The 434,675-nt window shown below is 42.4% G+C and overlaps 5 protein-coding genes, 1 long non-coding RNA gene and 1 other non-coding gene across 21 annotated transcripts; 4 read left to right on the top strand and 3 right to left on the bottom strand.

Annotated features, from left to right (window-relative positions):
• Window positions 1–58,400: 58,400 nt before the first annotated feature.
• On the bottom strand, window positions 58,401–61,262 carry LOC122424388 (translation initiation factor IF-2-like). The gene is made up of 4 exons (XM_043442135.1): window positions 60,994–61,262; window positions 60,609–60,895; window positions 59,621–59,687; window positions 58,401–58,593 (listed from the first exon to the last, which is right to left on the bottom strand). The coding sequence occupies exons 1-4, from the start codon at window positions 61,260–61,262 to the stop codon at window positions 58,563–58,565; spliced, it is 654 nt and encodes a 217-aa protein (XP_043298070.1). The 3' UTR covers window positions 58,401–58,562.
• Window positions 60,740–127,117, top strand: SNRK (SNF related kinase). 7 transcript variants are annotated; one of them, XM_043442092.1, is made up of 9 exons: window positions 60,775–60,900; window positions 61,541–61,679; window positions 63,998–64,047; window positions 74,082–74,143; window positions 77,715–78,402; window positions 113,147–113,288; window positions 116,847–117,059; window positions 119,739–119,873; window positions 123,318–127,117. In XM_043442092.1, exons 5-9 carry the CDS (start codon window positions 77,814–77,816, stop codon window positions 124,540–124,542), a joined length of 2,304 nt encoding a protein of 767 aa, XP_043298027.1. In that variant the 5' UTR covers window positions 60,775–60,900; window positions 61,541–61,679; window positions 63,998–64,047; window positions 74,082–74,143; window positions 77,715–77,813; the 3' UTR covers window positions 124,543–127,117. The 7 variants fall into 7 exon arrangements, with proteins under 7 accessions (XP_043298024.1, XP_043298031.1, XP_043298026.1 ...); XM_043442089.1 differs by lacking the exon at window positions 61,541–61,679 and having other exon boundaries at window positions 60,740–60,900; XM_043442096.1 differs by lacking the exons at window positions 61,541–61,679; window positions 63,998–64,047 and having other exon boundaries at window positions 60,771–60,900; window positions 77,715–77,833; window positions 77,929–78,402.
• Window positions 124,737–136,193, bottom strand: LOC122424387. The gene is made up of 3 exons (XM_043442134.1): window positions 136,098–136,193; window positions 134,722–135,876; window positions 124,737–134,376 (listed from the first exon to the last, which is right to left on the bottom strand). The coding sequence occupies exons 1-3, from the start codon at window positions 136,191–136,193 to the stop codon at window positions 134,371–134,373; spliced, it is 1,257 nt and encodes a 418-aa protein (XP_043298069.1). The 3' UTR covers window positions 124,737–134,370.
• Window positions 135,996–391,779, bottom strand: ANO10 (anoctamin 10). Of its 6 annotated transcripts, none has more exons than XR_006264391.1 (14): window positions 341,728–341,880; window positions 337,992–338,189; window positions 335,668–335,802; window positions 319,925–319,993; window positions 317,917–318,036; window positions 315,026–315,595; window positions 313,071–313,126; window positions 310,011–310,085; window positions 308,000–308,182; window positions 299,244–299,435; window positions 293,077–293,205; window positions 190,270–190,386; window positions 148,501–148,590; window positions 135,996–136,353 (listed from the first exon to the last, which is right to left on the bottom strand). XR_006264391.1 is itself a non-coding variant. In XM_043442100.1 (14 exons), the coding sequence occupies exons 2-14, from the start codon at window positions 341,864–341,866 to the stop codon at window positions 136,285–136,287; spliced, it is 2,052 nt and encodes a 683-aa protein (XP_043298035.1). In that variant the 5' UTR covers window positions 341,867–341,880; window positions 391,641–391,779; the 3' UTR covers window positions 135,996–136,284. The 6 variants fall into 6 exon arrangements, 5 of the variants coding, with proteins under 5 accessions (XP_043298035.1, XP_043298034.1, XP_043298033.1 ...); XM_043442100.1 differs by lacking the exon at window positions 148,501–148,590 and adding an exon at window positions 391,641–391,779; XM_043442099.1 differs by lacking the exon at window positions 148,501–148,590 and adding an exon at window positions 350,574–350,723.
• On the top strand, window positions 136,353–142,864 carry LOC122424353. 3 transcript variants are annotated; one of them, XR_006264394.1, is made up of 4 exons: window positions 136,353–136,561; window positions 136,900–137,066; window positions 137,853–137,975; window positions 138,171–142,864. It is a non-coding gene; the product is annotated as an uncharacterized LOC122424353 (long non-coding RNA). The 3 variants fall into 3 exon arrangements; XR_006264392.1 differs by having other exon boundaries at window positions 136,900–137,253; XR_006264393.1 differs by having other exon boundaries at window positions 136,900–137,253; window positions 137,739–137,975.
• A 247-nt stretch (window positions 391,780–392,026) lies between the features above and the next one.
• ABHD5 (abhydrolase domain containing 5, lysophosphatidic acid acyltransferase) lies at window positions 392,027–431,211 on the top strand. 2 transcript variants are annotated; one of them, XM_043442087.1, is made up of 7 exons: window positions 392,027–392,178; window positions 411,512–411,597; window positions 414,114–414,486; window positions 421,393–421,547; window positions 425,513–425,624; window positions 429,171–429,357; window positions 429,950–431,211. In XM_043442087.1, the coding sequence occupies exons 1-7, from the start codon at window positions 392,132–392,134 to the stop codon at window positions 430,037–430,039; spliced, it is 1,050 nt and encodes a 349-aa protein (XP_043298022.1). In that variant the 5' UTR covers window positions 392,027–392,131; the 3' UTR covers window positions 430,040–431,211. The 2 variants fall into 2 exon arrangements, with proteins under 2 accessions (XP_043298022.1, XP_043298023.1); XM_043442088.1 differs by lacking the exon at window positions 392,027–392,178 and adding an exon at window positions 412,049–412,166.
• LOC122425251 lies at window positions 402,360–402,466 on the top strand. Its single transcript, XR_006264787.1, has one exon. It is a non-coding gene; the product is annotated as a U6 spliceosomal RNA (small nuclear RNA).
• Window positions 431,212–434,675: the final 3,464 nt, after the last annotated feature.

Below are 434,675 nucleotides of genomic sequence, written 5' to 3'. Positions count from 1 at the left end.
ACATTCTTTGACGTTGCCTTTCTTTGGGATTGGAATGAAAACTGACCTTTTCCATCCTGTGGCCACTGCTGAGTTTTCCAAATTTGCTGGCATATTGAGTGCAGCACTTTCACAGCATCATCTGTTAGGATTTGAAACATCTCAGCTGGAATTCTATCACCTCCATTAGCTTTGTTTGTAGTGGTGCTTCTGAAGGCCCACTTGACCTCGCACTCCAAGATGCTGTCTCTAGGTGAGTGATCACAGCATCGTGGTTATCTGGGTCATTAAGATATTTTTTGTATTGTTCTTCTGTGTATTCTTGCCACCTCTTCTTAATATCTTCTGCTTCTGTTAGGTCCAGACCTTTATTGTGCCCATTTTTGCATGAAATATTCCCTTGGTAGCTCTCATTTTCTTGAAGAGATCTCTAGTCTTTCCCATTTTATTGTTTTCCTCTATTTCTTTGCATTGTTCATTTAGGAAGGCTTTTTTTTTTATCTCTCCTTGCTGTTCTTTGGAACTCTGCATTCAGATCGGTATATCTTTCCTTTTCTCCTTTGCCTTTCACTTCTCTTCTTTTTTCAGCTATTTGTAAGACTCTTTCGTAGTCATTCCCAATCTGTTTGATGTTTGGCACCATGGGTGTGAGGCACTTGCACCCAGATCTGGAAGGGTTTAGGGCTGGATAGAAATGCAGTGACAAACCCCTCCCCAGACCCTCACCAGCTCTGCTACCTCTGACCGTGACCCAGAGAACAGAGGGAGCACCCAGCCACACCTTGACCTCCTGGTGCTAAAAGCCCTGACCTCGTCTTCCTCTCCAATTTAAACCATGAGATCTGACCTACAACTACTGGTCTTTGTCCTCAGTATTGGGGAAGGATAGGTGGGCACAGGGAGTCCATAAAGAGACCAAAGGTTATCAAAGCGGAGCACTTGTTTATCCTGCAACATGTGGAGAGGGGGGTTGCTGTGGTGGCTAAAAGTGCAGTCTGGAATTAGAATGAGAAGGTCCAAATCCCACGTCCTCTGCTTGTTGTCAAGGTGATCCACTTCCTTGACTGCCTGAGCCTCTGATCTATCACGACAAGTGGGATGACCAGATCAAATGTGCTTCTTAGGAAGTGCATGCGTGTAGGCTAAGCTGCTTCAATTGTGTCCAACTCTGCAACTCCAAGGACTGTAACCCACCAGGCTCCTCTGTCCATGGTATTCTCCAGGCAAGAATACCGGAGTGGGTTGCCAGGCCCTCAAGGAGTTGCCATATCAAATATATGGCATCAACTTGGACACATTTTTGCCTTAAAAAAAAAAAGGAATTGGTCCTGAAATTATTCTAGCCCCTGGATGTCTTACTGGTTTACAGGGAATAAAGGGGACTGAAGAACAAATTAAGGAGCACTACAGAGCAGCAAGCATCCCAGTCCAAAATGTGGGACATCCTACAAGATAAATGATCCATTATCTCCAACAAACCAAATGCAAGGAGATGAAACTTTTAAAAGGAGCAGGAACTGTTACAGAACAGAAGGGACCATCAAAAGAAATGTGTGAGACTTGTTAAATCCTGATTTTGAAAAAAAAAACAACACCCTAAAAAGACATCTTTAAGAGAACTAACCTGATGTGAAGGAATAACTGTTAATTTTGTGGATAGTGGCCTGGCAGTTATATTTCTACAATGTCCTCACTAACTGCAGGTGCACACTAAAGTATTTATGGTGATATGAAAGGCCGACTGGGATTCAGAGGGCTGATGGTTTGGAGTAGCAGGGTTAAAATTGTTGGAGTTGAGTGATGAATGTGTGAGTTTTCATTTTACTCTTCTGTCTATATTGTATATTCTTGAAACTTTTCATCACAAAACAGTTTTAAAATGTTTGTCAGGTCTTAGTTGTGACATGTGGGATCTTTTTCTTCCACCAGGGATTGAACCCAGGCCCCCTGCATTGGGAGGGCAGAGTCTTAGTCACTAGACCACCAGGGAAGTCCCTCATCACAAAACATTTTAATAGAGGCACAGATATGTGACTACCATGGCGTTTGATTGGATTAGACACCTTTGATGCTGCTGCTGCTAAGTCGCTTCAGTTATGTCCGACTCTGTGCGACCCCATAGACGGCAGCCCACCAGGCTCCCCCATCCCTGGGATTCTCCAGGCAAGAACACTGGAGTGGGTTGCCATTTCCTTCTCCAATGCATGAAAGTGAAAAGTGAAAGGGAAGTCACTCAGTCGTGTCCGACTCAGTGACCCCATGGACTGCAGCCTACCAGGCTCCTCTGTCCATGGGATTTTCCAGGCAAGAGTACTGGAGTGGGGTGCCATTGCCTCCTCTGACACCTTTGATGGGGCCTCGTCATCTATTGGGCTTACCTGTGCCTATTCCCAGAAGGGTGTGGGTTGCGGGGGGGTGGGGGTTGGGTGGGGGTTCTATCCAGCTTTGACTTGCTTCACTTCCAGACTGAGGCAAGTGTCTTTCTGACCTGTGGCCTGAGATCCCAGCCAGAGCCCACTCAGGACACCCCACATTGGACCATGAGAAGCCCAAAAGTGCAGAGGAGTCAGTACCCCGTAGGCAGTAAGGCTGGTTGCCTTGTTTCAAAGGTACGTAAACTGTGGTTGAGCGACGTGAAGGGAGCCCTTCATGATGGCTGGTGGGGGGCAGAGATGGATGAGCGATTCTGTCCTGAGGCCTTCCATGGTACCCGGTGGAGAGATCTGCCCACAGGAGGCCCTCGATAAGGATGTTGTTCGTGAGTAAATAAATGCCGGCGTCAAAAGAGTAGAGACCATAACAACATCACACCGTGAATAATGGAGTTTCTGAAAATCGATTTGTTTTGCTTTATATGACTGATTTTAATGTTTTAAAGTCAAAATATATTTGATTTACAATATGGTGTTAGTTTCAGGTATGCAGCGAAGTAATTAAGTTTTATGTGTGTGTGTGAGTATGTGTGTATATACACACATTCTTTTTCAGCTTCTTTTCCATTATAGGTTGTTCACAAGGTATTATCTTTAATTCTCTGTGCTATACAATAGGTCCTTATTTGTCCGTTTTATATATAGTAGTGTTACCTGTTAATCCCATGCCCCTAATTTATCCCCTCCCCTTTCCCCTTTGGTAACCATAAGTGTGTTTTCTGTGTAGCTGTATTATTTTCTGTGACTGATTTTGAAATCCCAAAATACCGTTTGAGAAAATAAGGAGCTGCGCAGGAAGACAGTCCTTCACCCCGCAGCAGTACACTTCTGCAGAGGTGGTCAGACACCAAGCTTGCTGTCGCTTAGGTCTGCCTTCGACATAGTGGAGCCCAGTGTCCACGCACATAGGTGCACGTAGGAACAGGTGCGTGTGTTCCATGTATTTTCAGATAAAAATAACTCGTGAGCTTGGAAGAACAATCTGCTTTCATTCTGGAAATTTGAAAAAACACATGTAACCAAGAATAGATTCTCAGTTTTGAAGATAATTGGCATTTCCCCCCAACCACAGATATTTTAAATATTAACATAAGTGAGATAACATGCAGAAGCCACGCCTCAGGTCTCCATCCTGTGATCTTTGGAATCCTTTTTCTCTCCTCTCCCCCTTTCTACTGTCTACTGGGACTTCCCGGGAACCATGATTGAATATGTAGGATTGCCAAGTTTTAAAAAATAAGCTACTTGGTTGTCAGGTTAGGCAACACAAAAGGTATCCATATCGCGCGCGCGTGTGTGTGTGTGTGTGTAAAAAATACTTTTTTATAAGAAGCCTGGCAAGAAGAAAGCTAGTTGAGAGATGAAGGTTCCCGCTGCGTGGGTAACCTGTTTAGCCAGGACCAGATGGTTTGGAGGGCGGGTAATGAGATCCAAAGTCCTCTCTATCTAGGTCAGCAATGAATCCAGCCCCGCTCACAAATCACAGAGATTTGTGTGGCCAGATGTGTGTTCAGGCGCTGATGGAAAAGAGAGGATGTTCTGAGACAGACACATCTGAATGTGGGTCGGATTTGCCTCCTTTGGGGGCAGCTTTTCGTGCTGAGTTCTCAGATGGAGCTGTCATGGAAGGAGAGCTTTCCATGTAGGATGGATGTGCAACTCTGGTATTTTCCCAAAAGATTGCACCATGTCACTGACTTTACAGGACTTTAAAGAACAACATAGTGTCTAGTGTAAACTAGAACACAGGGACTCCTTTCATATGTGGGAGATGAGTGTAAATTATTCAAACTTTTCTACAGATAAATTTGACCATGTATATAAAAAACCCTAATAGTTTGCAAAGCATTTGCCCAGCATTTCACTTCTAGGAATTTATTCTAAGGAAATAATCAAGGTCAAGTCCTAAGATCTTGTTAGTAATAATAGTAACAGTGATTATTTTCCCCCAAAATAGAATAGTGACCTAATCTTACTGCCCAACAAAAGGGGCTTTTTAGAAAACAATGGTGCGATGAAACATTTTCAGCTACTAAGAACACTGTTGTAGATATATATTTACTGATATGGAAAGGTGTATTTGGCATATTGCTAAGAGGTAAATATCTGGTTATAAAATAATCTAACCCCACATTTGCTTTTCAAAAGATTTTTCCACACACACGCATGTACACACAAACCTACACGTTTATGTGCTTAGAAAAATATATGAGAAGTTAGTTATCTCCGGGTAATAGAGTAACAGGCAACTTTTCTTTCCTTCTTTTTAAGTTCCTCTCTTTTCTAAATTGATTTATGATTAACAAGCATTTGCTTTTAGGTCTTTTATTATAAAGTACTTTAAAACAGGAATTAAGAGCTTTTCAGAAGGATTCTGTGTAGGGCTGAGAAGGACAGTAGTGGACGGCTGTGATCCGGGGAGGAAGAGGTCCACCGAGGGAACGGGTCACCAGACTCTGTCCTCTTCATGGGAGACGTGTTTCTAGGGGAGTCAGCCCCAAGCTTGCATGGAATGACCTTGCGTGGAGTTGAGAAGTCTCTGCGGTCCTCCCTCAGCAATGCGTGGACTCCTGTATGCTTTAGCCCAGCCAGGCTGCACACACCGGCCAGTTCGTAGACAGAACAAAACCTAGGCCACCATCCCTTTCTTAAAAGGTGCTCTTCTGGGCTTATCCCTCATCTTCAGTGATTTAAACCTCATATTTCCCAGTCCCTCAAGAGAGTTCTTTGAAAACATGAGAGGAACCCAAATAACCAACAAGAGAAGACAGAGGCAGCCAAAGGTGGTTTCTTTCCTTTTTAAAAAAAAATTTTTAATTTTTGGGGGGCTGTGTGGCATGTGGGGTCTTAGTTCCCCAACCAGGGATCCAGCCCCTGCCTCCTGCAGTGGGAGTGCAGAGGCCTAACCCCTGGACCACCAGGGAAGTCTTAGCGGTTTCCTTCTAGTTTTGGGGTGTTCCTTCCTTAGCACACATGTCTTGGCTGTAGCGGGGCCCAGCTCCTGGTTGACGGTCCTTTTTCCCTCTGGGGTCTTCAGTCAGTGCCCTCCCACCCTTCTCCCACATATGTGTCCTCGACAAAAGCGAGTGCAGCCGTAAATTGGGGGTGAGTGAGTCAGCCCCAGAGTGCTAGCAGCTTGAAAAGCAAGCAAACTGGAAGCCCATCCTAGCGTTTCTAGCCTCCAGGCTAAGAGCAGGGCTGGGGTGATGTGCCCAGTTCGCCACGTGGTGGGCTCCTGGAGTCCTGCGTGGCAGGGCTGGGAGTTAGAAGACTTAAATGTTCGGAGGTGACCATGCCTGGAGCTGAGAGACCCAGAGAGACCCACACAACCGTTCCCAGACCCTCTACCTGCCCCTCTTGGTGCTATAGACAACGGGCTGACTCTGAAAGATTTAGAGGCCAATGGCATAGTTTATGGGGCTGCTTTGGATAAATGACACAGACTCTTGGAATCCTATCTTTGTAAAGTGAAAATAACAAACCCAGGGAGTTGTACTGATTAAACTGACTGACCGGAGGGCCAAGAAGAGTCTCATATAGAAGGTCTGTGGTCCTTGTGCTCAAAGAGCAGTCCTGAGTTCTACTTTCAGAGGTAACTTCCTGGGGGCAGTGACTGCCCCTCATTGACCCCAGTGTCACGCCCTCCCTTTCCTACCTGGATTAAAGATCCATTTCCCAGCTTCTCTTGCAGCAAGGCCAGTGCTCTGACCAGTGGGATGTACATGGAGGAATTACATGCAATTTATGTTACTAGGAGGAGACTTCTTCACACCTTCAGCTGTCTCCTGGGCCAGAATCTAGACCTGATTAAGGCTGATGCTTAGTTAAATGATCACATTGACCCATGAGCTGAGGATGACAGTAAGACAGAAGGAGCATGGGTCCCTGACAACCTCACAGAACCATCACACGAGCCCCAGACTCCCTGCTTCTGGATTTGTTTACAAGGAGGAAAGGAAACTTCTGAGCTATTTAAGCCACTATTGTTTTGTATTTTCACTCATTTGCAGACTGGCCTAATTCTAACTTAAATATCACTCATGCTGTTTTTAAGATTGTTGGTTTTTTTTTTTTTTCCTTCTTTTTTTGGTCCCACCTGTGAAAACGTTGCTTAGCAGCCTGCCACCCTGACAACAGCCGTTCACATCTGTGACATGTCCTCGTAGATGCCTCCCAGCTCTGAGTGTCTTCAGCCACACTGTCCCCCACCAACCTGATCTGCGTCCCTTTTGTCTGTGGCAAGTCACTGTCCATCCTGAAGAGTTTCCCAGCTGATTTAAGGACCAGGCCTCTTCTGTGGGCGCCCACCATAAGGGGACCCCAGAGTCACCTAACCTCTTTGAACAGCAAAGGAAATTATGTTTATAAGAGAGGAAGTGAATGCATATCTGGGGAGTGGGTGGAGGCCATAGTATTTGAAAAGCCTTAAACTGCAACATTTCAGAGACATTTTAAAAGATCCAGAGAGATCTGCTTGTGAACTTTTAGGAATGATTTTTTTTTTTTTAAACAAGATTTATTTTAGTCTCCCATTTCCTGTTTCTCTCTGTTTATTTTTTGTTAAGGGACCCTGATATGATGAAGGAAGCTTGTTCTGAACTAATTTTCTAAAGATTTTTTATCTCTGACAGTGTTTTGTACAAAAAAAAAAGGTTGTTGACTATGAAATTTCTTTGACGTGTCTTATTTCCTTGCTGGAAAGAATTGCAAAGGTTTTTGGCTGCTTTTTTTTTTTTTTTTTTGGTCATTGCTGGTTTGTTGAGTTTGTGTGTGTGGTAAAATATACATAACATTTGCCATCTTAGCCATATTGAAGTGTACTGTTTACTGGCATTGAGTATATTCATGCTGTTGTACAGTTAGCACCACCGTCCATCTTCCAAATTTTTTCATTTTCCAAAACTGAAACTCTGTACTCACAAAATAATAGCTTCCCACTCCTCCCTCCCCTCAGCTCCTGTTCTACTTTTCTGTTTCTGCGGATTTGACTACTTTAGGATCCTCAACTAAGTGGAATCAGAGAGTATTTGTCCTTTTGTGTCTGGCTTATTTCGCTTGGCATAATGTCTTCAAGGGTCCATCCACGATGTGGCATGTGTCAGAATTTCATTCCTTTGTAAGGCTGAATAACACTTATGTATGCACCACGTTATCCATCATCTGTCATGAACAGTTGGATTGCTTCCCCCTTTTGGTTATTGTGACAGTGCCGCTGTGAACATGGGTTTACAGCTATCTGTTTGAGACTGTGTTTTCAGTTCTTCTGGTTGCATACCCAGGAGTGGAAATGATGACTCTTACGGTAATTCTATGTTTAATTTTTTTGAGGAGCCATCTCTCCAGTTAGGGGTTGCTTCAGAGTTAAAGTCGGAAAGTGTAGTTTTTTTCCGTAGTGGATAAAACAGTGAGCCTAAACTGGACCACGCACCAGGATTATCTGGGAACTCTTAAATATAAAGTCACGAGTTCCCCACCCTCCAGGACTGTTAAGTCAGGTTATGTAAGGGAAGAGCCTGGAACCTTGAATTTAAAAGGTTTTCCATGACTCTCATCTATGGAGCGGCCTTTGGGGCCAGTAGCAGTAGTCATGTTAGTTGCTCAGTCGTATCCGACTCTTTGTGATCCCGTGGATTGTAGCCTGCCAGTCTTCTCTGTTCATGGGCTTCTGCAGGCCAGAATACTGGAGTGGGTTGTCATTCCCTTCTCCAGAGGATCTTCCCAACCCAGGGATCAAACCCAGGTCCCCGGCATTGCAGGCAGATTTTTTACCAGCTGAGCTACAGGGATGTCTTGGAGACAGTAAGGCAGGATAAAGGTTCCAGCTGCTCAGATACCATTTGCTACACACACCCAAAGGGAGCTGAGCTTTGTTAAGATACCGGGGCCCTCTCTGCCTACACCTCCATGTGTGGTAGGAGTTTCTCGTGCGAAAGTGAAGGAGTCAGGAGAGCCATTCGTGTGGCCGCCCGAGGAAGCAGACTCAGAGCTCTCATGGATGGGGATTCCCAGCTGCTTACTGGCCTGATTGTCCTTGTTAATCTCGGGCAGGGGGAGGGTGTGTGCAGAGGAGCTTCCTCAGGGCGTGTGTTCATGCGCATTTCCGGAGACAAGACCTGATCAGCCTATTTTTCACTATCCAGTGTCACAGGCTCCTATTTGACAGTGCCTGGAGTCAAGCCTCCTCGTAGGTGGTTGGGCTTCCTTCCGCCCAGCCTGCCCGGAGCCTTTAGAAGGGATTCCTGGTTCAGTGGTGTGGCCAGGTGGCAGGGTCACTTGGCACACAGCCTGGCAACTCTGCGCAGGAGGGAACATCTGTTTGGCTTCTTTCCCAGCAGCCTGTGCTTACAGGAAGGCTCCTAAAGGTCTGTGGATCCTCCAGGACAGGCATCAGAATTTTTTTTTTTAATTAGAATTTTCTTTTTAGTTTCATTGTTTGTAATAAAGTCATTCATAGGGAGCTTAGAAAGTTTAGAAACTAGAGGAAGATGAAATGACGGAGGAAAGAGAAAAACCACTCTTCATCACTCCCCAGAGTCTACCATTTTTAGTGAATTTCCTTCTTGTCTTTTTTTTCCCTTACATGGTTTCTTTACTTGCTCACTTTCCCCATATTGCTATAAACTCATGAACACATTTTACTGGGTGCATGGATCTACCATTGTTTACTTAATTCCTTCCCTCCTGTTTCATATTTTTTGTTGTTTTTCAGTTTTTTCTTTCTATTGAAAATAGTACTCCAACGAACATCTTTAGACATATAGCCTCTTGCAGATCGTTTCCTTGGGGCAGAGTCCAGGAAATGGGATTAAGTTAAAGTCGTAGATGCATTAAGGCCTTTGTTATGTATCACGTTTGTGAAAGGATTGGTACCAAATTGCACAGCCATTAGCAGAGTTAAAAAATGGGTACCATGACCCAGGCTCTGGCCCAGTGGTTTACAGCTACGGGTGATTGGGCCCCCAAGGACTTCTGTCAGTGTCTGGAGGCATGTTCAGCTCTCACAGTGGGACAGACACTGCTGGTGTCTGTTGAGTAAAGGCCAGGAGTGCTGCTCAATATCCTACAACCTACGTTACGGCCACACACAGCGAAGAATCATCTCTTCCACAATGTCACAGGCACCAAGGTTGAGGAACTCTACTGTAACTGTCAACTGGATCACAGCCCTTTTCAGACAGAAAAATACAGAATCTTATATCAGTCCAGGTTCAGGTGCCGCGGTCAGCTGCTGTGGCTTCTGTCAGTGTCGGATGACGTTGATGTTGAAAACTGGTTTGACTCTAGTTCAGTGTCGTTTTCGAGGACTTGGCGACCTGCTCCAGAATCAGATTTCACCTTGACCTGCCCAGGGCACTACTTGAAGTTCCGCTTCCTCCAGGGCCCTGAGAATTCTTACTGGTCACTTGCCAGTGGTTCGTTCAGTCCAGACCACTGCCACCCATCGGAGATGTTCTAATACAATTGTCCTTCAAGAGGGGGGCTATATACTCTGTTTTTGCCAAGTATTTTGGGCTCCTGTGCAAATTTACTTAACATGTCAGTTCAGTTCAGTTGCTCAGTCGTGTCTGACTCTTTGTGATACCCTGGACTGCAGCAGCCAGGCTTCCCTGTCCATCACAAGTCCCAGAGCTTGCTGAAACTCACGTCCATTGAGTCAGTGATGCCATCCAACCATCTCATCCTCTGTCGTCCCCTTCTCCTCCTTCCTTCAGTCTTTCCCAGCATCAGGGTCTTTTCCAGTGAGTCAGTTCTTCACATCAGGTGGCCAAAGTGTTGGAGCTTCAGCTTCAGCATCAGTCCTTCCAATGAATACTCAGGACTGATTTCCTTTAGGATTGACTGCTTTGGTCTCCTTTCAGTCCAAGGGACTCTCAAGAGTCTTCTCCAACACCACAGTTCAAAAGCATCAATTCTTTGACGCTCAGCTTTCTTTATGGTCTAACTCTCACATTCATACATGACGACTGGAAAAACCATAGCTTTGATTAGACAGACCTTTGTTTGTCAAGTAATGTCTCTGCTTTTTAATTTGCTGTCTAGGTTGGTCATAACTTTTCTTCCAAGGAGTAAGCATCTTTTAATTTCATGACTGCAGTCACCATCTGCAGTGATTTTGGAGCCCAAGAAAATAAAAAGTCTGTCACTGTTTCCATTGTTTGCCCATTTGTTTGCCATGGAGTGATGGGACCAGATGCCATGATCTTTGTTTTTTGAATGTTAAGTTTTAAACCAGATTTTCCACTGTCCTCTTTCACCTTCATTAAGAGGCTCTTTAGTTCCACTTTGCTTTCTGCCATCAGGGTGGTGTCATCTGCATATCTGAGGTTATTGATATTTCTCCCAGCAATCTTGATTCCGGCTTGTGCTTCATCCAGCACAGCATTTTGCATGATGTAGTCTGTATTGAAGTTAAATAAGCAGGGTGACAATACACATCGACTTACATGTCACCTCATTCCAAATCCACAGTAGGCTCTGTGCAATATGCCAAAACCCTCAGACTTTGAGGACAGAATCTCAAAGTCACCTGTGTAGCGTGTGGTAGGGCCAGCTAGCTCTTCCCAGTATCTGTCCTCCCTTTCCTCCGCTGGTAATAGAATCCCCAACTTTGAGTTGGTCAGTGGCTTCTCAGAATCGATACATTTCCTAGACTTTCATAGCCGCCCAATGGCTTATGACTGGAAATGCTGAGTGTGACTTCTGGTGGTGCCGTTTCACAGAGGCAGTGTGCCCCTTTTCACTGACAGAAGAAATGTGGATGTGCTGGCTTGACCTAGAGTACCATCCTAGACCAGGAGGTGGAAGTCGAGTTTGGAGGATGGCAGAGCAATAATACAGAAGGAGTCTGGGTCTGATGATCATGGTGGTGCTCTTAACCACCAGGCTTCACTTCTCTGAGAGTAGCCTCATCTTTAAGCCACTGTTTCGTGTCTGTTACAGCTGAGGTGTCTGTTAATCCTCACTGACATAATTGATGTAATCCAACCTCTCTCATTTCAAAGATATAAATGGAAGCCTGAATGGATTACATCAGGCTCACTTCATGGTGCCTTTTCTGTTAGCTGTCTGGGAGTTTGCTAAATAAGATCTTTTAAATATATGAATCATTTAAGAGAAATGGTGTGTTTTGGGATACCTTGTGAGGTTGATAACACAAAAGAAGACCAAAGAATTGTGAGGAAAGCAAAGGTTTTAGCATAAGAGATGAGAGTCAGAGCATACTTGGGAAAGGGGAAAAACAAAACATCCTTTATTTTTCAGGGTTAGATCCTCTGAATCTGGGAGTAGCTACTCGAACGACACCCTTGGTGAGGTAGTGATCCCGTTTTCGCAGTTGGCGTTTCTGAATGCAGAGACTGTTTATAGAGCAGCGTAATTAGTAGATACTTCATGGAAGTGATTGCTGCTGGTTCAATTATTCTTTAATAGATTGGCTAGATCAAGGGGCTGCTCGGGAAGGAGAATCAATCTTTCTTTTCCCCTTATCATGGTAAGTGAGCGCTCATCATTTATTATGCGTATCCCCTTGGTTTCATTTCACTCACAAAGGAAGTGTATGTCCTTTCTTAAAATATACAGATTTCTTTCCCCTGGGGTCTAGCAAGTAAAGGAAAAGATAATCTGCATCCCGTTGAGTTAGAAGAAAGCTGTGTCTGCACATCACCTAAGCAACCAGTTACTCAGGGCAATTCCGCCAAAACACCCATTGATTCTGTGAAAAATCCATCAGCCTGGTTGCGAGACATCCCACAGCCTTCTGTTTGCCCTTCCTGGGTTGAGTAACTGAATTTCTCATTTTCCACTGCCTATATTGGCTTCCTAAAGACCCTGCTGCAGATAGAGCTTTGATTTCATAGAGGAAGTCATCTATCTTTAAAACTCCCATCTTTAAAATTCACTAGGACCTCACTCACCATTGTCAGAACATTCTCTGCAATGAAATTCAGTTGCCCAGTTCAGCATAGAGGGTCAGATGAAACCCAGTCCCTTGGACGAGAAGAAACAATTTTAAAAGATGATCATTACTTGGCTTTTTCCATTTTCTTCTTCCCAGTGCCCAGAAGATGGTTTTTCTTGGCTCTGGGACTAAATCGAGTGAACACCTGGTCCAGATTTACTTGGATCTTTCTTCTCTAGGCAACTGATTCCTGCTGGAAAATATGCATATACCACGTAGGCTCATACCAAAGACAAGAGAAAGCTTCCATTTATGCTGTCTCTTTGATTTAATTTCTGCCTCCTGAAGGTGAAGTCAGCCCAGGCAAGCCTCATCCGCTGCTTCAACGGCAAAGAAAAGAGGTTGGCTTGGCTGACTGCATGATTACCACAGCGTAGCAGAACCTTGGCAGCAGCCTTTTAAGCAGGGTGCTGTGTTTCTGAAGACTGTTTGCATCACAAAAGAGAAATTCTGAGATGTACCAAGATTCAACCTACAAAATGCATGGGTGACCAGCCCTGCAAACACCCTCTTTTCTATGCCAAGTTACTCTTCTAATCTGCGTGTGACTGGCCTACTTTCATTCAGCCTCCTTTTCTCACACCCCTTGGTCTAGCCGGTTACATAAGCTGCCACGCCTTGATTCTATCTGTTGTTTTCAACTCTCACTTCAACCTATGGTGTGCTGGAGTCATCTCCCGATGGCTCACGAAAGTGTGCATTGCTCTTGCCATGTCATGTTCAATAACATGACATTTGTAGCTTGAAATCAGGCATGATAAGGTAATTGTGTCACAGAAACCAGCAAATCCTACAAATGGGGCTCCCCACTGCCCAGGAACCAGTTGTTAAAAAGTTCTCTACCATCCAACTGGATTTAGTCCTTTTAAGTCCTTTGAAATAAGGATCGATTTTATTTTGACCAATGTTTAGTTCTATCTTCAGTCCTAGAATAACAGAAAAAGAGAATCAATCCTGGACAAAATGGTTATATGTGCCTTATGTATGTCTGGTTAGAACTGGACATGGGACAATAGACTGATTCCAAATCGGGAAAGGAGTATGTCAAGGCTGTATATTGTCACCCTCCTTATTTAACTTATATGCAGAGTACCTCATGAGAAATGTGGACTAGATGAAGCACAAGCTGGAATCAAGATTGGTGGGAGAAATATCAATAACCTCAGATGTGCAGGTGACACCACCCTTATGACAGAAAGCAAAGAAGAACTAAAGAGCCTCTTGATGAAGGTGAAAGAGGAGAGTGAAAAAGTTGGCTTAAAACTCAACATTCAGAAAACTAATATCATGGCATCCGGTCCCATCACTTCATGGCAAATAGATGGGGAAACAGTGACAGACTTTATTTTGGGGGGCTCCAAGATCACTGCAGATGGTGACTGCAGCCATGAAATTAAAAGATGCTTGCTTCTTGGAAAAAAAGTTATGACCAACCTATACAGCAAATTAAAAAGTAGAGACATTACTTTGCCAAAGAAGGTCTGTCTAGTCAAAGCTATGGTTTTTCCAGTAGTCATGTATGGATGTGAGAGTTGGACCATAAAGAAAGTTGAGCACCGAAGAATTGATGCTTTTGAACTGTGGTGTTGGAGAAGACTCTTGAGAGTCCCTTGGACTGCAAGGAGATCCAACCAGTCAATCCTGAAGGAGATCAGTCCTGAATATTCATTGGAAGGACTGATGCTGAAGCCGAAACTCCAATACTTTGGCCGCGTGATGTGAAGAACTAACTCATTGGAAAAGACCCTGATGCTGGGAAAGATGAAGGTGGGAAGAGAAGGGGATGACAGAGGATGAGATGGCTGGATGGCATCACTGACTCAATGGACATGAGTTCGAGTCAACTCCGGGAGTTGGTGATGGACAGGGAGGCCTGGCATGCTGCAGTCCATGGGGTCGCAAAGAGTCAGACATGATTGAGCGACTGAACTGAACTGATGTATGCCTGCACAGTTTTCTTCAGAACAGGCTCCTCCAAATTGGTCCCCTTCCTTTCCTTCATGGCTCTGATCTACCTCTAAGCCAGCCTCAGCAAGGCTGGACCACGGAACTTCCCTGACCATTCTTCCAAGTCAGAACTTTAAAAAAAAAAATTACTGGAGTATAGTTGATTTACAATGTTGTATTAGTTTCAGGTGTATGGCAAAGTGAGTCAGTTATACATATACGTATATTCACTCTTTTTTAGATTCTTTTCCCATGTAGGTCCTTACTGAGTATTAAGTAGAGTTCCCTGTGCTATACAGTAGGTCCTTGTTGGCTGTGTTGCCTTATATATAGTAGTGTGTATATGTTCATCCCAAGCTCCTGATTTACCCCTTCTTCCCAGTATTTCCCCTTGGTAACTGTAAGTTTATTTTTGAGATCTGTAATAAGTTTATTTTTGATATCTCTTTAGTCTGTTCCTATTTTATAAATAAGTTCATTTGTGTCATTTTAGAAAATTAGATTCCACCTGTAAGTGATATCCTATGATGTTTGTCTTTGTCTGACTTAGTTCACTTAGTATGATCACCTCTAGGTCTGTCCAGGTTGCCACAGATGGCATTATTTCATTCTTTTTTATGGCTGAGTAATATTCCATCACATATATATATATATATGTACCACATCTTTATTCATCTGTTGATGGACTAGGTTTCTTCCATGTCTTAGCTATTATAAATAGTTAAAACTCTTTAAAAAATCCACATTTCTATATTCACAAATGAAAGCAACTATGGACTTGTGTAGTACTATAGTACTTAGTTATTGAAAAAATTCCACATATAAATGGATTCATGCAGTTTATACCATGTTGTTCAAGGGTCAACTATACTTAGGTATAAACCTTAAAAATATATACAAGATCTCTATATGAGGAAAACTACAAAATTCTGATGAAAAAATCAAAGAACTAAACAAATGGGGAGAGATTACATATCCATGGATACGAAGACTCAGTATTGCCAGAGACATCAGTTTTTCTCACATTGGTCTGTAGATTACAGCAATCCCAGTCAAAATTTCATTCAGCAAGTTGTTTTGTGGATGTCAACAAACTAATTCTAGAATTCACACAGAGGGGCAAAAAAACCTAACACAATATGGAAGAACAGCAAAATCAGAGGACTGTCAATACCTGACTCTAAGCCTTACTGTAGAGCTCCAGTAGTCAAGATAGTGTAGTATTCACAGAAGAATAGACAGGTAGACCAATAGAACAAAGAGCCCAGAAACAGACCCCCATAAATACAGTCAAGTGACCTTTGGCCAAGGACTAAAGGTAATAGGATGGAGGAATGATAGTCCTTTTAACAAACAGAACTGGAACAACTGGACATCCACATGCAAAAAATAAAGCTAGACACAGAGCTTACACCCTTCACAAAAATTAACTCAGAATGGTTCACAGTCCTAAATAAAAAGGCAAAACTATAAAACTCTTAGAAAATAACATAGGAGAAACTCTAAAATGACCAAGGGTATGGCAGTGACTTTTTAGATAAAACACCAAAGACATGATCTAGGAAATAAATAATTAATAAGCTGGATTTCATTAAAATTGCAACACTATGCTCTGCAAAAGACAGTGTCAAGAGAATGAGAGCAAGCCACGGAATAGGAGAAGATATCTGCCAAAGACGTGTCTGATGAGGGACCTCTATCCAAAAGAAACAATTCTTAGACTCAGCAATAAGAAAGCAAACATTTAGAAAATGATTTTTAAAATAAGCAAATGACCTGAATGAACATTGCATCAAAGAAGATGGCAAGTGAGCATATGAAAAGATGCTCAGCATCATATGTCATTAGGTAATTGCATATTAAACCGTCAATGAGATACCATTGCTTACTATTAGAATGGCCCAAACCCAGAACACTGACAATACCAAATGTTGTCAAGGATGTGGAGCCACGGGAACTCTCAGTTATTGTTGGTGGAGTTGCAAAATCATAACAGCTGCTTTGGGTGACAGCTCAGCGGTTTCTTTCCAAACTGAACATATCCTTAGCATACAATCCAGCAGTCATGCTCAGCAGTCATTTACTCAAGTTGATTGAAAACTTGTGCCCACATAGAAACCTGCACATGCATGTTTATAGTAGCTTTATTCATTATTGCCTAAATTTGGAAGCAACCAAGATGCTTTTTTAGTAGGAAAATGAGTAAATAAACTGGCACATTCAAATAATGGGATATGATTCAAAGCTAAGAAGAATGAGCTATCAAGCCGTGAAAAGACAGAGAAGCTTAAATGCTTATCACTAAATGATTGAAGTCCATCTAAAAAGATCGTATACCTATACGATTGCAACTATATGACATTCTGGAAGAGGTAAAACTATGGAGACAGTAAAAAGGTCAGTGGTTTCCAAGAGTTAGCAGGTTATGAAGAGGCTCCCTGGCAGATCCGATGGTAAAGAATCTGCCTGCAATGCAGGAGACCCGGGTTCAAGCCCTGGGTTGGGAAGATCCCCTGTAGGAAGGAATGGCAACCCACTCCAGTATTCTTACCTGGAAAATTCCATGGAGAGACCATGGGGTTGCAAAGGGTTGGACATGACTGAGCAACTTATACTTAGGTGAAGGGGTAGAGCGCAGAGGATTTTTAGAGCAGTGGTATGATACTATCATGATGGGTACATGTCATTATGCATTTGTCAAAACCTGTAGGATATACAACACCAAGAGCAAACTCCAGTATAAACTATGGACTTTGGGTGATGATGGTGTGTCACTATAGGTTCATCGCCTGTCACACAGGTACTATCCTAGGGGGGGACGTTGGTCATGAGGAGGCCATGCATGTGTGGGGGCAGGCGGTCTATGGGAAATCTTTGTATCTTCCTCTCAATTTTTCTGTGAATCTCAAGCTGCTCTACAAAATAGTCTCTTTTAAAAATTGGATTATGGTTATATAGGAAATTGTTTCTGTAGTTTAAAGAAGTATTTAGAGATGAAATGTCACAACGTCTGTAATTTTTCTTTAAAAATACTTCAGAAGAAAATGAAACAAATGTGGGAAAATGTTAGCAACTGTTAAATCTGAAGGATGGCTATGTGGAAGGCTATGATTCTCTGCTCCTATCTATATGTTTGAAATTTTTCATCACAGTCATTTCAAAAGCACTTCTGCTCATGGAATCTATAAATTTGGTCAATCTCAAGTAGAACCGCTCATCTGAGTCCCCTGAAATCCGGGCCTGTATGACTCAAGGTTGTCAACCTAGCAGGTTGTTTCAATCACACTAAAAGCCTGTGACGGAGCATACTGTAGAGTTGGCCCTGGGTTGAAAAAACCCCTGGAGGGGGAAATGGCAACCCACTCCAGTATTCTTGCCTGGAGAATCCCCATGGACAAAGGAGCTTGGTGGGCTACAGTCCGTGTCCATGGGGTTGCAAAGAGTCGGACGTGGCTGAGAGACTGAGCCCTGCGTGTCTGTGTTCCCATGGGCTTAGCTCAGGCTCTTGCGTCTGCAGTGGGCAGGATGAGGAGTGACTGACCAGCAGGCATTTAGGCTTTTCCCAGTTCAGCTGGAGGGAGTTCAGTGCAGTACACATTTCATTATCTTACCTTGTTGCTTTTTGTGATTGTACAGACTGACTGAAAATAACTGCTTTTCACTAACCCTCCTAAGCATGACCCTGCTCATGTAATCAGAATAATATTTTAAAATGCACAGAAATATATTTTCTTGTAGTGACACCTCCCTCTTTGATGTAACAGGGAATTGTTTGCTTTTAGAGATCTTTCCTTTCATTCTGTCTGGTTATATGGATATCTTCTGTGTTCTTTCAGGAGGTTCTTAACCTAGAGTCTTTTGTCTGGCTTCAGGACTCTCCACAGAACATGTCTTGGCCTCCTTGCCTTCTCATCCCTCCCTGCCCAACCTTGTTCTGCACTTGCCCCTTAGACTATGCGGCTCCATCAACCCTGGATTGCACCGGGTGTTTCTCGCCCTTGGTGTGGGACCTCAAAGGAACCGAAACCCCAACTCTAATCCTCATCCCCTTGGCCAGATCTCTTGATTCTGGGCTTCCAAGTTCCCTCCTGCTGAGGCTTGAGGACTTGAAGAGAACCACAGAGCTGAGACAGGACAGTCTGTGGTCTTGGACAGCCCATGGAATCTTGGTTTCATCTCATAATGAGATTTATAAAACCCTTTTTTTAAAATCTGCCTCACAGGGCTGTTATGAGGGATCAAAAGAAGGAAAGTCTACCCAAGTCTGAGCTTTGGATTAGAGCCCAGTACAAATGTTTCCTATTACCTATTTCTATATAATTTGTTTTTTAATGTTAATGTAGTATCTTTAGTGACTCTCCACATGGCCAATGTTGTTATTAATATTTATTTACTCATCTGGAATAAAAAGGGTTTAATGCAATATTTTCTACCTTTCCAGGTTGTGAATAAGGAAAAAGGGGGTCAGTGTCCTCAGCAACAGCCCACGAAATGCCCCTGTAAAGAGAATGCCTGGGCCTACCCAGCTGTGCATCTCTAAAACAGATTCCTGCTCTAGTCACTGGCTACAGATCTGGCTCTTGTTCGATTGGGAACTACTGACGTTGAGTTTCCACCAGCTTTGATTTTCCATCAACCTTCATTTCTTCCTCCCTCCCTCCCTGGCTTCCCAAGCTTCTGTGCTATTCAGACCTTTGGCACACAGGACTGCTGACATGCCTTTTGTACGGCAAGTGGTTGTGTTCTACTTTTAGAAGTAAACAGAATCAAATGTTATTTTTTTTTATAAATTTTTTAAAAATTTATTTCTCATATTCTTTTCCACTGTGGTTTATCACAGGATATTGAATGGAGCTCTCTGTTCTATACGGTAGGACTTTGTTGTTTATCCATTCTATGTATAATTGCATCTGCTAATCCCAGATCTCCATCCATCCCTCCCTTCCCCTCATTCTCCGTCGACAGCCACAAGTCTGTTCTCTGTGTCTGTGACTCTGTTTCATAGATAAGTTCATTTATGTCATATTTTAGTTTCCACATGTAAGTGATATCATGTGGCATTTGTCCTTCTCTTTTTGATTTGTTTCACTTAATATGATTGTCTCTAGGTCCATCCATGTTGCTGCAAGTGGCATTCTTTCATTCTTTATGATGGATGAGTAGTATTCCGTTGTGTCACATTGTACCACATCTTTATCCATTCCTCTGTTGGTGGACACTTAGCTTGTCTCCATATCGTGGCTACTGTAAATAGTGCTAGTGTAAATAGTGTGAACATAGGAGTTCATGTCTCTTTTTTAAAAAAATATTTATGTATTTGGCTGTGTTGGATCTTAGTTTTGGCATGTGGGTTTAGTTGCAGCATGGAGGATCTAGTTCCATGATCAGGGGTTGAATCCAGGGCCCCTGGATTGGGAGCATGGAGTCTTAGCCACTGGACCACCAGCAAAGTCCTTATAACTTATTTATTTACGGTTTCCTTTGGATATGTGCCCAGGAATGGGATTGCTGGATCATATAGCAACTCTATTTTTAGTCTTTTGAGGAACCTCTATCCTGTTTTCCATAGTGGTTGCACCAGTTTACATTTCTACCAGCAATTGTAAGAGGGTTCCCTTTTTTCCACACACTCTTCAGCATTTGTTATTTGTATAGTCCTGTTTTAGAGTTGAGCAGAGTGAGATCTGGAGAGCTTGAAATGGTTCCCCTAAGGTCCTACCATTGGTAAAGGACAGAATTCTTTCTCAGCCCACATGTATCCACATCTTATGCAGTTTCTGTACATCCAGCAGGTTCTTAACCCAGCATCTTTTTTTTTTTTGCTTAATTTTTAAAAAAATCTTTTTTAACGTTTATTTTCAATTGGAGGAAAACTGCTTTACAATGTTGTGTTGGTTTCTGCCATACAACATCACAAATCAGCCATAATTATACATGTATCACCTCTCTCATGAGCCTCCCTCACCTCCCCAATCCCACCCATGTAGGTCATCACAGAGCACCAGGCTGGGGTCCCTGTGTTACATAGTGACTTCTTACCAGTTATGTATTTTACACACGGTGGTATATACATGCTGATGCTTTCTTCATTCATCCCACTCTCTCCTACCCCACTGTGTCCACAAATCCTTTCTCTATATGAGTCTCCATTTCTCCCTGCACAGAAGTTATCAATACATACCAGTTTTCTAATTCCATGTATATGTGTGTTAATATATGATGATTTGTTTTTCTCTTTCTCACTCACTTCACTCTGTGTAACAGGCTCTAGGTTCATCCACCTCACTAGAACAGACTCAGATTTGTTCTTTTTTTATGGCTGAGTAATATTCCATTGTGTATATGTATGACATCATGATTCATTCATCTGCTGATGGATATCTAGGTTGCTTCCATGTCCTAGCTATTGTAAATAGTGCTACTGTGAACATCGTCTTTTTCAGTTATGGCTTTCTCAGGGTATATGCCCAGTCGTGATATTGCTGGGCCATATAGTAGTTTTATTGCTAGTTTTTTTCCTCTATACTGTTCTCCATACTGGCTGTTATTAATTTGCATTCCCACCATCAGTGCAAGAGGGTTCTCTTTTCTCCACACCCTCTCCAGCATTTATTGTTTGTAGATTTTTTTTGATAATGGCCATCCTGACTGGTGTGATGTAATACCTTGTTATAGTTTTGATTTGTATTTCTCTAACAAATAGTGATGGTAAGCACCTTTTCACGTGTTTATTGGCCATCTGAACTTAGCATCTTTTGTCTGACTTCAGGAGATCACCTACAAAAACTTACATGTACATACGTTTTTCTAGATAGAGAGTCCACAGCTGCCAAAGGGTCTTCAAGAGATGCAATACTTAAAAATTAAGAACACGCTATCCATTTTGCCTGGCATAGAGCCAGTGTTCAACATTTGTGTGCTGGATTGAACTGAGGCCAAGTGGGGGGGTGGGGAGATGGGTCTCAGAAGGATAGCACTCTGTTTATCCTGAAGAGCACCCTGTGGGGAATGAGCCCCCTGTTGTAACAGCTGCGGTCTTGGCTGTGATGACTCAGAGGACGCACGTAGAGGTTGGGGAGCAGGCCAGGAAAATTTCATGATGGCTAGATAGCCTGTGAACAGTTCATACCATGAACAGTATGAAAAGGCAGAAAGATATGACACTGAAGGATGAACTCGCCAGGTTGGTAGGTGTCCAATATGCTACTAGAGAAGAGGAGAGAAATAGTTCAGAAAGAATGAAGAGGCTGAGCCAAAGCAAAAACACCACCCAGTTGTGGATGTGACTGGTGATGGAAGTAAAGTCTGATGCTGTAAAGAACAATATTGCATAGGAACCTGGAATGTTAGGTCCATGAATCAAGGTAAATTGGAAGTGGTCAAACAGGAGATGGCAAGAGTGAACATCGACATTTTAGGAATCAGTGAACTAAAATGGACTGGAATGGGTGAATTTAATTCAGATGACCATTATATCTACTACTGTGGGCAAGAATCCCTTAGAAGAAATGGAGTAGCCATCATCATCAACAAAAGAGTTTGAAATGCAGTAGAACTTGGGTAAAATCTCAAAAACAACAGAATGATCTCTTGTTTGTTTCCAAGGCAACCTTTCAGTATCACAGTAATCCAAGTCCATGCCCCAACCACTAATGCTGAAGAAGCTGAAGTTGAACAGTTCTTTGAAGACTTACAAGGCCTTCTAGAACTAACACCAAAAAAAAGATGTCCTTTTCATCATAGGGGATGGAGTGCAAAAGATACCTAGAGTAACAGGCAAGTTTGGCCTTAGAGTACAAAATGAAGCAGGGCAAAGGCCAACAGAGTTTTACCAAGAGAACACACTGGTCAGAGCAAGCACTCTCTTCCAACAACACAAGAGACACTCTACACGTGGACATCACCAGATGGTCAATACCAAAACCAGATTGATTGCATTCTTTGCAGGCGAAGATGGAGAAACTCTCTATAGTCAGCAAAAACAAGGCCAGGATCTGACTGGCTCAGATCATGAACTCCTTATTGCAAAATTCAGACTCAAATTGAAGAAAATAGGGAAAACCACCAGACCACTTAGGTAATGACATAAATCAAATCCCTTAATATTATACAGTGGAAATGACAAATAGATTCAAGGGATTAGATCCGATAGATGGAGTGCCTGAAGAACTATGGACAGAGGTCCGTAACATTGTACAGGAGGTTGTGATCAAACCATCCCCAGGTAAAAGAAATGCCAAAAGGCAAAATGGTTGTCCAAGGAGGCCTTTCAAATAGCTGAGAAAAGAAGAGAAGCAAAAGGCAAAGGAGAAAAGGAAAGATACATCCATCTGAATGCAGAGTTCCTAAGAATAGCAAGGAGAGATAAAAAAGCCTTCCTCAGTGATCAATGCAAAGAAATAGAGGAAAACAGTAGACTGGGAAAGACTAGAGGTCTCTTCAAGAAAATTAGAGATACCATGGGAGCATTTCATGCAAAGATGGGCACAATAAAAGACAGAAATGGTATGGACCTAACAGAAGCAGAAGATATTAAGAAGAGGTGGTATGAATATACAGAAGAGCTATACTAAAAAGATCAAGACCCAGATAACCATGATGGTGTGATCACTCACCTAGAGCCAGAATCTTGGAATGTGAGGTCAAGTGGGCCTTTGGAAGTATCACTACGGACAAACCTAGTGGAGATGATGGAATTCTAGCTGAGCTATTTCAAATCCTGAAAGACGATGCTGTTAAATTGCTGCACTCAATAAACCAGCAATTTTGGAAAACTCAGCAGTGGCCCTAGGATGGAAAAGGTCAGTTTTCATTCCAATCCCAAAGAAGGACAGTGCTAAAGATTGTTCAAACTACTCCACAATTGCACTCATCTCACACACTAGCAAAGTAATGCTAAATTCTCCAAGCCAGGCTTCAACAGTACGTGAACTGAGAACTTTCATATATTCAAGCTGGATTTAGAAAAGGCAGAGGAACCAGAGACCAAATTGCCAACATCCACTGGATCATAGAAAAAGCAAGAGAGTTCCAGAAAAACATCTACTTCTGCTTCATTGACTACTCTAAAGCCTTTGAATGTGTAGATCACTACAAACTGTGGAAAATTCTTAAAGAGATAGGAACACCAGACCACCTCACCTGCCTCCTGAGAAATCTGTGTACAGGTCAAGAAGCAACAATTAGAACCAGATAAGGAACAACGGACTTGTTCCAAATTGGGAAAGGAGTACGTCAAGGCTGTATATTGTCATGTTGCTTATTTAACTTTTATGCAGACTACATCATGTGAAATGCCAGGCTGGATGAGGCACAAGCTGGAATCAAGATTGCTGGGAGAAATATCAATAACCTCAGATATGCAGATGACACCACCCTTATGGCAGAAAGTGAAGAACTAAAGAGCTTCTTGAAAGTGAAAGAGGAGAGTGAAAAAGTTAGCTTAAAACTCAGCATTCAAAAAACTAATACCATGGCATCTGGTCCCATCACTTCATGGCAAATAGATGGGGAAACAGTGACAGACTTTATTTTTTGGGGCTCCAAAATCACTGCAGATGGTGACTGCAGCCTTGAAATGGAAAGACGCTTACTCCTTGGAAGAAAAGTATTACCAACCTAGACAGCATATCAAAAAGCAGAGACATTGCTTTGCCAACAAAAGTTCATCTAGTCGAAGCTATGGTTTTTCCAGTAGTCATGTATGGATGTGAGAGTTGGACCATAAAGAAAGCTGAGTGCTGAAGAATTGATGCTTTTGAACTGTGTTGTTGGAGAAGACTCTTGAGAGTCCCTTGGACTGCAAGGAGATCAAACCAGTCAATTCTAAGGGAAATCAGTCCTGAATATTCATTGGAAGGACTGATGTTGAAGCTGAAACTCCAATACTTTGACCACCTGGTGCGAAGAACTGACTTCCTTAGAAAAGACCCTGATGGTAGGAAAAATTGAAGGCAGGAGCAGAAGGGGATGACAGAGGATGAGATGGCTGGATGGCATCACCAACTTGATGGACATGAGTTTAAACAAGCTCTGAGACTTGGTGATAGACAGGGAAGCCTGGCGTGCTGCAGTCCATGGGGTCGCAAAGAGTCAGACACGACTCAGCGACTGAACTGAACTGAACTGAGATAACCTGTAACCCAGGGCCAACGCAGTTCACCTGAAGAAGGCTGATCCCTGATGAAGTCTATGGAGAGAGACATGTTGAAAGAGAAATGTCCTGCATCTTCTCTGGGTGAACGGATCCTCTAGAACTTTCCTAGAAGCAAAGAAATGAAACCTTCTTGAGGAGACTGCCTTCGTCAGCCAGCCCAAGGCTCATTACAGAGTGAGACAAAGTGAAGAGTTGAGCTTCCCAACCTTAAGCAGAGAAGAAGAATGAATAAGAGGCTCTGGCAAAGGAACTGCAACAAATGTGGAGATCAAGGAGCATCACTGTCAAGCCACTTGTCATCCTGGCAACTGGACCAGCCTCCAGCACTCTCATTTGGCATCTTAAAGAACTAGACATGCATGGATCACGGTTTGGCATCCATTCAGAAACATGAAATAAAATCAGGCCATTTTTATTTTAACAACAGAATATTACAGAACACACGCTATTAGAATGCACAAAATCTGACTAACACGGGCGGTGAGAGACAAGCATGAACACCACCCTCTCCACCGCCCAAGTCAGGCCTCCGTCATGGGATGTTTTTGGTCTTTTGTGTTTCACAGGATGTGTTTAGAGGAGAGATTTCCGTGGCCACTGAAACACAGAGAAACTCGGTGCCCAAAAAAAGAATGAGGGGAAATAAGAGCCTGCGTGTGTGTCCCGTGGTAAACAATGAGGCCGGAAGCATCCATCTGGAACGCAGTCAAAAAACACAACTGCCTGCTCAAATGCTGGGGGACCAATGCTCTGAAAATGGAGCAAGTCCTTACCCAGACTTTGGTGGAGAACAGTATAAAAGAGTCGGGGTGCGGGAGGGAGTTGAATGAGGAAAAGTTGGGAGCAAGAATCCTTAGCAGCCAAACTGTGTGTGTGTGTGTGTGTGTGTGCAGAGACAGAGCGGGGAGGGAAGCTGAAATCCTGTTGTTGGAAATGGCTCTGAGTTTAAAATTCCACCCACAACCCATCTCAGCTCCTTTCAGTAGAGTCCTGGCTCTAGACTTGGGTTATGGCAGCTTCTTGCGGGGACCCTGAGTATACAAGCATGAGAAGAAATACAGGATATGTTTCAAGAGCTTTTAATGCTTCTTAACCAGGTTATGGTGGAGAGGAGAGGTCCCTGCAGCAAGCTGGCATTACTTCAGTTCACCTAGTGGAGGATTATTGAAGCATTTATCATACAATCAGGGTCAAGAATGAATCTGGCATCATTTAAGGCGAGTGCCCCAAACACAAAGCCGATTCAGTTGGCATGATTTCTGGTCTTGAGAACAGCAAGTCTGGCAGCGATTAACCAGGCCAGAGGAAACAGCAGAGCCCACTGTGTGGCCATCCGCTGCACAGACCAGGACAAGGAACTGTGGGAAGCCAGCAGCGAGCAGCAGGCGGGGCCCACCGGACACAGCGCTCGGCTGTGGGTGATGGCTGGTGCCTGGAGCGTCTCGGGAAGTTTTATGAATGTTAATGTGACTCTGTGCTGGAGAGTAAGTGGTGCCTGTTCCGTAAACACGAGGTATGCCGGGAGCCGGGCCTCCTGGAGGAGACTCACCCAGTGTCCTGGGGGGAGCTGACTCTAGATTCTAATGCTGCCGAATGAAAAAAGACAAAAGCAAAGGAAAGAAGTACACAGACAGTATCGTCAACCCAGCTGATGCACAGAAATGAGATTTCAAAGAACACCTTGATGCTTCTCACAGATGCTTCCATTCAGAACCAAAAATTTGTTCAGAGCCTTAAAGCTGTCAAGCTGTGGCAAGAAAGGGTGGCCACGAAGCCCCCCAGCCCCCACACGTCAGGGCATTCTTCAACCATGAGCCTCCAGTGAGCTGGTCTCCCATTGTGTGGGAGTCTGGGTTTCAAGCATGGTAACATGTTGGCTTGCTGGTGGCTGCTCTGAAGCCTGAGCCAAAAGATACATATGTATGCATGGCATCCTTTTTTTTTTTTTTTTAATGCCTGTTTGGCTGCGCTGGGACTTAGTTGCAGCTCTCAGGATCTTGATCCTTGTTTCCTCACGCAGGATCTTTAGTTGTGGCTTGTGAGCTCTTAGTTGCAGCATGTGGGGTCTAGTTCCCTAACCAGGGATAGAACTCAGGCCCCCTGCTTTGGGAGCATGGAGTCTTAGCCACTGGACCACCAGGGAAGTGCCCACATGTGGCATCCTCGTGATTGCTTTGCTCCCCCCTTAGGCTGCTCCCTGTAGATGCCTTGGGGTTAAGACCGGCAGGCTTGTCTCCAGGCACATACCAATGGGAGTACTAGGAAACAACCAACATCTATTCTGGACAGGAGAGCACAAAGTGGGTGGATGGAAAAAGGGAAACCTCACAGGCAAGAGGTGACATAACGTAAGAGGGACCCAAATAACACTGGTTTAGACAAGATGGAAGTTACTTCTCTCTCCTGTAACAACCTGGACATAAGCTGACAAGGCCACTAGAATGGTTTATGATGGAGCAAAGACCCATCAACTGGAAAGACCCAGTTTCTTTCCATCTTGTTCTCTATTCTCCCTAGGGTGTTGGTCTCATCTGAATGGTCCAAGATGCCTCATGACCACCGTGTGCACATTCCAGCAGCAAAGAAGAAGGGGAGGGTACTCCTCTACCCAACGAGGGATCATTCTGGATGCTCTGCACATCTCATTGGTCAGGAGGTAGTCATGTGACCTCACCTTGCTGCAGGGGAGACTGGGGAATTTGTTTCTTCCCTGAGTAGCTGTGTACCCAGCTAAGCACTGTATTTCTATGGCAGCAGGAGGGAGGCAGTCTGCAGGAGCTGGATGTGATAGTTCAGTCTCAGAAGTCTCCCAGCTCCACCCTCCTTCTCAGGTCACACTTCTGTTCCTCTCTCTGACCCCCACACCTCCTCGCTGTGTCCCACACAGCACTTCCAGACTTTGTCACAGCTTCTTTCACCAGATTCCATGGCCCCACTCAGAATTCTCTGCTTATTCTCCTCTTTTCGTAGTCTCTTCTGCCGTCAGATCAGAGAAACTTTAACATAAGGAAAGGAAAACTGCATTTTGGCTGTATCTCCTTGTATTATGTTGACCACATTCCACCATTATCTCCCTAATATAATGGGAGCTTCCTGTAAATAAGAAATGCCTCTAACAAGTATGCTGCTATAGGTGCTCAAAAACACTAAGTACATTATCTCAAACACACTATCAAGATTCACTCTGTTCTGGAGGGTGGTGACATGCATGTATACACGTGTAGGAGGATAGATACGCCAATGGACAACTACTGGATCATGACAGCAGGACTTTGACCCACATTAGAAGCCCCAGGTACCAGATCACAACCTCCAAAGCAAATGGCCCAGAACACAGTAGGACTTGGTCAGTATATGCCTGCTTCCGTATTTTTTGCCACTACCCCTTCCCACCACCCTTACACTTGCTTCCAATTCATTTCCAACCAGGGAAAGTCAGATATCATATATGCTTCCCTGGGACTTCCCTGGTGGTCCAGTGATTAAGACTCGGTTCTTCTAATGCAGAGGGCATGGGTTTGATCCCTGGTTAAGAGAGCTAAGATCCTGAGAAGCACTGCCAAAAAATAAATAGTAATAATATAATTTTTAAAAAATAAATACTTTAAAAAAGAACATACTCTCCTAACCAATAATGTAGGATGATTCACTTCTTGTTATTCACGTCCTTAACTGCCATGCTGGTAACCTCCAATCAGAGCCTTCCCTTTTCTCACTATAAATGCAAATTAAACCCAGACAATTAGAGAACGAAGAACTCCTTCCCCGCCGCCCCCCCCCCAGTTTTGTGGGGAGGAAGAATTTCATTCAGTGTAGTTCTAGGAACAGAATGGAACGTCCCCCACTCAGCATTTTGGCTGAGTTTCTGACTTAAGTTTTAAGGCACTAAATATTCAAAGAAATCAAATATTAAAAATTAAACAGGTTTATATTTAGGATTAGAGTCTAGGCACTGCTCAAAGTCAAAGGATCCACAGTGCTATTTGCGACAGTAACACCGGGCTGCCCTTCCAGGTTCCGAAGTTGGATTTCAAACGTAAAGACTAAGCCCGTCAGTTTATACTCTGGCGGGAGTGCAGTCTGGCAGATTGTATCATGTATCGGTGACCTGACACCAAGCAGTGGATCCCTGGGGCTCCAAGCACCAAAAGTTCACAGGCATCACCAGGGCCATAAAGAGTTGAAGGATGCAGGGGAGGATGGCTCCTCATGGGCCGTGGGCATGAGAGTCAATTAGATGAAGTTAATCAGTTGCAAAGTAGGAGACAGGACATTAAATATGAACACTGGGAACAAACTAATTATACACAAGTCCTGGGTACAGCGCGGGCTGCTCACCTTCCAGGCGGAACATTACCTGCCAGGTGTCGGTGAGCCCTTCCAGGCTTCCTGAATTCATCCATGGCCGCTCTGGGGCTGTAAACTTCTCCTGTTTACAACCGCAGCCTTATTGTGGCACCAGATGTGATATCAGTGTCACCCAGCCATCCCCTCCTGATGGACAGTATCTTGGTCAGCTCCCCACACCTCCCCGACTCTGGACACCCTTAGACTCTTATCATAGAGGCCCTTTCCCTTCCTCTCCATCAGCCACAAATGCTCACATTTCTCACTTTCTTTCCCATTTCTCTCGTCCTCTACTAGTCAGGCCTTTGTGTGGCTCATCTGGACTGTCACCCTAGTCCCTGCAGGCGGCTCTGTGCCCTGGCCTCTCTATTATCCTGTGTTTATTTTATTTTTTTAAATATTTATTTATTTGGCTGCACCAGTTCTTCGTTGCGGCATGTGGGATCTTCAGTCTTCACGACAGCATGTGACATGGGGTTCCCTGACCAGGGGTGGAACCCGGGCCCCCTGCAATGGAGCTCCTAGTCTTCACCACTGGGCCACCAGGGAAGTCCCCTGAATAAATTATTAGAGAATAAACACCTAGATAATCAGCAGCCAGTTCGACAGACAGGTCACAATGCTGTCCCCTCCTAGGAAGAATAACTGCGGGTACTAAATCTGAGTCTCTCATCAGCACAGTCAGTTTGCCTTTTTAAAAACTTTATGAAATGCAGTCCTACAGTAGGCCATCCCCAGCAGCCTGGCTCCTTCCTCATTGTTGAGTGCACAAGATTCTACCATGTGGCCTGTTGCCACAATTTAGGCCTACGCATCTTTCCTCCTGACTCCTCCCACCTGGAATATCTGTCCCCTACTGGTCCAATCATCCTCTGTATCCACTCACCAAATTATCATCCATTCTTAGAATTCAATACAAAAGCCCCTTCCTTCTCCAAGAAACTCCCCCACGTAACCCCATAAACAGCTATCATTCCTGCCTGGAACTCCTCCAACAGTTTGACCTCCTCTTCCAGCTCTTGCACCTACATTGCCTCACACCATAGTTTCTCATGCTGCTGTTTCAACCTGCTGTAGAGTATGGCCCCCCAAACCAAACAGCTGCATCATTTTACTTTCATGGGACCCATAGAATGCTTAGCATTCAGCCAGAAACATGGTAGGTGTCCAGTGAACTCAATCACCAGGTGGATCTACTAACCACACTCTGCATGCATGAAACAGCAGTATCGTGGACTCATCGTTGGGCCGCAGCCTGGGAGTGCCTGGGAGCTGTCCTTATCGTGTGACTGTTTTGCCTGGTGCTGTAGATAAACGAGCTTCAGGAACTCAGCGTGAGGCTGCGGTTTGTTCTGGGAGCTGCTTTGAGGACTAGATCCACCCTTAAACTGTTTCCACTGTGTCTGCCTCTAGAGAAGTGACGTGAGAATATCATCTGGCTCTTTGAGCTTCCTTCTTATTTGGATTTGGAGTAAACAGTAGTTTCCTTTCTGGCTCTCCAGGATTAAACAAGTTGGTATATTCCTTCAGTTTAAAGGAAAACAGCAACATCTCTGACATCGCATTTGAGACATGGAAAAGGGAGATGATCTTGGTGCAACTTTAATGACCCGTGGTGGAGAAAGGAGTGGCTGGGGAGCTTTAGCAAACCCACCTGTTTGCTCTGAAAAGGGGTGTGAGGTGGACCCAGGGGAGAGGTAGACGCTGAACAGGCGCCCAAATCCCCATTTGGTCCCGTGGCAATGGCCATGAGGACCGGGTCTCTCTCCCGAGGCTGGAGCAAAGCCCTCCAGGGACCCTGTTGCCTAGTAGGGACGCTCTGCTTGGGTCTTAGGTCCTATTATTTGCCCTCCATGGAGTCCGGAAGCCGGAAAAACATCTTTAAGCTAGTGGGAGGAGGAGGAACAACTTACCTCCCTCAAAAAGCTGAGCAATTGGCAGCAACATAGATGAACCTAGAGATGATCATACTAAGTGAAGTGAGTCAGAGACAAATACAAATATCACAAAGAGAAATATCAGTGATACAGAGTCTAAAACTGATACAAATGAACCGATTTGCAAAACAGAAATAGACTCACAGACAGACAAGCTAATGGTTGCCAAAGGGAACAGGAGGAGGGAGGCATAAGTTAGGAGTTTGGGATTAAAATATGCACACTACTATATATAAAATAATCAGCACGGACATAACATATAGCACAGGAAACTATACTCAACATCTTTCTTTTTTCTTTTAAATGTTTATTTGGCTGTGCTGGGTCTTAGTTGTGCCTGCAGGATTTTAAGCTGTGACATGGGAACTCTTAGTTGCAGCCTGTGGGATCTTGGTTCTCTGAGCAGGGATCAAACCCCATCCCCCAGCATTGGAGGTGCACAGTCTTAGCCACTGGACCACTGGGGAAGTCCCTGTAGTCAATATCTTATAATAACCTATAATGGAAAAGAGTCTAAAATACATACATACTTAACTGAATCACTCTGCTGTACATCTGACACTAACACAACATTGTAAAACAACTGTATTTCAATTAAAAAAAAATTCAAAAGCCAAGAGAAAGAAACAAACAAAAAACCCAGTTATTATGACCAAACTACTAACAGCAGTTGCTGGTGGGAGATAGGGTTGTGGTGGGGAACGGAAGAGGGTGAGTTTCTGTATGGCATCTTTCTGAATTGCTTCAGTTACTTTATAGCAATGAAAATATTTGAACAAGGAAACCCAGGAGCAGTGTCCAGGTATAACATTGGTTGCCTAGCGAGCATGAGGACACCCTCAGGCTCCCCAACATCCCTGTTCAGTGTAACATGCCCATCGTAGCCAAGCACCCACTGCCTTCACCCCACCAGTGGCCTACCCCCTTGCTGCATGTTCCCACCAACCCCTACCCTCTTTGCAAGAAACCCTTGGCTTGCCAGGCCTGAGAGACAGTGCTCTTCTACCAAAACCCACTCACAGCATATTCTACTTCATCAGCTGAGGGACCAGCCTCAGTGGACTGTCCCATTTGATAGATGACTTCATGATTAAGAATTAGGTTGGTGCAAATGTAATTTCAGTTTCAGACTGTGAAGTTTAAATCATCATAACTAGGCTCACACACATCTTTATTAATCAAAATAGGAACTATGACAATCAACACATTTTTGCCAATGAGAAATAAGTTTATTCCTGTAATGTAAAAATCTGTGCTTTGGGATTTGATGAACTTTTAAGAAAGCATTTTCTGCATCCTGCTGATTGGGGAAGCTTTTTTCCTGCAGAAAGTTGTTGAGATGCTTGAAGAAGTGGTAGTTGGTTGGCAGGAGGTCAGGTGAATATAGTGGATGAAGCAAAATTTTGTAGCCCAATTGTTTCAACTTTTGAAGGGTTGGTTGTGTACATGCAGCCAGACATGGTCATGGGGAAGAATTGGGCCCCTTCTTTTGACCAATGCCGGCTGCAGGCATTGCAGTTTTGGTTTATCTGATTAATTTTCTCAGCATATGTCTCAAATATAATGGTTTCACTGGAGTTCAGAATGCTGTAGTGGATCAGACTGGCAGAGGACCACCAAACAGTGACCTTGATCTTTTTTTGGTGCAAGTTTGGCTTTGGGAAGTGCTTTGGAGTGTCATCTTGGTCCAGCCACTGAGCTGGTAGTTGCCAGTTGTATACAATCCACTTTTCATCAGGCTTCATAATCCCATCAAGAAATGTTTCATTGTTGTTGTGCAGAATAAGAGAAGATGATGCTTCAGAACTATGATTTTTTTGATTTGTGGGCAGCTCACAAGTATCCACTTCTTGAACTTTTTCACCTTTCCAGTTTGCTTCAAATTCCAAGTGACAGTAAAACGGTCAATACTGAGTCATCTGGCAACTTCTCATGTCGTAAGAGGATCAGCTTCGATGATGCTCCCGGTTGTTGTCAGTTTCAGATGGCCGGGCACTGTGCTCCTCCTCTTCAAGGCGCTTGTCACCTTTGCAAAACTTCTTGAACCACCACTGCACTGTACGTTCATTAGCAGTTCCTGGGCCAAATGCATTGTTGATGTCGCGAGTTGTCTTTGCTGCTCTACAACCCATTTTGACCTAAAGTAAGAAGATCATTTAAATTTGCTTCTTGTCTAACATCATTTCCACAGTCTTAAAATAAATATAAAATAAATAGCAGGTTTATCAGGGCTTCCCTGATAGCTCAGTTGGTAAAGAATCTGCCTGGAACACAGGAGACCCTGGTTCAGTTCCTGAATCAGGAAGATCTGCTGGAGAAGGAATAGGCTACCCACTCCAGTATTCTGGCCTGGAGAATTCCATAGACTGTGTAGTGGGTGGGGTCACAAAGAGTCAGACACAACTGAGCAACTTTCACACACACATAACATAACCACATTTATTGAGAATGTATTCTAATATCAAACAGCAAAATTCAACAATGTAAAAATCAGTTACTTGTGCACCAGCCTAATAGTAATGACTGGGCTAGTGCCCACATTTCTTGCACCATGGAACAGCTTTTAAGAGTTAATGCCTGCTCCACCATTTTTTCTAATGGTCCCATTCCTCAGAATATGTTCCGGACAGAGTGGAGTGGATACTGCTGGTTCCTCACCCAGGTGCCTCCACGGTGCCAGAGCCCTGTCCTCACACCTGGAGGGGTGTCTGACCTCTGACCTCTTCCCCAGAGCCGACTTTCTGGATAAGTAATGCGCCCTCCTCCACCACCCAGGACAGCCCTGCAGCCCGTGACTACCTGGAGTTCCTTTGCCGTCACGGGGATCAGGGGATGGACTCTGTGATGCAGCTCATGCCCCAGAGCGCCCTGCGGGATCAGGCGGAAACCAAGGCCGGCAGAGACCCTGTCTTTGCTCAGCCTCTTCCCCGCCCCATCCTGTGCCCCTTGCTCCTGTTCTCAGGTCTGCCCTCAGGGAATCATGGTCACCAGAATCCCACCTCAGGCTCTGCTTTGGGGAAACCTGATCTGAGACACAGGGAGAAGTTTTGTGCATGGAAAAGATTTATTACAGAGTTGTAAACATGATAGAGGAAAGCAGATGCTAATTAGAGAGATAGTCTTAAGAGGGTGGCACTGGGTTTGGAGACTGTTTATTTTCACCAGGAGCTGCTTTGTTCTCTTGTTCATTATCATATGCTTGCATCACTGTGATTAAACTATTTTAAATTTAAAACAAAAAAATAAACATCCATCTCCACCTCCAAAGGAAGCTATGGTCGGTCGTGCATTTGACGGTCGTCTGGATCTCATTTTGGAAGGTTGAGTCAGAAAATTCAAAAGTGTGTTTAGTCCTTGAATGAAATCCATATGCCAGGTGAATTTCTTTCTGTAGGTAGATAAAATTTTGTATCATTTTCTACTGTGATTTGACTGTTTTATAACAGTAAATCCCAAATCAGAATAGAGTGTAAAAAAAAAGGGATCCAACTGTTTGTTACTAAACTATGGGATACTGAGTGATTGTAGAACCAACCAATGAGGATGGCACCCTATGTGCTTTTTTAAATTAAATGACAAGGAGGAGAATTTGAGAAATAGGATAGTCAGCCAAGCAGAAAGGCACTGGCCCTATGGGGACAGATCTAAAAGGAAGGCAGCTCCTGCCTGTGGATGGAGTGAAGCGTTGTTTGGGAGGAAGGCAAAGTCCTCACTGTGCAGTGGGCAGGGGCGGGGAGCTTGGGGACCCAGGCATTGCTCTGTGACCAAGTTGGCCTCCATGCACGATGGAATAGGGATGCTGGCAATGGAGACCTGGAGAAAGGGATGTGGTCCACAGGGACCGGTTCAGAAGCCATTTAGGCAGTAGCTCTTTGGTGCCTACCCCGTGCTGGGGGCTATAAGGGGCGTGGGGGACCCAGTGGAGAGAGATACAAAGAAATAAAGTACATCGGTCAAGCATCTTTGATGACCTGCAACAGAAACAGATTTTGTCTCACAGCAGCAAAGGTGAATTTACGGAAAGGAGCATGAGCCACGGAGTCATAAGGTTATAGAATTATTGTGGAAATTGGAAGGAAAAAAGGGCAGCTCAAGCTGGAGGGGCTAAGAAGAAAGGAACTATAGGAACGGTCGCAGAGCAGAAGGACGTGGTCAGTGCTGTTAGGACAAGTAAAAACCCCTGGCACATCTTCCATCTGGTGTGTTCCAGAAGAAGGCAGGACAGTGGCTGAGCATGGGTCACACATCTGTCCCTGGCCAGGTGGGAGTGAGCAGAGGAGGAATCAGCCCCTCTCATCTGTGGGAGGTGGGGCTCCACTGGAGTTACTCTTCTTTTTCGATGTATTTATTTTTATTTATTTGACTGCACTGGGTCTTAGTTGCAGCATGCGGAATCTAGTTCTCCTACCAGGATGGAAACCCGGCCCCCTGCATTGCAGGGCGGTCCAGTGTGGAGTCTCAGCCACTGAACCAGCAGGGGAGTCCCGGAGTTTTCCTCTTCTGACAAGGCCACATACTGTGGTGGATTTCCCACAAGGGAACTTGAGGTGCTTCTCAGAGAGGAAGGTGAGATCTCAGCTGTTATGTGAAGGGTCAGTCCAAGTCAGCCCAGGGAGTGGGCAGTGGGGAAATGCCGTGGTCAGGGGACACTACCCAAGGCTGGGTGCTGAATAGCCCGGAGCAGTTTTGGAAATGCTAAGAACCATAGCTCCCCATTTTCTGTGGTTCCTTATTCTTAAAGGGGTAATTTAAGCACCCCTCTAAGAGGTGCAGCCTCAGGGTAATAATGCCGTGGAATGGGGGAAATCAGCATGTCCCTGGGCTGGATGCAGGGGGTGAGGAAGCGTGCTCTGTGCTAACAGCTCTGGACAGTGAAGGATGTCTTCCTGCAGCGAGTAGGAAGGATCGTAGACCTAGAGGCAGGATGGGAGCCAGAAAGCCGCTGCTGTGATCCAGCAGAGGCAAGACTGGGGCTAAACAGGTGGGGAAATGCACAGGCAAGAAAGGCTTTACCGTGAAGCCAAAGGGATCCCCAAGGACAGCCTCTGCGTGTACGCTACATGGTAAACCATCTGGGTTGCCCATTGACATTTTTGCCTCAACTGAGACACCCAGAGTTGGTGAGGTCACTTGTATGAAGTGGATTTTAAGGACAGAAGGGGTTAGGTGTAAGACCTCCCTCTACTGCTTTCTTGCTGTGTGGTCCTGCAGGCCTTCCTTCACCGCTCCAAGTTTCACTAAGGCAGATTTCTTCACCTGCCTGTGCTGGACATCCATCTGTGGCTTGAATACTCAACATATGTTCCCCTTGGTTTAGTAAGACCTCTGATTTTTGTTTGAGGATCTGTCCTGTCTTCATTCTCCAGGAGTGGAGCCCGTTCTCAGTCCCCCACCTGACAATAATGATTGGTTAAAGGACACACACACATCCTAAGCCAGTCGAATCAGAGTGAATCTTGGGAACCACTGGAAGAGTGTTAACTCTTTTCCACTGAATGAAACCCTGAAGTTAGTCATTCTTAGCCACAACACAGAGCTCACCAATGGAGCCACAAATGGATGGCAGAGCTGTGAGACCAATAGAAGACAAACTGTAATGACCCTCTTTTAGCACCTAGATCAAGCTTGACCTAAAGCTAGAGATACTCCTGGATTTTTACTACATGTAAATTGCTAGTCCTGTTGCCTGTTTCACCCCACAGGAAAACAGACACAGATAAGCTTTGCACATGTTCTCAGGTCACTGCCTTGACTCTAGGGCTGGAGTTTGGTTGGTGATGTCATTCAGGTGAGCTTGGTCCTCTATAGCAGTTGCCCCCTGGACATGTTCAGCCTGTCTAAGATCAGACACACCCATGCTGGTCCACCATGAGGAACCAGGCAGGCCTAGCTGGGCTGCAGGGGGTGCTGCGTGGGAGGGCGCTGGGCCCACGGGTGTGCATTGCCATCTCCATACCAGCATCCCCCTGCACTGTGAGTGCTTCTCAGAGAGGCATTTCTCCCCAGGAGGTGCTGTGGACACTTGTGGTACCACCTGGGAGGGAATGGGAGGTGCCAGGGTGGGAGTCTCATTGCAGAGGCGTTTGGGGGGGACGGGGGGTTGTAGCCAGATCTCCTTGTGTGGGTTAGTAAGAAAGGCTGTGGACTTGAGGTGGGCTTGGGGTGCTTGTGCCCACCCCTCCCCAGAAGAGCTCATGGCCCCCACAGGATCCCCGTCATCTTGGCAGTCATAGCTCTAAGCACCTGGCACTTAATTTGGTGGTGGCAGGTTCTTTAGGACTTCGGTCCACCTCAGGTTCTCAGCAGCACCCAGCCCACAGGCACTGGGGGCTGGGCAGAATACGAGTAGCTATGTGAGCTTGGCCAATCAGCTTAACTTTCCATGCCTTGATTTCCCAATCTGTCAAGTATGGACAATAACAGCACTGGCTTTGTGAGTTGTGAGGATTAAATGAATTAATACCTCTGGGGCTTTAGGACAGGACCTGGCTTGTCGTGTGGGCTTGTGGGTCATGTGAGAGAAGCATTTTTAATGAGCCTGTTTTTGAACTGACTGGCAAGGCCAGGCCCTGGACCAGGTCTTCTGATTCCAGATCTGCCTGTGACTCAGCCAGGAACATGAGGGTGATATTCACACACTCAAGTGACGTTCAGGCGGGTGCATCCACACCCTTGGAACGCAGAAGCCTCCAGCTGAGTCTTGGTCAGGTGCCCTGACTGAGTCAGTGGTACATGGGGGGCACATGGTCATTAATTACACTCACAGCTAGGCTATGTCCGCATTCACACACCCACCTTGGCAACTGCAAACAGCAGTTTGGTATTCTGACTGATCTCACGCGTTCTGTTATGCTCCCATTTTTTCTTTTTTGGTCGGCTCCCTGCCTGGCATGTGAAATTTTAGTTCCCCAAGCAGGAATCGAACCGTTGCCTCCTGCAGTGGAAGCTCAGAGTCCTCACCCCTGGCCTGCCAGGGAAGTCTCGTGTTATGCTCCCGTCTGATCCATCCCCAGGTGGCCACAGGGAGGGCTCCGTGAAATACGACAGTGGCGTTGACTTGCTTAAAATTCCCGTGTGCTTCCCACAGCCCGGAGCAGCACTGTTCATGAGAACGTTCTGTGATGATGTTTGTGTTTTGCGTCTGCACTGTCCAGTGTGGTAACCCCTAACCACATGTGGCGATTGAGCACTTGAAATGTGGCGAGTGTGTCTGAGGAAATAAATTCTTAATTGCATTCTATTTCAACCAGTTGAAACAAATTGCCACACATGGTTAGTGGCTGCATATTAGACGGCATCAGCCTGGAGAATGAAATCCAAAGCCTCAGGCGTGTCCCAGTGCTATCTGAGCAGCCTTCATTTTTTGCCAAAATTCATTCAAACTGGGGATTCCAGCAATAGCGAATGACTTACAGCTCCCTAAACCTTGTGCCCACTTCACACCTCCTAGCCTTGGCATCTGCTGTTCTCCCTGCCTGGAATGTTCTTCATCTCCTGCCCAGACATGCCTTTAAACTGCCTGCGAGTCACACAACCCTCCTTCAAGATGTCGCTCCCATGTGACTCCTTCCATCAAGCTTTATCAGCCACCGCTGCCTTCCCCACGCAGAACTGAACACCCCTTCCTTTATGCATCTGGCAAAGACATGCTCTGAGGCCCTTCCACCACGTACACCGCTGTGTTTCCTGATTGTGAGTAGGCAGTCATATTCACCTCCGGGTCTCCAGTGCCCAGTGCAGGGTTTGGCTCAGATCAAGCAGTCATTAGATGGTGGCTGAGGAAGTAAAATTATTGTAGTAGACATGGGTCAGAGTTCAGGCCATCTTGCATCCAACTTTCTGTCCTAATTTACCCCAGTCACTTCTGGGGACTGCTCTTGAGAGTTGGAAATCAAAGCAGAAGATCGTTTTTTCAATTGAAGTGTGGGTGATTTACAATATTGTGTTAGTTTCAGGCATACAGCGAAGTGATTCAATTATATATATATGTATAAATATATAAAAAATTTTTTTCAGATTATTTTCCATTATAGATTATTATAAGATATTGATTATTGTTCTCTGTATTATACAGTAACATCCTTGTTGCTTGTCTATTTTCTACTAGTAATATGGATCTATTAATCCCAAAGTCCTACTAATTTATTCTCTCCCCACTGCCTTTCCCCCTTGGTAACCATAGATTTGCTTTCTATGTCTGTGCATCTACTTTGTTTTGTAAATGGGTTCATTTAAATTATTTTTTTTGATTCCACATGTAAGAAGTGATATCATATATTTGACTTTCTCCATCTGACTTATTTTATTTAGTATGCTCATCTCTAGCTCCATCCCTGTGGCTGCAAGTGGCAAAATTTTGTTCTTTTTATGGCTAATATTCCATTGTATATACGAACCACATCTTCTTTATCCATTGATCTGTCTTTGGACACAGATTGCTTCCATAACTTGGCTATTGTAAGTAGTGCGACAGTGAACAGTGAGGTGTATGTGTCTTTTTGAATTAGGGTTTTCATCTTTTCTGAATACAGGCCCAGGAGTGGACTATTGGGTCATATGGAAAGTCTAGTTTTCTAAGGAACCTCCACACTGTTTTCCATAGCAGCTGCACCAACTTACATTTCAAAGGGGAGGATCTTTTCACTGCCCAGGTCAGTCTTTCTAGAGACTAACAAGAGCATGAGAAATACAGTGAGGCCAGGGCAGGCAGAGGTCACACTCATCATAGCAGCAGCGCACGGGTCACACCCTTTCTGTTGTCCAGCCTGCCGGAGCTCCAAGATTGATTCTCCAGCCTCCCGCCAAGCGTGTGAGCCCCTGATGGCCTCCCAAAAGTTCGCTGGGAGAATTGGCTGGCTCTTGGTCATTGGCCACCAAGAGGCCCTCAGTAGCAGCAGTCATGTGAAGAAGCTTCCAGGCCTGCAGAGCCCTGCAGGAGGAGAGGGCGTGTCCTTCTGTGATAGACTCAATGGGTGACAGGACTGAGCGGTCAAAATGCGTGTAGCTGAGACTGAAGCCAGAGCAGAAGACCATGCCACCCCAAGGCAGCCGAGGAGGACCTGCCCAGCAGTGGACGGAGTATAACTGACCGTGCTCGGAGCTTGGCATCTGCCGGTAGGGCAGAGCACCATCCACTCCAACCAGAGGGCCTGGGGTGTCTGGGCAGTGATAGGCTGGGTCACCCCATGGAGTGAGGGAGAAGAGACTCCAAGTGATGCTGAATGGTTCTGTTGATGAGAATTGGGAAAGTGAGGGCCACCAGGGATTTTCGGGGTGTTCCTGGCAAGTCTTGTTAGTGGAAATTCTTTTCTCTTTAAGTAAATAGCCCTTCAGTTACATTGTGAACTGAGAACTTCACTCATCCATTCCATAAAGTAAGAAGGACCTCGTCCTCTCCACAGCGGACCACGTGAGCACCTTTTCCCACCTCAGGGCCTTTGCTCAAGCTGTGTCGTCTGCCTGGATTTATCTTTCTGCCTTCTCTGAACAGCTGCCCATCATTCACACCTAGTTTAAGTGTTACTTCCCTATGGAAATCCTCCATGACACCAGCTGAGGTCTCATGAACCCTGGTACCTCACGTGACACCACTTACCAGACTTACCATTGTGTAGTTGTTGGTGGGGCCATTTGAAGAACAGCCTTTCTTCTGTCTCAGTGGCAGACTCCTGGAGGGCAAGAAGGCCATGTCCTGTTCACAGATGCGGCCTTAGCACTGCATGGTGCTGTGTCCAGCCCTCAAGGAATATTTGTTGAATGAGTGGGGACGTGAAGAGGAAGGAAGGAGGGGAGGGAGGAAAGGAAGAAAGGCCCTCTGGGTGCCCACAATATGATATTTGTCCCTCATGGTACTCTGTGCCCTCAAAAAGGAAATAATAAGTAGCCTCTCCAGACCATGCACTTGGGGCCAAGCAGGGTAAAGACTGTGTCCTCCATATAACCTCATACCTGATCCTTTGTAGGGGGAACTCCCCAGGGTTCTGGACAAAAACAGTTCAGACTCCCTGCTGCTATGTCCAAATGTTCATGTCCCCTCAGATTTCCAGTGTTGAACTCATAATGTCCAATGGGATGATACTGGTAGGTGGCACCTTAGTGAGGTGATTAGGCAATGAGGGTGGAGCCCTCATGAGAGGGATCAGTGCCCTTAATCAGAGAGGATCAGGGAGCTTTCTAGCCCCTTCCTCTGTGTGATGATACAATGACAAGTCTGCCACCTGGAAGACAGCCCTCACCTGACCTCGCCGGCACCCTGATCTTGGTTATGGAGAGATATCAAAATAGCCACAGCCCCATGATCCATCACACCTTCACGTTTAGTCTGTGTCGGAGATGATTTCACACAAAGTGTGGAACTGAACGCTATGTTTTGGCATCAGAACTGCTGCGCCAGAGGTGTTAAAGCTCACTTCCTAGTGCAAGCACAGCTCACATTGGCCATACCTTCTAAGCATTCTTCATGAGTTCGCTCATTTGATCCTCACATCAACCACCCTTTGAGGCAGGTGTTATTATTCCAGAATACCAGTGCCAGCCTGAGGCCTGGACCATACGTGGATGGCGAGAAGGCAGCCCATCCGGGACTCAGAGTCAGTGTGTGTCGCTTCCCCTCTTGGCTGTTCACGGGTGAGCACGGGACACACAGACAGGCTCTAAAGTCACTGAATCAGACTGTGATGGTGGTAGTTTAGTCGCTAAGTTGTGTCTGCGACCCCGTGAGCTGTAGCCCACCAGGCTCCTCTGTCCATGAGATTCCCCAGGCAAGAATGCTGGAGTCAGTTGCCATTTCCTTCTCAGGGAAATCTTCTTGACCCAGGTGTCGAACCCCGGTCTCCTGCATTTCAGGCAGTCTCTTGCACTGCAGGCGGATTCTTTACCAACTGCGCCACCGGAGCAGCCCTAACCAGACTGAGGCTTCTTTAAAGGCTTTCTTCAAACCTACACATACATAATTGACCTATCTTAAGAGTTCAAAGCCAATGGTACTTGTAGTGCAGGTGATTCTACAATATGATCAAAATACAGATCAGGAGCTTCACCTCGAGGCTTTCCAAAAGGCTTAATAGGAGTTGTGCAGCAGAGACAGTAATTGTGGGAAGTTGTCATCATAAGTGGTGTTAAAAACAAGAGAAATGGAGTTTGGGATTAACAGATACACATACTGTTCAGTTCAGTCGCTCAGTCGAGTCCGACTATTTGCGACCCCATGAATTGCAGCACACCAGGCCTCCCTGTCCATCACCAGCTCCCGGAGTTTACTCAAACTCATGTCCATCGAGTCAGTGACGCCATCCAGCCATCTCATCCTCTGTCATCCCCTTCCCCTCCTGCCCCCAATCCCTCCCAGCATCAGGGTCTTTTCCAGTGAGTCAACTCTTCGCATGAGGTGGCCAAAGTATTGGAGTTTCAGCTTCAGCATCAATCCTTCCAATGAACACCCACATTAGTATGTATAAAATAGATAGACAGTGTCCTACTGTATAGCACAAGGCACTGTATTCAATATCTTATAATAAGTGTATATAGCACAGGGAACTATATTCAGTATCTTGTAGCTGAAAAGAATCTGCATCACTTTGCTGTACACTGGAAAATAACACAACATTGGACATCAACTATTATTTAAAAAAAAGAAAGAGAAAAAAAAGGAAAAAGCACAGAAACTTTTTGGTTTTGGCCTCATGGATGAGAATGATGTGCCCAGGCTTCAGCATTTCAGCCTGCATCCTGCAAAACTTCCCTGACATGGAAATCAGAGACATTGACCTCAGCACCTTCTCTGAGTGGAGCTCTCCCATGGTCCTCTAGGGTTATTATAATATATATTGAATTTTAAAACAGTCCCAATCTTCAGCCCATCAGGAATGAAACTGCAGTCTTTTTTTTCTCTCTCTCTCTTTTGACACTTTTTACAGAGAGGAAATGTGTGACTTTTCTTGATGAGCAGACAGCCAAAGGTGTTTAGGAAAGGTCTGTCATTTTTTTTCTGGTGGCAAGACACCCTCAACTAAATTCATTAGCAGCTCTTCTGTTTGGGGTTTTAAAATATTCTCTGACCTATATAAATTCCTTGTTATGTCCTCTACTAATACAAGAATATTAACTGATGTTTGCTATGCCTTTCAGAGCAAAGAAGAAGCAAAGTGTAATCAAAAAAGGACTTGGGGGCTATTTCACTGTCAAAGACATCAAAATCCATGCTCTACCCATGCTTCTGCTCCTCCTAAGAAAGTTTGTTTTCCGTCTGTGCCAGGTTTTAGTAGTGCCATGCGGATCTAGTTCCCCAACCAGGGACTGAACCCGTCCCCCCCTGCACTGGGAGTGTGGAGTCTTTGCCACTGGCCCGCCAGGAAGGTTCCGAGAAAGGTTTTTCATGTTTATAATTTTGTGAATAATAAATACTGCTTTTTGGACACGAGTCAGGTTTTTAGGTCTACACATGTATGTTGCTTAATTGTGTTCCTGTATTTTCCAAACTTCTAGAAACTATTGGAGGAACACCAGGACAGGTGTATGTCGGTGTCTTATGAGCAGCTACGTGTAATGAGTCATATGGGTGAACACTGAGCTGATGACCACCAGCTCCCGGAAATCGGTTCCCTTCTCAGTTTTCTTTTCCCAAATACATGTGACGCAGTATCCCCATTGGTTCATTTATGTGGCAGATATTTATTGAGCTCTTACTCTGAGCTGGATACCAGTGCGAGATTCTGGAGCTGCGGTGGTGAACAAAATACATGACTTGCCCTCACGGAATTGAAGTACTGGTGGATGTGAAAGCACTGCAGAAGCAGAAGGCAGTATACATATCTACTTACGGACACATTCTTTCTTCCTCTGCCTCTGAAACCAGTGCTTTTGCAGGCTGCACTGTGTATTGGCATTTACTCTCTGACACCTTGGCAGCAAAGGATCAGTAACCTCCTTGAAGGCAAGACACGGCTTATAGTTTTCATGTTCGCAGTGCTTAGGATGATGGCGTTGTTGGCTCTGAGCCCCACACGTGGTCGTAGGCCCAAGAGTCCCCGGTTTCTTTCCTTTTCTAAATGGCCTTTCAGCTGGAGCAGGTTATTATGGGCACTGAAGATTCAATGACAGTGATAATGAGATTGATTCTTCCTGCCAGAACTAACAGTGAGTGAATCTGTTGAAAGATTCCTTTGTAAAAATAAGTTATTTGAATATTCAGTCCTGAGTGTATAGACATTTGGGCATAGTACCTTCCATGTTCAGTAAACCTCGGTTTAGTCTAGTGAGTTTTTCCACCTGGTTTATGACCGCCATTGGTCCCTGACATCTGAATTGGGCCCTTTTGGTTGATTTCATGTGAAGTTAGATGTTATTCACCGAACGGGAAACGAAACAAGGCTGTTTTTACTTTGTATGCATCTGGGTACTTTCTGGTCTGGTTTGGGCTCTGAGTTCACATAAGTGCGCCATTACCTTGAGTGAGAGTTTACCATTTAGGAAGTATGGGGAGTATCATGAATCACCCAGATTGCAGATTATCGCAGATTGAGATCTACTCAGTAACCAGGTCCAGGCACAGGGAGGGGCCGTGAGTACTGATCAGGGCCCAAGGTTTAGTCATCTTCCTGACGAGTCAGGTCCCCGTGTGCTGTAAGGGGGAGCGGAAGCAGCGGAAAGAAGGGCTCAGCTCTTGCCAGCGGTTTTTGTCCCTTTTAGCACTGTCCCACACCTCCATGTCTTCTCTATTCAAAGAGGGCAGAACAAAGGACTGGAAGAGGAGGAAGAGTAAAACCTCCACTGGTCATTTCAGAGGTGGTGGCTCGAGAGAAAGAGAGAACTGAAAGATGAAGGTGTGGTGGGTACCTGCAGAACCCATTCCACTTCTCTCCAATCTTTCTGTCACTTTCTGAGAGACAGATAATTCCTCCCTTTTCAGCATTAAGTTTAAGTTAAACCTTTAGGACAAAAGGTGTCTCTTGAACACCTTAATAAGTCAAATGGTTTACCTTAGAGTCTCGATTGCTGAACGTTTGACTCTTGAAAACCTTTTGTTCAGTTACTCGTATATTCATGAAGCAAGGGTTTGTGGAGGGGTTGCCATGTGCAAGGTGCTGGGGAAACTATGGTGAAAAACAGTCTGTACCTTGGCAGAGCTTGTTAGCTACAGTGAAGGTGAGCAAAAACTATAAAAGTGTGTTGGAAGAACCATGTCAGATGAGCTGTGACTTGCTGTGGGAACACAAAGAAGGCCACCCACATGTACACATTGCTACATTCAAAATGGATAACCAGCAAGGACCTATTGTGTAGTACATGGAACTCTACTCAATGTTATGTGCCAGCCTGGGTGGGAGGTGGTTTGGGGGAAGAATGGATACACGCATACGTATGGCTGATTCCCTTCACTCTTCACCTGAAACCACCACATTGTTAATCAGCTGTATGAAATAAAAAGTTTAAAATGTGAAAAGAAATCCCAAGTAGCTACAAAAAAAATAAAGCCAATAAATTAAAAAAAAAAAATATATATATATATATATAAAAGAAGTCTGCCCAATCTAGTTTGGGGTTCGGGGTGGGGTCAGAGGTTGTGACATTGAAGTAAGCAACAAGGCTGAGAAACAGATGTCTGGATGGCTTTCCATCGCTGTGGTTTGTACTCTGGGGAGTATCAGAGAAACAAAAGGGCTTTCCTGAAGATGGGCCAGGGGGACTCTCTGAGTGCAGACCTCTTGCCAAAGACCTAGCTCAGAGTGGGGAGCAAGGCTCAGAGAAAACTGTGGTCATTTCCAGTTGGGAGTGGATTGCCATGCATGCCACAGTGTATCCCCATGACACTGGGGCCCAAACTCAAGAAACACTGAAGCTATTTCCTGGTTTCCTTTTCTTGACTCAGCAAATTAAAAGCTGAATCAACTCAGGGAGAACTGAAGGAAAGAGTTCCTAGCTCTGAAAGCATGAGTGCTAAGGATTTCATGAACGGTGGTGGTGTTGGCAGTGGTGAGTAACAACACCTTGTTGTCTGTTATAAAATTACTTACAATCCCTTCTGCCGACAACAGATTTGGGTGATGTCTTCTGGAAAGATACAAAAGTGTCACAGCAGAGCACATGATGAATCTGTTGTGAGAATTGGGGTTTGGGGAACATTGGAAATGGCACGTTGGATACTGGTAGAGGGGGGCTCCGCTCATAATGAGGAAGACTTCTAGAATCAGCCATGACATTCAGAAATAGCCTTGGGTTAGGAATGAGAAGGTGTAAATATTCAGGAATGGTTCTGATTCTGACACGTCGTAGTCCTAGCCTAGAAACTTCCACCCTTGGTGTGTCAGACTCCACAGGTACAAAACATAGCAGATTGGATTGTGTTCATACAGTCCCCAAATATTGATTGAGCACCTACTCGCATGCATGCACTGTGTGTTAATATCAGCCTACTATAGAGAGAATAACGGGAGTTGCTTCTTGGTCCTTGACTGAGAGTGGGAGGGAGGGAGGACGGCTCACAGACTGATGGAAAAGAACGAAGGAGCTATTGGACATCAGTGACGAAGCAAAGTGCTTTGGGGACCATGCAAGGAGAGAGGGGAAGCAGCCTTGGGAAGCCCACAGGTGAGTGAGAGCACAGGTGTTGGGTAGGACAGCATCTCTTAAGTACCCCCAGAAACACTGTGCTCTCAAGTACCGACGCATGACATTGCTTTCTGTTCCAGTTTTGGGATTGTAGCATTTGTTTTAGCTTGTATGAAAATAACATCATGAAGGAAAGAACCAGAATTCAGGGACTTTGACAGGATTTTCTTTTTTTAAATTGCTTTCTCATTTCTGTTGCTGTTGGCATCTAGAATGCAGGAAAATCCAATTAAAGTAATCAGTTAAAAAAAAAACCACTTTATACAAAATGTGCAACCATATCTAAGTGGAGGAAAAATTACAGTGAACCCCTTTGGGGATCACCTGATTCTGTTTCCTCTCTACTCTCCCCTCGGCTCCACCACACACAATATTTGTTTGGCTGTTGCTGGAATATTTTTAAAGCAAACTCCAGGCATTATTACATTTCATCCATAAATATTTCAGTAAGTATTCTATCAGAGAAGAACTTTTTGAAATACATAACCACAATGCCATTATCATGGGAAGTAATACTCATAATGTCCCATATTTTCCTGATTAACTTGTATTTTTACAGTTGTTTCATTCAGCTGTAAAAATCCCCGTTTTCTTTTAAGGCCATTCCCTTGAGGAGGGGGAGAAATGAGTCATTTGTCTACTGGAACAGCCTACATTCTGGACTTGGTTGGTGGTTTCCTCCTGGTGTCATTTAACTTGTGCTTCTGTTTCCTGTAAACTGGATTAGAGTGGTATTTTTGTTGTTGTTTTTTTTCTAGAAAACTTCACAGAAGATGCTGTGTACTTTCTGGCATATTACATCACAAGGCTGATTGTCCCATTTTTAGAGATGTGAAAATTGATGAATTTGGGCTCAGGTATTATCAGCATGGTCCAAAATTCCCTGTCACCCTTTTATCTAATTTTATTTATTTATTCATTCATTCACTCAGCTGCTCCAGGTCTTAGTTGCAGCATGTGGCGTCTTTTGGTTGTGGCATGCAGTATCTTTAGTTGTGGCGTGTGAACTCTTAGTTGTGGCGTGTGGGAAAGAGTTCCCTAACCAGGGATCAAACCCAGGCCCCCTGCATTGGGAGCAAAAAGTCTTAGCCATTGTGCCACCAGGGGAAGTCCCTACTTAAGTTATTGACGGTTGTTGCCTAGATTCTTTATTTCAACACGTATTCCAAAGCAGGGGTTTTCTAATTCTGTCCTTTCTGTCTCTGTCAGCTGGAATTCTTCTCCTTGTCATTTCTTCAGGCCTCTCAGGTGGCGCTAGTGGGGAAGATCCTATCTGCCAATGCAGGAGACCTAAGAGACATGGGTTCGATCCCTGGGACGGGAAGATCCCCTGGAGGAGGAAATGGCAACCCACTCCAGTATTCTTGCCTGGGAAATTCCATGGACAGAGGAGCCTGGCAGGCTACAGTCCATAGGGTTGCAAAGAATCTGATATGACTGAGCATCTGAGCAGCAAGTGAGCAACAGCATGTCTTTGGTTTCTCTGAAATACAGTTCAGACAAGGAAGGCAGGATGCATGCTTGGTTATTTCCCTTTCTTCATTTTTAATGTATTTTAATCCACTGTAATCATTGTTTTTTTGCTGCTCATATTGTCCCCTCCTTGGCCAGTGAAAGCCCTTTCAAGTTGGCTTCTCTGTGTTTTGACTTGACCTAGTGGGAATGGATACCTATTTGCTTTGAGAGCAAGCATCCAAAGCTATTTGCCCAGGTAGTAACTTGGGGCATCTTCTCTGGCCCTCCGTCTTTGTTGTTGTTGTTGTTTTTGGCCTGTTTATGACAAGTAATGATTTATAAGAGTTGTGTCAGTTAGAAGTGCCTTCCCTGCTGTAAGCAAGCATAAAGAACAGAGTTTTCCATTTTTTTCATGGTACAAAAAGTCTGGAGCAGGCAGCTGTTAGCATTTGTTCAGCAGCTCGTGAGGTCCAGAGCCAGCATCGCTGATTCTCTTGGCCTCCCCTTCATGGTTGCAAGATGGCAGCTCCGGTTCCGGGCATCACGCCCACTGTCAGGGCAGGAAGAATGGGGAAGGCCAGAGCCAGCTGCAGCTGTCCTTTTGTATCAGAAAAGCAATAGCTTTCCCCAAACCACCCCCACCTCCAGCTGAATTCCACCCAGATCTTACTGGCCAGACTGGATCATATGGCCATCTCTCCTCACAAGGGAGGCTGGGAAGTGAGCAAGTCACTTTGCTGGTCTCTGCAGTCAAGGCTGTCAAGGGACTGGGGTTTGGAAGTGAATCTAGGGCTTCTATTTCTGGAAGAATGGTTTTCAGTCCTGAACCAACTTTCCCTATTCTGCTTTTACTTTTTAAAATTTTTATGTGAAGTCTAACTCTCCTTGATTTGGAACGGGGGTGGGACAGCTAAAAAGAATTGTGAGCCGGAAATGAGGAAAGCTTTATTTGCAAGACCACCGTAAGGAAATAAGGGTTAGCCGTTTTGATGTCCATGATGGTTCGGCTTGGCTCAGTTATCAGATGCCAACTCCAGGGCTGGGGTCCGTGCTGCCGAGTATCATGTCTGCTCCCATGTGTGAGGAGACAGATCAGTTTCACCTTCGTGAAGAGATACTGCATTTGAACTGTACTGATCCATATGATGCCCAGGATATTTTGTGGCCATAGTTTCACCAGAGGCCACCCAACCTTCATACTCTTTTGGCAAAAGAGACATCACTTTGCCAACAAAGGTCCGTCTAGTCAAAAGTATGGTTTTTCCAGTAGTCACGTATGGGTGTGAGAGTTGGACCATAAAGAAGGCTGAGTGCTGAAGAACTGATGCTTTCGAATTGCGGTGCTGGAGAAGACTCTTGAGAGTCCCTTGGACAGGAAGATCAAACCAGTCAGTCCTAAAGGAAAGCAACCCTGACCATTCACTGGAAGGGCTGATACTGAAGCTCTAATTCTTTGCCACCGGATGGGAAGAGCACTCATTGGAAAGGACCCTGATGCTGGGAAAGATTGAGGCCAGGAGGAGAAGGGGGAAGCAGAGGATGAGATGTTGGATAGCATCACTGCCTCAATGGAGGTGAATGTGAGAAAACTCGAGGAGATAGTGGAGGACAGAGGACCCTGGCATGCTGCAGTCCATGGGGTCACAAAGACTCAGACACAACTTAGCAGCTGAACAGCAAAGTGCTAACCTTCAGCCAGCCAGCACTCTGTGGTGAGGTGGGAACACTGAGCTTATTCTCACTGACTGATACAGATCTGCTCCCTGGAGCCTCAGAGTCCTGCTGCCTTGGTCATCCTGCCTCCTCTCTGAGCAGCTCACCTGCCCTGCCCAAGGCCTCCTTACACTGGAGAGTGGGGCCTGAAGACCCTTCTCTGGCCAACATTATGGCCATTCCATTCTGTGTCCAAACATTTGGTGGTCACCTGGGTCTGATTTTTTAAATATTTTTAATTTCTCCCCTGGGAAAGAATACTTGTTACACTCAACTGGTCATTTCCCCTGACTGTTCATGGTTGAAGGGCAGATGAGTAGTTAATGATAACCAACTCAAGGAGGAGCGGTGGGTTAATTACCTCACCAATAGTCTTGGTTTCCTCAAGGCTAATTAATAAGTCACTTGTTAGATTTCATTTATTTATTTCAGCCATGCCACATGGCTTGTGGGATCTTAGCTCCCTGACCAGGGATGGATTCTGGGCCTTTGGCAGGAAAGGTGTGGAGTCCTAACCACTGGACCGCCCGGGAATCCCTTGTATGAATCTATTTAGATGAAGCTAAAAGGAGGAAACACTGTGTTTCAAGAGTGAATATTCTTTGGGAAAACACTGACAGAGAAGGGGCACAAGAGGGCTTCGGAGATGCTGGTCTTGTTCTTTTCTATGATCTGGGTGTTGAAACTGTGGGTCACTTAACCAGTATCCATCCTTTTCTCCTACTGGAGCCCTGACATCCTTGCTGGGGCTGCGGTGACATGTGACAAGATGAAAACATTTCCTGACCTGCTTTGGAACTAGGAGTGTTCACATGACATACTCTTGGCCAATGCAGTGTAAGTGAAGGCTGATGGGACTTCCAGGAAGTCTCTTTCAGGTGGACAGGCTCTGTGGGTCCATGCGTTTGACCCCTCCAAAGTGCACTGAGGTTATGGCGCCCTCGGCCTTATGTCCATTCAATGGTGCCAGATATCCATTCACATGCTCTTCTGTCAGATTCCCCTGCATGTTGCCAGTTTGAGGGTTTGATTCACTCCTTCAGCAGATGATTACTGAACACTTACTATAGGCTGGGCATGTGCTGATCAGGCTGGTTACAGATTTCAGATATCCCAGGGCCAGGCATGTAATTGGAGATGTAGGCCTAGGGTGAAGGGTGAGGGCTGATAGACTGGAGGACCTAGACCCGGGCCAGCAAGGAGGATGGGGAGAGTCACTGCTCTGCTCTTGCCGGTGGTTTGACATGTGAGAAATTCAAATCTCAAATTGCAGCGTCTTCCCATTCTTTCAAGAGAAGCCAGAAATCTTGATTTATTTTTATTTTTTCAAAATTAACTCTGCCATGAGGCAGGTCTTCTACAGCAGAGGGAAACTGGATGAAGTTGGTGTATTGGTTTTCTATTGGTATGTAACAAATTACCAGAAACTTCACAGCTTAGAATTCAAGAGGTGTGTCAGTCAGAAGTCCAGGTAGACTTGACTGGGTTCTCGGCTTAGTGTCGCACAGGCTCAAATTAAGGTGTTAGCTGGACAAGGCTCTTATCTACAGGCTCTGGAAATGCATCCGCTTCCAAGTTCCCTGAGGCCAAAGACATGACAACGTACCACATGAGCGTAAACACAAAAATCAAATCCAGTAACAAAAAATGACCCAGTGAGATTTATCTTGGGAATTTGTTCACTCAGTTGTGTATGACTCTTTGCGATCCCATGGACTGCAGCACACCAGGCTTCCCTGACCTTTACCATCTCTCAGAGCTTGCTCAAACTCACGTCCGTTGAGTCAGTGATACCATTCAACCATCTCATCCTCTATTGTCCCCTTCTCCTCCTGCCTTCAATCTTTCCCAGCATCAGGGTCTTCTCTAGTGAGTCAGCTCTTTGCATCAGGTGGCCCAAGTATTGGAGTTTCAGCTTCAGCAAAAGTCCTTCTAATGAATATTCAGGACTGATTTCCTTTAGGATGGACTGGTTTGAACTCCTTGCATCCAGGGGACTCTCAAAAATCTTCTCCAACACCACAGTTCAAAAGCATCAATTCTTTTATGCTCAGCTTTCGTTATGGTCCAACTCTCACATCCATACATGACTACTGGAAAAACCGCAGCTTTGACTATATGGACCTTTGTCGGCAAAGTAATGTCTCTGCTTTTTAATATGCTGTCTAGGTTGGTCATAGCTTTTCTTCCAAGGAGCAAATGTCTTTTAACCAGGTAGATTTAGCATCTGGAAAATTAAGGCAATATGTCATATTAATATAATAAAGGACAGAACATACTTGGTCATGTTAATATATGCAGAAAAAGCAGTTGCCAGAATTCAACACTTATTCATGATAAAACTCTCAAACTCCAAATATAAGGGGATTTCTTCAGGCAGGTGAAAAAGAGTCTAAGAAAAAAACCTACAGCAAACATCAGACTTACTGGCGATAAGACTAAAGGCGTCTTCCATAATTGTAAGAAGAAAGCAAGGATGTCCATTCTCAATACTTCTGTTTAATAGCATACTGGATGTTCTAGCCCATCAAGAAGATAAGGAAAATAGATGAAAGGTATCCAGATTGAAGATGAAGAAATATTACATAAGACTGTGTTTGTTTGCATATGATTTGATCCTGTATCTGGAAAATCCTAGTGAATCTTAAAAACCAATTGAAACCAATAAATGAGAATGTCAGAGGATACAAAACCCAGTATTTCTACATACTGATAACGGAAAATCCAAGAATGAAATGAAGAACAACAATGCCATTTACAATATAGCACTTAAAGGAATCAAATACTTAACAGAAATATAATAAAAGATATGTGAGAGCTAAAGATTATAAAACACTGCTCACTAAACTTTAAAAGATCTAAATAAATGGGGATATATACCATTTTCATCAATTGAAAGAGTCACTACTGTTAAAATGGCAGCTCTCCCCAAACTGAATTATATATACAATTCAAATCAAAGTCCAAAACCAGGTTTTTGGTGGTAGGAATTGACAAGCTGATGGTAAGATTTATATGGAAATGCAATACACCAGAATAGCAAAACAATTTTGAAAATCAACACCACAGTTGGGGTACTGTTTTACTCATTTTCAAAACTTATTATAAAATAATAGTTGTCAAGACTGTGTTATAATGGTGTAATGATAGATACACATCCATGGAAATCAATAGAAGGTCTAGAATATTCTTATGTTTGTGGTAAATTGATTTTCAACAGAAGTGCCAAGGGAATGAAACTAGGAAAAGATATTCTTTTTAATAAATGGAATGGTTTGGGGACAATTGGCTATCCATATGCAAAAAGATAAATAAATTTAAAAATTTATATCATGTGTAAAAATTAATTCAAAATCAGTTACAGATTAAATGTTAAATTGAAAACTATAAAACCTGAAAAAAAAAAAAAACCACAGGAAAAAAATCTTTGTGACTTTGACTCAGGCAAAAATTTATTAGATATGATACCAAAAACACAATTCATAAAAGAAAAATTTTCTAAATTGTAATTAATTGAAATAAAAAATCTTGGCACTTCCAAAGATATCATTTAAAAGAAGAAAATACATGCCACAGCCTGGGAGAAAATACTTGCAAATCATATATCGTATTAAGGACCTGTATCTGAAATAAATAAAAAAATTTTTATAACTCAATAAGGCAAATGACCCAGCTAAAAATTGGCAACAGTTTTGAATAAAAGCTTCACCAAAGAAGATATTTGTGTGGCTAAAAATAATATTAAAAAATGATCAACATCACTAGTCATTAGGGAAATGCAAATTAAAATCACAGGAGATACCACTATACATTTATTAGAATAAAGATCATCTGAAAGTCTAATGATGCCAAGTGTTGGTACAGATGAGGAGAAATAAGAACCCTCATACATTGCTGCTGGGAATGTAAAATGTGGTACAGTCACTTCAGAAAACAATTTGTCAGTTCCTTACAATGTTAAACATAACAGTTATAACATGACCCAACAATTTCATCTTGCAGTACCCTAGAAAAATGACAGGATATCCCCATTAAGAGTTTATGTAAAATTTCACAACAACATTATCCATAATAGCAAAAATCTGAAAATAAATGAAATGTTTATCACTTGGTAAATGGATAAAGAAGATCTAGTGTATATAATGGAATACTATTCAGCAATTAAAAAAGGAACTAACTGTTTATATAGCTACAACATAGATAAATGTTACGCTCAGTGAAAGAAGCCAGACACTGAAGACTGTGATTTCATTTAAGTGACTTTGTAGAAAAGGCAAATCTGTAAGGATGGAAAACAAATCATTGGTGGCCAAGAGATGGAAATTGGATTGTGACTGACTGTACATGGACAGAGAAAAACTTTTGGGGAGTGATGGAAATATTGGGGTTAGAGTCAATTCCTAGGTAGGTTGATAAGAAGTCCAGGGTCCCCAAGGAGGAGAAAGGGGTCCGGAGCCCTAAAGAAGGAGAAAGGGGTCTGGAGCATCAAGGAGAAAAGGACAAACTTTTTTTCTACATTGCTTTGTCTTAGTCAATATAACAATGTATCTTACTCGAAGACATGTTTCTCCTTAACAAGAACCTTCTGACTAATCTTGATATTTTAAGAGGTATATTGTGGGAGTGGGTCTGGCAAGATCTTTCTATTGTTAGTTCTAATCTTGTTAACTTAAGGTGTATGTTGTGGGAATAAAAGTAAAAGTATATGCTGCTGCTGCTGCTGCTAAGTCTGACTCTGTGCGACCCCATAGACGGCAGCCCACCAGGCCGACCGTCCCCGGGATTCTCCAGGCAAGAACACTGGAGTGGGTTGCCATTTTCTTCTCCAATGCATGAAAGCGAAAAGTGAAAGTGAAGTCTCTCAGTTGTGTCTGACTCTTCGCGACCCCATGGACTGCAGCCTACCGGGCTCCTCCGCCCATGGGATTTTCCAGGCAAGAGTACTGGAGTGGGGTGCCAGGCCTTGCTAAGACTAGTGAGTAGGGGCACTCTGTCCCCCTTCTGATGTCTATGTCAGAAGCTTTCTTTGTTCCCTTTTATACTTTAATAAAACTCTGCTACATAAAAAGCTCTTGAGTGATCAAGTCTGGTCCCTGGTCCAGAAGCTATATCTTCTTCAGAGATCACGAATCTGTCATCATTCACCATAAGCTATCAGGGGCAGATCAGGTGATAGTTTCATAACTTTTAAAATTTACTAAAAATCATTGAATTACCTGGAGGAGGAAATAGCAACCCACTCCAGTATTCTTGCCTGGAGAATCCCATGGACAGAGGAGCCTGCTGGGCTATCGTCTACAGGACTGCAAAGACTTGGATACGACTGAGCAACTGTAATGCTCAAAATTCTCCAGGTCAGGTTTCAATAGTATGTGAACCGTGAACTTCCAGATGTTTGTTCAAGATGGATTTAGAAAAGGCAGAGGAACCAGAGATCAAATTGCCAACATCCATTGGATCATCAAAAAAGCAAGAGAATTCCAGAAAAACATCTACTTCTGCTTTATTGACTACTCCAGAGCCTTTGACTGTGTGGATCATAGCAAACTGTGGAAAATTCTTAAAGAGATGGGAATACCGGACCACCTGACCTACCTCCTGAGAAATCTGTATGCAGGTCAAGAAGCAACAGTTAGAACAGGACATGGAAGAACAGACTGGTTCCAAATCGGGAAAGGAGTACGTCAAGGCTGTATATTGTCACCCTCCTTATTTAACTTATATGCAGAGTACCTCATGAGAAATGCTGGGCTGGCTGAAGCACAAGCTGGAATCAAGCTTACTGGGAGAAATATCAATAACCTCAGATATGCAGGTGACACCACCCTTATGGCAGAAAGCGAAGAACTACTAAAGAGCCTCTTGATGAAAATGAAAGAGGAGAGTGAAAAAGTTGGCTTAAACCTTAACGAAAACTAAGATCACGGCATCTGGTCCCATCACTTCATGGCAAATAGATGGGGATATAATGGAAACAGTGACAGATTTTATTTCCTTGGGCTCCAAAATCACTGCAGATGGTGACTGCAGCCATGAAATTAAAAGACGCTTGCTCCTTGGAAGAAAAGTTATGACCAACCTAGACAGCATATTAAAAAGCAGAGACATTACTTTGCCAACAAAGGTCCGTCTAGTCAAAGCTATGGTTTTTCCAGTAGTCATGTATGGATGTGAGAGTTGGACCATAAAGAAAGTTGAGCACCGAAGAATTGATGCTTTTGAACTGTGGTGTTGGAGAAGACTCTTGAGAGTCCCTTGGACTGCAAGGAGATCCAACCAGTCCATCCTGAAGGAAATCAGTCCTGAATATTCATTGGAAGGACTGATGCTGAAGCTGAAACTATAATACTTTGGCCACCTGATGTGAAGAACTGACTCACTGGAAAAGACCCTGATGCTGGGAAAGATTAAAGGCGGGAGGAGAGGGGATGACAGAGGATGAGATGGTTGGATGGCATTACCAACTCAATGGACATGAGTTTGAGTAGGCTCCATGAGTTGGTGATGGACAGGGAAGCCTGGCGTGCTGCAGTCCATAGGGTCAGAAAGAGTTGGACATGACTGAGCAACTGAACTGAACTGAGCAACTGAGCACGCACACACACACATTGAATAACCATGTATTAATGGTGAACTTTATGGTATGCAGATCATACTTCAGTAAAACTATTTAAAAAATTAAATCTTCCAATTTTAAAATGTTTTTGGGAATTCCTTGGTGGTCCAGTAATTAAGACTCTGTGGTTTCACTGCTAATGGCCTGGGTTCAATTCCTGGTTGGGGAACCAAGATCCCACAAGCCACGAGATACAGCTCCACACACAAAAAAACCCAAAAAACAATATTCTCACCTAGTTCAAATTGTTAAAGAACCTCTGTGGAAAAAAATGCCCCAAGTTTAAGCCCTTGGGCTGCCTACTTGCTACATTAGTGCTAAGCTGCATGAATAGAAATTTGAATAAAATAAAATCCTTGTCCTCCTGGACAAGGATCTCCTTTGAGATCCAAAGGGAGAAAATGGAACAGTTAGCAGTTATGAAACCCTATAATAATAAATATTCATGTGCAAGGAGGTATGGGTTCAGAGAAGGCCTGGCTCTGACTGAGCAGGATTGGGGGTGCCACAGATGAGCCTGGACACTCAAGTGAGGTTTTGAAAGGTAAGTAGGAATTCAGGAGATTACTAGGTATAGGAAGTGGAGAAAAGGGGTGGGTGACATTTCCAGGTAGAGGGAACAGAATGGGCAAAGGCTTGGAGGTATGAAAAAGCATTTCCCTTTTGAAAACTGGGAAGGTCACAGATACAGTTTACCTGGAGATAAGGAGCAGGAAAAGAAGGCAGGGGCCAGATCATGAAGGGTTTGGCAGGCAGTGTTAAAAGTCTTTGGACAAAAGATTAAGCATTAAGAATTTATTTCTTGGAGGAATATGGGCATCCTTCCTGTGGCCTGAATTAAACTGTATCTTGGCAACATCATATTGCACTGATTAAAAAAAAATCCACTAATATACTACTTACCATGTGCCAGCACTATTTTAATACTTCCCTGGTGGCTCAGACAGGAAAAGAATCTGCCTGCAATGCAGGAGACCTGGGTTTGATCCCTGGGTTGGGAAGATCCTCCAGTGTTCTTGCCTGGAGAATTCCGTGGAGAGAGGAGCCTGGTGGGCTACAATCTATGGTATCTCAAAGAGTTGGACATGACTGGGCAACTAACATGCATAAACCCCGTTAATCCCATCTATAGTGGTTCTCAGACTCTCACCTATGTCAGATTCACTTGGAAGTCTTCTTAAAGCAGAGGAACCACCGAGTTTTAAATTTAGGAGGTCTGGAGTAGAGCTGGAGAATTTGCATTTCAGTCTAGTTCCCAGGAGAACCTGCTGCTGCTGGTCCAGGAGGCACACTTGGAGAACAGCTGGCTTACACACACCTTATAAGAAAGGTATCATTATCATCACCATCTTTCCCATTTTACAGAGGAAACAGATGGAAAGTTAAGCAGTCTGCCCACAAGGGCATATAACTCTTGGTGGTGGGGCAGGTGGTCAATACCAGGCAGTGTCTGCCGTTTCCCAGTTCACAGGTTGCAAAGAAGCAGAGTTAAGGGCTGGCATTTTCAGTCCTTCCTTACACCTGTCAAGAATATATTACACATGCACATACACACACACGCATGTACACATATGCACAGGCCTTAACAAACATCTGAGCTAAAAGAATTAGGGATGCTAACGGATGCCAAGTGGGTAGTGAGGGAAACTCTTTGAGAAACTCTTCAGGCCATTCCATTGAAGTATTATTTTGGTCCTACTGGAATGAAGCCAGGATTCAGACATGCACAAGTATCAATGTACAAAATGACTAATTAAATATGCAAAAGGAAATCATAAAATTAAATGTCACAACTCAAAATTGAACCATACATGAATCCTCAGTCTCTGTTGTTTTCAATATATTTGAAATGTTTTTATATTATGAAAATTAACAATATCTAGAGACGATATAACCTTGTTATACATGCTGCTTTAAGGGGGATAGTCCCAAGAAGAAAATGGCAGTTCTTTCATGAATCGGCTTGCTTTTCACATCTTAACCTAATTTGTAGCATCTCCCTGGTTGCCTTCCAATAAACAGCAACTTCCCTAAATCAGTGGCATTATGTTATTTCAGAGATCTGAATCACAGAGAATGTAATCCAAGCCCGCATGCTCCATCTTGTCATTTGTGTGGAGTGCTGTATATCTAATTAAAGCTTCTTACAGGTCCATAAAAAGACCTAACATTAAAAAAGCAGTCTGGGTTGGGGAAAACCCCAGGGCAGACTGAAGAAGGGGGTTCTCATTAACAATGAACACATTTGCTTAAATTCAAAGTTAAGTAATCATATATTTATACTTGAATATTTAAAAATATTGCCTAAGCATAATCAGATCATGTTACAACATTGATGGTGTGGAACTGAAAATGGGTCATGTTCTTGCCAGCAGCACTCCAGCTTCCCAAGAAACACCGGAGATGAATAAATGATTCACCATGTGGCCAGGACTGCAGCCTTTTCTCTGGAAGAGAATTCAAGCCCACTTTATTTAAACCAAGGTATTATTCTGTTCTTTTTTTGTTTGTTTTTATTGTTTTTCTATTCTTGTGTCCCGTTTTCCTTATAGAATTTATTCAAAACCTGAGTTACGTATTTTCCAAGGGTTATCTATTAAGACATTGTTTTGTGATGATTGCTTTATCTCAGGGGCTACAGACCTGGTGGTGGAGGTCTTCAACCACTGGCATTCCCTTGGGAGACCATTAGAATGGTATCTTTTCCCCTTTACTTGGCTATGGGGTTCCCTGAATAGTGATACCCTCCTAAGGAGAAAAGTGCAAGGCCTCACCACTGTTTTTCAGCAACAAAGGAATGAATTCCACAAGCTCCTGCTGGACATACTGCTAGAGTTAGAATGTGTGTCAAAGCGAGATGATTCTTTGAAGGTCTTTGTAAGCCAGTGTTATCCCAGGGATGGGGCCTCGACTCAGCCCCGAGGGGCAGAGGCCCATAGCCCAAGGCTTTTCCCAGCCAGTGACATCACCCCATGCCAGAGTGTTAGGGTAACTTGGAGTCCTCTTTTAACCACCCCCCCCCTTTTTTAAAATAATAATAAGCCTTTATTAGATACCTTTTACATAGCAAGACTGTTCTAATTATTTTATTTTTGTTTTTTTTTTTTTAAATTGGAGTATAGTTGCCTTACACTGTTGTGTTTCTGCTAGACAGCAAAGTGAATCAGCTATATTTATACATATATTCCCTCTTTTTGGATTTCCTTCACATTCATGTCATCACAGAGCAGAGTCTGTTCCACCCTGTGCAACCCCATGGACTGTAGCCCTCCAGGCTCCTCTGTCCATGGGATTCTCCAGGCAAGGGTACTGGAGTGGGTTGCCATTCCCTTCTCCCTTCCTGACCCAGGGATCGAACCTGCGTCTCTTCCTGTACTGCGTCTCCTGCATTGGCAGGCGGGTTCTTTAGCACTCCTGCCACCTGGGAAGCCCCCCTTAACTTTAACCTTCCCTTATTACTCTGAGTGTTTGTACCTCCCAACAATCCACTCTTGCTTTCCAGTCATCTTCGGACATGCAAAATAGATGCCCAGGAGACAGTCTGAAAAAAAAAAAAAAAAAAAAAACAGGCTTCTGACGTTTGCAGGTCGGCAGAGACAATTGCTCAAGCCATCTAGATTTCTTTTTTCCCTCCAGTCGATTTAATCACATTCGGAGCATCTAAACAGCTCACCCCCTCCCCCGCTCTCTACGCAGCAGTTTGTGCCCTTTTTTGCTAGGGGTCTTCTCTTGGGGGAGGGGTGGAGGGCTGGGAGAATCCGAAATGGAAAAGCAGGTTGGAGAATCTGGCATCTGGCGTGTCACTTATTTCCAGAAAGCAAGGGAAGCTAATCTCCATGGTGCGCCAAGCTTCCAAGGATAGGAGATGGGAGCGCCTGCCCTTCTCTCCCACCCTCCCAAACTCTCCACTCTGGCCATCGCTAAGCTCCATTTGGGATCCACCTGCCAGGTGACCATGCCGCTGAACCATCCGGGGCACGGTTAATGCCCGGCATGTTCTGAGTCCCTGACTTCACAGGCTTTAATACTTCTCACGACCTTTCGCCTTTTCACGCTTTTCCAGAGGAGGCACCCTGGCCAGGCAAGGGTCTCCTGCTGACCTTTAAAAGCCAGCGCTGTGTTCAGATGCTAAGCTTTTCTCTTTTTTAAAAATAGCAACAAAATCAAAACAGTTCCTTCTAATTGGGTTCCCAGAGAAGAAACTGTAGAGAAAAAAAATATGTACGTATATTCGTGAACGTATATTTTTTTCCCGCTCTTTGTTTAAACCTGGGCGGGAGATGGGGGTGAACCTTTAGACGGGTGAAGACCCCCGCCCCCAGACGCAGAGTCCCGTGGGGACCCGGTCCCTTCCCTCCGATTTCCGCCACGGCTCGGCTACTTTCTGGGCCATTGTCCCGTGGCCCTAGTGCTTCCTCCTCCATCAGCTTGCTCTCGCTCGGGCGCCTCGCCCGCTTCCTACCGCCAGCCGCAGCCCAGACTCGCCGGGGTCGGGGCGCTGCCAGGATGCCCTGCAGCAGCTCGCGCGCCGGAGCCCGCAGGTGCGCCCCGCCCCGCCCTCGCCGCGGCCCCGCCCCGGCGACCGCGTCACAATGACGCGCGTCCCGCGCAGGCGCATCTCGGTCCCCCACCCCCTCCCCGCGGCCGGCTGCCCGCTTGGTATTATGATTAGTGCTGGGTGCGGGGATTCGGCGGCCGGGAGGGAGTTGTCGGCGCCGCGGCCGCTGCGGACGGAAGCCCGCCTGCTTGCTGAGGTAGGGGCGAGCGCGCAGTGCAGCCGGGAGCGGCGGCCGTGGGAGGGGGACGGGCTAGCCTCCGCCGCCGAGTGGCCTCAGCGGTTGCCGGGCTGGGCGCCGGGGCCCGAGCGCCCGCCGCAGGCGGAAAGTAAGTTGCGCGCTCCGCGCTCCCCGCGTCGCGGGCCCGGGAGGACGCGGGCCGCTGGCTGCGGCGGCCCGGACTCCGCGCGGCGGCGGTGCGGCCTGATGGCCTGGCGGCAGGCAGCGGGCGGCAGCGGGGCCCGCATGGGAGCGGGCATTGCGGCGGCCGGCCACGGGCGCCCCGAGGCCCTGCCCTTGCGGCCGCGGCGGGATTGCGGCACCTCGGGAGGCGCCCGCATCCCCGCGCCCCGCCCCGGAGCGGGCCGAGTGCGGCGCCCGCGGCTCCCCGCGCCCAGGTTCTCTCGTACGGTGTTTTCCTCACTAAAGGTGTTTTTCTTTTTCAAAAGAATCTGGAGATCTGGCGCAGCAAGGGGATTTCTTGCTAAAACTGCAGTCGTACAATAGAATGGGGATATTGTCTGTAGAGAAAGGGCATCGGGGTAAGGAAGGAGGAGCAGTGTCGTTCCCGAGGGACAACTAGAATTTTTGATTGGAAAACCTCCGTTCTTTTCCATAGTCATCGCCTGTTGATTCCTTTCTGGACCGTTTTACAAAACCCTTCCTTCCGTTTGCTTGGACTTGGGATCCAGGAAAGTGACAGCCTTTTATCCTGAGTGGGGTTCCTGGAGCTGTGCTGTTCTTAACAGTTGGGTCAGGTAAAATTCGATAGCTGTATAGTGAGTTCGGTTCAAGTCCAGTATTTGGAGGGGTGAGGGGGCATTTGGCAGTAGGATTCTTCAGCTTCTGGACGTCTAAGGGTATACGATTTTTCACATTATCTAGTTACTTCCCCCCCTTCCATTTAATTGAGTACATTTTCACAATCTTAGGAGCAGGTGGTAAAGCTGACTTAATGCGTTTCACGTTTTATGGTGAAAGGTGAAGCGTGGCTAGCAGGTAATGGAACTGCAAATGTTCCGCGTCTTGATCAGATTCCACCTGATTCCTATCAAACACCAGATGCCTCAGTTTGGGTTTCTTGTATGGGGTTGAGGCGCTAGTCCCAAATCAGTCTAATTTATCAGAATGTGCATCAGTGTACTTTAAAGCCTGAGGTTGTCAAGGCTTATGTAATCAATTTGTTAATTTATAATCTTGTTACATTGCTCTCCAGATTTATAAAATCATTCCCTTAAGGAAATCTGTCCTCAACGTCTGCTTAAATATTTTTCTTGGAATTGGATTCCTGAAGAGGAATGTACTGTACTAGTGGTGATTAAAGCAAACTAATTAGACAAGTTTCTTCAAAAAAAAAAAAAAAATCACATTCGTTCTTTTATTCGACCAATTGTCTCAGGTAGGAAAACAGATGACATTCCCATTTTACAGAACTAAAAATGAGAGAAATGACATGACATTCCCAAGGTCACTTATTGAGGCAAGTCACTTACTGAAGCAGTATAGTAATTGAAAGTCAGGTGCATGGAGTTAACTTTTCTTATTTCTCCATCTTTAAGGTTTTCCTGGCAGGGGACTTTGCCACCTTTCTATTTTTTTTTTAAATTTGCACAATCAGGTTTTTGTTTGTTTGTTTGTTTTCTGTAGTATAGAAAAGTTATTTTCACTTTTTTTCCTTTTTTCTCTGCTCTTCTGAGTAAGTTTTTCTGTGTTATTGCAGTAAGATACATTTGTAGAAAACATACAAGGACTGAGAAGTTACGTAATTTTTGTTTTTCTAGAACAGAAGTAAACATTGGGCCGTTAAGGTTCAAATGTAATCCCATAATCTTAAAATGAAGGCTTTTGAATGTCCGTATTAAAATTGAAGGGCTTTCAGATATTTTTACTGGTTGCAGGAAATATTGTGTGTCTAAACTTTACTATGGGTGTTTCATATAGAAAGTGAAACTAAATAGAAGGAAAAAAATTTTTTTTGGAGCTATTGAGCAGCTCAGGTTCTAAGCATTGGTATAAATAAGGCTTAGTTGCTTCTCTGAAGCAGGTTTTCTGAGCCTAAGAATTCATTACACTGCCCAGGAAAAAGGTGCACTTTCCACATGGTTAGAATTTTAGGAATAAAAAACGTAGATGAGGAACTCTAAAGAATTGATTTTACTGCATGCCAGCTGTTTGCTTAACCACCAAAATTTAGAGTTTCTAGCCAAAATGCTGTTATGAGAAAACTGATTATTCAGAATATAGATACTTCCTAGTGTGTGTGTGTGTGTGTATGCAAGTCTATTCTTAGAGCAATTTAGGTGGAAGAGTTGAGTTGTTTGTAGCAGTTTTGAAGGTAAACTAAACTTCTGATCATTTATTCATGGAGCCTTTGTCTACTTTGGGGGCCCTGGGTTAGAGGGTGGCAATAGAAAAGTGAATAAAAATGAGTTCCTGTCTTTCAGGCTATTGTGAATTATATTTACACTGAGGTAAACAATGACAGTAGGATCAAATACTGTGATGAGGCATAGGCAAAACCCCTGGGCAATTTGACTGGGGAATGCCTCACAGAGAAGGCGATGGTTGAACCAGTCCTGGACAAGGTAGAGTTTCCAGGCAGAGAAAAGGGGAAAGGGCTCCAAGGGTTTAGGGAGGTTGAAAAGACAAGGTCAGATGGTGGAGAAATAATTTAGATCCAAGTGGGTGAAAGGAAGCTGAGGAGGTAGAGACTGTGCAGCTGTTTTTGTTTTTTTAAGGCTGTGGAAAGGAAGGGGGCAGAGAAGGGCAGTAGGTTTGGGGTTGAAGGGGATTTTGGTATTTTGCTTTAGTTTGGAAGGGGCCAGTATAAAACCTCTCAGATTGAATGACCTCATGAGTGAGCGCTGGAAATGCGTTGTCTGGTCTGGATAATCTGGAGCTGTGTTATTCTCACTGCAGATCATTTCCTCATCTTGTTTTCCTGTGTATCTGCTTTGGGTTGAGGCCTTCCATCCCGTGGGGAACCATTTCTTGCTGGTGGAAGGGGAGGAACCTGACTAAAGAGGATTCCTGCTCTACCTTCCCTGAATGTTTATTTCTCTGCCGTTACTTCCAGAGCCTCCTGAGATTCTACTTTGGCACCTGCAGCGTTTGGCCTCTGCTCAGGTAGGCTCTTTGCTGACCAGGCAGGCCTCTCTCCCCCTCCTTCCTGGTTGTGTCTGTTCCCCAGACTGCTGCCCTGTGACCACAGCAGCGACTTCAGAGTTGGAGGGCACTGGCTGCCCATGCACCATGTTTTCAGTTCTCGAGTGTCTCCAGGCTCAAAGCAAGATTGGGAGGAGGGGTGTCCATCTGAATGTCCCAGCACATAAGCCCTCAACTACATGTTGGCCTGAAATGTGATGGGAGTTATGAAATCAGTGCTCCAGAAATGCAGGTTACAGGACATGTAACTGGTCAAATCATAGCCTCACTGGCCTCAGTTTCTCATGCAGTTACCTGTCTCAAACCCAGAAGACTGTCAGCTCCTTGGAGGCAGAGATGCCTCTTCTTTGATTGCTGTATCCCCAGACCAAGTGTTATGCCTCATACGTAGTCGGTGTACCCAAGAAATGTCCTGGTGAAGAAATGTGAAAGATCTGAACTGTAGTTTGCTACCCACTAATGGACACCATACCCATTTTATCCCAAGGGGTTGGATAGAAATGGCTTCTCATTTATAGAATCCCAGAGCTAGAGGCAGATCTTCCACTCTAGAAAAGATGCTCAGGAGATGTTTGTTGCCGTCCTGTATTCCTGGTGTGAGTCAGTTCCCCACCTGCTACCAGTCTCCACTAGAGTCATTTCAGATTCCTGTCTGTGCTTTGCCCCCTGTGCATTGAGCTTCTGGATTCTACTTCCCAAGCGCGTCTCCTCTGTTACATCCTCCTCATCACTGCCCAGACTCAGGCTGCCCTTGTTTTTAAGTCTTTCATCACTTTTCTGGAAACATTTTTCACTAGTCTCCTCACCTGTGTTCAGGCTCTAGTCTTCCCCTTCCAATGTGATCTTCACTTTGCTGCCAGAGTGGTTTGCTCAGCTGTCATCTCTGATTGCCATTCCCCTGCTCAGGATTCTTCCTTGGCTTCTTGGTGCCAGCTTTCATTTGTTCATTTAATAAAGTGTATCTATATATTTCAGGCAGATGCTATACTCGGCGGGCCCAGGGATGCAGAGCTGAATAAAGCAGACATGTGTGTTACGCGGCCTGAATTTATCATGTAGTCTAGTGGGGGATACAGATTATTAATCACATAATCACACAAATAATTATATAACCACAACTGTGACACAGGCCGTGATGGAAGAGGGCATAGTGCTGTGAGAGTGCCCAGGAGCTGGTGTGCAGGCGGATGGGAGGGGAGGGAGAGGCGCTGGTCTGGGTGGTGGCCTCTGTGCTGGCCCTGAGGCATGGCAGAGGCCGGCCAGATGTGGGCAGCATCCACTCACGCGCAGGGACACGAGGACCTTCGGGTGTCCGGTCCTTCCCCGCCGATCTCTCACCTTGTCTCACACCCTGGGCTCCGTGTGGGTTACTGTCCCAGTCACGCTAAGGCCGCTTTTCCCCCTCAGCCAATCTCAGTTCTTAGCTTAAACAGAATAATGTCTCTGAGATGCCTCCTGTGAACTCCCAAAGGCAGATTTAGGGGAAAGAACACCTCTTCCAGCCTTCCAGTGAGACGTGTAAACAGCGTAGGGCAGTGGCCTTCCTGTTATATCCAGTGCAGGCCTTGAGGGGTAGTGTTCTGGGCCAGTGAAGGGTGAGGCTGAGGATGTCACAGTAAGATGGGGAACTTAGTATACAGCTCCTCTCAGATGTCAGACTCTCTGAAAGGGAAGCCAGTTGTGAAAAGCTGGGGGAAAAAATCTGGGTGATTTTAATCCCACTGACACATTGCTAATGTGTATTATCGCCTTTTGCTTTCATGATTGTCCCAGGTGGTGCTTATCTTTGTGTTATAGACAAAGACATGCCTGTTGACAGAAGTGGAATATCTCCTTGGGCCCCAAGTCCTGTGGTACTCTTTTATGCTATGATGCTGCTCCTCATGTTTGCTGAGTAAATGAATTTTGATAATTTTTAATGTGCACCTCTGTGGTTTAGACGAGAAAATTTGGCTCTGCGGCACTTTGAAATGTGACGCTTAGGTTGCTGTCCCAGCTCTTCTCTGATGTTCCCTCCCCTTCTATGTACAGACTTATCTCTTAGGTCATTATATTGTCTTCATATTGCATAGATAGGGGAAAATGTTTAAATAGTATATCTAACTGGGTTTAATATTTAGACACATTGGTTCTTTTGTGTTAAGGAGAGTATATTTTAGGTAATGTAGGTTTCACTCAGATGGTGTAAGGTATGTAGGTAAAGTTCATTTTAGATCTAGGACACTAGACTAACAAATATTCATTGGACAAGTTATGAAGCTTAGAGTGTGCCATATTTATGGGTCTCTTAAGTAGTCCAAATATTGCACAGTAATTTTTTTAATAGTAGACAAAAGTTAAGCGATTGAATTTAAGAGTTAAGCTTTGTGTTCTATCTCATTTTCTGCAGGTTAAACAATTCTCTCTTATTGGTATAAAGCATTATGAGTACTACAGAAGACATGTAGAATGACAGTAGTCAATCTAGTGTTTCAAGACATGATCTGATCCTTTGTTCTCCTCTTTTATGAGTATTTGCTAATCCTCTTGTGAAGGAAGATGCTTTGTTAGAAACAATTGGAGAGAATGTAATTTGCAAAGTACATTAAAATTGTAGTTTGGGTAAGGATAAATTTTTTAAAGCAGAAAATAGAACCTTCTTAAATTGTACTTAAATGATTTGCTTGGTGTTGACTGTTCTGTGCCATTGGGGAGAAATCTTGCCATAACAAAATTGTATACAAACTGTAAAGGTGAAGTTTTTTCCAAGGTGCCGTTGCACTTTTAGATGACCAGTAATTCTCAGTCTGTTTTTTGAATGGTTATTTGCCTGTTGTTTCCTTTCTCAAACTGTAGTTCTAAACATTTCAAAAAGTTCTTAATGGAATTGTTTGTTAATAATGTTTATTAGGTGAGTCCTTGGTGGCACTCTTGTTAGTTGATGGCTGGGTCAGAATTGGAGGAAAAACACAATTGTCAGAATAGATTTATTTTAGTGCTGTTGTTTTCCTGGGAGTTCGAAAGATCCAGATCAAAGTGGGGAGGCATTGTATTATTGCAGGAAAAAATACAGGACTCAGGAGTCAACTCAGGCAGCTCTTAGCTGGACGTAGGACTGGGACATAGAAAGACTTTATCCTGTTTGATCGTCCTCTCTTATATAAAATGGGTATGGTACTTCCATCACATTCCTGATGGTAAGGAATAAATTGTAGAACAAATGTAAAGAATTCAGTGCATACATAGATTCCCAGTAGTTAATTTGTTCTTTTTTTTTTTTTAATTGTTTACTCTTTTTGAAACCTGCATTTAAACAAAAGTAAACTTCTCAAATGGGCAGTTGTGGCAGTGAAAGATATTTTTAAAACTTGAAATGAGACAATGAAAAGAAATGTTAACTGTGGTTTTGCTGTAAGACTCATTTCTATATAAACCTGTAAACCTGTTTAGTTATAAGTTAGTAGGTTTTTAGGAAAGTAGTATGGGTAATAATGAGAGAATCCAGTAAGTCAAGACAAAAATTGGTATTTTATGGAATCTTAAGGTGAACACTCAACTTTTATAATTGGTTTAAATTTTCTAATGACCTTATTCTTCTGTTGCTTTCATGTTTAAACCTAGAGTTTTCCTTTCTTTTGAGGCCTCACATCAGCTCTGTGATGTGAAGCTGCTTCTGTGCATTTTTAACTCTTTGATGACACTTGAATTAATCTAAAGTACAATTCGAAGATAATGTGGTGAATTTAGTTTAGCAAGTTTTCCATTGATGTTGAGAGACTGAGAGTTCATCACAGTTCCCTAAATGGTGAACCACTAGGTAGTTTTCGGGATCAGCCTTCCTCACCCTGTTACATTTATCATCTCACTTTGCCCACCGGCCTGACTTCACCCCACACGGCCATGTGTACCCTGCTGTCCGTTTCTCCTATTTCCAGAAAGGGTGTCCCACTGCTCCTAGTGAGGGCTGAGGCCTGATCTGTGGGCTGCCCCGTCCTTGGGGGTCCTGGCTTTAGTATCCTTTGCCCTTCCTTTGACGTAACTTGCCCCGGTTTTCTTAGTCCCTCAGTCGTGGCCAGCTCTTTGCAGGCCCAGGGACTGCAGCACCCAGGCTTCGCTGTCCATCACTGCCTCCCTCCGTTTGCTCAGACTCGTGTCTGTTGAGATGGTGGTGCTATCCAGCCATCTCGGATAATTATCTTTTTGTATGTAGATAACTTATTTGTAAGATTCTAAAGGACTGGGGGACTGTATTGTCCCCCATAATTCATCCCCCACAATTAGGGCTGAAATATTTGCTAATAAAAAATTAGGCTCAGTGTTCCTGTTCCTTCCTTAGCCTGAAGGAATTGCATACTTTGTCCCTCAAAGGAGGCAGAATATTTCATTGAGTATGTGTGTTTATTAAGATTATATAAATATACATATATTTCAGGGAAATTGGTTTATTTCTTTGGTGTCAATTGAAAAGTAAGTTGAATGAATAATTATGTACAGAAATTCAAAATTTTAGTAACTTCTGTCTTTCCTAGATTATAAAGGCAGCACATATTCACTGCTAAAAATTTGAAAAGAACAGAAAAGCATAAAGAGAAAAAAATCTGTAATTTTAACATTTTTTTTAAGTATATATGCAGGCAGATTATATGTTTTAAAAAAATTTGGGATTCCCAAGCCATGAAATTTAGTGTGTGAATTTTTTTACTTAACATTTTGTTGTGACAATTTCCCATGAGATTGAATAGATTCAAAATATAGCAGCATAGTCTTGTGTTAGCATGCTGGTTCCTTATTGTAGACCATTTGGTTATTTCTGATCTTTTTTTTTTCACATATAAATGTCCCTGAACATTGTGACTAAATATTTGTCTATTTCTTTAAGCCATAAATCTATTAGTAAGATTATTAAATGAAGGATATTAACAATTTTAAGGCTTTTAATACAGGTATTGCCAAATTGCTTTTCAGAAAAGTAATCTGTGGTGCCAGCAATATGAGAAAATTCCCATATGCTTCTGCCTTTTAAGTCAAAGTCAGACATTAGGTGTTGATATTTTTGTTCATGGATTAGTTTTTCTTTTTTTCTTTTCCACATTTTTTTTGATCACTTTTTCATGACCATCTTTGTCACAGTATCAGCAGGGGGTATCAAAAAGATGATATGGAGTTAAAATGAATTTTGACAGTTATTAATAAAAGCTCTGGAAGAGAGATTTAGATTAAGATTTTAAATTCTCCGTAGATTCCACCTTACATTCTGTTTTCCTGGCAAAGGAGCAATTGTGGGTTGGCTTTATTTATTTTGGAGTAATTTCTACACACCAACTTGTGCTTAAATCATTATTTATTATGTGGACACTTTATACCAGAGCTGTCACCATACTAAATTTTAAAGACTCATTTACCCTCAGGTAGAAATGGTGACATGCCTAGCATTTTTCACCACTTTAATGAGAGGCAGTTCTGTGGAAGAATTTGAACTTACTACCTGTGCTGCTGGTCTAGGTTTTGTGGCTTGGATGTTAACCTTTTTCTCTGTACAAATACTAAGTGCTACTTTCCATCAGTCAGTTAATAGATTGTCTGACTCCTCCTTTCATTCAGATCCCTGGAATATAGCTTGTTATATTTAGAGGAAATAAAGATTTCTTAAACCAGCACTTTAAGGGATAGGATCTGTGTTGGCAACCCAGTCGCTGCCTTGAGAGACTCGAGCAGACTTTTCAGCCCGGCGTGCTGGTTACCTCAGGTGGCCCCAAGTCCGTTAAAATTCACTGCCTGGAAGAAAATTTTGAGGACATACTTTAGTAAACAGTGACTCTGCCTTCCCTTGGCAAATGCTTTATTAGACATTTGGAGGTACGTTTTTGCCTATTGGGCCATTTCTCATAATAAATGATTGACTGAAACCTTCTAATTTGCAGTTTCTGTCTTGATTCCATCCAGTGGCTCTAGACTGATGCTGATACCCACATAGTAATATTCAGCCATTCCAGTGAAGAATTCTGGATTCTTCCATAACTTGGGACCTATTGACTTGTTTGTGATGGTTTCTTCTTCTTTTTTCTTTTTTTGGCCATGCTATGAGACATGTGGGTTCTTAGTTCCCCGAGCAGAGATTGAACCCAGGCCCGCTGCATTGGAAGTGTCAGATCCTAACCACTGGATGACCCTGGTTGTTTCATCCTTGCCTTATAGCCTATGTTAATAATGCCCAGGAGGAGTACCAGTCCAAAAATGTGGAGTACTGTTTACTTTGGATGAAGAGAACAGCAATGGTGACTGCCGCTGGGATTGCATTTGTTTTTTTTGTTTGTTTGTTTGACTTGGAGGTTACTGATATTCCTGGAGGATTGAGTCTGTTGCCTTCTTTTCAGCCTATACTGTTTTTGTTATAGGTATCTTCGAAATTTTAGCAGTGAGATCAGGGCAGCAATTTTCGTGAAACGTGCATTAGTTCCTCTACTTGAGTTGACTTTTCTCTAAATGTAGGTTTAGTCTGACATTTCCCATGAGTAAGAGTTACAGTTTTCATATTTTTTCTGTTTGTGAAAGATACCAGATAATTTCCATGTTTAAGAAGCTTAAATACAGTTTTAGCATAGTTGTATAAAAACTCATCTTTTAGCTGTCTATATTGGAGGGAGAGCACTGGCACAGATCATTTTTTGAGGCATGTAAATTGTTTGTAAGGTTTTTCTGTGTTTGAATACTAGTGGTCTGGTTTAAAAGGGAAATGTATAATATCCCAAAGTGTAGAGAGGCTCTGGAGAGGCTTAATTTTTGCATATGGCCTTTTTTTGTGTGACCTGCTTTCTCATGCCATGGCTTGGCAATGATTACCCACACGGAGCCACCTTCGTTCAGCGTGCTGTTCCTTGCCTCTTCTGGGGAGAGGTGTGAGTTGGAGACCTGAGTTTGGTATACAGACCACACTCCGATGGTAAAGGTGTCAGTGAAAAGCTCGAAATGAGTTTTGACAAGAATAACAGGGTGCATTCCAAATTGACAGTAGGTTTAACAGAGGCTGGTTTTACAACTGTTTTCAGCAGCTTGCAAAATGTGTGTAGGGCCACCCACACTTCCTTCCTCTTCTCCAGCCACACCCGCACACTTCAGTTGCTTCTGCTGTCTTTAGTAAACTGGGAGAACATCAATGTATTCTTGCAGCATACACCAGTACGTGTTTCTCAAACATGAATTTACATATTACAAACACCCTGGACTGGATGGTCTGTTTCATTTAGGTCCAGCTGCGTCATATCCATGTATGAGCATATGCTATCATAAGTAAGAAGACTGCTTTAGAATGGCCTAATTTAGTGCTTTTGCTGTTTTAAAAGATGTCATAGTAGTTAATGTAGTCATTAAAAATAGTGATTCAGAAGAACATAGTGCATGGAAAATGTTCATCCTGTAGTAGACGAAAAAGTAGTCCTGTGACTTCATATACAATATCTTAGCTTTGTACAGAAGCCCAGATGTAAAGAATATAAACTGAAACCTGAAGAGAGGGTATCCTGGATGAGATTATAGACGTTTTTGGTTATCTATGGTGCTTTTCTGTATTTTCCAGATTTTCTAAGATGAACTTGTTTTGTGGAAATACTTAGAAAATGGTCACAACTTCCCCCCATCCCCAATGTGTATATATATATATATGTGTGTGTGTTACCCCATTTTGTGTCTGGCATGTAGTATACATAGAAAATAGTTTGGAAGGGCATGTCCAAAATGTTAACAGAGATTATCCCAGAGGGTAGAATAATGGATGATTTTTTTTTTAAAACTTCCCTCTTTTATATTGCCAATATATATGTTCTGATTATACTTTTTCTTACACTGCATAGATGGTTCTTTCATAATGAAACAAAAATACTGAAAGGAAAGTAATTGGTCAATTGAAAAAAGCAGAATACAAGATATAAAGTTATATACAAAATGATCACACCTAGGGTTTGGGGGAGGATGGATACATGCATGAGTATGGCTGAGTCCCTTCTCTGTTCACTGGAAACTATCACAATATTGTTAATTGGCTGTATTCCCAATACAGAATAAAAAGTTTAAAGAAAAAAGCAATTAGTTAGATTTTTGTGGGATGCTTTAATGAAAAATTATCAGACTTTGCTACCCAACTAGAGATTATAGAGATTATAGACCCAACTAGACCCAGCTGCAGCCCGCCAGGCTCCTCTGTCCATGGAATTCTCCAGGCAAGAGTACTGGAGTGGGTTACCATTTCCTTCTTCAGGGGATCTTCCCGACCCAGGGATCGAACCTGGGTCTCCTGCACTGCAGGCAGATTCTTTACCTTCTGAGCCACTAAGGAGTTCTCTGAAAACAGAAGAGATGGTAGCTCAGTAAATTCAGTCTCTTGAAGTGGAGTGGAAGACTGAAAGAGTTTCTGCCTGGGTGGAGGAGATTACTATCATCATAACCGTGGTAGTGGTGGTGTTAGCTAGTGTTTACGGACTGCTTCCTCTGTGCCAGGCTTTATTTTAAGCACCACCCTTATTAACTGATTTAATTCAGCACGATCTGGGCCATGCTCTTGCTACTGGTGTTTTCTAATGAGGAGACTGACCATACAGAGAGGTCAGGTTTTCCTCAGATCCAGTGGCTAGTGGCTGGTAAGCTGGCATTCAGATCCAGTCATTAGCCTTAACAGAACCAGCCCTCAGCCAAGCTGGACCATCACACTGCCTTGCCTGACTGTGGATGAAACCGTCTGTTGGAGAGAGAAGCAGGTGTGGGTAATGGGGGGAGCTATTATATCTCACTTGGAGCTGAAGGAGCAGGTCGGCATCCCAGAGCTCACCTGTCTCTAGACGTGGGCCTGTGCCCATGACTTTGCTTGGCTCACAGTCTGTGAGCAACTGTCTCCATTGCTCTTCATCCCCTCATTCCCAGCAGTAGACTTGTTTTCACAGCCCCCTTTCCTTCTTCCTCCTTTCTCTTTCCTACTTCCCCCAGCCTCTCACGTGCTCTTTTCCCCAGGCTCACACGAGCCTGAGCTTAAGGATTAGCTGGACTCACCTGTAGTGTGTTGTGTGAAGTGCCTTGGCCTCGTTTGGATATTTAGAACTTGAAGTTATTAATGTGATATTCCAGTGTTGAGGAAAGGCCTGCAAGGCTGCCTTAGTCCCCTCCCTGGCCACGGACTTCGGTATCAGTGGTCCTCTCACGGTCTCTTTGTTCGTGGAGTCTCTTCTTTACTCTCAGCTGGAAAGCCTCTAGTGCAGAGCTGTTGTGTGTGTCCCCCAGTGCTCGTGTTGATTTCTGCTGGCCTGCTAGAGGATGGGGTGTTGGAGAGGTTGCCCTCCTCGGCTATTGGAGTGGGTATTTCGTGAGCCAGAGAGGCTCCTGTTGGGCTTTGAAGCCTGGCTGAGCAGCTTGGAGCCGCAGGCTGCTGCTTGTGGGGCAGGTGGAGCCTCCTGGTGCCCACCCCGCAGACCCTGGTGAGGGTTCATTGCGTTGTGGATTCATGCTCATTACCCAGGAGGCATTTCAAAAACAGTGACTTTACTCTTCATTATTATAATTCCCTCCTCCTTCAAATGGGATAATCCTTTTACTCTGCCTACCTGGACCAATCTCCATGTATCTGTTCACTGTGAAATCAGTCAGTTCAGTTCAGTCGCTGAGTTGTGTCTGATTCTGTGTGATCCCATGGACTGTAGCTCGCCAGGCCTCCCTGCCCATCGCCAACTGTCAGAGTACTCAAACTCATGTCCATTGAGTCAGTGATGCCATCCAACCACCTCATCCTCTGTCGGCCCCTCTCTTCCCGCCTTCAGTCTTTCCCAGCATCAGTGTCCTTTCACTGTGAAATACCTGTTGCCTAAAGATTCCTTGAACGGCCTGTAATTGACAAACGGGAGAAAAATAATGGAAGACTGGGTCACTGAAAACAAATTCGCCATTTTTATTTGTCTGGGTCCACTCTGAGGGTTTATATTTTAACTTTCAGCAAAAGTTAAATAGAACTAAACTAATATCTTTGTATTTTCTTTTAGGAAAAAGAAGCAACTAACAAAACACAGTATTAACAAGGATTACTCCACGTGCAGTTTGCAGGGTATGTCTTGGAGCTGGCACAGTCGCCTTTACTTTACATAAGCCACACCTTAACATTCTCCATTGGTGTTCAGAATGATTTTTAGGCATTGCAAGATCCTCAGATATCAAAAAATGATTTAATTATTCCCTATGTTAAGTTGCTCAGTTGTGTCTGACTCTTTGGGACCACATGGACTGTAGCCCGCCAGGCTCCACTGTCCATGGGGATTCTCCAGGCAGGAATATTGGAGTGGGTTGCCGTTTGCTCCTCCAAGGATCTTCCCTACCCAGGGAGTGAACCTGGGTTTCCTGTGTTGCAGGTAGTTTCTTTACCGTCTGAGCCACCAGGGAAGCCTAATTATTTCCTGTAGTAACTCAAAATACACTTGATAGTATGATTAAACAGTATTTTTAAAGGTGTTCAATAACAAGGATATTTTTCCTCTGAACTTTCACTGATTTGTACCTTCCTGTTTTTTAGGTTTATAATTGTAGTTTGAAAGACACTGAAATTCACTCAGTCGTGTCCGACTCTTTGCAACCCCGTGGATCATCCATGGAATTTTCCAGGCCAGAATACTAGAGTGGGTAGCCTTTCCCTTCTCCAGGGGATCTTCCTAACCCTGCAGGAGACCTGGGTTCCACCCCTGGGTTGGGAAGATCCCCTGGAGAAGAGATAGGCTACCCACTCCAGTGTTCTGAACTAGAGAATTCCATGGACTGTATAGTCCCTGGGGTCGCAAAGAGTCAGACATGACTGAGCGACTTTCATTTCACTTCACTTTTAGGCAATGAAAAAGGGATATGTGTATCCAGAGAAGTACCCAAAAAGTGAATTCTTTGATAGTGAAAGCAATTAATCATTTACTACAGGATTGCTTGTCATTAAGAAGATACCCTATGAGATTTTTCCCCATGAACTTGCTAGTAGATTAAAAATTATTTCATTGTGCCCTTTTGCTAACCCAGTTTTGGAAAGATAAATGACAATGTGAATAGTGATTATCTGTGGGTGTCTGAGACCCTAAAAAAAGACCCCCCATATCTGTATATTCCTTTGTAATACATAACTCTTTAAAAAGTAATTAAAATGTAAACCAACTGAAATTTGTTTATAAAGCCTTGATTTCTGTGCCACTTTCCAGGAATACATCTAAAGTGATAGATGAAAAAGTAAATGTTACATAACTTGGGGGCAGCCTGAAGAAGCTTTTTTTTGAAAGCTAAAGTTGCATTTGTAAGCTTGTGCAATAGAAGCATAAACTCAGGTAGAATTTTAAGAGTTACTACTGCCCTTATAATTAATCAAAGTTAAAGATTTAAAGGTAGTTTTCTGCCCCATGGAGTTAGCTTAGAGTTTTTGTTTTTGGAAATTAAATATACTTAAATAAATTTTTTGGGGGGGAACTACTGTTCAAATAAAGCAAGATCTTTCCTCTTGGATTTTCCTGTTATCAATAAAATGAGCAGCTCAGATGACAAGGATAATACACGAAACAGAAGAAATTTGCTTTTTCTCCAAAGAGAAAGCCACATAAGCCGTATCTTAACAGTGCAGATTTCTCATTTTTAAAAGTCTCAATAGAAATAGGATTTTGTTTCTGAAATTAATTTGCAGAAACAGTGTAGAACAGTGGTTAAAAGAACAGGCTTTGGTGAATCTCAGCTCTTTAACATATTGGCCTTATAGCCTAGGCCAAGTTACTCACTGTTTTTGTGCCTCAAAATGAGACTAGTAATCCTATCTCTGAGGGCAATTTTCAATTAAATGAAGCACTCAGAATTACTTTGAGGGTAATTTACAATTACAGAGAAGTTTGAGGTGGCCCCAGATATGTGATTCAGATCATTTTATTTATTTATTTCTTGATTCAGATCATTTTAGCCTGCATGGGAGAATGACTGTGAGAATTTTTTTTTAACTTCCCGATATTATTATCGTAAAAATAATATTGTTTAGAATGGTCATATGTTTATAAGAGGTCTTCGCTTTGAAATAAGAATTTGGTTTGAATCTTAGCTTCAGCACTTATCTGAAACACAGTGCTTTCTTGGCTATAAAATGGGAATAATAGTGACCTCTTAGGATTGTTAAGATCCAATGACACAATCTAATTTGATTCATTTTTTGCAAATATATATAGTGGGTTTTCAGTAAATGTTAACTGTTAGTTTTTCTTCTGTTCTTTTAAGCAAAAATGAGATTTAAAGGTATTTAATGCTAGTGCTTAAAAAAAAACTTTTATGTACATACAGTTTAGGTTGTTGGGATATTTTCACATAAGTAGAGTAACTGCTCTAAGTGCTGTTAATAAAAAGTTACTGAAAATGTGAAGTTGCATATGGAAGCATTAGAAAAGGCTTCACTGCACGGATTAATGTGCACTGATAGGAAAGATCTAGTCTTAGGAGATGGCTGTATTTTTCATGGGATTTTGTTATTCTATTTAATTTTGGTAAAAAAAAATAATAGTGGGAGTTTGTGAGATTTAAAATGTCTTAATTTGTATAATTATATACATTTAAAAATTTTTCTGAGTCAGGATCATTTATAAGAACCTATTTCTGTATTTTAAGGTTTATACTATGTAGGTTAAGAATTTTAAACTCCATATAAAATGAGGTTTTTAAAGCCAAATAATCTTTAACATGTAAATAGTTTAAATGCATGCTTGTGTGTTCTTGAAATGTACGCACATCGTGGTAGGTTTTGTTTGAGAGTTGGAAAGCCATAATAGAGACAAACACAAAGAATAAGTACCTGTCAGTCAGCAAATATTAAAACATCTAATGTGTACCAGATACTGGTCTAGGTACTAGTGATGCAAGAGCAAAAAATTTACTTGTAAATATTTTGAAAAAAGTTGCATTTCAAAATGTGAAAAAATTTTGATTACTTGTTCTATATAAAACACTGTTCTTGGCATTAGCAGAGGGTGGAAATAAAACATGGAACCATAGAGTCCTCAAGAACCTTGAGGTCTCAGGATAGAGATGGTGTGTACTGAAACCTATAAGATTAAGGCCACCTGGGATGGAGGTGTCCTCATGGTGCTTTGGAGATACAGGGGAGGGAAGGTAGATGAAAATACCCCAGAAAACTAAACTGTACTCTTCTGGGAAAGTCACAAGTCTACTGAAGGGATTTTATATTAAATAGTGCTAATTTTGGAATAGCAGGAAGAAGTTGTTGGTTTCTGTCCAAGTGTATATTTATTGTGTTTTCCTTTTCTAGTCAGTCCCAGGCTTCTTTTTTAAGATGCTAATTGAAATTACTTTTGGAAAATATTCTTTAAATGCTTTTTAAAAGCGTATCAAACTTGCCAGTTTTCTTGTGACATCACCCAAAAATTGTTTCAACAGATTAACTTTGTATCAGTTTGCAAAATAAAATGGCACTTAAGTGATCAAGCTTTATAATGTAAACCCTAAATCTGTAAATAGGTAATTATAAATGCCCCTGACTGATTTACTGATTTTATGTTTCAATATATTTATTTCAAGCTTCTTATAAAACAAAATTTTCAAAAAAATGAAGCTATAAAAGGATAAGTCACAGAAAACTTAATTTTATTTCTCTTATTTTGTAGATGTCCATGACGATATTGAAAATGAATTCCTTATTTTCACCAGATATATGAGAAGATCCATTTTAAACAGTCTAAATATTTTTTCTACGTTGGGCCAGCATGGCAGGATTCAAGCGAGGGTATGATGGGAAGATTGCTGGATTATATGATCTGGATAAAACCTTGGGTCGAGGTCATTTTGCAGTGGTTAAACTTGCCAGGCATGTCTTTACAGGTGAAAAAGTGGCAGTAAAAGTTATTGACAAGACAAAATTGGACACACTAGCCACTGGTCATCTTTTCCAAGAAGTGAGATGCATGAAACTAGTGCAACATCCCAACATCGTACGCCTTTATGAAGTGATTGACACCCAGACCAAACTTTATCTTATCCTAGAACTTGGGGATGGAGGAGACATGTTCGATTACATAATGAAGCATGAGGAGGGACTTAATGAAGACTTGGCCAAGAAGTACTTTGCTCAGATAGTTCACGCCATATCTTATTGCCATAAACTCCATGTGGTTCACAGAGACTTAAAACCTGAGAATGTGGTCTTCTTTGAAAAACAAGGTCTTGTAAAGTTGACAGACTTTGGTTTCAGCAACAAATTTCAACCAGGGAAGAAGCTCACTACAAGCTGTGGATCTCTTGCATATTCGGCCCCAGAAATTCTGCTTGGTGATGAGTATGATGCACCCGCAGTAGGTAGGTACCTTTCAGTATTTGCTGTCTTGAATTCTACTGGCTGAAGTGTAGTTGGTCAAATCAGTTGTTGTTTATGGGAAAATAATTTCTAAGAGAATTTCTTTTAAATGGATCTTAGTAAACAATTGGGTTTCATGACTGCCATGTTTCCCTAAAGCTGAGTTTATTTTACCTTATAGATAGCTAATGTCTGAAGTATATTTGTTAGCACAAAAGAAAAAGAGTAAGTTACCTTTTAAGATAACCTCTCATCGGCCTGTTTTTTTTTTTAGGGTCTGAGTGCTTTTCCTATCTTTTTAGATACTTCTAGTTATTTCCTTCCTGTGAATACAGTCATGAGACCCATGTTAGAAAGGTACTGTGAATATTACAGTGTGTAGCGTGAAGAATTCTGGCATTGGGATCATTTATTGTGACCTTGAACAGTGTACTTGACCTCTGCTTCATTCCTCATCCATAGAATGGAATTAGATACAGGTATTGAATGTTACCTTGTTTACTTTTCACAGTGACTCCTGTGGTGGTTACTGTCTGTTTTCCTATATAAGATAGAAAGTTGATGACAGAGTGCCTACTGTGTGGTGAATTCCGAAATAGTTGTAGTTCTTGTCATTCCACCAGCCTGCTCCCTTCACTCCAACACTTTTTCACGCTCTCACTGGTCATGAGTTACTTAGTTGTGACAAAAGTGTTTATTGCTTTTCAGCTTGTGTCAGTTTTGTCCCCTTGGAATTATATTTGTTGTGAAGGTCATTTAGGAATTTATTTTCAGTTTTTAAGGATTTGTTAACCTGAGGGTGTGGTCAGCTTTTAAAATTTTGGGTTTAATCTTAGAAAAATAATATTACATGCATATGATATCAAACTTCATAGATAATGAGGCTTTCATTTGCATTCTGATCATTTAAAATGCAGGTTATAGAAGATTAAAGATACACATTGAAGAGTGCTGATCTTATGCTGAATACTCTGTACACCAAGGCACTGTTTTTCATGGTAAACTATGTGTTCTGGAAAAGAAAGGGTTAATAAATGGTTTCTACCCACTACGGATGACCAGGCTTCACTGAAGTCTTTCATTAGAATACTTGAGGCAGACAGTTTTTGATCAGTGGAGACTCTAATCTGAAAATGGAGGCAAGAATATGCAGATGAAGAAACATCACTGTGTCAATGTGAAAGGATATTCAGCCTCACTAATAATCAGGGAAAGGCAAATTAAAACTTTTCATATTGAGCAAAGCTAAAGGCAGACAAAACCAAGTGTGGAGAAGGCTATAGAACATGAAGAACTCTTGTACTTTGTAGATGACAGTTTGTCAATATCTAGTAAAGCTAAGTAGACATCCTGAGACCCAGTGGTTCTGCTTCCTGTGTGTGCCCCATAGAGAAGCTCTCATATGTGCTGGAGATTTTCAGAGAATGTTTTTAGCAGTATTGACTGTTCATCAACAGGAGAATAAATTGTTCATTATTCATATGGTGAAACTATAGCTTAGTGAAAATTAATTATGTCAGCATGGCTGGAGTTTCACAAACTTGTTTAAGTGAGAAAATGAATAAAGAGTACATATAGTATTAGAACATTTATAGGAAAGTTTAAAATATACAAAGCAGTATGATACATTGTTTAGGGCTGCAGTACATGCTGAGAAGTATGAAGAACTGTGAGATCAAGGTCGTTAACTTCTGAGGTGCAGGCCTGTCTACAGGGTTTCAACTGTATTGGCGATGCTTATTTCCAAAGTTGGGCAGTGAATGCACAGGTGTTCATTGTAATGTTCATTTTTCCCTCCTCTTAAATATTGCATCATACAACTTTAAATACGTTTTTAAAAACAAGAAGAAAATTGTCTGAAAGGATAATCACCAGTCTGATAAATGGTTAACTTAGGTTGGTAAAGTGGAATTGGGTAGAGTTCATTTTCATTATTTGTATTTATTTCCATACATTTTGGGTAATTGTGTGATTGAAATTACTGTAGAATTGCTTTAAAAAGCAAATGGAAAGTTACATTTCTGTTAATGTAGTATTAGTTTATTATGCCAAAATCAGTCACTGATTTTTCACAGATATTTTAGCAAAATTAGTTGGGGATAAAGATTAGAATCTGTCACTTAATTATCAGATATTGTTAAGTAAAACAACTTTGGTTCAGTTTTATAATTAAGTTTTTTAGGAGTGCACTGGTCCTCAACATTGAAAATTAGTTCAGAAATTGCATTTTATTATATTCAAAGATTCAAATTTGATTTTATTTAGCTGTACTTTTTTCTGTATCATTACTTTTTCTTTCACTTTTTATTAATTCTTTCTAGGACCTTCGAGTTTCCCTTCTGACTTCTTTTTTAGTGTCTTGAATTGAAAGCTTTTGTCCTTTATTGTCCTCATTTCTAATGAATACATCTGAGGCTGCGCTGTCTTCTCCCACAGTCTCTGGTAACACCCCAGGAATTTCACTCTGCAGTCGTTGTTGTTCATCGCTCAACTGGACTGCTTTGTTTATTGTTGAGATTTTTTGTTTTTTAAAAATTCAAAATGGATACGTTTATTTTTCCTTTTAGCTATTTGGTTTTAACTTCTAATTTTAGTACATTACAGTCAAATATGCCTGATTGGTTTCTGCTTTGGGGAGTATTTTTAGATTTTCCGTGTGGTTTAGTACATAGTAATTTTTGGTTATGCTTCCCTGTGTGAAAAAAATATTTATATTTTTGGTACATAGAGTTTTTATACATAATTAAGATTGTTAATTATGTATTTTGTTCCTTTGTGTTATGTTTTTATTCTTATCTGTTATTTTTGAGAGAATTATGCTAGTCCCCTACTCAAATCTGTCAATTTTGTATTTTAATCAGTTTCTGCTTGTACATGTTATTTTCATGCTGTTAGGTATATAAAAGTCTATATAATTTATTTTACATGATGGGCTATCACTTTTAGCAGTATGAAACTATACTTATTTGCTTATTGCTTTAAATCCCATTTGTCATTTTGTTTCAGGTTTTTCTTAATATATAATTTAAGGTATCCATAATCCATAAGACTTTTTATAGGTGAATTTGGTTCATTCATATTTGTTTTTTACTGGAATATTTCAACTTATTTGTGCTATTTTGTATTTTTCATTTGCCTTATTATTTTGTCATTACCTTTTGCCATATTTTGTTGGAGTATTCAAGTTTTCTTTGCTCCTCCTCTAGTGGTTTGCAAGACATGCAATCTGTTTCTCTGTATTAGTGTCTACTCTTAATGTCTAGAGTTAATATTTGTATCAGTCCTTCTACCATACAAAAGACTATAGTTTGCTTTCACTTTCCTTTATTTGCTTTTATTTATTTTATTAAAAATTTTTAATTTTGAACTTAATTTTACTAATTTTTTGGTTTACCACTGATTTGTCACCTTTCTATCTTAGATTACTTTTGTTTTGTTTTTTAATTCTTTAGAGAAGATTTGTGAAAAGTTTCCCCAGTCTTTGTCTGAAAGTATCATCACATTTGAATGGTACTTCTGCTGGGTATGGAAGTACATATTGAGAATTGTTTTCTTTCCAACTTTAAAGATACTTTCCAGTCATCTTTTGCTTCAGATGCTGCGGGGGCAAAGGCTCGTGTGAGATTAATTTTATTTTCATTGTTGGGCTATACTTTTCATTTACTCTTTGGTGCATAGTTTCACTTCTAGAAATGCTGTATTAAGTGGTTTTTCTTGGGTGTTAGTTCTGTTAGATGCACTTGGTTCATGTCCCATGCTGCTCATGTTCGCTTGGTGCTTGGGGATTGTTGGTTCTGTGCTTAACTTTTTATTTTTTTTGGAGATTCTCTAGTAGTCTGCAAATACAATGTCTGAGTAACCTCCGGTTGATGCGGGGGAGGAGCAGAGGGTGGCCTGGTATCCAGTCTTAGTATTTGACAGACTGTCAGTACACCTCTGCCCCTGTGCCCACGGTCATTACCCCCACCTGGAACAAATACCTGCTTGTTCATGCTCAGTGAGTTACAGAGTGAGAGAACTGGATTCATTCTTTTTAAAATTTTTTTTGTGGATTCGTTCTTGTAGTGATTGTCTTAAGTGCAAGTCTTTCCTGTTTCCAGACTGTCTCCTGGAAAGGACCAACACAGATGCTTCTATCAGCTGGTTCTTTTAGTCTGATCCTGTGTGCCATCTACCTTTGCTGTCATATCTAGAGGTTTGTGGGGAGAAAGAGAGTTGGATCATAATCAGCGAGCTGTTGATTCCAGTTGCCTCTGTTGGCTTTCAAGAATGTGTACTAAGTTGACTTCAGCGAGGTAGAAGGGGAAAGGGAAAAAATGGGATTATTCAGGCAAGAATACTGGAGTGGGTGGACATTTCCTCCTCCAGGGGATCTTCCCGACCCAGAGATCGAATCTGCTTCTCCTGCATTGGCAGGGGGGTTCTTTACCACTGAGCCACCAGGAGAAGACTTTACTCTGCTTTAAAAAGCAAAACTATACTTTATGGGTTTCTTCAAATACAGAAACTCTAAAATGAAAAAATACTGTTTCTCAGATCATGCAAGGAACTTTTCAGTTGTTATAAAACCCTGACATTGTTTATATCTTTTTACTTCACTGAATTTTTTAAGTTTAGCTTTCAAGTTAACATGAACTAGATTTGGTATCGAAAACTTTATCATCTCACTTGAGATTCAGAGGCTTCCAGGGAGGTTACAGTTTTGGAACTGAAACCCCCTATATTAGATGCTTCCTAGTTTATAGACAGTTTCAAGGATGAAATATTAGGTCTCTTCATTAGTTTATTATTTGCTAAATTAATACGCAGGAGAAATCATTGAAAGCTAAATTATGTAAAATGTGGCACCGTGTTAATACAGTGCAAAGGGTTGGACTTAGAAGTCCGTGTGTATGAACTTTTGGGGATGTAAACAGAAAATCTATACACTGTCCACAATTTGCAGTTCAGTATTTAATAGAGATTATTCATTTCTGGAGTTATAAGAAGTGTCCTCATGCATATGAGTATGCAGAAAACTAGAGTTCTTTTTATAAATCTGTGTTTTGTCCCACATTAAAATATTACTCTCAGTAAACTAAGAATAGAGGGGAACTTTCTCAACTTCATAAAGAACATCTTCAAAAAATCTACAGCTAACATACTTAATGATGAATGACTGAATGCTTTCATCTGTAGCTTTCCAAGTTTGGAAACAAGACAAAGATTTTCACTTACCACACTTATTGGGTGTAGTACTAAAAGGCGTACAGAGTGGAAAGGAAGAAGTAAAACCACCTCAATCTGCAGATGACATGATTTTCTGCATTGAAAATCCCGAGATGTGTATTTACAGAAAAATTCCTAGGAACGAAAAGTGAATTCAGCAGGATCACAGGATACAAGATCAACACACAAAAACCAATTGCATTTCTCTATATTAACAAACATCTGGAGCCTGAAATTAAAAACAATAATATTTACAATCCTGTGAAAGAAAATGTATCTAAGAAAACACATATAACATAGTAATTTATGCTGAAAACTGCTAATGAAGGAAATTTTAAAAGACTTAAATGAATGGAGAGATGGATCATTTTCATGAATTGGAAAACCAGGTAGTACAGATGGCACTTCTTACCAATTGATCCATGGGTTTAATCCAGTTCTGCCACAAGTCCTGCAGAGTTTTTGAGGACGTAGACCTCATTATTCTAAAGCTTGTGTGGAAAGGCCACGGACCTAAAATAACTAAAACAGTTATGAGAAAGAAGAGCTGGAGAGGAATCGCTATTACACCACTCTGGAAAATAGTTCGACAGTTTCTTATAAAACTAAATATATACTTCCCATACAACTCTGCAGTTGCACTCCTGGGAGTTATTTTCACATGAAAATCTGTATGTGGTTGTTCATAGGAACTTTATTTGTAATAGCCCCAAACTGGAAAGAGGCCACATGTCTTTCAGTGGGTGAAAGTGTGGTGCATACTTGCCCTGAAATGCTATGCAACAATAAAAAGGAACAAACAATTCATATAACAGCCTGAATGGATCTTAAGAAAATTACACTGAGTGAAAAAAATGCCAATCTCAAAAATTTACATACCGCATAATTCCCATTTATATAACTCTTGAACTAAAATTATAGAGGTGGAGAACAGACTGGCAGTTGGCAGGCTGGAGATGACAGTGAGTGATGTGGTTATACAGGGATAGCATGAAGGAGCCTTGTGATGGAGCACTTCTGTATCTGGGGTCACTAAATGGGTCTGTACTTGGGATGAAATTGCACGGACGCCGCACACACGAGGGCATGTAAAACGGGGCGATCCGAGTAAGCTCTGTGGAGTACGTCAGTCAGTCTCCTAGTCGTGGTGCCGTGCTGCAGTTCAGTAAGCTGTTGCCGCGGGGAAGGTTGGGTGAAGGGTACATGGGACCTCTCTCTGCTTTTTTTTGTGGGGGGAAGCAACTCTTGTGATTTCAAAATAAAAAGTTAAAAAATACTTAACTATTCTTTGCCTAAAATGAAAGTGAAGTCGCTTAGTTGTGTCCAGCTCTTTGCAGCGCTGTGGACTGTAGCCCACCAGGCTCCTCCGTCCATGGGATTTTCCAGGCAAGAGTACTGGAGTGGGTTGCCATTTCCTTTTCCAGGGGATCTTCCCCACCCAGGGATCGAACCCAGGTCTCCTGCATTGCAGGCAGACACTTTACCACCTGAGCCATCAGGGAAGGCAAGCATTTCAATGTCGATGTTCCTGAGCTGTTGTGTAGGGGTTGTTTTTACTTTATTTTTAACAATAATGCCTGATTATGGTCTGAGAGTGAAGGTCACCATGGAAGAAGCACACTGCATTTTTTCATTGCTAACAAATTATTTTTATATTGTATTTTTAAAAATAAAACCAATTGTAAAACCAGATAATCAGCCAAAAATTATCCTGTATCCATTGAGGTCAGAGCATTTAAGCTTCACCATGTTGAAAATATGTATTTGCAATTATCTTGGAGAAGTGGTTCTTAGGTTTTTCTGACTCAGTGATGCCTTACCATCCGATGAAGTCTATGGACACATCTTAGAATTGTGTCCTTTTTAATTATTATTTTGTTTGTCCTGACATACTGCATGTGAAGAACATCTCGAAATCCAGTGTGAATTTAAAAATGACTGTCTGGTCTCCCTGAAAAGGATTACCTTGTTTTGTCAAAAAGTAGATCAGTAAAACATAAATTCAGACATTCTTGACTGTTAATTTATATGCTAATTGTATCTTTATAATATTTGCGAAATCTTGGTGTATTCAAGCCCAGAGCTATAGTTAAGCTGGTGGCCACATATCATGTGCTTGCAGCAGTCATTCCTCAGTCTGTTCTAGTCCTGTGATAAAATATCTCTACATGCTCTTAACCATGAAAGAGTCAGAGGGCTTAGGAAACGGGAGCCACCAAAAGACCTGTGCTTCTAGCATTATATGTATAAAAACATTTAAATATTCTCTCTGACATTTTTTAAAGGATTCCTCCTTCCCATACAGATAGTGCAACCTAACCTAAACTTTGTGACAGAACTTTGAAATAATCCAAAAAGATGTAAACAGATGAGAAATTTTTTCATAGGTTTACATCGGCCTGCCATTATAGCTTATACCGTGAACTGATGGTGCCTTGCTTTTATTTCAGACTTGTTACAGAAAAGCTGTTTATGTACTTGCTAAACGTCCCTGCCAGGCTGCACGAAATTTGGGTACAGTTTCATTTTTCTCAGTTGTCACTTATTAGAGACAGATGTCTTTGTAATGTTTCAGTATTTTCCAACTTGAACCTTTTCTTCCCAGTCAGAATCTGGCTAAATTTTATATTATTTATTCTTATCCTATTTGTCATTTGAACATCAGGTCTCGATGAGTATAGATTGGAAGACCTTAGGTGTGTGTCAGAGTTTTAGGCCCAAAACTCTGGAATTTGGGATTACGTATTTTTAAGGGATGAGTTATGCCTCTTCTTTGTGTAGGTAAGGAAGTTTGGTCCTTTTTAAAGTAGCACCGTGTTTTACTCTAAAAAAGGGACATAGAACCTACTTGTGTAAGTGCGCCCAGCATGAACTGCCCTGGACTCTGGGGCTCAGGCCTAGTCACACGGGTAGCGTTTGTTTGCCGAGAAGTGAAAAACACATCCATAGAAATGTGGCACACGCCTTCCACAGCCCAGCTATGAAACACAGGGTCACATGCTCTGAAAGGTATCTTTTTCAAAGTATAGTGCCATCACTTGTCATATAAAACCAAAAGAAAAAATGAAAATCCTTCCTTAAACTTTCTGAAATTTCACATGCCTAGGAGAAATGAAAATTATTTCAGAAATCACAATTAAAAATTGATCTGTCACAAACCCTTTGTAAGTAAAAGCACTTGACTTAGTATTAGTTCTGTCTTCACAGTGCGTTGGCTTTAAATATGAATGTTTAATTTGAGAAGGAGGTAGCAATGCCTTGAGTAATAAAATCTTTTGGGTTTTATAAATAAACCGTTACTGAATTTAATGTCTGTACGGAAGATTCTTGAGCAGGATGTGTCAGGTGTGGTATAGTCTTATAGGTACCCTGTAGATGGGGTTTTTTAGGCTAACTCAACTGTTGATTTCTTAATGAAAGGTTTGAGAAACATGATAGAAATGATTTGCATGTTTTTGTTTTCCCTACTGCCTTTTTAGCCGGGGTATATATTATTCTTACTGTGTAATGAGGTCAGATCAAATGAAAGAGATGACTCTGTTTTGAAAAGTATAACTTAATGTCTGGTGGTATGGTAAGATTTAAACCGATGGTTCTTAACTCATCAGTCACCAGTTTCATGGGGGGGGGTGGGGAATTAAAAAAGAAGAAGAAAAAAAAAACAATACCTGGGCAACCCTGCTAGAGATTCTGATTCTGATGGTAGTTGGGTGAGGCCCCCCACCAGAAGCCTTCATGAGATTCCGGTATGCATCCAGCCTTGCCTACCACTGATTCAAATCCATAGAATCAAATGTTTTCAGCCAGTAGTGAAAAAATAGATTCCCAGTATTCAGATGTTCTTTAGAGAATCAGTAAGGAAAAAAAAAAACTTATTTTAACCTTTAGGTTCAAAAACGGTGAGAATGTGGATTCATTTTGTTGATAATGGAGCTTAATTTCTCCCCTCCACCTCCCACCCCCCATTTTTAGGCACACTGTGCTCATTCAGTGAAAACCAAATTTCAGGTCCCTTTGAAAAGTTTTCTGACGCTTCTCCGCTGCCTGGAGCCTGCAGCTAAACACGCACCAGGGTCCCCTGTCCTGAGGAAACCAGGGACTGTCCTGCTGCTTCCTTTCCACAGTGGTCAGAAGGGGGCTTCACTGCATTGCTCAGAACCAGTTTCTTCATCCAGAAGATGTACAGTACCTTTGCGATTTTCTCAGGGCTCTGAGGACTGTTAACTAGACAGGGCTTTCGTTTTGTTTTAGGTGAATCTTAGCGCACCTCTTACTCCCTGTAAAATCTTGTAGAAAGACAAAGGTGTGCAGAGCTGGTAATTGCAGGTCCTATTCGAATAAAACCAGAAGCTGCTGTTGACCTGCGTGCGCGCGCGCGTGCGTGTGTGCGTGCGTGCGTGCGTGCGTGTGTGTGTGTGTGTGTGTGTGTGTGTGTGTGTCCCCCTCTAAGGAAGCAGGTGAGAGGAGGGATCTCAGCAGCAGGTGTCCTTTCCCCTGCTCTGTGCTGCTGCCCTCCTCAGACACTGACAGTTCTGGGGAGAGGCGGCCTCTGGGGCTTGGGCGAGGGCCCAAGAGTCGGGGTTGTCCGGGGAGCAGCTCTAAGGAGAGCTGTAAAGAGGGGGCTTTTCTTGGGCCTGCAGCCTGAGGCCACTGTCTCAGGCACCCAACGCCCAGGAGGAAAACAGTGCTTCTCAGTGCCTTTGAAAACAGGAATCTGTTATGTCACTCCTCTGCCTGGAACGTCTTAAAGACTTGCCATTTCACTCAGTCAAAACTGGCATCCTCACAGTGGCTGCTGGCCTGGCGTTTGAGATTGGTTCCCCCATTTCTTTCCTGACTTTCCCTCTGAGTTTTCCCCGTCATTGCTCAGCCACCAGGCCTGTCAGTCACCTCCTCCTGCTCCAGCCCTGCCCTCAGGCCTGTCTCCCCACCTCGTCCGCTCTCCTTCCCCACGTACCCCGTCCCTCTGTGCTCTGGGGGTCGGGGCAGTTCCTGCCTCGGGTTGTTGTAGGGATTAGGTGAATGGAGACCCCAGGGAGTCCGCCTTCAGCCACCAGCTGTGCGGGTCTGCACAGCCACCCCTGGAAGAGAAACCCGACGCCTTTCACTTCTGGGGCGCTGCGGTGGCCTCCTCCTCCCTGAGGTGCGCTCTCCTCCTCTGGGAACCTGTCCTGGCGGGATTTCTGAAATGTTGGCTGCGTGGGGAAACTGGGAGGAAGGGAAGGCCTCCGTGCCTGTGCTTTCTCGCTCGTGTTTGTAGTTGTGATTAACTTTCAGATTGTTAGGTTTGTGTTGAGGGAGTAGGTTGACTTCCGAAGAAGGGTGGGTATGTGTGTTTTAAGGTTAGGTTTTTTAAAAACACACACAACACGAAGGTCCTGGTATTTACTTGATAACTGCTTAGTTTCTTGCAACTTCAGAAGAGTTGTTCAAAATATCCAAAACAGTAACTATTTTAATACAGAAATACATATGAAAACTGAAGCCACTTGTCTTCACCACTTACCTTCACTTCAGGTGTGACAAAGGAACCTTTGGGGTGTTGGAAATGTCAGACTTGGTTGTTTTTTAAGCCTTCTGTTTGTGGAAAGAAATATACACCTGTTAAAGACTAGTTTGCCGAACAAAGAATCAGAATAATCTCAGTGACACAGGAAATTCGGACTCCTTTCAGTCAGAATGCACACTGGTTGGACAGACTCAGAGCTCCAAATGCCCCCCGAGTGACAGTCGCGTGTTTAAGAACTGTTGAGGGACCTGCATCTGCTTCATCAGGGCTCTGGGCTTCATCCCTCTCCTGTGTGTCTCCTGAGGCGGGCCTGGCGGGACTCGTCAGCGACAGGCCCCCACTTTCTGGGGTCACCCTGCCCAGCGGATCCTGGGGCTGTCGTGACTCCCAGGGTCGCTGTCGGGACGTGCGTTCACAGTCACCTTAGCACACAGCTGATGTACTTCTTTCAAGGGCCGTGACTTCTTTCAGTCAGATCCTCATGGTAGTGTTGACTTTGGTAGAGAAAGGCGGTTCACTCGTGGCCCAGGGCGCCTGGCGCTAGGCCGGGTTCATCAGCAGAGACTCCTGTCGAGCTGGTGCTTGGATACAGCCATGATGCCAATTCGTGTCCTTCACCGGTTTTCATTTCTTAGCCCCATCATTCTGTGTAACCCATTTTCTGATTAATCTGCTCTGTCTTTGGAAGATGTTGGTGTATCTTAAGTATTTTTATTGATTTATTAGCCTGACGGTGATTTAGTTAAAATTATACCCAGTATAAGGCACTGCCTAACTTAATATTTTAGAACTTGTAACTCAGAATTATTAATATTATTTTTTAATATTTATTTATTTGGCTGCATCAGATCTTAGTTGTGGCATGTGGAATCTTAGTTCCCCAACCAGGGATCAAACCTGCATTTGCTGCATTGGAAAGCAGATTCTCAACCACTGGGCCACCAGGGAAGTCCCCTAATTGAGAATTATTTTAAACCCTGACACCTAAGGAAAAATTGTGGGTCCCCAGCATTTGTGACAACATCTGATGAGTAGGAAAATAAGACTGTGAAGTTATATCCTCCTCACAAATATACCCTAGTCCCCCCTGGTGCCTGGGGTGCAGCCAGGCACAGAGTAGGTGCTCTGGTTTGTTGGATAAAAACAAAAGCTTGAAAATGGCTTAAAAAAAAAGAGGTGATGAGATGCAGAGGACATACGTCCTGTTGGCCCTTTCCCTTCGGAATTGGGTGGCATGATGCCAGGTGTAATCACTCCAGATGGTGAGCTTGTCCCGCGTGCTCAGCAGTAAGGTCATGGAGAGGGAATTGCGTTTCTTTCCATCTTGTCTATGTTCCATCCTCATCTCCTGGTAAACACAACGAGCTCTTCCTGTTTGTTGAATAAACATTGCAGAGATGAAATGAAAATTTACCGTCTTCTAAACTTCTTTACAAAGTTTAGTTGTGGCTGCCCTCCTTGACACTTCCTGATCTCTTTGGTCACATCACACCTCCTTTTCCTCACCTTCTGTTTGGATATGTAATGAGTCCTAGATTCACATGAGTCTGATGAGAGCTGTGGTGCTTCTTTGGGAGAAATGCAGAGCTGCGGTTTCTGAGGTGTTTTATGAACCATCATGAAGCCCTTTTTTAAAATCTGACCCTGGAGCCGTGTAAAAAGTGGGCCCACAACTTTTTGACAGAAAGAATGAGCGAGCACTGTTGCAGCAAACCGTGGGGCATGAGGTACAGGTGCAGAGTCGTGGCCTTGTTGTTTGTGCATAACTCTTCAGAGTTCTCATTTTCCTTGTTGAGTTTTCCGTTTCCTAGCTGCGACTTGGGAAGATGGTAATGGAAAATTGGAGGTAGAGTTTTAGAAAGGGCTACTTCCAAAAGGAACATCATATCATTTGAGGGAGCACTGTTCTATTTTTAAAAGCTAAAATAGATTTAATTGGTTGGTATTGGGTGTGTTTGATATGATTTTTTTTTTAAGATTTTTTTGATGTGGACCATTTTCAAAGTCTTTATTGAATTTGTTACAATAGTGCTTCTGTTTTACAATTTGGTTTTTTTGGCCCCGAGTCATGTGGGATCTTAGCTCGCTGACAGGGATTAAACCTGTACCCCCTGCATTGGAAGGCGAACTCAACCACTGGACTGCCAGGGAAGTCCCATGATTTAAAAAAAAAAAAAAAGCAAAACAAAAAACCCACATACTCATTTTTGGGTTGTAACAGAGTTTTTGTGTATTAACTCTTCACCGACATTTGGAGGTTCTTGTTAGAGTGTGAGAGAACATGGATCGGGAGCTCCAGAAGATGCAGGGAAGCCCCTCAGATGGTGTGACCCTGTGTTACAGAGTGTGGAGCCCAGTTTTGTACTTAGTGGTCATTTCTAGAGGGCAGAGACTGATTTAACAAATCCGCAAGAGACTAATGTATACATATACCGGTTCACTGTAAGCTTATATTCTTGCATCACAGTAGCTGCATTTTCCCAACCTTACCTGTTTTTCAGAGTTTTAAAAAGGATGTTATACCTAAGGTACTCATATAGTGTATTAAAAGTTGATTGGGCTTAACCTTTTCAGGAACTTTTGTGATCCATTGAAACTCTGGAGGTCACATGATTCTTGTTTGAGTTGCTGCCTCACCTCTAGAAGGGGCTCTTTCCGATCTGGAATTTTAGTTCACCTGTTCCTCTTGTTTCCAAGAGGAAACATGATTTCTGCAAGTTATCATTTTGTTTCTAGTTGTTAGAGCAGGGCCCTGGGTCTGCTGTAGCCCATTCTGCTCTGCCTGGAAGCAGAAGATTCCCAGAGGTTTTAGACTAGTCTGAATTTTTCCCTCAGTCATGAGTTTGTGGGTGGGACACTGTGCCATCTGTCCCGCGGGCCGTTGTATTATCAAGTTGTCAGTAAACAGCTTGATAAAAATTTCTTGGATTTACAATCTAGCTTCAGTAGTGAAATCATCAGTCAGCAGAGGCAAGAACAGAAAAGAGCTTGTGTTCCGTGACTTCCTGACCTCTGACTCTGAGCTGCTATCTGGAGCAAAGGGAGCAGCGTTTCACATGGTGAGGAGGCTTTCTCACGTTGTTCTCGTGTTGTTTAGGTAGGGTAGGTGGACTCAGAGTCCTTGGCCATCAGTGTCTCATACCAGTTAGGGAGCTACTTACTGATTGCTTCCATTAGATGAACTCTTGAGTTGTCCCAAGCACAGGAGAGCGCTGGAAAGCAAGCGGATAAAGGCGGTCGGGATGTTGGAACGGGCTGTCCTCGGCCATGCGTAAAGCTCATGCATTGTGTTTACAGCTGTCGTTTTCAGCGTCTCATATCCTTGTTTATTAGCTAATTTTACATAAAATTCTGGCAAGATCAGTATATTTGTTTTTCTAACCTTCAGCTCACAGGTAACACAGCGACTTCCTAGAGGCCAGCACACTGATAGCAACAAGAGTTGAGGGAAGAATCATGAAACTGTAATCAACAGCTCTTATTTTTGTCCCTTTGTTTGTTTTCCGGAGTCCAGGCTTTTATCTGGGCTTGTGGGTACTTTGGAGGTAGAGTGAGATACGTGGAAGCCATTCTAGAGTGGGATTCCTAGATGGAGGATAAGATGGAGCCATCTTTTATTATTTTCTCTGTAAATGGATGAACAGAGATGAACTGTGGCAAGACCCAGGACACAAAGGGCAGCAGAGCCTTGTCTCCTGGAAATTCATTACCAATCTATAAGGTCTTATTACATTTCGTCTCCTAACACAGTGCCTGGCAAGCAGTGGTGCCGTATACTTGCTGAACACACGCATCAGTTTCTGCTTGTGGCCTAATCTAAGGACTGATGCTGGTGATTAAGTGATGCAGAAAAAAAGAAGAGTCCCCCCTAATGATTTAAAATTCTTCCATTATCAGAAGGTATCATAGGAAGAATTATTTAGTAAGTTGTACTGGAGTAATTAAATATTTCAAGAAGGGATGATAGATCCCTACCTGTGTCATAAGTCACAGTAAATTCCAGGTGAATTCAGATTTTGTATATGAAGAATTAAGCTCCCCCAGAGTTGAATATTCTTAAGATCTTGGCATTTCTAAACAGGAATCATAAGAAATTGGTGATAGATTTGATTACTTTATGGGTATGGTGCATATATGTTTAAAATAAAGTTATAATGGGAACAAACAGGGGAAATGATTTGTAATATAGGTAACTATTCTTACTATAGAATGAGCTCTTAAGAAGTCATTGAGAAAACTCTCCTAAAGACAGATGCAAAGAGTTGATTTACAGGTCATAAGAATAGCCAATGAAGAAGGAAAAGGTTAACCTTAAAGTAATTAGAATATTTGGTACTTAGTGTAAAGGTACAGTAGACTATGTGGGGGACTCCCCTAGTGGTCCAGTGGTTAAGACTTCACCTTCCAATGAGGGGTGATGCAGGTTCGATCCCTGGTCAAGGAATGAAGAGCCCACATGCCTCATGGCCAAAAACCCAAAATATAAAACAGAAACAGTATTGTAACAGATTCAATAAAGACTTAAAAAAAAAAGACTATATGGTATTTAAAAAGGATTGTGTGAGCCAGTGGAATTGAAAAAAGAATCTGTAAATGAACATACACATGTTGTTTGATAGTTTCTGGTAAAATGAACATACATCCCAGCAAGCCTACTCCTAGGTGTTTACCCAACGCAAATGAAAATTTAAGTTTGCACAAGTACCTGTACACACATGTTTTTAGTGACTTTATTCATAACTGTCTGAAGCTTAAATAAGCTGTGGAACACCTGTGCAAAGGGATACCACTCAGCAGTAAGAAATGATGGATTATTGGCACGTGCAGCAACATGGGCAGATCTCAGATGCATCTGTGAAGAAAGCCAGACTGCAGACAGTACGCACTGCCTGAGTCCATTTATAGGCAAGACTTTCGGGACATAAAACAGACCCGCTGTTGCCAGGGCCTGGGCTGGGGGAGGAGTTGTCTGCCGGGTGGCACAGGGGACTCTCTAGAGTGATGCTCTGGGTCTCTTGGCTCTGCTGTGATGGTGGCTCCATGACTGCTTGTGTTAGAACTTGCAGAGGTGCACACTAACAGTGGTGAACTCTAGCGTGTGTCAGTTTTACATTGGGGAAAGTGGGGGGAAATAACCAGGATGGTGCAAATTAAAACAAATGTGTTAAATCTTTAGCCTGTCTATTAATAATAGGCTAATATGAAAGATCGTGGTATTGGGAAGTGGAGGCTTGCCTTAGGCTGCCAATAAAATCTTACTGTCATTAAACACATATCTCATAATCTGAAGAAAGTAAATGTTAACTTTTAAAAACAGGAAATAATGTGGTTATATTTGGGAGAGCTTCCTAGGTAAAGTTTTAATGTGAAGAAATCTAACAGTTATAATTCTGTGTAGGACCAACCAGATTGTACGTTTATTGTAATCCCTAGAAAAACATATTGATATTTTTTAATGTAGGAAGAGACCCTGTGTATGTTTTTAAACCACACGGCTTGTGGTGGTTTCGTCCCTCAGTCGCATCCAACTCTTTCACGACCTGATGAACTGTAGCCCACCAGGGTCCTCTGTTCATGGGATTTCCCAGGCCAGAATACTGGAGTGGGTTGCCATTTCCTTCTCCAGGGGATTTTCCTGACCCAGGGGTTGAACCCTGGTCTTCTGCACTGTAGGCAGATTCTTTACCGGCCAGGCCACCAGGGAATTCCATGCATTTTAAAACCACATGGCTAGTTTAGGCTTTATGCATTAGAGAACTAACCCAAAGGCACATTTCAAGAACTAATATTTTGAATTTTGAACCTTTTTTAAAATATAGCAAATAACTGTTTTAAAGTTTATTTCTCTTTATCCTCAGATGAGAATGTTAAAATTCCTTGACATGTTTCACATCTTAGGGAGTCTAGAGAAATGCTGTGTCCGTTCAAGGATTCACCTCACTTCACTTTGTGCCTCTGCACCCAGAAAGCTGACTTTGCTGCATTTTCAAAGAGAATCGCAAGAGTCAGCATATGCAGGTGATTTTTATTAACTGGTATTTTAATGGCTTATATATTTGTCTCATGTTAGAACACCTCAGTCTTACACAAAAGGCTCAGTGTTTTTAAAATCAGTTTAAGAAAACATCAAAATGCTCCACTAGCTATTAAACTAAAACATCGAGTTAATGGAGACTTCACATTTATTCTTTAGTCTGCATAATTGATATTGTTTGAGATGACATTTTTAGGTTTGGTACTGAACTTGAACATTTTTTACTTTCTAGATCAGAGTCAGATTGTGACATCACTTCGCATTTGTCACAGTCCTGTAAAATCAGTTCTTAAAATGAAATCAAACTCCCCGAAGTGTCCATGATGTGGCAGTGTTCCCATACGCACCCTCTCCTTGAAAAGTATCCACACTGAAATTTGTAGTAGAAGGATGTCCTCTTAGGCATGTTGCCATCCTCTTGACCTTTGTTACTAGAATAAGAAACTATTTCTCATATGAACATTTTAAACTTTGTGGCTAGTATTGAAATTGGACAAAAGTTAGAGATTTTTCTCATAAACTTATAAAAGGAAGTATTTAGGTTTCACAGGTTTTTGTTCTGAGATCTAATTTTGGAAAGATATGAGTTTGTAACTGACTGTTGCTTCACCAGAGTATATAGAAACCAGTGCTTCGAGGGAGGAAATTTCTAGGATGCCGGAATATCCACACTGACTCTGGGAGTGGACCCAAGCTGGATGACTGGTGGATCTGGCTTCAGGGTCACCTTCCCCTTGAGAACCCTTGGGTTTGTCTGAAGCAGGGAAATGGAGCTAGAGGGTGACCCAAAGAGCAGCACTCCTCTGACCCCTTCCCAGGCTTCGGGAGACCCAGACCCTCTTCCTAGACACTGTAGCACCGAGATACCACCAGGAAAACAGGTTACCCAGCGTGTCTCTGGACCACAGCTTTGCCCTTTTTCTCTTAATCACATTCTGTAAGACTCTCAGGGGTGTTTCTGAAACATCAGTATGTTTAATATTTGTTTTCTCTTAATCCTTGAAGGAAATTTTTTGTGCTAAAAATTAGAAGTAATATAATTCCCATTATTGCTATTCATGCAGTGGGGAGGTTGGTCTGTGAAGCCCTTAAGCGAACCCTGCAGAACCTAATGTCCCCACACCACAGGTTCACTGTGAGCCACTGGCTCAGAGAATAGAGAAAGTGTCCTAGACGTTTTTTTAAACTATCTTTTACATTCCTATAAAGAGGTTTCTGCTTGTTCATTTAAAATATGTACACATCAGAATAGTCTGTTAGGCACAGCTAATTTAGATTTACTTTTTAAAACAAGTAATAAATGAATTGTCTTCTAAGGTAATTCAGATAATACAGAAGTATATTTACCCTTTGCTTTCTCCTGCTGGTTCCACTGGGCCCTCCCAGTTTGCTCAGTAGTAAAGAATCCTGCCAATGCAGGAGATGCTGGAGATGGGGGTCTCCTGGATCAGGAAGATCCTTTGGAGGAAGAAATGGCAACCCACTCCAGTCTTCTTGCTGGGAAGTCCCATGGACGGAGGAGCCTGGTGGGCTGCGCAGTGAGCTGGACACGACCGGGAGCCTGAGCATGCACACCTGCTCGTCCCACTGCTGTGTCTAGGGGAGCTCATTCGTGATCCTCGCAGACTCTGCAGGGATACATGTAGCACTGTTTGCCCGGACATCCTCTCAGAAGGTACCAGATAGGTAGTGGTGTCCGCATTTTGAAGAAAAGAAAACTAAGATGTAAAGAAGCTGGGTCACTTGGCCAAGAATACATAGCTAATTCGATGGCCAAGGTAGAATTTGGACCTAGGTCTCTGATGCTGTAGCCCGGGCATGCTCTTTTCCTTAGGCTACCCTGAAAGGAATCACACAACTATTGTGTTGCCTGGCTTATCTTTCCTTCCTCATCTATGAAGTCACTTCCCAACTGGTATCAAAATTAGACTTGTAAGGTGACTTAGGAAAGCACGCTGAGTTGGAAGAGTGTCTGCTACTTGTCTGGTTTGGATCTGGGTGAACGTGTGTAGTCCTACACTGTGTGCTTCAAAACCTTTGGCTTCTTGAACTTTTCCCTATTTTCTCTTGACTTGAAAAAACAAGTTTGCATAAGGCCTTAAGCAGCTGACTCTGCATCTTGTCCTCATTGACACACCTCCCTCCTTGGCCCCACTCACTCAGAGCCTCCCTTAGTCTCCTTGCCCTCTCACTAGCCACTCACTGCCCCTGTACCTCAAACTTCTGCTTCAGCTGCCTTCTGGGGGCCCGTCAAACAGTATTTGTAGAAGTCCTGCTGTGTCTTCAGTTTCTCATTCACTCCATTCAGCAGACTTCCATTGAGCAGACATTGCCTGGGTGCAGGGGACGAACTCAACACTAAGGAGCTCTAAGCAGTGGAAGAAGACAGAGCCTGTGTGGTTACAGCTCACTGTGGTGATGCTGAGATCACCAGTGGCCCATGGCGCCGGCTTGGAGGGCAGTGAGTGTCAGTGGTAGGAGCCTTTGCTTCTAAGTACCTGTTGGAGCTGGACGTATCTGCCTCATGTGGAGGTCTTCCCTGGTGGCTCACTCGGTAAAGAATCCACCTGCAATGCAGGAAACCTGCATTCTGTCCCTGGGTTGGGAAGATCTCCTGGAGAAGGGGATGGCTCCCCACTCGAGTATGCTTGCCTGGAGAATTCCGTGGACAGAGGAGCCTGGCAGGCTACAGTCCATGGGGTCGCAAAGAGTCGGGCACAACTGAGCGACTCACACTGGAAGTCAGAGGACCCACAGAGTGTAGAGTCTGGGATGTCTCCAAAGTTTTGATTGGGTAGGTGGAGGTGCCGTTGTCCAGGTTAGAACACACATGAGTATAGGTAGGTTTGGGTGATAGGTGATAAGCTTGGTTTGGGCAGCATTGCTATTTGAAGTCCCCAGGGAACGTTTAGGTGAATTCAGGTCTGGGAAAGAAATTTTTTCAGGTAGATGAGAGATGATTACATTCATTCTCGCTCTTTCAGGAAAAGAAATGATTCTTTGTTAATCACTCTTTCAAGAAAAGAAATGATTCTTTGTTAAATTATAAAACTTTATGGGACTTCCCTAGTGGTCCAGTGGCTAAAACTCTGCACTCCCAATGCAGGGGGCCTGGGTTCAAATCTTGGCCAGGGAACTAGATCCCACATGTCACAACTGAAGAGTTTTCATGCTTCAATGAAGATCAAGAGGCTGCGGACCACAACTAAGGCCTGCTACAGCCAAATAAATATTTAAAAATAATAATAAAACTTGGCTTCCAACTAGAGTGTTGATAAAATCAGGAGTAACAGAGCTGTCGTAAAGCATAGACTTATCCACGTTCTGCTTTCCTCTTCTGCCTCACTCCTCAAGGTGTTAGTTCAAATTACCTGACAGTTTTGTACTTTTAGAATGGCCTCTAGTTATGTCCCTTAGATCCAGCCACTGATCTTGTTCAGAACAAGAAAAAAATCCTTAAAAAAATAGAGCGCTAGGTGATTTTGAATGCAGATGAGTAGCTCTTACTGTGTAGATAGGAATTCATATCAGTGAACCATAGAGATTAGGCTTCTGAATCTCATACAAGAAACAGAGGCCCTCGGTTTTGTTATAGCACTCCTGAGACCTGCACACTTCTGTAACAGTGCTTGCTATTCTGAGAAAGCATTCCCTTGAACATCAGTATTGGGTCATATGTCAGTGGCTAGTGACCGTAGTTGGAACTGAAAGTGATTGCATAAATCCTGTCAGTTGTCAGTGGTGTTAGGAAAGGTGCAAGTCCCTGCCTCATCTGTAGCAGTTTTAGAACGTTCTATTCTTGTCGCTTGTTTCATGAGTCATGACTCATGGCTACTGATAAAAGAAAGCCAGAGGGAGCAAATAGAGGGTTCTACCTAAAACCTTCCTTCTGGTCATCCCATTTTTATTACTGTCTAATCCCTGTTCATTTTTCTGCTGTCTAGATAATTCACTTCAAAAATGATTTTTCAGAAAACCTTTCGGTAGTTGTGACGTTCTCCCTTCTACACCCTTTGGCAGTTACTTTTTCTCAGTGCAGTCATTCTTTCATTGTTCTGTGTTCATTTTGTTCTTTTGTTAGCCTGCCTGAGTGAACTTTGAAATATAATCTCCACTTCCAGCACTAGAAACAGCGTAATTCAGTTGTAGTATGATGAATTGACCTACTGAGTGTCAGCAGATGAGACCTCAGTGCTCATTTTTGTCATCTTGTTCCCAGCTACCTTGAGAGCCAGTAAGGGAACCAGTAGTTTCCACCCTTTATACTTTCTTTTAAAAATTTTTTTGTTTATTTATCTATTTGTCTGCACTGGGTCTTAGTTGCAACCCACGAGATCTGTGATCTTCATTGTGACATGCGAACTCTCAGTTGGTGGTGTGTGATCTATCCTTGACCTGGGAATCAGACCCAAGCCACTTGTATTGGGAGTGCAGAGTCTTAGCCACTGGAACACCAGGGAAGTCCCTCCCATGCTTTATACTAAAAAGACTTCATTATCTTTCCATCCCGTTCCCTTCCATGAGTTGAAGGTTTGTTTTTTTTTTTGTTTTTTTTTTTTAAACCACAGGAACTGTATTTGTGAAGTGATACTTTCTTTTTCTATTATTAACCAAGGGCCTATAGTTGGGTATGAAATAAAAACTTATGTTTCAGATAGTAGTATCAAGATTAAGTTTGATTTTTGAGAGAATTGGTATTTGTTTCCCTGTGGACCTTTAATATGAATAGACAGTTCTGTTAACCTTTTTTCTTTTTTAATGAAAATAAAGTCCGTGTTCTATAATCTCTTTCCCCAGTTCCTCACTCCCTCACCACTCACAGACTTGGTGAATTCCTTTCGGTCCTGGGATCTCAAGCTGCGACTGTGATCTATACCTTGGGAGTTTGTAGTTTTATTAGCAATTTTTTTTTAATGGAAAAGGTAATTTAAAATATCCACTAAAATTATTATTATGCCAAGTAGCATTTCCCTTCTCCATTTTGGGTTTAATAATCATTCTAGATTCCATTTAAAATCCTGTTTCACCAGATGTCTAGTCCTGGGGCCCTAACCCGAGTTAACACCTTTTTTTTTAAACCTGAATTGCTGGAAGACCTTCCCTGTCCTCTGGCCCCTCCCGTCTCTGTTAGCTTCTCTCTCTCGTTGGCCTGGCGCCTTCTTGAACTTCTGTCTACTTTCTTTTTCTGTTACCTGCTGTCTGTTTCTCACAGTGAACTAGGAGCCCTGTAAGGATAAGGGTGTCTCCCATTTATTTCTGTCCTCACTGTGGCCTGGCACAGGTGAACAAGAGTGGGGTGGCAGCAGCCTCCTTGGGAATGCTTTCTGTGTCCTGGGTCTGTCCTCAGTACTTACTGTGGATTCAGTTCTCATCTTTTTAATGCCCACAACAGCTTTAAAGGAAATAACGATTCCCGTTTTAAAGATGGGTGACATATTTTTCAGTAACTTGGTTTAAGTCCTACTTTGTGTTCATTTAGTGACCGTTTTTATCTCTTTCCTTTGGCTGTTAGGATGGAAACGTTAATGATTCAGAGATAATAAGGAGAGGAAGAAGAGAAAGATTCTGAGGGGAAAAAGTAAATGGAGTAAATGGTCCCTTGAATGATGTCTCCATGAGAAAGTCATTTGTCCTTTCCAAAACTTGACCCCCGCAATTACACTGCTGTTCTTCTCCAGCTTCACTGCTTCAGATGTCATGTAGCTTTGTAAACTACTTGCCCTAGAATTGTATTTCTGAGTTTCGCAGTTCAGTTCAGTCGCTCAGTTGTGTCCGACTCTTTGCGACCCCATGAACCGCAGCACCCCAGGCCTCCCTGTCCATCACCAGCTCCTGGAGTCCATCCAAACTCATGTCCATTGAGTCGGTGATGCCATCCAACCATCTCATCCTCTGTCGTCCCCTTCTCCTCCTGCCCTCAATCTTTCCCAGCATCAGGGTCTTTTCAGATGAGTCAACTCTTCACATCAGGTGGCCAAAGTATTGGAGTTTCAGCTTCAACATCAGTCCTTCCAGTGAACACCCAGGACGGATCTCCTTTAGGATGGACTGATTGGATCTCCTTGCTGTCCAAGGGACTCTCAAGAGTCTTCTCCAGCACCACAGTTCAAAAGCATCAATTCTTCGGTGCTCAGCTTTCTTTATAGTCCAACTCTCACATCCATACATGTTCAGCAATTATTTGAACCTGAACTGGAAACAGAACAGTGTATACATCTACATTATTTTTCTTCTTTACTCTTCTAGACATGCATCGCTTCATAACAAGCTGAGTATGTTAACTTGCTTGGGCAAATGATCCTGAAGAGAACTTTTCCAAATAGTTATTGCTGTTGAGGTTACTATTTAACAGAAAAAGAAGTTTTTTAAACAAATTAAAATTTGGGGGTAATTATTAGTTGATATTTATATTATTTGTTATATTTTTAAATCATTGGTTTTTTATAATTGTACTGTCAGATGTCACCTCCAGTTTAGCATAGAGAAAAAGTAAAAAAGCCAAACTAGTTTATCTAGAGTGTGAGCTGGCCAAAGAAATAATACAACCAAACTTACTTTATAAAAATATTGGTTCTTTTTTTTTTTTTTTTTTTTTACAATTTATATGGAGAAATATGAATTTGTTATATCTCATATACATATGTGTTAATGGTTAGGTTTGGTTACAGTAGTAGCATTGTCAGTATTTTAAAGACAGAAGAAAGTTTTTAACTATCTTGATATTTATGTTTCTGCATTTTATTGGAGTATAAATGCTGAGCAGCGTTGTGTTAATTTCTGCCGCTCAGCAAAGTGAATCATCTTATGTATACACAGGTCCCCTCCCTCCTGTCCCCCCTCCCGCCTGCTCCCACCCCAGCCCTCTGGGTCGTGACAGAGTTGGCTGAGCTCCCCGCGCTTTGCCGCAGGGCCCCCTAGCTGTCTGTCTCACTCGCGGTGGTGGTTTGTGTCCCAGTCTCCCAGTTCATCCCACCCTCCCCTTCCCGCTGTGTGTCCACAGGTCCATTCTCCGTGTCTGTGCTTCTGTTCCTGCCCTGGAACTGGGCTCATCAGCACTGGCTTTCTAGATTACACAAACGTGTTAATGCACAGTGTTTGGTTTTCTCTTTTTAACTTACTTCACTCTGTACTGGAGGCTCTAGGTCCATCCACATCTCTAAAAATGACCCAGTTTTGTTCCTTTTATGGTTGAGTAATATTCCATTGTATATATGTACCACATCTTCTCTATCTATTCATTTGTCAATGGACATCTGGGTCGTTTCCATGTCTTGGCTGTTGTAAATGGTGCTGCAGTTATGGTTTTATGCCCAGGAGTGGGATTGCTTGGTCATATAGGAGTTTTATTTTTAGTTTTTTAAGAAACCTCCATACCGTTCTCCATCGCTCTTGTATCAATTAGTGCAAGACTGTTGCCTTTCCTCCACACCCTCGCCAGTGTGTATTGTTTGTAGATTTAAAAAATTACTTATGTCTTCATTGCTGTGTGAGGGCTTTCTCTCGTTACAGGAAGCGGGAATTGACTCTGTTGCGGTGCCTGGGCTTCTTGTGGCGCCTCCTCTTGTCGCAGGGCACAGGCCCCAGAGCTCGGGCTCGGTAGCTGTGATGCACACGCTCAGCTGCTCCATGGCCTGTGGGATCTTCCCAGACCAGGGATCGAACCTGTGTCCCTGCGTTGGCAGGCGGATGCGTAATACTGGGCCACCAGGGAGGTCCCTGTGTGTAGAGTTTTTGATGGTGGCCATTCTGACTCGTGTGAGGTGATACTTCATTGTAGTTTTTATTGGCATTTCTATAATAATTAGTGATGTTGGGCATTATTTCGTGTGCCTCTTGGCCATCTGTGTGTCTTCTTTGGAGGAATGTTTATCACTTCTGCCCATTTTTCATTGGGTTGTTTATTGTTTTTAAAAAAAATTTTTTTGCTATTGAGCTGCATGAACTGTTTGTATATTTTGGAGATAAATTGTCTGTTGCTTCATTTGCAAGTATTTTTTCCCATTCTGAGGGTTGTGTTTTCATTTAGTTTTTGGTTTCCTTTGCTGTGCCGAAGAGTTTAAGTTTAATTAGGTCCCATTTGTTAATTTTTGGTTTTATTTTCATTATTCTAGGTGGTGGGTCAAAAAGGATCTTGTTGTGATTTATGTCACCAACTATTCTGCCTATATTTTCCTCTTAAGGGTTTTATAGTGTCTGGTTTTACATTTATGTCTTTTACCCATTTTGAATTTATTTTTGTGTCTGGTGTTTGGGAGTGTCCTGGTTTCGTTTTTTTACACGTAGCTGTCCAGTTTTCCCAGCACTGCTTACTGCAGAGACTGTCTTTTCTCCGTTGTATGTGTTTGCCTCCTCTGTCTTAGGTCATTGACCACAGGTTTCTTTCTGGCCTTCCTGTCCTGTGCCATTGATCTGCGTTTCTGTCTTTCTGCCAGTGCCACGCTGTCTTGATTACTGTGGCTTTTACAGGACATTCTGAAGTTGAGGAGGCCGATTCCTCCAGCTCTGGTTTTTCTTTCTCAAGCTTCCTTTGGCTGTTTGAGGTCTTTTGTGTTTCCATATAAATTGTAGAATTTTTTCTTCTAATTTTGTGCAAAGGTGCCATTGATAATTTGATAGGGATTGCACTGAATCCGTAAATTATTTTAGGTAGTATAGTCATTTTCACAATATTGATTCTTTGAGTCCAAGAACATGGTATATATCTCCATCTGTTTGTATCATCATTGATTTCTTTCATGAGTGTTTTATAGTTTTCTGAGTATAGGTCTTTTGCCTCCTTAGGTAGGTTTATTCTTAGATTTTATTCTTTTTGTTGTGATGGTAAATGGATTGCCTCCTTAATTTCTCTTTCTGATCTTTCATTGTTAGTGTGTAGGAATGCAAGAGATTTCGGTGCGTTAATTTTGTATCCTACAACTTTACCAGATTCACTGATTAGCTCTAGTAGTTTTCTGCCATTATCTTTAGAATTTTCTATGTGTAGTGTCATTTCATCTGCAGTGACAGTTTTGCCTTTTCTTATTTGGATTCATTTTATTGCTTTTTCTTTTCTGATAGGTGTGGCTAGGACTTCCAAAACTGTGTTGAGTAATAGTGGTGAGAGTGGACATCCTTGTCTTGTTCCTGATTTTAGAGGAAATGCTTTCAGTTTTTCACCACTGAGAGTATTTACTCTGAATTTGTTGTCTATGGCCTTTATTATGTTGAGGTAGATGCCCTCTCTGCCTTTTTTCTGGAGAGTTTTTTTTTTTTTTTTTAATTATAAATGGGTATTGAATTTTGTCAAAAAAATTTTCTGCATGAGATCATCTCATTTTTACTGTTTAATTTGTTAATATGGTGTATCACATTGATTGGTTTTGTGTATATTGAAGAATCTTTGCATCCCTGGGATAAATCCCACTTGATTGTGCTGTATGATTCTTTTATTGTACGTTAGATTTTGTTGAGGATTTTTGTGTCCATGTTCATCAAGAATATTGGTTTGTAATTTTCTTTTTTTGTGGTATCTGTGTCTGTTTTGATATTACGGGATGGTGGCTTTGTAGAATGAGTTTTGAAGTGTTCCTCCCTCTGCAGTTTTTGGGAAGAGTTTGAGAAAGATGGGTGTTAGCTCTTCTCCAAATGTTTGATAGAATTCGCCTGTGAAACCATTTGGTCCTGGACTTTTGTATGTTGGAAGACTTTTGATTACAGTTTCAAATTCATTGCTTGTGATTGATGTTTATATTTTCTAGTTCTTCCCAGTTCAGTATTAGAAAGTTATACCTTTCTGAGAATTTCTCCATTTCTTCAAGGTTGTCCATTTTATTGGCATATAGTTGCTTGTAGTAGCCTCATGACTCTGTATTTCTGCCATGTCAGTTCTAATTTCTCCTTTTTCATTTCTCATTTTATTGATGTGAGTCCTCTTCCCTTTTTTCTTGATGATTCTGGCTAAAGATTCATCAGTTTTGTTTATGATCTCAAAGAACCAATTTTTAGTTTTACTGATATTTGTTATTGTATTCTTTATTTCTGTTCATTTTTTCTGCTCTGATGTTTATGATTTTTTTCCTTTACTAACTTTGGGTTTTGTTTTTCTTTCTCTAGTTACTTTAGGTGTAAGATTGTTTATTTGAGGTTTTTCTTGTTTCTTGAATTGCTGTAAACTTCCTCTTAGAGCTGCTTTTGCTGTGTCACATAGGTTTTGGGTCATCATTTGGGTCGTGTTTTCATTGTCATTTGCTTGTATTTTTAAATTTTTTTTTTTTTTTTTGGATTCCTTCAATGATCTCTTGGTTATTCAGCAGTGCACTGTTTAGCCTCCATATATTTGTGTTTTTTACTTTTTTTTTTTTTTCCTGTGATTGATTTATAATCTCACAGCATTGTGATCAGAAAAGATGCTTGATATGATTTCAGTTGTCTTAAATTTTCCAAGGCTTGATTTGTGGTTCAAGATGTGATCTGTTCTGGAGGATGTTCCACGTGCACTTGAGCAGGAAGTGTATTCTGCCCTTTCAAGTGGAATGTCCTATAAATTCAATTAAATCTGTCTGGTCTGTTGTGTCATATAAGGTTGTGTTTCCTTATTTTCTGTCTGGATTATCTGTCCATGGTGTAAGTGGGGTGTTGAAATCCCCCTGCACTATTATTGTAAAGTCTGTTTTATCTAAGAGTATTACTACTCCAGTTTTGATTTCCATTTGCATGAACCATCTCTTCCCATCCCCTCATTTTCAGTCTATACATGTCTCTGGTTCTGAAGTAAGTCTCTTGTAGATGACGTACGTATATATGGGTATTGTTTTTGTATCCATTCAGCCAGTCTGTGTTTCTTGATTGGAGCGTTTAATCCATTTACAGTCAAGGTAATTATCAATATGTATGTGCCTGTTACCATTTTAAAAATGATTTTGGTTTGTTTTTGTCGGTTTTTTTTCTTCTCTTATGTTTCTGCCTAGAGCAGTTCCTTTAGCATTTGTTGTAAAGCTGGTTTGGTGGTGATAAAGCCTCTTAGCTTTTGCTTGTCTGTAAAGCTTTTGATTTCTCTCTGCCACTCTCTCTGGCCTGCATAGTTTCTGCTGAAAATCAGCTGATAACCTTTTGGGGATTTCCTGGTATGTCATTTGTTGCTTTTCCCTTGCTGTGTTTAATACTTTTTCTTTGAATTTAATTTTTGTTAGTTTGAATTTTATGTATCTTGGTGTGTTCCTCCTTGGGTTTAGCCTGCATGGCAGCGGTCCCTAACCCTGGTACTTGTCTGCGGCCCGTTAGTAAAGATGCACATGCAGAGCTTCATCTGCCGCTCCCACTGCTCACGTGACCGCCTGGACCACCTCCTCCCCCCCAGTCCACGGAAAAGTTACCTTCAGTGAAGCTGGTCCTGGTGCCAGGAAAGGCTGGAAACCCCTGCTGTGTGGGACTCTGCTTCCTGAACTTGGGCGGCCGTCTTCTTCTCATGTTAGGGAAGTTTTTGTCTGTGACCTCTTCAAATATTTTCTCAGACTCTTTCCCTTCTTCAGGGGCCCCTATCATTTGAATGGTGGTTCGTTTAATGTCCCAGAGGTCTCTGAGACTGTCCTCAATTCTTTTCTTTTTTATAAATTCTGCTCCTCAGCAGTTATTTCGACATTCTGTCTTCCAGCTCACTTGTTTGTTCTTCTGCCTCAGTTATTCTGCTGTTGATTTCTTTTGCTGTGTTTTTCATTTTGGTTATTGTGTTGTTTATCACTGTTTATTTGTTCTTTTGTTGTTCTAGCTCCTTGTTACACATTTCTTATATTTTCTCCATCTCTGTCTCCACTCTATTTCTGAAATTTTGGGTCATCCTTGCTATCATTTCTGTTCATCCTTTTTCAGGTAGCTTGCCTGTTTCCTCTTCCTTTATTTGGCCTTGTAGATGTTTAGCTTGTTCTTTCATTCGTGACTTGTTTTTTGTCGTCTCACTTTTTTGATGGGTGAAGCCGTGTTCCTGTTTTACTGTTGTTTGGGTTGAGGCATTCAGCCCTGGAGTTTGCAGGCAGTTGGGTAGAGGCAGGTTTGCTGTGGAGGGCAGGGTCTTGGCGAGGGGGGGTACCTAGGCTCAGGACCCCTGTGCAGGGGAATAGGTCCTTGCGGGGGAGGTGCAGGGGAGGGAGCTTAGGTTCTGTGTAGCTGGAAGGGAGAGGTTTGGCCCCGGACCCCAGCAGGCTTGCCAGAACCCAAGCAGGTGTGGAAAATGCTGGCTGGCTCCCCTCTAATTCCCCAGTCCCCTGAAGGTCTTCCCCCATCCTTGCTGATCTTACAGTGAGTGGGCACCCCTGGACGTGGGACGCCCACCCCTCCCCCAGCTGCCCCTTAGGGGCTCCCGTCCGTCTCTCCCCTACTTTTCCTCCCCTCCCTGCCTCCCGTTATCCCCCAGGATCCGCGAGGCTGGAGAGGGCCTCGGGGGACTGAGGTTCAGGCTCTGGACCCAGCAGGCCGCCCGGGGCCTGAGTGGGCAGCAGCAGCACTGGCCCCGTTCCCTTCTGGTCCCAGTCCCCTGAGATCCCCCTCTTTGCTGACCTCCTCACCATGAGTGAGCCCCTGCAAGCATGGGAACCTCTCCCCTCCCTCAGCCGTCCCTCAGGGTTGCTGGTCCCCCCACCTGCACTTCTCCTCCCCTCCCAACCCCCTGAACTCTGCCTGGTCATGAAGGGGGTTCCTCCCGTCCACTTAGGTGTCCAGGGTCCCGCTCAGCGCCTGGTAGTGGCCCTAGTTGTGAGGAGACAAACTCTGCATCCTCCTACCTGCCATCTTGACTCTGCCTCAGTGTTTATGCATTTTTATTGAAAGCAGTTTAAAATCGCCTCCTCCTTTGGGGAGGAGACAGTCAAGTATACATTATAAACGAAAATGTGAGTTTCCGTCCTTGTGTAATGAACATCAGTGGAAGGTTTATTTTACAGTTAATTTCTAGATTATGACCATTGTGTACCATGAAGGACACATGCATTGAAGGGAGAATAATTGTAATTACCACTTGTTCACAGTGGCTTGAGAGTTGGAGCAGGTGACCAGAAATAGCAGGTTCATGTTGTACAAATCTGGTTTAAGTTAAACATCAGCTATATAATTTTCTTTAAAAATCGTAAGAAGGTATTCCTAGAGCTGAGGTTATAAATTCTTCTCATGGAATATTTCAGAAACAGGTGCAAGTAGCCACCATTTCTGATTGTTTGAGTGGAGATGGCCCTTTGGGTTCCAGAATCAAGATAAAGAAGTGTGGGTCAGTGAGGGGAGTGGAATCCGAAGCTACCTGCTGTCCTGGGGCAGGAAAATAATTCCAGCATCCAGCAAGTAGTGCCAGGCGGCCTCTTGGGGACACTGCGGAGCCAAGGTTTGAACTGAGGGATCCTCAGGTTCCTTTCATTCTCATTTTTATAAATGCTTTAATTTTAGTAGATTTCCCCATCTCCTTCAATAATTTCTACTGGGAAAATTAATAAAATTTATTGAACATATAGAAAAACCACAGGTGTGTGTAACTTTTGGGCTTCTGCATTTATTGCCCTTTTTGTTTAGCTTGGAGCAAGGAAAAGATTTTATTAACAAGTCTTAATTCCCATGGAATCTACATAATTTTGAGTATTTAAGTGAAAACAGCAGTTGAGTGTTAACAGATGTGGTGACCAAGGCCACATGCCCTGTCACTTGCTCTCTTCTAAGCTTTCCATGGTCTAGAAAGCTCATGGAATTGATGTTGTGTTACTTGAACATTGATATTATCATGTCTACACTTTTCGTTTTTGGATTAAATGAATGACTTATGATGTCCTTCCTAAATGGAGTCATTCTGTTTTCATCTGAAAGAAACATCATTTTTCCATCTCGGTGATGGCTTCATTTTTTATTTAGTGGCAAGAAGTAGCGGGTAGTTTGTTATCACAGGAGTCAGTGTAATGCTGGAGTTCTGAAGGTCCTCAGATTATCAGCTGGTCCAGGCGCCTATGCAGGAGATTAGACAGATGATTACTCAGCCTTTCCTGAAATACTTAGAGTGATAAGAAACGTACTATCATGGTAGCATCTGCTGTTGAAGTCAGCGTTGCCCTCCTGGTTGCTTACACCCTCAGTCCTAGTTCTTTCCTCTGAAGTAACACATAGCAGTCTTTTTCCTCGTCGACACCCCAGCCCGGGAAAAGTTTCCTCTCCAGGAGCTTCAGTTTTCTGGTCTGTCACATGGTGTGGTTACCTAACCAGGGTTGAGGTTTGAGAACAGCCTGAAGAGTTGTAACCTTGGGCAAAACCCCTTGCATGTTTCAGAGCATTAATGTCTTAGTTTCATCTCTGGTGCATAATGTAATGGGGAAAATGGCAGTGTGTGTCCATAGATTTGGGAATCCTGATAGGTACTTTAAATTTCTATTCTTGTCACTAAGAAATGATAATTCATTTGTTTATTGAACATTTATTGACTGTTCACTGTGTGCCTGACACTTGGATCTTAAGTGAATATAAAAACAGAGTAAGACAGATACCTTCTCTGCCTGATCGGGGCTTACCTTCTCTTCCCTAGATCTTTTTACTTTGAGTTATAGATGACTTTTTAAAATTTCCATTTTCTTTAAATGTTTTTATATTTATTGGAGTAAAGTTGATTGACCATGTTGTGCTAGTTTCAGGTATGCAGCAGAGTGATTTAGTTATACGTATGAATTCTTTTTTCGGATTCCTTTCCTATATAGGTTATTACAGAGTATTGAGTAGAATTCCTTATGCTGTATAGTGGATCCTTATTGATGATCTATTATATGTCTGATCTATATATATGATGATCTATAATATGTATATTATATATACATATATATATATGTATATGTGCGTGTATACATTTATATTTGTGTGTATACATTAAACCCAACCTCCTAATTTTTCCCTCCCATCAGTCTTTCCCCTGTGGTAACCTTAAGTTTGTTTTCTAAGAGTGAATCTCTTTCTGTTTTGTAAGTTCATTTGTATTATTTTTTGGATTCTACATAAAAGTGATGTTACATGATACTTATCTTTGTCTGACTTATTTACTATGATGATGTCCAAGTCTATTCAAGTCACTGCAAATGGCATTATTTCTTTTTTATGGCTAAGTAATAGTCAATTGTAATATATATGTACCACATCTTCTTTATTTGTCTATCGATGGATATTTAGGTTGTTTCTATCTCTTGGCTGTTGTAAATAGTTTGCAAAAAAACATGGGATTGCATGTACGTTTTAAAAGTAGTTTTCTGCAGATTTATGCCCAGGAGTGGGATTGCTGGAACATTCGGTATCTCTGTTTTTAGTTTTTCAAAGAATCTCAGTACTCTTCTCCATAGTGACTGTTACCAATTTACATTGCCACCAACAGTGTAGGAAGGTTCCCTTTTCTTCACACCCTCTCCAACATTTATTGTTTGTAGACTTTCTGATGATGGCCATTCTGACTGAGGTGATGTGATATCTCAATTAGTTTTGATTTGCATTTCTCTAATAAGTGATGTTGAGCATCTTTTCATGTGTTTTTTGGACATCTGTATGTCTTCTTGGGAGAAATCTATTTAGATTTTCTGTCCATTTTTTATTGTTTGTTGTTTTTTTAAAATATATTGAATTGCACGAGCTGTTTGTATATTTTGGAAATCAATCTCTTGTTGGTCAGATCATTTGCAAATGTTTTCTCCCATTCTGTGGATTGTCTTTTTTTTTTTTTTTTATGGTTTCCTTTAAGTTTAATTAGATCCCTCCCCCCTATTTTTTTCATTACTTTAGGAGGTGGATCCAAAAAGAATTTCCTGCATTTTGTGCCAAAGAGTGTTCTCATATTTTCTTCTAAGACTTTTATAGTATTTAACCTTACATTTAGATCTTTTATCCATTCTGAGTATATTTTTGTGTATTGTGTTAGAGCGTGTTCTGATTTCATTCTTTTAGGCATCGCTGTCCGGTTTTCCCAGCACCACTAATTGAAGAGACTGTCTTGTCCCCATTGTGTGTTCTTGCCTTCTTTGCCATAGATTAATTGACCACAGGTACATAGGTTTATTTCTGGTCTTTCAGTCCTACTGATCTATAAGCCTGTCTTTGTGCCAGGTACCATATGGTTTTGATTATTGTATCTTTATAGTATTGTCTGAAGTCAGAAAGCTTGATTCCTCCAGCTGTTTTTCTTTCTCATGACTGCTTTGGCTTTTCGGGATCCTTTGTGTTTCCACATACATTTTAAGATTTTTTGTTATAGATCTGAAAAAATGCCATAGGTAATTCGGTAGGGATTGCATTCAGTCATTGGATAGTATAGTCATTTTAACAATATTGTTCTTCCAATCCACGAACGTGGTATATCTTTCCATCTGTTTGTGTCATCTTTGATTTCTTTCATCATTGTTTTCAGATTATCGATCTTTTGTTTCCTTATGTAGGTTTATTCCTAGGTGTTATTCTTTTTGATGCAATGGTAAATGATACTGTTTCCTTAATTTCTCTTTCTGATCTTGTGTTAGTGTATAGAAATGCAGGATGTATGGCTGATTCATGTCAATGTATGGCAAAAACCACTACAAGATTGTAAAGTAATTAGCCTCCAACTAATAAAAATAAATAGAAAAAAAAAGAAATGCAGGAAGTTTCTGTGTATTAGTGTTGTATCCTACCACTTCACTGAACTCATTGATGAACTCTAGTAGTATTCTCGCAGCGTATGTAGGATTTTCTATGTGTAATACCATCTCATCTGCAAACAGTGACAGTTTTACTTTGTTTCCAACTTGTATTCCCTTTCTTTTTCTTCTCTGATTCTTATGGCTAGGTCTTCCAAAACTGTGTTGAATAAAAGTGGCAAGAGTGGACATCCTTTCTTGGTCCTGATCTTAGAGGAAATGCTTTCAGCTTTTCACTGTTGAGAATGATATCTGTGTGTTTGTCATAAATGGCCTTTATTAGGTTGAGGTAGGTTCCCTTTGTGCTCACTTTCTGGAGACTTTTTATCATAAATGAGTGTTGGATTTTGTCAGAAGCTTTTCCTTTGCATCTGTTGAGATGATCATCTGGTTTTTATTCTTCAGTTTGTTAATGTGGTATATTACACAGATTGATTTGTGAATATTGAAAAATCCTTGCATCCCTGGGATAAATCCTACTTGATCATTGTTGAATTCAGTTTGCTAGTATTTTGTTGAGAATTTTTGTATCTGTGTTTATGAATGATACTGGCCCATATTTTTCTTTTCTGTGATATCTTTTTCTGGTTTTGGTATCAAGGTGATCTTGGCCTCTTAGAATGAGTTTGGGAGTTTTCCTTTCTCAGGCATATTTTGAAATATTTTCTGAAGGATAGATGTTAACACTTCTCTAAATGCTTGATATAATTCACCTGTGAGTCCATCTGTTCCTGGACTTTTGTTTGGGAGCTTTTGGTTTTTTTAATCACAGTTTTAGTGTCATTATTTGTTTTTGGTTTGTACATAGTTTCTGTTTCTTCCTGGTTTAGTCTTGGAAGATTGTATCTTTCTAAGAATTTGTCCAATTCTTTTAGCTTGTGTGTTTTATTGGCAGACACCTGCTTATAGTACTCTTGTGATCCTTTATATTTTATGGTGTCTGCTATAACTTTTCGTTTCTAATTTTATTGATTTGAGCCTTTTTCATTTTTTTCTTTTCTGGTTAAAGGTTCATCAATTTTCTTTATCTTTTCAAAGAACCAGGTTTTAGTTTTATTGATCTTTGCTATTATTTTCTTCATCCCTGTTTCATTTATTTCTGACCTGGTCTTTATGACTTCTTTCCTTCCACTTTTTTGTCTGTTTCCTGAAGTAGGATTGTCTTGCTCTAAACTTCCTTCTTTGAGCTGCTGTTGCTGCATCCCGTAGGTTTTGGATTGTCGTTTTCATTTTCACTTGTTCCCAGGTTTTTTGCCTGTTCAAAATAAAATAAACTTGATAGTGTACTTTTATTCCTCTGAATGTTTTAGTTTTCTTATTAATTTAGTGTTTAACAGTATGTCTTTGATTTACAGATATATGGAGTCTGGGAGTGATCCTTTTCATGTTGGTATGTGGGCAGCCACCCTTTCAAGAGGCCAATGACAGTGAAACATTGACCATGATCATGGATTGCAAATACACAGTACCATCCCACGTGTCTAAAGAGTGTAAAGAGTAAGTAAAAAATAAAAAGTGTATATGTATCTTTGTTCATTTTAACTTTTGAACCCAGTGTTTATGCTCTTGGTAAGAGTGTTTTGGGAGTTAACCCCAGAATGTGATTTGAAATTTAATGTTGGAGAACATAATGTATTAGTTTGTGTTTCAAATAAGCTAGTTTTCAAGAAACCCATTATATGCCTCCTCAGCCTCCAGGAGTGGTGGGTTACTTTCGCTTGAAGAACTGCAGTAAGAACTACTTTCTGTTTTTGCTCCTGGAATTATTTAAAGCTCCAGAGAAGAGTTAGGGGATTTGCTTTCCTGAAATAGACTATCAACACACTATTTTTGGGTATACAAGGCGTGCTTCATAATTTTATTCATGTACTCCTCCCCGCCGTTGACTAAAGAGCTCTGTTTGGTTCATGTGACTATAGGAAGAGTACATGCAAGCTGATTATTTGGAATTTAAAGTACTATATATAGCACTGTGATGTATATAGTGATAAATTCATAATGAAATAAAAGAACTGTTGGAAGTTCAGTATTTCATTGATTTAAAGTTTTTAGTTTCTCCCATCATTTGATATGAAGGAAATCTGATAGTTTGAGGAATCTTCTCTGCAAGTGGATCCCTATCTTAGGCCATAGTTAAGAACTTAGGAATTCAAACTCTCGAGATTCAAATACTAGTTTTTCAGTTTACTAATGATGTGAGAATGGTGGAACCTACCTTACAGGGTTATTTTGGAAATGAAATGAATTAATGTATGTAAAGCTTGTAGCTCAGTCTTAGCACACTCAGAATGAATATTGGTGGTGATTATCATCGTCATCATCCTTATGCCCTGTTGTTATTCTCTATCCCGGAAGCAGGCTGCTGTCTGTGGGTGTATGTTGTGTGTGTGTGTTAGATGTTTGTATTTCAGGAGTATCTTCATAGCCCTTTCTGAAGAAAAAACAGAGTAACATTATGTTTATGTTGACATATATCATTCAGAAGAACAGATAAAATGTGTATGTGATAAAGTGAGCACCTTTGTACCCAGTAGCCAGCTCAAGAAAAGGAACAATTCTAATATTTTAGAAGCCTCTTCTTGGCATCTCCTTCTCGGAGGGATTATCTTTAATTAATCATAGGACCATTCAGTTTCTCCTTTTTCCTGTGTCAGTTTTGCTAAGTTTTGTTTTTTAAAGGAACTTACCATTTTATCTAAATTATCAAATTTCTTGGCCTCAAGTATTTATAACATTCTCTAATTATATTATGAAAGCTGGTTGATTAGTGGATTTGTTGTCCTTTTTTCATTCTAGTATTGATTTTTTTGCCTTCTTCTATTTTTGCTTTCTTTGTTTTTTGTCTTGATCAGGCCTGCCTGAGGTTTGTTCATTTTAATGTTTCTAAGAGCTGTCTTTTGTTTTTCTTGATTTACTGTTGTATTTTTTTTTGCTTGTTTTATGCTACTGATACTATTTTGTCTGTGTTATTTCCTGCTACCTACTTAATGCATTAGCTCATTTTTCCATTTTCTTCTGTTGAATATTCCATAAATTTTTCTTTTCTAATGTAGTGGTTAAGTACCATTTTACCTGCATCCGACTAGTTTTGATTTATAGTCTTTTGTTACTCAGTTCTGATTATTGTCTAGTTTCCGTGTGTTTATTTAACCCATTACTTTTAGAAGGGTGTTTTAAATTTCCAAATGTGCAAGGGTTTTACTAATCAGCTTTTTGTTATTCATTTCTAACTTAATTGCATTGTGATCCAAGGCTATAGTCTATATGGTACTAGTTTTTATTAACTTGGTAAGGCTTGCTTTTGGATTAGCATGGAGTCAGTTTTTGTAAATAATCCTTCTATTCTAGAAAAGAATGTACACTTTCTAATTGTTGGGTCAGACTTCTTTATAAATCCTTAAGACTAAGCTTGTTAATTATGCTGTTCAAAATTATTTAAATCCTTTCCTAGTTATTTGACTTAATCTACCACTTAATGAGATATTCTTCCACTATGTAGAATGCTATCATAGGCAAATAAAGAGTTATTACCCCCATCAATACAACATGACAGGTCAGCTTATTTTTTTGTATTTGGAAGTCTGTCAGTTTTTGCTTTTGGTGTTTTGGGGGGGAATATTATTAAATCCAAACAAGTTGAAAACTGTTGTGTCTTCCTGGTGAGTTGAACCTTTGTATCCCTGTCTATTCTAATAATGCTTTGGGCCTTAAAATCAGTCTGTGTCATCTAGTTTTAGCTAATCACACCAGTCTTCTTTTGGCTAGCAGTCATGTGCTATATAGTTTTCCGTTCTTTAAATCTTTTATTGTCTTGTTTTTAGGTACATCGTTTTTTAGCAACTAGGAGCTAGAATTTGGATTAATACCATCTAACCATTTGAGCATTTTGTCTTTTAATTGGAGAGTTCATTCGATTTATTATTATTGTACTCACTGATAGATATAGATGTATTTGAAGTCTGCATTCTTAATTTCCCATCCTGTCTTTAAGTTCTTGCAGTGGAACTTGGTTTCCATTGCATTTTGTTTTTTTCACTGGGATGTCAGGTTTCTTGTAAGTTCTTATAAGTTATAGTTCCGACACAAAGAATTTGTATTTGCTTTCCTCCTAGCTACCCAGGGGCATTTCCACCCTGAAACCTCTTAAAAGTAACCACACAGATTTAGTGTCATTAATTTGGACCACAAACTTGTGTGAGGACCAGCTTGTACCTAGAAGTTCTTAGAAGAAACTCCCCTCTCCCCCCTCTGCAGCAGTGTTGAGGCAGGCAGGTTTCCACCTTGACATGTTAGCAGAAGATGGGTTTCTCACTTCTCATTCCTCCCCACACTGAAGCTGGGTCCCAGTTCTTTGCTAGGTTCTAGTTGTACTTCTCACCTTCAGGAGGCTCTGCACAACCATTATATTCTGCGTATATTCTGTTTTCAGTTACTCAGTGCAGAAGCAGGAAAAATCAGAGCAAGGCCAGCTTTGTCATTAGCTCCTAAGAGTCTTACTTTTGCTCTATTTTTACTTGCTGAGTAGTTCGTCCATCTCTTCATCCTTCTATCTTTTCTTCCCGTCTTTCATCCCTCCTTCCTTCTTGCCAACACAACCCCCTAAAGGTAGATGACATTTTGGTTGCTTTCATCAGGATGGTCATTCATTCTTCTGGAAACAGAAGTTAGCTCAGCACCCTATTCTCTGTGTTGTAGCTGGTGGTTGTATCAGGTTCTGGTGTGCCACTTCCCCAGTTAACTCAGGGGCAGATGTTGATACCTAGTGTTAATTCTAGGTGATAGGAAACTGCATTTGTGTGTTTGGCTTGTCTGGTGGTTATGATTTTTTATTCTGTGAATCTGTGTGTTGGGCTTGTCTGGCGGTTATGATTTTTTATTCTGTGAATCTGACGACACCAAATCTCCTTCATTCCCATCAGCCCCACCATCAGCACTGGTGAACCTGATAAAATCGATGGTATAAGTTTAGGAAACAATTTTGAAAAATACAGTAGCTCACCATTACTCATCCCTGCCAGGACTTTGCTTTAACAATGGACTTACCTTCCTTTCCAGCCTGATCACACGAATGCTACAGAGAGATCCCAAGAGGAGGGCCTCTTTAGAAGAGATTGAAAACCATCCTTGGCTTCAAGGAGTGGACCCTTCCCCGGCCACGAAGTATAACATCCCGCTCGTGTCGTATAAAAACCTGTCGGAAGAGGAGCACAACAGCATCATCCAGCGCATGGTGCTCGGGGACATAGCGGACCGCGACGCCATTGTCGAGTACGTCGGCGCTCGCCAGTGCAGGGCCGTGGGTTAGGGTTCTTGGGCTGGGCCCTTTAAAAAAAAAAAAAAGTTTGTCTTAAAATTTTGTTTATTTATTTATTTTTGGCTATGCTGGGTCTTCGTTGCTGCGTGGGCTTTTCTCTAGCTGCAGAAAGCGGGGGCTGCCCTCTAGGTGAGGTGCGCGGGCCTCTCAGAGCGGTGGCTTCCCTTGTCGTGGCGCAGGCTCTAGGGCTCCTGGGCTCGGCAGTCGCGGTCCCCAGGCCCTAGAGCACAGGCTCAGTAGCTGTGGCGCGGGCCTTGCTGCGAGGCACGTGGGACCTCCGGGTCAGGGAAGGAGCCCGTGTCCCATGCACTGGCAGGCAGGTTCTTGACCACTGAGCCGCCAGGGAGTCCTGGGCGCTCTCAGTGGGGCGGGGCCTGTGGACGAGGTGTAGTGGTTGGAGTTCCCAGTTGGCAGGGCTTACGTCACTTATCTCTAGAGTTCCTGGCCCCGGGCCTGGCTCATAGGTTTTGTTGTCTTTTGTTTTTATTTTTGTTCTAGTAGACAAGCACACCATTTCTCGTGGTGTCAGTGAGTCCTGTGGCCTTTCTTCCTGCTCACAGAGGTGAATCGGAGTAGACCGTTTTGTGTCCCGGTAGCGACACGGTCCATTGCTGGGTCCTCCTAACTCCTGGGTCTCCCTCTGGTCCCCACGGGGAAGCAGGGGCAGACCACAAGTTCTTCAAGGCAGGAGTCGGCCTGTCTGTAGTCACACATTTTCATAAGTAAGGGTGTAGAGGCCCACAGCCAAGGCCGTGTGTGCGCACGCTACCGGAGTCACTGTGAGAAGGACCATACGACTTAACGAAACTCAGATGTTACTGTCTGGCTTTTTAGAGCCTTTGCTACAGTAACCTGGAGCCCATGAGATGCACAAGTTAGTTGTATTTTTTAAAAACCGAAGCCAGTTTTTTATAACCTGTGAAGTTTGAAATCAAGGGTAATATAAAGATACAGTTGCTTTAACAATGATTCATTTCTCTAAGAGGTCCTGTCTGTAACAATATGAAGTGTTCTACAAGTCAAAAGTCATTTAACCGATTGGATGAAACAGTTGAGGATGATAAATGAGGATATACTCTGGGGGATTCCCCTCAAGGGGTCCACTCTGGCCTGGCTGAGTGTTCTGACCCAGGTTTCTGACCGCCAGGAGGAGGAGGCTGCGGGCTGGACGTACCACTGCAGCGGGGTGGGCTGTCAGGCTCAGCTCCCCAGGTCTGGTCCTTGAGAAGGGTGGTGTCTTTATAAAGGACATGCAGCTTTAGGGTATACGGCAAAGAAGAATTTATAAAAATAAACTCAGGCTCATAGTTTTGGTTTAAGTACAAACATCTGCAGGTTTCTGAGTGTGTTTTGAGTTTTCACAGATTGACCGGTTACTGAAATGACCTAAACAAATGGAGAAGAGCAGGACACTTGCTCTTTTTGCCAAGGATACTCACCGTAGGAATGTGTAGAGGATGATTTTTCACTTTTGAGTGGATAAAAGGCTATTTGCATCTCCTTGAATTGGCTTGAGTCTTAAATAAATACATGCAGTGGTGTCCTGTAGAACTGTTTGATTTATGTAAATTCAATTGTAAATCCAAAAGGAGAGATAATTTGAAGTCTCAGGTGTTCCCAGCAGTTCTCAGGCTAATCTTGCCTGCTGCCCACATTATGAGCAGCTCCCCATTGCAGGGTGCTTCCTGAATTCAGAGACACATTTGTCAGTCCCCTTAACACAAGCCCGCAGCTTTATCTGGTGCTCGGTTGAGGAAACACTCTGAGAAGTCATTCTGGTCCGGGATTTCACCTCGATGTCTGACTTCAGAATCTCTCACCCTGGCCCTGGTGGTTTTACGAGGAGTAGCCTCTGTATCGTGTCCTTCCTGAGTGTTCACCGTGTAAGCTCGCTCACACAGAGGGTCCTGAAGCATCGTCGTGTGTTTCTGGCCTTGTGGCTCCTCCGTAGCGCCCCCTCCAGGGTCCGTCCCAGCTGCGGGGGGCGGGGGGTGCCCCGTGGGCATGTATGTGCCCAGCACAGTGCCGGCCAGACTGAGGACTCAGCACTACTTTTGAGGTGGATGTACAAATTTCATTTTATTCACAGATTTTATTCAAAGAAGAGGCTAATAACATGCTTTCAATAGATTAGTAATGCATTAGTGTCTGAAAATGCCAGTAAGCACATAGTGTAAAAGGAAAAGCGCTTTCTAATTTTTCTGACTGATACTCGTGTTTGAGTGCACGTTCACATAACTCATTTCATAATTCTGTCGGAAGCAAGTAAGCCACTCTCATGAAAATAAACTGACACACATTAAATTTTTGGATAATGTATACATTCTTGGAAATTTCATTATCTTAAGCATCTAAAACTGACATCCAGCCCAGCTGCCATCAGCATTTTGGGTTTTTCCTACTAACCGACCATTTTTATGCAGTTGTTTCTTAGAATTTTAAGAATGATCTACTACCAGGTTTTGGGTTTTTTTTCCCCTCCTTTTTGTGGGGGTTCCCTGCCCCCCTTAATTTTAAAGAATTCCAGGTCATTGGATTTCATTTGCTTTTACTTAAAAAACAAAAACTCAGTTGTGCTGTGCGAAGACAGACCTGCTGATGCGGCTTATGTTCTCTCTCCCTTACTTCCTCAGGGCCCTGGAAACCAACAGGTACAATCACATCACAGCCACTTACTTCTTGCTTGCTGAAAGGATCCTGAGGGAAAAGCAAGAGAAAGAAATACAAACCAGATCTGCAAGCCCTAGCAATATCAAGGCCCAGTTTAGGTGAGAAAAAAATCTTCACTGATTTTAGTAAGTTAACGTTTTGAAATAGCCAACTTTTCCTCAGTGTTTCCTGACTCTGTGGGGTGAGGGGATAAAGAGCGGTGACAGCCTCGCCGAGAGGCCGTGTGGGCTCCACGGGAGGGAGGGGCCGGGGTCCTCATCACCGGGGCCACCGTCCTCTCCTGGGCTCGCGGGGAGATGGGCTGTGCTGCTGGCCTGGCTGGGAAGACGGCTGTGCAGAAGCGGCCTCACGCTAGGGTGTCTGTCGCTGTTTCTGTTAAACTCTTCCAGATCTGACGTGTCATTTTGTTTTTAAGTTTTATTCCAGGAACAAGGCTGGGTTTTCCCTCAGTATCTGGAATAATTTTAGAAAACCTGCAGGGCATATCTGTGGCATGATCTTATCTCAGGATTGCAGGAATGTGACAGATCAGCTAGTTGATTTATTAGCTACTTCACCTTGGGAGTTCACCTAACCTCTGACTCGGCTTCCTCATCTGTGAAATGGGTGGAATAATGCTCTTTACTCCTTGAGGGTATCGTTGCGATAAACGAATTAATATATATGCGAGGTGGTTTGAACTGGGTCCCGTGTGTTTGCTGTCACTGTTGTGGCTTTTCCCCACCATGTCATCTTTGGCAGAGCAGTGACCCTGCACACGTCTCCCCTGTGGTTTCCTTCCCTTCCTTTTCCAGCTTTTTGCTGCTGCTGCTCTCCCGCTGCCTTCCTGCTCTTCTTTTTCTTGTACCATATTAGCTTTCCATTTAACCTCAAAACTTGGGAAGGCTTACAGAAGGGTTACTTTTGTCACCATTATGAAAATTTATTTAGAATTTATTTTTGTTCAGATAAAATAATGGAATTATAGTGGAATTAATAGTGATTCAAAAACAGAAGGATGCTCTTGATTCTTAGTAATTCTCTACTTGTACATCCAACTATATATGAACATATGTGTGTGTATATTTATAATAAATTACTGTTTAAAAGAAGAGTACCATTGGATTTTAAATTACTTGCAGTCAGCTTGCCACGGGTAGGTTGTTGCTTGGGGTGGCGCGACGGAGAAGAGACAAGAAAACATTCCCGGGTGACCAGAGACTAAATATTTAAAAGTTTAGTTTAACTGGAAGATGACTTTGGTAACTTCATTTATATCCTGGATGTTTTCTTGAGTAAAGAAAACCAGGCACTCTGTCTGGTGTCAGCTTGGAAAAGGACTGGGCCCCAGGGAAGGTGGGAACCCTTGCACATGGGACAAACCAGGAAAAGGTCGGTGAGTGGTTAGGGTCAGCCTAGTCCTGACCCGAGCCCTCCTGTGTGAAAGAGCAGAGTCACCGCAGGCCTGACCGCCTGGCCTGGAGCCACCTCAGTGTTTGGGAGAAGGGAACATTTGGAATTGAACTATTTTATTTTCAGTGGAACAGATCAGAATTCAATCTAAAGTTGATCAGACAGGTAAATTTATGAAACTGGCTTTACTTTATTATAGAAGTTACACAGCCAACAGCAGCTATAGAGAAGTACCAGAGCCTTCCATGCAATTTTCTGTTACTCACCTGGGGACTAGGCAGTGGAGATGCTGTGGGGGCCTGTCCTCCTCCTGGGTCCCCGGGCCCACTGGCACGGGTAGATGTCTGCTGACTTGCCTTGTCTTCATTGTCAAAATCCCAGACCCTAACTCACTTCCATTGCTGGGTGCGCCTTGGGGTCAGGGTGACCTGGATGCAGAAACGCGGCCTGAGACAGGAGACTGGTGTTAAGCAGCAGAGTTAGCGGTGGAGGGGGCAGTGGGTCCAGCCAGGGAGAGCCTGCCTGGAGAGGGTGCATTCTTTGTGTCCTGCCAGCGTGGGCTGGAAACACGTGCACTCGGTCAATACGAGAGCCTTGAGAGGTCCTCCGGGAGCCAACCCTCTGCGTGTGAACTGTGCTGTCAGCGCAGCTCGTTTATGGTTCTTGTTAGCAAACTTTCTTATCTCTTGTTAAGATAAGCTGTGATTTTCTCACAATGTCATGCTTATTTAGTCTAGCACAGCATTGGACCCAGATATGTTCTTAATAGATGTGAGCTATTTAACCATCTGATTAACTCACGTAAATGAGAAGTGGTGATGGAGTGGCTGGTTCAGCTGCAGGGCCCTCCCTCTTGTTTCTGGGTGGGCTCTGTTGTGGGGGAGAGAGAATCCCCTCCAGTCTTTGTCCTGCCCGCGAGTGGCCTGGCTGCGGCTCTGGGGGGTCTGACGTGCCTCCCACCGCAGGGCCACCCCAGTGTTTGCCAGGGTGCATTTTGAGTGGTTGCTCTTTGAGGAATAGATCCCGAAAGGAATGTTGGGTGCCATTTCCCAGGGCCCAAGGCTCACCTGGAGTTGGCACAGTTGTGTCGTGAGGACAGAGGACTTGTCCAGAGATGCTGCTTGACCTCAAAAACATTGAACACTCGGCTTCTGTAGATTACCGAGCAATGGGCAGCGAACAGGCCCACTCCATCCTTGAGAGAGAGGAGGAAGCTCTGAGTTGGGGAACAGAGGTCTGCTGTAAACTCATGGGTTTTTTAAAGCTACAGGTTTGATTGGGTTTTATGTCTGGGATAACATAATTGGTGTGAAGTGCAAGTGTCAGTGTAGCTGTGGCTGTTTCAGTGTCTCCTGCTCCCCCGGGCAGAGAGGGCAGTTGAGAGTTCCAGATGTTTATTCAAAAGAGGCTAGAGACCTCACTTTCGAAAGTCTTCCTTGGGCTACCAAGCAGTGTTCTTACTACTTGGGTGACTCAGGATTGGGAGTAAAATCAAAGTTCAAACAACAGTAGATTTTGCTGTTCAGAACTCCTGTGTGGTCATTAAAATATATATATACAGAGAGAGCAAGCTTATGGGGTGCATCATTTAATTGGTAAAGAAGAGATTTATATGTGCCAGTATTCACTGACTTTTCTCATCAGTAGTTTAAATCCATTAAACTATTTTTATTTTATTTTCTTAACACACCAACTTTTCACACCACCCTGTAAAATCTGGAGGACTAGAAATTTCAGGTGAATTTATTAGCAATACTATACCTACAGATTGTGATCTAAGACCAGAAGGAGCAAAACCTGTGTTCAGGTTTGACTCTGGTGATAACTCCCTTGTACTTTTAAAAAGGCTTTTCTTGTGGTATAAAACATTTATATAGAAGAGATGTTTGCCCCCTTTTTGACAGCTGTGATGAAGTTTTCATTTGATCAATAAGACAGAAACTGAACCACATGTGAGAACCACGTTTACCCTTCCAGTGTCCTTGTGATGTTTACAGGATGTTGAATGGGTCTGCAGGGCTGCTCTTTCTTTTGTTGCTTTCGTTTTCTTTATGTCTGTGGCTTTCATCCCAGTGTTTTATATATAAGGTACTTGAGTAAAGTCACATATTATTACATAGCTTTTCTTTTTCTCCCACTCTGTTACATAGGCAGTCCTGGCCAACCAAAATCGACGTGCCCCAGGACCTTGAGGATGACCTCACGGCCACTCCTTTGTCCCACGCAACTGTCCCTCAGTCTCCTGCTCGGGCCACCGACAGTGTCCTCAACGGGCACAGGAGCAAAGGGCTGTGTGACTCTGCCAAGAAGGAGGACCTCCCTGAGCTGGCGGGGCCCGCGCTGTCGTCGGGGCCCCCGGCCGGCCTGAAGGCCGCGGGCAGCGGGCGGAAGTGCCTCTTCCGGGTGGAGGAGGACGAGGAGGAGGACGAGGAGGACAAGAAGCCCATGTCCCTCTCCACCCAGGTGGTGCTGCGCCGCAAGCCGTCCGTGACCAACCGGCTGACGTCCCGCAAGAGCGCGCCGGTGCTCAACCAGATCTTCGAGGAGGGGGAGTCGGACGACGAGTTCGACATGGACGAGAACCTGCCGCCCAAGCTGAGCCGCCTCAAGATGAACATCGCCTCCCCGGGCACGGTGCACAAGCGCTACCACCGCCGGAAAAGTCAGGGCCGCGGCTCCAGCTGCAGCAGCTCGGAGACCAGCGACGACGACTCGGAGAGCCGCCGGCGGCTGGACAAGGACAGCGGCTTCACGTACTCTTGGCACCGCCGGGACAGCAGCGAGGGGCCCCCGGGCAGCGAGGGCGACGGTGGCGGCCAGAGCAAGCCGAGCCGCGGCGGCGGGGGCGCGGACAAGGCCAGCCCCAGCGAGCACAGCGCCGGCGGCGGCGGCCCCACGGGGGGCTCGGGTGGCGCCCCGGGCGGCACGTCGGGAAGCGCGCGCCGCTGCGCCGGGCCCGGCTCGTCCACGTCCACACAGCTGGCCGCGCGCGGTGCCGGGGAGCTGGTGGAGAGCCTCAAACTCATGGGCCTCTGCCTCGGCTCGCAGCTGCACGGCAGCGCCAAGTACATTCTCGACCCGCAGAGCGGCCTGTCCTTCTCCAGCGTGAAGGTCCAGGAGAAGTCCGCCTGGAAGATGTGCATCGGCTCCGCCGGCGGCGCGGCGCCCGCCCCGGCCGGGGGCGGCATGAAGTTCTTCTCCGACCACGTGGTGGACACCACCGCGGAGTTGGACCGGATAAAGAGCAGGAACCTGAAAAACAACGTGCTCCAGCTACCTCTGTGCGAAAAGACCATCTCTGTGAACATCCAGCGGAACCCCAAGGAGGGGCTGCTGTGCGCCTCCAGCCAGGCCAGCTGCTGCCACGTCATCTGAGCTCGGCGCGCCTCCTGCTCAGAGCGGGCAAGACCGGCTCACTCCACTGGTCCCCTTTCGGTTTTAAAAACTCTGTTAAAGCGGGCAGTTATTTATTACTTTCTCGTTTGTTCGCCTGACGACGTGACAAATGCATGGTCTTTGTGCATGCTGCTAGACACTACTTTTCTTTTCCAGCCGAAAAGTCTCGTGTCATTTTTACATTTATAATTTTAATGTGGATGATCAGGATTAAATTAAAATGTATATTTGGAACCTAATAACCATGGAGCACTTAGAAATTTGATGTTCTGCACTTAACTTAGAGAAAATGCTTTTCCTTGTGAAAAATCTAAATTCCCGCCCCAACCTTCAGTGACATGGAATCTCCGTGCTCTGAGGCACACTCTGGTGTCTGAGACAGAACCAAAGCAATAACCTTGTGACGCCGATAGGCCTGGGGCCCGCGAGCGTGGGGAGCCCGGCCTGCAGGCCCTGTGCAGAGCAGAGTGCAGCGAGCGTCTGCACTGACAACCGTAAAACCATGATTTCAGCATAACCCGCACCTGTTTGTCTTAAGCTATAGTGTGGAAACAGTTTGGGCTGTTAAAACTTAACTGAAAAAGATGTTCTTGTTTTGTAATAGGTGAGATAAAGTACATAGATTTATAAGGCAGCTTCCTCTGTAGTGGTCACAAGCAGACAATCTCATTTTGTAAGGTGATAAAGTGAACTGAAGATGTCTTAACTCGACTTCTAGAGTGTGTGTCTGTCTAACAGAACAAAGGGATGCTTGGTGTAAATTCCCTTGAGGAGGGCATACCCCAGGCTTCCTGGACAACCATGTAGGTAGAAGAAATGCTAGGGCCTAAATAACATGGAAGCAAAGGTGTTGGCAAAGTCAAAACCCCATTAAAAAAAAAAATTGGCATTTGATTTTTAGGACCTTGATAATTAGGTTGTCTGTTGTTAACTTCCATTCTTTTATGTCCTTTAGCTCAAGTACCTATGAAAATTGGCTGATTAAAAAGTATACATAAAAGGTTAAATACACAAACGGCCAACAAAAATGCACAAAGCCTGCTTTGTTTTTTGTTTTTGTTTTTTGCTGGAAGTGTTTTTTACCTTACCTTCCTGCCAAAACAATAATCAAAGAACTCTTGCTTTAAAACTACTCCTGTACAAGACTACTCTTGACCAGATAATCATCTTTCGTGGCTTTTATCTTGTAGGACACAGTTATCATTTTGGGAAGGGGCCAGATGCTACTTTTTCTTGCTGTGCCCAGAGGGTCTTAAAAGCAACGCTTAGTGACATTGGTTATAGGATGTGGCCGGTCCCTCTGGCTTTCTCATGCTCCCCAGCGTCCCGTCCTGTCTGAATGACGGTCGTCTGGTCTGTAGAGTGGACAGAGCCGTGAAGGACCGCATTCCATTGGTCACGGTTTCTCCAAGTGTACACCGACTCTGCTACTTTAGGATTCATGTATTTTACTCAGAACTCTGAATTTCACAGTATGCTTATTAACCTAAGTAAAGATGATACTCAAAATACCTATTTTACTTTCTAGACCTAGACTAGATAACGTTTAAGCTACAGCTCTAGTTCATTGTGATATTTATAATTGAAAGCTATGAGAATAGACGTGTGGGTGAAGCCATAGAACATATTTGCTTGAAATTTCTTGAGCAGGGATCTTACAAAGGGCCAGAAATAAGATGTGTGGTTCACATAGATAGTGAGCGTAACATCTGTATTAAACGTAGGAAAGAAGTTTATAAAGGGCATTGGCAATAAACTCTTTGTTGCAGCTGTTTTCCAAGTAATGTAAATACTTTTTCCTGTGATTATGTATAGCCTTGGAATGGCACCTTTTAACTAACCCATGTGTGTTTGGTTTTCAATCGTTTTTTATATTCAGATGTATATATGGTGCTCACTTCTAGGATCAGCAGTGTTGACCATTTACGCTGCATAGCTGTATCATAGCCTTATTAGTCGTGTGTGGTTGGTTGACCCTCTGGGTAGACAGATGTTAGTCTGAGTGGCGTCTTACTCCTTTGTTCATCAGTGAATGATTGTGCATGTGTTGTATGTCACAGTATGTCGTCACATAAAAGGGAGGGAGCAAATAACCATTACGTTAAGATAATATTGGACCAAACGACTTACTTGCTCTAAACAGTTTCTTGTGCCCCTTAACCTGTCTTCAGAAGTTAGAGTTACAGTAGTGTGTAAATTAAATATTGTGGAAAAACAATTAGTCTTGTATTTTTCTGTATGTGTGTGTATATATATATATACATTATATATATATATAAAATTATGTACTTCTGGCAGTTCTATCTGTATTTAAAGTTGTGACAATCTTGACACCGATTTTAAGAATAGCCGTGAGACTGAATCAAATTAAAGATGTCCCTTCCAAGTTAGGATCGATGTGTGTTAAGAGGGTACAGAATGATCAGCTGATTTTGGCTGGTTGCTTCCACTGCTGGTTGATTTTCCTCATTGTATAAACATTGACAGGTATGTGACAAATGGGAAAAAAAAAGTCCAAATAATAAAGTGGCATATTGGTGTTCAGCAATATAAACTGTGTCCCATGTTCTGTTTCTTCTCATGAACACAGCTGTGTGTAGTCCTGGCCTGGGTTAGACCGACGTTCTACATGCTATGTGCGCGCCTGCTTCGCCAGATGTGACTGAAAAAATGCAATCGCGACTGTTCTCACTTTAAACTCGGGACCACAAGTCTCAGGTGGGTGTCAGGACTGTCCGTTAATTAAACTGTATTTCCCCAATTATCTGCTTTCTTCACTCAACCAGTCACCATCCTCCCGATAAATAAACCAAAGCACTTATAACTGCCCCAAGCTCCCATTTCTGTCTTCCTACCTTGCTGTGTATTCACGTGCCCTGTTCTATCCACTTGCCCTGCTCTTTTTTCTGGTGGTGTGATTCCAAGTCAGCCCCTGCTCTTGCCCTTGAAGACTTCACAGGTGTCAGGGAGACAGACCCGAGGACCTTGTCATTCTTTTCTTCGCCTTGCACCATCAATCTTTGCTTTTCCATTGGATCATTCCTAACAGCAAACAAAACAAACATGATTTTATTCCCCTTTCTTAGCAGTGTTTCTGTCCTCTCTCTAGCCGTTGTCGCCTTTTTCTCCTTCCTCTTCTCTCTGAACCCTTCCAACGAGGCAGTGCTGCAGTCACCCCACCAAAACTGCTTTGCTCAAGGTCAGCAGTGATCTCTTCCCTCTGCTAAACCCAACAGTCAGTTTTTAGAAACAGCTTTGAGATGTAATCCTCACACCACATAATCCACCTATTTACATTTTACAGTTCAGTATATTTTAGTAAATTCAGAGTTGGACAACCATAAACCCAAACAGAAACCTCGTACCCTTTAGTACATTCTCCCTTTATCTTCAACTTCTGCCCAGCCTCGGCCAGACAAACCCTGATCCAGTGGTGAGTTCCAGTCCCACGTTAGCCTTTAATAAGGAATCGTCCTTGCAAACTTTGCATTGCTCAGGACCCGACTTCTCCCTTGCTGCTCTTCAATCCGTTAGCTCCACAGTCTCCCAACTGCTAAACCTGGAATACCACAGGATTCAATTCTGGATCTTTTCTGTATCTACACACAGTCTCCTGATGATCCCATTCAGTCTTTGTGCTGACAGAAAGCCCAAAATATATTTAGCCCCCATATCTCACAGGAACGCCAGATCCCAACTACCCATTTGATTTCTCTCCTTGGATGCGTCTGATAAGCAAGTCAATTTGTACAAGTCCCGAACGCCTTCCTAATCCCCCTCAAACCTTTACCCTCCTAATGCTGCCCATCTCATAAGACAACTTTGAATCTTCATTTGTTCTGCACAAGTCAAATATCTTGGTGTCAACACTCACTCTTTGATCCCAGCATCTAATCCATCAGCACATCTTATTCATCATTCAAATATTGACACCTCACTGCCTCCACTTTTAACATTCTGGTCCATGACACCATCATAACTTGCCTCTTAGAGTTTCACCAATTTTGCCCTTGTCTCTTTTCTTCATGCAGCATTGTGAGTGATCCTTCTAAGCGCTAAGTCATGTCATGTTTTAAAAGGGGTTTAATTTCCAAACATTTGAGGATTTTCCACATAAGTTCCTGTTACTAATTTCTAGTTTAATTGTTTTAGTCAGAAGTTGTCCTTTGTGCAACTTAAGGTTTTTTAAATTTACTGAAATTCGTTTTATGGCCCTTACCAATGGCCTGTCTTGGTGAATGCTTATGTGATTACTTGAGAAGTGCTGCTGTTGATGCAGTGTTCCGTATGTTCTGTACGTGTCAGTAATTAAGTTGGTTGGTAATGGTATTCACGTCTTCTGTATCCTTACCGATTTTCTGCCCCATATAAATTACTGAGATAGGAGTGTTGACATCCAACTGCACTTGTGGATTTGCCCATTTCTCCTTTTAATTCTATCAGTTTCATGTTACAAATTTTGAAACTCTGTTGTTAGAGTAAAGATTGTTAAGTCTTCTTGAATTGATCCCTTTCATCATTAGGAAGTGTTCCTCTTTATCCCTAGTAAATAATTCTTTATCCTGGAGTCTGCTTTGTATGATAATGAGAAAGCCGTTCTCTTTTTTCTTTTATACTTATGGGAGTATATTTTATTTTTAGCTCTATATTATTTTTAGCTCTATATGTATCTTTATATTTAAAATGAGAGTTTAGGGGTTTTTTTGGCAGTCCTTTTATAGAAAGCATGTAGCTGGGTCTTGCTTTTCTGTCCAGTCTGCAAGTCTTTGCCTTATATTTAAAGTAGAGGTCCCCAACCCCTGGGCCACAGATGGGTACCAGTCTGTGGTCCTTTAGGAAAAGGGCCACACCAGCAGGTGAGTGGTGAGCAAGCAAGTGTATTTGCTGTATTTATAGCCGCTCCCCATCGCTCACATTACCTCCTGAGCTCCTCCTCTTGTCAGATCAGTGGTGGCCTTAGATTCTCGTAGACTTAGATTCTCGTAGAAGTGTGAACTCTACTGTGAACTGCACACTCAGAGGATCTAGGTTGCGTGCTCCTTATGAGAATCATCATGAAACCATCCCCCCTTAGCCCCCTCACCAATCTTTGGGAAAATTGTCTTCCACGAAACTGGTCCTTGGTACCAAAAAGGTTGGGGACCACTGATTTATTCAGACCAGTTAGTTTTAGTGTAATTGTCAACATAGTTGAGTGTAAATCTATCTTCTAATTGTTTTCTACTTGACTCATCTTTGTTTTTCTCTTATTTACCATCTTCTTTTGGTTTAACTAGCACTTTTTATTGGCTAATTGGCTATGCCTCTCTCCGTTTTTTAGTGGTTGCTGTTGGGGGGGCAGTGTGGGTGTGTATGGTAGACTGATTTTATACAAACGTAATCTACCTTAATGCTCCTTATAGAATATAATGTTACAACTCTACACTTCAATTTTTTTCCTCTTCTTTTGTTGTCATTTTATTTTTATACTTGCACACATGAGTTTGTTTTAGGCAGTTTTCTTTTTAAGAGATGAAATGGGGGGAAAGTCTTTTATTACCAAAATCTTTGTTGATTCCATCACTCTTCATTTTCTTGTAAAAATCTGCATTTTGGTATTTTCCTTCTGCCTGTAGAACTTTAAATTTGTAATATTACAGGTCTGCTGACAATATATTCTGATAGCTTTTGCTTGTCTGAAAACACATTTGTACTTCATTTGTGAAGGATATTTTCATTGGGTATAGAATTCTAGCTTTTTTATTGCAGTGCTAGTCACTATGAATTTCACTTTGTTGAATGCTGGATTTTGTACTCATGTAAAAAGTGCTGGATTTCATTTTGGCATGGGGTTATTTGCAGTTGTTCTAGTTTGGGTCTTGCTTTTAAAGTGTTAGGACAGATCCAGAGAGGTCTTTTAGGACTGACTTGCCCATGACGGAGGCACTGCCCTTGTAAGCAGTCCACCAAAGTCTTTCCACTCTGTCTGGGGCAGCAGGAGTTCTTCCCAGCTTCGCGTAAGTTCTCAGTGTCAGTCAGTCTCCTGCCTTCCTGGGGCTTCTTTCTCCAGCTTCAGGTAATTTTCTACCTGAAAATGTGTATTGATCAGCACTCAATCTTAGGCCACAGTTTCTGGTGCACAAGGCTTGCTCTTTGTGCCAGGGATACGCCAGACTTCAGGCCCCCTCTGCCCTGCAGTCCAGCAGGGATTGGGTCCCTCAGAGTTGTGGGCCTGGCGAGGGATAGTTGAGAAGGGGATGTGGGATCTGGTCTTTCTGGAGCTAATAGAAGCCAGGTGCATTGTGACTGCTGGGGAGTCACTTGTACTCCGGACATCTCTCTCCCAGCAGAGTGCCAAAGGTTGGCAAGTAAGAAGAGGAACAAACTGGAATCTTGGTCCTTGTGAGTTCATGATGCCCTTGGGGAAGAAACAGGGCTTCCAGTTAGCAGCAGACGCCCATCTGAGATGGTGACGGGTCCCAGGGCGCTGCTGGGAGGTGCTCCTGGGAGTTCCAGGAACGGGGGAGTCAGGGAGGGGGTACGGGAGGCAGAGGGGAGGAGGGTGGGGAGTGCAGAAGCGGAGCTGGGCAGGATTCGAGCCCAGAGTTCCTGTGCGAGCCACGGGGGAGAGAACAACCCACTGTTCTTCTTGACTGCGTTATCCCTTCACAGAGACTCCAGAATTTGTGGATTGGGAGCCTGGAAGAATCAGAGGACCTGGGGGCATGGCTAGAAAGAGCATTGCTGGGTGGAACAGCAGCATTAGGGTGGGAAGAAGGCAGAGTCAGCGTCCCACTGTCACTCCGGGAACCCTGCTCAGAAGGGCCCTGTCTCGGTTTAATGCTCTCCTCTTAGTTTGTTGTTCTGAGATTCTTGAAACTTTTTAAGAGGGGCTGTGCATTCATTTTGCCCTGGGCCCTGCAGGTTATGCACCAGGCTGAGGGGTTAGGTCTGTATTCTGCAGGTGTGAAGGAGGTGGCCTCAGCCGTGAGGATGGGAGGCTTTGGCGAGAGCACAGGCCCAGAGAGAGCAGCCAAGGCTAGAGGCAGAAGCCTGGGGGCTGCCCCCCGTGTGGGGCTGAGAGGAAGCCTGAGGACGCCAGGAGTGGAGCCGCAGAGCGGGAGAGCAGCAGGCGAGCGCTGAGGCCGCGGCCAGGTGCTGGGGTGAGCGGGGCGAGCAGCGGGGCTGCCCGAGGCGGGGCAGAGCTGGCCGGGGAGGCAGTGTGTGGGCGTTACTCGGCGCGCCCCCAGAAAGGGAGGGGCAGGCCGGCCGTGGGGACATGTTCTGGAAGGCATGGGGTCTGCCTGTGGGCACAGCGCTGATCTCACCCCGGAGCTCGCCCCAGGGCACCTCCTGCTTGGGGAGAGATGAGACGGTGGTTGACCTCTGACCTTCCAGAAGGCTGGGCAAAGCCCTATTAAACCTGTGGGCTCTGGGCTCCACTGTGAACCACACTAGAGCTCTTACATGGCAGATTTCTGTGCATCTCATCACCTTTCTAACTCCTGAACTGTTCCAAATTCGGTGACACATCTGGTCCTGAGGGCAGCATGTTACCCTCGTGAAGAGAAGGATCTAGACGCAGGGTGAGACCTGGTCTCGCAGCGTGTCCTGGGGGTTCCAGCGGCTGAGGCTCCCCTGGGACCCGCCACCTGGGAACAGGCTGGGCTGAGGAGCGGGGTCTGGGCCCCGGGAAGCTTGTGGTGTGTTAAGCGGCACCTTGTTTTGGGCTCGTGTTCTGGGGCTGGAGGGGCAGCGGCCGCTGTCATTGGCTCTTCAGCCTCCCTTAGGGTGGAAGCCCTTGTTTTCTATGTTTATGGCCAGACAGCTATGTAAAGGGCAGCGTGGATCTGTGTCTGCACCATGATTTTCCTGGTACTGAGCAAATGACAGTCTTCACACCTGGGGCCGGCCATGCCGGCCTGTGCCTGTGCTGGGGGCGGGGGTGCCGTGCCCCCCCGGAGCGTCAGCAGACCGGACTTAGCTGGCTGTGCCTTCCCCGCGTCCTCCCACAGGAGGTGATAGGTAGTGGCAGGAGCTGTGTTCTCCTGTCCCTGGGGGAGTCCGCCAGCACCCAGGAAGGTCTGGAGAGGAGGCCACACGTACGTGGTCCTCGTGATCTGCGCCGCAGCTCAAGGAAAGCCACCACCGTCCCTCTTCTCGGTCAGTTGACGGCTGAGACTCACAGACCCCTGAGCAGGGAGCCCAGCGCCCCCTCCCTCCCGCAGAATGCGGCTCCGCCTCTCACCCGCCCAGTTAGCCAGGGGCTTCCTGAGGGGTTGTGGGGGGCGTGGGTCATCAGTGATGGAAAGCGGACTGGAAAGTCTCTTTGGTCAGAGAGTTCCAGACCAAACTGCCAAAACCCCGTTGCTCAGGCCTGGGTGGTGGCGCCAAGCGTCGCACTGATCAGGGTGCAGGTTCTCTTGGGGGGTCTGCAGCTACACGCTGCGGCCCAGCTGCTGCCGCCGGTCACACTGCCCCCCCCCAGGTGCCGGCCTTGGCTGGGGCTCCTCCTGACTTGACTCTCAGAAAGCTGGGATGAGCAGCGTGCCACACCCTCCCCCAGCACCTACCTCTGCAGCCAGCAGAGACCACACACAGGCCTCTGGTTAGGCCGGGGGGAAGGCTGGCGCCCCGAGGCTGACGGAGAGGCCCGAGGACCCAGCCGCCCCCACGGAGGGGCCACGGCTTCCCTCCAGTCCCTGGTGGCCCCAGCTTCTGTCAGGCCCCTTCTCTTCAGGCCACCCTAGGGTGGGGCACGGGGACGGGGCCCGTGCTTGGGCCTGGCTGAGCAGCTCACAGCTCACCGTTGCTGTCCTTGCGGGGCCGGGAGTAAACCTGGGTGAGGAGGCGTCTGGGGCCCAGGGTTCCCGTTCTTGTTGGTCGTTTCCTGCCGGAAGCGGGGCTGGAGCTCAGGGTCAGGATCGAGGAGAGAGCTGGGCTGTGCGCCGTCCTGGCCACGCCGCTGAGGTCGGGGAGGTCACCAAGGTCCCTGTGGCTCAGCTTCGTCTATAAAACAGGCGGGAGGAGAAACCGGAGCTTGGCGGGCATACCGAGGGCGGCAGGGGCTCCAGGCTGCCAGCCTCACGGGAGGGCTCGGCATGCCTAACCGTTTGCTTCTGGTTTCGTGCCTAAAACCAGAGGACACAGATTTGTTCTCAGGTCTGAGCTGCTGGTGGGGAGTGAGGGAGTGTGGCCACCAGCGGGGAGGGAGCGGGCCACTACCTGCCCCCACCCCACCCAGGCCTGACCGTGGAGAGCAAGGCGGCGCCCATCGGTCGCTGTTGGCCCGGCCCCAGCAGGTGTCAGCGGCAGAACTGAGCGTCCTGCTGGTGGCGTGAGAGGGGGCAGCTTGGCTGAGCGGTGAATCCGGCAGGGCCCACTGGCAGCGTGCGGACTTGGGGAGTCTGGACCTCACGCCCGAGGGAGGCAGGTGGAGGGAGGCAGTCAGGGGAGGCTGTGGGCTCCGCCTGGTCTCCAGGGGCCTCCATGCGGCTGCGCCCGCCTTGCTTGGCTCAGACCCCCCCAACAGGGAGTGGACGGCGTCACCTCTGTCCGGGGCTCCTCCCCGGGGACCTGCCCACGCAGAGCCGTCTGGTGACCTGGCTTGGGTCCGGAGACCCCAGGTCACTGCTGTGTGGATGAGGCCTCGCACGCCCTCTGAGAACCGAGGGGGCTGTGTGCCCGGGGGGCTCCGCACTCCATCCGCCTGCTCCCTGCTTGGTCGGGACACACTGTTGGGGTCTCCTCCCAGCACTGTTTGTTTATGGGTTCGGCTCCACCTCGGGGGGTCTTCTCTGTTTCAGGCAGGCGATGCCTCAGCTCCTGTCAGCCCTGTGGGAAAAGGCGGGCTAGGAGAAGCGGGAGGGGGCGCTCACCGTGGGTGTCGGGGAGGACAGGGGCACGGGGGACGACCTGTGGGTCACCCCAGGGGCCGGAAGCAGCAGAGCCAGGCGGGGGGAGCACGAGGGTCCCAGGGCTAGCAGGGCGGGGGGCTGGGTCTGAGGCTGGCCTGGGGCTCATGGGGTGAGGCCGGGAGGAGGGGACGGGAGGGGGCCGAGCTGGGAGGAGACAGAGCTCGGGGGCGAGGGGTCGTCCGCGTCACACACGTGAGCCCGGTGTGCTGCGGGACAGGGTCCCCCGGGTCTGTCTCGGGTCAGTTACGGTGACGACCATCACCTGTGAGGCACCGTGGTCTGTTCCAGCCCTGCTTCTGGCCGCCTGCCAGGAGCCGGATGCCACCCTCTCTGAGCACAGGACGCAGACGAGTTGCGGGGCCTGGCGGGCCCACGCGGATCCGCTTCCTGCCAGCCCCGTGGACACCACTGGAGCGGCTCCCAGGCCCGTCCTCTCCGCAGCCCCGGAATGCGCCCCAGTGGAGGTAGGTCCTGTGCGTCCAGGCTGCCCCCCGGGTCCCCTGTGCCCCGAGCAGGACTGCCTTAGTGCTGGCTGAGAGATGGGTTCTGCCAGGTCAGGCTGAGGAAGGGCAGGGCAGGGCAGGCTTCTGGGAAGGACAGTCGCGTGCAGGGAGCCTGGGTCCACGCTGATGTGGGGCGGGGAGGGCCGCCAGGAGCAGCTGGGAGCCCGCAGGTGGGAGATGAGCCCATGGGGTCCACACCCCGAACCCCCCACCCAACTGTGCTCATGTGACTGTCCCCAAAGCCCACTCTGGGGGAGATGGAGTTGGGTCCAAGGACCCACCTGAACTTTCTCCTTTCCCAGGAAACACGGGGCACCCTGGCTGGGACTGTGGGGCGGCTCTGGGGAGCTCAGGACTGGAGTGGAAGCTACCAGTCCCTGGTGTTCTGACCCGGGAGCGTGTTCTAGAAAGCATCCACCAGGGAGGACTTGTGCTGTGGAGGGGGCTGAGCCCAGGTTGGGCAGGGCAAGGCTGACCACGGGGGTCCACACTGGTAAAGGTGGGCTGGCAGGACCCCCAGAACAGCCACACAGGGCAGACAGGAGAGTCAGGCTTCCAAAAACCCGTGTGAAGCAGGTCTGCTGCAGCCACCCCCGTCTGGATGAGAAGGTGGGGATCGAGGGGCCGGGCCCCGGAAGGAGGGAGACTGGTTGAGACCGCCTACCCTCCCCGTCTTCCCCTGACCGGTGGCAGCGCCCAGCTTCCCACAGGAAGGTCCCGCTGGCCACGATGCCCGGCTTCGCAGGCCCCGTGGGGCAGGGCTGGCTGGGCCCTGGGGTGGTTTGAGCAGCCGTTGGTGGGAAAGGAAGCCAAGGCGGGCTGGGGACCGCTGCGCCTGTGAGGGCACCACAGCTCCTCGGGCACCCCGCACCCCCACCCAGCTGTGTCCCAAGCACCCGGGGCTTCCGCAGGCTCTAGCAGAGGCCCAGCCTCCAGGCGGGCCCGGCCCGTGGCTCCCCTCAGGGCCCCCCATTCCACGACCGGGTGCAAAGCGGGGGGGCTGCTCTGTCTACACACACGGAAGGAGACGTCAGACGTGCATGGGGCCTTTAATAGCTCGGTGGGCAGTTTCTGTCGATGAAGGTTTGTGAACTTATTGCAGGACAGAGCCAGGAGTGTGGAAACGCCGTCTCACTGGCGCCTGTTCTCCCAGCGGGGGCTCGGCTGGATGCCACCCCCATCGGCCAACAGTCACCCTGAGGATGGTGTGCGGAGCTGGTGGCTGGTCCATATGCGAGGCTGGGCCCTGGTGGCTCTGGAGCAAGGTCAGGCGGCCGGAGTGGGTGTGGGGCTCGGGCAGGAGCCTGGAAGTGGGCCCACCCTCAGGGCACCTTCTCCTTCCCGCCTTCCCTGCACTCCTCTTTCAGGTTCTCGGCTGTGAGCTTCATCTGCTGTTGAGAGAACAGGACATGGTGAGCCCCGCGAGCCTGGGTGGAGGCCCTCAGGGTGCCCCCCAGCGCACACTCCGTGGGAGACGCCTGGCACTGCTCCTTCAGGTCCGGGGACGCACACTTGGAACTGAGGAGCCGGGACCACTGACGCGGCCCGAGGCGTCCCGCGAGTCCGGAGCCTGTTTCTGACCCAGAGGAGGGGGAAACGGTAGGTGTGGGTGGAATGTGTGTGTGCGCCCAGCTCAGCGGGGCTTTTACAGACACTGAAGTGAGAAGCAGCTGGCACCTCCTCCCCCCTGGACCTCCAGGAGAAGGCGGGGAACCACGGGCTGGGGGCTGGAGCCTGATGTGGGGCCAAGTCCGTGCTCTGCCCCTGCACACTGAGTGACCTCGGAAGTGTGGCCGCTGAGCCTCGTGTCACACACGCTCCGTGGGTGAGAGGTGCACACCCTGCAGGCTGATGCTGGGGTGACCACCCCTGAAGCCCCTGGCCCAGAGCAGAGGCCCCAGAAGAGCGGACGTCTCACCAGCCCTCTGTCCCAACAGCCACATCCAGGAGCATCGGGGACACCCTGTGAAGGCTCAGAGGGACGTGTCCGAGGAAGGGGCCTGCACCCAGGACCACGGCCTGTGAGGAGGGAGCGTTCCGGCTCCAGTCCTGGGGCCCCACCCGGCCGTGGGGCCTGGACGCCTCTGCCGTGGGCGCTGGAAACGTGAGCATAGCTCTGCACGGTTGACTGAACCAGTTACGCCTTTGGAATCTGACTTCACACACACACAGATTTTTGATAATAACTTATCTGAGCACAAACACGGCTGGGGCCTGGGAGCCCTGATGCCACACGTCTGGACACGACGCACACTCCCTCCGCTTTTGGGGAGGAGACCCCTCTGCAGACAGTAAGCTCCGCTCTGAAGGCCCCTCTAGATCGCCAGTAACTCAGGAGGCCCCCTTCACTCCAGACAGTCCTCATCTCTCTTGCCCTGGGTTTAGGAGACCTTTCAAATGTCTTTTCATGAGAGAGAAAAAGGGGTTGGGGGACAGAATTTGACGAGTAGCCATCAGAAATTAAAATCTAAACTGATGAGGATAAAATATTCCCAGGTTTCTCACAGAATCATACAGCCAGGAGTCCTCCTCCACATGGGAAGGAAAATCATAATGAGGTGTTTTTTTTTTAAAGTCTTTATCGAGTTTGTTACAATACTGCTCCTGTTTCTATGTTATGGTTTTTTGGCCAAAAGACATGTGACCTTAGCTCCCTGACCAGGGATTGAACCTGCATGCCCTGTCCTGGAAGGCGAAGTCTTACCCACTGGACTGCCAGGGAAATCTCCACAATGGGTTTTAATGAAACGAGTTTTGATTGAAAGGCGCCTCTGAGGTTCCCCTTCAGGTGCAGACAGCAGCCCCCATCTGTGTGTGTGGCTGGGGATAAGCCCTCTCCCCTGAACAACCCTGCTGCAAGTGACCTGATTCCGGAGATGCCTTTTTCCAGCTCCAAGGCCTGGGAAGAGACTCTGAACCCACCGGGCTGGGTGACCCCCACCTGCAGTGCCTGGCCTGCTGAGGGCAGCTCCTGAGGGCAGGGTCCACACTGGACTGCGTGGCTGGATCAAGGGTAGGGACCTCAGCTGGGACCCTCCATCCCCTCGGCCCCTGGGTTGGGCCATCCCTCCCCCGACCTGGCTCCCACCCCAGGTCCCGCAGGGCTCCATCTATCTCATGGGCTTTGTGATCCCCAAAGGCCACATTGCCCGTGGTGGGTGAGGAGCTGGGGCTCAGCCTGTCTCCCCTTTGTCTTTCACACCCCCAGCTGGATATGCTGAGCAGAGAGTAGGACCAGACCTTAAGACCCTAAAGACAAACCAAAGAGGAAACACACTGCCACAGCCCGCCTGCCCAAGGTGAAGCGTTAAACCGCGTGAGAGGTCAGTGAGCGACGCGCCGGCCTTTCCTGCACAATCGGGGCAGGTCTCCACGGCTGCTGCCTGAGAGATGGGGTTAGAGGCCACGTGGCCTTGAGACGGCTCCCCCGGGTCACCCAGTTGCTCTCACTGCTCACAGGTCTGCATCCCCTCACAGTGTGCGGTCACGGAACTCCTAATGAAACTGCCCACTTCCTCCTCGCCTTCCAGCGAAATGGGTGGCTTTAGCAGAACTAACTCTAGAAGCATAAAAGTTCTGATCTGAAGGAACCTTGATGATTATTTGGTGCCGTGGTCCCTGGACCTTGTTAAATGCATACTCAGTCCCTCCCTGAGATGATAAAATGCCATCATGATGGTTTGTAGAGGGAGCCAGGACTCTCTGAACTTTACCAGGCCCTCCAAGTTCCTCCATGGACAAACCCAGGCCTGGCAGTCTGATTTGTGGTCTGCCATCTTTTACCAGAAAGCAAACTGGGTCACTGGGCAGGTCCAGACCACAGTCCATGCTGAGAGTGCTGGGGTGGACCCCACAGCACCCCAGCCTGCCTCCCGCAGCTCAGCTGTTTGGTGAGGGCGCTTCAGCTGCCCGGCTGAAGAGGGTGGGGTGGGAAGGAGCAACCTCATTCCCTTAAAAAAATAGATGGCTTCTTTGGGGATTCTTTAGAATCAAAACCTTTAAAAATATAAGCAGGGTAATAGTGCTGACTTCTTCCCCATTAAGAAGCATCAGAATGAAGAGCAAACGAAAATTTCCTCAACTCACAAGTCATTAAAACACTCATGGTTCCAAATTATTCTTTAAAAAGCACAGATTGATTTTTGGCATCATTATTAGCAATGATTATACAAGCAGACCTGGTACTGTGCTTCGCAGGTACTGGTTTTTGGTTGTTTTTTTTTTTTTAAACACACTGAAGGTTTGTGGGCAGTCCTGTGTTGAATGAACACTTCTGTGATGGCATTTCTTGAACAGCATTATTTTTTAAGGTTATGTACATTGTTTTTTTTAAGACATACTGCAATTGCACTTAATAGACTACACTACAGTGTAAACATTACTTTTATATACAGGAGAAAAAGAAAAATTCACAACTTGCTTTACTGCAGTGGTCTGGAACCAAACCCGCAGTATCTCGGAGGTCTGCCCCTTAACAGGAACCGCCTCACTAAGCGTGTTGGCCAAATGTGCGGCTTCACCTGAGACACGGTGAGTGACAGGACCCCTTTCCCTGCGGAGAAGTAGAGAAGTGCTGTCCGAGACCTGCACTGCTCCGCACGTCCGCAGACACGGCCTTCCCCTCCCAGACACGTGGCTGCAGACTCCCTCGCTGAGCCCACGGTCACTTTCGGGATCCTTCTCTTCACCTGACTCGGGAAGTCAGTTTGGTAGCAGCTGCTCTGTTACCCCTTCCCCCAGAAGGACCCTGTGTGTTCCTCTCCCCCGAATGCTGCAGGGCACCACCCCTGCTTCCCCTGCCCCGTCCATTCTGATTTAATGGGGGGCATGGGGGTTAGGAAGGCTCCCCTGGGTGATTTTCTCGTGCAGCTGGGGTGGAGAAGCACTACCTGGAAAGAAGCCACTTGGGCAGGTAAGGTGGGGGGGTGTGAAGCGGGCAGGAGGGGAGCAGGACCGGGGCCTCCGTTGTCCACAGCTCTGCCCGTGTCACTAGCTTGAGATCGTGCAGTTAGACTCAGGACAGACTAAGCAAGGGTCTGCTGTTCAGTGAAGAAAGGAAGTAGAGAGCAGGCCTTCTGACGTACCTGTCTTCACAAAGGTGAGCTTTGTCTGAGAGACCTAGAGACAAGTCCCTCCAACGAGCAGCACCTCCAGTCTCCCCGCTCAGCCCCAAACCCGAGACGTCACCACGGATGGCTCCCTGCCCCTCCCCGTCAGGCCCGGTGGCCTCTGCCTGCCACGAACACCGCCTCCTCCCACTTCAGGACTGTTGCCCCTCCTGCCCTGAAACCACCTCCCAGAAGCCCCCACCCGTCTCCAAAGGCAACCCGAGCCATGTTTAGAACAGGGGGCCAGAAACATGCCACTTGAGGGGCTTCCCGAAGACTCGGGGCTAAGACTCAAGTCCCCCTTTTCTCTCTCTCATCCTGCAGCCTTGGCTCTGCTCCCCAAGCACCAGCTCCTTCCCCGTCTGCCTCACCCACCCTGCCACTGAGCTCTGCCCTTCAGCCTGGCTCCTCCCGGAACACTCAGCCCGGAGGACGCGTCTCCATCATGTCCCCCTCTCCTGTAACTCCTGGACTGTCGGGTTCTCTGTTTTCTGTGGAATGTCCAGCGTCTCCTCTCCTGACTCCACCCCAGGGCCTGCAGGAGCCCGAGAGAGGACAGCGAGAACAACAGGGGTAAGTGAGACACCCACCTTCCCAAAGTTCGCATCATTTTCTGAACCCAGCCACATGTCTGGGACCTCAGAGCACACGCCATGACACGGGCTGTACGTCAAGTGCCAGGACGTCAGAGTACAGCTGGTGGCCTGGCCTGGTAACCGTGCAGACCTGGGTCCAGCCACGCAGGTTCTCTCCTGGTGGGGACAGGTCTGTCAGCTCCCTAAGCCTTCAGGGACGGCTCTGGTGAAGGGAAGGGGGATCTGCAGATAGAGCTGGGGGAAAGAGGATGATGGGAAAGTCGCCTGATATCAGCTTGGTCCCTGCTGGAAGCCAAGAAAGTCCAAACCCAGCTCCCCCACCCAGTGAGGTGTGGTGTCCACAAGTTCAGTAACTGCATGAGCTGACCCTAAGTGTCAGTTTGACTTAAAACTAATGTCTACTTAAATCGTTTGGAAGGAGGCGATTGAGGTGGTGAAGTAGAAGAATGCAGAGTTCACTCCACCCACAAATACATCAAAACTACACTTAAAACTGGAACAATTTTCACAGAACACCAGCTGAGAGCAGGCAGATCTCAAATACCCAGTGCTGAAAGAAAGACCCCCATGTAACCTGGTAAGACTAAAGGAAAAATCCGGGGCAGGGAGAATGCAGGTGGGGCCTGCGCCCCAAGGGAGGGAGCTGTGGAAGAGGACAGGCTTCCTCACCTCGGGACCCTCCCATGCCAGGACAGAGGGGAGGCTGCAGGGGCCTGGACTTTGCCCACGAGGAATGTGCACTGGCTGCCAGCAGAGAGAGGAACCGAAACTCCCAGCAGCCGCATCCCCGCACTCCCCAGCCCAAGACCCACGCCTGCTGTTGGGCAGTGCCTGGGACTGAAGCTCGGGCGGACACACCCGAGGCGGGGATTTGGTCTGGTGGTGTGGTCCAGAGTGCGGGTCTGCCCTGCAAGCCTTGTTGTCAGCGTGCTCACGGTGAGTGTTAGCATGCCAGAGGCAGGTGGAGCGGACGCACAGACGGGGTCAGTCTTGTGGCTGTGCGTGCTGGGTGGCGGGCAGCGTCTCAGAGTTGCCTCTCCCAGCGGGAGCGCTTCAGTCCCACCTCCCTCTCGCTGCAGCTCAGAACTGGGTCTGGGGGCTTCTACTCCAACAACTGGGGAGCAAACGGGGCAGTGACCAGCACAGAGCAAAGAGAAGGCCCTGATCATCACAGCACCAGGCACACCCCACCCCCCATCAAGGGGACAGTGGCCAGCATAGCCTGCGCCAAAGCCACAGCTGGTGTCCACAACAAATACAGCCTTTGCACCAGAAATACTAGTGTGACATAGTTCTACAGAGGGGTGGTCCCACATAAACATGGTCTTTCAGGACCATAGTACATCACTGTTTCTCCTAAATTTATAAAGAAAAAGAAATACATATAAAATGAAAAAGTAGAGGAACTACTCCTGCTTAAGAGAAATTCGCTGAAAGAACAAACAGACCTTTCCAGTCTAGCAGGCCCCCAAGTTCAAAAGGGAGGTAATAAAAATGCTGAAGTAATTAAGAAGGCTATCAGTAGAAATGTAGATCCTGTAACAAGGAACTAGAAACCATAAGGAAGAGCCAGTCAAAATCAGACAACTCAGCTGCCAAGGTTAAAAACCAGCAAACTAAGTAATTCAGAAGAACCAATAAGTGACCTGTAACAGAAATCACCCAATCAGAACAGCAGACAAAGACAGATGAAAAAAATGAAAGAAACACATTAGGTATATAAGATAATACTAAAGCATGCCAACCTATGCATTATAGGAATTTCAGGAGGAAGAGAAAGGGAAAAGTGGATCAAAAATATATTTGAAGAAATTACGGCTGAAAACTTCCCAAACCTGAAGAAGGGAAAAAGGTATCCAGGTGAAAGAAACAGAGTCCCAAACAGGATGAATCCATACGGACCCACACCAAGATGTGTCATAATGAAAATGCCAAAAGTTAAACAGGATTTTAAAGGCAGCAAGAGAAAAAGGTCAGTTACAAGGGAGCCCCCATAAGGCCACCAGCTAATTTCTCTGCAGAAGCGCTGAATGTGTCTTACCACTCTCTGGCCTGCAAAGTCCTGAAAGGGAAAACTCTGCAACCTAGGACACTATTCAGAAAGATAATCATTTAGAACAAAAGGAGAGGGAAAGAATTTCTCAGACAAGCAAAAACTGCAAGGATACAGCAATACTAAGCCTATCCTAAAGGAAACACTGAAAGGTGTTCTCTAAATAGAAAATAAGCAAGAACTTATAGGAAAGGGAAAGTCACATTAGGAAAGGCAGATACATAAAAGGATTGAAGATCAGTTAAATAAGTCAGCATATAATCAATTTCACACACAAAAAATCTATCAACTACAAGATGTAATTTTGTGATTTTTTGTGATTCATCAGAATCACAAAATGTGGAGGAGGGGAGTAGGAAAATGTGCATCTTTTACAATGTAGAGCAAACAATGCACATGGACTATCAGTCCAAAGCAAGCAGACATGATAATAAATGAGATAATTAATGAATTTGAAAACCAGGGCAACCACAAATCAAAAACATACACTAGACTCACAAAAATCATTAAGAACTCAAGCATAATACAAAAGAAAATTATCAAGCCACAAAGGGAAGAAAAGAACAAAGAAGAAATATAAAATCAACTGGAAAACAAGGTTTAAAATGTCAACAAATACAGACCCATCAATAAATACTCTTATATGTCAGTGGACGAAATGCTTTGATCAAAAGACACAGAGTGACAGACTGAATAATGAAACAAGAACCTACAAGGTGCTGCTACAGGAGGCCCACTTTAGAACGGAAGACACACAGATTAAAAGTGAGGGTGTCTTCTTCAGAGAAATGTCTATTTAGGCCCATTCTGAATTGCATGAGCTGTTTGTATGTTTTGCATATTAATCCTTGTTGGTTGCTTCATTTGCAAATATTTCTCCAAAGAAGACATACAGATGGCCAATAAACACATGAAAAGATGCTCAACATCACTAATTGTTAGAGAAATGCAAATCAAAACTAAATCACCTCACATCAGTCAGAATGGCCATCATAAAAAAAAAAAATCTACAAACAATAAATGCTGGAGAAGATATAGAGAAAAGGAAACCCTCCTACACTGTTTATACCAATTTACATCCCTACTATCACTACATAGAACAGTATGGGAGTTCCTCAAACTAAAAACAGAACTACCATATGACCCAGAAGTCCTATTCCCAGGCATATATGTGGAAAAAAGATACGTAGACCCCAATGTTCACTGAAGCACTTAAAATAGCCAGGACATGGAAGCAACCTAAAAGTCCATCTACAGGGATGGATAAAGATGTGGTACATATGTACAACAGAATATTACTCAGCCTTAAAAGGAACAAAATAGTGCTATTTGCAGAGATGTAGATATACCTAGAGACTGTCATACAGAATGAAGTAAGTCAGAAATAGAAAAAAAGTCACATAATATGGATTCTATGTGGAATCCAGAAAAATTGTACAGATGAACCTGTCTGCAAAGCAGAAACAAGACAGATGCAGAGAACAAACTTACAGATTCTAAGGGGATGGAAGGGGATGGTCTGTGAGGTTGGCACTGTCTCACACACACTACTGTGGATAAAGTCGGTAACTAATAAGAACCTACTGTAAACCACAGGGAACTATACTCAATAATATCCTGTGATAAACCATAATGGAAAAGAATATATATACACATGTAACTGAATCACTCTGCTGAACACCAGGAGCTAACACAACACTGTAAATTAACTACACTTCAATAAAATTAAAACTAAACAAAACATGGTTACCAAGGGTAAGGCGGGTAAATCTGGAGTACAGGATTGAGAGATACACATCACTGTATATACAAAAGAGGACAAGAATTGGCTGTGTGGCACAGGGAACTGCGTTCAGCATCTCGCAGTGACCTACAATGGAAAGAATCTGTAGCTGTGCCCTTGAAACTAACTCAATACTGTAAATCAACTGTAGTTTAATAAAGTTTTTAAAAAGTCATCTTTTGAGCCTGTGTTCTCTGCATATTTGAGTTTCAGAGCAAAACTCCCAGGAGCTAAAGCCATTTCAAACGAAAACCTCACAGATCCACCTTCCAGCTGAGAGCGAGGGGCCCCCAGAAGCCCGAGGCCTGGGTCTCGGCCGCCCCGGGTGTGCACTGCGCGGACGCTGCTGCAGCCGGGAGCCCGAGCCACACGTGTTACCGGCCACAGCCCATCAGAGCCGTTCATCATCCTAGACCTGCCAGGGCTACGGGCCTCGGGGCTCCACAGGTGGCGGCAGCTGGTTGCGAAGATGGCAAAGGGAGTCTGCCCACCTCCCTGGGTTTGGGAAACCTTAGGAAGGACAAGCCCTCATCAGGGCGGCTCACTGCCGGTGTCCTTTCCCACTCCACCTGTGGGTGCTGATACTTCCTCCAACTTAAGTGATCCTTACCAGGTATCCAAAATCCACATGAAATCACTCAGTGAGGAGTCTCTACAGACACCTCTGCGGGCGCCTGGGCCCCCGTGTAGGGCAGACACACTCTGAACTCTGTTTCCCGCAGGCAGTGGGGCTCAGGTGGAGTCCACGTCCTCGCGCTTCACACGCGCTCCTCTGTGCCAGCTTCATGGGCATCTCACTACTGACCTCCCGGCTCCTCCCCATCTCCTGCATTTCTAACTCTGCTTCTATGTCAAAACCTCTTTTTTCCTCCTGCTTTGCTGACGTAACTTTTAATGTCTATTACATTCTGTTACCCACCTGTAACTTAATTAACAGTGACCAACACTGGCCACTTGATGTGAACAGCTGACTTAATGGAAAAGACCCTCATGCTGGGAAAAAATTGAGGGCAGAAGGAAAAGAGTGCAGCAGAAGATGAGATGGTTGGATGGCATCACTGACTCAGTGGACATGGGTCTGAGCAAACTCCGGGAGATAGTGAAGGACAGGGAGGCCTGGCATGCTGCAGTCCATGGGGTGGCAGAGTCAGAACTGAGCGACTGAACAACAAATAACACTTAGACACAGCAGGTGCTGGTACTTTCTCCAAGTTAAGTAATCCTTACCACGTATCCAAAATCCACACAAAATCACTCAGTGAGAAATCTTAACAGACGCCTCCGTGGGCGCCTGGGCCTCAGCATAGGGCGAACACACTCTGTATAGGTTGTTTTCCGCAGGCAGTGGAGCTCAGGCTTACTTACATTACATACAAGGTACATACACTATTTGCTCCTTGTAACTGCACTATGAGAGGCACACCATTATCAACATGTTAAACAAGAGACACAGGGAAGTTACAAATCCTGCCCGAGGTCGCACAGTTCAGAGGGGTTTGCGCCCAGTCCTTCTGGCTGCACAGCCCACGCTGCTAGCCTGAGCTGCCTGGCTTCTGCTTGATAGCCTGCCAGCTCTGGGCTGCTCGTGGACCACCTATAACATCACCCCACTATCCACTGGGTTCGCCTGTGCTGTGAGATTCGGATTCCAATGAATCACACTTCCATCCTGTGAAGGTTTGCCTGTATTTTGGAAATGCTAGGTGAGACTGAAATTTTGTCCTGTCCCGCCTGGCCCAGATTTTTTCTGCTTCAGCTAAATCTCTCTAAACCAGGGGAGTCCAGCTCTAGAACACATCATGTTTACCCTACCCTGACCTTTAAGCACAAATTGAATCAAGATTTTAAAATTTGCTTAAAATTCTGGAAAGTTCAAGAGTTAATAAAAAGCACGGAAATCCATTTGAGTATGTTTTAAAGAAAGGCTTCTAAAGGGCACAAGAACAAGAAAGTGGAAAATGTGGCGGGGAAGTTAGTTGGCAAAGCACAAGCACTTGAGTGGCTAAAACTTGGAAAAGAAAACTAGTGACAGACAAATGGCTTGAGGGAGCATCTCCAATGGAGGGAACATCTCAATGGAGGGAAATGTAAAGAACGAGCAAACCTAAAACTGGCAACAAAGTGCCACTTACTCAACACCTGCGGGGGGTGGTGGGGGAAGTCCAACTGTTAGGAATCATCCAGGAACAGGAAAGGTTAAGATAAGCCATGTCTCCTTTGCTGGATAATGAGAAAAGCGGTAACAGATGCTTAAAAGGCCACTGAGTTGAGTGGATGTAATTTGGACACACCCAGACATGAGTGGAGAGTAGGAGCGCTGGGCTCTGGGTGGCCTCAGGGACACCCACCAAGGGGGACAGCAGAGCAGGGGGCAAGGCCTGCTTAGGTGGACGATGCCTTAACCCTGGCCACTCGGGCCTGGAGCAGTGGGCCCCACCGTGTGGGATAAGGTCAGAACGCAGATGGCGTCTGTAAGACAGAAGGGTATCTGGAGATAAAAAGAATCAGTGCCCGTAAGATCAAAAACAAGCTATGACTAATCATGAGGAAATAATATATATAAATACCATGAAGAATACTTCTGGAACATCGCATCATGTAATGTGCTTCGTGGCCATATCAGAGGCAAGAGAGACATCACAGGGATGGCCCAAAACGGCAGGACAGAAAAGACAAAGGTGACGCCAATTCTGTGTAAGAAAGGGAAAAGAGCATTTTGGCAAGTAATGATGTAAAACTAGTGCAGTGACTCCCAAATCAGAGAACTCATGACCAACTTTCTTGTAAAAAATGGAGTTCCTTTTTTAAAGGCAACACTCACTGTAGTAACTAGATCTCTGGGTGTGATGTTATCCTGTAAATGAAGTACAGGAGGAAATCATTCAGGCTCTGCTACAACACGATCCTGGGCTGTTTATCAGAAGGGAGAGGTCACCAGTCTGATCTGTTACCATCAGCCCACAACACCAACACTTCCACAACGCTGCCAGGACACCAACCCAGTTGTCCAGGCCATCCAGGTGACCCAGAGCATCTGGTCTCCAAGAGGCACTTCCTGGACAAGATGTGCACAGGAAGTAGCTGCCTCTTGATACAGGCCTGGGAGGAAGGGGGTGCCCTTCCTGTCTGGAAGCCTAGGGGCAGAGGGTGGACAGGGGGCTCTCCTCCTGCAGTACAGGTCTGTCGAGGTCAGGAACCCCCTGGAAGTACACAGGTCACTCAGGTTCCCAGGGACGCAAGACCCAAGGAGTCTGGAACCAGCCAAGGCCGTGGCATGATCTCAGTCCTCATCTTTAATGGGCAGTAACACCCCCAGGCTCAGGGTTCAGGCTGGGGCGCAAGGCGTGGATGGGCAAGGACACAGGGATCACAGCACCCTTCCACAGGGGGCCGCTCCACAGAAGCCTCCCCGTCCACCAGCTCCTTCCGTCAGTCCCGAGTCTCATGAGATGACTCGGGGATGGGTCTTCACTGTGGCAGGAAGGAAAAACCCAGAGTTCAGAAAACAACAGGCTGACATAAACAGGCCACTAAATGACACGGAGGAGACCGTCCACTGCCCACACCAGGGCTTCAACCAAGAATTTTAAAAAATTTAAACAGTTTTCTTAAATATCAAGGGAGAACAGCGCTTCATCTAAGAAAACACAGCTGGTTGTCACCAGGAGAGAGAGAGTGGCTGCCTCTGTGCCCACGGTGGCCGCGCCCCTTTCTGGCCCCGATCCCCGGCTGCAGAAGCTCTTCCCCTGTCACAGGCATGACTTCAGGCGACAAGGCGCCAGAGCACCCGTGCCCCATGGCAGCGTCCCTGGCAGTGCTGGGTTTTCTCCCATCTACATGGGGTGTGGCCCTTTGATCAACACAACATCTATATCCTCCATGCATGTCATCGTAATATCTAAAAGTCAACGTGATGACTAAAACCAAGGCCGTAATCACTGTGTTGACTCTGATTTTATTGCCTCCACCCCTAGGGTTAGGAATGGCCAGCTGCATGCCTGTTGATGAGTGCTGCTGCCGGCACCAACGCCCCTTCTGAAGAGCCTGGGTCAAGGTGGGGCCAGAAATGGCTGATGCTTGATCTCTTTCTGCAAGAAAAACACTGTATTAGGCAGACACGTGAGCCTTCATTCTCTTGACTTCCTTTTCCTCAAAACGGCTAATTCCCACCTCTAAGCCTCGTGAACAAGGATGAGGCCCCGTGTTGCCTCTACATCTTCATTCCACTTGAATTCCCCGTCACCTGCATCCCTCGGGGGGCAGGGGGGTGGCAGGAGGTACTGGAACTGACGGGCCGGCCCCCACGGCTCTGTCCTAAAGAGAACAGTTCTAGAGTTCCAGAGGCTCTGTTGTAGAGAGAACTGCAGTGACACACCGCCGTGACGTCCATCCTGAGAACCCACAGCACCCACCCGCACGGGACACGTCTGTGGCTTTCCCACTTCCTCTTTTATACTGATGCCCAGAACTGACCTTTCTTAGAGGAACCAGCTTAACTGTGTGTACACGGCAGAAACACCTGCCTCGGGACACAGCACAGCTTTGTTCGTGAATTAGAAATGACTTCTCCGCAGACCTGTACTCTAGGTGTTTGAGAGCAAAGAACCCAAGACCCCAGTGTGATCAGAGCATCCAGTCCATGTGGTCAGTGCTCTCTTTAGTGTGACCTTTGGAAAAAGAGATCACGGTCCCCTCTGAGATTAATCCGTCAGCCAGTACAATCCTGCTTACGCCTCAGACTTTGGTTCTGACAAAAGTTCTAACCAAAAATCACGTGGTCTGGAGTGGGTCAGAACTCAGCCTCCTCACTTTGTCATTTAGAAAGATGAGCTGCTACATGCAATATGTGTTGAATTAAACATGTCTTCACCTATTCAGTTCTTCCTCTACCATCGTCACTGTTTTCTTGTGTGAAGCCAAGAAGAGCAGACAGCATGAGAGAGAAGCCATTTGCTAACAGGGACTCCCCTGGTAGAAATCATAAAATACAGACGATTTCTGCCTGTTACCCTGAACGACCTGCAAGTCATTTTGTTAAGACAGGTTAAATGTTTTAGGAGCACTCGGCCAGGTTTGGGTGGAGTGATATCTGTTGTCTCCAGCAAAGCCCACGGGTGATTCACAGAAAAGTTATGTGGCTCTAGAAGAGGCGATCAAACCAGTGTTTCCATAAGTTGTTTTGGACAATCAGAACAAACCAGCTTGCACCAAACAAACAGTCACGCAGTTGTTCAGGTTGTGGGCATATATGTTTTTTACCCTTTGAACCAAGCATTCCAGGTAAGTACGTGGCAAGCCACGCAGAAAAATGCTCTTATTCATATAGGCTTAATTAGATGGGCATGAAATGACTGGAAGGGAAGAGAATAACATCCATGATGACTAATAAAATAAGCTGGGGGTCAAGGCCTCAGCATTCCTGTTTTCAAAAAGGAACTGGTATCAGTAGGAAGGCTTCCCCTGGTGGGCTAGAAAGCTAGTGACGCCCTGGGTACACACACGGCCACGTGTCCTGAGCTAGGAGGAAGTGATGGTGACCACAAGAGGAAAGCACATGCTGGACAGAAATGAGACAAAACCAACAGCGGGTGAGTCGGGGCCCAGAGGCCTCGACACACGGAGACGATAGCTCTTTTCCAACAACGCTGCACACTCAAGCTCGCCCCGCCCGCCAGGGACGGCCCCCCGCCCCCCGCCCGCCAGGGACGGCCCCCCGCCCGCCAGGGACGGCCCCCCGCCCGCCAGGAAGCTGAGTTCCACTGACCCACTGACGGTCTCCAGCCCACCCGGCCTGGCATGCTCTGTGCTGGGAAGAACTTGCAGCTCCCGGAAGGCGGTAGGAGACCCCTGGGCTTCCGGCCAGGCTGACACACTGGCCTGGCCCTTGAACCCGCCTGTCGGGCCCTTCTCTGGGCCCTCGAGTCCCCTCCCCGCCTCCTTCTCCCCTGCCCTCAACGCCAAGGGCAGGGCAGCAGGCCTTGCTCGGCTCTCACCTCCCAGACTAGCACCTGGCGGCCAGTCTCCAGGCCCCACCGCTTTACAGCAACCTGTGAATTCCTGCTGCTCTTCAAAGACACACATGTGTTGCACCTTCCGCAAAGCCCCCTGGCTGCCAACGGGCGGTGCCGGCCCACACCCGTGCTCCGGCTTTGCCACGCCTGGGCGCAGAGGCTCCCCCTGTAGGAGCTGGCATGACAGCCCCAGACGGCAGGCTCCAGGGCAGGGTCCCCTGCAAGGGGGGTGATGATGTGCCCGATCTGTGGGTGAGCCCGAGGGGCAGTGGAGCAGACGCACAGCTCTGTGCTGGGACCAGTGGCGCCTGCCCCTCACGGTGACCACAGACACCTCCCAAGGCAATCTTTTCTTCCTGAGGCTTCAGCGTCAGAATCCCTGTGCCCTCAGAGGGCCAGTTCTAGGGCTCGGGGAGAGCTGAAGCTCTGGTGAGGGGATGAACAGCTTGTGGATGACCTCCTTTAGCACAGAAGCAGAAGCCCACTTACAACCACAGAGATCTGATGGCAGCTTTGGAGCAAAGTGAGGTGGGTTCTCAGGCAGTGAGACCCAAACCTTGATGGTCAGTCATCAGCAGTCCATACCTGATGATCTTTCATAAAATGAGTTCCCACTTGCAGTGTTCATCTAGCAGGTTTGAGAATTTCTTTTTATAAACTCTAAAATTTGCTATTATTTCAAACTGACAAAAAATTGCAAGCAGACTACAGAGATCTTAAATAAAAGACCCTTACTCAGATTTACCAGCTAGTTCCGCTTTGCACTCTGCTTGATCATTCTCTTTATATTACCTTTTTCTTAATCATTTGAGAGTAAGTTGTAGACAACACGCCACATGCCCCTAGGCACATACATATATATTTTCTAAAAACAAAGCCTTTATCTTACATAGTACAGGAGAATGTTCCCTGATGGTTTTGAAGGGTGACGTGATGGTCATTTCCTATTTTATCAAACTTTCCAAATGCTATCAAGTTGACAGAATTCAGAAAGTGTAAAAACAGCTGGGAGTCCCTAAAGCATCACCGCCAGATGATGAAACAGCTGGCTCTTCCGAGGAAAAGCAGACAGTGATGCCCGCACACTTGCCTCACGTTCACGGCAGATGTGATTTTGATGAACTGGGGTACAACAGGACCATGTCAACCAGCGTCCCACCGAGCCGGGGTCGATGGTGCGCAGTCTGTGAGATAGCCCCTGTAACAGCCACTGCCTGTGGAAACCCCCCTCGGAGTGCTGGCTGGACCCAGGACTCACCTTAGACCACAGAGCACAGCAGAGTGAGGGGACGTCACTCCAGAGACGAGATCGCAAACAGGCTGCGCTTCCGTCCTGGGGGCCCCTCTCTTACTCGCTGGCTCTGATGGGAGTCGGCGGCCGGGTACGCGCAGCCCCGTGGAGGGACCCACACAGTGAGGGATGGATGTCCCGGCCCTGAGGCTGTGAGCCTGGGAGGGGACCCCCGCTCTGGTCAGCCGTGAGACGCCTGCAAGCCTGGCCGACTCCTTGATCACAGCCTCGAGGGGCACCCTGGTGAGCCCGTGTAGACACACAGACGCTGTGAGGGAGCCAGCGTCCGTTTTGGGGTCATTTGCTATCCAGCAATAGATGCAGGGGCTGGTCATGATGGAATATCACCAAAACTCATCTGAAGTAAAAATATGCTTGATTTCACGAAGCTCCGGTCGGTGGTATAATCAAGGGTCTAGGGGTCCTGGGCACAGAGGAGGGAGGCAGATACTTCCCTCTCTCCTCTTCTGATTATTCAACCTCTCTCTCATATGAATCCTTTTGAATGACTTTTAAGTTTATTTTTAAAATACAAAAATAGATAAAAAATCTTCTGTATAACACAGGGAACTCTACTCAATACTCAGTAATGACCTATATGGGAAAAGAATCTAAAAAACAGAGTGGATCTATGTATAACTGACTCACTCTCTGCTGAACACCTGAAACCAAGACAACACTGTTGAACAACTACACTCTAATAAAATAAAAACACAGAATAAAAGGGCCAGTAGGAGAGGTGGGGTGATTTGCTTATTTTGGTAATACTTATAGATGCACAAGTGTTAGTATTGCTTAATTTTTTTCTCTGTATCTTGCTAAGTAATAAAAAAAAATGTTGGCATGATTAACCATAAAAAAATACATGTGCATAGTTTAAAAGACTCAAGCACTAAAGAAAAAATACTGTGAAAAAAATTGACCCCATCTTGTGCCCCAGTCCCTCACCTTAGAGGGAATTTCTTATTAATTACCAATTTCATGATCATTCTTTCAAAAGCTCCCCCCCCCCCAGAAAAAAGATATGTCGGCATACGTTATTTTTGAGATATCTATCTTCTTGTTTTTAATACAAAGTTTTAATACCCTATTTTGCATTTTACAAAATAAATCTTGGGATGGCCTGATAACAGGAGTTGCAAAAAGTTCTTATTCTTTTGACTATCTGCAAGAACTCTAGTGTATGGACAGGACAATTCACTTAACCAGCCTCGCCAAACAAGGATAGTTAGGTTACAGGTGTGTGGGTGTCCTCATGAACATATACATATAGTGTTAGTCGCTCAATCGTGTCCAATTCTTTGCGGCCTCATGGACTGTAGCCTGCCAGGCTCCTCTGTCCATGGGATTCTCCAGGCAAGAATACTGGAGTGGGTTGCCATGCCCTTCTCCAATATGCATATATCTGGGACATAAATACCTAGGATTCTTCACAACGCCCTAGTTTCTCTCATTAAACAAAGCTCTCCCCTTCACCCCATATCCAAATGCTGACACTGCAGTTAGTGCCCCCCTTTCCTGCCACACTTGGTCAAGTGTCTATCCTGACTGTTTTCTCACCTCTCACTTCCCAACCATTCCAAGTAGCTCCCAGTTGTGTGAACCCACTGCAGCAGACCCACTGAGGTCACCCTGCATGCCATACTACTCAATCCCAGGGACAGGCCCTGATCATCTACTGTTTTCACAGCCGCATTTGACATGGTGCAACTACCCTCTTCCTAACCTTTTGCCCTTGACTCTGTGATGTGACAGCTCACCTGGCCTCCTGGCCTCCCACCTCTCTTTCTGGTTGTCTTCTGGCCTGCCCTCAAGAGCTGGCATTCCTCAAAGATCAATTCTACGCCCTCTCTTCATTCTTCTAGATCAGCACTGTCCAACAGAACTCTCACTGAGGATAGCAATGTTTTATTAAGCACTCAATGTGGTCAGTGTAACTGAGGACCTGAGTCTTTTATCTGATTTAATATGAGCCAATTTAAATGTCAGTAGCCACTGGTTTCAGCTTCAGCATCAGTCCTTCCAATGAACACCCGGGACTTATCTCCTTTAGGATGGACTGCTTGGATCTCCTTGCAGGCCAAGGGACTCTCAAGAGTCTTCTCCAACACCACAGTTCAAAAGCATCAATTTTTTGGCGCTCAGCTTTCTTCACAGTCCAACTCATCCATACATGACCACTGGAAAAACCATAGCCTTGACTAGACGGACCTTTGTTGGCAAAGTAATGTTTCTGCTTTTTAATATGCTATCTAGGTTGGTCATAGCTTTCCTTCCAAGGAGTAAGCGTCTTTTAATTTCATGGCTGCAGTCACCATCTGCAGGGATTTTGGAGCCCAAAAAAATAAAGTCTGACACTGTTTCCACTGTCTCCCCATCTATTTCCCATGAGTTTGAGTAAACTCCGGGAGTTTGTGATGGACAGGGAGGCCTGGCATGCTGTGATTCATGGGGTCGCAAAGAGTCGGACACGCCTGAGCAACTGAACTGAACTGAGCCACTGGTTATGAAATTAAAAGATGTTAACTCCTTGGAAGAAGAACTATGACAAACCTAGACAGCATATTAAAAAGCAGAGACACTACTTTGCCGACAAAGACGCATCTAGTCAAGGCTCTGGTTTTCCCAGCAGTCATGGATGGATGTTGAGAATTGGACCATAAAGAAGTTGAGCACCGAAGAAACGATGATTGTGAACTGTGGTGTTGGAGAAGACTCTTGAGAGTCCCTTGGACTGCAAGATGATTAAATCAGTCAATTCTAAAGGAAACCAATCCTGAATACTCATTGGAAGGACTGATGTTGAAGCTGAGGCTCCAGAACATTGGCCATCTGACGCGAAGAGCTGACTCGTTGGAAAAGACTGTGATGCTGGGAAAGATCGAGGGCAAGCGGAAAAGGGGATGACAGAGGATGAGATGGTTGGAGGGCATCACTGACTCAATGGACATGAGTTTGAGCAAGCTCTGGGAGATGGTGAAGGACAGGGAAGCCTGGCGTGCTGCAATCCATGGGGTGACAAAGAGTCAACATGACTGAACAACTGAACAAGCCACTGGTGGCTAAAGGCTACCATGGCCAGTGCAGTTCGACACGCTCTCCGTAACAGAGATCCCATACACCATGGCCTCAGCTACTGGTTCCGGGCAGAGCGCACACACACAGCTCTCATTTCCAGCCTGGATTTTCTCCTAAACTCACGTAACACACATAACCAAAGCCCACTTGACAGCTTCCTTTGGATGGTACTAAACTGACAGTATTAAATTTAAATTCAAGATCCTCTTCTGAAGCTAGGTTATCTTCCCAATTAGTGAAATGCGTGGATAGAGGAGTCTGGTTGCCTCCGTGTCCAAATCATTGCTCAGCTTAGTCTACCTCTCCACATCTCGACTCCCTTCCCATGAACCCACAATGGAAACTGGTAGAACATGCTCTTTACTGGACCACTGGTATCCTCTCTGGCTCCACCTCCCAGTCTGCCCTCTATGATGTCACATAATGTAATGAAGAAGATGCTCAGGCCCCTTCAGCGGCTCCCTGTGCTTTGGGGATAAGTGGGCAAGGTTCAATGCTGCCAACCACCGGCCAGCTATCGGTGGCCCTCTGCCCTTCCCTGCAGCCACCCTGGGCTTCTGTCTTCTGCAGCTACCCCGAGGGGAAGATACCATTTCTTTCTGATCCTTTTCTTTGTTTTCAACACCACCTTCTCTAACTCTGGGACGCAAACAAACAAAACCCGTCTGTTAGTCACACCATGAAGATTCCCGAAGAGCCGGCTCCTGAGTCCATGTCCCTTCCATACCAATGCACAACCGGAAGGGACTGTGCTGGCTGGCCCTTCACCCGCCCTCCTGCCAGCTGGGCAGCAAAGTCTGTTTAGACATGCCCAGTCAGAGGGAGGGCACCCCTCATAAAGCAGCCTCTTCCATGCCCTCCCAGGGCTAGCTCACGTTGATAATCAGAAAGGTCTTCTTTATACTTTCCACATCTACCCCATCACCCCTTCCGGCCGGCTCCCAGGCCCCCTGCTGGAGTCATAACAGAAATGACAACAGTGAGAGCAGCTACCATTACCACGTGCCTGCACCGCCGGCCTCGCAACCTCTCCACGAGCTGGTACTATCACTGCCGCTAGTTGCGAAGACAAGAACCTAAAATGTAGAGCGACCAGCAATCCTCCTCCAGTATCAGAGCATTCTGATTGCTCCTGAACTCTTCCATGTCTTTCCTGCAGTGCCTGGAATTTAACAACACTCTGGTCCTTGCCACGCCAAGTGTGGCCTGAGGAGCAGCAGCAGCAGCTTCACCTGGGAGCCCGCCCAGACACAGAATCTGGGGCTCATTTCCGGACCAGCTGGATCAGAATCTGCATTTTAACAAGATCCCATGGGCACTTTAGAGCTTGAGAGACACTAGTCTTGGTGTGCCCAGGACACAATGGAACATACACTTATTAATTCACTAGACCAATGACCAATCACAAACACCTGCTATTCGTGCCTGGCATTATACAGGCTCCAGGATCCTCTGAGCCCCTCACAGCTAAGCTTGCGTCCAGCAGAGAGACGGGAGGGTAAGGGAGGGGATAAATGTTAGGCAGGAGTGTGGTGGGGGAAACAAGGTGTTAACGCTCCCGGGGGCCACGGGTCAGGCAGGACTGAAGGAGCTTGCACCTGACCAAGTGTTAAATGAAGGAAGGAACTGGCTGGGCTATCACTGAGATGGGCTTTCTGAGCAATGGGAGGGTGACACCAAAGAATGAAGGCGGCAGAGAAATCCAGGGAAAGAGAGTGGGCAGGAGACAAGGGTGGGCCCAGGAGGCCCTGAGGTTGCACCCCCTTGTCCTGGAAATTATTCTCTTCCTGCAGCCTCTGGTTATGTAATCTTCTCAGGCAGCCTCACCTCTAGCTCATTTGAACTGCAGCTAAGGAGACAGGCCTGCTTTTTCCACATGTACTTGATCTGGTCAGATTTTTTTCTGCCTGTACTTTTGTGATTGATTTTTTTTTTTTTTTAAAGCAGACCTTCAGTTGATCCTGATTAAATTTTAACTTGTCCTTTTTGACCATCATCACTGAAGCCTGCTATGATCTTTTTGAGCGCCTTCATCCAGCACATCCCCCCAGCTTTCCCCCCATCTTTCCTTTTCATCTTCATTCTTTCAGCTCCCTTTAGCTATGCATTTTCCTGATACTCAGAGCTTCTGGCAGACTTTAATCTACCAGAGGAAATTACAGGCCAGTATCCCTGATGAACACAGACACAAATATCCTCAATAAAACACTAGGAAACTGAACTCAACAATACATTAAAAGGATTATACACTGTGATCAAGTGGGATTTATCCTAGGGATTCTTCAACATATACAAGTCAATCAATGTGATACAACATATTAACAAACTGAGAATAAAAACCACATGGTCATCTCAATAGATACAGAAAAAGCTTTTGACAGAATACAACACCCATTTATGATAAAAACTCTAGAAAGTAGGCATAGAGGGAACCTATCTCAACATAAAAAGAACATTTATGACAAATCCACAACTAATGTCATTCTCAATGGTGAAAAGCTGAAAGCATTTCCTCTAAGGTCAGGAACAAGACAAAGATGTCTATTCTTGCCACTTTTATTCAACATAGTTTCGGAAGACCTACCCATGGCAATCAAAGAAGAAAAAAAAAAAAGAGGAATCCAAATTGGAAGACAAGTAAAACTGTTAGCATTTGCAGATGACATGGTACTAAACATAAAAAATTCTACAGATGCTGCCAGAAAACTACTGGAGCATCAATGAATTCAGTAAAGTTGCAGGATACAAAATTAATACACGAATTTCTTGCATTTCTATACACTAACAACACAGGCTCAGAAAGAGAAATTAAGGAAACAATCCCATTTGCCAGCACATCAAAAGTAACAAAATACCTAGGAATAAACCTACCTAAGAAGGCAAAAGACCCACAGTCTGAAAACTGTAAGACACTGATGAAAAAAATCGCAGCTGATACAAACTGATGGAAAGATACACCACATCCTTAGATTGGAATAATCAGTATTCTCAAAGTGACTATTTTACCCAAGGCAATCTACAGATTCAGTGCAATCCCTATCAAATTACCAATGACATTTTTCACAGAACTAGAACAAAAAATTGTACAATTTGTATGGAAACAACAACAACAACAAAAACCTCAGTAGCCAAAACAATCTTGAGGAAGAAAAATAAAGCTGGAGGAATCAGGCTCCCTGACTTCAGACTACACTAGAAAAACAACAGTCATTAAAACAGTATGATACTGGAACAAAAATAGAAATAGATATCACTGAAACAGGATAGAAATCTCAGAAATAAACACACGAACCTATGGTCAACTAATTTATGACAAAGAAGGCAAGAATATACAATGGAGAAAAGGCAATCTGTTCAATAAGGAGTGCTGGAAAAACTGGACAACTACATGTAAAAAAATGAAATTAGAATATTCTCAAACACCATACACAAAAACAAACTCACAATGGATTAAAGACCCAAATATAAGGCCACATTCTATAAAATTCTTATATGAGAATATAATCAGAACACTCTTTGACATAAATTGCAGCAGTATATTTTTGGATCCATCTTCTAGAGTAATACAAATAAAAACAAAAATAGACAAATGGAACCTAATTAAACAAGTTTTTGCACAGCAAAGAAAATCATTAACAAAATGACAACCCACAGAATGGAAGAAAATATTTGCAAATGATGTGACCAAGGGATTAATCTCCAATATACACAAACAGCTCATGCAGCTCAATATCAGAAATACAAACAACCCAATCAAAAAATGGGCCAAAGGTCCAAATAGACATTTTTCCAAAAAAGACAAACAATGTCCAAAAAGCACATGAAAAGATGCTCAGCATCACTAATCATTAGAGAAATGAAAATCAAAACTACAATGAATTATCATTTCACACCAGTCAGACTAGTAGTCATCAAAAAGTCTACAAGCAATCAATGCTGAAGAGAGTGTAGAGAAAAGGAAACCCTCCTACCTGCTGGTGGGAATGTAAACTGGTAACAGCCACTGTGGAGAACAGTATAGAGGTCTCTTAAAAAATGACTAAAAATAGAGCTACCATATGGTCTGGCAGTCCCTCTCCTGGGCCTATATCCAGAGAAAACTGTTAACTGGAAAAAAAATATATCCATCCCAGTTTTCACTGCAGCACAATTTACAATAGCCAGTACACGGACACAATCTAGATGCTCATTAACCGAGAAGTGGATAAAGAAGATATGGAATACACACACACACAATGGAATATTACTCAGCCATAAGAAAGAATGAAATAATGCCATTTGCAGCAACTGAGATGGATCCAAAAGATTATCAAACAAAGTGAGGTAAGTCAGACAAAGACAAATATCATATATCATATGTGAAATCTAAAAAAAAAAAGGAAAAAAAAGATACAAATGAACTTATTTATGAAACAGGTATGTTTTTGAAGATAAGTAAACATAAATAAGTCTGTTATTTACCTCACAGACTTATTTATCTAACAGATAAACAAGACTCACAGGACACATATATACCCGTGGCTGATTCATGTCAATGTATGGTAAAAAACCACCACAGTACTGTAAAGTAAGTAGCCTCCAATTAAAATTAAAAAAAAAAAAAGACTCACAGACTTCAAAAACAAACTTATGGGAGTTCCCTGGTGGCCCAGTGGTTAAGAATCCGCCTGCCAATGTAGGGGACGCCAGTTTGATCCCTGGTCCAGGACTAAGATCCCACATATCACAGGTCAACTAAGCCCAAGCACCAAAACTACTGAGGCCGCACACTCCCAGCACTGTAGCCTGTGTGCCCTGGAGTCCACGCTGCAGCAAGAGAAACCATCTCAATGAGAAGCCTGCACAATGGAGCAGCCCCTGCAGGCTGCAAAAGAGAAAAGCCCATGCAGCAATGAAGACCAGTGCGGCCAAAAATAAACAAATTTATGGTTACCAAAGGAGAAACATGGGAGAGGGTCATAAATTAGCAGTTTGAGATAAATCAACACAGGATACAAAATCAACAAGGTCCTACCGTATAGCACAGGGAACTCTCTTTACTATTCCGTAAAAAACCTGTATGGGAAAAGAATCTGAAAAAGAATGGATACAAGTATAACCGATTTACTCTGCTGAAAACCTGAAACTAACATAGCTTTATAAATCAACTATACTCTAAAAAAAAATAAACCTTTCATCTGTCAGAACAAGGTGCCTTCCCGGTCAGTCTCTACTTCTTCCTTCCTACCAGAACCTGTCTTTCCCTTTAGAATCTGAAGATGCCAGGTGCTTCCAGTCTCCCCATTGGTCAGGGCATGAACCAGTAACCAAATTCTGGTCAGTGGGGCTTGAGGATGAGTCTGCTGGAGGACTTTTGGGTAACGTTTTCTTCCTTAATATAAAGAGGCTCTGAAGAGCAGCGCCGTTTTCTCCCTTGCCTTTGGATGTGGGTGTGAAGCCAAGATGCCTGGGGCTGTGGTAGCCGCCCTGTGACCATGAGGAAAGCCACTGAGGGTGGCTGGACCGGAAGACGGAAAAGGCTTCCCTAGTTCCTTAATGATGTCACTGGCTGTTCCCAAAACCCTGGGCCAGGCCCACTTAGGGATCTACTCTTGTATTATACTTTGAATCCATTTAATAACATTTATTTTTTATAAATAATATTTATTCTTTATATGGGAACAAATCAGAAATATCCCAGGTTATGAAAGTTCCTAAATCTCATCATTCTTACATTCTCCTGTAAATTACTGGGCACTTTCTCAACTAAATGTGTCATCTCTACTGTTTATAATTCCACCTTGTCTGAAGGCTCTGTCTGGGCATGTTTTTCTCCCTTAAATTATAAAGTTCTCTTAACTGCACCAGTCAATTTTCTGACAAGTTCATTCTTCTGGTGTATGTCGAGGTACTGTCTATGGTTCTTAGTTATACTATATTTTATATATTTCATACTGTGATATTTTAAGGTTTGTTCAGAAATCCAAGTCACATTCTTTGACATTCCAGGCAGCTATTATTTCCCTTTTTCTTTGGTTTCTTTGGTTACAAGCTCTTGACCTCTCTCTGCACAGGGAAGCAGTTCCAGGCCCCTCTCTGCACACAGGGCTCCAACACAGTCCAGAAGCACCTTGAGGCCCTTGCTGTGAGCTGACCCCTGTGGCCCAGCGAGTGTGCCCCGGCTCTGGTCTCTGCTCCCCGCTCCATTTTCAGACTCTTTCTTCCTCATCTGCTCTCATCGGTAAAGCAACCTGGCCATCGCCTCAGTCCTCTCTTCACCGCACTGTTCTGCACATAAGCCAGTGCCAAGCTGGCAGAGACAGGACCCTCCCGCAGGAGGTAAGGTGTGGACGCACAGACATGACAACTGTTTTTTCGATCACACTTCATTTTCACAAGAATCAGGGGGAGTTTAGGGTGACGGGCAGGGTGAGAGGTGTTGGCAGATTTGCTTCTGCATCTTGGAAACACATGCCAGAGAGACCACATTCTTCCCACTTGGCAGTGCGGGCCTTATACTCACATCCCCTGGTCCCACTTGGGCCAGTGGCCTGTGTGGTCAGTACCAGGCGTCCTCGGACCAGGCTGATGCTCCTTCTTGTTCCTGGGCCTGGCGTGCCGTTGCCTCTCAAGCCGGCCAGAATCTCCCGCCATGGGAACAGCATCTGCTCTAAATACTCCTCCAGTAGCTCTGCATTTTTCCTTTTCCCTCATGTCAAATTCTTCCACCCTCACCTCTTGACTCTAAGCCTCCTCGGGATACTTGTTTTCCTGGCTTCCTTCTTGAATTTTTCCATCCTGCACAGGAATGTTTAATCACTTCTGAAATGTTAGAGCCTCGACCTTCTCTTCTAACAAGGAGATCAGTGAGAATTCATAGGAAACAAATCACCTTACACTTGCATGCACTTTCCACATGTGATGGGACAGGTTCTCAGGCTGGCTGGGAGACCCAGAGGCGTCCCTGTCACTGGGCACACCTGAGTGAAGAGCGGCTCCCTGCGGGCCACTGGTGCTGGTGTGGGGGCATGTGGCCTCCCCATTTCTAAGTCTCACCAGGCTTCCCGCTTCACGGACGGGGTAACTGTGCTGAGGTCACACGTCTGCAGCTAATGAGCTTAGCAGGCTATAATGCAGAGCTGCCTGGCACCAAACCACTACTTTCCCCGTCCCCTCCATTTCTACATTTTCTGTCACTCAAGGGAAGTATACATTTCTCTGTGACTTTCCTAAAAACAGTTTTGATATCAGGAAACTGCAGTTTTTCTATACTTGTCTGCCACTCTATTTCTGCTCCTACCCTGTGGAGCAGGGCATGGGCTGTTTACCTCAACTCTGACGCAGCACATTTCCAGCTCTGAGTAACCATCAGTGTTCCAGAGGCTGCCCCCCACCCCCACCCTCGTCCCCGGCCCGGATAGTTTTCCAGAAGATTCTCCTGCTTTTCTCTTTTAGCTTTCTCACTGCACAAATGACAGATTTGGAAAAGCATGTTTTCAAGTTTGATGATGTGCCATTTATCTATTCGTCCTTTTATGGATTATGCTTTAGGAGGCTAAGAAATCTTAATGCCTAATGCAAGAGACTCTTGAGAGTCCCCTGGACTACAAGGAGATCAAACCAGTCAATCCTAAAGGAAATCAACTCTTGAATAGTCACTGGAAGAACTGATGCTGAAGCTGATGCTCCAATACTTTGGCCACCTGACACAGAGAGCCAACTCATTGGAAAAGACCCTGATGCTGGTAAAGATTGAGGGCAGGAGGAGAAGGGGACGACAGAGGATGAGATGACTGGATGGTATTACTGATTCAATGGACATGAGTCTCAGCAAACTTTGGCACATGGTGAAGGACAGGGAAGCCTGGCGTGCTGCAGTCCATGGGGTTGCAAAGAGTCAATGCTACTGAGCAATAGAACAACAAATGCAAGGTCACAAAGATTTTGTCCTATTTTCTCTCCCAGATTTATAGTTCTGGGTTTTACCTTGAGGTCTGTGGGCCGTGGTGATGTGAAGTGTGGGTCTGTGTTCATTTTGTTGCATATGGAAGCCCAATTGTTCCAGCACCATTTGTTGAAAAGACTACCCCTTCTCCCCTGCACTGTCTTTGCATCTTTGTCAAACACCAGTAGCACAGCCTGGTGTCCGTCTCATACTATTGGTTTTCCTCACATTTCTGTTGCTCCTTAGTGGTCCTTTGCATTTCTGAAAGAAGGCACTAGGTGGTCTTTGGTGGCCTACTCACCTTTGGGGAAGGAGGACTGGGTGACAAGACGGGGGCGCCTCCGAGGGTTTCCTCTCTCCTGCTCCCCTCTGGATGGGGAGACTGCACCACCCCCAGCCTCTTTCTCTTTGGGGTGTGCGTGCAGGTGGCAGCAAGGGACCTACAGCCCGAAAGGAGTGCAGGGTTAGCATCTTCCAGCCCAGGTACAGGGCCTTTCCTGTGGCCCCTCCCTGGGGTCCACGGAAGTCCAGAATGACTTGGAGATCCCTCACAGTTCCAAAGCTCCTTGCCTGCCTCACCCACTTCCCAACTTTTCTCGCTCTGGGGAAGAGGAGCTCCCATCATGATGCTGGCCTGCTCCCCAACCCCTCCCCACGGTGCCGCCCTCAGCTCCCAGCAGTTGGCTGCAGCATCTCTGCTCCAGTTCTCTGTCGACCTTTCCTAATCTGCTTTCTATTCTACAGAAATCTCTCCCATCTTTTGTGGTTAGCTGAGGGTGCTCTTTCTTACTTTCCCATGTTTTTAATGCATTATGCTTTTATTTTTCCTTTTGTTTGAAATGGTCTTTGGAGGAGGAAGAAGGACAGGAGCTATTTTGAGCTCGGAAGCCCTACTGGATGGTCACAAGGGTTGGGGACACACGAACTCACTGTCCCACAGAACGTCCATCAAGTCATCCCCTGAGACAGAGGGCAGTCTGGGCAGATCACCAAGCTGACTGGATGCACTGTGTGTAGAAAGCGGGCTGGCCGGGAAGTCTGGGAGGGTCCTGAGCTTGTGTGGTCTCGCTCTCCACCTGGGATACACTGCATCTTCTTAACAAAGGCTCCTCTCACCCTCCAGCTCTGTGGGAGGGAGCCAGAGAGCACGGTGTGGGAGGGATGTTGGAAACCGCAAGTCACGTGTGACGGACTGGCCCAAATCAAGCCCATGGTCTGTCACATCAACAACTTTGTTTCTTTCCCTTAATCATCTTTCAGATGGACTAGAGTCTGCCTCTGTTTTCTGGAAGAAAAGTACACATGTATGTATTTGTAACATCAACCCAGTACTCAGTCCTACTAGGCTTTTAAAAACTATATTGAGAGCTTCTCTGTTGTCCTTAAAAGCATCAATACTCTTGGTCCCGCAGACTGTTTTTTTAAGTTTCTGTAGCATTTTCTTCTGTGGTAAGGCCGGCTAGCCACACCACTTATCAAGGAACTACAGGGTGAAGTATCAGGGATCAGCATAGTCAAACATGCGATTTCCATCATATTCATGATCCAAAGAAGGACACAGTTGAGTTTAAAATTTTTCAGGTTCCCATATAGATTGAAGTTCTCTCATCAAATCACTCTGTATAAGAAATACATTAAATTTTTTAAAAAGGGGGGAAAAGTAAACAGAAAAACACACCACAGATATCTTTCAAGACTCACTGCATTTGTTAATGGGTTCCTGCTTCTGCCATTGGTTCTGTTGTTAACTTTGATCTGTGCATTTACACACATTTTTAATTCATTCAATGATTTTACACACCAGCAGTTTCAATTTGTTTCAGGCAAAATGGACTGTTAGAAAAGATCCAGGCTATTTTCAGGTTGGAAAAATAATAAATTGAAATTGGGATGATTCTACAGGATTGATTTTTTTTTGTTCTAATTACAGAATGGAGTCCTTTCCATAAAAGCAAAAATGTTCAGTTCTTGTATAATACATATAACGTGCTCAGTCATATCTGACTCTTTGGGACTCCATGGGTGGTAGTCTGCCAGGATCTGATGTCCACTGGATTTTCCAGGGAAGAGTACTGGAGTGGGTGCCATTTCCTTCTCCAGGGATCTTCTCAACCTAGGAATCGAACTTGTATCTCCTGCGGCTCCTGCCTTGGCAGGTGGGTTCTTCACCACTGAGCCATCTGGGAAGCCCATAGTACATGTAACAAACACAATCAATTCAAATATCCTCCTGTATTTCCTAATCTTTCCTTTGTATTTTTTTCTGCTTTGTTTGCTTTTTGGCTACACCACATAGCATATGGGATCTTAGTTCCCCAACTAGGGATAGAACCCATGCTTCCTGCAGTGGAAGATCAGAATCTTAACCACTGAACAACCAGGGAAGTCCCTCCCATGCATTCTTAGAAGCATCCAAACGTCATCACGTTTGTGGAGGCAGGTTTAACCAATGCTCACGCAGTGCTAAGTGCCAGGTGTGGGCACTGCTATTTCTTCTTCATCTGCACGATGGTTCTGAGGAGTGGAATGACCATCCCATCCTCCTGATGAGGAAGTTCAGCTCTGAGAGAGAGGTCACTGTGCCCAGAGTCAGAGCAGTGCTGGGGGCGTGGACCCCCCACCCCCAGCTTTTCCCTCAGCTCGGTGGCCAAAGAACTCAGTAACCACAGACCGTAGGGACCTTGGAGTACCTGCTCCTTGGCTAGTCTTCCTCAAATTCAGAACACAAAGGGAACAACTTAATTCTCACAAACATGTGAAATATTACTCTACCTATTAAAAATTATAAAATATTTCACACAGACATTGCATGGGAAAGAACTCTGTACAATCTCTGCCCCCCCTCCCCACCCAACTTCTTTAAGAAATGAGCATTGTTTACACGACCCCTTCTGTCCTGACAGCCCCTTGGAGCTCATCCTTCACCCTCCACCCACAGCGGGGTCCACTCCCCTGGATCTGGTGTTTATATTCCCATGTGGTGGCTCCCCCCAGATGTACTGTGCCTAAGCAATATGTTTCAGAGCTTTATGTCAGCGGTGGAGGGGCCCACATGGGGCTCCACGGTGAATGGTTACTAATGTGCCAATTCCCGCACCCCCTGGACAGTGGTCTCCTCTCCCAGCAGCCCTCACCCTGTGTGTAGCAGAGATGCCTTCACCTTTCTGGATGCTGGGGGAGTCCTGGCCCTTGCTGTCACCTCCACCTGTGCCCTCCACCCCACAGCTGTCTTGCATCCTGGCCCCGAGCACAATGCGGGCCGCCAGCACCCAGGACCTCTTGGCCAGCCCAAGGGTGAGTGCTGAGGTGGGACAAGTGACTAGAGTTCACTTAAGCCAATAAAAAAACACACCTCGATGTCCTCATTGAGGATGATCAGACAGCTTACGTCTCAATGGGAAGAAATGAAGATATTAGCGACAGCAGATCACCAAGGCCTCATCCATTGTCGACCAAGGGTGTCAGCTCTGCTCCAGGCAAATGAGAAGGGCATGTTTTCAGGAACCATCCTGCCGTGGCTGACACTTGTTTTGTCTGAAGGCAAGTGGCCCCTTTCCACATCAACCAGGATTAACATGTCTCCTCTGTCCACCCCAGAGGGAGGGCCTGGGAAGCCTCTAGTCCATCCTTCTCAGTGTTCAAGTCCTTGGTTGACATATTCCTTCCTCCACTTGCCACTGAGCCCCAGACACTGGACCCTGCAAACAGTGAGTGCTCAGCAGAGGAGTTAGGGGGAGGGTCCCTGCCAGAGTAGAGAGACAGCTCTCAGCGGCACACGGGGCACCCAGAGCACTGCACTGCGCTCACAGCAGCACCAAAAACACTTCAAATTTTCCAGGGAAACAGTGCCACCCAGCATCAGCTGTCAGAGAGGAGCCAAGGATGTCAGTCTTTCTCCCTAGGTTAGACACAACATGGCAGAGAAGAAGGACTTAAGCTCATCTCCTCTCACGAAAACACCAAAAATCACAACTACCTGCTGAACAACCATTGACAAAAAAAAGACTGGAGCCTATCAAAAAGATATTCTACACCCAAAGACAAAGAAGAAGCCACAACGGGACGGGAGCAGACCCCAGAAGCATGAGGAACTACAATTTTGTAACCTGCAGAACAGAGACCACAAACACAAGAAGCTAGACAAAATGAGATGGCAGAGGAATATGTTCCAGATGAAGGAACAAGATAAAACTCCCAAAGAACAGTTAAGTGAATTGGACATAGGCAATCTACCAGATAAAAGAGGGCTTAGGTTCTTCATTGCCAACTCTGAAGAAGTAACTGACAGGTTGTGAGAGGCCAATGGAGAGGGCTACCTACACAGGAAGGAGCTGTGGGTGGCCTCCAGAAGCCAAGAGCAGCCCCCAGCAGACAGCCAGCGAGAAGACAGGGACCCCACAGTCTTACTGCCACAAGAGAGAAATTCTGTCCATCTCAGAAAATTGAAACCAGACCTCTCTCGACTTAAGCCTCTGATGAGCCCAAAGGCCTGGCCTCCATCTTGACTGCAAGGTGGTAAGACCCTAAGCAAGGGACCCAGAGAAACTGTGAGATGATAAAGGTATGTTGTTTTAAGCCTCCAAGTTTCTGCTCATGGTTACAGAACAATCGAAAACACAGTACCCACACTATAAGCTAATTTATGCTGCATTCTTGATGCACTGAATACATGAAATAGTTAAGCAGAAATTATCTCCAAAATTTTTATGGTTTTAAATAAAAGAAAATTGAGAAAATGTCTCAAACACGGGCCATAATTTTCAGCTGTAAATTGACCTAATATCCTTTCAATCCTAGGCAAAGTCATAAAATTCCTGTGTGTTGCCTGTGTGTAGCTCTTCTGGAAAACTCTTCCTAGTTTTGCAGGATTTTGGCAGCTCTATACTTTTCAGAAATGCTACCCTTTGGTCACATCTGTAGTTCCAAGCAATCCAATCTGGAGAAATCTTGGGGTAAACAGGATGCTGTATCTTTTTTTTTTAATTTGGCCATGCTGTGAGGCATGTGGTATCTTAGTTTCCTGACCAGGGGTCGAACCCTTGGTCTCTACATTGGAAGCATGGAGTCCCAACCACTGGACTACCAGGGAAGTCCCGGGATGCTGCATCTTAATTAGAGGAAGGACTCATGAATTCCTGAAGCAGTTTACAGGGAGGAGGCAGATACGATGTGACTGATCACCTTGACCCAGGAAGTCCCAATGACCTTCTGTAAACTCAGTGTTAGGACTTTATCAAGGTTCAAAACTTTGTGTTAACTTATGAGAAACTGGAAAACTTCTTAAACCTTTTTTAAACTGTAGGTTTTTCCCAAAGAACCTAAAATGTATCCTTGTGTGCGTGTGTGTGTGTGTGTGTTAGTTGCTCAGTCATGTCTGACTCTTTGTGACCCCACGGACTGTAGCCTGCCAGGCTCCTATATTCACGGAATTCTCCAGGCAAGAATACTGGAGTGGGTAGCCATGCCCTTCTCCAGAAAAAATGTATACTTATTATGGCCTAACCATTGATAAATGTATCTGATATTGCTATATTTTCATCAGCTACTTTATCAAATGTAAATTACCTAGTTCTGGCGTGAGGAGAAAAACAATTTTCCTCTAATTTATTTCAAGTGGCACCGTAGGTAAGGTAAAATAATGTTAACTGCTCTTGAAAGTGTACTGTGGAGAAGGAGAAAGAAAAGAAAGAAATCACGACAATGGAGAGGGCCCTGTCAGCATATGAGGAAGCTGATCACACACAGTTACTGGGATAAACACACATCACTCACAGCTGGAGCAGGAGTGACCCCACCTGCCATGGCAACTACTTCAGGCCCCTTCTAAACAGGCCTCTAGATGGAGACAGGCCTGGGTGCAGGACGATGTAAGACTCCTGCTCCCGAGGGGCCACGCCTGCCCCCCGGAGTGCTGGCTGCCTGTGGCGCTTGCTGAGGGGGAGCCCACACGACCCAGAAACAAGAAGGAAACACCAAAATCACCCAGTCTGCAAATGTGTCCACTCACCACTCGACTCATTTCCAAGTCGGCAGGATATTTACTTAAAACCACATTTTTTGAGGCCAATCTTTAAATCCTGCAATACTGAGATCTGGGAGGTTTAAGAAAAAAAAAAAGGAGCCATCATCATCTGTTTATTGCAAAGTCTGAAACAAAAGTCATATTGTTATGCTCATAATGTACCAGTACTTGCAGAATTGTGTCTTGCACACATATCCGGCTGACAGGAATATCAAGTATTAACAACGACACTGGAGGGCTTACATCATGAATTGTGTGATACCCAACTCCTGGCAGCCAAAACATGCAGAATGCACTCTAAAGACATGTGTGCTGGACATCTCTCCCAAAAGCAACTGCTGCTTCATAGCCCTCGTTACCCACAGAGCAGGAAAGATGAAGTGGACACTAAATTCCAGGTACTGTTCCCTCTCCATCCATGGGCCCACAGGCAGCTTTGGACAACGGTGCAGCCGGCCACATGACTACTGTCTGAACACCTGAGGGGAAGCCCGGTGGCTCACCCTACCTCACAGTGTGAAGGCCAAATCTCCGTGACAGCAGATGCCCTGTAACAACAGGGACACCTGGGCGAGCGCGTGGCCCAGTCATCGGTTTAGTGATGGGAGCACAGGCGCCAAGGCTGGGAGACTCGCCCACGCTTCCACCATGGCTTCTCCACCCAGGGCTCAGACCGGAATCCAGGCTTCAGCATCATAAAATCCTAGAAGGCTTCTGGTTAAGGTCCCTTGCTTGACCCAGGGGTCCCCAAGCCCTGGGCCACAGACGGGTACCAGCCTGTGGTCTGCTAGGAACTAGACCACACAGCAGGAAGTGAGCGGTGGGTGAGTGAGAGAAACTTCATCTCTATTTACAGCCACTCCCCATTATTCTCAATACCACCTGGGCTTCCAATGATTCTGCATTATGGCGAGTTCTAGAATTATTTCATTATATATCCTTTGTAATAATAATAGAAATAAAGTACACAATAAATGTAATATGCTTGAATCATCTGGAAACAATCCCCCTCCCCTCCCCTAGTCCGTGGAAAATGTGCCTTCCATGAAACCAGTTCCTGATGCCAGAAAAGGTTGGGGACCACTGCCCTAACCCAAGGAATGTGTCAAACTAACTGCAGGGGTTCTAATCCCAAATAAAATGTTTCTCTCCCCACTCCCCACTTCTCTGCTTCCAGAAACAGGGCCTGTCCCTCTGGATCCCTCACAAGGATGGTACTACCTTCTCTGGGTAAACAGACGTACAAACAGGGGGTCACCAGGTCAAGGGGGAAGATGTCACTCCAGAAGGCACGTCCACGACAAGCTGGGTCCTGAGCACACACAGAGGAGCCGCACTCTGGCTGCGGCCTATCTGGGACGCAGGGGTGTACAGCAGAGAGCGCCGGGGGCAGGACCCATGCCCACAAGTGACAGCCCCCCTGGGGCCACGACCACAAGTCTTCAAAGAGGAGAAGAGCTGCCAGGAAGGCAAGGGGACACGGGAGGCAGCGGAGGGAAGAGGCCGTGCAAAGGCCAGGCGTGTCCTGGGACCAGAGTGCCGCTCTGTGCGGCCGGGCAGAGGGCTCGAGCGGCGAAGCGAGGCGGAAACACGGGACAGTAAGGGGCTGGGTGTCTCCTGAGGCAGGCGGAGGTGCTGAAGGACTCTGAGCAGGAGCATGATGCAGAGGTATGCTGACATTTGGGACAGCAGCTGTGGCCACAAAGGGGGAGCTGGACGGGAGAGGAGGGAGGGAGGTGGAGGCCAGGCAGAGGGCAGGAAACACCCTCCCCCAGGGTGAGAGGGGGGCCTGGCAACACACTCCTCATCACAGTCCTGCTAAAAAGAAAGTGTCGCTAAAAAAAATAGTGGCAAAGTCCACGTACCCTTTAAAGTCACAAGTGTGAGTTCCTAACTCTAGCAAAGGAAACCCTGGGACGACACTGCTTGTTACCGTCACGAGCAGTTCTTGGTCAGAGAGACTTCCCCAGTGATGTAAAAGAAGAATCTTAGTTCTTCTAAAAACTGATTTACATAGTTAGTTTATTAAGTATACCTTAGAGGTCTGGGTTATATTATTATAGTCCTTAGAAATGATAATTTCTGTACTTTTTAAGGCACCAAATGAAAATAGAGACATAAGGAAAACCAGCAGTATATACTGTGATTTTTAAAATGGGTTTGATTTTCAACCCAAGTGCTTCCTCCTTTGAGGAATTCAAAGGCATAATTTAAGGGTCTGGCAAGTGAAGAATTTTAACCAGCACTTAAGAGATATAACGAATATATACCATGTCCCAATCCGCTCTTCTCACACTGCCCCATGTTTAAGGCGCCTCAAAGGTGCACAGCGTGTCTGCTGAGTGAGTGAGTCAAACTGCAGTGCTCCTCACCCTCCCCGAGTGAGCAGACCCACGTGGGCACCCGGCCCTGGGAGTGGGACTGGGTCACCCTCTTGCTGGCTCTTCACTTTTACTTCATCACAGGGTAAGAGTTCTGTACTCCACGTATTTCCTGACTGGTTACAGTATTTGTCCAACATCGACCTCTTCTTGCTTTCAAGTTACCTTAACTATGAAGTATTCAGCACTGTCTGATGATTCTGATTTAAACACACACATCACCACCACCAGTGCCCAGATAGCCAGCATCCATGGGAGAGGACTAGACATGGAACAGCTGGGGCTGAGGCCATGGGCAAAAAGAGGAAGCACCATTCTTACTTTCTCTGTAGTTGAGCATCTGTACCTTTCAGAATCCTGTTTCCTCAGATACAAAACATAGTTCATGTTACTTTTAATTAACTGCTGCCGGGAGACAGAAGGAATTTTACCAGTTGATTTTAATATACAATAGAAGAACAGTTAATAACAAACAAGAAGACCATTCAAGAGCATATGCTTACAACATTACTAAACTGTGAGTCAGATCAAAACCAACCCACCCATATAATTTGTATCTCACACTCAGGGTGAATGTCGTGTTAACAAAACACTGGACTGAAAAAGCACTATCAAAGCTAAGTGTCTTTAAGTGGGGGTTGACTTTTTACAACTTTTTACATTACATACGAATATTATTCTTTCTTTTGTTAGCATTATTACTCCTGAGGATCCATCCTTCGAGAAGATTGAAAGGAGGAAGACAGTGATTTGTGTCCTTCACTTGTGTTAGATGAGAAGCTGGGATACCACCACACTATTTGCTTTGGAAAAAGAACAATAAAATATATTCCATTCTGTGAGATGATCTAACCTTTTCCTGCCTCACAAAGCCTTCCATATTTAACATATGTTGAGAAAAAGGTAAAAACAAAGGGAATGACAATGTTGCACAAGTTGTGTTTTTTAACTGTATTTACTATGAAGTTATGTCAAGAAGATTTTCCCTCCAAGTAATTTTAAATACATCATATTACTGTCATTTAAAAATATATTTTAAAATATTAATATCTTCTTGCTGGCCCCATATCTTATTCTGCTGAGCGATACTACTTGAATTCCATTACCTAGATGGTAATGAAACATTCTATGGCTGTAATATTCTGAGTCCTTCTGCATTTAAATTCTCTTTTAAAAAAAAAAAGACATTCCAAGCCAGCAGCATAGTAAACTATTTTTGATGTGTTCTTAAAAACCATAAGGAAGCACGACGTACCTTTTATAAGACTAATGAGACAGGAACGTTTCCAAGCCCACTGCATCCTATTAGCCTCACCCAACTGAACAGGCAGAGAGACCTGCGCCAGCCCTCTGCACTGAGCTGCATTGGGACATCTACTCTGAGTACAATGGTGCTACACTTGCGAAAAAGATGTTTTCTGTGACCATTTCCAGGTGGAGAATATGGCTGCAAATGGTCTGAAGGATCACTTTCCTCTGATAACTCTTGATAAATGATCGCAGTTCTGGGGATGTGACAGATAGAGGCTAACACCTTCTTCACTGGTTCACCTATAAAAAACATTCCATGATGAGGTTCTGGAGTGTGCACTGAAAACCAATGATTACCTCAACCGCCACATCTAAGGCCTTGGCAATAAGTGCTGTGATTTGCTATTACACGTGAATGTGGCTACCCTGGAAGAGAGCTAGTGTTGGATAACTGGACAGGCACCAATGCCATCCGGCTGACACATTAATCCAGGATGTACTGGGTGCTACACTAGGGATCAGAGGGCAACCCAGCCCACTCTGGTGCCACACTTCATACCACCTTTTCCCAGGAGAGAAACTTGCCTCCCCATTCTCATTCCTTCAAAAGCAGATCATACTGATTTTGGCCACTGTCTTCCAGCTGAAGACTCATGACTTTGTGTGTCTGAAAACAAACAGGTCCCTGATGAAGGAAGATTAAATAAGATTTAATCCTTGGGAAGCCCAGGGGGCTGGCAGAGGAGTGGAGCTCAGTTTTTAAAAGATTCTATTTTTCTTTGGTTCTTTGTCCCCTAATCAAATCGATGGAAACACAACTTGAAGTAACTCACATAGCAGGCTGGTGGGAGTCTCCCGTTCGTCCTGACTTGCTATGGAGTGATGCCATCGTTACGGTGCCCAGAACAGTGGAAAGTGTATACCTAGGCTTCAGACAAGCAGGTGGATTTGAGCCTAGTGGAGGCCCATTGAAAGATACCTCAATCTGTACTGCAGTGCCAGGAACGAGAGCATCCTGGAGTCGAGCCACTGTTTCTCAGAAAACTTAGCTTCAAGGGGATTAACTATGGGCTAACCATTTCTTCCCAAGACTTGGGAAGTTACAGACTTCTTCCCAAGACTGCCATTATGTTAAGATGTAATTAACTCTCAGGAACTTCAGTGTTTTCTGTCTACAGTGAAACTGTCTGATTTGAGTGCCCTGTGTCTGTCTACAGCATAGGCCCAGGTACTGGAGGGGAGATGTGTGCACGTATTTTATTAATTTTTTTAATAATCTTTTTTTCTTCAGGCCACACTGTGCAGCTTGTGGGATCTTAGTTCCCCAACTCAGGACTGAACCTGCACTCTCAGAAGTGAAAGCGCCAAGTCCTGACAACTGGACCACCAGGGAATTCTCATGCGCGTGTATTTTAAACTGACAAGTCCAAATAACAGACACGTCTGAACTGTCACAAGCTCATGACTCAAAAATTAAGATTCCTGAAGCCAGGGATGGAAAAACAACCAGGTCACACAAGCAAACATGAATGAAAACCAAACCCACTCTGCCCTCTGAACTAGTGATACTAACTAGTTACCACTTATCCACCCTCTAACCAAGAACGCAGGGCTCGAATGGAAATCTGAAGAAGGCTGAAGAATGGTGGGTAGAAATGTGGCAAATCAGAAACGCCAGAGCAGAGAGTTGTAAGAACGTGGAGAGGAGGTCATGAGAGCCGTCAGCCCAGACCCCTGGTGGCGCCATCGTTCCCGGTGTGACCGCAGACGGTGGCTGGCAAGGGTGAACTTAGCAGCCAGCCCCACGGAGCGGAGCGCGCGGTTCCCACTCTGGATGGCCCTCGGCCCTTCTCAGTCAAACGCTCATCTTTACAGCGAGGCGTTCTGGTGCCACTGCTCAGTCAGAGAGAGCACTCCCTTTTGATCAGATGAAAGAAACCACACACAAGGCGAACAATGGCCTTTATCCCTGCCTTGTTTGAACAATGAAAATTATGTGCACTATGATCTCAGACAAAATCTTGGCTATGATAGAGCCATAAAGACAGCCTGTACTTGGGATTACAACAGTCCAGATACGTCTGGAGGCCGCAGCTGTTGGAGACCTCAAACGCTCCACTTTTTGTTTCCTGTTCAGTCCTACTTTCCGCTTTTCTTTGCCTATGTCTGACTATAAAAGAGGCCACAGGAGAGCATGAACGAGAGTTTTCTTCACCCTAGAATGTGTGAACCTTTCTGGTTCCAGTTCAGTTAAAGGCACATTCTTGTTTGCGTCTAGTGGGGCAACCCTTACAAGTGAAAAATTTTACAATCATCCATGGAGGCAGAGCATTTTCTTCAGAGAACAGGCAGTTAAATGGGCTGCAGGGCTGCGTCCCTGACAGCAGGGTCTGAATCAGATCCATTTTCACCTCACCTGCTCTTACCAGGAAAGCAGCCTCTGTGTCCCCCGGGGCACCCGCAGGACTCAGCCGCACTGGGAGGGCTTCTCCGAGCCTGCCTGGCCAGAATGGGCCACTTACAGCTGAAAGGGCAGGGCTCTGAAGTCCCCAACCACACAACACCCCCCTCCACCACAACCACTCAGCGAAGCCAGGCCTCGTGAGGGAAGTAATCCTCAACAGCTTTCCCAGCAGGAAGGCTGCCTGGCAGCACAGACCTCTGGGCCTGAGCTCATCCCTGGAAAGGGTGTGAGACTAAGTCCTGGGAGGCTGAAAGACAGAAACAGCAGAACAAAAGGGATGCATGAGCCCCTACAAAGATAAATGGAAGGAAAAGCAGGATAATTTGCTAAAAGTAAATGAAGCCAAAAAAAGAGGATCCACTAGTAACCCAAAGACAAAGAAAGAAGGTTAAGAGGAAGGCTTTTGGACATCAACAAATTCAAAGAGTGGCTACTCTGTCCTTTTCCTTTCTTGGAAAACTGAAAAAGAAAGAAGAGATAAAGATGAGGAACGGGAGAAGGGGGCAAAAGAAAGGAGAGCAGTGACTGACCTGCATGCAAAGATTCTATAGAATTTTATACCTGGAGTTCAGCTCTATCATGCTGAATTAATATCATTATTCTTATGAGAAACTCTAGGCTCTAATTCATTTCTACCACTCAGTGAATTCTGCCACTGAATGGGCAAAGACTTTCAAGCTTGAGCCCAAGAAGAACCATCCAACGAGAGCCCCGCTGTGGTTTCTGAGGGAAGGGCTGCCATCCGGTGACCTTCCACCACTCTTCACTTCCAGAATCCACTTGAAATACAAATTAATTTTGGCTGATTAGCATTTCAAGAGGGCTTGTTAGGGGTTAAAATACAGCTGGACAGCAACAATTTTTAAGGAATCCCAGGGCTTGGAGGGATCCAAGACTGCTCATTGCCAGAAAGCAGGGCAATTCTCAAAGTAAGTAGTTACTTCTCTTCTGCAGGATCTCCACAGAGGGACTACTAAAAAGGAGGACTTTATTTCCTAGTGGCCAAAAGTTTCTTGTGGAATTCCACTGAGAACTCTGTTATTTACCCTGAGAAAACCATAAGTAAAAATGACACATACCTCCCAATGTTCACTGCAACACTATGTACAATAGCCAAGACATGGAAACAACTCATGTCCATTAACAGAGGAATGGATAAAGAAGATGTGATATATATATATAATGGAATACTACTCAGCCATAAAAAGGAACAAAATTGGATCATTTTTAGAGATGTATATGGATCCAGAGTCTGTCATACAGAGTGAAGTAAATCAGAAAGAGAAAATCAAGCATATTAACACATATAGGTGGAATCTAGAAAAATGGTACAGAGGAACCTATTTGCAGGGCAGGAATAGAGATGCAGATGTAGAGAATGGATATGTGGACATAGAGCAGGAAGGGGAGGGTGGGATGAATTGGGAAATGGGGACATATAGCCACTACCATGTGTAAAACAGACAGCAGAGCAGAGGGAGCTCATCCTGGTGCTCTGTGACCACCGAGAGGGCCGGGATGGGAGGGAGGTCCCCGAGGGAGGGGTATATGCATACACAGAGCTGATTCACGTCACTGCACGGCAGAAAGTAACACGACGCTGTAAAGCAACCGTACTCCAATTTAAAAAAGTCTGTTCTTTATGCCCATTTGTCCTGTGGTAGAAAATGGTAGAAAAGCCATAGATTCAGAGGCTCTGATTTGTGCCTCCATCTACTTGCTCACCCCATGTGTTTGTTCCTGACATTATGCCCATTTTACAGAGGATGAAACTGAGGCCCAGAGAGGTTTGGGAACTTGTCCACAGTTATTCAGTAATGGTAAGGCTAGAATTCCCGAGACATGTATACCTGATGCCAAAAGCCATTTGCAAACCACCCACCCAGTTCCTGGCACGCTGTATGTCCTCAGAGGATCTACACACTTCCTTTAACAGTGTTTTGGTGGAGACTGTGAGAATTACAATTCCTTAGTACACTGTTCTGACTGTAATTGTTTAATCACAGTTCATTTTCTCAGAAATGATTTGTGCACGCTATCCTGCATACAGTTTAAAGAAACCAGATTGAAGTTTTTGCAAATAGTTTTCTACAACATACCTTAAAAAATGGTGAACCTATTAGTCCAAGAAGTTTAAAAAAAAAACAATCTGGATTTTTTCTGTCTCTACTCAAAGCAGTATTTATCACATGGAAAGTAGAGGAGGTTGGAGTTGTGTTTTCCAGACATTTGGCAGCTCATTTTCTCTCATGCCTATGACTAAAACCAGACTTGCAAATTTAAAATATGACTATCATTTTTTTTCCCAAAACAATTTAAACAAAAGAGGCTGCAAATCTACCCACACAAACACTGCTTTGAGCAACTTGAATGAAGAACTGGAGAGAAACTTAAGATTCAAAATAACAAATAAAATAACAATATAAGATTCCAAACAAACAAGATTTTTTTCCCAAATTTGCCTTTGGGTTGGGGGAGAATGAAGGATATAAAGCTACAGCCCTGATAACAAAGTTACCTGGCCAGCAGTGCCTTGTAGACTTTATCTTAAAGGACTGCCACCAATAGGAGGAAAGAAATGGAACTCAAAAACGTATGACGGAAAAATTCATTTCCTCCCAACCACATGCTAAGGACAGGAACACACAACATTATTTAAACAGATCTCTGAAAGAAAAAAGGAAAGAGATGATGTCCTGGTGAACTGAGTTTTGGCATTCAGAGGCATTTTTTCACATTTGGCATTTTGCTCTCTGCTCTCCCACTTACCTTCTTCGCCTGTTCTCAAAGTTGTATATCATTTGTAAATGTCATCACCAAGGACATTTGGTTAAGTGTACAGAAAGCATGAGCTGTTCAAAATCTAACACTAAATCTTACTTCATGATTGTGTGGGGAACTACAGGAGCAGAATAATCCAGACCTGTTCTCTGAATCCAACACAGGAACTCTTCTGGGGATCCGTGCAATCAATCAAAAGACAGGTTATTTCAAATATCTATTTCATGCACCTAACAATGAACACATTATCATTTATATTGCCAGTTAAAACCCTGTCAAGGTGATTTCCAATTTCAAAGGTGTTTTTAAAGGGACTGTAAACACGCTGATTGAGAACCTACTATTTGCCAAGCACCGTGTGAGGTATTTCACAGTCATTTTATTTGAAGTCAAATTCTACCTGCTTCTCCTCAAGCCCAGGAGAGCTGGTACAGGTAGGAAGAGAGAACACTGGACCAGGGGCTAGACTCTGGACTCCGCTGAACTCTGGAGTGGGTAGCCACTCCCTTCTCCAGGGGATCTTCCTGACCCAGGGATCGAACCCAGGTCTCCTGCATTGTAGCTGATTTTGTTACCGTCTGAGCCACTAGGGAAGCCCATTTAAACTCTGAGTCTCCAAATTTCTCATCTATAACAGGCCCGAGTGTAACCTGCCAGGCCTACCCTCCCAGGCTGTGTAAGAATTCATTAAGGTATTGGATTTGCTAGTATCCTCCTGAGAGTCAAGATCAGTAAGAATGTAAACTGTAAGTATTATTATTCCCCAGATCACATCAAGGCTGGACTCTGCAGATCTTTGAACAGGGCTCCATCTCTCGGTAACGACTTTTACAGTATGCAGTGTAAAGAGGGGCTTCCCAGGTGGCTCAGAGGTAGAGAACATGCCTGCCAAAGCAGGAGATGTGGGTTCGTTCCCTCGTCCAGGAAGATCCCCTGGAGAAGGAAATGGCAACCCACTCCAGTACTCATGCCTGGAAAAACTCCACAGACAGAGGAGACAGAGGAGCCCGGTGGGCTGCAGCCCATGGGGTCGCAAAGGGTCGGACACGACTTAGTGACTGAGCAGCAACAACAGTGCAGAGGGGTAAAGAAGAGTAAAGCCTTAAAGATGGTTCAATGACAGCAAGGGCATCAAAGTTCAGAGAACCATCCTGGATATTAAGTTGAAGGTATTAACTGGCAATGAATCGATGGAAAAATACAGGCAAACAGCTAAGGCTCTGCTAGAAGAGGGGGCCAAGAGAACACAGGGTTCAGAGCCAGAGACATGGGTGAGCAGCATGAGCATCAGGATTCACTGATGCTGATTTTAGATGATTATCTAATAGTTTCTTTTTCTGTTTTGGGGAGTTCCCTTTAACCTTATATTACACAGAAATAGAGATAATAATATAATGAACCTCCATGGACCTACCCACCACCTAGCTTCAAAAGTTATCAACTCACAGCCAAGCTTGGTTCATCTGTCAGCCAGCATCCTTTCCTGGATTAGTTACTTATTATTGCATTAGTTATCTACTACTGTGTGACAAAATACTTCAAAACTTAGTTGCTTAAACATAAAGTATTCTCAGGAATTTGGAAGCAGCTGGGTGGCTCTGGCTCAGGGGCTCTCAGGAAGCTTCGGTCAGAACACAGGCAGTGACTGCAGTCATCTGAAGGCTTGACAGGCTACAGGAGGGGTGATAAGCTGCAGTCCTCAGGCCAAATCTGGCCTACTGCCTGTTCTTGTAAATAAAGTTTTATTGGAACACAGCCTCTTCCTTTCATTCCCATACTGTGCACGGCAGCTTTTGCTCTATACTAGCAGGACTGAGTATTCAAGAGAAACTCTTATGGCCCACACACCTAAAATATTTACTGTATTTTTACAGAAAAAGTCTGCCAACCCCTGGATTAGACTATGTGCTTCCAAGATGGTTCATTCGTGTGGCTATTGGTGGTCAGTTATGTTCCTAGTCATGTGGGCCTCTCCACTGGTGGCCGGAGTGTTGGTCTGCAACCTCAGGAATCCCCCAGGTGACTGGCCCCCTTCCATGGAGGGCAAAGAGAGACCAAAGAAAGGGGAAGACCACTGCAGACTGCTAGGGGGAAGTTTTAATAAACAAAAGAAATTACATACAAGGCTTGTCTTGGGTGGCTGCAAGACACAGGGATGTCTGCATCCACCCACCAAAACCGTAAAAGTTAATATAAAGGCTTTCACTGGGTTCGGTCACAGGCACAAAACATGACTCCCTCAAGGCTGCGTCCTCGAAACCGCTCCTAGTGTGGGAATGGTGGGCAGAACGTACACTCCAAGGACGGGGGAGGGCTGAGGGGCCTCGACTGGCCACGTCCAGCTCGGGGGCCAACCAGCAGTCATGTCCTCTGGATGACCTACCTCATGTAGAGTGTTCTCACAACATGGCAGCTAACTTCCCAAAGGCAAATGATCCATGAGGGAGAAGACGGCAGAAGCCACAATGCCTGTCTTATGACCTAGCCCCAGAAGAGACATACCAGCACTTCCGCAGTACTCTACTGATTACACAGACCAACCAGGAGAGAGGGGAGGTGGGGACTCCCAGGGTATAGACATTAGGGGGCAGAGGTCACTGGAGACCACTTTGGAAGACAACAACCATGGCTAATGACCCTTTCCTTAGACTGTATAGTCAGCCTTTGGGACAGGATCTTTTCTACAGCGCTTTTCAATTCTACCATTTGACAATTACATGAATTACAAGACTTTCTGATACTTCACTTTATTGTGCTTTGACCATACCATGTCCTCAATATTTGTTGCTGAATTTTAATATCTGTACTTTAATTTTGACTTATCATGAATTCAGTAGAATTAACTACTTATATTCTCAGAGCTGTTATCAACATGAAATGGTTACCTTCCTTTAGTTAAATATTTCAGGAAGTCCTTAAATCTAAATATTTCCTGTTTTCTGCATTCTATTCTTAGGAGAAAGAAGCAAATCACTATATATCCTGCTGTTAGGGATTTACTTTAAAGGCTCAATTTCCAAGGCTCTCAACCACTGTATTTCCAGCCCAATCTCAGGTTTACATTCACTATATGATACGATATTCAATCATATCCCTGAGGTTCTGTAGCATTGGAAATCCATGCAAAATAATATTATTTATTATATTTAAAAAGAGGTTTTCCATTTTAACAGTTTACTTGTAATTAAAAACGAAAGTAATTTTTAAAAAAGTCTGTGGCTTCCTGATACAGTAAGAACTCAAGGATGGTTTCCTAAATCCCTAATCTAACACACAGAGGACAACTCCAAAGCCGAAGGACTACAGTTTAATGACAGAAAAAGGCACAAACGCATGAGGCTGTGGCCCATCATATAATTACTGACTCATTCAGTTATGAGATATGAATTCTGTGTCTGAAGTAATCCTGTCTCTAAGATGCTTCTAGTCTAGTAGTCACAGAAATATATCTTTGATCTTAATGAAGCCAATAATACAGTCTTTTAATATCTTAGAACAACAAAGCTATAGTAATAAAGACAGTATGGTACTGGCACAAAAAACAGAAATACACATTAATGGAACAGGATAGAATGCCCAGAGATAAACCCACACACCTGTGGTCACCAAATCTATGACGAGAGAGGCAAGAACATACAGTGGAGAAAAGACAGTCTCTTCCACATGTGGTGCTGGGAAAACTGGATAGCTACATGTAAAAGAATGAAATTAGAACACTCTCTAACATCATAAACAGAAATAAACTCAAAATGTATTAAAGACCTAAATGTAAGTCTGGACACTATAAAACTCTTAGAGGAATACATAAACAGAACACTCTTTGACATAAATAGTGGCAAGATCTTTTCTGATCCACTTCCTAGAATAATAAAACATAAAAACAAAAACAAAGAAATGGGACCTAATGAGACTTAAAAGCTTTTGCACAGCAAAGGAAACCATAAAGAAGAAGAAAGACAACCCACAGAATGGGAGAAAATATTTGCAAATGAAGCAATGGACAAAGGATTAATCTTTAAAACATACAAACAGCTCATGCAGCTTAATATAAAAAAAAAACCCAATCAAAAAATGGGTAGAAGACCTAAATAGACATTTCTCCAAAGAAGACATACAGATGGCCAAAAGGCACATGAAAACATGCTTAACATCACTAATTATTAGAGAAATGCAAATCAAAATTACACGATATCACCTCACTCCAGTCAGAATAACCATCATTAAAAACAACTATAAACAATAAATACTGCAGAGGATATGGAGAAAATGGAACCCTCTTACACTGTTGGTGGGAATGTAAATTGATAGTCACTATGGAGAACAATATGGAGGTTCCTTAAAAAACTAAAACTAGAACTACCAAATGACCCAGCAATCCCAGTCCTGAGCCACACCTGGACAAAATCATAATTCAAAAAGACGCATGCACCCCAACGTATACTGCAGCTCTATTTACAATAGCCAGGACATGGAAGCAACCTAAATGTCCATCAACAGAGGAATGGATAAAGAAGATGTGGCACATACACATACAATGGAATATTTCTCAGCCATAAGAAGGAATAAAATTGTACTATTTGCAGGGATGTGGATGGACCTAGAAGTGAAGTCAGAAAAAGAAGAGCAAACATTGTGTATTCAAGCATATATGTGGAATCTAGAAAAATGGTACAGATTAACCTCTCTGCAAAGCAGAAATAAGACAGAGACGTAGAGAAGAAACGTATGGACACCAAGAAGGGGGAAGCGAGGTGAGATGAATTGAGAGATTGGGTTTGACATACACATGCTACTATGTATAAGAAAGATAACTAATGAGAATCATGGAGAAGGAAACGGCAGCCCACTCCAGTGTTCTTGCCTACCGAATCCTGTGGACGGAAGAGCCTGGCGGGCTGCTGTCCACAGGGTCGCACAGAGTCGGACACGACTGAAGTGACTTAGCATGCATGCATGCGTTGGAGAAGGAAATGGCAGCCCACTCCAGTGTTCTTGCCTGGAAAATCCCAGGGACAGAGGAGCCTGGTGGGCTGCCGTCTATGGGGTCGCACAGACACGACTGATGCGCCTTAGCAGCAGCAGCAGTGAGACCCTACTGTATAGCACACGGAACTCTATTTGGTGCTCTTGGTGACCTACATGCGAAGGAAATCCAAGAAAGAGGGGATACATGTATACATACAACTGATTCACTTTGCTGTATAGTTGAAAATAACAGAACATTGTAAAGCAATTATACTCCAATAAACTAAAAAAATACATCTTAGAACATTTGATTTAATAAAAAACATAAATAGATGCATTCCTAACAGCCCACGCATTTATGTGGAGAAGGAAGACCTGCTCTCACACATGTGGGCCCTCAAGGCAGAATAATTACTAATCTAGTATAGAAACTGAGACCAGAACTCAAAGAACTTTTAATACCTCACCAGAAGACATCTTTCTTCTCTTTTTAAACATACAGTTTTAAGCATTCTGAAATTTCTAGAATAATTTATTATAGGGTGAATTTTCTTCTTTACAAACACAGACATATTTTAAGGACATGTGGTCCAAAGTACAGGGCATCACTTCCACAGTACAGTGAACCTGAGGCCCTTGTCTGTGGAGGCCCTCTGCTTCCAGGCCCGTTCTGCCTTCACTGCTGCTCTTTAACTCATATGGTGACTAGGAAGATGCTACAGTTTATTCTGTTTCATGACTTGTTCAGTAATTTCCAGAAGAAAAAATAAATCTGGTTCTGATTTAGCCATGTCTTTTACGTCTAGGGGAATAATTAAATATACAAATGTTAAATTTTTCCGAGAGGACTAGGAAATGAGAATAAGTAGCAATTTATATAGACTGTTTACTAGGGAGGCAGAAATGATCAGAGGCTTTCTTGAGCTTTCGTGAAGCATCTTATTCTAGTGTCTGGAAACGTTTTTCCTTTAGTCAGAGCAAAAACTGCAAAGGGGGGTGGAAAAACCCCTAACCAACAGTGGTAAGGACAGGATTATTCCAGAGTCAAGTACAAACTACTTTAGAATTCTATCTGGCTTGATTCAGGGTTATTTTATGGTCTCTTTGGGAACTACCCTTTTTACTGATATCAACCACAGTCAGTCCTTTCAGAAAAAGTAGGATTTGGGCTTCATCAAGGCTGGGCATGGAGTCCTTCTAAAGTGCTCTCATGTAATTCCTCAGAATGTATTCTCTTCCCCAGTGATCCCAGAAAGGCACATGACCTAACTGTTTCCATTTTTGCCTGAGCACCTATTTTAAGATTCCCCTTTTTTTGTCCAAGGACATCATTTGTCATTTACCTAATATATTAGCTTCTGAACTATGTATGAGTCAACAAACTCAGTTTGATTAAGTGGAGATTTAGTCAGAGCTGGCTGAGGGGACTTGGGTACGAAAGGCGTCACCTGGCCAAGGGCAGAGGGGTAGATACACGGAAGTGGGTGCCAGGCCCCTCTGTCACGTGCCAGAGGGGGGCTCTCTGGGGAGGGAGGGTCTGAGCAGCTGGCGGTGGTTGGGGTCCCTGGGTGGTCAGGGTTACGATACAGGAGGGGTGCTTGGGGATCCATGAGCAGTGTGACTCTGTGAGACCCAAAAGTAAGAGGAGACCTACTTTGGGGTCTCAGTAAGAGGGACATGAGCCAGTGTTCGTTAGCGCACTAGTTACTTTGAAGACAGTTATCATTTATGAATTGGAGAGAAATGTACCATGTGAAAAATCAAGTGCAAATGGCTCACAGACCCCACCTCCGAGCACGGCTATCAGGAGTCGCAGCCCACGTGGCAGGCTCAGAAGAGTGCCCGGCTCAGCTGTCCTCCCACTGCTTGCTGTCTGCTGCCACCCTTGGTCGCCGTCACCGCCCGGCTGTGCTCTGGTCATGAAAACCGGCAGGGCTGCTGCAAAGGTGGAACTGACTCGCCATTCCCTCTGGTTTCATGGCACCGTTTCACCAACCATTTCATTCCTGGTTTGCCCAGTGACTCAGGGCACCCAGGCCTGAGGTGGTCCTCCTCCGTCACCAGACTCATCTCCCTGCCACGGCCCTGCTTCACAAGTGTGTCTCACGCTGTGTCACTGCTGCCTCACTCTGCCCGTGTGCGCGGGGACCATCTGCGGAGACTCTGAAACAGGGGGTCAGCCCACTTGCCCCGAAGCTGCACAAGGCAGTGAGACAAACTCCTGACATGGGAGAGAGGGAACAGCCAGCTCGGAGGGGTCTGCTGGAGCTGTGGACTTCAGTTTACCTTTAGGTCGCTTGGGCTCATGAAGCTGGGGCCGACTCGGCACCCAGGGAAATGGACCATCCCCTCCCCAACGACGGAGGCTTCGGCAGCAACTGCCTCCATAACTGGCTCCTCGGGAGCCAATTCTTTATCTGGATTCAATATTTCCTTCTGAACTACACGTTGGCAGAGCAACACATGATTACACATTCAATCGTCAAATACTTTAACATCCTCATTCTATGTTGTGAAACTCTTACCTTTCCATTAAGAATGTAGATCTAGCTACTAGACCTTGGGAGCACAAATAGGCAGGGAAAGGAAAGTTCAGAAGCTCCTGGGAAATGTCAGAAACGGCTGAAATACACTTAACCCTAGAAAACAAAAATGTTACTTAATGCAGGCTGGCCCAGACGGCCTGCTGGTCAAGGTCTCACATCTGGTTAGAACTCTGGAGGGCCATAATTCACATTGTGGCATCTTCTTCAAGTCCTTATTTGTTCTTTTAACTGATTTCTGAGGCTGTTCTCTTTCTCAGGGCTCCACTGGACCAGCTCCCGGGCTTCCGTGGGTGCTCGGCTCCTGAGAGGGCGGTCTGCCCAGAAGGATGACTGTACTGAGGATGTTGTGTCCTTGTGCGCCAGGCCAGCCAGGGAGGAAATGGTACCTGGATAAGACTCCTTTCTATTTTTAACTGGATCTTAAAAATTACTGCGAGTTGAATACATCAATTTGAAAAGAAATAAAAGGGCATCACTAGGCTGATATTTACTGTCTAGAATTCTCTGTAAAGGTCTCACCGACTGAAGTCTAATCATTTCAAGATGCCCTTTGCAAAGCAAACAATTTTATTTTCCCCAGTTTGCCTCTCACCTTCAAGTATATCTCATTTGCTTATGTATTTAGAAATGCCACAGTTTCCTATCTGATGCTGAGAAAAGAACTGCTCTGGGTACCTTTCCTCTCCACGCTCACACCTCCACTCCCCACAGCCCCTGCCCCATGAGCTGGAGGAACAGCCAGGTCCATAGAGCACAGTGGGTCCCCCGGTGGGTCCATACCTCCTGCACTGGAATCAGTTGGGTGCTGGCTTAAACACACATGTTTCTGGCCCACGAGTCCAGCCTTTTATTTTATAAAACAAAATCTGAGGTGTGAATATGCTACCTGACTTATTCCTGGGGCAGAAACTGAGTCAGAATTTGCTCCTTTTCGGCATTCACCTGACGGCACTTGGGATCCAGCTTTGCTGGGGGCCGGGGTTGAGGAGAGGATGCCTGGAGCAATAGGAAGGGTCTTTTAAATGTCGGTAATCTGGGTCCACCTTAGATTTAGGGGAACAGAATCTTCATGGTGTGGTGCCTAAAAATGTGTTGTGTTTTTTTTTTTTTTTTTTTTTTTTGCCACAACACACAGCTTTCGGGATCTTAGTTATCCTACCAGGGGCTGAAGCCTAGGTAGTGAAAGCACGGAGTCCTAACCACTGGACCACCAGGGAATTCCTAACACATGCATTTTTTAAAGTGTTACTTTCAAGATGTACAGCCCACTATAAGAACTTTCCAGGGTTTCCCCGGTGGCTCAGTGGTAAAGAATCTGCCTGCCAATGCAGGAGACACAGGTTTGATCCCTGATCCGTGTAGACCCCCACATTCTGCAGAGCAATGAAGCCCGTGCTCCAGAATTTGAGAGCTGCAACTACTGAAGCCCATGCACCCTAGAGCCTGTGCTCCACAACAAGAGAAGCCACTGGGATGAGAAGCCCGCGCTCTACAATTACAGAGTAGGCCCCGCTCTCGGCAACTAGAGAAAAGTCTGTGCAGCAAGAAACCTCCTAGCACAGCCAAAAATAAAATAAATAAAATTACATATAAAAAAAGAACTGTCCAATGACTTAAATTTCTCAATCACGTTTTGTCCATAAAATGGGAATGGAATTGAAAAGTAGCAATTGGAATATAAATTAAACACAATATAATAATTATTCATGAATAATCTTTCCTACTGACAAGTCTGTTGTCAATTTCTGGTCACTTAACAGTGACAGAGTCTGGGGACAGGCTAGGCATTAATGAGACTTATTCTTAAATACGTTTTCCATGACTCCACTTCTGATCGGGGCCCAACTGACCAGAAGATGTGGCAGAAGGCCTCCTCTCTGCCTTTAGTCCACAGAAACAGCCCAGTGAGGTGAAACTCCGCTTGTTTACAAAGCACACAGTTAAACGTCAGAGTGAAAAAGAAAAAGAAAAACTCTATATCCTAGAAATGACACTAGTTGAGCAAGTAAACTAAAGACATGCCACTGAATCAGAGTTTCTGAAAAGCACAGAATGGGTGACCTTCCACACCTATGACCGTTCAGAACCTGTGCACAGTAAGACGAAAGAGGAAACATGATGAAAATCTCTGTCTCCACTGGCAGCAGCGTGAGCGTGGGTGACCCAGGCAGCGGCGTCAACCACACAGCAAAGCCCTGGGCCAGAAAGAGACAAGAGAGCACCTTCTTCCCAGGTTGTACTCTGGACGGTTTTTAGTCTCAGATTATAATTTTAACAAAAACCAGCAGGGATGGGAGGTGGGGGGAAGGATGCTTTTCCTGGGTTTGTAGTCAAGGCCCTAGGAAACCACGAGTACTCAACATGGCTCCGTCCCTACCTGGATCCAGGACACTGGAGCTGCATCTGCACGGATGATGTCACCTTCAGGGCAAGCCAGAACACCCTCTGTGGAGGCATTTATAAACATACTGAGTCAACAGGCTTCCCAGGGGGCTCAGTGGTAAAGAATTCAACCTGCCAACGCAGGAGACGCAGGAGATGGGGGTTCAATCCCTGGGTCAGAAAGATCCCAAAGGACAGAGGAGCCTGGAGGGCTACAGTCCATGGAACTGCAAAGAGTCGGACACAACTGAGCACGTGTGAACACACACACATGCGTGTGCGTGCGCACGCACACACACACACACACACACAGTCAACACCTTCTGGATATCTCTGTTCCACCAGAAACTTAACAGTAAAATCAACAGCAAAATCACGTTTCCTTAGAAAGGGGATGTTAATCAGAGAATCATGTCTATGTCCTCAGGAGAAAGGACCTCAGACAGACTTAAAATCACTTAGATTTTTTTTCATCTTTTTAAATAATAGACAGACTTTTGGTTAATGTTTCACTTCTCAATGAAGAGTGAGCGTAAACCAAACTCATCTTTGACTTTGGACTTTGCTTTACTGTCAGCTAGGGAGTATCTGAAGGTGAATCCAGGAGCCGAGAGGACTGGGGACATCACTTAGTCACATCCGTAGTAAACACTAATATCCATCAATCCCTCCAAAGCAAACATGACAGATCTAAAGTAGGACTTTCAGGTAAATACGTTTAGTAACATGAGACGTGTTAGTCATCTCCAGCATTGAGAAAGACCCTTTGCTTTTTAGAACAAATTCATGGCAGGGTGAAATCCTAAGTGAGAGGAGAAGAAAGCTTAACAAACATGAAATGAGACCTCCTTGACCTGGAGGAAAGGTGTGTACACAGTCAGCCTGCCCCAGTCTATAAAACGTCACTAGAAATGGAATCAGTGGAGAAACCTGATTTACCAAAACTCTTCCACAGACAATGCTGTTCAATTAAAACAATTTCTGCTTACATCACCCCTAAAAGTTTTGAATGCCAAATGCCCTCCCATACAATTTTAAGCTGACATCTAATATTTAGTCATAAATTAAGATAGCTGCAAAATATATTTTCTAACATACTGTGAATATTGACATTTTAAAAGTAAACTCTAAGGTCACTCTTTTAAAGATATCCAAGAAATGCTTAACATTATAGTGATGTGACATCCACCACTATCAATTCAAGAGACACAAATATAATTCTAATGATAAGTAAAAATTTTGTTTTTCCTTTTCTCCTTCTTTGAAGTACTATTTTCTTTCCACTTCTTCCAAAGAATCTTACCCTAATCAAATATTTTTTTGCTTGAAAGTCTTTATCAATCGTTTTAATACTTTGCTGTAAGAATTTTATGCTCAAAATGGAAACTTAAGAAGACTTTAAAATTTCCTATGAACAGAAGTCTCAAGATAAGTATTTAAATTTTCTTCTGGTCTGACTGATCATTACAATTATTATTAGCCAACCCTCAGAATTAGAGAAAATAGTAGCAAATGAAACAAATGACCAAGGATTAATCTCCAAAATATACAAGCAGCTCATTCAGCTCAATACCAGAAAGACAAACAATCGAAGAAAAAAGTGGGCAGAAGACTGAAACAAACATTTCTCCAAAGACATACAGATGGCTAATCTAATAAACACATGGAAAGGTGTCAACATTTCTCGTTATTAGAGAAATGCAAGTCAAAACTACAATGAGGTGTTATTACCTCACACGGGTCAGAATGGCCATCATCGAAAAATCTACAAACAATAAATGCTGGAAAGGGTGTGGAGAAAAGGGAATCCTCTTGCACTGTTGGCGGGCATGCAAACTGATACAACCTCTAAGGAAGATGGTATGGAGATTCCTTAAAAAACTAGGAATAAAACCACCACACGACCCAACAATCCCACTGCTGGGCATATACCCATGTATATGGGTACACATGTACCCCAGTGTTCATAGCAGCACTACTCACAATAGCTAGGAATGGAAGCAACCTAGATATTCATCGACAAATGAATGGATAAAGAAGTTGAGGTACACATACACAATGGAATATTTCTTAGCCATTAAAAAGAATGAAATAATGCCACTCACAGCAACATGGATTGACCTGGAGATTATCATTCTGAGTGAAGTAAGCGAGACAAAGACAAATATCATGTGGTATCCCTTATACATGTAATCTTAAAAAAAAAACAAAAACAAGTTAACTTATTTGTAAAAATGAGAAACAGGCTCACAGACACAGAAAACAAACTTATGGTTCCCAAAGGGGAAAGGTATGGGGGCAGGCGTAAATAGGGAGTTTGGGGACTGAAATATACACATTGCTATATTTGAAATACAAATCCAACAAGGACCTATACTGTGCAGCACAGGGAAGCGTGCTCAGCATTCTGTAAGAACTTAAAGAATCTGAAAAGGAACGGATACATGCATGTGTATAACTGAATCACTTAGCTGAGAACCTGAAACTAATGAAACGTTCTTCATCAACTGTATCCAAATACAAACTAAAGAAGATGAACTGGAATCTTCTATACTTACTTAAACTGGTTAACTTCAAGGCTGCAGGAAGTGCTGAGCATAAATTCTCCGATTTACGTCTCCTGGCATTTGCTAAAGATACACATTCTTATTTTCAGGACAGCTGCCCTTACCTGCTGCTTGAGTGCCTCCAAAGATTCAAACTCCAATCTGGCCAGTTTCATCTGGATATGCCGTGGCTTATCAGGTATGGCAAATGCAAGGATGAACTTCAAAGCCAGGAGCGTGTGCTGAAAAGAAAGAGCGCACGTTGCTGGGACACACTGGACCACGTGGGCAAGGAGACCAATTAGCACCTAAACACTGTGATCCTGCTCATTAATCTTGGGTCACTTCTAACTACTGGCCTGTGATGAACCACACATCACCCAGGTCCATAACTTCTATTTAATTCACCATACTGCGGCCACTCAATCATTACTGACTTACTTTGCCTTCTTATTTTAAAATCAGTTATTCCCTTACAATGATACCATATGCTAGGCTCAATGAAAAATAAAGTTTGTTCTTAGGAGGGTGGATCGGGATTGGGAATACATGTAAATCCATGGCTGATTCATATCAATGTATGACAAAACCCACTGGAAAAAAAAAAAAAAAAAAAAGTTTGTTCTTAAAAGTCTACTACAAAAAAAAAAAAAAAAGTCTACTACAAAATGCACTTTTCTACTTGTGTCTTAATTCCCAGTATATTTAGGGTGCCACATGTGCAGAGTCAAATGTTTCTCTTTGTGTAACCACACCCTCCTCTCTGCTGTGCTTCAGGCTGAGCTACAGGAAACAAGCATGTGCCTTAAACAGCAGGTGCCTTGAATCCTCTGCTTCCCCAACAGTGTCTGGTACAGTGTCTTTCATGAAATGACAATCAAAGAGCATTGATGAGCTGATTGACTAATGTACTACTTTATGCTGCAGACTCCATATACTGTGAGGCAGAACACAGACAGGTAGAGTATGTCCTTTCCCCTTATAACACGGGAAACTTAGAACCTGGCTATTTTATTTCTCTTCTCTACCAACGCCATATAGAGGTTCTCTAAAATAATCACATGAGGTTTGTGATTGTGCTTCTTTCTCTGCAGAAAGGACAGAGAAAGGAAGCCAGCAGGACCGCTTCCCCTGGTAAGTCTGCTGCTCAGACGTGCAGCCTCGACTCTGTTTCTCTAATGCTGCCATCATCTTGTGACCCAGGGCCAACACCCACAGAAGCCAGAGGGTCATAAGAGTAAAGTTGCCTCTTTCATGATGGCATGAATTAGTAAATATCAAAGGCTGTAAAATAAAAATTCAAAAATCAGTGAAGGAGAGGGAACAGCCTCTAAGATATGTTGCACTGAATAATTAGCAGAAAAGATGGTTAAAAAAAATAAGTGAACTCTTTACTCTTATATTTTCAAAAGGGGGATGAAGGATAAATAACATGTGGCTATCTCCGGGGAGAAGCATGAAATAATGGAGAAAATCAGCATCATGCCAGAACAAGCAATAATTCAATACAAAGACTTGAAAACCGGCAGAAGCCCAGGGCAGGCCAGGGACTGCCTGGCATTAACAGGAGGTCTGGAGTGGTCTAGGGAAGGGTAGTCTTCTCTGAAATGTGACTGTCATGGCCAAAGAAGGCACTGGAAGACACTGACTAGGTGTCTGCAATGTGAAAACAAGGAAATAAAACAGATGATATCATGTGTTGCAATTCTGAACTAAGTGAATTAACAGGAACCTGGATATAATCTACAAATAAGAAATGAATAATTCAGAAAGAGCTATACTGTGTCATTATTTCATTCTACTGGACTACGGAGATAAAATTTTATATAAGACTTAATCTCTTTAGCAGAAGAGCTAAGACAGGAAATCGCCTCTATTTTTTAGAAATGGTGTGGTGTGTCATCAGGTTGCCAGAGCTCCACTATGATCCAGTCATGGGCCCTGTTCCATTTCTCCTAACAAATCTGTCCCTATTTTCTCTTCTTTGGAGTCTCAGTAGGAATTACAGAAAGAAGACCCTGCTGAGGTCTTCCCTTGCACACAGGGGAGTTGTGAGATGTGTCAACTCTTCTTTGGGAACCAGGACCAGCTACTGGGTGACCGGGAAAGGCTGCCACAGACCTTGGTCCTCATGCTTTCCATATGAAATGTCCATAAAACTCTCTTGAATTGAAAAGAACTTGATATTGATTAGACAATACTAGTTAAAACAGGAAGTCATTTTAACATGGTTAACACACTTACATAGCAACAACCTTTGTGTTTCTATAGTGAATCACTCAAAGGAGAAAGGGAAAGATATATCCATCTGAGTGCAGACTTCCAAAGTATAGCAAGGAGAGATAAGACAGCTTTCTTAAATGAAGGATGCAAGAAGAGATAACAAAGCCTTACTAAGTGAAAAATGCAAAGAAACAGAGGAAAACAATGGAATGGGAAAGACTAAAGATCTCTTCAGGAAAATCAGAGATACCAAGGGAACATTTCATGTAAAGATGGGCACAATAAAGTACAGAAATGGTATGGACCTAACAGAAGCAGAAGAGATGAAGAAGAGGTGGCAAGAATACACAGAAGAACTGTACAAAAAAGATCTTAATGACTTGGATAAACATGATGGTGTGGTCACTCACCTAGAGTCAGACGTTCTGGAGCATGAAGTCAAGTGGGCCTTAGAAAGTATTACTATAAACAAAGCTAGTGGAGGTGATGGAACTTCAGCTGAGCTATTTCAAATCCTAAAAGCTGATGCTGTGAAAGTGCTGCACTCAATGTGTCAGCAAACTTGGAAAACTCAGCAGTGGCCACAGGATTGGAAAAGGTCAGTTTTCATTCCAAGCTCAAAGAAAGGCAATGCCAAAGAATGCTCAAACTACTGCACAATTGCACTCCTTTCACATGCTAGCAAGATAATGTTCAAAATCCTTCAAGCTAGTCTTCAACATGTCCTATCTTTTTGTCTTTTTATACTGTAAAGCTATGACCAAACTAGACAGCATATTAAAAAGCAAATACATTACTTTGCCAACAAAGGTCCATCTAGTCAGAGCTATGGTTTTTCCAGTAGTCATATATGGATGTGACAGTTGGACTTTAAAGAAAGCTGAGCACCGAAGAATTGATGCTTTTGAACTGTGGTGTTGGAGAAGACTCTTGAGAGTCCCTTGGACTGCAAGGAGATCCAACCAGTCCATCCAAAGGGAAATCAGTCCTGAATATTCATTGGAAGGACTGATGCTGAAGCTGAAACTCCAATACTTTGGCCACCTGATGCAAAGAATTGACTCACTGTAAAAGACCCTGATGCTGGGAAAGACTGAAGGAAAGGAGAAGGGGATGACAGAGGATGAGATGGTTGGATGGCATCACCGACTCAATGGACATGAGTTTGAGTAAGCTCTAGGAATTGGTGATGGACAGGGAAGCCTGGCGTGCTGTAGTCCATGAGATCACAAAGAGTCGGACTGAACTGAACTGAGGCTTCAACAGTACAGGAACTGAGAACTTCCAGATGTGCAAGCTGGATTTTGAAAAGGCAGAGGAATTAGAGATCAAACTGCCAATGTCTGTTGGATCATAGAAAAATCAAGAAAATTCCAGAAAAACATCTGCTTCACTAAGTGAAAGCCTTTGACTGTATGAATCACAACAAACTGGACAATTCTGAAAGAGATGAGAATACCAGACCACCTGACCTGCCTCCTGAGAAACCTGTATGCAGGTCAAGAAGCAACAGTTAGAACCAGACATGGTACAAAGGACTGGTTCAAAATTGGGCAAGGATTATGTCAAGGCTGTATATTGTCATTTTGCTTATTTAACTTATATGCAGAGTTCATGATGTAAAATACCAGGCTGGATGAATCATAAGCGGGAATCAAGACTGCTGGGAGAAATATCAATAACCTCAGATATGCAGATGACACCACCTTAATGGCAGAAAGTGAAGAGGAACAAAAGAGCCTCGATGAAAGTAAAAGAGGAGAGTGAAAAAGGTGGCTAAAACTCAACTCAAAAAATTAAGATCATGGCATCTGGTCTCTTCACTTCATGGCATATAGATAGGGTAAAAATGGAAACAGTAACAGACTTTATTTTTTTGGACCCCAAAAATCACTGTGGACTGTGACTGCAGCCATGAAATTAAGAGACGCTTGCTCCTTGAAAGAAAAGCTATGACAAACCTAGACAGCATATTAAAAGCAGAGACATCACTTTGCTGACAAAGGTCCGTATAGTCAAAGCTATGGTTTTTCTAGTATTCATGTATGGATATGAGAGTAGGGCAGTAAAGAAGGCTGAGCACCAAAGATTTGCTGCTTTCAAACTGTGGTGCTGGAGAAAGCTCTTGAGAGTCCCTTGGACTGCAAGGAGATCCAACCAGTCCATCCTGAAGGAGATCAGTCCTGGGTATTCACTGGAAGGGCAGATGCTGAAGCTCCAATACTTTGGCCCCCTGATGTGAGAGCCGACTCACTGGAAAAGACCCTGATGCTGGAAAAGACTGAAGGCAGGATAAGAGGGCAGCAGAGGATGAGATGGTTGGATGGCATCACTGACTCAATGGACATGAGTTTGAGCAAACTCTGGGAGATAGTGAAGGACACGGAAGCCTGGCATGTTGTAGTCCATGGGGTCACAAAGAGTCAGACACGACTTAGCAACTGACCAACAACTCTACAGTTTACTTTCCTAAAAATACCGTATTTAAAAAAAGCCCATATGCAGAGAAAGCATTTTCTTTGGAATTATATTTTCAGCATAGGTTCCCAGTAGACCTACTTATTTCAAGCTTTTAACTTCCCACTGAACAGGTCCAGGGTCACGCTCTTGAAGAGCCTCCACAAGCCACACAGCCGAGCATTCTCCCCCGGCCCCTGGCACCACTGAAAGCCAGCAGGGAAGCAGCCCTGGGTGCATCCCCTCTGTTCACGACTAGTGTCCTTAACACTGCAGCGAAAGAGAAGATGTTCTGGCTCCCAGTCTAGGTGGGGAGATGAGTAAAGACAGGCCACCACGTTGTCACGTGGGCATGTTACTGCTGGGTCTACACTGGGACCAGGGGCACTTGGACCAGCAAGAATCCCAGCTTTCACTAGGTCAGAGAGGGTTCCCTGAAGGAAGTGAGTTTGAGCAGAGACCCGATGGGTGAGAAGGAATTATCGAGGCAAGGAGAAGGGGGCTGAAGTGTTTCCAGAGAGAGGATACACACACAAAGGCCTGGGGGTGCTGAGGAGAGAGGGGCTGCAGAGGCAACCGGGAGCCAAGGGACATAGGAGCTGTGCAACCTGGCAGAGTGAGGCGGCGCTGAAGGCAGGAATGCGGGATGACTCCATCAGACTTCTCCGTCTGTGATGAGGGGAGTGAACAAATGTGCAAGCACAGGCAAGTCAGCAGGGCAACCGGAATGTGCGGGAGAGCAGTGGGGCTGCAGCTCAAGGAATCACTGCGGGGCTCGTCAGCAGGAGACTCACCAGGTCCCCTTGACGCGTGCACTCAAATGATAAGCCCAGGACGAGGGGCAGTTGAAGGGGAGGAGGGGTCTGCACGGGCTCTAGATTTTTAGCTATTTGGGGGAGTGTCTAAATGGAGATAGACATCAGCATGCAGTGTGATAGATGGGTCTCAAGTTCGCGGGAGGGCTGAAGGCAGAGACCTGGGATCACCGATGTGTGTGCAAGTGGGCAATGAAGCCACGGGAATGGATGAGTTGCCCAAGGCTGTGCAGTGAGGGAGAACAGATGAGATGCAGCAAGATGATGGCGGAGGATGGAAGTTGGGGAGCCGAAACATGAATGACAGACAAAGGGGAGGGGTCAGCAAGAAGCCTGAGAAGCAGCAGGCGGGGGCAGGCAGAAACCAGGAGGTTCTGGAATGACAGATGCAAAGTGGAGAGAAAGAAGCCAGTCAAGGTGGGTGTTGGAAGGTCAAGTTTACATGAAGCCTGAGGAGGAACGTTTGGGGATAACCACCAGCAGCCTCTGGTGACCCTGGTGGGAGTGGTCACAGAGGCAGGACTCAGAGGGCGGAGAAGAGCCTGGCGGGAGAGGCTGGAGGAGGGAGGGACCAGCGACAGGCTTCAGAGAGTCTGCCTGCCAAGGAGGGCTGAGGGCCCGTCTGGAGGGAGACCTGGGCTGGCCGGGTGTTTGCTCTTAAAAGATGTAAGTCCTAAACATGAGAGATGCTTTGGGGCAGAGGAGAGAACAGCCAAAGCTGAAGATTCTGGAAGAAGTGCCAAGGAACAGAGCCAGGATGAGGGCCAGGTGAAGGCTAGCCATAAACAGGGGGCCTGCACGGTCCCTGGCGAGGAGGGACGGGTGACCCACGACGGACAATGGCACTGAAGGGAACAAATTTGAGACCAAAGAATTTTAAAAGACATTTATTGCTTAGGATATGCAATTTAATACTTAAAGCGAGGATGGACAGGTGAGAATCACATGTAGGGTCCTCACTTTTCTTTCACAGAACTAACTGCAAATCATCAGGAAATATCCTTTCCTCAAAACAGGTAATCACAGTCCTCAGCGGGGTGGGGGGGGAATGTCTCAAAGAACAACATAAAAATGCCAATTCTTTTAGCTAGATTGGAAAAAATATCAACATCTCCATAATGAAAGTTTGTTTGGATGGTGGCACTTTGGGTGATCTCTTTATCTTTAGTCTTTAACAGACATGCATTATTTTTGTACAGGAAAAAATACTTACATGGAAAAGAACACAGGGGTTCTACTCCTTATGTAACAGATGAACTACACGGGCTCTGCCCAGCTCCTAACCCACCTGGTCGCCACTGCCCATGTGCCCAGTAAATAGACCCAAACCACACAACCTGTAGCTCAGAGAGTCTGGCTTTTAACCTCGAGCCCAGGAAGCTGGAGACAGCAATCACTGTGCGTTCGTACAGTCTGCAAATACACAGAGTGTACTGCTGTGGGGCCAGGTCGCTTTGATGGTGGCCTTCTTTCACCTTATCTCTCAATATTTCCTGAACGTCGATTATTCCCCCACTTGGCTACAGTTTCAGAAGTTCCACCAATTATACATTTATTTAGATTAATGCATAGCATCTTTAAAAAGTGAAAATACTCTGGGAGGGTTAAGAAGCATCCCTGTTCACAAATTAATTAATTTAATTGGCTGGAGTTAGCAGACATTCTGGGCTTCCCTGGTGGCTCAGCTGGTAAAGAAACTGCCTGCAAAGTGGGAGACCTGGGTTTGATCCCTGGGTTGGGGAGATCCCCTGGAGAAGGGCATGGCAATCCACTCCAGTATTCTTGCCTAGAAAATCCCCACAGAGATTGGCGAACTGTCCGTAGGGTTTCAAAGAGTACTAAGCACAACTAAGTGCGCCTAAGCACAGCACAGCAAACATTCTCTCTCATTGCATACTCCCCCACCCACCAAACCTGAGTACTAGGAAGTGTGATGGGGAAGGCACCACCACAGTAGCTTCAACACAGGGACCCAGCTTCAAGGAAGAGGGGTAAAGAGAAGCAGAGATGGTTATCTGGCAGCCTGAATGGGAGAGGAGTTTGGGGGAGAATGGACACATGTACATGTGTAGCTTAGTCCCTTGGCTGTCCACCTGGAACTATCACAACACTGTTTATAGGTCATATTTCAATATAAAATAAAAAGTTCATAAAAATTCATTGTGGGGAAGAGAGAAAAGCAAATCATTCCTTATTGGAAAAATAAAACAAATAGAAAAAAAGAGAGAGAGAAGCAGAGAGGAACCAACATTGTCTGAATGATCAGCAAAGGATAAATTAGACCCCACTTCCTTCTTACTGAGTTCTTATACCAGGATCCAGAATTCAAGTTGAGCATCATGATAGATTAAGTGAGCTTTTGTAGTCTAGCCTAGAAACCTAAATAACATTTATAGCACTGTGTTTCAAAAGATCAATTTTTAAAATCTCATTTATATTTTTCCCACAGAAAATCTGTTTCAAGGCTGGGAACTATTTTATGCTAACTGAACAGAGGAAAAAAAATTGTAAAAAGCATTTTAGCTATTTTTACTTGTTTTCATAAATAAAAGAAAGCCTAAGATAAAATACAAATCTGCTCAGTTTTGAGAAAAACACCCTCGAAATGAATAGCTGGGCTGGAGTTTCATAGCCTGTCTGTGAAAAGAGAAGACATTTTGTTGACGATTGTGATTCTTTGCCAATTATCTTCCTTTAAAGTGAAACTCACAAACTTTATTCTAAACAAAGTAAAGGAGAAAAGAAAAAGTGAGGGGCAGGGTGGGGAGATGGGTAGAATGCTGAAACTAACCAATACAAAGAAGTTGGCGACCCATGACAACATGCTTCAAATAACAATTATAGTGTGTCTCAGCTGGGAAACGGAAGAGGAGCAGGCAGGACCAGGGGAAGCTGGCACTCAGGAGCTACACGCTATCTGGTGCCAGCAGTAAAGGGCTGCCGTCACCACGTCACTCACCTGTGGTCACGGCAGGGCTGTCAGACTCTTGGGAGTCTAGCAGCCAGGTGAGTGAGTGGAACCATTTTTATAAAAACTAGAACATTCATAATATGATCGACAGCAGCAGCTGTGTTTGTAGCAGTGTGCCCCAAACCCTGTCTCTGCTGAAACAGAAAATGCAAATAGAGATAAATCCTTGGAATTCTGTAAAGCTAATTTGATTTCTACAGAGGTAAGTCTGCAAGGTTACCTCTTTTCATTCAGAGCCCACTGAATAAAAGAAAGTCCTTCAAAAAAGCATCCTCTTCTCATCATCAGATAAATTAAATGCCAAGTGCCAATTAATAAATGATTAATGAAACAGAGACTGAAAAAATTATTGAATCAAGCCCTTCAGGGGAAAAAAATCAGGGATTTTCATTTTAAAATGGCAGATCATGCACATGTCTTATTCTACCTCCCCAGGGTCTCCTGAAACGACAAAATATATAATCTAAAAAGAACAAGACTGGAAAACAAGAGAATTTGCCAGAACTTCTGGATATAGGGCTTATGGAGTGGAAAGTGCTGCTCAAGTCTCCTGAGACAAAGGCAGGTCCTCCCAAAGGAGACTCAGAAGAAAGCCAATGTGAGATTCAGCCCCACAAAAGGAAAGGATTGGGGCAGGGAGTTAGCACCAAAGTGAATGCATTAAAGAATTGCCTTCAGAAAACCTGGGGCCATAGGAGGTCCTTTCTCATGCCACCCCGTGAGACTGGTTCAAAATGGCAGAGTATAAAGATGTGTGCTCATCTTCTCCTGCGAGAGCACCAAAATCATTCCACCTTGTAACAGAGAAACCTCGAGTTCTACTGTTGAGCTAAAGCCAAAGACTTGCCCTTTAAAGAAAACAGGTCGTCTTCTGGGAGAGCTCCTTGTGCAGGGTTGCCAGGCCCAAGAAAGCTGAGATCAAGGTCATACCAAACTCCTACTAAAGACTTCACACAAGTGGGAGAAAATATCCACTCTTGGCTTCTCCTTCAAGAGTAGAGAAATGAAACATACATTCAATGTTCCATCTTATTGAAGGACTTCCCTGGGAACTGATTCCTGTCTCATTAGGCTCAGAGCTCTGGAGAGGATCCTTCATACTGTGCATGCCTGGGGCGGGCGGGGGCAATGAGAACAAAGGAGAGATTGTTGAAAATACCAGAGAAACTGCAATACTAAAGTTAGACACCAGAGGGAGCAAGAGATTACAAACCCTTTTTTCAAAAAATAACAAGCAGACTTCTCTAACTGGGAAACTATATGAACAAATTCAGCAAAGACACCATCTCCAGAAAAGGTTTGAGACATTCCCAGAATCTCTAGCTGGGCTGACTAATGGAGGTCTTTGCCTGTACAAAGTTAGTCTGTAAACATTGGGAGAGGTGGCTGTTTTTTCAAGTGCCCAAATCTCAGCAAAATTTAACAAGAACACAAACAGGGAAATATAACATAATAAAGAAAAATAACAAATCTCAAAAAAGACCCAAAAGAAACAGAAATCTATAAATTATATAACAAAGAATGCAAAACAATCATCTTAAAGAAGCTTAATGAATTACAAGAGAACACAGATTAAAAAAAACTAATCACAATCAGGAAAATGATGAATAAACAAAGTGAAAATATCAACAAAGAGATAGAAACTATTGGAAAAAAAAGAGAGAACTAAACCAATTCTGGAGTTGAAGAATGTAACAACTAAATTGAGAAGTTCATCACTTCTCGGCCTTTTGGCTAAGATCAAGTGTAAATTGAGAAGTTCACTAGATGGGTTCAACATCAAACTTGCTCAAGCAGAAGAAAATAACCATGAACCCTAAGACAGGTTATCTGAAATTACTGAGTCAGAAGAGCAAAATGAAAGAAGAAGAAAGATGAAGAAAGCTTAAGATACTCAGTGGAGGGACTTCCCAGGTGGTCCAGTGGTTGAGAATCCACCTTCCAATGCAGGGGATGCAAGTTCTTTCTCTGGTGGGGAAACTAAGCTCCCTTATGCCATGGTGCAACTAAGCCCACACATGGCAACTGATGAGCCCGTGTAACACAACCAGAAAGAGGCGCCTGTGCCACAGTGAAAGCCTGCACGCTGCAACGAAGACCCCATGTGCCACAGCTAGGATCTGACGCAGCCAAAATAAAATGAATAAGCATTTACCAAAAAAAAAGATATTCAATGTACATCAGCCAGGCTTCATATTCTCCAAAGCAGGCTTCAACAGTGTGAACCAAGAACTTCCAGATGTTCAAGCTGGATTTTGAAAAGGCAAAGGAACCAGAGATCAAATTGCCAGCATCTGTTGGATCATAGAAAAAAGCAAGAAAATTCCAGGAAAACATCTACTTCTGCTTCATTGACTACACTAAAGTCTTTCACTGTGTGGATTACAACAAGCTGAACGATTCTTGAAGAGATGGGAATAAGAGACCACCTTACCTGCCTCCTGAGAAATTTGTATGCAGGTCAAAAAGCAACAGTTAGAACTGGACATGGAACAAAAGACTGGTTCAAAATTGGGAAAGGAGTTATGTCAAGGCTGTATATTGTCACCTTACTTATTTAATTTATATGCAAAGTACATTATGTGAAATGCCAGGCTGGATGAAGCACAAGCTGGTATCAAGTTTGCAAGGAGAAGTATTGATAACCTCAGATATGCAGATGACAGCACCCTAATAGCAGCAAAGGGTGAAAGCAAAGAGGAACTAAAGAGCCTCTCAATGAAAGTAAAAGAGGAGAGTGAAAAAACTGGCTTAAAATTCAACATTCAAAAAACTAAGATCATGGTATCTGGTCCTATCACTTCATGGCAAATAGATGAGGAAACAATGGAAACAGGGACCGACTTTATTTTCTTGGGCTCCAAAATCACTGCAGATGGTGACTGCAGTCACAAAATTAAAAGATGCATGCTCCTTGGAAGAGGAGTTATGACAAACATAGGCTGTATTAAAAAGCAGAGACATTACTTTGTTGACAAAGGGCCATCTAGTAAAAGCTATGGTTTTTCCAGTAGTCATGTATGGATGTGGAGTTGGACCATAAAGAAGGATAAACACCAAAGAAATGATGCTTTCAAACTGGTGTTGGAAAAGATTCTTGAGAGTCCCTTGGACAGCAAGGATATCAAACCAGTCAATTGTAAAGGAAATCAATTCTGAATATTCATTAGAAAGACTGATGCTGAAGCTGAAGCTCCAATATTTTGGCCACCTTATGTGAAGAGCCAACTCATTGAAAAAGACCCTGATTCTGGGAAAGACTGAAGGCAGAAGGAGAAGGGGACATCAGAGGACGAGGTGGTTGAATGGCATCACTGACTCAATGGACGTGAGTTTGAGCAAGTTCTGGGAGGTGGTGAAGGACGGGGAAGTCTGGCATGTTGCAGACCATGGGGTTGCAGAGAGTCAGACACGACTGAGGGACTGAACAACAACGTATATCAGCAAGCAGACCAATACGTGCATCATGGGACTCTCAGAAAGAGAAGAGCGAGAAAGAGGCAGACAGCGTATCTGAAGAAATAATGGTCAAAAACTTTCCAAGTCTGAGGAATAAAATGGACATTCAAATTCAAGAAATTTAAGACTTCAACTAGGATGAACCCAAAGAATCTGATACTGAGATACACGGTAATAAAACTGTCAAAGGACCAAGAGAGAATCTTTAAAGTAGCAAGACATGTTGTCATGTTCAAGGAAGATCCCATGAGATTATCAGAGGAGTTCTTAGCAGAAAAAAATACAGGCCATAAGGGAGTAAAATTACATGTTTAAAGGGCCGAAAGTAAAAACCTTCCAACCAAGAATACTATATCCTGCAAGACTATCTTTCAAAAATGATAGAGAAATAAGACCTTTCCAGATAAACAGAAGCTAAGGGAATTTATCACCAACATCTTCCTTATAGGCAATGCTAAAGAGAGTCAATCAAGTTAAAATGAAAGAATGTTAGACAGCAACACAACAGTATATAAAAATATAAAATTTTCTGGTGAAGGTAAATACATTGACAAAAACAGTATACGGTAAGTATACTTATACTTTTGATACTTCAAAAGTATCACTTTTGAAGCTGGTGTAGAATTTAAAGGATAAATTCATTAAAATAACTATAACTATAAAAATTTATGTAATGAGGGGAAACATAAAAGAGTAGAGATTTTGTACATGAAGTTTTTATCATTTTTAGAATAGACTATTATAAGATTTTTTTATGTATTCTTCATGTTAACCACAAAGAAATACCTATAGAAAATAGATAAAAGAAAAATGAGAAAGAAATCAAGCCAAGACGCTACCAAAAAAAATCAGCAAAACACGAAGGAGTATATCAAGAGAGGAAAAGGACAAAATAACTATAACCTTACAGAAAACAATGAATAAAATTGCAATAATAATTTTGTTACCACAACTAATTACTTTAAAGGTAAATAGATATTCCCCAATCAAAAGACACAGAGAAGCTGAGTGGAATAAAAAAGATCCAACTACACGCTAGCTATAAGTGTTTCACGTTAGATGTAAGAACACGTATGATGAAAATGAAAGGACAGAGAAAGATACTCCATGCAAATGGTAACAAGCAAAATGAACAAAGACAAACAAAAAATAGGTGGCCATACTTACAAAATAGATTTTAAAGACTGAGATAGACAAAGAAGGGCATTATACAATGATAAAGTGTCAATTCACCAGAAACAATAATTATATATTGTTAACATCAGAGTACCCACATATATGATGCAAAAATTGACAAAACTGAAAGAAAAAGTAGGCAATAACATAACAATAGTAGGAGATTTAAATACTCTGCTCTCAATAGTGGATAGAGTAACAAGACATTAGAGCAATAGGAAAATAAGAGGGCTTGAACAACACTGTAGACCAATTGGACCTAACATGGGCAGAACACTCTGCTCAACAAGAGCAGAACACACATTCTTCTTCTAAAGCACACAGGGAATATTCTCTAGGATAGATTACCTGTCAGGCCACAAAACACATCTTAACAAACTTAAGAAAAATGAAATTATATCGATTATCTTTTAGACAACAGTGGAATGAGTCTAGAAATCAATAGCAAAAGGAAAGCTGAGAAGTGAACAAATGTTAAGTGAAAATTAAATAGCACACTCTTCAACAACCAACAATGGGCCAAAGAAGAAATCACAAGAGAAATTAGAAAAACTTTTGAGACAAATGAAAATACAATATACCAACACTTATGGGATTCTGCAAAAGCAGAACTAATAGGGAAATTTATAGTCTTAAATGCCTTCATTAAAAGAGGAAACATCTCAAATCAACAACCCACTTTACGGCTCAAGGAACTAGAAAAAGAAGACCAAACTAAATCCAAAGTTATCAGAAGGAAAGAAATAATAAAGATTAGAGCAGAAACAAATGAATTAGAAAATAGAAGGCAATTAAAAAAAAAAAACCAATGAAACTAAGAGTTAATTTTTTGAAAAGACCAACAAATCAACAAACTTTTAGTATGACTAACAAAGAAAAAAAGCTCAAATAACAAAAATAAGAAATGAAAGAGGAGACACTATAACTGATGCCAGAAATAAAAATGATTATAAGAAACTACTACGAACAATTATATGCCAAGGAATCTAGGGGAAGAAAATGGATCAACTCCTAAAAACATACAACCAACAGAGACTGAATCACGAAGAAATTAAAAAAGTCTGAACAAATATAGAACTAGTAAAAAGACTTAATCAGTGATTAAAAAAACTTCCCAGCAAAGCCCAGAACCAGATGGCTTTACTTAAGAATTCTACCAAATATATAAAGAGAAATTAACACCAATCCTTCTGAAATTGTCTCCCAAAAAACTCAAGATAAAGGAACACTTTCAAATTCATTCTCTGAAGTCAGCATTACTTTAACACCCAAACCAGACAAATATACTGCAAGAAAACTGTAGACTAATATTCCTGATAAATATTGATGCCAAAATCCTCAACAAAATGCTAGCAAAGTGAATTTAGCAGCACACTGAAAAGATTATGCACCTTTACTTTTAGCCAAGTTGTTTTTGGTTCTGGAATACAAGGATAGTACAACATATGAAAAGAAATCAATGTAATCAACAGACCAACACATCAACAGAATGAAGGGGGAAACGATCATTTCAACTGAAAGAAAAAAGCATTTGACAAAATTCAACTCCTTTTCACGATATGTTTATCATATATCATATTGATTGTATTCAATCAATAAAAAGAAAATAAGGACAGTACCTAAGCATAGTAACGGCCATATATGAAAATCCTATAGCTGACATCACTCAATGGTGAAAAGCTGAAAGCATTTCCTCAAAGATCATGAACAGGGCAAGGATGACCTCTTCCACTCCTTCTGTTCAACGTAGGAAATCCTAGCCAAAGCAATTAGGCAGCTGCTATAGAACACAGTATGGAAGTTAAAAACAGAGTTACAATATGATCCAGGAATCCCACTTCCAGGTACTTATTCCAGAAGAAAAACAAACAGGGTGTTGAAGAGATATTTGCATATCCATGTTCAATGCACTACTAATCACTGCAATAGCCAAGAGACAGAAGCAACCTAATTATCCAGGGGTAGATGAATGGATAAAGAAAATGTGGTGTATATATACGGGGGATTATTACTCAGTCATTTAAAAAGAAGGCAGCGAGTTTCGGTTTAGCAAGCTAAAAAAGCTCTACAGAGATCTATTTTACAAAACATGCATACTGTTAACATCACTGTACTGCACACTTAAAAATGGTTAAGATGCCAAATTGTAGGTCAGGTGCTTTATGCACAGTTAAAAGACTCAAAGGCCAAAAATCCCAATGGTTCCCCTCTCCCCCTGCTAAAGAAAAAGCCAAACAAGGAGCAGTACTGATGTCCAGGATGGCAGACACTCGAAGTTCTTCAGACACAGAGTGAGGCCAGTCAAATCCTTGGGTGGCCAGTCTGCTTCCTGCTCCTGAACCTTTCGGGACTCTTCTCATGTAGAATTCCCTACCAGGAGAGTCCTTCTGGGGAACAGACCTGCACACCCATGCTGGCAGAGGGAAGCCACAGCAGCTCCTGTCTCATCATCCCCAACCACCAGAGGTCTACAAGGCTGAGGACCACCAATGCAAAGAGCAAGATGAACAAAGTTAACCCTTGAGGACAAAAGCAGACAGTTGGGGAGCACTTAAGAACACGAAGTTTACTGTCCACATGTGCTGTGTGAAAAACAAAAATTATTCAAGGAGTTACTCTAGGAAAACGAAAACGGAATCTAAGAGGACAACATGGAAAACAAGAAACGGCAGCATCTGACCATGACTTACAAGAGACTAAAAGAAAACAGGAGATGACCCTTTGGAGTTGAATGTTTAGAACGTTCTTTTTTTAGAAGCAAATTATTAATCCTAGGGTTATATTTCCTTCTCTTCAGGTTCAGTAACATGATTGGTTAAACAGTATATAATATTCATAACATTATAAATTTTCATTCTGTTTCCATAATCAACTGGGAGACATATAATAGCCAATTATAATTATAATGTAGAGTATAAAAATAATAAAGGAGCCAGCAAAAATTGGTAGAGGAGAGGGCAGTGGAAGCCAAAGAAAGATTAACTAAGTTAATAGCCTCATTTTCAAGGAGAGGACACAGTATTGCCTACAGTTAACATATTAAGAGACACATCTTTTAATGAAATTTTTAAAGCTGTAACACAATCTCTATAATAATTATAAAATAATACTATAATAAAAATTGAGAGGATAAAGTGGGAGATGAGATAAGTGGGCTAAATCTTTTATAGCAACCAATATTGTCTAAGTTGATAGATCAAAAAAGGAAGTACGTTACTGAAAGTTACAATGATGAATACAGGGGGAACCCAAAAGAGAAACTGTTAGCAGTTACTGCTTCTGGGTAGAAAGAACAGGAATGGTGCAAGAACTACTCACAATAGTCAAGACGCATAAGCATGCTAAGTGTCCACTGACATGAACAGATAAAGAAGAAGTGGTACATACATATAATAGAATATTACTCAGCCACAAAAAAGAATGAAACAATGCCATTTGCAGCAACATGGATAGACCTACAGATTGTCATACTTAGTGAGGTAGGTCAGAGAAAGACAACACAGGATACTGCTTATATGTGGAATTAAAAAAAAAAGTTACAAATGAACTTATATACAAAACAGAGTTAGAGAGGTAGAAAATAAACTTACGGTTACCAGCAGGTAAGAGGTGGGGAGGGACATATGGGAAGACTGGGACTGACACATACATACGATTAATATGTAAAAAACAGCTAATTAATAAGGGCCTACTGTATAGCACAGGGAAGTCTAGTCAATACTTTGTAATGGCCAATACGGGAAACGAATCTAAAAGAGTGGATACATGTTTACGTGTAACTGATTTACTTTGCTCTATACCTGAAACTAATACAACACTGTAAATCAACTATACCTCAATAAAAATTAAAAAAAAACACACAGACAGCCAAAAGACAATGAGGATTTCTCTCAGGGTCTTCAGGCCCCAGCCCTGCTGAGTCAGCACCAGAAGCTGAGCGGCGCAGTGCCTAGGGTCCCGGCACACTGTTCTCCCGACCAGAGTCTCTGCCGGGATGTACGCGCGGCGGGACTGGGAGCGGCCACCGTCACCAACGGCCTGGGCCTCTGCTCGTCCACACGCTCAGTCAAGTGAGGGAGTCGGGTTTAAGAGGTTCACGGAAAGCTGAATCTAAAGCAAGTGAACAGGGTAAAAAGCAATAGGAAAATGACAGGAGAGCCAATTAAAACAAAGAGAGAGACAAACGTAGTTGATTACTATAAAAACACGAAAAGATTTTTATCTCCTCTTCCTGTGTCTCATCCCTTAACACATTACTGACCAGAGATGTATGAACACCATGGGCATTAGTTTCCACAAAAATCTCCTGGTCAATCACGTGTTAATAAAACAGTGGTTTGAAAAAAACATGCCAATTAAACTAAAAGAATAAAAGGAAATAAATTTAAGGGTCACAAATAAATCAAGCTGAACACCTCATCAGCTTTTCCCTTTAAAAATATAATCGCCATTGTAGGGACCTGCAACAGAAGAGGCTCCTCATGGGTGAAGGACTCAGAGCGATGAGACTGGCATTTGTTGCTGGGGTGGCAAAGCTGGCTTTCAAGGCTTCGGCAATCCCTGTGTCACCAAAGAACACACCTACCCAGCGTGAGAGCTCGTTGCCCTTGACATGATTAATTTATAGGCTCTCTGGGTTTCTCTCAGCTCTAAAGTCTGTGCATTTCCAATAAAGAGCTTGTAAAGCTTGTTCTCGTCCTGATCAGAGATACATTTCATGCACAAAGCCGTTTCTAGGCCAGATTTGGTGATTCTGAAAGGAAGTGGAATCTGTAGGAGGGTTATGTTTTATTTGGAGTTTGCTTTGTTTTTTCAACAATTATTTCCATCACTTGACAAGTAAAAAAAATTCAAGCAACAGTTAATAACTGTGTGCCACCAAGTGCTAACTAAGGCCTGTGAAGCAAAGTGATACCCTGAGATTGTGGTTTCATTTCACTATATACTTACTTCATTTACATTACGTGGACCATCAAGTGAGAAATTAAGTCACTCTGGAGTCACAGGGGCCAGCCTCGGTGCACTCCAGAGACCACAGGTTGGTGGCTCTGCCCCAGCGCCAAGAAATGGAATCAGCCTCCTGGAGTCACCTGCCTGATGCCTGGCTGGTCAGTGAGAGCTGACCCAGCAGCCCTGACTGCTCACCTGACCCCCTCAGGCAAGGAGGGCAGGCTCAGGAGACCAGGTGGTGCGAAGTCCGGCAGGAAACCAGGTGCAATCTGGAGCCAACTGGGCTATCCCTTCCTTCCTGGCCTCCCCAAACACTGTTTATCCTCAGATACATACAGGTACAGTGGACACTGGAAGAATCTCGAAATTGGGGGGAAAAATTCTCCAAGGCCCAATGGCAGGGGGGATTTCAAGCCACAGGTACAAGAGGGGAAAACAGTTCTTCCTCTTCACTGAGGGGGTGGCAGGATGTGTTCACAGCTACAGCACATATGTGACATGAGCCTGTGACCCCTGAGATAGGTCTTCATTCACAGACTTTCTTCTTTCCTCTAAGTCTTTTGTTGTCTTCCTAGTTTTATCCCCCCCTCTAACGCACATGCCATGGCCATGGGAACAATCTGTTCAATGCAGGACTAAAATGAATTAATAACTAGTTATATTTAATCACACTTCCTTCAGTCCCAATGTAAAGTGAACATACAGCTTCACTACATACAAGTGAAGATGCCATTTCTTTAACTCTGTTGGGCAAAAGCTCTCTCCCTTCTCGTCAGGTCCATCTGCCTGCTTTGAACTGGCCTGAACTTGACAAGGCCCTGTCTGAACTTTACCTCTGCAACATGCCCCCTCCAGGGGATGAAGCTTCTATATACTCATGGCCGGGGTCTCTGGAAGGTTCACGCCTCTTCCTTTTCCCTAAAGCATCACTTTCCTTTACTCCTACCACACTCTGGTCATTACGAAGCTCAATCAGGTATATACGGGAGTAAACAGAGGCTACAGTTTTCATGCAAGGATCCCCTGGTGGACAGTGATGCCTGTTGCCACATCAGGTATGCAAAGATTTTAGAGTTGAAACAATCTGCAAGAGTTTATTTAAAGTCACTTCAAGGGCCAGAAACTGACCTTCAGTGACTATGTGCCACAGCTGAGAGCAAAATTCTGGATATTCCTTTCTACAAGACACTTCTCCTCCCCCACGGGACCCTCCTGCTGGTGCCCTGTGAATGCACAGCGGCCACGGCAGAGCGCAAGCCTGGGGACCGGGGACAGACCTACACGCAGACACCTCCCGCAGGCTACGGTGCCCGTCAGAGCTCCGTGGGAGCCTTCTCTCCTCAAGTGACAGAGCACCCTCACACCCGAGGCGTGCTGAGTAGTCAACATATAGAAATGCGAATTCTTGGGGACCTCCCTGGTGCTCCGAAATAGGAAAAGGAGTATGACAAGGGTGTATACTGTCACTCTGTTTATTTAACTTCTATGCAGAGTACACCATGCGAAATGCCAGGCTGGATGAATCATAAGCTGGAATCAAGCTATCCGGGAGAAATATCAAAAACCTCAGATATGCAGATGATACCACTCTACTGGCAGAAAGTGAAGAGGAACTAAAGAGCCTCTTGATAGGAGTGAAAGAGGAGAGTGAAAAAGTTGGTTTAAAACTTAATATTAAAAAAACTAAGATCATGGTATGCACTATCACTTCTCTTATTGAAGCTAAAGTTCCAATACTTTGGCCACCTGATGCAAAGAGCCAACTCACTGGAAAAGACCCTGATGCCAGGAAAGATTGTGGGCAGGAGGAGAAGGGATGACAGAGAATGAGATGGTTGGATGGCATCACCAACTCAATGGACATGAGTTTGAGGAAGCTCCAGGAGACAGTGGAGGACAGAGGAGCCTGGCGTGCTGCAGTCCATGGGATTGCAACTAGTCGGACACAGTGACTGAACACTGGTAGTCCAGTGATTAAGACTCTGTGCTGCTTGGACGTCCTTAGTGGTACAGTGGATAAGAACCTGTGTGCTTCTACTAGAGGGGGTACTGGTTTGATGCTTGTTCGGGAAACTAAGATCCCACATGCTGTGGGGGGCAGTCATAAATGAATGAATGAATAAATAAATAGGGCCTCTTTGGTGGCAAGATGGTAAAGGATCTACCTGCCAACGCAGGACACTTGAGTTCAATCCCAGTATCGGGAAGATCCCACATGCTGCAGAACAGCTAAGGCTGTGGACCACAACTACTAAGCCTGTGCTCTAAAGCCCAGGAGCTGCAACTACTGAAGCCCACCCACCGTAGAGCCTGTGTTCAAGAGAAGCCACCAAAACGAGAAGCTCTCACATTGCAACTAGACAGCAGCCCCCACTCACCACACTAGAGCAAAGCCGGCACAGCAACGAAGACCCAGCACATCCATAAATAAATAAACAAAACTGTTAATAAATACATAAAGCAGAGCTCAGTTTTGGCCATCAAAAAAAAAGAAATGCTAATTCTTTCACTGAGGTATAACTGATATATAACATTATATTAGTTTCAGGTGTACAACAAATGATTCGATATTTGTATACACTGCAAAATGATCACCACAATAAGTCTAGCTACCATCATCACCATACATAGTAATGAAATGTTTTCCTTATGCTGAGAACTTATAAGATTTACTCTCTTAACGCAATACACTATTATTAACTATCACCACTACCCTGTACATTACATCCCTATGACTGACTTCTTTTACATCTGGAATTTCTTGCCTTTTGACTCCTTCAACCTGCCTCTTTGGCAACTACCAGTCTCTACAGTTCTCTATATCTGTGAGCTTGGTTTTTGTTAGTTAGATTCCACATACAAGTGAAACCATACAGTATTTCTCTTTCTTTGACTTATTTCACTTAGCATAATGCTATCAAGGTCCACCCATGTTGTCACAAATGGTAAGATTCCATTCTTTTTTATGGCTCCGAGTATTCCATTCGTGTGCACGCATGTGTTCTCACTCATCTGCTGACAGAAACAGGTCGTTTCCAGATCTTGGCTATGGTAAATAATGTTGCAATGAACACAGGAAGGCATATATCTGAATTAGGGTTTCTGTTTTCTTTGGACAACTATACAGAAGTGAAAATGCTGGATCATATGACAGTTCTATTTAAAAGTTTTTGAAGAATCTTCATATTGTTTTCCATAGTAGCTGCACCAATTTACATTCCTACCAACAGTGCAGGAGGGTTCCCTTTTCTTCACACCCTCTTTAGCAATTTTTATTTGTAGAGTTTTTGATGATGATCATTCTAACCAGTGTGAGGTAATATCTCATTGTGGTTTTGATTTGCATTTCTCTGATAATAATATATGTCTGTTGGCCATCTGTGTCTTCTTCGGAATTTATATCTTCTGTCCATTTTTTAAACTGGATTATTTTTTGCTATTGAGTTGTACGAGATTTTTATATATTTTGGATCTTAACCTCTTACCAGATATTTGATTTGCAAATATCTTCTCCCATTCAGTAAGTTCCCTGTTCATTTTGTTGATGGCTTCTGATGCTGTGCAGAAACTTTTTAGTGTTAAGTAGTCCAATTTGTTAATTTTTGCTTCTGGTGTCAAATCCAAAAGATTCTTGACATTACCAAGACTGATGTCAAGAAGTTTACTGCCTGTGTTTCCTTCTACGAGGATGCCACTCTCTTTTACAGCTTCAAGTCTTAGATTCAAGCCTCTGATCCATTTTGAATTAACTTTTGTGTATGGTTTAAGATAATAGTCTCATTTTATTCTTTTGAATGTGGCTGTACAGTTTTTTCAACACCATTTATTTGAAGAGATTGCCTTTTCCCCATTGCATATTCTTGCCTCTTTTTTTAAAAAAATGATCTTACTTATTTTTGGCTGTGCAGGGTCTTCATTTGCTGCTCAGGCTTCTCTCACGTTACAGTGTCGGGGGGTTACTCTCTAGCTGGAGCGTTTGGGCTTCTCAGTGTGTGGCTTCTGTTACAGAAAACAGTCTCTAGGGCATGCAGGCTTCAGTGGTTGAGGCACATGGACTCAGGGCTCAGGAGCTGTGGCTCCCGGGCTCCAGAGCACAGGCTCAGTAGTTGTAACACATGGGCTTAGTTGCCCCACAGCATGTGGGATCTTCCGAGATCAGGGACTGAACCCCTGTCTCCTGCACTGGCAGATGGATTCTTTATCCTTGAGCCACCAGTGAAGCCCTGTTCTTGTCTCTGTCATAAATTAATTAAACACACACGCATGGATTTATTTTGAGGCTCTCTATTCTGTTCCACTGATATGTCTGTTTTTAATGCCAATGCCATACTGTTTGATTACCACAGCCTTGTAATACAGTGTAAACCCAGGGACTATGTAATGGCTCCAGCTTTGTTCTTCTTTCTCAAGATCACTTTGGCTAGAGTCTGCGAGGTATTAGAAAATACATATTTGGTCTCTGCCCCTGGTTCCTGGCACAGGGCTACTAAAACCCTTTTAACTTCCTATAGTTTAAGAAAACTAGGAACATCTCTTTTTCAAATATTGATCTTTGACCTGTTTCTGACACAGAGCTCCTAAAGCCCTTGTAATTTCCTGGGTGATAGGAGTGTCTTTTGCTCTATTGAGATAATTCTGGATGAGCTGCTAGATGGCTCCTGGGTGAGGACTGGTCACCAGAAGGACGAAGCTAATATTATAAGACTGGAATTTTCAGCCCCACCTCCCAAGCTCTTGAGAAGGGAGAAGGGCTGAAATGGAGTTAATGATCAATCATGCCGACGTGATGAAGCCTTCCTGAAAGTACAGGGTTTGGAGAGCTTCCAGGTTGGTGAACACACAGCGAGACTGGGAGGGCAGTGTACCCGGGAAGGCGTGGAAGCTCCACACCCCTTTCCCACATAGCCTGCACTGTGCATCTCTTCCACCTGGATGTTCACCCGCATTCTTCACTACAGCCTTTCATAAGAAACCAGTAAATGTAAGGAGACTTTTCCTGAGTTCTGTGAGTCACTCTAGCAATTAATCAAACCTGTGGAGGGGCTGGTGGGCACCTCTGATTTATAGCAAGTAATTCAAAGGTACAGGTATGAAGCTGGACTTGAAGCTGGCACCTGAAGTTTGAATGTCCAACCTGTAGCTTATTGGTCAGAAACATAGGTGACATCTGGGCTTTTGATTAGTGTCTGCTGTTGCTGTTGTTTAGTAGCTCAGTCGTGTCTGACTCTTTGCGACACCATGGACTGTAGCCCACCAGGCTCCTCTGTCCATGGAATTCTCCAGGCAAGAACACTGGAGCGGGTTGCCATTTCCCTCTCCAGACTAGTGTCTGAAGTGTGTGTTAATGGAAGTTTTGATGGAATGAGCTATAACTACTGGGATCCGATGCTATCTCTGGGTAGACAATGTCATAACTGAGTTAAATTGTAGGACATTTAGCTGCTGCTGCTGCAGAGAATTGCTTGAATAGAAAAACCTTCACATATTTGGTGCCCCAAAGTGTCAGAAGTGAAGTGTTTTCTGTGAAGGTAAAGGAGACACACAAAGAAAATAGGAAAGAAAGGCTTTTCCCTAAACATAAAGTGGAAGACCAAGGGTTTTCCATTATTGAGTCTTCAGGGGTTCCATACAAATTTTAACATTTTGTTCTATTTCTGTGAAAATGTCATTGATATTCTGACAGGGGTTGCATTGAATCTGTAAATTGTTTTGGGTAGTATTGAGACAGGGTGGGACCTGGGACCCTTTGCCAAAGTGCTCCAATGCTTACACCTGGACAAATATTTCAAGCAAGGAAATACAAAGAAACTACAAGGGACTAAAAACAACTGGATACATGCTCAGTTGGGGCAAATTATGGACAAAAAGATACAGAAAGACCAAAAAAACCCAATACCACTTCTGAAGAGCCCTGGGCAAAAACAGGGTACTGCACAAGCCCCAGGCACACAGCACCACCAAAGGGGTGGGCAAAACACCTAAGCCACCTCCCCAGCCCAACCCCTGGACACACCCTTACCCTCACCCCACATAAGGAACCACTTGCCCCACCTCTGGGAGGGAGCAAGGGAACCTGTTGTTTTTATTCTCTCCTGCAGCTACAGAAGCCCCAGTAAAGTGTTATGTGAATTTCATGTAGGGCCTCCAGTCAATTTCTATTGATTGGGGAAGGCCAAGAACCCTGGTAGGGATCAGAACGGACATTTTAACAATATAAATTCTCCCAATCCAAAAGCATGAAATATCTTTCCATTTATATTTTCCTCAGTTTCTCTCATCACTGTTTTATAGTGTTTCAGTTCAGTTCAGTTGCTTGGTCCTGTCCGACTCTTTGCGACCCCATGGACTGCAGCACATCAGGCCTCCCTGTCCATCACCAACTCCAGGAGCCTACTCAAACTCATGTCCATCGCATTGGTAATGCCATCCAATCATCTCATCCTCTGTCATCCCCTCTTCCTCCTGCCTTCAATCTTTCCCAGCATCAGAGTCTTTTCCAGTATGTCAGCTCTTCGCATCAGGTGGCCAAACTATTGGAGTTTCAGCTTCAACATCAGTCCTTCCAATGAATATTCAGCACTGATCTCCTTTAGGATTGACTGGTTGGATCTCCTTGCACTCCAAGGGACTCTTAAGAATCTTCTCCAACACCACAGTTCAAAAGCATCAATTCTTTGGTGCTCAGCTTTCTTTATAGTCCAACTGTCACATTCATACATGACTACTGGAAAAATAGTTATAGTATTTAGTGTATAGGTATTTCATCTCTTTGGTTATATTTATTCTTTTTGAAGCACTTGTATATGGGATTGTTTTCTTAATTTCTCTTTCTGATAGTTCATTGTTAGTGTATACAAATGCAACATATTTTTGTATATTTACTTTGTATACAGCAACTATACTGAATTCATTTATCAGTTCTAATAGTTTTTTTTGATAGAGTCTTAAGGTTTTCTATATATAAAATCATGTCATCTGCAAATAGTGACAGTTTTGTTTTCTCCTTTCCAATGTGGATTCCTTTTATTTCTTTTTCTTGCCTAACTACTCTGGCTAGGGCTTTCATTACTAAATTGAATAAAAGTGGTGATAGTTGGTTGTCTTCCTTGATTTGTTCCTGTCACCATTCAATATGACATAGGTTGGAGGCTAGTCATATATGACCTTTACTGTGTTGAGATGTTTCTTCTATATCCACTTTGTTGAGAGTTTCTACACAAATGTTGAGAATTCATCCACAAATGGATGCTAAATTTTGTCCAATGCTTTTTCTGCATCTATTGAGATGATCACATGGTTTTATCTTTCATTTTGTTAATGAGCTGAGAGGTTTGAACCAACTGTGCATACTGCAATACATCCCACTTAAGCAGGGTGCATGCTCCTTTTAATGTACTGTAGAATTTGGTTTGCTACAAGGATTTCTGCATCTATGTTCACTGAGGATATTGGCCTGTAATTTTCTTTTCTTGTGGTGTCCTTCTTTAATTTTGGTATCAGGGTAAAGCTGGTCTTGTAAAATGAATTTGAACCATTCCCTCCTCTTTTCTTTTTAGGAAGAAGTTGAGGATTGGCATTAAATCTTTGAATATTTGGTTGAATTCACCAGGGAAGCCATCTGGTCCTAGACTTTAGTTTTGTGGGAAGGTATTTGATTACTGATTAGTATTCTTACTAGGAACTGGTCTCCTCAGATTTTCTATTTCCTCATGATTCTGTCTTGGAAGGTTGTATTTTTCTAGGTGTTTATCCACTTCTTTGAGGTTGTCTGATTTGTTCGGAGTGCTGGGGCTGGAATTTTTGGTGAACTGTAGCTCTTCCTACCAACCTCAATGTAATCCTTTTCTTAGCTGATATGAAGGGGTTATTCAGCTATTTTTCAGGTCTTTTTCACAGGGAAATGTTTCATATGTAGCTATAGATTTGGTGTGTCCATGGTAAGGGGTGAATTCAGGATTTTCAAAGTTGATATTCTTGAACCACACTCTAGAAATGTTAATTCCTAAAGTGAGTATTTTACTGTTTTGTCAGATTGGACTCTCTGACCACCTTCAACTCAGTTTGGGACTGTAGACTTCAGTGGTAGCAATTTAACTAGCTGTTTTTTTGAAGACGTAAACCACTGCAAAGAATGTTAGTGTCCTACAATTGAGCCTCCTAAAAATCAGATGGTATCTATTTATAAATGAAAAGAGAAGGTAACTTCACTTAATTTTGCTCTTCTATAAGTCTTCATTCCAATTCAATTAATATTGCTTAAACGGGTAGCTCAAGTGGTAAAGAATCTGCCTGTAATGTGGGAGGCCTGGGTTCAATCTCTGGGTTGAGAAGACCCCCTGGAGAAGGGCATGGCAACCCACTCCAGTATTCTCTTGCCTGGAGAATTCCATGGACAGAGGAGCCTGGCAGCTCCAGTCCAAGGGGTCGCAAGGAGTCGGGCACGACTAAGCAACTAACACACACACACACGCATACACAAATGTTCCACGGAAGGCCACAATGTCACTGTCTGCAATTTTCACTCTGAACAAATGTTTCTAACCAAAATAAACTTCTAAATCGAGAATCTGCACCAGGATATACTGGGCTTCATATTTCAGGCACCAAACTGCGCCAGTGGCATCAGATAATTAACTGGGTGATGCATGACAGAAAGATCCTAACCTGCTTCTCAGAATCTGCGGGCAAGAAAAGCCTGAAAGACTGGGCAGGAATGGTGGTGGTGAGAGGGGCCAGATTTCTGCCTATCCCACTGTGGATCTTTCACTTATGGTCTCATTAAACATATAATTGGTTTGCTTAATTATTAAAACATTCTACTTTATATGTTTCCCTGAAGCAAAATGTTATCATATTTACTACTGAACATATGCTTCAATTTACTATTTCTGTAACTGACAAATTTTATAAAACCAAGTAAAACTTCCTCAAAAAAGACTTACAAGCATTTCTGGTTTCAGCTCTAACAACAAGTAAAGAGCCTGGAAGATGTCACCCTTGTCAATACAACAAGAAAAAGCTGGACAGACTTAAAATTAATGACTTTCTTGACCTGTCTGAGAAGTGAGGACAAATCACCACCATAAAATCCTGGAGAGACAAGTGCATCTAGAGAACTCTATCAGCCAAGATCCACTTAGCTAGAACAGAAGCTGCAGGAGCCATAAACAAGCAGGAACACTTAACTGGTAATCTGGATGAATCGCTAGTGGTGGGGGGCGACTAGCATGAGCGAGAGACCCCTAAGGGTTGTTGTCTTGTTGGGGGCGGGGGGCACACTTCTACAGGCTTTCGCTCCAGGAACTCAACAACCAGGTTCCCATAGCGAGGGTACAGGAAGGATCCCCTTGTGGGTCCTGCAGGAGCAGGGGACTAGGCATGGGGAAATACTGTTCAGAACCTTCCCCATAACAATGGCTTACTCTCCAGGGGTAAGAGAAAATTAGCTGGGGAAAATTCTGAAACTTGATTTCAACTGGAATAGGGAAATTCCTCCCTGCTCCAGCCCCCTCCAGCCTTTCTGCCTCACTGAGGGAGAAATAAAACAAAAACATAACAAAGTCAACAGAGGTCAGGGTTTCAAAGAAATAGACTGGGAACTCTGCAGGCAGGGAAGGAGAAGGGAGTGGATAGAAAAGCTATACTTGTCTTGAAAGAGTGCCCCCCTAAAAGACTGAGATTCAATCAGAAGATTACAGAATGCGTCCCCACCCCAACATGTTATCACACACCAACAGGGTTCCAGCATAACCACAGTGAATTATAGTTATATGGGCTGCAAGAAACAGACTCTCCGAGGAGAAAAACAGGGAAGCCCAAAGTAAAGAAGGGAAACCAACACAAAGCTATTAGAGAAACTTAGAGCCTGTGGCACCTATAGCCATAGCAAACAAGGAATACAGCCCAACTCCTAGCCAGACTAACATACATTCTTAGACTAAAGGCCTACTGACCGCCTCTGATGCCTGACAAAAGTGTGTCTGGCTTTCAACACCAAATTACAAGCATGCCAAAAGGAAAGGAAAACACTCTGAAGAAACCATCAGAACCAGATATAACAGATTTTGGAATTATCAGGCAGGGAACTTAAAATAACTATGATTAATAAGGGCTCTAATGGTAAAAGTAGGCAAAATGCAAGAATAGATGGGTAATGTAAGCAAAGAAATGGAAATCTAAGGAATAAACTAAAATGCTAAAAATCAAAAACACTAACAGAAATGAAGAATGCCTTCAATACACTCATAGGTAGACAGGAGACAGCTGAGGAAAACCCAGCAATCTTGAAGATGGGTCAAAAGAAACTTCCCACACTGAAATGCTAAGAGAAAAAGAATGGGGGAAAAAGGAACGTGGTCACTCCCTGGGGGACAATATTAACAGGTGTGTCATGTGCATAACTGCGACATCAGAAGGAGAATAAGGAGGAAAAGGAGCTGAAGGAATAGTTGAAGAAATAATGGCTAAGAACGTTCCAAAATTAATGACGGACTCCAAATCAAAGGTCTGGGAAGCTCATAAAATGTGAAGCTGGTAAATACTACAATATCTACACCTAATCATATCATATACAAACTGAAGAAGACCGAAAACAAAGAGAAAATCTTGAGGGGGAAAAAAAAACAGCTTTCCTATAAAGGAACAAGAATGAAAAAGCAAGAAGAGAAAAAAGCTAAACATTCAAAGTGTGGAAAGAGGGAACCCCTGATGGGATTCCTAATCCATCAGTTAGGAATTCATGCCCTTACTGCCCAGAGTCCAGCCAGGTTCAAGCCCTGTTAGGGGAATTAAGGTCTCACAAGGTGTGTGGCCAAAAAATAAAACAAAGTGTGGAAAGAAATCCCCACTAAGCTAGAGTTGACATCCAGTGAAACTATCTTTCAAAAGTGAAGGAGAAGTAAAAATTTTCCATTATTTCAGAAGTTACTACTCTAAAAGTCTGAGAGAAAGGGAGAGAGAGAGAATATGAATGACAACACACTGCCACCAGACCTGCCCTGCAGCAAATTTTAAAAGTTCTTCTGGCAGAAGAAACATGGATCTACAGAAAGACAGTGTATCAGAGAAGGAATACATGAAGGTAAAATATAACACTTTATTTTTCTAATTCTTAATTGATCTCAAGATAACTGTTTGTTTAAAGCAGTAACTGTTATTGGATGATTATAGAATTTGGATAAGTTAAATGAGTGATAGCTATGCTTTAAGGGACAAGAGGGATGAATTGGGAAGACTTTACTATAAGATATATATGTACTACACCACATATGGGGTGGTATCGTACTATTTGAAGGTGGACTTCAGTTCAGTTCAGTTGCTCAGTTGTGTCCGACTCCTTGTGACCCCATGAACTGCAGCACACCAGGCCTCCCTGTCCATCACCAACTCCTGGAGTCTACCCAAACCCATGTCCATCGAGTCAGTGATGCCATCAAGCCATCTCATCCTCTGTCGTTCCCTTCTCCTCCTGCCCCCAATCCCTCCCAGCATCAGGGTCTGTTCCAATGAGTCAACTCTTCGCATGAGGTGGCCAAAGTACTGGAGTTTCAGCTTCAGCATCAGTCCTTCCAATCAACACCCAGGACTGATCACTCCTTTAGGATGGACTGGTTGGATCTCCTTGCAGTCCAAGGGACTCTCAAGAGTCTTCTCCAACACCACAGTTCAAAAGCATCAATTCTTTGGCACTCAGCTTTCTTCACCGTCGAACTCTCACATCCATACATGACCACTGGAAAAACCACAGCCTTGACTAGATGGACCTCTGTCAGCAAAGTGATGTCTCTGCTTTTAAATATGTTCTCCAGGTTGGTCATAACTTTCCTTCCAAGGGGTAACTTAGATGAATTTAAACTCAATGGCAACTACTACAATGTTTTCTTTAAAAAAGAAGTACAGTTGATAGGCTAAGAGAGGAGATAAAATGGCATCATATAAAATGCTTAAGTATTAAAACCACAGAAAGCAGAAAAAAATAACACCTGTAGCAAACAGAAAACTGAACAACATGGTAGATATTAATCCAACAACATCAATAATCATTTTAAAAATGCACAATCTAAAAATACAAGTTAATAGACAGGATATCAGAGAGGATACAAAGTAAAGCTTAACTATATGTTATCTGCAAGAAACCCATCTTACATACAGGGACTCAAGAAAGGTTAAAAATAAAGGAATGCATGCCGTTCTTGATGTCTAATACCATTCTCCAATTTTTAAAAAAGCCTGAGTCGCTTGGTGAACTGCTTGATTCCAAGACTGGGCAAGAGATACATAAAATGAGACTGGGACATCTTACAGTGGCAGAAAATAAGGGGAGTGCTCAAAAAGAAAACACACACACAAACACAATGGGTGCATATGGAAGGGACTCAGGAGTCAAGCAAGAGAGCCCCCAGTGGCCAAAGCTGGAACAATTTGAGCAACAAAATAAAGTAGTACTGTATGATAACCCAAAATACAAAGTAAAAATCCATGAGCCTGGGTTTCCCAGGTGGCGCAGTGGTGAAGAATCCACCTGCCAGTGCAGCTGATGCTGGTTTGATCCCTGGGTCGGGAAGGTCCCCTGGAGGAAGTCATGGCAACCCACTCCTGTATTCTTGCCTGGAGAATCCCATGGACAGAGGAGCCTGGCGGGCTACAAAGTCCAGGCGGGTTGCAGAGAGTCAGACACGACTGAGCACAGACACACACATGCATCCATGAGCCTCTACTAATACATACAAATGACCAGATAACTAAATGGGGAGAAGAGACAGATCTCCCTTGTGGAGAACTCCAAGTAATTCTTACAGATAGCCCTCAAGATAAGTGAAAGAGGAGAGTGAAAAAGCTGGCTTAAAGCTCAACATTCAGAAAACTAAGATCATGGCATCTGGTCCCATCCCTTCATGGGAAATAGATGGGGAAACAGTAGAAACAGTGTCAGACTTTATTTTTTTTGGGGGGGGGGGGCGCTCCAAAATCACCGCTGATGGTGATTGCAGCCATGAAATTAAAAGACGCTTACTCCTTGGAAGGAAAGTTATGACCAACCTAGATAGCATATTTAAAAGCAGAGACATTACTTTGCCAACAGAGGTCCATCTAGTCAAGGCTGTGGTTTTTCCAGTGGTCATGTATGGATGTGAGAGTTCGACGGTGAAGAAACTGAGTGCCAAAGAATTGATGCTTTTGAACTGTAGTGTTGGAGAAAACTCTTCAGAGTCCTTTGGACTGTAAGGAGATCCAACCAGTCCATCCTACAGGAGATCAGTCCTGGGTGTTCATTGGAAGGACTGATGCTGAAGCTGAAACTCCAATACTTTGGCCACCTCATGCGAAGAGCTGACTTATTGGAAAGGACCCTGATGCTGGGAGGGATTGGGGGCGGGAGGAAAAGGGGACGACAGAGGATGAAATGACTGGATGGCATCACCGACTCAATGGACATGAGTTTGAGTAAACTCTGGGAGTTGGTGATGGACAGGGAGGCCTGGTGTGCTGCTGTTCATGGGGTCACAGAGAGTCTGATACGACTGAGCTGAACTGAACAAGATCATTACACATTAGGGCTCAAGAGTGCATGTGCCATCATGAAGCAAGGAATGCTTCCCATCTTCCATTTCCCAGGGCTCATTAGGATATAGCATCCATGTCTACTCCTTGTAGAACTTACCAGCAATATCCTACTGTTTGACAGGTGTTGCCTTAATAGAACATTTTATATCTTTGCCAGAGCAAGGCAAATAGAAAAGCAGTTGCACAAAGGCAGTGGATGTAGAAGAAAGAGGAGGGGGAAAAAAAAATAAAGTCTGCTTTAAAAGAGAAATAACTTCATATAACTGAACAGGGAGTTGGTGTGAAAGAAAAGGGCTAGAACTTTTTATACCTACACATTTAAAAAACAGACCAAAGATAAAATTTTACATTTTCCACTGACATACTTTCTTAGAGGAAATACTAGATTGCTACTTTTTCTCTTCTTACATCAACTAGATATGTTTAATGAACATTATTGTCAGAAAAGTTTAAAAAAAATGAACTTACTTTTTCAGCAAAGTCAGATTTTCACTGGGACTGTTAAAGTCCCCTCACAGTTAAAAAATAACTTTAACAGCTTACCCAAGAGAGGAATTTTCATATGCAAATAATAATAATTTCTAAGTTTTGATAATAGCAAAGAGCAATTTTTCCTGGCTATTCTGAATTTACCATAAATCTGAACACTTTAATTTTTTTTGTCTTTTGAAATACATATTTGAAGGTAATATAGTTCTATGGTTGGGGGGAGACGTATACAGTGAAAAATTTCCTTCTCGCTCTCACCTCTGTCTGCCAAGGGTCATGTTGTGCTCAGGGGCCACAGCCAACTACAAAAGATCACTCACTACCCTGTTTTACAAGAATGAATTCATTTGCCACTGCAGTCACTGACCTTCAACACACCCTGAAAAGAATGGCGCAGAACAGACCTTCAGACAGATATTTTCAGGAGAAATTTTTTATGAACTTGGGTTTTTGCATTTTCCCACACTTAGACAAGCATTAAAACCATGAACTAAAATATCTGTTCCCTGTGACTAGCAGCAACCTTGTTAACGAGATGTGAGCTTGATTTCACATATCCATAGCCAAGATCGCCTATATGCTTAAGACAGGCTGGGACCTGTGACCTGAGACCCTTTGCTGCAATATTTGCATCTGAACAAATGTTTCCAAGCAACAGAATACAAAGAAGCTATAAGGGTTTAAAAATAACTGCATGAATGTGCAGCTGGGACAACTTATGGACAATAAGATACAAAAAGACCAAAAAAACACAACTTCCACTTATGAAGAAACTGGAGTAAAAATAGGATGCTGGGAGCAAAAGCAGGGTACTGCCCATTCCCCCTGCATGCAACCCCACCAAAAGGGTGGGCAAACCCCTCTGGCCCAACTCCTGGACATACCCCTACCCTTACCCCACATAAGGAATCGGCTTTCCTCCCCACCTCAGGGAGTAAGCAAGAGAACCTGTTATGTGTTTTTGCTGTCCCCCTCTACTGCAGTATGAGTCCCAATAAAGCTGTACCTGAATTTCTTGTCTGGCTTCTAGTCAATTTCTATTGACTGGAGAAGGCCAACAACTCTGGTTGGTATCATGCTGACCTCCTCCCTGACTTCTGCAGAACAGTTTCTCAGGGCTATCCCAGAGCCGATCCCTGGGCCATAGTCCTCAGTAAGACACTGGATAATCTCAGCTCACAGCGTTTATGTTGTTAATTGCTTTTTCCCCCCCCCAAGTCAACACAAGTAAATAGGACTATATTATCATTATTCTTCATCTTAACAAAAAAGGAGTATACAGCAATAGGGTTCTGCATTTTTATTTTTATACCTATTATTATTGGAGCTCTTTTCATATTCCTACATAGAAAGCATCCCTAATTTACTGAACCAGTGATGGACATTTATGTTATTTTCAGTATTTTGTTACTACTAGGGATACTGCAATGAATATCCCCATATATTTATCATTTTATACATATGCAAGTATACTTGTGGGATAAATTCTCAAATGTAGAATAGTTTTTCAAAGGATAAATGTTATTGTAGCTTAAATAGATTGTTCCAAACTGCTCCCTGTGTGGTGATGAGCCAGTGTGCACCCCCAGCAGCTGAGTATGAGGGTGCCTGCTCCTCGGGATAATACCCCTCTTGAGGATTTCCAACAGTCTGACAGGTGACAACCTATGTTCCAGTTTAGTTTCACTTTGCATTTCTTACTCAGTAGTGTTAAGTATCTATTTATATGCTTAACAGTCATTTGCATTTTGTTTGTTTGTGAACTTTCTGTTCACACTGAAAAGCATCTGAAAAGACAGGGGCTGGAGAAAAAAGAAAAAGGAAGGAGAGAACAACAAAGTACACTGAGTTTTGTACGAGCACAAAGAACCTGACTTCTGGCTTAAACTTAATGTAATTGGTGTTAGAACAGGTTAAATTATAATGATATTTTTTACTATCATTCTTCATTAAGAGATTTCATTTTTAGAGCAATGTTACCTTTGCAAAGTGACTGCATAGGAAGTACAGAAAGTTTCTAGGTCCCCTTCACTCCCCCCAAAGGCTTCCTCTATTATTAACATCTTATGTTACTGTGCTACATTCGTTACAACTGAAGGACCAATATTGATACATTATTATTAACTAAGGTCCACAGTTCACATTTGGGTCCACCGCATGGGTTTTTACAAACTGCATAATGTCATATACCCACTATTATACAGAATAGTTTTACCACCATAAACATCTGTCAGACATCTCTTCATCCCACCCTTCTTCTCTCCCTAACAAACTCCTGGCACCCACTGATCTTTTTCCTGTCCCTATAGTTTTGCCTTTTGTAGACTGTCATATAGGACTCACAGAGCAGGTAGTCTTTCCATATTGGATTCTTTCACTGAGTAATACGTGTTTAAGGTTCCTTTCTATCTTTTCATGCTTGATAGCTTATTTCTTCCTAATAGTGAAAGCACTCCATTGTATACGTGTGCTATAGTTTATCCAGCCATTTACTGAAGGGGTTCTTGGTTGCTTCAAATTTTTGGCAATTATGAATATGGCTGAAATAAACATTCACATAGAGGTTTTTGTGTAGACATAAGTTGGGTAAGTATTTAGGAGGGCAATTGCTAGAATGTATGGTAAACCTATATTTAGTTTTGTAAGAAACTGCTAAACTGTTTTCCAAGAGGCTATACCATTTTGCATTCCCACTAGCCATGAATAAACCGTTCGGTTTATTTATGGGTTGTTATGTTAATTTATGGGTTGTTACGTTGAGTTTTAGGAATTCTTTGTATGTTTTGTATACAAGTCCTTCAGGAGATATGCCTACAGAAAATATTTTCTCCTAGTCTGTGGCCTGCTGTCTTGTCATTACCTTTTGAAGAGAAGAAGTTTTGTAATTAAAAAAATTTTTTAAAGTCCATCATTTCTTTCATGCTTCTGGAACTGTATAAAAATTCACTGCTAAACACTAGGTCACCTAGATTTTCTATATTATCTTTTATAAGTTTTATAGTTTTTTTGTTTCACATTTAGGTTTCTGATCCATTTTGAGTTAATTTTTGTGAATAATGTAAGGTCTGTTAAATATATATATATATTTGCGTGTAAATAAATGTTCAGTTGTTTTAGCACCCTTGTATCCTTGATTGAAAAGACTATCCTTTCCCCATTAAATTGCCTTTGCTCCTTTATCAAAGATCAGCTCACTGTTTATTTGAGTCTCTTCTGTTGAACTGATATATTTATCTCTTCTTTCACCAATACCACACCATCCTGATTTCTAAACCTTTATGTCAAGTCTTGAAATCAAGAAGTGTCAGTCTTCTGACTTTGTTCTTTCTTTTTCAGTACTGTGTTGACTATTCTGGGTGTTGTGCCATTCCACAAAAATCTTTAGAATGAGTTTGTCAAGATACAGAAAATAACTTGATGGGATTCTGATTGGGACTGCACAGAATATATAGATTAAGTTGGGGAAAAACTGATATTTTAACAATATTGAGTCTCTTCATCCATGAACATGGACTATCCAGACAGATTTTGACTTTATTTCATCAGAGTTTTACAGTTTTCCTTATTAAGACCTTGCACGTATTTTGCTAAATTTATACCTAATTCAACTTTTATTTTGGTACTAAGGTAAGTGGTGATGTGTTTTTTAATTTCAAATTCCAATTTTTACTGCTAGTATATAGGAAAGCAATTGATTTTTGATCTACTAATTTTTACCACTGTTTTTAGAGTCAAGTAGAAAAAAGTTGTCTATATGTTGGTGAATGCAAAATAAAAATACAGAAAATCTGATCCCTGAGTCTGTGAAAAATAACATATTTGGCTCTCTACCCATACCAGAATCAGACATCTTAGAGAGTTCCCTTAATGATATAGAAATTTTATGTTAATAACTTTTCCATTTGTGATACATTTTTAAGACTCAAGCAGCAAACCTGAAATAAGATTCCTGAACAAAATACTCAAGCCACATGAACTAGAGTCATATTAAGGGCACTACAGAGCGCCCTTAGAAACATTAGAAAATGTTGATGAGAAGAACATGCATGTGGTCTCGTGATGCAATACAGCAGTAGGTTAAAAAAAAGACTTCTATTAAACTGTGCTAGAGTTCTGAAAAACTGCATCATGGTCATAAACTCTTTAAGCTTCTAATCCATTCACAGATGAACTTCCATGAGTGGATTAGATGTCTGACAAGTCCAGGTACAGTCGTCTTTTTTATTACTTTTACTTATGCTTTATAATATACTGTATTAATAGCAGATATATTATTCCAGGGAACTAAAATTATGAAATCATAAAGGGTTTTGGAACTCTTAGCTGTTCAGCCAGAGTGAGTGAATGGAAGTTTCTTTCAGTTGGTGGTGGTTTTCTACTCCCAACTGTATAAGGCAGTTTGGCCATCTGGTAAACTCTCAAGATTTGGTACTAAATTATTTTTTCTATTTAAAGATCCACCCTCAAAGGCTAAAAAGTCAACTGCACAGCAATTCTAAAACAAGCTTACCTAACACTCTCTAAACAGGTTCTCCTTAAAAAAAAAAAAAAAAAAAACCCCTCTGATATATGATGTATCATCATCCCATTTGAAGCGTACAATTCAGTGGCTTTTAGTATATTCACAGAAATGTGCAACCATCACCACCACCAAACACTGTCCTCACACCTCCAGTGACTTCCCTGGTGGTTCAGTGGCTAAGAATCTACGCATCCAATGCAAGGGGTCTCCGTTCAACCCCTGGTCCCAGAACTAGATCCCACATACTGCAACTAAAGATCCTGTGTGCCACAACTAAGACCTGGTGCAGACAAATAAATACATATTTTTTAAAAAATGTTACTTCCTTACACCTCCAGAAACATCCACTCCCTTTAGCCATCATTGCTTCATGGTCCCCATCTCCTGGGGCCCTAGGTAATCGTTAGTCTACTTTCTGCATCTACAGATTTGTCTATTCTGGACATTTTATATAAATGGAACCATACAATAGATGGTCCTTTGTGACTGGCTTTTCATTCAGCATAATATTTTCAAGTTTCAACCATATGGTACAGCACATATTAGTTCATTTCTACTCAATTGTAGGGACTAACCACACCTTACTTATCCATTTGTTAGTGGATGGACATTAGGGTTGTTTCCATTTGGGGTCTATTATAAAAAATACTACTATGAACACTGATGTACAAATGTTTCTGTGGACACATATTTTTGCTTCTACTGGGCACGCACATAGGAGTGGAACCGCCACACTAAAGAAAAGTGGTAGGAGGAAGAGCAGGTGATATAGGGTCCTGGAAGCCAAAGGAAAAAAGTGTTTCCAGGAGAGGGGAGTCAAGTCAAAGTAGAAATGAATGGTTAAAAAAAAGATCAAGACAGAGGTGACTGTGTGTTAGCATTAGTGACCTTGAGAGTGGCATTTGGTGGAATGATGGTTCAAGAGAAAATGAAGAATAACTGGAGGCAGTAATCATGGCCAACTTCTTTTAAAAGAGTTTGTTTAAAGAAAAATGGGGCAAAAATTGCAAGGAGATGTGAGGTTGAGGTGGGAGAAACACCGGTATGTTAGTGTTCCAATGGGAATGATCCCATAAGAGAGGGAATGATCCCATAAGAGAGGGAATGAGATGATGCAGGGGAGAGCAGGGGATGCCGAGCCACCTGCTGGAGGGACGTGAGAACGCGACCTGCTCACAAGTGGGGAGGTGTCCTTCGTGGGGTACAGACATGGTTCTCCTGTAGTTACAGGGTAGGTGGGTAAACATGGGCAAAGGTGCAAGTAGCACAGGGGATGGGAGTTTTCATCTGATACCTCTGTTTTCTCAGCAAGGTGAGAAGCGAGGCCATCAGCCAAGGGTGAGGGAGGGGAAGGAGGTGATGGAGGACTGAGAGAGGAGAAGGCATGGAAGGCATGGAACTGTCATCTCAGTGAGCAGGAAAGATAATAGGCCAAAGGAAAACACATGACTGCCAGGCAGCGTCGAGGGCCGCTGAGGTCAGCAACTAGGGATTTAAACTGAGGCCAGTCACATGGCTGTATGGCAGGAAAGAGGTCAAGGGTATGACTGGAGGTGAGGGGCTGAGGTCAGGGAAGAGGTTAAAGAATTTGGCTGCTATGGCAGTGAAAGAGGGATGGGAACATTTATTAGAGACAGCAGTCAATGGCCAGACCCTTGAGGGCTCAAGGAGTTGGAGGGAGGGACCTGGGGAGGCAGGACGCACACTGGAAAGCAGACAGTTGGCGGGATGTCAGGGCCATCTCCCTGGGCATGTTCCCTCCACTGAGCCCTCTGAGGACCAGCTGAGTTAGCTCTCTGCTCAGGCTGGCTGGTTAGCCTTTCCCCCTTTTACCATCTGAGGGCCCCTCCCAGAGCATGGGCACAGCCTGCTCGGTCTTCTCAGAGTCTCCGAGTAAGCTGGGTGTGCAAAATTTCCAACCATGACAATATGATTCACCACGTGCTGGTTCCAAATGTTTTTTTTTTTTTTTTTCATTTTTGGTACCAGACTCTGTCTCTAGGTCTTAGGGCACAAAGATGAAAAAGACATATATAAACCAAGTTATAAAATCCTGTAGAGCGGTGTGTTCCAGTACTGTCATTCCAGAGCAAGGGCCAGGTGCAACAGGAACAAAGAATTGTGTTCACTCTAACTTCTGTTGCATGGAGATGAAGAAAAGCAAAGAGGATTTTTAACATTAAAAAAAAAAAAAGCTTAAATACCTGCTACATGATGAAATACTTAATTTCTTTAAATAGAACTCAATGTACTACTTTGCCCACTCCTCAGATAACTCAGCTTGGTTCCCTCCCTGGGAAGTGAGCACCCACCAAGGAGCGACAGTCACCAACACCTCCGGAGCCATTAGGAGGAAAGGAAAAGGCCGCTGGGAAAACAGAATCTTCAGATTCCTAACGAATCTCAACTGCACATCTGAATGACATCTTTTATACAAAATGTGCATATTTTAAAGCTTCAAAAGTTCGATATTACACTGGTGGCACTAATTTTTACCTGTGGGATGCTAAACATCTGCTAAACCTGGGCACTGTCTCCACCTGTGCTTCAGTGTAAGCTCGTGTACACATCCATGAGGGCGCACACATCATGTAGCAATGGCTTTAGGAGCAAGGAGCTGAGGCAGGTGGCCATTACTAGAAGCATGGATATGTCAATTCTCGTACATTAAAACCACGGAAATATAAGCAGAAGACAATGAACCAGATTTATATGGGCTTTCCAGGTGGCACAGTGGTGAAGAATCTGCCTGCCAATGCAGGAGACCTAAGAGACATGGGTTCGATCCCTGGGTTGGGGAGATCCCCTGAAGAAGGAAATGGCAACCCACTCCAGTATTCTTCCCTGGAAAATGCCATGGACAGAGGAGCCTGGTGGGCTACAGTCCATGGGGTTGCAGAGAGTCGGACACAACTGAGCACACATATTTATATATGGCCACAAAGATGGGTATCATAAACATAACACTGAGCAAAAAAGAATCAGGTAGACATTCAGAGCCCAAATCTATGCACATAAATTAAAAAACAAAAACAGGCAACACAGTTAATAAATAAAAATGAGAAATACACCGGCATGGGTGCCTATGCTAGGGAAAGGCCACACAAGCGGAAATATAAATAAAACACAAACAAAGATGCCTGTGCCGTGAATCAAAGGGTAGGATCAACTTGATCTTGTGTGTGTGAGGTGGTGGTGGTCATAGGAAAGGGGAACAGCAGTTAGTAAGTACGGATTTTGTGTACTTGCAGATTTCCAGTATGTCCTGTCCTTGTAAATCATGCTCCGGAGACAGGTACAACATGCCATGACCTGCACCCAGCAGTCTATTACAATTCTATCACCATGCCATGTTTTGCTACAATCGTCATCTTGATGTAAGGATGGTATTTAATAGGAACCAGAAAGCTCAATTAGCTCATGCTCAATCTAATGCAGAGTAAAGCTTTGAAATAAATGGAGAAAGAATGGTAGAGGAAAAGACTCCTATAGAATTGAAGTTGACACCGTGATGAGTAACTTAGCACACGAAATACCACACAGCAGACCCTGTTAACCACATGCATCCAAGCTCATCCTGACAGCTAGAACTGACTGCAAAAATGGGTGTGTGTTTCACTTTAGAATAAATACATGCTTCCTACAGGCTGCTGGTTTCTAACACACTTTCTGTTCTCTATCTCTAAACTAAAAATTATACCCTAAAATAAAACCAGCTACGAGGAGGAGACCAGCACAGGTGGAAATCAAATGAACTCGTGTGTCGTGCGAAATTGCCAGTCACGAGGCTCCGGCTCCAGGGGGATGAAACAACGCAAAGCCTGGGGCCGGAACAGCGCCCGGTCTGATCGACCAAGACTCACGGCCCCCATTCCTACTCCAGGGGGAGGTTTTGTGTGATCCTGGAACAACTGCTCAGGTTTCTTTGCCTCCCTTTCCCCGAGCGACACTGAGCTCCTGGCAACAAAGACAGCCGATGAATGAGTGCTGGAAGAAGGGTCAGGAGCTCTTGTTTCGTTCCCAGCTTATTACCTATAAAAGGGGCGATTACAACCAATCCCCACTGGGCTACGTATGACCTCTGTTACTTGGAAAATAAAAATATGAAAACCCTGGAGACCTGTTATAAATGCTGATCCCAGAGTCCTTGTCAAGAGACCCCTTACAATGGAGACTATTGTTCAACAAGATCCATACAGCGGGCAAATCTTCTTAAAGGGCTAAGACAGACACACTTTAGAAAAAACTGTTCTAAGGAGAAGTTGAACAAAGATTCCACTAAACCTGTTCTCCTGTTCTGAGGATGCTCTTGGCACAAGACAAGGCAGCCCTGAAAAGCTTTTGAATTTAAGTTGAAATAATTTGATTTGCTCCACCAAATTCCTTCACATCCTCCTTTTGCTTACTGTAACAATAAAATATCCTGAAAATATTTCTACATAGAAAATATTTCTACGTGAATTCTCTCATGAGAATTATGAATCCCATTAACAACAAGGAGTAGACAGGAAACACAAAGTATTAAACCTCCCATCAGTCTTAAACCAATCTCTTGCATTCCGTGAGCTTCTACGTCCCTGCAAGGCCGAGACGGAGTCCCTGAGCATCGGAGCTGCACAGACTACGGCGGGCCCTAAGGACACACGAGGACAGTGGCAGCACGTTCAGCGCAAGGCAGGCGAACCCCACTAAGGGCCATGTGGGCGAAGGCGGGCTGACCCCGTCACTGTCCACCTACTGTGGCTCTCCTCTTTTTCTTTCCCTGACCCGCTCCTGCCTGGGGTCACTTCATCTTTGTTCTGTTCTCCTGGAAGCTACCCCTTCAGGAGGCAGGGTGGCTGTGCACTTGGATCCCAGCTCCATCCTGCATGCTTCCCAGTAAGGGGGGGTTAACAAACTGAGCCCCGCCCGTTCAGTGGGTAACAGATGAGCTGGTGTTACTAGGGAGAGACCAAGTTTACACAGACAGAGTCATCGTGAGGAGGCTGAGGCTTGTTGGTGACTGAATGTGGTTCCAGAGGGCCCGTGGGAACACCCGTGTGGGGGCCGCTGTGGAAGAAGGACCCGTGGGAGAAGCTCGGAGCAGGGAGTGTGAGTGAGGGTGCAGACGTGACTGTGCTGAGAAGGCTGTCGGAACCGCCAGGTCCCACCTGGGACCCTCCTGAGGACAATGCGTCTCAGCTGGCCCCAGAGGCTGGTGAGAGCTTCCCGACAGGGCCTGTCAGGAGCTTCGACTCAGTCTTCCAATCTCTGTGAGTGAAAAGCTGCCTTCTTTGCCTTGGAAAAGCTCTGCCCTGGATGGCGGGCCCTGAGAGGGCAGGGGGCGCTCAACCGAGACAGCAGGGAGGGGCCCCAGGCCAGTGGACTGGTTCTAATCCGGCCACTGCCATGGTCTGCACCCTCCATGTGGGTGAGGGGAGCGCCCACTCCACACCCCAAAACTAGTAGGAATTCTACATACAAATAAATGTAATTTAATTTGTATTTAAATTAAATGTACTTAATCAATAAAATGTACTTAGTTATTACATCTCTGTAGCTGAGGGATCAAAGTATATTGTCCATCCCCATTTGTCCATCACCTTGGAGAAAAGATGAAAACCACCGAGAATCTTCACATCCATAGCTGCTAGGCAGGTAAAGAGCAAGAGAGTTATATGGTCCCTCTGTGAAAATCTGGAGCATGTGGGTGCTGCCCTCTCCCACCACCACCAATGTCCACCTTCTGCAGAATGACTCTCCCAAGATTCCCAGAGCACGACATGGACCCGGGACCCCCATCACAGCACTGTCATGACACACACAGAGAATCTGGAGCCAGCTGGTGAGGGTGTGTACAAACAACTAGCCACAACTGAAAAATTAACACAGAAATATTTACACAGGGCCTACTGATGCTAATTTGTTCTAAGGGCTTTACATGTAGTAATTCATTTAGTGCTGACAACCATCCTATGAAGGGGGTATTCTTATTATCTGTTTTTAAAAACCAAGGCACAGAGAAGTTAAACAACTTGCCCAGGAATGGCAGCATGCGATTAGAAATCGGGCACGCCATAGACTACAGTGTGGAGCGGATAAACAGAGAATGAAGTACACTGATTTAAGATGGGAGGCTGAAGATTCCTATTTCTCTCTGATATCAAAAGACTATAAAAAGGACAAAGAAATTAAAAAGGCACAACTATAATAATGAAGGAAATGGGAAGGGGACCGTAAGAACATAGGATATTTCTACAAATTTCTGGAAATCCAAAAATAGATGAAAGAGTATAAGGCAAGGAAACTGAGTGGAGAAAACGAGGCCCAGAGCCCCTATGGAGGGAGCTTCAGCTATGAAGGACGCTGACCAGTTAGAAATTGGGAAAGTCTCCAGACCTGCACACTCTCTCATGATGGTGGGAACGGTGACATGGGGGCTCCATCCCTCCCCACAGCCCTGTGTGCAAACGTTTTACAGCTAAGTAACAGACCTTATGCACGTGCACATGTGCAAGACACGGGGCACACACACACACACACAAGACATATTTACTAAACACAGGAAGGGAACTTTCTTGGGGTGAGGAGACTAAGGAGCTGAGCAATATGGTCTATATTCTGGTCGTGGGGAATGGGCAGCACATTCTGCCCGTCAGAGTCATCTATCATAGAGCTAAGCCTCTGCTAGCAGGAAAACGTCACTTTTATGACGATATCCTCAGCCAGCCATGCTAGAAACAGCCAGCCAAGAATCACCAGACACTTGAGAAAAGCCATCATAAAAACAGAGAGACAGACAGACACAGTGCCATGCACACATACCCCAGGGTGAGAGAAAGAAAATGAACCTCAGAGGAAACATAATTCAGGTAACTCAGATAATTCAAGGAACAGAAGATATGTTTGTTTTTTTTTAAAAAGATGATAGCCTTAGAGGGAACTAAGAAAATTTTGCATTCATACAGACAGCGTCGACTCTCCTGAGAAAGGAAAAGCTAGAAAACCAGAATGAATTTGTAGAAATTATCAGATGTTTGTCAAAATGAAAACTTCAACAAGACAGTGAGGGAATCTAGTCTAAGAAATTTACAAAATAGAATTAAGAGAGGCTAGGAAAAAAAAAACAACGTTCCCAGTGACTCAGCCATCAGGAATCCGCCTGTAATACAAGAGACACAGCAGACGTGGGTCTGATCCCTGGGTCAGTAAGATCCCCGGAGAAGGGCATGGTAACTCACTCCAGTATTCGTGCCTGGAGAATCCCATGGACAGAGGAGCCTGGAGGGCTGCAGTCCATAAGGTTGCAGAGTCGAACACAACTGGAGCGACTGAGCACATACAGCACAGAAAATGAACAAGATAAACCAAATTAAACAGAATGAAGAGAATACTAGCAGAAAATAAATAAGTAAAATAGAAAACAAAAATACAGAAAAATCAGTAAAACCAAAAGTTAGTTCTTTGAAAGATCTATGAAATTGACAAACCTCTAGCTAAACAGATTAAGAATAAAAAGGAAGACACAAATACCAGTATCAGGAAGAAACAAAATCTGAACAGCTTTCTCTATCTACTGAAGACACAATGCATCATTGAAGAATTTCTCAGGCCCAGACCGTTTTACTGAGAAATTATGTCAGACATACAATAATACCAACCCTATATGACCTCTTGGGCTTCTTAGGTAGCTCTGTAGTAAAGAATCCACCTGTCAGTACAGGAGACACAGTTTCAATCCCTGGGTCGGGAAGATCCCCTGGAGGAGGAAATGGCAACCCACTCTAGTACTTTTGCCTGGAAAATCTCACAGATGGGGGAGTCTTTTGGGCCACAGAGTAGAAAAAGAGTCAGATACGACTTAGCAACTGAGCATGCACACATATGACCTATCTCAGAAAAAAAGGGGAGAGGCTTCCCTGGGGGTCCAGTGGTTAAGAATTTATCTTGCAGTGCAGGAGATACCACTTCAACCCCTGGTCCAGGAAGATCCCACATGCTGCAGGGCAACTAAGCCTGTATGCCACAATTACTGAGTCCATGTGCCACAACTACTGAAGCCCAGACACCTAGAGCCTGTGTTCCACAACAAGAGAAGCCACTGAAAGGAGAAGCCTGAGCACTGGAACTAGAGAGCAGCCCCAACTCGCTGCAACTAGAGAAAAACCTGTGCAGCAGTGAAGACCCAACATACCAACATACAAAAGATTAAAAATTAAGAAAACCTCTTAAAAAAGACTCAGCAATTTCACTATGAGGAACTCACCCAAGAAAAATGAAGACATATATACATGAAAAAGCATGTACAAGGAGAAGGAAATGGCAACCCACTCCAGTATTCTTGCCTGGAAAAATCCATGGACAGAGGAGCCTGGCGGGCTGCAGTCCATGGGGTTACATGACTGAGCGTGTGTGCACGAGGGTGGAGGGAGACGGGTTGGTAGCAAGAAACTGGTAGAACTAAAAAAAAAAAAGAAAAAGCATGTACAAGAGTGTTCACTGCAGCTTCATTCATAATAGTAAAAATATAGAAATGACCAAAATGTTCATCAACAGGTAAATGGATAAGAAAACTGTGGTATATTCATACCATGGAATACTATTAAGCAATATAAAGAAAGACACTATACACAGTGACATGGATGAATCTCAAAAGCATTATGTTGAATTTAAAAAGTCAGACACAAAGAATACTCACTGTGTTGTTCCATTTATGTGAATACAAAAGACAATTCAATTTACAGTGATAGAAAGCATTTCAATGATAGTCTTTGACTGGGAGTAGGAGGGACTAGGGCTTCCCTGGCAGCTCAGCTGGTAAAGAATCCGCCTGCAATGCAGGGGACCTGGGTTCAGTTCCTGGGTTGGCAAGATCCTGTGGAGGAACCCACATGGCAACCCACTCCAGTATCCTTGCCTGGAGAATCCCATGGGCAGAGGAGCCTGGAGGGCTACAGTCCACGGGGCCACAAAAAGTAGGACATGACTGAGTGACTAGGCACAGCACAGGAGGGACTGATTGCAGAGGGAAAGGAGGGAGCTTTCAGGAGTTACGGAAATAGTCTCAGTCTCTTTGTGGTGGTTCTTACATGGGTGTGTGCAAATAAGAACTGTGAACATTTACAATGGGTGCATCTGGTGGTATGCAAATCCTACCTCAATAAAACTGATTTAAAGCCATGCACAAAATGATGCAGAAAATCCTTGACTCGTCCAATTTTATCTGCAATATTAATTGTGTCAGACTGAGATTTGCACAAACCAAACTGTAAAGATACAGAGGAATTCAGAGTTTTCTGTCAATATACAACTATGGAACTACGTAGGGAAACACTGACACTTCATTTAGCTTTCATCATAGTGATGGAACTTCTTAGGATTTGAGCATAGGTCTTCTTTTGAGTTGCCTGAGGAAGTGTAATGCAAGCATTCTGGGTCATATTTTAAGTTTTAATTATAAATCCTTTCACTCTACAAGTTGTTTACTTCAAGCAAAATTACTTTCCTGCTTTAGCTATGATGTCATAACTTTCAGCAGTATCTTCTCATAAACATTATGCAAATATCACTGTTTAAAAGATGAGCTGTGGGCACTATGCTGGATGGGCGGGTAATTCTAAAAAATTCCACACTAGTCTATTCCACTCATTAGTTCCATAGTTCCCACAAATATTTCAGTCACCACTGTATCCCTAGTGTGCAGCACAACACAGGCACACAGGCCCCTGGGAAATGCTCAAAGGATGAAAGAAGGAACTCTCTCTAACCTAGAGATATTTTTGCAACAGGAAATGCCCTGGATGAATGGCAGGTTCTTGTGCAGGAGCTAAACAGAATGACCGAGCCCAGGAGATGGCAAGAGACCAGAGAAAGATCGGCCCCATAGCACCCAGCTTGTCTGTATGTGGTTCAACATGGAACCTGGACTGCAGAAAAGAGCAACCTTATGGGTTTTCCAGCCCTGGCACAAACTATGAATATTAATCCAGCTTTAAAAAGCTCCAAGAGCACCTGTGTGCAATCTCAGGCAGTCAGTCTGTGGTGGTTGGTATGGAAATCTCTAAAATCTCTAGGTAGGTTTTCAATTCTCTATCAAATGGCTTTTCATGTTTTCACCCTCCTGACAATTTTTTCAGGTTGATACTGACTTCATCTATTGATTCATCAAATCAATCAGACTTGAGGGATCAATCAAACAGAGAGGGATCTGTTACTACCCTCTTTTATAATATTTCAGGTATGATGTTAAGATCATCATTTCATTACTTGTACTGTTAGAGGAGTGAAAACTTGAAATGTTTCTGCAAGTGCCAAGAACTGTAACTTTTATATTTAGAAATGAAACCACTCGAAGTAAGAGATGCATGATGGCCATGGTCAGAGGCCTCTTGTCCAGGACCTCTTCAAGGAAACCCAAGGCTGTGGGTCTCCAACTATTCCTTAAATCTTTTAATGACTAAAAGTACTTAAATATTCTTGTAAGCATTCACATATGTCTGTGTATATATTTAAGTCCTTAGACATATTTTTTACATCATCTAGCTTTCCCTAGTTAGACTACAAGTTTCATGAGGCAAGGGGCTTAATCTGCTTGTGTGATGGTGAGTGCCACCTGGAAATATTGTTGGACCCACAGTGGGTAATCAGTCAGTATGAGGTCTAGCAAATATTGTTGCTTAGTCACTAAGCCATGTCCAATTCTTTATGACCCCATGGACTGTAGTCCACCCGGCTCTTCTGCCCATGGGATTGCCTAGGCAAAAATACTCGAGTGGGTTGCCATTTCCTTCTCCAGAGGATCATTCCAACCCAGGGATCGAACTTGCATCTCCTACACTGGCAGGCGGACTCCTTACCATGGAGCTACAGGGAAGCCCAATAGCAAATGTAGATACTGCTTAACTTAAAAGAAGTATCAGCAACTACAACTGTATTTTTAAAATTACATTGTAGTTTGTAGCCACTTTATTTACAACTGCCCCAAACTGGAAGAAACCAAGAGTCTTTTGGTAGATGACTTGATAACCGGACTAAGAGGAACAGCTATACAATGCAGTATTATTCAGTGAAGAGAAGAAATGAACTGTCAAGTCATAAACGACAGGGAGGGGATGTCCCTGGTGGTCCAGTGGCTGGGATTCTGCACTCCTAACGCAGGGTGCAAGGGTTCAAATCCCTGGTCAGGGCACTACATTCCTCATGCCCCAACTAGAAGATTCCTCATGCCCCAACTGAAAAGAGCCTGCATGCCACAACTAAGACCTGACACAGTCAAATAAATAAATCTTTTTTAAAGAAAAGACAAGGATGCCTCTTAGATGCATATTACTAAGTGAAAGAATTCAATCTGATAAGGCTATATATTGTATGATTCTAATTTTGTGACATTCAAGAAAAGACAAAAGTACAGAGAAAGTATAAAGATCAGTGGTGGGAGAGAGAAAGAACTGTAGTGCAGGAGATTTCTGAAGATGCTGGAACTATTTTCTATGATATTATAATGGTGGCATCATGCATTTGTCAAAATCCATAGAATGTTCAACACAGAGTGAACCCTAATGTAAACTGCGGACCTTAGTTACTATTTATCAATATTAGTTCATCAACAGTAATAAATGTACTAAACTAATGAAAGATGCTATTAATAGTGGAAACTGCTTTGAGGAACTGGAGTTAACTCTGTACTTTCAATATAATATTTCTTCAAACTATAACTGATCTAAAAAGTAAAGTCTGTTAATTTAAAAATTACACTAGAAATCAAAATTTCAGAGTTTTTAATATTACATCTTTCAACAGATATATTCTGACTGCAAAATTATTTTCCATTAAAATATTTTTAGAAGGATGTTATAATGATTTCCTCTCTTACATAACACTGCTGTAATGGCCCAGAAAAAATACTCAGAAAACACTTTCCTCCAGTTGAAAACATATTTAAACATTCAATTAAACATCAAATATTCAATCCCATGAATATCGGGATGGGGAAACAATGGAAACAGTGAGAAACTTTATTTTTGGGGGCTCCAAAATCACTGCAGACGGTGACTGTAGCCATGAAATTAAGACACTTGCTCCATGGAAGAAAAGTTATGACCAACCTAGACAGCATATTAAAAAGCAGAGACATTACTTTGCCAAGAGAGGTCCATCTAGTCAAAGCTATGGTTTTTCCAGCGGTCATGTATGGATGTGAGAGTTGGACTATAAAGAAAGCTGAGTGCCAAAGCATTGATGCTTTTGAACTGTGGTGTTGGAGAAGACTCTTGAGAGTCCCTTGGACTGCAAGGAGATCCAACCAGTCTATCCTAAAGGAAACCAGTCCTGAATATTCATTGGAAGGACTGATGTTGAAGCTGAAACTCCAATACTTTGGCCACCTCATGCAAAGAGTTGATTCATTGGAAAAGACCCTGATGCTGGGAGGGATTGGGGGCAGGAGGAGAAGGGGACAACAGAGGATGAGATGGCTGGATGGCATCACCGACTCAATGGACATGGGTTTGGGTAAACTCTGGGAGTTGGTGGTGGACAGGAAGGCCTGGCGTGCTGTGATTCACGGGGTCACAAAGAGTCGGACACGACTGAGCAACTGAACTGAACTGCCTTCAGAATCAGATGTTTTGATATGCTGTTTATTCACTGTTATTTTGTTAACTAGTCTTCTCTGGTGTTAGATTTGAGTGATGTATTTTCTTTTTGGCTATTTATTTTTTCCATATAATTGTCATGTACTTAATCATATTTAACTAAGAACCAAAAGGAAACAGAAGCAACTCAATAAAAATAACTGTCAGGAGACCTGATGACTGTCCCTAAATTTTTGTTTTATCACAGCAGTATCCTGTGCCAAGTCTCTGAATGTTATTGAATCCTGGGGTAGACACAGGCCCTGCTTCTCCCAGGCCAGCTGTTGTCTCTTCAGTTAGCAGGGTTTGCAGTGGTTTGCTGGAATTTAATCCTCATGACATAGAAGCAATCTTCTCAGGAGAGGGAAGTCACAGATTGATTCCTGGCGGTTTTCCTGAAGTTGATCTGTCTTTCTTTCCTTCCCATGTTACATAAGGTAAAAACTCTGTGCTTATAGGATGGAGTGAGCACCAATTCCCTACCAGCCCCCTGTTTCTGTACCAGTGAGGTTTCCCCCCTTTCTTTTTCTTCGTAAGCTTCTCCCCTTACCTCAGCATCTTATCAGGAAATCCTGAGTTAGATCACGTTGTGGAAATTTGTACAAGCAAACTGTACGACTAATAAACATTAAAATAATTAGAGAACCTAAGATTAACTATTAAAGGGGCCTTTTGCAGAGAATAGTCAAGGGTTAAGAAAAAAAAAAAAAACACTAATACTGGGATTCCAGAGGCTTTTGAAACAAACTGATTTTTATTTCTGTTCTTCAAAACCTCACTAAAATAACAGCCCACAGTGTCCAGACCCTAGCAAAACTCAGGAGGCAGGGTTCTGGGATCTCTGTAGGGCCAGCTGAAGGTCTGAAGGACAGCGCCTTCCAAGTCCCTCTCTCCCAACCTTGAGAGCCAGGCCTCCAGCCCCATGGAAGACAACAGACTTTCTCTCCAGCGACCCCAACAGTGAAAATGTCCCTACACTGCAAGAGAGGTCCAGAGACAGGGAACAGAAGAAAACTTCAGAGAGACCACACTGCCTTCACGAAACAAAGTACAAAATATTAGTTTGAAAAGGGAGTGGGAAGGGGTATTCCCTGGTAGTCCAGTGGTTAAAGCCTCCCCTTCCAGTGTAGGGGTGAGGGTTCAATCCCCGCTTGGGGAGTAAAATCCCACATGTCTTGCCGCCAAAACACCAAAACATAAAACAGAAGCAAATTTGTTACAAAAATTTGGAACAAATTCAGTAGACTTTAAAAATGGTCCATGTCAAAAATCTCTTAAAAAAAAAAAAAATTGAGTATGAGTGAACAAAGAAGAGCTCTTGGATGCTAAACATCTCATAGCAGAAATAAATTTGACAGAAGAATTAGAGAATATTGCTGAAGACATCTTTGTAAATAGACAAAAACAAAGCAAAACAAACCAAAAAAGGAGACAGGAACTGAGGGCGGGAGAGAAAATACACAACAAATGATAAGTCCAGATGATGCAAAAGAGGCCCAGAAATAAATAAGTGAGATGATTGGGAAGAGAAGATTTTCAAAGAAATAAATCAAGACATTTTACAAGAACTGAAGAACAAGACTGCAAATGTCAAATTCAACTGATGGTAAAGAAAACAAAAACACCAACCCACAGAGGAATATTATTATGAATTTCTAATCACCAGGGCTAAGAAACAACTGTGGAAGCTTGTAGAGAGGATGAACAGGTCACATACAAAAGACTAGGGGTAAGACTGGTATCAGCCTGTCAACAGCGATGCTGGAGGCAACCAAGCAACGTCTTCCAAATTTGGAAGGAAAACGGCATGAAGCTATTTTCTGACATACAAGACTCCAAAATTTCTCGAATGCTCTTGCCAGCACAGGAAGGGGACTAATAAAAGGTGTAGGATGAAGAGTAAATCCTTAAGACGTTGTAAGTGAGGATGAGAACTGGGAAGCCAAGGAGTAGCCTGACCAGGAGGAACAGGATGACATGGATTACAGGAACACCCTCTACAAAGAAAAGAACACTGACTGGTCACTTATCAGCTCAATTACGTTTAAGAAAACCTGATCACGACACGCTACATGCTCATCTATAAATAATAACTGCAAAGTAACATATCATTTAAAGATTAATTTAAGCAAAAGCTGTGATGTAAAACTACACAAGGAGGGTGGAGCAACAAAAGTATATGGTGGGTATAAAAGCATTCATATTACATAGCAGGAAATCAGTAACCATGAAAAACATTTGGAAATGTACAGGTAACACGCAGAAGGAGGGCTAAAATGCTGAGTCACTGACTCTAGGATATTAGAAAGGGGCAGTGACCTCTTATCTTGTTATCACTTTCAAAAGGATATTCAGTTTTTAAGATTATGGGTATGCGTTACTTGCAAAAGTAAAGCATGATTAGAAAAGGAAATGGACTGTGTGGTCAATTATAAGCAGAAAAATGTGTAAAATCTAGCTTCTAAATTACAATGAGTACTAAGGCTGACCCTTAATTTGTGCCTTTAGAGAACCATAGGAACTCAGGGCTGCAAGCACGTAATCAGTCATCTGATTCATGCCACCTACCCCCAAGAGTGAAACCCACCAGTTTACGAGCGTCTGCTCCAGGAACTGCTCTCAAGACAGCCACGTCCTCCAGAGTGGGCATCTCAGGGGAATGTGCTCACAACAAGCCCTGGCCCTTGAGTCTCTCCCTTTCCTGAGTTCCTACTTCTGGCTGCTCTCCACCTCCTGAGGGGCTCTCTCCACTTTCCAAAATGTGCAACCCAAGCGGCCAAGAACAACATTTCCAGACTTCACCCCCCTCACCAGGAGGGCAGCCAGACCGAGACAGGCGTCCTTGACCGGTGATTCCAAACCCTCCAAGGAAGGCTGCACAGTGGAGCCTGGGCTGAGCGCTCACAAGCTGACCACTGGGCAGGGAATGGGGTGGGGTGCGGCGGGGCAGCTCCCACCAGGAGCCCTGGCTGCACCCACCACAGTCAGGGAGCAGGGAGACCGGCTTCCAGAAGAAACGGGTAATGGGCAGGCAATCCAATAAGTAAGACATCGATGTTGGAGCAAGAGACTGTTTATTGAATTTATGCCTTACGAGATTCAATTTGGGGCCATGCTCAAGAATTATTTAATTATATCTCCTCTTAGGAACAAATGATTGTATGCTCTAAGCTTCCTGTGCTCTGGGCTACAAAGCAGAAATCCAACAAGACGATCATTCTTCGGGGAAAAAAAAAATCCATTCTCTTCTTTGTCAAGGTTTGTCCATTTGTACTGGAAAGTGACTCAATGCAGAGAGAAGAAGGTCTGCTTCCTGCTCTTGGCCTTTTTTCTCAGTGAGTTTAGTAACCAGATATTTTTACAGTGTTTGGAGGAAATCTTGCAATTTTTCCTTCGCGTGACAGGTTTTCTTCTTTTCATTTACATTTCATCAAAGGGACCATACTTCTGCCACTAGATTTGCGTTAATAGTCCCTGCAGATGCTCCCTGGGGTGACACTCAACACGGGGCCTGGTTCCCAACCAAGCTGAAGACACAAATGACTAAAATGAATGACCCCAGCACCTCGTCTGGCTCAACGGGCTCATAAGCCAGGATTGTGTATGGAGGAGCTGTAATCTCCCCCAACGGCATGACCAACCGATTGAGTGTTTGGACTTTCTGAGCCTGCAGCTTACCGCAGTGCTCAGCGGGGACACTGTGTGAGGACCGTGAAGACACCAGGGGCAGGGGGGAGGCGGCGGGCGTCCACAGTGACGCTGTAGAGATCACACAGGCTGGCAGGATGGACTCTTCAACCATGTCCATTTCAGGTGCTCAAAGCATTTTGTGATTCAATTAGCAAATAGTATTGGTACATGCTAGAGAAAATTATTTTTCCTTTTCTTGTGCGCTACAGAAGCATTTTGCTACTTAAAAGGGGGAGTCTATTTCCAGGTGACTAAATAAAGAGGGCACAAAAAAAAATCTTCCTCTCTGAGCACAAGAAAAGTACAGTGACACCCACAAAATTAATAAGGTAATGTTTTGTTCGCTTTCTTAATATTGCTAATGGTGCCAGAAAATTAAAGTGTTACTTGGTGTTACTTGGCCTGGCTCATTAGTATACAGTGTGTAACATCTTTAAAATTGGTATTACATAACAAAATTAAAAACTGTTTTTATATTCTCTCAAGGTCATTAGTGGTCCTAATTTAAAAAAAAAAAAAGATGGTCTCACAATAAATAAACAACTACTTAAACATTTACAAATGAAAATCTCCTTTTGTTGAAGAGCTCTTCTATCATAACTAATCATAATCCCATTAAGTACCTTCTGGATCAATACAGAGCTTTTAAGGTTTTGGAAGGCCTTGAATACTATTTTTCTGGTCTTCATAGAAATTATATTAAGCAGTTATTAGAATAACACACAGATGAGGAAAAGACAACTTGAATCTCAGAGAAGGCCTGCTTAATGTCACCCAGTTTTCAGGGAGTTGGGGCTAGAACCAGGTTTTTGACAACCAGTCCTGTTCTCCTTTTCTTATTAAATCTACTGACATCTCCAACAGCAAAAGCCTTAGCTGCTGTATGTATAGCTCTTCCCTCCATTTGTTCCTTCCTGTTGCAATATGCATTCAGCCTGAAAATTACTGCAACTCTAAAACTTTTCCCATAAATACCAGCAAAATAAAAAGCAAAACATCAAAAGAACCCATATCCCGGCAGTTTGGAAGACAGAGGGAACAAGAATCTGCCTGAGGGATAGGGCTTTCCTTGTAGCTCTGTCGGTAAACAATCTGCCTGCAGTGCAGCAGACCTGGGTTCAATCCCTGGGTTGGGAAGATCCCCTGGAGAAGGAAACGGCAACCCACTCCAGTATCCTTGCCTGGAAAATCTCATGGACAGAGGAGCCTGTAGTGGCTGTAGTGGGCTGCAGTCCATGGGGTGGCAAAGAGTTGGGCATGACTGAGTGACAACACTTCCCCTGAGAGATGGGGTGGGAAGGGAGGTGGCAGGGGGGTTCAAGATGGGGGACACATGTACACCCATGGCTGATTCATGTCAATATATGGCAAAAATCACTATAATACTGTAAATTAATTGGCCTCCAATTAAAATAAATAAATTAATTTTTTAAAAAAGAATCTGCATGCCAAAGCAAGGGACACAGGTTCGATCCCTGGCTGGGAAGATTCCACGTGCCACGGAGCATGTAAGCCACAACCACTGGACCCATGCCCAAAGAGTCATCAAGCCGCAACTGCTGAAGCCCACGAGCCTAGAGGCTTTGCCCTGCAACAAGAGAAGTTACTGCAATGAGAAACCCAAGCACCACAACAACGAGTAGCCCCCACTTGCCACAATTAGAGAAAGCCCACAAAAAAGCAACAAAGACCTAGTGCTATCAAAACATGATAAATAAAAATAAAGTCATAATGGTAAAGATCAAAAGCTTGGTAAAACCCTTATTAACAGTGGGCAGTAGATACTATCAGAAAAAAGACACTTGCTATATACTCAAACCAGTCTAAACCATGGAGAAGGATGAAATGCTACCCCAATTCAAAGAAGCTAGAACTTACATAATACCAAAACCTGATCTTTAAAAAAGACCAAATTCACTTACACATATAGATGTAAAACTTCAAACCTATGTAGTATTGATAAATAGAATCCAACAGTGAATTAACTGAATAATATAAAATGACCAAGCAGACTTAATTTCAAGAATGCAGAAATGCTCACCATTAGGAAAGCTGTCAACATAACTTATTGCATTTTTTTAAAGTAAAAAAATACAAACCATATCAATAAAACATAGCAGCTAAAAAATCATTTGGTAAAATTCAACTAATTCTGAACTAAACAAGCAAGCAAACAACTACCTAAAACAGAAGGAGAAAAGATACATAAATAAAATCAAGACCATTACTACAAACGTATAACAACTTATTAAATGGCGAAACACTTAGGCTATTACCATTTAAGTCAAGACCAAGACATAGATATTTACTATTCAATATAGCTTTGGAGGCCCTAGCTAATGCAATAAAAGAAGATGCAAAATAAATAGTGTGTTAGCAGAGAAGAGAAAATATCACCTGTATTTGTAGCTTTGAGTATAAACCTAAGAAACAACCAGCAACCAATTATTACTAAAAAGAGAGTCTAGTAGTTGGATATATATAAGTTTCTCTTTATAGATATTCAGCACCACTCATTTTCCCTCAAGGCCTCATTTTCCCTTTCTCAAAGAGTCTTTAATAGCTTTCTGGCTGAAACCATGAAAAGGTATGGTTGCCAAATCACTCTGCCGGCAGTAAGATTCAATTTGCCCGTGTACTGATAGTGACAACTATTTCACGGCAGCCACCTGATGACAGACACTGTAACAGGCAGTCGATTTCAGAGGTGTTAAAATGTGGGGAAAATGTGCCCTTAGAATCAATGAAATGAGGTGGGATAATCTGCTGAGCTTTTATTCTAAGCTGTAACTTTACAGACAAACCCCAAAAGTTATAAATTACATACAGTTTATAAAGCTTCATATAGTTATAACTATATATAGTTTATAAAGCTTATAGTTTATACAGTTATAAAGCTATAACTTTACTCACCAAACCCACTCTTGAATGTAATTAATCTGAAGATGAGATTTGTTTTTTAAATCCCAGACAGACATGGGCACACACACAGGTACACAGGTACCCACACACACGTGTACACAGGTACACACACTCACTCACACACCACTATAGATAAGTTTCCTGATCTATATTACTTCCTTCTAGGTCAACCTAGAATGGGGACCAAAGAAACCAAAGATGAAGCGTGCATAAAAGTTTTATGGAGGGTGGGGGGGCCGATATGGCAAACTGAATCACCTCGTATTTTTCAGCAAAGAACTTTGTCATACACTGGGGTAAGGAAGTATAAAATGTTATAAATTCCAGACATTTTTTAAAAGGTGAACGGAGTCTTACTATGATAAGGCCATGCCTGTGAGATGGGCTCAATGAACTGTGGCTTTGGTAGAAAAACTAAAAGCATTCCCAGCCCTGGGTCCTGGGTCAGCCTCACCGAGTCTGCAATCCCAGCTGCTGAATGGGTTACAGCATAAATAGCAATTCTGTTCCCTTCGGGTAGGTGAAGAACCCAAGATGAAGAAGCAGATAGAGTAACTTTAGATAAGTCTTATCATAAAGGTGCAACAACATTTTTTAAAATCACTGGGCTGTTTTGTGCTTCCTTCTTTCCACAAATTTAAAATGCTTAACAGAATTTCATCTACTACTTTTGTGGATTAGATACACTTGATATGAGCTGCCTGACGCTCACAAGATTCTCCTTGTTAGACTGCAGGGATGCTTTATCAAGCTTTTGACAGGTCTGAGTCGGATACATGAAGTCTGCAAATAAAGTCTGTGTGTGCTGTTAGCTGCTCAGTTGCGTCTGACTCTTTGCGACCCATGGACCGCAGCCCTCCCGGCTCCTCTGTCCATGGGGTTCTCCAGGCAAAGTTTGAATGCTAACTAATTTTGTATTGGGGTTAACAGTTTAGGGAACCCTAATGTGTTTGTTTACAAGCTTACTGGATATTAATCAAAATATACATAGAAGTGATGACCTCATGTAAAATTTACTAGGTTTACAAATAAGCTTAATAAGCTGAGTGTTAAGAAACACTTTTTTCAAAAAAATATTCACAGTTTTACTAACTTGAGTGTTAAAAAAAAGTACTTTGAGCAATTCTTTCCATGCACTCAGACAATGAAACACAAACAAAACTCCACTGATGGAAAGACAGAAAATTGAAAGGACTGAAGAGGTGAAGGGGTCTGAGAAATCATGAGGACAGAGCTCTTCAGAGGTGAGAGGGGAGGAGAGGTTGAAAGAAGCCATGACACAACATCTAAGACTAAGTTTCCTACCCTGACAAGAGAGACAGTTGGATTACTCACCTTCTGATTGGCCAGAGCCCAGCATGATACCTACACGTGACTGCTACATCTGCCTGGGGGTTGGTGGAAGGAAAGAGGTGGAAGCTGACAGTGAGTGTTATGGGGAAGATGGCGGGGGGAGAGCCAGGGACCCCTTCCCAAAAAGCCAGCACAAGGTCCTCACTCAAATTACTTCCCCCACTTCACGCTCGGTGACATGGAGCATAAGGAGGACAAGAACACCAATGTAGACAGCGGTTCCAATCTGGTGATTTCTCCTTTCCATCTTAAAAGCAAACGGAAGATCATGAAAATTATGCATGTGTAAACCCCTGATTGGAGGTATCCTTTTCTACAGCCAATAAAATCAAACTGGTATCTGTTAGAGGACTCAGAAATCAGAACAATACGGGCTCCCTCTAGTGGTGTAAAAACCCTTAAATACCCTCAGATACTTAAAAGGATGCTCCCACTTTAGTCATTTTTATATTTTTGTATCGCCTAGTCCTTCTCCTCTTGGAAAATCCAAATCCAACAAACAGTTCACTGCAAATAGTCACCCCAGTAGATGAGGAGACGAAAGTAGGCTCAAAGGCCAAATGTGACAGCTCCCAAGTCACAAAGCGAGTTTATCTGCTCCCTTCAGGATCAATCAGAAGCTTAAGCAGCCACGAATGAAGAGGTGGGGACAGACAGAGCTAAGCCATGTGATGTGGGGGGGCTGGAGAAAGAGGCCTGTATTAGGCAAACAGAAGTGAGCTGTACCATGACATAAAAAATTAGTTTTCTCATACGGCTATAAAATCATCTCTTAAGAAATAAAAAAAGATTCGTTCCTAACAGGCTTTGGGTCAATCCTGGCCTCAATCTGCAGGCTGCTCTAACAGTTAAGTCGGCTTGATTTTCTTCAGTGCTGTCATGTACAGAAAGCTCTCATCACTGCCCAGTCATGCATCTTATCAAAGACTGTACTCCACAGAGGCGGTTTTATGGCGGAGGTAGAAGGATTTTTTTTTTTTTTAGCAAAACTGAGCATGGCTGCCATTTGCATTGAAGCTTTGAGTCTTGTTACATAACGATGCAGCGAAGTGCTGGGGATCTACAGGTGCACAAAAATCAACACAGAGAGGAACCGAGGAAAAAGCATGAAACACCTCCACTAAGAATGTAAATAACAATTATGAAACAGATGGGCAGCGCAATTGGTACTTAACAGATTACAGCTCTGGCTGTGATGGTATCTATTTTCTGCCACTGCTAAGGGAGATAGTCTTTCGTTTTAAAAAATTAGGTTATTTCACCTAGCTGAGAGGAGAAAGTCTTTTTAGAAAAGTATTCTTGAATCAGTTTCTCAAAAAATTACCAACTAGTCCAAAGCCTCTTTCAAATATGATGGTAAAAATCTGAGTGAGGTTCTTATGAATTCTCTAAGTACAATGACAATTTCTCTGATTTTAGTAAAACTAAGGTAGAAAACAGGAAAACAAAAGCATCTTTTTGGCACAGTATGAGACAGTGTTGGCATAAGTAAGATCCCGTGACTGGTAACTGGGTTTCTGAATATTGTATAAGGTTTATACTAAAAAGTGCCATTTACAGTTGAAAATAAATACAATTAAATTCCAATGTGTCTGGTAGTTTCTATAAAATGCCGAACACTGGATGCCTGGTCAGAATAAAATTCTCTCTTGTGTGACTTTTTCTATGGGAAAATCAGAATGAAATTAGAACTGCTTTAATTGCTGGAGCACTTCTCTGGCTGAGCTTGAGGACTACCTACAGGCTGGTTCCCCTTGACACTATGTCACTCGTGGACTGACTGAGGTGCGTGTGTTCTCATGAGATGTCATCATCGCTAAGGGTTTACTCATGTACAGTGATACCCTAAACATGCCACATCAAAGCCCTTTCCTTGTGGTGTGCTGCAAAACCTCAGTCAGCCCTCTTGTTCACTAGGAGTGAGCCAAGACATTCTCTTCACATTCTCTTTTCAGTCATCTTTCAAGTCACAGAACCCAAACACTTGTCACTCTGTGACAGAGACTCCAGAGGAGCAGGTGACACAGACACACACACACAGTCAAGACACCAAAACTGTCAAGTCAGCGGGGTTTGCTTCTATCTGGTTATTATTCTGCAGTTTTCACATCTTTTTTTTTCATGTTTAACAAAATAATATGGTCCCTCGGGGCAGAGGTTAAACCTTTATTATTCGTCTCAAAGGGCCAGGATATTATGAGTATGTGTAACAGGAATAAAAGATACTTATAGAACAAATGAATTTTATATTTCAGTTTGTAGCAGAGACAGATGCACCTTGTTTCTCAGAAGAGCAAAAAAAGGTAAAGAATTGAACATGTAAATAACTGAAGAAAAAACCCTTCCCTCCAAACATTTTTGTGATGAATATTAATAAAATATATTTAAGAGACAGTGTTCCTGCAAAACTACAATTTAAAATGAGCACACTTTGGACTTCCCTGGTGATCCAGTGGTTGGGAATCCTCCTGCCAATGCAGGGGTCACAGGTTCAATCCCTGGTCTGGGAAGATCCCACAAGCCCCACAGCAGCTAAGCCCATGTGCCATGACTACTGAGTCTGCATTCTACAGCCCATGCTCTGCAACAAGAGAAGCCAGTGCAATGAGAAGCCTGCACACCGAAACTAGACAGTAGCCCCTGGTTGCTGCAACTAGACAAAGCCTGCACGCAGCAGTGAAGACCTAGTGCAGCCAAAAATAAATGAAATGAGCACACTTTCATACACTTCACCATATGCTTGTTAATCTGCAACTTTTCAAAAAGAGAAAATGCTATTACAGTATTATCTAGATCTTATTCTCCGAGACTCATTTATAATGCTGTTCTCATCTCAGAAATGACAATTCCATTCTCTAAGCTCTCAGGTCACATCTGGTCCTTGATGTCTCACTTTTTTTTCTTCCCACCTGCAGCCTATCATCAAATTCTTTTGGCTCTGCCTTGAAAATATATCCAGGACCTGCCCACTTCTGCCACCTCCACATTTACTATCCTTGCTGAGGGTCGTAGGTCACTGCCTGCCATGGGCCCCTAACTGGTCCCTCTGCCTTTACCCTTACCCCATTACTGTCACCACAGCAGCCAGAGTGACCCCATTAACACACGGCCCCCACCACTCACCCCCTGCTCAGAACCTCTGGAAGCTCTCACGTCACCCGAAGTTAAGCCAGTCTTGCCCTTGACCTGAAAAGCCCTATATGATAGGTCTTCCCACCCTCTCTACTCTATTTCTGGACTCATCTCCTTCCACACTTTCCCTTGCTCACTACGATCCAGCCACATGTGCTTCTTTGCTTATCTTGAACAGAGCAGGCTGAGGCCTGCCCCTGGGTCCTATACCACCAGGTCCTACCTCCATGTCATCCTCTCTGGGCGCCTTCTCAGACTGAACTCTTAAAACTGGATCACCGCTCCCATCATAACACTGCTCACCTCCCTTCCTCACTCAACCTCTCCCCTTAGCACTTATTACTTACATGTACTGCGTATTTTATTTACTTATTCATTCATTATCTGTCTTCCCCCCTAATATATACTCCATGAGGGCAGAAATTTTTCTTCTTCTTTGTATATTTGATGCTGTATCATCTCTGCCAAGAAAATGTCTGGCACTGAGTAGGTGCTAATAAATCCTTACTGAATTAACTGAATGAGTTACAATTTCTATTTACTTGAAGACTCTAGAGGTCACCTCAGTTTCATATGAAGACAAGTTACATCAGAGCTTTTTTTGCTAATAGACTTGATGTTGTTACTTTTTCATCCAAGGAGTTGATGAACAGTTTCTCTCTGCATCCCCAGTAACAGGAAAAATCACTAGATACCTTCTTCCTCTTACCAGAGTTCAGAGAAGGTGGGGAAAAGACAACAGAATTTTTCTGAAGCCTTGTTTGAGGGAAGCAGGGTGGGTGTCAGAGTCCTCTCAGCTCTGCTTCACAGGAGGGAGGGACAGAGGCCTGGCGAGGCTCAGCGCCCCTCCACCACCACAGCGCCAAGTCACAGGGCACCTGGGCACCCTCCTCGCCCAGAATGCCTCCTCACCCAGCACCGCACACAGACAGTTACATGCGGGAGGGCCCCACCAAGAGCCTGCCACTGCCAGCCCCTCCCTGCAAGCTCAGCCCTGCCTGGAGGTCCTCACGGCTAAGACTGAGCCCTTCACAGAGGCCTAAGGACCAGAAATACTGCAAAGCTCTGGGAGTGTAGTATAGCTGGACTGTGGCAGAGTCACTGGTGGCTCAGCGGCCAGGGAAACTCAGGCTGATCTCTAGGTCCCAACGGATGGGGATGGCCTTCTCCATAGTAGAGAGGGTGAACAGGTTCAACTTAGGGATCTCCGCTATGAGCTCCAGGGAGCCGTTCTGTTACTACTGACTGTGATAAAAATGGAACCCCACTAGCACATGAGTGTGGTTTGGAAAAGAAAGCGAAGATTCTACAGTTAGGATGTGAGTAATGAAGCGAATAAACAACTACCAACAAATGCTTACAAATAACGTGGCCACATGAGAAAGAAACACCCTAGGTGGCTGTGAAGGGTAGCAGGAAAACGGAAAGGTACTTATTTTACAACACTGGAAATAAATTAGAGTTGGAATAATTTACAGTATTTTCACAACCAAGAGAAAGTTGTTGATGTTTAAGGGAAAACAAAAGTGGGAGAAAAGGAGGAAGGGAATTAAAAAAAAAAAATGAAACAGAAAAACGTTCTAATCCTACTAAAGGTACACCTCCATATTTTTCAATTTTTCATTTCATTTTTCAAAAACAATCAAACATTAAAAAGCCATGAATGGGACCTCATCAAAATGGAAAACTATTTTCCCATGAAAGCTTATCTGAAGCTACAGATGGGGAGAAAATGTTTGTAAACCACACGTTCAACGAAGGACTACCTTCTAAGGACACACAACAAACATTTAAAACTCCACCGTGCAAAAAGAAATTCAGTTAGAAAATGGGCAAAAGTCATGAACAGACAGTCCACTTTAGAGGATACAGAGACGGCGAGTAAGTACCCCAAAATATTTCCAGCATCATTAGCCATCGGAAAAATGTAAATTAAAACCAAAATGAGGTATCAATGCAAACCTGTGAGTGTGACTAAAATAAAAACCTGTGACACCACCACTCTGACAAGGGTGTGGAGAACCTGGAGCACACACACATTGCTGGGGGGAATGTAAAAGTCTATAGACGCTCAAACAGGCTGGCGGTTTCCGATACGACTGAACATGCAGTGATCATACAGCCCACCAGTGTTACTCTCAGACATCTATTCAGAGACATGAAAACATGTTCACACAAATCTGCGCCAACATGCCACGGCAGCTTGATCTGAAGTAGCTACAAACCCGAATCAGCGCAGTTGTCCTTCCGCGGGTAAACGGCTGCACAGGTTGTGGTGCATCCACGCCACGGAAAACTAGACACTCAAAAACAAAAGGAAAAGCAGCTGACACACGTAACTTGGGTCACTCTCCAGGGAACTGTGCTGAGTGAAAAAAGCCAATCTCAAAAGGGTCTGTACGGTATGATTTAATTTACCTAACGTGTTTTAAAAGACGAAATTCTGGAAGTAGAGAACAGATTGGTGGTTTCCAGGGTTAAGAGATGAGGGTGGAGGGAAGGATGGTGTGGTTATACAAGGACAAGATGCTTATGGCGACAGAACTGTTCTGTAACTAGACTATGAAGGTTTATACACAAACCTCCCCAGGTGATAAAACTGTACGGAACTGACCACACACATACACATACACATGACTGCAAGTAAAACTGGGGAAATCTGAACAAGATCAGAGGGTTGTCTCAATGTCAATATCCTAACCTGTGACATGACGGCAGTTCTACAAACTCCTGCCACTGGAATAAAGTGAGAGAAAGTTCCCCAGGGTCTCTTCATATTATTTCTTACAACTGCATGTGAACCTACCATTATCTTGGTACAAATGTCAATGAGAAAAATCATGAAGTCATTACTTCGACATGGTCTGATTAGGCACCTTTTCTAAGTGCCTTGGCCCTAAATAAATTTGTCACTATGCACAAGAGAGCAAGCTTGTAGAGTTGGAAAATGTATTTCATTCAACTGACAGTTAATTAAACTCACTAGATTTACATTTAAAACTTGCCAATTATCCTAAGTCAGCTAGAGACTGCATTCTTCATGCTGTACACATCTCCAGCTAGACTGGCAAAAAGGGTTATCGTTTTACATAGTAGGACACAATCTATATTCAGTTTCAGTGAAATAATACTGTTTTCAAGATCACAAAAATTAACTATGTAACGTTTCTTCCATTTCATAGTTAATTAAAATCACTAATAAGCAAGAATGGTAGCATTTGTTTGTGACCAATTACGGAATTTCTATAAGCAATATTCAAAATTTCATGATCACTTTAATAATTTTATTTTTTTAAAGACTATAGCTTTAAGTGATACAAAGACAGTTAATGCAAAAAGAGTTAATGGCAATAAAATAATGCAGTGCAACATGCACAAAATAAAAAGTATTATTATATTTCCAACATAATTTACTTATACACTATGGTTCTTTAGCTTTTTTTTTAACTGCTGCTCTTGTAACACAAATTAAATTTTTTAAATCCACAAAATATAGCCCACATATTAATCTATTGATTTGAGAGTATCTGCAAAATCTCAGAAAAATGTTTTAACAAGGTCCTAGCTCTAGACTGACATTCCCAATTCTATTTAGTCTGAAAGTGGAGTCTGCATGAACTCTTCTACATTGAATTAAAGTCTAACATCTCATTCCTATCTCTGCCTGAAAATAATCTTTTATAACATAACCCTGAGCATCTCTCTTCACCTGTAAACCATGACTGCAGACGCACAGAGTCAAGATTTTGCTCGTGTCTCTCAGCATCACCGGTCTTCCTATGTGGGCTGCCACTTTAGCTCCAACTTTTAGTTTTTGGATGTGCCGTCTGAACCGGCCCTAAAACCCCAGAGGATCAGAGAAGCTCACGTCTGTGGTCTGGCAAGAACAAGACCTGCAGGTTTCTCTGGAGAGAGAAAATGCCTTCCTGAATTCAGAAACCTCTCACAAAGTGCGCCTGCAGGGGTCAGGGCACCAGCTCCCCGAGGCCCCTGGGGCCCTGCCTGCCTCTGGCGCGTGTTTCTGGGCAGCACAGGACAGTGAGGTCCTTGGGGCAAGGGCTGAATTGTAAAGAAGCTCAGTCTTGTCACATAAACCCAGGGGTCACAAGCTCCTTCTGTGCTTCCTTAGAGAAGGGACCTGGGTGTAACTGGGGTGGGTGTGGGGAGAAGGGTGAGCACCCTCAGGGGAGGACAACCTCGCTGTTGGAAGTGGCTGCAGCCCACGGCAGCTCACTCATGTCAGTGTGTGATTCTACCAGACTCGCTGCTGGCTCATGCTGTAAAATTCCAATAAAAAGGCAGAAGTTGCCAGACTGTATCCAGCAATAATACTTAATCATATGCTACCTAAAACAAACACATCCTATTTGTGTTTATATATTTTAAGATGACAGAGGAATGGGATGGGAAGACCATTTTCTCCCCACAAATTCACCAAAATATCATTTGAACGCTGAGCAACTTCCACAAAACAGCTTCTGAATACTGGCGGAGGACACCAGGCACCCAGAAAGGCAGCCCCTTCTCTTCAAAAGGAGGTAGGACAAAATATAAAAGACAAAAAGAGAGACAGAAGAGTTAGGGACAGAGACCTGTCTTAGGGAGGGAGTCGTGAAGGAAGAGAAGTTTCCACACAGTAGGAAACCCTCTCACAGGTGGGTCTGTGGGGAATTTTGGGGTCTCAGAAGGCAACATAACCGGGAAAAGAAAAAAAAAAAAAGAAAAACCCACAGAATACATGCCTAACTGCAACTGCGGAAAAGAGAACTTTCCTGGGAAAGGCTCTAACCTAACCTAACAACTCTCAACCTGGCCTGCTCACAGAACAAAGGATTGAGCGAATACCAAAGGAGAGCTAGCTGGCTGCTTACAGGCCCTTTCCTGCCCAGAGGCAGATAGGCAGGCTTGCGACAGCCAGAGGCTGAAGGCAAGGCTGCTACAGTCTTAGCCCCAGAGACGGCATCTTCCACCAAACTGTGAGCAGCCTTCCAGCCACTAACCACACCTTCCTGAGATCCTGGATGGTTGACATCCAGCAGGAGGGTCGCAGCCTGAGATCAGCTCTCCAGAGGAGACACGCGGCACACCTAGGGAACCGAGCGCCAGGACCCGGGAGGTGATGAAGACGCACGGCCCTCCTGGGACAGTGCGCTCCCCAAGCACCTGGTCACCTGAACTGCTCAGACCTGCAAAGGGTACAAAATGCACGCCCAACCCACAGAGGCTGAGCCAGAACCATGTCTGAGTGTCTCCTGTGGAGGTGCGGGTCAGCAGTGGCCTGCCGCTGGGGCTCTGGGTGCAGCAGATCTGGGTATGGCGTAAGCCCTCTTGGAGGAGGTGGCCATTAACCCCACCATAGAACCACTAGAACTTACACAGCACTGGGGAAACAGACTCTTGGAGGGCACAAACAAAACCTTGTGTGCACCAGGACCCAGGAGAAAGGAGCAGTGACCCCACAAGAAACTGACCCAGACATGCCCAGGAGTGTCCAGGAGTCTCCAGCAGAGGCGTGGGTCGGCGGTGGCCTGCTTCAGGGTCAGAGGCACCTTTTGAAGGAGGTCACCATTATCTTCATTACCTCCACCACAGTTTGGCCTCAGGTCAAGCAACAGGGAGGGAACACAGCCCCTCAACAGCAAATTGGATTAAAGATTTACTGAGCATGGCCTCGCTCATCAGAATAAGACCCAGTTTCCCCTTCAGTCAGTCTCTCCCATCAAGAAGCTTCCATAAGCCTCTTATCCTTCTCCATCAGAGGGCAGACAGAATGAAAACCACAATCACAGAAAACTAACCAAACTGATCACATGGACCACAGCCTTGTCTAACTCAACGAAACTATGAGCCGCGCCATGTGGGGCCACCCAAGATGGACGGGCCGTGGTGGAGAGTTCTGACAAAACATGGTCCACTGGAGAAGGAAAATGGCAAAACACTTCAGTATTCTTGCCTTGAGAACCCCATGAACAGTATGAAACAGCAAAAAGATAGGACACTGAAAGATGAACTCCCCAGGTTGGTAGGTGCCCAATATGCTAGTGCAGATCAGTGGAGAAATAACTCCAGAAAGAATGAAGTGACAGAACCAAAGCAAAAACAAAACCCAGTTGTGGACGTGATGGGCGATGGAAGTAAAGTTCGATGCTGTAAAAAGCAATATTGCACAGGAACCTGGAATGTTAGGTCCATGAATCAAAGCAAATTGGAAGTGGTCAAACAGGAGATAACAGGAGTGAACGTCGACATTCTAGGAATCAATGAACTAAAATGGACTGGAATGGGTGAATTTAACTTAGATGACCATTATATCTACTACTGTGGGCAAGAATCCCTTAGAAGAAATGGAGTAGCCATCACAGTCAACAAGAGAGTCCAAAATGCAGTACTTGGATGCAGTCTCAAAAACGACAGAATGATCTCTTGTTTGTTTCCAAGGCAAACCATTCAATATCACAGTAATCGAAGTTTATGCCCGACTAGTAATGCTGAAGAAGCTGAAACTGAACGGTTCTATGAAGACCTACGAGACCTTCTAGACCTAACACCCAAAAAAGATGTCCTTTTCATTATACGAGACTGGAATGTAAAAGTAGGAAGTCAAGAAACACCTGGAGGAACAGCCAAATTTGGCCTTGGAGTACAGAATGAAGCAGGGCAAAGGCTAACAGAGTTTTGCCAAGAGAACACACTGGTCATAGAAAACACTCTCTTCCAACAACACAAGAGAAGACTCTACACATGGACATCACCAGACGGTCAACACCGAAATCAGACTGATTATATTCTTTGCAGCCGAAGATGGAGAAGCGCTATACAGTCAGAAAAAACAAGACTGGAAGCTAACTGTGGCTCAGATCACAAACTCCTTATTGCCAAATTTAGACTTAAATTGAAAAAATTAGGGAAAACCATTAGACCACTCAGGTATGCTCTAAATCAAATCCCTTACGATTATACAGTGGAAGTGCCAAATAGAGTCAAGGGATTAGATCTGATAGACAGAATGCCTGAAGAACTACGGATGGAGGTTCACGACACTATACAGGAGACAGGGATCAAGACCATCTCCAAGAAAAAGAAACGCAAAAAGGTAAAATGATTGTCTGAGGAGGCCTTATAAATACTGAGAGAAGAAGAGAAACTAAAGGCAAAGGAGAAAAGGAAAGATACACCCACTTTAATGCAGAGTTCCAAAGAATAGCTAGGAGAGATAAGAAAGCCTTCCTCAGTGACCAGTGCAAAGAAATAGAGGAAAACAATAGAATGGGAAAGACTAGAGATCTCTTCAAGAAAATTAGAGATACCCAGGGGACATTTCATGCAAAGATGAGTACAATAAAGGACAGAAATGGCATGGACCTAACAGAAGCAGAAAATATTAAGAAGAGGTGGCAAGAATACACAGAGGAACTATACAAAAAAGATCTTAATGACCCAGATAACCATGATGGTGTGATCACTCACCTAAAGCCAGACATCCTGGAATGTGAAGTCAAGTAGGCTTTAGGAAGCATCACTACGAACAAAGCTAGCGGAGGTGAATTCCAGTTGAGCAATTTCAAATCCTAAAAGATGATGCTGTGAAAGTGCTGCACTCAATATGCCAGCAAATCTGGAAAATTCAGCAGTGGCCACCAGACTGGAAAAGGTCAGTTTTCATTCCAATCCCAAAGAAAGGCAACACCAAAGAATGTTTAAACTATGGCACAATTGCACTCATTTCACACACTAGCAAAGTAATGCTCAAAATTCTCCAAGTCAGGCTTCAACAGTATGTGAACCACGAACTTCCAGATGTTCAAGCTGGATTTAGAAAAGATAGAGGAACCAGAGATCAAATTGCCAATATCCAGCTGGATCATCGAAAAAGTAACAGAGTTTCAGAAAAACATCTACTTCTGCTTTACTGACTATGCCAAAGCCCAAGCCTTTGACTGTGTGGATCACAACAAACTGTGGAAAATTCTTAGAGACACGAATACCAGACCACCTTACCTGCCTCCTGAGAAATCTGTATGCAGGTTAAGAAGCAACAGTTAGAACTGACATGGAACAACAGACAGTTCCAAATCAGGAAAGGAGTATGTCAAGGCTGTATATTGTCACCCTGCTTATTTAACTTATATGCAGAGTACATCATGAGAAATGCCAAGCTGGATGAAGCACAAGCTGGGATTAAGATTGCTGGGAGAAATATCAATAACCTCAGATATGTAGATGTCACCATCCTTATACCAGGTGAAGAGGAACTGAAGAGCCTCTTGATGAAAGTGAGAGAGGAGAGTGAAAAAGTTGGCTTAAAACTCAACATTCAGAAAACTAAGATCATGGCATCTGGTCCCATCATTTCATGGCAAATAGATGGGGAAACAAAGGAAATGGTGACAGACTTTATTTGGGGGGGCTCTAAAATCACTGCAAATGGTGACTGCAGCCATGAAATCAAAAGACGCTTGCTCCTTGAAAGAAAAGCTATGACCAACCTAGACAGCATATTAAAAAGGAGACACATTACCAACAAAGGTCCATCCAGTCAAAGCTTTGGTTTTTCCAGTGGTCATGTATGGGTCTGAGAATTGGACTATAAAGAAAGCTGAGTGCTGAAGAATTGATGCTTTTGAACTGTGGTGTTGGAGAAGACTCTTGAGGGTCCCCTGGACTTCAAGGTGATCCAATCTGTCCATCCTAAAGGAAATCAGTCCTGAACATCCATTGGAAGGACTGATGCTGAAATTGAAACTCCAATACTTTGGCCACCTGATGTGAAGAACTCTTTGGAAAAGACCTTAATGCTGAGGAAGATTGAAGGTGGGAGGAGAAGGGGACGACAGAGGATGAGATGGTTGAATGATATCACCGACACAATGGACATGAGTTTGAGTAAGCTCCTGGAGTTGGTGATGGACAGGAAAGCCTGGCATGCTGAAGTCCATGGGGTCACAAAGAGTTGGACATGACTGAGCGACTGAACTGAAACAGGATAAAAGGATTTTTTTTTTTTAAAGGATACCATATAACAGTAGTTAAAAGGAAGTGGGAGTTACTATATTAGTATCAGACAAGGCAGATTTCAAAACAAAGAACACTAGGGTAAAAGAGATCATAGCATAAAAATAAAGGAACCAGTTCATGAAGAGGACAAAAGAATTATGTGCCTAATAACTGAGCTTCAGATAAAATGAAAAACAGGAAATAGTGATAGAATTATGAGGAGACACAGACACACAATTTCAATAGGAATTTCAAAACTGTTCTCAATAACTGATAGAAGAAGTAGGTAGAAAATTGGCAAGGACATACACTTCACATCATCAGCCAACTCACCCACTTGACATTTAAGGGACTATTTCCCCTAACAACAGCAGAATATACATTCCTTTCAGGTGCACAAGGGACATATACCAAAGAGAGACCAAACTAGAGGACACTGAAGTCTCAATAAATTAAAAAAAATTCAAATCAGACAACATGTATCCTCTGACTACAACGAACTAGAAATCAGTAGCAAAAGATCTGTGAAGAACCCCACGAACATCTGGAAATGAAATAACACACTTCTAAATAATGTATGGATCAAAGAAGGAGTCAAAAGGAAAATCAGAAAAAGTTTTGAACCAAGTGAAAATGCAAACAGCATCTGTCAGAGTTTATGGGGTGCCTCTAAAGCACCTGAGAAAACAGCTTCCATCTGAAGAAACTAGAAAGACAGGAACAAACTAAACCCAAGGTAAACAGAAGAAACAATAAAGAACAGAGCAGAAATCAAAGAACCAGAAGAGTAAAACATGCAGAAGATCAATGAAAAGGAAAGTTTTATTGATTTTTAAGAATCTTTCTAGCCAGACTGAGGATGAAGAAGAGAAGATGCAAATCATCAGTCTCAGGGATAAGAAAGGTACCTCTTGGTGATGGGGAAAGAGAAAGCATGCAGCTGAAACTGGAATCTTGCCCTGGAATCAGGGGAACACTGCATTTGACCACGACTGGCTACGAGAGCACATTAGTCATTGACCCTAAATGGGGAGGCCAGGGGAACCTGTGGGAAAGGTCGGGTCTGAACTGAACCTTCAAGGACAAGGGGTCCTAATGACAAGCAGATGCTGGGTTGGAGAAAAATCCAGAAGAAAGGAAATCCCAGGCAAACACTCAGAGGCAGGGTGGTGTGGTGTGGTTGGTGTGGTATGTATGCTGAAAGGCTGGGGTGACGGTACTGTGGGGAGGAAGGACTATAGCTCAGAGGCAGATTACAAGTGACCTTAAACTCCTTACTAATGAGGCTAATCTTTATTTTTTTAAGAAAGGGAAACAGGCAAAAACTTTTCAGATTCTAAGTGACAGAGTCAGAACTCTGCTTTTCAAAGGTGAGATTGGAAAGGAAGAGACTGAAGTCAAGGACAGCAGTGAGGGGCTCGCTGAATGACCCCAGCAAGGCATGACCACAGTGGCCCGGTGGGAGGTGGCCAGCACCTCAGGAAGGAGACCAATGGAGGCAATTTCTGGAGGCAGAATCAGCAGGTGGGAGACAAAAGAGATCTCCAAAGGGAAACTAAAAAATGTTCCCTGGTTTCAAAGTGAATTACCATGAAGGTAACGATCATATCTGTTGAGATCTAAAATCACGAGAGACAAGGAAGCATGAGAGTGGGGTCCCAGGGAGGAGGCTGTGCTCTCTCCTGAATGGCTGAAATGGGGATGAGGGTAGAATGGCCCTGGGGAGACGTCCTCAGATGGCCAGAGGCCAGCGCCAGCAAATGGGGGCACAGATTTATGAGTCAGCTGCTCAGACAAAGACAGCTATGCTAGAAGAGCAGTGACCATGCTCTAATGACATCAAGCCCAGGCTTCTGTAGGAATTAACTACCCAATCCATCTTTTCCAGTTTTTAATCTAATCTCTTCTAAAGACCTGATGTTTCACACAAAATGATTTTACTGCACGTTAAGACACAGCTCATAAATATCCCAACATTTTTAAGCTAAAGCAAGTACACTTAAATTCGGGTTTGGTTAACTAGCCCCCATTTAGGTCTCCTGCACCTGTGAAGGACCAAGTTGGTAAATTCACAGTCCATGAGGGACCTATCTACAGTCCTATGTGCTCGGACTGAACTGTGTCCCACCCAAATTCATATGTTGAAACCCTAGCCACCCTCCCACCCCAAAGGGACTGTATTTGGAGATAGACAGGGTTTACACGGAGGTAACCGGAGTTAAATGCGGTCACAAGGGTGGGGCCTGATAAACAGAGCTAGCCTCTTGACACAGAAGAGGGCAGTGGGGTGGGGACACTCTCCCTTCTCCATTCTCTCAATGTACTCAAAGAAGAGGCCATGTGAGCACATGGTGAGATGACAGTCACCCGCAAGCTGAAAGGAAGTGGCCTCAGAATAAAATTCTACCTTGATGACGCCTTGAGCTTGGCCTTCCCAGACTTGAGAACTGTGGGAAATCAGTTTCTGTTGTTTAAGCCACGCAGTCTACAGCACTGAGCTACACAGCCAGGGCAGACTAATCCACACTGCCTGCCTTGCACAACACACAGCTCATGGCACGAGTTGAACACTACTCTAATTGACCCATGCCTCTGTCAACAAGCTGAGCTGCAAGGAACCGCAATGTCAAACTGCCTTGTGTGTGTGCTTAGTCGCTCAGTCATTTCCGACTCTTTGCAACCCTGTGGACTGTATAGCCCGCTAGGCTCCTCTGTCCATGGAGATTCTCCAGGCAAGAATACTGGAGTGGGTTGCCATGCCCTTCTCCAGGGGATTTTCCCAACACAGGGATCAAACACAGGTCTCCCGCACTGCAGGTGGATTCTTTACTGTCTGAGCCCTCAAAGTGCCTTAGAAGTTTCTAAATGCTTCCCTTCCGTTTCTGTGCTTATCTCACTATGGAGCAGTAACGAACATTTTGTGGACTAACATCAGTGCTGCAGACCGGTCTGCAGACCGTGCTACGACCAACACTGACTTGGAGTCTTTCTACTGTTTTTTTTTTTAATGCAACATTTAAATGTAGAAGTAGAAAAAAAGGCATAAATTTTAAACACATTAGAAACCAGATGTATGCCTGTGGTGAGGGGACTAACAGAGCAGCTCAGGATTCTACCGTATCATATGCAGGAGAGATCCCTCAAGACACTGCAGACTGCAGCTTCCTAAAAATGAACACCACTGAGCCTTGCTTATGATGCCCTGGAATCCTGTTTCTCTTTAGCTTGCCCATCAGTCTCTGTAATCATATCTACAGAGCACATTACAATTTGATTACAAACTCACAGCTGGAGTATTACTTCTTCTTCAATTGACAGTACACATATCAAACCCACAAAACAGATGCCCTCAAGAGACTACAACTTAGACGGATGAGCAAATTAACTCCCATGATCCTGATGATGAGGTGAAGGCTTCTGGTTCCAATGCAGAGATGTCGAACTTTCTGATGGCCATTCCAGAGGATCTTCAATGAAGTCTAATTTATATATTTGGTTTTCATTCCAAACCATTATTGGTTTCTTTTTCCTATAAAGTGCTGTTTGCTTATCAGAATTGCAAAGCCTCAGATAGCTTTTATACCTCAAATGAGAACCATGTTCATCCTTTCTGTTCACATGGAAACAGGCCAGAGATCAAGACAGGGAATCATGGTCTCAGCTTGCATCATGCCTTCGCAAACACACAGGTGCATGAGATCACAGAGTACATATTTTTGCAAACTGGACTTCTGCGAAAAGCTTTGCTAGCTGAACTTGACTCTTCTTTTATATCCAAGAAAAAGAGAATTGAGTGCTACTTTTCTCGCTTCTTTTCAGTTCTCACAACTATAGGACTCAGTGAGGTAGAGCCAGTGTGGAAAAGAAATTCAAAACGGTAAAGATCCCAACAAATAACCAATGGCAATCTCCTCCTAACAGAAATGAATACCTGTTCACCTAAATCATCTCCGCATCCTTCTGGACACAAAGTTCCTAGCCTCCCAGTGGCCACATTGCTCCCTAATGGCCGTGGGTAATTTTCACAGCCAGCAGAATGTGAAGAAGTGAAAGCGTGATCCTTCCAAGCCTGGTCCATAAAATCCTCTCTCTTGCCATCGTGTAGCTCCCTCCTCCCCAGCTCTTACATTTAGGCCATTGGTCCACTTTGAGTTGGTTGTTGTATATGGGGTTAAGTGAGAGACATTCTTTTGTATGTGGCTATCCAGCTGACTCAGCACTATTCTTTGACAAGCCTGTTCCTTCCCCAATTGAATAATCCTAGCAATCCTGATAAAAAAGAACTGATTATAAATGTGTGGGCTGATTTCTTGACTCTCAAATCTATTCTATATGTATATGTATGTATATTATATATGTATATATATTGTATACTATATACATATATACATCTATATGTATTTTCTCATGACAGAGTCTTGATTACTTGGCTTTAAAAAAAGCTTTGAAATTGTGAAGTGTGAGTTCTCCTGCTTTTTTGTTCTTTTTCAAGATTGCTTTGGGTCCCTTGCATTTTAATATGGATTTTAGGGTCAATTTCTGCAAATAAATTATCTGAAATATTAATATGGATTGTGTTGAATCTGTAGATCAGCTGGGGAATAGTGCCACCTTCATAGTATTAAATCTTCCATTTTATTCTTCTTTATACATTGTAAATGGAACTGTGCTCTTAATTCATTTTTGGTTTGTTCATTGCAATTGTATAGAAATACAATTGCATTGCTTTTACATTCTGTAAACTTGTTGAATTAATATAGTAGTTCTAATAGTTTTTTAAGTAGATTCCTTAGGAATTTCTATTTACTAGATCATGTCATCTGCAAACAGACAGTCTTTTACCATTAAGTATGATGTTAGCTATGAGTTTTACATAGCAGCCCTTTTCAGCTTGAAAAAAGGGATAATTTTTAAAATGCTGCTATCAAGGCTTTACTGATCCTCACAGGGGACTGTTATATTTGAGAGCTTGGTCTGGCCATAAAATGATATATGGTAGAGAACTCATATGCTTATTTCTAGGAAAAATGCAAGTATGGAAATGGATTAGCTGATCAAGATGCCTTTGATACAACTGAGACAGCTGAGATGCTCCACACCCATGAAAAGATGCTGAACATCACTAGTCATCAGGAAAATAAAATTCCAAACCACAATGAGACACCACTTCACACCCACTAGGATGGTGGTAGTTAAAAAGAAACAAACAAACAAACAAAAGCCATAAAACAAACAGAAAATAAGTGTTGGTGAAGATACAGAGAAACTGGAATCCTCATGCACCGCTGGTAGGAATGTAAAACGGTACTGATGCTGTGGGAAAGAGTTTGGTAGTTCCTCAAAAAATTAAACATAGAATTACCATAGGATCCACAACTCCACTCCTGGATAAATACTCAGGAGGAACTGAAAGCAGGGACTCAAATACTTCCTTGCTGATTTCATTGCAGCATTATTTACAATTATGCTAAATAAGCCAGAGGAAAAGTGACAAATAATTATACCAATTCACTGATATGAAATATATAGAATTGGCAACTTCATAGCAAATAAAGGTGAGGTTAGGGTGGACTGCGTGACCAGGGACTGGGGGGTTACTGCTTATTGGATAGTGCTTCTGTTTGGGGTGATTAAAAAAGTTTTGGAAATTGAGAGTGGTGATGGTTGCATAACACTGTGAATATAATTAATGTCACTAAGTTGTATACTTAAAACGGTAAATTTTGTGATATATATTTCACCACAAAATATATAGACACAAACATATACTTTAAAACTAGGACCACAGTTATCAGTACCCACACACCTGAACCACTTCCAGTACCAATGTTTTGCTGTTCTCATCTAGGCAAAGCCCTGTGACCGTAACTATGCCACCGCATACAGAGCACAAGCTCCTTTCGTTCAGGATTGTGACCACTCACTCATGTGCAAGCCAAGAGCTTTCCACGATTCATATGCAACAGGGATGTGTCACGCCAGTGACAGGATGATGCCATTCGGCACTCTGTCCTTACAGGTACTGATGCTGGAAATCTACCTCCATCAAGCAGGGTTCTTATTTGCAAGCCACAAACACCAATTTTGTTTTACTGGGGCAAAGAAGAGATTTGTTAAAAGGCTACTGTGCAGCTCACAAACCCTCCAAAAGGTCTAAAAAAAACCAGGCATGGCCGTCACACGGCAGGAACAATGTTCATGATCATGCAGACAGCTTCTCCAGCAAGGAAGCCAGGGCTGCAGCTGCTAGGCACAGACCTGACACCCTCGACAACAGCCACCACCGCAGTCTCCCTCCCCACAGTGGATTCTGCATGGTCCCTGCTTCGGGGGGTCACTGGCTTCCAGTTCAAAGTCTGGAGTGGCAAGGTTATAACCAAATGAATATAGATCATGGGCTGTGTCCATGCGCTGGAGCAAAGGAGGCCAGGAAGGGAGCACCTGGCACTGTCTGCTTCGAGATTGCGAGTGGTCCTCGGCCTCTTAAGGTCAGTCATTCTTTGGACACAGGAGGGAGCCTTAGAAATGAATGATGAAAGAAAATGACATGTTCACTGCACCATGTCTTCAGGTCAACCAATGTGCAAAAGTAACAATTTAGGCTAAATCTGCCTAAAGTGGTTTCTCAGTGGAGGAAGAAGCACTAAAAGTACCAGGCAAGCAAGAGCTCAGTCCTTTGGAAGAGCCAGGAGGAGCTGAATGTGATTAGACCAGGCAGAGGAGAGCAGCCGGGCAGGGCTGCAAGCTTCTCCATCCGGGGCCTACAAAACTCAATCTGAACTTGAATCCTGAAGATGGTGGAGAGCCAGGGCAGGCTTTCAAGGACAGAATGAGATCAGATTTGTGTTTCAGAACGAGCATTTGGCAAGAGAATGGATTGGAGAGCCCCAGGCCAGGATGCCAGTTAAGAACTTGCTGTTACTCAGCCAAGAAATGGCGAGGCCCTGCTCTAAGGCTATGCACGAGGCGATGAGTGGAGGGGACTTTAGTCCAGATGGACTGACGGGGAGCGAGGGAGCGTCAGCTCCACCTTCCGCTTGACAGCAGGTGGATGTGTCAGACAATGCAGTTTTGGAAGCACACTGGGTGACATTCAGCTGGAGGCAGTCTGGGTGCAGAGATACCCAGGTGGGCGCTGCAGCGGAAGTCACGGAGAAGACTGCTCTCCAGGGCCACAGGGAATGCCCAGGGAGTGAGGAGGGACCGGAGAGGAGGAATGGATGAGTCGTCCAGAGGAGGGGAAGTCCTGGGAGAAGGTCGAAAAGGAACCGCTGAAGAGATGGGAAGGAAACCTGGAGACCAAGCTCTCAGAGCAGAGAATGGATTCCTGGTTGAACTGAGTCCTTCCTCTCAAATAAGTGCTGCGCCTGTGTACCACGTTTAGTCATCCTCTCGGGCTGTTGTTTCAGCAGTTCTCCACACAGATAACAATGGAACTTCAAGTTTCTATGATGGTTGTATGAGTGAGTTTCTAATTAAAAATACATTTTCTACCTAGTTCTGAGGACCTGGTTTCTTGCGGGGAGAAAAAAAAAATCCCAAGCCAATTTGAGGAAGCAGTTTGGTCAAATTTCTAAGTCAGTGCTCCAACTTCCTCAACCCACCCTCTTCTGCGTGTGTTCTGAGACGTGACTTCAAAGTGGTCAGACCAGCAGCTACAGTCTACTGCTTACCACGTCCTAGTCTGGCCGCAGTTCTTCTGGGGCCCACGAGACCAGGAAGGTCTCCCTAACGTACATCTTGTCTTCTCCAAGAGCCCCGTGCACAGGCCGTGAGCATCAGCTGGGCCAGGGGAGCGAGCATGAGGGAAAAGGGAACATGGATTCCCCATGCGGGCAGTTCACAGATGTGGGTTTCTAGCTCATCAAACTGCCCACCGGCCTCCTCCTGCCTGTCATATACGTTCTCGAGATTCAGCAGGACCCAAAAACAAATTCAGGATCTTCTGCCAAAACATAGACCCCTTTTAGCATTCCCTGTCTCAGTGAGCCGGCTCTCCAACCAGTATCCAAGCTGGACACCTCTGGTCACGCAGACAACCCCTCTACCCTAAAACACTCCACATCCAACATGTCACTGAGGCATTTGAATACTGCTTCCCACGCGTGCCACTCCAGAAGAGCTGCTGCCCACTATGGTCCAGGCTACCAGGATCCCTGCCTGGCACCCTGCAGTCAGTTTCACTCTTGACGCCCTGAAACCTCCTCCATCTGAGCATGAGTGAGAAGCACCCTCTATTCTGCACCTCGGCCACTCTTCATCTCCCTGAATGACCATCTGGCACTTTGTATCCACACTACCCAAGGCTCCAAGAGGCCAAGGACCGAGTCTGACTCTGCTCAGGGCCTGGCACAATCTGTGTGTAAGATCTGTGTAAGCCCCCAGATCTGCCAGGTGAACAGATGTCCCCTCAGGGGACATGGCCAACACCACGGTCAGAGGTCAATGAACCTGCCCTCTCTGACACCACAAAGAGCTTTAACCACGTTTGCTGAGGAGGAAGTAATGTAAAGAGAGTAGAATTGAGTAAGAAAAAATGTTTTGCTTTCTCTCCTCTTTCCAAGTTCTTAAAATAAACCTGTAAATGGCAGAGAAAGGGAGCTGATGCATTTAGGAAGAGCAGGGACCGGGTTTTCAAATTTGCTCCTCTCCATTCCAAACTTTTCTTCTTCTGTTTTCAATATCAAAATGCCAGCAGTTCATGAGGAATTTAATGGAGATTGGTCACTCCAAACCTTGGGTTGTCTGGAAACCACTCCTTTCAAACCCAAGTATCCGCTGCCACTACAATGTGCCAACATCATCTCTGCGCTTTGGATTTATTTAGTTTGTTTGTTTTGCAATGGAGTTATCACTTCTATCTTCAAATGACAACATTCAATATACTCTAGCATAGTCACATAATATACTTAGAAAGTATTATGTTTAAATAAAATCACTGAAATCAGCACATTTTAGGGAAATAAAACCAATTGAATGATGAAAACGATGAAGCTTTAAAAAGACTGCCAACTTATCTCTTCAGTTAGGGATATGACTAACGTACGGAGTGTAACATTATCTTTCCCATTTTAGACTCACTTTTGGAATTAGCAACACATTGATTGTCTTGTTCCATCACCAAATTGTGAAATATCTTCATATTTTATTAATCTCTCTAATAAACCATCACTCTGACAATTTCTTTCCTGGATTTAGAGATGTAATGCTGATGATTATTTGTATGAAGCTAGAAATGGCGTGTCTGTGGGGCACTGCAGCTCACCACCAGCCACAGGGAAGCGTCACGGTGCATACCAGCACAGTGATCCTAGATGATTAACTAACAGGTCGGAGGGAAAAACTGCTAAAAAGAGCTATCGCTGGCAAACGACTTCAACAGACTGAGATAATGGGAAAAGAGAACATGGCATGTGATGCAATTTACACAAAATGTTAAAAGAGACAAAAGCAAATGGCAGCAGAAGTCAGGGAAGGTGTTGCTGTTGGGTGGTGGTGAGTAGAAAAGGCAAGAAGAGGCTTCTGGGAAAATGCTCCACGTCTTAGGAGTATGTTCACTTCCACAAACTCATGTAGCTTGCTACTCATTATCAGTAACTATATGTATGCTGCATTTTAATAAAAAGTTCTCCAGGATATTCTGAATATTGACTTAAAATATCCTACAAATATTGCAGGTAACATCTACATTCTTATTTCAACTCCACTTTCAGCAGAGGATCTTTAAATTCTCTTAGGGTCTAAAATAATTTCTAACTTGTTTTTATTTTACTTCAACAAGAGTGGAAAAACCGTGTTATGTTTATAAAATACATACATACAATAGCTATAATATACACACACGTCATGCTACTTTTTAATGGCTTGGGGAAAAGTTACAAAGGATTTAACTCACAAATTTAAGACTGGTAAGTGTGGTGAATTTCTGAAAAATTTTTTCACATTTTGTTCAATGACTATATATTTATAAAAATTAAATTAAAAAATGCCCCTTATCCGATTAAACTATTACAGTAAGTCCAGCATGCTCCTTATAGATGATATATTAGATATAACCGATTAAGATAGATATATTAACAAGAATATATTTTGTAGTAATAAGGTACAAATAAGTATAGTGATAATCAAAATAATATAAAATATGCTGTAAACTAAACAGAAAATGAAGTATTCTTCTTTAGTTCATAAATGAATTATATATTATGTTTTCAAAAATATCAAACTAAATTTGATTCTTTTAAAAGATGTAAAGTATTATTAGAGAATGCTGGTTTCTCACAGAATAATGCAGCCACCTAAGTCCAAATCTGTCCATACATTCTCAAAATAATAATAATAATAAATCAGATGAATGAGGAGAGAACAAATGAAACCACCCATTATTCATGCCTGCAATATAACTAGGAGATAGGGAATGCTGTGAACTTCATCATACATGAAAATAGGAAAAATATCTAGCAAGACCAGCTGAAGAGATCACACCTGTGTGGAAAGTCAAGTCAGGGACTCCGAAAAAAAATGTTGAGAGAAACAGAGTTGGAATGGTGCTGGAATAAGATCCCAAGAAAAAAAAAAATTCTACTGTGAGTGAGGAACCACTGAGAACATGTTTGATCAGAGGTTTCCTGGAGAATCAAAGGGATAGGGCTTCAAAATGAACAGAACCAGAAATGTAGTCTTAGGAAGGCACTATTTCTTGGAGATTACATGGAAGGATCCGGCACCCAGGGAAAATGGTGATTATGGGAAAGAAGAAAGTAAAAATTACAGTCCTTCAGAAATACTTCAGAGCAATGCTTGCACTTCTCACCACAAAGAAGGTACTCATTTTAAAAATGGCATTTTACCAAGAAAAAGAAGCCCTCTTAAACCAAGGAACTGAGTACACCACTCAAACCTCTTATCCTGGCCAACCAGAACTACTATTGCTAGTCCAGGAAAATTAATCATTTTCAAAGTGAACAAACAGCAGATAATATCTATATAAAATTACTATGAAAAAAAAAAAATAAAAAAATAAAATTACTATGAAAATAAAACAAACAGTGAGTCACAGTATTTCAGTTTTTCATTTTGTTTCCCTCACAAAATAAAAAATAAACAAGAGCCAATCAACAAACAAAACATGAACTAGATGAAAATTATAACTTAATATTTGAATCTAAATAAAATAGTCTTAAACAATTATAAATGTGAAAGAAGTAAGTAAGAAATTTTAAAACTCAGAACAGAAATATCAAATGAACAAACAGAAAGATACAAAATGAAAGGGACAACCCAGTAAACAATTAAATAAAAAAGCCAAATTCATGTTAGAAATGGTGATTAAATTAAAAAAGGGCCCAGGGAGAATGGATAGAAACGAAAATAGAATAAGGAGCATTGAAGAAAGGCTTAAAAAGCCTATGGGACAAAAATAAAATAGATGTCAGAATGAAAGTAAGTGACTGATATAAAAGACAAGCAAATAAGATTTCACATAAATGTAACAAAAAATAATAGAACACAATATTGAAAATTATTTAAAAAGAAGACAGAAATAAGAGACATGAAATGGCATTGAAACGACCACCATGACTGTGATCTGGACCAGTCACCTCTGAGAAATATACCTATTAAGTGATTAGATTTAAAAGATAAATTTAAAAAATAATACTAAACTCCTGGACCTCAAAGCAAAATGACTAGGTACACACAAAAGGAAAAAAAATCAAGACTGGCATCACTATTTGACAGCAATAAAACAAAATAATAATGCAGTAGCATTTTCAAGAAACTTTCAGAAATAGTAACCAAAAGATGTTGAATCCAGCCAAGTTGTCCTTCAAATATAAATGCTATAGCAGAATAGTCTTAAACATTCAAGAAATTAAACACTCTTCTCAGAATCTTTGGCTACTCAAAGTAGGGTTCATGGCCCACAGCATTAGTATAACCTGGGACTTCATAAAGAATAAGAATCTAGGCCCCATCTGAGAGGTCCAAATGACTAGTATGCCCAGTATTGTTTCAGAAGCATCATACTAGAGAACAAGGATCATAGAAAAAGAGGTGAATCAGGAAACTTTGCCAAGATAGCTGATGGCAAGCACTGAAGGGATTTAACAGCTTAACCATGGACTAAAAAGAGATATACGTAATTGCTGCATATTCTGACAAAGTAGGGACAATATAACTGAAATAATGAGATAAAGAAGAATACACTAACAGTCAAACAGATAATACATACTCAAAGGATGTTACTTAAAATAGAAAAACCAAACAGTAGAAATCTAAGTAAAGGCAGTGAATCAAGGACGTTATAGGAGGTAAAACTATAAAGGTGTAAGAGAAATCTTTCTAAATACCTCCCATGAAAAATGAAAGTAAGGAAACAGATGATATAGAGAAAGAAACACAGTAAATATAACATAATACCATAGTATATGTAAGTAAAATAACATGACCATGTTGAGACCAAACATATCATGCATCTCAATTAATGCAAATAGACTGAACACACCAATTAAAAGTAAAATATTTTAAACTTCCTTGCAAACGAAAACCCAATTCGAGATTGTATGTAAGAGTCTAAATCAATGTAATTCAGGAAAGCTAAAAATAAAATAGACTAGATAAAATGGAAATCTTAAGAAAATAGGGTATACAATTTGAATATCAGACAAAGTAGAATTTAGGTCAAGAATTACTAAAAGTTACAAAGAAATATTTTTATGATATTAAAGGTCACAATTCAAAATGAAAGCACAGCAGTTATAAATCTCAGTGTACCAAATAGCACAGAACTACATTCATAAACCAGAAACTATAGTAGATGTTTTGTAACAGGAACATACTACGTAAGAGAACACTTTAACACCACTCTTGAACCAAGGAAAGTGGACAAAGGCTAAGTAATAGTTTAGGAGATCTAAACAATATGTTCAACAGAGTGGAGTTTTTGGAAAAATAGATAAAGATATTGATAACATTACATACTTACTAACAGAGAATACATCTTTTTCTCAAGCACACATGGAACATTCAAAAATCATGGTGGTATCTTAGGTCTTAGAAAAAGTCTCAAACTCAAGTGGCATGGATGTTTCTAAAAGATAAAATCTGAATATTCTTTTAATTAAAACCTAAATGTGCAATACTATTAATAAACTCTAGGCAAAAAGATTAAAAAAATAAATTTTCAGTCACAAATATGGGTGCTCTGTTTACTTCACCCACATGCTGTTTAACTAATATTCAACTATTTTGAAGACAAAAGGATAGATTCTCAAGAATCAACAAACATTTTTAAAGCAAATGCCATTTTACTCTGGAAAATATTTTTAACATTTTTTAAAATATAAATCCTATCTTAATCTTTGTTCAAAGAATTCACCAAGGTCTACTTTATTTTAATCTTAGATCTATAAATTATTCCAGATTTTCCAAACTGTTTTATGAGGATGAAGGTAAAATAAGGGTCTGTCCATGACTCATAAAAAACCTCTATCTTTGGATGTCTGTGGCAGAGTTTTTTCTTGCATAAATATTTTAAAATAAAAAAGTTAATATTTTATATTTCTGCTTTGTAATTGCTATAAAAATATATACTATATAGGTCTCAAAAATAAAAACGTGTGATCTCACAATACTATTTTTTATTGTAGTTAATTAAAAAATATTAATGAGAGAGCCTACGACACTGTCACGAGTCCAGTGATGTTCTGCTCAATAAACAGAAATCCTCAATATTGAGAGTCACCACAGATATATCTCTAGCTAAAAACCCACTGATTCATTTGGCAGCCCCATAGGTGACATCAACTGTATCTTGCCAACCAGAAAAGTAGAATCACCAACAGCTATAGGATGAAAGTCTCAAATACTCCCAAAGATACCAACAATGCAAAGGTCTAAGAGCCCTAGGGACAAGGGCCCAGTCCTTCTAAATAAACAGGCAATAAATAGCAACTGATGCTTTAATGACTGCAAATGCTTTTCCTTAACTTAAACTTGGCATATAAATTTCAAAATTTGTATTATGTTTAAAATAGCTCAAAATTCTTCCTAAGGATTTAGGGGGAAACTCCAGCAGCCATCATCACTGACGTGCTATTCTTACTCAGTTTGGAACTGATTTTATACTAAATGTGAAAATACAAGCTGGTGTTTCTATGGAGAGAAGGGTAGGTAGAACTGAGAAATAGTCTAACTAGGTCCTTGGAAATCCCAATGTTTGTAACAGCCATGCAACAGTTCATCCTGTATAAAACTGATTACTTAATTAATGACATCCACGGTTATATCTCTACTTGCAAGAATATATAAAATTCTTTAAACAAAGTTATTTTGTTTTTAAATTTTACTTTTATGCCATATAATAAAATTGACTTTTTTAGCATACAGTTTCATGAATTTTAACACGTGCATGGATTTATGTAAACCACCACCATAACCAGGGTTCCACCACCCTCAGAAATCCCTCAAGCTTTATCTACATAGTCACACAAAGCGAAATTAATTTAATTCACATTATTTTCATGTTTTCTCCCCCACAAAAGAATAAAACAAAACAATCTCTCTGAAACATCTGGGAATCCCTGACCCAAAAAACACAGTGATGAAGAAAGGTTTACATGTGTTCAGGTCCTTTTTTAGTCCTCATGAAGAGAATTCACAAAATGTATATGCCCTGCTCTAGAGGCATTGCTCTCGGATTAGGAACTCTGTGATCCTTGTTCCACAATAGACAGACATTCTCTATCTTTGTGGCCTGTGGCTAAAACGGAGCCTCATCAAGAAGGGGTTTATTACACCTCTGCTTGCTCCCAGCCCCAACACTCAGCTCAAGACCTCAGAGAAACAGGTGGAGAAGAGATGAACAAGGAAGAGGCCTGAAATAGGGGGATGCTAGCAGAAAAGGGGTGGCAATACATTCCAGAGGAGGCAAGTAAGAAATGAGAGGTAGAAGAAAGCTGAGGAATAGTAGGGGTGAGGAAGAAAGAGGAACACAGTAGAAAATGAGGCTGAAAAGGGGGCTGAAAAACCAGAAGGTTAAGGTGAGTTCATCCCAAGAACTGGATCACCGAGGCTCTGCGTCACCCCACTCTCAAACACTCTCTCCTGAGGAAAAATTATTTGAAGTAGGATTTCTAGGTCAAAGAGTATACCTATCTCACATTTGTTTCAAAGTCATGAAGCTTATTTAAAGAAAGAAAAACCCTCAAAAACTTCCTAATCTAGTGCATTTTTGTTGAATTATACTGATTTTTTTCTCATAGTTGCACAATGATCTATTTGAAATTCATTCTTATTTTTAAAATGATAAAAAATGCACAAACCACATAGACTGCTCCTTTGCTTTGGCCCCAATCCAATCCTGGCACTATCCTTGGCAAAAAGCAGGTCAAAATATTTGTTATTAATAATCAGCTTTTGCTCTCCCTCAACTGTAGGTGAAACTGATTTGAACCTGAAATAACAAGCACGTCAGTCATGGTCCTTCAGCCTGTCATGTCCTCATGAGGCAAGGATTTCTACTATCCTGAAAAGGTCAACACTGCTTTGTAAAATACCATTCAAATCATGAATTCTAAAGTTCAGTAACATTGGCTGTCCTCTTACATATGCACTCCTTTACCCAAAAAAATTTTTAAATACAATAGCATTCTTATTTGTACTAAACTAGGTGTAAAACAAACTCATTAACTTCTACTTATGAATCCTTATTCTTACATACAATTTGTTTATCTGAATATTAAATATTCCTCGAAGCCTATATAGAAACCTACCACTCTGGCTGCCCCCATGAAAGAGAATTTGTGGATTGGGAGAAAGAGATACAAGGATTTTTTTTCACTGTGCTTTTGACCTTACACGTTCTGAATCTTATAAATGCATTGCTATTCAAAGAATAAACACCAACAATTTTAAATAAAGATAATTACTTCTGTAAGAAAATGGCTTTGTAGTTTCCACACTGCCAGCTAACAGAAGTTAAACTATATCGATAGATACTGTCTGTTATCAAGCCACATGGGAGATGAGCCCAGCTACCACTGTCCAAACAAAAGATGCATATGAGAGAAAACGACTTCTCCAAAAAAATGATTAGAAGTTATACAAATATGGAGAAGGAAACAGCAACCCACTCCAGTATTTTTGCCTGGGAAATACTGTGGACAGAGGAGCCTGGTGGGCTACAGTCCACAGGGTTAGCAACTAAGCAACAACAATCTAATAATATAAGTAGTATTGTTTTATTTCCTTATAAATCAAAATATAATAGGTAATTTGACTCATTAATAAGAATTCAAAAAAAATTTTTTTTAAGTTATACAAATAAAAAGAGTGTAGAAGGAATGCTTGGAGCTGGTTCTTTCTCTCAAAGGTAGCAATGCCCAACTGAATACCTTCTGCTGTTTTAAAAATTCTGCTCACTTGCTCACTTCTGTGTGTGTGTGCGCACGCGTGCACGCACGCAACAGAACAATGCAGCTGAGCTCATAAACAGCACTGTCTCTATAAAGAGTATAATCCCCTAACCCAGACAACCCTCCAGACAATTTCAACATGCAGAGCCAAACGACGGAGGTGACCTCTCTGCAGGACAGTCCTCCACCCCTCCCCACTGTTCCAGGATCCACCTGGAGATGGACAGCAACAGAGCAGGACTCTGGAACACCAGAGCTCCAGAGTCAAAAATGGGAACAACAAAACAGGCACTGTTCCTCCTCAGAAGCACGAACATTACTCGAATCCAGTGACTCTTAGAAAGGAAAGAATGAAGTATTCAACTGCCATGCTGCAAACCAAAACAGGTCAGGGCACTGTTTCTAGTCCACAAGGAGAGAAGGACTTGCTCCAGAAGGCAAATCAACTGTCAACAGCACACTTAGAACTCGACTGACAGTTTTTCCATAGCTAGACACTTTCAAGGAAGGAGCAGCCTGCCGATTTACATTTTGGTATGAGCTCCTATCTATCTTTCTGCAAACTACTAACCCACAGTTCTCAGACCAGCCCAGTGTGAGTACCACATGGAGTATTATCACTGTAAACTACGATGAGTACAAAGGAGAGGGAGTCTTAGTGATACACGGACCAAAGCAACAGAAAAATTCTGAAAACCCAATACCATTTGTTTCAGCTAATGTGTGAATTAACAACTATGATATCAGTTGACAAAGGCTTGACAAAGTTTCTTCCCAAAGACTTTAGATTATAAACCTTTTCTTTCTCCCAAAAGAATAAACAAACAGGGCTTGGCACCCTAGTCATAAAAAGTCACTGAACTTTACTTTAAAGCGTAAAAACGACAAGATAAGCACTCAATAAATATCTGTTACCTAACTGATCAATCAGCTTTCAACTGGATCATAGTCACATGCTATTTAGTATTTTATATTTTAAAAACTATTCTACAGGCTAAATCTTTAAACAGCCTCTTGGCTCAGAATATTTTACAGGCTTTTTAAATAAAAGTCCCCAGAAAAACTAAACTCAGGAGTAAATTTAATATTCCAAGTTGTTTAAAATGTTTTTAGTTTGAAATTACTTATTTAAAAACTACCAAATGCTAACTTGATGGTTTTTAGTGATTCAACTAACATTGATCTTGATCCCTCACTGAACCATTCCCACTGTGCTGCTTCCTATTTGTCCCAGAATCCTGCTGATTCCAGAAGCACATGAAGGGTATCTTATGCCTCTAAAAGGCTTAACAGCAGTGCATATCACTTTCCACACAATTATTTGCATTTCTGTACATGACCTCCATGTAGAAAAGAGTCTGAATACAATAAAATATAAAGACAGTTAACTCTTTGTGTTCTTGGCATGACCAGTGAATTCTCCAAAGTCTGAGAGCTGTGGCTCACCTCCTTAATTTCCTCTCACAAGCAAAACAATACTCAAGGTGAGCGGCTCCTTTTATGCTGATAGAAAGTTATGAGGGCTCAAAAAGGAAAAGCCAAAGAAGCCTACTTTTCTCATTCTTTTTATTATTATTGCACTGTCTCTAAAAATTCAGCTATAAAATGTCATTTGGAGTTTGAAGAGAGCCACTTGATAGGTAAAATCAAATTTTAGATTAACTGGTATTAGGTTGTTTCATTCTTAATTTTGGAAAAAAAAAGATTTCTTTCATCTTGTAGGGGACTGGGTTGAGTAAACATATTCTGAGCCACAGACAAAAGGTTTCCCAAAGCATATTTTTCAATATTTTCATACATTTTAAGTTTTATCTTTCTAATATATGTAGAGTAAAAATCACTCATTTGGGGGGACAGCTCTTTAAGTTTTAACAAATGCAATGAGCTGTGAGACCCTTAATCTGATTATGATTATGATCAGGATAAAGAACAATTCCATCACTCCCAAAAATGCCCCTTGTGCTATATACCTCTGTAGTCAAATACACATCTCACTTCTAATCCCTGACAATCACCCTCAGTAAATTTTCATGTTCGAATTGAGACAGGGTGCATATTGCAAAAATCTATGTGACAAATTTAACCACACCGGGAAGACAACGCAAGGAGCTCTCCCACGGTCCTGCCCCTCTGTCCTTCCTGACCTCCGTGGAAGAACCGCGCTGACCCAAATGAAAGCTGCTCTTTTTCCCTCTGGTTCCTTTTCTACAACTGACTGTGAAAGACTACTAATAAACTTTATTCTTTCTGCTCCAATCCCATCACCTTTCTGATGTGAAACACTCCCTCAACTTGAGTTCCTTGTGCACCAATGACCATATCATGGACTTAATTATTAGCACAGGTGGTAACCAATCAGTTTTCCTCTGAAGTGCTGAAGTAGAAAGGATAATGCGAGTGCTACAACCTTCATGCACATGTAGAAATGGTTCTGGCTGGGGCCCACTGACATCAGCACAGGGATAATCGTATCTCTCTGTTCTGCAGCTCACCCTCCACCCTGCGCTCAAGATGCCAGGGGAGAAACTTGATCTTTAGGCTGCCAATTGTTGTATCTTATTTTAAAGAATTACATACACACGTGTGTGTGCACGCATACATATGTATATATGAATATGTGCATGTAAAACATAGTATTTACATTTTTTCAGCTGGGATAGAAGAGTTTTTAAAATATGTAAGGTAAAAAGACATTTTCTTGCAAGGTCATCAACATTCAAAATCTTTCTTTCCCTTCCTTTCATGTTTCTTAACCATCTTTGTAAATAGTCCATTTTTAGTAACATTTATAACATAAATGTTATATGGGATTGGGAACACATTTTATTAACTAGGAAGAAATTACAGTGGTAATATTAACCTCTTACATTTATAAGCACCTTGGAGTCTGTAAAAACAGTCTCACAGAGTGTCTAATTTAATCAGTCTTTACCACATGGCCCCTTGGGGGAGCTACAAAAGACACTAAAGCCCCTCTGAATCTTTTAGGCTACAGACCCAAGGAAGGAAGGGAGGAGGAAAACAGAAGTAACAGTGATATAAAACAACATCACAACATATCAAAATAACTACAGAAATCAGGAACTGGTAAAATTGGTATCATTTCACCAAATCCAATTAATATATCAATTTCTATGACACTAAAAAAAATGATATTCAAGCCTGGTTCAATCTTTAATACAGAATTCCAGTGCAAAAAACAAAAGTGAAGGGTTTCCTGAAGTGAGATTTGACCTAGAGGACTAACACGACATTTTGGGTTTGAGTACTGCTCACATGGGAAAACTTTTCTAAAGAAAAGGGATGACTAGGGTTTGGATGCTTAGAAGAACTCCCCTGGTGGCTTAGTGGTAGAGAATATGCCTGCAATGCAGGAGATGTGGATGTGATTGCTGGGTGGGAAGATCTCTTGGAGGAGGAAATGGCAACCTACTCCAGTATTCCTACTTGGGAAATCCCATGGACAGAGAAGCCTGGCAAGCTACAGTCCATGGGGTAGCAAAAGAGTTGGATACAGGTTAGCAGCTAACCAACAACAGATGCTGAGAAACATGAATGTCAAGGCACTATTTTCATTGAGGGAAAAAGCAAGAAGATAAACATCAAAAATGACGACTTAAGTGCTCTGCCTGTGGGTAGAAGTCTCTTTTCAGAGCAGGAGCGTGCTTTCTCTTCTATGTATCAATACTTTCAGTGTAGACCAGAAACAGCAGGTTAAATGGAAGTCAAACAGTAACTCATATGAAAGCACAGGCAGAAAGCTTGAAGATCGGGTCCTTATGAACAACTATTCCGACACCTTCCTGTTCCTGACAGAAGAAATTAACTACCAGGATGCAAGCATAAAGTGCTGGGGCCTAACCAACAGGACCACAGGAACCAAAAAATCCAGGTGGGTTGGAGGAAAATGGAAAGAGGATGTGGCAGACTCCAGCTCGTCTTTGGACCTTTGCGGAAAGATCAGAGAAACCTGGAGGCTGCAGAGAGAGAGGAGGGTGTGGGTGTGGTCCAGACTGGAGGACAGCCAAAGCTGTCTACATTCACAAGGCCAGGCTTCTGAGGCACGAACCCACTTCACCCACTTCATACTTCCATGAAGCAGCTACCCCCTCAGAAGGAAAGGAGCAGAGATACGGTAAGTTCAATTCTCAACCTATTCATTTTCAGGTATCATTGGGAATGGCCAGGTAGGGTTGACATTAATGAGGGGAAACGACTCTTGTGGTTCTGCCTCTGAGCATGTGAAAGGGGACCAATTTGTAATGAAATGTACATGCAATGTGAAATTTTCCTCATGAGCACTGAGCCCTCCATCCACTGCTCCACCCATGACCCCTCAGCCCCCAAATCATGCTCTTCACTCCACGCAAACCCACATGGCCTGCGACCGCACCACTCCCCTGTCACTCCTGCCTCAGGAGCTGCCCCAGTGTCCCACTCTTCCTTCATAGAGGTCCCCTGCCATACAAGGCCTCCCCAAATGAACTCCCCTTGGATTGGCTCTTCTCAACATCCCATCTGGTACTATAAAGAGTGGAGATTTCTTACACTCTTAAAATCTACTTTCAATTTTCTGAAGCACAACTTGCCGCCCATCTTGGCGGGGGTGGGAAAAGCCCAAATGCTTTCTTATCTCCCCATTCTCCAAAGAATAAAACAGAAAAGCAGAGAAAGGAGGCAGGCTTGACTCTGAATTGGCTTATGTATCTGAAAGGGAAGTCTGCTGTCATGTAAAGAGGCAGTTGGCAGATAAAGCCAAGAGGAAGCCAATGAGCTGAGCAGGTCTATGGCTGAGGGTGGGGAGCACAGGCTGGGATGTAATAGGAGACACCTGAGGGAACAGGTAATTGACAGGAGGCTCTGAAAGCACTCGGAGGGGACCAGAGTGACACTTCTCAAAGATGAGTAACCCAAGTCATTTTCTTTATCTGTGGATATATGGAGTATTTGCATTTGAATATACAGGGTATTTTCCAATTTCACTTTAAAGAAAATAATGTAGCTAGACTTTGAAATTATGACTTAAAAGAGTACAGAAACTGTCGAGTTTTCTAATTATTAATCCTTACAAAAATTCTTTTTCTGAAAACAGCTCCATTCTGAGTAAAAATTGATCTCTTTCAGAGGTGTGAGAACTGCCTTTTCCTAAATTTCCTAGGGTAAGAAACAGGTTAGGTTACCAGTGTTAATATCTTAAAAGAATGCAAAGCAATTTACAAACACTGGACACAACAAAGTCATATTTAAACGGATTATGTACTAACATTCAATTTGGAGGGCACTGGGTCCTTCAACAACAAAACAAATATTTCCCATTAATTGACAAATTTAAGGGCCAGGCCCCTAATCCCATACTCCCCAAGGACAGAAGCTCTTTTAGGCGGTTCACCTAGGTCAGAATTCCACAGCTAATACAAAAAGTTAGTCAAAATAAGGACCTATTAAAAATGCCAACCTTTAATGCTATATTTCAGCAAACATTTAAATGTACATTTATTTGCAAATCTTTTAATGTGGAGCCAAGGCCTTTTCTTTGAGTAGGATCCAGTGATGGAGTTTGTCGTGGTCTTCTAGGCATAAATAACACCCATGAGACAATGTCAAAGATTCCCAAGTTTGTTTTCTTTCAAGAAGAGTGAAAATTTTAAGACACTTGTGAAGCAGTATGAAAACAGAATCTGGAAGCTGCCCATATTTTTATGATTTTCCCTAATCTTTTATAATTGACTCATCTTTATCCAATCTGATAATCATTTGTCTTCATGGAGTCTTTCCAAAGGTTTTCATGAAAATGATGGCTCTTTCTATTTTAGCACACAGATTTCGTCAGTTTTCATTCCATTTAATTAATTTATGCCAATCATAGTTGCAAGAATACCACACATAAACAGACTTGGGAACTAAAGGCCTCATGGTGAGTACTTCCCTCAGTGAGTGGACATCCTCCCCATGGACCCCCACCAGCAGGCTGGGAGAGTCTATGCCAGTGGGAGGACTGTCAGGAGGGGATGGGAAGAGCTGGTTCACATGGGGGAGGTTAGGAAAGTGGCTTTCTACTTACTGCACTGTGATTTAGCTCTTGGAGGATTCTATCTGTGAGCATTTCTAAAGCCAGGACTATATCTTGGTATGTGAGTATGTGTTAGTCACTTAGTCGTGTCCGACTCTTTGCGATCCCATGGACTGCAGCCCACCAGGCTCCTCTCTCCATGGAATTCTCCAGGCAAGAATACTGGAATGGGTAGCCACTCCCTTCACCAGGAGATCTTCCTGACCTAGGGATCGAACCTGGGTCTCCCATATTGCAGGCAGATTCTTTACCATTTGATCCACCTTGATAATGCCTGCCATATTATAAGCACCCAATAATTATATATCCAATGAAAGAATTTACCTTGACTGTCTTTAATTATTCCCACACTGTTAAGAGAACACAGAGCAATGTTTCATTTGGATAATACTGAAGAGGGGGACAGTACATTAAAAGACCAGAAAATTACCACAATTATATGAAGCAAAAGGAAGAAGGAAAACACCCAGCTCAATAATTCCATCCCAAAGGACTCTAACCCAAAGGTCAAAAACCTTTACCTTCCCGGGAGCCCAACACATGCTCTGACACTGGCAAGTGGAGATCAGATGAAGAGTTAGTTGCGAGTTCCTTCCTAAGCAAGTTTTTAAACTGAAATTCCAGAATTTAACCAGACTTTTCATCCAGGTGAAGAGACTGTTATGGGAACAGGTATTTTCCTCTGAGACAACAATAACAACTAACAAATATGAACACTTAATCTTGCCAAGCACTGTGGTAAGCACACCAATGCATTTATTCATTTGTCAGCATAACAATTGTACTGAATTGTTCAAATTCATTCAAAAACACATAACTTGTCAAACTGGAGGCAGGATTTGAATCCAGAGCCTATGTTCTTAACCACTGTACCATACAGAAAAGTCAGTTCATCTTTTCTTATAAATAGTATAATTTTAATATTTTGCCCTGGGATTTTGTTAGTGTATTTCCCAAATGTACAGCAAAATCTTTCATTAAAAAGTTGATGTTAGGGACTTCTCTGGTGGCCCATGGATAAGAATCTGCCTTACAATGCAGAGGACGTGGGTTCGAGCTCTGGTTGAAGAACTAAAAGCCCAAATGAACAACTAAGCCCATGTGCCCCCACTACTGAGCTAGGGTGCTTCAACTAGGAAGTCTGAGGGCTGCAAAGAAAGATGCTGCATGACAGAATGAAGATCCTGCATGCAGCAATTAAGACCTGATAAAGATAACAGAAGTTTTACTCTGCTATTGCAGAGATGGTTAGAGCTGCAGTTCATATCCCCTGAGCCTTGACCAGGTGCCCAGCTCTGTGTCTGGCATTTCACATGCACAATATCCTGTCTTGAAAAGGTGATAACAAGACCTGCATTATGTTCAGTACCTGCTCCGTGCCAGACGCTTCTGATCAGGGATACACACATTTCATTTCTTACTCTACTCCTCACAGCATTCCTGGGGAGGATGCTGCACTGGCCTCAGGCAGTCAAGGAGATGAGCTTACGAGACCACGTGACTGGCCCAGGGCAACAATGCATTAAAAGGCAGTGCAGAAAGAGAATCTCCATAGTGTGAAATACCTCTGTGTATCAGTAGATACAGATGTAAATCAGTCAAGAGACAGAGAGAGCAAGCACACATATGGCAAAATGTTCCAAATTAGTAACCCCTAATAAAGGGATACACAGGAATTAACTGTACTATGTTTGCACCTTTTCTTTAAGTTTCAAACTATTTTTTTTTAAATAGGAAAATAAAGCCTTGAGTCAGGGCATAAGAATCCTAAAGGTTCAGTTCACTCTCAGCAGACACCTTTAGTCATTACAAAGAGATGAGAATCAACCCTGTTTCCTTAGTTGTTGTTTAGTCACTAAGTTGTGTCCCATGGACTGCAGCATGCCAGGCTTCCCTGTCCACTATCTCCCGGAGTTTGCTCAAACTCATGTCCACTAAGTCAGTGATGCTATCCAACCATCTCATCCTCTGTCACCCCCTTCTCCTCCTGCCTGCACTAGAAAAAAAATGACCTAACTTAAATTCTTTAAAAAAAAAAAAAGACGATGACGAAGAAACTGCAATAAACTGATCTTTAAAAAACTATCAATTAAACATGCATGGTGCAGACTGGCTTGCTGGTCACGAGAACCTAACCATCAGAAATGCAGTGTAATTTCTAACCTGAAACTATCACAACATTGTTAACTGGCTATACTCCAATATAGAGAAAAAGTTTTTTAAAAAAGAAATGCAGTGTAATTTGTAGGTGAAAAGTTGATTCACTTTCTCCCTAGAAAAAGAACAGCACTTAGTAGGTGAATTGTTAGCATTCAAGATGTTTTAAGCATCTTGCCAAGTTAAGAATTAAAAGAAAACTGTGAGTGCATTTAACACTAAAATAAAAGATTATCAAACATTTGATATTTAAAGGAATTTCAGCCACTTCTATCTTTTAGGAAATGGAGATCTTTGTATAATTCTGCATTTAAAACAGTGATCCTTCAATAAAAAGTGAGCTAAATTTGTCTCAGAAGTGAGGATAATGATTATTATTTAAGAGAAACTATTTAGGTACTAATTTAATCCCGTGGGATGAACTTGATGAAGTTCCCACTATTTGACTATTTTAACCTAGAAAATGGTATTTTTATATGATTCCATTATATAGTTTCATATATTAGTAGGCTATTCTCTGTAATAAATTTCTGCAACTATTATACAAATGAAAGTGTCACGACTTTTTAGAACACTAGATGGCAGTAAATACACAAACGTTGTAACGACACAGCTACCAGCATAAAATGAAAATTATTTTTGTTTTTTATTCAATTTTAGCATTGCACATTCACTCGAGTTTAAAAAAAAAAGAAAGAAACATGGGATTTTTTTAAAATCCAAGACATCCCTAGTAGTCCAGAGGCTAAGATTCTGCATTCCCAATGCAGGGGGCCTGTGTTTGATCATTTGTCAGGGAACTAGATCCCACATGCCTCACAACTAAGACCTAGTACAGCTAAATAAATAAATTAAGTATTTTGAAAAACTCTGAAGAGTCAAAAGCCTAAATAAAATTTAAAGTTTCCTGGCTTTGAAAATGTGAACCAGAAAAGATGCTGAAATGACCAATTAATCCACAATTTAATTATGAGAACACTAACTCTCAATATCAACTATATTAAATTGTTGCATTTTCTACATCTTTGTTTTGTTAACAGATTCTAATCACATAAATCTATTTAAATGTTACTTAATTTGGAGGAAAAAACCTTTAAAATTTCTTAAATTTCTTTTTTCCATGAAGATGTTAAAAATTATATAAGAAACCACTTTACATATACATGGCTCAGAGGTTAAAGCGTCTGCCTGCAATGCGGGAGACCGGAGTTTGAACCCTGGGTCAGGAAGATCCCCTAGAGAAGGAAATGGCAACCCACTCCAGTATTCTTGCCTGGAAAATCCCATGGAGGAAGGAGCCTGGTAGGCTACAGTCCACGGGGTCGCAAAGAGTTGGACATGACTGAGCTACTTCACTTTTTTCACTCACATGGCCTATTTATTATAGCCTTTTGAGATTAGTGAAATTTCTACTTTTTCATGGGCCATGAGTGTATATATAAAAGTACACCATGTTGTTTATTTAATATACTACTAACAAAATATCTTTTTAAATATTTAACTCAATAGTAACATTTCACCTAAACTATGGGAAAAATAGGAAATAAAATATGATTTTAAGATTTGAATTTGGAAAACATTTGCAATCAAAGAGAGAAATCTTAGAAATATTAATTTGATCCATCAATTCTTTTGATGGACTTTTCATAATATTCTGAATTTAGAATTTCAGTATGATTTTTTTTAATATATATGGTAAGAAACCAAAAACTTACATTTTCTAATTTATTTGTAAACTTTCCACTTTTTGGATTCATTACAAGACCAGATGGCATTCAGCTCAGGTCTCAGCAACACTGAAATAAAATTAGTTAATGTACTCAATTTTTTTGGTTAATTCTAACACTTTCTCTGAGCTTGATTTTGTTCTGACACACAAAATTTCTCTATTATTTGAAATTTCATTTTTTGGCCACACATGGATCCCACGCAGTTTGGGGGAATCTTAGATCCCCAACCAGGGACTGAACCTGCACCCTCATCAGTAAAACACGGAGTCCTAACCACTCGCCCACCAGGGAATTCCCTAAAATTCCCAATTTAGAAACCAAATCTAGGTCCACTCAATGAAAGTAAATAAAATAAAAACAAATAAACCTTCAAATACGATATTGTGGCAGAAGAAGAGGACTTATTTCAATACCAATCTGTGCCAATATAACCCAGCTTTTGAGCAATAGTTTTAAAACATCAGAAAATAAGTAGCTATGGTTACTAAAAGCATTTTAAAGCAAATGCACACCCAAATAGTCAAAACAATCCTGAAAAAGAAGAACAAAGTTGGGCAGTTTCCTATTTTCTGACTTCAAACCTTAACTACAAAGTTATAGTAATCAAAGCAGTGTGGCACTGGCATAGAGAGAGCCATTACTTGTTTCCAAACTCACCAAGCTGTATTCATCAAATATACACAGCTTTTTGTATGTCAATCATACCACAATAAAGTGGCTTAAAGAAAAAAGACAGATATATAGACCAATGGCATAAAGAGCAAAGAAATAAACCCTCACATATATGGTCCAATGATTTTTGACAAGGGTGCCAAGACCATTCACTGGGGGAAAAGACAGTCTTTTCAACAAATGATTGTTGATCTAGTTTTCCCAACTAGATAATCAAATGCAAAAGAATGAATCTGGACCCTTTTCATATACAAATTTAGTTATACAAAAATTAAGTCAAAGATCTGGACTTAATATCTAAAACTATTAAACTCCTAGAAGACAACATAGAGCAAAAGCATCATGACATTAGAGTTGGTAATGAATTCCTGGATATGACACCAAAAGCAAAAGAAAAAAAAAAAGAAAAAAAATAGGTAAGTTGGACTTCTGTGTATCAAAGGATAGTATCAATCAAGTGAAAAGGCAACCCACAGCATGGGACAAAGTATCTGCAAATCATATATCTAATAGGAGACTGACATCTAGAATATATAAAGGATTCCTACAACTGAAAAATCAACACCACAATTAAAAAATGGGCAAAGGACTTGAATAGACATTTTCCCTGAAAAAGATATACAAATGCCAATAAGCACATGAAAAGATGCTCAACTACCACACACCATTAGGGTGACTTATCAAAAAACCAGAAAATATCAGTGTTGTCAAGGATATGAAGAAATTGGAACCCTGTGCATTGCTAGTGGGAATATAAATGATGCAGCTGCTATGATAAATGGTATAGCAGAGGTTATGACAAGAGGTTCCTCAAAAAATTAAACCTAGAATTACCACGTAATCCAGCAGCAACTCTCTGGCTATATACACAAAAGAAGTGAAAGCACAGATCAAACAGATATCTGAACGCCCATGTTTGTAGCAGCATTATTCACAACACACAAAAGGTGAAAGTGGTAGTGTGTCTTTCCATTGATGGATCAAGAGATAAATAAAATGTGATATATAGGCATATATGAATAGCATTTTCAATCTTAAAAAGAAATGAAATTCATAACATAAATGAACCTTGAAGACATTATGCTAAGATAAATAAGTCAGAGGATAAATATTTTATGATTCTACCTATATCAGTTTTCAAGAGGTTACTACAGGCTAGAGGAGGGGAGAATGTGGAGTTGGTATTTAATGGGTACAGCACTTCAGTTGGGGAAGGTGAAAAAGTTCTGGAGATGGACGGTGGTGATGACTGCTTAACAATATCAAGGAACTTCATGCCACAGAACCATACACTTAAAAATGGTTAAGAAGGTAAATTTCACACAATGTGTTTGTTTATTAATACAACTAAAAAATTTAGAAGAGGTTAAAATGGTAAATTTATGTTATTTATGCTTTACTACAATAAAAGAAAAAGAAAGTGAAAGAGCAGTACACATTTATCTATTACAACCTCCTCACACCTCCTGGCCCTTTGACTTATTCTGGGTGATTGCCACATTAGTAATGATCTCCATATTAGTAAATATTGGTAACATTACAGTTATATCCTCGTAAAAACAAGCACACCAAAAACAATCATTCTTCTCTTATAGGAAGTTAGCCTTGGCGACCAAAGGAAATACTTCTTATTTAGAGGTATAAACGTAGAAGAAACAAAACAGCCTAAAACACTGCTGGTATTTTGGCCTATGTGGATTAATTTTAAACACCTTTCTTCTATGTCATGACTGACTCTAAATGAGCCCATGGCTGTGCTTCTGTCTCCTATGCTTCAGGTCACCAGGAACACCTAACTGACATCCTCAGAGTAGATTAAAATAGGGTCAGAATTCTGAGTGAGATGTCTCCACCAGCATGGAGGAAGGTGCTTTTCAAACTGCTCTGGGAAATCAGAGTGAAGTCACATCCAGGACTTTTCAAAACAGGCTACAGAGGCCCCAAGAGCTCACCAAAGGAAAAAGACAGGAAAGGGTCTGCTGTCTTTGAAAGAAATTCATGGGTTTCTGCTCCACGGACCATTCATTTGGCACGTGCTCCTGCCCAGCTGCATCTCTGGTAAATGTACTAAACTAAAGATATCTGTGGGTGTGTACAGTGTGGTATTAGATATCCATTTCTTCTTGACTACATTAAGAAGCAGAATTCTTCACAACATTGTAAATCAACTATACTTCAGTGAAAAAAGACAGAACAGAAGGAGCAGAATCCCTGAAGACAAAAATACAAAGATGGCTTTGTCTCCTCTTAGCACCAGATTCAGTGAAATATACATAGAGTTAGCGCTCAGTCGTGTCCACCTCTTTGTGATCCCGTGGACTGTAGCCCACCAGGCTCCTCTGTCCATGGGATTTTTCCAAGCAAGAATACTGGAGTGAGTTGCCACTTCCTCCTCCAGGGGACCTTCCCAATCAAACCCACGTCTCTTACATCTCCTGCACTGGCAGGCAGGTTCTTTCCCACTAGTGCCACCGGGGAAGCCACACTCAATACTGAGTATAATTTAATTAAGGAGTGAAAAGGATGAGCACTGGCCACCCTTTTGTGTTGTACAGGCAGGACTCAGAAAATGTTATACACTAACAAATACAGATACATAACTAATACTGAAAATAAATCTATCCAAAAATATCCATTTTCCCTTTTTCAATAAACACTGAAATTCCCAGCTTCCTTTTTAAAACTCCATTGATTCAACAGTCACTGAAACACTGAACCGCATCCCTATAGTGTTTCAGGCACTACTCTAGGGAGTAGCCTACTTTCTGAGATAGAAGAGCAGACATCATTCTGTTCTCATGAAGCCAGTGGTGCACAGGAGGGTTGAGACGAGGTCCTGAAGGTCAGTAAGAAGGCAGCTCTCAGCAGGCCAAGAAGGCTCTTACAAGCACAAAATCTACCAGCGCCTTGATTTTGGACTTCCAGACATCAGAACTGTGAGAAAGATATGTCTTATTTAGGCCACCCAGTCTCTAGAATTTTGTTAGAGCAGCCTGAGCGAATACAAGTCATTGTAAAAAAAAGTTTCAACAATCAAGTACAAATCCTCTTGAAACAAATGGGAAAACAAAATCTCAGCAAAACAAACAAAACCCAGATGTTATAACATAGAACTAAAGGGAACTTTTAGAACTGAAAAATATAATCACAGAAAATTTTAAAAACTCAGTGGATGGGGTCAACAGTACAGTGGATATGACAGAGGAAACAATCAGTGAAGTTGAGGAATATGAATAGAACTCTCCCAAACTGAACCTCAGAGAGAAAACAGGCCAAAAAAAAAAAAAAAAAGCTGAACAGAACCTTAGCGATCTGTAGGAAAATACAAAAAAATAAAGAAACAAACCCAACATTCAGATCATCAATCCCAGATGGAGAAAAGGAAGAATAAAGAGTATCTGAAGAAATAAGGCCTGAAATTTCTGCAAATTTGGTGAAAGAATAAGCCTAAATAGATCTAAGAAGTGAAGTAATCCCCAAACAACTAAATCAATCCACACCAAGACCCACTATAACTCAATTTGGGAAAACTAAAAATAAAGAAAGAACTTTGAAAGCAACCAGAGGAAAAGTGCAACAGTACCTACCATCAGTCTGAATGAAAGCAAATTCCTCATCTAAACCAGATGGAAGGAAGTGCCAGAATATTTTCAAGTGCTGAAAGAAAAGAATTGTAATCCACGAATACCATACCTTATGAAACTATCCTTCAGGAATGAGAGAGGCGGGAGAAAAGTGATCAGATAAAGAAAAGCTAAGAGAATTTGTTGCTAGCATTGGTTAAAGGAAGTTCTTCAAACAGAAAGGTTATTGTGTTAGTTTTCTAGGCCTGCCACGCCAAAGTATCAGGAACTGGGTGGTTTAAACAACAGAAACTAGCCTCCAACTCATAAAAAAATAAAATAAACAACAGAAATTTATTGTCTCATAATCTGGAGACAAGGAGTCTGAAGTCATGGCTTCTTGGGTCCTGTTCCCTCTGAAACCTGGATGGGGGACTCATCCCTTGGTGCTGCCTGGGATCTGGTAGTTGATAGCAATCCTTGGGGTTCCGTGACCTGGAGCTAAAGCACTTCCATCTCTGTCTCCCTCATCACAGGGCATCCTCCCCTGGCTTTCTCTGTCTCTTCTCTTCTTGTAAGGACAATGGTCATACTGGATAAGTGTGTCCTCTACTCCAATATGACCTCACTGGAACTACTTAGAGCTGTAACAACTCCATTCCAAATAACGTCACATTCTGAGGTGCTGGGGCTCAGGTATTCAACAGACCTTTGGGGGAGACACAATTTACTACATAACAAGTTACCAAAGAAAAGTTTACAGACTGTAGGTTGCCATTCATATAACACTCTCAAAATGATAAAATTATAGAGATGGAGAAGAGATTCATGACCGCTGATGCTCAGAGAGGTGAACTGAGGGACCAGAAAACCATGTGTGACTATAAGGGGGTGGGAGGAGGGAGACCTTTGTGATGATGGAAACGTACATATCTTGACTGTAGGGGTTTAATGAATCAATACATGTGATAAGATGACAACTACACACACACACTATACCAGTGTCAAGGTCTCGGTTTTGAAACCATGTTATAGTTACGTAAGTGGTAACCACTGGGGCGAACTGGGTGAAGGGTGCATGGGACCTCTGTACTATCTTTCCAACTTCCTTTGAATTATAATTATTTCAAAATAAAAGGCTTAAAAACATAACAAAGTAAAAATTAAAGTCACAATTAAAGAATAATAAGTTTCCTATAGAAAACTTAAGGTTTTTCCTCACAGGAGTTTTTAATCGAGGCTTTTATCTGTTGTACTCTAAAGAACCAGTTTAGATAATGATAGTAAAATAGTTGCTTGAATACTACAAGAAGAGACTAAAATGGTAAGAGGAGGCATGAGGGTTAGAACCTCAGGACAACAACAAAGTTTCTGTTAAAACTGATTAAGAGATCAGTTCCTGATACCTGACTAAGAGATCACTGATACAGAAGAAAACACTGGCCTAATGAACAGGAATATATAGGAAGGCTGGGCCAGCCAGGAGTCTAGAAAAAGTAACAGCAAAATCAAGAAGTGGGAAGTGCTGAAATCATCCATCACTGCTTAGAAGCTGATGATGGGCACCGAGACCCAGCTCAGACAGAGCTCTGCGCTGTTTGAGGGGAGAAATGATTTTTAGGTTTTCTGCATCTCTTAAGACTATTACACTCCTCTTGCTCTGGCTCTAAATTCACTAAGAAACCGTCCAATAACCAGTTCCACTTCTACTTGAACACGAACTGTTATAAGCATTGGAAAAGTCTCCTTATGGCAAATTAACTACCTGGTATTCTGGTCAGTTCCTTGTGAGTCTCATGATTTTTAAGTGAAAGCCAGCCCCAAAGCTGAAAGCTCCTAATTATTAGCTCCTGACATGCTGACAAAGACAACCTCCAAGATCTGCAGAGTTAAGGGCCATGTCTTAAATCAAGAAGATGCCCTGTGAGCCTGGTCAGTTGGCCATTCCATCTAAGGGACCTCTGTCTTGGTCTTTAACTGCCACAGGTGGTAAGTCACCTTGCAAATAGCTCTCCAAAATCCTGTTCAACCAACAAAATTCAAAACAGGCTTACTTTTATCTGCAAAACATTCTTTCTCTTCCTACTTGCTGCTGTCTAAAATCCTTCTCCGAAATGCCTACTCTACACACAACTTCTATCATGAACAAGATTCCTATCAAACATGCTAAAAGAGCAAACAGAACAAAGCAGAATCTCTTTCTTCTACTGCCAGAAATGTACAAGTTCATAATTTCATTTCTTAGGGTTAGCCCTAAGTCCTGAATCACTGCTCTGTGATCCTACTAAGCTCTGCTTTGACAAACTTTTACTACTATTCTATTTTTTTTAGTATCTAAAAATGAAAGATCACAGTATCCTTGACAACTATAATCACAACAAGAAAATTCCTGCAAATTCTTCCATTTTTTATTGATTAGAGCTTCATTTTTAAGATGTACAGTAATCTGTATTCAGAAATATGATAAACAAGTTAAATATCAAGGAAATACACAGACAGCCAACTTATACTTTGTATGTGATATTATGAGTCTTCCTATTCTTTACATCTTGGAGTTTTAGAGTGTTTTATGATGAATCCCATACCTGCTGCAAATGAGACTTTAAACAAGCCATGATCAAAAAGCATTTCTTAGGATTTATTTGCTTAAGAAAGTAGAAGTTAAAGATTCCCTAAAACTGACTAAAAAAAAAAAAACATTAAGTCCACAGAATTCTATTTCAAATAGGATTTATCTCCTCAACACTAGACACAGCAGCGCAATGGATGGAAAAGTAACAGTCCCGTTTGTACCATGGTGACTGTTCTGTACGGAGACAACAACCAGGAATGCACAGCCTGGGTCCTCGTGTGTTCCCATTACCTGAACTGCTTTGCCTTCTAACTAGTTAATGCAAGTCACTGAACTCCCCATCACTGACAGGCAGAGACATCACTGCCTTAGAAAAATATAGGCATCTGACATAGAGACTATATAAAATAGATTTAGATGTTCACTTACCTCCACGGCTACTACGATCAAAATGAGGTCTGTCTTTGACTCTGGGAAGAGTGCATTCACTTGTGGTGACATTCCAATCAGAGCACAGTTGGTGACCACAGATATAACACTCATCGTTTCAAAAGCCAACTGAAAGAAAAAAAATGTGAAATGAAAAATCACAATTGCGTGTGTGCTCAGTCGTGTCCGACTCTTTGAGACCCCATGGACTGTAGCACGCCAGGTTCCTCTGCCTTTGGAAATTTTCCTGGCAAGAATACTGAAGAGGGTTGCCATTTCCTTCTCCAGGGGATATTCCTGGCCCAGGGATCAAACCCATGCCTCCTGCATTGGCAGGCAGATTCTTTACCACAGCGCCACCTGGGAAGCTCAAAAACCACAATGACTGAATCTGTATTGCCTCCTTCTTTTTCATATTATTTAAAGTCAAAGAAAAAGTCTTTCCTTAGTTTTAAACATTCCAAGAACATGTAAAACTTTTTCTCTATAATGCCATGATTTTATTTAGCTCAAAAAAGCCATACTGTTAGAAGGTGTTTCAGATACTTTAAGCTTGTCTATCTCAAACAATATGTTCTATCTTTCCAACTGGAGGTGGCCAGGGCCCTGAATTTGGAACACATCCAAGAAAAATACACTATTAAAGTTACTTGACTCTATGCATATCTAAAGGGAAACTAAAGCAGTGCAATCAGAGAGAATGTTTTATATTCAAAAACAAAGATGACTTTAAATAGAATTCATTTTGTGAAACTGTCCTACTTAACAGACCACACATCACATCTGGTTCAGCCATACCCAAGGCACCAGTTACAATGATCTCTTTCTAGTGGCATTTACCAAATCACCTGCAGAACTTGAGAAAAACACAGATACCAGGCCCCACTGAGACCTACTGAGACCTCTGATCCAGGGTCCCACGAGGAGACCAGTGCACATTCCTGAGTGTGGACTGGGGAAATGTTGTGACCACTGTTCTCTTCTTTCTTTTTCGTGGGCACAGCACTTGGTGATCACTACTTAAGAACTTACTAATTCTAAGAAATGCAGTTACCACTAGAAATACAGAAGCAAAACAAAACATGATTGAAGCTCAACTTAATAACATCTTGTCCCATGAAGATTATCTACCATCTTGTATTTTAAAAAATCCTTTGTGTAATCTTATTATTTTTTGACAGCTTTCTTTATAACAAATCTACGTAGGACTGTACATTCTCTTAAACTAGCTTTAAATTTCTATTTATTTAATTATTATAAATTCAATCAAAAATCAAATGTTACCAGTGTACAGGGAAGAGTCTCCTTGTCCCCTTTCTCCCCCATGTCAGTTTCTGTTCTTTCCACAAGACAACCACTATCATTAATTTCTTATATAACTTTCCAGACACTTTGTTTGCAAACAAATATAAGCAAACTTGCACATATACAAATTCTCCTTTCAGCATAATACACATTGTCAAGTCCCTTGCTTTGGTCACTTAAAATGCTGTGGAAGTTATTTGTGTCAGGACACAGAGACCATCATTCTTTTTTTTTTTTTTTAGTTTTTTTTTCCATTTATTTTTATTAGTTGGAGGCTAATTACTTTACAATATTGTAGTGGTTTTTGTCATACCTTGACATGAATCAGCCATGGATTTACATGTATTCCCCATCCTGATCCCCCCTCCCACCTCCCTCTCTACCCGATCCCTCTGGGTCTTCCCAGTGCACCAGGCCCGAGCACTTGTCTCATGCATCCAACCTGGGCTGGTGGAGATCATCATTCTTAAGTCACAACTTAAGACTTAAGTCACAACTGCTTAAGTATTTTATCACATGAATGTACCAAGGTTTATTTAATCATTTCCTTATTGGTTATTACTACAAACAATGCTACATTTAGAAACTTTGCAAACACATCCTTTAAGAAGTGTGGAAGTAGGATAAATTCCTACTGAAAGTGGAATAGTTGAGTCAAAGGTGCTACTGTATTCGTTATTCTGAGAGACAGTACCAAGCTGAACTCCCCAGGGCTGACCAGTTCGCCTTCCCATCGGCAGCACAGGACAGTGTCTGACTTCCTGCATTTTTAATACATTCCTATCCAAACTTTTCGATTTTTAAATATCACTTATCATGAGTTATAATTTACATAGAATAAATTGCACTCATTTATGGTATATACTTTATTAAGCTATGCTCACCTGGGAAACCACTATCACAAACAGGACATTTCCATTTTCCCCCAAAGATTCCTCACAATGCTTTGCAATCCACCCCTCCCTCTATACCTGGCTCCAAGCAGGCTTTGATCTATTTTTTTTTGTCACTATATATTAGTTTGTTTTTCCAGAGTTTTATATAGTTAGATTCACACAGCATATATGCTTTTATGTCTCCTTCTTTCACTCAACATGATTCTGAGGTTGATCCATATTATATGTTATCAATAATTTCTTCTTCTTTTTATTGCTGAGTAGTGCTCCACTGTATGAATATATCATTTTTTTTTACCCACTTACCTAGTGGGTTGTTTGGCAAATGGGGTTGTTTCCAGTCTTGGACTGTTCTGAATAAAGTTACATGGACACTCCTGTGCAGTCTTTGCAGGGATATGTTCTTTCCCCTGGATTTCTAAGAACAGAGATGCTGGGGTATGGTAGGTATATGTTGAATTTTTTTTTCCCCACACACTGCAATTTAGCTTTGCAAAGGAACCACTCACATTTTTATTGGTAATGTATGAGAGCTCCAGGTCCTACACATTACTGCCAACAGTTGGCACCATTAGTCTTTATTTTAAAACAGGTATATAGTGCGATCTCACTGTGGTTTTCTTGTGCATTTCCCCGGTAGCTAATTCTAAATCTTTCCTTGAGTTCATTGACCATTTGCATATATTCTTTGGTGAAGCATTTCTTCAAATCTTGTCCATGTTTTTATTTAATTGTCTTATTACTGAGTTGTAAGAGTCCTTCACATAATCTGACACACAAGTTCTCTGGCAGACGTATGTGTTGTGAATATTTTCTCTCCTTCTGTGTCTTGCCTTTGTTTCCCTCTTAACTTTTGAAGAACCAACTCCCTTACCCCCTCCTTTGGAGATTTAATTACCCCAATACTATCAGCAGACAGTTGATGATTTTCTCCATTTACCAGATTTCACCTATATCACATATTGAATTTCTGGACCCTTTGTTCCATTGATCTGTCTAATAATGCACCAGCACCACTCTACTTTAACGACTGAGGTTATGTAACACATTTTAATATGTAGGAAGGCGTGTCCCTGCCCTTCCTTACAGTTTTCCTGCTATTCTACTTCATTTCTTTTTCCCTGTGAACTTGACAGTAAGTTTACCTAATTAAAAGAAAAACTTCCATGGGGATAGTGCTACATTTATAAGCTAATTTGTAGATTAATTTATTTTTAAATTAAAGGAGAACTGATACATTTAGGATATTGAGTCTTCCTATATTAGTCAGGTATTGCTGTGTAACAAATCATCCCAGACTCTAACTTAAAAACAACAATCATTTCTTTAGTTCATTATTCTGCAGGTGGACAATTTAGACTATGCTTATCTAGGGAATTTTTTTGGTCTAGCTGACCTTGACTGGGATTCCTCATGTACATGTGGTCAGTGGGTGGGTAAATTGGAGACATAATTGGCCTGAGGAGGCTAGTTAGAATTTCTAGAACAACAGTCAATAAAAGTAGTGACAGTGGACATTCTTGTATTGTTCCTAATCTTAGAAAGCATTCAATCTTTCACTAGCAAGTATGGCTGTTAGCTTTAAGTTTTATGAAATAGATGTTCCTTATTAAGTTGAAGCAGTATCCTTCTATTCCTATGTTTCTGAGAGATTTAAAAATGAATGAGTGTTGGATGTTGCCAAATGCTTTATATATACTGACTGATACAATCATGAGATATTTTTTCCTTTGGAATATTAATATGGTAGACTACACTGGTAGATTTTGAATACAGAACCAGAGCTTGCATTCCTGGACAAAATTCTACTTGTCATGGTATATAATTCTCCTCATATATTGCTAAATCTTATTAGTTAAGATATTATTAAGCTGTTCTTAAAGAGATGGGAATACCAGACCACCTGACCTGCCTCCTGAGAAATCTGTATGCAGGTCAAGAAGCAACAGTTAGAACTGAACATGGAACAACAGACTGGTTCCAAATTGGGAAAGGAGTACATCAAGACTGCATGTTGTCACCCTGCTTATTTAACTTATGTGCAGAGTACATCATGAGAAATACTGGGCTGGTAAAAGCACAAGCTGGAATCAAAACTGCTGGGAGAAATATCATAACCTCAGATATGCAGATGACACCACCCTTATGGCAGAAAGCAAAGAAAGGGCCTCTTGATGAAAGTGAAAGAAGAGAGTGTGAAACTTGGCTTAAAATTCAACATTCAGAAAATTAAGATCAAGGCATCCAGTCCCATCACTTCATGGCAAATAGATGGGGAAACAATGGAAACAGTGAGAAACTTTATTTTTTTTTTCTTTGGCTCCAAAATCACTGCAGATGGTGACTGTAGCCATGAAACTAAAAGACACTTCTCTTTGGAAGAAAAGCTATGATCAATCTAGACAGCATATTAAAAAGCAGAGACATTACTTTGCCAACAAAGGTCCGTCTAGTCAAAGCCGTGGTTTTTCCAGTCACGTATGGATGTGAGAGTTGGACTATAAAGAAAGCTGAGCACCAAAGAACTGATGGTTTTGAACTGTGGTGCTGGAGAAGACTCTTGAGAGTCCCTTGGATAGCAAGGAGATTCAACCAATCTATCTTAAAGGAAATCAGTCTTGAATATTCATTCGAAGGACTGATGCTAAAGCTGAAACTCCAATACTCTGGCCATCTGATGCGAAGAGCTGACTCACTAGAAAAGACCCTGATGCTGGGAAAGATTGAAGGCGAGAGGAGAAGGGGACGACAGAGGATGAAATGGTTGGATGGCATCACTTGACGCGATGGACATGAGTTTGAGTAGGCTCCTGGAGGGTGATGGACAGGGAAGCCTGGCGTGCTGCAGTCCATGTGGTCGCAAAGAGTCGGACACAACTGAGTGACTAAACCAAACTGAAAGCTGTTCTGTGTATTTATTCACAACAGATATTAGTCTGTTATCTTCTTTCATTCTCTGTCCTGATTTACTACCATACTAACTTCACAGAATGAATTGGAAAGTATTCCTTCCTCCTCTGTTTTCTGGGACAAATTATGTAAAATTGATGTTAATTTCACTTTAAATGTTAGAATTTGCCAGTAAAACCATTTGGGCCAGGATATTTCTTTTTTGGGAATTTTTAATTGCATATTCCATTTCCTTGTAATTCTGAGGATACTCAAACTACCTATTTCACATTGAGTGAGTTGTGGTAGTTTGTACTTTTGGAGAAACTGGTCTATTTCATTCAAGATGATATGTAGCCAAAAGATACAAAGAACTGATTGAAAATGAAAACACAGCATATCAAACTTTTGGGGATACAAGGAGTGCTAACAAAGAAATCTGTAGAACTAAAGGCATATACCAGAAAAGAGGAAAAATCTCAAATCAATAGTCTAAGCTCCTACTCAAGAAACAAGAAACAAAGAACAAAATAAACACAAAAGAATCAGAAAGAAGGAAATAATAAAGATAAGAATACAAATCAATGAAACTGAAAGCAGTAAAATAACAGAGATCAATGAAACAAAGAGTTCTTCCTTGGAAAAGATCAATACAATTGTCAAACCTCTAACAAGACTAATAAGAAAGAAGAGACAATTCTCACACTTCACACTTTCTCTTTCACCCATGATTATTTACAAATGTGTTGTTTAGTTTTTAAGTGTTTGGTGATTTTCCTATCATCTTTCTGTTACTGATTTTCAGTTTGGTTCCATCATGGTCAGAAAGCACATTGTGCTCAATTCTTAAAAATTTTGAAGTTTGTTTTATGCCCCCGGAGATGGTCCATATTATTGCATGTTCTATAAACACTTGAAAAGAAAATATATTCTATCATTGTTGAGTAGAAAGTTCCATAACATGGATTAGATTCTATTTTTGGATGGTACTTTTCCAGAACTCTCCAAAGAGCTTTTATTTAAAATCACAATGCTTCATTTTTTTTTTTAAAAAATAATTTTTTCTCAAATAATTACCTGCCATACACCAATACTGGCTGAGGGTTCTGAGAACGGACGTTTGAAGACTCTGCACATTTTTAAGGCATCTGAATTAACTTCGGTGAGATTATTTAGCACAGCGAAGGCAGCTGCCAGTGGGTAAACACAGGAGAAAAGGCTCACATAACCAAACTGCAGGAATAACTCCAAGTAATCATCAAAGGTACCCTGAAAATGTAAACAAGAAGAAAACAGGCATTGTTTTAATACCACTTAATAAGAGCAGTCTTTCACAATACTATTCAAGGCAGGACCCTCTAACAACAACAACAAAAATCTCAAGAGTTTCTCCCAATTCTTTCTTCTCAACAACAGAATTTAAATTCAAAGACCATTTTATATTAAAGTCCCTGAAATAAAGAATAAAAAATGATTTTGCTGCTCATATCATGCCAAATCACTGAAATATTACATTTTTTTCCTAAGGTAAATAAGAGCAAAGCTAAAGCAATTTGCTCTTGACCAAGTAAAGAGAAATGATCCATATCACTATTAGAAATCTTACATGATGGTTCCTTCACATCATGGGTACCGCAGAATCTCTGCCCTTGACCTTCCATTAAAAACTTGATGGTGGTGATGCCAGCAAAAATGGCAAAGTAAGAACATCCAGAAGTTTGCCTCTCCATAAAAGCAAACAAAAACTAACTATAAAATCTGTCAAAATCCACTTTGTTAGTATTCTGGAAATTAACCAAAGGCTTGCATCATTTATGGGCTTCCCTGGTGGCTCAGACGGTAAAGAGTCTGCCTGCAGTGCAGGAGACCTGGGTTCAATCCCTGGGTCAGGAAGATCCCCTGGAGAAGGAAATGGTAACCCACTCCAGTATTCTTGCCTGGAAAATTCTGTGGATGGAGGAGCCTGGTGGGCTACAGTCCATGGGCTCGCAAAGAGTCTGACAGGACTGAGCAACTTCACTCACTTTCACTTTGTATCAATTATGGAAACATTTAGTCAAGAATAACAGCTCAATTTTGAGTCTCACCTTCTGCTCCCCAGTTCTGCAGCAGCTTCGAAAAATAAGAACAGCATGCATTCCCATACCAGAGGGAGGAGAATGTGGCTGCAGATCTTTGAAAGTCTTATCCAAAGGGAAAGCATTATCTGGCCTGGCTCTAGAAGACTCCACTCAAAAGAATTCTCCCTATTTAACCTCATTGAGTCTTTGGGTGCTAAAGGTTCCTCCCCCACAGATGTTAATTGAATGTTTTAACATCAGACTTGACCTGCATACAGATTTCTCAGGAGGCAGGTCAGGTGGTCTGGTATTCCCATCTCTTGAAGAATTTTCCACAGTTTGTTGTGACCCACACAGTCAAAGGCTTTGGCATAGTCAATAAAGCAGAAGTAGATGTTTTTCTGGAACTCTCTTACTTTTTCGATGATCCAGTGGGTGTTGGCAATTTGGTCTCTGGTTCCTCTGCCTTTTCTAAATCCAGCTTGAACATCTGGAAGTTCTCGGTTCACATATTGTTGAAGCCTGGCTTGGAGAATTTTGAGTATTACTTTACTAGTGTGTGAGATGAGTGCAATTGTGCAGTAGTTTGAGCATTCTTTGGCATTGCCTTTCTTTGGGATTGGAATGGAAACTGACCTTTTCCAGTCCTGTGGCCACTGCTGAGTTTTCCAAATTTGCTGACATATTGAGTGCAGCACTTTCACAGCGTCATCTTTCAGGATTTGAAATAGCTCAACTGGAATTCCATCACCTCCACTAGCTGTGTTTGTAGTGATGCTTTCTAAGGTCCACTTGACTTGACATTCCAGGATGTCTGGCTCGAGGTCAGTGATGACACCAGCGTGATTATCTGGGTCATGAAGATCATTTTTGTATAGTTCTTCTGTGTATTCTCCCTGGAGAAGGAAATGGCAACCCATTCCAGTATTCTTGCCTGGAGAATCCCATGAATGGAGGAGCCTGGTGGGCTACAGTCCCTGGGGTCACAAAGAGTCAGACACGACTGAGCGACTTAACTTTAACTTTTCTGTGTATTCCTGCCACCTCTTCTTAATATCTTCTGCTTCTGTTAGGTCCATACCATTTCTGTCCTTTATTGAGCCCATCTTTGCATGAAATGTTCCCTTGGTATCTCTAATTTTCTTGAAGAGATCTCTAGTCTTTCCCATTTTATTGTTTTCCTCTATTTCTTTGCACTGATCACTGAAGAAGGCTTTCTTATCTCTCCTTGCTATTCTGGAACTCTGCATTCAAATGGGTATATCCTTCCTTTTCTCCTTTGTTTTTTGCTTCTCTTCTTCTCACAGCTAATTGTAAGGGCTCCTCAGACAGCCATTTTGCTTTTTTGCATTTCTTTTTCTTGGGGATGGTCTTGATCCCTGTCTCCTGTACAATGTCATGAACCTCCGTCCATAGTTCATCAGGTACTCTATCAGATCTAGTCCCTTAAATCTATTTCTCACTTCCACTGTATAATCGTAAGGGATTTGATTTAGGTCATACCTGAAATGGTCTAGTGGTTTTTCCCTACTTTCTTCAATTTAAGTCTGAATTTGGCAATATGCAGTTCATGATCTGAGCCACAGTCAGCTTCCAGTCTTGTTTCTGCTGACTGTATAGAGCTTCTCCATCTTTGGTTGCAAAGAATATAATCAATCTGATTTCGGTATTGGACATCTGGTGATGTCCACATGTACAGTCTTCTCTTAAGTTGTTGGAAGAGGGTCTTTGCTATGACCAGTGCGTTCTCTTGTGAAAACTCTATGAGCCTTTGCCCTGCTTCATTCTGACTCCAAGGCCAAATTTGCCTGTTACTCCAGGTGTTTCTTGACTTCCTACTTTTGCATTCCAGTCCCCTATAATGAAAAGGACATTTTTTGGGGTGTTAGTTCTAAAAGGTCTTGTAGGTCTACATAGAACCGTTCAGCTTCAGCTTCTTCAGCATTACTGGTCAGAGCATAGACTTGGATTACCGTGATACTGAATGGTTTGCCTTGGAAATGAACAGAGACCATTCTGTCATTTTTGAGACTGCATTCAAGTACTGCATTTCAGCCTCTCTTGTTGACTATGAGGCTACTCCATAGCCTCCATTTCTTCTAAGGGATTCTTGTGAGAGGTGAGTGATCTTTAATAACTGGAAAAAGGCACCTGCATTGAAGTGGGATGCCTGGGCACTGGTGACTCTGACTTGTCACCTGAGCAACATCACCGCTCCTCCTCAGGACCCAGAGGCCTGCTGCTCACACAGTTACCCCGGAGGGGTCAAGCAGTGCTCTACATGGTGCAGTGGCGGGGTGAAGGAGCCATCCACGCCAGCTTCCAGCCTTCTCACTCTCAAGATCATTCAGTGCACATGCAAAAATGACAGTTTCAGTTTAAGAAAAACACTCACTGCAGTATTTTAAAGCAACATGAAACGATCATTATAAATTCATAATTTTAAGTATTATTACTGTATTTCACAATCAGTCTTTCACCAAGATATGCATGCCAGGTTCAGTGGATGAGAGCTTTAGTAGAAGTCAGATTCTACTTCTAGTCAGTCTCTTTGTTTTCTATTTTACTAAAATACAAAATACCCAAACAAAATTACTGGGGAATTACAGAGTACTGGGGATAGCAGGAAGTGCTTCTTCCAGATGCTCTGGATATTTGGATGAAGAATGAACCCAGGGATTTTGAGTGAGTTTCACTGACTGTCTGCAAGCCTTGCCAAAGAGTAATGCCAACCGCATGCGTTTTGGGAGCTGGCAGGTTGACACTCAGCTGGGGATTTAGTGGTGAACAGTTTCTAAACAACTCTTTGGTTTCATTTGGCTCTAGAAAGAATTTCCTTATGTTCTGTTGCAGCATTCAAATGTGGTTTTTAAATACATCCAGCAATATAGCATCGATTTATTTCTCTGAAGAGTGAAGAAATCAAGGGTTGGGAAAGAGTGAAAATCTTAGCAACCAAGCCATTGTTACCGCAATTCATTCTTAAGAAATCCTGATAGCCTATGCTTGGCTTTCAAAATTGCGTTGCCTCAGCCTGTAAATAAAAGGTCAAGTCTCTGCAGAGATGTCGATGACAGTTTCTTTCTGATGCACCACAGGGCAGCCTCCAGAAGTCACATAAACATCATCTGGCCTTTCTAGCATCCAGAACCCAGGGAGCCCCTTCCCCACAGAACAGCACACCTCACATTCCACATTTCCATATCACAACAGGATTTGCAGTGGTAGTATTTACATGGTAACACCATCAGTACTTTGACACTTCTGAGTACTTTTGGTTCAGTCAATTCAGCAGACCAGGGAGATAATCTTTCAGCAAGAAGCCAAAAAAAAAACAAAAAAAACCCCCAAATCTAACAAAGTAAACAATCACATGTTAAAAAAATACACTAACCAAGATACACGCTACTCTATCAGCTGCAAGTCACCAAAAGAACAACTTACTAAGATGATTCTGAGGACCTATTCACAAACTTTAAGAACAAAGCAATTATTTATAATGCTATGGTATATCTGTGACATAGTAATTTTACATATCTAATTTATTACATATATGAAAACCAAGTTTCAGGTTTCAGGGGATCCATCCCACCAGCCCCTCACACTGCCCCTGGAGAAACATCGCGTCTCAGAGTTTCCCGCCCAGAGTACGTGAGAAGGAAAGAAAGTACAGGATGAAGGCAGCAGGCAGCAGGGGCTGAGCCGCTCTTTTCCTGAAGCTGTCCTTTATGCGACATTGAACTGAGTGCCTGTGAATGCCAGGCCGTCTGTTAGCAACAGAGTTTCCACGATAAGTAACATGGAGACCCTATCCCAGTGACTGAGAAAGGACAACTGCTAGCAAATGGCACAAATCCTAAAAAATATTAGCATATTCAACATCACAATGTAGAATACTGAGCAAGTGAAGTTAATCACTTAAATGCAAACGTAGTGGTCCATTAAGAAACTTATGAAAATACTAATTGAAGGAGGTAAGATGATTGCAACAGAAGCCAAAAAAAATGCTTTTTTGATAAAATTCAACATCATTCACGATAAAAATTCTTCTCAAATAGGAAAGAGAAAAAACTTCTCAAACTGATTAAGTTACTACCAAAAATATGGAACAAACATAATACTCAATGGTCAGGGAAAAAAAAAAAATCAGGAACAAGATAAAGATTCCTGTTTATGTCCAAATTGTATTGAACATATTAGTGAGTCAAACAATAAAAAGTTTAAGGACTGAAGGAAGAAAGAAAATAGCCATTAGTGAAGGGGGGAGGGTTAAGAGTTTGGAATCAGCAGACACAAACCATGATATTATATATATAATATATTATTGTATTATAAATATATTATAAATTATGATATATGTAATATTAATATATAATTGTATATAATTATTATATTATATATATTATATTATATATATTATAACAAGGTCCAAGTAAATGTGCACAGGGAACTATATTCAATATTCTGTAATAAACCATGTTAGATAAATCATGTATATATATATATTCCTTTTCATATATATATATACATATATATATATACACTTGCCCCCTGAAAAACCTGTATGCAGGTCAAGAAGCAACAATTTGGAACGGATATGGAACAACAGACTGCTTCACAACTGGGAAAGGAGTATACTGTCAGCCTGCTTATTTAATTTCAATGCAGAGTACATCACACAGAATTCCAGGCTGGATGAAGCACAAGCTGGAATCAAGATTGCCGGGAGAAATATCAACAACCTCAGATATGCAGATGATACCACTCTAATGGCAGAAACTGAAAAGAACTAAAGATCCTCTTGACGAAGGTGAAAGATGGGAGTGAAAAAGCTGAATTAAAACTTAACATTCAAAAAATTAAGATCATGGCATCCGGTCCCATCACATCATGGCAAATAGATGAGGAAACAATGAAAACTGTGACAGACTATCTTCTTGGGCTCCAAAATCACTGCAGACAGTGACTGCAGCCATGAAATTAAAAGATACTTGCTCCTTGGAAGAAAAGCTATGACAAATACAGACAGCATATTAAAAAGCAGCAACATCAGTTTGCCAACAAGGTCCATATAGTCAAAGCTATGATTTTTCCAATAGTCATGTATGGATGTGAGAGTTGGACTATAAAGAAGGCTGAGCACCAAAGAACAGATGTTTTCAAACTGTGGTACTGGAGCTGACTCTTGAGAGTCCTTTGGACAGCAAAGGGGTCAAACCAGTCAATTCTAAAGGAAACCAACCCTGAATATTCATTGGAAGGGCTGATGCTTAAGCTGAAACTTCAATACTTTGGCCACTTGTTGTGAAAAGCTGACTGGTTGGAAAAGTCTTTGATGCTGGGAAAGACTGAGGGCAGGAGGAGAAGGGGACGACAGAGAACGAAATGGTTGGATGGCATCACCGAATCAACGAACATGCATTTGAGCAAACTCTGGCAGATAATGAAGGACAGGGAAGCCTGGCGTGCTGTAGTTTATGGAGTCGCAAAGAGTCAGACACAACTTAGCAACTAAACAACGACAACAAAATAATTGAATTACTTTGATGTACAGCAGAGATTAACACTATAAATCAACCACACTTAATAAAATTAAAATTGAAAAAGAAAATATCAGGGGACATATGTATACCTATGACTGATTCATGTTGATGTTCGGCAGAAACCAACAAAGTACTGTAAAGCAATTATTCTTTGATTAAAAATTAATAAATTTAAAATTAAAAAAGAAAATGTCCATTTTTTATTTGTAGCTGAAATAACTGTCTACATACAAAAATCCAATACAATTTTTAAAAGTTGGAAATAATAGGAGAATTCTGCAAAGTTTCTGGATAAAAGATATAAAAAACAATGAGCATTCCTATACGCCAGCAACAAACAGTTAGAAATTATTTTTAAAGAACTACCATTTAGGGGGAGGGGTAAAAAAAAAAAAAAAGAACTACCATTTGTAGGGAATGGGAGAGTCTCAGTATCTATCACAGATGACCTAGTCAATGCAAAGTGCAAAAGAACCTAAGCAAAAAAGAACCTTTCCAAACTGTCTGTCACTGGGTCAGTCATGTGATCTAACAAGGCAGCGCTACACATGGAGCAACCCACCCCCCATGCTAATGGAGGTCCACCTCCAAAACTGCTGAACCTGAATCTCTGGGGGAAACAACGGGACAAACTGGCTTCACAAAATTCATGCTCTGAAAAACAAAAAGGTCGGGGGGATTACTGTAGATCTGCAGTTTTCAAACTTTCAGGTCTCCAAAGCCCTAAGCTCTTTAAAAGCACTGATGATATTACAGACTTTTTGTTCCTAAAAGCTATTATACGTAGCATTATTTACTGTGTTAGAAATTAAAAAGCCGAACTGAAAAAATATTTCTCATTGACTCATTTCAATAATAAAAAGCATATTAACATAAATAAAATATTGTTTGAAAAATAATTACATTTTCCAAAATGAAAAATGTTGAGTGTGGAGGGTGGTGCTCACTTACATCTTTGGCACACATTTTTGATGCCTAGCTCGTGAGAAGGCAGCTCGTTTGCTGTGTGTCAATACAGCATTCTGGTTGGAATACTCACCATGAAAACAGCCTCACACAGCTATGCGGTTGGATACGAACCGCCCCCAGGAGTGAGAGAGCAGTGCACAGTGAGATCTGAGGGGCTACACAGCCTTGGCCCTGTTACTGGAAGACCTGGGTCAGGAGACCCCAGTGGATGACCTCTGGTGGAGACATTATGGAGAATTTCTTTTTCCTTATACTCTGTCTCACATTTTCCAAGCTTTCTACAGTGAGTAAGCAAGAATTAACTCTTTGGAATAATGTTTTAGTCTCAAACTCCTTTTTCCCAAAGCTTGGCAACACTGTTTTAGATTCACATGTAGCACTCAGGATGACTTTACAGAAAATACAATTCTAAGCTCACTGGCTTCAGTGAGGAACCAATGTACCTGGGGATAAGGATGAGTGCATAGCAAACAACAATCTAGAACAAATGCATCCCCAAAGCACAACCCCATTTCCAAATAAATGGAGAGAGTTAAAACAGCAATATCTGACGTCGATCTTGTGAAGAGAGTGAAGGAGGAACTTGTAGGAGATGAGGCGGGAAGAATGGTCAGATAACGCAGGACCCTGCAAGCAAGTTAAGACACTAAGGATAGACACTGTTGAACCCCAGCGTTCACTCAGAGCCCACTGCCTGGAGGGGGTGGGGCAAGCAAGTTAAGTTACTAAGGAGAGAGACACTTAAACCCAGCGTTCACTCATAGATCCACCGCCTGGGAGGGAAATTAGTACACTGCTTCCTTCACTTCACATCCGAGAGCCCATACTGAGTAACAGAAAGACTCTGAATAGAAAAGTCTTGAATCTTATTTCTTTAGGCACCAAGTGATTAACAACACAGAGCTTTATCTACTTATTATCAACATGAGAAAAGTGGCCTTCCACCGTTAGCAATGGGCTTCCATTTTTTGAGTACAAAGCGTCCAGAGCACAGAATGGCTCCACGGCTGTCTTGCCTCTCCCCTGCTCTGCCATCTTGGAAACATCCCCGCCACCCTCAGCACAGCAGTCTCACAATTCATGGGACTCATCCTTTGGATGTTAGGCATAAACTTCAGGTTCAAGACAGCAGCATCTTGACACACTCTTCCATCTTTTTAACTGTGAAGTACTTCATGGTAAGGAAACTGGCTGGAATACAGTCTGGACATGACTGCTATTATTCACTTTCAATGTTTAATTCAGCAATATCCAAACTTACCAAGTAAGTTCCCATTTCCTTTTCCAGAACGACCTGTTCATATAATGTAGCATCGATGTCTGCCTTTAAAGCTTCCACCTTCTTCTTCACCCGCACATGGTGCTTCTTTTGGAGCCAATAAGGAAGAAGAGATTCCACAATTTGGTTAAGGATCTGGGAGGTAATCAGGAGAGTAGCCAAGCTCTAAAGAGAAGCACATAAATGATATTTGGCAATGTGGCTTAACAAAACCAAAGCATGTGTACAATTATGCAGTAAAAAAAAAAAAAAAGGAATCGTAACAAATAATGTATTAGTATGTTATAAAAACTAGTATCAGAAAAGCTAGGTATAAAAAAAAATAAAGAAGAGCTAAGTGTTAGAATGATGTTTCTAATTTACTGTTTCTTCACAAGACAGACAGACTAAAATAAAAAAAGAGTATAATACAAATAAGATTATAATAGAAAACTGGTTATGAGTTGGGAGGACAACAAATTAAATTGAAATTGTGTTTTTTACAATCTCATGTGAGTTGAAATGATGTTCTCTCCCTTTGAAAGTTTAGTCAGAACTTACTACAAAATTAATATATCCTCCCTCACTGTAGAAAAACTTAAAAAAAAAGTCAGCCTTACTGCACAACCATGTCAGAACCACTGCTAACATCTTACTTAAGTATTTCTTCCTAATCATATGTAAAAACAAAAGTAGAACACCTGTATGTATACAGCTTTGCAGATTCCTTTTCTCACTATCCTGTGAGCACTTTCCCTTGTCATGAGTAATTCTTTGTTACCAGCCCACGCACTGTGGTTGAATCTAAGTACCATTTCCAACTCCCATTGTTACAAGTGCTGCTCCTCACCTACGTGCATGAATCTTCATCCCACTTTTGGTGATTTACTAGGAATGGAATAAGGTTCTTAGGAAAGTCACTCAAGTGGTTTCCAGAGGTATTGGGTCAATTTCCATTCTTTCCAGGTAGGCTGAATCAGTGTTTCCATCACAAACCACCTTTGCTGATATTAAAATTCTTTGTTTCAAAGAGTTCTTTCCTGCCCCTCATCCCCTGTTAAATAAAGGAGACTCTCAAAAGTATAAGAAATAAGGGGTCATATCTCACTAATACACTAATGGTAGGACTGGAGAAGGTATGTATGTTTAACCTATTGATTCCAAATGCATTATTTTCAAAAATAATTTGTAAAAGTAGCATTATATTTAGTATAGTTACTAGGAACACAGTATTTTACTTTTATGTCAGCTTTTAGAACTGTAACTACAAAATCTTTTTAAATTTCTCTGTTATACACATTTTTAAATTTCTTGAAAAATGATCCCAAGCTCTCATATAAAGATTAAGAAACCTAAACTTTGAGACACTAACAATCACAGTATATCAAAACCAGAAAACCAGTATATCAAAACCAGCTCTTACTGGTGGGTGGCTCAAGTATTAAAAAAAAAAAAAAAAAAGAGAGAGAGAATTTAGAAAGCAATAATTTATACTTCATTTATTATTCACTATGATTATGAGATCCAGAAATGGTAACACAACAAAATATATGTCAGACTTTCATAAATACCTTAGAAATGATACAACACTGCATAGCATCTGCTGGTCTGCAAAGTTTAACAACTTACTAGTTTAAAAATGAAATGTGGAAGACCTACTTAAGGTTATACCAATCACCCCCACCCTGAGACACACACAGAAGTTCAATTGATGAATTCACTTTTTTGCTGTTAAAATTGCTTTTACAAGTTTTGGTATGAATTATATATTTGATTTTAGTGCCCTAAATGATTAATTTTGCACTTTGGTTAGCTTCAACTAATTTCTTTCCAATTGAGCACAATACATACTGCAATTGCTAATTTTTTTTTTTTTTTTTTAGGACTGAGCTTAGAAATACACAAAATTTAATAATCTTGTCAAGATAATAAGGGGAAGACCATTACATTACTATACTATAGGAAACCACCTTGCAAATCAAAAAAATTGATACCTTCTGTTTTTCACACTCACCTGACGCAAAAGCTTCATATCCCTCAGGACAAAGGCAATGTAGAAAAGTGAGGCAAAGCAATTCAGAAAGTTGAACTGCCAAAAAAAAAAAAAAAAGAAAAGAGAGAGCAAGCAATATTTAATATTGCGTCACTGAACTTTATTACAATTTGTGGAGCCCTATACCAAGGCCACAGATGCAGCACCCCATACCAAGGTCATCTCTGGAACTGAGCAAGCCCCATAGCAACCACGGCCATGAGCCTTCCCGATCTAAATTGGCCAGCTCCCTAACCCCATATTAGGTAAAAATACCCACCCTAACTAATCACTTAATGCCACCCTTCTAGCAGGTATTTTCTTTGTCTTGAGGCTGTAAAGACTGGCTACCAACCCAGGAAAACCATCTGCTCTCCCTTAAGCCGACGCACTGTTCCTGCTCTAATAAACTCTATTTTCCTCTCATTCTGCCTCTTGTTTGGAAATTCTTTTCCCAACACATACAGGCCACGACACAACTGTAAATATCACATTTAAAGATGTCATGAGGGACTTTGGTCCCAACAAGATGGCAAAGACTTGTTTCTCCTACGCCCCCCATCAGGAAGCACACCTACGAACTCCAGAAATATCGCGAGACGTGACCAAAGCGGAACTCGGAAAGGTGCTGAGCGGACTACACAGCATCAGCACATCTTACGTCCCTACTACTTTCTTATAAAAGAGAGAGTTCAGTGTCTCCCACCTCCAACCTCGTAATCTGGGCAGCCCAGGGAGGCACAGTCCCTGCCCACCCTGCTTAGAATAGGAGTCCTACCACAGGCAAGCCCAGCGTCGCTAACAATGAGCTGCCAGGGGATGTGCTCTCCTTCCTCTCTGCCCTGCTGGGCCTGCCACTCCCCGCCCCACAGACAAGATACCTGGATGGAGGGGTCAGGACCCAGTAAAAAGGGACCCAACCCAACAAGCAGCCCAGCCCTGGAAGCCTCTCTGTGCCCCAGGAATCTGAGACCCCCCCCCCCCAACTCTCCCAGAGACACACCTAGGAAGCCGGGTGGCAAGAGCAAGAGAGACGAGCCACAGCAGCCAGCCGGGTAGCATCTTTGTCGCCATGGGCCTGAGACTGCCCTGCCCAGACACCTGGTCCGGGGGTCGGGGGTGTAGAAGTGGGGGTGGGGATCCCACCATAACAACTGCCATTTCCCTTTTTTTTTTTTTTGGTGGCGCCATGCGGGTGTGTGGGATCTTGGTTCCCTGAACAGGGATGGAACCCATGCCCCCTGCCCTGTAAGCATGGAGTCTTACCCACGGGACCACCAGGGAAGTCCCCAACAGGTGCCATTTCTTCCACTAGTTCACCTGCTCAAGAACCTGCAACTACCTCCGGGACACGCAAGATTCCTTCCTGTCCCCCAGCCCCACGCTGGCTACTTCTGGCTTTCCAACGCTGCTTTCTGAGACAGAAGACTGCTGTGTGCAGTGTGAGCACTTCATTAGCCACGGAAGGGGGAGTCGTTGGAGAGAGTGGGCAGTGACATAATGTGGGGCAGGGGTAGGGATGGGGGTGCTAAGTTACAGTAGAAGTAGAATAGCAAAAGCTCGGAAGGCCGAGAAACACCTTCCCCACAAGATTAAACAGGGAGAGTCGGGACTTTTCTGAAGGTCCAGTGGTTAAGACTCCACACTGCCAATGCAGGGGGGTAAGTTTGATCCCTTGTCAGGAAACAGGAAACCAAGATCCCACATGGAGAGTGGCATGGACCCAAAAAAAAAAAAATTTTTTTTTAAATAAATTAAAAGGGAAGAGAGAGACCTAACACACATAGGAGAGGATGAGCAGACTCTCAGGAGTGAGTCTTTTTATAAGATAGTCACCTGTCACTGTATCTAGCACCAACAGAGAGTAACCTGGTTTTACAAATGGCTAAATTCTTTAAGACAAATGGGGTGTTTTACCTCTAAGGGCAAGAGCTCTGTTTTGTGATCTTTTTCAAAGAATCTTTTAATGCATCACACATTCCCCTGTTCACATTCTCACACAGACAATACAGAATGTTAACATCCTTGCTGAGTCAGCACCAACATTTTGAATTATTTTACAGGGCTAGAATGAGGCCCTCAGAGCCTTTTTAGATACAGATGGCTGCTTGCCCCTTTTCTAATGTCCAAATTGCTAAAGCTGCTGAAGTCTCATTACTTATTTATGAGAGGTTTTCTATTTCCTTCCCTACTCTTGCTTCTATAAATGTACCTACTTGCAGAAACCTAATCACCTTCCTAATGATGGCTTCTGAGCCTTTAAGGATGGAAAAAACCGATAAATAAGCTTCTCAGAATGACTTCTGGAGCTGGAACAAAGGCTCTTTCTAAGCGAGGGCCTGGATTCCTCTCTCGGGAGTAAAGTACACGGACTGTGTTAAATCAATTCCAGTGCAGAACTGCAGAGTTCAGAGGACTCTCTATGCACCTTTCTTGATTCTCAGCTCTGTTACAGATGGCTGAGGTAATCTCCTGATACACAAGGTGCTTTCAAGCCACCTCTTTCTTATTTCTAATAATGGTGGGAAGAGGCATAATTGTGAGCTTTTATATAAGCAGCAAGCAGGTTACACAGTACTTACCCTCCATCCCTTTCCTCCTGCCCTTCAAAACATGCTAGAAACCTCTTGGACTTTGGAAATTCCTTAGACAAAATTTTAAAAAATAATAATTTAGCACTCTATCACTAAATGGTAGGTGGGTAACTGGAAAGATTGGTGAATAATGAAACATTCAAACCTGAGTCACCAAAAGGAAAATAACAGAAACATGTCTATAGTGTTTCAAACAACTGGAAATTAGCTATAATACTAATTTTTATATTTAAAGTCTTATATCATGGACACATTTGTAATAAGACTGCTGAGTGTGTATGTAAATATACTTATTAATCAATCCTTGCCTTTATGGACAAAGTATGTTAACTACTATTTCCTGATATTTTAAATTACAATCAAGTCTTCATATTTATAGTTCTAAATGTTAAACAGTATACACTAGTTTCATAATTACAATGGATCTGTATATAAAAGTTCTACTTACCACTAACACTTTCAGAATTAGGTGATTCTGGTAGGCAGATTCCAATCTGTGATTCTCTAAAATATTAAAAGGGAGAAGTAATGTCTCTCAGATAAGAAAGTAGAACGGGAGTTGTCATGAGGTGAGGTGAAGCCTGTGCTGAGGGCAGCCATGTCCAACCACAGAGCCTCAGTCAGTAACCGCGCTAGACAGTCAATCACGGCTACTGCTTCCCACCAAGAACATCAAACAACAAATAAACTAAAGACACATTTTTCGAGGTCCTGAAATAGCACTGTGGTCTGAAATTATTTTTTAAAATATTAATGCAACGAAGAAATGATCCCACACACAGCCACCAGAAAAGACTGTGTGAGCAGTAATAGTAAAATTGAGAGCAACCTCTGAAGAGTAGTAGGGCAAGAAATCAAATTTACAAGGATTAATTTAAAAGGAAACTCAAGTTTCCATCCTCAGAAAAAGAGACACTGTGCGGGTCCCAAGTTGTTGTTATTGTTTAGATGTGTCTGACTCTTTGCAACTCCACGGACTGTAGCCTGCCAGGCTCCTCTGTCCATGGGATTCTCCAGGCAAGAATACTGGAGTGGGTTGCCATTTCCTTCTCCAAGGAATCTTCCAGACCCAGGGCACAAACCTGCATCTCCAGCATTGGCAGGCTGATTCTTTACTGCTGAGACACCACAGCAGGGCAAAAGGACAAAAGAGGCAGATTCTGAACAGAAGTATCACCTTGCACAGAGAGGTAATGTTAGGCTGACCTGGATTTGAACCTAAACTCAGTCAGTCAGTCACTGTGTGACCTTGGGCAAGTTACTTAACCTCCTGACACTCAGCCTCCTTGCCTACAAAACAGGCCTGACGCTACCCTTCTCCCAGGGTTACTGTCAGGATTAGAAATACTACAAAAACCACAGCTCAGCTTAAGGAAAGCACTCGGCAAATAGTAGCTGGCAACTATGCTCCAATAAAAGTTTTTTAAAAAAATCTCATGAGAACAAAAAGAAATAAACGGTGTGTGTTAGTCACTCAGTCGTGTCCAACTCTTTGAGACCCTATGGACTGTAGCCCGCCAGGCTCCTCTGTCTGTGCGATTTCCCCAGGCAAGAATACTGGAGTGGGTTGCCGTTTCCTTCTCCAGGGGATCTTCCTGACCCAGGGATCAAACCCAGGTCTCCCGCGTTGCAGGAAGATTCTTTGCAGGCAGATTCTTTACCGTCTGAGACACCAGAGAAGTCCCAAATAAATAGTGTCTGTTGTTATATAACTAATATAAAGAATTTAAAATATCTGTATGGTCCAGAAGTTCAGGCCTAGACTTCTTCCTAGGGGTTAATATATTAATAGCTTATTTATTTGTTTGACTGAATAAATTAATTAAAGAGAAAACTGCCTATCAAGACCCTTTTTAAACTATAACCAAGTTCATCTTTTACCACACAGACAGACAAGAACAGCCTCCTTCACTGAGTTCAATGGCAGGCCTGTGCCCCACACAATTACACAAGTGGTTTTCAGATCCTAGACACAGAATATGGTGATGATTCAGTCAATCTTATCCCTAGCATAAAACATAATATAGTATGAGAAGCACAGGTTGGATAAGCCTGGCTCTGCCATTTGCTGTCTGAACCTTGATAATACTCAGTATCTTTCTCCACAAAATTGTGAAATAACTTCTATTTCATGGTGCCCTGAGGAGGGGAAAATGAGGAACTATGGATAAAGTGCTTAGCAGGGCACCTAGAACACAGTAACTAACAATACATCAGAGCTGTGAGCACCGTGACCTGGAGATCATGGGAGTTCCCAGAGCCCGTGAACTTCTCCTTATGTCTCTACAACGAGCCCAGAGCAACATCTATCTGCTTTGCCAGGTAGTGGTTCTAAGAATCCTATGATAGAAGCAATGTTTCTTATAGGCAGATAAGACATAAATACAAAGTGTCAAGTCTTACCCCATGAGGTTAAAAACTCAGCAGCGTATCGATAGAGGCGGTTCATGATCTCGATCACAATGGCATAGATGACGCTGGGCACATACAACAAGATGCTGGTCCACTCGGACCCGCTGTCCTCATGCAGACCCAAGGCCCAGGCCTCCATGTCGAAGTAAATCATCATGACAAACAGAGAGAAATACAGACAGAGGCACACGAAGGGCAGGGAGACCAGGTAAATGCGCAGCTGTCTCTTGTAGCTGGGGTAGAGCGGCTCCTCCCGGCCAGTGACTGCATTGATACCCAGGACTCCGTGATACCCTGGCCGGGGCTCCTCGAACTTCCTCTTCATGACCAGGGTACCCCACCGGTAGGTCATGCTGGCACAGCCTCGCTTCCACACTTCCAAGATCACCGTGGACCAGATCAGGTTGAACGAGGCGAAGATCACATACTTGTCATAGTCTTCCCATGCAAACAAGTAGTAAGGTAACCCAATGATAGCCATGGGGATTAAGGCAAACGTGAAATACTCCAGAAAGCCAAAATAAAGAGCGATGGTTTCTCCAAAGTAGCCACGAATTCTGTCTACAATCAAAGCGGGAAAAAAGAGACCATTAGCACAGACTGTCGAAGAATTTTTTTTTAATCATTTCAAGTAAGCATATTCACTTTAGTTAAGTGGGGATCATTTAACAACCTTATTTCCCAATCAGTGGGTAATAGTAAATTCATCCTCCGTCAAGTACAAAGGTCCCACTTGTCTGCAGAGCAAGCCTGACACCTCCCTGGGCTTCGGGCTCAGGCCATAGCTCCTGGGGCTGCTCTGTCAGGCATCCTGGGTCTGCTTCTCTTTACCTCCTCACTGATGGATGCCCTCTTCACAAGGAAAAACTCACCTTGGGCTCATCCCAAATCTCCAAGTTGCCTAGTTGAAATTCAGCCATGGCCAATGAACCATCTTTTTATTTTTTTAATGGCCATACCTCTCGGAATGCGGAACTTCCCCAACCAGGGATGGAACCCACGGCCCCTGCAGTGGATGCACAGTCTTAACCACCAGACCACCAGGAAGTCTCACAGCCAATGAACCATCTTAATTTGGGGGGTTATTTTATGGTCCCCATTTTTCTCACACTTTAATACTTTAGAGTAATAGAGGTTATTTTCAAAGAAGACTCCCCATCCATAGTATCCTGCTCCCCTCCGCTACCCAAAGCTATATATTTTCATCAATGTGTCATGGCAAACTTTTCAATACCCTGAAGAAAAATTCTTCAAAAGCACGAACAATATTCTACATGTTAACTTCTAGAACAGCCATGGAACACATTTATCTAAACGTTCATACACCCACTGGGCAGAAGAAGGGCCAAGCAATGTCACTGTTAACTGTCTGTGAACTTGACACAAGCTAACTAACACAAAAGAGGTCACAAACACTGTGTCCTTTGTCAGCCACATCTACATGGGTGAGTTCTTAGACTGCAAAAGCGCCCTGCATTGGGACCAGAGTGGGATGCAGGCGGTAAGGGAGGTGTAATAGTCAGAATTAGTATTCTTGGTTAATTACATGCAGTTTAAAAAAAAGAAAAACGCAGTGTTTTAAGATAATGTATCAGATCAGTCTATAGGGATGGTTCAGACTAAACAAAGACACTGTTTTCCCCTATCTTTAATTCTCCTATTAACTCAGGAGCATGTTAAAATTTAAAAAAAAAAAAACAAACAAACAGAGGGTATGATAAACTAACCTCAAATGAGAATCAGGTTAAAAGATACCCAAGCAATTAAAACAAACAAAAAAAAGACACTCATGGGCCTTGGCTCCAAATCAAACCGCCTCTCTCTTTTGATCTCAGGACAAGTTCAAGATCTTCCTGAGCCCCAGCTCTCCCAGAGGCCTCAAGACCACCACTAACCTGTGCTCAGCCTTCACCATCAACTCGCTTTTCCCCACTTGCTTTCTAAGATATAGCTACTGGAGACTGTTACTTACAAGACCTAGAAGTAATATTTAAATTTACAGCCACTTAAAGGCTAAACAAAGTGAAGAAACGTCGTATAAGTGAAACATAAAATGATTTTTACATCACCTGGAAGTATCAACATTCTTCCTTTCAAAGAATTCAAGTAAAAACTCAAAATGCAATTTTAAAATTGGACCCTAAAATGACTTTTTGCTCATTATGACAATATTATAATGACCGTTTTCAGAAATGGAAATTGGAAGGAAAGAAAATTTTAGAGGAATTCCCTTAAACAAAGAGAAAAAGGCAATCTTCTTTAAAGAAAAACTGACAGTAATACTTATAGTGAAAACTACCAGCTTAAATATAATCTTTACACTTAAAAAACATCACTAAACCACAAACCTTGAACATCCATATTGACATAAGTTTACACAGAATAATGTTCAACATCCACTGAATAAATTAATGGTTATTCTTCTAAGTGAGAGAGAAAATGGACAGATCCAGTAATGCACACCAAGATCCTTACGAATTATCTCAAAAGATGCTTAGGCCTCCTAGTCTGCTGCTAAGAATGAGCAGGGCTTGGCCCACTCCAAATAATTAGCTCTAAAGAAACAGCAACTTTCAAATATGAAATATTCATGGTCAAAGTGAATTCTTACAAACTATGTTCTACAACAAATCAGACACACGCTCAGGATGGCCACTCTGGACTGTCTGTGTCATTGGTGACATTTAATAAAAGTCTGTAATTCACTTCATCTAAAATGATATTAAGAATAAAATAGATCATGCAACCCACCTTATCCTCCTCACCACTTTTTTTGCCCACACAGCTGCTGAGTCCTGCCTATCACAGCATTAAATATCCACCCAAGAAGGACATCACCAACTGCTGTGTCCTCCTCTAAGAGAGCCGGCACTTACACGTACCTATGGGCTGGAACTTCAAGGTAAATCGAGTATACCAGGTGTCCTCAAGCTTCTTCAGGGCCTCATTGTCATGCAGTGGGAACACCTGAACCACAATGCCAGACGTGAGCAGCCTTCTCACTGCAGAAGGAAATTATGAGATGGGTTTGACATTTCTCATGACACACTTCCATCAAATGCTACCCAGACTCTCCAGGAAGAGAAAAGGGCTACATAAAGACCAGTACTGTCCTGCCTGCTCCCAAGGGATATTCTTCTGTTCTTCAGGATGTCAACATCTTTACTATTTCCTTTGACCATGAAAGCAATACAAGTTGATGTAAAATTTTCAATCTTACAGAAATGCACAGATTAGTACTGGAGAGGCCCCAGTATTCTCTCCCTCCCACAAAAAAATAACCACTCTAAACGCAATTAAGTGTATAAGCTGACTTCAAAATAAACATCCATATTTATTTTAGATAAAAAAGGAACCATTCAAAAAAAAAAAAAAAGGAACCATTCGCTACACATCATTCTGTAATCTTCTCATGGAGTGGTAGTAAATGATGAATATTTCTCAATGCCAATGTAAATAGAACATGAATATCCTTTTACATAGTGTCATAATATTTCCTCCCATGAAGTGCTATAATTGAACTAACCCTCTATTGAAAAATATTTATTTCCTTTTTTGGCTATTATAAATAATGATAAAATTCTTGTAGATATAACTTACCCCACGTGCCTATGATTTCCTTTATATATACTTAGAAGCGCTAGGTCCAAGAGCAGAGCATATGTGTATTAAACTTAGATACATATTACAAAACAGCCTCTAGAAAAATTTTACTCATCTGTCTTCCCACTACAGTGAAAATAAGACAATGTTCAATTCATGCTCACTGATATGGAGTATTTTCAAAACCATTTTTCTTTTCTAATCTGCTAACAAAGGCTTTGGAGAAGGAAATGGCAACCCAGTCCAGTGTTCTTGCCTGGAGAATCCCAGGGACGGAGGAGCCTGATAGGCTGCCGTCTATGGGGTCTCACAGAGTCGGACACGACTGAAGCGACTTAGCAGCAGCAGCAGCAGCAGCAGCAACAAAGGCTTAAGTTCACAGCCAGCAAATACCAAAAAAAAAAAAAAAAAAAAAGACTTCCTGCTTTCAGCAATCATTTGGTATGATTGTAACACTTGTGCACATATCTAGGCGATGAGACAGGCTGGGACCTGGGACCCTTCACAGAAGTGTTTGCACCTGGACAAAAGTCTCTTGCAGCAACAGAATATAAGGGACTAAAAGTTACCTTACACAGGCCAGGTGCAGTTGGAGCAAATTATGCACAGTGAGATTCAAAAAGGCCACAAACCAACTGCCACTTCTGAGGCGCTGAGAGCAGGAGCAGGTACCGCCTGCTTCCATCCCCGCACAGAGCACCACTGAGGCGGTGGGCAGGGCAGGTAAGCCCGCCCTCCATCCTGGCCCACCAATCCGCGCCCGCCCTCTTACCTGACCCCGCCCCCTGCCCCTCACCCCCAGGAGCGAGCAAGGGCGCCTGTTACTGCTTTCCCATGAGCTGCCGCAGGAGGCCCAGTAAAGCCGTGCCTGCATTTCACCTGGCCTCTTATCAATTTCTGTTGAATAAAGAGGCCAAGAACTCAGGTCAGTTACAGAAAGACAAACACATTTAACCGAAGACAATATCCCCCAGTGATAATAAATGAACATGAGGTAATCTTTCACCCATAATTATTTAGACTCTGGGTGGGTGGGTCTTCGGGCCTTTCCAAGGGAATGTGTTCTGCTCATGGAGAACTCAGATGCACTGCCTTGTGCCCTATCTGGGGAGATGGGACTTTTCACACAAGTTCCCAGCAGTCTCTTCCTAAAGACTATGGCCGCTTATAAAATGGAACTCATCAAGAAAGAAAGGCCTGCTGTTTGCATCCATGGATAAGCTCTGAGTTCTTTAAGGTTTATCAGCTCATCTCTACTGAGGGCTGCCTGCTTTATCTCCAATCTACCTTGTTCCCACAGACAAGTGATGAGCATATCAGGCAACAGGCCCCTCCAGGAGGACAGCAAGTCAGTATCTGCAACGTGGAAGAGAAATAGGATTTAAGTTTTCCATGTAGATATACTACATGTAACAAAGAGAGATGGCATCTCAGGACAGAAGTCCTGTTACAAAACCTTCAGTGTAATTTTAAAGAAAACCTAACTTCTTAGAAATGGGGGGAAAAAAGGATAATAAAGAGGAGATATTTGATACTAACAACAGGAAAAATTATCAATATGATCACGAGGGATACTGTCTTTGGTTAAATTTGTTCATCCCAGATATGTGTAGAAGTATTAAAATCATACTGGTCAAATGACTGCTGGAAGCAGGAAGTGTTTTTCTGATTTTGATACTTGCTATTTGTGAATGTAGGCCTTTGTTATCAGGTTAGAAAAAAATAAAACTGATTTTGAAGATACAAGAAAAAGTACGGATCTCAAAAAAAAAAAAAAAAAGGATTCTTAATAGCTGGTTCTCCTTACCTCTCATGCATAAGTTATACACATAAGTTCAAGAAAAGTCTTGAAAAGCCAGGGATGTGATAAAAACCCTCGTTCTCCATGACCGAAAAAGGTGTATGGTTTAAGTTATATCAGCGCTGGTGCTGTCAAATCCATTTTTTAAACATTTTTATTCTAAAGTGTTTCAGAGAATTGTTTTCTTCAGCTAACAGGAGTGAAAGTCAATCACCCACATCAGTTCTCGTTCTTAGCTCTTACTGAGGGATGCACAGCTGTATCTTATTCTTCTATCACTATCCTTTTCAACTACTACATCAAGTTTAACTTTGAACTGACTTATGGCATCTAAATTACTATTTTACTATTTCTAAGCTCTTTTTAAAGAAATGATTCCATTCTGCTATAGAAGACATTCCAGGCCTGCATAAAAAGCCACTTGTAAACCTCTAAAAATAGGGTTGCAAACTAAGGGACTCAGAGAGACCATAAAGCTTCAAGTCCTAAATCACTGGGCGTCACTTCACCACCAATGCCAAAAGCATGGTTCTGGTTTCAGCCTCTAAAAATAGAGGAGGTGTTTTTTTTTTTTTTCTTCAGTCAGTCCTTGGACTTTTCTCTTGTCAGCTAAAAATGTAACTAACTTAAGCCTTACCATCAAAGGAAAATAATGCTGTCTATGCCTATTTAAAGAAAGGAACAATTTAGGACTTCCCTGGAGGTCCAGTGGCTGACTCTATACTCCTAATGCAGGGGGCCCAGGTTCGATCCCTAGTCTCCCTGGTTGGGCAACTAGATCCCACATGCTGCAACTAAGAGTTTGCATACTGCAACAAAGATCCCACGTGCCGAAATCAAGACCCAGTGCAGCCAAACAAATAAAAATAAATATTAAAAAATAGGGGAGGAGCCAAGATGGCAGAGGAATAGGACGGGGAGGCCACTTTCTCTCCTACAAATTCATCAAAAGAATAACTGAACGCAGAGCAAACTTCACAAAACAACTTCTGATCGCTAGCTGAGGTCATCAGGCACCCAGAAAAGCAACCCATTGTCTTCGAAAGGAGTGCTGTATAGTTGGAGAAGTCCTGAGACTACTGGAAGAATAAAACTGAAATCCAGAGCAGGAGACTTAAGCCCAAAACCTGAGAACACCAGAAAACTCCTGGTTACATGGAACTTTAAGTAATAAGAGACCGTCCAAAAGACTCCATACCTACACTGAAACCAACCACCACCCAAGAGCTAGTAAGTTTTAGAGCAAGACATACCACGCAAATTCTCCATCAACGCAGGAACATAGCCCTGAACGTCAACATACAGGCTGCCCAAGGTCACACCTAACACATAGACCCATCTCAAAACTCACTACGGGGCACTCCATTGCTCTCCAGAGAGAAGAAATCAAGTTCCACGCACCAGAACACCGACGCAAGCTTCCCTAACCAGGAAACCTTGACAAGCCAATCGTCCAACCCCACTCACTGGGTAAAACCTCCACAATAAAAAGGAACCACAGACCTCCAGAATACAGAAAGCCCACTCCAGACACAGCAATCTAAACAAGATGAAAAGGCAGAGAAATACCCAACAGGTAAAGGAACATGAAAAATGCCCACCAAGTCAAACAAAAGAGGAGGAGATAGGGAATCTACCTGAAAAAAAATTTAGAATAATGATAATAAAAATGATCCAAAATCTTGAAAACAAAATGGAGTTACAGATAAATAGCCTGGAGACAAAGATTGAGAAGATGCAAGAAATGTTTAATAAAGACCTAGAAGAAATAAAAAAGAGTCAATTAAAAATGAATAATGCAATGAATGAGATCAAAAACACTCTGGAGGGAACCAAGAGTAGAATAATGGAGACAGAAGATAGGATAAGTGAGGTAGAAGATAAAATGGTGGAAATAAATGAAGCAGAGAGGAAAAAAGAAAAAAGGATCAAAAGAAATGAGGACAACCTCAGGGACCTCTGGGACAATGTGAAACGCCCCCAACATTCGAATCATAGGAGTCCCAGAAGAAGAAGACAAAAAGAAAGGCCATGAGAAAATACTCGAGGAGATAATAGCTGAAAACTTCCCTAAAATGGGGAAGGAAATAGCCACCCAAATCCAAGAAACCCAGAGAGTCCCAAACAGGATAAACCCAAGGCAAAACACCCCAAGACACATATTAATCAAATTAACAAAGATCAAACACAAAGAACAAATATTAAAAGCAGCAAGGAGAACAAACAAATAAACACAAAGGGATTCCCATAGGATAAAGCTGATCTATCAATAGAAAACCCTCCAGGCAGAAGGGAATGCAGACATACTGAAAAAGTAAGAAAGAGAATTAACCTACAACCTAGTTACTGTACCCAGCAAGGATCTCATTCAGAATATGAAGGAGAATTCAAAAGCTTTACAGATAAGCAAAAGCTGAGAGAATTCAGCACCACCAAACCAGCTCTTCAACAAATGCTAAAGGATCTTCTCTAGACAGGAAATGCAGAAAGGTTGTATAAACGTGAACCCAAAACAACAAAGTAAAAGGCAACGGGACCACACCTATCAATAATTACCCTAAATGTAAATGGGTTGAATGCCCCAACCAAAAGACAAAGATTGGCTGAATGGATACAAAAACAAGACCCCTATATATGCTGTCTACAAGAGACCCACCTCAAAACAAGAGACACATACAGACTAAAAGTGAATGGCTGGAAAAAAATATTTCATGCAAACGGAGACCAAAAGAAAGCAGGAAGTTCGCCAAGCTCATATCAGATAAAAAGACTTTCAAATAAAGGATGTGAAAGAGACAAAGGACACATACATATTGATCAAAGGATCAATCCAGAAGAAGATATAACAATTATAAAAATATATGCACCCAACATAGGAGCACCGCAATATGTACGGCAAACACTAACGAGTATGAAAGAGGAAATTAATAGTAACACAATAATAGTGGGAGACTTTAATACCCCACTCACAACTATGGATAGATCAACTAAACAGAAAATTAACAAGGAAACACAAACCTTAAATGACACAACGGACCAGCTAGACCTAATTGATATCTATAGGACATTTCACCCCAAAAAAATCAACTTCACCTTTTTCTCAAGTGGACATGGAACCTTCTCCAGAATAGATCACATCCTGGGCCATAAATCTGGTCTTGGAAAATTCAAAAAAATTGAAATCATTCCAGTCATCTTTTCTGACCACAGTGCAGTAAGATTAGATCTCAATTACAGGAAAAAAATTGTTAAAAATTCAAACACATGGAGGCTAAATAGCACGCTTCTGAATAACCAACAAATCATAGAAGAAATCAAAATATGTATAGAAATGAATGAAAATGAAAACACAACAACCCAAAACCTATGGGACACTGTAAAAGCAGTGCTAAGGGGAAGGTTCATAGCATTACAGGCTTACATCAAGAAACAAGAAAAAAGCCAAATAAATAACCTAGCTCTACACCTAATGCAACTAGAGAAGGAAGAAAGAAGAACCCCAGGGTTGCAGAAGGAAAGAAATCTTAAAAATAGGCAGAAATAAATGCAAAAGAAACTAAAGAGACCATAGCAAAAATCAACAAAGCTAAAAGCTGGTTTTTTGAAAAAATAAACAAAATTGACAAACCATTAGCAAGACTCATTAAGAAACAAAGAGAGAAGAACCAAATTAACAAAATTAGAAATGAAAATGGAGAGATCACAACAGACAACACTGAAATACAAAGGATCATAAGAGACTACTACCAGCAGCTCTATGCCAATAAAATGGACAACTTGGAAGAAATGGACAAATTCTTAGAAAAGTATAACTTTCCAAAACTGAACCAGAAAGAAATAGAAGATCTTAACAGACCCATCACAAGCAAGGAAATCAAAACTATACTCAGAAATCTTCCAGCAAACAAAAGCCCAGGACCCAGATGGCTTCACAGCTGAATTCTACCAAAAATTTAGAAAAGGGCTAACACCTATCTTACTCAAATTCTTCCAGAAAATTGCAAAAGGAGGTAAACTTCCAAACTCATTCTATGAGGCCACCATCACCCTAATTCCAAAACCAGACAAAGATGCCACAAAAAAGGAAAACTACAGGCCAATATCACTGATAAACATAGATGCAAAAATCCTTAACAAAATTCTAGCAAACAGAATCCAACAACATATTAAAAAAATCATACACCATGACCAAGTGGGCTTTATCCCAGGAATGCAAGGATTCTTTAATATCCGCAAATCAATCAATGTAATACACCATATTAACAAATTGAAAGATAAAAACCATATGATTATCTCAACAGATGCAGAGAAAGCCTTTGACAAAATTCAACACTCATTTATGATTAAAACTCTCCAAAAAGCAAGAATAGAGGGAACATACCTCAACATAATAAAAGCTATCTATGACAAACCCACAGCAAACATCACCCTCAATGGTGAAAAATTGAAAGCATTTCCCCTGAAATCAGGAACAAGACAAGGGCGCCCACTCTCACCACTACTATTCAACATAGTGTTGGAAGTTTTGGCCACAGCAATCAGAGCAGAAAAAGAAGTAAAAGGAATCCAGATAGGAAAAGAAGAAGTGAAACTCTCACTGTTTGCAGATGACATGATCCTCTACATAGAAAACCCTAAAGACTCTTCCAGAAAATTACTAGAGCTAATCAATGAATATAGTAAAGTTGCAGGATATAAAATTAACACACAGAAATCCCTTGCATTCCTATATACTAACAATGAAAAAACAGAAAGAGAAATTAAAGAAACAATACCATTCACCATTGCAACAAAAAGAATAAAATACTTAGGAGTATATCTACCTAAAGAAACAAAAGACCTATACATAGAAAAACTAAACACTGCATGAAAAAGAAAGAAATCAAAGGGGACACAAACAGATGGAAAAGCATACCGTGTCAATGGATTGGAAGAATTCAATATTGTCCAAAATGGCTAATTTTACCCAAAGCAATCTATAGATTCAATGCAATCCCCTATCAAGCTACCAATGGTATTATTCACAGAACTAGACCAAGATAATTTCACAATTTGTATGGGGAAATACAAAAAAAAACCCTCGAATAGCCAAAGTAATCTTGAGAAAGAAGAATGGAAACTTGGTGGAAATCAACCTGCCTGACTTCAGACTCTACTACAAAGCCACAGTCATCAAGACAGTATGGTACTGGCACAAAGACAGAAATATAGATCAATGGAACAGAATAGAAAGCCCAGAGATAAATCCACGAACCTATGGACACCTTATCTTTGACAAAGGAGGCAAGGATATACAATGGAAAAAAGACAACCTCTTTAACAAGTGGTGCTGGGAAAACTGGTCAACCACTTGTAAAAGAATGAAACTAAAACACTTTCTAACACCATACACAAAAATAAACTCAAAATGGATTAAAGATCTAAATTTAAGACCAGAAACTATAAAACTCCTAGAGGAGAACATAGGCAAAACACTCTCCGACATAAATCACAGCAAGATCCTCTATGACCCACCTCCAGAATATTGGAAATAAAAGCAAAAATAAACAAATGGGACCTAATGAAACTTAAAAGCTTTTGCACAACAAAGGAAACTATAAGTAAGGTGAAAAGACAGCCCTCAGATTGGGAGAAAATAATAGCAAATGAAGAAACAGACAAAGGATTAATCTCAAACATATACAGGCAACTCCTGAAGGTCAATTCCAGAAAAATAAATGACCCAATCAAAAAATGGGCCAAAGAACTAAACAGACATTTCTCCAAAGAAGACATACAGATGGCTAACAAACACATGAAAAGATGCTCAACATCACTCATTATCAGAGAAATGCAAATCAAAACCACAATGAGGTACCATCACACGCCAGTCAGGATGGCTGCTATCCAAAAGTCTACAAGCAATAAATGCTGGAGAGGGTGTGGAGAAAAGGGGACCCTCTTACACTGTTGGTGGGAATGCAAACTAGTACAGCCACTATGGAGAACAGTGTGGAGATTTCTTAAAAAACCGGAAATAGAACTGCCATATGACCCAGCAATCCCACTTCTGGGCATACACACTGAGGAAACCAGATCTGAAAGAGACACGTGCACCCCAATGTTCATCGCAGCACTGTTTATAATAGCCAGGACATGGAAGCAACCTAGATGCCCATCAGCAGATGAATGGATAAGGAAGCTGTGGTACATATACACCATGGAATTTTACTCAGCCGTCAAAAGGAATTCATTTGAACCAGTCTAATGAGATGGATTGAAACTTGGAGCCCCTTATTACAGACGTGAAGTAAGCCAGAAAGGATAAGAACATTACAGCATTACGTAACACATTATATATGGCAATTTAGAAAGATTGGTAACGATTAACCCCTATATGCAAAACAGAAAAAGAGACACAGAAATACAGAACAGACTTTTGAACTCTGTTGGGAGAAGGTGAGGGATGGGATGTTTCAAAGAACAGCATGTATACTATCTATGGTGAAACAGAATCACCAGCCCAGGTGGTATGCATGATGACAAGTTCTCCGCCCTGGTGCACTGGGAAGACCCAGAGAGGGAATCGGGGGAGAGGGAGATTGGAGGGGGGGATCCGGGATGGGGGAATAAGTGGTAAATCTATGGCTGATTCATATCAATGTTGAACAAACCCACCTGGCAAAAAAAAAATTTAAAAATTTAAAAAAAAAAATATCAAACATCAAAAAAAAAAAAAAAAAGAATGAAACTAGAACACTTTCTAACACCATACACAAAAAGAAACTCAAAATGGATTAAAGGTCTAAATGTAAGATCAGAGACTATAAAACTCCTAGAGGAGAACATAGGCAAAACACTCTCCGACATAAATCACAGCAAGATCCTCTATGACCCACCTCCCAGAATATTGGAAATAAAAGCAAAACTAAACAAATGGGACCTAACGAAACTTAAAAGCTTTTGCACAACAAAGGAAACTATAAGTAAGGTGAAAAGACAGCCCTCAGATTGGGAGAAAATAATAGCAAATGAAGAAACAGACAAAGGATTAATCTCAAACATATACAGGCAACTCCTGAAGGTCAATTCCAGAAAAATAAATGACCCAATCAAAAAATGGGCCAAAGAACTAAACAGACATTTCTCCAAAGAAGACATACAGATGGCTAACAAACACATGAAAAGATGCTCAACATCACTCATTATCAGAGAAATGCAAATCAAAACCACAATGAGGTACCATCACACGCCAGTCAGAATGGCTGCTATCCAAAAGTCTACAAGCAATAAATGCTGGAGAGGTGTGGAGAAAAGGGGACCCTCTTACACTGTTGGTGGGAATGGAAACTAGTACAGCCACTATGGAGAACAGTGTGGAGATTTCTTAAAAAACTGGAAATAGAACTGCCATATGACCCAGCAATCCCACTTCTGGGCATACACACTGAGGAAACTAGATCTGAAAGAGGCACGTGCACCCCAATGTTCATCTCAGCACTGTTCATTAATAGCCAGGACATGAAGCAACCTAGATGCCCATCAGCAGACGAATGGATAAGGAAGCTGTGGTACATATACACCATGGAATATTACTCAGCCATTAAAAAGAATTCATTTGAATCAGTTCTAATGAGATGGATGAACTGGAGCCCATTATACAGAGTGAAGTAAGCCAGAAAGATAAAGACCAATACAGTATACTAACACATATATATGGAATTTAGAAAGATGGTAACAATAACCCTATATGCAAAACAGAAAAAGAGACACAGATGTACAGAACAGACTTTTGAACTTCGTGGGAGAAGGTGAGGTGGGATGTTCAAAAGAACAGCATGTATATCTATCTTATGGTGAAACAGATCACCAGCCCAAGTGGGATGCATGAGACAAGTGCTCGGGCCTGGTGCACTGGGAAGACCCAGAGGAATCGGGTGGAGAGGGAGGTGGGAGGGGGGATCGGGATGGGGAATACATGTAACTCCATGGCTGATTCATGTCAATGTATGACAAAACCCACTGAAATGTTGTGAAGTAATTAGCCTCCAACTAGTAAAATAAATAAATAAATAAATAAAATAAATAAAAAATAAAAATAAATATTAAAAAATAAAGAAAGGAACAATTAAAACCCAAGATACCGTTCTTTTAGAATGCTGAATGATCCACTGTCAAGCACTAGGACTATTACTATTACAGATGTTTAAGAATTAGTCACACTAACCATAATCTAATTTAAGGGAGACTGTAACTTGGCTTATACTAGTTAAGTATAGCCAAAGTAAAGTACTTTACTATAAAGTACTTTATTATAAAGTAAAGCCAAATAAAATAATGCAATGACAATACTAACACAGCCTTCAGTTAATGTGACATAAAAGTAAACACAAAAGCCACTCTCACAATTCCTTACAGTGTCTCGGTGAGACAGGGAGGAACAGGTGATGCTGCCTCCAGTCCAGCAGACGGGTGATGAGCACACAGCGCCCACAGGGAGAGGAGGCTGCGCGGGGACACAGGGCCCCTGCCGCCCCTGCTGCTGGCCCCCCTCCCAGGCCCTGCCTGCGTCTAGGGCCCCTCCTGTCTTAACGAGGAATGAACTGCTTCTCAGGGATACCTGTGTTTTCTTTTCTTTTCTTTTTTTTTTTATACCTGTGCTTTCAAAATGCATTTTTATATTCCTGTATTGTTTTCATCCCTGATTAACATAACAACTACAAATATGTATGTGGCAAAACACAGTGTGTATAGAGACATACAGATATATATACAGAGATATATGGTACCATACCCAGCAATACACAAAAACCCACACATCAATGGTTTGTCTTATATGCATGCCTGCTACAGGATATTTACTTGACATTCTATTATTCTCATAAGGCAATAATTTTAGGAGACAGAATATATCTGACCAACTAAACATCTGTATACATAAGATATTCAGAGGTAGTTACTGTAATGTCCTAAAAAAGAATAACAATATAATATTTAAAAACCTCACAAGAGATTGCTATGCCCCATCTATCAAAACATGACAATCATCTGATAAGACATTTTGAGACAGAGCTTTTACCTAAACTGAATAATATCCCTTAGGATAAAGTTAATATATAAGAAAGTCGCCCCTCTCTCAATGCCTCTTTCTAAAGAGTTTTTCACTAGGTTACTTGCATGACTGTTAATTGCTAGGAATCAACAGTCAAAGGCAGTCAGAGAGTCTGGGGAGATCTCAGCTCACACAGAAAACTAGAAAAGGGATGCCCCAAGATGGCCACTGACAACTAAGACACACGTATAACCAGAAACAGAATGTGGACCTCCTGGTAACAAGTGGGGGCAGAAAGACATCCTTGTCCTGTTCTTGTTCATGAGGCCAAATTAAAAACAACAAAGGAAATAAGAACCATAAAGCGAAACCCTACCTTTGATGATAGTAAAACAAACAAACGAACAAACAAAAAAAACTATAAAGTGAAAAGAGAAACTATGAAAAGTGGCCTTAAAAATCAGCCCAGGGTTCTAAGCTAAGAGCAAGCTGGGGCCAAGCAGGCAGGCAGCAGCGTTCTCCTGCACACCGAGGGCTGGGAAACTACTGTCCCCGAACCCAGAATGCAGGCTGAGGGGGTGCTCCCTGCCTGGGACCACAGCCGGGCCAGAGACACATGGCTGGAGGAGGGAGAGAGCTGCCCGCTGGCACGGAGGGATGGATATAGGCAGCACAGCAGCTGTGGTCTTGGTTGGCCAGACAGACGGAGAGGCCAAACCCAGCAACACTCCTCTTAAGAACAGGGCTCCAGGGATTTAACCCTCCCTGGTGGTCCAGTGGTTCAGAATCCCCCTTCTAAGGCAGGGGATGCGGGTTCACTCCCTGGTCCGGGAACGAAGATCCCACACGCTACAGGGCAGCTAAACCCATACACCACAACTGCTGAGGCCAAGCACTGCAACGAAAACATCCTGCGTGATGCAACCAAGACCCAACACAGTCAAATAAATGAAGAAATAAAGAAAAGGGCTCCACCGAGGCTCTAAGATGATTCAAGGAGAACACACTGTCAGGCAGAATCCCAATTCCTGACCACCACAGTTCCTGACTGGAGGCCCCCCAACATCCCCTCTTCCCAATACACACACTTCCTTCGCAAAACAGCTGGTCTGGAAAAAATACGGGTTCATTAAAAAAATAAGCAAATGCCACAAAGAAACTGACATCAAACTATGCAAGAATACTCTAAGAGAAAAGAGGAAAGTCATTTTTTAAAAAGGCAGAGAAGAAACACAGCAAAAAAGTTCCAGCATAGAGCAAAGAAAAATTATGGAATTCTTCAAGGAGTTCATGAAATTAAAGCAAGCCATATCTCTGAATTAAAATGAAGGAAAACCTCTGAGAGCTGAAGGTGGGAGCCTGGAAAAGCAAAATATCAGAAAAATAAAACTATTACAGATACAAAGAAAGTCACAGTAAAAGCTACTGAAAAAGTAAAGACTGAAAGAACAAAGCTGGAAAATGGTCAACACGCCTAAAAAATTACATAAAAGCTTTAAAATATTTCAGAGAATATATGACATATATACAAAGTATATACATTACATACATACGCGCATGCGCACACACACACACACAAATGGCATTCTTAAAGACAAGAACAGAAAATATAACCAAATAACTCTTCAAAGGTAACTGAAGAAAATGTTTTTGAAATCACGGTAATCTTTAATCTGCACAGCAAAAGACGATATGTCCAACAAAACTGCTACAAGATAATTAATATCAAGACACACACAGAAACTGCAAATGCAGACAAAGAGGAATGATAAGTACCTACATTCAAGTTTCTAGACACCTCCCGAAAGTCATACAGGTCAACCAGGAGAGCAGGCAAAAGCATCTGTACCACACGACCAACCCAGAGACAGAGGCATCTACAAGATGCAGTTTACATGGAAGCCAGGCAGTAAAGCATGAACACACTCTTGGTTCCCGAGTGTACACGGGACATTTTCCAAGACAGACCATATGTTAGGCCTCAACAGATTTAAAAAGATATGGATTATAAAAAGTATCCTCTGACCACAGCGGGATGAAGTTGGAAATCAATAACAGAAGGAAAACTGAGGAATTCACAAATGTGTGTAAAGTAAACATCACATTTTGAAACAGCCAGTGGGTCAAGGAAGAAACTACAGAAGAAATTAGGAAATACCTAGAAATGAATGAAAACCAAACACAATATACCGAAACACATGGGACACAGAGAAAGCAAGTCTAACAGCGCAGTTAATAGCAACAAATGCTTATATTTAAAAAACAAGAAAGATCTCAAATAACAACCTAACTTTACTATTAGGGAATCAGAAGAAAAGCAATTTAGACCTAAAACTAGCAGAAGGAAGAAAATAAAAAAGATTGGAGCAGAGATAAATCAAACAGGATAGAACGATAACAGAGTAAATTACAAAAACCAAAAGTCGGTTCTTTGAAAAGATCAACAAAATGGACAAATCTTTAGCTAGATGAACTGAGAAAAACAGACAACATAAATTACTAAAATCAGAGATGAAAATGGGTATGTTACTACTGACTCTAAAGAAATCAAAAAGATTCTAAGAGTATACTATGAAGACCTGTACCCAACAAACTGGCTAGCCTAGATGAAATGGACAAATTCCTGGAAACACAAAACATAGCAAAACTAAATCAGGAAGGAAGAGAAAATGTGAACAGATTTATAATTATAAAGGAGTAACTAAAAAAATCTCATGACAAAGAAAAAACCTGAACTTGATACCTCCACTGGTGAACTTTACCACTATTTAAAGGAAAACTAATATCAATCCTTCTCCAATTTTCCCCAAAAATTTAAGAGGAAGGAACACTACTAACTCACTCTATGAGGCCAGAATTACCCTGACACAAAGTCAGACAAAAGCACTACAAGAAGAGAAAACTGTAGACTAATATCCCTCATGAACAATGATGCAAAAATCCTCAGCAAAATACTAGCAAAGTCAATTCAGCAACATGTTAAAAGGATTATACACTATGACAAGTGGGATTTATCCTGAGAATTCAAGGATAGTTCAATACACTAAAATCAATCTGTGTAATACATCACATTAACAGAATGAAGGGGAGAAAAAAAAAACAAAACAACCACCACCCACATTATGTTGAATGGTGAAAGAATGAAAGTTTTCCTCTAAAATCAGAAATAAGACAAAGATGACCACTTTCATCACTTTTATTCAACATGCTATTGGAAGTTTTAGCCTGAGCAAACAGGCAAGTAAAAGAAATAAAAGACATCAACACTGAAAAGTTAGAAGTAAAACTGTCTCTGTTCATGGATGATATCATCTTATATGTAGAAAACCCTAAAATTTCCACAAAAATACTATCAAAGCCAATAAATGAAGTAAGGAAAGTAGCAGGACACAAAGTCAACACCTGAAAATCAGTTTCATCTCTATACACTAACAAGGAACTATCTGAAAAGGTAATCATGAAAACGATTCTATTTTCAATAACATCACGAAGAATAAAATACTTAGGAATTAACTAAGGAGGTGAAGGGCTTCCCTGGTGGCTAAGATGGTAAAAAATCTGTCTCCAGTGTGGGAGACCCAGGTTGAATCCCTGGGTGAGGAAGATTCCCTGGAGAAGGGAATGGCAACCCACCCCAGTATTCTTGCCTGGAGAATCCCATGGATGGAGGAGCCTGGAAGGCTACAGTCCATGGCATCACAAAGAGTCAGACATGACTGAGCTACTGACACAAAACCACACAACAAGGAGATGAAAGACTTATACAAATAAAGACTATAAAACAATGATGTAAGAAATTAAAACATATATAGAGACATATCCCATATTCATGGGAGTTTATCTTGTTAAAATCTCAATACTATCCAAAGTAATCTACAGATTCAATGCAATTCCTACCAAAATCCCAATGATGTCTTCTGCAAAATTAGAAACACCCATCCTAAAACGCATATCGAATTTCATGGAAACTCAAACAGCCAGAACAATTTTAAAAAAGAAAAACAAAACTTCCTGATGTCAAAACTTACCACAAAGCCATAATAATCAAAACAGTGTCATACTATCGTACAGACAGACTATACAGGCAAAGGAAGAGAATAGAGAGCTCAGAAATGAACCCTCACATATGTGGTCAAATGATTTTTACAAGAGTACCAGGGTGACTCAATGAGTGAAGAATAGTTTTTGACTATGCTAGGAAAACTGGATATCCACATGCAAAACAATTAAGTTGCTTAGCACCATACACAAAAATTAACTCAAAATGGATTAAAAACCTAAACATAAAATCCAAAGCTATAAAGTTCCTAACATAAAACACAGAGAATAAGCTTCAGGACAGTGACTTTGGCAATAAGCTCTTAGATATGAACCAAAGGTACAGGAAAATGTTAAAAATTTTGTGCATCAAAAGACAGTATCACCAAAGTAAACAACGGCAGCCCACAGAATGGGAGAAAACATCATTTGCATATCATATTTGCATAAGGGATTAATATCCAGAATACATAGAGAATGCCTAAAACTCATGATTCAAAAATAGGCAAAGGACATGCACAGACATTTCTCCAAAGAAGACATATACTCAGTATCAACAATCGCTAGGTAAATGCAAGTCAAAAACTACAATGAGATAGCACCTCATACCTGTTAGGATGGCTACTATCAAAATATCAGAACATAATAACTGTTGGCAAGAAAGTGGAGAAACTGCAATGCTGTACACTGTTGGTGGGAATCTGAAATGATACAGTCCCTGTGGAAAACAGGGTGGAAGTACTTCAAAAAAATTAAAAATAGAATTACCATATGATCCAGGAATTCCATTTCTTGTTATATACCAAAAAGACTTGAAAGCAGGATCTCAAAGAAATATGTGTATACCCATGGTCATTATAACCAAAAAGTGGAGGCAACCTAAGCAACCACTGATGAAGGAATGAATAAATAATATGTGGTACATACATACAATGGAGCACTGTGTAATCTTAAATAGAGGGGAATTCTGACATATGCTACAACAAAGATAAACCTTGAGGACATTACACCAAGTGAAATATGCCAGTCACAAAAAGAGAAACACTGTGTGATTTCACTTATTTGAGATACATAGAACAGTTGAAACCATAAAGACAGAAGTAAAGTGGTGGTTGCCAGGTCTTAGAGCAAGACAAGGTGGGAGAGTGATTATTTAGTGGATACAGAGTTTCAGTTTCACAAGACAGAAAGAACTATGGAGATGGACGGTGTTGATGGCTGTAAAACATTATGAATGTATTTAATACCACTGAACTGTACATTTAAAAGTTTTTAAAATGGTCTGTTCTGTATTTCTGTGTAAATCTTCTATGTACTTCAACACTTTTAAAAAAGAGAGAGAAACTTAAGAGATATAATAACAACCAAAAAAATGAGTGATCTATGATTGGATCTTGGTTTAAACAAACTATTTGGTGCAAGTGAGAAAATCTGAATACGCACGGACTCGGGCATCTGTCCTCCTGGATGACACTGACTATTACAAGGAAATCAGACTGGGGACACAAAAACTGGTATGTTTAAAGAATTTCTTAGGCAGCAAAGATGTTCTAGGCCTTGGTATTATCTAGGTTTCAGGAAAATTTGGAATTACATGTCGTAAATACTTTCAGTCTACACACTGGTATTTTCATTCAAATGGAATTACACAAAATCAGAAAGTTACAAACTGCTAATTTGCATTCAGGTATGATGTCCCACTGTGACTCTTCTTAAGTCTTTCTATGTTTGTATCTGTTCATACCCAGTGAGAGGAGAGGAGATGGGAAGAAGGCTCCAGGAAAAGACCATGTGTCTAGTTTTTATTCCTCCACAGATTTTCATTACACTATAATGTCTGGGCATACGGTAAACTTGGCTAATTTTAACTGAGTAATATGCAAATACATTCACACTGAATTTTAAGCTTACTGAATGCTGTGAACCTTGATAAAGAAGAAGTTGAGAACCATAAAGAACAAATAAGTTGATCTAAAGCTACAAAATCATGAAGGTCTAAAGGCAAAATATATAATGGTGAAAAAATAAATTATTGTAAAGTTGTGTAAGTTTTTCATTAAGGGTGGAAAAAGTCATTATAATTTGTTATTTACATATACTAATCAAAATATAATTGCATTAAAATGTATATTCATGAAATTAGTTGATACAATGACTTACATAATGATTTTCCTGGGTACAATTTTGCCTGGGGGTAACCAGGGATCATTTTTTCATCTCTGGCTCGAAGATTTTCAAGTTCATGTTTGATAATGAATTGACGTTCTGCCATGCTGAGGAAATCATCATTATCATCTAAAACAAAACAAAAATTCATAGTTATTTTCTCAGTATTAGCCAAAATAAAATCTAAAATATTCAAATAACCTGGGATTATGAAATAATGGTATAGACAATAAATAATTGCCATAAAGAGTAATCCAAGTAATAAAAAGTAAATAGAACAGGATATTTTATAAGAATAAAAATATTCTGTGATGCCTTCACATAATATAGTTCTTCAATCATTATGCTAGTGATTATATTATATGGTTCAAACAACCAAATGGTAGACACTTGCTTGCCCTCATTTAACTGAAATGAACAGAAAGTAATATATTCTTTAATTTTAACAATATTTTTAATTAGGAATGGATCTGAAGTTTGCCTACATGGCAAATTCTCTTCCAAACTCTCAAGCCCAGGCCAATTTCCTTGTGGAATCCAACATCTCTCACATAAATGAAGAAGAAAGTCTGATAAGAAAATAGTGTCATTTTTTGACAGGTGAATCCCCTCAAATGTGGTGAATTTCACCTCGATCGTTTATTCACCAATATATAAAAATCCAGAGTGACTGAGTCTGAAGAAGTCCAATCGTATCTTCTAACTTTGAAAGGCCTTGGAAGGGACTAGCTAGTTTGGTTCTGAAAGCAACCTCCTACTCTGCTATCATAGCCATCCTGGATTTCGCAGTTCTTTCCAGAAATCTTTCTCTTATGAAACCCCCTTTGAGGCCAGAACAGAAGCAGGATAGGGGATTACAGGATATGAAATCCTACTGTGCTTCTTACTTATATCAACCTAATGAACATCACCATTCTAAGACTTAAAATTATTTTTTTTTTCAGTGGGTTTTGTCATACATTGATATGAATCAGCCATAGAGTTACACGTATTCCCCATCCCGATCCCCCCTCCCACCTCCCTCTCCACCCGATTCCTCTGGGTCTTCCCAGTGCACCAGGCCCGAGCACTTGTCTCATGCATCCCACCTGGGCTGGTGATCTGTTTCACCATAGATAGTATACATGCTGTTCTTTTGAAATATCCCACCCTCACATTCTCCCACATAGTTCAAAAGTCTGTTCTGTATTTCTGTGTCTCTTTTTCTGTTTTGCATACAGGGTTATCGTTACTATCTTTTTTTTTTTTTTTTTTTTCTTTGAAATAATTGATTTATTTAGCTTTTTTTTTTTTTAAGCGTCTTTTAATTTTTTTTATTAGTTGGAGGCTAATTGCTTCACAACATTTCAGTGGGTTTTGTCATACATTGATATGAATCAGCCATAGATTTACATTTATTCCCCATCCCGATCCCCCCTCCCATCTCCCTCTCCACCCGATTCCTCTGGGTCTTCCCAGTGCACCAGGCCGGAGCACTTCTCTCATGCATCCCACCTGGGCTGGTGATCTGTTTCACCATAGATAGTATACATGCTGTTCTTTTGAAATATCCCACCCTCACATTCTCCCACATAGTTCAAAAGTCTGTTCTGTATTTCTGTGTCTCTTTTTCTGTTTTGCATATAGGGTTATCGTTACCATCATTCTAAATTCCATATATATGTGTTAGTATGCTGTAATATTCTTTATCTTTCTGGCTTACTTCACTCTGTACAATGGGCTCCAGTTTCATCCATCTCATTCGAACTGATTCAAATGAATTCTTTTTAATGGCTGAGTAATATTCCATGGTGTATATGTACCACAGCTTTCTTATCCATTCATCTGCTGATGGGCATCTAGGTTGCTTAAGACTTAAAATTATATAGATAAGTGACATACGTCATCTTAGTTTATGTTCATCTATTTAAGAGGTTGAATGGCAACCCACTCCAGTGTTCTTGCCTGGAGAATCCCAGAGACGGTGGAGCCTGGTAGGCTGCCATCTATGGGGTCGCACAGAGTTGGACACGACTGAAGCGACTTAGCAGCATTCCAGAGGTTACAAAGTAAATCTGCAACCCCAAGTCTGATCTTACCTGGTTTGATAAATAAAATTTTATTAGTACATAGCCTCATTCATTCGCTTCTCATGGCTGCAGGCTGCTTTTGCTTGACACTCGTGCTGAATAAGAGTAACTATGAGAGATCATAGTGTCCACACAGCCTAAATATTTACTATCAGGCCCTTTACTGAAAAACTTTGCTGACCCCTCATCTACTCATCAAAGACTTCCTTTTGATAAATTGATTCTGACAGAAACAATCTTGGAACTTACCATCAAAATTTTTGAAGTTGTGTCGGGTTCCATACGTGAAGGCTCTCATGGTGTTATCACTGCACTCTTTTACCAATCCCACTGCTTCTGCCCCCAGCAACAATCGAATCTTGGAGGCACCGACAAGATACAAGTTCTGATTTTCCAGTGTTTCTTTCTCATATTTATTTAACAACGGTCTAAACAACAACTGAGCACCTTTGGAAACAAAAGATGAGCACAATCTTGGAAAGTGATAAACATAAAAGTTTCAAATATGAAAGCCTTTTAAATAAGTATTCTGTTTCTAGTTTGGCAGAAGGCAAATAAATTATATTAACAATTTAAATCCAGCTCCCAAATAAATAATAAATAAAAGTAAGTTGGGGAAGGCAGTTTTTATAGCTTTTTGAAATAAGTGCCAAACCTGGAAAATGTAATAAGTGGCTTGTCAGTTACTCAAATTAGAAGTAGCTATTAGACAAGAATCAAATATTTGTTAGCTCTAAATATAAAACTGCACTAAGTAAAAATATGAAGCAAAAGGATATAGTATAATATAAAAAATACAAAAATTTAAGAAAATTAATTTGAAATAAAATATCCCAATAAAAATGCAACAAATGTAACACAATTATATAAGACTACAACAGATTGTGTGAATGTTAAATACTGAATAATAAACAGTGAAATAATTTTTCAATGATTTTTCCCATAAATATTAATACATTCGATTAGGTTTAAAGATAAGTACATATTGTTATTTGATACTGCATATGTAATTATTTCACTTCAAAGATTGTAGAAAAAGGAATTTTTCCTAATTTCTAATTTCTATCTACATCAGACTTTTTAAGGTGCATTTATATCTTTACTATTTATCCTCTATAAAGTGTTGACAGGAGTTATAAAAATACCAATCAGATGGAACAGGATAATGAGCAGAATTTATATTTTACTTACCCAGGGGGTTAATAAGGTTAACTTGCCATGGCATTATTATTTAGGTACTTTACAAGAGGCGTTAAAGGCTTTAATTAAAAAATAAATAAGAGATATGTTCAATTTAAAGAAAGCACAAATGGCTCTTAAATAGAAAATCCTTAATGTCATCCATATTAAGATAAATGCAAAACACCACCAATATGTTTTCACTTCTCACACTACAAAAATCAAGTTAGATTGAAAAAATAGATGGTGGGGGTGTTAGCCACGAAAGTGCCCCACTCCACCCAGATCTCCCCTCCAAAGAATTTGCTGTGAGAAGCAGAGCTGACTGACAGCCGTCTGTTTGTCCCTCTTTGGCTGCAGCACCCCAACACCTAGGCCGTGGGCTGAACCCCAGGGGACAGTGGAATGAAGCCACTGTGCAACGCTGAGCCTGGCAAACATGTTCTCAGAACCATGCTGTAGTCTGAGGCTTTTCCTATCCAATTCTCCTTCCTTCCCTCTCTCCTTTCACAAGCTTCAGACACGCACCAAAGTCAGAAGGCTATCAGTGTCTAAGCCTGCTCCTTCCTACTTTATCTTTCTACAGATGATCTCCTCTACAAACCTCCTGTGCATTAAATCCCACTTGGCATCTCTTGCTTGGAAGACCCAAATGACACAGTAGGTAAGGTACTCTCAGACACGGCTAGGGGAACAGAAACTGCTGTAACCTTCATGGAGAACCATTAGTGAGAATCTTGTTCTGAAAAACAGCACTCTCTCATCGCAAGCCCCCACCCCTGAAGCAATGACTTTCAACTTGTTCATGTGATTCCTTTAGGATTTGTTTTCATGTCACCAGACAACATGCTTTTAGAGCTATTTTTTTTTTAAACTTTGGCAATTGAGGATTAAACTTTCCAACCCCCCTCCCTCATTTCCACCCACCATTTCCAAAACACCATTCTCACAATATCATTATATCATCCTTTTCATTCCATCAACAGTACTTTTATTATTATGGCTACATACATTATAGTTGAGCCTTACAACATGCTATGATTTTCCTTTCCTACAACTTACCATTTCCCAAAAGTTGGTATTTATCTTGTTTCATAATGTGCTTAGTTTATTATATACTTATCAATTATTCAATCCCCCAAGCTAACTGTTTAAGTCTTCCCTCAGTAGAGGGAAGAGAAAGAGTCTGACAACACCATCTTTTTAGAGATCTTATCTTTCTTTACTCTACCCTCACATCTTGTTCAGAGAAGGCAATAGCACCCCATTCCAATACTCTTGCCTGGAAAATCCCATGGACGGAGGAGCCTGGTAGGCTGCAGTCCATGGGGTCGCTAAGAGTCAGGCACGACTGAGCGACTTCACTTTCACTTTTCACTTGCATGCATTGGAGAAGGAAATGGCAACCCACTCCAGTGTTCTTGCCTGGAGAATCCCAGGGACGGGGGAGCCTGGTGGGCTGCCGTCTACGGGGTCACACAGAGTCGGACACGACTGAAGTGACTTAGCAGCAGCAGCAGCACACCTTGTCGGCAGCTAGGTGAGTTCAGAATACTAGACTGAACCCATTTTCCTTCAGAAATGAAGATATTACTTCACTGCCTTCTAGCCTCCAGTGTTTCTGACCTATTTTCTTTTTTGGAACTTCGTAGTGTCTTCCTGTCCCCAGGATTCTGAAACATTCCAATCATATATGCCAGTTTCAGCCAGTCTGGGCATTGCATGGGCCCATTCAATCTGAAAAAGCATACACCAGTCTTGAGTTTTTCTTTGATGATTTCTTCCTCTCCTTTTTCTCTGCTTTCTTTCTGGAACTCCTTTTATTCAGAGGTATATACCTCCTAGACATTTTTAGGGGGTGTTTTGTGTAGTTTTATGAAGTGTCTGATGAAGGACTAATGCTAAGGCTGAAGCTCCAAAACTTTGGCCACCTGATGTGAAGAGGCGATTCACTGGAAAAGACCTTGATGCTAGAAAAGATTGAGGGCAAGAAGAGAAGGGGATGACAGAGGATGAGATGATTGGATGGCATTACTGACTCGATGGGCACGAGTTTGAGCAGACTTTAGGGAGATAGTGAAGGACAGGGAGGCCTGGCATGCTGCAGTTCACGGGGTCGCCGCGAGTCGGACACAACTCGGCGGCTGAACAACAACAAAGTGTCGCTCGTGTAAAATCCCCTCCATCTCTCACCCAGGTCCAGCCCCCTTTTTGCAAGAGAGCAGAGGGTTAAACTTTGGCTTCTTCCATGAAGTCGTCCCTTACCACCCTGAAAAGCATCACCAAGCGTCACTTCTTCCTTCCCTTTACTTTGATAGCAAGTACACATACGAGACTCATTTTTAAGTATCATGTGCTGTTTTGTAACAGCTTTTTCACTAGCTTTTTTCCTGTTCCTTCGACTTCCTGGATCTAGCACTCAGTCTCCTTACCCTGACAGTAACATCTTTGCTGCAGAGACATGTTTCTGTCCCTCTCAGCACCACAGCCAACACACAAAGATTACTCAAAGATATTCATACATTTGACAAATATTTATTAAGTACCCACTATGCACCAGGTACTGTACACAGGCGCAGAGTTTACACCTGTGAACAAAATCACTCAGGTTGTTTACGATCTAAGAGAGACTTACAATCTAATGTTGATTTAATACCTCCTTTCAAGTCCTAGGTATAGAACAAAGAGCAAAGAAATGAACTTGAATTTTAAAAACAGATCAACCAGAAAACTGTGAAACACATTTGTCAATACAGTTTTATTCAAGTAGGCACGACTAAATCGGAGTAACATTTATTTTACTCACCTCCATCTTTCTTTTTAGTGATGATTCTGTTTTTCAGCCATTCTTTGGTTTCTTCCTTGACATCCTGAGCGAGTTCTATGATGACCAAAGGCGTGAAAGAACTCTCATGAGTATCCAGAGCTGATAAGGTCACTTTCATCTTTGACAAATTTGCTGAAAATAAGAAGTAAACATAGGTTCTCATGGAAAAAAACAAATATAGACTATATCTGTATTTTCTCTTGGTGAAAATTAACCACCATTCACCACAAGTCTGGCTTCTTAGACAAAAGAAATTTTCTCATGATCCAGATGGGCTACATGTCAGGCTCACCCAATGATTCACAGCACCTGTGGGTCCAGACCCTGTACAAAAACAAGGGAACAACACCCTTGTCTGTAAGCAGATCAGAATATGGTGGAGGGGACATTCAGGTAAGCGATGGGGTAACAGTATAAAAGGTACTCTCACAAGAGGCCTGAGAAAGTATTTACAGAGGGTGTGACTGACCTGAACAAGACTTAGAAAGATGAACGAGAGTTTGCCAGATCGACAATGGATGGCATTCCAGGTAGAGGAAATAGAGTGCCCCCTACAAAATAATGATGAAAAATAGCCAAGAGACTCAGAGAAATAGAAGTGATTAGTTATGGCTGGAGCATGAACTATGTTTTAGGGGAGGGAGGATGGGAATGGACTGGTATCTAATGAGGGCTCCTGACTATTACAAAGCAACTGCACCTTGTCAACATACAACAGAAGTCAGCAATTCATTATGAGCAGAGAACTGATACAGGCCAGTTTCATGTTGTGGTATGCAGTCTGTGTCCCCAGCATCAGCTGCCCCTCCCAGGGTCCCTATCTTTCTCAGAGGTATCATCTTTATCTCTGTTACCAAGCCTGAAAACTGTCACAGTCAATCTGGAGACCCTCTGATGGCATCAGTCACTAAGGCCTGATGACCTCCCTCTAAAGTGTTTCTCATGTCAATATCTCTAACTCAGTGATTCTCATCGGGGCAATTTTCAGGCTTTAGACTCCTTTATTCTAACTTTGTACTTAATGGAAGTTTTAATGACTCCAAAGCACAAGTGCAAATCGATTATTGGGTACAATCATAGAAGGGGTGACCAACAACCCAGGGCATCTTTCCTTTCTTTGGGGGAACTCACGGTCTTGCAGCAAGCTGATCAAACAGACCGAGACCGGCCTGGACTCGTAAGCTTTTGCTTTTCACTAACAGAGCATAACTCTTGTTTGGGGCAACACAGGTATTATAAATTAATGCTGGATGCAAATTATACTACAAATACACCAGGAATGCTATTTCCAGGTATCAGCCAAATGAGAGTCAGCATGCTAGGCTGCCAGGTCAAAATAGGAATGAGTTCTCACCTTCAAATAGCTATAGAATGACAAGAGTTAGCAATTAGAGCTATGGGAACTCAGAATACCTCATACACAAAAGTTAATGGTCCAGCAAAAAGGGAAGCATGTTCTATGCAGGGAACAACACGTGTAAAGTCAATGAAGCGAGGGTAAAGTCCTGACCAGAGCAGGGTGATAAAATGTTTGTAAGCTGCAACCATATAAGAAAGTCTGCTGCCATTTACATCTGACTCGACAGTCAGTAAGAAGTCACTGGAGGTTTCTGAGCAGAGGACTGACTATGTGCCAGGGTGATATAAATCCCAACAGGTACATTTAGGGGGCTTTAGTCCTGATATTCCTTCAATTCCTTTGAACCTCTGACATTCCTCGTAACAAAAAAGTTTGGGAAAAGTTAATCTACCAATAGACTGTAGAGGCTTACCATCATCATCTTTTACATGGAAATATCAAATACAACAAACATGCATCATGGGGTTACTATGGGCCAGGTCATGATGGAGTCTAAAGATACAAAAGTAAATAAGGTCAACATCTTACTTTTGAGAAGCGAGGATACATCAAATCATTCTAACACACAGGCTCAGTGTTGGGTTGACCAAAAAGTTCATCCAGGTTTTTCTGTTGCAGCGTATGGAAAACATGAAAGAACTTATTGGCCAACCCAGTATAATAGCAATAACCAGAGGGGTAGGGGCAGACTGAGGAGGGAAAATGACTTTCTGGGAAGGGAGCCTGAGAACTAGAAAGCCTTCAACTTGGAAAAGATACACAGATGGCTCCAAGGTTTCTAACCGGGGACATGAGAAGAATGGTTGTGTGTGAGCAAACAGCGAAGAAGGAAGGAATGGTGAGGTTAAGGTGACAATGAAGGGTTCAACAGGGCATATATAACAGGAATCAAAGGTCAAAGCTTTTTAGCCTTTATGCACTGCCTAATGTAAGTGAAAGAAATGGCAACCCCCTCCAGTACTCTTGCCTGGAGAATCCCATGGACAGAGGGGCCTGCTGGGCTACAGCCCATGGGGTCGCAAGAGTTAGACACAGTGACTAAACTACCACCAAAGTGAGTGAGAATTATTCACAATCAACAGGTCATAAGACAATCCTTCTGAGAAACTAGAGGCAGGTTTCAGTTTTCAACTTGAATATGAGCTTTATCTAGAAATTCACAGTAAATACTTGCTCCTTTCAGACTTGAAGCATGACCTTAACCTTAAAAAGATGTTCCATACCTTCCAGACAAAATGTCACAATCTCTGATATACAAAGAATTCTTACAAATCAACAACAGAAAAAAAAAAAAAAACTGAAATGACAAGTCACAAAGAAGAAATAAAGTGGACAACACACTTGAAAAGATGTTCAAAGTTACTAAGAAAAGAATGCAAAATAACAATGAGATGTTTTCCCTTTTCAGATTTGTTGAAAGGTGGACAGAACCCAGGTCTGGCACAAGAGCAGAAAACTTGGCATTTTCACATATTGCTGTCAGATGTTGTTACTTGATGCCACCTTCCCATAAAGAACAGTAGCAATCTGGAAAATGGTATTAAATACACCATTCTAGAGAACATTGCCAGTTCTAGGAATTTATGTTGTTGTTCAATTGTTCAGTCGTGTCCGACTCGGATCCCACTGACTGCAGCACTCCAGGCTTCCCTGTCCTTCACTATCTCCAGGAGTTTGCTCAATTTCATGCCCATTGAGACAATGATGCCATCCAACCATCTCTTCCCCTGTGGCCCCCTTCTCCTCTTGCCTTCAATCTTTCCCAACATCAGGGTCTTTTCCAAAGAGTTGACTCCTTCACATCAGGTGGCCAAAGTATTGGCGCTTCAGTATCAGTCCTTCTAATAAATATTCAGGAATTTATACCAAAAATATAATAAAATAAAAAATGTACACAGAAGAAGTTCATTACAACTCTCCTTTTTCCTATCTTTCCTATAGTGTCAAACAGGAGAGCGGCTAAATAAAGTCTAACTACACAACAGAATCATTAATAACAGACGGAGAAGGCAATGGCACCCCACTCCAGCACTCTTGCCTGGAAAATCCCATGGATGGAGGAGGCTGGTGGGCTGCAGTCCATGGGGTCGCTAAGAGTTGGACACGACTGAGCGACTTCACTTTCACTTTTCACTTTCATGCATTGGAGAAGGAAATGGCAACCCACTCCAGTGTTCTTGCCTAGAGAATCCCAGGGACGGGGGAGCCTGGTGGGCTGTTGTCTATGGGGTCGCACAGAGTCGGACACGATTGAAGCGACTTAGCAGCAGCAGCAGCATTAATACCAGGATACAGATCAAACTCCATTAACATGAGAATGTTTCCTAACACACTATAAGGTAAAAATGCAAAGTGTGACCCCATTTATGAATTTATATAATCCATAATAATTGTAAAATGACAACACTAGCTGCTGCATTCAAAGCACTGGGCTACGTTTTTCTTTTTAATTTTCTTTTTTGGCTGTGCTGCTCTGCATGCAGGAACCTAAACTTCCTGACAAGGGATGAACCCATGGCCCCTACAGTAGAAGCTCAAAGTCCTAAACACTGGATCACCAGGGATTTACCCAGGTCTACACATTTTTTGGCTCAGTCAGTAAAGAATCTGCCTGCAATGCAGGAGACCTGGGTTCGATCTCTGGGTTGGGAAGATCCCCTGGAGGAGGGCATGGCAACCCACTCTGGTATTCTTGCCTGAAGAATTCCCATGGACAGAGGAGCCTGGTGAGCTACAGTCCATGGGGTCACAAAGAATCGGACACGACGGAGCGACTAAGCACACGAGAGTCTCACACCAACCTCGTGAAGAAGGAGCTTTAATGTTTTCACTTTACAGATGAAAAAACTGAGGTGAAAGAAGTAAACAGTCCACATCACAGTTGCAAAGAGGGGAAGTGGGCTTCAAAACCAGACAGCCAGATGCCAGAGCTCACAACCTTAACCACAAGTATGTATATATACCTACTCATCACATATGACAGACTTGTGTATTACACACACTTGTGTTAGTCACATGTGGGTATGTGCGTTTAATAAAAATTCCATCAATGATTAGGCAGATATATTTTTACTTGGCCATGTCCAGGTAGTGGGATTCGTGATGATTTTTATTTTCTTTACATTTTTCTAATTTGAATTTTAGTGAGCAGGTATTTCTTATGATTAGAAACAAATATCTTCTATGTTTATAAAATAGCATACTCAACTTTTCAATAACAGGTGTAAAATATACACTGCAGTAAAGACCAAAAGATACTTCGAAAATGACATAGTATTTTGCTTTACTCCTAAGATTAAAAACATATTAACTTTGAACACAAGAAATTGCCTAGCTTCAAAAGATTCTTTTGTTTAGTTTTGGGTAAAAGCATATAAACTGAAAGAACTTGTTACTTATTCAAGAGACTGGCAAAACCACTGCAGAAGCTGGACTAGGACAGAATTTTTACAGCAAAAGGAGCCTTAGGGATCAATTAGTCCCAAGACCACACACTGTTTCACATTAACAAACCCTGAAGTTACACAACCATTCTGGCAGAAAGAGGACTGAAATCCAGCACTCTTTCAATGATACCATGCTGTATGCAAAGAACCTTGTATCCCCCTTTTTATGGACTTAGCCAATAATGTTGGTTTACTGTCTCACCACAGCAGTGGCCTTACCACACTGTGGAGCCAGCCACGCGCTTTCGATCATTAAGAGACTCACAGACTAACAGAAGTGTCAGTGTTGCTTAGGTTCTGCTCTGAGCAGTTCAGTGGAGCTTGGTAAGCTTTGACCCCTTCAAGGCTCCGGATGCTCTCGGAGGTTTCAACACTGCTTGTTTTCAGACGCTTCACACATGTGTCATCCACTGGGCCACAGCACACTTACGGGCTGGGTGACCCAAGAGACAGGAACCTCTCTTACATGACCATGGTCCTGTCCCTGAAGCCCTGTGCCCTCCCTTCCGGGCCCTCTGCTCAGGGAATTTCCATCACTGCACAGTATCACGCCTGGGGATGCTCCCTCCTCGGGCAGTCCTGCCCCTCTCTGGGCTCTGCATGCAACATCACTCTTATGGTTCGCTGGCCAGTACAATCCAGGCCTGCTCCAAACCCACCTCTCCACAGGGGCGGGCCCAAAGGAGTAGATACCAAGTGTAAGGTGGTAAAAATAAGAAACCTCACGGCGGCCAGGGCTGAGTTCTGCAATCCAGTTTCACCAGAGGGTCTTAATAGAAGCTGGCTTCACCGTTACCATGAACACTAGATGTGTGTGTGATGTGTGTGTGTGTGTGTGTGTGTGTGTGTGTGTGTGTGTGTGTTGTTAGTCACTCAGTCGTGTCCAACTCTTTGCAACCCCACAAACTGTAGCATGCCAGGCTTCTCTGTCCATGGAATTCTTGAGGCAAGAATACTGGAGTGGATTGCCATTCCCTTTTCCAGAGGATCTTCCCGACCCAGGCACTGAACCCTGGTCTCCTGCATCGCAGGCAGATTCTTTACCACTTAAGTAGTATGTGGAACCAAAAAACCAGGTGGGGGGACATGGTGGGTTTAAGTGTGGGCATGGCAGAGGGCCTCACAGTTCTTGCTGAGGCCAATCTGAAAACAGGCAATGATTCAACACAAAGATTTCCTGGGCACAAGAGAGTAGAATGATTTCTGCTACCATAGCCAGTGTCCCCCTTTCATCCAGAAAGTTGGCCAGGCCAGCACCCAGGAATAACTACAAGACACAGAGCAGCTAGGTTCCATATACCCTCGGCACAGGATCAGTAGACAGCCATCCCAAACCCTTTCTCCTTTATCACATGTTGAATTGCACACAGGGCTAAAGGAGACCTACAAAGGAACTGGCTCCTGGTTGCTTTTACATTAGCTATTGGAATCACCTGCCTATAATAAGAGCGAAATCCTGACCACATGGTGGCCGAAATGCACGTGTGCAAAGAAACTCACTGTGAGTACAACCAAGAGGGTGGGGGGTGTTCACATATTTTATCAAGGATCGAAAAAAAAAAGAATAACCACCCTTTACTTCTCGAGTTTGAGCAAAGAAGAAAAGTCAATGGAATTATAAATTCAAAGACTAATAATAAGTAAATGGACAAGGCTGTCTTTAGGAATCACCTTATATCAGACTCAAGCAGAAGCTCTCATCAAATTGACAAAATTACTTTCAGCCATAAAGTAGAGCAGGAACACGTCAGTGAGAGAAAACTGAAGGGCTACACTGATCAAGCTGGAAGACGAGAGAGATTTCCTAGGAGAAAAGTTGCAATTTTAATGGCCGGTGCTAGAAAGAAAAAGGACAGGACCCCTCCTAGGGCTCCCAAGGTCTAGGACAACTTAGAGACAGCCTCTAAAACCTCGGCAGGTAGTTAATTATGAGAGCAATTGTGAGACAGTCCCCCTTGAGACCTAGGGCAGCTGCCCCTCAGGAGTCACCTAAGATGTGGGCAGATCTGAGAATAGAACTTGAGCACTGCACACCCCCACCCCTCACTAGAGTTCCACAGGGACACCCCCAACACAGGGAAGATGGTGAGGCCCATTCCCTGAGGCACATATCTAGGACCGTCCCGGCCTCAGGACTCCACAGAAAGGTGTGGGAGAGCTGAGACATGATGCCATAAAGATGACCTGGTCACAGCAGCCCAGACCTGATTACATGCTGCACTCAACAGTCTGTCTACATTTAGCACCCCACACACTGTCAACATTTCTGCTTCTTCAGGCTGGAATAATGTCTGAGAATCTAGAGCAACACTGAATCCCCTCCCTGAGCACAAGACCTGGCACACAGCTGAACCGCTCCTAAGCGATAAAAGAATGAATTCACCTGATGAAGCACACTACCACTTACGAAGATGTTTAGGGAGAATTTTTAATGATCCAGGAAAATGCTAAAAATACAAAAGGAAAAAAGCAAAACACAAAGTAATACAACAATATGACCCCAATTATGCAATATGTACATTTAGTTATTTAGAATTCCCTGGTAGCTCAGTCAGTAAAGCATCTGCATGCAGTGCAGGAGACCCGGGTTCTGTTCCTGGGTTGGGAAGATCCCCTGGAGAAGGAAATGGCAACCCACTCCAGTATTCTTGCCTGGAAAATCCCAAGGACAGAGGAGCCTGGCGGGCTACAGTCCATGGGGTCACAAAAGTCGGACATGACTTAGTGACGAAACCACCACCGCATTTAGTTATGCAAAAAACAAAAAGAATTGCGCCAAAATGCCAGGGTTGGTGAAATAACATGGAGTTTTAATATTCATTCCTTATACTTTTCTCTGTCTTCTGAGTTTTCTTACAATGAATAAAAGTTTCACTGAGCTTGTTGGTTTGTTTTTCTAAGTGCACACGCTTTCCAATATACCAGGACTTTTCTTTCCCTTTCCAGTACTTTAGCTCTTTGCAATTTTATTCTTCATTTCCAGTTCTACAATTTAGAGATAGCTGGTCACAACAGATACAGTCTACTTTCCACAGTTAATTTACAATTGTCTGTCATACAGAATGGGCTGTATGGGAAAACATCTAGTTCTCTAGCTCCGTGTAACTTTAAATTGAAAGTAGTCACAAAAGATTTAAAATTTTTAAAAAACCCCACAGAATTCGATTTTTAAACATTAAAACTCCACACGATTTAAAATATTTTAAATATTTGTGATGTTTTTTAGCCCGAATAAACCTCAACTCTGAACTCAATAAGGGTGGGACCTCCATACACGGTCTGGGTTGCTGGAATAGGGTTTTACAGAAGACAGCGCCCACCAACGCTGGCGCGGCCAAGGCTCCAGGTAAATTAGGAGAAGCACCCCGTCCAGTCACAGTTCTCAGGTGTCCCAGGCACTACCCTTGATTTACATCTATTATTTAAGCTACACTATGTGTCCCAGTTGAAATCCTGGAAACTCGACCACCCCTGAGGAACAGCAGAACCCACAAGCTGGCTGGGGTCACATGCGTTCCGACTGTCCAGGGAAACGTGAATCACCGGACCCCGTGAGCTGGTCCTTCCCCAAAATGCCCTTCACTGGGCTTCGCCGACTTCTCCACCCCGAATCACCTCATTCCCCATAGGTCCGGAACACCTCAAGCCCCGGCATCCTGCCTCTACAAGCCACTCGAGTTCAACCTCACCAGATTTTTTCTATTTACCCTCCACCTGAGACCAACCTCGGCCCTCTGCAGCGTCCAAATCTGCGAATGCCACTCCCACCTTCACTCCTCCCCGCTCCTCCCCCTCACTCGAAAAATACCCAACCTCGGCGTCCCCCCCCGCCCCCCCACCGGTCCCATTTCTCCATTCCCGGATTGCCAGCCCCGGAAGGTACACCAGGAAGGAAGGGTAGCGGCTAGGAGTCCCTGGAAGCGTCGCGCCGCCGCCCGGCAGCCCAGACTCAACGACCCGCATCGACCTGAGCTCTGGCAGCCGAGTGCGAGGGGTCACAGGCCCCCTCCCCGGCTCACCCGCCGCCTAAGCGCTCCACGTCTTCGGGGGCGGGCCCGAGAGCCGGCGAGTCCCGGAGGCCCGGCGAGCAACTCTCGGGGCTGGAGGAGGGCGGGGGCCTGCGGGGCGGGCGCCGCTGAGCGCTGGGCGTGGCGGGCGTGGCGGGCCCGAGACGCAATCTCGCGCAGGCGGGGCGGGGCCGCGGTGGGGTGGGCGGGGCTTGGTGCTGGGGCCGGGCGGTGAGTCGGGCCCGGCGGTGAGTCACCCCCGGCGGAGACCTGGCTGTCCCAGAGAAACGCTAGACGAGTCAAACCCGGCTGTCGCCTGCAATGAGAGCTGAGGCTGCTAAGGAAAACGGCTGCCTTTGGGGCTGTCACTCCGCGTGGGGGCGGGACCACGGTAGAAGAGGCGGGGCCTCGCAGGGCTGTCCAGCAGGACGGGGGCAGGACCAAAGTGGGGAGGCGGGGCCTCCTACGACTGGGCTGTCACTCCAAGAGTCCAACGGCGATCCCTAAAGAAACAGGCCCCTTTCACATTTTCCTCTTCCTGTCTCTTAAGGCCCAAACTGGGGCTTTCCAGGTGGTTCAGTGGTAAAGAATCCGCCTGTCAATGCAGGAGACGCAGGAGATGCGGGATCGAGCCACCGATTGGGAAGATCCCCTGGCGAAGGAAATGACAACTTTCTCCAGTATTCTTACCTGTAAAATCCCACGGACAAGAGCAGCCTCGCAGGCTGTGGTCCAGGGGGTCGCAAGGAATCGGACACCACTGAGTGAGCACATAAGGTCCAGAATCCAACTTTCTTGTCACTTTCAAATATAAGAACAAGTCTCATTTAGTAGATATTCACTTTCACGTAATGACAAGTCCAAATCCAGTATATTATTAAAACTTCATATCCAATATAGCCAAATATCTTATAGATTATAGCCTCCTAGCCCCGCCTTCCCCTACCTCGGAGAAAACCTCTTACTCTCCCTTTTTTCTCCACCCTAGATACCTTAGTCTCCCTGCTCTGTCGGGAATTCACCAGACACCCTCAACCACCTTTGCCACCTCCCACCTCGGGATCTGTGCCCTGGGGCTTTGTTCCTTCTGCTTTCAAAGCTCTTTGTTAATTAAGGAGATGATTTATTTCCTTCCTTCCCTCACAGGAATCTGGAATCAAATCCCATCTTCTCACCGAGGCCCTTTCTAACTATTCTTTAATGGACTGCTCTCCAGTCCATCCCACCATCTTACCTTAACATACTCCTAATGCTCTGTCATAGCAGCTCACAACTTATTGATCAGTTCTCCCATGGCCATCATGGTAGGGGGCCAGAAGTTCTTTCTCTTCTGAAAATCAGGACAAACTGTTTTCGAGGTTCAATAGGTTTAGACATTGATTTCTCAGTGGACTTTTTTTTTCAGCTGCACATTTCCTATTTTCTCATTCTTTGAATTTATGGCCATCTCTCCATATAACATCTTCTGATATATATATGCTGGAAGGACTGGAAAAATAAAAATTGAATGGAAATATTAAAAATGCCTTTCACAAAGATGGTCTCCTTTCATCTCTACAATTAACACATTAAAACTCTAAGTATGACAAATTAGTTGTTGGAAAACACAAATGGTAGACTTCAGTTAATGATATGGACTCCTGTATCAGTTAGCTGTGGCTGCATAACAAACCACTACACAGAATCAGGGATTCCCTTCTCCACCACTCTCCTTTGGGGCATCTCTTTCATAATCTCTGGCACTCAGAACATCCTTTATCCAGTTCTGCTGGCCAGAAAGAGGAGTTCCTCTGGAGTTTGCTATCCTTTTTATCTGTTGTGCTCTCTGTGCAGCTGGGGCTGCCCTCAGGGCAAGGTTGAGGGGAAAGAGAGAGAAAAACTGACAAGAGATTCTCCCCCCTACTTCATACAAGTGTCCCTTTTCCCATCTCCTCTGACCAGAGGGATAGGTTTTCTATTAGGGTCTAATTATCCATGTCACTGTACTATAGTAATGAAGTACTGTGACTAAGGAAGCTCCAGGACAGAGAAGGGAGAAGAAAAAACAAACATGAATTTTCACCCCTCTCTCCACCTTGTAGCAACCTTTTCATATTTTGTCCAGAGGTTTCAGTAGTAATCAGTGGCAGACATAGGCTGCAATGGAGTTACTCCATTCAGAACTTATCGATAAATGAAAAAATGTATTAATTTATATTGCTATTATGAATGATGAGACATTTGCATTTCATTTGCTACAAATTATGTATTCTGTCTACTTTTCTACTGGATATAGAAATACTTCATGTAATCATAAAAATAATTCCTTTCTTAGAAATGAACATCAAAACTTGTTCTCAGTTTGACATGTCTTTTGACTTCTCGTATGCTATTTTATTTGCTTTGTTTTTTTCCCTTTGATTTTTTTGGTTTTACTGGTCATGCAGACCTTTCCCATTTCTAACTGGTCAATTTTTTACCAAACTTTTGTTTTACTACTTACTACGTTTAGTTACATTATACTTAGACCTCACCTCTCTTGTATTACTTTGAAAATCCTTCTATGGTTTCTGTTCTTTTTTTTTTTCTTTTTGGAAGAAGAACTTTTTAATACTTTTATGTACAGAAAGCTCAATAACGTACACTTGACCAAGTTTGGTGGCTAATTCTTTGATCTTTGCCTTCTCTGGCAATATGAGCTACTGATTTTGAACCCAGGACACTGCCTCCCCATTGATGGTGGGTCTCACCATATCTGTCATTGTAATTGGTCCTGATGATGTCCACCAGTTTAGCCAGTGTACCCTTGTCTTCTGAGTTGACTTGCATGAAGGCCACAGTGTGTACAGGTCTTCCCATGGACCAGACGCTCCAGCCTGGCCTTCTCCTTGATTAGACCCCATCTTACAGCACAGGGCAGGCAGGAAGACCACAATCTGGAAGACAACATTAACTCTAGAGTGTATTTTGAGCAAAAACAATTAACTTAAAAGCTAATGTAGAGAACCTACTGTCTAGCAAAGAGAACTCTGCTCAAGGATCTGTGGTGACCTAAATGGAAAGAAAATCTAAAAAAGAGTGGATATATGTATATGTATAATGGATTCACTTTACTCTACAGCAGAAACTAACACAATGGTATAAAGCAACTATATTCCAATAATTTTTTTTAAAGAAAAGCTAATGTGGTAGCAGTTGCTCCGGGTTAAAAAGTTCATGTATTTCCACTTGAAGCTTTAATTGAGAAATTCACATGATTGCAACATGGTTTCTTCTTAATGTTTCATGATTTCATTTTCCTTTAAAAACTGGACCCATCAGGAATTTATTTTGATGCAAATTACGTAGGGTAGATCCAACTTTACTTGATATCTTGATAGCTATGCATCTGCCCTACCTCATTTACTAACTAATCCATCTTTCGCCTGATAGATTTTAAATGCCACTGTTACATTAAATTTACTTCTGTATTTTTTGACTTTTACAATACATCATTTTGTTTCTTTAAACTCTCCAATATAACACACCCCATCAGTTCTTGAATACCTCATTCCCACCATGACTGTCTAGGAGAGCAGCCACTGAAGCCTGCCCTTAAGTAAACTTGTTCATTCCAGGCAACCATGCTGCTGCTGCTGCTGCTACTAAGTCGCTTCAGTCGTGTCCGACTCTGTGCGACCCCACAGAGGGCAGCCCACCAGGCTCCCCCGTCCCTGGGATTCTCCAGGCAAGAATACTGGAGTGGGCTGCCATTTCCTTCTCCACCAGGCAACCATAGGGGATTATTTATGGAACTTTTCCCACTGCATGCCCTAGATTTGCTATGACCCATTTCCCCTAGTAGCTCAGCTGGTAAAGAATTCGCCTGCAACACAGGAGATCCTGGTTCGATTCCTGGGTCGGGAAGATCCCCTGGAGAAGGGATAGGCTACCCACTCCAGTATTCTTGGACTTCCCTGGTGGCTCAGATGGTCAAGAATATGCCTGCAAAGCGGGAGACCTGGGTTCAATCCCTGGGTTGGGAAGAGTCCCTGGAGAAGGGAACAACTACCCACTCCAGTATTCTGGCCTGGAGAATTCCATGGACAGGGGAGCCTGGTGGGCTACAGTCCATGGGGTCACAAAGAGTCAAACGTGACTGAGTGACTTTCACTTTCACTTTTTGGGCTTCCCTGGTAGCTCAGTTGGTAAAGAATCCACCTGCAATGCAGGAGACCCTGGTTGGATTCCTGAGTTGGGAAGATCTCTTGGAGAAGGGATAGACTACCCACTCCAGTATTCCTGCGCTTCCCTGGTGGCCCAGTCAGTAAAGAATGCGCTTGCAATGTGGGATACCTGAGTTTGATCCCTGAGTTGGGAAGATTCCCCTGGAGGAAGGCATGGCAAACCCACTGCAGTATTCTTCTCTGGAGAATCCACATGGACAGAAGAGCTTTGTGGGCTACAGTCCACGGGGTTGCAAAGAATAGGACACAACTGAGTGACTAAGCACAGAACAGCATATTTTCCCCCAGTGGCAAGTTCACCATTGTCTTCAAACCTAGCCAGGTCAGACCCAGTCCCAGATTCCCATCTTGAGGGTCTCATTTCTGCAACCACTTCCAATATCAAATATGTCAGACAAATTTCAATACAGAAAACAGAAATTACCCTGTGTATTTTTCACAGGAAGAGATTGAATAAAGAGAATTAAGTCCTTATCAAATCATCGGGAGGCCTGGAGAAGCGCTTCTAGGCTAGATATCTTGGAGTGAATAACACTGCCAAACTGGTCCACCAAGGGAGCTGCTACTTCTGAGGCTACTGGAGCCATGCTAGGGCTGAAGCCACAGCCTCTGCCTGACTGTAGAGAAGGGGCATCTTATCCTGTGATCCCGGATCTCAGAGTTGGATCAAAAGGCTGCCACAACCACTGCTGATTCTTGACACCTGGGAAGCTTGAGAATAAAGAAGGAACTAGCTGCAATGAAACCACATCCTTCTCCTCCTGTGCCAGGGCCAGAAGCCACAGGAGGATGGTTTCCTAACTTCCACCTTCCTGATCTTAAGAGAAAACATCTAAGTAGGGAACCAGGTGCTATTTTTAGGCTTCCAACCCCTTACCTAGCACTTCTTCATATAAACCTTTCCCATTTCTTATGAAGTTTATTCCCAGGTAATTTACCTTTCTCATCACTAGTATAAATAAGATCTTTTCTTCCATTATAGCTTCTATTTGGTTGTTGATACCTGTTACATGAACATTATGCATACAAATTTTATGCTCTGAATAAAATCTTTTACAGTTTATATGTGGTTTATTCCATGACAATCTCCAATTTTAGTCACGCCATCTGAAAATTATACTTTTCCTTCCTCCTTGTCTGATTTCTGACATTAATATGCTCACTCTTCCCTATAGCATGGGATTCCCAGATCACAGTGGTAAAGAATCCAACTGCTAACTCAGGAGACACAGGTTCGATCCCTGGGTCAGAACCCCTGGAGGAGGAAATATCAACCTACTCCAATATTCTTACCTGGAAAATCCCATGGATTTGTGATGGGGTCACAAAGTGCTGGACGCAACTAGGCAACTGAGCATATCCCTAGAGTACAGCTAACCCCTTCACTCCTGTTAAGACTTTGTTTAAGATGTCATTCTCTCAATAAGTCCTACTCTGATCTCCCTATTGAAAAGTGTAACCTACTCTCTAATCCTTTGAAACTCTATCTTGCTGTGTTCATTCCTGCTCTCCATGGTCCTTATTGAGTTTTCTTTAGTGTCTGTCCTTTCACGAACTGCTTCCAGTTTTCCTTCAACTCTTTGATGACTTTTTCTCTCCCCCTTCACTTCTTTCTGAAGTGCTACCAGCTCCTGTTTTACCTTCTGTCTCACCTTCTCTCACGTGAGCTGCCTGCAGGCTTTGGATGTTGGTAGGGTTCAGGTTCCTGGCTGGAAGGAGTTTTTCTCATGGCTTGGCATTAAGCGAGTGAATTCAGCCTTTATTTCTTCTCAGGGAAACAACAGGCAGCTGGAGGGCTTCTCATAGCACGGTGGTCCTCTCGCCGAGCTCGCTGGCAGGTTTTCTCCTGAAGATACGTGTGATTGCTGCCTGCGTCTTCCCTGAGCTTTGCCCTCTTTGCTTCTGCCTTCATTCTCTGCATGCTGCTCTTCGAGCTGAGGTTTGGCTTTGTTCACCATCTACTTGGAGCCCTTCGCCTTGGAGGATCCACCAGCCCCACCTGAGATCTGCTCTCATGACATGGGTGTGCTGACTCCACTTCTGCCCATGTCCGTACTGATCCACACCACCCTGGGGATCACTGCCATCAGTTTTGTATGGTTTGGAGCCTCAGATGTCTCCTTGTTTCATCAAAGATGAGTGTTTTAGTCAGTTCTGGCTAACATGTGCATGCATGCTCAGTTGTGTCTGACTCTTTTGTGACCCCATGGACTGCAGCCCACCAGGCTCCTCTGTCCATGGCATTTCCCAGGCAAGAATACTGGAGTGGGTTGCCATTTCTTCTTCCAGGGGATCTTCCCAACCCAGGGCTCAAACCCGCATCTCCTACATCTCCCTCTGGATACTATAACAGCAAAAAAAAATCATAGATGGGTGACTTAAAAAAAATTTTTGAGGTTTTCCATATTGACATCTAAAAATAAAAAGCAGAAATTTACTTTCACTTATTAAAAGACCCATCTCATCCTCCTAGAAAGAAATGTATAAACAGTTTCCTTCCTCCCTGTAAGTGTTGAATACAAGCACCTATTTGCTAGAATAGATGAAATATTATATATGTGTTTTTAGTATCTTGGAGAAACTAATTGTTTTATTTCTACCATGTTTTTACTGGAAACACATAACAGAGAAATGGCCATTTGACATCTGCCAAATAACCAAGGACACAATATGGCTCCCAGTGTTATTTCAATTTCTTGTCTTAGCAGGGAGCAGGCTAAATGGCTCATGGCTCTTTTCTGTCGTCAGTGTATCTAACACATTCCTGAAATAAAGCCATTGAAATAATAGAATTCCTCTGTGAAATTGTTCACCTGAGGAGAACTGCTCATCCTAAATATTTGGATTTTGATTAAGATGAGTATCTTCAACAATCAAAACCTCTATTATTAGTGCCAAGAACCATAAAGGGTATGACATCTTACCGTACTTGTGAGCTAGTAAGTTAACCCGTCAGTTTCATAGATGCCAACAGAGGACACGAGACCCCTGGGTCAGAGACAGAGGACTTTATCACTCATTGCACAATGGTCAGTCTGAGCTCCATGCTTCTGTCAGCTCACCTTGTCCCCATGGGAAGAATTTGTGAAGCAGTCCAGATAGATTCAACACACACACCCATGGCTAAGAAACTCTGGGTTTAGGTAACTTCTAATGGGGCAGTAGTAAGCCTGCTCAACCTTGACCCCTGAGGGAGATATTATCTTTATTATTCTAGACAGAAAACAAACCTGCCCTCTGCTGCATAGGGAGAAACCAGCTCCATTTCAAGGCTGTGTGCTATACAATCCATCCTTCAAAACATAGTTTGGAACCAACATGTCAGTGCCTTTACTCAGAAGACCCGTGTGGAACTTTCTCCCGACAATTAGTAGCCTTGCCACCAGCCCAACTCAGGAGTTTTCCAAAACAGAAGTGTCTTCTGCAGCCTGGGAAGGCAGCCAACCTCAGAGTCACAGACACTGTGTAAGAGGACAAAGTTTACTGGATATCGTCTTCCTGTGTTTTTTAATCTTAAAAATGTTAAACTACACGACACAGGTACTTAGTACAAAAGTAAAAACTAGAAGAGAGTAGGCAGTAAAACGTAGGTCTCTCTCCCTATGCCCCAGTGAGTCAGCTTCTCTCTCCAGAGGAAATCAGGTGATTTTGACTTTCCTGGAAATTTCCCTTCCTCCTGCCCTTCCTTCTTGCCTTCTGTCTAACTTTCTTTCTCTCTCCCCTTTCTCTTCCTTTTCCTCTTTCTTTCCCTTTCTCTCTTCCTTTCTTCCTTCCTCTCCTTCATTCTTTCCACAAACACACACGCACAAGGGCTGGATGTGTGTGTATACTCAAGTTTTCCCTCTACGTGGAATTCCTGTTTATTCCTCTGCACAACCCAACCCACCAAAAACAATTAAAATTAAGACAGATGAAAAATCTATAACCCCAAACACTCCAGTTCCATACAGTGACTTTCAAAATTCCTGTATTCCCTTATTCCTGCGTTCCACACTGGTGACCACTCACTGAGCTCACACATGTAGGGCAGTCAGGACCTAAACACACAGTTCTAAGCTAAAGAATGCAGCTGCCCTTTGAACAATGCTGGGATTAGGGGCACCGACCACTGGCAGTCAAAAATCTGTGAACAACTTTACAGCAGGCCCCCTACTGCTGTAGGTTCCACTCTGCAGACTCAACCAAGCAGATGGTGTAGTATTGTAGTACATACTTATTTATTGGGAAATAAATCACATGGAGGGGACCTGTGAAGCTTATACCTATATGGTTCAAGGCTCAACTGAAGACTTCCCTGGTGGCTCAGACAGTACAAGAATTTGCCTGCATCGTAGAAGACCTGAGTTCAGGTCTTCTCAACTGAAGACTTCCCTGGGTTGGGAAGATCCCCTAGAGAAGGGAATGGCAACCCACTCCAGTGTTCTTGCCTGGAGAATTCCATGAACAGAGGAGCCTAGCAGGTTACAGTCCATGGGGTCACAAGGAGTCAGACACAGCTGAGTGACTAGCACTTTCACTTTCAACTGCAGTTCGAGCAGGAAGCATAAATGTACTATAGGCGATCAGAAGAGGGATACGTGCTCAGAGCTGGAGGGACTTCTCGGAGGATCCATGGCAGATGTGACATCCACGGAAGCTTGAGGAAAGGGACAGAGATACATGTGAGCTGGGTGGCAGCTGGGGAGTGGAGGAGTAGACAGGCATTAGGGAAGAAGGGAGATGTGAGCAAAGGTACAGGGAGGCAGGAAAGTGAAGCACACACTTGAGAAACAAGGAGCATTCCATGGAGCTGGGCAGAAGGCTGCTGAGGAAAGAGGAGTCGTTCATGGTGAGGGCTCAAATATCATGCTGCTGCCAATTTTGTTCTTCCTGGGCATGATGAGTACAGCAAAAATGACCGCTTTGGTCCCACCACATGACGAGGTTCCTGAAGCCACGTGTGATAACTCATGCACCATTCAGGACATCTTACTGCTGGCATCTACTTCTGTCACGGCAAGCAAAGCTTTCTGAGCCTAACTTGAGTCCCCGAGCCCCAACTGTTGCTCATTACTCACATCAAAAGTTGGTGCTCTGAACCCTGGAAAGCCCTACACATCTTCCCGTCTTCTTTCATGTATCCTGGACATAATTTAAAATCATTCAGGGACTTCCCTGGTGGTCCAGGGACTTATGACTTCGCAGTCCCAAAGTAGGGGGCCCAAGTTTGATCCCTGGTCAGGGAACTAGATCCCACATGCCACAGCGAAGACCCAGTGCAGCCTTATAAGTACTTTTTTAAAAAAGAAACTTCTATTGTTTATAAAATAAAATCCTTCCATCTGACATCTTCCAGAATATCCTACAGATATTACTCTGCTATTTAAGTGTCGTCAAGTACGCCTAAGTCCATAGACGAAAATGAATTGTGACTTTTTTAAATTCACACAGTTCATTAATCTATAGAAATAGAAATGAGCAATCAAATAGATGAAATAGAAAAAGGGAATGTGTTAAAAGTCTGTGACTTACTGTGACTCATAGTTTGGATTTATTTTGTTCCCATAATTTGGAAGTTCTGACAGGTTCTCTTTGAGGAGCCCAGTGAGTGAGAGGTATTCTCATATGGCGAATCCTTAACAAAAAGGCAAAAAACATACACCCAAATCAGTGTTGTCTTCGTGTGGGTTTCCTCAGGAGAAGACCTGGAGACAAGCAGTTCATTTGGGAGGACAGCCAGGGGGCACTGGTGGGGGCGTGAAGGAGGGAAGTGGGGAATGGAGGGTGTGGTCAAGCAGGCCATCTGTGGGTGTAGGGGACTGAACCCACCCTGGGCAACTCTGGGAGCTAGTGGAGAACACAGTACAGTTTCCTGCCTGATAGTGAGGCAGCTGGCTGAGAGCTGTTGGCTGGAATAGGTTTGTGTGCATGCATGCATGCGTGCTAAGTCACTTCAGTCGGGTCTGACTCTTTGCGACCTTATGGACTATAGCCCGCCAGACTCCTCTGTCCATGGGATTCTCCAGGCAAGAATACTGGAGTGGGTTGCCATGCCCTCCTCCAGGGGATCTTCCTGACCCAGGGATCGAACTGGCATCTCATAAGTTTGTTCTCTGGTAATTCTGGCTGCAATTCCTGGAAGCACCACAGGCACTCTCAAGCTACCAGATACAGTGCTGGCGGCTAAACAGTCAGGAGGGGATACAGGTGGGTTATGCTTGTATCTGCTACAGGGGTCATTACTGGGCCAAGGGAGTCCTTTGGTGCATGTTCTACATTCACAAACACTTCCAGATTTAAGTTAAAACATCATCTCCACAGGTACAGAAGGAAGTAGTTACAGAGATATACACACAAGATTGAAGGAAGGTGTCTATCAAGCAAATTTCACTTTGTTTCCCTTCAACAGACCATGGTAGTAATGGTTATATATGATGAATTTAATATTTGTCATTATCCTGTAATTAGTATAACTATATTGTCTTGCACTTTTGTGTTAAAAGATGTACTTCATTAAATGTGGATGTTTAAAATATTTAATTAACAATTTAAACATTTTATATCCTTGCTTTGACTTTTTCATTCTTTCATATATTTGGAACCTTGAAAATTTGACCTGAGCCTCTGTTTCCATTGGAAAGGTCTCCATTAAAAACAAGAGAATCATGGAGAAGTTAGGAGTCTCTAGGGCCCTCTCTATATACTATATGTTATCTGAAAATAGTAATAGTTTTTCTCCTTCCTTTCTGATTTGGATAACTTTTATTTCTTTTTCTTGCTTAATTACTGGGTTAGGACATCTTTTCACACAGTTTTTAGCTTGGAATCATGTAACTTTTATATATTCAAAAGACTTTTTTAAAAAGACAAAAATAAATCCCTAAAGTAGAAAACAGTTTGGGACAAATGAGCCTAACTTTATTTGAAATGTGGCAACATAGCTACACAGAGAACAGAATTATTTCAGTACTCTGATAATCGACTCTCTGTGGCATCTGATCTAAGGCTAAATGAAGAGAATGAAAACTCAGACTTCCCTCCAAAATGTATTATTAATATAGTGTTATAATTCTAATCTAGGAGAAAACAAATATATCATTGGAATTAGGACAAAACAAAAAGTACAAATCAAGATTTTCAGTATAAGAGATGCAAAAACAAATGTTCAGTCAAAGAAGTTAAAACACTGTAAAGTTAAAATGTCTATATGAACTCATCCTTTAAGAGCATATATGTCTTTCCTAGATCTGTACAGTGGACACTCACTCCAAGATGAACCACTTTACAACACTCCGCTTGAAGAACTGATGTTTGAACATATCAGTCATTAGACACATTTATATTCAATGGGTTTAAATTTCACAGTTCTCACTAGTGGTTGCATGTTTTCTGAATTGGGAAGAAATGGTTGGAAAGTACACTCCCAGTTCATACTGTGGAAAGAGTTTACTGAAACTGCTCCTCTCAACCAAATCTGCTCTGATGACATCTTCAAATGAGCACAAAGCATAGTAAAGAGAAGGCATCTGGATCAATGTTGGCTAAAGAAGAAAAACTATTGGCAGCAAAGCATCACCCCGTCCAGTAGAGAACTTGCCATCTCTGACTAGCACCAGTTCACCCCCTCTCCCCACACCATCACCCCAGTTAGCATGCACCCTCAACTTCCAGGCCCCTGCAAACCAAAAAGACTCTGCAAGGTTTGCTTCTAATATTCCCATTTTCCTCATCACATAGCAGAAGGGGAGATTCACACACACCCAATACAATGATGACTTCTTTTACTTGCAATATTCTACTAAACAAAACTCTTTTAAAATACACATTTCCATTGCCACATTACAGTGATAACCAATATTCATAATAATGACCTTGAAGGTCTGTCAGACTCTGAGGAAACTAATGAATAATTAAGAAAAGGAGACAGGTTTTCAATAGGATTTCTTGCTTAGCGCTTTTTGAATTCTAACAGTTTTAATAGATGGTCACGGTTGAGTGTCTAATTCCCCAGTCATGCGAATAAACAAAGGCTTTATTGTGTTTCAGTGGCCCGCCGTGGTAAGTTTTTGTGGTTCTATTAAACCAAAACTGAGGTTTTTTACAAACCCTTAGCCAACTCGAGCACAACCATACAGGCTGCCACATGAGCTGCAGCCAGAGGGAGTTGCGGACAGCTGGAACCACTCAGAATTCATCCTTTTCCTTCTGGATTGAAAAATAACAATAATTGTGGGAACTGAGGATTACTATAAATGAAATCATATGCCAAGATATTGTTCTTATTGAGGAACCATTTGTTACCCTTAGCCATACTAACATGTTTAAAGAATCTGACAGAGGATTAATAAAATCTGTTAGAACTAATAAATGAATTTGGTAAAGTCACAGAATACTACATCAACATAAAGAAATCTGTCACCTTTCTATATACCAATAACAAGCTATCAAAAAAAGAAATTTAGAAAACAATTCCATTTACAATTGCATCAAAAAGAATAAAATGCCTATTTTATATACAGTAGTATGTATCTGTTAATCCCAAACTCCTTATTTATCCCTCCTCTTTCCCCTGAGTAAGCAAAAGTTTGTTTTCTATGTCTGTGACTCTGTTTTGTAAATAAGCTCTTTTGTGTCATTTTTCAGATTCTACCTACAAGTGATATCATATATTTGTCTTTCTCTGACTTACTTCACTTAGTATGATCATCTCTAGGTCTGTCACGTTGCTGCAAATGGTATTATTTCATCTTTTTATAGATAATATTACGTAAACACATCTTTATCCATTCATCCGTTGATGGGCACTTGAGTCGTTTCCATGTCTTGGCTACTACAAACAGGGCTGCTATGAACATTGGGGTGCGTGTATCTTTTCTTTTTTTCTTATGGAAGTAGAGTTGATTTACAATGTTGTGTTAGTTTCAAGGGTACAGCAAAATGATTCATTTTTTAGATTCAGATTCAGTCCCTTTACGGCTTATTATTAAGTATGGTTTCCTGAGCTATACAGCATGTATCTTTTCAGGTTAGAGTTTTCATCTTTTCCAGACATACATGGTTTCTCCATTTTTAAGAGCTCTTTGTGTACTTGCCCTCATTTGTGAAATAAGTTGCAAATATTCTCTCCCAGTTTGTCATTTGCCTTTTGATTTCGTTGACCGTGTTTCATCCTGTTTTTAGGTAGTAAAATTTATTAACCTCTTCCTCCTTTATGTTATTCCTCCTTTTGAGAGGCTTTCTTTACTTCCAAGTTATAAAGTAATTCACTTCTTTGGTTTCATGTTCTACATTTGGGTCTCTGATCCATTTGGAGTTTATTTCAAATAGTGTGAAGTTCAGACTCATTTTCATTCTTTTCCAGATGGCTTTTTCTCTGTCCCAACACCATTTATTAAAAAACCCATATTTTCCTCAGACAGGAATAACTTGATTGATTTTAGACATTAACTTAAGATAAAGGAGCACACAGACTAAGGAGCAAACCTCGGTGAGAAACGAGACCCACAAATAGACACTTTAACTCTAGGGGGAACTGAACCTCTCCTTCACTATCTGGAACAACGCTCACAATGGTAGACCAGTGCTGTCCTCCCCTGGCCGCTCCAGATCCACGCTCCATCCTGCCCAGTGTCTCTCTCAGTCCTGCCGACACCACTGTAAAAAGGCCCTCCTAAACCCTTTTCACTTACACCTCTCTGCCTCTGAGCACGCAGTGTGTGCCTGCCAGAGCCTGACATCCCAACAGCATCACAAATACACACCAACCTATCAGCACAAAGGTAGGAAATAATGGTTCCATTCCATCGCCGCCAAATTAGAAACTTTACAGAGTGAAGCTAAAAATTAGGTCACACTTCATTTAAAAGTTCAGTGAGGTGCAATTTCCCTGGTGGTCCAGAGGATAAGATTCTGTGCTCCCAGTGTTCAGTGCCTAGTTTGGGAACTAGATCCACATGCCACTAAGAGTTTGCATGCAGCAACTAAGACCCAGTGCAGGCAAATAAATAAATTTAAAAATACACATTTTTTTAAAAGGAAAGAAACTCAGCATGGTATTATCTTGATCATCTTCCTTATTTACTATACAAGGCTCTGGTCTAATTTGTGACTGGTTTCACAAATCAAGTCCACCTTCAAAGGCTTAAGGTCAATCTCCTAGGACACTAAAGATGGTATTCTCTCCCTCTGAAGAAGATTCCACTAAAGCATTCCTAAAATGCTTTGTGCTGGAATTTTCTCTGGGGTGATTGCTTTGAAGTCAGAGAGGAGGAAGTACACGCTCTGGTGTGTGCGTGTGTGCTCAGTCGTGTCTGACTCTTTGTGACCCCATGGACTAGCCCGCCGGACTCCTGTTCATGGAATTTTCCAGGCAAGAACACTGGAGTGGGTTGCCATTTCCTACGCTAGGAGATCTTACTGACCCAGGGATGGAACTCAAGTCTTTTGCATCTCCTGCATTGGCAAGCAGATTCTTTATCACCGCACCACCTGAGAAGCGCACAGGCTCTGGTATGTTCGCTTAAAAAACAAAATCCCTTGACTTACAGTCAAACCCCAGATGCTACTTCCTGAGTTCATTTCTGCACCCTGATATTTCTGTTCTTTGCTTTTAAAAGGTTCTAGCAAAGGTTTTTAAACAGCTCTGCTGGCTACAAGTTGCTCAGTTGACCAGTATCAAAACTTCCACTGGAGGTTTATTATTCTACTGCTGAGTCATGATCAAAGTTATGACTTAACCTTTGGTTCAGTGAATAGTGACCTTGGGAATAAATCTTAACTGTCTCACTGCTATATAAAGTAAAAACAAAAGCTACCAGGAGTTCTATTTCCTATGCTTATAAAAGGGACACTTCCCAGTCCCCGATTTTGGGCAGGGATGACACGGAAGGAGAGACAGCAGAGACTGCACTTCTGTACGGTAACTGTCCTGCTCCTCTATACTCCGTACTTAGAGCAGGTGTCACTCTGATTCTGAATTTGTCTGTGAGTTAAACGTGTAACATATCAATGAAATAAGAGGGAACTGAGCAGGGCACAACCTTTAAAAGAATGACATAGCACAAGGACATGACATAAACTAATTAGAACCAAGTGGGTCCAAGATGGCAGCCGAGTTAACTTCCACTAGACCTTGAACCTCAATATACACTCATTATAACACATCAGCAAGCTGAGTGACACATCCAAGGCACCATGACAGTTCCAAGACTGACCATGAAGGTCAAAAAGTGGGCGGTGGCCCAATTCCTAGAAATTTCCATCCTCTTGCCCAAAATAGCTGGAATAATCTTCTCATTCAATAGCCAACCCATCCTATAAAAACTGACAAGCCCATACCCTTGGGCCACTGTCATTTTCTGAGATGGCCCAAACTCTGTACAGTGTGTTTCTTCCACTTAGGCCTCTTTCCTATCACTTTGTCTCTCACTGAATTATTTCTGGGATGAGATGTCAAGAACCTGAGCTTCAATAAGTCCTGAGACCAGGTGTGTGATGTCAGTTAAAAGACTATTGGTTCAAGACCCAGTCAGGGTTTGGCTGGGTTTCAGTCCTATCCATGGATTCAAGTCCCAATCTGAGTCACACAGTTTCAGCAACGTTATGGTGAAAGGGACTTCAGAAGTCATCTAATCCAGCCTCCAAATTTTACATGCAGGAAACTGTAGCCCTAAAAGAATGATATTCAGAGAGCCATAGTCATGCTGAGTCAGAGGTCTCTGTGTTCTTTACATGGACCATTAGGAGTGTTTAGTTCCAGCTCAGTTCTAAAATGACAAATTGGTATTGATTACATGAAATCCTCCATTTCAAATATTGCAGTCATCCCTGTGATGAAGGTAAACACTAACTTGTTGCAAAAGATGAGAAAGAGGGAAAGCGCCCTCTCTTCCCAAAGGAGGAAATTCTTTTCTGCCTTCTAACCTTTGATGTCTAGAATTCTGTCATTAGAGAATCATTCCTTCACCTATTGAGTCCAGTCCAGGAGACTGGGTTACTTAGTATTCAAAGTACTCAAATCTGTCTAATTTCAAATTACTTTCCAGTTATATTCCCTTGGGCTCTGGAAGGAGACAGACTGTAGGGTTTGGGATTTTTTATGCAATCACTGTGCCACAGTGTGACATATGCATAGACTTGACTCTTGCGGATCTCATCTTCTTCATTTGTAAGTAGGGATAATACTAGCTCAGAACTCAGAGGTTTATATAGAGATTAAACAAGCTTACTACATAAACAGTGGTAACTGTTTAAAGCTGCCTAAGGTCATTTATAGCTAACAAGAGGCTGACCAAAAACTTAAAAAAAAAAGCCCACAAAAACTGGGGAGTGTGATATTCACTGGAGGTTTTGTGAAGCTCTGACATATTCCTGGGAATCTAGATGCCACATGCACACAGAGGGCAGCGTGCATCTTTCATCTCTTCCTGAGCTTGAAGTTCTATGCAAGTAGGAAATGAAGATTAAGACCAGCATGTAAATAGCCTGCCCCAACACACACATAAAACCTCTAAGGAAAGGCTGGGAGACTTATTGGATACAAAAGTATAAGGAAACCACTGTCCAGTTATTAGCTCACCACCAAACTAATTAAGCAGTACTTTGGCAGCCACACATGGCAGAGAATATAGACTTTAAGAATCACATCAGGAAAATCATGAAGCCAACCAAACAGCAGCAGCAGCAATAGCAAAAGTGAACAGTGAGAACCTCAGCAAACCTGGGGGAAGGAGGAAAAATCATCTGATTTCCAGAGTTACCATGTTATATGAAATGTTGTCTTCAGCAAAAATTATGTTATCCAAAAGTAAAAAATCCCAAGCAAAAGACCCAATAAAGAATGAAGAAAGGACAAAAAAAAAAAAGCAGTCCAGAGAATCTGCGCCTGAGGAAGCACAGCTGTTGGACTTACTGGACAAAGAGTTTAAAACCAACTATTATAATAAAAAAATTCTTGAAGAGATGGAAGTACCAAATCACCTTACCTGTCTCCTGAGAAACCTGTATGTAGGTCAAGAAGCAACAGTCAGAGCCAGACATGGAACAATGGCCTGATTCCAAATTGGGAAAGGAATATACTGTCAGCCTGCTTATTTAATTTCTATGCAGAGTACATCACACAGAATGCCAGGCTGGATGAATCACAAGCTGGAATCAAGATGGCCAGGAGAAATATTAACAACCTCAGATATGCAGATGATACCACTTTAATGGCAGAAAGTGAAAAGGAATTTTTTAAAAGTCTCTTGATAAGGGTGAAAGAGGAGAGTGAAAGCTGACTTGAAATTCAACATTCAAAAAACTAAGATCATGGCATATAGTTCCATTACTTCATGGCAAACAGAAGGAGAAAAAGTGGAAGCAGTGACAGATTTTCTTTTCTTGGGCTCCAAAATCACTGTGGATAGTGACTGTAGCTATGAAATTAAAAGACACTTTCTCCTTGGAAGAAAAGCTATGACAAACCTAGACAGCTTATGAAAAAGCACAGACATCACTTTGCTGACAAAGGTCCATCTAGTCAAAGCTATGGTTTTTCCAGTAGTCATGTATGGATGTGAGAGTTGGACCGTAAAGAAGGCTGAGCACCAAAAAATTGATGCTTTTGAACTGTGGTGCTGGAGAAAAGTCTTGAGAGTCCCTTGGACTGCAAGGAGATCAAACAAGTCAATTCAAAAGGAATTCAACCCTGAATATTCATTGGAAGGACTGATGCTAAAGCTGAAGCTCCAATATTTTGGCCACCTGATGTGAAGAGTTGGTTCATTGGAAAAGACTATGATGCTGGGAAAGATTGAAGGAAAAAGAAGTGGTGTCAGAAGAGGATGAGATGGTTAGCATCACCAATTGAATGAACATGAATTTGAGCAAACTCTCGGAGATAGTGGAGGACAGGGAAGCCTGGTGTGCTGTAGTCCATGGGGTTACAAACAGTCAGATACAACTTGGTGACTCAACAACAACAAATTACTATTAAAGTATTCAAAGAAGAAAGCCATGTCTAAAGAATTAAGTGTGAAGAAGATGTCAAGAAATTAGAAAATTCATAAAGAAATAGAAATTATAAAAAAAATAATCAAACGGAATTTTTGGAGTTGAAAGGTATAATAACTGAAATAGAAAAAAAAAAAAATCACTACATGGACTCAATGTTTGAACTGGCCAAGAAGAATCAACCAATTGAGATTATCTAGTTTGAGAACCAGAATGAAAAAAATGAGCAAAAATAAACAGAGTATCAGAGACCTACAGGAAAACATCAATCATACCAAAATATACATAATTGAAGTTATAGAGGAGAGAATAGAGAAAAAAAGAGGAAAGAAAAGGTAGTATTTTTGAAAAAATATGGTCCAAAATGTCACAAATTAGATGAAAACATTAATTTGCATATCAAAGCAACACAACCAGTTTCAATTACAGCAAACTCAAAGAGGTTCACAACTAGACACATCAGAGTTAAACTGTGAAAAGCCAGAGAAAACCTTGAAGCAGGAAGAGAAAAGCAACTTATGTGCAAAAGACCCTCAAGAAGATTAGCAGTTGACTTCTCATCAAAAACCATGGAAGCCAAAAGACAGTGTGATGATTGATATACTTGAAGTGCTGAAAAAAAGACTGCTTTTTTCAGTTCAGTTGCTCAGTAGTGTCCAACTCTTTGCGATCCCATGGACCACAGCACACAAGGCCTCCCTGTCCATCACCAACTTCCGGAGTTTACCCAAATCCATGTCCATTGAGTCAGTGATGCCATCCAACCATTTCATCCTCTGTCGTCTCCTTCTCTTCCTGCCCTCAATCTTTCCCAGCATCAGGGTCTTTTCAAATGAGTCAGCTCTTCGCCTCAGATGGCCAAAGTACTGGAGTTTCAGCTTCAACATCAGTCCTTCCAATGAACACCAAGAACGGATCTCCTTTAGGATGGACTAGTTGGATCTCCTTACAGTCCAAGGGACTCTCAGGAGTCTTCTCCAACACCACAATTCAAAAGCATCAATTCTTCAGCACTCAGCTTCCTTTATAGTTCAACTCTCACATTCATACATGACCACTGGAAAAACCATAGCCTTGACTAGACGGACCTTTGTTAGCACAGTAATGTCTCTCCTTTTTAATATGCTATCTAGGTTGGTCATTAACTTTCCTTCCAAGGAGTAAGTGTCTTTTAATTTCATTGCTGCAATCACCATCTGCAGTGATTTTGGAGCCCAGAAAAAGACTGCTAACTAAGTCTATTCAGCAAAACTACCCTATAATAATGAAGTAGAAATTAAGACTTTCTCAGGTACACAAAAGCTGAGAGAATTAATCACTAGCAGACCTACCTTAGAAGGATACTAAAGGGAGTCCTCAGCTGAAATGAAAAGATACTAGACAGGAACTTGGATTCCCATGAAACAATAAAGAGCACCAGTAAAGGTAAATTAATACATATATAAACATAAAAGACAGTATAAATGTACCTTTCTTCTATCTGATTTAAAAGATAACTGCTGAAGCAATCATTATAAGACTGGGCTGATGTGCTTATAATGTATAAAGATGTAATTTATCTGACAATAATAGACAATAGAGGGAGCAGAGAATGGAGCCATGCTGGAGTTTTGTTCAACATTTAGTTGGAGTTATGTTGTAATTTTGTATACTATTAAAATCAAATTGGTATTAATCCAAACTAGATAGTTCTAAGTTACAATGTTAATTGTAATTCCCAGGCAACCTATGGGAAAAAATGGCACCAAAGTACAGTAAAAGAAATAAGGGAATTAAAATGATACATTATAAAATATTTATTTAATACAAAAGAAGACAGTAATGAAGTAACAGGGGAACAAAAAGACATGAGACATGCAGAAAAAAAAAAAAGTAGTGACAGATGCAATTCTTACCATATCAATAGAATGCATTGGAATACACTTTGGAATTGTATGAAACACAAAGGGAATACACATCCCACTCAAAAGGCACAAATTGGCATAAAAAGAGGATTCAACTAAATTGAAAGACATAAATAGGCAGAAAGTAAAAAGACGGAAAGACACGTAGCAGGTCAACAATACCAAAAGGAGAGCGGAAATGGCTATACTAATACCAGAAAAAATAGGTTTTAAGTCTCAAATCGTCATTAGTGCAAAAGAAGGACATTTTACAATGATAAAGGAGTCAGTTCTTCTGGAAGACATACCATGTACAAACATGTATGGAGCTAACAAGAGAGCCACCAAACACAAAATTAAAGGGGGAAAATTCAACAATTCAGAGACTTCAATATCCCACTTTCAATAATAAATAGAAAAATCAGAGAGAAGATAAAGAAGGAAACAGAAAACTTGAATAGCACTATAAATCAATGAGACCTAACAGACACTACAGAATACTCTACCCACCAACCGCAGAATACACATTATTCTCAAGTGCACATGTAACATTCTCCAAGATTTACTCTATGCAAGGTCATAAAACAAGCCTCAGTACATTTAAAATAACTTAAAACATACAAAGAGCGTTCTCTGACAACAATGTAATAAAAATAGAAGTCAACAATAAAAAAGAAAATCTGGTAAAGTCTCAAATATGTGGAAATTAAGCAACACACTCCTAAATAACTATAGGTTAAAGAAAAAAAATCATAAGGAAAATTAGAAAATAACATGAATGAAAATGAAACATGAAATAGTAAAACATATAGAATAAAGCCAATGTTTTGACTGAAATTTACAGTTGTAAATGTCTGTATTGAAGAAGTAACAGTTTATATCAGCAACCTAATTTTCCACCTTAAGAAATTTTTAAAAATAAGAGCGAACCAAACAAAAATCAAATGGAAGGAAAAAATAAATAGTGGAGTAGAAATAAATAAAAATAGATAACAGAAAAATGATGGAGAATATCAAAGAAACAAAAAATTGGCTCTCTGGAAAGAGCAATTAAATTGACAAGCCATTACGTGGCCTATATAAGAAAAAGAGTGAAAATGCAAAGTACTAACACCAAGAATGAAACAGGGATCAGCACTATTAGCCTTTCAGAAATAAAAAAGAATATTGAAATACTAAGAGCAATTATATGACAACAAATTAGAAAGCCTAGATGAAATGTACAAATTACTAGAAAGACAAAAACTAACTCAAGAAGACATTAAACACCTGTATCAATAAGAAGTAAAGAGACTGCTTTAGTAATTTTTTTAAAATTCCCATGTCCAGATAGCTTCACTGGCAAATTCTGCATAACCTTGAAAGAAGTTTTGGCACCAATCCTTTACAGATTCCTTCAAAGACAAAAACCACTACAATCTTGTAAAGTAATTAGCCTCCAACTAATAAAAATGAATGGGAAAAAAAGAAAGCTATAAGGAACAACAATTCTTAACTAAATATATAAGACCAATATTACCATGATACCAGAACCAGACAAAGGCATCACAAAAGAAGCTAGACTTACTTCCCTTACGAATGTGTTGTTGTTGCTATTCAATTGGCTCAGCTGTGTCCAACTCTTTGCAGCCCCATGGACGCCAGGCTTCCCTGTCCTTCACCATCTCCCAGAGACCGCTCAAACTCATGTCCATTGAGTCGGTGATGCCATTCAACTATCTCATCTTCTGTTGTCCTCTTCTCCTGCCTTCAATCTTTCCCAGCATAAAAATCCCTTACAAATAAGCCAAATGCAGCAACATATAAAAGGGAATATATACTACGAGGAAGTACAATTTATCCCAGGATTATAAATGTGGTTTAACCTGTAAAATATACATACCTAAATAAAGTATATATACACATACACATAATATTAATAGATTAAAGGAAAAATCCTCATGACTATTTCAGTGGATGCAGAAAAAGCATTTGGCAAAAGCCAACATCCTTTACGAACAAAACACTTCCCAAATTAGAAATACAAAAGGATTTCCTTAACCTTATAAAGGACATCTAAGAAACATTCACAGCTAATATCACACTGATGGTGAAACACTGGGTGATTTCACTCTTACATCAGGAATAAGACAAGAAAGTCTACTGTTACCACTTCTACTCAATACCATATTAGAATTTATAACCAGGGGCAATTAGGCGAGAAAAAGAAATAAAGGACATCAACTTTGAAATGGAAGAATTAAAACTATCTCTATTCACAGATGACATGACCTTATATATTGAACATCTTAAAGAATTCACAGTAAAACTGTCAGAATTTAATATAAGACTTTTACTAGATAGGAGGCAACAGGTCACAGGATATAAGATCGATACACGGAAATCAACTATATATCTATATGCTATCAATGAACAATCTGAAAAGGAAATTAAAAACACAACCTTGTATACAGCTTAATAAAAAAATAAAATAGTTAGGCATTAATTTAACAAAAGAAGTTCAATACATGGACACCAAAAATCACAAAATATCATTGAGAAAAATTAAAGAAGCCTGAACTAAATGGAAATACATCTCATTTCACATTTTACTCCTTGAAGTGATCATAGATATGAACAATGTCTGTCAAAATTCCAGCTGCCTTTTCCCACAGCATTTGACAACTGATCTTAAAATTCATATGAAAATGCAATGAACCCTGAAGAGTCAAAACTACCTTGCAAAAGAACAAACTTATTTTATTTACGCATCCACATTTCAAGTTTACTAAAAAGTTACAGTAATCAAGAATCATGATACTGACATAAGGATAGACAAGCAATGGAATAGGATTGAGTCTAAGGCTATACCCCTACATTTATGGTCAATTAATTTTTGGCAAAGGAGCTAATGGGGGAAAATAGTTTTTTCAGCAAATGATGTAAGGACCACTGGATATCTACATGCAAAAGAATGAAGTTGGACCCCTATTTCATACCATACTTAAAAAATTAACTAAAAACGTATCAAAGACATGAATGGAAGGGCTAAAATCATAAAACACTTAGAAGGAAACATAGGATTAAAAAATCATGATCTTGGGTTAGGTAATGGTTTTTTAAATATGACACCAAAAGCACAAGCAATCAAAGAAAAAACAGATGTTCATGACAATTTAAAAGTTTTTTCGGATAAATGATACCATCAATGAAACTCTCACTCAGAACGGGAGAAAGTATTTGCAAGAAATTTACCTGATAAGAGAGCTGCATCCAGAATTTATGAAGAACTCTTGCAACTCACAACATAAAGAAGACAAATAATTTAGAAACAGACAAAAAAAAAAAAAAAGGACAAAGACAAAAAATGAAGAAAGTAAAAACAGACAAATGACTTCCTGGGTGGTTCAGTAGTTAAGAATCCACCTGTCAATGCAGGGGACACAGGTTTGATCCCTGCTCTGAGAAGATTCCACATGCCTTGGGGCAACTAAGCCTGTGCACCACAATTACTAACCTGTATGTCTAGAGCCCAAGCATCACCAGAGAAGCCACAGTAAAGAGAAGCCCATGCATCCCAACTAGAAAGTAGCCCACACTTGCCGCAACTAGAGAAAACCTGAGTGCAGCAATGAAGACCTACACAACCATTAAAAAACAGACAAAGGATTTGAACAGCGATTTCTTCACAAGAGATATATAAAGAGCTAACAAGCATAAGAAAGATGCTGAAAATCAGTAGCACTTGTTGTTGTTCAGTCACTAAGTTTTCTGATTCTCTGTGACCCCATGGACTGCAGCATGCCAGGCTTTCCTGTCCTTCACTATCTCCTGGAGTCTGCTCAAATTCAAATTTATGTCCATTGAGTCAGTGATGCTATCTAACTACCTCACCCTCTGTTGCCCTCTTCTCCTTTGGCCTTCAATCTTTCCCAGCATCAGGGTCTTTTCCAATGGGTTGGTTCTTTGAATCAGGTGGAAAGGCTAATCAGTACCATGATGAGATACTATTTCACATCCAGTAGGGTGGCTTTAATCAAAAAGGATGACAAGGGACTTCCCTGGTGGTCCAGTGGTTAAGACTTCATGCTTCCACTGGAGGGGGCATCAGTTCAATCCCCACTTGGGGGATTAGGATCTGGCAAGCTGCGATGTTGTGCCATGTGGCTTAAAAAAAAAAAGGACAACAACAGGATGTGGAGAAACTGGAATCCTCATATACTGCTTGCCGGTGGGAATGTAAAATGCTATGCCTGCTTTGGAAAATGTTTTTGCTATTCTTCAAAATGTTCAATATGAAGTTACTACATGATGCAGAAAACCTACTCGTTGGTATATACCCAAGAGAACTGAAACTGATTGTCCACACAAAAATGGGTCCACAAATGTTCATAGCAGCATTATTCATAATAACCAAAAACCATAAACCAATCATATGTCCATCAACTGACACATGGGTAAATATTATGTGGTATGTTCATACAACAGAATATCATTTGGCCATAAAAAGGAATTAAGTGTTGCTATATGATAACAAAGACAAATGCTAAATTTAAGAAGTCAGTTATAAAAGGCCAAATATTGTATGATAACATTTGTTTGAAATATCCAGAACAGACACAGCTGTAGAGGCAGAAAATAAATTAGTGGTTGCCTAAGGCTTGTAGGAGAAAGAGATGCTAATGTTTCCTTCTGAACATGAAAATGCTGAGATGAAAATGATCTGAAATTAAACACCAGTGATATGCTTATAACACTGTAAATATATCCAAAAGCATTGAACCAGACACTTTCAAAGAGTGAACTTTATGGCATGTATACATCAATAAATCTGTTAGAAAAAAAAGAAGACTGCATACCCTATGTTAACGTATCCAGTGCTATGTCTGTCTATAAGACTAGTCCCTCATCCTCTCCACTTGGAGTGTCACGACTCCTGTTAGCAGTGTCCACACACATGATCTGACAAGGTCCTCACTCACATACATACGTATCATCCTGTGACTGACACATACCTCCACAAGAGGATAGAGAATTTCACAAGAGTAGTGGAGCTGAGCAGTGAGGGTGGAGAAATCACCAAGTACAACAGAATCTGGATGGGAGGCAGAGGCGTTTGGAATGTTCTGCACCCAGGTAAGAGGATATGATAGGGGCAAGATTGAAAAACAAGTAGTGGGAAGGAAATGTTGAACATTGAGGAGAACCACTGATTTACAGAGCAAAATCATCAAGGATATCGTCTGGTGTCCTTTTCGGGTGGTTAGAAAAAGAAGCAACAGGAAATCAAACTTTAAAAAAAACAGGGCCTCCTCTGGTGGTCCAGTGGTTAAGACTCTGCAATTCCATTGCATGGGGCATGGGTTCATCCCTGGCTGGGAAACTAAGATCCCATGTGGCATGTGGCATGGTCAAGAGGTAAAAATTAAAAAAAAAAAAAAAACCAACCAACTGCAGTAACTTGCCCTTTGGGGGGATATATCATAAAGAATTTCAGGAAAAATGCAATCAGAAGTTCTTTTGCAGTAAAAAAAACCTTCAATAAAAAGCAAGACTGTCATCAAAGAATTTCTGGGTAGGGATTAGAGGGAGAGTTTAGGGAAAGTACACATACAAGAATTGAAGTAGTCGATCATTATTTTCTAGGTTTTAGGTTGACTTGAGTATTTCTTCATAGCCCTAAATAATTCTTAAGCCAACTGTGTTCCGACTTTGTGTTAATTCAGCATCTTTTATTTCCTGTCTGATAAGTTGCATTGTTGTATATATTAACATAAATGTAAGAAATGAGCAATTTATTATCTCTGAAAGAAGTCAACAGCCTCCAATTCACCTGTGGAAGTTGTATTTATAATAACAAATACCTGTGTTAATTTCCTTTCACAAGAAACACAATAGCATCCTCCTTCAGGGAGCGCTTTCTGATGAAGTGAATAATAAGCGCTCATCACATCATTTATTCCTTGTCTCTCTGATGTGCCAGCAAGTCTATGTTCCTTTCAATTAATATTCTACTTCTTATACAAAAGCTGTTTGGCAGTAAATGTGATAATTTTGAAGAACAGTAAAATTAGGTTAAATAATGGATGTGCAATTTGGACAAAGTTTAGGATAAAAGGACTATTCATGTTTTCCAAATGACTGTATTCAGTTCTATCCAACCCAACCTACAAATAATAAATATCTACTATGTGTCCTAAACTGTCCTCAGTTTCACAGAATTTATTATCTTGCAGAGAAGAAAACTTACGCAGGATGACGTAAAAAACAAGATAAAACAAAAACAAGCTTATGCCTTAAAGACAAGCTGTAAAACTTTACAAAATTCCTCTTTTAGGACTTCCCTGATGGCTCAGTGGTAAAGAAATCACCTGCTAACACAGAAGACATGGGTTTGATCCCTGATTCGGGAAGATCCCACATGCTGCAGGGCAACTAAGCCCAAGAGCCACAGCTACTGAGCCCACACTCGACCCTGGGAGCAGAAACTACCGAGCCTACACACCCTAGAGCCTGTGCTCCTCAAGAAAAGCCACTGCAGTGACAAGCCTGCGCACTGCAACTAGGGTCTCTGCAACAAGAGGAAAGCCTGTGCAGCAACGAAGGCCAGCACAGACAAGAATAAATAAAATTACGAAAAAGAAATACATCCAGAAAAATTCCTCCCTTTAGAACGGCCATTGTGTTCAGCTGTGCAGTCCATGTTCTATACCAGACTCTGAGGGGTACCATTCACATGGTAGATATCGTAGATTTGTAATTTATTACACTTTTTTGAAGATGGAAGCAAAAGGTGTCTGAGAAAGGATGGGGCTTTTCTTCTAAATTAGCACCGAGATGCTACAAGAGCTAGAGGCAGCCTTAGCAAAGTGATTCAGTGCAGGCAAGATGATGAATTTCTTTATATATATATACTGTGAAAGTGAAAGTGGAAGTCACTCAGTTGACTCCATGGACTATACAGTCCACGGAATTCTCCAGGATAGAATACTGGAGTGGGTAGCCTATCCCATCTCCAGCGGATCTTTCCGACCCAGGAACCGAACTGGGGTCTCCTGCATTGCAGGCAGATTCTTTACCAACTGAGCTCTGAGGGAACCCCATATACAGGAGGATTGGAGTAACTGGTTTATGGATGATTATATTATTCAAACCATTATGAGTAAAAGTGGGAAATGTGCTCCTTGTAAGTCAAATAGAGAGAGGACTGCTATCTGAAACATTCATCAATTTTTACATTTCCCAACTTGAGGATGTTTAACGATACATTGATGAAGACTTTCTAGCATGTGCTTTCAGTGTTATTTACTGAGTTTTGGTTTTGTTTTCAGAACAGTTTTAATCTATTAATTGTGAGGCTGCGCCATGACAGGCAGCCTAGATTAAGAGTAGGCCTGGTTTTCCAGGGTAACATGATTATCAGGCCACCTGGAGCCAGCCAATCAATATGCGCCCAGTAAGGAAAAGGGAACCTATCAGGGGAAAGCTGAAAAGCCCGCGAACGCCCAAGTTTGAAAAAAGCCCACGAAGGTTTGAGCCAATAAGATTACTTTGCAAACATGTAACCAATCCGCTTAAGCCAGCTACCAACTGCTTATGCACACATTATAAATTGGGTAACAGCTCGGGCTCAGCGCTCCCTGACCCCGTACCACTGTGTTGGACGCGCGGCAGGAGCCCTGACTAGAGTCAGCAATAAACTTCCCTTTTTTTGCAAGTTGCATTGTCTTGGAAGCCTTCTCTCTTCCCGCTCAGGGATTCGGACATCGGGCATAACATTAATAATAACTCCAAAGAAGCAAGATCATGTATAGATGACCAAAATATAGTGATAAACATGATTTAAGTCATTTACATGTTAAAGACACGTTCATTTAAAATAATACTATCTTTCTATCATAGGTTCAGGGTTTTTATTTCAAATTCTGATTTGCATGCTCTTCAAAGTGCAAACATCAGCTTAGGTATTAAACCTGTATTTTGAGTGCTAAGGATAATAAAAAAAGAAGTACTTAATGTCTCTTTGTTTCTCTCAAGAGAAAAAGAAGTCTTCCAGTTGAATACAGGCTAAATTGTAGTGACAGTTAAAAAATTAAGAAAAGATTGGGAATTGCAGTTAAAAGAATGAAACATCTCATCCTGGATTTAGAGGACTGAATTGTTAATTTGGCAATCTCTTTTTCTGTAAGTTGTTAAAATGGTTAAAAATGAATATGAGAGACCAAAATTCTATCTTGTGTTGGAAAGCAACCAGGATTCTATATATTTTGTCTAGAGATAATTGCTCTCTTCTTTCATTTTCAACCAAAAAAGAGATAACATTATGCTGACAAGACACTCATGAGGAGAAAAAAAACAGTGGCTATATCTATATACATCTTTATCTATCATAGATATCAATCTTATCTTTTATCATTAAGCAAATTTTCAGTATTTAAAAAATTTTTTTAAATTATTTATTTACTTATTTTTGGCTATGCTGGGTCTGTGGCTCAGCTGGGAAAGAATCTTCCTGCAATGCGGGAGACCTGGGTTCAATCCCTGAGTTGGGAAGATCCCCTGGAGAAGGGAAAGGCTACCCACTCCAGTATTCTGGCCTGGAGAATTCCATGGACTGTATAGTCCATGGGGTCACAAAGGGCCGGACATGACTGAGCGACTTTCACTTCACTTCCCTTCACTTCATGCTGGGTCTTGGATGCTGTGTGTGGGCTTTCTCGAGCTGTGGCAGGCAGGGGCTACTCTCTAACTGTGGAGCGCAGGCTTCTCATTGCAGCGGCTTCTCTCATTGTGGAGCCCAGGCTCCAGAGTGCAAGCAGGCTTCAGTGGTTGTAGTTCACGGGCTTAGTTGCCCCATGGCATGTGGAATCTTCCCACACCAGGGATCGAACCCATGGCTCCTTCACTGGTAGGCAGACTTTTAACCTCTGGACCACCAGGGGAGTCCTTTAGTTTAAATGAAATTCTATGGCCTAAATCTGGAGATCATTCCTAATCTTCTAATAGGTTGGGAGACTTATGGGTAAGATCCTAAAATTTTCAGCAGATTCTGCTGGTATTTTTTACATAATATTTATATGACTGGACCAACCTGATTTCCAAGTTTCCAATTAGGGTGAAAAATAATCCATCTGTTCCAATCCTCAGAAGTGAAACTGGGCAAAAACTGTGGATTCACCATTCTTATAATTAAATGACCCAAGTGTATAACTGATTTACAAATGTAATTGACAGCTGAGGTCTCAGTTGTTCTAATTGACTAGTTACACCATTACTTGGATGGGCCGATTGGCAATAAGAACAGAGTACTCTGGCTGGTGACAGTTGCATTATGGCTCTAAAGTGTATCCTTGGCTGGTATCCCAGTGGTTATTGCTTCCCACTAAAGAAGGCCAACAAAGCTAGTCTTAGGTTCATAGATAAAGCTGCCATTGCTCGCATCTTTCAATTGCCCTGTAATAGATGCAGATCTGTTACCACTGCTGGAAACAGAACTCCAAGAGAGTGCCTTAGCAGTGGAGGCTGGGAAGGGGGTGGGATAGCCTTTTATCTTCCTCATGGGACAGCCATCACTATGCTAGGACATATATGACACAAGGAGACAGAGAAAAGTCCTTTTTATTGTGGACAAAGAAGTCTGGCAGACTACAGTCCATGGGGTCACAGAGAGAAAGATATGACTGAGCGACTAACACTTTTACCATCTCTCTGTATACTTGTTGGTAAGCAATGGAACTTCTCTATTCCTTGATTTCCCTTTTGTATGATGGAAATTAAACGAGCTGTGAAGAGTGATGGAGGGGATTTCCCTGGTGGTCTAGTGGTTAAGAATCCACCTTTCAATGCAGGGGACACAGGTTTGATCCCTGGCTGAGGAACTAAGATCCCACATGCCTTGGAGCAACTAAGCCTGTTCGCTGAAACTGCTGAGCCTGAACACTGCAATTAGAGAATCTATGAGCTGCAAGGAAAGACCCCTCATGACTCCACGAAGATCCTTCGTGCCACAACTAAGACCCAATGCAGCCAAATAAATAAATTAATTTACAAAAAATGAAAAGAATGATGGAAAGATTAATTAGCTTAACCAGGCAGCATTTTTAATTCCTTGCATGTGTTACTTAAACCTGGCTGTAACTCAGTCAACAAAAAGGGTTTATTTGGTCACCATAGTATATAGACTACAATAGAGTTCTAAGTATTTCTGGGATTTATAAATGAAGTAGAAGACAAATTTCTATTCTCAAGGAATTGTCATAGTTCAGGTGAGATAGTACCAAGCCCAGTGAAAACTGGTAAGCAAACGAATGAAAATACAACTAACTGTAGCCACTAGCTAGGACTCTGATGTTCCTCCAATGGCTCCATGACCAGATTCAGAGGTGATGAACAGGAAGGTCTGCTAGACTCAAGGAAGGAAAACTAGGTTTATAAAATAGATTCACTGTTGAGAGTTTAATTATTTTGGGAAATCCTTTAACACAATCTCATGCTGTTGTGTAATTTTGTCTGAAAGGCTTGATTACCATGAACAAACAAATTTTGATTACACTGAGAAAACAAATTTTGATCACAAAAAAAATGCCAGATTCAATCTCATATAGACATGTGTCATCACTAAAATGATCCCTTTTATTTACATACAACCTCCTCTCAAGAAAAAAAGGCACAAATGTACATAAATGATAGTTTAAATGTACAGTTTGGGGAGACTGAGTCATTAATAATGCTATTAATAAATACTAATGTAGCAGACAGGGACTTCCCTGGTGGTCCAGTGGCTAATACTCCCAAGGCAGGGTCCCAGGTTCCATCCCTGGTCAGGGAACTAGATTCCACATGCTGCAATTGAGTTTGCATGCTGTAACTATAAAAAAAAAAAAATTCCACATGATGCAACTAAGACCCAGCACAGCCAAATAAATAAAGTAGCAAATGGCAATATACACATTGCATTTGCCACTGAACTTGGAAGAATAATAATAGCCAATTTTCCTCATCTGCAGCTGAAGAAATTATATTAAATTAGAGATGACACACACACACAAAAAACAGCGGAAAGTAGCTAAGCAACACTTTCAAACTTCAAAGGAGAAAAGCCCTAAATTTAGCTTTTGAACATATATTCATCAGCACAGCTAAAAAAAAAAAGTCTTCATAAACTGATTTGCAGCATCTTTTAAAATAAAAGCCTGGAGCAGGTTGCAATGTCTAGGTGAAATTCTTGTTCAATGTGTCGTGAAGCTGCAAGCCACCTCTACTGCCATGCGCCTTTCTGGATTGTGCACTCCATTAATCTCTATCAGAGTGTCCCATTTTCTCCTAGAAAATTCGCTTAATAATCTGGATTGTGCTTATGTGATTGCGTTCACTTTGGGATCATCATTGCAATCTGCTGTGTAATTCAATTTAAAAGAAAACAAGCCTTATTTGAGACACGTTCATAAATCATTACTGTACTTGATTTATCTAATAGCCAGGTCTCTGTCTTTTCAAAGCTTAAATGTGCTAAGCTATGCCTGTGTACCTTCACAGAAAATTGTTAATATCCTTGTCATCCACTGCTTTGAAAATTTCTAGTTGACTTGTGCTCATTCTCTCTTACATGTGAAACCTTAATTTTCTGGCTTACCATCTGCTTTGTAATTCTCCTCTACTAAGATAGCGTAGACAGTGAGAAGCTCTTAAAAAAAAAAAAAGAGCACTGATTTGAAGTGACTGCCAATTTCTGGGGTGTAAATACTCTTAATTTCAAGTCTCACAAGGTTTAACATCCATCTCACAAAATTCTTGAATATTTTAATAGTAGACACTCATGAACCAACAAGAACCAGCTCCAGCAACAAAGGTGAGCAGTAAAATCATTGCTAGTTTTGCACTGACTCGGAACAGTATTTTCATGAACTGCTAGCTCACTCACACCACCACAAAGTTCCTCCAGCTGTGGGCATACGCAATCATAACATATTTTAGTGTGGAATCAATGATGGGTGAAAATTGCTCCCTCTGTGCATCCCTGCAGAGTGAAAGCTAAATAAGCCAATTTCCTGAATTACTTAGAACTAAGTATTTATTGCATCACAAACAGATATTTCCCACTTGTCAGAAAATGTAATAGAGCCAAGACACCAATTGCTGTTTGCTTTCTGCTACAAGTGCAGACTAAACGGAATGGATATTCAATAAACTGTGTTAAACTGAAGGATGCATTTTCAAAACGGTAAGGGCGGTAAATGAACAGGCAACATAAATGTCAGAGGGAATTATGGGTATGAACACCTTCTTTCTGCTACTGTATAAACCAGCCCCTGTTGCAAATGTTCAGTAGCATAATGACTACATAGATGAGTTTTGCTCTTGGAAGTTCAAACACAGAAAGGCAACTGACATTTTCAATGTCAACAATTTGGAGGGCAACATTTATCCTGGTTTATGAGAATGCCTATTATTTCAACATGAATTGATCAGAAAAAAACCAGCCAGAATAAAAGGTAAAAGATGTGAAACAGGGTGAGAAAAATCCTTTTCAAAAACACTGATCTTACTGAAAAGGAAAATCTAGGACTCCTCTATTGTAATTAAATGAAGTGGAAGGTGGAGAAAAGGGATACAGTGAAAATTCTCTCCACGAATCATTCTGACGTCCTATCTTCTGAGGCCAAGAGACTGTAAACTGAGTGCTAGCCCCATCTGGCTTCTTCTTTCCTCCTGCCTCCAACTGCAATGGCATTTGAGACTGAAATTAGACCATCACCTCTATGACTTCCTTCTCTATCCAAGTTTGGATTTCCTAAGAAGTCACGCAATTATTAGAAAGACCTTAGAAGAGGAGCTGGTATAAGCATGGGATTATTTCAACGGTTGCACCTATCTGACTTTGGATCACATGTTTTTGGGGGAGAACTGGCCTTGCTGTACGTCTGGATGTTCATCCACACATCTGTCTTTCTGGTGTTGGAACCAGTACAAGCCGCGGTGACAGAGGAGTGGACAGCATTGCACAACTCTCACAGTGTCTCGCTTGTGATCTCTCTGTGTGTGCCTGGGCTACTCTGACCCGCACACCTATCCTTTCCCCAGTGCTCAGCTCACTTCCTCTTTGGCAGCGGTGTGTTGTGACACTAGACTTTCTGATTAAAATGTTCCTGTTGTGATGGATTCCTGTAACAGTGGTGTGAAGACCATCAAGTTATAACCTTTTTGCCATTCTCAGGACCTAAGCCAAATGCCGTGCTTATCAGGAAATAAGAACGAAAACGAGTGTCACAGTTTGGAATCTGCAGGAAGCAGTCTCTGAGACAGAGGTTAATGCTCAGGTGTGCCCTCAAGATCACACTGGTGGGAAGGAGGGGAGAAAGTGGGATCGGGCGGAGGGAGAAGTTTGAGCCGTGACACAAGCTTGACAGCCTTAGCCACAGAGAGTTCTGGAGCAGAAATGACCCAGCAGACCTGTTCCACTTTGGGTGCAAATGATTGGTCCTTTAATATCTCTACCTCCAGCCTTCATTAGATGTGAGTCTTCCTGAGAAGGACATGCCTTTGATGAGGCGGCCCGCTGTAGCTGATGTGCTTCCTGAAAGGACGGTAAGCTGGGAGCTGTTCCACTGAAACTCTCACAGCAGCTGGGGCAGTAAGTCCCTCCGTGAAGAGGGGTTTGGGCACCACATCTCCGTGGGTACCACTACAAATCTCTTAACCCTGAAAAATACCTATCATCATTCACACAGCAGATAGCCTTTATAAAGAGAATGACAGGCTACCTAGTACAAGTAGGTAGTATTAGCAAGTAGTTCACTTACATGTGGAATCTAAAGTGAACTTATTTACAAATCAGAAACAGACTCACAAAACAAATTTATGGTTTCTAACAGGGGAAGGGGTGCATAAGGGACAAATCAGGAGCTGGGATCAACAAAAAGAAACTACTATATATAAAAGAGATAACCAACAAGGTCTAGCTGTAGAGCACAGGGAACTATATTCAGTATCCTGTAATAAATGATATGGAAAAGAATATATATTCTGTTCACCAGAAACTAACACAACATTGTAACTATACTTCAACTTAAAAAAGAAAAAAATAGTTAAAAGAAAAAAAGAGACTACCAAGTAATACGTTAAAAACCATTGGTTAAAAAAAAAAAACAAAACCATTGGTGATTTCAACAAGTGGTGCTGGGACAACTGGATATCCCTAGGCAATAAACGCATAAACCATTCGCCCAAACTTCTCACTTTATACAAATATTAACTCAAAATGGATCATGGACTTAAATGAAACATGACTAAACCATAAGACTTTTAGAAAAAGACAAAGGAGAAAATCTTAAAGACCATAGGTTAGGCAAATAATACTTAAACAACACCAAAAGTATAAGCCATAAAACAAATCAATACATTGGATTTCATTAAATTAAAAAAATGTTTTCTCTGCAAAAGCCCAAAAGGAAAGAATAAGAAAACAAGCTGAAAGGATAAGCTTTCAGTGAACAAGTGAAAAGGATAAGAAGACAAGCTGCATATAGGAGAATATATTTGCAAACCACGTATCTAACAAAGGATTGACAGCTAGAGAATATTAAAAATTCTCAAAAGTTAAGTTAAAATGGGCAAAAGATACAAATGAATAGACATTTCATTGAAAAGAGTATACATATGTGTATAAATAAGCATGTGAAAAGATGCTCAAAACCACTAGTTATCAGGAAAATGCAAATGAAAACCACAACGGGACATCATTACTGGTCTACCAGGATAACTAAAACCAAAAAAAAGAGAACACTAAATATTGGTGAGGATATGGAGAAATTATATCAATTACATTTTGCTGTTGGGAAAAGAAAGTGGTACATCTAATCTGGAAAACAGTTGGCAGTTTCTTTAAAAAAAAAAAGGAAGAAAGAAATATGCAACTATCATGTGACCAGCAATTACACTCCTGGGCATTTATTCCAGAAAAATGAAAACTTAGGTTTCCACAAACATCTGCACACAAATGTCTATGGCAGCTTTATTTGTATAATAATATAAAAAAAAAAGAGAGAGCGAGAGAGAGAGAAAACAACCCAGATGTCTTTCAACATGTGGCTGATTAAATGAACTGCGGTGCATCCAACCATGGAAAACTACTCAGCTATAAAAAGGAGTGAACTATTACATTCATTCAATGACAATTATGAATTATCATTAAGAATTGTCCAGGGAGTTATTCTGAGAGAAAAAAAGTCAACCTCAAAAGGTTACACATGGTATGATTCCATTTATATAATTGAGGGTGGGTGGGTCTGGCCTTTCTCCTACACACATGCATGTGTTTGTGTGTGCGTAGTCACTTCAGTCATGTCCAACTCTTTGCAACCCTATGGACTGTATAGCCCGCCAGGCTCCTCTGTCCATGGGATTCTTCAGGCAAGAATACTGGAGTGGGTTGCCATGCCCTCCAACAGGGGATCTTCCTGACTCAGGGATCAAACCTGTGTCTCTTACATCTCCTGCATTGGCAGGCACGTTCTTTGTTGTTGTTCAGTCGCTAAGTCAGAAAATAAAAATCTGTCTTTGCAACCCCAAGGACTGCAACACATCAGGCTTCCCTGTCCTTCACTATCTCCCAGAGTTTTCTCAAACTCATGTTCATTGAGTTGATGATGCTATCCAACCAACTCATCCTCTGTTGCCCACTTCTCCTCCTGCCCTCAATCTTTCCCAGAATCAGGGTCTTTTCCAGTGAGACAGCTCTTCGCATCAGGTAGACAAAGTATTGGAGCTTTAGCATCAGTCCTTCCAATGAATATTTAGGATTGATCTGCCTTAGGATCAGCTGGTCTGATCTCCTTGCAGTCCAAGGGACTTTCAAAAGTTTTCTCCAGCACCACAATTCAAAAGCATCAATTTTTCAGGGCTCAGCCTTCTTTATGGTCCAACGCTCACATCTGTACATGACTACTGGAAAAACCACAGCTTTGACTAGACAGACTTTGGTTGACAGTGTGATATCTCTGCTTTTAACTATGCTGTCTAGGTTTGTCATAGCCTTTCCTCCCAAGGAGCAAACGTCTTTTAATTTCATGGCTGCAGTTACCATCCACAGTGATTTTGGAACCCAAGAAAATAAAAATCTGTCACTGCTTCCACTTTTCCCCCATCTTTTTGCCATGAAGTGATGGGACCGGATGCCATGAGCTTAGTTTTTTGAATGTTGAGTTTTAAGCCAGCTTTTTTCACTTTCATCTTTCACTCTCATCAAGAGGCTTTTTAGTTTCTCTTTGCTTTCTGCATTAGAGTGGGATCATCTGCATATCTGGGGTTGTTGATATTTCTCCTGGCAATCTTGATTCCAGCTTATGACTCACTTGAAATGCCTGGCATTTCACATGATGTATTATTCTGCATCTAAGTTAAAAAAGCAGGGTGACAATATACAGCCTTGACATACTCCTTTCCCAATTTTGAACCAGTCAGTTGTTCCATGTCTGGTTCTAACTGTTGCTTCTTGACCTGCATACAGGTTTCTCAGGAGACAGGTAAGGTGGTCTGGTATTCCCATCTCTTTGTAGTGATCCAGTCAAAGGCTTTAGTGTAGTCAATGAAGCAGATGTTTTTTCTGGAATTCCCTTGCTTTCTCTATGATCCAGTGAACGTTGGCAATTTCATCTCTGATTCCTCTGACTTTTCTAAACCCAGCTTGTGCTGCTCAGTTCATGTACTGCTAAAGCCTAGTTTGAAAGCTACTGAGCATAACCTTGCTAGCATGTGAAATAAGTGCAATTGTGCAGCAGTATGAACGTTCTTTAGCACTGCCCTTCTTAGAGACTGGAATGAAAATTGATCTTTTCCCAATCTGCTGATGTACTGAGCACAGTACTTTAACAGCATCATCACTTTTAGGATTTGAAATGGCTCAGCTGGAATTCTATAACCTCCACTAGCTTTGTAGTAATGCTTCCTCAGGCCCACTTGACTTCACACTCCAGGATGTCAGGCTCTAGGTGAGTGACCACACCATCATGGTTAATCCAGGTTATTAAGACTTTTTTGTATAGTTTTTCTGTGTATTCCTGACCTCTTTTTAATCTTTTCTGCTTCTGTTATGTCCCTCCCATTTCTGTCCTTTATTGTGCCCATCCTTTTATGAAATGTTCCTTCAATAGCTTCAATTTTCTTGAAGGGATTTCTAGTCTTTCCCATTCTATTGTTTTCCTCTATTCTTCTTTGCAGTGTTCACTTAAGAAAGCTTTCTCATCCCTCCTTGCTATTTTTTGGAACTCTGCATTCAGTTGGGTACATCTTTCCCTTTCTACCTTGCCTTTCACTTCTCTTTTCTCAGCTATTTGTACAGCCTCCTCAGATAACCACTTTGCTGTCTTCCTTTTTTTTTGTCCTTTGGGATGGTTTTGGTCACCACCTCCTGTGCAAGGTTACAAACCTCTATTTATAGTTCTTCAGGTACTCTACCTACCAGATCTGAAAGTGTGAAAGTAAAAGTTGCTCAGTCATGTCCAACTCTTTGTGACCCCCAGGAGCCTGCCTGGCTCCTCTGTCCATGGAATTCTCCAGGCCAGAATACTAGGGTGGGTAACCATTCCCTTCTCCAGGGGATCTTCCCAACTCAGGGATCGAACCCAGGTCTCCCACATTGCAGACAGATTCTTTACCACCTGAACCACCAGGGAAGCCCCAGATACTGGAGTGGGTAGCCCATCCCTTCTCTAGCAGATCTTCCCAACCCAGGAATCGAACTGGGGTCTCCTGCATTGCAGGCAGATTCTTTACCAGCTCAACTACCAGGGAAGCTGCTGAGCTACCAGGGAAGCCAGATCTAATCCCTTAATCTATCTATCATTTTCACTGTATAATCACAAGGAATTTAATTTAGGTCATCCCTGAATGGCCGAGTGCTCTTCCCCACTTTCTTCAACATAAGTCTGAATTTTGCAATTCAGATTCAGAATTGCATTGCATTGCATTGCATTGCAATTGCAATTCATGATCTGAGCTACTGTCAGCTCCAGGTCTTGTTTTTGCTGACTATATAGAGCTTCTCCATCTTTGGTAGCAAAGAATGTAATCAATCTGATTTCGGTGTTGACCATCTGGTGAGGTCCATGTATAGAGTTGTCTCTAGTGTTGTTGGAAGAGAGTGTTTGCTATGACCAGTATGTTCTCTTGACAAATCTCTGGTAACCTATGCATGCTTTATTTTATACTCTAAGGCCAAACTTGCCTGCTACTCCACATATCTCCTGACTTCCTACTTTTGCATTCCAATCTTCTAAGATGAAAAGGACATCTTTTTTTGGTGTTAGTTCTAGAAGGTCTTGTAAGTTGTCATAAAACTGGTCAACTTCAGCTTCTTCAGCATTAGTGGCATAGACTTGGATTACTGTGATGTTGAATGATTTCCCTTGGAAGCAAACCAAGGTCATTCTGTTGTTTTTTATGACTGCACCCAAGTATTGCATTTCAGACTCTTGTTGACTGTGAGGGCTACTCCATTTCTTCTAAGCGATTCTTGCCCACAGCAGTAGACATAATGGTCATCTGAATTAAATTTGCATAGTCCCATCCATTTTAGTTCCCTGATTCCTAAAATGTTGATGTTCACTCTTACCATCTCCAGCTTAACCACGTCCAATTTACCTCGATTCATGGACCTAACATCACAGGTTCCTATGCAATATTTTTCCTACAGCATCGGACTTTACTTTCACTACCACATATATCCACAGCTGAGCATCACTTCCGCTTTGGCCCAGCCTCCTCATTCTTTCTGGAGCTATTAGTAATTGACCATTGCTCTTCCCCAGTAGCATACTGGAACCTTCTGATCTGAGGTGGGGTGGGGCTCACATTCTGGTGTCGTATCTTTTTGCCTTTTCATACTGTTCATGGGGTTCTCATGGCAAGAAAACTGGAATGGTTTGCCATTCCCTCCTCCAGTGGACCACATTGCATCAGAACTCTTCACTGTGACTTGTCCATCTTCGGTGGCCCTGCGTGGCATGGCTCATAGCCTCATTGAGTTATGGAAGTTCCTTCGCCACGACAAGGCTATGATCCATGAAGGGCTCTACCAACATAATATCTGCTTAGTCAAAGTAACTGGTGAGAAGGTCACCAGAAAGAAGTGGATTTGGAAATAGGGCAACAGGCTGCCCTGGAACTCTGTGGGGGTGTGCTCTTGGATCCCCACCAAAGTGAAGGGAGGCAATGATGGAAAAGTTCTGGCCCAAGCAGTGACTGAGGTTGGTGTAGGAAGGGCTGTCCAGCTATAGACTGCATCAACAGATTTTGTGCCTCCCAAGAAGACACAGTCTAGGAACTCCAGGGTGGTGTGGAATTAAAAATGGAGCAGTAGGGTTCCTCCACTGCAGGCAGCATCCAGAGGCTGGGTAGATGGCTAATTCCAGCTTGGACATGTTGCCATGGTCACGGACTGCTCTACCACCAGCAGGAGCAAGCTAAAGCCTCGGTGGAGCTACCCTCAGAGTGGGGGAAGATCATGAAATCCCACAGCCCTATGCACTGCTGTGTCAATTTCTGAACAGACTTCAGTACTGGATCAATGGTGATTTATTTAATTTTTTTTTTTTTTTACTGCGCAGCAGCCATAGGCATCTATGAGAGTGGGCTCCAGGTCCATAAAGTCTTGTGGGTGCATACTCGCCAGTTCAACTTTCTGAAGGTGCTGCAGGAGTTGCTTTCATAGTCTTAGGTTGATACTGAACTCAGTAGCACGGGACTGGGATAGTACTCCATACAGTGGAGTCCTCAATAACCAGTCTGGGCTTTATAAAAAGAGGTGCCCTCAGTATAGATATGGTCTGATAGATGGAGATGTTAGAGGGTCAGATTCTGCAAACACACTGCAAGTCTCTAGCAACACCATGAATTCCTGAAACAGGTGGTTTTATATGTTCTACTCTTCCCTAACATATTTATGAATTGGATCAGATATAATAAAAACACTTATCAGTTATTGATATGCCCCAAAAGATAGTAAGTTGCGTTTCCCCCCTCCTCAATCACAGAGGACGCCATCCCTATCCTCAAGGAACCTCCAGTGTAGTTGGAAGAATATTCAACAACGTCCGTTAAAAAGTCACAACAACTAGACAAGGCTGAGAATCTGAGTATCAGATGAGTGCCAGAAACTCTCTGGGTTGGGCAGCTCAGAGGAGAGAGAAAGAGGCTTCAGAGAGAGAATAGAATTAGGGAAGGAGAGCGAGGAACTGCATCTAAAATAAAGGGTAATATATTACAGTGTGTGTGCGACGCATGCTAAGTTGCTTCAGTCAGGTCCAGCTCTTTGTGACCCTATGGACTGTAGCCCACCAGGCTCCTCTGTCCATGGGATTCTCCACGCAAGAATAGTGGGGTGGGTTGGCATCTCCTCCATCAGGGGATCCTCCTGACCCAGGGATCAAACCTGTGCCTCCTGGGTCTCCTGCATTGGCAGGTGGCTTCTTTACCACTAAGGCCACCTGGGAAGCCCAATATATTAAAGTAGGTTCCAGAAAGCGGGAGCCTTGTTTCAATCCATTGTTTCTTAGTGCCTAGAAGAGAGGGGTTGGATGGCATCATGGACTGAATGGACATGAGTCTGAGCAAGCTTCTGGAGATAAAGAAGGACAGGGAAGCCTAGAGTGCTGCAGTCCATGGGGTCGCAAAGACTGAGACACCACTGAGGGACTAAATAACAACAACAAAGAACAGAGTGGGCACACAGTGGGCAAATGGTAAATAGGAAAGAATGAATGGTAGGGAGTGATAGCAATACAAAAGCAGGCAGTATCTGATGGCTAAAAGACTTGAAAACAGGTCAAGAAGTTTTGATATTTACATTAGTGATGCCCCCTCAAGAACTCTTAAGTATCTAAACGCTGACCCTTCTCACCCATCCCTTGTGTACAGAGAGCGGGGATGGACGCGGGCTGCTGGTATGGGTCACTCCTGTTAACTCCAGGGTCTGGAGTGGTGCCCGGCTGTATCAGTGAATATCGACTGACTAAAAGGCCAGTCGCCCTCTCCCTCTGGCCACCCACCTGCGGGAAAGGGTCGGCCGAAGGCCACTCAGCTCCTCCATCAAAGCATTTCCATTCGAGAACGCAACATTTACTGAATGCTAGCCGGGTTCTTTCTGGACAAGTCGCGCCTCAGTCCCCAAGATACTGCTAGGTAGGTACTAGTCCAGTGCCCAGCACCTGACACTCAATATCAGCGGATGATGCATTAATCAGTCATTATTGAAGCTGGTTACCACCTAACGCTGCCGGACGAGTCTCACCGGTTTCCCGCAGGTGGACGATACCGCCAAGCGCTCACAGCAGAGCGCGTCAGACAGGATGACGCCGGCGTGGCTGGTGGGTGGGGCGGCTTGGCCCGGCACGCGCACGCGCGCTGCCGCGCCGTCCTGTCCTGCGAGTGGGCGGGCGACGCATGCGCGGGCGGCGGCCTTAAGGCGGCCGCGGCCCCAAGCATCCCAGTCGGCCTGTCAGCCGGCTAGGAGGTACTGTCAGGCCGTCGCACGGCAGCCATGGCGGCAGAGGAGGAGGAGGTGGACTCGGCGGACCCGAGTGAGAGGTCAGTGCAGCGGGGGCTGCGTCTGGCTCGGGCGCTGCGTCTGGCTCGGGCGCGCGGGCAGTGCTAAGGACTCTAACCTGCCCAGTAGTTCGGTTGTCCCGCCCCGACGCGAATCCGCGCGGCGCGGGGAAGAGAAACCTCTGGCCCCGCTCTGCCCTCAGCGGGCGCCCTTCGGGTCTGAATGTGACCCCGGCTGCGCCAGGAGGCCGCTTGACCCCCACGCCGGCGGGTCCCGCGGGGTCGTGTGAGCGGCTCCGCCGGGCGGCCGCGGAAGTGGCTGGGCACCCAGCCCTGCTGAGGTCAGTTTTGCGGCAGAGACGGCTGCGGACCCCAGCCCTGCCCCAGCTGGACCCACGGGCGCTGAGCGGCGTCGCTGCACTTGACTCGAGTAACGGGAAACGGCCGAGTCACTGTCCGCTTCCGAGCGCAGCTTCCGACCTCAGTTAAGCGCTGCGCTCGGTGCAGCCGGGAGCGAGGGCGAAAGTGCAGTCCGCCCGGGTGTCTCCGGAGCCTGAGGAAGGGGCGGCGCTTCCTCGGGGCAGTGGTGGACCGACAGTCCAGGTTCCCATGATAGATGGGGTGTTTGGAAAGATGACAGAAGGGAAAAGTTGTGAAATAGTAGAAACTAGCTTCTTCCCTTGACTTTTGTTTACGTGAGCCACTCACTTCACAAGTCCATTGTTTTGGTTTGTTGATGAATTTACTTGTTGAGGTAAGATGCCTAATGTTGTGTGATCACAAGTAGGAACCTGTTAGCTGTCACCATCTAGTTCATCACAACATTTTTGGCTCTGAGACTACTTTTATGGGGTCTGTTTGGCCTCCATGTTGTTGGGAGGCTTGCGAGTCCAGGGTACAACCAGGAAAGGAATTTGCCGTTTTGGGTGACAGCAGGAGGTCCTGTAGATAGAGTATAAACTATCCTTAGCAGCTGACCAGTCATAGTCCCTTGTTAGAGGTGGACCTCTTTGGTGCTCTTGGTGATACACTTGAGCAGTATCCAGTATATAAACTGCTGTGGCCTTGTGAACTCTACTAAGCAAGTACCTGCTTATGCTGGGTGTTCCCTCCTGTAGTCATATTAAACTTTAAGGTTGAGCCTATGTGCTAGGTATCACTATACCCATTTTTCAGGTGCAACTGCAGCTGGGACTGCACCAGTGAGGAATGGGAGTGGATTGGAGCTCCCTCGGTATCTGGATTTAGTCTAAGGAGCTTTCCCACATCTCTGCTTGTTTCTCACTGGGATTGGGTTTACTAGGATGTTTAGTTATTATTTCCTTTGCTTCACTGATACTTTGTTATTTAGTCCTTCATTGATACAGAGCTCACTTTAATTTTTTTAAATTGGTTAATCAACAGTCAAGAGCAAAGTGGATTGTGAGAAAACTGAAGTCTTTGAATCAAGTTCCTTATTCTTAAGACATTTCAGATCTAGATGGGGCAATGACATTAACAAAGGAAACAATTATAAAACGGTCATTTTAAGGCTTTTTGTTCTTCACTTGCTAAATCATGTCCAACTCTTTGCAATCCTTTTAACTGTAGCCCCCCAGGTTCCTCTGTCCATGGGATTTCCCAGGCAAGAATACTGGAGTGAGTTGCCATTTCCTTTTCCAGGGGTTCTTCCGGACTCGGATCAAAGCCACGTATCCTGGTTTGCAGATGGATTCTTTACCACTGAGCCACGCTGAGAAACCCCAAAGGCTTTTTGGATCATTTGATTCTTATCCTTTCCTTCCTAGTGCAGACGGTCATGCCTCAGAGCCATTTGGTTTTCAACATCTAATCCTTTTCAGTTGCAGTACAGTTGAGAAAGCAATATGTAACAAGAGTTAGGTAGACTTCTGTTAATTGCTGCAAGGGTTGTCCTAGAGATTGTTTAAGTATCAGTTGGGTTTAGAGGAAAGCTGTCATGGAATTGCCTAGTTGCAGAGTAGACCATAGACTAGCCAACTTGCAGTGATGGTCCAGGGTTATTGCTAAATTTTCAGGAATTTTGCCAACAGTTGGCAGCTTGAAATCAGTCATGGTAGTTGTACTTACATCATGGAAATCATCAAATAGTATAAATAAGGTATTTTTCCCCCTTCATCTCCAGTGGGTTTATCCTACTGGATTTTCATTAGTTTTGATTGTGTTTTTTTGCCTTGGAGATAAGATAGAGAAATCCACTCTCCTATCTTTTAAAAGACTTTTCATGTCAGTGACCCCTCTCTGTTGCCATCTCCCCTTTCCAAATCCTTACCTCTTGACTTCTAAAAATCACAGAACTCCTCAGTGTTACATTCCAGTGGACTTCTATTTTTCTTAATACTTAGCCTTTCTTGGGTCCTTTTTAGTGTTTGACACTAAAGATAGCTACTCCCTTTGGAGACTTTTATCAGACCTTCTACCTCTTATGACATTTTGCTTCTTGTCTTACCTGAGACCAGTAGTTAATTTTGTTTTTTACCCTCATTCACTCTCTGCGATTCTGTCTCCATCTGTGTTTTCATTGTGTTGTTTACTCACAACTGCTTGAGCTATCCTGTCTGTAGGGAGGGCTCAGAATTCCTTAGGATTAAGCCTTCTTCAGTACTCTAGTGATGTTTCTAATTGGGTATCAAGTGTTTGCAACTGGTTTCTCAAATGTAACAAGTCCCAACTAGGACCTCATTTGCACCTCCTTCCCTTGAGCTAAATCATACAAGAAGCTCAGTGCTTCCCCTTGACTTCCTGTTTTTGTTAGGGTACTTACACATTACCCAGATAATCATGATGCTGTGATCACTCACCTAGAGCCAGACATCCTGGAATGTGAGGTCAAGTGGGCCTTGGGAAGCATCACTACAAACAAAGCTAGTGGAGGTGATGGAATTCCAGTTGAACTATTTCAAATCCTGAAAGATCATGCTGTGACAGTGCTGCAGTCAATATGCCAGCCAATTTGGAAAACTCAGCAGTGGCCGCAGGACTGGAAAGGGTCAGTTTTCATTCCAATCCCAAAGAAAGGCAATGCCAAAGAATGCTCAAACTACTGCACAGTTGCACTCATCTCACACACTAGAGAAGTAATGCTCAAAATTCTCCAAGCCAGGCTTCAGCAATACGTGAACTGTGAGCTTCCAGATGTTCAAGCTGGATTTAGAAAAAGCAGAGGAACCAGAGATCAAATTGCCAACATCTGCTGGATCATCAAAAAAGCAAGAGAGTTCCAGAAAAACATCTATTTCTGCTTTATTGACTATGCCAAAGCCTTTGACTGTGTGAATCACAACAAACTGTAGAAAATTCTGAAAGAGATAGGAATACCAGACTACCTGACCTGCCTCTTGAGAAATCTGTATGTAGGTCAGGAAGCAACAGTTAGAACTGGACATGGAACAACAGACTGGTTCCAAATAGGAAAAGGAGTATGTAAAGGTTGTATATTGTCACACTGCTTATTTAACTTATGTGCAGAGTACCTCATGCACAATGTCGGGCTGGATGAAGCAGAAGCTGAAATCAAGATTGCTGGGAGAAATATCAATAACCTCAGATATGCAGATGACACTACCCTTTTGGCAGAAAGTTAAGAACTAAAAAGCCTCTTGATGAAAGTCAGAGAGGAGAGTGAAAAAGTTGTTTTAAAGCTCAGCATTCAGAAAACTAAGATCATGGCATCAGGCCCATTGCTTCATGGCAAATAGGTGGGGAAACAGTGGAAACAGTGGCTGACTTTATTTTTGGGGGCTGCAAAATCACTGCAGATGGTGACTGCAGCCATGAAATTAAAAGACGCTTGCTCCTTGGAAGGAAGGTTATGACCAACCTAGACAGCATGTTAAAAAGCAGAGACATTACTTTGCCTACAAAGGTCCGTCTAGTCAAAGATCTATGGCTTTTCCAGTAGTCGTGTATGGATGTGAGAGTTGGACTATAAAGAAAACTGAGCGCTGAAGAATTGATGCTTTTGAACTGAGGTGTTGGAGAAGACTCTTTCGAGTCCCTTGGACTGCAGGGAGATCCAACCAGTCCATCCTAAAGGAGATCAGTCCTGGGTGTTCATTGGAAGGACTGATGCTGAAGCTGAAACTCCAATACTTTGGCCACCTGATGCGAACAGCTGACTCATTTGAAAAGACCCTGATGCTGGGAAAGATTGAAGGCAGGAGGAGAAGGGAACGACAGAGGATGAGATGGTTGGATGGCATCACTGACTCAATGGACATGAGTTTGAGTAAATTCCGGGACTTGGTGATGGACAGGGAGGCCTTGTGTGCTGTGGTCCATGGAGTTGCAAAGAGTCGGACATGACTGAGCGACTGAACTGAACTGAAGTGAACTTAGGTATTTAGGTTCTTCTGGTCCTCCAGATTAAGAGATGTGGTACTGTCTTTTCACTATCCTTCCCCACCTCCATTGATCCAAGCACAGAATCTGTTCCCACGTCCAGTAGCCTCTAAGTGCAGCATCACCTTTCCAGCCCTGTTGTCACCTGGGGGCCACTTGGTTCAGACTCTGATTACTCCCTTTTCTAAATTATTGCAGGTTTTCGGTACGTGTTCAGTGCCTATGCTTTCCACATAACTTACGTTTTTTAGTTACTTTTACACCCCCAGAGGCACAGACACCCACAGTAGAGGGCTTCCCAGGTGGCTCAGTGGTAAAGAATCTGCCTTCCAGTGCAGAAGATGCAGGAAATGTGGGTTCAATTCCTGGATCGGGAAGATCCCCTGGAGAAGGAAATGGCAGCTCACTCCAGTATTCCTGCCTGGAAAGTTTCTTGGACAGAGGAGCGTGGCGGGCTACAGTCCGTGGGGTGGCAAAGAGTCAGACACTGCTGAGCGCTCATGCAGTCAGTTGCACACACAGTGTGGTGTTATTATATGTCCTCAGCCTGACTTCCAAGCCCTTTGCAGGCAGTGAGGCTGCTAACTTTGGAGTCTTATTTCCTTCCTGTGCTCTGGACTCAAGCCAAGCTGTGTCTTTCATTGTTTCCAACACATGTTCCTTGCTTACCTCCTATTTTTCCATGACTTGGTTCAAGTTGATTTCTCTGACCCCAAACAGATGGTGATCTCCCTTCTTTTAAGATCCATGGTGTTTTCCTACACTTTCTTTATGGCACCTCCATCGTGTCCTGTAGTATCGTTTTTCTGTACTTGTTTTGTCAGATCATTGAAGACAAAGCTTTTGTGTTACTGAAATGTCTGGTTGAGCCCAAAGGGGCTTTATAAATAGAAAGTTTCAATAAAATTTTAAGAATTAAACATTTCAACTGTTTTAAATTTATGCTGACACAAACATTATGATAAAAAATCCTAGTACTTGATTATTTATTTTGTAGTTGATGATTTAAATTTTTTCATTCCGAAACATCAAGTACATCAATAGATACTGTTATAAGAAATTCAAAGTTTAAATTTGTCTAGGATGAGTTTGAGCAGTTAGAATCATAAACGTAAATTATGTAAGAGAATTGTGAATATGGTTCTTCTCCTTGACCTTGGATGAACCAACAGGGAACCATGCTTCGCTGTTTTGCCTGTTCTCCAAAATGCCAGTTACAGACCAGCAAATGCAGATGTCATTCCTGTGACAAAGAACCTAACAAAAGATTTTAAAGTCCCATGGGTGGTACACTTAGTAAAAACAACACTGACTAATACATTTCAGAATAAAATGTGCCTCTGCATGAGTCCTTAAAGTGTATAGTATTTATAATAGACATTCAGAAACATTTTATAGTTAGATTTTTGGTCTAATTCCATAGTTCTGTAATTTCTCACTCCTGATTGTGAATCATGAAATAATTGTCTGGAAAAGTGTTTTTTTTTTCCTTAAAGTTCATTCAATTTGATACCTAGGATCTTTAGTCTTTCATTTTCTTTATATAGTGGATGAACTCATTTCGAAACTAACAACAAAATGTAACTTGGATTTATTAAGCAATGTAAAATCTAAGAACTCCATGTGTAGCTTCTTAATTATGTATGTTGGATGATGATGCTATGTCTGGTTCCAGAATGGCTTTCTTACTATGTGCAAGAAGATATGAAGCAATTAGGGGAAAAGATTTCCAGCACATGGAAAAAGTTATAAGTTAGGAAAATAACCTTAAAAATTGTACAAAAATATTTTTAAATAAAAAAAAATGAAGAACAATAGTTACAGGTTAAAAAGTTAAAAGAATGCTAGTTAATGTGTTGAAATATTAATATATTCAAGAGCCTATGTTGTCATTGATCTCATGGTTATGATAATTTGCTTCCCTAGTATCATTTATTTAAAATAAAATGGCATGTTAATAAATTATGACTTGTGTGAGACATACTCTTTTTTTTTTTTTCTTCTTCTTCTTCTTCTTTTCCTGAGTAGGATTTAAGAAGTCTTTTCTCAGGAAAAAAAGGTCTTTATTTGCCCAAGGGTTATCATTTTCAGTCTGGAAGTTTTCAGTCATTCACTGGTTAAGGAATTATTTCAGAGGAATACATGTATTCATAACTCTAGTCAGTTTGGATATTTATAATAAAAATGAAAACCTCATCATTTCTCTAAATGAGGTAGATAGAATACTTGCTTAGAGTAGCTTATAGAGAGCAGTAATAAACATAGTTTTTCTTTCTTGATAGTACCAGTCAGTATAGGCCATTTTAAACAAACCTGTAATATAATGAAATTCTCTTTACTTGTAACCTAATTAGAAATGTTATTTAAGTAGCCAAAACTATGTGGAAACTGACCAGACTTCTGTATGTTTTCTTCAGAATACTTTGAAACCTCTTTCACTGTTTCACAATATTTACAGTTTGTGCAATTCAGATTTAGTAACACTATGGATAGTCAAATGCCTTAGACAAGAAAACAGGAATTACTAGGAAATTTAAATGTTGATAGCCTAGGATACAAGTACAATGTTAATGCTATTTTATAAAAAAGAGAGAGAGTACATAGAAAATTCAGGGGGAAAGTTTCAGTTTTCTTTGTAGAACTAGGGATACCTAAAATCAGATTCTTGGGTTAACAAACTGTTAATATGCTAAGTACGTCTTATTTGGCGTTCCTTAGAGTTGCCACCTTTGGTATAGTGTTTTAAAGCTTTTACTCAGAAGTCTGCTCACTGAAAGTATTGTTTACATGTTACACGTTGCAAAGCAAGTTTATTTAGTATTTTGTTTAGATGCTTTAGGGCTTGGGTCCTCAGCCTTCCTAGTGAGGTTGGTTCTCAATAGATAAGACAGTGTATGATAAAATCTTCTTGATGCCATAGATAGATAGAGTCCCTATTGTGAATGTCTTATCTTTATATTACAGCTGACACTTTTCATCTCTTCTGATGTCAGGGCCTCAGCAACGTATGATGGTGTTTCCTATTCATCTGCTTATTAGAGAAGTTAATTTTTGCTTTTCTGTGTATTTCCCAAAGTTCTGAGGAGGCAGTCCTGCATCTTGTTCACTGTATCATGGCCATGGTAAATTGAATTGTTCTTTTGAATTTTGTGCCCTCAGAAGTATGGCTGGACATCTGACAAACTTCAGACTGTGTGGTTAGTTCCAGTCTCAGTCTTCCACAAAGTAAGCAGAGAAATGCAAAAACAACTCTGGATGGCATAGGAGATTTTGTGGAAGAGGCAGAGGGTTTCTTTGAAGATGGGGTCAATTTACCCCAAAGACAGGAAGTGAGGTTGGATGGGTGTCTTAGAGAGTTGAACCGCAGAGGTTGCCAGCTGAGTAAGGTGTGGGAACTCATGAGCAAAAGCTTATAAACTGAAGGGAGGAAAAGGCAGACCCTTGCTGTCACTCTTTAAAAATGTGCCTTTGAACCTATTATGCGCTAACACTCAATCCTGTAGAGTAACTCTAAGAAAAAAATAAAGGCAGTTTATTTAAAACACTGTCATCTAGTTAAGGCAAAAACTGATTAGACAGAAACATGAGGGCCAAGGGGAGAGAGGTATCTTTACAGTTCCATTAACAGTGAAGATAAACTTTTACTGTATTTTGTTAAATATATTTTTTTCAGTTTAAATATACTTTAGAAAAACTCCACTTAAAAAAAATTATCTACTTTGTTGAAAAAGCTGCTGTAAAAAACCTGGAGAGTTATTATTGGCCCCTCTTGTGGTTGAAGAGCCCTTGTTTTTAATGTAATGCAATAAATAGCCTTGCAAACATAAAAACATTATTTTGCCCCTTCTCTTTGAGTTAAGGCAATCACTGGGAGGCAAAATGCATAGACAAGACAATCCTATCTCTTAAAAATTGGTTTTATGATGAGTGGTGAATAGGTGAAGGTAGGCATGATTCCTATATTAATGGCTGACACATCACATTTTAAACCCTAGTGCCTTGTGCATAGTAGGCATTCAGAAACTAAAATTTTTTATATATAATTTGAATACTGAAACAAAGATTGCATTTGTGTTTCCTCTGCCCCAATATGTTTGTGATGTGAGGGGGAACAATAGTAGATTATAGTTCATTTTACTTGTATTTATTGTTTTTGTTGTACTGGCCTCTGATTCTCTTTGGCCAAGAACTGTGCTGTTATTGAGGGATATTTGCTGAAAAAAATTAATGAAATTGAGTTGTGAGTAACTTCCTATTGGTACTAGTTCATGTATTTATGGCCAGACATAGACGTTGATGACCATCTTGTTAAGAACTTTTTTTAAATTTAAGCTCTGAAGAGCATGAGATTCTTATAGTTTCCTGTTAAGCTACAACTGAAAAACAATAGCTTTAGTTGCAGCTTTAGCAGGCAGTTGAATAAATTGGAAGTTTCATTGCTGAAGACTTGTTTTTCCTTTATAATTTGTCTATATTTGCAAATAAACTGATAGTAGTAATGCTTTCTGTTATCTTGATACCTTGATAATAAGTTATAGGTAGCATTTGTCAGAGATGCCTAGAGGTCTTTCCTCCTGTTAATTCAGAAGATTTGAAACCGGTAGCAGAGAATGTTAGACTGGAGCCTGATTTTAATATAGGCTATTATGGATCTTCTCTTCTATCCTTCTTTTTTATTATTGAGGCATAATTGACATATATCTTTGTATTTGTTTCAGGGGTGTAACATAATGATTTGGTATTTTTATATATTGTGAAATGATTATCACAGTCAATCTAGTTAACCATGCATAGTTATAGAATTTTTTTCTTGTGATGACAACTTTTTTAGATTTACTCACTTAGCAACTTTCAAATATGCAGTACAGTATCACTAACTAAAGTTTCCATGCTATTCATTACATCCCCATGACTTACTTATTTTATAGCTGAAAGTTTTTACCTTTTACTCTCTTCACCCATTTTTCCCACTCTCCTCCTCTGTCAACCACCAGTTTATCTCTGAGCTTATTGTTGTTATAGTTGTTTTGAAAGATTCCACATGTAAGTGAGATCATATGAATTTGTCTTTCTCTGTCTGACTTAATTTCACTTAGCATGATACCCCCTAGGTTCACCCATGTTTTACAGATGTTAATATTTCATTCTTTTTTATGGCTGAATAATATTCCATTATGTATATGTTTTGTGTAACATACACTCTCTGTCAGCTTGTTGATGGACACTTAGGTTTTCCTGTATCTTGGCCATTGTATTATAGATAATGCTTCAGTGAACACTGGGGTTCATGTATCTTTTCAAGTTACTTTTTTTGTCTTCAGATAAGTACCCAGAAGTGGAGTTGCTGGATCCTAGGGTAGTTTTATTTTTTGAGGAAACTTCATACTGTTTTCCACCAACAGTGTGCCAGGGTTCCTTTTTGTCCATATCATCTCTAACATTTTTTTCTTTCTTACCTTTTTGATAATAGCCATTCTAACAAGTGTGAGAGGGTATCTCACTATGGTTTTTTTTTTTTTCTCACTATGGTTTTGATTTACATTTTTCCGAAGTTAGTGATCTGAGCATCTTTTCATCTGTCTGTTTGCCATCTGTATGTTGTCTTTGGCAAAAAGTGTATTCAGATCCTCTGCCCATTTTTTAACTGGACTTTTTTTTTTTTGCTGTTGAGTTGCATGAGTTCTTTATGTATTTTGGATGTTAACCTTTTATCAAATTTATGATTTTCAGATGTTTTCTCCCATTTTGTGGGTTGCCTTTTCGTTCTGTTGATTGTTTGCTTTGCTGCACAGAAGCTTTTTAGTCTGATGTAGTTGCACTTGCTTATTTTTGCTTTTGTTGTGTTCTTTAAAAACTGATACCTGGTGCTCGCTTCGGCAGCACATATACTAAAATTGGAACGATACAGAGAAGATTAGCATGGCCCCTGCGCAAGGATGACATGCAAATTCGTGAAGCGTTCCATATTTTTAAAAAAAAGAAAAAAAAAAAAAAACAAAAACTGATACCTGAGTGTTTGGCTTCCAGTCAACCTAAATCTAGGTGCTGACTGAGATCCTCCCCTTTGGGACACTGTGTTGGCATACCCTCAACTACTGGGAACTAGTAAAAATAAAATTAGCTTCTTGGACAATCACAAAGGATTGAAAGATGGCCAGGAGCTAGGGCAGGGCTGAACAATAAGATTCATCTCCTGCAACCAACCCTTTACCATTGGGAGAAGTGGTGGTTTTTCATCTAATGCATAGAAACCAACACAGAGAATCACCCAAAATGAGGAAACAAAGGAATATGTTTCAAACGAAAAAACATGATAAAACCTCAGAGGGGAAAAAACCCTACTGAAATAGAAGTGCGATGGGACTGCAGTCAGAAGCCTCCCCACTGGTCCCAGATCTGGAGGTGTCCCCTGGGCAGCAGTCATGCAGATCAGGGCCCCAGTGGACTGGACAAACTCCCTTCTGGAAGATGCTGGTGAGCTATAGCAAGGCAGGGTGAGTGTAAAATGGCATCCCCCAGCCTGCGCTCCATGAACGCACCTCTGTAGCTGCTCATGTGCGCCACACCAGAAGCCTGCTCCTTAGGCCAGAACTCCTGGACAAGTGAACAGGCCTCTTCTGAGAGAGATGAGGGGTGGGTTTCGTCTGTGTGGTGTCCTGGGGGTGGTAGTCTCCGAGAACTGTCTCTGTGATTGTTACAGCCCCATGGCACCCAGGAACACAAGCCCCTCTGCCAGAGCCAGGGAAAGAAGGGGTGTCCTCTGGATAGCAAACCTAAAAACTGGGTTAAGACTAGGAAGCGAGTCTCTCACATGAACCCGGGGTGCTTTCAGAGGGCTGCTTCTGGGCTGGGCCCTGGTGCCCGTGAGGCTACACACAAGCCCTTTGAGAACCATTCCTTGGTGTGCCACCCCCCATGTGTGTCATGGCCTTGAGCCTTAAAACCAGGCATTTTGGGGGCTCCTCTTTCAGGTGCCAGTCTGTAAAGTCAGGGAGCCCTATGTGGGTTATGAGCTGTTTTCTCCTCAGGGAGAAGCAGCTCTGGATTTGTGTTACCTCCTGATTGTGGGTCGCTGTGCTGTATAGTAGGATTTACAGTGAGATTCTGTCTCAGCCTTTCCCACCTGCTTCAAAGTGGTTTCTCTCTAGGTGTGCCCCTTTTATGGAGGGCTTGCTCAGCCAGCTTTTAGGTTGTTGTCAGAGGAGATTGTTCCATCTATAGCTGTGGATTCAGTGTGTGTGTGGAGGAGATCAGAGCAGGATCTTCCATCTAGAACCGGAACCCCAGCATTCTTCTTTTCACATATTATCTCCACAGTATAACCCACCTGCCATGAAAACCTGACCAAGTACATTTGCTTATGTTGTTGTTTAGTCGCTCAGTCATGTCCGACTCTTTTGTGGCCCCGTGGACTATAGCCCGCTAGACTCCTCTGTCCATGGGATTTCCCAGGGGAGGATACTGGAATGGGTTGCCATTTCCTGCTGCAGGGGATCTTCCTGAACCAGGGGTCGAACCTGAGTCTCTTGCATCTCCTGGATTGGCAGGTGGATTCTTTACCCCCCGAGCCTCCTGGGAAGCCCAGTTTGCTTATAGTCCTGTCCTGTAATCCTCTGTGTGTAAGTGTGTTCATGTGCATACATGCACACATAGTTATGAAACTTACTATGAAGTCTTTATATCTAAAGATCAAAAGACAAGAAGAAATTTGACTAGCAGATAAAAAGGAAAAATTATATGTATTTGAAAAAAAGTGTGAAGGACAATGCTTCCGATCACCTTCCTAAATTGTTCATTTTGTTGATTACCCTTTTCTTGACTGACCTTTTTGCACTGACATTTGTTTGTTTTTTATTTTGTTTTGGGAGGTTCAGGCCTGTAACTTGCCCGCATCCTATCTTCTAATGGGAACTGGTGGTACTGGAGGTGCTCTCTGCCTATAGAAATGATCTTTATTTGCCTTCCTTCATCCACTTCTTTTATTTCTTATGACCAAGGCCTTCATTTCACACACACAGTTATGAAGCACTCACATGGCCATCAGCCAGTTAGTGTTTTTGGCACTGGCAATATAAGAATGACGTTAAACGTGGGTTTAGCATTTATTATGCTCATAGTGCAATAGGGCAAATAAATACATAAGCAAGTAACCAGAGCAATAATAATAACTGTATCTGTGACAAGGGTCAGAGGAGTGACTAATGACTCTTGGCATCAGGATCAGGGATAGTACGTATCTCAGGAAAGACAAGGTATTCTGGACAGGAGGAGAGCCACAGAGGCATAAAATATTATGAAATTTGGGGAGTTACGAGGTACTGGAAAAGTACAGTGTGAAAAGATTTAAGATGAGGAGAGGGTAATCTATGGATGGAATGTGAAGCATCTTCTGCGCGGGCCTGAGGAATATGACTTTGTTCTGTAAGTAATGACAACTCCTCAGGCGTTTTAAGGAAGGTGGTCGCCTGAGAAAAGAGTTTTGAAGTCACTCAGTTCAAGTCACATCTCTATTTATGTCATTTAATTATGGATGGCATCACCGACTCGATGGACATGGGTTTGGGTGGACTCTGGGAGTTGGTGATGGACAAGGAGGCCTGACGTGCTGTGGTTCATGGGGTGGCAAATAGTCAGACATGACTGTGCAACTGAACTGAACTTACTAGCGGTATACTCTGGGGCTTGGTGCTTGACATTTCTGAACCTCAGTGTTCGCGTCTGTGAAATGGGTGTAGCCCGAACTGAGAGTATCTTGGATTGTGAGTGACTTAGTCATTCAGCAAACATTATTTATTGAGCACCTGTTATACATAATGCCTAGAGAAATTTTATAGGGAAGGGAAGTGCAGTAGGATGAGCCTACAAACCCTAGAAAAATGTGGTAGATGCTGTATCAACCTATTCAGAACTTAGCATGTTTTTCTATTCAATGCTGTTCTTTTCTTTTTTAAAGATTTTGTTGTTGTTGTGAACCATTGTGGAAGTCTTTATTGAATTTGTCACATTATTGCTTCTGTTTTGTGTTGTCATTTTTTTGGCCACAAGGCATGTGGGGTCTGAGCTCCCCAACCAGGGATTGCACCCACACCCCCGGCATTAGAAGGTGAAGTCTTAACCACTGGACCATTACAGAAGTCCTTCACAGCTCTTCTTACTCATGTATTCTCTATTGTTATTGGTGGCATCTCAGACAGAAACCTAGGAATCCTCTATTATCCCTTCTTTGTAACCAATTATCAAATTCAGACTGTTTTACCTTTTTTTTTGTTATAAAATTTTATTATGATGAAATGCTTAAGTTTTATGTGTTCATTTGCTGAATTTTGACATACATACATACATCTGTGTAATCCAGTTGTATATTAAGATGGAGAGCTTCACAGTCATCCACTTCTAATTCATTGCAAGCAGTACACTTAAGGTGAAGCAAAAAACTTCATATCATGAAGGCATATTAACATGCTAGGTATTGGGATAGAAACTGAGCATGCAGTGAGTCCTCACCTTCAGGGCTATTTTAGTTAGGTGAGGATACTGATGAGGAAATGTGAGCTTGAGGACGCAACTTGAGAATTAAGAAAATAGAGCTTGATTACAGGAGTCCATCCTGCCACCTTGATCTAGTCCTCTTTGGGTATGTGGGAGAAATGGAATCTAATCTGAGGTTGATAAGAGGCTAATGAATCATGGGAAGAAGGGGAGAGGTGTATTCCATGATATTCAGGTCCAGGAACAAGAGGACAGGGAATGTTATATGTCTAGAGGACAGAGAATAAGAAATGCCAAAAATGACATTAAAGCTTGAAGTGAAAGGCTGGAGCAAGGCTGCAGGTCCCAGTGCAGCTCAACTGGAAGTAGCCTCACCTTTGAGACAAGCAGTTCATGTAAAATGACAATTCTCTGTCAATTCTTATCTTTGCGCTCCCTCTGAACCTTATATAAAACTCTTATTTTATGCCTCATCAGTGTTAGTGAATCATAGCTATTGTTGTCAGTATAATAACTACTATTTACTGGGTGTATTTACTCTACCTTGGAGCATACTTCCTGCTGCAGAAGACTTGCAGCACTGGGAAGGCAGGTAGTAGGGGCACAGGTAACGGGAGTGATGCTGCTCCGGGCTGAGGAATACCAGCAGCCACCGGAACCGCGAAGAGACTAGGAAAGAGTTTTCCCCTTAGAGCCTCTATTGGGAGGCTGGCCTTGCCAGCAGTTAGGTTTCAGCCCAGTGACCCTGAATTCAGACTTCGGGTCTCCAGAGCTGTGACAGAGTGAATTTCTGTGGCTTGAAGCACGTGGTAATTTGTTAAAGCAGCCTTTGGCAACAGGGCCCTTGTCAGCTCGCCACATGCACGGCATGCTTCATTGTGTACACGTGCTCATGCCTTTCCTGCACGGGGGATGCCTAAACCGCCACTGCAGCTTTCAGAATATCCGCTGGTTTCGGTTCAGGATGGTGGAGTAGAAGGATGTGTGCCCATCTCCTCCTGTGAGAGCACCAAAATTGCAACTAGCTGTTGAACAACCTTCGACAGGAGGATGCTGGAACCCACCAGAAAAAAGACACCCCACGTCCAAAGACAAAGAAGTAGTCACAGCAAGACGGTAGGAGGGGAGCGATCACAATAAAATGAAAATCCCAAACCCACCAGGTGGGTGATCCACAGACTGGAGAACAATAATGCCAATGAAGTTCTCGCACTGTTGTGAAGTTTCTGAACCCTACATGAGGCTTCCCAGCCTGGGGATCTGACAAAGGGACTGGGAATCCCCAGGGAATCTGGCCTTGAGGGCCAGCGGGATTTGATGATAGCCTTTCCAGAGGATGAGGGAAAGCAGAGACTCCAGTCTTTGAGGGCACAAACAAAATTCTGAGCACACGAAGACCCAGAGGAGAGCAGCAGTAACCGCACTGGAGACTGAACCAAAGCTGGTGTTGGAGGGCCTCCTGTGGAGGCGTGGGTCAGCAGGGGCTCACTGCAGAAACGGGGGCATTGGAAGGTCCCCCTTGGTGTAAACCCTCTTGGAGTTCACCATTAATCCTACCATAGAGTCTGTAGACCCCAGGACTGGGTCGCCACAGGCCAAACAACTACCAGGGAAGGAGTACAACTCTACCTATCAGCAAATAATTGGATTAAAGCTTTACTGAACAAGGCCCCGCCTGCCAGAGCAAGACCCAATTTTTCCCATGCCAGTCCCTCCCATCAGGAAGCTTACACAAGCCTCTTAGCCTCATCCATCAGAGGACAGACAGAAGCACAGTTTTGCAGCGGCTAAAACAAAAACCATATTACAGAAAGTTAACCACAATGAAAGGAGAAGGCAATGGCAACCCACTCCAGTACTCTTGCCTGGAAAATCCCATGGACGGAGGAGTCTGGTAGGCTGCAGTCCATGGGGTCGTGAAGAGTCGGACATGACTGAGCAACTTCACTTTCACTTTTCACTTCCACACAATGGAGAAGGAAATGGCAACCCACTCCAGTGTTCTTGCCTGGAGAATCCCAGGGACGGGAGACCCTGGTGGGCTGCCGTCTATGGGGTCGCACAGAGTCGGACACGACTGAAGTGACTTAGCAGCAGCAGCAGCAACCACGACGAAAAAGCAGAAAGTTCTGTCCCAGATGAAGGGACAAGATAAGACCCCAGAAAAACAACTAAATGAAGTAGAGGTAGGTAACCTTCCAGAAAAAGAATTCAGAATAATGATAGTGAAGAAGATCGAGGATCTTGGGAAAAGAATGGAGGCAAAGATTGAGAGGATACAAGAAATGTTTACCAAAGACCTAGAAGAATTTAAGAGCAAACAAACAAGAAATGAAGAATACACTAGAAGGAACCAGTAGCAGAATAACTGAGGCAGAAGAATGGATAAATGACCTGGAGGACAGAATGGTGGAAATCACTGCCACAGAAGAGAAAATTGAAAATAGAATGAAAAGAAATGAAGACAGCCTAAGAGACCTCTGGGACAACATTAAACACACCAACATTCACACTGTAAGGGTCCCAGAAGGAGAAGAGAGAGAGAAAGAACCTGAGAAAATATTTGAAGAGATGATAGCTGGAAACTTCCCAAACATAGGAAAGGAAATAGTCAACCAAGTTCTGGCAGTACAGAGTCCCAGGAAGGATAAACCCAAGGAGGAACCCACTGAGACACATAGTAATCAAACTGACAAAATTTAAAGACAGAGATAAAATATTAAAACCAAAAAGGAAAAAAATGACAAATAAATTACACGGGAATTCCCATCAGGCTATCAGCTGATTTCTCAGCAGAAACTCTAAAAGCCAGAAGGGAATGGCATGAAAGATTTAAAGTGATGAAAGGGAAGAACCTACAACCAAGAATACTCTACCCAGCAAGACTCCTTCAAATTTGATGGAGAAATCAAAAACTTTTCAGACAAGCAAAAGTTAAGAGAATTCAGTACCACCAAACCAGCCTTAAAACAAATGCTAAAGGAACTTCTCTAGGCAGGAAACAAGAGAAGGAAAAGACCTACAGGAAATAAACCCAAAACAATTAAGAAAATGGTAATAGGATCATACATATCCTTAAATATCATAATTACCTTAAATGTAAATGGATTAAATGCACCAGCCAAAAGACATAGACTGGCTGGGTGATGAAAACATGTGCACCTATGCCCTTCCACTTACCACATCACTCTGCTTGACCCTCCCTAAATTGTATGTAATTATTTTATATTGTTAGTCATGTTCCAGTTATGACTTGCAGTTGTAATTATCTTTTATTTTTTGTCTATTGATTGTGAAAGCTGATAAATATCTTTTACTATTGTGATTACATAACTATGATCATAGTATTAGTCATTACTATTGTATCATGATTGATCAACAGAAAAATAATAGAACTCCGTATCACCAAAACTAGGATCTAATAGAACCTGTCATCACTTTTTAAAATCCAGATGCATATCAGAATTATCTTGAAATTTTTTGAAAAGTACAAATACTCAGGTATTACTTTTTTTCTCCAGAGCTCCAGATATGTTTCTAATGTAGCAGTCGTGTTTATAAACAACTGGACTATATGATGATATTTTACTTTTATCTAGTTTGTTTCATTTTTTGTATTTCATATTCAGTGCTCCCATTTCATTTAGTTTATGTTCTCCAGTTTCTCCATCTCTTCTTTTTTTTTTTTGGATGTTCTTTTTCAAGCCTTTATCAAGTGTAGTAGAAAAGCTTTTGTATACATTATATATGTAAATATGTATGATATATGTATTTTAGAAACATGAATTTTTGCCTAATTGGAAAAATTATGGCATTTTGATTCTATTTGACTTAGTATGAATAGAATGCTATATTTCTAATTAAAAAATAGATAGTCAACAAGCAACAAAGTTTTACTGTATAGCATAGGGAACTGTAGTCAATATCTTGTAATAACCTATGATGGAAAATAAATTCAGAAATAATAAATGTGTATTTGTATAACTGAATTACCTTGCTCTGCACCTGAAACACTGTAAGTCCACTATACTTCAATAAAATGTATTTTTTTAAAAAAAGAAAGAAAAATCCTATTTGTGAAGATCCAGCCCAAAAACAACTTCCTGATCCCTTTAGGGAGAATTAAGCATTGTTAGCTCTGTTTGGTAACTGATATGCCCCAAGTGAATAGAATAGTTCTGTAAAGATAGTGTGTGCTTAATAAGTAACTGTAGAGTGAGTTCATTCTATCATGTATTAGAGTTGTTGGGTCTCCTGTTTCTTCCATTAGATTTTTTTTTGCTTTTTTTTTTTATTTTTAAAATTGAGATATAATTAACATGTAACATTGTTAAGTTCAAGATACACACTGTGTTGATTTATCCACTTATATATTGCAGCATGATTCCCACCATAGCTTGGCTATCACCTCTACCATATCACATAATTCTCTTTTTTGTGTGTGGTAAGAACATTTAAGATCTGGTGTCTTAGTTATGAAGTCTACCGTACAGTATTGTTGACTGTAATCACTATGCCATGCATTCAATCTCCAGAACTTATTCATCTTCTAGTTATAAGTTCTTACCCTCACCTGGTTTAATTTTTCATCATTCCTCATCTTCTCGTCTCCATCCCTGTTGCCCGAGCCTTCATTCTGGCTGTTGTGTCTCATCTGGAACCTGCTTCCTCTTGTTGAATTCTTTTTCTCTCATGAGAAAGGTCACACTTTAAGTGATGCGGGTCAAGTGCCGAGCGCTTGGGAGCTGTCAGGTGACCGCTGATGTCCCGCGTCCTGTCAGGATGTGCCTACGTCTGCTGCTGAGTCAGGATTTGAAGGCTCCCCCTCTGTTTGCTACGAGCCCCACTGTACCTTTCCTCACCTCTTGCCCAAGGCCTGCTTGCTCGTCCTCTGTTTAGCTATCTCCCACCAGATGCCTGGGACATTCTCATCATTTGCTGTTTGCTGGAATCCAAAGCTTTTAATAGTTACCCAGGTCATGCTATGGTAGATTGTACATGGGCCCGACCTCTGCATTTGTTTTAGGAATGTGTTCTACTCTTAACCATGAGATTTGAAGCCTTTTTTTTTTTTTTAAATCTCATTCTTTAGTAAGGTTTCTCTTCTCTCTGCCCTCATAGAAAATGTGTTTTACATTTGCTGTGAACTTGCCATTGAAATGATCGAACTCATGGTCTTTGACTTTTTGTACTTCCACCCTGATAAACTGTCTGGCAGTGGGGTGGGGGAATGCCTTTTTTCTTTCTTCTTGCTCTGTCCATTTTTAGTCTACTTGACTGTGTGGAGTGTGACTGTCCATGGAGGTAAGATGGACTTTGAGATCTACATGGAGGTTCTCAGCTTGAAGCTGTCTGTATCTCAGTACTTTATCACAGCGCTCTGTACCTATTTGGTGGACTTGTCACCTGCAGACAGCTTCCCTATCACACAGTGAGCTTTCTATTCTGCTTTTCTTCCCCCTGTGCAGCAGTTGGGAGTTGAGAAGAGCATGAACTCACCTCTTTGTATTTTGTTTTGATGCTCTAGGTCAGGATGGCTAACTGGTTGGCTTCCCACATGGTGCCCTACGTCAACCTCACACCTTAAAGAAGCTGAAGAGAAAATTTTAAAATGTAAGGTTTTCTTCTTGTAAGTGAACTGAGCCGTTTACTAAAATAGGTCCCATATACTGCATTGCCTTGAAACTGAAGATAAGATTCTGTGGTGTGTTAGTTGTTGGCAAAAGAACTTTTTTTCCTTTTTCATGTCATCAGTAAGTATGTAAGTGTGGAAAGAAGTCAAGGGTTCTCAAACCTTTTGGTCTTGAGGTCCTTTTATACTCTTCAATTAAGAAGTACCTCAAAGGTCTTTGTTTAGCGGTTATAGCTATTAATAGTTACTGTATTAAAAATTAAAGCTGTATAATTTAAACTGTGGTAACTTATTAATTTACTTTAAAACCCTAGCAATAAATGCACTGCAGCTTAAATAACGTTTTCTAAAAATAGCTATTTTCTGAACAAATGTATAGAGACTAGTAACATTGTTTACAAGTTTACAGATCTGTTTAATGTCTGGCTTAAGGTAAGACCCCTGGATGCCTATATGTGCTTCTGCATTTAGACTGTTGGTCATCACTTACCATGTGTTCTCTGGAAGGCTCCACTGTATACCCATCAGAGAATGAGAGTGGAAAAAACAGGTAACGTCTGAGAGTATTTTGAAAATAGTTTTGACCTGGGAAGGCCTCCCGAAAGGGTCCCCAACTCACCAGGGGTGCTTTGAGAGCATTCTGCAGGTGCTGTGGTGCAAGCAGCCTTGTCTATTGGAACAGATGGTGGAGTACAGCCATGTAACCTGCTCTAAGCCCAGGGCTGCAGCCAGGGTTTACAGGATCTTGGGCAAGTCCCTTTTCTCAGTCTCCTAGTTTCTGCCTATAAGAGGAAGTGGGTGTGGTGATCCTTAGAATTCTTTCTGGTTCTAGGATTGTAGGATTCTTTATGTTGGCATTCATAGTAGTACGGAAACTTTTTTGTTTTTCTTGTTTCTTGTGAGTGCTGAAGTTTACCCACACGTGTACTCTCAGAGTATTCCTAGGTATCTGTGGATATACTTTCAAGTAATGTTCTTTACTGTGTAGTTTTGTTTAGAGGAGGAGATTAAATGGTGTACATCTGTGATTATTGTGTATGTTTGTACAGGTACTTACACCTGTTTTTCATCCTCTCTGCTGCAAATGAATTTCCTTTGTAAATTTGAATGATTAAGGAAAAAGTGACCGTAACTGGATATATCCCTGGAAGGGGACATTTAGCCTTTTTACATGGATTTTTAACATGAAACTCCATTGGGTAATCTTGTTCTCTCCAAAGCTGGGAAGGTTGTCATTGCGGTTTACTAAATGAAAAAATTCTTGTCTGGAGATTTTTTTTAAAACAGGGTGGGAGCGCTAGGAACTCATTTCCTGTATCTAATGAACATACTGATTTCCTCCTGCTAGGTTCTAGGGATGCAAATAGGAGAACTGGCCCCCGCTCCCGTGTCAGACACAGGAGCACAGTGAGATGAGCTCTCATAGAGGTCACAGTAGTTTTTATGAGAATACTCACACAATATCTGTGTTCAAAATGCCAGTGTGGTTGGGCTTGGCACTAACACCAGCTCACCTCCCTCTCCAGATTGCTGTCATTTCCCTTCACTCAGGTAACGTGGACTCTTAATATTCTCAACAATTGCTGGGTTTCCCTTTCGGCCACCATGTGGGGACAAAACCGAAAGTGATTTCTCAGGTGAAAGTGCAGAAACTCGTGGCTCTCCGGTATTTGTCCCCTGCAGACATACATGCGCAAATCTTTAAGGGATATATCTAAAGTGTAGCTGTTCAACTGATAATGTGAGGTAAAAGGATTTCAAATTAGTTCCATCTTTAGTCAGTTTGGGGGGAGATTTAAAGTATTTAGTCCTGTAGCACTGAGGATAAGAACGATGTTTTATCTACACAACTGTGATTGTTTATTTTCTCTGAAGTATTTACTTTTGTGGATCTGAACTCAGACTACCCAGCACTCACACTGAAGAGTTCCTTCCATACCCTGTGATCTTTTTCTACTAAACCTTGTGGTGACTTAAGATTTCAACACATGTTCAATACGCATGCTGTTAATCCTTCCCTAAATTCATGATGACTTTTTAGGAAAAAGTATTTCTTTTGAGTCTGACTTCAATCTTTAATGCTTAACCTTCAAGTGTTCTACACATACAAGATACTGTTACTTTGTTATTGTCGGTAAAGCCAGAGACCTTAAAATAATGGATTCAGTGACCACTATGTCCCTCTCCAGCACCCTCCACTGATGGATGTGTAAGGAAGTCCAAAGAGCTAATATGACTTGCCAGGAAACCTAGGACACAGGTACTTGAGACTTGTCTGAGATAGCTCTTCCTACTAAGGTGTGAGATATGGTCATTAAGAATTACCTGGTTCAATAAAATGTGTACATTTTTTTAAGGGCTGACATAATAAAGGCTAAAATCATGTAAATGCATACTAGGTGGTTCCTAGGTGATTAATTTCCAGTTGCTCTGAGACTACTCCCCTTCTCAGAAGTCATGAGGCTAAACAGAATTTCTCTTTTTATGTTCCCGTTAGGTGTCCCCTGCACATACAAAAAAGGATCCGTTCGTATATCTAATGGAAATAAAATATGGACACTGAAGCTCTCTCATAATATTTCAAATAAGACTCCACTTGTCCTCCTTCATGGTTTTGGAGGAGGTCTTGGACTCTGGGCACTGAATTTTGGCGATCTTTGCACCAATAGACCTGTCTATGCTTTTGACCTGCTGGGCTTTGGACGAAGTAGTCGACCCAGATTTGACAGTGATGCAGAAGAAGTGGAGAATCAGTTTGTGGAATCCATTGAAGAGTGGCGATGTGCCCTTGGACTGGACAAAATGATCTTGCTTGGACACAACCTAGGTGGGTTCCTGGCTGCTGCTTACTCACTGAAGTACCCATCCAGGTGAGTGGGGGTGTCAGAAGAGAGGCACCCAAGCATCCGTTTCCGGTTCCCCTCTTTGGTGGTGGTTGGTGTCTGATCCTTCGAAAACAGACATTCTCTTAAAGGACCCTGTAGATCAAACAGCCACAGCTGATGGCCAGTTTAGTAGCAGAAATAATATTGTCAGGTTTTCCTGTTATATCTGCTACGTAGGAGGCTTGTAAAAGGACTTTTTATTTATTAGAATGTACACAATTTAAGCCACAAGTTGTGGTTGTTCTGTTGTTACTATTTACTTAGACCTATAGATCCAGCAGGCTTTTCCTAGCCTTTTCTAGGTTTCAGGAAGCAGCAGTAAGAAACCAGAGAAATTAGAACACATAGGCTCTTGTGCTGTCTTTATGGCTTAGAGGAAATCACTTAACTCTAAATTTTAGTTTCCTCATCTCTTAGGTACAGAAAATATACCCACATTATATCTTGTAGCATTTTTATTCTACTGTGCCCTAACCTTTATTGCTATAGAATTTTTTTTCAGAGTCATTAAATTAATGATTGTTTACTTCAGAATCTTTGTAGTATCTACGCCTTCCTTTACCGTATTTTCTTATGCTGTTTCCTATTATTTATGTTGCTAATCTGAGAGGAGGTCACATTGGAGTGCTCAGAAAATAGAAGCAAAGCTCATTTTTGTTTTGTTCATCTTTTTGGAAAGAAAACAAAAAACTGTCAGCATTTTTGTGCCGCCAGTGTATTTTTCCACTGGAGTAGTGGACTAATCCAGAATTGTGACCGACTTTGACGCTGAGGTCTGTGAATGGGATGACGGTCCTTTTCAGAGGCGGGGGTGCACGTGTCGGGCCGTCCCGTGGCAGAACTGCGGGTGTCCTGTTCACACAGCACAGTCCTCTCCGCGCTGGAGGGTAAAGCGGGCTTGTCACCGTGCAGGTCTGTGCTCTCAAAAGAAATCCAGATTTCCTTCTTCTAGTTGGCTTTTTGGGGATTATTGTCTTTTATCAAGTCCTACTCTCAGTGATGAACAACTGCCTGTGTTTGTGGGGAAGGAGCGATTACTCTTCTGGTATAATGAAACATGGCTGTCTGTGGAGGTTGGGCTTCCTCTGGTTCTGGTCAGGTATTTATTTTGTTTTTATCGGAGTGGAATTACTTTACAGTGTTGTGTTAGTTTCTCCTGTACAACAGTGTGAATCAGCTCTGTGTACACATGTATCTCCTCCCTTCTGAGTCTCCTTCCCAGCCCACCCCGCCTCCCACGCCTCTGGGTCATCACAGAGCCCTGCGCCGAGCTGCCTGTGCTGTATAGAGGCTTCCCACCAGCTGTCTGTTTTACACATGGTCAGTGCTGCCCTCTCAACTCATCCCACCCTCTACTCTCCCTCTGTGTCCACAAGTCCATTCTTCTTGTCAGGTATTTATAATGTCTATCCTGTGGTACTCATTCCCTGGAGGTGGGACATGGCACTCCGTGGGCCAGGCTCTGGTCATGAAACCATACGTCACAGGTTCCTGTCCCTTCAAGGCTATCTGCCATTTAGATCACTTGGTGAGATTTTCATTTGCAGTTGGGAACTGCTCTAAAGAAATAAGCTACTTCAGTGATTTAGAAGGGAATAACCACTTGAAAACCATCTATAAAAGAGAATAAGGGAGCAGAACAAGTATGTAAAATAAAGCCAGTGATCCCTGCATTGAACTGACTACGGTTTAGAAAATGATTCTTGAATGCTTGTGCCTAATAAATCTGAACTACTGTGTGAGGACCAAGAATCACTAAGTATTAGCAATGGATGAATGAGAGAATGCTTGAAATAATTAGCATGTTTAAATTGGCTGCTTGCTGCTAAATATTGAGTGAAACTCTACAGAATGTGTTGGATATGAAGGCCTATATTTTTTACTGCATAAAAATTGAATCTTGAAACACAAGTTGATTTCAAAATAACAAGGTTCTTCGGGTTTTCAGAGATCCCAAGTCATGAGTGAAGGCCAGTGTGTTTTTTTCTTATTACTATTAATGGTCCCGACTTGTGTTAATTTCTTACCTTACAGAAAATTTTCCTCCTCCATCCTGACCAAGCAAATTCATTCAAATTTACATAGAAGATCTGATGTTATGGCTAACTGAACAATTCAGCAGATTCACAGATCCAGACATAGTTAAAAACAAGTGATGGCCACCTACATGTGTTCATAATTATAGCAAGCTCAACAGTCAGTGAGGTTTAGCATTAGGTGTTTCTTCAAGTTTCACTCATACTAAACATCTGGGTGGTCGTCAGGGTCACCATCTGTGTGATCTGAGAGGTTTTACCTGAGCCAGAAAAGCTGCTGGGTGGCATATACATATTTCCTCTGGTGCAGTAGCATAGTCTGTTTTGTAAGGAACTGCCTGCTCTAAATGTCACTTATCCAACTTTAACTTGATCCAAGTACCTTTTTAAAAACTTTTGTTTAGAATTATTTTGAGAGAGAGGTACAGAGATTCCTTATGTAATCCCCGTTCCTACATGTGCACAGCCTCCCCTACAAGGACCATTTTTATTACGCTGTCTTGAGTTTAAAATAAATCTTTGCATTTCAGAAAGACTTTGGTGGGAGGGTGAGAGGAGAGGGGAAATGGTCTAATAGAGACCAAATGAAATTCAGTTAATTTCCTTCACTCACTGTGCAGCTTGTCTTTTTTTTTTTTTTTTGAGTGGACTTTGAGAATACCACTTTCTGCTTTGCTGCCTCAGGTATGACAGATATAGTTTTCATCATTTTTCTCCTAAGAGAACCACATCTCTTTAACTTCTGTTGTTTCTATGCATGGAGGAAAAACCCACAAAGGCAACATTTTTTTTGTTGCTTACTGGGACTTAAGTCCCAATCTATACATATTAACCCTGTCTTTTATGGGCAGTCCCATTCTTTCATTCTTGGTTTATTTTTATAGGACGGTTTGGGAAGAAGAGTAAAAATTCCCAGTTTAAAGTACTTGTTTAGGAAGAATTCCAATAATAGAGAACAAGTGAAAACTGATTTTTTCCAGTTTTTGGTACATTAGGTCAACCTGTGTGCTTGATCTCTATGAGCAGCAGAGTGCCTCTGTCCGTAAAAGTTGTCCTACCTTGTGGCAGTGACCCCATATATTTCCCAGATTCTTGATACTGATTATCAAGAATCAGTACTCAATGATTCAGCAATTGTGATACTTGATGTTAAAGTACCTGGATGGCTGATTCATATCAATGTATGACAAAACCCACTGAAATGTTGTGAAGTAATTAGCCTCCAACTAATAAAAAAAATAAAATAAAATAAAATAAAAGTACCTGGCTGAACCCTCCATTGAAATGCCAGTGTTGAATGAAACACCCTAACATTATAATCTAGCAGGTTGTGTGTTTAAATAATGTTGAGTGACTTTGTGTGCCTGTAAGGCTTACAGTGCATTGGGGGGAGAGACAGAAATAACCTCGTGAGTAGCATGCCAGTTGTGAGGTCTCTTGATGAATACCTGGCCCTGTCTCAGGGTCCATTATGGTACTCTAAAGAGGTACAACTGGAGCTGCCGTGGAGGTCTCAAAGGAAAGTAGCAGGAGAGCATTCTAGGCAGTAGGGACAGAAATCGCAAAGGGCCTGTGCTAGGGGGACACCTGGGCCATTCTGGAAAAGCAGTGTAGTGGATGGGCAGAGAACTTACGAACTGATTAATAGATTATTCCATATGGAGGCACATACCCCTTGTTCCTTCCCCCAAAATGACCTTAGTTCATCTCGGTTCTCATACCATGATGTGTAATAGTTAGACAGGTTGCCTGTGATTTTACTTGTAGATGGGTGTGCTGTATTACAAGCAGGAACCACTCACTGGGTGAGGTGTCCTGGGCTGCCATGCTACACCACAAAATCTTCTTCATCAAGCAGTGTCTGATCACCACAAGGCGGCCACAGAGGGAGAGTAAACCAGCAGAAATAGCCAAAGATCCCATCTCCTTTCTTACATCTGTGTGTTCCTTTTTAATTTGCTTTTACTTCTGGCTCCTGCCACTCAGGATCCCATGGGCTTCTCCGATGGCTCAGTGGTAAAGAATTCACCTGCCAAGTAGCAGAGATCCAGGAGATATGGGTTTGATCCCGGGGTCAGGAAGATCCCCTGGAGGAGGAAACAGCAGCCTGCTCCATTCTTGCCTGGAAAATCCCATGGACAGAGGAGCGTGGCAGGCTGCAGTCCACGGGGTTGCAAAAAGTTGGACATGACTTAGCAACTAAACAACAACAACTCAGGATCCTGTACAAAGACAGTCTTTTTTATAGGTATTTGTCATAAACTAAGGAAAAGGACACTATGAGAACTTCTGTTAACTTAGAAAGTGTTTAACAAAGAGATCATTCCAAGTCACAACCGAATAGGTTACATCTGGTCTTTTTCACTCAAAGGTTTTCAGATCATCTTGCTTTTTTGATCTTGCCTGGCTGTCTCCTGACCATGTGGAGCTGGGCTGAGCATTTCTTATTGGTTCCTCTTGAGATGAAAGACTGTTCTACTTGACCCAGTTAGGGGTATTTAAGTTCATTGTTCTGTGCTCCATCCTCCCCTCAGTAGCTTGGAACTAATGGGAAATACCTGGGGCTAACTTCATCTCAAGAATGTCTCATTTGTGTACTGACTTCTTTCTAGTCCTTTTCCTTGCTTCTTAGTAGGTCCTGTAAACTCCTTTGTACATTTTGGTTCTGAGTCTGGCTGTTTTGTTGTATTATTACTGGCTGGTGGCTGACTTTATGTCACATGAATGCCTGGTTTGTATAGCCTTGTTGGCCTTTAGGCTTAGCCCTTACATGAGCATGTTGAAGCAGGTGTTATCTACTTCTTAGGCCTGGAGGCTGTAATCTGGTCATCATCTTCAGACTCAAGACCTACTGTAATGACTAAGCTGGAGAAGAATGCTTCTTTATGTTTTGAAACTGATGAACTGTTCTCTTGTTCCTGCTTTGCTGGTTCTTTGTTTTTCTTGTAGTTTGCATTAGTCTCTGAATCTCAATAAAGATGTCTGATAAGCTGACTCACATGCTATCTGGCTAGACCCATTCTTTAAGCCTAGATGTGAACTGACAATCCCATCAAGCTGTCCTCTTTGGGATATTAGAAGGTGGGTTCTGGATTACTATATGAGTTTGGATCCCAGGTAGAGCAATGGTAAAGAATCCACTTGCCAGTGCAGGAGACACAGGTTCAATCCCTGCGTCGGGGAGCTCCCCTGGAGACAGAAATGGCAACCCACTCCAATATTCTTGCCTGGAGAATCCCATGGACAGAAGAGCTGGCCGGGCTACAGTTCTTGGGGTTGCAAAGAGTCGGATGCGACTAAGTGACTGAGCGCGCGCGCGCACACCCACACACATTAAAAGTAAATAATTCCTGTCAAATGAGTCACACAGTACAGCTCAGCTTTCTTCTCATGTCATGAGATGAAAGATGGGGCTGAGTATTCTCCAAGAGTCCATGGAGCTCTATGCTCTGGGTCTGTTCTCTGAAGCTTTCTGTCTGAGAAAATGCTGTCATAGCAAAGTACTCTTTACTAACTAATCTGTGCTGACAAAAATACTAAAACTTTTTATTATTTATGTATTTGTTCTGGCTTTTCTGGATCTTGGCCGCTGTGTGGGCTTTTCTGTAGTTGCAGCGAGCAGGAGGTACTCCCTGGTTGCGGTGTGTTGGCTTCTCGTTGCAGTGGCTTCTCTTCTTCTGGAGCACAGGCTGTAGGCACACGGGCTCAGTAGTTGCGGCACACAGGCTTTGTTGCTCCATGGCATGTGGAATCTTCCCAGACCAGGGATTGAACCCAGGTCTCCTGCATTGACAGGTGAATTGTTTAGCACTGGACCACCAGGGAAGTCCGGAAATAATAAAACTTTTTACATTGGGAATAATAGCTATTGTTCCCATATTCTGGTTTCTTTACCTTTCTATTTCAATTGTGACTTAGGAAAGGGACTTCAGAATCAGTGTCAGTTCATCCTTGGGAGATCTTTGCTGGCATTTCTTGGCTGTTTTGGCTACAGTTGAATATTGTTTTATGTCAGGATATTTCTGTTTTGTTGAGGATCTTGATGATGTGTAGTACTGTGTTGCAATCATGAAGACATGGTTCTGGTTTTCCCTCATCGGAAAGATGCTTCATTAGATGGAAAAATTAAAACTCTTGGTGCTGCGAAGCAATTTGATATGGGTTTGAACTGAAGCTATTCTATCTCTTTAATCAGTAAGGAAAGAATTAGGAACAGAATCTCATGCCAGGATGTCGTGATGTTATGGGTAGGGTACATGTGTTCCTGTTCATCAAACTGAAATCCCAAACCAGGGGGTATATTTTCGGCCCATAGTGTTACATTATTTTCGTGTTTGTGAAAAGTTCATTCAAAGTCCTTTTGAATCCACCCAAAGTCCTAATGCTTCTTAAACTTGTAGAATGATTTGGTTCATAGGAAATAACTATTGTTGGTGCCTGAAGTTATTTTATGAGTGTAATATTAATCTCCAGTCATTTCTGAAGTATCAACCTTGAGATATATGGAACCATATCATTTGCCAGAGTGTAGCTTAAACAACAAATGCTGTCTTTTCTTGATTCTCAAGAATAGCTACAGTTATCGTATACCCTTTCACACATCCATCATCCATTCTTATCTACATTTAGATGGATTAAATATGAAGCCCTCTTTCTACCAGACACCTCTCGAATCCTACCAGATCTCATCAGTTTACATATAATAAGAGGAAGATGTAACCTGTTCAGTCCTCAGTTTTCTCTTCAATGCCAGGTGTTTGAAGGAGGTTCATTCTGCCTTTATAAATCATGTAAGTTCTTTGTAGTCCTGGGGTGAATTTGCCAAATGATCTTTAGTCTGTTCTTTCCCGTACAGGGTTAGTCATCTCATTTTAGTGGAGCCTTGGGGTTTTCCTGAACGACCAGACCTTGCTGATCAAGAGAGACCAATCCCAGTTTGGATCAGAGCCTTGGGAGCAGCGTTGACTCCCTTTAACCCTTTAGCTGGCCTCAGGATTGCAGGGCCCTTTGGTGAGTGCTTTTATATCTGTATCCTGTGTGTGCGTTTGTGCTCAGTTGTGTCCCACTTTGTGACCCCACCCACCAGACTCCTCTGTCCATGGGATTCTCCAGGCAAGAATACTGGAGTGGGTTGCCGTTTCTTTCTCCAGGGGATCTTCCCAACCCAGAGGTCAAACCACATCTCTTGCATCTCCTGCATTGGCAGGTGGATCCTTTACCACTGTGCCACCCGGAATGCCACATATCTGTATCCTGGGAGAGCAAAATGTTTATAGAGAACAACAGAGGTGTACTTGCTGATTACCATTGTTAGTTAAAATCTTGAAAACAAAAACAAACCTTACTTTTTCTCCTCCTTTATAAAGTACCGGTCAATGCCTAAAGAGGACTGAAACCAGGCTCCTCTCCTTAAAGAGGAATCTTTATATGGTAAACATTACAGATTATTAGCAGGCAGAGGACATGGAAAATGCTAAGGCTGAGGTTAGGCGACCTTGAACATTCTGAAAAAGGCCAAGCCAGCAGTGTCGTCGGTAGTGTATCTACTAGCCCGGGGCATGGGAGGAGGTGATCTGTTGGGGCCTGTAAGCAGCTGATGATATCCAGCTGACAGGTTACAAAGCCAGACCTAATCGACCTGGGATAACAACCATCACTCAGATTCCTTTCTTGCCCCATAATGTTAGTGTTTAGAAGATAAAGTCATTCTTTCCTACAAAGATTTGGGGAAGTCTCTGATTTAAGTTCATTTCACTCTTGACTCCTCTTTCTCAGCCTCACTCACCTCGTTGTCACAGATGGTGACACCTGGTCTGCACCTCTGCCTTTCCCTCTTACGGCTTGTGTCAGTGAGAAAGGCTTTAGGCTGGAAGTAACAGAAGACCTCAGCGGCCTAAAGCAGAAGGCCTTTTATTGTTTTCTTAACAGTCTGGAGGCAGGTGGTTTTAGCATTTTTTTCTAGAAGCTGGCTCCTTGGTGAAAGGGTCTGGGTCTACGTATGTGATTCTCTTGACCTTTTACCTCACAGTTCAGTGGTTGCTGTTACAGAAGTGTCAGCTCGCCAAGCAGCACTATGAACAAGAGGAAGAGAAAGCATAAGGCTCTATGTCGGGGAAGAAGGTCGCCCCTGGGAGCCCAAGCAGGCTTCCCCGTGTGTCTCTGCCCACTCCTGATGTTCTTCCATCAACCAAGAAGAAGACTTTTCTGTGACTAATCAGTCATCCTTCATTCATTTCCAAGGGTTTGAGTGAGGGACCTGCTTTCCTGGGCACGTTGCTGCCTAACTGACACACAGAAGTCAGGTTCGCTTAGTAGGAAAAAGAAGATTGGCGTGGTGGATGGGTGAGGGTGTGGCAGTAACTTCTGTGTAGGTGGCTATAGACTCTGCCACCCTATGCCCAGACCCAGCCCCTCCTGTCCCAGTGCCATCCCTTTGGGGTGTGGAGAGCAGCGGGACGCAGGAATGAGAAGAGGGCATAGAGACTGAATTGGTGACCACGCCACATGCCCTCAGTACTGATGTAGATAACCTCTCTTCACCAGGCCAGTTCAGTTCAGTTGCTTAGTCGTGTCCAACTCTTTGCAACCCCATGGCCTGTACAAACCAGTCTTCCCTCTCCATCACCAACTCCTGGAGCCTACTCAAACTCATGTCCATCACGTCGGTGATGCCATCCAACCATCTCATCCTCTGTCATCCCCTTCTCCTCTCGCCTTCAATCTTTCCCAGCATCAGGGTCTTTTCCGGTGATTTGGTTCGTCACATCAGGTGGCCAAAGTATTGGAGTTTCAGCTTCAGAATCAGTCCTTCCAATGAACATTCAGGACTGATTTCCTTTAGGATGGACTGGTTGGATCTCCTTGCAGTCCAAGGGACTCTCAAGAGTCTTCACCAACACCACAGTTCAAGAGCATCAGTTCTTTGGCACTCAGCTTTCTTTGTAGTCCAATTCTCACATCCATATGTGACTACTGGAAAAACCATAGCCTTGACTGGATGGACGTTTGTTGGCAAAGTAATGTCTCTGCTTTTTAGTATGGTGTCTAGGCTGGTCATAGCTTTTCTTACAAGGAGCAAGTGTCTTTTAATTTCATGGCTGCAGTCACCATCTGTAGTGATTTTGGAGCCCCCAAAATAGTCTCTCACTGTTTCCGTTGTTTCCCAGTCTGTTTGCCATGAAGTGATGGGACCGGATGCCATGATCTTAGTTTTCTGAATGTTGAGTTTTAAGCCAACTTTTTCACTCTCCTCTTTCACTTTCATCAAGAGGCTTTTTAGTTTTTCTTCACTTTCTGTCATGAGGGTAATGTCATCTTCATATCTGAGGTTATTGATATTTCTCCCGGCAATCTTGATTCCAGCTTGTGCTTCTTCCAGCCCAGCATTTCGCATGATGTACTCTGCATATAAGTTAAATAAGCAGGGTGACAATATAGAGCCTTTACGTATTCCTTTCCTGATTTGGAACTAGTCTGTTGTTCCATGTCCAGTTACAACTGTTGCTTATTGACCTGCATACCGATTTCTTAGGAGGCAGGTCAGGTGGTCTGATATTCCCCTCTCTTAGAAGAATTTTCCACAGTTTGTTGAGATCCACACAGTCAAAGGCTTTGGCCTAGTCAATAAAGCAGAAGTACATGTTTTCCTGGAACTCTTTTGCTTTTTTGATGATCCAGCTACTCTACAGGTAGCAATAATGTGGAAAGTAAAGGATGAGAGGAAATCAGGAGATAATGATGGGGAAGGGAAAGGCCGAGGAGGGCCCTTTAAAGCCATGCCCTCTGCCTCCCATTGGTGCTCACACAGGGTGGTGAGGGTAGTATAGAATGTCTCCTGCATCATGAGAATCCTTGGTGGAGCTGTGTGGTTCCTTCAGAGAATCAGGGAGGCAGGTGAAGGAAGCAAGTAAGACCTTGCTACAGTAATGGGCAGTCGCAGCAGAGAGGGAAACCAGTCAGTCCTTGGGCCCTAGAAGGGAAAACAGTGACTTGATAAAAGGTTCCTACTCTTCTTCCTCTTTCCTCTGGGGGCCCTGCCCCTGCCTCTCATCTCAGGGCTGGGACTGTGGGAGCCACTGTGGATGACCTTAGTGGGCAGTAAGTACTGCTAGTGTTCCAAGAAGAAAGTCTGAATGCATTTTCCCAAGAAATATTTATATCCCAGTTCACTTCATTTGGCTTCCCTTGTGGCTCAGATGGTAAAGAATGCCTGAAATGCAAGAGACCCAGGTTCAATCCCTGGGTCAGGAAGATCTCCTGAAAAAAGAAATGGCAACCCACTCCAGTATTCTTCGACAGAGGAGCCTGGAGGGCTACAGTCCATGGGGTTGCAGAGTCGGACACAACTGAGTGACTTTCACTTCACTTTACTTCATTTAGATGCTAATGTGTTGTAAATGTGGAAAAGATATAAATTATTAAGTTAATTTTATGGTATGCCTTGTCATATTCACCTGCCTTGTTTAATAGAATTTATTTTCCTACAAAAACAAGTTTTAGGCAACTGTTTTTGACCTCCTGAAGCATATCTGTAAGTCAGTATATGAGAGTCTTTCATTCTTATTTTAATCTTTCCTTAGGGAACTTGAGAGCAATTTCTAGGATCTGTGCTTTTTTGAACCTAAAATGCATGTTTGAACATATGCATAATATAGCATTTAATATTTATTATAGAAGCAAACACTGAAATCTTCTCTTGTTTAGTATCGTTTAGTGACTCAATCATGTCTGACTTTTTGCAACCCTATGAACTGTAGCCAGCCAGGCTTCTCTGTCCTTGGGGTTTCCCAGGAAAAAATACCGGAGTGGGTTGCCATTTCCTTCTCCAGGGGATCTTCCTGACCCAGGGATCAAATCTGCGTCTCTTGCACTGGCAGGCGGATTCTTGACCACTGAGCCACCAGGGAAGCCCCAAAGTCTTCTCTGCTAATATATAAATTAATTACAACTTAAAATGTTTGTTTCCTATTACATAGGTTTAAGTCTAGTACAGCGTTTAAGGCCTGATTTCAAACGGAAGTATTCTTCAATGTTTGAAGATGATACAGTGACAGAATACATCTACCACTGTAATGTCCAGACTCCGAGGTAAGGGTCTCGATTCTAAATTTACTGTGTTTGTGTTTTAGACTTTTCTTTTTTGAAAATGTGTGAACAGTCCAGGAGATATTTATCAGTATGTAAATGACTCAATTTTAAAGGACAAGTAGTTTTTTGTTTTTTTTTTTTATGTCTCTCTTTTTTTTTTTTTTTTTTATTAGTTGGGGCTAATTACTTCACAACATTTCAGTGGGTTTTGTCATACATTGATATGAATCAGCCATAGATTTACACTTATTCCCCATCCCGATCCCCCCTCCCATCTCCCTCTCCACCCGATTCCTCTGGGTCTTCCCAGTGCACCAGGCCCGAGCACTTGTCTCATGCATCCCACCTGGGCTGGTGATCTGTTTCACCATAGATAGTATACATGCTGTTCTTTTGAAACATCCCACCCTCACCTTCTCCCACAGAGTTCAAAAGTCTGTTCTGTATTTCTGTGTCTCTTTTTCTGTTTTGCATATAGGGTTATCGTTACCATCTTTCTAAATTCCATATATATGTGTTAGTATGCTGTAATGTTCTTTATCTTTCTGGCTTACTTCACTCTGTATAAGGGGCTCCAGTTTCATCCATCTCATTAGGACTGGTTCAAATGAATTCTTTTTGGCGGCTGAGTAAAATTCCATGATGTATATGTACCACAGCTTCCTTATCCATTCATCTGCTGATGGGCATCTAGGTTGCTTCCATGTCCTGGCTATTATAAACAGTGCTGCGATGAACAGGGCAAGTAGTTATTAATTTATTCATCTATTCATGGAGGACCTGTGATGTAGAACACTGTACTAGAGTCTGATGAGAGATGAAAAAGTCAGATGTACTTTCTTCCCTTAAGGGGCCCATGGACAAGTTGAGGGAAGTCTTGGTCTTGGGTGTCTTGTTAAGGTGACCCGAGTTGAGAGATCATAAAGAATTTCAAATAAAACAGTGTTCTCAAATTGAGTATGAATGTTGTACAAAAAAGGAGCTCTGGTGTAAACAAAAGTAAATGGTCTTCTATACCATAGATCTTCTTAGAACCCTTTATTATGCCAAAGGGTTTTAAATCTGCCAGGCGTGTGGCAGAGACAGGGCAGCCTTTTCAGGTTCGTTTGCTGTTGGCGCCCCTCTGTACACAGCACCTCTTCAGTCCTGTGCGTCAGCCTGAGAAACACCGAGAAGGGAGAGGGGGTGGGGAGTCTGACAGTGATTAGGGGAGAGAGCACAGTAGCTAGAGGAAGCAAGAGAGCCAAGCAAAGGTATAGCTTATTAAAAAAAAAAAAAAAAAAAGACTTCTAGATCTCAGATACAAGGTATGAGTGGAGAGAATGGAGCTTGAAAGTCTTGAGGAGCTAGGAGGAGCCCCAAAGCCAGAGCCTAGAGTCTGTAGGCAGAGGATCGAGAACGGAGTGTGATGGTGAGAGCTCCGGTTTCCGTTCTGCGTTCTGCACCAGGATTGTTGAAGGAGTTTATCAGAAATGTGATGTCTGAACCCTGCCTCTGAGACTGATTGAGCAGTTCTGGGCTGCATCTTTACCAAACACTTCTGATGACTCCAGTAGAGGTGGGCCATAGACTATACTTTAAAATGTAAAAATGGTTACTCATCCTTTCTAAGATCCAGACTTGGGTGAAAGGCTGAGAGGTGAGATGCAGAAATAGCTCCTTCAGTTTCGTTTTCTTTGCCTCTCTCACTTCTCTCAAGGCTTCTCTGGTGGTCAGATGGTAAAGAATTTGCCGCCAGTGCAGGAAATCTGGGTTCAATCCCTGGGTCAGGAAGATCCCCTGGAGAAAGAAACGAGAACCAACTCCAGTATTCTTTCCTGGGAAATCCCATGGACAGAGGAGTCTGGCGGGCTACCTTCCGTGGGGTTGCAAAGAGTCAGACACAACTGAGCAACTAATACCACTTCTCTCAAAGAATATGTACACCTACTTTATTAGAAAGATTGAGGCCATGAGAGCACTGGAGGTATAGCTGTAGCTTCCTTTTTTTTTGATAAAGTAGGTTATAGGTTGTCTGCCAAAGGGAAGGGAGGCCAGAGAGGTTTGGAGTCCGCAAGTGACTGATGTTTTGTGGCTCACCAGGCACTTGACTTGGGTGGATTAGGTCTGAACACTTGACTGATTTATCCCAGCAATTGTCAGTGGCCTGTTCCGGGGAACTCATCTGTCTGTCTGTCTGGTCTCACTGTTTTGTTCTTCACCTGCTCACATTTCACAATCACATGTGCCCGTGTAGGCCTAGTTTGTGGCCTGTCCTGTGGTGGCCCTTGAACTCACAAGTGTCCATTCACAAGTATGCCTCGTACCACAGAGAGCAGAGAAGTGACCACAGAATGGATCTGTCTGAGGAGTTTGTCAGATGTTCTGTATTCTTTTGTGTGACGGTCAGTCAGGTGTGGCCCACATGAGAAGACGTAGGAGAGGCTCGAGAGAACAAAGTTTTGTACACTCACGGTTCCTGAAGCGGAGTCACTGAGGAAGGCTCACAGAAGATGCAGCAGGTTTTGATCAGGTGGTAGAAGACAGGCGTGAGGGGAACTCCAGGCAGGAACCTTTATTGGGTTTTGTGGGAGAGGCAGGCAGCGCAGGGTGGGCAGCGTAGGATGGACTGTTTAAATTATTTCAGCAGGCTCTAAGATATCCAGGGGGTTTCCAGTTTGGCACCTGGCCCTGGGATGACTAAGGCAGAGGAACATCACCTCCTGGGATGTGCAGGCCAGACAGAAGAGGCGCAGCTCCATGTTAGTTAGTTTGCATATAAAGGGGTGGTCCCAGCTGAGTCCTTTGGTATCTCTAAAAATAAGAGCCCAAGAGGCAGGCTCTTACCAGCCAGAGCGATTTTTAGGGGGACTTCCTGACAGTCCATTGGCTAAGACTGCACACTCCCAATACAGGGGGCTCAGGTTCTATCCCCAGTCAGGAAGCTAGATCCCACTTGCCACAACTCAAGATACCAAATGCTGCAGCAAAGATTGAAGATCCCACACGCTGCAACGAAGACCCAGTGCATCCAAATAAATAAATATGTTTGTTTTTTAAAAAAAGATTTTCACAGGTGTCAAGCATCATAATATGCAGAAAATTAAAAATATGTAACAGTTCACAAAGAATACTTAATCTGAATTTGTTCTTATCTTGGTGTTGATGTTGCCATTGTAGGTAAAAAACTGGTGTCATGAACCTGTGGAAAAGCTGCCTTGTGACTAAGTTAGAGTGGAAAAAAACAAACAAACATATTTCCACTCTCCCCAAAGGAAATTTGATAATTTTATGATAGGGACTTAGGGTCACATGTTTTGATTTGAAGGAGGATCATTTTTTGTAAGAGTTTTTTTTTAGAGGTTAAAACATCCTTGTTTATCTAACAAAAAAAGTATATCTTCTGTGAGGCTTGTTCCTTACACTTCCTAGTAAATTATTTTCTGTGCAAGCTGCAGTCTTTCTTAAATGGGGGAGAATCTGAATATATGAGCGTGTTTTAATAGAGGTGAGAGTGTGATGTGCGCTAGCCCCGAGAATCATGCATGTGATTTTTCTCTCTTTAAGTGGTGAGACTGCATTCAAAAACATGACTATCCCTTACGGATGGGCAAAAAGGCCAATGCTCCAGCGAATTGGCAAAATGCACCCTGACATTCCAGTTTCCGTGATCTTCGGCGCGCGATCCTGCATAGATGGCAATTCTGGCACCAGCATCCAGTCACTACGACCACAGTCATATGTGAAGACGATAGTAAGTGTGTGGTGTAGTTTTGGTTCTCAGTTGCTTGTGAAGTCTGTTGTATTACCTTTGCTTTCATTGAGCTGTCTGGTCATCCCTGCGCCTTCACATCGAAGCTGTACCTGCAGTCTTGGTCAGAGACCTGTAGTCGCCTGTGGTGGGGGCAGGATTTGATCCAAACAAATCTTCATGTCCAGACAGCAAATTGCCATTCTTGGGGCCTTGTCTGTCCTGGAGCCACAGCATCTCTGAGGTGGGAGAGACCAAACCAGGGATAGACAGGCCCAGTAGCGTCTCTACCACCTCCCAAGGCAGCACATTCTCACCTTGGGCAGTGTTTCCGTTGGCCCTACTGTTAGAGATCAACCTAGAATGTTATTTTTGCATCTTAAAACTTTAGTACGATTCACTGGATTTTCTCTTTATTCTCAGATCCTTTATTTAATCAAGTATACACTAGTCACTGCAGATTAGTATTGCTTTTTCTTTCCTGTTTCATTCATGTATAGCTGTTGTCAGTTGCATTGCTAAGTGTCTTTAAGGGTGTAAAAGCATTCTTAAATGCTTTTACTCGCTGACCACCTGACCGCTTTTGGTTTCCTAGGCCATTCTCGGAGCAGGCCATTATGTGTATGCAGATCAGCCGGAAGACTTCAACCAGAAAGTGAAGGAGATCTGTGACACCGTGGACTGAGCACACTGCAGATGATGTGGGAAAGCCACACGGCCAACAGGCTCCTCAGCAGTGATTTGCCGTCTGTGACGCAGAGGAAGGAATCTGACGCAAGAGCCAGGCAGTCTTTCTGACTGTACTTTGCACATGTTTTCTTTATGAAGCTGCTCACACATTTAGACCAGTTAGTGCCTTCTAGAGGAATGACTTTCCCTTGTCCTACACAAAATCAAAATATACAAGAGTCTCCAAATCCAATAACTGTAATAAAAGTTTATTTGTCCCTCTGCCATAGTGAAAAACTGTAATTTTTCAACTGAAATTTTTATTTCTATCTAACTTTGCTAGGTCCGGTACTTTTTATATTGCCAATTTTAACAAGTGATTTTCTGAGTTTATATACTGTAAAGGTGCACTTTATTTTCCTTGCTTATATATACCATTTCTAATAACTGATAGAGTTACTCAAAATTCAGTGTGTTTTTATGTTAAAAACTTGTCATTTTATTAGAATATGTCACTTCATTTTTGAAATGGAGTGTTGAGACAGGGTTCTGGTTAGGAAGATGGGAACTGATTTCTAGTATTGATTTCTCTGAGTATTTCATCTACTGAAAAACCTTAACTAAAAGTCTCTCCTTTTTTCCCCCATTGATACTGTTATTCTTTTCTGTGAGCCAGGATGCAGCAGAAGGAACAGATTCCCTCACTGAGGGGACATTAAGGCTATTACCTTCCAGTAGGCCAATTATATATTTTCATCTAACTCTTACAGACGGGTGCTAAAACTGGATTATATTTTTACCACTAAAATATAAAATTGGTGGTGCCATTATGTCTCATGGCACCAGAAGTCAACTAATATTGGTTGGTTTTTTTTGGGAAGAGTTTTGTGTTGATTAAATAACTTACATACTTGAAGTTATATGACAGAAGTTCTGTAAGGTTGGTTGAACAATGCGACAGTAACTACCATCAAGTGTAGCACTTTCTTGCTATGTTACTACAAGGGATGCTTCTCTGAAACTGTGAAAAGGCTCCACGTGGTACCTGGCTACTACTGAGAAGACCCTCTGCAAAAGGAAATGGCAGAGGGTGGTTACCAGCAAGGCATCTTAGCCTTCTGTTTTGCTTCACGTTGCTGGTCTAGGAAAAAGATGGTTATGTAAATAAAAATGGTGAACTAGAGCAAACAATGACTTCATGGTTTTGATTGTTGTATTCAATTAGTAAAGTTTTAGCTGTTAGGAAGTGAAAGGTGGTTATCACTGTTGATGAACTGTGAGGGAGACCAGTTGTTCTGTTTTCAACATTATCTTCCCATACAAAAAAAAAAAAGCAAATTTTATTGAAGCACAACAAAAGCTTCCCAGTGAGCAGTTTGGGTCTCTGTTTTGGGATGGACTAGGTTAGGACAGACGGAGAAGGCAATGGAACCCCACTCCAGTACTCTTGTCTGGAAAAATCCCATGGACGGAGGAGCCTGGTAGGCTGCAGTCCTTGGGATCGCTAAGAGTCAGACACGACTGAGCGACTTCACTTTCACTTTTCACTTTCATGCATTGGAGAAGGAAATGGCAACCCACTCCAGTGTTCTTGCCTGGAGAATCCCAGGGACAGGGGAGCCTGGTGGGCTTCCATCTATGGGGTCGCACAGAGTCGGACACGACTGAAGTGACTTAGCAGCAGCAGCAGCAGGTTAGGACAGAAGGTAACAGGAGAGCTAACCCTAGCCTGGAGAATAAAAGTAGTGTTTACTTTTTAGATTTAGAACTATCAATGGTGCAAATAATATGGGTTATTTTGGTATTTTTATTTGATATATTCTCCAGTCTCTGTTATTTCCTTTGCTGGGTAAATGGCAGTTTTCAATTGTCCAAGAAGGTTTCTGCATAGGAAATGTGGTCTTAACCCTTAGAGGGAAGTTACCAGGTTCACTTAGTAGATGGGGCCTCTGGCCACTGATGTTCCAGGTGATTTAGGGAAAAGATGTACCCAAATGTCAAGTGGGACTTATCTTCCTACCAACTGATTTTGCTTTCTTTGAAAATGGTTGTCATAATTCTTTTTTTAAAGGCTAATTTTACCTTGGGCTGTTGCGTATGTCATTTTGTGAAGATTGATTTAGCACAAAAGTTCACAATCCTTGAGTTCCTGAAAATACCATGGGTCCTAAATGTTTTCTTTTCTTAAAAGGATCTATTTGAGCATTTGACCTTTGCTACATCATGCACAAGGTACCTTATTTTACAGAAAAAAAATGTGACTGTGATAGTTATAGTAGGACCAGTGTGTGTTTTCTTGTCTTTGGTATGGCCCTGTTGGTTTATACTAGTTATCACAGGACCATGGATGCAGTGAGTGTTGAGGAACACTTGTCTACATTCTTCCCTTGCAGGCCTTCCCTTGTGGCTCAGCTGGTAAAGAATCCACCTGCGATGCGGGAAACCTGGTTTCGGTCCCTGGGTTGGGAATATCCCCTGGAGAAGGGAATGGATGCCCACTGTAGTATTCTGGCTTGCAAAGAGTTGGACACAACTGAGCAACTTTCACTTCACTAGTGTCTGCATTCTAAGGGAAGGCTGTTCCACCCCTGGCTTTACCTGTATCCACGTGTCCACTAGTATGATATCTGTTTTCTTCTAAAACTAATTTTAAAACAAACTCTAGTTTATCTGGAGTTGGTTTTAGAATATCATCTAGAAGTACTTTTGAAATTTCTCCATTCACATACATTATATATTTATATTTAAAGGGCACACTAAATTCTAGTTAAACAAGAAGCTTTTTCCTATATAAAGGTATTGTAAAGAATAAACTGTAATAGCCAGAAGAACTCAAGAACAGTGCAGAAGGAGGGATAACTCTACTAGATATTATATCACACTATAAACAATGGAGGAAAAGTCCAGGAATTTATTGTATGATAAAGGAATCATCTTATTGGTGGAGAAAAAGACTTTCAAAAGGGATGTTGAAACAAGTGTCGTTAACCATATGGAAGATAATAAAATTGAATCCATTTCTCATACTGTACAGAAGGATAAAATCCGAATGGATTAGAGACCCAATTGTAAAAATGAAACCTTCTAAATAGCTGGAAGAAAACATACCTGAATTCCTTTGTGACCTGAAAGTGGGGGAAATATTCCTGTGACTGAAAATCCAGGAACAATAAAAGGAGGAATTTATATCTTTAATGAAAGAGTTTTGGATGGCCAAAAAAAGCAAAGTTAAAAGTAAATAATAAAGTGGCAAAAAATATTTGCAGCATTTATCACAAAGGGCTGATATAACCCTAATACATAAAGAAATTCTAAACTTTGAAAAGAACCAGAAAGAATGGGCAAAAAGATATGGACAGTTCACAGAAAATAAAATGCAAATAAATAGCTCTTAAACATATGAAGATATACATAAAAAGAGAAATGCAAGTTAAAACCACCAAGATAACCTTTCTTCCCTGTTGAATTGCAAAAAGTGCAAGTTATACAATGCACTGTTAGTGAGACAGTGTGGAAACAGGCACTCCAAACTGTACCGATTCCTGTGGGTGGAATTTGTTAAAAGCTCTCAAAATTAAAAATGAGTTTATCCCTCAACCTTACAGTCTCACTTCTAAGTATCTGGTGTACTGGTAAAAATATGAGTCAGTGTACAAGTAAAGATCTTCATGGCAGTGCTTTTTATAACAGCTAAAGAGTGGAAGCCACCCAAATGTCCATGTAGAAGGGATCGATGGAAGAAACATGGCGGATTCATACAGTGGAATACTGCACAGCTGTTTTTAAGAAAAAAAGTGAGGGAACATCTTTAGGAGGAAGAGGGAGAAAGCTTCAGAACCACCCACCCTTCCCCTGACCCCCAACGGAGACTCATCTCAGTTGGTCTCTAGTCTTATTTTTAAGGATTCTGCTGCTGAATGCCTGAAAAGGGTGGTGAGATGGCCTTCAGGTTGTACCGACTTTGCTAACATTGCTAACCAATTGTTGCAGGCTCCGAAAATACAAACAGTCTTGAACTTCTGCCCCTTCCCTCCCCCCAAAAATGCTGTCCTGGAGTCGTCTTCAGAGAAGAGGAAGTGAAAATGAAGAGCAGGAGGTTGGGTTACCTGATTGTGTAAGAAAGGATGAGACAAATGAAAAAATAAACATGTATTTGCTTCTATTTTTTTTTTTTTAAAAGGCAGTGGTAGGATTAGTTACACTAATAACTAAGAAATCAGTTCTCTTGGCGGGGTGGGGGGGTGTGTGGGGGTGTGGTGGTAAGGGGTAGGGAGCTGGCCAGAGGTGGCCCCTAGAACTGTACCCTGTTTTATACTTTTTACTTTGGAACCCAGTCAGTGTTTTCTGTCATTTAAAAAAATCAACTTTTAAAATGAAAACTTAGGGAATTTCCTGGTGGTCCAGTGGTTAGGACCTGGTGCTCTCACTGCTGTGAACCTGGGTTTGATCCCTGGTCAGGGAATGAAGATCTGCAAGTCTTATGGGGACCAAAAAAAAAAAGGCTGAAACTTAACTATCTGTGAAGTTGGTGGTATAACCACACATAGAAGAATTACTTCAAGCAATTACAAAGCCCAGCATTTTGTTTGCACTTTCCTAATGGAATATATCCTATAAACTGAAGAACTACAGAACTGCATTTAGTATTTTTA

Source organism: Cervus canadensis, chromosome 22, assembly GCF_019320065.1.
Source record: "Cervus canadensis isolate Bull #8, Minnesota chromosome 22, ASM1932006v1, whole genome shotgun sequence".
Taxonomy (NCBI): Eukaryota; Metazoa; Chordata; class Mammalia; order Artiodactyla; family Cervidae; genus Cervus; species Cervus canadensis.
Note: the sequence above shows the minus strand (reverse complement) of the source record. Positions and strands in the feature narration are given on the sequence as shown.

What these genes read in the sequence shown, in the direction of transcription:
- LOC122424388 (XM_043442135.1), bottom strand. Translation starts at nt 61,262, where the DNA reads ATGCGGGCGCCTCCCGAGGTGCCGCAATCCCGCCGCGGCCGCAAGGGC. An exon ending in CGCTCGGGCCCCGGCGCCCA is followed by an intron (nt 60,896 to 60,993) that starts GCCCGGCAACCG and finishes CCCCTACCTCAG; the next exon opens with CAAGCAGGCGGGCTTCCGTC. An exon ending in AGTCTGGGCTGCGGCTGGCG is followed by an intron (nt 59,688 to 60,608) that starts GTAGGAAGCGGG and finishes TTTTTTTTTCAG; the next exon opens with ACTGTCTCCTGGGCATCTAT.
- SNRK (XM_043442089.1), top strand. Translation starts at nt 77,814, where the DNA reads ATGGCAGGATTCAAGCGAGGGTATGATGGGAAGATTGCTGGATTATAT. An exon ending in GTATGATGCACCCGCAGTAG is followed by an intron (nt 78,403 to 113,146) that starts GTAGGTACCTTT and finishes TTTGATTTACAG; the next exon opens with ATATATGGAGTCTGGGAGTG. An exon ending in AATATCAAGGCCCAGTTTAG is followed by an intron (nt 119,874 to 123,317) that starts GTGAGAAAAAAA and finishes TCTGTTACATAG; the next exon opens with GCAGTCCTGGCCAACCAAAA.
- LOC122424387 (XM_043442134.1), bottom strand. Translation starts at nt 136,193, where the DNA reads ATGGACCAGCCACCAGCTCCGCACACCATCCTCAGGGTGACTGTTGGC. An exon ending in CGCTGGGAGAACAGGCGCCA is followed by an intron (nt 135,877 to 136,097) that starts GTGAGACGGCGT and finishes GGCCTCTGCTAG; the next exon opens with AGCCTGCGGAAGCCCCGGGT.
- ANO10 (XM_043442100.1), bottom strand. Translation starts at nt 341,866, where the DNA reads ATGAAAGTGACCTTATCAGCTCTGGATACTCATGAGAGTTCTTTCACG. An exon ending in CTTGAAGTTCCAGCCCATAG is followed by an intron (nt 315,596 to 317,916) that starts GTACGTGTAAGT and finishes CTTTGATTGTAG; the next exon opens with ACAGAATTCGTGGCTACTTT. An exon ending in TGAGTTTTTAACCTCATGGG is followed by an intron (nt 313,127 to 315,025) that starts GTAAGACTTGAC and finishes TTAATATTTTAG; the next exon opens with AGAATCACAGATTGGAATCT.
- ABHD5 (XM_043442087.1), top strand. Translation starts at nt 392,132, where the DNA reads ATGGCGGCAGAGGAGGAGGAGGTGGACTCGGCGGACCCGAGTGAGAG. An exon ending in TCGGCGGACCCGAGTGAGAG is followed by an intron (nt 392,179 to 411,511) that starts GTCAGTGCAGCG and finishes TTGATGCTCTAG; the next exon opens with GTCAGGATGGCTAACTGGTT. An exon ending in TGAAGAGAAAATTTTAAAAT is followed by an intron (nt 411,598 to 414,113) that starts GTAAGGTTTTCT and finishes TGTTCCCGTTAG; the next exon opens with GTGTCCCCTGCACATACAAA.